Below are 509,893 nucleotides of genomic sequence, written 5' to 3'. Positions count from 1 at the left end.
GTAAGATGAGCCAATGTCCGGGGGTAAATTGAGTCAATGGGAATCACTATTCATATTTTTTTATTAAGTCTTTGCTACTCAAATTATACTGAATGACCTTTAATTTGCATGTACATACTCATTTAAGAGAAGTTTGCAATATTGTATTAACAATATTGCAAATATAAGGTTCTGAATAACAAACTTTATTTAATTGTCTTAATATTGTTTAAATAATAAATAAACAAATAAATAAGACAAAAGCAAAAGGGAAAACTGTTATTATATTATTATTATTATTATTGATATTATTGAGTGAATACATTATCTGTTCAAGTTTAAGCTTTTAACATTACAATGTCATGTGGTTCGACTTGCCCCTCGACTTGGATCAACTTACCCCTTACCTGGGGCAAATTGAGCCACATGACCACTTTTTTTTTTAAAAGGTCATATTTTCATGGCCCTTTGTCATAGATGCTTACTCATCATTTCAATTGATAGAAGACATCCTGAAATATGGGTAGATCATTAGATTTTACTGCCATCTCATTTTGCCTTGCTTCCAGGACAACTTAAGCAAAAAGTGGTTCATCTTACCCCGTTCTCCCCTATAATTTCATGCCTTCCTAACCTTGGACTTTTTATGTATTTCTGTGTGACTGTTGTGTTTCTTTGAAAGATAATTTCACTCTTGATCATGTGATGTGACAATTTAAGGATTACTTATGCAATAAATGTTAAAACTATAACACATTGCTCGAAATATGTGAATAGGTCAAAATGAGTTATGAAGTTAATGACAATACTACTGTCCCTTTAACTTGTTTACTGGTTGCTTGGTGACATTGGTTCTTTCATCAGATAGGACGATAACTAAACTATAGACTTCAGTCAGGCATTGCTGAATCAGTTGCACTTCTCTGACCTATGATATGAGGCTGCCTAACCTGCACTGGTTGGCATGGCTATAAAGTGAGGAAGTAGTGAGGTGGAGCCGACAAAACGGTTACCATGATTTCTCGCGAAATGAAACTAAACATTTCACCAACAATAACAACACCAGCACAGCAGTCCGAGTCGTCCGAGTCCAGCACATCATCACTTCCTGATCAGCTGTCTGCGACATCATATTCTGCGCTGTACTCGGATGGTTGCCAACGGCGCCGCCTTTGGGGAAATTACAACTTTTGCATTTTTCATGTTACTTTCCTTTTAGACTAAATTGAAACTTATGGCCATATCCTCCTATATATATCCAGCAGGTTGCATAGTGTAGTACCGTAGTTCAGTCAGTGAAGCAAGCAAGGATATAACAGTGTGGCGGCCATGTGTGTATTCAAAGACTTTCAGAAGACAGCATCAATCCTCCGATAGAATATAGGTAAGTCAAGTGGTTTAATAATTGTTATTAATGTAGGGATAAACAATTATAATTTAAAAAAAAGTAAGACTAATATATTTATTTCTAAGTCACTATAAAGTCTTAATTACTATAGTAGCCTACTGTATGCCTATGTAATAATTTAAAACGGATATGAATATGATTAGCATATTCATTGCCAATGGATTGTTATTTGTTGGGAACTTCAGCTTCATTTTAGATTTTGGGGAACAGAAGAAACTGAAACTTTTCTGAAAGTCCGTGAGATGTCTCAAGTCTGTGATGCGGTATCCATGGTTCACATGACGCTCGTAGCCTCGTACTTCATGACAGTCATGTTCCAGGGCTAGTGATGCGGTAGCCCGGTCAAGTGCTTTTAGCGAGTCTCTCACTAGTCAGTCAGTGTCAGTGAGAGACTCGCTGACGCACTGGACCAGGGCTAGTGATGCGGATGGTGTAGGGCGCAGGTCTGGCCAGGGCAATCAGACCCAGTCCCTCAAGTTGAAGTATTCTGATGAATTAAAAATCGTCATGGATTGGACCCTATTGTAAACAATGCTTTGCTTTTTCATGTCGTCCATATAGTTAACATTGGACAACACGACACGACACGAGTTTGACTACGCCTGTCCTGGTTCTCTAACATCTCAATGTCACAAAAAACTAAGCTTCAAACCTCCCAGAACAAACTAATCCGACTCCTTCTAGGCCTAGTAGGGCCCATGAGTCATGACTCATGACCCACCTTTATGCAACGCATTTTGATGGCATAGGATGGCTTTGATTGATTGATTGATTGAAGAATTTATTAACAGTTTGCAGAATTACAGTACATTTCAAGCACAAACTCAATACAAAGGCTGTTAACTGTGAGTGGACGACCCAATTAAGCATTACACTTGTTTCCAATAGGGTCCACCATGTTGCGGTAGAAGACAGAGTCAAGCAGTTGAACCTATACAGTACATGTATGTTCAGAAACATAAATTTGTACTACACATTGTACATCTCCTGTGTACAAACCCCATAGCTGATATGAGTGAGCTAAACAGTAAACGGGGAAATAAAAAAGAGACTGGTTTGCCAAGTGCATTTACACACACCTATTATTCCCCCTCTGCATTTCCATTCTAGAACCAGTGGGCAACTCAATTGAACAGTGGCCAGGGAGCTGTTGGGTCAGTGTCACAGCCAGGGATCCAATCTGGGATGAACCATTGACCTTCTAGTTCTCAGACGGCCTTCCCTGCCTCCTGATACCCAGCACAACGATCGATAACCAAGTGAGTGAGTCCGATCCATCAAGTACTGGGAAACCACCACAACATCTAAAGGAGGAGTAATTTAATTTCACATTCAATTGAAATTACTAATCCAAATAGCCAATTTGTGGATCCATGACATGAAAACATTTTAAAAACATAGTTTTTTAAAGGAATATTTCATAATCAGCTTGCATTCATCATGATCAAAAATATCTACACTTATTTCACGGCCTGTATGTCATATCATACAACAAAAGCTGTGGGTGTTCAGTTCAGTTCAGGTGGATCACAACCCATCACCACCCACCAGAAAACTGGTGGGCGTGTCTGTACACCCATGGTTCTACAAAGTTCAACATTACTTGTGACTTTATATAGCCATAAAAGAGGATGTGACCTGTGATGTCTAACCAAAATGAGTAATCTATCAAATTATTTGACTCATAGGTTGCATGTCTTCTCTGCTATTTTTTATCTATGGCCATGGCCAATATTTATCAGTTAGTTATATGCACTAAAGGATGACTCGCACACAGAACAATAAAGGAGTTCAGACTAGTCTGGATTTTAAATGTTTCTATTTGAGTCCTTACAGGGTGGTGCAAACAATGGTGACAAGTTTGACAACATTTCATTTCAATCTGAACTTGCAATCTGAAGCGCATCTCCGGCAGTTTTTCTTTCATATTGTAATCTAGCCTCCACACTTTGAAAGTCAAATATTATATTACCTAAAATGTCTGATATTCTCTACAGTGAACAATACCATCAGATGACATCATGGCAGCAGCACCGCTCTGGAAATGTGATGGACACTTCAATCAACTCCTGCAGACTTATGATTTCAAGTTTGCGTGTAAAGTTTGCAGCAAACCAGAATCAGATATCACCTACTCCCTTGTCAACCTTCAGCATGATTGTGTTTCATCACTTCTGTTAGCCAAGAAGAAAGAAAGTATGGTTAAATGGAGACATATAGCTCCCTTACCAGTGTATCCAAAACCTGAGAAGTATGTACTATGTAATTACTACAGAGAGGGAAAGGGATGTGCAGAACATTCAAACCGCTGCACGTATGCCCGAAGCACAGAGGAGGCAGAAGTGTGGAACTTACTGAAGCAAGGAGGGTTTACTTATGCAGAATTCATCACATGGTTAAAACAAAAACAAGGATTGCCTCCCAGACAAAGAAACCATGGGACTGACTCCACTGTGAAGGAGAAGATTCATCAGAAATTCCCTGGCCAGTTCATGGAACTCTGTGCAGATTGTTTCCACAGCACACCCAAATGTATCTCCATGAAGACCAGCACCTCATTGCACTGTTCCAGGCACAAGCATGTTTGGAAAGCAGCTCTAGTTCACCGTGCTCTCAACAGGAACAAATTGTGGGTGTACAATGAGATCAGGCCAAAGCCTGAAAAGACTATCCGTTCATGGTGTTTCTGTAACCATGTCAGAAATGGAAGGCAATGCCCGCACGGTGCTCAAGCATGTTGGTTTGTGCACAATGAGGTGGAGATGGCTGTGTGGACTGCGGAGAGCGAGACAGGTTTTAATCGCTCAGTCCTACTGACCCGTCCCCATAAACAGCAGCACAGTCCAGCAGCCTACCCATCTCAGACACAGCAGTATGCCTGCACAGCATGTGAACAGATATTCACCTCAAGGGGATGCTTTATGAACCACTGCAACACATTGCAGCACAGCACCAAAGTCAACGAGTTGAACAGCAAACCAGTAGAATGGAAATTCCGAGACCGGCCTCCTACCAATCAAGCCTACAAATTGTGTGAAAGGTACATTTGCTGTGTGCAGAAGTGCAGAAGTGCAATGTCCATACATTTTATAATCATATAATGTAATACCATTATGTGTTTGTTGTAGGGCTTGTCCGTGCACACTTGGTGATGCATGTGCGGATGCTCATTCAGAAGCTGAGCTGCAGGAATGGCGAAGACGAGACAAAGTGTTGCGAAGGAACCTCACTACTGCTGGAGAGCAAGGTCTACTCTCTTACCAGAGCAACCTCCTGAGGGAGTACAGAGATAACACCAATGAAAATTTAATTGTACGAACCACCGTTTAAGTTGTCACACACACACACACACACACGTAATTTGCCTTTCCTTCCACAAACTGGAACATTCTGCTAAATATATGGATTTACTCTTCTCTTTTTGTAATGCAGATGGCAGAGGAGGTTGCCGGTGTTACTGTGCACTGTGATAAGGAATTGATGGCCTTTGGTCAAATGGAAGAGATGCCGATGAAATGGCATTTCAAAATCCAGTCAGAGGTAGGTTTTTCTTTACACACTTACACTGCTGACCATTTGGTTGCCCTACGCATGATATGTTAGTACGTACTGTGCGTATGCCTATAGCGGCAGTGTCTTGAGTGTACAGGGTTTGATGAGGTCAGATGAGGTCAGTTCAACATAGCTCCATATATGGAGATCTATTGGGTGGCAGTGGGGGCAGTGTCTTGAGTGTACAGGGTTTGATGAGGTCAGATGAGGTCATATATGAAGCGTGTCACGAGGCATGACGGACGGACGGACTGACTGACAGGTTAGGCGTGACTGGCAGGTTTTGCAGGTTTTCATAGTAAACTGTGACCTACAGTCAATAAAACATTTACATTAAAATAATTGAACCTCAATACCACCAGAGGTATGTGCAAAATGATGTCATAACAGGTGTCTGGTGGTTATGTCTTGCTGCAGAGACAACTTGTGGAAGTTGCTTTATTGAAACAGGAGCCAGGAGCTTCATTTTCCCTTGGAGAAATCCGTTCCGAGCCCTGCACCTATGCCTCAGGTGAACAGTTCAAGAGCGCAGACATGACCTATGACATCACTGTGTCCGTTAAGGCCCTCAACCCAGGCCTGTACGAACAGTGGTTGGTGCTGGATTTTGACATGAGACCCGTGCTGCTGCAAAAGCTCAGGGTTAGGGTTGGACAGCCATCGTCAGTTGACATTTCAGAACCAAATTTGAACCGTGGGACGTCCTCTCAAAGTCTTGAACGCTGGCATCGGGGAAACCGAGTCATCATCCCATGTATAAACAGAACAGCAGACCAGGAAGAGCTGTTAAAGGAGTACAAGCCTCCTCAGATTAGTTTTCTTTACAAACCCACCAACATGAAGCAAACACCTCTGAGTCATGAAAACTACAAGGAGAGAATGCACCAGTTCCTGTATGATGAGGAATTGGCACAGGACCAGATTATTTCACAGTAAGTGAACATTAACAACCTAACCTTCTTAATTGTACAATAACTGTAATAATGTTGACCTCAACTTAAATTGTTCTCTATTTCATTTCAAAATTAGATTGAATATCCAAGGACCTGTTACCCTGTCAACTACACTCAATGATCTTCGTTATGGAGCAAAATTTGCCCTTCCAGGGGAGATGTTCTGTGCCATTGAAGTTCCCTATTCTCTCACCCCAGACACCTCTGAGGGACAGTTATTGAAACGAAGTGTCCATTCAGCTCTAATAGGCTCAATCTCTTCAGCTCAAAAGCAGAGTGGCAAGGTCTATGAAGCCATCATCCTCAGGGATACTACAAGTGAAAAGAAAATGCACTTACATTTGCCCAAAGTGTGCTGTTCAGAGCTCGAATTGCAGCCTGGCAAATGTAATGTAGAGATTCAGTTCCAATTGGATCGCCTCAGGTTCTGTGAGATGCATAAGGCTGTAGACCTCCTCCCAGACACACACCAAGTTTTGCCTAATCTCAAGCACATCCATTCCTTTGTGAGTAAAAAGCAGTATCCCCCCAGTCTCAATTCTAAACAGCAAGCAGCAATGGCATTCATTGCTGCAAATGAGGGAACCCAGAGCAATGCCCCCTTCCTCATATATGGACCATTTGGAACTGGAAAGACCTTCACGCTTGCAACAGCAGCCAAAGAACTGTCTCTACAGCCACAAAATAAAGTGCTGATCTGCACGCAAACAAACAGGTAATTCAGAATGGTGTGACTCTGGTGTGATTAAAGCAAACTTGTCAACGAAGCAGTTGTAACTATAGTACCACCTACATGGTCCAATGTGTTTTTACCATAGAGAAGGGATGTTTACTCTATATGATTCACTTCATTATTATTAATTTTTCGGTAAATGAATAATTATTATTAAGATAGCACAGTGGTTAGCACTATAGTTTATAGTTCTCATAGTGAGAAGATCCTGGCTATGTAAAATGATTAGTAATTAAACTCAAAGAGCAAACAACATTAATTGACGGGTGCTTGGATGACGAAGGGCTGAAGTACCTGTCCATCACTGAATCTAGGCCGGGCTTTGAATCCATTATCAAACAAATGATTTAATTGTAAATTCAGATACATTAAGTACTACACATTAATACGCCACGTAGAATTTTAATTATCAGTACATTTATGAACCATTTCAGTGAATTAATGAAATGAATGTTCATCTGCGATCCATTCAATGATTAAAACTTGTCCATTGTCTTCTTATTTTTTTCTTAGCTCTGCTGACTTGTATGTGACAAGGCATTTCCATGATTATGTCCAGTCTGGTCATCTTGAAGCCAAACCTCTTCGAATAAAGGCAGAGGAAGCAAAGTACAGCACAACTGGTCCAATCACTTTGCAGTACTGCCATTTTTCAAAGGACCGAATATTCCTGTTACCAGATAAAGGCACAATAGATCGCCACAGAATCGTGATAACAACTACTTCAATGGCACAACACTTTCATGACCTAAAGCTGCCTAGTGGCTACTTCACCCACATTCTGATTGATGAAGCCTCCCAGATGCTGGAATGTGAAGCCCTGATGCCTCTTGGTCTGGCTGGGCCAAACACCAGAGTTGTTTTAGCCGGAGATCACATGCAGATGGGACCCAAGCTCTTCTCAGTGGAGGACGACCAGCGTTCTAATCACACGCTTCTGAATCGACTGTTTCACTTCTATCAAAGCCAAAGGAGTGATGCTGCTCTGAAACACAGAATCATTTTCAATGAGAACTACCGTTCAACAAAAGAAATAGTGGATTTTGTTGCCACACATTTTTATGTTGGTAAAATCGATGTCATTAAGGCTGCAGGAAATGTTCCAGCGCATCCAAACAGCCATGTCCTCGAGTTCCACCATGTTCGAGGAGAATGTCACTTAGATACCACTTCTATGTCATGGTGTAATGGAGAGGAAATCACAAAGGTTGCTGAAATCATACAGAATGTTCTCAGCACCTGGCCTGCATGCACATGGGGCGAGCAAGACCAACGTTCAATATGTGTTCTGTCTGATGGATGCCAGGTAAGATATTCTGTCATATGCATTTGTGAACATTGTAATAACCAATGCAGTGGAAAATGATACCATATTCTTTTACCTTTATGTACAGGTTTCACTAATAAGACAAGAGCTTCGCAAGAGAAACCTCCGGGATGTGACAGTTGAAAATATTGCAAATGTTCAAGGTATTTGGAGAGAAAACTATAAAGGGCATTTGGAATAAGATTATGCTTTGATATCTTTATCATTGATGCTTTTGTTTTGATTTCTCAACAGGCAAACAGTTCAGAATAATTGTTATGACAGCTGTTCAGACCCGTGACAGACTTCTATTATCTGACTCACATTATCCAGAATTCTTCAATGATCCATGTGTTCTAAACACAGCCATGACCAGGGCTCAGTCCAAAGTGGTTGTAGTTGGAGATGCTGCTGCTCTCTGCAACTTTGGAAAGTGCTCCAGAATCTGGAAGGACTACTTAGAGCACTGCATCAGCAAACAAAGTGTACATCCAGCAACCCTTACCGAAGATATTTTGGCAAAAGAGGCAATAGAGATTTCTAATTTCCTTAAAGATTCCAGAGATGACAACAGTGACAGTGAATCATCAACATCTGAGATACCTGATATTGATGACCCCATATTGAGGGAGCTTCTTGACGAGGATAAAGATGTACGTGTAGATGTAACATCAGAGGGTCTACTGGATATTATCCAAGATGAACAAAGTGTCCATCAACATGACCTAAGCCATCACGAAGACCTTCAATTAAGCCAGCATTACTCCAGACAGCACCATTTGAGTAATTACAAACACTGCACCTTGTTCATGAGGAGGTTTGATTCAGGCTATGCCATACCCATCGATGATACCTCCCTCCGCATTAATATAAAGGGAAGAGCAAACATTGGTCATGCATTCCCTGGAGATCAGGTGGATGTGGAGATAACAGATGCTGACTGCTGTCCTCATACTGGGAAAGTTGTAAGAGTGATCCATTCAGAATTAGCTTCCAAGCAGTTTGTGTGCACGGTTGAGCATTATGATTTCCAAGTAATGACACCAATCAACAAGTGCATACCAAAGATTTACACACCAAGCTGGAAGGACAAACCAAACCACATTGCTGTGCGAAGTCATACAGACTATAAGCCTGTGAGATTTGTGAAAATAAATGAAGAATCAAGGAGAAACTGTCTCTTCGTTGTTCAAGTCTTGAAGTGGCGGGAGAGATTTCGATATCCCTTGGGAATTGTTGTACAAGTCCTCCCTAAAGTCACATCCTTAGATGCTGGTCTTAAAGTGTTGGATATTGAGTATCAACTCCAACGTCTTCCTCCTCCTGAGTTCCTTGAAAGTGATATGCGTGCAGACTTGAAAAACCGAAAAGACTATCGAGAAATCACAACCTTCACAATTGATCCCGCACATTCTATGGATCTCGATGATGCAATTAGTGTGAGAGACTTGGGTAGTGACTATGAGATAGGAGTTCATATTGCTGATGTTGCTAGCCTTGTACCCAAGGATAGCCAAATAGACAAATATGCACAGCAAAATGGAACCACATTTTATCCCCCTGGGCCTGTCAGGGAGCCTGCGTACATGTTCCCGGATAGTTTGACCTCCAATTTCTTCAGTCTGTTACCTGAGGCTGAGCGAAATGCCATATCCCTGATGGTGAAGATTGATAAAGAAACCAACTGCATCAAGGACAGGGAGTTTTCTCTCTCTGTGATTCGCTCAGACAGAAAGCTGTCATATGATGAAGCTGAAAACATTCTCCAAATTTCCAAAACAGACAACCAAAGATTTGATACCTTGGAGGACTGTGTTGCCATTGCTTGTCAATTCTCTGAGATTCACAGGAAAGCCAGGAAACAAGATGACTGGTGCTATAAGATGGCCGATGAGGATGATGTTATTGGCAGACGACGGGCACACATGATGGTGGAAGACCTGATGATCATGTATAATAATGCTGTTGCTGATTGGCTGTTGAACATTGACAGCATGGGGAGCTGTACCCCTCTTAGGTGCCAAGACAAACCAAGTGCAAAAAGGCTTTACCGACTAAAGGAAAGATTCAGTGCATTTATTCCCTTGTCAATCCATTTCAGTTGCTTGACTGAGCATATTGACAGTGCTGCAGCAATGCAAGAAAAAGACATTGAAGACTTCCAGCATCACCAGGGGCCTCCTCACCAGATGACATCGGCTGAGAGCGACATGGCTCATCAGGATGAACAGGTGATGACTCCAGAGGCATTTTCTGTTTTAACCTCTGTCATGAGACATATTGAGTCAGCTGTTACAAGCCAGGACATTCCCAGGATCCTGGATCTAGTGACAACATCTGATATTTACCCTCAACTACAGCCTTTGTTGATTGAGCTGAGAAGGTCCAACAATAAAGCCAGTAATTTACGCTCCAACTCAACTCAGCTGTCCAGAGTTGGTCACTATGATCTTCAGCTCGACTGTTACACCTGGGCCTCCTCACCCATCCGACGGTACATAGATGTCATTGTTCAGAGAGTTATGCACTCTGCACTTGAAAACACAGCAGTGGAGTTCACCGAACATGACATTAGCCAGTGCTGTGTGAGTTTTTTACAAAAATCTGATCAACAGTCAAAGTACGAAAAGACGGCTCAAAGTCTGAAAATGGCTGCCAAGCTTAATGATCAAAGTGCAAGAAAGGTTGCTTTTGTCATTGATGCCTCCCCAGGTGGCAAGAACTTAAGTGTGTCTCTTCCATTGAACCGAAAATCCTTTTCAGATTCCATCCAAATAAACTACAGGGATATGCAGTTAGCTGACCAACCGCAGCATGAGGAAGATGGCAATTCAGTGGTTTTGGAATGGTTGAGAAGAGTTTACTCCTTCACTAATGAACACATCCGCAGTGATCTGCAACAAGAGGGGCCCAGAGCACTTGTTACAACAGTCCCGGTGGACATGTGGCAGGATATGCTGTCATCAGTCAAACAAGGAAACCACACAAGCATGTGTCAGACTCTCCATGACATCAGTTTCCAGGTTAAACAGCAGGGGGCTTCAAATCGATGCCAGTTCAAAGATAGGTTACAGCCATCTAAGACCAATCCAAATCCTGACCACTATTTTGGATTGTCCCTGACAGTAAAACCAGGTGATACGCTGCAGGTGCAGCTTGGCACAGACACAGTGAGGGGAATGTTAGTGCCTGTGATCCAGATGCTTATTGTACATGACAGGTTTGAGATTTGCCTAGAGCACTCAAAACACCCGACTGTCTGTTTCTCAAAATATGCACTCCATTCCTCAAGGCCAACGTACCCCACATACATGGAGTATCAGAAAATATGGATACCATTGTGTGAGATGGAGGCCGCCTCCAGTGCGGTTGCAGAAAATGAGAGCATTGTCATTGAAGATGTTCAGCTGACATGGCAAAGCAAGGACAGCCATCTCATGGGCTCCTTCCAGTTACCACTTGAGAAGAAAAAAGAATGGGCCATAAATTGTGACCTCAGACATGTCTTCCTGTGCATTCGCCTGAGGGATCTAGACTATAGTGTCCATCGAGATTATTCATCAGCCCAGAAAGAAGCAGAGACCACTGACCTCACAGAAGTCCCATCTCTCATCTGGGTTGCTCATGGTATTACCACCAAGGAAACGGGTGAAGAAGAGGAGGAAAAAGACTATGTTGAGATTCACTTCCGGATAAATCATATGTCCATGGATTTTCCTAATGGAAAAATCTCAAGGAGTTCAAAATTCACCGTGGAATTGATCCCCCAAATGTTACCGGATGTGTAAGTAATGAATACATTTTGAAACAATAGCTTGGCATTTATGAATTGGTAGTAAAAAAAAAAAGAAATTAAGCCATCTGACCCACTGTGATCAATGCCAACTAGTTAGCTATGGTTATTACAGTTGAACTTGAACTTTTTTATAATGGGTTTGGTGAGGTCAAAGTTAGACCGAGTAAGGATATGGCAGAGCATTCAGAATGTCTGATGCCTTAATATGCACTGCTTTTTTCCAATCCATAAGTATTTTGCTTTGTTGCTTTATAGACGCAAAGAAAATGCAGTTGTAAATCTCAGAAAAGCAAACCAACTGGTAAAGAATATTGCCCTGGGCAAGAGAATCATCTCAGGTAGCGTGTTTTTGTTGTTGTTTTTGCAATATTATTTTTAGTAATACTTCAGATTTAGTAATACTGAATTCAACTCATTAACATTATTTGTATAATACTTTTGAAGGACCTATAGCCAAAAAACAGATGCCTACCAGATTTGAGATAAAAGATCATCCAGTCAGTTTCCCAATGCTGAATAACAGCCAGACCAAAGCCATACGAGAAGCCCTCACAAACCCCTTCACTGTAATTCAGGGACCTCCAGGTAAGCCTAAAGTAATTTGATGTTGTTCGGTTTTGTTAGCCTTTTTGGTTGCTATATTAATCTAAATTCGTTTTTTTAAATGCTATGAAAGTGTGAGGGACCGGGTTAATGTGTAAATTGTTGATTTTTGTTTTTCAGGGACAGGAAAAACAGTTGTCGGAGTCCACCTGGTTTATTGGTTCTTCAAGCAAAACAGGAAGCGCATTTTGTACTGTGGGCCATCGAATAAATCTGTGGATGTTGTTGCTGGTAAGCGTCATGTAAATTATTTTAAATTATTAAAAAATTGTTTTCAAATTCCCAGATGTGTTTTCACTAACTGAAGTCCATTCATTTATTAAAGTTCAAGTTCTGAAACTGAAGGAGGTGCTGAGACCACTTCGTGTTTATGGTGACCAGATGGAGATGCTGGAGTTTCCCTATCCAGGAAGCAACCTGAGGCTGTCCCGCCATTATGTCAGGGAGGAGAAACCAAACGCTGACCTTAGGTAGCATTCACCTTTCACAACAGACCGCCAGAATATTTTATTTGTAAGATAGGATATTTGCACAGTGTTGAATATGCGGCTGCTTAACTGGGTTTTTTTTCCCACATTTGTGACAGGGTGTGTTAAGCTCTAATGCAGTTTGATGGCTAGTCGCCGGTTCAATTCCAGAGCCGCTGGGTGTCTCTTTCTCCCTGTTTCCTGTCACTCTCCACTATATCCAAACAAGACAATGAAGGTCTCTGACAATAAAAACTAGTATCAATCATGTCTATTATGAAAGTATAACATTTCTTCTCAGGTCCATCACATTACATCATCTCATTCGGGAGCCAGAGAATCCGTTTTCCTCTGAAATACGTTCCTTTGATGCAAGAATTAAAAGGCAGGAGGACCTCTCTGATGAAGAGATAGAGAGGTACAGTATCTTTAGGTGGCCATTGAGTCATTTCTTTGCACTCATGTGCACTGTCATGCTGATAGTGCTTTTAGTAAGACATTGATATTATTCCTGCCAACTGTAATTAACAGATATCTTTTTTCATTCTCTTTTCTTTTTTGTAGCTACAAGAAACTCCTATATGATGCTAAGCTCTATGAGTTGCAAAGGCATGACATTGTCCTCTGCACTTGCACTTCTGCATCCAATCCACTCATTTCAACACTACACTTCCAGCAGATCATCATTGATGAGTGTGCCATGGCAACAGAGCCCGAAGCCTTCATCCCTCTTGTCGCCCATAACCCTGAACAGGTAATTTAACACCAGTTCCAGTATAAATGTATTGTATACATCTATGTAAACATTTAGATATTGGGATTGAATGCACCTAAAACATACATCCTGCCTGGCCTGCATAATGATATGGAAACAATGCCAGTAGTTTTCTTATGCTTACCTAGTCTCATTGGCTTTTAACAACATCCGATCCGAGGGCCCTAGCCCCTCCTATATACAGGTTTAATGTTTGTGTTTAGTTCAATGTTTGTTTTAAAAACACCATTGACAATGAAGAGAAAATGTACGTCATCTTGTCCCCAACACAAACATTAAATGCCATTAACAATAAAGATAATTGTCTCCACCAGGCCGAAGGCATGGGGAGAGAGTATGTTTTGCACTCCGTCCGTGTGTGTGTGTGTGTGTGTGTCCATCCGTGTGTGTGTCCGTCCGTGTGTGTGTCCTTCCGTCCGTCCGTTACCAGCTAATCTCCCACTCCCTGGATGCCAACGATGAACCTCTGCCCCGCATTTTCCAGAACGGCCTGTTATAGCGCCACCAGGAGGCCGACTTTTGTACAACACATTTTTTGATATTACTCCTCCAGATTCTGTCCAACAATCTCACAAATCGTTACACAGTATCTCTATGGTCATGTGCTCAAGTCGGATCTGTCCGATATTTCATATTCCATCCTAATTGGCTATAATTGGCTTTCACAGTTTGCAAGATTGCCCCGTTTTGAACAAAAGCCTCAAATCATGAACACAGCATGCAATTTACGTGAAATCTTTCACACATTTTCTTACTAGGCTGAGGAATATATCCCACCCTTTTCACATTGGCCTGTTATAGCGCCACCAACAGGTTGATTTTTGCAAAACACTTTTTTGGAACAAAATGCCTCAAATCATCCAATTGCCATCAAAGGCAAACATGTTTATATTACTCCTAAACATTTTGCCAAACATCTCACACAGTCCTATCCTCCTGGTGGAGACCTGTGCCCAGAAGGGCACTTTTTCTAGTTTAATGTTTGTTTTGACACCGTTTGTTTTATATCATCATTATATCATCTAATCATAGCAACATGAGTTAGACTTTAATATATTAGAGTTAGATTAATAGAGGATACACGTAAAACATACCTGTACTGTATGTATGAGTCGTTGTATTGTCAGGAAAAAAATCACACCTGTGTGAAGTGAGGGGCACTAATATATTAAAGTCTAACTCATGTTGATTAGGTGATGTAATGGTGATGTAAAACAAACGGTGCTAACACAAACATTAAATGCCATTAACAATAAAGAGGCAATATGACGTAATGAGGAACAATATTTTCCCTTCAATGTCAATTTCGTTTTTAAAACAAACATTGAACTAAAAACAAACATTAAACCTAGCGCCCCTCAAATAATTTTTTACCCCTCTATCACACGGAACTATGTTTTTTGTGTTCATATCACTACGCCCAAAAAATAGAGGGGTCAAAGTTGAACGAAAGTTGCACTAATATTTTTGAAATAGTTAGTTAGTTAGTTTTGTGAATTAATTTACTTTTACTGCGTGGCCCCAGTGCCCCCCACAAAATGAACGGAACTACTTAATATTGACCAAAACCAGAGCAGAACTCCCACCACGGGACTCAGGCAATCAATTAATACAGTTGCAACCACTATATTAATGGCAAGTATTTCATACAGCTTAAGTTAACAAATCTGAACTATCCCTTTAAATGCCATTGACAATGAATAGACAATTTTAAGTGTTCGTGTAAACACAAACATTGCGTAACACAAACATTGAAGACAAAGGTGAGGACGCAAATTCTGATTGGCCGGAATGAGATGATGTATGATGATGTACAATGATAAGAGCGCCCCTCACTTCACACAGGTGTGATGTTTCTGTTTGGATTTAGTCTACATTGTGCTCAGTGTACAGTTTCCTGTTTAACTCCAACACTACTCAGTAAAATTCATAACAACTGCCCCACATGGAAAATATAATATATCAAAATATATAATACGCCACAAAAAACATTAAGAAACGTAAGTGTGGATGGTAATCTGCTCAAGTTAAAATAGTGGCATAATGAGTACATTATTGCACCAATAATGAGCCTTGGTGAGACTACAATGATTCCCTGTCTTCCAGATCGTTTTACTGGGTGATCACAAGCAGCTGCAGCCCATTGTCAACTGCGATCTTGTATCAAGACTTGGGATGAACAAATCTCTGTTTGAGCGATACATGGAAAAGGCCTTGATGCTTGACACCCAGTACAGAATGGTGAGTTGGTGTGTATGCAATACATGTGATAGAATGACTCATGACAATCATTTTGACTCCCTTATTCAACTTTATACACCTGTTATTTCAGCAATTATGTGCTCACGGCACAACATTTGTTGAATATTGTTCTTTTGTGGTCTAATTTGTTACTTGTGTGTTGTTTAAGCACGAGAGTATATGCAAGTTCCCCTCCATGGAGTTTTATAATGGCCAACTTAAGACTGCCACAACTGTGCAAATAACCAGTGTGCTTCTGAATGAGTCTGGACCTACACCTATCATCTTTGGGCATGTGAATGGACAGGAGATTGGCCTGGTGGTCTCCACACAACACGGCAATGAGAACTCCAAGGCCAATGAAAAGGAAGCAGAACAAACGGTAGGCTTAAGGGAAATCTATGTCATAATAATGATAATATTATTAATGATAAATTTAATACATTTTATTTGCATAGCATTTTTCAAAACAATGTAAAAACAAAGTTCTTTACTTAAACAGGATCAAACAAACATCAAACACACAGGCAGCAATTTCAAGTGAAAATACAACTACTACTGTATACTGTATGTAGAGGTTTAAAAGTTAGTATTAAAAACTGCCAAGAGAAGGGATGAATGTAAGACAAAAAAAAGACAATGAAAGGCTCATTCATAGTCTGGATTTTCGGTGGTGAGGTGACCACCGGAGCTGAAATAACGTTGAGCGGTGGTGAGTAAAAACAGAGAGAAGGGCTGGGGCGGTGGCGGTGCTTTGCTCTTCACCGCGGCTCGTGACGTCATGTTGCAGTTCGGTGGTCACCTCACCACTGAAAATCCAGACTATGAATGAGCCTTAAGATGAAGTCAGTAAGAAACTTAAAAAAATGGTCAACTAAATAACAGGTGAGGATAAAAGCGATAAATGGATCATAGAAAGGCTTTCGCTATTGTTTTGTCTATTACTGCCTAAGGTGCCGTTTAAGTTAATTTTGAAACACAACCTTTTAGGTGCGTGTTGCTTCACTACTGATCAAACAAGGAGGAGTGAAAGCAGAAGACATTGCCATCCTAACACCCTACAACGCCCAGGTGGCCAAGATCAATGAAATCATGACCAGGGAGGGTGTCCGAGGTGTCACTGTTATCACTATTGCAAAAAGCCAGGGTAAGGTTGTTAACTAATACTAAACACATTCATTGTGATACTTTCCCATTTGAATTATGAGGTAATGAATAGCATGTAATAACTTAACCACTTAAACCCTGTATGTATATGTACTTTGTTGACTGGACTGCCAGGTGTCTACTCTATACTACACCCCCCTCCTCCTCTAACCCGAATTGCAATGCATTATGAACCGAATATTTGGCACAGAATAGAGACGCTAGCATTCAAGTGATTAAAAGTATTGCTAAATTTGGGCTGCCAACAGTGCAATAGACAATAAGAATGTATTTCCCTCTGACTAAAGGCTACACTAAACAAATAATTAACATCTAATTTATACTCTGTCATACGACAATGTCACATGCCAGAAATAGCAGATCTACAAGCTCACCACAAGATGCAAGATTGTAGATCTGCTCAGCGCAGGACACTATCATATGACTAATACACTGTAAACCAGGCTTGAGCATATCTCCATTCTTTTACAACAGGGAGTGAATGGCGTTACGTGATCATATCCACTGTGCGTTCGTGCCCTAAAGATGACATTGATCCGTATCCTCCCAAGGCGTGGCTCATCAAGAGGCTTGGCTTTGTCATGGATCCTAACCAAATGAATGTGGGCATCACTCGAGCACAGCATGGGCTGTGTATCATCGGTAAGAACAGTAGGCCAATGCACTACTGTTAATTACAATATACAATTAAGCACTATTGTCATTGACGAGGTGTCAAGAGATTATATTGGCATTTCCTCTCTCTCTTGGTCTCGTGGGTGATGTCAAAATACCAGGTTGAGCTCACTGTTCATGTTCAATTAAAGTTAAACTACGGTAAAAGAAAATAGATATATAACCTAAGAAATTCCCCCGTTTCCCATTTATTGGGTCATTTCAACTTGATTCATTTCATTGTCTGTTACACAGCAAGTGATAATTTGTGTGCTGTGAGTATTGAATGAACACTCAGGATTTGTCTGTTTTGACGGGTCTTTTCCAGGTAACAGAGAGTTGTTGTGGTGCAGTTCACTGTGGAAGAGGTTGCTAAAGCATTACTGGGAACACAACTGTGTGCTGGATTCTGCTATGGACATTCAGGTTCGGAACATGCGACTAAAAGCCAGTAAGCCAAAGAAACTTTGGTGTTAAATACTGGAATACTGGAAATTAAACCCTGATGGTAGGCATTTCACCTGTCAATGAAGGAATTCTGGATAAATCTGAATCTTGAGGCAAAAGATTTGTACTCTTTGTATTTGTAAATTTACACATTACATGAGCTCACAGGAGAAGTGCATTAAATACAGAGATTGGTGGTCAAGCAGCTCTCCTAAAAGCAGGAATCGGACCATATTTATACACATAGATAAGATGGACCTGCACCACAGAGCCAAGCAGTAGTCAACAATAAATCTCAGGGCGACATACAGTAGCATCTTGGAATATTCATACTGCTAGCCTTATCATATGACATCCACTGACATATCACAAGGAGAAGGAAAAATAACATCAGGTCAAGATAACTCCTCACACAGTACACAAGAAAGCATGGCCATATTCCATACAACAGTTAAACTATTTAATTTGTTACACACGGTTTGTATTTTATCCTAACATGCTGTGCTCTGCACCGTTCCAGTCAAGTCTTATTCACATGCATGTCATCAAAAAGCTGTATGATATGGCATGGAGAGATATTTAAATAAAAAGTGATGGTTAGGTTATGCTTATTAACAAGAATACAGATTCCACTGAATTAAGCATTTGAGGTATACATTTGAACACTTTGTGCAAGTGTTTTGTTTTGTGCTTTACTGAACTGGTTGTGTCTGAGACACCAAATGTAGTTCTCATGATGTACACAAGAGGGCATATAGCATAAGCACATGAAAAATTAGACTGGTGAAAACTGTATATTTGCACCTATTTGGGCATGTTGTATATATATTAGATACAGTAATACCTCAGCTGTGTCTACCTTTATAACTTTTATGCAAAACTTGAACCTTTATGTTTTATTCTTTATTTAACAATGTACTACAGTTGTAGCTACTTGCAAAAAAGTATTTTAATACTATTTCACTTATTTTTCTTTCTATGGAAAGTTGAGTCTGAGCCCCCAGACCAAAAATGTAATTACAGGTAATGATGTAGAGGCCTACATTGTTATCTAGTAGCCTATATGACAATAAATTTGAACTTGTTTTATTCTCTTTGAAAAGTTGACATGTTAATGGCGTTTAATTTGTATACATCACAAAGGATATAATATCACAATTTTGTAGGATTTTTGATGATTAGAGCCTATGTACTGTATGTTGGTTCAAAATCCTAATACACATTTGAAGAAGGCTGACATAAATATGCATTTCCACACTCCTGTATGGTGTTTATGTTAAAATGGCACGATTTCTTTCTACTCAGTCTGTGTCTCATAGGAGGGCTGTGGGCAGTTCAGAAACCTTTCCACCAGTGACATCATCGCTAACTTTTCAGGACTAGAAAGCCTGCAGCTTCTATTAGCTTGGATTCCCCATCGATGATGTCACTGGTGGACGGGTTTCTGAACCCAAAAAAATCATCCAACGATGACAGTTTTGGGTCTGAGAGGCTAAGTCTCATGAAATGGTCTGTCGCAAATGGCGAATAAATGGACCTCGATATGAAAAGGGTTGAAAAACACTGGTCTACACCAATTTACTGAGCTTGGTTTAACTCGTCTATGTCTGCTGTCAGGTTAGAATTTTTTTTCAAGTCACAAGCTCTTACAAAAATCACACTGAGGTGAGGAGCTCTCTTATCATACATCACATTCTGTGCTCAGCCAATCAAGTCATCACAAATGTCATTATGGGCATCCGTAAAATCATTGTCGTTCACTTTCTGCCCTCAGTTTTATCCCCAATATGTACTTTGCTCAGCCAATCAAATAGTGTGTTCACAGTACAAACAGACAAAGCTGGGCCTATGAGGGGCTAGCATCCCATCTGAAACGTTTTCAAATCTTTGAATATATATATTTTTGAGTGGTGTAAACCACTCCTACAACTGGCTTTTGTGTGCAGAAAAAAATGAGCATGGTTGCTATGTTCAAAATAATTTCTGACGTAATTAAATCACACCCGGGTGAACTGGATGACCGTAGCAACCGTGGTCATTTCTTCTGCACAAAAAAAGCCAGTTGTGAAATCACATCCGGGTGTGATTTCATTACGTCAGATCAGAGCTGATCAGGCTACATAATACCTTAACTTATATAATACCTCACATCGGACAAAAACTCCAGCTGAATCAACCTTACACCACTCAGTTCACACGGGTGTGATTTTTTTTTTTAAACAAAACATTTTTAACAAAGTATATGCTTGAGTGTTCTTGAGATGGGGGTTGCCAAACAAATGCATATAATTTTGGGGGTCCATGAAAAAAGCATGTTATACTTTAGCTATTGAAAAATAGCAGATCTACAAGCTCACAGTGCTGCGCTACGACCTTGTAGATCTGCTATTTTTGCAAATGTGCACGTTTTTAACTCAAATCTTTGCTTATGGGGGGGTCCCTGGAAAAGCATATTTTTAATCTGCAGCCAAATACAGATAATTCTGGGGGTCCTTGACATGAAAAAAGTTGAGCATAGAAAGGTTTTTCAGAAAATGTTTAGGATTTAGATTTTTTTTTTTTTTTAGAATCTGCCTCAGGTGGGTTAATGGGTTAAGAGGTGGCAGTAGCCCCTTTTGGCATCTATTTTTTTTAATATCTATGAGAGGTGGCTTCAGACATGGCCTTTGACATCCAGAGGCCCCTGATAGTTAGACATGATACAACATATGCTCCACAACTCATTCACTGAACCGGTCATAGTCAGCGGAACAAGTGTATCCCAAATATGGTACTCCTTCACTCTGCGTATGGCCCTCTCTACCAAAACTCTCAGACGGGCAATCTCCTGGGTCTTGTGGGTGTCCTCTGCGCTGAGCTGAGCTGATTTCTTCAGTGGAGGGATGATGAGTGTTGCCCCAACGTCAGAAAGCATCTTCCCTATCAGGAAACCCTTGTCAGCCATTACTCCATCTCCTGGCTCAAGTAACTGTAACAGCTGGGATTTTCGAGTTATTTCGATGTCTGAAATGGAGCCAGTGTACAGTTTTGAGACGAACGTGATTGCCCCACATGGAGAGATCCCAATCAGCCCTTTAAAGGTGGTGTGGTTCTTGTAGTTGGAAAAGGTTTCCGACTGTAGTGAGAGGGACGATGGCGTTTCGCAGCGTATCTCAGTGCAGTCTATAATAACTCTGACTTCAGGACAATAAAGCTTGAACTTGTCAGGCATCGTAGATTGCACTTGCTCTTTTGTCATCCACAAGGGCAGTGAGCCAAGAACCAGAAAAAGGTAGCTAGTCCACGTTACGATGACGCGACTAACTGTGGACTTGCTGACCTTAAAAATGGTTGACATGGTTCTCTCATGAAGCCCAGTTGCAACACGACAGAGGAACATGAAGAACTCATCAATGAGGGGGTGCTTGCGATGAGGGATAGGGGTAGGAACATCTTGTGTTCGCTGTGCCATAGTCCAGTAGATTAGCCTTGAAGCAGATGGCTCAATTGACTCCCAAAACACATTAAATACCTCCTTTGAGCTGAATCTCGTGTAATAACGGAAGTCACCATCTGTGACACAATACTGGAATATCAGGGGCACATCCATTTTCAGCTGCTCCAGTTCCATTTCCAGCATTACAACTTTCATCTCCAGCTCCTGTATTCGGCCAGCGACAGTGTCCAGTTTAGCTTAAGGGGAAGAAAAAGCATACATATCACTAATCCATCTATACATTTTAAAATCCTATCCACTAAACCCAAGTTTTGTGCACACACAATAAGTAAGTAAACATAAATCACCTGCAATAAACTGTCAAATATTCAACCATTCAATCATTTTTCACTTTCTTTCTTTTTTTGAAATTAACTGCCATGTATCTTTTTTGTAAAACATGCTTTTATATAGTATGTATTGTAATACTAACCAGGAGATGGATGGAAGTCATAATCATGCTCTGCAGTTTGTACCGCCCCCCGTCCACTGTCCTCTCTGGTGTCCTGTGTCAGCTGGACTGTACACAGGGGCTTTTGTGTCCGCTGGTAAACTGACTTCCGAGATTTTTTCCCTAGAAGTAAAAAAAAAAATTACACATGTTATAGCGATGATACATTTTTGTTAATCATTTTTTCTAGCCAAAAATATATCACTAAGATAAGATAAGATATGTCAAAAATGATTTATAAATAAAAAACATTATTTGTTTCTTCATGTAATTCAAATAAATATAAATATGTTGAGGTATAGGGTAAGTGATATTATTTTTGTTAAAACTAAATGTTTTTTGTGACAAGGTTAAAGCTCTAAATTCTGATATAATGTCTCTTCATCTCTTTAATTAATATAAAATACATTATCAGGTATGTTTACCAATTTCAGGATTGAGAACAGATTTTTCAGCTTAAATTGTATAGTGTTCCAGTTCCATTGGATAAAATTGGTGTCCCGATCTGAAAATGCATTTAGGTTACCAAAAGAGCTGCAGTGACAGGGAGTTACTTAACAAACACTGCAATGAGTACTATCAGAATATAGAGCTACCAGTATTTACACCTATTATTTAACTAAGCAATATCACCCAACCTTAAAATAACAATATTGTTGTCTGTCAATTACCCCATTCATTCCAGTGGAATCTTGACGGCACTGCACCTCGTTTAATGTAAGTTCGCCCATTTGGTTTGGCTAACCTCTTTAGATTCCCTGGATCAAAGTGTTCACTACACACAAAGGTGCACCCACGAGCTATTCTAAAATTAGGTCCCTCATCCCTCTTGATCGCTTGCACCCATTGGGCACGTATTGTTTCATTCACTGGAAACTCGTGGAAGCTTAAATGGGGTTTTTTGCCGGAGGTGTTCGAGCAGCAAGGGACACTGCAGTGGTGTCGTGACATACTGCTGTTGAGAGAGAGGGAAAAAAGGAAACAATAATTCATCTCTATGGTAATGTTAGCATTGATATATGGCAGTATATATTCTATAAAAAATATATTCTATAAAAACGAAATCCCCCCCCAAAAAAAGATGCCTAAACGTGTTGTTTCTTATTTGTGGTTAATCAAATAATTCATATACCTGTGCAGTATGCCGGGAAGGACAGGAGTTATCAGCTGTTAATAAGACTGAAGCCCCATCATAAATAAATACATTACATAGCTTACTTGTCTATCATTCACCATTTAAAAATCACACCTGTGTGAAGTGAGTGGTGCAAATCTGTGTGTGGGTCCCCAGAAGTTCCAGACCCCCAGGAACGCGCCCAGGGGCCGGGCTGATTCCGGCAAACCGCCCCATGTCCGAAACGGTTGAGAAATGACAGTTACCGTGTGGGGGTCCCTCTACTGTACTGTACTGGCACACCCGAAATCATCATATATACAGTTAATGTGTTGCGTGTGTGTGTTAGGTTGCGCACAGGTGGTGAAAAACAACCATGCTATTTTCGTGCTCATTCCCACCCAGGCAGGCACCCAGCCAGGCAGGCAGGCAGCCACATGGCATGCATGTAAACATGACACATTTCACAGGGATGTTAAAACATGGGTGGTTACTGAGCTAAGTTATGTACACACTGATAGCAAAATATGGATTTCCTTCTGTTATCCATCCATCCATCCATCTTCAACGGCTTATCCGAAGTCGGGTCGCGGGGGCAACAGCTCCACCAGAGTGCTCCAGACTTCCCTCTCCAGAGCAACATTAGTGACTTCCTCCTGGGGGATTCCGAGACGTTCCAAGGCCAGTGAGTCGATGTATTTCCTGCAACTGCGCCTTGGTCTGCCCCGGGGTCTCCTCCCAGTGGGACGTGCGTCGAGGACCTCCCTAGGGAGGCGCCCGAGAGGCATCCTAACCAGATGCCCGAACCACCTCAGCTGACTCCTTTCCAGGCGAAGGAGCAGCGGTTCTACTCCGAGTCTCTCTTGTGTGACTTCTCACCCTATCTCTAAGGGAGATGCCAGCCACCCGTCGAAGAAAACTCATTTCGGCCGCTTGTAATCGCGACCTTATTCTTTCGGTCATGACCCACACTTCATGACCATAGGTGAGAGTAGGAACGAAGATTGCTCGGTAGACAGAGAGCTTTGCCTTCTGGCTCAACTCTCTTTTCGTCACAACAGTGCGGTACAGCGACTGCAATACCGCCCCTGCCGCTCCGATTCTCCGGCTGATCTCCTTCTCCGTCCTCCCCTCACTCGTGAACAAGACCCCGAGATACTTGAACTCCTTCACCTTCTGTTATGTCAGACTCATATCATGTCTGATTACTGTAAATAATTCTACAAACACTACATTGTAGTTAAAAAAAATGACTCCTGGCATGTCACTGTCGTTTATAGAAATCAAAGTGGGCGTTATCAAAAGGTGGGCGTGGCCGCGTGGCCATAGCCGTCAGAAAGTCTGTCAGATTTTGACAGCTCCAAATTAGTGTTAAAAATAATATAACCAAATTGACTCCAGTCCTCTCTGTTTAATTAACTACCGTAAGCACTTGCGTTATTGTCTCCACCAGGCCGAAGGCATGGGGAGAGAGTATGTTTTGCACTCCGTCCGTGTGTCCGTCCTTCCGTCCGTCTGTTACCAGCTAATCTCCGGCACCGTTAACCCGGTCGATGCCAAACTTTGCACACACACACTCCCTGGATGCCAACGATGAACCTCTGCCCCACATTTTCCAGAACGGCCTGTTATAGCGCCACCATGAGGCAGCTTTTCACATTTTTTACCTAAAACTGCACCGATCTGCGTGAAATGTTGCATGCACACTCCCTAGAGGCCAAGGACAAACCTTTGACCTGCATTTTCCGCATCTGCCTTTTATAGCGCCACCAGGAGGCCGACTTTTGTAAAACACATTTTTTTATATTACTCCTCCAGATTCTGTCCAAAAATCTCACAAATCGTTACACAGTATCTCTATGGTCAAGTGCTCAAGTCGGATCTGTCCGATATTTCATATTCCATCCTAATTGGCTATAATTGGCTTTCACAGTTTGCAAGATTGCCACGTTTTGAACAAAAGCCTCAAATCATGAACACAGCATGCAATTTACGTGAAATCTTTCACACATTTTCTTACTAGGCTGAGGAATATATCCCACCCTTTTCACATTGGCCTGTTATAGCGCCACCAACAGGTTGATTTTTGCAAAACACATTTTTGGAACAAAATGCCTCAAATCATCCAATTGCCATCAAAGGCGTATGAAGAAATGGCACCCTTTTCACATTGGCCTATTATAGCGCCACCAGGAGGCCACAACCTGACCTGGCCTGGCCTGGTGGAGAGTGGAGACCTCTGCCCCGAGGGGCACTTTTTCTAGTTTGTAATGTGTTCTTAGAAGACAATTGTAAACAGCTCCCTGGATAAAGACCACATTGTAAAAGTATACTGTACCAATTTTATAATCATTTATAACCTGTTAATAAAAATGTATTTGACAAAAATAAAGTGTAGTTGATTATTTGGGCTTGTTTCTAAAGTGTAGTTGTTTATGGAGAGTAGGTAACCAAGTGGACCCTTATTATTATTACTTAATTTACAAGAAGTCTACACAATTAGAGAATGTAGAATAATTATTTTGATCGTTTAAACGCCTGTTATCTCTCTCTCTCTTTTTAAATAGGCTACTGTATTTATTTGGCATTTTGTATGAAAAAACAAACCAAAATGAAAATAACATTGACAGATAAATTATGTAAATGTTCCAGATGAGTACGAATAAAAAAATAAAATAAAAGCAATGAACTATCAAACAAAGACAACAGGACAGACACTCTTGCTCTCAAACTCTCCCAGCACAAATTGTGCCATCTTCTCTTAATTCCTCTGTTTCATTAGCCTGTTATCTTCATTATATTTGTCTGCAGACCCCCATCTGAAAATATTTTATGCCATGGACATATGCCAAGATTTGTGTTGTTAAATGCTTGTAGATCGGCTATTTCCGCTTATTTTGGGCTTGTTTTCATATACCTGGTTGCTTATTTCTCTTGCAGAATCTGGCAACACATTGTTTTTAGCTACATTTAGCTAACATAGTGATCTCAATCCTGTAGTTAAAACGAGTACATTATCATACTTAAACTCTTAAAGAACCCAACGTGGTACAGACAGAACAGTGGCAAGCAGCAATCATACTGATGGCATTCTTTCCTACATGCTTTCTCTGCACCACTTAAGGCCGTTTCCAAATGTTAAAATGTAAAAGACCAATATTATTATGAAGCAAACAAGATAGTAGGTAGAATAAACCTTACCTTGAGAAAAAAAGAGTTGTAGACTTCTTAAATTAGCTCTAACATGTACTCTCTGTGGAGTGACATAAGTTAACGTAACATTATCACCACTATGGCTAGTCTGATCCATAGACTGTAGAAGCTCTGATCACCACTAGCTCAGGAAAGGGGCGTGGAAATTGGACGGGGAAGGGCTTTTCTTTTACCCTATTGGTCTGACTCTGTGATGACAAGACTTCTCTCTTGTTACGAGAGTTGACCTCCCCCCACCTCAAATCAGCCAATGGGGATCAAGCATGGGAGGGCGAGCACGTGAATGGCCATGCTGGAGAGACGGAACCATTCATATAGGCAATGATAGGGGTGAGATGCGATTTGCGAGGACTCAGGCAGCACTCAGCAGACCGAATCAGGGCCATTAAAATAGAATATACAAACATACGTTTTGAAATGATATTATAAGCCTGATCATGATCCCAAATATATATTTGGGATTTGTTTTCATTTATTCAAGTTTTATTTATTCTCGAAATTACAGTGAGTAATTAAACTCATTTTCAGTGTCGTGACTGTCGTCGAGAATATCATATCAAAAAAAGGAAAACAAAAGGTATACATGTGAATTACATAGGTTACAAATAGAAGCTAAAACCCATTTTCAAAATGATCTAACACAGTTACATATTGTGGGGATCTGTATGCTCACCAAGGTTGTAAAATGACTTTAAAACGTTTTAAAACTAACAAGACGAAATAAATCCGTACCATTTTTATAATGCACGAATTTGCATTGGATGCGACACATGTACATTGATTCAGATTAGCTCAATGTACGGGCATTAGGGCTATGGATCAGAGCTAGATTCAGATTAGATTGGGGTTATGTTTTTAACCGTAACCTACTAAACTATCTATTTAACACCCCCTGTGTGTTTGGTGAATGGTACAGTCCAACCCCGTGTGTCTTCCTGTTCCTGGTAGTGTAAATGCACGCAGTAACAGCCGGCTCCACAACAAAACATTGCGCGCAATTCAACAGGGTGATTTTGTTTGGGGGTCACGCACGGTCACTCACTACGTCGTCCTCAATGAAAGAATGTATCATGTCCCCATGTCTGGGCTTGCTGGGTGAAGATATAACGTAGTAATGGAGCGTGCCGGGGACAACGCGCGGACATTGCGGAGTCTCAGTCGGAGCATGAGACGATCTAGCGACCAGAGTGGAGCACAAGATGTGGTGGACACGCCGAAAAGGGGAAAGGCGAACACCCTGAGATCTCTGAGCGTGGGGAACGCGGAGGACAGTGTCATGATGATGGAGGACGATGTCATCGGCTTCAGGGGAGGCAGTTCGGAGAGAAGGGTCACCGCGCCCCGGTACAGCATAGTGCGTGAGGTCGGTAGGGGAAGCTACGGCATCGTTTACGAAGCGGTGGCCCGCAGATCGGGAGCAAAAGTCGCGATAAAGAAGCTTAAATGCGACGCTCCCGAGAATGTCGAGTTGGCCCTGCAAGAATTCTGGGCCCTGGCAAGTTTGGAGAAACGCCACCAGAACGTTGTGCAGCTGGAAGAATGTGTGTTACAACGAAACGGCATGGCTCAGAAAATGAGTCACGGGAACAAGAAATCCAAACAGTATTTGCGGTTGGTGGAGACGTCTTTGAAAGGTAAACATATCTTCCTGTTAAATGTGTGCTTTTCAGCTGTTTTGTTTTGTAAGAATGTCCCATGTCATGTAGAATTGTTGTCACGGCCCGGGGAGCTCAAGTTTCACTGGGGGGGATGTGCAGATTTGGTGCCAGTGGGGGGTAGGTAGGCCTAATAGGTACTAGTCTCTAGAATGGAGCGCAGTTAATCCCCCACCATTCTCATTCATAGTAGTACAGTCAGTGGCAACAATGCCCTTTAAGTTTCTCTTAACATAACCTGTTCTTGCTAGGGTGACCAGATGTCCCACTTTGCGTGCGACAGTCCCTCATTTACAATACTTTTCTGGCGTCCCACAAATTGAGACCCAGGCTGTCCCACATTGTGACTGGCACTGCTGGCAGGAAATGGGCATCAGTGTTCAAATGCCATAGTCTCCTAATAGTTGGCTTTCTGTTGTCTCTTTTTTGGGAGATGTGTTGTTAAGCCTGTTCAAATAACATTAGAAATATCCCCCAGGGCCTAAACAAACCAAAAAGGCCTAGGCTACAGTACCAACTTAAGTCGACCATACCACCCATGACCAAAAGTAGCTTTTTAAATTAAAATGGTTGTCATCAAAGCAACACTGTTGCAGGAGGAAACCCAGGACACTGAGGACAGATACAAAATAATTTAACATTGGAGAAGAGATAAGCTTCAAGAGAGGGGGAGGGTAAACAAATATTAAAGGGGCATTCCACGTTTTTTATTACTTTTTTAACAGCTCTAAGGTATATTAATGACATAGTGAAATGTTGAAAATGAGTGGAATGCCCCTTTAACATACAGGAAGTAAACAATAAGAAATGGAGATTTAACTCGTCTGGTTGGTCTGCATTTTCTCCAGTGCTAATTGCAATGTGAGGTAGCAACAATGCAATAAGTTAATCATCTTATGAATAGGATTACAAATGAAACAAGTTTTGTTCAATCAAGGGCTGTACTGTATTGTAAAATCCTGTTGTATTGGTAAAGTAGGCTGCACTACAAAGTTATCTTTAAGCATCTTATAAATGTTCATTTCTAAGCAGTACATGCTACCATCTTTCTCTCCCAATTAAACCATGTATTGTCTCTTGTCCCACAAATACATTTATTTTTGCTTCAGGATTATGTTGTTTTGAGACATTGGTCTGTATCCTTTTGCAGGAGAAAGAGTGCTGAGTTGTGCAGATGACCCCTGCTACCTGTGGTTTGTTATGGAGTTCTGTGAAGGAGGTGACCTCAGCCAGTTCATCTTATCTCGGCGGCCCAACCCGACGACCAACAACAGCTTCATGGTTCAGCTCACCAGCGCTGTGGCATTCCTACATGAAAACAAAGTTGTCCACCGGGATCTCAAGCCTGACAACATCCTCATCTCAGAAAGGTCAGGATCGCCAGTCCTGAAGGTGGCAGATTTTGGCCTTAGTAAAGTTTGCGCCGGTTTCGGAACTAAGGGCCAAGAAGGTGAGAATAAGAACACAAATGTCAACGTTAACAAGTGCTGGTTGTCGTCGGCGTGTGGATCAGACTTCTTCATGGCGCCGGAGGTGTGGGAGGGCCACTACACAGCCAAGGCAGACATCTTTGCCTTGGGCATCATTATCTGGGCCATGTTGGAGAGGATTACTTTCATTGATGCCGATTCCAAACGGGAGCTCTTGGGTACATATGTGCGGCAAGGTGTCGAAATTGTGCCGGTAGGGGAGGCTCTTCTAGAGAACCCAAAGATGGTACTGAACATCCCTCAGAAACGTAGGTCATCCATGTCTGACGGTGTGACAAGGCTCCTCCGGGACATGCTGGCGGCCAACCCTCAAGACCGACCGGATGCCTTTGAGCTGCGGGACAGAATGGGCCAGGTTACCTGTGCTGCGTGATCTTCAGCAAAGGTTTGCTATTTATAAAGACTGTTCTGGTTTTTGTTTCAAGCTTATATTGTGTCCATACTACTTTTATTTCCTTCTGTTTGCAGTTAATATTGACAATTCTAAAAGCATAGCTTAGGTTTAGTCTTGTAGAAGCCTGCAGTCAGTTTAGTTTAGTCAGTCTCACATTTTTACACCCTAAAATGTATGAATGTACATTTCCTTTCATAGAACCACTGTACCTGCTTCGTTTCAAGCACAGAGGGAACTATACAAATACAATCCATCTGTTCGTTGAGATGTGTTTGTTATGATTATCAGTTCCCCCAGAAAAGCAGGTGACTGTGAACACGGAAGTAGGACACTTATGACATATCTAATATTTCCACTTTATGACACGAGGGAATCATAACTCCTCCCTCTTTGCTGTTGCTCCAGGGTTGACCCATTTATGTATCTAAAATGAAAACAATGGCTGCCCTTTTTTTTACATGATAAAAGCGCATTCCCAATCAGCAACAGATCAGGAGTCTGATATGATCTGATTGTTTACCATGGGTTAGTACAGAATAACACATTGTGATGTGTTTTCTAAAGATATCTATTTTGGCAATTTAGCCATCCTGGAAATTATCACACTAGTCCTGTCAATTAAATTCAAATGAGCTATATTTGCATGAGAAAACATACGTTTACATTGCCAAAGGGGAAATATTCATTTGGAGGGGGTACAGTATTTTGTAAACAGACTCGGAGCTATGTCACATTGCGTCGTTAGACTCGTTACATGATGCCTTTCCATTTCCAAGCATACAACCTATAAAAAGTCATCACGTGACCAGCTTTATCGACTCAGCAGTTTTTGGCATGTCAGACAGTGTACTCTCAGGCCCCTTTTCCACCAGGGTTGAACTGCCCCGGTTCTTAGTACATGGGCCAGAGCTTCAAAATTGGAACATTAATTATGAATTGAGTGGGCTAAACTATGCCTATATTAAATTGTTTATATTGTCAATATAAGTAAATTAATATATGATAACCCTTAGACTAGCCTTTTCATATTTATCACACATTTTGTTATATTCACAGTATATACACGAGTGAATAGGTAAACATGTAATTGATAGTTATCACTAAAACATTAAAAAGCTAGTACTGTGGAAAACAATTTACCGGTAATAATATAGGTATGGTTTTGCCCACTCATAATTAACGTTCCAATTTTGGTGCTCTGGATCATGGACTAAGAATCCGGCCGGTTAAACCCTGGTGGAAAAGGGGCCTCGGAGCAAGCTAGGACACACTACGCATCTATACTAGCACGAGGCCAATAAAATGCCTGTGTTTGTGTTTGCCAGTGGAGTGGATGATTTGATTACATGCCATTTTGCTCAGGAGAATGTGTTGATCCTTTCTGTGCAAAGTTCACTGTTACATTATGCTGTCTTCCTACTTGCATAAGGTGTGTCATGTCATTCCATTGTGGGGGATGGGGTAGACTTACATGAAAGGCCTTGTGGTACTGGTTGCAAGCTAGTGAAGTGAAGCTACACTTGTGACCTTTTACCAAGCTCACCGTCATTCTGTCCACTTACCCAATGCATCTGCCAAACACTTTAGCAGAGGATTATCCAGTCTTTCTAACCACCAATGTTTGTCCACTTTGTTTAAATTTAACTTTAAGCACCCCTGAAATGATAGGGTGCCTTTCTTTTCCTTGAAGCTTTGGTATTTGAGTAGGGCTGAGGCGGTATGGATTGTGAGTTATCATAAATCACTCTTTACAGCCGACGGTATGGTGCTATCTCGGTGTCTCCCCCAAAAAGTTGTTTTTGAAAGGAAGAAAATAAATAATAATCAAATAAAAGTAATAATAGCCGTTATAAACTTGACACTGCGGTATGCATTACACAACAGCCCTATATTTGAGGCATTAGTATCCAGACTTTCCACACCATCAGTTGTACATGTGATAACAAGTACATTATACTATAATCATGTGAGTATCACGACTCAGCACACTGTCTTTCTTTGTGCAAGATAAAGGGCACATTTAACATTGAACTACAGGCCCTGCCTGTACTTGCTTTTATTTTATTGTGAGAATTGTAGCTACGTATATCCACAATTTCAGATTTCCCTGGGGCACCATCCCGACTTGTTTCTAACGGTATGAGAATGGTACAGCCACGCATTTTCATGCTGCATGCAATGGGTGTGCCAGTGTATGCTAGACGGGGCTCACTGCAGTGGATCCTGCTGCAAATGAGTCAGACATAATGGACTGCAGCAGAGTGTGCCATGTGCACTCACTGACTCAGCACATCTGCCTGAAAGTTTACATACAGGCTGCTGAGAGAAGACAAGGTTGAGCCAGCAACATTTATTATTTTGTTTATATAGAGCATCCTACTGTCATCTATCCATCCATCCACTCAATCCTGGTGTCAAATGAACATTTTCTGTGGGAAACATTGCAGAAAATGGCTATATATGGCCAAAATAGTTGGTGTGTAGAGGGAAGTACTAGCACACCTAGTATAGAGCCCTGGGGGACCCTGGTCACCTATCTAGGTGGGTTTAAATGGCTATTCAGGATGGCCAGTAATTCTCTTTCACTCACTCCTATATCGCAAAGAAAGATAACTAAAAGTACCATTACAGGCAGATACTGCACAATAACTTAAGTGAAGCACAACAAATGTGATACAAGCAAGTATTTAAAAAAAATCCTGCACACTATAGGATAATCTGGGCAGCTAATTGGTTCTGATCAGCCTCGAACTGGGAATGACCCTCCACAAATTGTAAGGAATTATCCTGTAGTGTGAGCCTGGCTTAATTCTGTTTTTTATCACTGCTGCTGACCAGTATATCTTTGTTTCTGTGTTTCCCATAGACCTGTCCTCTTTCCTGGAGCTGTCGGTGAGGGACTGAGTGTCCCACAAACAGAGCACCGCAAAACGTTTAAACCAACAAAAGGCCATGCTAAGTTATTTTTAAATGCTAAGTTATTTTTAGAAAATAACTTATTTGTTTCTCATGTTTACGGTGGTGGGTTTATATCCAGTTGGATAAAGGGAATGTTGAACTTGGACTGAAAGGTTGTAAACATAAATATTGTTATCTACTGTTATGAACATGTTATGCTGCTCAGTGGACACAGTTGGTCTTAAGTGAATGTTTTTATTTTGTTATAGTGGTTGTTGCCCATCTTTTTCAATCATAAGCATGGCCACTTCAACTTGCACAGTGGTTTTAAAAATGATAAAAATTTTAATTTTGAATAAGACATGTGTGCACTCCCAAATCAGTTGTTTTCGTGTATCTTTTTGCATCTAGTCTGTATCATCTTGCCCAGCTCTCCTTTTTGGAGATTCTTGGAGCGCTAATTCCCCAAGTATAAATTACCTCAAGGATTTAGCCTGATTTGTAGTTGGTTGCGCACCAGCATCGGTGCCAAAATAGTCTGATCTACAAGCTCACGATGCGTTGGAAAAAGCACCTTTTCCTGTAGTAACTGATGTTGCTCATGTGATGTACATATACAAGGACATCATGGGAAGTCCTTGACACCCATTACTTTCCCTTTCTTTATGCCCACCGTGCCTTAGAATCACCAATCGGTATGTTCTGCAAATATTCCATAATCAGTAAATGGTCTCCAACTGCAGTGTAAAAAGTGGTTCGTTTTCAGTATGTGGAGGTGTTAAAATTACATTTTGTTTTCATAAGCCTAATAGTGCCAAGCTGGCTCATGTTAGAGGAGCATTGCTAGTTAAAAAAATCCAAAGCTATTTTCCAGTTCTAAAGTATTACAAGTCCCTACTAAAGCAGTCTCAGGCCTACATGGACTGTAATTTTGTGAGTTGTAATCAATCCTGGCGTTTTTGTTGTTCTTTAATACTGTCCATATGGAAATGTTTGGAGCATAGAGAAGGTAAAAAACAATATACTATCATTGCACATCAACTGTACAGAGATTTTGCCCCATATCCAAATGTTTCAACACTATCATTTTGGCCAACCCAGGCAAGTATTTAATGTGATTTGTTATAAAATGGGATCTGCAACGTTAAATGGCTTTGTATTATACTACCTCATGTCTTTATGCACATGTAATTTTGAATAGACTTTTACTTTACTGAATCAATAGTTCCATGTTTTTTCCTCAGGCAAGTTCATTTCTTAGATCTCTTTGGTGGAACAAAAATCATTGCCAATTAAGTGTAATTGCATTTTAGTTTTTAGTTAGATGATAGTATTGTTTGTTTTGATTTGTTTTACTTTTTCCAAATGTATTAAATGGACTGTGAAAATATTGTACTTCTAATGGTTTTTAATAAGTTACAGTTGCTTGGAATGTTTATTGCATGATCCATTGACCATCATTTTCCTCTTAACTCATACGTTTAAGGTCCCTGCACACTAAGCGCGTTTTTCGGATTTTTAGCGGTGTTTCTCCATCGGTTTTCCGAAAAACGCATCCAGTGTGCAACCACCTTTAGAGTCGTACTTTGAGATAGCGCTGAAGTTAACCCAAGTATGAAGTAAAATGAAAATGGTCAACTGCGGGATGTCTTTGTTTACACTAGCAAATGTTGACCCACTTTAATTGTATCAACAAAGGGTCACAATTTGCATTGACTACTTTCTTGTGTTTTTGTCCCCCAAAAAACATACCTCATTGCTCTTCTGTGTTCCACTAGTGTGTAAATGATTGTGACCAATACAGTGTGACTTTCAGTGGTCTCTCTCTTGACAAGGTCTTTAGAGGTCCAGAACAGCTGCCACAAACCTTCAACTGGACATGAATGAAATCCATCCTACCCTGATCCCACTTCAGAGAGAATCTGAAATTAAATGTTCAGTCTATATGGATGATTCTTGATTTTGGAACTGTCTGACTCTGCCCAGATATTCCTGTCCGCTGCATCTGTGCAACACCACAACATACTCTGTGTGGCACTAAACTCTGATGAATGGTAGGTGCAAAGATGGTCGATGTATGAAGATGGGCCCTCTTCATTGGATCCACTAGAGGCTAAAAGCCTACAAAGCCTACAAATGGTCTCCTAAATATAGTAGGCGTGGTTTGCTTCTCCCCGACCTCCACCCACCCCCCCCTGACAACAACACTGATTCCACACTCAGTCTAGTAGGTGGCGGTAATACACCATTTAGGTTTGCCAACCGCCATGAAACCCGAGAGAAGAAGAAGACAACAACACTGACAAGTCATTTAACAAAGTACATTGAAAACAACTGACAAGGTGTACTTTTGAAATAGTTGTTTTAGTTTCTCCAACAATATAAATTCATGATTTGGATCTATCTCATTAAAAAGTCTCTCCCTAATAGAGTTGTAGAATGGACAATAAAAAACTAAATGCTTTTCATTTTCAATTTCCTTTAGATCACACAGACTACATAATCTATTCTCCTCAACCGTGCCTACATATCTGCCTGTCTCAATATGCAAACCAAGTATGCCAGCTCTAATTTGGGCACATAAGGATAATTTCTAATCGTTTTATGTCCATTAATTTCACATTATAATATTCACATATTCACATATTCTCATCTTAAATATGGGTCCAGAGCCCCCTATGTGTTGTCCGTGAAATTGCAGATGGACAGAGAGAGGCTTCCGGACTCATCTCAAATCTCGCGAGAGTTTGTTGCTGGGATAAAGAAATGTCATTAACAAAGTCGATTTTCTCCTGATTTGTCTCGCTAAAAGAAGCCATTTTACTATGAATATTTTGTAAATATTGTGTGCCTTGTGATGATTGGGTCCAGTATTTAGTGCAGTGACCATGGAGTTAAGGAATGGTTCAGAAGCTGTGTTCACGTTCACTCTCCCATTGGAAATGAATAGACTCCAACATTCTTCCTGTCTCCTAATAATGTTACCGCCCACCTCACGCAGATACAGGAAGTAAAGCAAAGTGGTCTCTCTTGCTAATTCTCCTCTTGGGTAGGTGTCACTTGATTTGCAGACGGCACTACTATGCTCTACTATACAATGTTCCTTAGGTACACTGCAATTAACCATATACACACAGTGGCCAAATTGCTCTAACGTCATACGCTGGTTGGGTAAGAGCAAAATTATCATTGTGTGAATATGGTCAATGATTCACATTTTTGTTCATCTTTAGTTCTCATGTTCAGAGGAATGGAAGTAAGAAAATGGATTTTGATGTCCAGTAAATTATTCCCATTGTTTTACTTATGTTGTAGAAGGTATCTGTTTCAATAAAGCGTGTAGACATTAATCATTTAGTTTTTCTTTTCTATTTATGATTGCTGGTTGTACCACTGAGTGAAGAATATTGACGACCAACCAACGGTCATTAAGAGCTGATAACAGTCCTCTTGCCATGAGAGGGGTTCCATGTAAATAGCCCCTTTGACTCAAAGGTCAATGGGGCCTTAAGCAAAGTTGCATTAATGAGAGACAAAACAAAAATGTATGCTGCAGCATAACTGGTCGATAAATTTAGCATTGCCACTGCCAGCAATTTAAAATGTACCGGTAACCCCTAAATTAAGTATCTTAAGGTTTGAGTTTGTGCTCCATGTCAGAGCACCTTGAGCCCTGAGAATTCCCTTTGGGAGACACTGTTGTCCATGAAAGTGAGATGGAAAATTAAACCAGACATGATAATCTACCACTCTGGCATAATACAGAAAACCTTTACCATAAAGTTTATGGTAAAGGTTTTCTGTATAATCCAAGTGGTTACATGAGCAGTTATGTCAGTTTATGGCATAAACTGACATAACTGCTCATGTAACCACTTGGATTCAAATTTGGGTATTCAGCATTAGGTTAACCTTTTAAAGTTTTGATGAATGCCTGTGTTCATGGTCCTCATTTGTAGTTTTTTATTATGAAAATACTAGCAATATAAAGTATACTGTATGAGAAATGTATTTTCTGCTTTGGCCTTCTCAGGCATTCACCTCAGGCATTCAGATACTTGTTCCATTGGCACCCCCTTCTGGGGAACACAACACATGACGTGGTGGAGCCATACTGGCCTACCACAAGAAACCAGAGGCTGCCCAATCCTAGCCTGGATAATAAGCCAGACTAATATCACACTCGTGTGATATATATTTTTTGCCAACGGCTTATTAGCCAGGCTAGCCCATCAACTGTCAAAGAACAGTAACATGCAAATGTTGTACCTAAAGGTCTATTAATACAATTCCAATAGATGTAATTGATTAATGCATTGGCCAGTGAAAATTAGCACTTGATCTCACAGACAGAAGTCAGCCAGTCTCAGGAGCAGCTGTGTGTGTGTGTGTGTGTGTGTGTAAACGTGATGCTTGCTGATGATTGTTTCTGAAACTTAATATATTTTGTTGTTGTGCATGTGCACTTTAACTTTCCCATGAGCGACACACACACTCACAGACTGCAAGGGAGAAATGAACTGGGTCACAGAATGGGGGTTGATTAATCAACTAATCGTCTATTGTTTTCTTAAGTAACCACAACAAAGCTGCACGCTAGAGAGCGGTAGTGAGGGACAGCATAGCATAGCCCTGTTCCTGAGTGTTAGAACTCACTAACGTTCTGGACCAGGGCTAGGGACAGCAGTGAGTGAATAGCCTGAGATAAGCTGTCATTGCAGATAAATAAGAATGGTCATGATTAATCTGTCTTTCTTCTTCTGAAAAATCATCTTGTGAGTCATATTGGACACCTTGGCACTGCAGGCCACATCTGGCCCTCTGTGAGGATATGGAGGGAGGGAGGGAGGTTAGGTGTGACATCAGAGTCAGACCAGAGCTCGCTCAAAAGAGAGAGCAAGGGAGACGACGCCTATGGAGGAAATGGAGATGGGGGGTCTAGGTCAGTGGTTCCCAGAGTGGGGTCCGGGGACCCCTAGGCCGGGGTCCTTGAGGGAGTTCCTGGGGGTCCCCAGCTAAATGATAGTTTGGAACCAAATGGATGCTTATGGGTCTGTAACTCTGAGAGTGTACAAATGGACAGCTTGGGTCCATTTGTACACTCTCAGAGTTAAATTGACATTGATTTTACAATATCAATTTAAATGGGGGTCCGTAGCCTGTTGCATATCAAACTGGGGGTCCTTGAAATGAAAATGGTTGAAAATCACATGCCATATATTTTCAAATGGTGGGCTAATGAGTGTCATTTTGGTTGTCCTTAATTGACATGAAAAAGTTTGGGAACCACTGCTCTAGGGTATGTACCGTAATACCGTAAGGGTCTAAGGGAGTGCTTGTTTTTGCTGGAGGTGACGGATGCGTGCTGTCTGAAGCAGACTTGAGCCTTGAGAGGCACCGCCGAGTGAGTCGCCGTGCCGAACGTTGCGGCGTCTTCTTCTCACTAATGTGCCAATAGTGGTGCAGCTACGGGTACAACGGTTCCTCTCAACAAGTAGATGGGTCAACAGTCTGTCTCTATACTGTACATCATTCCCGACATGCATCAGCACAGAGTTGGCCGGTGCCTACAACTACCGTACAATGGGTACTGCAGTGCATAAACAGATGAGGCATGCATTCCTAACTTGCATCGTTCCCTTTAATGTCATCATGCCCAGAGGCATATATTGACATTAAAGGTTCACCCAAAAAATGACTTAGGTATTTTCTATCAATTGCACAGAGATATTTTATGTTTTTGTCGCATTCCTAAGCCAATAATTTGATGACTGACAGAGTGTCCGGTAGAGTAGGAGACTGCCAGTCATCAAATTATTGGCTTAGTAATGGGACAAAAACAAAAAATCTCCATGATTTCAAGGCTTCATGGAGTGTATAATTGATAGACAATAAGTCATTTAAGATGATAGAGACAGTCTATACAGATTCATTGATCAGATATCCTGTCATGTTTTAGTGGAAATATTGGAGCTGATTCTGAGGACTTTGCTTTGTTAGACCAGACCTAGTCTCTCAAGACAGACTGTTGCCTCAACAGGGGCCGCTGTTTTTCCGAATATTTGACGATGGGATTCTTAGATTGGACCAGACCAGACCAGAAAGATGGGATGTTGCGCTCACACCACAATGGGACCTCTGACAGCAATATGCATTATGTATCCTCCCCATTTCCGGATATATTTATCCAGTCTGTCGGACCTCCTATGCCATTTCTTCGTATGCAGCAACCTTGCCTATCTCCACAAACCAGTCATGAAACGAGGGACTCCCCGACGCTTTCCAACCCCTCATCAGCACCTGTCTAAGATCCTTTATTGTTAAGAAATAATTATACATTACATTATACAAGAAATAAATATTATTAAAATAGCAATAGAAATAGTAGTAAAAATAGTACTAATAATACAAACATAACTGCACGATTTAAGGTGCCCTGGTTAGGTGCTGACAGACACATACACACAAAATATATTCTCTTATTTAGTGTTTTGATGACGGTGGTCGTACTGTCTAACGGTACATGGGCAACTGGTGGCCCCCACAGGTTAATATCGGAATACTGATATATTATTCTCTCTCCCGCGTGACTGAATTTCTCACCCTTTCTCTAAGGGAGATGCCAGCCAGAAAAAAATAATTTCAGTGTTTCCGAAGTAAATTAATGGAACAACTCAGCTCTGCAATGTTTGGTTTTCACCAAAATTCTTGAGGTTAGTAACTATACTGAATCTGACCAAGTTCGACAGAACACCATTGAGGTTGTCCTCTCCTCATCCATCACATGTGGTTTGCCCTCACTCGCAAAGGCCAGATTGCAACGATTCGCGTGCACAGCAGAGAGACTGACAGGCCAACAGCAGCTGTCAATCAATGCCCTGTATAATGCCAGGGCCCCAGGAAGCGTGTAGGAAAGATTGCTGTGTGAACTCATTCACCCAGACAACCACCTGTTCTGGAACCTTGTGTCATCAGAACAAGGACCCCCCCACCTGAACAGCTTCTTTCCAAGGCTGCGCTCACACATAAGGGACAGGTGTCTGCTGCTTGTCGCCTGTCTCCTTTGTGTGTCGGACAGCTCGCAATTAATTTTCAATGGGAGTCACGTGGATTTGACGAGACAACGTTGTTCGATGGCTGTGTTCTGACCCCCCCCCCCCCCCCCCCCCCATTGAACAAGGTTGTCTCGTCAAAACCACGTGACTCTCATTGAAAATGAATTGCGAGCTATCCGACAGAGGAGACAGGCGACAAGCAGCAGACATCTGTCTCTTATGTGTGAGTGCAGCCCAATGGTGATTTCCATCAACATGACCCTCATGTTGGATTAATATATTGGAGACTGGATGTTGAATGGAAACAAATACAGAAATGTAATTGAAATGTAGCTTGTGTTCAAGATGGCAACCATTTGGGTTGAAAGTGGCTTGCGTGCAACTCAATTAAGCTATGTAAGGTCAGAGATTTGGATGGGCGGAAAATTGCACAATGGTGTGAAAGTTGTTATTGTCATTATGCAATGTCTAGCCAGGTTATGATGCCATCAGAAGGTAAATGATGTTCAGCAAGAGAGGATGTGAAAATATCTTCATTGAAGTACAGCACAAAACAAATTTGGATTGTGCAAAAAGAATAAAAGATGGAAAAATAAAGCCTGTAGATGAAGTATCCTCATGATGAAGTTGCCTAGATGAAAATTCTAGACCATCTAACAATGGTTCTTAGTCCTAGTCTTTATTATTTGGATACTTGCGTGATTCACACAGTTTGGCTCAACACTAGCCATGGCAGTCATGTATCAGGGCTGGTGTCAACACCAGATAAGGTCATGTGCATGAATAATTACAAATCACAAAGACGTAGCTGGTTCCTCTTCACTAAAAGGATGTGGTAACGATAACCAATGATGACGATGACAATGATGATGTACCCGGTTCCTCTTCACTGTCAGAGTGTGTGATAGTAGCCTGTACTATGATGCAAGTCAGGATATTGTCTATGTTGGGTTAGACTAGTGTGCACTGAGAAAATGTTTATGCAAAAGATTGTTGTGCAAACATAACAAAACAAGTTTTCATGCAGTGCTGTACCAGAGAGGAAGCCTTGCTGCAGATTGAATGCCTCATTCCTCCTAATGAGTCTGGATATCCTGTTGTCAATTGCAGGACAGATTGATAATAGTGTAAGCTCAGGATATGACCCGGGTTCATTTTGGTCATTTGAAATCTAGATTGATCAGCTGAGAGGACTCTGATCCGCCATAACATCCTGTCTCATTGTTATCATTTATAAGAATTGAGCTGGGTGGGGGTTTTCTCTGCCGTTGTTCGTACAGATGACAGGTCTTTCCCAGGAAAAGCATGCCATGTTGAAGCAGTACAACTCCCAAGCTTTGAATAGTTTGGCACGTCTATCAAAGTCAAGCTTAAGGTATTGTTTCAGTTCTCAGGAACTTGTCACTGAAAGTGTTTCACATGAAGAACGACCTGGCAGGCTTTCATTTTCTCTTATGCTGTAGAATTCCTTGTAGCCTATGAAGTTGTGTTCAACAACAAGTTCAGCAGTAGAGACCATCCTCTGCACATCACGGCTACTCGCTTCCCTATCTACCACACCTGCCTTCACTCATTAGCTACTCCCCATTCACTATCACCCCTATGCACTAAGCGTGCTCCGAAAACCTCTTCCTATTGGGTCGCAACTCGAACGGCCCTGAGTTGGCTAAGCGAACTAAGCAACGCTTGACATGGCAACGCCCTCGCTTTAGCTCGCTCGCTTGGTGTCTCACGTGGCTCAAGTTCGCTTTAGACAGCGGGCCTCCGTCGCGGTCTAGTCCAAAGAGTTATATATATATATATTTAGGTCTAGTACGCAGTTGTTGTAGGCGATAGGCAAGAGGCACTTCCGTGTTGGCCACAGAAGCGGGGCGTGGTTGTAAACACAACCCAGCTAGGATTTTGAATGTCGCATCCACTGATCCACTACACCTGCATCTATTTAATGGCTATTTGGAAATGTCTACTTATCCACCTGTTTCGGCGGGAATGTACTAGATGCAGCTTAATTAGAGCAGTAATCACTACAGGGTTTTAAACAGCTGGTGGATGGAAATGAAGCTCGCATGCAGCTGCAACTTGCAGCGTCGGCAAAGCGTTTTCTGGCCGACGCTGCAAATTGCAGCCGTGCGTGAGCTTCATTTCCATCCACCAGCTGTTTAAAAACCAGGAAGTGGTTCCTGCTCTGAGCTGGATCTTGCATCTTCGTGACCATAGATATTAAAAGAAATAGATGCCTCATTGGCTGCTGCAGTTTGTTGGAGCCAGATTTGTGTTGTTTGTTGTTGTGTTCAATTTATTCTCAATATTCTTTTTAATAACATATGTACAACCTCACAATGTGTCCCTGTGAGGCAGTGTGAGCTTGTAGATCTGCCATTTTCATTTGTGCTTGTTTTCTGGTCACAGCAGCAACAGGAAGAGGAAGTTATGCACACACAAAACGCAAAGGCTTATGGGGCACTGGAAACAGGTTAATAGGGCAAAAAAGTACAGAACAACTGAATCCTGCACCTTCATCAGGCATGACTTGTTGCCTGATGGTGGTCTTGTGGCTGAAAAGGTTGTTATGCAAGTACAGATGTGTGGATTCTTTTTTTCTTCTTTTTTTTTAATCTTTATTCTTTAGCATCGAGCCCAAGGGTTATTTTCCTATGCACCTGTCACCAAGACCACAAATTATGTGGTTTGCTGCCATTGCTGCGGTTCCAATTCACACACAGACACCAATTGGGCATTGAATCAATACAGTCAATCATTGTTTTATTTATTCTTGAGATCTAAACATGCTTTCCTACAAAAATCTGTCTTTCCTAAGAAGCTGAGGAAATCAGAAGGTGGTGTTGGCCTTCAGAGGAATTCTGTCAAATGTGTGTGAAGTTGGCAGAAGGGACAGAAATGTCAAATAAAGGACATAACTTTCAATTCTGAATATTCATTTTTAGGCTATTCTAAATGTAGCAACCGATATCTAATGAAATGAAAGAAAATTATTATTTTATAAAATACAGCGGGTGACCCAATAGCCAAATGGTTAGGGCCTCATACCACATGGGCGCAAAATGCCTTCTTCAGCGTGTCCCTGGCTTGATTCCTGACCGGACAGACTGTTTGCTGTGTTATCCCCCTGCTCTCACCTTTGTCTCTCTCGCACTGTTGCTATCAAAATCCCCCCTTAAAGGACCACTTCACCACTTTTCAACCTATCTTCATATAATTGGTCCTTACTAATGATCATGATAAAATAGCACAGATTTTTTTCTACTCAGTTTGTGTCTCATAGGAGGGCTGTGGGCAGTTCAGAAACCCGTCCACCAGTAACATCATCGATGGGGATTCAAAGCTAATAGAAACTGCAGGCTTTCTATTCCTGAAAAGTTACAATGCGAAAATGGAAGCCAACGTTCTCACGATAATACAAATCTAAATATTGTTTTAAAAAATATTGTTTAAAAGAAATCTGCCTAATGATGAGATGATGAGATGAATAAAATATGGACTTCGATGGTTATTCGTCTCAACTGCTTATGTCAAAGAATGCCTCTGTCAGATACTCCTCCATTTCATGTTACATGGGACATGTTTCTACATGTTTTTGTTTTTAAGTGGAATTCGGTATTCGCTTGTTTCTGCAAGCCATCTTTGTGAAGCACAATGTCAAAATGACATGCAGATATTATGGACTTAGTGAAAATGAGTCACATGGATTGAATCAGCTTGCATGGCCATGCAATATTCAGGTTTTGACTGTATGAGTGTCCTCTACTTCAGATACTACATTTTGATAGTTGAGTGGCCTTTTGTGCATGCATGCACAAGCATATCCATGAGGTCAAACACCAGGTCATGCTCTGCAGTTGCAGATGAGTTAACTTACTCCAGTCCAGACTAGCCTACCCTCCTACCTTGTCTGAAACACATGCAGTAGACCAATGCAACAGTACAAGGGGGAAAAAACTAAGAAGTAAAGACTACCTTGATTGATTTAATTATTTTGAGGACTTTTTAATATAATAGAGACTTTTTTATATAATATAATAAATGGAGGCTAAACACAATATAGTGTGCCCACTTATATTTATTGTTAAATAGTTGAGTCATATTTCTTAGGGCTCATAGTATATCAAACTTTCAAAAACACAAACTGAGCTGATCTCATAAATCTGCTATTTTGGGGTGGTGATATTAAATTGGTCAATATCACCATTAATCTGTACAGTCTATACACTACAGTCATACACATAATTATAATTAATAAGCAACATAAACTGCATTGCACAAAAAGGGTTTTGGCTCATAAAAACTCAGTGTAGCTGTCATGTTATGCGAGTCACAAAGGAAAAAACAAAAACAAAAGGAAAAAACAAAACAACTACGAAGATATCAAATCACATCAAAAGCGGAGATATTAATACTTTAAACAATAGCTTAATACCTCAAAATGTGGTATGAGTCACTCTTGATAGAAGCGTTCCACATTTTGGTGGCATATAGGAGCGAAATGAATTTAGTCCCTTGTTTGTGCCGAATCTGGCTTGCACATGGTTTGTTGAACTAATATGGACATGAAGTGCAAAAGATAATCAGAACAAAGTCCTGGCTGGTATGTTTCCTTCCATGGGAAAGCCAGCCAACAAACAAACCTTGAAGATGACGCAAATGTTAGGCTGCAGGCGTTTTGTTTTCCTTTTGGAAACAAAACGCCTACAGTCTCCGAGGCGAGAGCCTAGAAGACCAGTTCAGTATTCAAGGTGGTGTGAATGCCGCAGGTGAAAGTTCGGCCTCCATTGCTTTGCGGTACATGACTGCACTTGTCCATCCAGCAATAGATCGCCTGGCTTGTTTGCTGGCCCTCTGAAAGCGCATGAGGAAATCATCATTTCCTACTAAATAAATCAACGGATTAATTGCGCTGTTTAGACTTGCCAGACCGCGTCCAATCTGATGAGCAATGTAGATGTCATCAAAAGTGGCATTGCACTTCCCATCGAGTTTCATAATCCTCGTCTTTAGATTTAGATTTCTGAATAGGTGATAAGGAATAAAGCAAATGGAGAACAATACTGTCAAAATAACAGCAAGCTTTAAACACCGTTGTTTCATATCAGCGTTATTGTCAGATGTGTTGTATTTGTCCTGTGTCGCAAGGGCTAGTATAATATGCCCATAGCAAGCTAAAATAATAAGCAATGGGACGACAAATCCAGTTATTGACCACCCAATGCTGTATGGCAGGTAGTGCTTGATCTGCTGGTCTACTGTAGTATCGAAGCATGCAGTTGAAGAATTTTTTGGAGCCTTGTCAAAAAACATATCTGGAAGTATCTGGATGAATACTAAGAACCAGACAAGGGCACTTATTGCCATAGAGTGGATACTGCTGATTCTCCCCCTCGTTGTCATTGGGTGAACGATGCCCATGTACCTGTAGATGCTGATGCAGGTCAGGAACCCAATACTGCCGTAGAGATTGAGGTTAAAGCAAAACCTGGTGACTTTGCAGAATGTTACTCCAAAGATCCATTTTTGGTCCAGTGCGTAATAGGTGACCAAAAACGGCAACGTGAAAAGGTACAGCAAGTCTGCTATTCCGAGGTTGAGCATGAAAATGTTGATGTTTCCCATCTTTTCCCATCTTTGACACACACATTTCAGCCCCCAGATATTGGAAATCGTTCCGACAAGGAAAACAACCACAAACACCGCGGGTAAAAACGCGTGCGTAAAGGTCAGATTAATCTCTTCACATGCAGTCACGTTCGATAGGCTTCCGTTCTCTAACATTTTCTTCCGTTTTTAATCGTCAGTCCAGAGTCCACACTGAAGTAGCTGCCTACACTGAACTTGACAGAAAACAACACACGCGCGGCGCGCACATTCCCTAGTAGTATGATCTCTCTCTCTCTCTCTCTCTCTCTCTCTCTCTCTCTCTCTCTCTCTCTCTCTCTTTCTCTTTCTCTTTCTCTCTCTCTCTCTGCGTGTGGTTCCTTATCAGAAAAAAAAAAACATCCTGAATATGAAACCAAACGTTTACCCGCCCATGCACTTACTATTACTGGTAAAATAATGTGCAATATGCAATTGTGAAAATGCAGGCAACATTTCTAATTTTTCCATTTTACTTTATTATTTCCATACTATTGTAGTGAACATGAGTGAATAATTATGCTAAAAGAAATGACAGAATGTATTCACTATACAGCCATGCACAACACAAACACTAGGCATGCAATACAAATTATGTATTGCTATTTATTTAATTGTTGTCATTTTCTGCTTCAGTATTGTATTACAAAATGCAAAGAGAGCCAATACCTTGACAGCAATATAATATTAACAGCTTTCACACACACACACACACACACACACACACACACACACACACACACACACACACACACACACACACACACACACACACACATTTTTCCTGCATGGCTGACAGGACCTGCCCTAATGCGTCTTCAACCTGGACGTTCATTTTACAACCAGGATGAGGACCTCCAGATCACTCGTTTCTGGGGACAGTTGTAGCTGCTACAGGAGCAGGACTCAATCATCATGACCTGGTGGTGGGTGAGCCTGCCCTGGGGACAGTGGAACACCACACGCACTGTCCGAGTGTGGTAAGGCCTGCAGCAGTGGCCCTTGGGACAAGCCAGGGCACAGAACCTGGGACGGAAGGCTTGTGTACTCCAGCAGCCCTGATGCTCCAGGCGAACGGAGATGGACGATTTGTAGCTGCTTTCGCACGTGCCTGATCCCTGTGATGCATTAAAAAAAAAGAATAATTTCAGGTTTGTGACTAATGCCTAATGCCTTGCTTTACAGATCCTTGATTAATAGCATCATAATGGTACCATGGTACCATATAAAACCCCTGTCTGCCAATGTTTCACAGTAACTGCGGTATAATCAGTCAATAACGACTAATTTATACTTAGTCATATGTTTTTAATTTGTGAAAACACTTGTTTTCGGTGAGTCGCAGTTGTACACCTACAGTGAATGAGAATAACTCCATCTAATTTACGTCTAAGCTGAGCCATCAACATCAAGTGTTTGCAAAGTGATTCAAGGTTCAGACTCATCTGCCCACTGACCGGTTGCTGCCTGCGGGCCACCTGGGACAGGACTTGGCATGGCCTGACCTGGCACAGCCTGGTTTCAGTCTTCAGTCGGCAGGCCCAGTTCTTGTTTGAGCTGCGGGTGGAGACACCTGGCCCACAGCTGTGGGAGCAGGGGCTCCAGTCTGTGGTCTGCTCAATACAATTGGATATGATGCTCAGAGACTGACTGGACAGTCCACCCCCATGGTCTTGACGTGCCATCTCCACTCTTTCTAGTGAAAAAGACAAAAATGTTAGCTGTCAGCCTAATATGATATCCTTAGTTAGTTGGTTGCCCATCATGTATGTTATTTGTATTTTTGGTGTGTGACACTGGTGCTCAACTAAGTATAAATCCCATTATCCGGCCTATGCATTAAGCTGAACATTGAAGTCATATGGTGGTTCATTTGGAAACAAAATCTTTGACCTTTGGTGAACTTGAAAGGTCAAAGTTAAGGTCAGCACCTTGGTGAAAAACTGGAGCGCCAGTGTTTTTCTGTTTAAAGAGGGATGGGGTTTGTTATATAACCACAGGCATTTATGTCAAATAGGAAATAGCTGAAAATAATCAATCATTTTTCTTTATATGTTATCCTGTTTTTTATCCTCTTAGCAGATTTTGTATTAACCTGTACTTTCAATGAACTGTACCCATTCTACAAACTGTTAATAAGGTTTTCAGTCAATCAATCACACACACATTTCTTGCCATTATACCTGATACACATTTACACATTTACCTCCCAAAGGGTCTGGGTAGATACTGTTGTTCAAGCCATCGCAGATCCACTCCTTACAGCATTGTCCTGACAAGCGCACAAGGTGGGGCTTGGGGCAGAACATGGCTGGCGGCATCTGGAGGTCATCGGTGCACAGGGGAACACAGGTCACTCCGCCACCCAGGCAGTGGCACAGATGGGCACATGAAGGCTGGAATGTCTGGCCCTCCTCAAGCCTCATTCCGTTCAGTTCACAACCCAGTGCATTCTGACCTGACCGCAGGAAAGGGAGTGGAGAGGAAATGTTTTCACCTAAGTGGGTGAGAGTCATAAAGAATTCCCACTGTGCCACATCCATGGCGAGGTGAGAGTGAGACCATGAAAGTGAGACTTATTAACCATGCAATGTTGTAATTAACTTAATTATTCAGGTACGTTTGATAACATTGAATAACTATTATTTTGTTAATTAGTGTTCATGAGTTGATATTATATGTTAGGTCAACCTTTTTTTGATTATTTGTATTATTTTATACAGAAAAAATGTCAAGCAGACCGACATTATTATTTTCCAACACTGAAACGCTGGCTCTAACCTACAACAGCTCCATGGGAAATAAATGTCTTCCCTCACCCACACATTCTCCTGGACCTTCGGGATAGCTGGCGCTGTAGTCACACTGCAACCCTCTCTGGCTGTCACATGGCATCCTATCAGTGCAGGCTTCACCCTCCTGTGCAGCACACACCTGGCAGCAGTGACACCCATCCAGGACCAGGGGGACTGTGGGAGGGCAGCGAGGTGTAGGTTGTGGGCACTGGCACGGCCAGCCACAAGACTGGCAGCACACCTGAAACATGGTCAGATGTTTGCCAATAAGAAAATGTTGTGTGTAGCGTATAGTTATGTAGAGTGTGTATTTTCAGCCATACAAATATTTTGTATGACACACTATTTCTCTTGCTTTTGCTTCTGATATTAAGTGTCTGAAAACGTGAAAGTTAGATATGATCATGAAAAGTCTAAGAACAGGAACCACCGCAAACTGCTTTTTCTTCATCTGTAGCAAATTGGGTACAGGCTTTAGTTCCGACATACTATAGGTCCATCTGTCATTAGAACGACAATATACCTCAAACCCTAACCTAACCTTAACCGCAAGCATGGGAGCAGTGCATGTCCGCCTGCATGTCCGATCGGTTCCCTTTATTGTTTGAGAACTGTACATCTAATGTTTGCAGGTAATTCACACGGTTAAGTGTTATTATTATCTCAGACGATTATCTCAGATCCGGAGCTATCTCACACACTGCTATCAGTGCCAAACATCTTGCAAATGTTGTGCATGACATCATTTAAGAAGACACTCACTTTACAATTTGGCCTATAACTCTTAGGTCATGCACTTTTTTGTTTGTTTTTTGAATTTCCCTCAAAACACATCTTTTGCTACTACTCAGAGATTGCTAGACATCATCTCTGGAATCATGTGATAAACAGTCGGATGTTTTATATTCGTACTGCTTAAAGGGGAATACCACTCATTTTTAATATGACAGAATGATCTAAAGGTCAAAGGTCAAAGTGACATTGCACTTTAGCTAAACACATTTTCGTATGTTGACTTAGCTGCTATGACAAATATCTGAGAGAGAGAGTTAAGGTGGAATAAAACAAAGTCCACCGACCCACTGATGGTCGTTTCCAAATTATGTTGTGTGATCACTCATATTCCACAGTACAGTATGATGTGTTTATGTTAATGTGTCCAAACAGTAGAATTACCAATACACCAACTGTAGGCATGTTCACAGAAGCCAGAAAATGTCAGACCCATAAGCTCCAGGCACTTACTATGAATTATATTATGATGAAATTAACCACCGCTCAACCCTAGTAGTCTTGTACAAACAACCAGTCAAGTCACGGAATGTCTGAGTTATAGCTCTGACAACGGTATGCCATTTTACTCTGCAAAGAACTCCCATCATAGCAGGACAATAGAGGACTGTATATTGATCTGGCAGTGGTTATACACCACTGTCAGATTGTAATACATACATACAATCATACTGATAAAGAAACATTCAATCATTTCCGATACAGAAATTATTAAAAGGTTTCAGAATAGTGATAGGCCCTCACCTGAGTGATGATACAAAGGAGTAAGGAGCCAAGCAGCACAGAGTCCCCACTGTCCATTATTGCCAGTTAGTTTTCTCTTACTCTCTCCTCCACTGTTGATCTCCTCAGGACGGTGGTGATGCTATTAAATCTGATTTTAGTAATGTGCCAGCCTCCTTCCATTTATTTAGAAAAGTCTAGCTTATGATGTCACAGACGGTGGACTGCAGTGTAAATACAGTACTTATTGGACAGGAATCAAAAATAGTTCTAATTCCACACTCCTGTTGCTCCATTTCCTCCACTACACTGTGCCCTTGGCTCAGGATCCTGGAAAGCCTTTCTTGTGGTCATTGAAACCAAAAGCTCATGCATACACAGACCTGGTTTTTAGTGATGTATATTGTATAAGCTTTATAAAGCACCTATAACTACCTATAACTGTAAGTATTGCATTCTGCACTGAGTGTGTTGTAACGAATATTTTATGTGAAAATTCTTTGTCTTTCTTGAGTGGTCCAAATCCACACACCTTCTTGACCAGAGGGATCCAACAATGTCACAATCAGGGGGGGGAAATGATTTGTATTAATCATGTACCTCTCCCCTTTGAGGAAAGACTGTCATTCCTATAAGAGGAGTCTTGCAAAGAATGGAATGACTTACGTTTGGCCGATTTCTACAAGTCTTCAGCCCAGAGAATACAACTCACTCACTTGTTTTGCGGTCATATGTACCTTAGCTACTGTATAACTAGGCTAATTTTACAAGACACATTCCTTTGTTTCACATAATAGATGACCATGCATTTCTCTTTCAAAGTCCTTATTATGAGGTATTTTCTCGACATCTGGTCGCCAAAGACAGACTACCACTCTCTTCTGAAAATAGATTTTCCTCAACTTTGGATGTGTTCTTTTGCAGTGATACAACAAGAAGGGAATGTAAATGCCAAATTCTGCTAAAGCACATCTGCTGTTACAATAACAAAAGTGTCCTGGGCCAGGAGGCAGCTTTGAAACTTGTTGTTCTTGCCATACAGGACACTTGAAGCATTTCTCCCCTCTCTGTTTTTACACAACTAAACCTATAAGAACACTGTATTGGTGTATAAGCACAGGTTTTGCAATATATTAGCCTCAAGGATTTGAAATGAAATACAAGAATGGATATATAATCTAAACAGAGTCTTGGCCTGCTGCTGTGTTTTGTGGTCAATAGCATGTTATGGTGAAGGGTTTAAATGCTTGAATGGTAAATTAATATTTTTGTTAAACTCATGCATAGGCAGAGATGGTTGAATTATTTCAAAGGATACCTATAAAGGATGCTGAATGACAAATGCATTTCAGTGAAATTATTTAGTTATTTGCTAAAAAAGGATCTTGATACAATACTTAAGATAACTTAATAAATGAACAGTAGTGCAGTGATATTGCTTTCCCACTAGATTAGATTAGTTTTTACTGTACGGTCAATGATCCTGAAACTTCAGAAAGCCTCCTAATAGGATCCTTTTATCGTAGCACAAATCATAAATCGCATCTAAACTTGCATACATGCCAACTTTGCATATTTTTGCAGACAGAGAAAGAGAAAGAGAGAGGGAGGGAGAGAGACGCATAGATTACAAACACACAAAGAAAGTTTGAACAAACATAACTAATAACAAAACACTCCCATATCTGCTGGGCGAAGTATGGCAACGTGAAAACACTGGAGTCATGTGATCAAGATGTATAAGTTAGATATTTCAGATCCCATTCCATGTGGCTATGACTGCTTCCAAAGTTTGTGGGCACTGGGTACTAGGGTAGGCAACCCGGCCTGGCAGACTTGTGTTTAGTTTTTATTTCAAACTTGCTTTGGCAATGTAAAAATACTTTGTTTCCAATGCCAATAAAGCCCCTTTGAATAGAGAGAGACAGACAGACAGAGAGAGACATAGAGATAGAGATAGAGATAGAGACAGAGAGAGAGAGCGAGAGAGAGAGAGAGAGAGAGAGAGAGAGAGAGAGAGAGAGAGAGAGAGAGAGAGAGACATAGAAACCCGAGATCTGTTTGGAGGGTTGGACCAAAGGTAAACCCGCCCCTCCATCAGTGGCCCCTCTAGGACCTTGGGTACACATGCACTTCTTATCGTTGGTTGCATCTCTTCACTTCTTATCCATTGGCAAAATGGACACTAACCTATCCCTCTCGTTGCTTCATCAAACTGACCCATTTTACTCTTTTTGTGCCTCGGATTTGATGACTGCCTCTCAGACTGTCAATAATTTCACAAAGGAACAGAAACGACTAATGAAGGTAGGTATAATGTTTCATTGAAACAGTGTTTTAATTGAGAAAAACAAGGTGATGTAAATATAATATGTTTTATTAGGCTTTGTGAAAACACTAACAAAATGTAAATTTTCTTTAACTAATTTGTATGGGCAAAATAAGCTGCTCTTTTACAAATGGGATTCTGACAACTATCCTTTGTCATCTAATGAAATTGCTATTAACTACTAATTTAAATGAAATATAACGTGACATTTAACTACCCGGTGTGTGTGGGTGTGTGTGTGTGTGTGTGTGTGTGTGTGTGTGTGTGTGTGTGTGTGTGTGTGTGTGTGTGTGTGTGTGTGTGTGTGTGTGTGTAAATCAAGCCTTAGTCCAAAAGACTGAAAGGTTCTCTTGATTTTAAAACCTTTACATTTTATTATATGTTATTTATTATTTAGATAGTTGATTGTTTTCAGTTGACAGTTGCCAACCTTCAGGAATCTGTTTGTCCTACAGTATGTTTCTGAAGTGACAGTCCACTCCTCACAGGCTCACACCATGGTGTCCTAGCAAAGGCGTCTATTTTCAGCGACACTACTTTGTACCTTGATGCCAGGCTGGTAAAACATTAGGCAAACATGATGTCTCTGAAATAGGGACTTGAATGGTACCCATGGTAACAGAAAGGCCAGGTCACTCATTTACAGCCCCCCTATAATGGTTGTCAAGATCTCTTCAGATATGGTTTACCCTGAAAAACAAAAAGTAAAAAACACATAGGCTAATTGTAATAATCTCCAATTCATCATCTTATCTTTGCACACCAACCAGAAACAGAAGTGCAGCATATAGCTTAGAATCTGTTCTTCAGAAGATGCAGGCACTAGTCATAATCTAAAGGCACATCCAGCACATCAGACTTGACTGATTTCTCAACCGTCCATTGCAGACGCTCCGGGCGTTGGAACTGGAGAAGGCAAGCCGCCTGCGCCAATTGAGCGAAGACAGGAGGACGTTTGCATTTGCCATGAACAAGAAGCTAGGCAAGCAAGGAACAAGACCCCAAACAGCCCCATTGGCCTCCTCCATTGTATCCTCAGTCAGGGGGTCTCAATCAGCTCCTCCTGCTGTCCTCTTTCATGGCCCCAACACAGGGGCCCTTAGAGGGCATGGGAGAGTTGCCAGTGCCAGTGCCAATACCCAACATAGAGGAGTCAAAAGGGAACAGCACTCCTCCTACCTCTCGCCATTAGCAGCTAAATTAAAGAAGGACAAAACAAGTGTTGCTCAAGACAGGAATGAAAGCAATGTGAGTACAGTGACATAATGTTGTCAGTATGAACTGCACAGGCTATTACTTTGAGTGCCAGCTCTAATAGAAGACAAGCTGTATGAAATTTGCCTCAAACAGAGGCTTTCGTATTAAATGACAAGATCTGTTCAGTTACTACTTGTTTCTTACTGTCTCTATGTCTCTCTCTCTCTCTCTCTCTCTCTCTTTCTGTAAATAAGGGTTCACTGGCAGATCAGAGACGTTGTCACTGTGGACATCCCAGGACATCAGTGACAAGAAGACAAAGTTGTCCTGCAGTATTACAGAGGCATCAATCCTCTGTCCACTGACTTGTCTGGACATAAAGACCTAGCAGTGGCCTATTCTATTGGCACTGGCCCCATTGAGAAGTGCAATGCAGCTGAACTGTCACAAGAGGGCAACAGCTTGTTTCACAATTATTTTGCTCATACTAGGTGTTTGACAGGCTGACAGTCTGGGAGGCAACCATTCAAGTCACAGAATTCAAAGTGTGTGACATTATTCACCTGCTTTGGGGTTAGCATGAACAACTAGTCCCACTGTGCCCAGTCCAAGAGATTTAAAAACACTGAAAGCTAAATTACAGACACAATTTAAGATGTATTTGTGACCCCTTAAGGAACTTTCACACCAAGCACTATAATGATAACTATAACTATATTGTTCATTCATGACATAGGTTTTTCTCCATTGAATTAAGCTATAGGCTACTTTAGTTCTTTCAAATTAATTATGAATAGTTTTTAATTGTGCGTTTGGCTAATAGGCTATAGGTGCAGAATATAGTTTGGGGTGTGGAAAGACAATCAAAGGGCCATGAGCATTTGCCACAGTTTACTACAGTTTACTGTAGCGGTGTAGCCTATAAGCTTAGCCCACAATGACATACAAAACGATCTGATCAATTTTGAAGTGTGATGAATGACACTGGATTATTGTTCTAGTGCTTTCCTGTAGCTGCAATGTGTGATAAACACAGAAGGATGTAGCTGATGTCGACAAAAGGTGTAACAACATTTCTGTGTGTGCAATGTGTTTTTCTGAACTGACTGAACGAGTATGTGTGTGGAAGTGAATACCTTTTACATACAGTAAAAAAACACACACAATTTGCTTCCCCTCGGCCATGTCATCAACAAGGATGGGATATTTTGCTACTGCTATACTGATGACACACAACTCTACATAAAGACTGACCCAGGCCCCTCTGCAGCCCCCTCTCAGTCCTCAGTCATCACCGTCATAGTCTTCGTCCAGATGCCTGGGGCTGGGGAGATAAAAGCGATGAAATAAAACTTCATACAACTAAACAGCTTGTCCTGGTGTCCTGGTGGAAAAGTGATGAATGTGCATACTCTCTAATCTCTATATAAATACAATATATTATTATTATTTAGCATTTATAGGCCTAGTGCTGCTGTCTTGATTTCAATTAATGTGAACACTCAACGATGCCTGTGTTTTTTTTATTATCTTGTCAGTGAAATGAGGATAATCATACAGACTTCATTATGAAGCATTCAGCTCGTCAATGGATTCCTTTCACAAATGTGATGCTCGTTCAGTTTACCAAACTGTAGGCTACTGCATTCAGTAGGCCTGGCTATATATTGTCACAGTCGGTCACACCTGAGTGGACTTTGTCTTTTTTTTTTATCCCACGATTTTTGTAACCCAATTGCCTAGGCTGTAATCCTGAACTGAGCTCATGATGATGCTGCCTTCAATGCATGAGGAGTGAGCAGCCCACTTCTTATCACCTGACAGGGGGGAGTTTCCCCGGTAGGATGTAGCACCTGGAAGGAACACGTTATTCCAGTTCCTTTCCCCTCCATCAGGCTGACCAGGGGGAGTTTTTGTGAGGGTAGGCCTACAACCTGATTGATTGATTGATTGAAGAATTTATTAACAGTTTGCAGAATTACAGTACATTTCAAGCACAAACTCAATACAAAGGCTGTTAACTGTGAGTGGACGACCCAATTAAGCATTACACTTGTTTCCAATAGGGTCCACCATGTTCAAATCATCAAAACATTTAGAGACGTACAAATAGACACTTCTATAGACAGAACAGGAATTCATCATAGCTACCTACCTACCCTAGAGGACACGGGGAGAACATGCCAACTCCACACAGAAAGGCCCTTTCGCTAACCTCACCTAGGGTATGGGCACTGATGATGTGGAGGAGAGAATACGCCCCAGCATCAGCAGGAATTGACTTTGTCTTTTGTTCCAAAGAATGGCACACACATTTAAACCAAACAATTACATGTGTATACTGCATAATAAAGTAAACACACACTGCACAGTGCACACAAGTATACAATAACTTTTTCCTGAATATCTATTGTCTTTACATTTTAAGTGGCTAATGGCTATTCTTTTCTTTTATCAAATGTACATAAAATATCTGACATTTCCACACAATTCTTATTTTTACATAGCCTACCAGTAGAGGTCTGGTACATAATACATCATCAGTCAATCTCAGGAATGTCTGCCTTTGTTTTGACGGGCACGAGTACGTGCGCGCGCCCCGTAATACATTGACAAAGATGGCGGCGTCCGCCGGATCAGGTAAACCAATTCTAAATTCGCACTGGTAGGCCTACTAACGATTTCTTGACTTATTGTAAGATGTGAAAGTTCACAACTCTGCCGCGGCTACTACTAATAGTACACAGACAAACCACCATACCATCCATGTAGCATTATCAGTAACGGGACAGCGTTGAATAGAAAATGTTACCGTTGTAACGGCTAGCTTGGTACTGGTAGCCATCATCAGATTCACCACTGGCCCGCTGTGATGCAGCTGCAAGCAGCGTGTCGAAGAAACAACAATCATGTTCATGTTTGTCTCTGTGGTGTTGTTTTAAGTAGTAAGTTGACACATGCAATGTATTTGGCTCGTGTGACTGATTCCATATTCATAGATCGACTAGCTAAAGTTAGCTGGCCGAAGAAGCCGAGCCGAACACAACAACTTGCATAGTCATCATGGTATATATTTGCGAAAGAAAGCACAGAATTGGCTAGCCATCATCAGTAGTTGAACTCATAATAGGCAGAGTTAACATCCTACACTTGCTCCCAAAGCTCCGTATATGAAAACATGCACGTACACAGTCAGTGACATCGCATATTATGTTTTTGAATTTGTCCTCAAATTTTGATTTACGTTCTTTTTCTTTCTTATGTCTTGTCTGTGTTAATTACAGTTTGTTTAACATTGATTATCCATTAGTGTGGCTGCGGCATTGGCACTATCCCGTATTCATAAACACTGCTTCTGGATTGGCAATATACGCTTTGATACATGTTACGTGATTAAGTAGCTAAATATGTCATGACTCGGCTTTCACTGTCCCAATTTCCCGTGTGGTGTTACATCATTTGGCTTTTACTTCAAGCAACTGTCATTTAACTAAGCTATTTAAATCTCAAATTTGAGTGAAAACACACGCACAGTTAACTTCACAAATGGAACAAAAATAGTTTTTGGTATTTTTTTACAGCTCTATCTAGAGACACAAAAAAAGGTTAAAATACTAAATCAACTGGTTTTGTCCAGAGTTTAGTGATAAGAGGACCAACTGAAAACAAGTTGCCCCTGATTGCCAATTCAACAGTCTGGCTAATCAACTGGCAGTGTTGTACACTGTAAATGTCTGATTACTTTGCTAATTGAGTATTCTATTAGGCTGAAAATATTGATGTCTGGTCAATACTTGCAGAAAAAGCCTTTTCATTTAAATGTTACAACTTTAAAGACCCAAATTAATTAAGATCACCTGCCTCTGAGGAATAAAACGGGTTATCTAAGACCACATAATGTCAGTGTCAGTTACACATGCCCCTTTAAGTGCTGTTGGGTTAGAAAGTTATTGAAACCCAGTGAAGATATTGTCTTGGAATAATAACTATTTTTCTTAATGTTATCTTTCCGTTTCAAAATATTAATATGAATTAGTTGGAATTCACGTATATTTCTCTAGGCCATATTAACCAGACAATTAAGTATGTATGTAAATCAAGATTGGATTAAATAGATTGTGACATACATACAACCTAATAGGCTCTATGCATTGCGCGCACACTACCACATTTTGGTAAAGTGATAAATTAAGTGGCAAAGTCAGTTTGATGTTTAATGCAATCAGATTGCACTTTTCAGTTTGGGTGTATGGGCTGTCAAGGCCAGAAATTCGTTTTTTGCCACTCAGTAAGAGTCAGTAGGTGTTCCTGTAGACTAGAGTATATAGAAAGGTAGACGCCTCCTTCGGCTCTGGGGCGTGTGTATCTCGAGAGTAGGCAACATGGAGGCAAGCTTTTGCCAGCAAAATGCTTCCTGTTATGCTTTCAGTGCCATTCAAATACACAGACTGATGCCATTTTAAGGTGCTTGCTACAGTCAGAAATGACCATAGAACATCTGCGCTATAATCAAAACCATGGAGAGCGTAGATTTATTAAGTTATGAGCAACTTTAGTCGCCCGTAAACAAGGAAGTGAACGGCAGTGCGCATGTGTGAAACCGGTCTAGGATCGCTGAAGAAGGAAAGGCCAAAAAAATAAAAATCTTGATTTTTATAAAATGGTTTATTTCAATAAAAAGGATCTAAAGACGCCAATACACGTCCAAGTCACCCTGTGGTTTTGTTTCTAAAGACGTGTATATACACGTCATTAGCAAATATTTAAAAAATGTTTTTTCGTGACAGGAAATGCCAGCTTCCTTGCTCGGATTTCAGGAGGTGTATTTACAGACTATATAGCATTCAGAGATTGTGTAATAGTTGTCTGGCTATGTGAGACTATTCTGTCACTTTTCTGTGTGCATAGATCCTGTTTGTAGCTCAGCCTTCGGGCCATATGTATCAATGGTATGTATGATGCTGATGAAAAATCTACACAAATATTGGTATGTATCAGTCTCCGCCCGACAAAGCCGGATGCACCAAAAGCATGGCCCTAAAATGGCTATATGTGTTTTCTCCTTGTAATGATGTGAAGTGTTTTTCCACCCTTAAGGCATTATAGTTCCCCGTAACTTCCGGCTACTGGAAGAGCTGGAGGAGGGACAGAAGGGAGGGGGAGATGGTGTGGTGAGTTGGGGCCTGGAGGACCCGGATGACATGACCCTGACCCACTGGAACGGCATGATCATTGGACCTCCCAGGGTGAGAGCAACAGACCATACTATACAGTTCCCTACCATTACCAGTTACCACATGGCTTTTTAAGGGGCTGCTTTGGAAGAATACTGCTGCTGTTGTCCCACAAAAGACACACAACTCCAACTTTTAATGCAACCAAGAACGATGCCTATTTTCTTGTAGATCACACTGGGCTTTTCAGATCATGAAACACTTAGGAACTTAATAAAATGCATGTCTTTAAGGATGTGTGCAGCTAGTCTATTAAATTGTGGTGGTGCTGCCCATAATCATTTACTAAACAATATGATCATCATTTTATTTTATTCTGTGAAAAGACATTGTTTTGACTGCACTTTCAACTTCCTTATAGTATTCCTTGTTACTTAATTATTTTATTGCCATCTATGCTTATAAACTTAGCTAGGCTATTGGGACCTATTTATGCCAGCTATGCGTATAAGCGTAGAGTAGACAACCGTTTAATCCATATATGAACGCGCCGTCCATCTGTTTACCTTTTAGCATTGCTCCGGCTAGTATAGACCTCCTCCGTCCCCATCAGCAATTTTTAAATCCAGCTCCGTTGAGCCTCCATTATAACCCGATTTTCAAAGTGCCGTATCTCCAAAGGTTCGAGAGCTGTCCATGATGCGCCGCCGCGCACCCGACAATCGTAAATCATTTGTGTTTGTATCGCATCGCTGAACAAATGTAGCTGGTTGTACTGCTAGCTAAAGGCTGTGGGCTAATGCCAGTGGTGTTGTTCCCCTTCCGGAGGCCCACACCTTCCTGTTTAACCCGGAAAGGACAACCAGCTCCGTATAGTGGGCCTGGACGGGCGGCATATGCTGCAGTAACAGCATGCTAACACTAGGGGCAGCAAAGGAGTTAAGGAAGGACTGCTGTATTGTAACGCAGTGGCTACCTTGCGGGTGAATTTATGCAAAAAACGACCAGCCCGGGCGGCTGGCATAGCGGTGCGGGCACCGTGTGTCGCGGGTTGGAATCCCGATTCCGACTACCTTTGCTGCGTGATTATTAATCCCACTACAGCTCTACAGCTCTAGGATAGACCCGTCTGATTGGCTCCCCGGCAGGCATAGTTTTACTGAGGTTAAGGTCAGGTTAGGGCATTATTGCAAAAATCAAATAAAGGCAGAAAAAGCAAAAAGGAAATAATAATAATAATCATAAAAAGGACAAAAACAAAACTACCACCGAAGTTTTCTGAAAACCTTCAAATTCTTAGTCAAAAATTCAAAAAATAAAAATATAATTAATGAGACACAGAGGTAGCTCCCGGATTGGAAAGCATAACAATGTATAGGTTACAACAGTTCTAAATGGGCTAATAAATACTCCAGCATGTTTGATGTCAGAATGGTCGCTGGTACTACATATACCTTTCATTTGGCGAAGTTCTTTTTTTTAGCCTTCGATTTCAGCTGATAAGACATTGAGTTGTTTAGTCAGTAAAAAAAAGCATTTTAATCCATTTGATGACTAACCACTTTAAATGCATTGTGTTAATGATAAGCAGAGTACAGTGAACTTTAAACCAGCCCTTTGGTCTTTTATTATTTCAGACAATCTATGAGAACAGGATATACAGTCTGAAGGTTGAATGTGGACCCAGATATCCAGACTCTCCCCCTTTTGTTCGCTTTGTAACTAAGATCAACCTGAACGGCGTACATAGCTCCAATGGCATGGTAAGTGTTCACATCTTTTCTCTTGTTAGATGGCATCTCGATCTTCCATATTAGTTTCTATAGTTTGTATCCAGCTATCCATCCAGCATAGACGGATCAAGTGTCGATGCTCAATCTTCAATGCAGAAGAGGGTGTGCTATCATCTAGTCTAGTCTAATATCTAAATATGTACATTGTGTGCTCTGAAAATGTATCTGGGCGGTGTGTGCTCTGATCTGCCTTTCCGCTATCAACTGTGCGTACATGACATTTCCTGTGTGTGCATTACATTGCATATTTCTACAATCACACCCGTGTGAAGTGAGGGGCGCTCTGTGAAGTTAGTAGCTAGCATGAGAGCTAACATGGTCTTCGTTTCTCAGTTCTAACGTTGGACAAAAAGGTTGAAAGTAGCTCATATAGGAGCAGCAGTCGTACCCACCACTACCCAGACAGCAGAGAGCTACTAAATAATGTCTAATACAACTGATGTTATAAATCCTTTAAACCCATTATTGCAACATACCTTAGTTACTTCACCAATAACAGTGGTCCCTTATTGGCCAAGGGTTTGCACCGACAGCCGATTTGCTCGGGCACATATGACGTAAATTCTCCATTCATTGTCAATGGCATTTAATGTTTGTGTTCAGACAGAATCAAAATAAAATTCTGTGTAAAATAAAAAGTCCATTGAGAAAAGTAGTCCTCCAACCTTGGTCCTCCCTTTCTTCTCATGTCATCTCCTCTTCCCTCCCCTTCCCAGGTGGACATCCGGGCAGTGGGATCACTGGCAAAGTGGCAGCTTTCATACAGCATCTGTATAGTGCTGCAGGAGCTGAGACGACTTATGATGTGCAAAGAAAACATGAAACTTCCCCAGCCTCCAGAGGGCCAGATGTATAGCAACTGAAACAGGCCATTCAACACTGCTATTCCTCACTGTCATAAACACACACAGACACAATTGATGTGTACATTAAAACACACATGCACACAGTCATTAATACATATGCTCATCTGTCACACACACACAAACGGTGTGTGTGACACACATCCCCCTCATAAGACCTGGCCACTAGCTGTCTCAGGAGCTTCACATTGGACAGAAAAAGATGCACAAGTGAACTCCTATACCCCACAAAAATGTCCTTAGATGCTTAACCACGAAGGAAAAAAAACATCCCACTGATCTTTATTTTATTTTATTACCTTTTACCAAATTACCGTTGTATTCTGCATTCAGATTGTTAAATCTCATAAACAATATTACATTGAGTGTTCCTATCATATACGGTGCTTGATTCTGCACACCAAGGTTGCTGACAGTAACTGTACCGTACTGTGGGTGTATCCTGTTGAGTGATTCAAGACAACTTGCTGCTGTTCTCTATTCATGTAAACCCCTTGCTCTTTTGCAAGGGGATTCCATGATGTAAAGTATTCAAAGCATTCGCCATTGCACTTGATTATACCGCTTAAAGTTTACCCTTACGTGGAAAAGCGTCACCATCTTAGCAGTATTCTGAAGTGGATTCTCTGTCGAAGCAAGACATGACTTGGCTTTTCTTCCCTGGCTCGTGTTGGTCTCAAATCGAATATCCAGTGTCCGCAATCCCGATGATGTGAATTTGCTGGGCCATATTAAATGAGTGCATGTACGGTACATGGGAATAAACTACTACTATTACTACTGTTACTACTAGACATTCAGCAGCATATTATATACTGTATGTATCAACGGGGCTCGTCATCACTCATGTTCTCCAACTCGACCTCTGTGTGCCATATGGTTCATAGCGCTTTGTGATGGTGATTGATTTTTAGAAAGCTGGGTATGGGTGGGTGGGGTGGGGGATGGTTGGGGCTGTGTGTCCTTATGCTTCAAAGATCATGAGATCTAAAAGGCTCGTTTTTGTGTGCTTGGCACCTTTTCAGGATACCCACTGTATTGTGGCCTATATGGAGAGGCAGGAGCTGTTTCTTTTGTTTTTTTCGTTTTGTTTTTCGGACTGACTTGTTTATACTCCATAGGGTCATCTCTTGTACAGTGAATGCCCACTGAATGCAATGTATGGCTTTAGATGTTTATTTTATAACGGGTGGGAATCTTGTCGGGATGACGGTGACCTGTTGCATGGTTATATTTCAATTAAACGTCATTACTTTTGCACGTGTTCGTGTCGCATCTGATTCTTTAATAAGTTATAATTGTGTTGTGTACGCCTGAAGATAACTGATAGTGCTGGAGGGGTTGCTTTCAAATATTAGTTATAGTTAAACAAGGTATATACCAGTAAGATGCCTGAGGGCGACCTCGAGGTCGTGCACGCATCCGCGGTGTGCACGCATCAGCCTGGGTGACAGCAGACTTCTGGGCAAGCGCTGGCGCTTTGGAATGGGGGTCAGATCAACATAGCCGCCTGGGTGACAGCAGACTACTGGGCGAGCGCTGGTGCTTTGGCATGGGGGGTTAAGATCTTAATTTTCGGGCCGGTTGAGAACTGTAGTTTTCGCCAGCTGCCGGGCATGGCTGCACTAATAACTTTGGGGCAGGCCTGTCCAGAGTTTAAATAGACGGGTATCAGTCAAAAGGGAGACATCGAAGAGGAAGGATCAACATATGGAATGTCAGAACAGGTCAGCTCCATATACGGAGATCTAAGGGTTTGAGGTCAGATGTAGAGTTGCTGGCCAATATTGATGACATCAGGGATCTCCATATATGGGCTTAATATTGATGACATCGGGGATCTCCATCCCTGATGATGTCACATGCTCCATCCCTGATGATGTCACGTGCCTGACCATGCCCGACCAACACACTGACGAGAAATGCACGATTCCATAGTTAACTGACCTTCAGTCGCAATTATGTGCCACTGCCCAATGAAGTGCAGTATATTGCTTTTGCAATTACATCACAAAACAGCCTATAAATTAAATGCAAAAGGATGGCTTTATTATACAATGCAAGAGGGTACTGTAGGCCAAATGTAATGGAGAAGAACAACTATTATTGCTATTAAAATGATCATTTAGCAGCCTAGATACTGGAACTTATATTGGTACATGGTGTAGATTTAGGAAAGTCGAATTAAAGTAATGGTTGGTAGACAAACAATATCTATTACTGTGCGTGAATTGGTTGGAAGCACAAGGTTGAATTTCTGATTTTTGTTCTACTTGACATAGTAACTGTTATTACCCACATTTTCAAAATACTGCATTCTAGATGTAATAGCTTACTAACTAGTAAAGCATTATTTATTTATTATTTAATGCGTTTACCACCAACAGTGCTGACGCAGGACAGGCAAGATCTTATGGAATATGGTTGAGAATAATAGGCTAGTCCATTGAGCAAATGGAGTCACTGATGTACAGGATAGTTTTACAGTTTCAAATGCACATTATTAATTCATAGTTGAAAGTAAATATGTTCCAAACATATTGGGTAATGCTAATCAATAGTCCTGTCCAAATGTACAGAACAAGGAGAAGAATGTCTTACTGTGTTTGTTCTCTGACTTGACAGTCATCACCGATACTGAACAATATCACTGTTAGCCGTAACAAATGCCTATTCCCATGTAAGGTGAGGAAGCACTTTCTATGTTGAGGTTGATGCATGCTGGGACAAAGAAATTAATGTTTTTCATTCTGGGAAAATGAATAAATGAATTAATAAATATATTCCCCACCCATTTTAATGCCTCGAACCTTTAACCCATTAAACCCAGGAAAGCATCTGTGCCATTTTAGATTCTAACCATTATATTATACTTTGGCAATTAAAAAATCATGAAGATTTGTGCAAATCTTTGAATTTAGTATATCATTTTTAAAGAAAACATTTAACTAAAATCTTCTGGTGGGTCCCTGGAACATAATATTTTGAGATGGGGATCGGCTAAATGCGACATCATTTTGGGGGTTTCCTTGACATGAAAACTAATATAGCAACATACGTTCTTCAGAAGAAAACGATTAGTATTTAGAAAACATTTGTAGATCTTGCAGATCTTAATGGGCTAAAAGTGTTGAATAGCTCTATTCCGACAATAATTCCCACAGAGTATTGGTTCTCTATCTGTCCTGCTCTGTAGTAAACAGAAAATAAATAAAGTACAGAAAATATATGTTCAGGTCGGGATACCAGGAAAAGCAAGTAAATTGAAAGTGATGGAACAAATAAACGAGCCAACAAAATTGGAACACAAGCTGATAAATGATCTTTTTTCTCTTCCCATATAAAATGTGTAACCCCATTTCTGTTCTGAGGATGTGGTGCATCCGGCTTTGTGACTGCACATATTTCTACAGGCTGTGGCAATAGAGTTATATGGAGACGTGGAGACCCTATTAGAATATATTGATTTTACTTTTTTCCCCCTTTTTTTAAAGATATTTTTGGGGCTTTTTTTCTGAGTGTACAGTAAGTTGACAGGGGGGGGGGAGAGATGGAGAGTGACACGCAGCAAAGGTCGTCGGGATCGGGACTCAAACCTGCAACACGCTGTCAGGCTTAGCAGCCTAGGTGCCCGGACGGCTAGGCCAGCCCGGGCCATATTGCTTTAACTTCTTGACAATAAACCTTTTGTTTTAACCAAAAAATACCACTTTAATATGAATAGTTCTAATGTGACAGCTGCTGAGCTTAAATCTAGTAGAAAGTCGTTAGTAAATCATTACAGTTTGTCCTCTTTAATGCCCCAAATTTCTTATGGAGCTTAATCTTAAAGCCCCCTTTCTAGAGCACTATTTTTTATGCAAAAAGAAAGCACCCCTATCCCTATGAACTATCACTCTTAAACAGTGCAATGTTTTCTTCTCAATGCATTCGAGCTTTCGAGGCCAAATGGAGAGTAGCCTAAGTAGCAGTAGAGTCCTCAGTCATTCAGGGCAGGAAGCATGTCTGCCCAATGCAGTAAGCCAATCCTCCACCATGTTTCTGGAGTGAAGGCAAGGTATGGCTCTATGGGGAGGCTGAAGCAGAGTCCCCGTTCAACAGCTGTTGCTGCTTCCCTTTTTTGCCTGAACTATCCTCTCCTCTTCTGCAGAGAAAACGGGACAAAGACGGGCACGTGACCAAGGCCTGAGGGAGAGAAACCCAGCAAATCCATCACAGTGAAAGAGACAGCTGCATGGGCCCCCCTTTAGTCTTCCATACAACATATAGCAAAGCTCTCCTGGTCCTCCCAGGACTTCCAAAAACAAAGTATATACAGTAAATTCACAATACAATTCAAGTAACATGCACAGTATAACAGTAAGATGCTGCAGAGGAATACATCTTTATTGCAAATGCTATGAACAACAATCGACAAATTCACTCCATGTCTTTTCAGATCAATTGGATGTCAATCCGTTCATTAACTATGATTACCTTCAATGTGAATGCACTAAAAGTTCCATCTCCAATGACCCAACCAGCCTTATAGAAAGAAGAATGTGTGTGTTAAGCCCTAAATCAAATTAGCAAGCTTTCAATCACTGTAATTGTATAATACTGTGATGGAGCACTATATTGGCCTCACTGTATACAGTAAAAGGAAAGAATATCTCTCAATCAGAATAATTGTATGCAGATAAGAAGATAACCCTGTTATCCATAGCCCCTGTGTGTGTGACACATAGTGTGTGTGTGTGTGTGTGTGTGTGTGTGTGTGTGTGTGTGTGTGTGTGTGTGTGTGTGTGTGTGTGTGTGTGTGTGTGTGTGTGTGTGTGTGTGTGGCTGCGTGCGTGCGTGGGGCACAAAGACCAAGCATATGTTGTTTTTTTAAACTATCTGGTCCATTTGTTTGTCTCTTTATCCCATTTATGAGAGTGCATGTACTTTTAAATGAATCCCTCAGTAATATTGTTAATAATCTTATTCCATCAGCAACTGTATCATGACAAAACTGTCATTCCTGTTTTTACATGAAAATAATCAAGGGCTTTCACGTTTGCTGTAAATTTGATGTGTTCATTATCCGGATAGACCAAAGGCCCTGATTATCATATGAAATATCTGTAGTCACAGGCCATCTCCATAATTAACTCCACAGCCTGATTGCACTCTATTTGTTGTATTCAGATGTAAAAGGCAGAATGAGTATGGACCAGTTGTGGGAGGTGTCAGATGGTCACTGACACACACACACTCCCACATCCATTCTCCTACCCGACCCGGTGTGTGTACTGGTCTGAGTGGCAGTTTGGAGGAGCCCATCTGCTCACTGGGTCAATAAAACTCTCACACACACATTTTCTCAAAGAGTGAGAAGGGTGAGAATGCCAATTAGCTAAGTGCGACAGATTTTGACAGTATTCATTTGCATTCTTTATGGCCCTCACATGATTGGAATATTCTGAGCATAATCATTTTTTTTTTGGTCTAACGTGACTCAGATATAAAAGAACAATTGATATGCCATTATTCATATACACGCACACAAAGCTCATATAATACTGTTAACCAGGCCTAATTAGGACAACTCCCTTATCAAGAGGGTATTTGTCATTACTCATATACAATTGAGAAGAGCACACTTTGTGCGCGCACAGCTTTGTGCGTGGTTCGGTTGGCCAAGTCATAGACCGTGACGTATGCGGAAGTACCGTTATGTGGCCTGTGCTTTGTAGCCAACTGGCCATGATACGTCACTGACTTTACCTGCAGCTTTGTGGGTATTCGCAGTTTCCCTTTCCGTGATGCGATAGACCGCTTACAGAGCGCCCACACAACCTTCCCAGCATGAAAAAAAACCCAGTGGCCAAAGATACATCGCTGTCTGCCTTTGTTCAAAATGTAGATTCAAAATGTGTGTGTGTCAAACTCAGATCGCAGGGCCACATAGACGCGTGGCGTCAGACGTGAGCGCGCCGCAGGCACAAGCTTTCTGTTGTACAGGTACAAGCAGCAAAGTTACGCATGGTCCATACATTATGTATCCAGATTAATTATAGTCCTAATTATTTGCCACATGATTGTGTGTGTGTGTGTGTGTGTGTGTGTGTGTGTGTGTGTGTGTGTGTGTGTGTGTGTGTGTGTGTGTGCGTGCGTGCGTGCGTGCGTGCGTGCGTGCGCGCATATGGTATGGTATGCATGGACACATTCAAAAATAACACCAGATTTAGTTCAGTACATTTCAACATCTCCCATCTCTGGCCTTCTCATGTGGCTATGCTCCACCACTGAACTGAGGCACATTGTCCAGTATTTCCCCCATTCCATTCTTTAACAAAATGGCTGATGAAGCAGAATTGGCGTGTTGGGAAATGGCGAGTAGTTGTGGTGCGGTCACCCTGGGGGACAGTAAATTTCCCTCTGCCTGTGTTTCAGCGTCTGCGACCTCCAAGCTTGGCCAGGCTCTGCAGAAAGCCCCAGCTGAGGGGCTGCTGCCACGCGCATGGCTAAGGTGACGGAATTCAGCCCGACTCCCCCTTCTTACGCACAGCCTCACGCCCTTTATGAAACCTCAGCAGATGGCCAGGAGACAAAGAGTGTAAGGGTGAGAAGCCCCCCTTTCTCCATCTTTTCCCCATGACCCCCATCTCATCCAACACTACTCCACTACAAGCACCCAGTCAGTAGTTTCAGCTTTACAGCTGGCCCCTATCACACCCATTGTAGCCTCTTTCTCAAACACCCCCCCACCCCCCCACCATTATTATCATCACTGACCCCAACCAACCCCCACTATCCTGCAGCTCAGGCTCGCCACGTGCTTCTCAATTAAGTCAAAGCGACGGTACTTTAGCCCCTTTTCCTGCGCATGCAGATGCAACGATTACTCTCTGATATTCCATTTCTGCCAAATGAGCTTTTTTAATGCGGACATTAGCCAAACTGTTCCCAGTGTCCTTTTCAGCGGAGAGCTCCCATTTGGGGCCCTTCGGCAGGTAATTCTCCTTTTGACAGAGCAATTGAACTGGACAGCGCTGAAGGGCTATTTGGCAAAGAGCCATTTAGTGTAAGTGCTCTCAAGGCCAACGAATGACACTTGTAGAGACAATGTCACCCCCAGTGACACCATCAGTTGATTGTATATTGAATAGGAATGGTGGTGATGTACGCCCGGGCGAAATGTATGCAGTATTATTGGCAGGAAGAAGTCCAAGGCAAGTGTCCCAGGGAAAGTTAATTCACTCGGGTGCAATGGAGGTCTCTATCAATATCATGTGCCAAGGACAGCAGGACAGGGACTTTTAGCTGATAAACTGTGTTATTTCACTAATGTGCAAGTCGCAGTGGTACACTGGTACCACAGGTTGTGTAAGGGACAGTGTTCCAAACCCAAAGTCATATAATGAATGGTCTAAACATGCTCAGGGTTGCAAATGTAGGCTTCTGCAATGGAATAACAATGGATTTTATTTATAATGCACTTTACATTCCACGGAATCTCAAAGTGCAAATACAATAGGCAAATGTATAAAAGAGGAAACATCACACGATTTATAACAGTGGTCCTCAAAGTGCGATCCTGAGGGGGTTCCAAGGGGTCCCCAGCAAAATAAGGAAAAGTTCAAACAGGACAACCTTCCCCAATAGTCTATGTACAAGCTCACTACACGTTACATGATTGCGTCACGACATTTTCTCTCATGGCAATCTCTGGCACAAAATCTTTTCACATGGCCATATATCAATTTGGGGTCTGTGACGTGATTTATTAGATATTTGAGAGCTTTAAAATGAACACAGATGAATGCAATGTGTGCTTTGTGTTTTGGTCAAGTGTATTTAATGTATAGATAGTTGCTTTTGCAATGCCTCTTTGTACTGCACGTGTTGTCCTATTGTCAGTCTCACAGTGTCATCCACGACCCAGCATGTCATTGTACCCCTATCACTATCAACCATCATATTCCACCTCCAATACCTCTCTGGCCTTTCCAATTTCCAACAGCATCTCTAGCTCGCGCCTGGTTGTTCCCCCGAGACCCCTGACACACACACACACACACACACACACACACACACACACACACACACACACACACACACACACACACACACACACACACACACACACACACACACACACACACACACACACACACACACACACACACACACACACACACACACACACACACACACAGGCCATGCACAAGGAGAGTGTGCAGGGAGGGAGGGACACATTTGATTGATGACCCCTAAAATGGAAAGGATAGAGATGGACAGATTCCTTTTATCAGGATTGAGGGCTGACTAGATTAAAATGTAGTTGTACAGCCCCCCCTTTTTGCATCCCTGGCTGTTACCTCCCTCAAACCCCCCTCCCCTCCAACATCTCCTGTCATTCACCACACCACACCTGACGGCTCAGAGTTTTTCCTCATCTCCTTGGCTAACCTGTCACCTCACCTTCTCATTTGAGTTGACATGGTGTGGACATGGTTGATTCTGCAAGACTTAACCAGCCACCTCTAGATTGATCTGTTCCTTTTTCCTTTTTTTTGCCCCTACCGAAGTGCGTGCAGGGAACTCCTCAGCGGGCCACTCATAGCACCATTTTCACGAGGCTCAATATGAAATGAATATATGAAATGTGTGCTTTTCTACAACCAACCACCATTGCATCTGAAAAAACACGCCTATTGAAGTGGGGAATTTCTCTTTTTCTCATTTAGTGACTACTGATTAAAAGAAGAAGGGATACAAAGACAATCACTCTCATTCACTGGCTTGCAGCTGCTTCATTGTCAGCCCGTAGAGAGGGAGAGGGAGAGAAAGATTTCAGTGGAGGCACTGAAAAGATATTGCAGTGAAAAGGACTTGCATTTGTTTTATCAGAGGGCTCTCTAATGACTGGATGTGATTAGCACAAATTATCTCACTTATCACAACTAAACAGGACTTGATAGCTCATCTGTGTCTGCTTTCATCTGCAGCTCTACCCACTATGCATTTAATCAGATTCAGCATGCTACAGGGTACATTGAATCAGTGTCACTTAGTGTACATTAGCTAATGCTTTTGATAGGGATTGCAATTAGTGCTTAGATCGGGCCCCCCAAACCCAAGCCTAGTACTTTAGGGTATAGTTTTATACCCTGGGGCGCAACCTGGACTATAGCCCAGAATATACAGTACCTTGGGGTATAAAATAGGCTATCCCCACTTTAACTTTAGTTTGACAGGGGGTGTATTTTGTGCTGTTACACATACACAACTTGTACTGGCCTGTTGCTGCCTGGTTTAAATCCAGAATGTTCTTAGTAAGACAGCTGTTTTTATGTGCATAAAGTGCCTGTCAATCACAGTGATTGATTCATACAGTCTTATATAACATTCTGGTTAACACAAAAAATGTTTATTCCTCACCCTAATTATAAAAAAAATCACAGCCATGTGAAGCTAGGGGCGCTCTTATCATCATACATCATCTCATTCCGGCCAATGAGAATTTGCGTCCTCACCTTCGTCTTCAATGTCTGTGTTTACTGTTTACGCACTGTTTGTGTTTACACTCAAAACTGGCCATTCATTGTCAATGTTCGTGTTAGGACAATGTTTGTGTTTACACAAACCCTCAAAGCTGGACAAAATCACACTTGTGTGAAATGAGGGGCACCTACATGACGTCTCACAACGACAACGTCAATGTTTGTTTAAACAGGTATCAGTCAAAAGGGAGACATCGAAAAGGAAGGATGGATGGGGAACGACATCTGACATATATCCATATACTAATATTGATGACATCAGGTATCTCCATCTCTCTCTCTCCATATATGGGCTTAATTGTGACAGCAGGTCGCATTTATTATGACATCAGGGATCTCCATCCCTGATGATGTCATGCGATGTCAACGAGACCTGGGCACCATATACAGTATGGGGCTTTCCCCATGTATGGGGATTTTGAGTGATACACTGACTGACTGATGGGAAATGCATGATTCCATAGTTAACTGTGATCTTTGCGGCAACCACCGTGGTTATCATGAGACTGTCACAATATGATCATATATTGGCATTCCCATATATGGGCTTAATATTGATCACAATCTCCATATATGGGCATAACAGGGATTGTATTAGGGTATCAGCTGGGAATGCCCAATGCCCATGTATGGAACTTTTTCACGTGATGTCACGATGACCTGGGGACTTGCCTGGGGTCAGAGCCATAGAGAGTTACGCAAACTCCGTTCACTTCATGTCCCTATTTGAAGGCTTCAAATAGGGACAACCGGAAGTTTACGGAATGCATTGGAGTCTATGGGCTCGTGCGAGTACATTAACCATGTGATCGTGCTGTTTTCTGCCCCATCAATATTGCAACTCTGCCTGGGGTGAGCGACGGGGATTTGAGTTAGTGACGTGTCAGAGTGACGGGGATTGTGAGTGAGGTGACAAAAACGCAAGGTTTCATAGTTATCTGCGACCATCGTATCAAACTATTACTGTTTGTATTTTATTGTGATGATAAATGTGATTTGATTTAATTTGATATTATGAACAGATCAAGGTATTTACAGATTTAAGGAGGTATATATATATATGGAATATGGAATAAGAAATTCAATTTGCTTTTGGCACCTTTAAGTGCCTCTTATTCTCTGATACCAATGCCTTTGTGTGGTTTATGACCTGTGTCACACAAAAGGCAATTTTTGTCTCCACCAGGCCGAAGGCATGGGGAGAGAGTATGTTTTGCACTCCGTCCTTGTGTCCATCCGTCCGTCCGTTATCAGTTAATCTCCTGCACCATTGGCCCGATCCATGCCAAACTGTGCACACACACTCCCTGGATGCCAACGACGAACCTCTGCCCCAAATATTCCTCAACGGTCTGTTATAGCGCCACCATGAGGCCAATTTAGGCAAAACACATTTCTGTAGATAACTCGTACACATTTTATCCATACATCATCCGTTTCGAACAAAATGCCACAAATCACAAACACAGTGTCCAATTTCCATGAAATTATACACACACATTTCCACTAGGCCGAGGACGACATGCCACAATTTTGGCCAAATTTTCCCCAAATCAGCCTCACTGTGGCGCTATAACAGGCCAATTCCTGTTTTTACCTATAACTGCATCGATCTGTATACAACTTATGTATGGGCACTCCCTAGAGGCCATGGAAAAACATTTTCCCTGCATCCCTCCACATCTGCCGGTTATAGCGCCACCATGAGGCAGATTTCTGCTAAACACATTGTTTATGCACAGATTTCATCCAAATCTCACGCAAATCGGTACACATGATCTCTGTAGTCATGTGATCAAGACGAGCCTGTTGGATTTATCAGATTCTACACTGATTAGCTAAGATTGCCTTCCAAAGTTTTTGTTTTTGTACAAAATGCTGCTCATACAGAATTCTATCCTCAGAGATGCTATGAGTGATCTGGTTCTGCATTTCCTCAACAAAATGAAGAAAATTGTTGCAAGAAACAAACAAACAAACAAAAAAACATGTTTATATTACTCTTAAACATTTTGCCAAACATCACACACACTCCTATCTTCCTGGTGGAGACCTGGGCACTTTTTCTACTTCTCTCTGAAAACATGCCACAATGGAAAATCCCCCACATCAACATCTGTCTGTGAGATTATATATATATTTTTATGATCTTAGTCAAACTGTACTTTGTAGAGCCATCTGTGTGAGCCATCCAAGCTGTGTGTGTGTGTGTGTGTGTGTGTGTGTGTGTGTGTGTGTGTGTGTGTGTGCGCGTGCGTGCGTGTGCGTCTCTGTCTGACCATAGTTTGACCCATGTAACCCTGCCGACACGGAGGGGTCAGCCTGTCACAGCCGACAGGCCGGAAGTCACCATGAGGACCATTGTATGTGGAGGAGGCTTGAGGGGGTGCAGATCCATCAGAGGGGTGTAAATATGCCATGGACTTACAGCATAGAATGTGACTTATCAACCTCACTGAAATGTAAAGAATGTAACAGTGAATTGTGTGTGTGTGTGTGTGTGTGTGTGTGTGTGTGTGTGTGTGTGTGTGTGTGTGTGCGCGCGTGCGTACATATGTAAATATATATATATATAGCTATTATATATATATATATACATAGCTATTATATATGTAATTTAATTATCATATCGTAGAATAGACACACACACACACACACACACACACACACACACACACACACACACACACACACACACACACACACAGTACAGATAATGCATAAATACAAGTAACACACAATTTATAACGCATGGTTTGAATGCATGTTGACATACATTAAATTCTCTGTTCTAACTTCCTACAGTCAAGGCAAGTTACTGCAGATTAGCATCACATCACATTTCAGTAACGAGCTGAGCCCACTAATGATGAATTATGAGGGGAAAAACCCTCTGATCGGATGAAGAGAGTGAGCCGTTTCAGGGCAACAGAAAGTGTGTTACCTACTTCATTGAAAGACAATGGAGGACAAGATGTTGTGTGTAGTGTCACCCACGTGCTCCTGCAATGCTATTGTCTGCTCCCCTTCCCAGTTAGAGGAGAGCAGTAAAAAAGGAGGCGGGTGATATGTTGACTGATTCCATCGTTTGAGAGAGAGAGAGAGAGAGAGAGAGTGTGTGTGTGTGTGTGTGTGTGTGTGTGTGTATGTGTGTGTGTGTGTGTGTGTGTGTGTGTGTGTGTGTGTGTGTGTGTGTGTGTGTGTGTGTGTGTGTGCAGCATGCAGGGGGATGCACAGACGGCTCGTGGTAATTTGATGTCTGTCCCCGGGGATGTTTGATGGATTAATGCAAAGCAGCTCCCTTTTCCAAAGCACCACCTGATCTTTGGGGGCTTATGCCCCACATATAAAAGCTTGCAGTAGTGCTGAGCTCAGCTAGTCTAGCCGTTCCTCTCCTCTCTTCTCTGTCTCTCCCCTCGCTATACTTTCTTCCTTCCTCTCTGTCTGTTCTGTCCTCTTTCTGTTTCTCTTTCTCTCTTTCTCTTTTGTTTCTCTATACAGTATTGTTTTTTTTCCTCTGGCATACAGGCCTTGTCGGTTGAGATTTTACCCTTTTTCATCTTTTTTTTAATCTTTGGACAAGAGGAGAATATCAAAGTACCCTTTCTTCTGCATTATCTGCCTCCATTTTGGGTTCTTTGCACTTTGGCCTTTTCTCAAGCAGTCTGTTTTTGATACACTTTTATTTATTTTTTGTATATCTTAATTATTTTGGGGTTTTGCATCAGACAAAAAAAAATGCCACGTTCCTTTCTGGTGAAGCAGGTGAAGGTACATGATTTCTCCTCTTCTAACTACTACCATCAGCACCAGCATCCCTTGGATGGATCTTACAGTCTGACACATGCCATCACGGAGTCTGCCACCAACTTGGCCGTGCGCTTGAGTGAAAATGGTGAGTAAACACTCCTCTGTTTTGTCCAGTCTGTGGTTTATGTCCATTGTTCTGTGTGCTGCATGCTGCCATTGCTTTTTGCTTGTTGTTTACTGTGTTAAAATTTGTATTTGTTTGTACTTGTATTATCCAGTGTGTTTTTGTGTGTATGTTTTATCAGAAGCAGATATTTCTTTTATATAAACTGGGAAAGGATGTAAACTAACAGACATCGATTCATGATCCACCTCCTGATGCAGGGGGCTGTGTTGCTGTCTACGCTACATAATCCCCCCTTGAACCCCCCCCCCCCCCCCCCCCCCCACACACACACACACACACACACACACACACACACACACACACTCCCCAGTCATGGGTACCCCCATGCCTTCAGACTTTTGTTTTCCAACTCTGTGGATGCTAAATAGTATTCAGGTCACGCCAGCCCAATCAGCTTAATACCCGGCCAGATCACACAACAGCCTTTGGCTTTAATACTATTGTGTACATGCATAATGATATATACATGTATGCAGGCACTGGGGGCACACAATCAGATCCAAGCTTTCATGAGATCCCACTAAAGGAAAAAAAGCTCGGGAGAAAGACGAAAGGAGATATCCACATGGGACTGGTTTGTCCTTAGATGATGCAGTTGCCCTTGAGTCTTTCCTCTGCTCAGCTAAACACCCCCAACCCCCCATCTCCCCCTCTCTCTTCTCCAACTGATCCTACAGGATGTTAGATAGCCACAGGGGGTAGGATTGCAGCAACACAATCCATATCTAGAGCAACGAGAGGTGATGGTACAGGGTTTTAGAGAATGGGTATTGACTGGAAAATAGAGAGTGGTGCAGGTAATTCAATGAAGTGCAACATGAGTAGTGAATTCAGATGACGTTTGCAGAGATAAAAGACCAGCATTGTGTGTGTGTGTGTGTGTGTGTGTGTGTGTGTGTGTGTGTGTGTGTGTGTGTGTGTGTGTGTGTGTGTGTGTGTGTGTGTAATTTAATGATAACATATATGTTTTTCTCATAAGGAGCATAGTCATCCAAATAAATATGTGCTTTGACTGGAATGTACCAACATCACAGAGTATTCTTCTGCTCGTTGGATCATTTCTCCTCAGATTTAGGATGCCAGCTGTCTACTTCCCATTGTGTTGTGTTGTGGTGGGAGGGGGGGGGGCTGCATGTGAGGGGGTGGCACAATATACTACGCGCTGCTGTCAAGATCAGACTCTAACCCCCCCATATGCACACCCCCTCTTTATACCCGCCTTTCCCCATCACACAAATCGCACCCCACCTGTCACTCAATCTCCCCATTACCATATCCACAAACACTTTCAAAAACGCCACAGATGGGGAATGATCAGATTAAAATGATTTAGCGATTTAGGGGATTTCACCACTCAGACACTGCCATTACAGATACAGACGTGCCACTACTGGCAGGTGGCGACAGGTGGATCGATTGTGAGCAGAACTATTGCATTGAAAGGGTTTTGTCAATGTCAGCACATATACAGTATGACTTGTATTCATCTGCTGTGGCCTTTTCAGATTTTTTTCCTTTTTAATCATAGCACTTGTTGGAGCCAGATGAGTTATTGATCAGCTCAAAACTGTGCACTGAAGACTCATTAATATTTCATTCCCAAAGCTTTGCTGATCCTCGCACTTTCAAATGGCTTCCTGTATACTGTTTCATATTGATGACAGGAAGGTCTTTGGGGATAAACATGTATCAGTCGTTTTCCTTATACAGATACCATGCAACATTTCATTGAAATATAGATGGATTCAAATATGTATTTCAAAAAGACACAAGATGTTTAACTGTGAAAGTATAACTCACACTTTAGTGTGTCTACAAACGATCCCACTTCTCTATGTTAAAAATGTTCCCCTTTTCCTTCACAGGCTACATCCAGGATTATGTCATTCCCTCAGTGTGCCAGAAAACAAAGGAGCCGGGTTCCAGGTCAAGGCAAACTAGGCTCTCCACAGGGCCCCTGTACACCCAGGCAAGTGTTGGGGGAAGCGGAGGAGAGGAGTTCTCTGACCATGATATGGAGCATCCAGACAGTCCTGTATCCAGCGCTACGGCTGAGTCCGACAGTGGCAGCCTGCTGAGCCCCGATCCAGAGGGCTGCACCATCAACACCTTCCTCATCTCTGACGGACGCTCCCGCCGCAGCCCCAATAAGAAGTGTCCCCGCAAGGGGGGCAGCCTAACAGACAGCAGCGAGGAGGCAAGTTCTGCTGAGTCTTCTCCTACCAAAACAAAGTCCAAGGGACGCCATGTTTGCGGCGAGTGTGGAAAGTCTTATGCCACCTCCTCTAATCTCAGCAGACACAAACAGACCCACCGCAGTCTGGACAGCCAGCAGGCCAGGAAGTGTCCGACCTGTCACAAAGTCTATGTGTCCATGCCGGCGTTGGCCATGCACATGCTCACCCACGACCTGAGGCACGAGTGCAAGGTGTGTGGCAAGGCCTTCAGTCGGCCCTGGCTATTGCAAGGTCACTTGAGGTCCCATACAGGGGAGAAGCCCTTTGCCTGCGCTCATTGTGGCAAGGCCTTCGCCGACCGCTCCAACCTTCGAGCCCACATGCAGACACACTCGGCCTTCAAGCATTACACCTGCAAGCGCTGCCACAAACAGTTTGCCCTGAAGTCCTACCTGAACAAGCACTATGAATCAGCCTGCTTCAAAGGATCTGGAGATGAAGATGACTTCAGCTCTGAGGACTAACTTAAATGCTGCAACGTCTGCATTTATTTTCTATTTGAAATTCTTTTTCTAAACATAAGTGAGAGGATAAGTGAGATGACAAAGACAGGTTGTGGATTCACAGACTGGTCTCTGTTTTGCATGCATGCATCTTCCTACTCCAGCCTTTTGGTAGAAGCAATAATCTCACTTACAATTGTTGAGAAGTTAATAGGGAACGTATACAAATTCCTAACATTTTGAGCTTTGATTATAATTGAATTGTACATATTTTCTATTGTTTTGTATTAATTTAAATGCAATAATTTACCATTCAGTATTATTTTATACACCAACTAGCTCTTAATGTACTTCCAAATTGATGAAAAAAATGTATTTGTGTATTTATTTATTTAACTATTTATTATTATTTATAAGATGATTTATTTATTTGTCAATGCATTTGTGAATTGAGCATTATTTATTAGAGAGATGATTTGAATTTGTTGAAAACAGAATAATTGAAAATATAATATATTTCTGAGAAAACTGTTCCAGGATCTGTTTCATTTGATGATAGTAATGAAAAGACATAACATGAGAAAATACTTAAATGTCCTTCTTTTTCATTCATGAAACTATGCACAAGTTTAACATTGAAAGGCAAGAGTTGAACTACCTGACCAGTAAAACAAATTACACAATGAATTGATGTAATTTGTGGAAGTTTTATTTGAACGTTCACATTTTTATGCTTCATTAATTATTATTAAATTATATTTTTCTCTTAATTGCATGTGGTCATATTTACTTCTTTGTTGTTCTGAATCCTAAGTAATTATAAAATACTCAGTTACTTCGGTCATAAAGAGATCAGGAAGAGAAAAATGGTTGTGGCTTTCTTGGCCAGCAGAGGGGGCAATCATGTTACAGAGCTAGAGACAGCGCCATCCCACCAAGCACAAGCCTTACAGTAAATGGTCTTAAAACTTAAATATAGTACAGTATGATAGAGTATATGCATACTGTTGATAACGTGTGTAAAGAGTTCTCAAGTCACATGCATAAAGGTGAACAAAAAATAGACATCTTCCCTAGTACAGAGCCAAACAACTAACCTCAGGAAGCTAGGAATACACACAGAGATGTCAGTCAAAATCACCATACACAAAAGGTGGAAATTCACGCTGTTACTTAACAGGGTGTAACAGTGGTGCCCAGTATAGGCCTGTGCCCTTCCCATAGCTGCTGACAGTCATGTGGGTCAAGGGTTTCCCTGGCATATAGCACAGGCCGCTAACAGCACAACGCTGTAGGCTTGAGGACAGGATGTGCACTGAGCCTAGTGTCATGAGAACCAGGCCTTCTGGTCCAGACTAGACGGGGCTAAGCCCTCTTTGGCCTCCAGCCATCAGCCCCCCAAGGGAAACTCAACTATGTGTCTCAGTGGACAGGAGAGTGGAGATCACTATTTTCAGACACAATGACGGCCATTAAGAATACACGTGTGTATGCATGCACACATACACAAACAACAACATTCTCACGCACGCACGCACATCGCACGCACACACACATACTCACATGCACGCACACACATACAGTACATACGCACACACAACATTTTGAAAAGGATATTGCCATAAGCCATAAGAAACAAACAAGACAGACATAAAACTTAGACAATGAACAAAAGGAGAACAACGTAATTCCAGGTCAACAATGCTTGCCAGTCATCAATGCAAAAGAAAAATTTGATGGGTGATTTTATCTCTCTTGTATCAAATCTAAACCAGGAAAATGGCATCATGATCAAGAGAGACATGTTTTTATTGCCAACTTCAACTTGTAGATTCCTCCTGTCTGATAAACTTTGTTGACCCATGGAAAGCTTGGAGGAGAACCAATAAGGACGCTGTGGTCCCAGGTGACACTGGAGGAAGCCGTCAAACATGGGCCAAATTTAAGGACCGATCAAGCCCAGTCTTGGACATTAAAGTCTACCGTGGGCTTCTCCACAAGAATTGTCGCGTGTGAGGAGACTTCCTGGATCAGAGCGGCTGAGCTGACTTCAGGCAGTCAGGGGGCCTCAAGGGAGATGATGACACCGGCCACAGGATCAAGAGGCACCTGTGTGGCTTTAGATATGTCCCATAAACAGCCCTATAGGTTGTTTATTTTAGCTAAGATGTTAGCTTTGGCAGCTGTGAGTGTAACATGAGAAAAATGTTCACCTATGAAACTGTGATTTTCACATTTGCAACTTGGGACCCATCTTACACAGTGATCTCATTTTTATAAGAAGTGAAGATTTCATGCCTTAAATGGAGGTTTTGTTTAAGATATATTTTATATAGTCTTCAAATAAGAGGCGAAAGAGTGGAAAATGTGGTTGAGACCATTTGTTGAACCTTTTACACACAGACAGTCCCACCTGTCTTGATTACTCAAGCTGTCGAGAGCTGTGTAAAACGATCAGTGTCTTTGGGAGGGAACAAGACTTTAAAAGAGAGGGAGAGAGTGGGGTTAGGGTGTAGGATGGGACAGAAGAGGAGAGGTTAGGCTAAGTCTTATCTTGAGGTCACACCACAGGGTTAACTGCACAGATCAAATACTGCTGCTACCGTACGTACTGGGAGCTACCTCACAATTGCAAATTAAATTAACAGGAACTGGGAAGTGAGAGTTTTGCTTTGACAAATATCTATCTCTGTTATTATCAGTCATGGGAAAAATATATATTCTGTTATAAGTAAATACTCAAGTATTCAAAAATAACGAAGTAAAATATTTTTTAATATTGCTGTATTGAAATATAGAACAAAAATAAAATAGCTTGTAGATTGTAGATCTACTTGTAGATCGATCTGCTATTTTTACTAGATTTAATAGGTCTTAAACGGTTAATTGTGGAGTCAAAAGTACAATACGGTATTTCTATTTGAAATGTAGCGGAGTGAAAGTCACATGCATGCAAAAAATCACACCCGTGTGAACTGAGTGGTGTAAGGTTTTATATAGCATGATCAGCTGTGGTCTGACGTAATGTCTGACGTAATGAAATCACACAAAATATGTTAAGTAAAAAAAGCTATCATTTTTGATAAATGTACGTATCACACCCGGATGTGATTTCACAACTGGCTGTTTTTGCGCAGAGAAAATGACCACGGTTGCTACGGTCATCCAGTTCACCCGGGTGTGATTTAATTACGTCAGAAATTATTTTGAACATAGCAACCATGGTCATTTTTTTATGCACACAAAAGCCAGTTGTAGGAGTGGTTTACACCACTCAAAAAAAAGAAGAAAAGAAAGAAGTACAATACTCAGGTAAATATACTTGTCCAGCACTGATTGTAGCCCCTATTTAAAAGAGCTCTGCAGGGGTGCAAACTGTGTAGTGATGATGAGTTTGACTGCTCGTTATCCAAACATTCTCCAATCAATCTCTGTCTCCCCTCTCATTCCTGTGGTTCTGCACTCTGTGCACCCTCTTATAAAGCATGAAGGCACGTACGCACACACGCACGCACGCACGCACGCACGCACGCACGCAGGAAAACATCAGCAGTGGTCTGCAGCTGGCTGTGAGGAATAACTGCTTATGGCCAGGTTCTCTCTGTGGTGCAGCTGTTTCTGATGGACTCAGTAAGTCAAGATGTCTGACCACAGTCTCTCCCAGCAGTGTCCCCACTCCCCTCAGAGGAGATAACTGGGCAGTGTTGTAGCTGACTAGCCATGTGCTCATCATCGGCTCATCACTCAGTACTTGGCACATGCGAAAGGGGAATCCGAATGTGTGTGGGAGGGGTGTATTACCTGATGTCAGAAGAATTGCCTGTTGTAATCAAAACCCATCTCTTTTCTGTCTTCATTTTAGTCTGTCTTCTGATTCTAGGATTGATTGTTTCTTTTCTTTATTATAGTTAACCACTTTCAATGTGTCCCTATTTTGGGCACGTTAAAACATCTAAAACAATTTCAAATATTGTAATGGTCATACCAATGAAATGTGCATAAATGTGCTTCTTTTATTGTTTTATTATCTCATCTAGATGTAACTTTTAGATACAGGTCACCCAGGCCACCCACCCCCACCACAACGCAATGTGATGCATTGTGAGCTTGTATATAATATGCTATTCTGTTGTTGTTGGGGTTTTTTGCCTTTATTGATAGTGGAAAGTGGAGACAGAAAGGAAACCGGGAGAGAGACGGAGTGACACACTGACATACAGCAAAGTTCGTCAGGAAGGGGACTCAAACCCACGATGCGCAGGTAGCATTAGGAGCCTATAGGTGCCTGGACCATGAGGCCGGCTCGGGCCAGATATGCTCTTATGTGGTTAAATCACACTGTCTTAAAAGTTTGGGATGTTCTAATACCGGCTTCCAAATGTTTGAAATGTCTATGACCACTTCTCTCAGTAGTGTCACTCTTATGTTTACCTTAATACGGGTCCTGCCCACTACTACACACTTCATTATTTCTTTAATCACCTCGACAGGGTTTTAATGGCATTCCTTAGGTTGATGGAGTGGGGGCGGAGGGTAAAGTATTTACGGTTCCAAACTGTGAGGCCATGGTGGCTAGGGGAGAGAAAGCGCGGCAGGGTCGTGTTGCTGGCCGGCTGAGTGTAGTAAAACACCATGGTGTCCTGCTTTATGAGTGGAACCAGGTCCCGCTCAGGTCGCTATTGTTGGTGCAGCTGAGCTAGGGGCCAGGGGCCGCCACTGCACTGGTTTGATGTGTCAAGGGGCCGTGTTTGTGAAAACAATCCCTTTGATGACACACTCCCTCTCTCTCTCTCTCCTTGCACTGATCCCTCTCTCCCTACAGCAGCGCCAGTCAATCTGGAAGCCATTTGCTCCGTTTCCACAGAGAAAGTTCAGGCTTGATCACCTCCCGCATCTGCTGAGTGTTTATTTACACACAGCACTTAACCCATTAGAGTTAGACAAACCAAGCAGAGCCACTGATCACTCTGGCCTTCTGAGGGCAGCGGCCAGGGGGCGGGGCAGGGGTGGCTGGATTGGGTGAACTGTATTCAGATCAGGGGTGGCTGGATTGGGTGAACTGTATTTGAATGATCTGTAAAGTTCAGATCAGTGGTTCCCAAACTTTTTAGCTCAAGACCCAGAAGACAATTCTGACGTTCGCCTAGGACCAAAACTAGTGACAGTAGCAGATCTACATGCTCACAATGCATCCCTTTGCACCACATTGTGAGCATAGATCTGCTATTTTCACTACTTGTTGTTCTTTGTGGAAATTATTGTATTTATTTTTAAAATATATCTATCACACAAGGGAGAAAATATCCAGTGAGGGTATATTTTGTGAGACACTATATTGATTATTGACTGGGTCTGAAAGAGAATCCAGACTAAATGTCAAGTGTAAATGTAATAACATACATGGTATGGCTATAACATGGAGATCACAGAGACTGACTAAAAGTAAGTAGTAAGTAAGCCTTGCCGAGCCATGAGGTCCATAGGGCAGGAGCCTATCTCCTGTTTCTGTAGCGTGAGGCAGCTTGATGTACAGTACAAGTACACCCCATGGTCATGACGCTAGTATAATTATGTCGCAGCCCCACCCCCCCATCCAACCCTTGTTGATGCTGAGTGCCAAGCAGGAAGGCATTGGGTCCCATTTGTCAGTCTTTGGTATGAGCTGGCCGGGGATCGAACCCCAACCTCCCAGTCTCAGGGCAGACACTCAAACCACAAGGCCACTGAGCTGGCATATTGCAAAACCCTAGGAGTAATGGATTCATAGCATTATGATGGGCAGACAGATAATAATGAGACATTGAGGAGCATCACAAGGTGAGGTCCATCATTTAGTGGCTTAGAACTACAGTATATAGCTGCCTATACGAGAGGATATTTTTAATGCTCTAGAAAACCGATAAATATGCATTATTAAATGTATTTCTAGAATTTCACTCATTATAACTGGGAAGGAGAGCCCTTCTGTTTATGACAGCACATATGAGGGGCTCAGCAGAAGAAGCTGTATATTTAGGCAAGAATGGGTAGTTGGTGAAATCTGCACTGGTACTGTGAGATCGGTGGCAATGGCCCGACATAAAAATGTGAGAGTGGTACCTGACATATCCATTGTGACATGATGTGCTTGGAATTTTTGGTTTCTGTTTTTTATGGAAGGAATGTATACCATAAGCATTCTTATCAATTTTATTTTTCTCTTTAGGTGTATCACTGGAATTTGATTAAGTTATTTTGTTTGGTTAAAATAAGTGTTAAATATATTCTGATTCTCCATACATGACTGTCCAGCTCTTTATTAAACAGAAAATACATTTCCAGGTTGAGATAGCCTACCATTTTGATCCTATATAGAGCAGTGATACCCTCCATAGAGGGTATGCGCGTGACTGATTGATTGATTGATTGATTGAAAGATTTATTAACAGATTGGAGAATTACAGTATATTTCAAGCACAACTCAATACAAAACTGTTAACTGTGGCCATAAAGCATTACACTTGTTTACAATAGGGTCCACCATCATCATCATCATCATACCGGCCTCAGCATAGTAAAAGCCACCATCATCATACCCGGAAGTTATGCGGGAATGCCTACTGAGTGGAAAAAAACTACTTTCTGGCCTTGGCAGCCCAGACATCCAAACAGAAAAGTCCTATTTGATTGCATTAAATGACTTTAAACAACATTAAATTCACTGTCACTCACTTTGCCACTCGATCTGCCATCTAGGATAGAGAAATGGAAGCCACGGCTCATGGCAAAAAGAAATGAGCAGACATGGAACACTATAAAAATGAAGCTAATAAATGGGTATAGGCTACTCTCTCCTGGTTGTCCCCTGGTTGTCACCTACCTGGAAATGTATTTTCTGTTCATTAAATACCCGGAGATGGAGAGAGCCATGTGAACAAACACACTACTACTAAATATATAGGCTGCTAGTGCATTAACCTTTTAACAAAAACCTTTTTGTTTTAAACAATTGTATGACTTATACCCTACCTTAAATTGGGGGAGTCTTGTCGTTAAAATGCCTATAACCTACAGTACATACAAAAAACCCAACCCAAAACAAAAACTGAATTTGTAAACATGTGAACACTGGCTTCCATCATGGATGAGGAGTGAGGACCAAAACATTAAGAGTATGGTATTGGTCCCTCCCATTCAGTGGGGCGCTACTAAGTGTAGAAGAGTCGACTATAAAGAGCGCCTGCAGGAATATTATTACACGCACGTAGTAGTAGCCTACACGCTGTTGACCGTCACTCCCTCCATTGTCCGATGGAGGAGAAGTGTCAAAACAATCTTGTATTATTCCACGGTGAATTATCGTAGTCTACACGTTTTCAGTGACCTCCGTTTTCTGTGACCTCCTTTACGCGCCACATGCAACTGCCTATACACGGATTTTTGTCAGTTGCATGTGAATTTGTGAAACGTATCCTTTTTTTATCATGGCTTTTACTATGCTGAGGCCGTTGGCGACTCATCCCTTCTCCTCCTACGCTTCTGACCTGCATGCGATGTCCGACGACGAGGAGAACCGGAGCGAGAGCGACGGAAGCACGGACCAGAACTATGGATGCTGCGCCGAGAAGTACCGCCGGGTCTCCCGTGTCCTGGGCGTCGGCGTGGTGGTGAAGCAGCGGAACGCAGCCAACGCCAGGGAGCGGGACCGTACCCAGAGTGTCAACAGCGCCTTCACGGCTCTGCGGACTCTCATCCCAACGGAGCCGGTTGACAGAAAACTGTCCAAAATCGAAACCCTGCGCCTGGCCTCCAGTTATATTTCGCACTTGGCCAACGTGCTTATCGTCGGAGACGGACGCGAGGATGGCCAGCCTTGTCTGGGCGCAGTGTACAGCAGCACGCAGGGAGAGGGAGAAGGCAAACACCCAAGAACTATCTGCACATTCTGCCTCAGCAATCAGCGAAAAGGGGTAAACGTTTATGAATATTAAGAAATTAAACAGCTTGCTTTGTACATTTAATGAATAGTCTGTGCTTTAGACTTTGTACAAAAAAAGAAAGAAAAAAAACAATAATAATTTGTTGCAACTTTTCACCTGCATGTTTCTGTTTTAGCAACTGTTTAAATTATGAAAACAAAATGTAATCCATTGCAGGATTACATTACATACAGGAGACACTCTGGTCAAAAGACTGCATGCATGCAGCCAACAACTTTATCAAAATAACCCTGTTAATCAGAACAGGCTATAGCCCTAGCTGTGTATCCTACAATATAGGAATATGTTCCATGTATCTGAGTGAAGTGGAAATGTCAAATGTGTCCCAAGTACTCTCTTGGGACTTTGTTTATTTATAGGGACTATAACCCAGTCATATCCTTTAAAGGGCAACATGTTCTTTTTTATAATGCTGCTATAAATTATGTATTTGCAACAAATTAATTGTATCCTCATAGATGAAGAAATGACCCAAAACTAAAACGGTTTTGGTTGTTGCCTGTTGGTTCCAAGTTATTTCCTACAGAAGAAGAATCTGATCAAGAGTGAAAGCAATGACTAATGCAATGTCTTGCTTTGTTCACAGGTGAAAGACAGGCGAGACTGTGTGAAAATGCATGGTGGCAACACACTGCGAATGAGCCGGCGATGAAACTGTCTGGGGGCTGTTCAGGTTTAACCTAATCCCTATGGCAGACCTCAGGGAGCACTCCAGCCAACACTGGCCCACAAACCGGCCTTTCTAACATTTCTAAAAGCATCTTAAAACAGTGTTCTTAGTGCGTTTGAAAACTAAGACAATCTTGAGGAAGATGCTTTTGGGAAGCTTGGTTCAGAGTGTCATCACCCACCTCTGGAAGCAGACTGTCACAAGAGAGCCGTTTCAGGAATAATGTGGGACAGAACAGACTACTCCACCCATCATGAGAAGGCTGTAGTGTACTGTACTTTCTACAACACTCAAGTGACACTGGTGGAATATGATCTTACAAGAAGACTCTAGTCAGTTGATTTTTCCAGTACATTTTGAATTCTGTTTTGAAATTAAATCTATTTTTTCATAGACATTCTTGTCTAGTATTTGCAGTGGTTTTAGTGATATCACTTTGTTTTATGAAACCAACAAGTTACCACTATGCAGGTTCTCAGTCCAGTAAATTATTTTACAATTATTTAAAAAGCATTGTCAAAAAAACCTCAGCCATAGCACGTACGGCAAACCACACATGTGAGTGAATATATTTTCTCCTCAAAACAATTGTTTATACACAACACTTGATACAATGAACTATACCAGTGTGCTACAGGTGAACAGCAAGTCTATGATATGCTCGTAAACACAAGCAAAGTATTTTAATTACAGAATGGTGACTTGATAGTCACAACAAGCTTGTAGCCCTTTTTTCCTGGCTTTGTAGCATGAAGAAAAAAGAAGTGAAATTACAAGCCATCTGTCCATAAAAAGCAATAGGAACCATGACTGGCAGCTTCTAAGTGTAACTACATAGAGAAGTTCCAATACAGCGTTACATTTGCTCTCAGTGCAATCATGCCGAGCTGCCTCAAAAAAGGAAGTAATCAATCTTGCCCTGAGTAGGGTCTTTCTAAAATAAGGCATGCAGCAGCATGAGTGACCACAGAGAGGCCTTGTCAGGATGGTACATTGAAGAGAGTGCCAGCGAGGAAGGCATGAATCATGCAAACTCAAATCAACACTGGCGAGGGTATAGGAAAAACAGGAAATACACAAATGAGGGGAGATGAGGATCATCGCAAACTGCCACACATTGTTTGTACCCATTCAAATAAGCATCCACAAGGGAAAAACTCCATCTTTTCATTTCCTTAATGCCTATATGTCTAATTCACAATGTTCTGCATTCTAGCATTCCATGCCCTGGTCATCCAATTGCTGTATCTCAATTTGTCACTCAGTACTTCTGTGTCCTCAAATGTTTGACTATTCAGGGCCTGGATCTGGAACACTTGTTCTCAACGTGAGGTCCTTGAAGGGTTAGCCAGGGGGTCCCCAGATAAATGATTGGTAGAACCAAAAGTACCCTTGTGGGTCTGTAACTCAGAAAGTTTTAAGATGGAACCACATAGATGCTTGGGTCCATTTGGTTCCATTTATTTTGTACACTCTCACAGAGGATTTTAAAGTGTATGTTTGGGTCCCAGAATTAAAATAATAATAAAATGGGCATCCACAGCCAAATACTGGGTTTTTTGCAATTAAAAAGGTTGAGAATCACTGATCTGGAAAGTGCAAGTGTGCTCTTTAGCATGACTTGAGTTGAAGTAATAAATCTCCTGGGCTGTGATCCACATGTGGTGTTGATCAGTCACAGCTAATATCACCTTGCAGCCTGTTTCCAAGCAAACACAGCTGCTGATGAATCAACGCAGTAGATCACACCAGTAAAGGCGTATGGGAGACAATGTGTGTGTGTGTGTGTGTGTGTGTGTGTGTGTGTGTGTGTCCATAAACGTGACAAATAGTGTAAATGAAGGTATGCCAACTATGCCATTGTGCATGTGTGTAAGTCACTTTATGTGAGTCTGTATGTGGATGTTCATGTGTCTTTTAATGCAGTGAATCGTGATTTATGCCGTGCTAGGTTCCTGGGACTAGTCATTGTCATCATTATTGTCAACACAATTGGACACTGTGAGAAACACCAATCAAACCTCACTCCAGATATTACTCATGCAGGGTGAGTGAAATAAAATAAATAAATTAAAATCTACAAACTTAAAAAAAAAGGGGCTTGAGTTATTAACAAAGTTACTAGAAGACTACATATTTTAAATCACCAGTGAAGTGATATCCATGGATTAAAGATTTAAGTAGCCTCGGCTCATTTCAGTCACTTTTTATAAAATGAAAGAGCAATAAAATGGGTCAAACTAGAATACATATTCAGAACAGAAGCATCTTCCATAAATCCTTAATGGTGTCAAATATTTCACAAAAGCAAAGGTAAAAGCCTCAATCTGCAATTCCTTCAACTGGTTGGCTGTATATTAAAACAGCAGGAATTAGGAATATAGGTTTAGAATTCTAATACCTATAAACATCATAATTCTACATATTGTGGTAACTGGTAATTGTTTAGGTTTAGGAAACACAGCGTTAGTGTGTAGAACTTCTTTCACACAATCGCAGAGTGGGATGGAATAACAACATTTCTGCCGTGAGATTTGTGTTAGCTTTAATCCCTGGATGTTTAGAAATACACCCTCTGGAAATAAGTTATTGTATTCACACACCTTTGGGGCAGCACAAATTACTGTACACTTGCATAAAGCATCCCAGCCCTCCAGTCTCTCCACCTGTCAGTTCTAAAGTCTAATTAGAAGCTGCTGTGTGAGCTTATCATGCAGCTCTGGGGGCCTGGCGGAGCCCGTTGAATGGCTCCCAGAGGCCCCCAGGCAGGAAGATGTCATAGAGAAACAGGAAGGAAAAGGGCTGAGGGACTGACCCTGCCGAGGCCCTCCCTGTGGGGCCCAGGGCCCTGGGTCAGTGCCAGGTTTGACATCAGCCTGGGACCCAGGTGGCCCCACTGCTGCTTTGGTGCTAATTTTAATTCCTGGGTGGGAAAGTAATATGGCAAACTAAGAAGTAGACAAGTAAATGAGGACAGTGCAAAAAATAAATTAACACAGCTAAATTATATGACAAAACGTTGTGGCATTTATACTGTATGTGCAGGTGGGCTGGTGAGAAGGCTTAGAACAACCACCTGACTGGTGTGATTTCTTATAAAAGTTAGTGATATCCCTGTACAGGATAATATAAAGTTCCATTTGAACATAAATTATTGTGTCAAAGTCGTCAGCAACACTTTTCCAACTCGCAGCCCCATCTGGTAGACATTACGTGGAGGATACCATGGGGCAAATAGGAAGGGGTAAGATTGTGATACAGTTCCCATCCACCTAAATAGACCCTTATGGTGCTGTATCTCAAGAGCTTGACAAGGTAGACACCTTCCACCCCCTCGTCGCCTCTTATTCAACCCTATAGCTTCCTGGCCAACCTGCCTGTCAAGGGGGATAATCGCCATCAGACACGCACTTGCGGCCCCTTTCATGGGACAAGGCCTTGGATAGCCTGCTTCCGATTTTTTATGATTCTTTTCCATTGATGGGTGGAAAGGGAGTACAGGGAACAAACCACTCCTCAGCAGCAGCCAAACAGCCCCAACCAGGGCCAGACAGTGGGAGTGTGTGTGTGTGTGTGTGTGTGTGTGTGTGTGTGTGTGTGTGTGTGTGTGTGTGTGCGTGCGCGTGCATGCATGCGTGCGTGCGTGCGTTTGTGTGTGTGTACTGTATGGTTGATGCTGTTGACACACACTCCTCCCGGCAGCGGACACCCTCGGGACTATCGTTTCCCTCCCAGCGTGTGGAGGGAGGAAGCGGTGGAATTCCCTGAGACATTAGCACAGACAATGTCAGTCTACCGGGGCAGGGCCCTGATTACTCTTTACTTGGCTCCTGCTCGTGTACTGAACCTTTAGTCTCAGGGCGGGGGTCCTTAATGTGGAGGTGAAAAGGCAACTATAATCTGCCCCCCTTTCCCCACCCGGCAAAATAATGCAACGGTATGAGTGCGCAAACAGCTCTTTTGGGAGGAAAGCGTCTGTCCTCCTCAGAATCATCCATCACAGCCTGATGGTTGATCGCAGTATGACTATGACTCTGTACAGGTTCACAGGGGTTACTGCTTGTGGAAAAAACAAATATTAATACATTTGTGTACTGTTAATTTAACACTCAAGCTAATATTGGACCGTAAATTCAGAAAAGGTCTTTCAATAAATGTAGATGCTGTGCATATATACCTTACATCCACACTGACAAAAAATACACAATGTTAATTTAACAAATACGCCAAAGCATAGTGGGGAAATCATGTAAGGTGAATGGATTGCTATGGATTGTTATGTTAAGGCATGGGCTTCTGGCCAGCAAATGCAATTGTTTACAGAAACTCCTGTGAGTAAGTGGGATGGATGGGAGGAAGACCACACGTCTGAATCTTTGAACCAATTTCAACACTCGGAGCAATTGTTTAAAGGATATCCTCAATCAAGGCCCCAAAGAGCACAATGAATAGTCTTGCTGACAGAAACATGCAGCCCTCCGTCAACCTTTTTGACCTGCCCACTGTGTGTTGGACACGAGCAACTGTCCCACTCCAAACAAAACATCATGATGTCATTTGATTTAAGCTATGTTTTCCAATGAACAATTGAAGATTACCAATCTAATTTTAAAATAGTGGCACCATGCGCAGACTCTTTTAATGTGTAATTCTAGGTTACAAAGCTCACCAGTAAGACGCTCTGAGGGCGAGAAGCGCATCCGCCTATAGAACATATAGAATTAATTCTGTACTGGCCATATATGGAGCATGTCTTGAGATCAACATATGGAATGTCAGAACAGGTCAGCTCCATATATGGAGATCTAAGGGTAGCAGCGGGGGCAGTGAGTGTACAGGGTTTGATGAGGGCCCAGGTAGGGCCGGGCCTTAATCTTTGGGCCTGTTGTGAATTCTAGTTGTTGCCGGCTGCCGGGCGCGGCTGCACTAATAACTTTGGGGCGGGCCCAAGGTTTGAGGTCAGATGTAGAGTTGCTGGCCGGCTCCATATATGCAGATCTAGGTGGTGATGATCTAGTCTTCTTCATGTATGGCTATCCAGGGTTTGATGAGGTCAGTGTCGTGATCTTCATATATGGAGACGGCCATACTTGGAGCGTGTCACGAGGCGTGATGGACTGATGGCCATATATGGTGGCGTGATGTGTCACAAGGCGTGATGTCACGAGGCGTGATGGACTGACGTGACTATAGTGACGTGACTGACTAGTGACTGACTGACGGAGTGACAGATATTTCAGGTTTTCATAGTAATCTGCGACCTACAGTCGCAACAAGTTTATTTCTTCATTAAAGTTATGTCATTGTCTTAACAAACAAAGTATGAAAGAGGAAAGGCTATCATAACAAAAATGTTGTACCTACATGAAAGGCAAAAATTTATAAAATAGTAGCTAGACATTTTCAGTCTCACAGGCAGTGAGTGTTGTGTGCACTCACACACAACGTATTGGCTCCACTGTGTCATCCCAACTTGGAACACCTGTTTCAATTCTCCTAATTGTCTTGCCTCATTGACGAAATCTAACTAATAATTTTAGTAATGTCCTCAACATTTGAGGACGGAATTGGCGGAATTCTTCCATGCAACGGTGGAGTCTGTTCTTCTATACGTTCATATTGAGATTGGGAACACCTTCCAGCCAATCACAGCGGCCAATCAATGCGCCACTTTCAACCTGGCTGGCATCACTGCGTCGATTCATTGAGACAGTATCAAATATATATATATTCTCAATATATAGCTTCTCAATTATTAAATTAATTGAAAAGTAATGAATAGAATGAATAATCAGTACAGAAATAATTTGATAAATGCAGCCCTAATAAGAGCACACACAATACAGATATTGCATAATATAACCCTGCAGAAGTCTCTAAAGGAGTGCTACGCTGACCAGAATGTTGCTTGCAGTACATCAGCAAAAGTGTACATGTTACCAACAAGATTCTGTATGAGGGAATACCAAGGGTGAGCTAGAAAATAGCAGCCAGTGGGGGCACGGTGGCACAGTCGGTAGTGCTGTCGCCTCACAGCTAGAAGGTAAAACCATACCTATATTAGATTATTATCACCATGACACTTCCCCAGTTGATTACTTACACGAAGACAATGATTTATTGTTATTATTGTATTTATTTTTAAATATGCAAATGAGGCATTATATAGTAAAATATGTAAAAATATATATATATATATATGAAAAAGTTACTACTGTGGAAGGGTTATCATATATTAATTTACTTATATTGATCCTATAAACAATTTAATATAGGTATAGTTTTTCCCACTCAATTCATAATTAACATTCCAATTTTGGAGCTCTGGCTCATGGACTAAGAACCCAAAAAAACCTGAACCGGTGGACAAAATGGGTTGCAAAATCATGGGATAAAAGAAGAAAAGAAATAGCAGCCAGGAGAATGAGACTAGCAGGACACGGTCAAAGACATCAAGAACTGCCAACCAGCAAATTGGTGCTGTGGGAACCAACATAAGGGCATCGATCACGTCTGAGGACGACCTAGAGAGAGATTGGCGTCCTATTGAGGTGCCCTTTTGAGGTGAAATTGGCGCTTTGATTGGCTCCTGTGATTGGCTCGAAGGTGTGCCATTCTGCGCTGTGATTGGCTGAGCAAGAGCATCGCATAGGGCCTAAGCACACTTTAGATTCCATGCGCGGACAGAAGAAGCTGTATTTTACGTCATTTCTGAGTTTTTAGACAGCTGGTGGATGGAAAAGAAGCTCCACCCCCGCGGCTGACTGCTGCGGAGGAGAGCGTTTCCGGGAATCTGTCCGTCGCGGCAGTCACCTGCGGGGGTGGAGCTTCTTTTCCATCCACCAGCTGTCTAAAAAGCCGGAATGACGTCGGGCGTCAGCTTCCTTTGTCCGTGCCTGTCCGCTAAAGTGTGCCCACGGTGATAACGGGTGTGCCACAGGGGACACCCGTTATACAGTGGCAGATGCAAATGAGACAGCGGGAGGAGAGAGAGGTAGGGATTGGAATTTGGGTATGTCATATCCCCGAACTAGTTTATTTTTAATTGATGCAAGAACAATGGCTTCTATTTTAGTGTAATAATAAAATAATCAATAAACTCTGGGGGCATTTTCAAATTAGCCTGATTATCAGACTGTAGCTTTATTGAAGCTTCAGTCCACTCAGAGAGTGGGCGGGGTCTTTGGGCTGGATCCAGGCTATTTTCAAATAGAGTAGCATAAAAAAGGCTGCAAACGTTAACCACTTTCAACCTGGCCGGCATTAACCTCGCGTCACCAGGCTTTCCACCTCAGAAGAAAGCCTGGTCTGTGTTCCAAAATCGCTGTGTGAACCGGTCTGGAGCGAATGGTAATTTACGTCATGTTGTAGTCTTGTTTTGTAGTCATCAGGCAGGAAACCACAAGACGGAATAAGAATTCCGCCATTCATAGTACTGATTCCGTCTTGTGGTTTCCTGCCAGATGACTACAAATCATTGACTACAACATGACGAAAGTTACCATCCGCTCCCGACCGGATCATAAACCCCAAATGGAATGCTGCCCAGGCTAGGCTGGCATCATTGTGTCGATTCATTGAGACAAAAATCACACCCGTGTGGGGTGCTCTTACGTATGATGATCATACATCATCATACATCATACATCATCTCATGAACAACTGAATTTATGTGATTGGTTAGCCGATTTGCTCGTCTACAAAAATATATATATTCTTAATATATAGCTTCACAATTGAATGCCACAGACGAATAACAGTCTAAGTCCACACTATTGATCCATAATGTATAAATGATAGATAAGGGTTCAGGACAACGAGGCCTTTTCGTGGAGGGGTCAGTCTGAAATTTGGACTTAGACTGTTTTTCGTCTGTGGTACTCAATTATTCAATGAATTGAAAAGTAATTAATATAATAATCACTACAGAAATTAATGATAAATGCAGCCATAACTAGAAAAAGTGCCCCTCGGGGCACAGGTCTCCACCAGGGCAGGTCAGGTTGTGGCCTCCTGGTGGCGCTATAATAGGCCAATGTGAAAAGGGTGGGATATATTCCTCAGCCTAGTAAGAAAATGTGTGAAAGATTTCACGTAAATTGCATGCTGCGTTCATGATTTGAGGGCAATCTTGCAAACTGTGAAAGCCAATTATAGCCAATTAGGATGGAATATGAAATATCGGACAGATCCGACTTGAGCACATGACCATAGAGATACTGTGTAACGATTTGTGAGATTTTTGGACAGAATCTGGAGGAGTAATATCAAAAAATTTGTTTTACAAAAGTCGGCCTCCTCGTGGTGCTATAAAAGGCAGATGCGGAAAATGCAGGTCAAAGGTTTGTCCTTGGCCTCTAGGGTGTGTGCATGCAACGTTTCACGCAGATCAGTGCAGTTTTAGGTAAAAAATGTGAAAAGCTGCCTCATGGTGGCACTATAACAGGCCGTTCTGGAAAATGTGGGGCAGAGGTTCATCGTTGGCATCCAGGGAGTGTGTGTACAAAGTTTGGCATCGACCGGGTTAACGGTGCCGGAGATTAGCTGGTAACGGACGGACGGAAGGACGGACACACGGACGGACGGAGTGCAAAACATACTCTCTCCCCATGCCTTCGGCCTGGTCTCACAATAAGAGCACTCATAATACAGATATTGCATAATATAACAGGGATGTAAGGACCAAACCACACTGCCTAATAGTCCAGTGGCCCAGGATTCCACATTTAATTACTGAAAAGTGAAAGGTCAAATCAGCTCTGGATTAAGAGGATCAATTGGTCATGAATGAGACTGAAAGCCATGGTCTAATGCATATTATTGTAATCCTGATTATCCGTCACTGTCCGGCAGAAACCAGCTAACTCCATTTTTAGTTTTATTGTCTCCACCAGGCCGAAGGCATGGGGAGAGAGTATGTTTTGCACTTACGTCCGTGTGTGTGACTGTGTGACTGTGTGTGTGTGTGTGTGTGCGTGCGTGCGTGCGTGCGTGCGTGCGTGCGTGTGTGTCCGTCTGTCCGTCTGTTACCAGCTAATCTCCGGCACCATTAACCCGGTCCAAATTTTGCACACACATCCCTGGATGCCAACGATGAACCTCTGCCCCAAATTTTCCAGAGCGGCCTGTTATAGTGTCACCAGGGGGCCGACTTTTAGAAAACAGTTTTTGCTGTTACTCCTCCAGATTCTGTCCAAAAATCCCGCAAATCGTTACACAGCATCTCTCTATAGTCATGTGTTCAAGACGGATCTGTCCGATATTTCATATTCCATCCTAATTGCTTAACATTGGCTTTCAAAGTTTGCAGGATTGGCCCGTTTGGAACAAAAATCCTCAAATCACGAAGGCAGCGTGCAATTTACGTGAAATCTTTCACAGACTTTATATATACTTTCTTTTTCTTTTTTCTTTTCTGCATGCATGGTTAGCCTATATCTAAATATTGGCAGACAATGCACAGTTCAATTCTCAGTGTTAATTTAACTTTGGGAGGGTAAAAATGTACCACTCTCAGAGTTAAATGAATGTCGATGTTTAACATAACCATGAGTATATTGCTCGCTCACCGATGCCATTGAATGGTTCCGATGATGATGATGATGATGATGATGATGATGATGATGATGATGATGATGATGATGATGGGTCACTGACAAGGAGAGAGGAAGGGCTGGAGGAGTTGTTATGAGTTCAAACCCTGACACAGGCAACTCCTTCCAGCCAGGGTATAGTGCATTGTAACAGTTGTTGACTCTTATTATTATTATTATTATTATTATTATTATTATTATTATTATGTAGGACTAAAGTTTGCTATATTAAATAAACAGTGAGGAGAACATCATACATGATGACCATGAGTGTGACTCTGTGAGTGAGCCAGCCCACAACTATCAAAGTCAGCAGGATCCCAATGGGATCCAAGAGGGGGCGATGTATGCACACAGTTCTATGGGATGATCCCATAGAACTGCATACATCGCCCCCTTTTGGACAAAGTCATGTTTCACTGTCAACATGTGCTGCTATTTTCTCCCTCCCAGGCCTCCCTTTTAAAACATTGACCATAAAGGTGTCAAAAGGCAGGACATGTAGCCTAGCTACTAACTGTCATCATGTAAATATAATTTGTTTTTGTGTTGCGTTCTTTAAAAATTAAACCCTTAAAAAAAATATTTTATGAATTTTATGAATTTATGAATTATATGAATCTAAAATAAAGTGATGAGTGGCTTTAGAATCGGATTGGGAACCTGTTGACATTTTGTCCCTCCACGGCATCCGTCCCGCTGCTGCTCCGCCATATTGTCTCTGAGACAGCAGAAATCACACACCGGCGAGGCGGGGAGGGAAGGGAAGAGAGTCGCCAGAGCTTGTAAAAACTCAGCTTCACAGGAACAATTTAGATCGTTTAATCGATCAAATAGGTAAATATACACCACTATTGCACAATTCCACTGTAGATGTTGTAGCACCGTGTCTGCAATCTGTGGAACATTCGGGCCAGGGAGAGAGAGAGGGAGGGAAGGAAATCGGATGAGAGCTTCCGAGCTAACGTTGGACAAACTTGGGCTTAATTTATCGTTATAAGCTTCGCCGCGCGACCCTGTCGATTATTGTTGGCCACGCGAACAAATTGACGGGTTCAATTTAATAAAGTCCACACGCGTTTCACGTCGACACCGTTACCCCCGTTGGAAACTGTGCTTTTGCACCAGCGACATGGTCGAGCGGCGAACTATAACTGATCCCTTTAGCTCGCGCTGATAATAGCTAGCTAGCCGATGCCGATCACACTTATGTCGAACGACGGTGCCGCGCGTCGAAAATAGCCGATCTACCAGCTCACATCGCGTCGGGTACGAGGCGCGTTGTGGGCTTGGAGATAGGCTATTTTTTTTGCGCTACGCCGTCGTACGAAGGAGCATTAGCCATTAGCTTCTGTCTTTCTTGGGCCCAATTTAGCTTATCAAAAGAAAGACATCCTGGGAGCTGTTAAAGTTGGCTACATTACCACTGGCTTTAGTGTCTTTATTCGCAAACTATCAAGACGTTTATGGACTGTATACATTATTTTAACGTTGGTTTCTTAACGCCACCACAGGGTTGAACAGTAGCTAGCTATCGTTATAAGCTAGAACGAATATTGGTTCATTCATGTGTTTAGGAAGGATGCAAGTTTGTCTTAAAGACATCTGAAGTCACCCATGAGATCACCTGAGTTGGGTTAGCCAAAACAGCTGTTTGAACATTTAGCCAGGCGTCTGTAATTTAATTCGTTGCTGTTGACGCAGTGTGCCCCTGCATCCTTATAGTAAATCATTCCCCAGCAGCCAAGCGTAGACACTGACACAGATTGACAACACCATAGATTCGGGCTAATGACTGGCATCTCTGTTCCTATTCTGGTAACATCATTGAAGTTGAATTGTAACAGCGGTTCTCATGAAGACCGCTGATTAGTAAATGAGGACAGTTTTAAAGTCTGCCATATTTTGTCCTTGCTTAGTGGAATTAGGATGGTCTGAACCATGCTACAAAAATATGTAAATATAGACATAATGCTTATGTTTTTGCATTTAATATTTGTTTATAGGCAAAAGTGACAAGATAATGCCTTGTGTTACACATAGGGACATCATATTGTCACCTGCATAGGGATGGGAGGAGAATTTCATGTCACAATTATTGTGGGAACTTGCATCCATATTCTGGGGGGGGGAATATTAGCCAAAAATAGCAGATCTACAATATCACAATGTCATGAGCCTGTAGATCTCATATAAATTAAAATCTCTGCAATATGATCTTTTTTTTAATATATTTGTTTGCACACGTGATACATTTTAACGATTATGGTCCCATCCCCACACCTGCATAGTGTTGTAATGTCCTTGATGTTTCTATTTCATTTCGCTGAACATAATGGGAAATCATTTGGGTGAAAACAAATCTTTCCTCTACCAATGATTATGCAGCAGGTCTCCCCTTCTGCTAGCAAAGACCTAAACTAAAATGTTTAACTTTCTTAGTCTATTAATGTCTTTGCTGCTTGCTGGTTCTGTAAGTGTTATGATATTCAGAGAATGATTTTAGTCATTTGAATAAAGGGTTGGGGGTTAGGACTGATTACCTTATCCCTTACCCCTTCTGCTTGTGACACGATAATGTGTATTTAGTTTTTTAAATTCCAGAAGATATATCTACAGATTCGCACAATGCAACTTGTTGAGCTTGTAGGTGTGCTATTTGAATCTGAAAATTATAAAATGCATAGTAAATTAATGATCCCAGACCATTATAGTCTCATATCATGAAAAATTGACCATGATATTTACCTACTTGCCTACGCACCTCTGGGCGGGTCATCTGCATTAGTCAGTGCCACATGATATGCCACATGTGACTTGTGACATGGCTAGCATATGCAGGGGTAGACATTAAGGGAAATGTGCCACTCGTCCTCTGGGCTAGTGACTTCAAGATCACTGGCCATTGTAGCTACTGGCTCAGGAACATTCTTTTTTTAATTGACAAGTCAAGAATTTACCCTCATAATGATGGGTTCACAGAACGCTATATTGTTTGTTAACTTAGTTGGGTCTTTAAAAATATCACACCCGTGTGAAGTGAGGGGCGAGTGAGGGGCGATCGTACATCATCTCATTCCAGCCAATCAGAATTTGTATCCTCATCTTCAATGTTTATTATGCTTGTGTTTACACAAACACTTAAAATTGTCCATTCATTGTCAATGTATGTGTAGGATAAAGTTTGTGCACATACACCAAAAGCTGGACATAGGAGGGGATATCACCCCTCAAATAAATTGCATTTATTTTACTGGCCCATGTGGGTAAATGGAAGGTCTGTTTTGTACGGTCCAGCGGTTTTCATGATTATTTTCAAAGCCAATATGTAGGTATGCATGTCTAACTTTTGTTTTTCTTAATGTCTCTGTTCTGTCAGCTGCTGTCCATAGGTGCCCCTGGTGGCCCCACCCCCCTCCCCTTGCCCACAGCCATAGCCCCCTCCCCCCCATATCCCCTGCCCTGTTTATAACAACGAAGACATCCCCCCCCTCCCCCCCAACCTGACATCCTTGCCCTCCCTCCCTCCCCATCTTTCATTCATCGTGACGGTAGTGGCTCCCCATCACCTCTGCCAAGCTGTCGGACATGTCAGGACCCGTGCCGAGCCGGGCCCGCGTGTACACCGAGGTCAACACACACCGGCCTAGGGAGTACTGGGACTACGAGTCCCATGTGGTTGAATGGGGGTACGTAGCGTACTTCAGTGGTTCTCAAACTTCTTCATGTCAAGGTACCTCCAAAATGATAGTATTTGGCGGTGGACCCCCATCTAAAAAAAACGAGTGAGGGGCGCTCTTATCTTTGCTCGTCCACATGACTTAAATTCTCCACTCGTTGTCAATGGGAATTGAATGTCTGTGTAAGACGAAAATAGCCAATTTGCTTGTCCACATATGAAGTAACAGTTAATGTTTGTGAGACGAAAATCTACACTACTAATAGCTGAATATAGGAGGGGCTCAAAAATAAAGTGGTTAAAATGATTGTGACGCTTTGCTGAGGACACCCCCTGGTACAACCAAAAGGAACCTCACTTTGAGAACCAATGCCGTACATAGTAGATGCCACTCAAATAACACCATTAATTAAGCTAGTTTTTTTTTAATGTCCAACTGATGTTTGATTCCTTTTTGTGTACAGAAATCAGGATGACTTTCAATTGGTTAGGAAGCTGGGGCGTGGAAAATACAGTGAGGTATTTGAGGCGATCAACATTACCAACAATGAGAAGGTGGTGGTGAAGATACTAAAGGTAATTACAAGTATACATTACACAGTCATATAGGTCTTAAAGGAACACTTGACCTTTCTTCAACCATATCATACTGTATGTTTGTCCTCACTGATGCTCATTATCGTACAGTACTATATTCAGCGTGGGTGGGATAGCCGATCGCTACAATACTATTAATCTCTAATTGAGCTATGCCTAAGAGGCGTGCTCTCAAATAACGCTGCGTAAGGGTCATCGGCTGTGCCCTATTGGCTCGTAGTCCCACGAGTGACAAGGTTTGAAAGGGATGTTTACTATGAGAACATACACACTAGCACGGTTATATCAAGGCGATATCATATTTATTATATTAGAATTTATATCATATAAACTGCAGGTCGGCTGCCTAGTGCTCTTAGTTTTTTAAGAACGCCTCTTAACCCATTTAGACCAGAGGCCGATTCTAAAAACACATTCTAAATCGTGTTTTCTGAAAAACTTCAAATGTATGTTGCTATATCCTGTACATGGCAACAACCCAAAAATGGGTTCCCGGATTGAAAGGTATAGTTGTGTATAGCGCTGAATTTTCAATTGTTAAGTTTAATTGAAAAATGTCTTAATAATTGATTAACTATTAACATCCCTAGTAGGTCCCCAAATGTATATAAAAATTAGATGTAATGCCTCATCTTTCAGAATTAATTAATATGCTAACTGCGTTTTAACAGAGGGAGAACAACGGCGTGCGACACATGAATTTAATCGCCTGCTATCGCCAGACGATGTCTATATTATTTTCATCTTTTCGGGGGACGTTCTCCGCCCACTTTTCGACCATCGCCTGTTCGCCTGCTATCGCCAGTAGTTCCCATTGACAAATAATGCACTTCTGTAAAATCGCTGTCAGTTTTAAGTTTTATTTATTAGCATAGTTAAATAAAAACAAAATTTTGTGTCTGCAAATAAGACAAAAAAGTGGCAGCGTTTGGATTCCAGGGAAGCGGCCTGACTCTTCTGCGGTGTTATTTGAAAGCACACGTCTAAGAGGCAGACGATGGCTACCATTTTAGCATGCTAAAGTTTAAGGAATTCCTGCCAATTACGTCATCAGCAGATCATTTTCAAGCTGTCCAGTCGACCTGTGAGACACAGTGACTAGACAGAAATGGCTCCATCTTTGTAGTGAGCTTAAATGAGGACAGACTGTATTGTGTATGTTATTTGTATAGTGCTTTGCATAATATCACATGGAATGAAAAAAAATGTTTCTTGTCGCCACATCAGCCAGTGAAGAAAAAGAAAATCAAGCGTGAGATCAAGATTTTGGAGAACCTGCGTGGAGGACCTAACATCATCTCCCTGATTGATATCGTTAAAGACCCTGTAGTACGTATACTCAACAACACAAATGATTGATGCTTTGTACATGAGTGGAAATTACTGGTCAGATTTCACTTTGCCAAGGACTTTATTTCAAGCATTCATCTTTTTGTTTTTCATGTTAAGATGGCTGGTACTTTCAGTTCTAATGACATTAAATATCCTTCAAATTGCTTGATCTTTTCAAATAAACTATACCAATAGCATGGGGAGCTCAACAACTGTGCAAGCTTATGGGTTTCACTTGGGCTTTGGAAATATGTGTATGTAAGTACCTAAAGCTGTAGCTAGCTGCTAGTTAAATACCAGTGTCTCCTGTGTACAATGTTGTCCGCTTATCTGCTCGTAGATACTAAGCTCCCTTATTGTAAAATATTTCCATTATGTATTAGTGCAATAGACCTGACCTATTTATCCAGTGGCTATCTATTTTCATTGAACCATTACTTTGGCCAGCTCTAGTGGCCAGTAGGAATCCCTTGTAATAAGATGACTATATGACAAACCCCGTTTTCTCTTTCAGTCTCGAACGCCTGCACTGGTTTTTGAGCATGTTAACAACACAGACTTCAAGGTAGGACCCACGTGTTTTATTTATTTATTGCAGTAATCAAATCTTCGGCCATACAAATACCATATTGGATCGGTCTCAAAATATTATTATATTTACCGTCGTCAAGGTTATTTTCACAGATATTGATGACGCAATAATAGTGACCGCCGATGGCTAAATTCTACATTGTGTACTTATCTCATTCAGTAGTGAAAACTTTGGAAAAAGTATAATGATTGATTGAATACTTTATTAACACCATGGAGGCCCATGGCGGAGATCTCCGTCAAGTTCAAGTTCATGGTCAAGTGCCCAAGGCAGAGATTGATAAATAGGACGGAGATTAATGATATCAAAACCGATCGCATCGCTCCACAGCCTAGGAGCGCTTGTTGCCCAATCCTCGATGACGCGCAAGAGTGACACGTCATCGAAAATGTTCCCTGCCTGTTTAGCTGACGAAAATGAAAATCTTAAAACGTTCATAACTCCCGATCTAAATCATCCTGTCTAATTCTGAAAAAATATCCTGTGTTTGACGGCCTTCCGGGATCCAGTCGCTAGTAGCGATAGATTTATTCTTACCTCCCGTTGTTGTCGATCGACTCTAGAGTGGTGTGGCTATTGTTAGCTGCTACACAGACATTCACAACAACTTCCGGTGCGCTGGTAAAAGTGGTCCGGGCGCTATAAATGATGGGCACATTTTAGTAATGGATTAAATGGGTCCGGGCAAGCAAGGTGTTAACAGGCTTTGGCCAAGCCCCTATAGGGCCTAGGCTTGTTTCCATTGTGGTCCTCTGGTATAATATCGGAAACGGTCAGAAACGGTATCAGCCAATATGACCCTGCAAATAATCGGATATCGGTCATAATGTCATAATCGTGCACCCCTACTAAATTGTATAATATCAAAAAAGAATCTGTACGTTGAAACTATACAAACGTTATGGAACATTGCCATGAATCAAAGTGGACAATGCTAACCCTCTGCTGTTGAACGTGTGAAATAGTTGATATGGCTGTAGAAATGCTAATGCAATTTGTTTTTATTTTCCAGCAACTGTATCAGACCCTGACCGACTATGACATCCGATTCTACATGTATGAGATTCTCAAGGTGAGCCTGCATAATAACATGGATATCTGAAGCGTCGGTTGCTTTTGATTTGTTTTCTCTTTTCAATATTCAAGAACTTTTGATAACCCTTAAATACATTTAAACACCTGCTTTGAAATGTTGAGACAATCAGGAGTGTGCTAACGGGGAGCATTTTGACTATTTCTGTAGGCCCTGGATTACTGCCACAGCATGGGGATCATGCATAGGGACGTAAAGCCCCATAATGTGATGATTGATCATGAACACCGTAAGGTGAGGATCTACCAGCACTACTTCAGTGACAAGCTTTTTCTGTTTGTTTTTGTTTTTTTGTGCAGCGATGGCAAAGACTGAATAATAAAACTTTATTTGTATAGCACCTTTCATGACATGAAATGCAATGGAAAAAGAAAAGCAAGGCATAAAACATTAAAATAATAGCAGTAATGCAATACAGTAAGGACATGAATAACGAGGAAAAGATCAACTAAAAGCATGAGTGTAGAAGTAGGTCTTGAGCTGTGCTTTAAAAATATCTACAGAGGCTCCCTGTCGATGGTACAGTATAGTGGGAGTTTGTTCCACGCTGTCGGACCGTAGAAGCAGAAAGCAGAAATGCATTCTCCAATATTGGGATGCATATAGTTGAGAAAATAGCCATTTTATTACTTAATATAAATGTGTTCTCATTTAACATCTGCATTTGCTAAAGATGGTCATTGTGTGACATCCTATGGAGCAAGTGTTTGAATGAAATGTGCAGACAGCGACTGTGTCTGTTTCTTGAAGCTAACTACTTATGTTTGTTCAGCTACGCCTTATTGACTGGGGTCTGGCCGAGTTCTACCACCCAGGGCAGGAATACAACGTCAGAGTGGCGTCGCGCTACTTCAAAGGCCCAGAGCTCTTGGTAGACTATCAGGTATAACAATTGGCACTCATCAAGCACCACCAGCCGTTGACATTCACTACCTGCCATTGTGCTTTGTTACAACTACCTTTTGAAATCTGTTATTTATTAAAAATTGACTCTGTAACAGTGTAATATAGATTTGGACTGCATTTGTTTCAGATGTATGACTACAGTCTTGACATGTGGAGCTTGGGCTGCATGCTTGCTAGCATGATCTTTAGGAAGGAGCCTTTCTTCCACGGTCACGACAACTATGATCAGGTAAAAATGCAGTCCCCAAAATCACAGGTGTAGGCACAGAATCTAGCACTTGACATACAAGTTACTGTGCTTTGTTGACCTAAACAAAACATAGCTGCCTGTTTTTAACCCGTACTCTTCAGTTCCCTGGTACCTTCAGACCGGCTAGTCTAAAAAACGATGAAAAACTAAGATCCCCTGTATTGTAAATACTGTATTTCCTCCTGTAGTTGGTGAGAATAGCCAAGGTGCTTGGTACTGAAGACCTGTATGACTACATCGACAAGTACAACATTGAACTAGAACCTCGCTTCAACGACATCCTAGGAAGGTAGGTCTTCTTAAGGGGTTTGTTGATCTTCAAATGGCTAATTACAAAAGCAGTTGTCACATGATTATATTCAACTTCCGTCTGCCACCACCGCCACATATTTATCTGATAATTGGACTGTTGTCCCCCTGCTTTTTATTTTGGGGTGCATTCTGAGATGTCGGAGCCTGTGTTTCTAATGCTGTCTGTCCTGATTCTGCCCACCCCAGACATTCTCGTAAGAGGTGGGAGCGCTTTGTTCACAGTGAGAACCAGCACCTGGTGAGCCCCGAGGCCCTGGACTTTCTGGACAAGCTGCTGCGTTATGACCACCAGGCCCGACTGACCGCCCGTGAGGCCATGGACCACCCTTACTTCTGTAAGTGCCTTATATATTTGATGGTGATGCTATGAATGCAGCCAATGGGCCCTTCGCTTAAGCCCCACCCACTCCACGCTGCCAGACCAAGGACTGGCAAGCTGTGATTGTCATCCATTGAGATGTATGTTAAATAAATTATGTAAATCGATCATTTCAGGAGCAAGAGCAATCTCTTCTAAATCTAGTCGAGGCCTAGTCATTATCATTTAACACCTGTCCGGAGAGGAGTTTTCATGCACTGCATGGCAAGACTACATATAGTAGCAGTTAACACCCTGAGCTCACAGGACGGAGTTCTCCGCCCTATCAATTAGTAACGCCCAGCGCTCAAGACGGTGATTGATCAAAAGGATCAATCGAGCCGACGAGATCGAAAATCTTAACTCTTGATCTAAATCATTCCGTCCAATTCTAAGAAAAGATTGTGTTAGACGGCCCACCGCGGTCCCATCGCTCGAGAGTGTTTTGGCTACATCAAGCTACTTCATGAATTAATATTTTTAACGTGGAATCCGAAACAGGCAGGCTGTGATTCTGAAGTTCTGGTGTGTTGAACTTGGAACTTGAGCTTTATAAGTTACTGACTGTCTCCATAACACATAGACCTGCTATCAAACTATTAACAGCCTAAACTACACAAGTGTTCCTATAAATCTAATGGTGATTCAGGAATGCACCATGCCAAAGTAACCATTGACGTCAACACATCAGCATCGTTGACGTCATCAAATCTCTTCGGATTTGTACATTAGTTTGTTTTATATTAGTCCGGCAGCCGACAGGCTTCTTTTGTTTAAAGCGGGAAATTTGGTATATAGTCTTTTTTATTGGCATAAAATATTGTCTATATACATACATTCATGAATCCACTTGCTGACCGGCTGTTAGTATTGGGCAATCTTTTTTTTATAGGTGTTTCTTGTGACCCTACCCTATTAACATCCTATGGCTGGCAAAAATGTCGAATTTCCATTTGTTATGATTACGGTGATAATTAGTATAGTTGTTTGTTCTGATTACGGTAATGATTAGTATAGTTGTACGTGTTCAACAACACAGCCATGCAGCCTTGAAGGTAAGTGCAGATTTCAGCTTTGAAGGGGTGAAAATGCAACTGTTTTCTGGGTACGTGGAATCTGCTGCTGCTTCATAGTCACCAAACTGGCAAAATAACATTGACAGCTGACTAATCAGCTAGGACAGGTGACGGAAGATTGCCAGACCATATGACAGTTTAGCGACGTTGCTAAGCTAGCATTGTATAATTGCTTTTGGGGTGGGGTTTGGCGAAGGGTCCATTAGAAGATTTCATGTTTCTAATGCAAATGCTATTTGCTGTTTTTTTTTTGTTTGTTGTTCCCACAGTCCCCATTGTGAAAGATCAGTCTCGCATGTCGGGGTCAGCAAACTTGCCCAGTGGGAATACAGCTGTTAGCACAGCCAACATGATTACTGGTGAGTATGCACGCCTGCTCCACATCCCAGATGGCAGTCTCTGAGATTATTTCGCCTTGCTATTGAGGCCGTGGTGTTTGGTCAGAGTCGGTCGGTTAAAACAATTTTGGATGTAAAAGGGCAGTCCAACCTCTAGGGGCCACTAGTGGGGTTTTAGATATTGATCTTGTGTATTAAACTGCATATTTGGGAATCACTTAACTTACTTTGGGATTTTTGGAAAGAAAGTAATATTGGATCCTAGATCTTGACCTAGTCAATGTTTCTTTCTTTTCAAAATATTTTTATTGTAATTTCAATAGTATAGATCTCAGGAATCATAGGGCAGACATAATATAATGAAAATAGTATTATTGTACAAATCATGCCCCTTCAAGACAAACGAAAAAACATTTCCTCCCCTTCAAGTCCCAATTTAGTAAAGCCAATTCCCAATTCCCCAGCCTCTCTACGAGTACTCCATCTCTGCTAACCCCCACAATCAGTTATTGGTGTCAATGTTTCAGTCATGCAATCTTCATGTGGCAATGGTGAGACAATGATGTCTTGGGATGTTTTTTCTGCATCCAGTTGACTGCCTGTCTTCCTGTGCATCTACAATTTGGGCATTTAGATCATTGTAAATGGCGTCAACCCTAGTCAACAAACGAACAGAGTATTAATGTATATAGGATACCATGTAGACATCAAATCTAGCATCTGTCTGTAAGCAGCATGATCTATTCTAAATAATGTTCTTGGCATTTGTGGTCAAGCAAACGGTATTTTGCAACTAATAACAACAAATGTGAAGTAACCAACATACATCTGCAGTGTTATATAACTAGCATTCAATCGGCGCACAATTAGATTTTCACCGCAGAATGTTTCTCATTACACGAGTTTCTCATGTACCGTTGATACTGATGCACCAACCAGCAGCACATAGAGTTGCAGCAGCAACGTTAATAACAAACCCCACATGCAAACATGAGAACGCGTGGCTACTTGCTTGGCCCTGTTGATGGGACATTTAGATTTAAAAGGCGAACGGATGGAAGTGTGGATAAAAGCACAGTTGTGTGCAATAGCAGAGGGAGACGTTCCATCTGGGGCTAGACCAGGGGTTGTCAAACTGGGGATCCGCGGGCTATTTGCGACCCGCGGAGACGTCTAATGTGGCCTGCGACATGATTAAAAAAAAAAAAAAAGGAAATTAACATGAGCTAACGAGTAACGACACCACTGCTTGTTGGCATCCTCTCCCCTTTCCCCCACCCCTACTGCTCGCTGCTGCGGACTTCTCACACCCTCAGCTGGGACAATGGGTTGCTGATTAGTCTGGAATGTTGACAACGTTGGCTAACCAGCTAACATGAAGATGTTAGCTGATTCGTTGATTCACGTTGATTCACTGGTATACCAAAATCTGTTTGAAAAAAAACTGCTTCTCACTGTTCTCAGGTCAAATAACTAGTCTCCCTGAAACCCTCAAGTCGCACCCTCCGCTCCTCAAACACATACTGCCTCAACCCCGTCAACCATACCATACCACCTTTATTTATATAGCACATTTAAATAACAACGAAGTTGTACTAAAGTGCAGAGGCAGCTCATTCCAAAGCTTGGGAGATGCCACTGCAAAAGCCCGGTTCCCTCTGAGCTTCAGCCTGGTTTTTGGCACCACCAGGAGAAACTGGTCAGAGGACCTAAGGGTCTGTGTGGGAACATATGGTTTCAGCAATTCAGAGAGATAAATGGGTGCTAATCCGTTTAGACACTTAAAAACGACGAGCAAGATTTTGAAATCAATCCTGTATCGCACAGGAAGCCAGTGGAGGGAGACTAGTACAGAGTTAATTTGGTCTTGCTTACGTGTACCTGTAAGCAACCGAGCAGAGGCGTTCTGGACTAACTGTAAACGAGAGATGGAGACCTGGTTGACAGTTGACACCAATATACAGGGCATTACAGTCAGCGGCGTCAACTTTGGGAGTGCCTGAGGGCTTGGTCACCCACTGAAAAAATAATAAGCCAAATAGCACCCACTGAGATTAATGTGCCGGGTACACGAGGACGTCGCGGGCTGTTCCCCGCCTAAGTTTGCGAACGATATAAAACTTTACTGCGTCTACATTGCGGTTATGTTAATTATGTACGACGTCCACTCGAGACCGGTAAACTGCTTCGTTTTCAAGATAAAGATGCAGTACACATGGCTGGCCTGTAGATGGCCAACAAAAAAAAGAAAAAGCTTATTCTAAAAGTATATGAAAGCGTTGGTATTTCACACAGGTGTTGCCAAATAACTAATTATCTTGATCAGATGCGCATATGCGTCATATCAATTTAATGAGCAGAGCAGTGCTGCTTCTCTCTCTGAGTCTGCACACACTGACTGACCAGCTAAAGTGTATGCCTACTAAACCATAATATATGACAAACCTTGGATTAATTCTTCTGAAAACAGCAGCAAGCACAAAGTAAGTGTGTGAGAGAGAGAGAGAGAGAGAGAGAGAGAGAGAGAGAGAGAGAGAGAGAGAGAGAGAGAGAGAGAGAGAGAGAGAGAGAGAGAGAGAGAGAGAGAGAGAGAGAGAGAGAGAGAGAGAGAGAGAGAGAGAGAGAGAGAGAGAGAGAGAGAGAGAGAGAGAGAGAGAGAGAGAGAGAGAGAGAGAGAGAGAGAGAGAGAGAGAGAGAGAGCACACCCACTCTATTTTTTAACACGCAGCATCTCTCTCTCTCTCTGTGACTGTGACTGCGTCTGACACAGACGCGGTCAATAATGTATAGCATAAATAATAGGCCAAATATAACACTTTCCCTCTATCTGTGATCAGCTCCTCACACACAACTCCTCTCTCGTGCATGCCTCAGCAACTGTTTGCGTGCGTGCGGGCTGCAGATCGGCTATTTTTGGAGAAGAGATTTATAGACATTATGTGCAAATATAAAATAGCTGTGATACTTATATGTAAGTGGTTATGGTGAAATAAACCATTAACACTGGTTAGTTTGGAGGGGGCGAGGGGACTATGACATCACCGTTTCAGCAAATTAGGCGGCATTCGCTGTACACACGGAGACGTGAAAGTCGCGTCTCCAAACTTTCCCACTCTGGAAGGTAGTTTCAAAATTAGCCGTTAAAGTCCCCCAAAACGCCGTCTCCGTGTGACAAAAAGGGCAGATCGGCTAATTACTTGCCCGAGAAACACCGAAATCGTCCTCGTCTGGATTACCCCTAAGGCTGAAGATCCCCTCCCCCTGGTCATTTTGTCACGTAGGCACACACCTTTACGGTGTTCACAGAACAGGTATTCAAATGCTAATACGGTGGCTTTGTTCCAGTGACCGCACGGTTCATTCACACTCCGTCTCCTGCAGCAACAACACTAACACAGTCAGCGGAGAGGCTGCTGTCTGTGTACCGTCGGCCCGTCTGGGAGGCGGGGCGGGGGGCACCCACTGCCGTTATAGGAACCTGCCGCCCCTGATTACAGTAGTCAAGGATGGATGTCATAAAAGCATGAATTACAATATACAGGGCATTACAGTAGTCAAGGAGGGATGTCATAAAAGCATGAATTACAGTTTCAAACACAGAGCGGCATAGATGAGATTTAACCTTTGATAGCCTCCTAAGCTGGAAGAAGCTCTTCTCTACCTCAATTATCTGTTTATCCATCTTTAGGTCAGAATCGATTTTAAACCCTAGATTGGTGGCAGTTGGTGTTAAGAAGGGCTTAAGGGGGCCCAAATCACCAGGAGGAGACACATGTGCATTTTTGGGCCCAAACACCATAACTTCAGTTTTGCTGTCATTGAATTTTAAAAAGTTTAAAGCCAGCCATGCTTTTACATCCTCCAGGCAAGCGAGCAGGGGTTTCATCAAGTCAAGGCCAACCTATGCACCATGGGTGACCGGGCTTTCTGCGTGGTTGCTCCCGAACTGTGAAGCGCCCTCCCTGTCCACATAAGAGCGCCACAGTCGAGAAATAAAGACCTACCTTTTGTAACGAGGTCTTCTTTTGAATCCACTGGTTTTACATTTTGACATTATGCCATCATGTGATTCCATCATGTGATGTTTTTAATCGTGTGATGTTTCTTTGTTTATGCATTTCTATTGTAGCACTTTGAGATTCCATGGGATGTAAAGTGCATTATAAATAAAATCCATTCTTAAATAATATGAGATTAAAATACGATAGATGAATTAATTACAATTGTAATTTTTATTTTTAATCGAGTCTCAGCCCTAATATCTAATACAAAATATATTTTATCTCATCTTCTCTATGTCAAATTAAAGAATGTAATGGTTCAGGTTATGCTTAATCTATGCTCCAATCACAATGGTGATTGTGTCAACATCACCTACTAGATCTGTGAAAGTAACTAGTAGCATGTCCTCTGAAACATCTTGTTTGCTTCTTCCAGGCATCTCTGCCTTGCCAGCGTCTACTGCCCTGGGCCCCCTCACAGGCTCACCCGTCCTCTCTGCTGCCACCAATGCCCTGAGCACACCTGTGCCCGCTGCCGCACCTCAGTGATGGCAAAACACTCCACTTTTCATCTCTCCACCTCCACCTTCAGCCAGGGGAGAAGCCAACAGGTGCCACTCTGCCAGTCTTCACCACCTCGAACTGTCTCAGTCTGACTACTTAATTTCCACAAGTCCAGGAACGCCGACCTCCTGGGGCAGGGAGTGTTGCCTGAAACATGTTTCTGTTCCTTTTTCTCCTTGAATGAACGTTGTAACATGACCTGAAATGAATGTTCTGTGTAATTAACATACAGGTTATTCCTTAAAAAAGAAAAGAGAAAAAAAATCCTACAAGCTGTAGTGATAAACGAAATGAGTGCGTGTACGTTTGACCTGAGTAAGAGTCTCATCCACCACTGGTGCAAGGTCTAACACCCAGTTTCATATTTTAGTTTGACATTACAGACACTGGTCAAAAAAAGGTACTTGGTCGAAGGCAAAAAGTAAGATCATAGTCATTTGGACCAAAAGGAGCACATTCTGTATAGTTTACTAGTTGTAATGTCATCAACACAAGACCTGGCACGAACTCCTTAAGAAATTTCCATATTTGAACCAGTCTAAGACCTTATGGACGACTCAACCTCCACAGCATTTTGGAAGTGTTTGGTGCTGTTCTGTGCTCCAGGTGTATGTGAATACTGAAGCCCTCACTTGACATTCATCATGACACTTCAACACTTCCGCCTGAATATTTTTGTCTTGCCTTTCTACCAAACCAGATAAACCAGTTGTCTTTTGATATGCGACGCCCCAGTTTTCTGGATTTTCTTTTTTGTACTGAAATGCTTTGGACTGCTACATATGGTTTCTTTTTTTTAAATGGGTTGAAGATATAATACTGATACTGTTGTAATCTGATCTCACAAGCTGTCCATTCAGGTTCTTTTGAAATGGTTTCTCAAACGTGCTGCTTTCCAGTTCCTCGAACTGCTTCAAGTTGCTTTCCTTGAACTGCTTCAAGACATAACCAAAGTTTACTCAATCGCTTGGGAAGAGGAGACTGACCAAACTTGAGTTTTGTTTTTGTGGGGAAAAAGTTCCATATGGAGATGCTGAAATGCAGGTTGATTATTTTGTTCTAGTATTAACATCACAATTTGCCGAAATAACCTGTATTTGACTGAAATGCAGTTGGCACTGGTGTAACTTTTTGTTTAAATGGAGTTTGATGGTTAAGTTGTGTTCATTCACAAATTGGCTGTAATGGACACTGAAGGAAGCATTTAACTTGAAGGATTGAATTGTTCCCAAACCTTTTAGTGCCAGAGAGTGACATTGTGACTTTTAGATCCTGCTGTACATATGTATCCTTTTGTTTTTCATTTGAAATCTGAAAATGCAAAGAACACAATACATGTATACATTGACCAGATAATGGAGTTGTACGAGTCCCTACATCACTGTATATATTTTTATGTCCTTATGTAGAAGGCCTAGTATTTGAAAATATTTGTGTAAATAAACACGTGTTTTATTTATCAAGTACATTTGACTGCTTTATCTAGGCCATGGTTTTGGTTGATCTGGGCCAGAAGAGTCTTGACTACATGTATTGATGGCTATGAACTCACAAGCTAAAAAAATAGACCAATGACAGTGAAATCTACCTCTCCATTCCCCAATTTAGAGCTAAACCCGTTTCCATACTCCTCAGAAGATTAGAACCTAGTATTATGTAAAGGGGAAATGCCCCTCCATAAACCTCTGCTGGTTAGTACAAGGTTCAGAAAAATGCAAAGATCAAATAAATGATATCTCTTTAGGAATAAAGGAGTAAGTAGCGCAAACTATTTAATCAACAGGCAATACATTTTAGAGTGCAAAGAAAACAAGTCATACAAAGCAAATGGAGCATTGTGGCATGCTCATGTTTATACACCCTCCAATTATGTACTGTACATAATCCTAATGGGATGACGATGCAGTCTATTTAAAAGACTGAAGCTCACTTTCACATACTCAGTGCATTTCCCTGCTACCACAAATGACATCAGTCAACAAACACCCTCCCCGCTCCCCAGCCTCCTCCCGTAATAGTAGTTGGGTATAGTTCAGTCGTCAGTTGAACAAGTCACTCCATGTAGGTTCATATGTATTAAGTTCTTAATACCTGTATATCTCCAAGTTCTGTCCTGAGGGCTTCATATATCTCCTATGTTTAGGCTTTGCCTCGTGGGGATTTGAGGTCAGAGTCAAGTTGTTATGCAGCCAAACAGCTAACCCAATTAGAAAAATCGTCCATCCATCCAGCTTCAACCGCTTATCCGTAGTCTGGTCGCAAGGGCAACCGCTCCAGATTTCCCTCTCCAGAGCAACATTAGTAACTTCCTCCTGGAGGATCCCGAGGCATTCCAAGGCCAGTGAGTAAGTCCATCTCATCCTTGGTCTGCCCGGGAGTCTCCTCCCAGTGGGACGTGCCTCGAGGACCTCCCTAGGGAGACACTCGCGAAGCATCCTAACCGGATGCCCGAACCACCTAAGCTGGCTCCTTTCCAGGCGAAGAAGCAGCGACTCTACTCCAAGTCTCTCTCGCGTGACTGAACTTCTCACCCTATCTCTAAGGGAGATGCCAGCCACCCATCGAAGAAAACTCATTTCGGCCACTTGTATTCGCAACCTTATTATTTCGGTCATGAGAGTAGGAACGAAGATTGCTCGGTAGACAGAGAGCTTTGCCTTCTGGCTCAGCTCTCTTTTCGTCAAGTGCACACCAACAAAAATGAACGTTTACGGCATGTTTCGGCTATGAGCTTTCATCAGAGCATGGCTCATAGCTGAAACATGTAAGTGTTTATTTTTGTTGGTGTGTGCCAATAAAAAAGTGGAAATGTGGGTACTTTCACTTTGTCACAAATGTATAAATGTAAATGTATAAAACCTCCCATGTGTTCCACTGGCAGTTCAGTACATTTAAATACTGGAATGACAGCATCATCAGGATGGCTATCTTAGCCCTGAGCTGCTTGCCTGACTGTGTACTCTCTGGTATTTGACAGATCTGATTTTCCTGCTAATGAAACCACAGCATTTTTCACTGGAGTGTATCCTGCAAACAGAGGAGAACATACATGATGCGTTAGATAGAAGATGGCTTGAACAACCAGATTTCTGTCGTAGGCGTAGCGTAGCAGATTGAAATCAATGTAATGTCTTACCTATTTAAACTGAGTTCCTGGTCTATTTCCTCCAGGGACTTGCCCTTGGTCTCTGGGAGAAGGAAATAAAAGAACACGATGGCAACCAAACCTGTCAGCCCATACAAAAGGAAGGTACCTGACAGGCCAATGGAATCTGTCAGGAAAAACAAAGTTGACGTAATTTGACTTTGACCTGTCACCATTTGAAGTTATCAGTTGATTCTGCAATGTAACAAATAGAGGCGGCAGTGGTTCAGGAGGTAGAATGACCATCTGGGAAGTGGGAACTGGTTAGATTCCTGGCATTTGTGTCAGTGTTCAGTGCAAGACAAAGAAACCCTCACTGCTCCCTTAAATTGTTGACTCCACGGTCTTGTGTGAATGTAACGCACATTATCAAGTGCTTAAATGTATAAAGGCACTATAGAAATGCAGACCATATAAACCATTTGGTGCACGTAAACAAATCAAAGTTCAGTTTATTTGTAATATACAGCAAAAGATCCTGGCACAATATTAGTACAAAAAGAAAGGGAGACAAAATACATGAGATATGAGGACAGAAAAAACTCACCAATGACATTCAAGAAAGAGAATGTGACTATGAGGTTAGCACCCCAGTTAAAGCAGTTGATGAATGCAAATGCTCTTCCCCTCACACCAGCAGGAAATATCTCACTCAGCACAAGCCAGGTCACTGGTGAAAGACAAAAAAGATAATGTGATATATTTTAAGTCATTCACTGAGAAAAATGAGTGCAATAAACAAACGGTAGTAACCAGTGCCACTTGTAAATAGACCATGTGTTATCTATATAAAACCATTTGTATTCATGAGAAATGTTAAGGCACAATACACACTTGGTCCAAATCCAATGGAGAAGGCGCCGACAACAGCCATCATACAGATGAGAATGATCCAGTTTTCTACTCGGCCATGACCAGCTGGCGGAAGAGCCACAGGGTCAGTGCTGGCAGCTCCAATTTGTTTAATGCCATTGTCCTTTTCCGCCGTTAATCCTGTCTCATAAAAGAGTATATGACTCTCATCGTCAAATACAGTCTGATTGTCAAGAATCAAAGGTGGCAAGGTTGCGTTTCCGATTAAGTCCTGAGAATCACAGGGTTTCTCTGCGCTGAGCACCGAGCGTCTGCTGAGAAGTCCAATAGTTATTAAGCATACAGACATCACAGAGCATCCGCCAAGGAGCAATGGTCTCCTCCCCACCCGGTCAGCTAACATCATGCTGACCACAGTGGCAATCACTTTCACTGCCCCCAGGCCCACAGACGCCAATACCGCTGAGGCACTGCTCTGGAATCCCACGGATTGAAAGATTGTGCAAGCATAGAAGAGAACATTTGGCTGCCCTGTGAACTGCTGAAACAAAACCAGTCCAAGCCCAATAACAGTTCGAGTCCTCATGTTGTCTCTACGTTGGAAGAGATACATAATGTTGTACTCTTTATTTTTGTAAAGTCTGTTGACATTGGGCTCTGTATCGTCCAAGTCTTGATTTCCACTTGGGCCCATTAAGCCCCTCTCAGTCTGACCACAATCTCTAATGCTGGAGGTATCTTCATTGCTGGATGGAAGAAACCATATAGACACAAACTGAACCAAAGTAGGTATTATGGCTAATCCAAACATACACTTCCAGCCTCCATTTGTATCAGAGAGGACATAGTTCATTGCATAAGCTGCCAGGATGCCCACAGTGATTCCAGCTTCATACAGAGTTACTAACAAGCCCCTGCGGTTGGCAGTGACCATCTCAGATACAAAGATACAGCAGGCCATGGAGGATATGCACATAGCGAACCCCACAACGATACGGCCCACCACCAGCGTCAGGTAAGAACTTCTGAGCAGCATCAAGCTTCCAGCCAAGATCAACACATTACTGAGGAGAATGGAGTTCCTTCTGCCATGCTGGTCGATCAAGCAGCCACCCACCACAGAAGCCAGTAAGGCTCCCACCAGCAAGGCACTGACCAAAGCCTCCTGCTGGACACACGAGAGCCTGAACTCAGCCTGGAGCTGGAGCAGTGCGCCCGAGATGATACCCAGTTCATAGCCGAATACGATGCCACCTAGTGTGGACACCACACTGGCGAGTAACAGGACGGAGCAACCTAGGGAAGAGGATAGCATTTTAAGTTTAAAAGACCAGAAGAAAAGAATTAGAAAAGAATTACATTAAGACTGAAAACTGAATACACACACACACACACACACACACACACACACACACACACACACACACACACACACACACACACACACACACACACACACACACACACACACACACACACACACACACACAAAACAGTTGTTTAACTGCGGATGGTAATGGTTGTTTGATTTGCATAAACATGGTACAACATGGTGTAACAATTGTGCTTGTTTCAAGTGCCAAATATCGGCCCTCAATCAGTACATCATGACAGAAATAGGAAAATTATTTGTAGGGTTTTAAAATGTATTTTAAGATAACTTACCCAGCATTATAGCCCCTCTTCCAACAATTCACATTTCAAATGAGCATGCATGGACTTCCAATCAGGGTTCTTACCAAACAGTCCCTGTAAAACAAATTAACAGAATAAAACATATAATCCAATCTGCATGAGATGCCCAGTGTCGTGTCCTGCTGTCTCTCAGATTAAACAGGGCAGCACAAGAGCTCATTGCAGCCCTATAGTAGCCATGACAACTCTCTTGTTGATTGCCATGATTTCATTAGGGAGACCACTTCAGATCGGCTCAACAAAACCCACTGCTTTGTGTAGCAGTGCAGAAGATCATAGATCACACGCAGTTTTTACTTTATGGAAATATGCTTAATGTAGAAGATTTGATGAATTCCTGTTCTGTCTATAGAAGTGTCTATTTGTACGTCTCTAAATGTTTTGATGATTTGAACATGGTGGACCCTGTTGGAAACAAGTGTAATGCTTAATTGGGTCGTCCACTCACAGTTAACAGCCTTTGTATTGAGTTTGTGCTTGAAATGTACTGTAATTCTGCAAACTGTTAATAAATTCTTCAATCAATCAATCAATCAATACAACCACATGATGATGATGACCAGTTGAGCTTGGCTGTATCTTTTGTAATTTGCAGAAGGCAATACAAATTAAGGCATAGCCATAGGTTACTCAATTAATATTAATATATAATATTAATAATAACAGAAAAAGAGCACTTGCTGGAATTAATACACATATGGCTGAGTAAACATTCACTTGAACAATCTCCATCTGCAATTCTGCACAACATATCTATTAAAGGGATTTTATGTATATGCTATTAGATAAAACTAGCCCACGCTTTCTTATAAGATCTAACACATGATATATCCCATTGGCATATAGTTTGGAAAACTATAAACTACTATAAATTATTCAAGGGAAGTTCAACAAGTGGAAGAAAGCGTATAGCCGTGCATCGGTGCATGTCCATTTTCCGCTACCTTTTTTAACTGTCCGAAATCCGAATAGTCATCACCACCTCCTCCATCGGTCAAAAACAAATAGAAAAGTTTCGCTCACGAGTCACGTCTGTCACGACTTTAAAACTATAATAATCCCGTTATCCAAGTGACTCGAGCGCAGCAGACAGTCACAGGACACCCGGACACGAAAACAAGAGGAACAAAAATGTAAAACGAGAGAAAACCATGGAGAAATGGCATTTATTTTTCCTCCATCGTTGTATAATTGGGTCTCATGTCAATTAACTGAGAACTAACGCGCATGTTGCACGATTTTGATACGGATTTGACATAATTTAGGCTACTCACCAGTCACCATACATCCTGCTGCCTGATGAAGATGCTCTAATGAACAACATGAACTGGCTCATTCCATCAGGAAGTTGAACCTACGTGGCAAAGAGCGTCTCAAATTGCATGAAAGTTTTCCAAGTTTGACGCCAGAGGCCGACAACTTTCCCACAGACACATTCCTCCTTCAAAGAAGGATGAGAAGAGAACAAAAAAAATAACCTGGCCATAGGCTACAACCTTTTCACGCAGCTTAGCTATATTATTAACATATAGTTAAATTAATAGTGTAAGTGTATTGTTTCTTCCTTGGTTGAGTTGGTTCTACCCGCGATTAACGTTTGAACTGAATAGAATTTAGAAGGAATCCTAAATTATTAGTGTCATTGTTCTGAGCAACATATTTTTTTTTCATCACATAATAGGGCCTATTTAATTTACACAGGACTTCGATTTCACATACATTTCTAACTGCTAAGGGTAAAAACAAAACGTGCAAGTTAAAAATCGATAACTTTACATTATTTCCGACCATTTACCAAAGCATTCCTTATTTTGTTAACATTGGTGTCCACAATGTTTAGGTAACAATTAAATGCAGTGCATTGTAAATAAAATGTTATAACTGTAATAGTAATGTAAAAGAAGCCTGAGGATTCTAGCCCCCCCTCCCCTCAGTGTTAGTGTTTAGCCCTGCTGCCATGTCCAAATATGGGGTCCAGACCAGAGTATGACGTCAGATCACGTCAGTACTATGATCTATGACGTCATATTGTTGATCTCCATATATGGACCAGCGGTGTGATGTAGATGTGATCATGTGACGTATCCTCCACGATGCAGGTCCACGCAGTATATTTGCCATACATATTTGCAAATAAAATACAACCATTTTTTGCACGGACGTGTAATTCTCCTCCACAACAGTGAGTGGCAGTAACCTGAACAAGTAGCGGCCAGGGTAGAGAGAACCATGGAACTTGAGGAAGACGAACACAACACAAACATGGCACAGGAGAAAAGCGATGATACTCCTTTTCAGGGGAAGTTTCCCGAGTTCCGTAGTCAAATAGATTTGTTAAAACAGGGAGCTGAAGCGCGTGTGTACCGGGCCACATTTCTGGGCAAGCCGACTATTGTGAAAGAGAGGTTCCGGAAAAAGTACAGACATGCCCTTCTGGACGAGAAGCTGACACACCGGAGGACTGTGCAGGAGGTGCGCTCTATACTGAGGTGCCGAAAAGCAGGTATAGTACTGAACCTGTACTGCAATGTGCGTCTTCTTGCATCAATTCAAATGTAATTTTGTTCGTAATCAAGTTTATGTTTCTTTGGGGAGACAGGCAAGCAGACCAGTAGCCCTGGTCTAGTGCGTCAGACTTGCTGACAAGTCTGACGCACTGGACCAGGGCTAGCAGACTAGCAGAGTCTTTGGGCCATGTGGTGGGCACCACATGCTGCATGCAATTCAATTCAATTCAAATGAGCTTTATTGGCATGAGAAAACACACGTTTACATGTCAAAAATAAAAACAGTTGAAAATGGTGGAAAGTATATACAGTTGAAGGGCATTAAGTACAGCATTAAGTAAACAGAGCAATGTCACATTGCATCGTTATATACATGTTATACAGGTGCATGCATGTACACTCGCTTTAGTCGCTTAAATCACATGTGATGTCATGCGACTTGTCAATCTGTGTTCCCATCATGATATTGATACATAATGTGATGTTTTACTTATTGCTCCCGTGAATGTAATCCTGTCGGGACTGGTAAAGAGAATGTGGAGAATGGAGATAGTTTATTATTTAATAGAGACCCAAGTAGTTAATTAGACTGGTACTGAGATTAATCCCTCCCAAGAAGTGTTCTATGGCTGCTGTACATGCAATGGAGGGAATATCAGCCATTCCAGAGCTAAAAGGGCTCCTTAACTCATTACATTTCTCTTATTCTGCAGGTATTCCTGTACCAGTTGTTTACTTTGTGGACTACACCACACACAGCATCTTCATGGAAGAAATAGTGGGGTCCACTACGGTCAGAGACCACATTGCTTCCAGCCAACAGTCCCAGCCAGAGCAGGACCTGGAGCAGTTGGCGAACAGGATTGGCCAGGTCCTGGCAAAAATGCACGACGAGGATGTCATCCACGGAGACCTCACCACCTCCAACTTGCTGCTGAGGAGCAGCGTGGAGAAGAGCCAAGGGATTGACCTGGTGCTCATAGACTTTGGCCTGAGTTACATCTCTGCCCTACCGGAGGACAAGGGGGTAGATTTATATGTGCTAGAGAAGGCCTTCCTAAGCACCCATCCCAACACTGAGACTCTGTTTGAGAAGCTACTGAAGAGCTACACGGCCTCGTCCAAGAAGTCTCAAGCTGTCATCAAAAAACTTGACGAGGTCAGGTTGAGAGGAAGGAAAAGGTCCATGGTGGGCTGAGAACACACACTGAAGTATACACTGACAGTTTCCTTTTTATTTGATGTAATCATGGATGGTGCCGTCATGGTTGGTTGGTAGCAGAGCATGAGCATCAATTATTTTCCTGCTCCCTTTCTTTTCATTTTATGGATTATGTTAAAAAATAAAAATAAAGTATAGGGTAAAATGAATATAATGCGTTGTTCTCACACAGGGATTACATTTAGGAAACTCCTGTTGTGTACATGACATGATGAAAGATACAAGGCTTTTGTCTGTGAGTCAGCCAGTGTAACAAATAAATGACCATTGTCTCATTGATTGTGTCTGTATATTTGTTCATTAATCAAAATATTAACACATATGATACATTTGAAATAAATACAATTAAATAGAAATTATTTTAACAGATACAGTATGACTATGTTGCTGTTGGTATTTATTTACTTTGACTTTAGTATACTTTGCACATAAATTATGTGCGTCATATCCTATTCTGAGTGTTGAATGGAGCATTCGACTCACGTGATGTTTTATTATGAGCCTGAAGTTGTGCGGAATGAATTCGTTGACTCAAGTGTGTCAAAGTTTACTTTCACAATCTCTTCAACATGCACTGAAAAACATACCAGAATTCCAATGGAACAACGGAAAACCATAACGATTATAATACAAGTAATAGCTGTTGTTTTTCACTTAAAAGGTAAGAATAACCAACAACAAATGTATTCAATGATTCGTTTTTATATTCAAATTTTGTTTGCGAGAACTGATGAGCAAAGGTCAGAGTTCCATTACCGGTGTAACTACAGTATTTGGCCTCATTAGTTGATATGCTAACATGTTGATAACATTTGTGCAGAACAAATATGCAGGTTAGTTTGCATCTCTCTTCATAGTACTGTCAAGGTTTAACGAAAATATTTCCTGTATATGTAATCCTGTTTTATACATGCTTTTCCATTCAAATGTATGCAATGCCTATTGCACAGCACTACAGCATAATCCATTTGTATTTGTTGTTATACTGTAGGTTCTCCGGTTGACACAATGGGGACAGTAAGTGTCTTAACAGGGACTGATGTGACTCTAAGCTGCCTGTTTGACAAATTGTTCAAGCTTGTGAAGTTGAGCACTCTGACAGTTGAATGGAACATGGTCGATAAGCACTTACACAAGCATATAGTGTACACTTTTGAGGATGAGGGTGCACATGCGAACTGTACAGGCTGTCTGGTGGACAAAATGGGACTGCTACAAAGCAACGCTTCTCTCCAGCTGCGTAATGTGACTGTGGGTGGTGAAGGTATTTACACCTGCAGAATCATAACACCAGTGGTCTACACAGAAACCATTCAGCTGGAAGTGTTAGGTAAACAAAAATCAGTTTTATCTTTGAGTTCACTGAGTTTTGAAGTGTGATCCCAGATTAGCTCTTGTTTTAGCAACATGAAGGAATGGCTGAAAAACAACATAGTATTACAAAGAGACTACAGTACTACAAAGTGTACTCTGTACTGTAGTGCGTGCGTGCGTGTGTGTGCGTGTGTGTGTGTGTGTTTTAAATAGCACTATGAAGTATGTTAAATATTTATATAGCTCTTTCTTTTTACTCAGAATAGACTGTACTGTTTTTGTTCACAGCCCAACCTTCAGTGTCACTCCCAGAAAAAGCAGTAGTGACAATGGGAGAGGAAAAGACTCTATTGTGTGATGTCACAGATTTTTACCCAGAGAAACTTGAAGTGACATGGCAGATACAGAAAGGCCCTCTGACAGTCCCTGCAGGCACCAACTCAGGCTTCCATGTCTGCACAGAAATGGCCATTCTTAACCCAGACGGCACCTACAGCATTCGCAGTAGCATCACTGTGCATTCTTCTGTAGTGGATCGCAGAGAAACCCACATCTTCTGCCAAATCAAACACAAAACCTACAGGGATCTTTACAGCAAAGGTGTTATGCTGACAGTACAAGGTTGGGTTTCAAAATATTGTTTGCAACGTTACAGTGAATTGCAATATTCATTATCTTTATCATCATAAGCTTTCACCTTTCTTCTGCAGCTTCAAGGGAGCCACACTACAATCCTGTTACACTGATAGCCGTTACCAGTGTTGTGAGTTTATTGATGGTTCTCTCTGTTATCGGTGGGACACGGCTTATCTGCACAGGTATGTGTCAACTTCATGACGATGCATCAACTACACACAGTACATAATGGCATTGGTACATACAGTAACACTAAACACATACTGTAACAGTGTGTATTGTTGTCCATTTGGTTACATTCTCAGTTACAAATTAATAAATTAACAGTGATTTTACTGTTCATACCTGTACATACATTGCAGGTGCACTTGTATAATGTGTGCTCACATGCAGTCATGCCTGCCTTCATAGGTCCACCCTGCGTCTCTGACATCATCGCACCGAGCATCATCTACACCAAGGTGCCAATGGAGCTTAAATGTACCATCAGAAGGGTTCGACTGAGAGAGCTCAAAGTGAAATGGTACAAAGTGGCAGCCAATGCAGACTTTATCCTGGTCCCAAACAACCAGTTAGAATCAGATCCTATATTGGTCAGTGAGGATCTGAGTGACCAGGCGATCCTTCAGTCAGAGAGTAGACATGATCATGTGTCCATCCTGACTGTCTGTTTGACTGTCAGTGAGGATCAAACTACATACCGGTGTGTGGTGAAACACAGGGCCAAAAACATCACTAGAGAAACCACTGTCAGTACAAAAGGTAAAACATTAAACATTTCCACAGTTAGTGTCAATGAACTGAATGGGCATTGTTTGGTATGAAGCTCTGGTCATTTTCTATTACAAGCTTGGGAAGTAATGGATAACCCTAAAAACAAAATAAATGAACTATAATCTGTAAGCAGGAGTGGTCATAATTATACCAAGCATTGTTAACATGCTGTACATTTACAGAGCATTTAACAAATAAAATTTAGATTTAATTTGATCCCATTCACACTCTACTCCAGTGGTCCCAGACTTTCTACAGATCTCCAGCATCCCGCAAATCCCTAAGGTTCAGAGGCTGCTGGTACTGTGCTGTCGGGTGGAGAGGTTTTATCCCGGGGACATTCGCCTGGAGTGGTTCAGGAATGACGGGGAGCCGGTTTGCACCGTCACTAACTTTGGGCCTTTCTCAGACCATGAGGCCCTCTACAGTGTGTGGAGTAAGATTCAGCTGGTCATGGCCAGAGAGGATGAGATGGCTGTCTACAGTTGTCGTGTGTACCACTCCAGTTTCCCCAAACCAGGATACAAAGATGCTTGGTATCATATCAATACCCAAGGTATTTGACCATTAGCTAGATACTACTACTATGTCACTTATAGGTAAAGTATACTGTTTAATTACGTGTAGACAGTAGGGCTGTTATTTTCAAATGCCAGGTTTGATATCTACTTGCTATCCTAGTTTACTTTTTGTCATGTATCTTGTTTTCTTACCACTCTAATTCAACATTTACTCAGTTCATGGTGATTCATTGTAATCACAGCAACGTTGTACTTTGTAAGTCTCTGGATTGGATTATCTTCTAAATGCGTAAAATTGTAATTACTGTTTTGAAAGAGCAAAGCTTCATCAGAGAGAACATAATGGTCAAACTAGTTTCGGTAAATCTACTAGTTAGTTCCATCTACAATGTGGCTCACTTCTGTATTCAACAGGAACCCCTCCAAATGTGATGTTTGTCAACTGCGAGCCCTTGTGCCCTCTTCTGGGTGAAGAGTGCACACTCAACCTCTGCATCAAAGACTTCTGTCCCAAAGATGTTTCCATTACTTGGTCCAAGAATGGAGAGATTCTCACAAGTGCCTTCAATACGCCTCCCAGTCTCAACATCAATGGCCTGTATACCATGTGGAGCTTCCTAAAGTTGACCCCGAACAAGGAGGACCAGGGCTCTCAGTTCAGCTGCCAGGTGGTCCACAGTGCTCAGAAGGAAGCTGAGGAGAGGGCCTTCACAATGACACATCTAGACATGATAACCAATGGATTGGGATAATAGGATGGTTATGAACGGACACATGTTGCTTATTGCGACTGAAGGTTGCAGATTACTATGAAAACTTCAGTCGTTCACGCCTCCATGTATGGTTGCTAGTTCATTACGCCTCGTGACGTCACGCCTACAATCCCTGTTATGCCCATATATGGAGATCCCTGATGTCAACAATATTAAACTCACGCCTTGTGACATCACGCCTCGTGACATGCTCCATATATGGAGACATGCTATAAATGGCCATGAACCCTGGATCTAGATACTAGATCTGCATAAAGTATATGGAACTGGCCAGCAACTCTACATCTGACCTCACTGACACCAGATTAATAGTTTAACTGCTTCTCAACTGTGCCGTATTAAGAAGTGGTTGTTTCAGCGCGACCTCGCCCTGGTTGAGTTAGCTGCAATGTTAAGAGGTTAAGAGTTAAGAGGTTTTGTCCGAAGGTTTTTATTGGATCAATATTTTTTTACCCAACACACAGACATAACGGGTGTTCAATAGCATTGATTTATGGAAAAAAAGAAGAAAAAAAATCAAAAGCCTCAAACATTGAGTTAGGTGTCAATTAATCATCATGATTTTTGGAAGCCTAAATATATCCCAATTAATTACATTTTGCGCTATAGTATATTGTTTTTGTATGCTACTTATTTCAGTCACCATGTTAGGATTTATTTTATAGTGGTCATGAGGTGCACACACATCCAAGCAAATTCAACAGGTGCTCGAACAAAAGAGATAAATGAAAGAGAAGGTGGAAGTCTGCACACCATTTTGAATAATTTATTTACCTAAGAGGTCAAAAAACACAACATTTCTGCTTCTGTGGCCTTCGTCAGGTATACTGGTACTGGTCAGTATACCTGACGAAGGCCATAGAGGCCGAAACAATTACATTAAATACAAATAATAGAAAATCTCAAATTTGGCAGAGGCTTAAGTTGATTGTGAATCAGGAATCAGGAATGTAGTTTCAAACAAAAACTGGGTTACCACATTTGTGTATTTAACACTGCTCTCAATTCCACAGATCACAAAAATAATTTACAAATACTGTATAAGGCATTGGAAGGCATAGCAGCAAACTATCAAGATACTATTACAACAAATACATTAAACTTAAGCAATACAATAAAGAGATAGAGCGACAAAGAGAGAGTCAACCAGGTGCTCGATGGAGGTGCAATAAAAGTAAAAAATAAAGTGAACTGGTGCTACAAAGATCCATGGGACTGAAATACTAGAAAAAAAGGCGGCGATCCGAGCACTCAAAAAGGTAAAAATGAGGAGAGGGTGGATAAAAGTCAAGGTACTTTATTTAGAAAAGTTAAAAACAGCCAACATGTTTCGACTCACAGGAGTCTTCATCGGGGCAGGTATGAGATGCTCGGATCGCCGCCATTTTCTTTTTTCTTTTTTTTTTACAATAAAGAGATACTTTGAAATAATGGAATTTCAAAGATGTGTGAAAGCCCACTTCACAGAGCCTCATTGGCTTTATGTACACATTTTGTAATAACAATGTATGAAAATACAATGACTCTGAATAAAGCTATTTGTGACAAAGCAAGTGCATGACTGGAGTATTAAATATAATTGCAATAGTACTGTGCTCTGGTGGAGTAAGCAAATAAATGTAGGTTGTTGAGATTGAGTATTATCTGAGATTATATTTATATATTATATTTATGGTAGCTATTTGACTTTGGACTTTCATATAATGGGTTCATATTATAACTGGAATGTATTTGTAACAAGGAGGGTTGTTTCTGCTTTCAACACATGGATGTCCATCAATGGCTATATCTATGGGTGAAATTACTACACCTAATGGCTAATGCTTAATTTATACTTTGTAATAAGACAGTGTCAAGTATTGAAAATAGCTGTTGTACAAACTGACAACACATTGCATCTGCGACGCATTGTGCAAAGTAAATTATATATCGGGCATTATTACATCACCAATGTTACCACCAACCAAACGACATCTACAACATTCAAATATAGGCAATATGGTCATGGTTTACGTGAAAAGTAAAGAACCAGGTCTGTGGATGACAGTCGGGTGGCTGAGCGCTGTTCAGCTGAAATCGCGGTTGGTGAGAAGCATAGGGGCCACCAGGGTCCACATGTACAGGGCCAAACATACCCAGCTGGATGTGATCTTTACCCACACTGCTGGCCACTTACTGGAAATGGCACTGTAGTCTGCATCAGGGCTGTCAAGCACCAAAAACAGAAAGGTGATTAGTGAACTGCGAAAAACAGAAAAAGACTGGTAACCTGGAATGTCAAGACGGTGGTTTGTCTTATTATTTTATTTTTTAATGTAATTTTTAATGTTTGTATTGTGGTACTTGTTTTTCTATGTTGTGTTAAAATAATGTGTGGTTCTATATGCACTGTATATTACAACTGAACAACATTTCAGAGTCTCAATAAAAAAAAACATCAAGCCCCTGGAGAGTTTTTAGGCATCCTCTTTTTTGTGTATAATATTTTTTCATTATCTTGTAAGTGAAAAACAAACTTTCAATAATGGACTAAGCGGAGACAGTAATAAATCGTACTCTCAGGTTTTATTCCATTGCAGGACTGACATTTCTAACACATGACGTATTCTTCAGACCAGGCCCATTGAAAGAGAGACTTACTACTTGATCTTGCGGCGATGCAACCACGTGGTTCATGTATCGCATGTGTTAATCTCTACACACCAATATGAGGACTCAATGTTTGGAACTATACAGTAGTCGTTTTTGGAAATATAAGTCACCCGATGACGAGCGTTAATTCTGAATTCTTCTTGTTATTGTTATCTCAAAGCACACCTAAACACATTTATAATCAACTGTAAGTTGTTTTTGGTAATAAATGATTGAATATTATGAATATTCTTCGTTTACAGCGTAAATGTAATAGCTCTCTTTGTCAATAGCTCTTTCTCAGACCAAAGAAGATGTCATGTGCCTTGTTAAGACTGAAGGCGTCATGGGACTTTTTCAGACTAAAGGAGGCGTCATGTGATTTTGAAGCTTCAGTCCTGCAATGGAATAAAGCAGTGGTTCTCAAAGTGGGGTCCAGGGATGCCCAGGGGTCATTGAGATGATTCCACAGGGTCGACAGCAAAATTAGTTGATATGCCATCAAAATCAGTTTTAAATATCCACTGCCAGAATAAACGTGGCAAGAGTAGATACAGAGGCCACTTGGTCTAAAGCCATAAAGATAATCCAGCCTCTTATTTAATTGAATAAAAAATATCTTGTATCTGTATATTTTGTTTCTTCATACAGTACTGCTTCTGTCTTGACTATCCTTCACATGAAAATGTTTGAGAACCACTGGAATAAAGTCTGGGAGTAAGAGTTATTACAATCTCTGCTGGTCATTTGAGTGCTCCCACATGGCTGAGCATCCCTACTATAATCTCCCTATTGTTCATTGTAGTTTACACTATTCTTTTACGGCATGGCTCTGAGAGATGGGTAGCTGTCTATAAGAGGGTCTATTTGTGTTTGTATCTGTCTTTTCTGTCCGACTGTCCGGTTGTGCACAAACCACTTGACCGATCAGTGAAAAAAGTTAGCACAGTACCTTTAACTACTTTAACCTACAACTATTTGACACTATAATTTCAGTATCTACTAGGAGAAGTTAAGTGCAGTAATGCCCGAGGCTTGCATCTTCTGCTAGCCTCTTTCAGAGCCAAGCTGTCAATATGAGTCTACATGATGTCAACATGAACTACATGAAGCCACTTTGTCATTAGACCCCAACTTGTTTAATATAAAACAGGCCAAACCCTCACTGTCTAAAGTCTGCTGTTGATGGGGGAGAATATACCAACCTGTACCAGTTGGTGAGAGTCATCATGATGTAGAGAGAGGCCAGGAACAACATGAAATGGAAGAAGGCGTAACTATACTGGACCATGTCTCTCTCATTGTCCTCCACCCGCCTGGGACCCCGAACATCTTCACACAAGTCTGTGGTACTACAGCTGCTCTCTGCCAGGCTGCCTGAGTCTTTGGAGGCCATGGTCAACTTATTCACTTGGCTGGTGTTGGATGAACGGATGCTGCAGGAGAAGAGAAGTTCCCAAACTTTTTAGCTCAAGACCCAAAGAGAAATTAGTTTGCCCAGAACCCAAACTAGTGAAGATATGTTCAATATTTTGTATTATCTTCAGTAAATGACTGAAAAGTTTTACTTTTTTTGGAAATGTTTTTTGAAATAATAATTAAAAACAAAATGTAGGAAACAAACAATTAAGGGGCAGACACAGTGTTTTGTAACCAGTGTACGAATCCATCCCATCCAATAGGAGTGATCCTACAGTACCTGGAGTACAGGATGCAGAGCACAAAAATGGCCAGCCCCACAATGCTCTGGGCATCCCACCACGGGAGATGCGGGGAGTTGATCGGCTCCTCTGTATCGTCGAGGATCACCACGGCCGTCTGGTTTTCAATCTCCAGAGGGGCCAGTGTAGGGATAGCAATCTGCTGGATGATACTTAGCAGGCTGGGGTTGCATTTACGATCTGGAGTGGAGTCGTTGGGTAGAGGAAGGTAGTTTTATTTTTTTGCTCTTAGTCAACTTTTGTATGTATATAATATTACTATGCAATTTTATACAAATATACCAACACCATGACCCTGTCTATTCATCATATTCTCATGATGAATTGTGCCATATAATATGGTGTTTAAGTCAAAGATGTCTGCGATCAATACTATAGGTATGAAATGCCTAATTAATTTGTTTGTTTTTATTGATCTCTCTCTCCCTCTCTTCCCCTTGCCCCCCTTCTTCTTCTCTTTCTCTTATGGAACAAAAACGATGGAGCTAGGCAGCTAGCACATTTATTTTACCCACTGTTTTACACCTGTAAACCTATGATGTGACAATAGTTGACAACCACTCATGCCTGAGAACACATGAGTGCCTTTCTCTCATTGGTTATCTAACTGGTCATGTGATGTCATGTGTCCATTAGCCACTAGGTAATGTCCGAGAAAGGGAACATACTGTACATACCTAAATTCTATGGCCCACATTTTATTCCACAAATGTAGATTATGTACATACTGATAACCTTAACCTAGAAAATAATGATTAATTATTATGATTTTTGTTCATCCTTCTTGTATGAAGCTAGTGGATTCTCCAATTTTTCAAACAGAGCTTAAAGTTTCTCACCAGGCTCATTGGTCATAGCAGACCAGGTCAGATACATGGTGTACAGGGTGATGATGGAGGACTGCAACAGACCTGATCGTGGCTGAGATTCCTACACATGCACAGAAACAAACAAAATATTTTAATTCTATTTAGCAAAACATTAGAGGCATTCCCACCATATCTACCATTCTAAACCTTCAGAGAATGTTTCAGTAAATCATACATTTACAAATCATACTGCATGGTATACTGTAACTAGTTTCTGACACAATAACAAGATCGCGATCATTTTGTATATATTAACACTTTAATCAACCAAGTAAATTAAAACGATATTTGAATTCAAGAAAGAAAGCAATAACATTACACTAGCAGTTTCTGTGCAGTACCTGTACTTTAGGCATTATGGAGATTACAGAGGCCACGATGCATAGCAGCATATTGAAGCTGATGAAGAACTTATTGATGAGGCAGCCCTGAGGCTGAGTGTAGAAGATGAACAACAGCACAATGGTAACACACGATGCAAAGTAGCCGAGGACCGTCACTGCCAGCAATGCTACAAACAGAGAACAGAGCCAGGTAAACATTTTGCAAAGAAATTCAAATTGGTTTCAGTATACACCAGTTCAATACCAGTATCGGAAAGAAAGGATAAATTAACAATCTGGTGATGTTTAAATCAGTGGTTCTCAAATGTTTCATGTCAAGGACCCCCAAAACTGATATGTATGAGGCTGTGGACACAAAACATGATTTGTGTTCAAATATTTTCACAAACATTCCACATTTTCCACATTTCTTTCAAGACTTTAAAACAAATTGCAGATCTACAAGCTTTCAAATAGTTTTCAAATAGCCAAATATTTTCTTGTGTTGTATTAACATTTATTTCTGGGGAACCCCTTCAAGGACCCCAACATTGAGACCACTGATTTAAAGGTACTTTTTCTGATTCTTTACCTTAAACCTGGTCATTTATTCTGAGGATATGTGACAATCTCAGTCTCACAGAGCTCAGTCTCTAGGCTTTGGCCAAACGGTGCATGATGCATAGGGAAGTATTACAGTATGTATGGTATAGAGTTCATATGGTTAAGTACAGTTATCTGTCCATTTCTCTGGTGAGATAAATTGTGGGTGACTGACCTGCGTACCAGCCTCTGGCATTTTCCGTTTCCATCCTCTCTACCCAAGATTCATTCCATGAGTGGGCAAAGTCCACCAGCAAGACCAGCTGGATCAGAATGAAGCAGAATGCCCCAGAGGTGCCAACCGCGAACCATGCTGCATATACACACAAGGGTATGGAAAACACTGAATACATCAAAATAACACACACACACACACACACACACACACACACACACACACACACACACACACACACACACACACACACACACACACACACACACACACACACACACACACACACACACACACACACACACACACACACACACACACACACACACACACACACACACACACACACACACACACACACACACACACACACACACACCTAAACCCAAAAAACTACTTTCTGGTCTTGACAGCCCATACATCCAAACGAAAAGGCGTCGTTTAATGCAAATCTGATTGCATTAAACAACGTTAAACTCACTTTGCCAGTCACTTTGCCAGTCACCTTTCCTGCGCATACCCTCTATACAAGTACTAGTTGAAAAGGGAATTTGGTCACAAAAAAAGAATAAAAGAAAGAATCTTACTGTGAGTGAAAGGCCCCTCAGGAATATAAAAGGCACCAACAGTCACTGCCACCATGGCAGCAATCTTAAAGAACCAAAACCTGGTGAAAGAGACATAGCCTAATGAATACTATTTATTGTTATTATTAATAATGTCAGTGATTATTATCTCTGAGTGGTTAAAAGACCCTGAGCTTTAGAGTTCAAACACTTTATGTCAGACTCTCACCTTGAGAGTCGTTCAACGGTGTCGGGCAAAAATACTTTTTTCATAATCGATTAAATAGATTCGTTTTGATTAATCTCTAGAGAGCAAACCTCCTTGGTACAGTATGAAAGGTGAAGCATAATAGTTCAGGCAGTCATAGTACAGTATGTACATGCATCACTTTTCCACCTGGACACGCCCCCCTCATCTAGACTGAGTGGCAAAACATTGAGCAGCATGGAGCATTGAAGTTTGGAACCACTCATGAGATATCACTCAACAGTCCTGCGTTCCTTTCTAAATTGCACATAATGCAGGAGCTGGCAGGACGAGCGCTTCCAAACTCTGACACAAAAACAAACATGATGCTGGTTGCATTCATAAAGGTGGAAACTAAAGCAATTGAGTGACATCCTTTTCTTTTCTTTTTTCCATTGTGTCACAAAAATGATGATGATCTCAGCTGTTGCTTACCCATTATGGAAGGCAGCACGTGGGTCCCTAGTGTTTTTTACTTTGATCATGGAAATGGCAAATGCCAAGAAGCACATGCTCATGCCAAAGCACACCCGGTACACAGCTTTGTAACCCACGATCATCTCACAGTTGACATCGGCTTGGAGACCAGGGATGGAGGAGTCTGCTCCGTCTTCACAGAAACCTGGAATCTATGGTGTATCACAGATACAACTTATCAAAGATATAAGGCTAATTCTACAAATAAAATTGACATGTAAAAATAAATCATCCAAGAAATACCAGGATTCAAGTGTGATTGAGAGCTCCATTCGTCCCTTCGTAAACCAGTTACCTAAATACGGTCCTTTTAAGTAATATGTGAGTTCTCTCTAAGGTAACGGAGAGTCTCTCTAACAGACGCAGTGATGTGACAAAAGTATAAATATAAAATAAACATATTCAATTAGTCACCATGGTGAAGCTAAGCGGTCTCCTGTGGAAGGGATTGTGAGAATGGATTGTCTTAATGCGACAGGTTACACAGTGTGTCTTTGTGAATTACCCTTTGATTTAAATCAACACTCAGGTCTTGAAATCAAAATGTCGTTACACCTCCACAAACAAGCTGTCAACCAGCGAGTGGTGTGCTGTGTTTCAAGTTCAACATACCCTTTTGAGCTGCTGCTCCACTCCTGGTATCAGCATGATGCAGGCTACGATGGTCCCGAGCAACAGGATGAAGGCGTAGATGACTCGTGTCACCGTGGAGTTTCGGCTGTGGGGACAACATTTGCACAACAGGCATGTGGCACCACTGCAAAGACACGGCACCTAGGAAACACAGAGATGGGACAGAGAACGGTTGAGCACCAGAAAACGTGAAAACGTAAATGTAAAAAAAAAGCGACTCTTTATATAACAAAATATGGTATTCAACTATTTTTTTCAAATAATGGTGCTTGTAAATTGGATAATATCGTTGCTGTCGGGTCTGAAACCTCTGAAACCATATGTCCAAAACTGTTACTTTTCAGGATTCAAATTCAGTAAGTAGCAGATCTACGTGCAGATCTACGTGCTCAAAGCGTGTTGCTTTGCGCCACATTTCGAGGTTGTGGATCTGCTACTTTGGATGCTTTTGTCTGACGCTGTAGTTAGTGTGGTATGATCAAGTAGGGAAGCAATGATATGGAACTTAATTTAATTGTTATTTGACAAAATTAAGCCCAGTCCTGTTCAAACATTCACAATACAGACTTGCAACTTTAAAATCATTTGCAACAGAACCCTGAAACTGTGGTTTGCAACTGTACAGTCCACACCCAGGCGCAGAGCTGCAACTGTTTCCACAGCACTGCAGTGACAGACAGTGACAGACACATGAGGAGCAGAGAATGAAAATATGATTGGCGGCGGTGGCTCAGGGGTAGAGTGGCTGGAGTCAGTGGATGGTAACCACAAGGTTGCCAGTTCGAACCTGGGCTTCCCCAGAGTTAGTGTCAAAGTGTCCTTGAGCAAGACTCTGAACCCCTAATTGCTCCTGATGTGCTGGTTGGTGCCTTGCATGGTTTCTGCCACCATCCATGTATGAATGGGTGAATGTAATGCACAATCTATGTAAAGTGCCTTGGATAAAGGTGCTATAGAAATGGACCATTTATTTCTTACTTACAGTACAGTAGCTAGAGTAATCTTCTACTTGTACTTAATACTGGATATTAAATATGGACTGACTGAAGCCTCTCTAAGCTATAGGCCTAAAATCTAAGGGATCAATATAAATTCTTACATGACAACAGAAAGTCAGCAGGATTGAGGGAAAGTCCCATTAGAGATGACGCAGAGAAGACTGGAATAAGCTTCACATTTAAATTCAAGCACATCCATTCACCCCAAAGGCCTGATTACCAGCTCACTGTACTGCCCTACAAAGCCCAAGTGCAGTAACTAAGGAACTGTAAAACCGATAAATGTCTTTAAAGTGTTTCAACTGGCCAGTATTTTGGGATTTTGCACTAATTGGACATGTATTCATGGAGTAAATGTTTATCTCACAAAATCAGGGCAGCTGATTTGACCTTTGACCAAAATAAATAACTCTAATTCAACCAAAAAATATTGTTACTGTACTTTTTGGGCAGCATAGAGCTCCCTACTATCCACTTAATTCTGGCCTCTCTCCTGCAATAATGCACCTTTAAGACAACTGCCTTGCGTAGAATGTGGGACAGCCTGGAAGATTGTAAACAGGTTAATACCACAGTCAGACGCTCACACCAGCTTAAATGAGGTCAGCTTACAACAGAGCAGGCAGGGAACCAGACGAATATGTGCCAGATACCATTATACAGGTCTACATCATGCCCGACCTGCAGGATGGTTGGCCTGCCTGGGTCAATGGGCTATAGCTTCACATCATGGAAGATGTGCATTGGTCATATAGGCTTGCTAATTGAAATAGAAATACAAGTGCTAAGTAATGTTGCGTTGAGTATGTGGCGTTTATTTTATTTCACCTGTACAAAATCCTGATTTTCTCCTTGTTCTGTTTTATGCATGTGTAATTGAATTGCTGAAACGCACTAAATCCACAGCAAACTGGTGTAAAATCTAGTTGAGAAGCAGCACATTCCTTCCTTCCAAGTTCTGTTGTGAGCCTTGAGCCTTGACCGCATTTCCTCAACTTGGACAGAGAGACAATAAATGTTATACAGGTTAACTTATCTCTGTGCTGCCACAAGCTGGCTGTAGTCCATTAATGACTACATCCACAGCTCTTGCACTTCACCAATTTATAACACATGCAAATAGTATCGTTATACTACAATTTAGCCATAGCATTGATAGAGAACTGACTACTTTCCAAGTGTCTACTTGTATTAGTATAATTTTCAAATTGTTCCAAAATTAAAGTATTTGTTGTTTCTCTTGGTTTGCGTGATATTTACTAAATCTATTTCTGAACATGGCATGTGTTTTGTTATGACAACAAAGCACTGCAGTTAATCCCATTAATCACGTGTAAGCTGATAACCAGCATGGTTTGATTAACCCTTTGCTGTTTCACAATATGATTTTGTAAGACTTTATGTCTATTATACAACAATTCAACATGTATTTATCATACAAGACATTTGGGTACAGTGAGTTGAAAGGTCTTATAGAACCAGTGTGGTATTCTCTATCTGTGTCTGTGTAGCATGATGATATTAATAATATGTGAGGCTAGAAATGTAGCCTATGTGGTGGACTGAAGCCCTCCCATCTGGTGGTAAAAAGAACACTTGCTGATGAAGATGTTTTCAAGCAATAAGCATGTAGCAAACATAAAGTTATTTGTCTTGAAGTATGGAGGAAAGGAAAGGGAGAACCCATCCTATATGCAGTTACCACCCCTATATGGCCCTAGGATTCATTTGAGATGTTCATTGAGTGAGCCGAGCTCACAACTAAACTAGTTCAATCAATGTTAGCACTTTCCTACATAATGTGTTTCATTCTTATTCTTATTCTGATTGTTGTTGTTGTTGTTGTTATTATTATTATTATTATTAGTATAGGCTATTCATATTATTATATAATATATTGTGGAGTGTGGACAGTGCCAAAATACAGCCCAGAAGCTTCAGGCTAAATGCAATAGGTCTGACTCTGATACGTACGGATTTAAATATGATAAGAGTAGAAATATCTATCTAGGCCTATATTCAGGCCATTACGTTACCTGTTGCTTTAATGCGCAGTGCGTTCATCACACAACCCGATGTGCCACTGACTGTGCCAGTGTAAAAATAACTATACTTACATATAATACAAAACATTATTCTGTAGCCTATAATTCTTTGACATTTGTATGAGCAATAATTATATAACTTACCCAACTTGCGATAGAAAAGGCCCCCAAAACAGCTCCCATAATTGTCCAGTTTCAGAGCGCAGAAGCACGAAATCGGTGTTTTTTCTCTGTCTCTCCTCCAGTTTGGACTTGGATACACGTTAAGCTATTAAAGTTGAACACAAATGTTTCAACTATCAAACAGCTGAAGAACTTGAAGGCTGATTCTCCATATCAATATTCACTGATAACATACTAGGCTGTAACGTTATGCGACTACAGTGCGTTCCGAGTAAATCTGTGGTGCGCAATCTATCCTACGTCATGTACAATGACGTCATTACGGGCGCGTTCGGAAATAGCGCACTGAGCGCACTGTGCAATACAATCTAATAGGCGAGTGCGCTCCGGTGCGGTATTTCCGAACGCGCCCTGGCTAGAGTATAGAGATCAACGCAGCTGCCAGATAAATGTGGTTCTGAGTTCTGAATCTGTCTGAGCATATGAATTCTCAAATACATAACTTGTTGTGATTTCTTTTTTATTAAGTGAATCTATTCAAGCCAAGGTGCTAGCAATGCAACGACCCTGTCTAGGTCTTCATCAGGAAAATGTCAAAAAGAACATTTGCCTGATGAAGACCTACTAGTGTTGCCTCCTAGAGGGTTGAAACGTTGCATTTTTGCCTTTAATAAAGTCCGTGAAGTTCTAGAAACAAATGTGTGTGCGGATGTTTCTTCCTCCTCTTTGATGTTTGCCTTGATGCCTTGACATCCAGCACCTGGCCTAAATACAGGCAAGAGATGTGCACACACTGTAGCCTACAATCTTCTCTGTGAACAGGTCTAGTGGTCTACCAACAACTTCAACTAAGGCTAGGCCATACTGAACTGCTAAAGCATTTCAAATCAACATGGCAAATAAAATGTGAGCAAATTACTACTGCATTTTGGAAGTCTAGTATATGAAGCTATAACTCCTGATAGACATAAATATTATTTCAACAAAGGCAAAAAGTGGTGACAGGTTCACTTTGGCGCTCAAGAGCCCTCTTGTGAACTACTGTTGCCACCTAGTGGCAGACACCACACGTGACATGGTATTTACTATTCAGCAAAATCCAAAATATCTAAAATGTTGGGCTCTTCACAGTTCAGAATCACACACTCAGACAAAAATGCACTAAATATGAGAATGAACACTGGAGTCAAAGAAATTAATGTTTTGTGTTACAAAGAGTTGGCCCGCTGGAGTATAGCACAGCATTTCAGCATCTTCTGTAGGCCTACATGATGTGAGGTCTTTACCACGATTTACCAGTTACACACATATACTCTCCTATATGCACGCGCGCGCGCGCACACACACACACACACACACACACACACACACACACACACACACACACACACACACACACACACACACACACACACACACACACACGCACACGCACACTTGCACGCACACACACATACATACATACACAGAGAGAGACTGTGAATGGCAAATCGAGTCCAGGACCAGGATCCACCTGCACAGGCTGGAGTTGAGTCATTTATGTCACTATTCTCAACACGTGGCACTAAATTTACACACACATGTATGCTCAAAGCATAGGCAGATTATGAGACAATGGGCCCCAGGGCACGGGGTCATAAATCCCCCCCCCCCCCAACACACACACACACGCACGCACGCACGCACGCACGCACACGCACAAGCACACACACACACACACACACACACACACACACACACACACACACACACACACACACACACACACACACACACACACACACACACACACACACACACACACACACACACACACACACACAGAGAGACTTGCACTCAACAGCACAACATTTACCTGCATGTCATATTAACTCATGAGTCATTTATGCTCTATCGTGCAATGGTCACACAACACGGACTGGCACAGAAAAATCTGCCAGACTGGTAATCCAGTCTGGCAGTGTGCCGCGGGTTCAACCCCCGATCCCGACGGCCTTTACTGCATGTCACCCCCCCATCTCTCTCCCCATTTCCTGTCAGCCTACTGTCTCTGTCCCCGCAAAAGCCACAAAAAAAACATTTAAGATGATGTATATAATTATTTTTGGAAATATCTATGTAAAACAATAATGGTTTTTTTATCTGTGGCACCACAAAATGGCCACCACTGCTATGCCCTACGGAGCTTGCCTGCTTGCTCAGGGATACATTAATCTTGACCTTCAGGTCAAAATTTGTGTCAGATCCTGTAGGAGTGTAGGTGAAACTTTCAGGGTAATAAAAGTAACGCACATCCTCCATTGGTGCTGAGCCAAAACTGTAGAAACACTTAATTAAGATGCTCCAAACATTATTTAGGCAGGCAGCACATTTTCTATTTTATTTCTGCCTGCCTGTCGCTAAATAAAGTTTGCCCCTGCCAGATTTCTTTTAAAGTGGAAAAAAATCACACCCGTGTGAACTGAGTGGTGTAAGGTCTTATATAGACTGATCAGCTGTGGTCTGACGTAATGAAATCACACCCGTGTGAACTGGGTGACCGTAGCAACCATGCTAATTTTTTGAGCACAGACAGACAGACAGACTAACAAAGCCAGTTGTAGGAGTGGTTTACACCACTCAAAAATAAAAAATCACACCCGTGTGAACTGAGTGGTGTAAGGTCTTATATAGCCTGATCAGCTGTGGTCTGACGTAATGAAATCACACCCGGGTGAACTGGGTGACCGTAGCAACCGTGCTCATTTTTTTAGCACAGACAGACTAACAAAGCCAGTTGTAGGAGTGGTTTACACCACTCAAAAAAAAAAAAAAAAATCCGGAGCAAATTAGTCTGGATTCCAAGCTATATAAATCAGGCTTAAGACACTTCTTGTTAGATTTTCAATTTGAATGTTTTGTCTATTCCTTCATTTTTCAGTGGGACTTTTGGGGCTCTGTTATTGAGATGAATGGCTAAGCCCTTTGACAAGAAATATAAATGTAATAACCACTAAAATTCATGCAAAGGCTTTGGCTCAGTGGCCAGTTCTTGGGCCAAGGGCTGAGGGTGAGGGCGGTGTGGAGCGTTAATTGTGGCTATGGACAGTGTCATCTGTGGATCGGTTTATCCGGTAAGCAAATTTTTGAGGGTCCAGTGTTGGCGGTAAGCACCGGTACAACTATAGAGGCCCACTCTTCAAATCTGGACTATATTACAGGGACCACTGCCTGTGGAACATGTATAGGGAGCACAGGAATAAGATAATACTGGGAGAGCGTACACACTGATGCGTTTGCCAGCAGTTTGGAGATCTCCACACTGGCAGCATCAGCTGCTGGTTTTGCATTTGCATTTGCGTCTGAGCCACTGGTGCATGTTTGGTACAAAGCAACAGCCCTGGGTAAGGTAACCCAATGCACACAATTGTTGCCATTGTTGCAAACTCTACAAAGTATTTGACACAGGTGTGTGTTGGAATGCGTATGCATGTGTGCAGCATACTCTCTTGTGTGGATTTGTGTGCAGACATGTGAGTTTGTTTGTGCATGGGCATGCTCCCATGGAAATCACCACAAGGGGGGCTGGGGGGGTTGCCCCCTGACCCACTCCCAGCCAAAACCTCCCCCTTCCCAGCAACTCCCTCCACCCCCTCTCTCTTCCTAACCTACCAGCCCAGTTCTCCAATCTGCTCTGAAAGGCAACGTTGGTATTCAGTGGAGTGGTCTGGGAGCTGTGTCCTAGTGAATGAATGGCTCAGTGTTTTTCAGGGAGCATGAATGCAACGTGTTACCTCTGACAGACAGGCGCGCTCATTCACACACCCTGCTTTTCCTCTTTCCATCATAGTGCTCTGTCCCCCAGCTCTGAATGCAGGCCTGTGCTCACGCATACAGAAACTTATGCGCAGATTCAGGCACACATGCACAGAGACATATGTGCACATTACGCACACACTGTTTAGTCGAAACTGAAGACACCCCCACCTTCTTCTGCTCTCTCTCTCCCTTTAAGGGAGTCCCTTTCCCTCTCAGCCTGCACCGGCCTGCACACACACACACACACACACACACACACACACACACACACACACACACACACACACACACACACACACACACACACACACACACACACACACACACACACACACACACACACACACACACACACACACACACACACACACACACACACACACACACACACACACACACACACACACACACACACACACACACACACACACACACACACACACACACACACACACACACACAATTGTTAAATGCAATTATATATTTTTCTGATTATATTATATTTCATTATCTGTGCATTTTTTCTGTCTTCTCGCTGGCTACTATTCTTGGTTTGTGTTAAGGAGATGTTGGTATTGGCTATGAGCAGTGGCATGCTGTGTGGGAAGTGGGGGTGGTGGTGGTAATGGGCTATCTTTGAACTGAACATAGCCTTGTGCAGCATTATCTATACTTCTGAGTAAAAAGAAGGCTTTGTATGTGGCCCTTATGTGGCTGGCCTCTATCCATATGCATCTGATGTCCCAGATCTATCCATCTCTATCTATCTATCTATCTATCTATCTATCTATCTATCTATCTATCTATCTATCTATCTATCTATCTATCTAATCTCTGTCTGTCTGTCTGTCTGTCTGTCTGTCTGTCTGTCTGTCTGTCTGTCTGTCTGTCTGTCTGTCTCAGACCCTTTTCTACAGTCTATGCTTAGACCCCAGGTTAGGGTAGGGTACTGGGTAGACAGGTACAGGAACATGTCTACAGTTGACCAGGAGGGGTCCACCATTCACCGATGGATTTCACGAGCCCGTTTCTTTGCCAAGCCTCTTTTCACGCGTTAAGGGGGCCGGGCTGAGAGACTCGTCCCCAAAACCATTCTCATTTCACTCGCCACAATTTGCCGGTTCATCCATGTGCTGGCCGACGTTATATTAGCTCGTGAAAGCAAAGCGTCAGTAGAGCGAGAACATCTGGGCGCTCGTCTTTAGGTAGGCTATATATTAAATAAGTGCGCCAAAATTCACAAATGTGCTAGGTTTTGGAAACAACGTAAATTAAAGTGACTTTTTCCACATGTGAACGACAATGGAAATTGTGTTAACATACCTCTTGGAATCGATATATTCTTGGATATAACGTAGAGACACACTGGTTGCGGACAAATTGGAATATATCACCCCCGGCGTCGCTGGAGTCGCGGTAAATGGAAACTTGCTTTATTCCCAACTAAGCCTAAAACAAGGAATTAGCGAGTAGTGGACCGCGAAGTGGAGCCTTCTTTACTGAACAAGGTGAGTTTCACTGTGATTCCTATGGTTTATTTCATAGCCACTAATGCGTAACGTTACGTGTGTTAACTTCTTCGCATTTGCGTTTGAAACGTAATTCCCTGTGCAACCATTGACAATCGCAGTATCGCACACACACTTGTGTGTATATTGAAACAAACCTCACCCCCCCGGGGAACCGCCGCAAGTTTCTACGATAAAGTCTAAAACCTTTGGATTGATTTAGTTTATGCTAAAGTGTTACGTGTGGTGTGATTGTTGCTTAATCTTTGTGGTTCACTTTGAAGTAGTTAAAGTTAGGGAGGTTTATTGTTGCAGTCGCATCACGATTTACAAAACCAGTTACAATGAAACCAAAGTCATCCTCTGATTTGAACAACTCAATTTAAAGCCAGTCGACACGTTTGTGACGTTTTTTATTTATTTTCCTTACATTGATTGAACGAGTGTAAAAATGTGTAATTTATAACGCTTGATAATTCTACTATCGAGGATTCAACTTGGCTCAATGAAGAAGGCAGAAAGCACAGCAAGTTGGGCGCACTGGTTGTTCTGCTACATGTCCACTAGGCGGCGTTGCACATAGGTCGTTCAAGTGGAAGGATTTTGAACAGTCAAACGCTAAAAAACTATAATTTGACATTTTAGTCAAAGTTAAACAGTCAGTCGCCCATGTGGCTGTAGTTAGCGATATGTTTAGTCTAGCCTAGATGATGTTGCTATTCATAATAAAATACATTTAAGAATACATCTTGGAGGTGTGTGTGTGTGTGTGTGTGTGTGTGTGTGTGTGTGTGTGTGTGTGTGTGTGTGTGTGTGTGTGTGTGTGTGTGTGTGTGTGTGTGTGTGTGTGTGGAGAGAGTGAGAAGTGAAGTGAGAGAACAGAAGTGAGAGTGTTGTGACTGCTGTATTTTTCATGTCATGGGGTCACAGGGTAGTGTCATTCTTAAACCCCATAGCCATCTGCTCATGGTGCAGCTTAACTAAACTGAGGGCTTAGTAGCCTATAGTCAATACATCAATTGGAATATCCCTTCCTGATGATGATTGCTCATGGAATGCACTGTAGAAATTACCTACCAGTAGGCCTTATTCAGATCTTGACTGTAAACTAAACAGTGTTAACTTCTATGCTAGTGTATTTATTTTATATTTATTCTTATGCAATGCCTTGTTTGTTCATTTTCCTTTGTGGGGAAAAGTTGAAACGATCTAAATTGTTTCGTACATTGAATGGATCTCAAAACCGTAATATGTCTCCTCACTCTCTTGTGAGGCTAAGTCGTTAGATCTTTCTTCTAACTGGTCTTTTTCCACTATGGTCAATCTCTAAAATCTATCTCTTGTCACTGCTTGAAAGGCTTTGGGGAACAACATTTTGATTTATATATCATTTTTAATAATTAAATATGGAGACATGGAATATGAATGGCTGAATATATCAGGACATCCTGATCCAAAAATAAAGACAGACCTCAGGAAAGTAGTCCGGCTTGACAGACGCACACAAATTATAGTTGGCCATTATTTGAGAAGTTGAGTAATAGCTAGAGCTAAGCCATGATTGTGATGTATGTCCGTTTATTGGTGTAAGCAATTAGGAATTTGTTTTTTTAAGCAGAGAAGAATGAAAGTAGTCTTTGGGAGCTGAATGGGACATGTGTTTTCTCTTCTTCCCGAATGAATGGCTGTAGATGAGCCAAATTAGCCGTTGGCCTGTTCTTGCACTTGTACCTGGACAAATTCAGACACCCAGGGCGAGTGCAATCCTGACTTGTGAAATGACCTTTGATATTGTGTAAATGTGTATGAATGCTGTCATTATGGTTCACAATTTGACCGTAAGGTCCCACTTCACCTGAAACAACCTGAAATGAGGGGGGTTGGGAATCCCATCTTTCTTTTATTTTGTGTGCAAACCTTCAAGGAAAGTGCTTATTGGTATTTGAGTGATATTACTGAAAATATTGAAAGTTATACTCTGCCAGACGATTGCCAGTCTACTCTGTCTGTCCCCTTTAAAAAGACAACAAAAACATGGATAGGCAACAAAATAAACTGCTTGCTTTCACATAATTACTCAAGAACTATACAATTACACTGGATTATTGGCTTTATAATAGGAAGTGTGACAGCGCAATTGTAACAACTGTCTTCCTATAAACAAGGATCACCTCTGACATTCTACCACTGTCAAGTTGCCAAAGGTCAAAGGGTGAAGGGAGGTCTGTTGCTCTTGTCTTCTATGTCTAACAGCTGGATAGGGCATTGAGAACACGTGGCATCATTCAAAACCTTTCATCATACGGTACTCGGTAGTCCCTCTCTTTCAGTCAAACGTCCTCGAAACAGGCTCAGTGTCAGTGCTTGCTGGGGTGAGGTTTGGAGGGCAGACGCTGTCCAATCAGAGGCGAGGCGACAATCCCATGATTTGTCTAGTTTAGCATCAGCGGTGGCATTTATCCTGTCGGGCTGCTAATTAACAGGTCCAGTCAAGGACGGAGATAGGCTAGAAGCTTTGATGGCTGTGTTTGGTGGTGGTGGCAGTAGATCATCAGCAGTGGCGTTGAGTAAGTGTTTTCTTGGTACAGGCTGTGCTTGGGACAGGGCTGCTGCAACGTGCCAAATGAGATGTAATACAGACTGAGCAGAAACACTTGATGAATGTATGTATGTACTCTACTCACCGTGTCCTGGACTTGCCAAAGACAATGGGCTTCATTCAAATGACCTGCGTGCCGTTTAAACGCATTGTTTTCCACGTTTTTCACTGTTATTAAGGGACCACGTCCAAAGGGACTCCGCATACTCATATGCGTCTCCTCATTTCTCATATGCGTCTCACACAACTTTCGTGTTCTGACTTTTGACCTCTGACCTTTAGATCTCCCACCCTTTTGAATGACTAGAACGGTGCCTGTTGGGGGGAGATCAGGTGTGATCAATTTTGGCTAATAAAGGGTGAGGTCGCGCATCATTGTGATGTCAGAACATCAGTGTGATGTCAGAACAGGCAAGCGCCATATAGAGAGATCATATATGGAGTTTCTTTGTCCGGCATGCCCAAATATATATACTATGCAGATGTCAGATCAGAAGAACATCATTGTGATTTGATGTCAGAACAGGCCAGCTCCATATATGGAGCCTGGGCAGGAGCCCTTTCTCGTGCCTGGGCAGAGGCTTTTGTGCTGGTTCTGGACGACCGGCGATCCGACGGACTTAACACCGCGTGTCGAATTTGAAGTCGGTGGGGCGAACGGTTCTCGAGTTACGTGGATTTCAGACGTACACACAGAGACATGGTGCATTTATAGATAGAAGATAGATATGAAAACTGTTAACTTAAAATCTATCTTCTTCCGGGATCTTTAATCAAAATGCACGAATATTTGCAAATATATACAAATAGATATATTTTACCTGTGCACATAATTTCTATGCATATTGAATGTGGCCCACTGTGAAGTTGAATATAAAGGGAGGAAAGACATGCACATCCTTTGGGTGTGGATTCCACACCCAAAGATGGGCAGGTGCACTGCTAAGCGAATAAATATTCCATGAAAACTAAAAGATAATGCTCGCACACTGTGGGCACTATAGTTCTACAACTGGAGCCATGTGCTTTGTGGAAAGAGCCTCTTGACATACTGTGATGTGCTTATGATTCGAGTCAAGGAATTTAAATAGTTATCGAGCGGGAGAATGATAGAGCAAAATTGTTAAGGAAGCTTTCACACAGACAGCTCTGCTTTTAACCTCCTATCTGTTCAGGAGAAGATGATCAATCTAACGTGGATCAAGTATAAGTTATTTGGAAGGGCAGACAAGGGCCTGGCAGGGATCTGGGGCCCCTTGGCTCTCATGGTCAGATTAAATACTCAATTTAATTATGTCACTGGGCATTAAGTCAGCAACCTTATCATTGTGGTGTGGCTGTTTTAATGGGCCTTTGCAAGCCAACAGATGCAGGAAGATTAGGGACAATTATGTTAGTGGTGCAAACCCCCAAGGAGGAGGGATAAATGGTGGGTACAAAATCTGATACTCCAATGCCACCCTTCTACGAGACCTGAATATCTCTCTAGATGGCAGACATCAAATACTGCCTTATCTGAGGACATTTGTCAATTAGAAAGCATTTAAATAAAGATTAGAAAATCTATAACAATGCACAATCTTGCAGTCTATCTCATTTGATGAACTGAGTTGTACAATGAATGTGAAATGAATATAGCTTTTAAGACCACTCCCATGAAATAAAATGGGCTAATCCATGATCTAACTTTATACATTTGCCCTACATGGGAGCAAAGTGGATTTCCATGATGCAGACAAATACTGTACATACATGCATCTTTAAAGGATAAGCCAGCGCTTTTATCTGAATCCCATAAGATGAGTCGAGAAGAAAACTTGGCACGGGTGAACTATTTTCTTTGAATGCAGATTATGGTTTCAGGTTGATTAATAGCCCCTGATTCTGCATATTACACTATCATGAATATCTTTAATGCCCATCTTCTTAAGTCACTAATGAGCTGGTGCTCCTGCCTGTATTAGAAATGCCTCCGTGCCTGGAATCCTACATTATACTCCCTGTACTGTACTTGAATGTCCCCCCACCACACAAATTATTGGGGCATATTGCTTGTGGTGATCATCCCAGCTGTAAACCTTTGCTTGACGTGCTGCATCTCCCCCTCTAGTATGCCCTTGATTTAAATCAGCAAGTCTTCAGTTCTTGAGATAAACAAGGCTGATTTTAGTTCTGATAAAAATAAAACTGCGATAACGCTGCTAAATTCTCTTAGGATTTAATTAGACGTTAAAAACTGTTCAATATTCAGATATGTTAATAGAGCCCCAGATACAGTGTTGTGCCATGTAAAATAGATTCAGCACAGTGTTGGAATTCCTTTGAAGCAGCCACTGAAGTGTCCTATAAGAGGGTGAATTATTAACTCATAAGGGCACCCTGCATGCCTCCACCACATGCAGCTCATATGCTGTGTGTGTGTGTGCGTGCGCCAGCCTGCTTGTGCGCATGCATGTATGCATGTATCATGTCTGTTCATTCATTTCTGGTTGTTCCCCCATGAATGGAGTCGATGTGTGTTTGCCTAACCCTAAGGTCTATATTCACAGTCTATCTACCTGTGAAGTCCTGAAGTTGTGGTTGTGTGTCCTTTTACGTATCTCGAGAACTGTCCAACCAGTCGCCTTCATGCAGCCTGTGTTTTGATAATGGAAGCCGGCAAAGTGATGCCAATGAATGAAGGGTACTGCACTATCAACACTAAAGTACTACACAACACATACACAACACAACACAAAAAAGCATTGACAACACTACATCAACACAACTACGCAACACCATCACCAACACAACATCAACCCTAATTCACAACAACACAAACACAACATTAAAACTATACACAGCTGTAATAGAATGCATTATGTGAACACAAGTATGCTTTAATCATAATATGGTGTCTTCTAAACCCATTGAGGGTTGGGCACTTTGTGTGCAGGACACAAAAATAAAATGATCGATCAATAAATCATAGGACACACACACACACACACACACACACACACACACTCCATTCTGTCGGTGTATCCCGGGCATAACTAGTTCTTTCTAAACTTTTAATTTATAGACCTGTAGTGTGCGTCGTGACAAAGAAATGGCATCAGAACAACACACTGTTTGTTACCCTGACTGAAGTGTCTGAATTCTAGCCCTTTCTCTGCTTTCTATACGTCATTACTCCTCAGCCTTTATCCCTCTCACCACTCTCCCTTGGGCTTGCATTCACATAACTCATAGACCTAACCACACTCCTCTATCGTCTCCCATCTTTTCTACAAGTTGAATCAAACTTTTGTGGAAGGCCCAGAGAGAGGCCCTATAGTGCTGAAATAGGATAACATGGCTGACAGGGCCTTTGTCATTGAACCAATGATTGTTAGAAGAGACCTCCACCTGGGGCAGGTGAGGAGACAGGGGTAGATTTGACGCAGACAGAGACACACATTCTTGGGATAAATGCAAAGCTTTCATTTATGGGAAACTTGCAGAATATAAGAACTGACAGTAGACATTATATACCTTAGCAAACCGTATGTTCACACAGCTAATCCTCCACTGTATTGTGTATGACTGTCACTGTGTGTGCACCTGCACAGATTTAATATGATGCTGGGATGCAAGTAAGTGTGTGTATCATATTACCAATGGTGTTTGCGTGCAAGTGTTAATGGCTTTATATGTATGTGATACGTGCATGCAGATGCTTTTTTTTTCTTTCTTCTTTTCGTTTTTGATGTACTTATTTTTTGCAGCTTGATAAAGGGTGGTCTTGTCCCTGCAGGTTTGTCTCTGTCTCTCACTCTTCATCTCCGCCCTCCCCTTTTCTCTGCAGGGGGGAGAGAGAGAAAGCAGCCCTGCCTCCCTTTTGTTTCTTTTGTTGAAAAGGAAAGGGCTGAAAAGGCCGGCCAGCAACAAGGAGAGGGAGAGAACTGGGCAGAGGAGCTGGAGAGTAGAGTGAGAGGAGGTGCTGGTGGGGGGGGGGGGGGGAGGAAGAGGAGTTGTCCAACTCCAAACTTGGAGAGCATTGGGGGAAGGGGAGAGTAGAGGAAAAGGACGATGTGCGTGCGTCTCTCCTTTGCTCTGTCAGTTGCAGAACAGCTGGTGTTGACGGGCCATCTCATCTTCCTCTACCTTCGAGGAGGGACAGACAGGTGAGTGGGTGTGGTAGGATGGGGGCGTGTCTAGACTGTCTACCACCTGGAAGCCCAACCTGCCTCGCCTACACCACAAAAAATGAGCGCGAAAAAACTATAACTACTTTGAAGCCACAAAGTTGTCGTCATTCTGTTTTTCCAAGTCTGTGCAGTGGATTCCTGCTTCAAGATGGCAATGAACACATTGAGCGTAATTTTTTGCTTTTTTTTATCCAGTGTAGTGGTGCTTCTGCTTCTTTCCTTTACAGGGCTGCAGCCAGGCAGGTGGCCATACACCCAGGTTTATGGTATTGAATGGACTCGCTTTGAAATTGAATATCATCTAAATTACGTCAGGTTGCAAGCTTTGGCTTTTGACTCCAGAGGCAACAATACAAGAAGCATCTGCTGTGGTCATACTTGTCTTCTTTTTGGTGCTCATGTGTGCCGGTTTGGCAGCCATGCAGACGGGTGTGAAAGGCAGCGTTTTGGAATACCGACACAGGCGACTGTTGCTAAGTGGCAACCATGGCGGCTTTAGGAAAATGAGCAGCGTTGAGTTTCCCCAGGAACACCCTTTTTTCTCAAGGAGGCTGCCAAAGCTGGGCACTAACCCCCTAACCCTCCCCCACCTCCCTTTAAACACTCCAGGGGGAGGGAACCTTTCAGTCCTGGGAAATAGGGAGTTGCTATGGAGAGAGGAGACTGAATGTTGGCTGATCCTGTTAACAGTTGAGTACATTGGCTAGCTGCTAGCTGTACTCCGCAAATGAAGGACGCAGTGTCCCCAGACCATCCCAGATTTGCCTTACCTAACCTCAGGTTGACAGGTTCACAAATGACCTGCCCTTCAAAGTAAATATCGCTCTTGGCTTGGGGGAATCATTTGAGGAAACATGATGCTGCGCCAACCAAAGGGTCACCCGATCTCATCCTTAACTGTGTTGTTGGACACAGCGGACGTGTGCCATGACATGATGGCATACTTTCAATGTTAATATAAGAATTCTACAGGAGTTCTTATTAAACCTTTTTGAATATCTTGCTCTTTGACACTCTAATATCACATAAGACTGTAATTGGCCACTAGCAGCAACACAAGGGCATATATAAATCCCACCCCTTTGACTGATTACTTAGCTCTGATTTAGGCAATCCTTAAACTGATCCACAAAATTGGTTCTGTTCCTGATGCTTTGAGGTGTAATCTGGGTGAAATAAACTGGAAACGTGCCACTAATTCTTAATTTTACAAGTTAAATGTTGGGTAGATCTCTTCAGAGGAGACCAAATTTCATGTGGAAAGCATTGGGCTTGGAAAGCCTTTGGAGAGCCTTGAACTCTGTTGTAATGTATTGGCTCTGCTTGCTTGGCTTACAATATACTTTAAGTCCCTGTGTACAATGAGCCTACAGGCAGCTTTCATAAATAACACTCTCTCCTTGTGTTATTAATGGAGAGCTTAAGGTTTTTTTTCTTGCTTACCAAGAATAAGCTTTTCCACCAGCTCCACCTCTGTAGCTTTAATCTGGCTAGAAATGAACTAGTCCTCTGTTTCAGGGTTCTCGTGCACTTTTAGGAAGGGGTGTGTGTGTGTGTGTGTGTGTGTGTGTGTGTGTGCGCCAAGCCCCCAGTAAGGCTATCCAACGTTGAAGATGCCACTACCTACTGGCGAAATGTGGAATTGCAGCACTTAATGGAAGTGGACGGACGTTCATGACGTCACGTGAAAAGGCCTAGGCTAGGCTAAACTTCCGCTCGCTCGAGCCATTGAGTTATAATTATACTTCCGGAAGTCTTCCGGGTGCTTCAAAACGCCACTGAGCAACTTCCACTGAAATGAATAACGCTCCAGTTCGGTCTCTATCCGTTTATATACTCTATGGTGTGCCCGTGCGTGCTGGCCCCGGCCCCGGCCCCGAAGTAATTTATTGGGGTTTGAACCTTTTTGGTGGAATTTGTTTGAACCTTAATTTCTTCTTCTTTAAAATTGTTTATTCATTTGGGGGTGGGTGATGTCGTGTGATTATATTGGCAGCATACATGTTGGCAGCCCCTCCGTGAACGAATCGTATCCGTTACATGCCCAGTCAGTGTAAGCCTGGGGTAGAGTTAAACTAAAGTTGGTATTATTACGTGGGCTGCCTCTGTGTCTGTGGACGTATGTGACAAAAGTCCATGTTCCTTGATAATTGAAATAGAACGACTCTACGGAAACATTTCCATCATCATAAAGTAATTTGCTAATGTTCACCGCTTGTATCTTTAGTTGCTCAACCTGCCCTGTTGCTAGCAACATAGCTAGCGATGATAAGCTGTAGGTCTAGCATGATTTGTGCTAAATGCCCCTCAATAGTATGACGCTCAGTTAATCTACTTTCAGTTATTTGGGACCAGTCCTAGTGTGTTTGTACTCTTCCTCATCTCCCCCTCCCATGATGCCAACAGTGGTGCGCCAATAACATTAAGTAGATGACCTCTGCCCATCTAGTTCTTAATAGATTAAGGGCCCTATTTTCGTCAGTGCTAAACCCCTTATCCCTTCCTTCCCAATTTCTTTGCCTTAAGTTTTTTACTATTTTGAAAAAAAAATTGTAATAGTTAAAATAGCCAATCTACAAGCTTATGTTGATGTAGATCGGCTAGTTGAACAATTTTAATGTTTTTCAAAATAGTAAAAAAAAAGGTAAATAAGTTTAGGGTTTAGCACTGACAAAAATAGGGCCTGAGGTGTTTAAAGCAGGCTCTCTAGCCCACTGTTTCCCAAACACTGGGTCGGGACACATTTGTGGCTCAGATACACATTTTTATGGGTCCCTTTATTTGTTTGTTTGTTTGTCTTTATTTTCAAAAAACATTCCTCAAAGAAATCTAACATTTTCATTTCTCTTTTGGGTCATGGGATAAAACGTTTCCAGTGGTTCCCAAACGTTGTATCCCATGAGTAGGCTAGAGTCTAGCCTACTTGCTAACTTCTTTTAAAGTATGCTGCCACTGCCTGGCCATTAAGATGTTAGAAGTGTCACCGTTCAGAACTACTGGATACTCACAAAAAAAACTCCATAATACTGTATCTCTTTGTTGCTCCACGCCCACTCGGCTACCAGGCAGTCTACATGTGCTGCTGCATTCCACAGTGAAAGTGCTATAAAACAACCCGAAAACAAATCAAATAAAACCAGTAACCACAAAATTCACCACACTTACCGACAGTCTAAACTTAAAATTATAGAAAAGTGACTGAACATTCTTTTAAAGGGGATGATATGTTTTAAGCCACGGTAATTAGTTAACATTAGCAATGAGTGTAAACGATGACGGGACATTTCCTGCCTGGAATCTGAGCACATTTCATGGTCCATTGCATTGATTGATCATGTGAGAATGCCAGTGGATTCTGGAGCATACTTCTAACATTGTCATTGTTAGATTGTGTGTTTTCTTGTGCGTGTGATAAATAACACTCCCTCTGTTGTCCTCGTCAGGGACTGAGCACTGCCCGTGGGTCACACCGAGCTGTTTAATCTCCATCTCCACTTGTTATAAAGGTGTAAAATGCTGTGCTGTCCTGTTGCTCCACTTTCCAAATTACCCTGGGTGGGAGGTGACAGTACTTTGCTGAAAACAACAGCAGCGTTATTGTATATAGTTGTTATTGTGTAGTTGTTATTGTAGTTGTATAGTCTGATAGTATAAAGTACTTGGGTAGGTAATTTGGTTAGTACTAGGTAATTATTACGACACTGAAGCCGTAAATCATTTAAAAAATCACACCCGTGTGAACTGAGTGGTGTTAGGTCTTATATAGACTGATCAGCTGTGGTCTGACGTAATGTCTGACGTAATGAAATCACACCCGTGTGAACTGGGTGACCATAGCAACCATTCTCATTTTTTGGTACGAACAGACAGACAGACAAACTAACAAAGCCAGTTGTAGGAGTGGTTTACACCACTCAAAAAAGAAATCTGTGTTAGTTGCGGCCCTGCCCCCATATAGTTAGTTCTCAAACTAGAATATAGTTTTGTTTTCACTCGTCTTTCTGTGTGGGAGTAAGATAAGCCTTCACGTTAGCATGAAATAGCCCAAGGCCAAGGTGTCGTGCATAAATCAAGTTCCCGTGGAATCTCTGATAAGAGTTCAGGGTTTCTTTTGTATTGTGCCTGCACCAATGTATCATCCTCCCCTTCTACTTCTCCTCTTTGTCTTCTGTGATCCTATTGTGATACTTGTACTGACTGTATCTCAGTGGCCATTAACATTCCTTCCATGGAAACATCAACAGAGCCCAAACTCCTACCACTGGCAAACCATGCAGTCTGGGGGGGCTGCAGGTGTCCGTGAATCCCATCACCAAAAAACTGCCTAGTGTGCCTAATGTGAGGTCCTGGAAGTCCTGTCCAGTTTGTCCTTTAAAAAAGAAAAACAATTCTGTTGAACATACTCTGGCCCCAGTGAGTGAGCTCCCCCATGAAAGGGTCTGAATCGGAGGTAGCAAGAGATGGGATGTTAAAAATATACAGTCCTGCTGTGCCCAGCAGGAGTGAAGTTTAGAGGGGCGAGCTGTTAAACAAAAGTTTATAGCGTAAACTCCCCCTCCTGTTTGACATTATTGACTTGTTCTGTATTTAGGACTCAAAGCATTGTTTCCAGTGCACCAGTCCAGCTGAACTTCACTCACAGGCTTCCACTTTTTCTCACACTGTAGTTATAATACAGTGTGTCATAATACTGCCTGCTTTGTTTAGAGCTAGTGCTAATTCTTATCATTTCTGTCTTTATTATTAGGTGTGCTATATTTTTTATTTTTTTACATACCTTTTACGATGCATGGATAGTTTTTTGTGCTAAACACTTTTAGGCACAATGTGTAAACAAGTCTATTTTAATTATTTACATTTCACACATCCAAGCCCTTCTTTTGTTCGCTTGTAGGTTCATATGCCTCATTCTTCAACACTTTGTAGAAATTTATATTTTTGTGCTCCCCCACACACACACACACACACACACACATACACACACATTGCACGTGTCCTCTCAGTTGAACACAGATGTCCTAATGAGATCCAGCTGTAGGGAATTCTGGTAGCAGAAACACAATGCCAGAACACACGTGTACACACACACACACACACACACACACACACACACACACACACACACACACACACACACACACACACACACACACACACACACACACACACACTTATACCTAAAACAGACATTCTCAGATGGACACAAACGTATGGTGTTGCTGTCCAGAGTGGACACAGGGTGATCATTTGGGCAGAGTACATTCCACAATGTTATAGGTTAACCAAAAGTATGTCAAGCAGTGAGTGAAAAATAAAAACACATTTGTCATGAACACAAACATTGACATCTCTAGGGATGAGATACAACTAGCAAAGTGTGCGCCTGGTATGGGAACAACACCGGTCTCCGCCAGGCCGGGTTGCCTAGTAGTAACAATTTTTGTTATTACTCCTACAAATTTTGTCCAAACCTCATGTTTCGCAAAAAAGGTTTCAGCAACAAAGTTTCTTCCTTGGCCTAGTGGGAATGTGCATGCAAAGTTTCACGGCAATCGGACGTTCATGATTTGAGGCATTTTGTTCAAAACGGGCCACTTTAGAAGGCAATCTTAGCCAATCACGATGCAATATGAAAAACACGTGTTGATCACATGATTTCACTATTATAGATATATGTGTGATCACATGACTTGACTATTATAGTGTAAGATTTGTGTGATGTTTGTCTCAGATCGGTGAACCAATATTCTCCAGCGGTTGCCCCTCTAGACCAGAAAGCAGGCTGGCTAGACCAGGCTACTCACGGACGGACACACAGTGACACATGGATGGACAGGGGCAAAAACATTGTCTCAGCCACGCCTTTGGCCTGGCGGAGACAATTAAGACATTTCACTGTGAATGTGGCAAGCTCAGTCTCTGGTTATGGCACCTAATCTTGTGATCTCAGTTGAGAGACCAGACTATGAAACCAGGACCCTGGACAGAAAGGCTTGTAGAAAATCTTCATGCTCTAATGTTTTTGAGTGGTGTAAACCACTCCAACAACTGGCTTTGTACCCGTGTACCCGTGTTCGTACCAAAAAAATTAGCATGGTTACTATGGTCACTGACATTACGTCAGACCACAGCTGATCAGGCTATATAAGACCTTGCACCACTCAGTTCACACGGGTGTAATTCTTTTCCTATAAACAGCTATAGTGTGGATTCTGTCTGAACAGTACACAAACATTAAATGCCATTGACAATGGATGGAGAATTTACGTCATTTGTGTCTGAGCAAATCGGCATATGTATGTTGGTGGGAACCCTTGGCCAATAAGGGACCACCATTCTTGATGATGTACGATGATTAGAGCGTCCCTCACTTCACACGCGTGTGATTTTTATATTAGGCCAAGGACCCCTTAGCTGAGAGAGACATGAAGCAGGGACCCCCACTACATATTGTATAAAATTGTGTCGCAGAATAAACTTTTCATAGATTTCATAGCCAGCACTATCATCAGTGTTATGTTTGATTCATGTTCATTTTCAGACATTTAGCCACTTCAGCCCTCAGTCAGTATTTAGTCAACTTGATCTTTCACTCTGTACAAATAAAGCAATCTTGAATCTTACTTGGTCTGCAATGTTTTCCCTCTACACCAAACGTGGTGATCTGCTATTTTTGTCTCAAGTTCTCCTCAGAAAAAGCAAGGGTAGGGTTCAAGTGGTTGATGTCAAATAAAAGTTGCTATCACACAAAGATTTGTCGGCCCCCCTAGTAATTCTGAGAACCCCTTAGGGGTCCCGGGCCCCCTGCTGAAGACTCCTGCTTGTCTCTACACAGCAAATTTGTATTTTGGTAAGCTGATTGCAAATAAAACTTGGCCCTTCACAGAATGTCTGTTTGATTCCATTTCAAACACCCATTATTAGCAACTTTATAGTCCCTACCTTTTCTCTCCAGATATGTTTTACAGTCCTGACTATTACTCACACACACACACACACATGCAGTCAGTACATGCACTGCACACCAACATCAACATGTGCTTGCTCAGTCATCATGACATCATCAGACTGTCCTCTGACCCTGCCCTCCACTCCCCTATCGACTGCAGACAGTCAATCTGCTCACTTATTGATCACGCCACGAACTGATTACTGCTGTGACCGTATGTCCTACATAGTCGAAGGCAGTTAAAGGCTATGGTGTAAATTTGGTGTATTGGTTTGTACAGTGACAGTGATCTCTGTGCTGTACTAAGAAGTGCGGTGCTGTAAAAAGCTGACACGTAAACTCTCATTTGACAAGGAATATAAGGAAACAACAACTTTTAACAAATAACTGATTACAGAGGAATGCAGTACCTGTCTTTTTAATGGATGAAAATATGCGTAAGTGCCACTAGTGCATCTACATTTTTCTTGGGTGAGAGAGATCCGGTTTCAATTTACTTATTTTAATTACATTTATGAATTCTGAATGTTTATCTCAAAAGTATATCTGAAAGCAATCCAGATATACATCGGTTCAAGACTAATTTATGTGATAGAATGTAGCCTATTAATGTTGGCATGCAGATGATATGTAAAAGAGTTGATGAAGACAAACTTATGTTTACTGTTTTTACAATGGAAGTTGGACTGAAGTGCTAAGCTTGAAGATGAGATGTGGAATAAAATGTGTCGGTTCAATCCAATGTCAACATCCAGCAGTCAGGTTTATCATCCAGGATCTGGCTACAGCAAGCTGTTTTAGATTAAACCGCACATTTTCATAGAAGAACGGGGATTATAGTTCATGAAACAAACAAGCAACGCTTGAACAGACCCTTATTTAATGGGAATTGGGAAAGACGGATTATGGCCAAAGAAATTAGCAGTCTTATTATGAGAAATTGGATCACAATCTTCCCACAAATCTCTAGGTTTTGTTTGAATTTGATAGGCCTACATCAAGTGGAAAATTCAGTAGATCCTTCCTTTTCCATTGAACCTAGTAATGACATCAAGTCATAGATAAATATTATACATGCCTGACACATTTGTTTTATTTGCATGGCTTCCACCGAGATGAAAAGTTCATGAGAAATGGAATATGTTCCTTAATGTTGTACGGGTGTAATAATATGGTGAATGGTGATTAAGTCGATATTTACTGTACGTCAAATAGAGAAAATAGCTGATCTAGAAGATCACACTGAAATTCCTGTTCATTCCTATGGCGTGGGAACGTATGGCTTGAGAAATAAAAAGGATCAGTCCAATGTGATTAAATACGACAATCTTGATTAATAGCACAAGAAATAAATTAAAGATACTAATTAGATATTTAACACACGTGTGCAGTTCACCAAAGAGGTCACATTATTGGGTCACAAGACTCACATAGGATAAGTGTCCTTGGAGCATGTTGGCCTTGCATGCTGTTTTGTTGGGTTTGTAAAGTTATTTTGACTAGATATGGTGGTCTCAGCGCCTTCAGAGTTTTAAAATGGCAATCCAAGAAAGCGTGACTGTACAGCAAAGAAACATTTTACCCAAGTTGACATCATTGTTTTTCCCATAACAAGACTTTAACCCATTTTTTCCACCCGTGCCAACTGCCTAAGCTGTAATCCTCTCTGCTCTGCCACCCTGGGGACAGCCCCGAACTGAGATCATGCTTCCTTTAATGTGTAAGGAGGAGTGAGCAGGCCGCTTCTTATCACCTAGCAGGGGGGAGTTTCGCCGGTAGGACGTAGCACATGGAAGGAACACGTTATTTCAACCAGTTCCTTTCCCCTCCATCAGGCTGACCAAGGGGAGGCAGTATAGAGACAAGCATTACTGTTTTTTGTACTAGGGGACACGGGGAGAACATGCGAACTCCACACAGAAAGGCCCTTTCGCCAACCCCACCTGATGAGAGGAGAGAACACGCCCCCAGCGCCCTCGAACCCGGGACCTTCTAGGTGTGATGCGACAGCGCTGCTGACTGCCACCGTGCCCCTTGACTTATTGTTGATTGGAACTGATTTGACCTGATTTAGAGGAATAGTCTGACTGGCTGGATATGGCCTCATCAGTTTTTACCTAGTAGCTCACTGACTACTTCGGATAGCCTAATTCATTGCCTCTACTCGCAGTACTCAGTTCTTTTAGCGGCGGAAGGCCGGGAGACGGAGATTTTGTTATTTGGCCGGTGAACACACAAGTTCATCCTTAGTACTGAATTGGTACTGAAATTCAACTGGCATTTATGCAACTCACCGATTGATTCCTTGCTATATTAAGCTATCTGCCGTTGCTGATTTGAGCATGACTGGAATCATTGTCCTCAATGAACAGTGATTTCGGTGGCTGTGGGCCACTTTGTGACCCTATAAAAACCACACAAACAAAGTAACCTTTATGTGTTTCTCTCTTTCCCTCTGTCCCTAAATTAGATTGACTCTAAACAGTGTTGCAGCCACTAACGTTATGTGATCTCTGGAGATGTGTGAAAGTCTGACATGCTTGGCAGGGACAGACCAGACCATTGTTGGGAGAGGGGGGGTTAGCAAAGTGGAAGCCATGAGACATTGGGTTGTCATGGGAAGGGAGATGGGAGTTCACGCAAAGGGCGTATGACCCCTTGCATAGAGATAAAAAAAAAACAATGGTAATGGAAGTACAATTTAGGCATTTAGCAGATATGCTCTTAATCCAGAGCGATTTACAGTAAGCAAGAACAACACAACGTAATACATCAAATGCATAGAAATAGTCGTCAAGGATCATAAGTAAGCTAAGAACCTAACATCCGTCTAACAGTAGAATATCTGTACAATGAAACTATAAGTACACTATAGAATGCTATGTCTACATAATATGCTATCTAAATTACATAATTAACCTTAACCCATGTCTAACCAATGACTAGTCTAAACTAAGTATGCACCCCCACGCTTTGATCTCGCCGCAAAGCGGGTGCCTATGGGCTATAGTTCCAAAAATTGCTCCTATGGTTGGAACTATCCCATTGAGATAGAATGTCAATGAACACTTCCGCAATCCATTGTTACAATGGGAGTCAACGCTAGTGTCGCCACTCTCTTACTAGATTACTCTGGTTCAGTCCTACTATAGGCTATGAACCTGAACTTGAGTAAGTCAACAGACACTCAGCATATTGACTGCACCTGTGTGTATCACCAATCACTGCAGCCCAGCACTGATTGTGGGAGCTTTACAAAGTTACAGTGTACGGACTGCCATCCAGTAGTTCTATTCTTTCTCTATAAATTGAATCTTGACTTTCAGGTCAGAATTTGTGTCCGATCCTGTGTCTACTGTCTAGGACCTAGACCTAGACAGTAGACACAGGACTCTAGGTGATACATGACCTTTGACCTTTGACATGATCTAAATGTCTCAATAGAAGAGCAGGGAGACTAAATACAACCACCCCAATTGTATCAGTTATATTGACATACAGTACAGATTGGACAAAAGTACATTTTATTCCTTATAGAAAGGTTTTAAGTTTAGGCAATGTGCACTGTCCTGACCACATAAATAATACATACAAGGTGTGGACTGTGTTCTATTGGGACTTAGGCTATATAGTTTCTTTTAAGCGCCTGGCTTGCACACAGAGTCAGATTTTATTAAACCTTTCTGCATGACATTTATACATAGGCAGGACCATCGGCAATCAGTTATAATCTCAGAGATTGACAATACAATGACAATCTGCAATTCAAGATGTCAATGGGCACAACCATCCTTCACAAATGTTAATCATTTCTGGTGAACCTTTATGTGTTCGGCTATTTTCATCACGTGACAGCCAGGAGCATGACAAGGTATAAGAGGCATTACTCTTTCTGGATGCAGTCACATAGCCTACTATAGGAGCGCTAATTGCTCATGAACCTCCACAGACCACTATTTACCACAAAATGAGTTACCATCACAGCATCACCATCAGTTTTATATTTCTTCTTTTGTGGTGGGCTGCTTTTGGCGTAACTTTTGTTCAGGCATGTCATTAGTTAGGAAACAAGCAATTAGGAGGGCATAAGCCACGTGCTTGCCCAGTGGCCAGAGAGGACCGAACCTCTTGGACAGGATACTTAGGAGTTATAATTAAGTCCCTCGTTTTCATCCTTCAGCAAAGAAAGAGAGAGATTAAAATAGGAATTTTCGGTATTTAATTACAGAGTGTTTAGAACCGATGGAATACTGTCAATGGCAGTTTTAAGACTGACAGCTTAACAGCCCAAGAAATGGTGGCATTGTTGGTTTTGATGACGCTTCGTTTTCCTCAGTTACTTAACAGCTGTGGTTTTAAGTATGGGAAATGTAGCCTGCCCTCTTCAAGAGAAGGCAGTAGAACAAAAACATTATGATGCTGTGGTGTATGCCCAAACTTACCAACATGCCAAGTTGAGGGTAAAAGCTTGCACTCATGACTGAGAACACCATGATTTTGAAGTCTGTTTTTCTCACAAGTCTTGTTTGTAACTATTTTAGCCACTTTGAAGGACTCGATGCTTCCCACTTCTGTTTACAGAAAACTTGCTTCCCTGCTTTCTCATGTGGTGCAGCAGTAATATTTTCTTTTCCGTGTTCATCTGACCTGAGTTATGTAGAACTTGGCCCCTCTCTGCCCCTTCGAGATGGGTCCTTGTTTATTTGGAGCAGCGGGCATGTTTAAGAGGACACTTAGTACAATGACTGTGATGTCACCCCCCATAGAGTGTGTGAGAACAATTGGCCGTCTGTGTTGGCTGGTGACCCACCGAATTTGGCAAGGGAGAGTGAACACACACCACGTCACCAGTAGAGTCACCATACATTCACTAACGATGGGAAACTTGGCTGACATGGGCACAGTCCATTTCATGGCCACAAAGGGAACCGTTAAGGCTTAAATGCATCCGGATCCCAGTCGCCCCTTAACATGAGTGTGTGCCTGGATTTTTATTATATGTCCTTACAACATTTCATCAGTTAACTGATGAGCTTGGTTAACCAAAGCTGTGTTTCACTGGAATAACCGTATATTGCCAGATATATTGCCTGTATATATCTTTTAGATAAATTGCTGGTACACACCAGGGAAGACTCATTCACACGTCACCCTCCTCACAGGTTAAGTACCACCATGTGACTGTTCCACGAGAGATTCATATTTTTGGTACAGTTACACTTAATACTCACGCAAGAGGTGTCTTTAAGAACTATGCTTTTGAGAATGATAAAATTGTGTTATGGATGGATGCATGTACTTAACTTGAGAACATGTGTCCACGACTTTCTCTCTCACTGCCTTCGCACCACAGCGTACTGAAAGGAGTTACTACTTGTATAACTTTCCATGTAGTTGGGCACTCCATATTTGTACAAATACTTTCAGCTACAGTTAGGCCAATATTTCTATTTTGGGAAACACACACACACACACACACACACACACACACACACACACGCACTTGAGGAGTTGCGTTGTGAGCTTGTAGATCATCTATTTCCGTGTGCGACACAACTAAGTATAAATTAGGCATAACCCTAACCCCAAGCTGAATCATTTCCTAAAGTACAGCCCAACTCTAACGCATTTAACCATAAGTTCATCTTTTAAGGACCAGGAACCTTTTCCTCACAATGTCTATTTCTCAGATTATATTATATACTTGTGTGGTCATATTTAAGTGTGACAGATAATGTACTCACGGTGTGTTTAACAGACGTTAACTCTGCTTGACTCGTCTGATAACGTCGTCTTTGGCCTGTTTGCTCATCCTGATGATGCCTTAATCTTCAAAAAGGAAGCCACAGTCAGGGGAACAAACAACAACACTTCCTGTTCCCGTCAACATCAATCTCTTCAATGCAGCACACTCTGCTCACTGTGAGTGTAGAAGAGGTATTTGTCTTTGGCTCCCCATTTTCCCCATGAGGCTCAGCTCTGGGCCTGGCCGTCACACTCTGGCTTAGTGACAAATAGAGCTATTACATCAGTAAGTGACACAGCTTGGACTTGTTGTGGGTAGGGCATTGAATTGAATTGAGGTAAATAAATTAGACCTTGCAGATCCAATTGACGACCAATATTCACATGGTGGCTAAATTGCTCTTACTTCATAGTTACACAGGCATGAAGTAAGAGCATTGATGGTCAATACAGGGGAGTTCTCTGAGGGATTGTGGGACCAGCTGGCAGAAAGACAGCTATAGGATTTCCTTAAAACCATCTCCAAGGCAACGATAAAATGCAAAGACAGCACATGTATGCGCTAGCTAGCTGGCCTCCAGGCAGGAACATATCGTATTCACTATACGCTCTCTCTTTTTACTACCTGGAGGGAAGACTGGAGAAGCTCCAGGTTTTACCAAGTGTTGGCCAGGTTAAGGCAACATTCCTAGACAATGAGAGTCATTTCAGAGCTCCTGCGGCCAAGCGAATGATATAGCTCTGACAGCTCTGTAATACCCTCAGAGAAGGATTCAAAAAGTATTAGATGTGTAGCACGCACTGAGACCGTTTTGTTTTCCTTTCTTTTTCAGCTGTTCAGTAAGTTGTAAATTATTCACATTCGTTTCATGAAAAGAAAGTCTGTTCAGCTGGATAATTTCAGCTCAATCAGATTTACTGGCCAGGCATGTCACTGTTTATTTCAACCCAGCCGCCAGTCCATGTGGTTTTCTTGACTTTGAATACCTTAAGGCAAATACATTCCATTACAATGCTTACTAAGCACAGGTTTCTTTTCTTTTATTTATTTGAATTTATACCTCTAATGCTGTTTCTCTCTTAACCATTCCCTGTTTGTGGCTTTGGGTATTGTTGGCCATTGTAAACGTTTTGCTTGTCATGCTAGGTCTGTGCTCTCATCTTTGTAGCAGCCATGGGTCTGCCTTTTTAAAGGTGACTTTTATGAAGCATTGCCCCACCGTGTTCAGCAGGTTCTTTGTTGTCATCTTGAACAATGGCTGCCTTGTAACCAGACATGGAGGCCTCACCTGCACGTAGCAAGAATTAAGATGACATGGCAAGCGTTTCAAATTGTTTAGGCTCAACTGGTGAATCCTTCGGCTCTGCGGACAATGGTATTTTGTCTGTCTCTTGTGTCTGAAGTCACGGTTTTTCCAAGACTAGTAATGGTATCGTTTGCGATGAGATCCTCGCCTTGTGGAAACACAGGCCCTGGGAAAAAAGTAGTCCTTGTAAAATGTAAATGTTCTAATCACCTGTGTCTTTCCTTCAGGTTTGGACTGATTCTCATGGGGGCTGTATAAAACTTCCAGGAGCTTGGAATGCCAGGCGCAGAGCAGCGGACTTTGTCTGGTAAGAATCCAAATGGTTTTGTGTTTGACCTGATCTTTACATACAAGTTAATATATCATGACCTACACATGTGACAACAGTGCAGAGTACAGTGGTTAAAGTTACACTACTTGGTGTAAAATGTATTCACATCGCACAGTGGCAAGCATCTGAAGATATGTGGGGTTATCACATGTACTCATTACATTGTGTACTTGATCAAATGATTGTGGTTTGGGATATGTAGGCATCAGGCAATTAAACATACCCTTAATTACATCATAATATAATAAGTATTAGCGAGCATTAGCGAGTAGAGACAATTTCTCGGTCTTCTCATTCACATTCATTGTGAATGATTGTGAGTTGTGCCCATTTCTCTAGCCCACCACCTTCACATGTTCTGGTTCATGTTTGTACTTGATGAAGAAACATTGTACTTTAATAAATTCAGAATTGACATAACTTTTAACAAAATTATGATATTCTTAAGTTCGCAGGTTTATCCTTAAGTACTTTCTTTGGTCATTGCTGCAGTTGTGTTACCAAAAATACCCAGATGTGCCTGGGTAGTAATGCTTACGGCTTTCGAGTTATTTCCTCCAATTCATCTGAATTATACAATAGCTCATCGCCTGGGATTTGAGTTTCCTCTGACAACTCCCCCCCCCCCCCCCCCCCCCCACCCTAAACCGCATCCTTGCACATTCAGCAGCTATTTAAAGTGTCAACGCTTACGCCTGCTCCCAATTACATCTCCCCACACCAAACCAGAGTCTCTGGCCATGCTATGGACTCCAGAGCCCGCACCCACAGTAGCATTTTTATCTGTTTGTTTTCATATTTCGGTCTGCTCTCTTCCCTCCCTCTCTCGCCCTCTCCTTGTGCTCTTGCGTTGGTTTTTGTTTTGTTTTTTTGACTCAGTCAAGGATTATTGCGTTTTCTCCACAGCTGACCTTGGTTACATAAACCATTGCTTGATCCCTCTTCCTTGATTCTTGCTATGTCCAAGTTGCCATTCTGACGGCTGCCTGTCCTCCGAGCGATCCCTCAAAGCCCAATGTTTTGATTACATTGTGAAATTGGATCCAGGGCCTTTTTTTTTTCTCAGACTGCGGTGGCATGGGGGGAGAAGGGGGGGTCAGTTGGCTGGTTGGAGGTTCATGGGCTAAATGCAGGGTGGGGGTCAGGGGGACGAGCACGGAAGCCTCTGTGGTTCTACTGGGAGGGTCATGGTGTGGAACTTGCACCTTCAGCTAAACTGTTTGCGACCCATCTGCCCACGTAGCACTCTAAAGCCAAATTTATAATTGGTCATACGACCGTGTTGCTCAATGAACATAATCGGTTTTCAACTTTAAAGCCAGCAATACAAACATATCCTACGTCGATCATCTGAAATTGAATTTACAAACATTTATCCCTTGTACCCTGAATTTAAAATGAATACTTACAATACAATGTGCAACAGGTAACTTTCCATTTAGCTTTCGTTTCCATTTAGCCCTTATAAAAAGCAATGTTTTAGTGCTTGGCTCTTTCAGGGTCTCACTGAGTCACTTCATGTCCACATTAGCTCTATGCTTTCCACACAGTCATTATGTTTGCAGCACTGGAGCCAGGCCTGTGATTTGAGTACTGTTTAAACGCTACCTCACTCACAAGTGAGGGGTGTATGTCAATGAACTCACTTATTATTGTCTGCGGGGGTATAGTGTTATAACTTATAATAGTGTGTTTATACTGTGTGTGTGTGTGCGTGTGCTAGGGCATTCACTTCTAGTCATTTTTACTAGTTGACTAGTTGCCTAGTTTACTAGTCGACTACTCGACTAACTACCTATTGTGTAAAAAACAAACAAACTTGGAAATAAATATTTGTACATTTAAAAACTGTGTACATTCGTGACTTTAACTATAATCTACCTGATCTTGAGGCCTACAAAATCAGGAAAAAATTAAAAATAAAATAAATAAACTTTTTTTTTCTTCTTATCAACTAGTCAACTAGTACCAACACGGTCGACTAGTACTACAAATATAAGTTCTGTGTATTGCATTGCAGTGCAGTTAGACTGTCATGAAGTTAAACTTCTTGTTGATCTGAAAGTTATTACAGTGAGCATCACAATTCTTTAAACGCTGCTCAAAGTGCAAGTGTTTTCTGACTTAATTCAAAACACGCACACACCACGATGAACCAATGCACCACTTTCCTGTCTCTCACTGTGTTTACCCAGCTTTATCACAAACATGTGGGCAGGTGTGCACACATACACACACACATAACAGATACACACCAAAATCATAACCTTGCTTTGCATGGACAGCCTTGAAGCATTAATACGCACAAGCATATATACACCGCACGCACGCACACACACACACACTTGAATAATTGATTTTAATCAGGTTTGCCAGGGGACAGGGCAAGGTTGAGATATGCAGGGCAAACTGTTGTTGCTCAACCAATACATCAGAAAGCACAATATAGTCAGTCTTGCTTATATACTTGCATACATGCAGGGGCACTCATGGAGAGAGAGACACACACACACACACACACACACACACACACACACACACACACACACACACACACACACACACACACACACACACACACACACACACACACACACACACACACACACACACAGCTAAAGCCAGCCGGAGATGAGCAGCCAAGCATTAGATTACATGGAAATGATCAACCATGGCAGACAGGAAACTCAGCAGGGGAGTGAAATGTGCATGTGTGTGCAGTGCACCCATTTGACTGTGACACACCTGGCCTCCTACAGACGCTATTGTTTCATAGCAACACACAACTTCACGATGTAGGCGAAAGTTGTCGTCTAAAATGATCATAAAGCAAGACGGATTGTTGAAGAATTACCTGCCACAATGAACACAATTCCACAAGGTTGATTATTTCAAGAAAACATGGTTGATTATTTCAAGAAAACATGAAAACATTAGCGGTTAAAATAGGATCACAACTGAATCTTCAATGGCGGTTTAGTGGATCCAAACAATTTCCAAAACGGGCATCTCTCCAACATATGATATGACTGCATCCATGTTGATTGTTTTGCAACTGGGTTCCAGGCCGGGATCCAAAATGGCATCGGTGTGGAGTCTTTTTAAATTATTTGATGCTGAAAAGGAAATACAGAAAGGCCATTCTTGGCCAACTGCACATCCCAATGAACACACCAATGTGAGTGATTGACCAAAGTTGGGGTCTCTGGGCAGTCAGGGAAAAGGGGGGGGGGGGGGGGGGGGGGTCTGGGTTGATTAGTGTGCCTAAGCATATCAGACATCTAAAGTAACATTATGAGTTTGATGGCAATCTGGAGCAATACCAAATAAGCCTGCTTAAAGGACCACTTCACCACTTTTCAACTTCTCTTCCTATAATTGGTCCTAACTAATGTTCATGATAAAATACCACAATTTTTTCCTACTCGGTCTGTGTCTCATAGGAGGGCTGTGGGCAGTTCAGAAACCCGTCCACCAGTGACATCATCGATGGTCAATCCAAGCTAATAGAAACGGCAGGCTTTCTTTTCTGAAAAGTTGCAATGCAAAAGTTGAAGCCATTATTCTCACGATAATACAAATCTAAATATATTTTAAAACAAATATTGTTTAAAAAAAATCTGCCTAATGATGATGTCACTGGTGGACGGGTGTCCGAACTGCCCAAAGCCCTCATATGAGACACAGACTGAGTAGGAAAAAATGGTGGTGTTTTATCATGAACATTAGTGAGGACCAATTATATGAAGAGATGTTGAAAAGTGGTGAAGTGGTCCTTTAAGTGAACCATACTGCTGGAGTCAGAGAATCTATATCAGGTGACAGTCCTGTCCACACTGCTGGTGGGGGCTTTTAATGGCTTCAATTTAGATTTGATAGTCCTCAAATCCACAATGCCAAAAGTACATTGTAAATATTGTAACTGCAGGACACTTGAAACCAAATTATAGAATAATCCACAACAGACTTCCATAATGCTCCGTTAATGGTCCCAGTCAAAATGTCTGACACAACGGGTGTGGACCGCCAAGGGTGTGGTTTGGTGTGTTCCTGCTAACTTCAACCCCCGTTGCTCTGTGTTGGCAAACTGTCCAACTGCATCTCAGCCCTGGGACACTGCTGTCTGAGGAGCTGGAGGTTGAGTGTGACTGAATGTTTGCGTCACGGTAAGCAAATTATTCCACTCAGGTCATCAACCAAAGTCTGTGACTCACCCTTTTTGAAGAGAGAGTCTGTCCTGCTGTTTATTTGTGGAGACTTAACACTGATCTTCCAATGACCCTATGCCAAAGACTGACGCAAGCAGCCTGGCTACCTTGACCTGTGTGCCCATTGGACTAGAACAAACTACAAATGTCAAGCACTTGAGAATTACTAGCTGTCTGTGGGAAAAAGTGAAATATGCCAGTATTTCCCCCGACAGATTAGCATAATACATTCATGACCTGTAGTTGTACTTTTTATGAGATGTGTATTGGCACCGAATCACTCAAGTGTGTGTTTGACCATGTGTGAGCTTGTACGCATGTAGGGATGTGGTCATCTCTTCAAAGGGTGGCCTTTGATTGTAAATCTATTCCCTTAGCTTTAGGCCCTAAGCATCCCCCTAGGAGGATATTCGTAACCTGAAGAGTGGCAGCCTTGCTCCAGCCTGTCCAGTATGCATACTACTAGACCAGGCAGCTGCACTAGGATGCATGCACTGACATGTATCTCAAATTGCCTCAAATCCCACATCGCAACTGTAGCGCAAAGCCAACTTTTACATTATTTATTATTAATTTTTTGCAGTGAAAGTGAATAACTTTTATTACCCCAGGTGATTGTGCTTTTGGTGTTGCAAGTGTTAACAAAGCCATGATGTAATCGCATAGCCTAATCGCTGTGCTTATCCACACAGCCCTCTGTCCTCGGGAGGCAAGGTGACTTTCCTCGAGTGACGGAGAAGGAGCACTCGTATAGCAAGCAGACCAAAGTAATCAAATCATGTCATTTAGTCTTCTGACGTTCTTTTTTTTTTTACTACTACATTTTCATCTCGGGAGACTCGTCAGCCTATATGCCTGTACTTCATGTGCACACCAGGATTGAGTCAGGGAAAGGGAAACCAAAGCGGAGGGGGAGAGAGAAAAGTATAGAACAGGCCATACTTTCATTTTGAATGATTGCCTTCTTTTTTTTACTCCCTTGTGCTTTCAAAGTCACCTCTGTCCATCTCTTTCACTTCCTGGACGTCCAGAGAAGGGTCTGGAATCTCAATAATCGCTTGAGCATTTCTGTGACATTCAGTCACTGATTCCGACTACCTTTCCATCTCGGTTCTCTGCTATTTAGCCCCCCTCTCCTGCAAGAGGAAAATACTTTTCTAGGACTGAGTTTTGCAGGAAGCTTTAAGCACTACTTGCTTAATACTTTGCTGCTTTGACTGAGTAATATTTTCAGCTGCTCAACATCAAAGGCAGACTATGAAAAGGTAAAAAAGGTAAAAAGAAATGGGTCAACCTTGCATTACTTCACAGCTTTGTTTTCTTTTCTTTTTATCCCTTCTTTTTTATTCCTTTATGTACAGTGGCATGGAAGGTATACATGGTTTTGTTGGCATCTTTTTTTTTTTTTTAATGTTTTTTCTTTTCGGCTTTTGCCTTTTATTTTATATTTTTTATGAAGGGACAGACAGTAGGCTGACAGGAAATGGGGAGAGAGTTGGGGGGAAGACATGCAGTAAAGGCCGTCGGGATCGGGAGTCGAACCCGCGGCACACTGCCAGACTGGATTACCAGCCAAGGTGCCTGGACCATTGAGCCATGGCCCAGGCCGTTTTGTTGGCATCTTTAATGTAACTTTTTGTTGTGCGAACAGTAACAGTTCAACCTTTATCGGTAGGGAATAGTGAAGTCTGAAAGTCAGTTTTTGTTGTGGTAATTCTGATGGACCCCTCCAGCAGAATCTAAATTACGAGAAAGAAACAGCGTAGTGATTGTGTGTTTTCATTGTGTCTCATTCGGTTTTATAACCACTCTGCCGTGGCCTGGATTATGCTCCATTTTGTTATTCAAATCTATGAAAATCGGGGGACATGTCTGCTGTGCTGCAGACTCACTGCTAGTCCCACTGCACTGGTGGTTGGTTTTGATTATTTGTTTATTCGTTGGTGGTTCCGTATTTTTGGGTCATCACACCCGAAGTATTCTGACCTAGAATTTGCAAACGGAAGACCATGCATTAATTTAAATATATGCAATAAAGCGGCACTATGTTACTTTCCTCTTCTACCCCCGTTTTGAACCCGGTTTCCTGTGCTAAAATGTTTACCACTGAGCTAATGGTCGCAATATGGTCATGTTGGCTCACTGGAAACACTCTACTACACCAGTGGGTCTCAAAGGGGGCGTTCGGATATAGATACTCTGAGCGCACTGCCAATACAAACTAATAGGTGAGTCGGTGCGCATTTCAGAACACACCCTTGAGTGCGCACTTGAGTGGGTTCCAAATGGCCCCGGCCCGTACGTGTGTGTAACTCACTGTAAACTGTACAAATTGAACCAAATGTACCCGGTGGTGCTAAAACCTTTCCATGTCAAGGACCCCAAGATTATATGCATTTGGATGCCGACCCCTATCTGAAAATATTTTGTTCCAAGGGCCCTCAGAGATGTTGGCTTTAAAATAATATATTCAAAGATTTGCTCAAATTGTCACGATTGTTTAAAAATAGCAGATCTACAAGCTAGTAGCGTGGCACAAAGTGACACGCTATGAGCTTGTATATCTGCTATTTTTTTCAAGTATAAAATAATGCTTTTTAGCTGAAATCTCAAATGACTAGGAAGCTTTCCCGGATCCCAGTGGGAAGCGGGCTTTAGATGGCTTGATTGGAACCACGCCCCCAGTAAGGCTATCCAACGTTGAAGCTGCCACTACCTACTGGCAAAAGCTGGAACTGCAGCACGTTCAGTCGTTCATAGAGGTGGACGGACGTCCGGTCCTCCCTCTATCCTTTATTGGAACATTATAAAAAGATTTGTGTTTTCCCTGTTCCCTCTGTTCCCTCCATGTCGAGAAAGGCATATTCGCACGCACAGACACACACACACACACACACACACACACACACCACACACACAGAAATTAATGAACCAATATAGTAAAGGGGAAAGTTGGAGATATTGAGCAAACATGGAGAGGTGCAGAAGAAGAGAAGAAGTGTGATGGATGGAGAGGGCAGAGGAGGCCGCTTGCGGCGAGAGTTAGGAGATGGAGTACGAGATTGAAAGAGACAATGGACAGATTGGAGAGGGGGTTGGAGGAGGCAGCGCCTCGGGTGCTTCAGTACCCAGAGGTACAGTTAAACACAGGAGACTGATCAATATGTACGTCTGTCCCCAGGTGTTGGGGCGTGCATGACCCCCCATCTCTCTCACCACACACACACACACACACACACACACACACACACACACACACACACACACACACACACACACACACACACACACACCATCCCACTACACACACACACGCGCACACACACACCAGCATCAGTGTCTCCGAGGGACCTTCAAGATGACAAATTGGGACCGATTCCTATTGTTCTCTTGTGCTCTTTACCCAGTGCAAAAAAACCCTCCAATTAGTGCTCTTCTTTGAGAATTTCAGTGAGGAGATGCTGGGGGGGCTGCAAGATGAGACACCCAGCGTCTACTAACCTCTACGCATGCAATTCATATCTGCTTGTGCAGTGATTTGAATTTTGTGAACATGGCCCACAACTATGGAAGTGCTATGTGTGGCAGGTAAGCAGCAGCTCTTGGACAAGTAGCAGCTCTGGTGCTAAGAGAATAGTGTTTTCTCTAGGGTAAATTATAGATGATGGGAGTTAGAGGATAGATAGGGCCTTAATAGGGCCTGATTATTCAGGCAGAGTGGCAGACTGTGCAGAGCCTGTTCCTGGTAGATCATTTTTGATTGTTGAAGTGCTTGGAAGACGAGGCTATCTCGGGAAAAGGTCTGCACTGTTCTGGCATGGAATTCATATATTTTCTTTTGTTGTTTGGGTCTGTGCATGCGAGTGTGTAATCTGTGCTTGTGCTTACACTAATAATAATAATTTATAAAGCGCTTTTCTAAATACTCAAAATAACTTAGTTAATAGGGTAAAAACTAAGCAAAACTAAGATGTTCAAATGAAACACTGTTGACTTAATGTACGCGTGTGTATGCAATGCACCTGTGTCTGTGTGCACAATAGTAATTGTTGGTCTTTCGGGTAGCTCGGCTAGATCCAGCGTGTGCATCCCACAGTTCCATGGGACTGGCTGGCTACTTTATTATCTGCATGTGAAGCTAAGCACACCTTTTGCCCACTGTTGTTTACTAGTGGTCTTAATGTATCCATGAATACACAAGAGTTATCTACACGAAACTAAGAGAATCATGGTAAACTTAAAGTTAGGGCCGGGTTGCCTACCCTACCGTACCCAGGACTGTGCCAGTCATGGGGTGCAGCCGTCTAGCTGGGCGTAAGTACAAACGCCTTTGGCTCTGTGTTGTTCAGAGGCTCCTATGCTGCGTTCACACTGGCCGCTACAAAGATACAGGCTACCATTATTTTTCAATGGAAGCCAGCGACATGAAGATATAAAGATACGTCCAGAGTTTGTAGCCACTACAACCGCTACAAAAGGTACAAAAACATTGAGCTGGTTTCAACTTCAGTGAGCTGCACATATGCTGTGTAGGTTTGTATCTTTACATCTTTTGTATCTGCCTGGGTGAACGCAGCATTAATGTGTCATTCAGATTCGGTGCAGATCCGTGACCCGTTGTGAGCTTGTTAGGTCGGCTATTCTCGACCGCTCTTGGCATGCGGCGGATCATAAATTACCCTTAAAAGTTGCATAAAGTGTCCCAGGCATTAGTTATTACACTGCAAATGTTTTTATTTGATCCTTCATCAGTTAAGGATATATGGCGGTATTGTGGCCGTAACTGTAACCCTCCATCAGTTTCAGCTAGTCGGCAGCCTTGCAGGGAGGACAGAGTAATGACTAGTATATAAACAGCTCTCAGAGCCTCCACTGATAACAGTGGGGAGGAGAGAGACTGGAATGAGATAGACTGTCAATCCCTCATCAAGACTGCACACCCTTCTTATACACATAAACACACAGACTACTGTGGCGATAATTCAAAGGGCAGATCCCGTGGAGTATAAAGGTGCTTTTCATATCGATACCCTGTCTCTTGTGGGATCAAGCACAAAGCACGCACATATACATAAGCCGTGTTGTGGAAGCGAACCACATAAAAAGAGACTGTGTGATGATGGTTGGCATTTTCTGGTTCTGCACGCTTGGTCTACAGTTTTACGAGTTCGTTCAGCCCCGTTTTCCCCATCCACTTACTGTAGACCAGGGAAGCCCAGGGCCCAGAGCGAAATGGACCATGTTATCCCATGTTTTGGGTAATTAGTTTGTCCCTGCATGGTCCCAGAATGCTCTTTCCATTCAAATACAAGGATGCTTTCAGCAGGATATTGTCCTGTTGTCTGTGTATTTCTCTGTTAAAGCCTCATTTATAATACTGTTGTGGCATTTTTTATACAGAATTGGATGTTCTTGTCCAGAGACACAGTCGTACACATAGCATAAATACGCGTATATTATGGTGTATATTGTATTATTTTTATCTTGTACTTTTGACCTGCCACAGTATGTATTGTGATATTCCATAATATAAAGTAAAAGGGCCTGCTGAGCCCCAGGAGATAAGAACTCGCACAACTGCAATGCGAGTTCAAACTACTGCCAAGGCTTTGTGGGCAAACCAAACACCCCTCCCCCGTCAGTAGTTATTCTATATTGAGAGATAGACGGTAGGAAAGAGAGGGAGACGGTGTAGGGGAGGCAACATTTGATCCTAGGCTTTGTGAAGCATTCACATGGTGCCACTGTAGAACATCTGAAAGTTCTTTTTGGCATCAACAACAGTTCAGTGACATATTTTTACTGTACTGAACAACAGTACAGTACTATGACCATGCTTTTGTCCGTCCGTCCGTGTGTGTCTATGAACAACAACCAACTAATCTTCGATACAGTTGGTCCGATCTTGGGCGATTTTGATTTATTTAATTATTTAATTTAAACTGCCTCCCCCTGGCCAGCCGGGGCGCTTGATGGAGGAGATGGAGGAGAACTGGTCGGAATAACGTGTTCCTTCCACCCGCTACGTCCGGCTGGGGAAACTCCCCTCTGTCAGGTGAAAAGAAGCAGCTTGGACTCCTCATGCATAGAAGGAAGCATGAGGTCAGTCCGCTGCCCCACCCAGGTTGGCAGAGGAAGTGTAGCACCACAGCCTACTTCACGTTTTAACAGCTCTTGAACCGTAGGTCATACAATCAAAAACATGTTGATGCTTTAGGACAATTCAGAAGAACTTTAAGGAAACAGATGGGTACTAATTCCCTTGCTGCAGTAGACTAGACTACAGAAACACAGATGCGTCTGCAGATATTCTGTGACAGTCTATCTGCTGTGGAGTCTGGGTGTGGTTGTATACAATGGCTAGAACTCTATTGTTCTGTGTTTGTAGGACACACACACACACACACACACACACAAGACACACACACACACACACACACCAAATGTACTTATCCATAGAAAATAGTACAAAAATGCAGTCATGCAGGTCTACTTGAGTAGGTGTTTTTGTACTGGTGGGTTTTAAAGTAGATGGAATTTAATGTTAACACTGTGTGTGTGTGTGTGTGTGTGTGTGTGTGTGTGTGTGTGTGTGTGTGGGGTGTGGGGTGTGGTGTGGTGTGTGTGGGGGTCAATCCACTCTATTGATTGGTGATAATGACTAATGAGAAGCTCATCTGTGTCTCTACAGGGCAGGAGAAGGGCACATTGACGCTCATACTGTATGTATGTTTCAGTGCGTGTGCCTTTTATTTGTGGTGAGTGACAGTGAGTGACTTATATGTATTGTATGTATAGACATGAATGTATGTACATTTCCTGGGAGATGTGACAGTCCCTCCTCCACACACACACACACACACACACACACACACACACACACACACACACACACACTCGCACTCTTATTTGCTATCAGCGGGAGGGTGATGGGGAGCAGAGAGGGTGCCTATTGTGTTTTAAATGGAGCTGTCCCTCCCTTGTATTGGAACAGAAGAAATCTCCCCCCCCCCCCCCCCACACACACACACACACACACACACACACGCCCTCCCTATCCTTGGTTTCTAAACATGGTGCCATCCACAGGGCTCCTCCCCTCTCCCACCACAGGGCTCCTCCCCTCTCCCACCACAGGAGGAAGTATGGAGGTTCAGGGTGGCTGGTGCATTTTGATTATAGCCCAATGGTTTGGAATGAGTCATCCATCACAACCTGTCTAGAGACCCCCAGCCTACCCAAACCAATTCACACACACACACACACACACACACACACACACACACACACACACACACACACACACACACACACACACACACACCCTCACACAATTTCTCCTGTTTTGGTTTTTGACTGCTCCCCTGGGGAGATGATGGGCTGTACTATCGTCTCCAGATGGGGGTGGGGGTTGTGTGGGTGGGGTGGGGGGTCTTCTCCAGGTTAAGGATTATGAGAGGAGCCATGCATGTACATATGGATTTGTGTTTCACAATCAGCCCCAGGAGAGAGAGCTGGAGGTGGGCTTCTTCACCCCCCAGGGCTGGAGGATGTGGTCTATGATAACAGGCGTGTGTGTGTGTGTGTGTGTGCGCGCGTGCAACAATGTCAAGGCTGGTATGAATATAAGGGGCGGCAGAGTGTTACAGATTTTCAATTCCACCATCGTTCTTGGTGTGTGTGTGTGTGTGTGTGTGTGTGTGTGTGTGTGTGTGTGTGTGTGTGTGTGTGTGTGTGTGTGTGTGTGTGTGTGTGTGTGTGTGTGTGTGTGTGTGTGTGTGTGTGTGTGTGTGTGTGTGTGTGTGTGTGTGTGTGTGTGTGTGTGTGTGTGTGTGTGTGTGTGTGTGACCATCTGACTGATTGTGATCCTCCTGCTTATCGCTGCCCATGCAGCTGTGGATCTGACACTGTGTGTAATCCCATTGATCCCATTAGCAACATTGTTTGACCACCAGCCCCCAGGCTTAAAAACATTGGTCCTCTATAATACGTATTACAGTACGTACACTGTGTGCTGATAGACAATGGACTGATTTATATATCACTCTTTTTTTGAAAAGCGTTCACCTTGTGTCCGTGTCCTATCCATAGACAAAAGAACACATGGCTGAGGGATTTTGACACACACACACACACACACCTTTGCCACAGTGGGGCCAAGTAGGACTTTCCAAGTCATTTTCCATTAACCAAAGTACCTTGCAGTGGGTAAGTGCTTACATTTATAGTGTGGGTGGGTGGGTTGTTGAAGGGGAAATCAAACCACCACTAGGTTAGTATAGTTTGCTCCACCATTGAGCAACATAAAGAGAAAATAAAAGTGTGAATAGAGGCGATAGAGTGCTAATATGTGATGATGATGTCTTTCTAAAGTGTGAATAGAGGCGATAGAGCTAATATGTGATGATGATGTCTTTCTGGAGTAGGCCAACCTCCGGCATGGCTTCCCACTGGGTTGCTTATTTTGATGAATAAGCTTTTACGCAAGCATAGGTTTATTATGGGATTCACGCGTTTTGTTAGGATAATCTCCACAACTCAACACACATCTTACCATTTCTTAAAAGATTCCTTTTCAGTTTCAGAAAGCACAAAACTGCTCTCAAATTAAAAACAACAAAACATTGAAGGGAGGTGAACCCATTTCTATATTGAGTTTAGCAGTAAAACTGTATCACTCTATTTGAAATGTCTACACAGCAAGACAGTTCAAACACTCAGGACTGAGTGCAATAAGATGTTTTCTTTTAAGAAAGTCCAGGAAAAGCAAAGTATTCTGCACGTCACATCAGTTTAGTTGCGTTAGTGAAGCAGCAGACGTGTAGATGTATGAAATGGAACGACCCACACACCGTCTACACTCGCACAGTAAAATGAAATGTTTTATTATAAAGGCAACGTTTCGGTCATGGACCTTCTTCAGGCATCCTGACAGTGTAAGAAATAATGTCTTATGTGGTGATGTCCCAGTTGTCCTTTTTGTTCGCTGTTGTCAAAACATTATTATTTACCTGCTTGTGGCTCGATTGAGGCAGAGAAGTGGCTACTGTGTGTTCCTCCAAGGTCAAGAACGCAGACCTTGTTTAGATGTATATGCGATGCTCTGTGTGTACTCTGAGAATGGGTTGATGCCGTTATCCCCAGCACTCCTGTATAATGAAGTCTGTCAGTGTGTGCGTGGCGGTGGGTTGGTGACCCCTGTGTTGTCTGGGGCTCCGTGATGAATGAGGCTGTTACGGTGAAGGTGTGAGACTTGACTGTGGAGTGCTATCCTGTCTGGCATATGCTAATGCAAACACACACACACGCATTTTCCCTCTCCATGGGACTGCCGTCTCAGATATTACCCCCAAGAATTTCTTGGAGGGAGGAGAGCCCAATTTTCCAAGAAAATCTTCCATTCTCTTCTGCAGAGGAACATGAATTGTAACAATAGATCATCATTACACTCCCATTATATACCCATTCGATTCACAATATATATATATACGCACGCACGCACGCAACGCAACGCACGCACACACAGTCTATACATACCGTGTGTGTGTGTGTGTGTGTGTGTGTGTGTGTGTGTGTGTGTGTGTGTGTGTGTGTGTGTGTGTGTGTGTGTGTGTGTGTGTGTGTGTGTGTGTGTGTGTGTGTGTGTGTGTGTGTGTGTGTGTGTGTGTGTGTGTGTGTGTGTGTGTGTGTGTGTGTGTGTGTACAATGCATGTATGCAAGTATTGCATACATTTCCAGTAAGCCTGTCCCACTGCAAAAATAGTGCGGTGCAATTGCATGTATAAATAACATTACACACACACACACATACACACACACACACACACACAGTCTATACAGTACATACCTTATGTATATGTGTGTGTGTGTGTGTGTGTGTACAATGCATACATGCAAGTATTGCATACATTTCCAGTAAGCCTGTCCAACTGCAAAAATAGTGCGGTGCAACTTGGCTTTTGAAAATGAATGCCTTTCAAACCCCAAGCTCTCTCCTTTGATCATTACAGGCCGGATGTGTTTTTTAAATGGCCATAACAACGCCAAACCAAAACATGGAGGCATGATGCAACTTCCACCCAAAAGGCTGTAAGAACCCAGTAAGAACCACCCAAAAGCCAAACAAATATCTCCCCACAGTGGACAGTAGCAATGACAATGATGTAGTTTTGTTTTTACACATGTGTGTACTGTGTATGTATACGTATATAAATACGGTGCAGAAAACAGCCCGGTCATGTGGTTCATGTACTCGTTTGTCACTCGCGCGAGCCCATAGACTCCAATGCATTCCGTAAACTGCCGGTTCAGTCCTTTATCACTCCTCGCCAATAGAAGTCTATGTAAAAGAGCCGCCAAGTGAACGGAGATGTCATACTAAACTCTCTTCAATGGCTCTGTACTATATAAAGTTCTAGTTGTTGCAGGTAGTGTCTGCTTGTAGCTGCTGCATAGATTTGCTAATGCCCATATATGGACTAGACATGTCACATGCCCAACATCGGCACAAATGGGCGTTGTTAGGCAACGGTTAAAGTCCCGAACCTGCATTGTTAGGAAACAATTTCTTGTGTGTGACGTCAGCAAGGAGCTAGAGGTACGCAAGTCAAGAGGAGCGAGAGGTGCGCAAGTCAATGAGCGTCAGGGAGCGGAGTGGCATTTCCCCCCCGCTCCATTCTGCTCGACATCATGTCAGTGAGTGCAATAACTGTGAGACAAGCTGACACAAGCTGATTTGTTGACTGTGTGTATAACAGAGGTGTGGCCTCTTAACTTGGACTCGAGTCACACATTTGATGACTTTAGACTTTAGACTTGAAAAATCAAATCGGAAAAAAAAGACTTAGTCTCGACTTGGATTGATTGATTCATTGAATACTTTATTTAGTCAGAAATGTAAACAACACGTGGTACAGTCAGACATTGAAGGAGCCTGCAGACCGCTGCGTTTTCAGACTCAAATATTGAGTTTAGTTTTTTCTTCCGCTTTTCTGAAAAACACACCAGTGAGCAAGGACCAACAACACAGCAGTGTGCAAGATCCTTAAAGGGGAAAACCACCCATTTTCAACATTTTACTATGTCATTAATATACCTTAGAGCTGTTGTGTGGAAATAATAAAAAAGTCCCCCCATTTTGTGTTAGCTAGAACTGTAATTATGAAAAAGATAAATGATGTAAATGATTCTTTTCAGACCTCTAGTTCCAGGAAACACAGAATGGGGGAACTTTTTTATTATTTCCACACAACAGCTCTAAGGTACATTAATGACATAGTAAAATGTTGAAAATGAGTGTAATGCCCCTTTAAGGCTAAAAGGATAAAACGAAAATGTCCTGGGGACTTGGATGACTTTAAAGATGGAGTGCCGTGATTTCCCCTCCCCCTAAAACATGATCATCAGGTACTATGATTATACTAGGAGAAAGATTTCTTTCAAAAAAGTGTACAGAAAGTGTTAAAATTATGTTTTATGTGGCCAGTGCCACACCCACCAAGTCACCAAGCTCACTGAATGGACTCATTGGACAGATGACAGACCCAGGCCGTAGTTCTGTAAGGTACACTTCTACCATCAGAGGACACTGGCATGAGTGCCTCGCCTAGAGTAGTAACCTGTGGGGCTGGGTAAATGTACTGTATTTGTTTTATTTTTTATTCTCGTATATGTGATGTACTGTCTTACCTTGTGGGCCATGAGCCTGTAATAAAGTTTATATATACCTGGTTTTCACCATAGCACCACCCACCTGAACTTAAGCCTCACCCACAGCTGTTGTATGATGTGGGAGGGGTTAGGGTAATGATGTCACTAAAATGGTGTTATTTCGATTGGGCCTTTTGACTCAAAGGCATTCAGGAAGAAACCAAAAATACACACCTGGGGCTGGGGGTCTATTAGACTAGTAATGTTAACTCCATAGATGCATGCAAAACAGAAAAAGTACAAAAAGCACGGCACTCCATCTTTAATGACAATAACTTGTGACTTGACTTTTTTTTTGCACAATTCTTTCCCCACCTTTCATAGTTTTTATTTCATTTTATTTTGTAAGTCAAGTAGGGCTGAAATTGGGCTGTATTTCACACACACACACACACACACACACACACACACACACACACACACACACACACACACACACACACGTGATGGATGTACGGTATGTAGGAACATCCAGATATAAAATATATCCGTGCTCTTTTCAGATGCATATAAATCTGCAAGACCTTTTTAAAGTTCTGCCTTTCCCCATTGCATTGTGCAGGGATGTAATTTAAAGCACCCCGTTTGGTTGTCCTTATTAAGCAGATGTACCCTACTACACGATCACAGCTGGAGCTGGAGGCCGGAGCTGTAAGTTACTAAGTGCGGCCCAGGGTAAATGTTCAGCTCCAAATGCCAACGGGCTGCATCAAAGCCCCGCAGTATTTATGGTGAAGGGCGTGAAGAGAGAGACTCATGGGGAGGAACATTCCTGTATCTTTACTGCCAGGAGTCAAGTCCAGTGGAGAACAGAGAGAGAGACAGGCAAAGACAAAAGCGACGGCAGAAAGAGAGAGATGATGAAAGTTTAGAGAGAGCAGAGTGAGTTTGATGTACTCCTCGGATGTAGGGCCTGAAATTAACAATCATGAACCATTTTCTCCACACATTAGTGTTAATTAATATGTAGGCCTATACAGGTGAAAAATCCATGTTGCCTGAATTTATTCAATTCAATGGGTCACATGGTTTTATAAGCAGGCTGGGTCCACCATACAGGAAGATGCTAAGACGATGGGGGGGGGGGAGATAAGAGCCGACGGATGGACGGACCTGCAGCGGCAGACGGAGGATGAACTGGAACAAAAGGATAAAAGCGATGGAGGATCTGCTAGGAAGGAGAGGACGGTGGGCGAGTTTATGATTAAATGAAAGCACCAGAGAAACACAGAGACCGTAGCGTAGATAGGAGGTTTGAAGGACGGAGACAAGCCATGTCTGCATGAAGAGAAGGGGCGGGGCTCTCTGCTCCGCCCTGCCCACCCCTCCATAGTACACCCCTTCACCAAGCTAATAGTCTAACTGACATGTGTGTCCTTCAGCACTTTATAGTACATCTCTGTCTTGTAAAGCCGTTCCAGAGGTGAGAGAAAATCATTGGACGTGATCATCACACACACACTCGCGCACTTGACTGCTGACTGGGATGTAAACAGCCTTTATGCAGGACCGCAGTAGGAATGTGTGAGGCTCTTATCTCAGAGTTCTTTGTTGACATTCCCTCCCCTCCCCTCCCCTCCCATTCCATTCCTCTGTTTTTCACTTCTAACAGACCAGTATGCCCTACCCTCCCTGGTCACAGCCCGCAGTGCTCTCCTACTGGCTATGCCAGGGTGCCAACCCCCCGCCTCCCGAACCACTCAAAACCACCTTCAGGGTGGTCTGTTGAGGCAGAGCTGGCTTTGTTTTTATAGATCACTCCTATGTTTATACAGTCTTAAGGCGATCACGCAGTATTACATGGCAACGTCACATCCTGAGGTTCTCATGAATTATAGAGTTACATCAATGACAGCGTGTGTGTGTGTGTGTGTGTGTGTGTGTGTGTGTGTGTGTGTGTGTGTGTGTGTGTGTGTGTGTGTGTGTGTGTGTGTGTGTGTGTGTGTGTGTGTGTGTGTGTGTGTGTGTGTGTGTGTGTGTGTGTGTGTGTGTGTGTGTGTGTGTGTGTGTGTGTGTGTGTGTGTGTGTGTGTGTGTCAGGGGGACCACAGTCAGGGGGACAAGGTGTAATCTGTCACACCTACATGCACTCTCACTCTCCTGGCATCCACATGTGCAGAGACATGTGCAGGGCTTCGAAGCACACAGTCGACATCAGACGACGATGTTCACATGATGAACAAGAGCCCTTCCAGCAAAACATGCGAGCCGTCCCTCTCGCGTGCATACACACACATATTTACATTGAGCCTGTAGTCTGTCATTTTCGAGCCAAGGTCGCCTCGGTCTATTTTGGCCTTTTTAAAAGACAGTTGCCCAGGATAGAGCAACAGAATCAGGCTGGAAGAGCACCAGACTCCAGGCTGGTGTCCAGCCAACATGTTATCCAGCCACAGAGCCGCTCAATGCCCATCCTAACCTCCAGGAGGATAGTGCTGTGAAGAGAAGCCAAATGCAACACAAGGATTTGAGAAAGGATATTCAACAACTTATTACAAACATCAAATGCAATATTTGTTTTTGGAGAATAGTGCATTTAAAAATATATATTTTTGTTGTTGCTATGTACACTACAGTATATAGCAATTATAAATTATTTCACTTTTGCAGCCCTCTTCAAGAGTCTATTTATGTTACTGTATAAAAAGGGTAATATTATTAGCTGTTTATTTATTATTAATAATTACATTAATTACATTAAAGTTTGGGGTTTTTTTTACACACTTTTTTTTCTCCCCAATTTGCTTATGTCAAATGAGTCCTCCCTGCACACGTGCTGGTAATCACTGCTGTTGTATCCTACTGACTCATCTGCCAGTGAGGAGCCCCCACCAGGAGGACGTATTGTATTGTATAGCGTTCGTCCTACTCCTCCCGTCCAACACTCCCTGCCTGCAGATGCCACCCCAGCCGTAGGATTACGTGACTATCATCACCCTTCTCCCCGCCTGGCTTGCACGGGCCAATTGTGTTTGTGTGTAGATGCTCTGCAAAGCCGGATGCACTGGGCAGGCTCTTTACCACTGTGCCCCCCCGAGCACCCTGTTCACTTAACTGAGGTACCAATAAATGAATGCGTTATATAAGCCTGCATACTATAGAGAGTGCTGACCATATAAGGAGTTCCTCCCTGTCCCCAGTTAACCCCTGGGGTCAAAAAACCATAGGTTTAGTTTTTGGCTATAGGGTTAGCCAGCCTTCATCCAATCAGGATGAGAGGGGCCTTCCTCCAATCATGATCAAATGGGGGCGGCCCTTGGTGCACGTGCTGTTGGCCTGTTGCGTGTCCCCCCCCCACCGTAGAGCGTGTGCATGACATGTGCACATCTTGTTACCGGGGCAGACCGGGGTTTTTTCCAAATCACCCAAATCACTGAATGCTCCTTTAAATTGCCTTGAGCGTTACAGATTTACAGTAGTCTACAGGTTATAGGTTGTTTGTGGTAGCCCATCGTTGTTCTCAAACTGTTGGTTTGACCTGTTTATCTGATTCACAGCTATGGGAACTCTGGAGGCCATTTAGGGCGTTGGCCTTCCAGAGTGTTTAGACTTTAGAGGGGTTAGTACTATATCTTTTGCATTTTAACTACATTATAATTAGGGTTGTCCAGATGGATATTGTCTGTGATTTTGGATATTGTGATATTCATAAGTGTTATATTAAAAATATAAATATCGGATCGGAAAACAATCTGTATCGCCAGATACTCAAAATCAAATGACCGGAATCGTATTGGGACATCCCTAGTTTATATGATGTTGTATTTTGGAATCTAGTGCTCCTGTGTACTCCCATTTTGGGCACACATGTGCCCAAACTGTCCAGTGCAGTGATACGAAAATAAATGTATCGGTCGCACTGGGGTCGCAGCAGTGCACCTTACATGGGTATTTCTGTGTGTGTGCACTGTATGTGTGTGTACTGTATGTGTGTGTACTGTATGTGTGTGTACTGTATGTGTGTGCATCTAAATCATATGCTTGTGCGCTCAGTCGCCTACCGTATATGATCAAGTTAGGTGCACCAGTGCAACCAACTAAAATGTTAGTGTGTTAGCCCTAAAATCTATTATGATCTCATTTCACCATGTTCTCTGCGGTTTAATGCTATGCTGGAGCCTCGCTGTGCTCCAAACTCCTTCACACTCTAGTAAAACCTGCACCAGTGCGTACGTTACTGGCCCACCCCTACTGTTTTACATCGTCACTCTCAACTTTGCACGTTTGCAATAAGCCCCGCTACCATGGAATTGTAAGCAACACAGAACACACCCTTGTGTTTTATTAAGGCAGTATTATGGAAAAGGAGCATTGGATGCATGCGAGCACAAAGAGGCTCTTTGTATGGTGGTGTACACACATCATTCAGCATGGCAGTCACACAAACATTTACCCTTTTCTCTTGCGCTCTCTCTTCTCTCCACACTGCCCTTATTAGTACCCGGGACCTGCCAGAACGGGGCCTTATGTGTCTGTGTAGTGTGTGTGTGTGTGTGTGTGTGTGTTTGTGTGTGTGCGTGTGTGTGTGTGTGTGCGGCTGTGTGCATCAAAGCTCACCAACCTTGCATGTTGTCCTATGCAAATGCCCCATATGCGTGGCACGCACGCACGCACTGCTGTGTTCTGCTGACATTACAGACTGACATTACAACAGTTAGCACTGGAAACTATTGACCTCCTCAGAAAAGGCTGCTACGCTAAAAAGAGGATTATAGGTCCATGGTTCCCAGAAAAGAGAGTGAGTGTGTGTGTTTCTGTTCTATTCTTTAAATTAAAGGATTGAATATCCATACAAGAATGAAAAGATGCAAACATTCTTGCAAAGTGAGGCCATTTTGTGTCACTTTTCAAGGACACTATTTCATGTTAACGCTTCAGTTTTGGGTCAAAGTTGCCTCAGGTTTTTGATTGTGTGATAGTGAAAATTATTTGAAAAGGAATGTGGTCACTGGTCAATGAAAATCAATGGACAGTGACACTGATAGAAATGTGTGCGTTTGGACACATGCATTGTGCTCGCAGGGTAGTTCTTCAGACTGAGTGGGTCGGAACTCGGAAGCAGCAGTTCCATGTTTCTGAATTGCCAATGGAAGCTAATCCTTCACGATGCTCTTTTTCAAAGGACCCCTTGTTCTATCCAGACTATTACCACCTCAATACTTACTGGCCATTTTTACACTGAGTAGAAACACTGGAAATGGAGTGAATGTTGATTACCAATGTTGTTTGTTGAAAATCATTTGAATGCTATTAATATCAAATATTAGTGTAGTGCGTGGTGAGCAGAATCAAAGGCACAAGGCAATACATTGTTGTTATTCTGTGGTTTTCATATGACAAAGATATGTTCTGGTTGTGCACAGGGGCATGCTTTCTAACTATAACCTTAATGTTATGCTTCAAGGTGGTGTGCGTGCGTGTCAAAGCTCTCCCATTAAACTCCAACTCAGTAGACACTCACTCAAGTTTGTCAAACATGCAGACAAGAAGTCATCCATATATCTGACTGTCAATGTAGAGGTACAGTATGCATGTGTTTTTTGGCTTGTGCTCTCTCTCTCTCTCTCTCTCTCTCTGTGTCTTTGTCTCTCCCCCCCTTGTCTCTGGTCATCTGTCCATCTTGTGTCTGTCCACTCTGTCCCTCTCCCAGTAGCTGGTCTATTAATAACTTGTTTTGCCTGCTGTGACACTGTCATCCAGGAGACTAAGGAGAGGCAAAATATTTGTCTTTCTGACCACCAGCCACCACCCCCCCCCCCCGCCCCCTCCTCCCAGCCTTCTGCTCACTCACTCACGAGTTGAATTAACGCTCTGAATGAAAGTAAAATGCATTGTGTCCAAACTAAGTTACAAAAGTGTCTTCACTCACATGGAAAAAAGGAAGATTCACATTCTAATTTATTTTATATTTAAGAAGAATACTCCCATCGTGTATAGCTCTTCTCCCAAAGTATTGGTCATTTCCCCAGGGAGCAGAGAGCAGGGAGCAGAGAGCAGGGAGCAGAGAGCAGGGAGCTGACAGGCTGGAGTGTAGCACTCCAGGAGGCAAAACCACACCTTTTCCTCAATTACAAAGCAGAGTACAGTTTTTAAGCCTGTGTGTGTGTGTGTGTGTGTGTGTGTGTGTGTGCGTGTGCGCATTTTCCTGCACGTTCCCCTTCTATCCGGTCCCCTCTCCTCCTACGGCTTCGTTCATGAATATGCAGCTGCGTCTTTGCAGCTTTGTTCTCTTGCTCACACCCAGCATCAAACAGCAGGCAGGCCTGACAGGCCGAGGGGCTGCCATAGCAGCAGCTCAGCAGTCAGGCAGGGGGCTGATGAAACACAAGCCTCCGGTGAGAAGTCCTGAACTAGCATTTTATGTGCCACTGGGTCTAGAGGTGAGGGGGAGAGCAGGAGGGGGAGAGCAGGATTCTGGGTTCCGGGTGGTGTAGGTAGGGTAGGGGTGTGTGTGTGTTTCTGGAGGAGGGTGTGTGCAGCAACATGGGTGCCCTGCCTGAAATCCAGAAGTCTAATCTCCCTTAGTGAAGTCGATGATTCCCCTTCGACTTGGGTTAGAATCCAGATGGTTATGTGTGTGTGTGTCTGGATGGTGGCTTTGGTATTTATTTAGGTGTGTGTTGGTATTTGTGTGAGCATAATACGTACCTAGAAGTTGCTATTCATGAGTATTGTGTATTCGAATGGCGGTATCGGAAGGTGTGTGTGTGTGTGTGTGTGTGTGTGTGTGTGTGTGTGTGTGTGTGTGTGTGTGTGTGTGTGTGTGTGTGTGTGTGTGTGTGTGTGTGTGTGTGTGTGTGTGTGTGTGTGTGTGTGTGTGTGTGTGTGTGTGTGTGTGTGTGTGTGTGTGTGTGTGTGTGTGTGTGTGTGTGTACTTTGATGTGTTCTGTTTAAGTTAAACAGACTAAGTATACCTTTTGTGCCGAGCTCTCTGATCTTACCGCCCTGCCATGACTTTCATCCACATCAAAGCATCTACGTAACACTGTAGTGCTACGATCTCATTTGGCTACAGTATATCCAAAGATTGGATATAGTATCCGTGATATCTAGGCCAACCCCTGTTTTAGCGTATTTAGCTTATAGCTACTGTAGATTTCTCTCCTAGTACTGCTATGCACTTTGGTGATGAAAATGACCAGTAAAGAGGAAAAGAAAAATCAGTGGTCCTTTCCCATTTCTGTCAGAGGAGGTTTTGCATTTTTTCCGATAATATGCACGCATATTTCTTTCAGCCATAATCAGCATGTTAAAACACAAGCTGTAATTTCCCCTGCAAAGCATTGCCTCATGAAATGTATGCTCGTGCATGCACGTACACTAACGCACGCACGCACGCGCACACACACACACACACACACACACACACACACACACACACACACACACACACACATCATTTCCTTTCATCCATAGCAGTGTATTAGTGCTAGCCAGTGACTGTGTCCTGTTTATATGAGCCTGACAAGGGTAGATATCATACTGAAGGCCAGACAGTAGATCCTCTCTCTAGCGGTCAGATAGAGGGGACCTGGTTGCTGGCGCTGGGCAGTGTGGGATGGTCTTTGGGAAGGATCTGAGTGAGTTACTGATGGAAAGAAATATAGTTCTTGTTTTGTCCTGCGGAATGACTATTCCCAAAGGTCCTGGATGGGCAGCTGGCCTAAATGATTAATGTAACCTGTTCTTTCTTTTTACCGTTGATTGTGGTCTTACTGACTGATTCAGCAGTTTTGCCATTTTGCTGAAATTCGCAAATGCTGGTGAAATGTGTGTGTACTGTAACTGTACGCACACTACGCACGTCACCTTTTCTGTATGCGTGCACATTGTTGAGCCTTGGAATTTCCCTCCCAAGCACCTTAAGCCACGGAAGATTGTATGCGTAGGTTTGAGTGTGTATTTGGCTGCTTACTGCTGATCTAGCAGTTGGCGTGATAACCACCAAGCAACGCTCTTGCAGCCTTCTTGTTGTAAGTCTGCCTTTGTTAGGGGGGGGGGGGGGGGGGCATCTAAAACACCAGCACACAGGCTGCCTGTCCATCCATCCAAAAAGCACGATGCCTTCAGCAACAACATGGCCAATGTCAGCTTTATTACAGAAGCTGCGATTCATACTCTTCTCTCAGTCTCTCTCACCAACAGAACTTGACTCTGGAACTGTTACAGGCAGGGCCAGATCTGGCAGGACAAAGCCACCCAATGTCAGAGGTTGTGTTTGTGTAATTTGCCCCAGCCTAACTGCCGTCCTGCCCACCAGAGCTTAGGGTATAACAGCAGAGCCATTGACTGCGCCTCAGGTCTATAGATGGTGTTATGGGGGTGGGGGCTTGTAACCTTTACATGGTGTGGTGCCATCTTCTGGTGGTGCGCTGTGCCTAAATGCTCACCTGAAGAGCGTTTTAAAGTACTTTAGAATAGTGGCCCTGCTAAATCATTGTGCCCATGTCTTTCTCCTCTATCTGTGTTCTCTGTGTCACCCCATTAACTGATTAATCCTCTCTTCAAAACGGTGGCTGTGGATTTTTAAGCACTAAACCCTACATGGGGTCTGTGCCCTCCCTTTTCCCCTTTCCTACACCGAATCTCTTCGTCAGATATAGCCGATCTACAAGCTCACAATGCGATTGATCCAAAGTGATCTGGTAGATATGCTATTTTGACTGAATGTTTGCGTTATTATGATATGCCCAGAATAGGAACACTGGGGTTCATGTGGTTAATGGTTAACCTAGTTGTCTCGATGGTGATATCCAAGCCCCACCTATGTCTAATGAGTCCTGTCGTCTGTCCTTCCCTCACTGTCTGCCTGATCTAGCATTTCATTACCATGCTGTCACTTTGAACTCTCAAGGCCCGCTGAACACCTCAGAGACCTAAGTAGTTAAATACAGTTTGTGTGTGTGTGTGTGTGTGTGTGTGTGTGTGTGTGTGTGTGTGTGTGTGTGTGTGTGTGTGTGTGTGTGTGTGTGTGTGTGTGTGTGTGTGTGTGTGTGTGTGTGTGTGTGTGTGTGTGTGTGTGTGTGTGTGTGTGTGTGTGTGTGTGTGTGTGTGTGTGTGTGTGTGTGTGTGTGTGTGTGTGTGTGTGTGTGTGTGTGTGTGTGTGTGTGTGTGTGTGTGTGTGTGTGTCCACACCCTGCTATTGTGTGTCAGGATGAGTGCTCTACTGGACAGCTGCCACCAAAGGGAATGCCCTAAACAATGGAATTATACAGTCAGTCAGTCTCCACACACCACTCATTTTTTTCATCTAACCCATTGTGATGAAGTAGCCCATGCAGAAAGTCACACAAATGTCACGCATAACATAGGCTAGGCTGTGACTATTGCCAGTACAGACCTGTAATATCAATACTAAAATACACACACGCACAAACGCATACATTCACTTCACAGATGTTCCCTGCTTTATCTGCTACAAATATTGACCTACTACCTCTAGTTGCAAGTTGAATTGTGCAACTTAATGGTGGACTTAGCTTCTGCCTAGCGTTTAGCACCAAACTCTGAAGACTTTTTCTGTACAGTAATTAAATGTACTATTTTATCCCAATTTATCCAAACTCATTAATCCTGTTTTGTCTGAGACTAACAATGGCCCTTTGCAAAGTTTTGTGTGTTAAATTACCAATGTGTAGGATTTTGTTTAGTGTTTCCTCTGCTTTGCAGAGAGAAAGCGAATTGTAGAGACTAGAGACGTGCAAGGGGATGACAGATTATGAGCTAGCATTCACGGTGTTGTGGGCATGTGGTATGCGCTTAATGCAGGGCTGAAAATTGCCAACTGCAACAAGTTCACAACACGTCGCGAACTTATAAATCGGCTATTTTCGGCTCGTAACATAGTCGCACGACGAATTTTAAGTCAGGCTTTGCTCATGCTGTGCCATACAGTATGTAGCTTTGTTAGGACTGTTGGCATTACATAAAGCTGTTGAGCTCTGCTACTTTGGATGGAGACAGGTGGCTACGCGGCCTACAGCCCAGGAATGCATCATCTCAGAGCCAAGCAGTATGTTAGCGTTTAAAATTGAGTTGGTAGATGAGTACTTTTATTAAGCTGTGGTTTCTTCTACCAGTGTAGACATTGCAACATTTATTTTTGAAGATGTTCTTTTTGTTCCTTTTTTTCCCCCCTCCTTTTTTCTTTTGTAAACGTTTGACAGGAAGCTGAGCGGGAGAGAAAGGAAAGGACATGCTACAGGGGCCATGACTCATTGCATCACAAATTGATTTTTGCGCGAAGGGTTCACAGGTGGTGAGTGCCTTGAAAAGCGGAGCTGTCAGGAGTTCCCTGTAGATTTTTGGTGTGGGCCACCAGATGCACCTGTCACCATCGGAGCTACAATACAGTTACATTCACCAGAGTTCACTTTTATAGCTTCCCGTTTGTCAGCTGTTGGCCATTTATTTAACCTGAATACGCTCTGATGATCCATATCGAGATTAGATCCACCCTAACACACAACTCTACATGACAGAGTTTAGGGACAGCACAAAGGGTACCTGTACTGTTTGAGCCACAAGCTTGAGGGGATTTTCTTTTGGAGGGTTGACGAGGAGAAAGTTCTCCAACAAGGACATAGTTCCCTTGCGGGGGGAACACTGATTCATTAATCCTTGATTCATATCAAGGAAACGAATGCTGTTTGATGGATGCCAGTTGTGAGCTACCCAGATCTGTCAAGACAATATGGGTTTTTCAGTCGCCCGCGGCCCAGTGATGTCACCCAGATATCTGCCCCCCTCCCCAATAGCCCAGCCTCTGTCACTCTGGGGTGATTTCGTCAGGGCTATAAAGTTTTATAGCCTTGGGAACTTCCCCTATCCGTTTCCCTCTTCACTGACGTGAAGTGTCTCTCCCTTAACCACTGGAACATGTCCAGAGGAGTCTTTCCTGCGAGATAGTTGAGTTCTCCCCTTAAAAGGGACTAATCAGGAAAACCTCACTCCAGTGAGGGACGTTTCATGTCTGTTTTCTGGAAGAACTTTCCGGAAGAGAGCCCTGAGCGATAATCCCCATGCCCCCGTCCCCACCCCGCCTCATCTTTCTCCTTCTCCTATAGTGTTTCTCTCTCTGCCTGAAGTTCGTCAGCCGAGGAGGAATGCGTTCTCTTAAGCTGAGCAACCATTGTTGGAGGTGCTCTATAAATAACTTTTAGTCAGCCAGCCAGGCTGTCCAGTGTGCAGGTCAGTTCCATGGTTAAGAGTGGGGCTATATAAAAACATGACTTAACTTTCTGTCTCCAGCCATTAGATGTGCAGAAAATCGCACACGTTTCAAATGATATTATTCCAAATATGGTATATAGTTGTCATCCAGTAGTTGTCATGTGTCTTGGCACATGCTAAGAAACATGACAATTGTTTGTAGACTAACTGCCTCACGAAACATGTTGATGCTAGACCCTGAGGCTTGTGTGATGTGGCTGGCTCTGATGTTATGACTTGATATAAATAGCTTTCATGAAGTTGTACTGAAACTATAGACTGTATACAGTATAAAAGCACATTACACCACCTGTCTTCATCTTCAGGGTTTCATTGGAGGAGTCATGCAATCAAGATGAAGGAAGATTTGTTTTATGGTGGCTTTTATGGGATGTGAAGCAATATTCTATAATAATACTAATCTGGTGAAATTGGCAAGTGTGTGAGTAGCAATTAAGTGATATATATACACATCAGCACCTCTTGGCATCAATGCCGAAAATGTTGTGAGTATCGCCGTCACAGAGGAGAGTGGGTGAGCCTTGATTCCATAGATGTGGTTGAATAAAACTAAGTTCACATTCAATTACATATGGGATTTCCTGGTGTGAATATCCAGAGTAGGTTTCACCTCTTTTCTCTGTAATTTACTTGAGTTGTCTGGTTGGCCAGAACACACATTTGACACTGTAACTCTCAAAACCCTTTTCGTTAAATAGATTTACGACCCCACAGTGGGTTCCCTCGCACTGCGCTGTTTTTCTCAACCGTATATTCTGATCTGGCACATCCTAATTTGTTGCTGCTTTCTCTGTGCGACGGTCTTGTTCTCCAAAGGACAAGGTGTACATTTTGCAGTAACCCTGCGTTGCCGGTCTTTACGAGATTGGCTCTAATGGTTTACACAGATCGTATATCATGACTGTAAGTCTTGCATGGCTGGCAGTCGGTGGCTGGATTTGTGGGTATATTACCGAGCGACGCTGATGGCCAGTGTTTGTGTAACTGTATACCACAAGCTCTCAGAGCCACTAAAGCATCCTTTGTAAACACTGTGTTTGTTGATGTTGGGGCAATGACTGACAGCAGGTGGCTGCAGTCACTCGTTGCCTCGAATACCCCCTTACACACACACGTGCGCACGCGCCGAATACCCCCTTACACACACACGCGCGCACGCGCCGAATACCCCCCTACACATACACACACACGCGTGCGCGCACACGCACACGCACACGCACACGCACACGCCATTGTTCCTCTGTTGGTGTCTTTATTTGTCTGAAGTAAGGCGAGGACTGGGAGGACTTCTCATTAGAGGTCAGCATGTGCGCCTGAAGTACAGTTTGTCCATGCGTGCATGTGCACACAGTCAGGACTGTTCACGTGTTCATTCTCAGAGTTATGGCACTAATTAGAGACTGGCTTTATCCTCCCCTCTCCCACATTCTATGAATGAGTGGGCGTTGAATGGGGCATTATGGGTAGGCACTGTAATTAATGGCCACCTCCTTCCTTCTCTCTCTGTATATCTCTCGCTCTCGATTCCTCTCTCACTCCCTCAGTTTGTGGCTTATTATCATTAGTCACATTCCATCAGCTCCCAGGAAGCACTGAGGCTTGTAACCACTTGTTTGTGGTGACTTCCCTTGCTGTCAGACCCTGGTTTACTCTCTCTCTCTCTCTCTCTCTCTCTCTCTTCCTCTTTTGTCCCCCCTCTTTCAACATTGTCTTCCGCCCATACCCCAATTTGTATCTGCTTGCATACACTGTAATAAAATGTAGGACAGCTGATTTGGAAATTAATGAGTATGTTGGGTTAATGAAGCAGACGGTGGCTTAATTGAAAGCGCCATTGAGTCATTTAGTCGCGATGAGGTCAGTCAGTGGGACTTAGATCATCTTATAGGGCGTCTACCACTGCTGGACTCCACACTGGTGTTGTTGGCCCAGAGCCTGTGTACGTGACAACCTGTTCATCTCCTTAATAACCTATATATTTTAATGTTTATTCATGTCTCCAATCCATTATTGCATTAAGCATTAAGATGCAGCCCAGCTCAGGAATTCAATGCATTATCTATCTGCACCGTCCTCCTTCACCGTCAGTACTGGAACAAGGCGGACTCCATTACACAGGAGTGGAGGAACATTACATTCATGTAAACCAATTAGAAGCATGCATTTCCCCCCTTCCTGTCAAACTGATACCCGAGTCCTGCTTAAAGTGACAAAAAGAGACTTCCACCTCTATCCTGAATATGATTTTCAAAGTGAGGGAATTCAATCATGAGTCCATTCTCCTGTTCTCATGTATCCAGTGGTCTGAATGAAGTTTAGGCTGATTGGATTATTTCCCGTAGGAGGAGGGAGGCCTCTTCCAAACAAAACTGGGGTGATAACGCATGGCCTGTTCCTTGTAGGTTTTGGCAGTTTGATTTTTCCAAAATGAGGCGATGGAAAAAATGAACAGAGAGCGTCTGAGCGGTGTGTTGTTGTTGCATTGGGATGATTTGCACAACACCCTGCACAGTGCACACATTTTTTTTGTCTGCTGTTATCGATAGCGACAACTGCAAAGCACACCTGGTGGCGTGGACAGATTGTGATCCACAGGGAGGAATTAGTCTCCAGAATCCACTATAGCAGCCAGAAGAAGGAAACGAGAGCAGATGTGTTTTTGTTGCTGCTGTCCTCCCCTGTTTTAACATGCCAGTCATTCCCTGAATGGCTCTGCTAGGATCCAGACATCATCATTCTTTCATACAGTTTTCTGGACAGTGCACCTTTATACCAGGAAGATGAGAAGTTAAGAAATTGAGTTCATGGCCTCACCTAACAGAAGAGAGAAATGCAGTTTTTGATGATATTCTGTCTGTCTGTCTGTCTGTCTGTCTGTCTGTCTGTCTGTCTGTGTCTCGCCCTCTCTCTCGCTCTCTCGCTCTCTCGCTCTCGCTCTCGCTCTCTCTCTCTCTCTCTCTCTCATATGTAATGGACATTGCCTTATCTGTCCACTGCTTTTGTAATGTTTTGCTCCAGTGTTTATTTTTGATTTTTTTTTGTATTTGTTTTACAATCTAGTCGTCACCAAGGCATCAATCAACCTACTTGGCCTCTGGGTCTGTCGGTTGATAAAGTCTGTGCTGCTGGAGCTATAATTAGTTCTACATGAGCATGCTATCAAGTGGAAAAATAAACATTTGTTAGGAATAGGAAGTAGTGGCAGAGGAGGGAGGTTCAGATATAAGTCACATTTAGTGAAGTCTATAAATGATACAGAAAACGGTGGAAATGATTAGGCTGTGCATTAAATGTTTTTTCGCCCTTCTCTTAAGTTCACGTTTGGCTCTTTGGCTTTTACCCCCATTCCCACATAAACCCTTGCCAACAAAGCAAGCTCTCTAAATGCCTCCAGGGTTGCAGGGAAAGGTGTGTGTGTGTGTGTGTGTGTGTGTGTGTGTGTGTGTGTGTGTGTGTGTGTGTGTGTGTGTGTGTGTGTGTGTGTGTGTGTGTGTGTGTGTGTGTGTGTGTGTGTGTGTGTGTGTGTGTGTGTGTGTGTGTGTGTGTGTGTGTGTGTGTGTGTGTGTGTGTGTGTGTGTGTGTGTGTGTGTGTGTGTGTGTGTGTGTGTGTGTGTGTGTGTGTGTGTGTGTGTGTGTGTGTGTGTGTGTGTGTGTGTGTGTGTGTGTGTGTGTGTGTGGACGTTCTTGTGATTATGATCGGTCTGTTGAGCGGGCTGAATAGTGTCTTTTGCAGTCTGCTCCCCCAGCTCAGGCCCACCAAAGACCCGTCCCAACTGGTAGGAGATAATCCCACTTCCGTGCCAGTGGCTAGAGAGAAAGACTGGAGCAGGGAGAGAGAGGGGGGAGGGGGGGGGGGCTGTAGAGGGAGAAGAACGAGGGAGATAATGAGTGGGGCAGAGGGGAGAGAGTTTGGTGAAGGAGGCAGAGGTCATATACACAGTAAAATCTGAGTGTTTGTTCATTTTGCTCTGAGAATGTTCAAATCGACCCGTATAAGAGTACTTGAGGAGATGCAAATGAGTACAGAAGAGTGGGAAAATGGCAAAAGAATAAAGAGTGAAGCATAGTTTTGGGTGACAGAAAAGGAGCTCTGGGTCTTTCCCCTCTCATGCCATCCTCTTTTAAAATACCGTTTTTGTTTCTTCTGGCTTCCCTGCCGATGCTGGAACTGAAGTGTTTTGTACCTGGTATCCTAGTGACGAAGAAGCATTGCACTGTGTGTGTGCGTGTGTGCGCGTGCGCGTGTGCGCGTGTGTGTGTGCGTGCGTGTGTGTGCGTGTACGCGCACACTCTGGTGCTGAAAAGCATCTGTGACTGACGCAACTTGACCTGGCTCCCTTGGCTTGTTGACCCCACAGAAACTGGCCTGATGGGAATTTCAATGGGAATGAGGTTCCTGGCCCAGGCTTTCAAGGGACTATATGTCATAATGACAGCGGCAGCTCCCCAATACATCAAACGTATATAAGGTGTTTTCAAAAGCTTGTCTTTGGTACAGAAACACACATGAAGGAAGGCGGGGGAGTTGTATATAATATAAAGAGAACACGTTTTGTTCTTTAATCCCAATGAAGTATTTTGGTGTTACAGACGTGTATTCACACGTGCTCTCCTGTGCTCTTTGTGTTGCAGGTGTGTTGAGAGAGATGTGTTTTTAAACCCGAGCTGCTGGGAGGTCAAGAGGTGACATGCCTCTGTAACACAACGTTGGAAACAAATGGTGAGCTATCCCTGTCATCATCATCATGGGGCCTGACGTACTGCATGGTCAATGAATGTTGCCTTGGTGTAGTCATAGAATCGCACAATGGAGACAGAGTTTAGCATTTAATTTTATTTGACCTTTATTTGACCAGGAAGTCTCATTGAAATGCATGCATCATAGTCAACTGTGATAGCTTAACATTGATAAGAGACATTTTGAAATGATGAGGAACTTTCTTTATTTAGCTAAAAAGCAAAGGGCAGAGGTGAAAGTTTAAACCCCATTTTAAGACTTCTCGGAACACAGCAAAATTCCAAGTGTTGAATTTTGTGTGGTCACACAACCCCATTTGTACACTTTTTACAGTCAGTCATTTTGTCAGCACTGGAATGTGTATCATTTTGCTGGTCACTCGCTGCGCGGAAGAGTGTTTACTGAATGTAGACAATTTGACTTTAAAATCCTGTCTTTTCTTCTTTCCTGTAGATTGGTTGCCATGCCTCCGGGGGTGGTGCGTCGTCTTTCAGCCACAGCGGGCCGGTCGCTGCTGTCATTGCTGCTGCTTTTAGCTGCTAGCTCGCCCTTCTCCTCGGTACCCTCTGGCGCTGTGCTGGCGTCCGAACCGTCCCCCTATAGCACTTATCCCACATTCATCCGCAATGACACCCTGTTTGAACACTTGGCCCTGCATCCACATTCCGCCGTGGGCCGGGTCTACGTCGGGGCCCAAGACCGCCTGTTTCAGCTGGACCGTTTCCTCCGACTGGAACTGCAGAACAACACAGGCCCAGTGACGGACAGCCGTGAGTGCCTGCCGCCTGTCAAGAAGAGCGAATGCCCCATGGCCAAGGCCACCAGCAACCACAACAAACTGCTACTGGTGGACCCGTACTCTATGCAACTCATCACCTGTGGGAGTGTCAGTCAAGGGATTTGCCAAAAGCGGAGCTTGGATTCTGTGAATACAGTCCTTTTCTCTGCAGAGAAGCCAGTGGACACTCAGTATGTAGCAGCTAACGACCCAAATGTTAGCACCGTGGGACTCGTTGTACGTTCGCGTCCTGACCGGCAGCCGGTGCTGTATGTAGGGCGTGGCTACACCAGTGGCCATCCGCCAATATCCACACGGAACCTTGCCCAAGAACCTTTGTTCTCCTATGAGGAGACGGCCAAGCTGGCCGTAGCCGGCCCCCTCTCGGAGTACGACCACCACTTTGTGGCTTCCTTTGCTCACCGCCAGCATGTCTACTTTCTCTTCTACCGCCGCGACCTAAAGTCGCATTTGCGCGAGTACCGTACCTACGTCTCTCGCGTGTGTGTGGACGACCAGGCCTACTACTCGTACGTGGAGGTGCCCTTGACCTGCCGCTCAAGCACAGGAAAGGTGTACAACCTCCTCCAGGCTGTCCGACTGGGGCTCCCCAAGGACCAAGTAGAGAGCCACGGCCAGGAGGTGCTCCTGGGCGTGTTCTCAACTCGCTTGGTGTCGTCGCCGGGCCCCAGTGAAGACTCTGCCCTCTGCAAGTTCAACCTCCACGATCTGGACCAGCGGATTAACTCCACCAGAGACCTGTGTTACACGCAGGCGGGAAGAGAAGCAGGGATGGAGGCCGCCTACATAGAGTACGAAGTCAAGTCCAATTGTGCCAACCTGCCCTCGGTGAGTTAAACTCAGTAGCTGTACTTGTTTTCACTCGTTTTTCACAGTCCATTCATGTTTTGCTATAGTTTTCAAAGTGGGCCTGTGTCCTTCATGTTCTCAGACGTTAGTAGTCGTGCCTAGCATGTCTCCGAAAGTCACAGCGTGGGTGGGCATGAATGTTGATGAGGAACGCTCTGCTTAATGTGCAAAGCTTAAGCTTGATGAACATGAGCAAAACATTTTAGCAGACTTACTGGATTAGTTCAGAAGAAAATGTAGTGTATATGTCTCCATACACAGCAAATCTTCCTTGAATAAGTAATAATAATTAAAGAAAAAAGCATCGTAGTTACTTTTTCTGTAACTGGATGAAATTATAAGAATGGTTGGTTAATGTCAATATGCCAAGCAATCCCTGCTGTTTTAACTTATTTTAACAAAATAACTTTGTTTTCTTCTCTGTGTCAGTGAGTTATGTCTCTGGGTTGGCTATCACATTTACGCTTTCATTTGCAAAGCTGGTGGCCACTACATCTGAAGATGTCCAGGCTCAACCTCTATAAGCAAAGTGATGTCCATATAAGAGAAAGAATACAATTTAATTTGATCTTGATCTCAGACAAATGTAATTCTCTTCTGGTGAGATTGAATTAGATGAGCCCTCTTTGTAATGCTACTGTAGCTGCATGGGAAATATAAGTGTGTGTGTGTGTGTGTGTGTGTGTGTGTGTGTGTGTGTGTGTGTGTGTGTGTGTGTGTGTGTGTGTGTGTGTGTGTGTGTGTGTGTGTGTGTGTGTGTGTGTGTGTGTGTGTGTGTGTGTGTGTGTGTGTGTGTGTGTGTGTGTGTGTGTGTGTGTGTGTGTGTGCGCACACACACACATCCTTGCGTGTGCGCTGATAGTCTGTATTACTACCTTCTGGGCCATTTGGGTGCACAGGGCATTGACTTGTTGCATCTTCAACTATTCATCTTATAACATCATGTAGACTACTTACGTTGGAGGACATAGTGATTAGAACAAGCCGTGACCTTTGAACCTGACGTACTGCGACCAACTGCTCTAGGGGCCGTGCACTCACTGTAATTTAATAGGACCGCTGGTTGGGCAGGGATTGATTGTCGGCATCAGGCATACATAGTGGAGGGGGGGGGGGACGTTTAACAAGGCCTGACAAGGACACCCGTGACCCTAGCTAGCCAGATAAAATTACCCAACAAAAGGAATGAAATGGATGCTAAAGCTCAAAAGAGATTTACTACCTGATGAAGGTGGGAAATCTTAAAGGGACACTTCACCCCTTTTGCAACCAGATCTTATTTTAATGATGTTTGGGAGACAAGAAACGCTTTCCTGGGGTTTTTATGTGGGTAATATGTTTTTAGATATTTTAGTATTTCAAAGTGTCCATGATGTCATGGACACTGGGCTCACTTACTTCCTGGACTATATGTTGTCTCGGGTAAGACAGCCCTCCCCCTATCCACAAGGAGGAGCAGTGCACCAAAGCATTATGGGAATTGTAGTACAGGAAGGAAGTGAGCCTGTGTCCATGACATCATGGACACTTTGAAATACTAAAATATCTAAAAACACACGTAAAAACCCCAGGAAAGTGTTTCTTGTCTCCCAAACCTCATTAAAGATGGATGGCCATGATTCTTTTCCACCCTAAAACATGATCATCAGGTCTTATTGTTATATAAGGAGGTATATTTTTTTCAAATACGTATACAGTATTTGTTAAAATGTTGTTTTTATGTGGGCACCCTCACCAGTTCATTAAGTATGCCTGGTGGGTGGCGATGGGTGGTGATCCACCTGAACTGAAGCCTCACCCACAGCTGTAGTTGTATGATAAAGGGGGAGGGGCTGATAGTGTGATGTCACTATATTACTGTTTATTTCCTTGGCCCATTTGACTGTCAAGGGTTCAGCCTCCAGGAAGAAACCCTGAATACAAAGTTAATACACCATTGCACATAAAAACGACTCCAGGGTGTCTAATGAAGTACTGTCACCTCATAGACACATGAAAAACTGGAAAAATACCAAAATGGTGGCACTCCCTCTTTAAAATAAGATCTGGTTGCAAATGGGGTGAAGTGTCCCTTAAGTTCTGTCCATTTACAACACATACAAATCAGTCCTCATACGCCCTTTACAAGCAAATTCCATCTGTCCCAGTAAAATAGAGCCATGGGGTCACATGTTGCGGTTAATTGTCACGAATGTGTTTTGCTACCATTAGGTGCACTAACACTAACCAGACAATATTGTACAGATTCTGTTTGTTGAACAATTTGAAGTAATCTCTTTCTCATTATCTAACTACGTTGTGGTTATTACTGCCATAAGTCTTTGTGGCAGATTATCCAGATGAGTACAGTCTGCAGCATGCTTGTAGATGTATGTGTCTTTTTGCCAACGTAAATACAGGCTAATCACTGGTTCCAGTCCACCATTTGAGCCAGTGATGTATTAACCTGTTAGTGTTTCAGGACTGACCCTCATAACTCTCTGTTTTTATTTGTCATAACATGGTTTGGAGCTATTCTTGGGTTCCATGGACATTGGACATGGAGTCATCCTTACTTAGCTGACCCTAATGGATGGCTTTCCATGTTTTGGTGTAGGCAGGCTAAGCCTGCAGGCCTGTCCGGAGTCCGGAGTGTGCGCTACCTAATATTTATCTTAATCTATAGCCTTGAAAGGCCTATATAGTGGCTGTCTTACTTAAATTTGGCCATTATATAGTTGACAGGAGCAGAATATTTGTACAGCAGAGATGACAAAACATGCATGTGGTAGTTAAGGTTGAATCCATGGCATGCTAGGTCAGTTATATCCCAGCTGGTAGTGCTTTTAAAAAGCCTTAAGAGTTAGCGTTCTCAGGTTCATTGCCTCTACTTCCTATTGTTATGGGTACTAATCATGAAGCAATGAACTCATTTTCAAACACTGTTGTGGAAAAATAAATCTTATGGACCCAAAAAAAAAAAAAAAAAACTCGACCCCCAACTGCCCGAACAGGAAGAATCTGGTGCCAAAACGTAGCAGTAAAAACAAATACTTTGTAATCTTTAAAGTACTCAGAGCAGAGCTTACTGGATTCCTGCAATAGTTTCTCTCTCTCTTCCAACCCGTTCATGATAAATCTCTGCTGGGATCCTTCTGAGCAGCATTAGGATAGAGCTATTGTTTCGTAGAACTGTCCCAGAAATCAATGATAATTCATTTAACAGGCAATGTTTATTGTACCAAACTGACAGCATAGCGTATGGAATTGAGTTTGCCGAGCTGTGTCTATTAACCACTTAAACCCTATATTGCACATCACATGGTGTAGCGATCTACAAGCTCACAAGGCGTCACGTTAACTTACAACGCATTGTGAGCTTGTAGGTACCTCACTTATTATTATTATTATTATTATTATTATTATATATATGACATGCCCAGAATAGAGACACAAGGGTTAAAAATGTATTTAACAAGTTTGTTTTGATGAGCTATGCCTATAGTTCCCTTAAACGTACTTGACTGAATTCCCAAGGGCTCTATACTATGCCTCCTACTGTTTTCCCTCTAAACAATTGTTTACAGAAATGATCTACAAGCTCACAACATGTCTCTAGGTGACACGTTGCAAGCTTGTAGATCTGTTATTTCCCTGAATGTTGGCTCCAAACTAAGGATGCTAGGGTTCAGTTTCCTTGCCACCACATCTTGTAGACGACTGACCTTTCCATTCTTGTCCATCTCCACCATTAGAACACACTCGAGGCCTATCCCTGCGGCTCTGACCACACCCCCAGTCCCATGGCCAGCCGAATGGCCGTGGAAGCAAAGACCATATTCAACAGCCCGTCTGCCCGTCTCACTTCTGTGGCGGTCAGTGTTCGAGCCGGACATACCATCGCCTTCCTAGGGGACTCCAAGGGGAACCTGCACAAGGTACAGAATGTCTCACATTAACCCATTCAGGCCTGACGTCGAAATTAAAAAATATATATTTTCTAAATCATGACAATTTTCTGAAAGATTTGAGGCACATTTTAACGATTTTTCAAAAAATATCTACAAGCTCATAGCGCGCCACTCGGTGGCGCGCTATGAGCTTGTAGATATTTTTTGAAAAATAGGTCTGCTATTTTTCAATAGCTAAAGCATAACATAATGCTAACACCAAAAGGGGTTCCCGCCCAGAATGGGTTTTAAGGCTGTGGTTTTCAAACGTTTTGGTGGCCAATGCACAACAATGTATTCAAGGCACACCTGCATTCATGACAGAAATAGGCAGCTCTACAAGCAATGTCACATGTTGTGAGATGTAGAGCTGCTATTTTTGTTATTATTGAAAATATATGAGAAAATAATATAGTGATTCCATGTTTAAAGTGTTAAAATATATATAAATGTATACATGTGTTTATGGTATAGAATATCTGTATTGGGAGATGAGTGCGTACAAAGTAATAAATACAAAAGATATTCAAACTTTTTGTATAGTATTGCAATAATAATGTGTGGTTGTTTCAATAAAGGCACTGATCTCACGGCTCACGGCACACCATTTGGGAACCACTGGATATAGTGGATAAGAGTACATGTCCACACATGTCACATTCATTGTCTGTGCTCCGCTGTGATGCCACGATGCGGTGCAATCTGGTACAATTTATTATGATTGTTGCACATTAGTGTGATGCTATGCAGCGATTGGACTCGTGATACAGGAAGGCTTGAAAGTCAGACATACTTTACAGCTTGTGTCATTGCTTCACGAGCAGATCCTATTTATATAACCTGAAGTATGCCTGGGATAAAGCTTTCATAACTGTACAGACATCTCAGCCAACCGAGCAGTCAGCCAGACAGACAGACAGACATATGGACAGACCCCTACTCCCCAACAGTGCTCTGTTCCCCTGCCAACAAGTAGAGGTCTGAAATGGATCCCCTGTGTTCGTAGGTGTAAGGCTGAACGTAAGGCTCCAGAAATAAAGCAATACACAATACAGGTTGCCGCTTAATTCAGCTTTGGTTGTTTGTTTATCTTCCTTTTGGAATGACCAGATAAATGCCCGTATCCTCAGGGACAGTGGCGGCTTTCAGTGAGTGAGCTCCCCTGTCTCTCGCCTCTTTTGGCCTTCGTTCCTTCTTTATTGTCTTGCATTATAGTCCAAACAGACTCCCACAACTCATCCTTTGTAAGATATTGGCAGGGTACTGCCCAGTGGGGGGTCCATCAGAATCACAATAAGGGACAGGAAATGGTAGCATGTAATCTCTCCTTGGCAGACTGAATCATGTATGCGAAGACTGGCACCATGGTTTCCCTCATGCTTCATGGGGGTTGCTTTTGCTGTCACTCTGTGCCACTCGTCCAGAGTGAGACAATGCCCGGGCTCGTCTCAGTGAGTTTCAGTGGACAGTCCCTCAACATTAAATTCTGTTCAGGCTTATGTGAAATGATGAAGGGCCTGTGACTTGCCTGTCGGTTTGATTTCTAAGGTGCCACGGACCAGTGCGGAGGTCGCAACGGGTCATGGTGATGGGGTCACTTGTAGTGGCGTCTTCCTGAGTTCAGCCAGGGGTCAGGTCTCTGAAGGCTCAGATGAAGAGATGCTTGGAATGTTGAGTTGTTAAGAGTGAAAGATGGGTATATGGGAGCGATCCAGTATGAATTGCCTGGTCCTCCAGGCACAAAGCACATAAAGAACCACATAAAGCCGATATGAACGTAGAGAGATGCAGGGTCTGATCTGTTATACTGTATACTGTATAAAGTCTGTTATAAATGTCAGTGGACCACCAGTGCAGCCGGATTCATGCCAAAGCATAAATCAGGCTTAAGACTCTTGATAGTGGATGCTTGCAGCTCATGAGTATGCCCATTAACCGACAATTATGTCTTTGTAAGGCCCCCCCCATTCCCCCCTCCCCTGTCAGTTACTGGCTTTTCGCTTGTGGTTAAGTCCTCTGTATAAGCAGAATAAACACAATGATGCCCATTAAGAGTTATTTTTACACTGACTTGCCACGGAGGTAGCTAAATGGCGAGCTATGCCTTGTCATGTCCCGCCAATGGGGCTCTATGAGTCACTGTTGACAGATGCAGTGCTGCGTTGTGTCAGACTCATTAGTTCTAACAGCAGACTGTGTCACTGTCGCTGTCTTGTCATGAATGATGACATTGTCAGTCTTTGTCTTTTTGACAATAACCACTGACAATGGACATTTCACATAAGAATAACACAACAGACTCAGTCATTTTGCTAATATAAACTCTCCGGAGTGCTGAACCACATGACTGACATTTTGGCTGGCTTGCTGTGGAAAAAAATGAAAGAAAGTTATTCTTTGACCAAACCACATCGAGAGACTGTGTTCAATTATTTGTGTTTGCGTTGGCGATTTATATCATTTAATTTCACTCGGTGTGTATAATTTTTCACCACATTTACTTATTATATTTGGATTGGGAATAGACACATAATCAGCAATAATATTCTAATGTGCCATATTGTGTATCTAATTTGACGTATCTAGACATCGTGGATTCTTGGCCTTTCTCAAGTACTGACTCTCAATTTGTCACCGAGAGAGCTCAGAGAAACGTGGCGTAGCAATGATCTTTCTTAGCTCAGGCGTGGGCCATTAGGAATAACAAACGCACTAAATCAAATTATGATGGTGTTTATAACATTGGAGCCAGTGTTCGATAGACTAGTTCTAGAGTTGAAATTTGCCAATGTTTAAATCACACATTGCACTGCGCGAGTTGGTGGGGATGTCTGGACAAATGTTTGTTTTGTTGAGGTCAGCTGGACGCATCATGTGGAAGAAAGCGAGTGTTTGTGTGGTAAGCATGCAACAGTTGTTGTTCAGCACCCCCCCATTTCACTATCGCTATATCTTCCATTTCCCATCCCTCCTCCTCCTCCACTCCCACCCTGCTAGTTTGTGCGTTTGCCAGATTATGTTTAGTTTTGCTCGCGGCATATTAAGTATCCGTGTGTATCGTCTCGTGTATGTTGTTCATTTACCCAAAACAGAGCGGGGGTGATTGGGGTCATTATTGACTGATCTGATGTGTGTTCCTCTCAACTCGGGGTGTTTCCCATGTTCCATTTGAAGACAGGAATCACATTTAGGCATTAATTCATATGTTGCATATGATGGTGCTGTGAAGTTGCAGATCTGCTATTGTCGGTGACTACCGCTGTATAAATACAACAGTATAAATTGGGTTAAGCGTCTATTTCTACATATTGCATGTGTGTGGGGATAGTCTTTTGAGGACATGACTGATCAAATCGCCTGCATAACTGACCCCAAAGCCCAAATCCTCCTCCATAACCAAAATGATTGGATTAGCACATCATAGTGGAGAATTCTTGGCCCACACTTCATCCATTGCTGACAGCCCTCGCATCAGCATGGCACTGTGCACGGCTGCACGCGCACAGGCACACCTACGTACATCAAAGAAAAAAGGAGGTGAAATTCACAGCAGACAGCAGATAATGGATCACGGCAGACACACACACACACACACACACACACACACACACACACACACACACACACGGTTAAGTCTCAGATCTTCCCATTAGGATGATTGCTGTCTGTGTTCCAGCTGGTGAGTGGCGAGCTATCTCCCCGTTAGATAGAGTGAACCTGATGTAAATAACATGACGGCTGATGTGTGGCAGACTGGCAGTCACTCAAGCTGACATTACTCACAGTTGCCTTCGAATGTTCTTGTTGTCCTGCATTGTAGAGTGTAGGCTTTTTATTTGAAGATTGACTGTATGGACATCTTCATTCTCAAATGAAGGTCACCAACCTCTTTGTTGCTGTGAAAGTTATCGGCCGGATTTAAACAATGACTGCAGTCAAAGGAGTCATTTTGTTAACGTGTGTGGGCGCGTGTGTGTGTTGGCGTGTGTGTGTGTGCGCGCGCGTGTGTTTTCTCCAGGTGTTCCTCGGTCCCAATGGTGAGGTGGAGGAATACTCTGTTATCTCCATCCAGCAGAACACAGCCATCAGCTCTGACCTGATACTGGACCAAACTGAAGAGAATCTCTTCATCATGACCTCCACCATGGTACGTACACTCACATAAATACACACAGTCTACATAACGCATACCTATGGCATTGTATTTGTTTCTAGTCTGGCATTGTATTTGTTCTAGTCATCACAAGACTAGAGTCTTGTGATGACTAGAACAAATACAGAAACAAATACATTTTTCGAATGGTTACATCACGTTCAACATATTACATGTGCCCTCTTCAGTTATTTACTGTCTGAAATTGTTATGGCCTGGTATTATACCTATAGATGTGCGCCATGGACTGATTTCAATTTGAAATTTGCATGGTTCAGCTTCAACTCCAGGGCTTGGTAAGAGCTCAATGTGACTGGCTGAATGATATTGTGTTGTTACAGCTCCAGAAAAGGCCTGTGGCCGAATGCCAGCAACACCTGGACTGTCAGTCGTGTCTGTTAGCCTACGACCCCTATTGTGGATGGTGTGTCCTGGAGGGAAGGTGAGCTACAGCTAAGAACTCCTTGCAGCAGTACAGGAACACAGTGGTGGAAAGTACATTTACTTTACTTAAGTACTGTACTTAAGTACAATTTTGAGGTAGCTGCCTGTACTTTGCTTGAGTATTTCCAATATTTTTACTTCTGATACACTACATCTCGGATCCAAATATTGTACTTTTACTCCACTACGTTTATTTGAAAGCTTTAGTTACTAGTTACTTTGTAGATTTAGATTTACTTCACCCCTATATACATTTTGGCAAATTGAAAATAGCCGATCTACAAGCTCACAATGTGTCGCTATGCGACTCATTTCATTTGCATTGTAGGGTATTTCTACAGTGCAGTAATGGTACTTTTACTTATAAATAACATTTGAGTACTTTTTCCACCACTGGTTGTAACAAACAACAGATATGAGCAGAGCACCTTCACCAATTACTGTAAAATACAAAATACAATTGAATCGTATAGATCAAATATAATAATACATAAATGAAAATAAAGCAGAAAAGTACAGTAAAAATAAAAAAACGATGTATCTGTTGATTTTGTGCTAAGTATTAGCTACTTTTGGAGAAAAGAACAGCACTGTTGAGAATTACATAGTCCGCAGAATCTTTTTTGCAAAGCCAAGAAATGTTCAGTGGCACAGCATGTGCCAACGTGGAAGTTGTTGATGCATGTGTGCATGTGCCTCTGCCAAGTTACCATGAAAAGCTTGAGTCTGCGCTAATGAGATTGTTTTTCACTTCTGATGAAATAAATTCACCCTTCCATCTGTCTCCTTCCTAGCAGTGACCAGTGCACCACCTGTCCCCTTTTTCCCTCTCATCTCTTCTTCCATCTCTGCTTTTAAAGTTGCGACTATGTACAGTTGGGTGCCACCGATATTGTCCCTTATCATTTGACCCATTTAGGCCTGACCTCAACATTTTAAAAAATCCTTCTAAATCCTCCAGTTTTCTGAAATAAATATTTTCACGTTTTTTTCAAAAATAGCAGACCTACAAGCTCGTAGCGCGCCACTCGGTGGCGCGCTATGAGCTTGTAGATCTGCTATTTTTCAATAGCTAAATTATAACATAATGTTTAAAACACCAAAAGGGGTTCCCACCCAAAATGGGTTTAACTGTCCTTTTGAGCAGATCACGCAAACCTCAGCAAAAAGAAAAGGACAATATCGATGGCCTCCAACTGTATGTACGTATCGAGAGTGCACCACTGAAAGTCTGTTGGTCTGTCTGTCCAAAATGTTCAAGTGCAAACTGAGAGCTGTGTGCAGCCTATCACGGATGATCTGCTTGTTTATTATTTTCTTCCATTGAAAACCTAAATGAATTAAACCATTGAACGTATCCTCCAGGTGCGTGCTGCAGTCAGAATGTGGCCGTGGATCTCAGCCAGGACAGTGGTTGTGGAGCTTTGACATGGAGCAGCAGTGTCTGGCTGTCCAAGACCTCAGCCCCTCCAACATCAGCCGAGAGGAGAGGAGAACGGTAAGGTCGCAAGGACAGCCACGAATAAAGGTTTTGTCTTTCATTTTACTGAATAGTCACCTAATCAACATCATATGAGTAAAAAACAAGCGACCATGCCCCTGACCGCAAACGACCTTCTCTGAATCCCATCCACACAAGCCCTACACTCTACCCTGTTTACCTAAGAATGGATACAGAAACACACTCTACCCTGTTTACCTAAGAATGGATACAGAAACACACTCTACCCTGTTTACCTAAGAATGGATACAGAAACACACTCTACCCTGTTTACCTAAGAATGGATACAGAAACACACTCTACCCTGTTTACCTAAGACTGGATACAGAAACACACTCTACCCTGTTTACCTAAGAATGGATACAGAAACACACTCTACCCTGTTTACCTAAGAATGGATACAGAAACACACTCTACCCTGTTTACCTAAGAATGGATACAGAAACACACTCTACCCTGTTTACCTAAGAATGGATACAGAAACACACTCTACCCTGTTTACCTAAGACTGGATACAGAAACACACTCTACCCTGTTTACCTAAGAATGGATACAGAAACACACTCTACCCTGTTTACCTAAGACTGGATACAGAAACACACTCTACCCTGTTTACCTAATAATGGATACAGAAACACACTACCCTGTTTACCTAAGAATGGATACAGAAACACACTCTACCCTGTTTACCTAAGAATGGATACAGAAACACACTCTACCCTGTTTACCTAAGAATGGATACAGAAACACACTCTACCCTGTTTACCTAATAATGGATACAGAAACACACTCTACCCTGTTTACCTAAGAATGGATAAAGAAACACACTCTACCCTGTTTACCTAAGAATGGATAAAGAAACACACTCTACCTTGCTTACCTAAGAATGGATAAAGAAACATAAAGTTGGAAGAAGATAAAGCAGTAGAGTTTTTCACCACTTTCTGGGACATTGAATGTGTTCTTCTCTAGGTTTGCTGCATATTGAATGATTATATTTTGAATGAAGGTAAATAAAAGCTACATTTACGAGCCCTCTGTACCCCGCTGTGGGTACTCCTGTTTGAGACTAGTAACTCAAGTTGCAAGACAAATCCCAGGTTATGAATAGAATATATATTCTACATGAAGAAACACAAACATTCACAGTATCTGTATAATGTGACAATTGTGGCATGTGCATGACATGCGCACCAACCCCAGATATAATTTTGTAATCATTCTTTTACCATTCACAGACCATAATCGGCTTAGGTGGGATATTTAGCCTAGGACTCGACTGTATGTGTGTGTATGTGAGTGTGCATGCATGTTTTAGGTTGTTATTGTTGAGTGTCAGTGACTCAAAAGTAGATAGTGATCAGAGTGTCATCCTGGCCTGTCTGGATGTAGTGAAAAATACAAAGCTTCAATCATCCGTTATGGCGTTCCTTTGGTAAGCTTTAGAGATGAGGTAGATACCGTCTGACATTGTACGGTAAAGACTGAGGATAAGAAGAAGAATAGAGCACAGGATGACTTTGTTTTAAAATGTGAATTGGTTGTGAAGTGGACGTGATTGGGTTAAAAAGCCTATATTATCAAAGAAAATTCAAAAGGAAAAAAACTATTGCTATTTGCAGATTTTCTCAATCACTTGAATTACGTATTAGTATAGTCTGATGATTCTCATACTGATCCAAAATCTGCTTGTTAACCAATAATAATAATAATAATGTACCTTTATCGAAAGGCTAAACCCCTCGAGAGAGATGTATCATCTTGTTTTCGAGGGGGTCCTGATGGATAGAATTTGACCCATGGTCCAGAGCCTCTTTAAATCTGGTGAATTCTATCAAAAAACACGAGTAGCTCTATGTGACCTACTGTACTATGTGACCTACAGTATGTAGTCTGTTAATATTCTCCCACTCTCTTTCTCCATTCCCTCCTCCGTGCTACAGCTGTCTCTGTCTGTCCCAGGCCTCCCTGTGTTAGAAGTCGGCGAGACCTACTCCTGTTTCTTCCATGACGGCCAGAGACCCGCCACCATCACCGAGACGGGTCTCACTTGTCCCTCCCCGGACACCCACAGGGTGCCCATGGTGCCTCCGGGACAGGGTGAGTGCATTGTGGGACACATTGTGGGATAATTTAATCGCAGGATCAAACTGTGGTTTGGGACTTTGTTGGTAGGATTTGGGTGCTTCCCTGTGATTCAGCTTTATGTGTGCGCTTGTGTGTGTGTGTGTGTCTGTGTGTCTGTGTGTGTGTGTGTGTGTGTGTGTGTGTGTGTGTGTGTGTGTGTGTGTGTGTGTGTGTGTGTGTGTGTGTGTGTGTGTGTGTGTGTGTGTGTGTGTGTGTGTGTGTGTGTGTGTGTGTGTGTGCACGCGCGCACTAGTCCATGACTACCAATTCAGCCTCTGTTCTCATGTATGCCGTTGGAGCACCTGGCCCAAACCTCTTTCCTAGGTTAGGTTAAAACAGCAGGGGACTAATCTCTTGTTTGTGACTAAACAGCTACAGTACCCAGTCATTACATTCACTGTGCTTCTCTGTATGCAGCGGTAGGCCTCAGAGGCGACATTGGTCTGGGTAATGGTGCTGCAAGGGCTGAGTGGTGATGGTTAAGTCATTTGTTTGTTAGGGAACAAGAAGTATGGAAAAATACATAATGGTTCATATCTCTAAAACCTTTAAATCGGATGCACATTATTTTTAAATCTGTTTCTCTCTCTCTCAAGTGTCTTCTTTCTCTCCTCTCTGTCTCTCTCGCTCTGTCTAACACACGCGCACTATGCGGTAATTCAACTCTCTTCGCATAATCCCATACCAAAACACCTTTCTCCAGCCCAACTCCCCTTCTCACTCTGGTTCCCATGTGAGCCCTCACATTGGTGTGTCAGGCCTGTTATGGTTCTCAGGCTACAGGGTTAGGGACAGGCAGCCTGGGGGGTTTTAGCTTGTGAGATAGACACACAAGACAGAAGACCATCAGATCCCACAGGCATTATCTAGGGATCCAGCCAGAGCTTACCTTCACTAAAAGAGGGTTAGGACGGGCACTGACTTAATATGGGCCGGAGACACAGCTGATTGCCTTTAAGACACTGTTGGCTGATGGTTTTGCAAAACAGGCGCCTCACGTTTTTTTCCCATGTGTTTTTGATAATAGAGATTGTTTAGATGTTTTTATTATATATTGGCAACTCAGATTATTCATATTTTATGTTAACTCCCGATTTTAACATTGCGCACCAAAACAAATTTGTAAAGTTGCTGCTTCTTTAAAAACAAGGCAAAACAAAAAGCATTGTTTGCGGTATGGTAAGCCAAGGTATGGTACTTGGATTGGACTCTCTTTTATAATTGCATGAATGAGATTGAAACAAACAATGGTGGTTTTTGTCATTGTTGTTGGTGGACAAAAGAACACATTTAAAGATGCAGAGACTTTATTTCAGCAATATTGCCTGATACATTTCAGGTAGTGAGTTTTGTTTTTGCAATGGTTGTGTGGGTGTGGGTGTGTGTGTGTGTGTGTGTGTGTGTGAGCGTGCACGCGCACACATTTTGTGTTTATGCATGCGAGTATTTATACACTGGTCTGATAGACACTTAATCTCTATATAATACGACTCGAAAGTGCTCTACATGTGGTCAGAATACAGTAGGCCTGCTGAGCCATGAACTCTGTTCTGTTTATGTCTGGGCTCCTTGCAGGGCGAGTGCACATGGTCTTTATTAGGGAGGGCTCTGTGTTTTGGCTGTCCAGACAGCCAAAGATCTTCTCCCACGTTCCCCTCCCCTCTCTGTGTTTTGAAGAACACCATGATTTGGTACAGCCTCTACTAAGACTTAGCGATTCTAAGAAGATAAGCCTGGTCAAACATTTTCAGGGCCCGTTTGCTAGGTTCTGTAGCCAACTAAAACATTAATGTTTTAATTTTTATTTCATTATTATTTAATAACTTTCTCTCATGATTTGCTTTCTGGTTGATTGTGTCCTCTTTCTCTCCTCAGATTATGTCACGGTCACCTTGTCGGTTCGCTTTGGTGATGTCATCGTCACAGAGAAGGATTTCACCTTCTATGACTGTACAGCTGTGAAAGAACTGTCTGGCAGCATGCAGTAAGTCATGGCACATGATCTATATCTTCTTGTTTTTTGCCCGCTTACATTTTCTTTCTTTTTGTTTCTTGTTATTGCCTCTGTACCCCAAATCATTCAATTTCCTGTGTGCTGTATTCTGCATACTGTCCATTCCAACCATGAAAACCAAAGCTAAGATTGACCCAAAACCTTGGGTGACATTTCAGGGGAATTGAAATGATGACAACAATTATGAATTGTATAATGTCTATCCATCTGGTCTAATCCAAACAGTCGTTCTATAGCCTGTATGCGTGGTCCTTCTCCCCCCTTATATGCTGTGCTGTGTTGCCACGTATGTTCACTCGATTAGCCAGTCTCTGCACGTCTGTTTGCCATCTCCACCACTGTGATAAGGAAGTAGGAACCAAGGTGAAATTCAATTAAAGCACTGACCTTTCTAACCACTGGAGGAAGATTGGTAGAAATGTGATTATTCTACAGTATGTGGCATAAGATGCCCCTCTCTCTCTTTCCTTCTACCTATTGTGCTTTCTCTTACCTTTGTTGTTTTATTCATTTTTTAATCCTGCATATAGAAAATGGTGCCTCTCTGTAAACCGAGTCTTTGCCCTCTTTCCCTCTATTTGCCTCTGTTTTTGCAGGACTTTACAGGAGCAATATTATTTTATACTTGACTAATGACCTAAGTCAATATTTGACACGCTACCTTTTCCGTCTGTCTTGTTTCCAGTTGTCGTGGTTGTGTGTTGAGCAGATGGGGATGTAACTGGTGCGTCCACAAGCACTCGTGCACCCATAAGCCTACTTGTGAGGAAGGCGTTATCATTTACAACCAGCATGTAAGTTCATAATATAAGATCAAATGATCAGTCGGTGTTAAAGCAGTAAAGAACTGACCATAACAAAACAACTGACTGTAAATATGGACAACCCCCAGTTTTGGTACAAGAGTTAAATTCTCAGTTTTACACAAAACACATGTACATAACTAATATGTACTTTCACATATCTCTGTAAGTTGTCACTTAATACTGTAGCGTAATGAGAACATGATAGGTAGATGTGTATCAAAGGTTTGCACAAATGTTTTCACTGTACCTCATATTCCGCAAGCATACATCGTATTTAACAAATAATCACCTCCATTTAGCCTGTGTGGTCATGTGCATGAGTCATACGCGATGGTAACACGATAACGCCAGGCTACGTGTTCCACATCGCATTTACGTTTCTTGTCTATTTGAGTTCAATTGTTTTCATCTTTTTCTTTAGCAGTTTTTTAAATTTATTTTGGTCTCACCCTCTCCCCCATGTCTTTCCCGCCCCCACCCCCCCCCAGTTTAAACTTCCCACCTCAGCTCCTCCCACAACCAAAACCATTAAAGTTACCACGACCCCCGCAGCTACAACGGCTGCCCCAACAACCACCAGTACACTCCCTACCACCACCACCACCACCACAATTACTACAACTACTGCCATGACAACAACAACCACCAAAGCCCCTACGACTGTAGCCACCACTCAGATGGCTACAACAACTCCCAAACCTACCACCACCACACAGCCCACCACCACCACACCTGAACCCACCGCGCCACCCACAACAACTCCACCCACCCAGCCTCCTACCACCCTGCCGCCCACCACACTCGCACCAACCACGACCCGGCTGCCTGTGCCCGATGTAGCCACGGGAGAAGAAGAGGAGTATAATAAAGCAGAGGAGCTCGTCATGGCGTCTGAAACCGTTAGTGAAACCGAAGCCCCGGCTCCTACGGCGGCTGAGACTGAGGTTGTCGAGGTTGACACAGAGTTGGTGCCAGTCACGGCAGCAATGGACGCCTCACAACTGTCTGACCCAGACGCCGTGATGCCCCTCATGATCCCGGTCCCCGAGGAGTCTGCCCCTCTGGAGGTGGTAACCGAGTCACCCACTAGCAGTGCCCAGGAAGCAGAGGAAGGGCAGAGCCCAACGGAGGCCCCCATTGAGACCACCCAGGGCTTCTCGGGCTATGCCCTGCCCACCCCCTTCCCCATGGGGGAGCCAGCTGAGTCGGAGCCCGACTTCAACCTGGACCTGACGGAGCCCCCTACGCCCCTACCCCGTCTAGACATGCAGCTCCCCACCGAGGCGGCTGACCAGGAGGCCGACCCAGAAGTGCTCCTTCTACCGAAGGAGGAAGTGTTGGAGGGCAAGGCCGAGGCCGCCTCCGAGGCGGACAACGACACGACGACCTACTCGGCCAGTGTGCTGTCGGGCGACGGGGAAGTTGACCCTCCTGCCTACCCTCGCCTGATGGACGCCGACTCGGAGCTGGACTACCAGTATGACTCTGCAGATGCCCTCCTCCCGGTGAGTTCCGGCCCTCAGCTGTTCTCCACCTTCCCAGCTCTTGACTGGACTCGGCTCTCGGTTGTAAAATTCCACCTGAACCACCGTCTGCACTCGCTCCCTTGCTTTTCCTCTCACTGTCGTCTCTCAACTGTGTTGTGTTTTTTTGGCTTCTGCTTTGGACGCTGATGTGAAAATCGCAAGAAAGGTCCTCTCACCAGCAGTATATATTTTTTCATTTGTGTGTGAATGTTTCGCATTTTATTATTTAATGGCACATGTTAAAATTAACAGTTCAACCGTCATACTCACTTAAAAAGGCAGTTTTCTTTGAGAGGGTTCGGATGTTTCTGTGTGTATGATCTGTCTGGCTGTGTGTGCAGCGCAATGGCTGTGTGTGTGTGTGAGAGGTGTGTGTGTATAATGTTGCTGCTGTGTGTCTGGACCACAGGGTGACGAGGGCTCGCTCGTCAGCTGGGGATCCTCAGCTTGTCCATGTGTGGAGAATGTCCAGGGGTCACGTCTGTTACCGGTCAAAGTTGAGAAGAAGATCACTCTGCTGGCCCGCAACCTACATCTCTATCAGGTAATACGCACACACTTTATTAGCCAACGGTGACTATTTTGACACACATATACACACACACACACACACACACACACACACACACATGCATGCATGACACACACACACACACACACACACACACACACACACACACACACACACACACACACACACAATGTACACACACACACAATATAATGCACAATGTAAAGCACTTTGGATGGATGAAGGAGCTATAAAAAACCACCGTTTTACTTATGTAAACACAAATACATATAGCAAAATGTAACACTCCCATCATGTCAAGCTCAATTCATTATACTACGAAAGGCGGCGGTGTTGTTAGTTAGCTTGAAGATCTGTTGTGCGAGCGTAATAATGTAGGCCAAACAGATGAACTCATTGTATTCCACTGTGGTGTACACTACAGGACGAAGACTTGAGTCAGGACTATGAGTGTGTGTTGGTGATCGAGGGCAGGACAGTGGTTGTGGATGCCTACGTGGAGACGGATGAGAGGAATCCATCGCTCTTTGACATCACCTGTCAGCTACACCAGGTCTGTCTTATAGTCGCACGCAGTCTCATACATCAAGTTATTACATTCATTACACTGTCGTAACCAATATGGGAATATCCTGGCCTTTAGTCCAACATTCACATCTCCGTTTTTGGTTAGTGACATTATCATTGCTCTGTATTTAAGGTAACATCACATGCTTTGAGATGTTGGTATTTTGAGGGCAATGTGAATGGATAGCAAAAAACCCCAATAAACCTTAAATCAATACATTTTTGTTGTACCTGCCGTCGGACCTGCCGGTATTAAACTAAATGTGTGCATGAGTAAAAATCATCCGAGATAAATGAACAGTCCACATTCTCTGACCATGGTGCTGTTTGTTTGTTCAGTACTCGTACACGGCTGTGGTGGAGGAGTACAACGCCATGGTGTACGTGAAGAGGAGGGACACGTTCCATGTTGACAGTGCTCCTAACCTCTATGGTGAGTTCTACACTGCATGCTCCTAACCTCTATGGTGAGTTCTACACTGCATGCTCCTATACCTCTATGGTGAGTTCTACAATGCATGCTTCTAACCTCTATGGTGAGTTCTACACTGCATGCTCCTAACCTCTATGGTGAGTTCTACACTGCATGCTCCTAACCTCTATGGTGAGTTCTACACTGCATGCTCCTAACCTCTATGGTGAGTTCTACACTGCATGCTCCTATACCTCTATGGTGAGTTCTACAATGCATGCTTCTAACCTCTATGGTGAGTTCTACACTGCATGCTCCTAACCTCTATGGTGAGTTCTACACTGCATGCTCCTATACCTCTATGGTGAGTTCTACAATGCATGCTCCTAACCTCTATGGTGAGTTCTACACTGCATGCTCCTAACCTCTATGGAGAGTTCTACAATGCATGCTCCTAACCTCTATGGTGAGTTCTACACTGCATGCTCCTAACCTCTATGGTGAGTTCTACACTGCATGCTCCTATACCTCTATGGTGAGTTCTACAATGCATGCTCCTAACCTCTATGGTGAGTTCTACAATGCATGCTCCTAACCTCTATGGTGAGTTCTACACTGCATGCTCCTAACCTCTATGGAGAGTTCTACAATGCATGCTCCTAACCTCTATGGTGAGTTCTACACTGCATGTCTGACAGTGTTAGCGGTTCTTTTTGAGAGTATATTGTAACGAGGCTGCCCGGCCGTCACTCTCTATACATTAAAAGTATGCCACTCTGGCTGCTTTCTTTTTTCTTCTTTTTATTTAGATAAGATTGAAGAGTGTCATGAACATAGAATAATTTGGAGACCCCCAAAAATAATTTGGCGAGGGGTCGCAACCCACGGGTTGAGAACCCCTGGTCTAGTAGAATCAGTAGTGTAGGTGAGTGGATGCATTAATGTACAATGTTGGGTGATGGATGCAAACAGACAAACAGACAAGCACTGGCAGACTGAGTGGGAGGCCCTCACAAGAGACGGGAAGAAAGGTGGAAATGACATGCAATGCAGGCAGGAATGACAAGTTGTCACCTTTCATTGACATTATCAGTTGTGAATCAGAAATGGATCACGTACTGTACAAGAAGCTGTTTTTTTGTGAGGGGCACTCAAAGCATGCTGCGTGCTGCATGTCTACTCAAAGTGAAAGAGAGCTGCAATTTCTTCCTGTGCTTAGTGATGTTTGGAAGCACGTAAATCGACTGTCAACAAAAGCAGGCTGGTTTACATTCAGAATGGGATTTAAGAGAAAATGCTGCATTGTTGGTGAAGCAGGGATTAATTGCAATTGGAGCTGCAGGTCATGGCTGCAATTGGAGTTAAAGAACAAGGATATGGGATGTTTTCTAGAAAATACATGAAACAAAAGGTGTCTGTCTTTTCCCTCTTTTCACATTTCTTCTTCAGTTCTTCCTTTGTCCTATCCAGTTTGTGTGCCTGAAAGTTCTCTGGCTAGAATCGAACTGGGGACATAGATCGAACTAGATCATGACGATTCTATCATTGACTGGCACGTTCCTGAGATTTTTATTTTGCTTTACCGTTTACCCTTTCTCTTCTCTTTCTATGCCTTCAGTTCTACTGTATTTGTTTTATTTTAAAAACCAATATGCAGGTTGAGCTGCAGCCAGGAGCACCGGCAGCTGTGTTATTACTGTAACGCAGTGTTCCATGTCATATACTAGTGGTTGTTTATCTACTGTCAACATATGGATAATGTCCTCCGTTCTGCACATCCCCAAGGACAGAGAGAACAATGACTGGATACATCAACACACACACACACACACACACACACACACACACACACACACACACACACACACACACACACACACACACACACACACACACTCTGGTCTCTGTGCAGCTCTTCTCATTGGTCTTTCTCTCTCGCTTCTCTGATTTTGCACGTTGGTACACAGCGTTCCCACTTTCGTACACACGTTTGCTCCCGGTTCACTGTATGTTTGACTGTATTTACCTACTGTGTTCTAATCCTGCGGGTTTTCTTTTTTAAAACACCCCCCTCCCTCCCTCCCTCTCTCCCCCACTCACAGTGACTCTGTACAACTGTTCAGTGGGGCGTTCTGACTGCAGCCGCTGTCACACGGCTCACCACAAGTATGGCTGTGTGTGGTGTGGTGGCGCCCATGCCAGCTGTCTGTACACGGACTCTTGCAGTGAGCCCATAGAGAGGACCTGTCCCGCCCCGGTCATACACACCGTGAGTACCACTGCTCTGACACAGCAGCACCCTCTCACCGTTTCCCTGCATCAGTCTCTCTCTAAAGCGTCATTCAGACCAAAGATTTGCGAAGAGAGGAAATAGTTTTTAAGCTCCATATATACTTTGGCATGTCGGTGGTGGATGCACTTTCAGTCGACAGGGCATAAATTAAGTATTTCAGTATTAACTGAAATTCTCCCCTCAAGGATGAGGTTCGTACAATAACGAAAAGAATAATCTAGTGCAGTGAGAATCTAACAAAATGTTTTTTACTAAGGAGTGCTACATGGGTGTGTGATATGTGTCTCTGTTGGCCAACCTTGTAGTATAGGAGTGTAGGACGTTACCTCTGCTGTGGCTTCTCTGATTTTTTTTTTTTTCAATTTTGGGGCTTTTAGGTAAATTAAGGAAATAAGCTCTGTAATTAACAGATTTATGGTATTAACACAAGATAATCTACACAGATCAACATACTTTATTTGAAGCCAGAAAGCTGCTTCAAAACTCAAGGTTAAGGTGCAATTTATGTCATATAACAACATGTAAAGGCTTATGCTAACCACAGATATATCTTTAGATGCCATTGTCATTGGAAATCCAATGAAAGAAACTCACTTAAGACTCACTGTACTACAAACTGTAGCACTCTATTGATGCAAGACTACAGACAAAGTATATGGACAATCAGGACACATATTATTAACATTGCAGAACATAATACTGCACATTCAGAGCTCACTATCTCATAGGAAGTATTGTAGAATGTATGTTAATGACAGTGTTGGAGAAATCTAAGTGCCAGCCGGCGCTCCATGCTAACAGAAGTAGTTATGACAAAGTGGACTAACCAGGGAACAATCCTAGGTTGTACTGAGAACACTGTTGAGGCAACGTAGTGCATGAAAATATATTGCATAAGTGATCTTGATTTGATAAGTACACAGTAAAATCCTCAGCGTTAATTCAACTCTGAGGATAATTAAACTCTGAGGATTTTACTGTGTATTATTATCATGAAACAGTTGTGGAATAAAGTGCCTTACCCGAGGACCTAGTTTATTAAAGCCCTTTTGTTTTTCAAATTCTTCTATACAGATGCACCTATTTTTGTCACTAGTAGCGTTCCCAGCAACTCTCCAGCTCCATCTAGTTTCTGTTTACTCACATGGCATCATGGCACACATACTTGTTCACTTTCTAGATTTCACAGGTTCCACAGATTTCATTTGTATCATAATATATAATGTTTCCCCCCGCTGTAACATTGTTGTCACATCCCTTCTAGATTGAGCCATTGTCCGGCCTGTTGGAAGGGGGGACAGTTGTGACCATCTCAGGCTCCAACTTGGGCCAGAAGGCCAAGGACATCCTCAACTCTGTGTCTGTAGCAGGGGTTCCCTGTGCTGTTATCGACAACCTCTATGAGATCTCCACCAGGTACACAGTGGTTGCTGCAGGTGGATGGATGGTGGTGTTGGTTAATTGGTTTGAGATTTTGTGTGGCTGTATTGATGTTTTCTTTTATCAATACTGAGTCTGACATTCAAAAGCCTAGAGTTGTCGAGAGTTTTTATTATGTCATATTCTGCCAAGTTGAATGTTTCTGCACAGATTGATGGATGCCTTCGTGGGCTGGGCAAAATGACATGTCATTATAGAGTTTGAAATCAATTTAAAATGGATTGTCTTGCTTCAGAAATGTGTGGCCGTCAGCCTGAAGCTCTTAGATTTAATTCCTGACATGACTTTTTGAAATGGCAAACCCTTCATCCAACAGCAGTGTTTTGTGAGGGTGTTTGTGTGTAGCAGTGTGCATGTGGCATTTTATTTTATTAATTTTTTCTCCATTATTTTTAAGGTTTAAGGTCTTTATTGGTCAATGGTCACACAATACAGCTGGTAGCAACATTGCGAACGGTGACATTTCTGTGACTGTTAAAATAAAAAATCACACCCGTGTGAACTGAGTGGTGTAAGGTCTTATATAGCCTGTCTGACGTAATGAAATCATGTCTGACGTAATGAAATCACACCCGGGTGAACAGGGTGAACATAGCAACCATGCTCATTTTTTCTGCACAGACTAACAAAGCCAGTTGTAGGAGTGGTTTACAAACAAAAATAATCTAGAAATAACTTCTTCCCTCCAGGATAGTGTGCCGGACCAAGGCTAGCGGAGGAGAGAAGATGGGCCATGTGTCGGTTGAGGTGAATGGAGGAGGGATTGGCTGGTCCAGCCAGGAATTCAGCTACCAGGTGATAATTCATAACAGCATTCCATTAAACCTGGTGCACACCATCAAGACGTTGTAGGGCAGAGGGGACTCGTGGTTGCATGAAGGGGTGAATTTACCCAGACTGACGGCTTCCCCCAACCATATGGGCAGTGGTGGCTCAGGGGTGGAGTGGCTGGATGGGAACCGCAAGGTTCCCAGTTCGAACCTGGGCTCCCCCAGAGCCAAGTGTCCTTGAGCAAGACTCTGAACCCCTAATTGCTCCCGGTGTGCAGGTTGGTGCCTTGCATGGTTTCCACTGTCATCGGTGTATGAATGTGTGTGTGTGAATGGGTGAATGTAATGCACAATCTATGTAAAGTGCCTTGGACCATTTATATTGAGATCCATGAAAACGATGGATTACACTGGGTGCGGTGTGTTGTGAGCTTGAAGATCTGCAATTTTTTTCCTAGATAGTCCTAGATTCGTCCTAGACTAATGTATTTAACAATATTTTGTCAGTGCAACACTTTCTAATCAAAAACTTAGATTTGATTAACAGGGACAACTTGCATTGAGAAAATCATACCTGGGCACTTCAGGAGAGACTACCCAAATAAATAAACTGGGGCACTCGACTGGTCTGCACGTGTTTATTGTTTTCTGAACTGTGCACAACAATCCTCTGAGACGGGACTGCCTTTTTCTTAGAGCTTTCGGCCAGGTTATGCCTAAACCTAACCCTAACCTCACAAAAACTCACAGAATAATAATCTAACCTGTGTGAAGTGAGGGGCGCTAATATATTAAAGTCTAACTCATGTTGATTAGGTGATGTGATGGTGATGTAAAACAAACTGTGTCAAAACAAACATTAAATTCTCTTTATTGTTAATTTGTTAATGGCATTTAATGTGTTAGGGACAAGATGACGTAAATGTTCCCTTCATTGTCAATGGCGTTTTTAAAACAAACCTTGAACTAAAAACAAACATTAAACCTATATAGGAGGGGCTAGTGCCCCTCAATGGGCCACCTGGGCCAATGCTCTGCGAAAAAGGCTCACCCCCTCTGATACAGACTGAGTAGACAAAAATGGTACCATATTATCATTAGCATCATTGCTGAGAACCAGTTATATATGAAGAAAATGTGTTAAGTGGTAACATATTAATAATGTTACTTCAATAACAGATATACAAGCTCACGCATCACATTTTATGACCGTGTATTGTGGCTATTTTTGAAAAATAAAATGTAAATCAGCTGCATAATTGCTGACACAGATGTTGTCAAAAAAGTGAAATAAGGGTCCTATTCTTGATCCATCTCTCCTGTCCCCCCCCCCCCCATAGGACCCCTTTGTGATGGGAGTGTCTCCAGAGAGGGGGCCCAAGGCAGGGGGCACATCTTTGACAATCACTGGCCGCAACCTGCTGACCGGCCGCCCCACGGAGCTGTCAGTCACTGTGGGAGGAGTGCCCTGTAACATGTGAGTCACAAAGACAATACGTGCATACATGCATAGTGGTGCACACACACACATACACACACACACACACACATGGCCAGTTATACATACATGCATAGTGGTGCACACACACACACACACACACACACACACACACACACGGCCAGTTATACATACTAATGTTACCAGTAAGACACCCTGAGGGCGAGAAGCGACCTCGCCCTAAAAGTGAGGTTGTGCTGAAACAACAGAGCTTCTTAATACGGCACAGTTAAGAAGCAGGAGTTAAACTATTAATCTGGTGTCCGTGAAGTCAGATGTAGAGTTGCTGGCCAGCTCCAGACATGCAGATCTAGGTGATGATGATCCAGTCTTCTCCATGACACGCACCATATATGGAGCGTGGCTTGAGAGTACAGGGTTTGATGAGGTCAGATCAACATATGGAATGAATTCTGTATTGGCCATATATGGAGCGTGTCCATGACCTACGGTCGCAATTAATGTAGGCTACATGTATGTGCAAAAACATGCAACAAACATACAGTATGTTTTGAACACACACATTCTTCACCAAACCTACAGTACAATTTGACAAATTTCTCTTAATCATCATCCTCCTGCCTCTCTCTCTCCTCTTCACCCACTGACCCTCCCTATACGTGCCATCTGCACCGCTCTCTGCCTCTCCGTGACCTCGACCCGTCCGTCTGACCCCTGTTCCTCCTCCTACAGGGTGTCTGGGGTGCAGGAGGCCAGCGTGGTGTGTGTGACGGGCAGCGCTAACAAGACGGGGGCGCAACGCGTCACCCTGCACTACGGCAGCAGCCAGCGGCATCTGCACACCTCCGCCTACCACTACACCCCCAACCCCAACATCACCCATGCCACGCCCAACAAGAGCTACCTGGAGTAAGTGTGCGCGCGCGTGTGTGTGCACGCAGTGGTGGAAAGTAACTAAGAACATTTACTTAAGTACTGTACTTAAGTACAATTTTGAGTTATTTGTACTTTACTTGGGTATTTTCAATTCCTAATACTTCTACTTCTACTCCACTACATCCACTGTATTTATTTCAAAAACTTTAGTTACTAGTTACTTTGTAGTTTTGGATTATTATTGCAAAACTAAACATACATTACTCAATTCAGCCCTATAAACATTTCTACCATTCCATCACTGTGTGTGCGTGTGTCTGTGTGCGCCCCCGTGTGTGTGGTGTTGACATGACGACTAAATGGAACACTCCAATCCTCCCCTTTCCTCTGTGTGCAGCGGAGGACGGCAGATCTATGTATCGGGACATGACCTGGATGTGGTTCAGGAGCCCAGGATGGTGGTCAGTGTCTCTCCCTACGAGTCCGCCAAGAGGAGGAAGAGGAGGAGCAGGAGGAGGCAGCCCAGAATGGTGCCTGACCCCACTTGTCCTGAAGACCCACTCTGCTCTGTCAAGCAGGTGTGTGTGTGTGTGTGTGTGTGTGTGTCTCTGTCTTCTAGGTCAGATGTTAAAATGAAAGAATATTTGTCATGTTACTCGAAACTGTCTATTTAAGCTAAATCGGCTACATGTCGTGTTTCTGAAGGTTAGAAGTAGCGGCTTCAGTAGCATACGGTGCTACTGAAGTATATGCAGTAGCATACGACTGCTTTGAAACATTTTTCTCTCCCTCCCTCTCTCAGTTCGGAGAGCGCTGTGAGGTCAACTCTTCCACGCTGATCCTGTGCCGCTCGCCCACGGTGGACTCATCCGTGTTAGGGTCAAAGGTCACGGTAGAGTTCCTGCTGGACAACCTGCACTTCGACTTCAACAGCCTCAACCCTCAGGGCTTCAGCTACGAGCCCAACCCCAAACTGCAAATCCTCAACGAGCAAGAACCGCTCAAGGCCTACCGTTACAACCCTGGCAGCTTCATCCAGCTAGAGGTAAGGACCACAGGGAACAGGAAAGACTATTTCAGAAGAACGAGTGTTGACTTACCATTTCTCACCATGAGGTGCATTCAGAAAACACCAGCTACACCCCATTGTCTCTATTGATCGCTGTAGGAACCTTCCTTACACTTGCGCAAGCACTGCAATCGGCAATATATGTATGTATGTCGGTGTTGTCCACCGTATGTCGGTGTTGTCCACTGGCCAATAAGGGACCACCATTATTGATGGTATGGCCTAGCTACTTGTGTGCATGGCGCAAGTTAGCACCTCGACAGAGCGCATTTCTAGTTAATACTACAATAATACCAAGAATTCTAAGCTATAGCCTCACAACATTCTCTGACTTGTGATTCAAATTCTAACACACCAGCAGAATTGTACTCGCCAGAGCAGTGGTGCCATACGTATGCCTTTGCGTCTCGTCGTATTTCTCTGTGTACTCAAGTTTGTGCATAGAGATCAAGCTCTGTTAGTCAGCTTTACTCTGGTGATGTCATCTAATATACACTTCTCTGTAAAGTTGTGAAGCCAGATTTGGAATCACAGCCATACTGTATGTTTAATGAATTACTTGCATTCACACACCCATATTTTTTATCAAGGACTAAATGTTTAGTCAATGAACAGGACAGTTGCAGTACGTGTACAGTATTTGTGGTAGTAGAGATGTATTAGTTATAATAGTATACATTATGGTAGCAATGCCAGCAGTAATGGTGGTAGTTGTAATGATAGCTGGAGGGAGCACTGTACAATTAGAGCTCTATAGAATAATAGTAATTTGGACTTCTCTTCTCCCTGCGGTATTTTGTCACTGTATTTGCATTCAGAAAAATGTGGCAACTGCATTTTAACCACATGCTTTTTTTAATCAATTTATTTATCAATAAATATATTTATTGCATTTTTATCTCCACAAACAGTACAACAAAACAATATATGACGACACAAAATCAGACAATACAATCACTTAAAATGACAAAAGATATCAACACCTGTGTGTTCTTATGGCCACAAGACCAAACATCTGCAGAGAGTACAATTATCCAGCTCCAGACTCATCCGTTAAATGAGATAGATCGACGCATTGTGAGCTTGTAGATCGGTTATCGGCTTGTAAGCTGATTATAACCACGCCTACCATACATACATACCACTTCTGGTCCAGCCGACCACAATACTTGCGCGTTCTGCATGCGCAAGTAATCATTAAATTCTCACTCATATCTGACCACAGGGAGAGAACTTGGACCTGGCCATCACTAAGGAGGAGGTGGTAGTGTTGGTGGGGGAAGGGGTCTGTGCCGTGAAGACTCTGACCAGAAACCATCTCTACTGTGAGCCCCCACCCCAGCAGCCCGCTCCAGGCCCTCACGGCAAGAGACGCGAAGGCTCGGACAATCTGCCGGAATTCAGAGTGAGTCCCACTATTACCAGGACTTTACATTACACTGTCAGATTTCAATAAACACTCAGGGTTTTATTGAGTAGGACACAAACTCATGTCAGAACGGCTCACTGGGTGTTTCCTTTGTCATGGTGAATGTAGCGGAAACCGGGGTTCAGAGACCTCGCTGTTCATAAACCAGACATGTATTGCCTTTTATGCCTGTGTGCTTGTATGTGTTCTTTTAGGTCCATATGGGCAACTTGAACTTCTCCCTGGGCAAGGTGCAGTATGACAGCCTCAGTCTGTCCACCTTTCCCCTGGAGGCCCAGATAGGAGTTGGCGTCGGAGCCTCCATCGTGGCCCTCATCGTCCTCATCATTGTGCTTATCTACAGGTGGGTGGATGGATTGTCTGTTCTCTATTATGTGTGTGAGCCTCGTTGCTCTACTGATACCGACAATAAGCCACTCTGACTTATTTACTTATTATATAAGGCAGGGATACAGCAGAGGACCTTGGTAGGCAGTAGTGCTTTTTAAGTACCATGTTATGCAAATTAAAAGACCATACCAGTGGTCTGATATGTTTAGACAAAGCATGAAGTGGTTTGTTTGATGTTTTAATTGGAATCAGTTTTGTTCATTACAGTATGAAAATCAAATTGCAGAGACTTGAAACAAGCCATAATTTTGTTTTAACACATTTAACGGGGCAGATTGATTTTACGAAATTGTCCTATTAACAGAACAATGTTGTTTAGCCAACACTGATGTATTCAGGTAAGTTCAGTAATATTTTAATGAAAATGTAAACACGAAATCTAATAACGCACACCCTGTTGAGCTCTATTCATTCCATTGTCAAATTAAATCAAAATATTTCAAAGAAATGTTAAACTTGCGCAAGACATTAGCCTATGATCGTTCCAGTGGTTTGCGAGCTTATCCCCAACCAGAGTGACAGACCCATTTGTAGACAGAGCCTCACTGTCAAAATAAAGCCATTAACTGAAAAATTTTCTGTTTATATACAATTTATAACTAAAGCTGTGAATACACAATGACATGTGTTGATAGGAGTGCTTATTGCTGTCGTTTATATAACCTGAACGGTTTGTTTCTCGCCCCCACTCTGTCCCTCTATATCAGGAGGAAGAGCAAACAGGCTCTGAGGGACTATAAGAAGGTCCAAATCCAACTGGAGAACCTGGAGACCAGTGTGAGAGACCGCTGCAAGAAAGAGTTCACAGGTACGGAGGAGACGAGATGAACAGACAACGATATGGAGAAAAGGAAATTAATAGAACAGACTAGAAAGACCAGAGAGGGGGAGGAGGAGGAGCGGGGGGGGGGGGGGGGGTGCTACAGAGAAGGCCAGAAAAGGAAGGAGAGTGGAATAGAGAACTAGACTTGTTTGTTTTTTCTCCCGGAGGCCAGGAGACCAACTTTGTTTTCAGACGGCCTTTATGAAGTTATCCCATTACACCAAACCTCCCCAATGAAATGTCTGTTGATCCCACATGGCTTTTCCGGGGGGGAAGCCAGTTTTAATTTTAGCCTGTCATGACTGTCCAGTGTCAATATTCATTAGGTCCACACCACCAAACACAAACCCTAGAATCCTGTTTCAATATCAACATTCCAACACGCAAATCACAGAATGGAGTAAAGTTCAACAGGGTATATTAAGGTTGAATAGATACGGCTGACAAGAACACATAATGGGAAGATAAGTATAGTAAATGTAAATAGATACAACCACATAGTAGAGTCTTTTTGTAGGTAAACCATGAAATTACCTACGCCATGGACTTCCACCTCAGGTTTCCAATGGACATTTTGCATCTGGTTTAGGATAAATTAAATAGGCTTTTAAGTCTTTAACATGTTTTATTCTTAATTTGTTTTAGATTTTTAAACCACACAATTAACTGATTTAAAGTTAACTGTGGAGACAATTAGCTGGTTCTTTATGTCGTAGAACAAAACATGAAACTTACTAACCCTAAACACAGACTTAAAACGACAACAAAAACACAAATAAACTATTCAAAGATCTCTGCCAGATTTTAGGGGTGACTGTATTGGGCATGGCAATAGTATGAAGCAATGCTAATGAGGTAGGAGAAACAATAGCAGAGTAGTAAAAGAGGACATTGTTTTATGAATACCGGTAGATCATTTGAAAGGCTATGAAAAAACAAACTGAAACAGGACTTCCCGTTTCCTAATCAAACTGCCTAACCTTTTATAACTCTCCCCCCTCCTCCTTTGCAGACTTAATGACGGAGATGATGGACATGTCCAGTGACCTGGTTGGTCAAGGCATCCCCTTCCTGGACTACCGCAAGTATGCCGAGCGCATCTTCTTCCCTGGCCACCGGGAGTCGCCACTGAGGCGGGACCTGGATGTCCAGGAGTGTCGTCGGCAGACAGTAGAGCAAGGACTGGTGCAGCTGTCCAACCTGCTTAATAGCAAGCTGTTCCTCACCAAGGTATTCCGCTTCACCATTTTCACAATGATGCTGCTGTTCCCCATTCACTCTTTTGGTGCAAACAAAGACATGTGTCAACTGACTATCCGAATCATTACATTCATTATTTACTTGAATAAAAATATAATTTGGAAAAAACGAAAAAAGTGTAATCAAACAATTAATTAAATGAAACCGAATGAGCACCTGCACCTTCATATGTGTTTGAGCAGCGTGGTTCACATCCCTCACTTTCTCTCCTTCCTCTCTCCCTTTTCTTCCTTCCAGTTCATTCACACACTGGAGAGCCAGAGAACCTTCTCTCCCAGGGACAGAGCCTATGTGGCCTCCTTGCTGACTGTGGCATTACATGGCAAACTGGAGTACTTCACAGACATCCTCAAAACCCTGCTCAATGACCTGGTGGAGCAGTATGTTGCCAAAAACCCCAAGCTTATGCTGCGAAGGTACGCAGAGTCGCAGACCTGATGAACGTACAGCATTATACAGTATGGACACTGCATGAAGTGTTACCTTGGACATGCCACACACCTTAAAGTAGGCCAGTGATTTTTAAAACAAAACCATTTATCTCTGACTGGGACCTCTAAATTAACTTTAAATCTGACACAAATGGACCTGTAAACCACATTGAGAAACAGTGAAGTAGGACATTATGATTATATGTGCTTGCATGTGAATGTATTCTAGTAAATGGTATTTACTACATAAATATAATAGAGCCTTCCTTCACAAAGTGTAATCTGTGCTTTTCATCTAACTTGGTGTGTGTCTGCGCAGGACGGAGACGGTGGTGGAGAAACTGCTGACCAACTGGATGTCCATCTGTCTCTACGCCTTCCTCAGGGTGAGTTTGCACACTTATTAAACCCCTTTACCACTCACATTTTCATTTTGGCGTCCTGTGGAAAGAGGTTCAGATTTTGAATTCCGGTATATTTCATATACCATACATAAACACACACTAGACTAGTGTTGGAACAACTGTCCTAAGTGGTTAGTTGCCATTTTCAAAATGCATTAAAATATTTTTTTGTCTGTGCTCAATTACCTCAGTATTTCTAAAACCCTGTGTGGGAGTCCTTATTTGTTCCTTGTAACGACTTAATTTGATCACTTAGTTTTACTTCATTTGATTTGTTGAATTACTCTACTCCATTCATAGCCAGGGACCTGTAAAGGCCCCTACAGGATTCAATGAATCAAAGCTCCAACAACTCTAGTCTACTTCAACATGTGTCCTTATGTGTTGTTGTGTACAGGACTCGGCTGGAGAGTCCCTCTACATGCTGTTTCGAGCCATCAAGCACCAGGTGGATAAGGGACCGGTGGACGCTGTGACGGGCAAGGCCAAATACACCCTCAATGACAACAGGCTGCTACGAGAAGATGTGGAGTACAAAACCGTGGTAAGGAGAAGAACATGAAACGACTTATTAGCAATAGACTATATGCACACAGAATAACTCTTCCTACTTTCGGGCCGCTTCCCTACTTCCATCACAGGTGTTACCGATGATACTAATTAAGGCTCGGTTCCATTTAGTGCAGTGGTTCTCAAACTTTTTTATTTTCAAGGACCCCTATAACTCTGAGAGTGTACAAATATTACGGGTCCATTTGGTCCTGAATTTGTACACTCACAAAGTTACAGACCCACACGGGGCCATTTGGAACCCACTAAAGCAGGGTTCCCCAATTAATTTTCCTCGAGGGCCATATTTTGACTAGGGTACCAGGCTGGGGGCCGAGTCCGCACGCGTGAGGTCGAGGTCTTGCCCTGAAAATTCATTTTCAGGGCAGGACCCCATTTGAAAAGGATGCCCAGTTTGACATTCATAGGCTACTGACCCCCATTTAATGCCATTTATATATATATTTTTTTTAATTCTTCCACGGGCCGCAAGGGGGCGCTCCGCGCGCAAATGGCCCGCGGGCCGCCTATTGGGGAACCCTGCACTAAAGGACACTTTGAGACCCACTGGTGTAGCAGAGTGTTTCCAGTGAGCCAAAATGCACAATAGCAGCACCCTGACTCTGTTTGACCAGAATGGAACAGAGCCTTCATTAGTATCATCGATTCCACCTGTGAAGGAAGTAGGGAAGGGGCCCAAGTTCTTGTGTGCATAGAGCCCATTCTGTGGCGAGTCTGGCGACCCGACTGAATGGTAATGCCTGACAGCGTGTCCCAGGCTCAAAGGTTCTGAAAAAGCCCAGAATTGTATTTATAAAAGTGAAAGAGTGACATCATGGATGGCTCATGTTATAAATGATTATTACCCAGTACAGTAGAGAAACACAGGCAGATAGAGACATTGGAACACGCACGCACACACACGCACACGCGCGCGCACACACACACACACACACACACACACACACACACACACACACACACACACACACACACACACTGACACACACTGAGACACACTGACACTGACACAAACGGAAAGCATGGTAGCCTATGTTTGACCTCTACAGTGAGAATCGGTATTTCCAAGCATAGGTTTTTATTAAAATGAGACCTCCAAGTATAGGTACATGGACCTACAGCACATGATTGACATTAGTGCAACGTGATATGTTCTAACATATCTCCTTCTTTGCCCTAGAATCTGAATGTGTTGATGCAGGGCGGTGGGGTAAACGAGACCCAGCCTGCGCCCTGCAAGGTGCTGGACTGTGACACCATCAGCCAGGTCAAAGAGAAGCTGCTGGATCAAGTCTACAAGGGAACCGGCTTCTCTACCCGGCCACATTCGGAGTCCCTAGACCTCGGTGAGCACGCCTTTACATAATATGAATAGTTTCTTCTCAGAAGGCCTTATTTATTTATGGAAATATTTTGTTTAAGAAATACTTGATTTCTTTTTTAGAATCTTTAGAAATAATTATATTATTTATTTTAATGTAGGATATGAAAAAAAGGGGATAACTACTCGCAACCCATAGAAATAGGTCCGCGACCGAAACATGAGTCCAGAGACTCCCGACCCACTGTTTATACATACAACACACATCCATCCATATACGTACAATACAACGCCACCAGCCGACCACTCGTACATTACAAAAATCACACTCGTGTGATAGGGCATTCACTTCTAGTCATTTTTACTAGTTGACTAGTTGCATAGTTTACTAGTCGACTAGTTGTTTAACTACCTATTATGTAAAGAATAAAATAAATTAATTTTTGGGGGGGGAAATAAATATTTGTACATCGAAAAACTGTGTACATGGTGACTATATAACTATAATCTACCTGATCTTGAGCATTAAGCAGCTAGTCGACTAGTAAACTAGTCGACTAGTTGCTTAATGCCCTATCGTGTGAGTGTGAGGCGCGTTCTTATAATCATACATCACATTCCGTGCTCAGCCAATGAAATCATAACAAATGTCATTCCGGGCCAATCACTTTTGGCGTCTTCACTGCTGCCCTCACTTTTTCCTCGATATGTACTTTGATCAGCCAATCAAATCATCGCTGTGGGGTGATCAGCCAATCAAATCATCGTGTTTGAGTTCACAAACACAGACAGACAAAGCTGGGCATAGGATGCCTCAAAAACATACACGTACGCCGCTAACGTCTTGTCTTTCATCTGTCTTCTCTTACTTAAGAATGGAGGTCTGGTGTGGCCGGCCACCTCATCCTGTCTGACGAGGACCTGACGTCAGTGGTCCAGGGCAACTGGAAACGCCTCAACACACTACAGCACTACAAGGTCACAACACAAACCTCTTCAACGATGCTTTAACCACTTTAACCCATTCTGGACGGGAACCCCTTTTGGTGTTTTAAGCATTATGTTATACTTATACTTACTGTATACTAGCTATTGAAAAATAGCAGATCTACAAGCTCATAGCGCATTTTTGAAAAATCGTGAAAATGTGGTGCAAATCTTTGAATATATATCCTTTTCGGAGCGAACGTTTTTAACTCAAATCTTTGCTTCAGGAAGTTCAGGGTGGTCCCTGTCTGTGGCCAAATACAGATAATTCTGGCGGTCCTTGACATGAAAAAGGTTGAGCAACACTGACATAGAAACATAGGTTTTTCAGAAAACTTTTAGGATTTTGGAGGAGGACTTTTTAAAAAGAAATCGGCCTCAGTAATCAAACCAACCACGTTGCTCGTGGTAAGTATATACTGGAGTCTATACTTGTTAGAGCATTATAGCTGATAATAAAAAGCTCCGAGGAAAATCAATGGGATGTTTTACTTCTGGCACATCACTGTTGAGCTCTATAGGGACGCTACACTAGGGTTCAAGTCGTTAATTATTTTCTTTTAATTAACTCGGAGGTCTGTTATGGATAACCCAGGGATGGGAAAGGGTTGGGTTAACATTTAATGAAAATAATGCTTTGGATTTCTGCCATGGTTCCAAAATGAGGCAAGAGTGTTCTGAATTAAAAAAAGCCTTCTAAACCCTTGAGGTGCAATGTAGTTGAAGTGACACGGGATCAATGGTCCTCTATTCACTGTGGGCCATGACCCACTGGAACTTACTTGAATCACTGTTTATTTTCCATGATGTACTGCACCAGCACCACATATTACACATGTGGCTGTTTGGAGGGGCCGGTTAGAGGGAGTTCCTGGATAAAGCCTCATTTATACTGTATATGGATAATGCCTATTTTGGCTTATCCCAGCATACAGGAATTAATGGGCTCACCGTGTTTGGAACTAAGTTCACTAGTTTTTATTATAATGTATATTTCCATTTGCCACTCCACAATCAGTGATTATAGAACACATGGATAATGATTAGTTGTCATAAATACATGTTTTGATGTCGTGTGTAATGCTTATGGATTATGTCTGTTGTTCCTCAGGTCCCAGACGGAGCGACCGTAGCACTGGTCCCACGCAATTCCAAACACATTCACCATGACAACCATGACTATGTGGCAGGAGAGAGTGAGTGTCTTTTCACAGTCAATACATTACCTGTATATTTCCAATGGCTTCTGCTGTACATGAATGAACCTCCTACTCATTATTATTTATTGGCAATTACCTAACTGTTTGTCATTTTCTAACCAAGAGTGTTACATTATTAAGTATACTTTCATAGTAGTAATAGTTTTAGAAGAGAGTCACTTTATGCATGTGGTGGATACCTTGTTTTGGAATGGTATCTGGTCATGTGTGCTCAGTCAACAACACTTAACTGAACTTGGAAGTGTGGCCTTCAACATTATCTCTTTATATTTGTTGTAGGGCTAATGCTTCATTAGCCGTCATCAATAGCCATGCCATTGTCCTTGTTCACTGAGTTACTGCAAAATTGCCTTCAGAAAATATGGAGGAAATTGATGTAATGGCAGCCATAGACCACATGGGAAGGGTGCTTTCCTTCAAAATGCATCATAGGATCACCAAAAACTTTAAAATACTGAAAATGTGTAAATATTGTTATTATAGATGGTGTACCTTAAGTTCAAATGTGTCATTTTAACCTTCAAATGTGTATTTATTTTTGTCTGTCTGTCTGTGCAGAGACACCCATGCTGGAGGATGCGGATGAGGGTGGGGTGAGGTTGTGGCACCTTGTGAAGGCCAACGAGGAGCCAGAGCTGCCCAAACACCGCAGAGGCAGTCTGAGGGAGAGGGAGAGGGCGAAGGCCATACCCGAGATATACCTCACACGCCTGCTCTCCATGAAGGTAGGGAAACACATACACAAACATGAAATGCACAGCTTAGATTATACACAGACACACATTTTGCTTCACACGTTGTTCACTTTGTTTAGCAAGAAAGTGCTTATCCTCCATATTATAACGGTGATAACTTGCTGCTATGTTAGGTTTTGGTTAGTAACATTACATTTTTGGTTTAGGGTAATTGCTCGCAACCATGATTCAAATGCCTGAGCAGTAATACACAAGAAGCCATGGTTTTAAATTCAATTATATTATACCATGGCTTTGCATTGTGCCAACACAGTTGGAATGATATAATAACAATATACCATGTCCTCTTGTGTATTTGAACTACCACTTGATATGCATTAATATATCAATTATACATTTACCTGGATGAACAGTTAATTAAACAATTGTATATATTGTCAATGTCTGGTGGAAATCTATGAATAAAACAGTTTTTCTATGTCCAAAACCATTATCTTTCACTTTTAACAAACAACCTGTGTTCCAGTTGATCCAATGTAGTTACTATTTAGTCACAAGCTCTTGTGCATACTCTTCATTGGTTAAATATGAATAAAACCCATAGAAAGACTTAACCACTTAAACGATTCAAAATCTTTCAAAAATAGTAGCTGATCTACAAGCTCACAATGCATTCTAGATAGTCTTTTGTACAATTTGTACTCTTGTACGACGAACGAAAACAAGCGGCCGAAATGAGTTGTCTCCGACGGTTGGCTGGCATCTCCCTTAGAGATAGGGTGAAAGGTTCAGTCATGCGAGAGAGACTCGGAGTAGAGTCGCTGCTTCTTCACCTGAAAAGGAGCCAGCTTAGGTGGTTCCCTTCGGGCATCTGGTTAGGATGCCTCTCGAGCATCTCCCTAGGGAGGTCCTCGATGCACGTCCCACTGGGAGGAGACCCCGGGGCAGACCAAGGATCAGATGGAGGGATTACATCGACTCACTGGCCTTGGAACGCCTTGGGATGCCCCAGGAGGAAGTCACTAATGTTGCTCTGGAGAGGGAAGTCTGGAGCTCTCTGGTGGAACTGCGGCCCTGTGACCTGATTACGGATACGCGGTTGAAGTTGGATGGATGGATGTTTGTATATTCTAACATTTTCTTTCTGTCCACAGGGGACGCTGCAGAAGTTTGTGGATGACCTGTTCACAGTGATCCTGAGCACCAGCCGTCCCGTCCCGCTGGCCGTCAAATACTTCTTTGATCTTTTGGATGACCAGGCGGCACACCACGGCATTTCCGACCCAGAGACCATCCACATCTGGAAGACCAACAGGTATGCACACACATACACGCACGCACACACACACGCACACACACACACACTCTCTCTCTCTTACTTTACTTACTTATCCTCTTCGTCCCATTTGGGGCATAAGGCCGCAATCTTACACTGCCAGTGAATCCTGTCTCGTGCTTTGGTCTGCGCTTCGTCCCAGGAAAGACCCATCTCCTTCAGCTCCATCATCACTGTCCTTCGCCAGGTGTTCTTTGGTTGCCTCTCTTTCTCTTCCCAATTGCGGTTCATCTCAAGGCAACTTTGGGTAACCTTTCATTGGGCATCCTCAACACATGACCGAGCCATCTTAACCTTAAGCCATCTAACGTTAATCTTTATCTCAAGGGACATATGCAAGCTGCCCGTCTTCTTATAAAGTTTATCATTTGAGATTTTATTCGGCCAAAGGATGTTGCAGATGTTATGTAATCAGCTATTGTGGAAGACATCAACCTTTCTCATATCCTGTTTTGTCACTCGGAGCAATATAGCAGGACAGCCTTAACGTTGCTGTTGTATAGAGCCTGAGCTTGGTTTTGAGGCTATATTGTTTGGACTTCCAGATGTTGTGAAGTTGGCTGAAAGCACCTCCTGCTTTGTTGAGACGCGTCTTGGTGTCTTTTTGCGTTCCACTTTCATGAGTGATATGTGGAGAAATAAATATTTCTCCACATATGTCTCCTGAACACATACTGATCACTCTCCTTGTCTCTCCCTCACTTTTTTTAACCTCTTGCGCGCTCTCTCTCTCTCTCTCTCTCTCAATCTCTCTTCATCTCTCTCATTTTCTCTAATCCCCAGCCTCCCACTGCGCTTCTGGATCAACATAGTGAAAAACCCCCAGTTCATCTTTGACGTGCAGGCCTCGGACCACGTGGATGCCGTGCTTTCAGTTATTTCCCAGACCTTCATGGACTCCTGCACCATTGCAGAGCACAAGCTGGGACGGGTAAGGGATCAGGACGGTGGGGCAGTTAGAGGGTGTAGAACACTTATATCCTATACCAGTGGTTCCCAAACTTTTCAGCCCGTGACACACAAAAGAGAAATTTGATGTCTCCCCGGGACCCAAACTAGTGAAAATAGCAGATCAACAAGCTTGCTTCGCACCGCGTTGTGAGCTTGTAGATCGCTTGTAGATTGGCTATTTTTGTAATTTATGGATTTTCTTTGATTTTCTTTGATTTCTTCATGAAATTACTGAAGACATAATTGAATTTGTTTTGAATTCATGAAAGATTTGATTTGTATTTATTTTTTATGTTTTGAAATTAATAATAAAAGAAATGTGGGGAAACAAAAAATAGAAGGACCCTTAAAAATGTGTCTGCGACCCACAAATGGGTCCCAAGACTCCCAGTGTCTGGGAACCAGTGTCCTTTATCAAAATAAATCAGAAATATATATATATAGATATATAGGTATATATTGATATTTGATATATATATATTTTGATATATTTCACTAGGATTCACCCATCAACAAGCTGCTGTATGCCCGAGACATTCCCCGTTACAAGCAGATGGTAGAAAGGTAATATCTAATTATTCATCCAAGAAAATAATGTTGAAGATTCCCTTCTTCCCTACATTAACTTAAATGATTCACTTGGTGTGCTGTAACATTGTTGTGTGTGTCTGCGTGTGCTGTAACATTGTTGTGTGTGTCTGAGTGTGACCAATGCATTAATGCTGTATCAGTGTTGCGAGTGTGTGCATGTGTGCTGTAAGAAGAAATTTGAGCTGTAACCTTGTGTGTGTGTTGTGTAGGTACTATGCAGACATCAGGCAGACCATCTCTGCCAGTGATCAGGAGATGAACTCTGCTTTGGCTGAACTGTCCAGGGTAAGTAGAGACAGAATGCCGTCCAGTTATATTTGCTGCAGCTCAAAGACATTGGGAATTGGAATGATGGGTGAACTCTAACCCGACTCTCTGTTTCAGAATTATTCAGGAGAGCTCAATTACCTTGTTGCACTGCACGAGTTGTACAAGTACATCAACAAATACTATGACCAGGTGAGTTTGTCATCGTCTTTGTGTGTGTATGTGAGAGACTTTGTGCCAGCACATTATCACTCTTTCTCCCTCTCGCTCCAAACTTTTCTTTCTTTTTTTCTTCTTTTTTTTGACAAATATGTATGATGCATATGCCTTCAGCAATGTGTGCCAGTTTACCTCCCTCACTGGGTAGTTCTTGGCCAAATGCACCAGTTTATCTCCCTCAATCTAGCAGCCTACGTGTTAATGCGAATCTAGAGCTAGCTAATATTTTCCAACTGACTTCAGTTCAGTTGACATTCGACCAGCGGAGGCGCTAATGCTGCCTCTCCGGCTGAAACTTCTGACATAAGCTTCATAAGCTATGTAAAGCAGCTAAAAATGTTCCGCGCCTGTTGTAGCTTGCCTTCTATACCTTTACTTTTTGGAAACAATACTGCAAAAAGGGTTTTTTCCACTGTTTTTGGACGGCTCAACCCCCTTTCTACCGATGCAGGGATAACTCCATACGAAACCTCTTCTCGGAACTAAGAGCGTAGAGAGTGAAGTTCCAAACGGAGCTAAAGGGAATCCTAATCTTGTGTATATATATATTTTTTGTGTTCTTTTTTTGTCAATCGTCTTCTCTCCTTAACTCTTCTGTGTACCCTTCTGTCTCCTCCACCTTCAGATCATCGGAGCGCTGGAGGAGGACCCCACAGCGCAGAAGATGCAGCTGGGCTACCGGCTCCAGCAGATCGCTGCCGCTGTGGAGAACAAGGTCACAGACTTGTGACAGCGGGATCGCCCACCGACACCTTAACAGACGGGCGGGGGTGGTTGGGGGGGTTGGGGGTGACCGACTTCAGAGACACATCGTAGGAAGTGGCCAGATGGAGGGAATAAAATGAAGGATGGACTCTTCTTGTGAGGAGCTGATGGTGGGGCGGGCTTAAAGATTAATTCATTCTTTGAAAGCACGCTTTTGTTGCCTCCCGATGTTGGTTGATGGATCATCTGTATACTTGGTGTGGAACATTAAAAGACACTTGTATTCCATGGACCCAGGATAAGTACATGGTTAACAAAGTGATGTCTAACATATGCTTCTCTTGGAACACAATTGGAGGAACACAAAAACACAAAGAAAGGTCTCGCCTTTGGATGCATTTGGTTGGTCTTTTTATGCCTGCTGCCTCCCCTTGTGGATGACCTGTTCACAGTGATCCTGATTTTCTATGTGGCGAAAGTTGGGGCATGTAATCTTAGAACATGTGCTGGCAAAAACTCTTGTCTCATAAAAGCGGACAGATATAAAAGGAAACAGGCAGTCCATGGCTAATTAGCATGGAATTGAAAACTGAACTCGGAAGGGGGGCAAGTTGGGTCTATATTCTGCGGTGGACTTTTGTGATGGTGACACTTTGTGTACCTGTTGTTGTTGTCGGGTCAAAAGTATTTCCCTTTCGTCGAGTGTGTGTATGGAATTGTATGTATCTGTGTGCGCGTACACAATAATCCATAAAGCTCTAGATTTCATCTTCCACTGGTATTATTGTCCACACTGTCTATTTAGATGTAATTTTCATCATACATTTATTTTACTATCATAGCATACAAATTTAAGAATTCACTCTTCTAGTACACGTGAAGAATAAAAGGCTTATCACACGGAAAGCGACAAATGCGGAAAGTAATTCATTTTCAATGAGAGGCAGGTCAGGCAGGTAGGGAGATGCGGGAAATCTGACAAGGCAGTGACAAGTGTGCACGTTCCTTTGAAACACGTCTATTCACGTGAGGAGCACAGTGCGACCTTGTGGATCCAAGCGAGAAGGCAGGTGTGCCGCCATGTAAAAAGACCTTTATGGTACAAGCTCCCCCTTCCCCGGATGTTTCTGCCATTTAATTCTTTTGATTGGGTTTCTTACAAAATCTGGCCATTTTATCATGTGATGTTGAGTACTATACCTTGCAGAATTATATTTTATTGGATGATGAGATCATGTGCATCTGAATTTAAGAGGGAAAAGAAATTCCACCAAAATGTTTATTGTGTGTTGAAATTATATCCTTCAAATGATAAAGACCACCCTTGGCAAAAGTGACAGTTTAACATCCAAAAGACTGATGGGAGTTTCATAAGTTATTTCCACTCTCTACCTCAACTTGTGGTGTAGATTCAACAAACTCTACTGTTGCGATACTTTCTCTGTTGTTGACCACCACCATTACCACAACTTACATCTTAGCAAACCACCATCTGTTAGCTTGCCAAGCACATGTCCGTCCTATTAAACAAGGATAAATGACTGATAACAGTGCTCAATAGACGTACCCACTTGACCCTATATGTGTGCACACACCTGCAAAGAGACATACAAACATACACACTTTGCATCAGTCCAAAATGTTTTTAGTTTCTAAATTATATAGATACTTGTGTTTCTTTATTTACAAAATAGGGATGACTGAAAATGTGGTACTCACCATAGCATTGAAGGTACTTCAAACTGTGTGATCGTTTACTTCTACTTTTATTTCTGCCATTGTTTCTTCTTTTTATACTATTCATGTTGATGTTCCTATATGGTAAAAGGCACTGGAGAGACATTAGAAAGAGAAAGCAAAAATTCTTAACTGTAAAACACTTGTAGATACATTTTAGAGAAATATGTAGCGATATTCTAGTGTGCCCCAAAGTGTATTTTATTTTGTGTGTATTTTTTACATTTATTTTTTTCCAATTTGTAACATTCCTTTGTTTTCAGTAAGGAAGAGTGCATTGAACCACAGTTCACTTTGCTATTTTCTAAGCCTCTGAATCTACTGTACTTGATTGAGATTTCTTTCCTTGTCACTTCATTTGCATCATTAATGCCGTTCAAATAGTAGACACAAGGTGGCGTATTTTTCAAATGTCCATTCATAGACGTTTGTTCATGTAGGCCTATCTATGTGTGTACCTTGAATTCATTATATTTTGAGCACACTACAGTATAGTCTATATTTCCTGATGAATTGTTTTCTCACTTGTTGGTTAAGTTAACTTTGCTTTTTTAAGTAGATTTATTCTTGCCACAGCCATGTTCTCATACCAATTGAAATGGGGAGCATTTTGTAAACATTTGATTTGATAACCAAAAGTTCTCTCACCGATCTGATTCACTTGATAGGCTAGCTAGCTATATGACTGATCTTAAAGGACAGCGGCTGTTACACTCTGGGCTTTCTAATAATGTTGACCAAAAGGAGGCATACTGTGAACTCCTATAAATGTCTGAATTGTCTACGCAGAAAAAACTATAGGGCAGGCGCTCAAATAGGCTAAATGGGCCGTTTGTGTGCATTCCCAGGTGGTCTATATAGGGCTCAGTTCAGTATGTATAATAGAAATTAGCTCATGTTGCTACTTTATTTCATTAACACACAAGCAACTTATGACTAGTTGTTGGATGGGGTGGTGCAGGTTGAGTCACTTGCTTCCAATGTACATGGTAGCCCAGTGATGAATGAGGAAGGCCGTTGAGGGAAAATTATGTAAATGTTATTAGGCTGTATAAATTCCGATATGTAGAGCAGGCTCTGCAAGGGGCAATTTTAAGGATTTTTATTATCTGTTAATATCATTGTACATAATGATTTAATAATGTAACTGTAGCGAATTAACCTGTTTATTAAGAGAGTGCAAATTGTTGCAGATGACAAAGTAATAAAGTATTCATAAAATGATACCCAAATTGCATCTGAGTTTTAACATCAATATTATAATTCATACATACATACTGAAACGTGTGTGTGTGTGTGTCTATTTTGTACTGTATATTTTAAACTTGTATAAACAACACGGTAGATAAGCATCGACGGACCGGATACAAGTGACGGTATCCGGTGAGAACCTTAATTGGTGACCAAAATGGAGTAAAATCGCTGAAACATAGCACGCCCATCTCCCATTAAGCGTTCTTTAAAAATAAGAATTCGTATTATCGCAGTTGGAAAAAACAAATACGAGGGGATTATTCACAGAAATCGTTGGGGAAACCGAATCCGGGATTGTTCCTACCAACATAGCTGCGCAGCACAGGTAGCCAACATCAACTTGTGTTCTATTAGCTATCATAGCCAGTCAGCTAACATTGTTAGCATCTCTAGGCAGTTATTAAAGAGGACTTCATTCGTTTTGAAGAATGTAGATTTATGCAATTCTTTGCGCCTGAGGACGAGTCTGAGGAGCAGTATTATTGGCCTTATTTTATTTATGAATGTAATGGCCTTGGTAGCACATTTGGCATCCCCAATAAACTGAAAGGGAGCGTTATGCAATTTGGAGGAGTTGGTAATATAACATCTTTGGTGTAGAAATGTGCTATGAAAGGTTATATAAATATACAAAGGTAATGCTAATATTGCTCTCGAGTGTTATAGTCAGTAGGAACGCCACCATCGCTTTGATTTTACGGGCATTTTGTGATTAGAGGGGACATTTTGCCACTGTTAAAGCTGCAATTCATATCCTTTGTTTTGCGTGAATAAAACGTTATTTTAATAACGGTTAATACAATTCAATAACTAATTGGTTGGTGGTGGTCTCCCGGCTCATCTCGGGTAGGGCCACTACTGCTTGAGGTAATAATGCACAGGGAAATAACTCTCCTTAAGTTCCAATACATGCTGTCCGTTATAGCTGAATGCAGAGTAATCTAGTAAGAGAGTGGTGACACGCTTTGATCTCGCCGCAAAGCGGGTACCTATGGGCGATAGTTCCAAACATTGCTCCTATGGCTGGAACTATTCCATTGAGATAGAATGAGCACTTCCGCATTCCATTGTTACAATGAGAGTCATTACTCTTACTAGATTACTCTGGCTGAATGTTACTGACTGTACGTTCTACTTCTAACACTATTAATAGTATTTGTTTACCATGCTTGGGTGTGAAGTAAGTAAACATTCGTGAGATGCCATCATGCCACTAGCCACTTATCAACATAACGGTACCCCCTGTTGGATTGTCAATGTCCACACCAAGAACACTCAGGCGTTGACACATATGGTAGCCCACCTGCCCTTGCCTGGCAGGTAAATAAAACTTTCGGGTAGGCGGAGTTTGCTTTATGGCCCCCCGACCGGGGCAAATGCTAATTTAATAGGGCCCAGGGGACGCAACTGTCTATAAACACAACAAGAGATATGTGTCTAAACACCTGAACGTGGCCAGAGCGCTCTGTCTTCCTTTGTTGAATGTGAATAAGAGCACTGTTTACCTATATGTGCTGTATTTACTGTTGCTACACTTAAAAGTAACAAGTGTGAACCGTGAACCCATAGTCATAGCTATGTAGGTATTTGTCATAAATTGAGGTAGGACATTGTTTATCGCACAGCCTCAGGAAGTTAAAAAATAAAAGATTATATTGGTAATGCACATTTTACCTAGCATTTTATAATGATGATTTACCTTTTAGGCAAATGGGCATGACCTTTGGGCAAGTAGAACATGATCTGTACTTCCTCTGAGACCTTAGTGTCTGACACTCTTAGTATAAATACTGTCATTAAAAATATGTGGATGGTGGAGTCAGTATGACGCCAATGATCACTTTCAGAGCAATTTGATGAATGAACTGACAGCCAATGACGTTCAACACATAATTGTTTGCAGAACGTTATCGTTCATCAGTGGAGGCTCACATCATTATAGTTGTCATTCTTGGTGGACAGCCTTACACTCAATGTATCGTCTATAATATAGACTGTAAAATAGCTCGAACCAGTGCTGATTATTTCGTTAGGACCCGCTACAGTGGTGTTCAATACGAACTTAACCGGGATGTGGAAACCTCTACTTCAATGCTCTACGAGTTGCTTAGCCATTAGCCAGTTATTCTGTCTCATCTAGAAGACTCGTACCCAAGGTAATACAAGCCATTCAAGGTATATGGGTTGTAAAGCCAGATACCTTGATTCGTATATGTTGACCTGTTGGAGATACCGCGTGCGTTGCCTGGAATCTCAGGTTTAGAAGCCATGGGAGCCGCCTTTTATGCTGTGCAAGTCTAGTGTTACGATGATGTCACAACTGTCTATATCCATCTTTGGAGTTTCTACATTAATCTGATGTCAGCGCTGGATATCGCTGTTGTCTCCATATATGGGACTATGGGTTATCCCATATATGGAACTCTAAGTGAAAGCCTTCGCAACATAGACTATATATTGTATACCAATTAGTTCCAAATTGTCTGGCTTACTGATGTTAGACTATCATTTGTAATTTCATTTGACTTGGCTTAAAATGATACTTTAAGCCATGTTGACATTTGTTTCAACACAACATCAGAAATTTGTTTTCACCAGAATTACTCTTAACCTCTGAGTTCACGCAGGTCTTACTCCCTAATCACTACTCCTGATGTACAATTGTACATGAATTAACATAAGTGGGTAGTTGCAGTATGGGAGGAGTGGATTGGACTTAATCTAGCATAATATTCTGTATTTTTTTTAATTTATATTGTGTAATGTGTATGGGTGTTGTATGCATGTTTTGAATTTTTTTCTTTGTACTATTACAGCTTAGAATGGAGTCCTCGCAGCAGTCAGGTCCTGATGCGGGCTCTCAGGAAGTCAACCCTGTATACTTGCAGCAGCTTAGAGAGCTGGACATCCCAGAGGAGGCTGCCAAGCAGGTACAACAAAATCATCTGCATCTAACAATAATAGCCTGACCTATACATATTTTATTAATCTGTTAATTATTTGTTTTGATTAATTTGCATAACCATAATAAACCATAACCAGTATTCACACGTCTTTTGTTTTTTTGTTTGTTGAGATTTTTTCTTCCCATTTGTATCTTTTTGTGTGCTATTATTTTCTTACAGGTGAAGCACCATGTAACAGTATTCATAGAAATGTACACAAGTTTAATCAAGTTGTGGAACACACTACCACTGCACCTTAAAAGGGCGACCTCCCTTGCTGTTTTTAAGAGCGAGTTGAAAACTTATTTTTTCAACTTGGCATTTGTTTAGATTTATCTAGCCGCAATTTGCAACTCTAGATTTTTTTATAATGGGATGTATCTAGAGTTGCAATACCCTCCATTGACTCCCCACTCATCATTTTGCGTTTGCGATCTGCTTGTCTTAAACGACGTTAAACTCACCAACATTGCAGCTGTAGTCCAAGCTTGAATTATTCTCTTTCAATCTGCAAAGCTTGTTTTTCATAAAAATCCCCCGTAGACATGTTATGAGCTACTTTCTGTCAAGAAATTCTGTGCAAGTGATTATTTTTCTAAGTGCTGGAGTTTGGAAGCGCTCGTCGTAAGTCACTGAACGTCCCTGCATGCATCTGTTTCGCATTTGCACATAATGCAGGAGGCAGCAGCGCGACCCCTTAATACAAACGAGCGCTTCCAAACTCCAACATTTCTTCTTCTTGACAGAAAGTAGCTCATAACATGTCTACGGGGGATTTTTATGAAAAACAAGCTTTGCAGATTGAAAGAGAATAATTCAAGCTTGGACTACAGCTGCAATGTTGGTGAGTTTAACGTCGTTTAAGACAAGCAGATCGCAAACGCAAAATGATGAGTGGGGAGTTAATGGAGGGTATTGCAACTCTAGATTCATCCCATTATAAAAAAAATCTAGAGTTGCAAATTGCGGCTAAGATTTATCTTGTGTTCATATTCAATGTTCTGATTTTCCTTACCATTTTTTCTTTTTGTATTGCTATTTTTATTTCCCAATTTGTATATACTTTGTCTTGTATTGACCTGCTTTTTTGTTTTTCGGCATTCCGCTGCTTGTTATTTGTTTTTATGTGAAGCACTTTATGTTGCATTTTATGTATGAAAGGTGCTATATAAATAAAGTTTATTATTATTATTGCCCCGCCACCCATTTCATTACGAATTTGGAAGTAGACAGCAAAGTAAGGGCATAGGGACAAAGTTGAACCAGTGTATGTCATTGTTGCAACTAGGGCACTACAGCTTCACCGCCTATCCGACTCAATAACTCAATTAAATTGCTCAGAAACTAAGGCATTTCCTACATTATTTTTGGTACACGCAGACCAGTTTTTGTGCGTCTGTGTGTACCAAATTTGAGATTTTTTGATTGAATGAGCATGGAATGTGATGTATGATGAACACGACACGACTGTGATTTTCATTTATTTATAACTTTATTTTTGTCTTGTCTTTTTTCACCACTCCAGGCACTCCTGCACACTCGCAATGTGTCTGCTGAGGAAGCGGCCATGTACTACTTCAACAAGCTGGAGAATGAGGTGCCCATAAGCTCCACACTGCAGCACTATTTTCCCTTGAAAATACATAATTTCTGTCAAGCAACTATGTTGCAGATGCACAAATTAGGCTTTAAACCTTGGTATATAAGCTCTCCTGGTCTGTGTCCATGCAGGAGGAGGGAGACGATGATCTCATGTTCAAGATGGTGTTTGTGGTGAACATGGACCTTGCCATGGGTGTTGGGAAGGTCAGTCTGATGGCACTGTATTATCATTCATATCTGTAGTGTGCTTATTGCTTAAATAAAATAGCCATGTGTTGTTTCAGTGACATTGAGTAGAGTGAAAATAAGCCAAAACTATTTTCAAGGGTTTCTCCTTGAAAGTTGAGTGAAAGATGTTCATTTTTGTTTTATTTTGGGCTGGGATTCAACTTGTAGGACATTTTTCAACCCACCTCTTTTCATTGTGAACTCATCTGGTGCATCTATTTCACCACTTAATTTACTTTAAGTTGAAAGGTCGGTCAAACGCAGGAGGTTATACATACTGAATTTGAACATTGCTATTTTGGAAGCTGTGTATTGGACAGGCTTGCAAGTAGTGTGTGCCATGTTTTACACAATGCATACGGTATGTCTATAGGTGGCTGCCCAGGTGGGCCATGCTGCTGTGGGTCTGTACCAGGCTCTGCAGGAAAAGAACAGCTGGAGAGAGATGGCCTGGAAATGGGACCATGGCGGGTAAGTCTGTGCCACTAGAGAGTAGATGGTTGTTTACAGGTGGCATCAATGTATTGGCCTAACCTTTCATTTGGTGGTTTCCACTGAAAACAGTTTTTAGTTAGTTTACTTTGTTAATTGACTGCAACATACCACATATTCAATAGAACACAATCACAGCTTTGCTGTTAAAGAAGTAGAAAAACAACGGCAACATTGATAAAAGTGAAAATGTGTTTCTTGCAGAGCAAAGAAGGTGGTTGTACAGGGGACCAATATGGCTCACCTCCTAGAGCTACAGGCTCTGGCAATGAGCCTCAGCCTGCCTACATACCTGGTCCAGGATGCAGGCCTCACCCAGGTAAAGGCAATATGCTGTCATTATAGCAATGACGTTGTTGGAGCATCATATTATACATGGCATGTTAACACTTTGAACGTGTTTATCTGTATGATAAAAAGGTAAGGGGTAGAAAAACTGTGTTCAAAGAAAATGTATCGTAATATTTAACAAACAATTTATTCATCCGTGCACTGCGGCGGGTCTTTGGCAGGTGGAGGCGGGGTCACGCACTGTCCTGGCCATCATGGGCGAGGAAGAGATGGTGAACAACGTCACTGGAAGTCTAAAGCTGCTCTGACAGACTGTTACCCAACACTGCACATCCATGCAGTGCCAACAGGCAACCAGCAGAGGACAGCATTCCTCAGCAACAGGAGGGTCTTGGCATGCAAGTGTGCAACAACAACCTTAGAAAAAACAGAAAAAAGGGGGGAAACAAGACATGACACAACACCAGATGCTAAATACGCTCAGCCATTTTTATTTTTTTTCACCCTTGGTTCCCAATCTGAGCTGGAAACATTGGGAGAGCAGTGGGGAAAGTGAACTGGAGCCTCATCTAGGAACACGAAGGCATTTTAAATGATTTCTAAAGTTCATATTTATCTTTTCAAACAGGGACTTAGTTTTTGTTTAGATATAGAACAGAGCCATTGCTATAGCAAAAAGTTAAAAAATAAAAATAAATAAAATAATAATCTGAAGATTTAATCTGAAGATTTAAAACAAAAGCCCAAATCAGTTTTCTGCTTTCAAATATGGAGGGGAGAATAGGCCATAGCATTTTAGTGGTTGTCCAATGTTGCTTTTATTGATATTCAAAGAGTACATATTACATAATTGTAATGAAATCCTGAATAGATATAGGATCTCCCTGTGGAAGTTACTACTCCTCAGTGAAGACTACTTTACTGATGAAACTTTAAAATCCATTTCAGACATTTAAATGATATTGTGTATGTATGCAACTTTTCTCCCAAAGATCCCTGCCCTATAGAAACAATAACATCACATATTGTCAGCAGGCCCTCTTTTGTGTTTACATACTGTATGTCTGTGAAGGCCATATACTGTATAATCTGTGGTGTGCCATCCTTAACGTTCTGCGCAATTACTGAACTTTACATATTGTTTTTCTTTATACAAAAGAAACCTTGATGCTATTCCCAGTTATAATTCCTGGAGTTTGTGAAGTTAAAGGTGAGGATCTCTAATGGAATGAAAACTGCTACTTGGTCAATGCTTGTGCTGGGCCCAACTTTATGCACTAATTGTGATTGATAACAGTTGGTTTACACTAGTTTGTATACTTTAAAACTTTGGCAAGCGCAAATGTATTTTAAGAATGTGCGTATGACAATTGTGAAAGAGTAGGTAAAGATGGTCTTAAAGATAAATATTCTTAAACATGCATTGTGTGATGTGATGTACTGTTTGTTCCACTATGTTACTGCAAAGAGTACTACTATGTTGTGGGCATAAGGTGCCACTAACTTTTATTTTTAATGGTTCTTTCAGAAAAGAAAGGAAAAAAGGCTATGTCACGCATGCAATATGAAATGTGTATATGCTCTGAGACCATGAAAATAACATAACCATATCCATTTTAATGTGTGCGCACATTGATACCTCCTGTGTTATAAACATTTGTTTTGTGTTTTACATACTATGGAGACTATTAAAAAATGCCTCCAGACCAACTGTTAAATATACGGATTTGTCTTTTCCTTGTGGGTTACTGGGGAAAAATAGCTCTTTGCACTTAAAGAGAAACAAACTAAACTAACAAATTAAACTGCTTTGTTTTATCCTAAACGTTGTGGTTGTGCCACGTTTATCACGGGGTGGTGGAGGTTGTTACGATCCTCCTTGGTTAGGCAGGGGGTCATGTGACATGGTAATTATGTGCTTTTTCGCCGCAGTAACAAAAGCACTGTTGTGAAACACGTCCTTTCTCTGCTGTTTAGTTGCAGGGAAACTTGTAAATTGCTCTTTAATAAGAAATCGTATCACATGTCATTGTTAATGTGATAGGCAAAGCTGCAAGTGCAAGCACGTTTTTTTAAATTTTATTTAATAGTGCAATATCATAGAAAAATGAAAACAACGTCTGCATACCTATTTTGTGCTGTTGGGTACAAATGTGAAGGGTCATAACTACGTATTAAATCCAACGGACCATAATAAATCTATGTTCGACCAACCGAGAACGTTTCACTACACATGTAGATATAAGTCTAAATTGGCATGTTCATGGGAATGTAAACACTACCACAGCTTTGTGTGATAAACATGTCTATGGCCAACGTCACGGTGTTTTCACTATTCTTTTTTTAACAACTACGCAGCGCTGCTGCCGCTGCAATATCACCATTGTATGCGGCTTTCTAATCTTGTCAGATGTTGTCAATCTTGCCAGACCACTGCAACAAATGACGTGGGCATTTATCACCTCAGCCAATCCAAAGTCGTCCCCAAGTCCCATGATATGGGAAATAACCAATGGCATGTCACTATGCCTATTCTTTAGGCACAGTGACAGACATTTAGTATTTTCTTCCATGTCCCAGTTTACTTTGCGTATTCATATTACTTTCTCAGTTTTACACGACCTTGTTAATCCAATGGTAGGCTAGTCGCACAGGTCGACTCGAAACGAATAGTAGTGTGACTGTGAGTCTCTCAGCCTCCTGCTCTATGAACTAGGGGGAAAAAATCACATGATAAACCATGATCACATTATTCCTGTAAAACTCACTGGAATAGTTTGATGAATAGCAAACCATTGATGATAAGGTTTTCGCTTGTGTCAGTCCTTAAATTGTGTAAGCCTTCAAGTGTATGAAAACGGAAAATACTTATTTCTACAGCAGGGCATTAAGAGTAGGAGGGACCAGTAATACATAGACGCAACCAAAGAGCACTGGTCAATTTCCCTGTCCAATCCCTTACCAGATCCTACAAGAGCGACACCTCATATTCCATTCATTTCACTTAGGTGGGGCTGACCCAGTGGGCTGACCCTACCTCTGTTGTCCCTGGTGCTGGGCCCCAGAGACCCCGTGTAGCTAAGGTTTGCTACTATGTTTCGCTATGAACCGAAGGATTTTCCACGAAAGATACCCTCAAATACAAAAAAAGCAACATAATCCCACTATAGAATGAAAATCAATTCCACGGCATTTGCATTTAATATCGACCATTTCCCCAAATTTGAAGGCACATATCCGATCTTTGTGTCATATTATTCCCCGAATCCATCCACACTCGCTGTCTTGCCTGTGTGCCACCACCGGTACACATTGCATGATTGAACTGACTATCTGCACCCCTCCTAGGCACAAATTCACGCCCCTGGTTGCGTCGAGGGGCAAAGAAAAAAAACGATGGTCCAATCACATCCTTACAAATCTATTTCGCATCTCGACTGACACTTTTCTGACCAATCATTTGAAAGAGGCTGGACTTCAACACAAGGCCCGCCCAGAGCCCGCCCAACGAAGGAGCCCCTGCATGGTCGCCTAGGAAACCCCGTGGCTTGGTTGTGTGTCAGTTTCGCTGCCTGGGACCCGCGGTCGATGCCGGTGAGGAGGGGGATGGGCGCCTCTGCGAATGTAAGGACCCGAGACAGAATCAGAGCCCTATATCACATAGAGCAGCATATACCCCATTTATAAATATCGACTGTATATATATAAAAACAACACTACAATAAATGGATTAAATCACGATGGATCTGTTTTAGACACTCAATGGAAGTGCTGTGCCCGACCAGAACAGGGAATTTAACTTTACGCCCGTGCGTGGGGGACACTGAGAAGTTTGTTTCCTACCCCTGGAGAGGGAGCTACTTTTAAGGGCAAAGGATACAGGACAGACCGAGGCCGAGGTACAGGCCTTGTCATCTGGTTGGATTTGATGTTGGATTATTCGAGAGACTGCCTATCACACATGAAAATATATTATTTGTACCGGGTTGGAATGTCTCTTTAGGTGAGTGTTTCAACTTACATATTTGTACGTGTTAATGTGTTTAATAACGGTATCTTGTCTGCAGGCTAAAACATAAATACAACACGCTGACCATATATTCCCAACCAAGCCAACATAGCCAGCGAGCTAACAACTTAGCCACTTAACTACTACACGTACATTTGAGTTATTTGAACGACTTGGTGGCTCTGACTGTAATTTCTCACAGTTCCAGGTGGATTGCTAGCTGACTGATAATGTTCCCATGTCAGGGTCTGCTTAGCAGGGCTACAGTTGACTGTCTCTGGCCTGATCTCCCATGGTTTTCGATTAGGTCCCCATATCAATGCTTGTCACCTGCCTTGTTTGCCAACGTATCCACATAATGTCTGATACCAATGTCATGCAACCGTGTTTCATAAAGTCTTTGACACCATACTGCAACAGTTTCCAGGAGTTTTGAGTTTGACTCAACTAACGTTAGTTCAAGTAATTCAGTTGATGTTATTCACCTCAAACAACTCCCAACTACAGCTAATATTATTACAAGTAGATATATTTCATTCGTTTGGTTTCAAGACTACAAATGGCGAGTAGATTGTATTTGACTCTAGTAAATACCACCTGGTTGGTAGTTAGGACTCTAGGTTTGGCCACGTTTTGATAATGTTGCTGCTGCAATGGCCTAACATACCCTACCTCCACTGTCAAAACAACACGAGCAACACATCTTGTATTTTATTCACCTCAAGCTTCACTTGTTTGATCTGAGCATGATATACATGCACCCCCAGGCTTGTTGCATTGGCATACTGGGTTAGATAATATGAAAACTTAGGTTACAAGTTATATATATAATATATATATACATTATATACATATATATATAAAAATAGATTAATTGTTGTTTCCTGTGAGTTATTATTGTGACCCTAAGAAACTGTCGAATTTAGGTGGTTTCTAGTGCATTTGGACATCGACATGCCAGGAAAGTTGCGTTTGTTTATTGGCGTGTCCATCTCAGGCTGTTAGCAGACATGGTTAACAATGCTACGCTAGCCGGTTAGCTAACTTTTTGGATGTTTTCCAATTGATTGTGTCCTTACTTAGAGCCAGTATTTCACAATACAGCGAATGTGATCACATTCGTCTATAGGTGACATATTGAGAAATCCCATTTAGCACCGTATGGTTGAGCTGTTGTACGCTATTTGTGATTTTTACACACATGTAGTCGTTTTAATCGTGTTCATTTGGTGATTGTAAATATTCTTGACTTCACTGAGGATCCTGGTGGTGGTGGTGGTGTGTTTTAGGGGTTTTCTTTCTGTGTGGGACTCAAATGAGCAGATATGTGGAGTGGAGTGGTGACTTGCTTTTCTCATTCGTCTTCACCTCCCCCACCTTCCAACCCCCAACCTCTGTGGTGGTTCAACAGAAATGGGTGGTATGTTACTTTGAGGGGAGCTCGCGTTTCCTTTTTTAGACTCCATTTTTTTTAAATTCAACATGTGAGTAGCTGGTAGTGGTGGCATGATTACGGCTTAGTTTCGGCTGAAACCTCTAATCGCCGTGTACCCGACTTTCGTTTTTTCTCTTCATATAAAGCATAACGCTGTTTGATAAATCACGGGGTAACGACGTTGACTGAAGTAGCTTTCTTTTAGATCACCCTGGTTGTCCTGATTTGGGTCTCTTCTCTTAAGGGCCGTTCACCCCACTGACTGAGTGAGCTCTAGAGAGTAGTAGAGACTAACTATACATCTATTGTTTTGTAAGTCAAGTGGATGGTGGAGTCCACACCAATATGTAGTTGTAGTTCTTCTTTACCATACTTTAATCAATGCATCATGGCAATGGCCCATGACTGCTTTTTTTTCTTTTTTTTTTTACACAACTAGGCATGGCAACATCTGTCCATTCAACTGACTGCTAACATTAGTTAACTTGCTCCATGGAGACCTGTCTGTCCAATGTGTCCATAGACCACCACACTTGTTTTTCCTCCCTCTTTTCACACAGCCCTAGTTTAACCTGTCTAGTGGCTAGACCAATGAATGTGCCACCGGATGTGTGACGAACTCGCCATGACTGTTTTGTGTCTGACGTGTCATTAATATATATCTTTTTTTAGGATAGATGTATTCTGTTGTTTGCTTACACTCCTAAACGTTTCTACGTTGTCCCAGTAGGTAAATTAATGAATGTCCTCTGTGTAATGTAATGTGAATTCTGTACTGTTGCTAAATATTTGTACTTTGACCTGTGACCAGGTCACTACTCGAGTACTCGGGTGTGTTGTAGCTTAACTCCATAAACAAGACATTTCCCTTTAATAAACCTTTGTAAGTCGGGAGGCGGTAAGCACAATTTTACGAGAGCACTGTCTTTTTTTCTTTTTCTTTCCCTGAGCAGTTGTCGACCTTGATTGAAGAATACAAAGATTACACCCGTGGTCAGTTGGGGAGTGTACAGCCTGCACCAAATGTTTTGGTTGATCTTGAAGCCTCTTGGTATCCAGATTGTAGTGCAGGGGGCCTTGTTTTCATTGGTCAGGGCTCACATTCTCTGAATATGTTTCGCATCTTTTAATAGCTTGTGTGCAGTGCAGCCTGCCATCCTGGCCACTCATAACCATTGGAAACATGAGCCCCCCAACACTCCCCCTGGCCTGACCCCTTCTTGTTATCTAGAACAAACGCTGTGCTCACTAGCAGAGACAAAGACGAGTACACAGCCCCTAAGAAATGATAGGAGAATTTGGGACGCAGGCACAATGGTGTGCTTTCTTAGCTTAACCTACTATACTGGGAGCTGAGAATGCACTGCCTGAGTTGCTGCTGCGCTGTGAATAAACCAGCCATATGTATATATGGGCCTATCATCAACCAGCCTTATGTTACGCAACAGTTAAGCATAAAAGTGTTAGGAGTGTTAAGTGAGAAGGGCATACGGAATAAAGTCTTACTACATTGTCTGGTAACATGTCTTTGAGAGCAACACTGTACTGTGTGTGTGTGTGTGTGTGTGTGTGTGTGTGTGTGTGTGTGTGTCTCTGTGTGTCTGTGTGTCTCTGTGAGAGAGTGAGTGATGTGGAATTCCCCCCAATGTGGGCCTCAGAAAACTTTGGAGATCTGAGGAATGTGCAGACGGGCAAGGTTACTGTGGCCCAGTTCTCCTTAGATCTTCACTAAGGAAGCATGGTTTCTCCCTTCATGTCATGTGCATTTCATGCCAAGTTGTCATAAATTCAACTAACCAGGTGCTCAGTTAACATTCCCTTTGAAAATGAAGTAGTTATTATATTGTGAAGAAGAGTGTGTGTGTGTGTGTGTGTGTGTGTGTGTGTGTGTGTGTGTGTGTGTGTGTGTGTGTGTGTGTGTGTGTGTGTGTGTGTGTGTGTGTGTGTGTGTGTGTGTGTGTGTGTGTGTGTGTGTGTGTGTGTGTGTGTGTGTGTGTGTGTGTGTGTGTGTGTGTGTGTGTGTGTGTGTGTGTGTGTGTGTGTGTGTGTGTGTGTGTGTGTGTGTGTGTGTGTGTGTGTGTGTGTGTTGCTTGTACAAGAGGGAGTGAAGCAGGATGCTGGCCCATTTCCAAAAGAGGAAGGCAGGATTCTATCTCAGTGCAGTCTGCTCAAGGGGAAAGGGAGAGGGGGATGTTGCTGTGAGGAATAGGAAGAGCGGCGGAGAAAAACGTCCTTTTTAGCTTGCTATTTGCATGCTGATGACACTGTCATTACATGGGGGGCAGGTGTAGCTATTGACATGTTAATGATGTGGCATGTGTGTTTTATTTGTCAGTCAAGTCGGCAGTTGTCAATCTATAACTATGTGGATATGGGTGAGTGATTAAAGAGTAGCACAGAGAGATGAACTTGAATTTATCTACATGAAATCTCAAATTTCTAACTTGATGATTGTATGGTGGCCTATTGGCAAATTATGCTGGCTTGAGAAACCTTTTCAAAAGCATTGTATGAATTTAATCTGGGCCATGGCAATTTAGTGTGTTCTTTAACTGTTTTATTTTCACGACAGCAGAAAACAGGGCATTCATATTTGGTATTTCCTTATTTTATTCCATCAAAAGTTTTGCTTGTGCCTCTGTTCTGTTATCATTCCCTTTCCTTCTGATTCTACCCTCTCTTGAGTCTCTTCAGCAGCGTCTCTAGTTGTGTGTGACTGACTGTGTTGCTGGCTGGCGGCTTGTACAATGGGGTTAAAAACAAGTCGCTGTGACGCCTGCCTCTTTAGTGCCGTCCTATTGGCTCAGACACGCTGGAGCTGGTCCAATGGGGTGTGTTGATTCCTCAGCACAGCCTCTGCACAGGGGGAGCAGTGTTGCAGAGTGCTCTGCTGGGTAATTCTGTTTTGTGCCGAGGAGCAAGGCTTCTTGGGAGAATAATGGAGGAGGAGGAGGAGGAGGAGGCTGGGAAAAAAACAAGGCTGGGAGAGGCAGGCGAGCTACGTAATCATCTCTCTCTCTCTCCCTTTCCTTATGTCCTTTCTTTCCTTCCTTTTTATTGCACCCTCATGTTCTGTCCTTCACTCTTTTCTCTCTCTGCCTCTCGAAGAGAACATGGTCTTCCTTTGGTAGCTAGCCAAATGTTAGTGCAGGGGGGGAAAGCCTTGCTGTAAGAGTTTCCTCCTTTGAGAAGAAGAGGCAGCCATTTTAGGTTTTTACCAATTCTATCCATCCCATAAGACCTGTCTGTCTCCCCTGTGTATTGCAAACAGTACAGTAAAGGAGTTGAGGCTGAACATGGTAAGATCAGCTTTGTGCTGGTGACACGAAAGATGGTCAAATATAATCACTTTGATCTGCCTCATGCTTGCAGTGTCCTCAAAACACGACGACTGCAAAAACTGCAGGCACATTTCTGAGCTTGTTTGCTCAAAGGGTGTTGTCAGAAGGGGGAGGGGAGCAAATAAGGAAATAGGAATGAAGAAAAACAACCCAGGAGAGCTTAATTTGCACCGATGTCAAGCTACTCGCCTAACCCTTTCACAGTCAGCTACCCTATTTTATAATGCAAGACAGCAGTGTTAAAAGACGAAAACAAAAGGGGAAATGGCCAATGCCAAGTCTTTCCTGTGTTCCCATTCCCAAGCCTACCCCCTCCTGACTCCTATCACCTGGAGCCAAAATTATTCCTATTGGGGAAGAGGGGGATATGATTGTTTTAGTTACCCCATTTAATTTTATTCAGTTTTGGGTTTCAGTCATGTAACCTATACAAACTGGTTGAAACTTGAATGGCACACTACCTGTGAACCTTTTGAACCCAGATTTGTTTCCTCACCAAAACCTGGCCGTTGTTCAAAGCACCATTTTGCTCCAATAAAGTCCCCTAACCACAGCCCTATGTGAGTGTGAGAATGAGAGAGATACGTAGGTAGGTAGGTAGGTAGGTAGCAGAAGAGAGTGAGACGACAGAAGCTGCAGCTATTCAAAATGGTTGCCCAGCCTCAGTTATTCTTTTCTCCTTAACTGAGTGACACCTCTGAATATTGTTAGTACACGTCTATGTACGTGTGTTGAGTGTTGCGTCGAGGTGGAGCCAGGGCCGACCCCTCTGCCAAAAGAGGAAATGGAAATGTCATGTAAATGTGTTTGTCATGCAGTGTCACATGGTGAAGAAGAGACAATCTGTATGGCTGGCTCTGATGCGTCTCTCTTATGCCAGTGCAGGAGCTTATTTTACACAATTTTCCTCATTCATTACTTCATGTCAAAAATAAATCCAGCCTCCCCATGTTTTAAGGGACAATCCAGCTTAACCAACCGTGCCATTTCTTGAGTGCTAACTGTGTGACCTATCACATTGGAAACTAAGTCACTAAAGTCACACATTTTAATATGGCATTATGGTGCGCTACTCCTTTTTTTTCCTTCTTTCGTTAGCCTTGCAGTTGCGTCAGTCTCGGCCAGGTTCTCTCTTCAGTAGCAGGGCAGCCAGCTCTGTTGTGACTTGGTGGGGGATTGCAAGTCAGACGGGGCTAGTCAAGTCCAGAGCCTTAGAAAAAACAGAGTTCTGCAAACTCCGTTGACTTCATGGGGCCTGCGTAATGGCGGCATGTAGCGCTACTGGGGACGGCTGCGCTCTCATGGAGAGCCTGATTAGGGACAGTTTGTGCGCCGGATGTTGACAGACTGCATGGCTCCGTCTTTTTGGCAAATCTAGAACTTCCTGTTTGAGAGCTAGCAAATTTAACAACTTTTTTACGTTATTTAATTACTTATTTTTACACAGAAGCATAATGTGTGTCTTCACCATAACTGTAATGTAAAAATAATACTAATAATGTAATGTAATAATTATTTAATTTACGACGCTTTATTCTGAAAGCAACCGGATGTCTTAAATTTGCTAGCTCTCAAACAGGAAATTCTAGATTTGCTAAAAAGACGGAGCCATGCAGTCTGTCAACATCCGGCGCACAAACTGTCCCTAATCAGGCTCTCCATGAGAGCGCAGCTGGGCGCCCGAGCGCTTCCGGGATCACGTGACCGGGCTGTTCCGTGCCCCCTCAATAACGCAACTCTTCTATTATATGGCTCTGGTCAAGTCCAAACAGGCAGCGTTAGCTCATTCATACCTCCCTTTCCTTCCCTGCGTTACTTCGGAGCCACGCACAGACAGCGACTGATCTGTTTGCTCTGAAACAGATGATTGATTTTGTGTCACGCTGGCCCTTCTGTCCACCTCTCTCCCTGTACCCCCCCACCTCCACTCTATGGCACCCGCTAGGCCTTTGTTTTCCATTGTGCGACTCTCATCCACGGTCTGGTCCCGGTCCATTCAGGCAGCTGGACATTGTTGTGTTAATAGGAGGGCCGCAATGCGCTCCCAGGACGTTGGCTTGACCGCTCGCTCACCATGAGAACAGACCCATCATGGCTACAATAAAAAAAATTATAATAATAAGAAGGGGGTGTAGTGATGATATATCATATAACCCCTAGCATGGTCCCTTGAAATATGTGTGTCAGTGGATATGGTATCGCTCATTCACATTGTTAGTTGTTACATAAAGGCAGATGAATATACCCTTACAGCCTAACTATACCTATGTATTCACGGTTCAAACTTCAAAGTAGCACGCTAAAGGAAGTCTTACTGCATATCGATGTCTTTGTGTTATTACTAGTTAGAATGGCCGCCCACACATTCTGACATGTGGGGAGAGATTTTAGATCCAGTATCTGCCGCAGACGGATCTTGCGCTGTGTAATTGTTGGGGGACAAGGATTGGGCTACTGTGGGAAGGTACGGTAGTCTTCCCAAAGCATGCAGCTATCATTTAGTCTGGTAGTTTTTTGTTTTTGTGGAGAGCACTGGCACGAAGACTTGTTTTCAGATAGATGTATCACTGCTCTTTTAGGTCCATATGTATGTGGTCTGATTTAATGTTTTTGAAAACACTTAGATTTTCTTTGTTAATTTATTTAGAATCATGAATTAATTTGGAATACAATACTAGTCTAGCCTACAATACATTGTAAGATTAAATTCAGCTGTGCCTGGTAGGCTATGTGCAGGCATTCTCGTCAGTGTTCAGTCACCACACGATCGCACCAACACATCCATCATGTTTTTGGTTTTTTAATCATGATTTTATTAATTGTTTTATTACCTAAACATGTTAGTCTTCCAGATTGTTCTTGACATATTTGTGTGCTTGCTGATGTGAACGAAAGCTTGAATGTGTTAGCAGTAGCACCTTTGTGATTGTGTCTGAGTTGAGTGTGAATAATCTAAAATGAGCCATCTTTTTTTCTGTGGCCATCCACAGATTTGTATTGAAGCCAGGGCATATTCATTTGTCTGTGCTCCATATTCAATTTCCTCCCCCTGTATCTCAGCGAGTGAAACTCGACATTCACAGAGACCAGGCGAGGCAGATGTTTTCATATCCTGCCTCAATGGTGTGTTTGTGTGTGCGTGTGTGTGTTATTGGGGGTGGGGGATTTGTAGACGTGATGCATTATAGAGTCCTGCTTATAGATGCGTGTGCTCAAATTCTTTACCTTTTGGTTTGACTGTATTTACAACTGTGATGGTTGTTTCACTCGCCAAAACTAGATTTGAATTGGAAACTGTAACTGAAATGGTACTGTTTTTCACCTGTTTGTTACAAGATTCTCAATAAACAAAAATGTGGAAAACCCACTTGTACCATAGACCCACTAACAAATCAGTGTGCGTATAAGAAGGTTGTTCAGATGCGACAGAGAAAAAGTGTGTGTGTGTCTCTGTCTTCTTGTTCTTCCACTGTTTGTCTCTCAGGGGAAGGCATTATCTGCTTCTAACCTTCTGTCTTATTGGCTAGTAGCACAGCAAGGTCATTGAGCCAGCAGCAGTAGTAGTTGGTGAATGACATGCTGCCTTAGGCTATTTCCCTGTTCCCTCTCTGTTACTTCGGGGGGTTTCCCAGTGGAAAAAACCCTGTCCTCTGCACCTATATGAATGAGTAGGCCTATACGCTTATGATCTCCTGTTTCAGTCATTCTTTCAACTCCTGTGTGTGTGTGTGTGTGTGTGTGTGTGTGTGTGTGTGTGTGTGTGTGTGTGTGTGTGTGTGTGGTGTGTGTGTGTGTGTGTGTGTGTGTGTGTGTGTGTGTGTGTGTGTGTGTGTGTGTGTGTGTGTGTGTGTGTGTGTGTGTGTGTGTGTGTGTGTGTGTGTGTGTGTGTGTGTGTGTGTGTGTGTGTGTGTGTGTGTGTGTGTGTGTGTGTGTGTGTGTGTGTGTGTGTCCTACTGCCTAGTAGTGCCTGCCTACCTATTTTTAAGTGGTGCAACCACTCTTAGAACCAGCTCCTATGTCTCTCTGTCCGTGTGTTTAGGGTACCTACAGGGGGCGCTGTTGCACCTCTCACTTCAGACAGGTCTGATTTTGAGTGGTGCAAACCACTCCAACAACTGGCTTTGTACCCATGTTTGTTCGTACCAAATAAATCACACCCGTGTGAACTGAGTGGTGTAAGGTCTTATATAGACTGATCAGCTGTGGTCTGACGTAATGTCTGATGTAATGAAATCACACCCGTGTGAACTGGGTGACCATAGCAACCGTGCTCATTTTTTGAGCACAGACAGACAGACTAACAAAGCCAGTTGTAGGAGTGGTTTACACCACTCAATAACAAAGCCAGTTGTAGGAGTGGTTTACACCATTCAAAAATGAGCATGGTTACTATGGTCACTGACATTACGTCTGACATTACGTCGGACCAAAATAAGACCTTGCACCACTCAGTTCACACGGGTGTGATTTTTTTAATTCTATCAGTACTTTATTTTTGTCTACCAGGTTATGGTGAGGTGTGGTGTTCACTTTCGGTATACGTGTAGTGAGTGCCTGTGCATTTTCTTGTGTGTTGTAATTAATTGTCGGTCCGTCCCTCCCGCGATGACGACACGCATACACCATATCACCCTGGGGACTCATTTACATATTAAAAGGAATAAAATATTTTTATCGCAGGGCGGTACAAGGGGTGTTACTGTTGAGCAGCATCTGAAGAGAGTGGCGTGTGCGTGCGTGCGTGCATGCGTGTGTGTGTGTGTGTGTGTGTGTGTGTGTGTGTGTGCATGCATATTTGTGTCCTCAGGCTGCTCTCCAAAATGGCCTCTCTTCTAGTGGAAGTGAAAAGACTTTGTAGAGCCTGCTCGTAATATGAGCCCTGTATTCATGGTTAGAAGAGCAAGGAAGGGAGGGAGCTAGGGAGGCAAAGAAAGGCTTTCCTTCTTCGGAATTTACCTCCTCGGTACACCGTCTGTCTGTCTTGGAAGAGGCCCAAATAGTGAACTCCCTTTGTGGGCCAGAGTAGGGAACACTCGGCAGCTCTATTTTAGTGAGGCATGGATCACCCACACGGCTAATAACCAGCCAAGTGGCTTTTCATACGAACCGGCTCTGGTTGGACACATTGCACTTTGATGCTATCTTGGGTTATGTGTCACTGTCACCAACTGTGTTAACTGTTTATATTGACCCTCCTGCTCCAAGCATGTTGCATAACCAGTCCCTTTGTCTCCTTTCCCCAGTTAACAAACTGGATGTCTATGCGGAAGGTAGTGCTGAGACACAATTAGACTGGGGCGGTATTATCACGGTATTTACGGACTAGGCTTGTGCCAACTGGTGTTTTCTTATGCCGCTATGAGGGCCATTTATGAAGATGTAAAGAACATGAGCAATGAGGGTGGCGAATCAATTGTAATGAATAATAAACGGTGTATGTGACAACCACCACAGTGCTGGCGATGTTATCGTGTATCACCGATTTATAATGGCCACAAATGGACACAATTCCGAAATCTTCTAAATGTTCTAAATGTCTATTTCCCAAAATAGGATTGTTCTTGTGATACAGTTGGATGTAAGGAAAAAAGGACCTTTCACAACATCTTCTGAATTAGCCTAATAATATACAGTAGTACATTGGAGATTTGATGTGCTGCCCATGCAGGCTATGCATAAAGTGCTACTTAGATTGAGCAGATCCTGGTATTTGACTTGTTCCACACACCATCTTTCTGAGTGTTTTGCCAGCGCTGGTGTGTGAAGCAGGCAGCAGCACACCTCAGCTTTTCCTCAGTATCCAACTCGGGGCACTGCCTTAGATTAACTTAATAAAGCATGTGTATCTTTGCTTACCCCACTCTGTCTGTCTAATTAATAGAACCAGGCTGCCATTCTGTGTGCGATTCACAGTGACTCAGTGAGCATGGTGAACTGACCTTGACGTTATTGGAAGTCTCCAGCCCTGCTATGGTTGCCTTGGCAGTGGAGAGTGAGATTGGCAGCCAGCTCGTAGCTAGGGGTACTACAACAGAAATGTCATGCATCTTTCTTGACGCCACTGCTGTGGATAGTTTCTCCTCATAAACCATTATAATCGTCTATGTCTCGCGGCTTTTGGGCAGGCTGGTTTTCTTTCGAGGGGTGGGGACAGGGGGAGGGTATGTCAGGCTCTTTTTTTCCTCTCAGTATTGTACTCTCAATTTTCTGTTGTGTAAGGTAACCACATACATTTGGCCCGGTGTTGTAGTGAATGTGAATCGGGTAGCATTTGTGTGTGGGACCGTGTTTCTTTGTATGCGGTTTTGGCCGGAGGATGACCTCAGTTCGCTCCGAGCCAAGTCCTCTTCCTCACCGAGCGTGTGAAAGGAGCATGGAAAGCCCTGTTCCTCCTTTTTTTTTGCAGCTGGAGTTGGAGCTCGCTAGCTGTGCGTCTGCCTGAGCGGATGAGTGAGTGAGTGAGTGAGCGAAGGACAGCGACAGAGAGAGATTGGAGAGTGGAGTGGAGTGTGGGTCAGTGTTTCAGCAGTGCGCGCGATCACATGACAAGAGCCCAGCCTCATGCTGGATGACTCACCCCTCCGGGCTGTCTGGGAGAAAAAGCTACCCCCGTTGGTTCTCCATGGTACTGCATCACCTACGATACAGGCCCAGTATTGGCGGGGGGAGGGGGGGGTCTCAGCCAGGCAGCCGCTGGTTGTTTTTCTGGCCTCTGAATAGTTTTCCATTGTTACTGGAAACCTCTGTAAGAGATGCTCCTATCACCCTTTGTCTTGTATCAAGTTATTGTTATTTGAAAAGAGAGCAAAGAAATCTCCCTGATACTCCCTCCATATAGAAAATCTTCTTTGTCAACGTGACTCAGCAAATTTGGATGTTCACTAAGGATATTAGGAATGTTTGCCCATGTACATTTATGTTCTTTGAGATTGTATTGACTGTTTCCCTGTCATGTGTTCTTCAGCTGAAACAGTCATTGGTGTAATGGGCCGGAGCTGAATCCAGCTCACTAAGGCAATGTGGTGTTTTCTATGCTCCAACCAGTATAGAACTAGGTTTCAGAGTAGCGAGGACTAAAAACTATTGATCACTTGTCCAAAGAGCTGTTTTCTGCTTTTGAGTACTGCATCTTTTAACGTTATATATTATTAATTCATGAATCTGTATTATTCATTGATAATTTGCCCCTACTGAGTAGGGGCAAATTATCAATGAATAATACAGATTATGTGTGGTGCTATGGTGGTATGGTGATAGCCATGGTCATGGTTTACATACTAGTTATTGATAAATAAAATAAAATGAAACCGAAATGCATGGAAAAGAGCAGTGAAAGCAGTGTTTGTCATGCCACACAACATGATGGCTCATGCAGCTTTCGCTGATAATTTGCCTATACCAGTGGTTTTCAACCAGTGGTCCGGAGACCACCAGTGGCCCTTGAGGGGGTTCCAGGTGGTCCCCAAATAAATGATGGAGAGTTGGTATCCAAATGGACCCTTATAGATCAATTCTTTATTGTTATTTTGATCAACATTTGCCTGTTATCTCTCCTATGGCACCACATTAACATAGCATGGAATTATGGACAAAATCGTATCCAATGACCAAAATATTCGAAGACCTTGGGCTAAATGTCATCAAATGATGGTCCGTGGCTCAAAAATGTTGAATAAATTGTGGACCTTAATATGAAAACGGTTGAAAACCACTGGCCTATACCCATTGCCTGTGTGTGTGTGTGTGTGTAAAGCTAATAGTCTCTCGTCCTGTCCTTCAGGTCTCCCCATGTCCGTGAGCCGTGGGCTGCGGCTCAGCGGCACCCCACCCCTGGAGTGGTCTGACGCTGCGGTTGGGACTCCGTGACCCCCAACCCCCTCCCCCCCCTCCCTCCCCCCATCCCTCCCCTCCCCTCTCCCCTTCCCCTCTTCCCCACACTCCCTCGCGTCGCTGTGCTGGACGTCATGAGCATAGTAATCGCGCTGGGAGTCACCACACCTGAAACGTCTTACTCAGATATGGCTGCTGGATCAGAGTGAGTATATCCTACCTGGGTGAAGGAGTGGGGTGGGGCGGGGCACAGTTGTCATGATGAAATCTCGCTTTACAGGCTGTAGGAGTTCTGTGTGTAATGTTGGACATTATCCTGCTATCCCCTGATCTACTGACCCTGACTCGTCATTTTCCACTCCTCTAAATTAATTTGGATTCAATTTGGTCGCATCATTCTGCTTCAAAGGACACATTTTCATTGAGTTCAATGTAGAACCTTTGCCCTTTTGCATTGTTTTTTATGCCATTCAAGTATATTCAGTATACACATTCCCCGCTTTTGGCGTAGATCTACGCCATTTGAATTAATCTATGCCAATTGGTCTTCATAATGCTTTTGATCGATCAAGTCGTAATGCTACTCACATTAGCATTGGGTTGCTAGGTGATGATGTCAACAAGACTGGAGTGCACCATTTTTAATTTCTTGTGCACCCGTGTCCGTTCTATCTGTTTTTTCAATCGCATTTATCTCCAATTCCTTGTCCCAGATGGCATTTCTGGTCAAAACAAGGTTTATTCCACGGCCCATAGCCGACGCTGTGATCCTCGCGATCATGTTTCTCTGCCCTCATCACAGCACCGGAAGTGATATGGCACAACACACACACTAGTTAGAAAACATAACATCCGGTCACAGATCCTTGGCTCTTCAAAATAAGGGTTGAACGGGGGAAAATGCTGGCAATACGAGGTGAATTTATTAATTAATCTTGGCAGGGAATGGGTTACTGACTGCCCAACATTGACCAGGGCCAGGCAGAGATAAAGGATTTAAACTGGCAGGCAGGGTTAGTATACAAACTAAAAAGGCCGCCTGGAATACAGAAACCCTCTACAATAGGGCGTTGACCCCTGTGTAATGAAGGGAGAGCGTATCGGGTCTCTACATCAGGGCCTTGCTGGCCTGAGCAGTGTCTGAGGAAATAGCCCCAGACAGTTGTAGATGAGAACACAGACAGTCTAAGTAGGACCAGGCGCTGCCACCATGGAGGTTAGCCTGGTGACGTGATTTGAGGTCCCGTGGAATGCAGCTAGCTGGTATAAGTTTCCCTCTTCTCCAACCCCCTCCCCAGCATACTCCTCTCGTCCACCCCCCTACTAATTTTGTCCCGGACCCTAGATGCAGCCGGGAGACTCTAAATTGGGGTGAAAATGGGCATTGTCCGATATGATCACAGATCTCACGTGTAACAATTTCTTGTTTGGATTGTTCTGACATTTGAGCTTACTTCAGCATTACAGAGGGCTGGAGTCTGTTAACTGAAGGCAAGGTTGTGCTCTCTGACCACCAGACCTCAGCTAAAGGGCAATGGCAGTTGCATAACATAATGGCGTCCCACATTCCATTTCCTGAATTGTGTTTCTCCCAGGCTCCCTCTGGACAAGATGTATTGAGTTGTGCTACCATCTAGTGGTCAACTGAAGGTTTAGTCTGTGTTATGAATATGAATTAGCTTTTTCTTTAAGTTGTTTACATTGTAGTTGTCGTTATTGAGCAGCTTATTGAAGCTGATTCGTTGACCACCAACCACAGGATTCGTGTTTGGTTCATCAACTTTCTTTTCTCTCTCACAGCCCTGAGTCAGTGGAAGCTAGTCCTGCCGTGAATGAGAAAAACTACAACAGCCAGAGCTGTGGCAGCGCCCAGAGTCATGGGTATCGGGGACTACCATATGCTGTGAGTTTACACGTCTCTTTGAACCTTCAAATGCAACTGCTTGTGCATGTGGATATTGACGGATTAAGGTTGACTAATGCAAGTGCAACAAATATCACTGGAACAGTGGAACTTAAACTATTCTAACAAAAATAATCAGAAATGTCCGTGTTTAGAGCACTGAATAGTGAATACACCTCTAACTTCTTCACCTTTGGCAGAAATAACCCATGTAGACTCGATCTCTAAGAGCCTCTGATGTCAACTGGAAGGAATTTCCAATTCCACCCACTTCTCTTTACACAACTTCAGCTGTGTGCTGTCAGAGGGCTTTCTGTTTCTGGCATGCTGTAATCGGGTCAAGTCAGGCTGTAGACTAGAGTCTCAATGTGTTTTAGAGGATCAAGATGTTGGCTTTGTCTCTGTCATTATAACCTGACTTGGTTCTCTCTGAACCATTATTGGACTCATGGACTGTTTTGAATGATTGGCTAAGGCTTGTTGTAAGATAACATTTCAGTCGAGTCCATTTACATGCTTGTCAAGCTCTCTGGTACTGTGTGAAATTCATGGTAGACTGATGACAGGCAGGGCCCTGGGGCAGAATATGGCGATGCCGTTAGATCCCTTGATGTTACTCTGTAGTTCATGGACACCATTTTAGCTCTTGGACTGAAGTTGGTGTAACATAGACCTGTCAGTGATCTAGAATCAATATTGTTCTAATTATTTGCACCTGCTTTGGAGCACCTGATTCTAATTATAGCCACTTGATAGTATGACAAAGGTTCAGGTATGCAACTTTTCTGTATGCCCACAGTGATTGCATTTATGACAGCTTCAATTGCATACATTATTAAAGTGATTTTGCTTTTCACATTAACATTTTACAACACAAGTTATTAATATGCTTGAGAGAAAGACTATGTATTTGTGTTACCTGGCTGACAAATTGCTATGCTGTATTCATACATACATGCAAACAGTCGGAATGCTGTAGAAGCAGCTAGTACCGCTTAAAACTTTGAAAGAGAGAGTAGCCAATGATGAATAATAAACGGTGGTCTTATTGCCCACAATAAATTAGAGGTAGTGTTGACTGGTGTCTCATGAATAAATTGACTCCACATACAGGTGATGAGCCTCTGTGATCACAACGCGCAAAACTGCCCTTTATTAACAGCTGTACTGTTTCGTATGCCTTCCTTTGCCCTCATTTTCATTCGTCTCCATTTTTCGTTTTCCCTTTTTTTTGTTTTTTTGCCTGAACACCCGTTGTTTGAAGATGCAACAGTCTTCCGTTGTGTGTTGTCAGGATCACAACTATGGCGCGCCCCCTCCCCCAACCCCGCCCGCCTCCCCGCTCTCCCAAACCATCATCCCCCGCATGGAGCTCAACGGTGTGGTGCGCGACCCCCGCTACCGCCACGACAACATTGAGGACAACTCGGCAGACAGCGACAGCTCCTCCGAGGACGACGGCACTGTGGCTGGCTGGTGTCACTGCAGCCTGACGCAAGATGGCCTGCTCATCAAGTGTGACAGCTGCAGGTCAGCCTTCTCTACCAAGTCGATACTTACCAATGCCATGGTGAATGGGTTCTATGCACACATGCCATTTTAGGAAAGAACTTGGGCTTCCTCCTACTTCCTTCACAGGTGTTACCGCTGATACTAATGCAAGCTCTGTTCCATTCTGGTCAAACAGAGTCAGGGTGCTGCTATTGTGCATGTTGGCTCACTGGAAACACTCTGCTACACCAGTGGTTCTCAAAGTGTCATTGAGTGGGTTCCAAATGGCCAAATGGTGTGTAACTCTGAGAGTGTACAAATTTGTACACTTGAGTTATGGGGGTCCTTGAAATTAAAACGTTTTAGAACCACTGTACACTAAATGGAACAGAGCCTTAATTAGTATCATCGGTGACACCTGTGGAGGAAGTAGGGCAGCAGCCCTGAAGTAGGAAGAGTTATTCTGTGTTCACATAGCCCATTTCTGAATTGTTTGCTGAACATTTTCCACGGTCTGTTGATGGGTCTGATTCAAGTTTTTCTTGATTTTTCTTTTGCATGGTAGGGGGCTGGACAGGAGGAAAGGTGCAGAGGGCCTACGCCGGAAACCAGAGAATGTCTCAGGTACAGCTGAACATTTAATGTTTTTTTTTAAAATACACATAACATTTAAATTAAATAACTCCTTTGACATTTTGTACTTTATAGAGAGTATTGAGTAATTAGTAAATAACCAAAATTGTTAGAAGTATATATTGGGCTAGTATTTGCATTTTATACCTTATCTGTAATATAATGGTAACGGCAGCTGTTTCTTTCAAAAATAATTATATTTTTCACATGTATTATTTTTAAATGCTCAAACAATAACATTTCATGTAAAATTAAATGGGGTAAACAATGAACATGCCTGACCACTTAACTGATTTTCAACCTATATTCATATAATTTGTCCTGTAAATGCTCTGTCTACTTGGTCTGTGTCTCAGACAAGGGAAGTGGTTAAGAAACCTGCCTGCCAGTGACATCATCGTCTTTCGTTTTGGTGATTTCAAACAAGAGTTCAAACTTAATTTATTTTGTTGTATTAATTGTTAATTGTTTTATTAATGCAAGTACAATGGCTTATATTATAGCATGCTAACTTTCTAGGAAGTGAAAGTCTATAGTTTCTATTAGATTGGAATCCCCATTGGTGGTCATTGGTAGGCAGATTTCGGAACTGTTCATAGCCCACCAATGAGTCGCAGAGCAAGTAGACAAATTGTGCCATCTTAGAATGACCATCAGTGAGGACCTGTTATGAAGATAAGGTTGAAAATCTGTGTAGTAAAATAGAATACTTCTATTGGCAACATTTAAAATCACATACAGCACCCAACAGACTATACAAACAAAATAATAAATATATACATTTAAAAATCAAGACAAATGCGATGTTGGAGATGCACAAAACGGGGAGAGGGTCGGAGAGAGACGCACGATAACCCGGCCAATGGCAGGTACCGAAACCTGCTTATACATACAAACTGTTATCGTTGTTCTCTTTCAATCTATGTCTATAGTCGGGGAGAGCAGTGCGACAGAGAGCGGCGATGAGGAGGTGTCCCCCTCCACGGTATCGTACACGGCTACGCAGCACACGCCGACCAGCATCACGCTCACGGTCAAACGTGTGAAAAGGAACAAGTCCAAGAAGAGGAAGAAGAGCACGGAGAAGACCCGCGGAACGCCCAAGAGCAAGAAGGTCAAGGTGTGTGCATGACTACAGGCCAATACATGCTATAGTTTATAACCTCTACTGCATAACGCCTATACTTTGGCATGGTCCGACACCAAATTAAATACATGTAATTTATGTATGGTGCACAGCAGTGTAGCTGTAATTGTACTTCAGCTTTCTTCTGTATGTTATGTTTTGACAATTTTCAGACCTGCAAACTGCTGTAAATGAATAAATACGGGATGCTTCACAATGCAAGAGAATCGTGCAAGACAAAATCTGGAGTGTTAATTCAACTCTGAAAGTGTAAAGAGTTTCAGAGTAAATTTCAAATTTCTACACTATTAGTTATAGTAATTTTAAATTTTAATACATCTTATAGAGCGTGTTTCTTGGTACTCAAACAGCAATGTCGAACCCTTCAATGAGTCCCAGGACCCACAGGTGATCTTTCAAGACACAGACATGCCACTCCAAATACCTGTATTTGTGTCTGAAACAAATAAACAATAGTATCTGTCTAATGCTGTCAACTAGATTAAAGAGGAAACTTGGCAGAATTAATCAAGTTTAGGATGCAGACAAAAACAAGACAGATTATTTCACAATTAAGTGGGCTAACAGTCATTGTAAACATGTGGCGCTCGTTTTTTATTTGTTCTTTACAATGTAGCGTTAACAGTAAAGATATGATGCGACACTTTGATAGCTGTGTTCTTCCCAGGTTACTTTGTGTCACAGATGCAGGACACGTAATATTCAACATGTTTATATTAAATCAAAAGACATGGAGCCTACCAAAAAAAAGTTACAATTAAATGCATTAAGGCAAGTCTCGGTTTTGAGGATGGTTTTAAAAGAATAGAGGACAGGTGCTGCTTTGCATTGCGTTACACAGAGAGGGGCTGGCAACTGAGAACACCTTGTCAACCCAGGTTCAGCGCTCGGTCCTGAGGATTTCGAGGAGTTTGGCGTCACCGGAGCTGAGGGAGTGGGAGGGGACATGATGTGGAGGAGGTTGGAGAGGTAGGGGGGAGCTAGATTGGATGGATCGGGTACTGCTTTGTAGTGGGCAGTGACGTTTTCTTTTTTTTTTTTTACATACTGTAGTAGTTTATTGATGACTAGTGGTAGTACCCTAAAGAAGGCTGTTGCAGTAATCAAGCCAGGATGTAATAAAATCATGAATGAGTGTTTCTGCAGCAGTAAATTATAGTTTGGGTCAGGGGCAGGGCAGGCAATGTTTCGTAAGTGAAATAATTTATATTTTGGCTGGGGCTAGAAGGAGAGGGTGGGGTTGAGCATGATACTAGGTTAAGGATTTAAATTAACACTTTGGATTTTGCTGTGTTTGACATGCCATAGACCTTGGTCTTATGAACATTGACGATGCTCTGTCACCCACAAAGGGAAGTGCTTCAAGTGGCATGAACTTCCTCAAATGTAACAGAGGGTATGCAGAGTGGTGACATAATAACATTGTCATGTATATACATGACTTCATTCCATGTTCTCTTCTTCAGGCCTTCAGAGAGGGTTCTAGAAAGTCCATGAGGATGAAAGTAAGAGACTTGGATTTATTTTATTTCTAACTTTGCATAAAACCAATTCCACTTCTGCCTCTCAGTCATCATTAAAGCCATAATATTTCCACCACGTTGCCAAAGCTGCTTGTTCTTATAAACTAACTCTGGGTCTCGACTAAAAGTTCATGTTGACCTCTTACAAACCTGCGTGCAACCCTCTCTCCCCACAGACCTCTACAACGGAGGCCAACGTGCTGGACGAAAACTCTGCTGAGGGCTGGGAGACCAAGATCCGCCAGTGGACGGACCAGTATGAGGAGGCGCTGGCCAACCAGTACAGTGCTGACGTTCAGACTCTGCTGAAGCGGCACCGCTCCGCCAGCGCCACGCCCACTATCGCCAAGACGGAGGAGGAAGGCGACTCCATGACGTCCCCGTTGGCCTCTTCTTCATCGTCGTGTTCCACCGCTGGGCAGGCCTCTGTAGACACCACGGACACCATCAACCACACAGAGCTGGCCTGTAACAACACAGTGCTAGGCTCCCAGATGCAGGTCAGTCTGACCGACAAAGAGAACCGGGTTGTATGAGGGCAAATACTGTAGCACTGCATTATTATAGCTGTAATGATAATGCCTTTGTTATGCATTGTGATGTGTGTAATGGCCTCTATGATTTTATTATGACTCTGTGAGCTTGGGGGATGTGGCGAACTGGAGAAGGGATGTACAATGTTCTGGATATTAACCCTTGTGTTATGGTCCGGAAGATGAGGGCAAGGTGCAGCAGCTGACTAAATAAGATGTTTGAATCATTTGCCAAGTTTCACAATGACCTTATTGTGATTGGAATTTTATAAACGGCCCTTCTAGAATATAGGTACATGTTTCTCTGTTCCATTACTCACCCAGTTACTGCTTGTATCAGCAAAGCTGTGTCTCTCCTATTTTGAGTAGCTTGTAATATTGTTGACATGATTGGAGTGAAGGTGCAGTTCATGCATCAATGTGACATGGCGGCTACTTCCTGAGCCTGCTCTTGTTGAAGGTAAATAACGGGTCTGTTCGTTCCAGCTCCAGCTGGGACGGGTAACGCGAGTTCAGAAACACCGGAAAATCCTGCGAGCAGCCAAGAACCTAGAGCCCGACACCCTCATCATCGAATACCGTGGCAAGGTCATGCTCAAACAACAGTTTGAGGTCAACGGGCACTTCTTCAAAAAGTAAGGAGATGCAATAATCTGTGTGTCTGTGCTAGACGGTTAACATTTCCATTTCTCAAAGGACTGGTTGGATTGTAATTCAGCTTTGTTTGTCTTGGATTTTTAACCAACACCTGGTTTGTCTTACTTTAATATTTTGTCCTGTTTCCAATTTTCACATGGTTTTGATTGTGTTTTTCAAGGCCCTACCCTTTCGTGCTGTTTTACTCCAAATTCAATGAGATGGAGATGTGCGTGGATGCACGAACCTTTGGGAACGATGCTCGCTTTATCAGGAGGTCCTGCACACCCAATGCTGAGGTCAGTTATTTCGTTTCTAAACTGTACAAATCAGGCAGTAAGCCTATACATTTATTGGAGGGTAATTTAAATAGATTTCAATGACCTGCACTTTTCCCTAGGTGCGACATATGATCTCAGAGGGTATGATCCACTTGTGTATCTATGCTGTCAGTCAAATCACAAAGGATGCCGAAGTCTCCATTGGATTTGACTACGAGTTCAACAGCTGGTTAGTAATGCATCCCATACCCCCCTCTGTTAACACTGGGTTTCACTTCTACGTCAGGATTTCACAATGTTTTAAATTGATGTTTGTTTTGACATTTTATCACAATGTCAATTCTGTCTTTCTACTCTCTCATAACAAACTGGCAGCAACTATAAGGTGGACTGTGCTTGTCACAAGGGCAACCAAAACTGCCCAGTACAGAAACACAACCTGAGCCCCAGGGAGAGCCTGCTCTGCTCCCCTTCCCTGTCCAGCCCGCCCTCGCTGGCGGGAGCAGAGACTCGGCGGAGGAAGGCTCGCAGGAGAGAGCTGGAAGGTGGCCAGGCCGCGGGGGGCACCTCGGACGAAAGCAGCCAGCCCCTGGACCAGCACGGCGATGCTAGGGAGATGCAGGGAGCCAGTGACACAGAGGTGGGCGGCTAGATTAGTAGTAGTGTCACTTTGTAAGTTAATGTCGAAAATGTGAGTGGGAGTCTGCAGATGCAGTGAGTCACCTCCTAGTGGCATGTTTTGTTCTGTTGATTATTGCTGTTATGGTTCATGTTTGTTTGTGTGGCCTAACCACATAGTACGTGTTGCCAGGGGGTGTGACTTTTTGAATATTTGGAATTTCCTGCCGGGCTGAGCTTTTCCTCACATGCTTTGTGTGTGTGTTATGTGCAGGAGGGACTTCTGGACAGGCTGAAGCATGAGGAGGGAGAGGAAGGGGAGGTGGATGAAAATGGGGTCCTCCTCTCCAGCAGAAGAGTATGTCACTTATATAAATCTAACATAATCAATACATTTTATCACTGGCCCTTAGTGGTAGTTTTGACACGAGCTCTGTAACCCAATCCCCGCTTCTCTATATTTCTTTCTCTATTTCTGCAGGCTTTGGACAGTCTGGAGAAGAGGAGGAGGAGGCTGGGTGGAGCAGAAGAGCCCAAGGAGGAGGGTGTAGAGCCAGAGGAAGGAGCAGGGAACCCCACCGGGGGAAACGGTGCTGGACCCCATAACACTGCGGTGGGAATCTGTACCCGTCGCACCACCTACGTCACAGTCAGTGGAACTTCTTTCTGATGGCAAAATTGTTTTTTTCTCTTTTTCTTTGCTATCAATTGATTCTATGTCTGACACTAACGCAGCAACCCCCTCTCCCACAGGAACCCTCATCAATAGAAGGTGAAAGAGCGGCATCATCTTCGACCTCCAACCTCCCTGCCCCTGCAGGTCCCCCTAAGCCTCCCCCGGCCCGCTCTACCAAACCACGTCCCAAGAGCCGCATGTCGCGCTACCGCTCCAGCTCATCACAGCGTGCACGTCGCCAGCGGCAGGCCCTGGCCCAGCAGGCCGCTACAGCGGCCGCGGCAGCCGCTGCTGCAGCCGCCGAGCAAGGATCCGTCCTGGACGAGGAAAGGCTCCAGGGACCAACTGGCGCTGAGCTCGGACTAGGGGAGAGCAGCCTGGGGCTCAGTCAGCTCCCTGAAACGGAGAGCCACGGTCCCACATGCCTGAATAAATCGAATATGCGCTACCCCAAGACCAAGAAGGTTAGAACACGGGGAGCAAAACGGTTGAAATACAGGGTTTGGGTAATCGGGGGTCATAAACCATAACCACATGGTAAAATACTTGGCACGCCATGCATGGTTTAGTGTTTTGGTGAAGTACAAGTAATGTAATCTCAGTTTCTCCTCCTCCCCCAGTACCTGGTGACGGAGTGGCTCAATGACAAGATCCCTGGCGGGGATAAATTCCAGCAGGAGGTGCCCATAGAGCGACCACTGCGCATCACCACGGACCCCACGGTGCTGGCCACCACTCTCAACATGCTGCCCGGCCTGTCCAACTCCTCTCCCCTCATATGTACTGCGCCAAAACACTACATACGCTTCGGCTCGCCGTTCAACCCTGAGAGGCGCCGACCTCGGCCACTCCAGATGGACGGCACCTACGGCTGCTACAAGAAGGTCAGAAAACAAGGGGATAGAATCAAATACAGAATATTGTTTATGCCCATGTACAGTTCATTCTCTAGTTCATTAAAATCAACGTGTGCATGTTAAAGAAGCATGTAAAGAAGCAAAGAAGCATGTAAAGAAAAAAATCGCTTGTCTTTACTTTACGAGGTAGATTTTTTTTTCCATAGCATTTATTAATAATAAAAAACTAAACTTTGTGTAATGAGAATATACTAGTACTATTAACCCATTTGGACATGTTGTAACCTAACCTATACGTCTTTATACCTTTTCAATCCGGGACAGCATTTGTTTTAATGAATTGCATTTTTAATGCTATATGTACACGTTTGTTTTGTTTTTTGAATAATTATATTTAAATATAACTTAGTTTACGATTTAGAATGCGTTTATACAATCAGCCTCAGGACAAGCTTTCAAAACGTGAATAGTGAATGGATAAGTAACAAGACCAGCTGCCGTACGGCATGTTATATGCTCAACGTTCCTGTGTGTTGCTGTCCGTATCACAGAGGTGGATCAAGCAGGCGGAGGATGAGAGCTGCTCGGCTAGTCTGGAGGATGGCACCGAGTCCACCTCCTCACACCAAAGTACCAGCAGCAGATCCACGCCCAATCCCCTGTCGAACGGTACCTACCTACCGCCGTCCCTCCATTCACTGCCATTAAACCATTTTTCATTTTCATTCAGCTTAAACGGTGTGTTTTGAGCACCTATAACCAGTAGGTTTAATGTGCGTCATCTATCCCTGCCATCCCATTCTCTCTGTTCCAGAAGTCAACGCGCCCTTCAAGAAGCGGCATTCGAAGTGTGCTGCGGAAATGGCCCCGGTGCCCTCGGAGCACCTGCTTCGCCCCTTGTCGCCCATCACGCCCCCACTCCCAGAGGACGCTCTGCACCCACTGCTGAACACCTCGTGTCACAGCTCCCTGCTGCCCAACGGCCTGGCCTACTCGCCCCTGCCCTCACTGCCCACCAGCCGATGCAACACGCCACTGCAGTTCGAGGTACACACATGTACACAATTGAGTTGAAGCCATTGGCACTCCCAATACTGTATATCTTTTAGACCTTTACTAACATTCAGATGCACATGCCCTTTACTTGGGACACAATTATTTTCCGCATTGGGAATACTTTGGTCACTAACCATGTTTTTCTGCCTTTCTATCCAGAATATATCATCACCCGAGGCCTCTCCTGCCCACCGACCAGAGTCCATCTCTCCTGAGGTAGCTATTCACCCTCACTAACACATAATAAAGCATTGAGATGTACCTTGCTTGACGCTAGTGATGCATTGTTGTTGCCAACAATTAATTTGGTTTGTTGTTGACTTCCTCCAGCCGTGTCTGCGAACAGACTTTGACGTCCCCCGGCCCCAATTTCCTGACCTCTCCCTCCCCTGCTGCTTGGAGAGCCCTGTACCTATGACCTCGGACGACTTCTCCCTCTCCGGAGGGCCGCCAGGCCACGAATCCCTGGGTTCGGCCTCCTTAGGGGCTGGCTCTCTCACCCCAGCTTCGTGCCCACCCCCAGACTCGGGCCCACACACCCAGAGCAGGGAGCAGGCCTTCAGGACAGAGTTCAACCTCATATACACCTGCTCGCCCCTCAACGCCAATTTGGGAAACCCTGCAGCCACAGACAGACGTCTCTCCCAGTCGGAGGGAAGCTTCTCCCCAGCAGACTCATTCTACAGTACCATGAGCGGCCAGGGACTACTAGGAGAGGCAGGTCCTGGCTCCATGTCGCCCTATGGCGAGCCGCATTACGGAGGAGGCTACCCAGACAGCGGCACACCACCACACACCAGTAACCCACCACAGAAGAAGAAGGCAAGTTGTATGGCTGTTATTACTATTGTCTCGACGTAGCAGCACTATGAAGGTGTTCGTTTTAAGGTGCAGTCGGGTACCTCATCACAACCTCTTGAGTGACTCTTTTAAGTGTGATACCTGCAAATTGTGTAAAATCAAGATACGCAATATGTTCTTTTCCTTTCTTTCTCTGTTTCTGCTCATTTACTTGTTTTACTGTTAAATTATATCAATTGGCCTCAATTGAACAACAAACAACGAAACCAACAACGAAGCTAGGAATGTAAATCCGCAAAACATTTAAAGTTTATGAAATTATTTAGACTCTGTCGCTTTTACCCTTCCTCCCCATCCCTCCTCCTCTCCTTCGCTCCCCCTTCCCTCGTCCTCAGTGCACCTTGAAGTTCTATTTTTTTTTTTTTGCCAAGTCTCTCTTCCACTTTTCTTCCAAGGCAGAGGGCCAACCAGTCTACCATTAGTCTGCTGACAGGGAAACCAGATTACCAGGCTATAGCTGTAAGAAGTGAATACAAGCCAGTACAAAATATGGTGAATATTCTCCCTATACAACTACATCTATAGAAGTGTGCATGTAAATATGTTTGTTTTTTTGTTTTGTTTTTTGCATCCGCATACGACACCCAACTCCATGCTCCCACAATGCCACCCTCTTACGTACTGCACAGTTTTGAAGAGGAATCTTTGTTATCAATTCAATTTAAGTTATTTAGTGCAGCTGTCTTGGAGCGTGTTTGGATCCATCCATTGCTTCAATGCAGGAGGCCGATGATTTGTTGATGCCTGCCTGAGCTTAGACTAACCTCTGGCTCCTTTATTTAGGCTCTATTTCATCCATGGCTCTTTCCTATGTGTGATCCTGAGTCCATCTATCAGCCATCAAACATGATCGACCCAGCTGCCCTCTTTATAAGCCTGAAAGTATACCAAATGTAGAAATAAATGCTACGTTGAAAGCTTCACTGAAATGTGTAAAAGTGTAAAAAATATCTAATTGCCTTCACAGGCACGCAGTAACTCTCTATCAATGGTCATTCTCCTGAGATTGCAGCTGCCTTCTTCAATATCTTCTCAACTCTTTCAAACATCTATCCATCCATCTCAGTATCTGCCCCCCCCCCCACCCCACCCCTCTCTCCTTGTTGTCCATCTGTCCCACACTGTTCCCTCCAGTGTCTTGCTTGTGCCATGATGACATTAAGCCAGAATGAGCTCTTTCATTCTCATTTTTTGTCTAGTGTAGGCGTATACATACATTGTGCGTGTGTACTGGGGGGTCTGGATGTTGACTAGATTTTGTTTTGTGTGTGTTTGTTGTGTGTGCTGTTTTTCATTTGAAAGTGGTTGCATCGTGGTGTGGTTCATTTCAGAGTTGCCTGTTTGCTCAAATGATGTGTGTTACTAACAATGGACAAAAGCGAGAGTTACACAGTTGCGGTGTATTCATTTTGGATGACTGCCCGAGGCGGGGGTTTTGCAATTGATGCTGCCATCTCGCACAGGTCAAGTAATTATCCCAACAATGTCACCTGTGATCTGGGATGACGGCGCTTACACCTCCTGTATAAAATCCTAGGTCATCCCTTAATCTGTCTCAAAAGAATCTCAACGTTAAGAGTGGCAGAGAACTTTGGCGGTCACCCAGAATTCATGGAATCTCTGTTACATGTATAACTCTCGTTCTGTTTCATTCTTCCTGACCGCCAGAGGCTGTACATCTAGCATTGGATGACACTTATACCAGAAAGGTCATGAGGAAAGCTCACCGTGCTCAGGGACATAAGGCGTTGATAAAATGGCTGTTGTAACCACAGCATAACTGGGTTAAAATGCATGATGAAGCACAGGTAGCAGGGGCATAAATGTGAACTCCCCTCAAGGCAACCCATGATGTAGACACATCCTGGTAGAGTGGCACTTCTTGGGCACAGGAAGACACTGTGATTTGTAAAATGACTAAGAATGTGCACAATGACTACGGTAATTTTACTGACGTTTACGAGACTTAACAACTAGTCTAAAATTAAGAAAACACATCTGGCCACATGGACACACACGGATTGTACCTTCTGAGTGGTGAAGAATACACTCTTGATTGAATTGTGTGTGGACCATTGACTGGTCACAAGATGCTAGAAGTGGGTTCAAGCATTCAGCTATAACCAGGATTCAGGTGCCATACTGTTTCTCCGAATCCCCATTTCATCCGGCAGACCGGAACCATTCGGCACACCCACAAGATGCACAGCCCTGAGCCTCGCAAAGTTAGGGAATGCCCAATTCACCTATAGCTAAGACCTGGCCTCTCCCACTTAGACACCCTCACTCACACAGTTAGGGAATGCCCAATTCACCTATAGCTAAGACCTGGCCTCTCCCACTTAGACACTCCCACTCACACAGTTAAGGAATGCCCAATTCACCTATAGCTAAGACCTGGCCTCTCCCACTTAGACACTCCCACTCACACAGTTAAGGAATGCCCAATTCACCTATAGCTAAGACCTGGCCTCTCCCACTTAGACACTCCCACTCACACAGTTAGGGAATGCCCAATTCACCTATAGCTAAGACCTGGCCTCTCCCACTTAGACACTCCCACTTACACACTTTCCAGCCGGGCTCATTCATTTCAATGTAAATATCATGGATTTTACACATTTAAATACTGGAACCAGACCTTCAAAATCTCTTCCAAATCCGTCAACAAGGCCTGCCATATGCACTGGAAAAATGTGTGCATGGCATTTCTCTTTTAAAACACTGTTTTATCACATAGGAAAACTATTGGTGGAGAGGTTTGTCTAACCCATGTTATGCTTAGCTGTGATTGGACCAAAGCAGTATGGGGAGGGGCTTTATCTGCAGACACTGATGGTTGATTTGTGTTGTCTGTCCGGATGAGAACATGCCAATTTCTCAGGGCTGGTGTAAAGTGCCTGAGTTCTAAGAACACTGATAGAGTTTCAGCATGTTTATGTTCAAGCAACTCTTCCAGTGCTGCAGGCCAGGAGGGTATGTTACGTTCTCTTTCTCCAACATTAAGAGGGCCTGGCCACAATGCCTGGATACACTGGCCCTCCTGTTTCTGTGCCACTTGGGTCCAAGTAGAGACCGTTTGTTCACCCAGATCTGAAAGAGAGAACTACCATGGATTCTGCAGTCAGTATGCGTGTTAGGCTGTGTTTCTTAACCGTGTCTTGCTGGAAGCGATGTAGAAGCTGTACAATGGAATCCACATGCTTTAAGTACAGGGAGGCTCTGATTGGCCCACGGTAACTAACACGCAACTAGGAAAAGTTGTGCTGCTGACCACCTGCTCCTGAGTTTGGGAATCAGGAAGCATGTACACTAAGGATCTACCATCTTGGTGGTAGTTGACCTGTCGACCTCGCTAACTAGGCTAGGGATTTGTCTGGACCTTTTGACTACAGACATTTTGATTTCGATGAGTTGAGAGCTGGCACCAGAATTGTAATACATAACATACCCCTTGGAGCGTAGACACCACCAGCGAGGGTACATGGTCTGCTTCTAGCAGAGAAGCGTCCGATGGCCGACCCCAGGGGTTCAGGTCTTAGCTACTGGGTGCTGGGCACAGTAGTTGACTAGTTGGTGAAACCCTTAGCTGTGACACCAACAATGTTGTGTGTAACGTAATGCATTGGTTCTCAAGGGGGTCCTTGAGCGAGTCCCAGCTAAATGATAATTAGAAACAAATGGACCCTTATGGGTCTGTAACTCAGATGGTGTACAAATGGAACCAATTGGACCCCAACGGGTCCATTTGTACACTCTCAGAGTTATATTAACATTGACTTGACTTGACTTGGGGTCCTAGAGATAGAAATGCCATTAAATGGTGGCCCGTAACCTAATGCATTTCAAACTGGGGGTCCTTGAAATTAAAATGGTTGAGAATCACTGCTAGAGCAGTAAAAACCTTCTCTTATGGGAGTCACTGGCATAACTTTTTCAAATGCGGGTCTGTGGGCTAATACTGTCAATTTGGGGGTCCTTGACATGAAAAGGTTTGAGAACCACTGACATAATGTGCTGGATTGACCACACTGTAGTTACAATAGCGGCAGCAGATGTGCAGCAGCTACTGCAACCTGGTTATTTTAGTCGTTCCAGCAGCAAGGCTTATTTAAACTATGCTAAATGGAAATAAAAAATTGACAAGCAGCAGTCCTCAAGCTGAAACACTATAGACTCTGCATAACTTATAGAGGCACATAAGAACACTAACCACTAATGGTCTTAAACACATAGTTAAATAACTTACCACAAAACATCTGACACGTACAGGTACACTGCCAGGAGATAGTGAAGTTAATGTTTATGCCCAACCATTTATGGCCAGCCTCTCCGAGAGCCGAGGGCAAGCACAACGCAGTTCTACAGAATAGCACTTACTGTACCCACACATGGTGAAAACACTGGTTAGCGGTGAAATCAAGCTTATTGAAAGTTGTGAGCCAGCTGGAGCTGGAACCACACTGGATGATAACTCCAGTCCCCGCATGCAAAACCACTACTAATTAATTTGTAGCGTGCAGAAAATATGAAATTGGAATAGCTTGTCACAGCCTCTAGTCTAGTGGATGAACGTATGAAACTAGCGATGGGATGATAATCGTTATTGTTTATCGTGATAAAAAACGCTCACAGTTGTATCACAGATACTGTATATCCTCCGTCATACACTAGGATGAATTGGCTTCTGTTGAGCTGCAAATTCAGTACCACTAAACCCTCTATACTTGATGAAACTGACCTGTAAAGAGCACATTTGGTACGCTCTTATTCACTCTACAAATCGATAACTTGCACAAATCTACATTCTCAACTCGTTGTGAGCTTGTAGATCGGCTATTTTTGGCGAACGTTTCCCCCCAGAATAGGGATGCTGGGCGTTTAAGTTCAAGTTCAACTTAAAATGCAAATTTTGCATTTAAGTTTTAAGCTTATTTTGATTTAAATGGCGATAATAGTTAATCACTATTTCTGCCACAATAATCATGACATGTAATTTTCATATCATTGACCTGCGATCTTTAGTCCACAATCGGAAGAAGATGGAAGGAACATACTATTGGACATTGTAGTTTTTCTTTTTTACTGGAGGCTTGCTCTTTGTCATCCCATGTCACAGGTGAGTTACTGTGTTGCTATAATTAATTACTTACCTGCACATGTGTGAGATGGACCCACTGCAAGAAGCACCACCTCTGGTGGTCAGGAAGAATGAAATGGATCAGGGTTTGTGCTCTTGTGGCATGTGCCACAAGAGAGAACTTCGGTAAGTAAGCTTGTGGAATGCAAACCGAGTTTACATCCAATGTCATTCTCATACCAAAATGTCATTCCCATGTTGTTTGAGGTTTGGTTACTTTCAGTCAAATGAGGTATCATTGACATTTAATACAAGTGCTTTTTCCCAGGTGAGTTTATGTTGACTTGTTGCATGTGGTTTGAGTATCCTTCCATGCAGTTTCGGGTGAACACAAATGTGATGCAATGCAACCCGTGTTCCAGTGTGTGTGTGTGTGTGTGTGTGTGTGTGTGTGTGTGTGTGTGTGTTTGTTTGTTTGTGGGTGCTGTGTATGTCATGATGACATGAAAGTGTATGTAGTATTGTCAGGGCTGAACTCAAAGCTATGCATCAGCACTCAAACTCAACATGTCTGATGTGAGTGGTTGTCCTCTTTCACAGGTGTCGTTGCTGGAGTACCGCAAGAGGAAGCAAGGGAGCGGCCGTGATCCAGAGCCCGGGGCCAGCAGCTCCTCCCTGGGGAACACCCCAACCCGGCCAGGCTCCCACTACAGCCAGGATTCCCATCACCCCCTCCACCAGCTGCAGCCCCCAGCCTCGCCGCACAATTCCTTCAACTCCCCGGTCCACTCCTCCATCCCCCAGATAGAGGAGGTCAGCCCCCCAGACCACAGGGCTCAGGAGAGCAACAGCCACTGGTGAGTGACGGTCAGAAGTTATACATATCTTGCTACTGTCGGCAGGGGCATTCAGAATGTGTATACATTGGGGATTATTAGTGGAATGAATACAAAAGCTGGAAGAGGGCGGCTGAGGGCGGACCAACGTGGTCAATATCCTGTTATCCACATTCTATTGCCCCCAGAAGCTAATTCAAAGGAAACAAACGGCAGAGGGTGCTGCTTTTCGCAGATGGGTTCCCAGATTGATACATGTATAACCCAGACCCTTTTACAGAGCTCATTACATATTATTTGATGATCTCTACAAAAGGGTCTTGGTATCGAAAGTTAGTATGGGAACTAGACATGTCTAACCTGGTTAGTTACAAATGATGCATGGCCTTTCTATGGTTGCTGTGTTGGTTATGGTTGTATGCTATGTGCTGAGCCTGACGAATTAGACCGTTCCTCACCCAGGAGTCAGCCCAGCTCCTAATCCAGACAACAGTCTTGTCAAAACTTGACTATTGTAACTCCCTCCTTACTGGCCTACCAGAGCTCTTAAGCCTCTCCAACTGATCCAAAATGCCTCAGCTTGCTTGGTCTTCAACCAGCCAACATTCTCACATGTCTCCCCCCTTCTCCGCTCCCTCCACTGGCTCCCGGTCGCTGCCCGCACAGAATACAAAACTCTGATGCTGGCATTCAAAGCAACCAAAGGTATGGCTCCCTCATATCTTGCAAGTATGATCGAACCCTACAAACCCTCCCGCGCACTCAGATCAGCCAACGCAGGGAAGCTGGAAGTTCCCTGACTACCCTCACTAAAAACGCGGGGACAACGCTCCACACGTCCCAAACTCTTCTCCCTTCTGGTTCCAAAACTATGGAATGCACTTCCCATTACAATCAGAACTGCAGCCTCACTCCCAATCTTCCGCCGTAGTCTTAAAACCCACCTTTTCAGACTCCATCCAGGCCCGTAGCACTTACCCTACCCCCTTAGATACCACTTTTTGTAGACTTAGATAGCATTTGATACAGACTTATAGCATGTTATGTAGACAGCACTAGAATTGCATTGTATGTAGTCATAGCACTTCAGTATAGCATAGTATATATGTATAGTTTATATGTATAGTTTCATTATATAGATATTCCACTGTTACGTTCTTAGCTTACGCATGTTTCATGATAACTACTTTTTATGTATGTGATGTATTGCCATGCTTTTTGTTCTTGCTTAATGTAAGTCGCTCTGGATTAAGAGCGTCTGCTAAATGCCTAAATTGTAAATTGTTTGCTCTCCGTCAGGATGGTGCCCACCAGTGTGGAACGACTACGGGAAGGCCAGGGCGTCCTGGAACGAGTTCTGAGAGGCAGCATCAAGATGGAGCGCATTTTAAAAAGGGGGGATGGCTCAGTGCCGGGAGACAAGGAGCCTGGTATGACATGGACTCACACTCATCATTTTATATTATGAACGTTTAATCTTATGTGGCATTTTATAATTACTACTGCAGCTTAATTGCCCTTTCACAAATAACAGGTAGTAAAGAAAAAAATAACCTTGAAGCAACTTCTTTGGTAAAAGTGTCTGTGATGATGTACGTGTTTAACAGACGGAGATCGATATGATGTCCAGACAGGCACCATAACCTCTCCCATGAGGAGTCCACACAGATACAGTCCCTCTTTGTATGCCCACCAGGTATGCTGCTTCATGCTAAACCTCACTTGAGACATCATTCACAACTAGTGCTTAGGTTTTGAAATTATGAACAACATTATAGGCTGCTATGGTGTGGTGTCATACTCAGCGCACCAATGGCATTGCATGACCTTGAGTGTATCAATGTGATTATACTACAGATTTATTATAAATTGTTATGATGATGGTAGATAATGCATCCACTTGTTTTTCCAGAGTTATATTATTGGGAGATAATAATAATTTGGTAACTGCATGTTTTGTTTGGTTGTGTGCAGTCATCAGAGAGCCACGGTCAGACAGACAGCCCATCCTTCCTCCAGCAGAGCTCCTCCTCTCCATTCCGTGGTTCATATAGTCCCTCTGGCCCCCCCTCTTCCTCAAGTCAGAGCTTCTACCCTCGGCTCTCCTCGTCCCACCCTGGCCAGTCCCAGGACCTCCCCTCATCTTCCTACCCCAGTCAGACTCCCACCTCCTCGTCCTCAGACTCCAGGCCACCAGGGGGTTCTCTACACCACCAGCAAAGCAGCAGCAGTATGGACGGAACTCCTGGCTACAGCAACAGCCACTTAAAAGCTAGCCTCTTGAACAGCAGTGGCTTAGTGGGATCGCCCAGCCCAGGCCCTCGGACCCATGGCCAGACTAAAACAGACTTGGGTAATCAGACCTCTAGACTGAGCCAGCAGCAGGCACCTCGGAGCCTGAAAACGGGCAGTCCGGGACAGGCAGTGCTGCAGGCAGGCTCCAGGCTCCTGGCAGCCTCTGGAGCCCCACATTACCCGCAGCGCGGGCCGCCCCTCACTCAGTTCCAGCACCCGCCTCTCCAGGGATCAGGAGTACGGACACAGTCAGGAAGCTTTTAGGACCTTGTTTGAGTGCATGTGTGCATGCGTGCGTGAGTGAGTGTGAGCGAGTGTGTTTGCGTGAGGCAGTGCGTAGCTCCTCAAGCCCTAAACCTGTGGTGAGGGCTCAGTGAGGGGAAATGTGTACAGAGTCAGACCTAAGAGGAGCCAGGACTTCTTGTATGGATCTCTCCTTTTATTTTCTGTCTTTTCTTTCTTTATTTTCTGAGAAACTAAATTACTGCATTCTGCACAAAGCTAATCATTGACTTTCGACATCATTAAGGAATCAATGGAGTAAGCGATTTAAAGAAGAAAATAATGGACACATTCTGAAAATAAGAAATCATAATGTAACTTGAAATTGCCCCTGGCGTTTCCTGACATGTTGGACTGTGCAAACAGGTTACGTAATGTTTGAAAGTAAAATCTTCAACATGAGTATCTGTACAAAGTTTTAAAAAGTGTACCTGTTGTCTTGGTACCTATGTTTCATAAATATTGAGATGTAAACATAACTCAAATCAATGTTTTTTTGTTTGTTTTTTGCCCTGTTCCCCCCTCCCTCCAAAGTTAACTTCTGGGATTTGGCAAGCAGCCCAGTCTGTCCTGCGGTATAGAATATAAGCGTTTCATTTTGGAAGGGGAAACAAAACGGACAGTGTGTATGTCCTTCATCCGTTATAAAGATGTATCCAAGAGTTTTGGAGGGACAAAAGCTTCCCGATCAGGATCATTCCATGTGATTACCAGCTTTCTCAAAACGTTTTACTCTCTCGAGCCTCCATCTTTTCTAATGAACATTGATTTGATTCCCCCTCTGTTCAGTTATTTTATCCCCACTTGACCGTTTGTTTGGTTTTCACTTTAGTACTACTTCACTGTAGACTTGCGATATTGTACTTGAGACGTACAGGTCTTATGATTCATGGTGCTGCAGTCTTGTTTTTCCAATAAATTTGAAATCCACTTATGTTCCGTGAGCGGCTACGGTCATGTTGTCATTTGGGATCCGTTTCCAAGGTTGGATACAAATTGTTACACAAACGTTATAGTTTTTGTTCTTTGATAGTATTGGAATGCCGGAACAAAAAGAGAAGCTAAGAATCTGACATAATTTCTTTACTCTGTTGGGTTTGTCTCCTGTCTTGAATCCTGTAGGATTTTTTTTGGAAACTTTATTGAGAGTATATATGTTTTTTTGTTTTTTTTTTCCTTTTTTTTTCCTTCTGATCAATCTTGCATTCCGTATACCACCTAACAATGGGGGAGGGAGATCTTTGGGGATCGTGTGGATGGTTTATACAACTAGAAAAAGCTGCTGTTTTATTTTCTTGTTTTTGTTTTTGTATTTTTTACGCAAGTGCTGCTTCATAAAGTTTCCCTTTCCACAGAATGCTGTAAGCCCTGTTTAGTTTTCACTACGGTCCTCACCAACTGAATTCTAATAAAGGAAAAGAGAAACAAGTCCAGTTATATGGAGTCATGTGCCACGACCACTGCAGTGGGACCTCATACCAATGCTGTCACCATCTCAACATGAGAGTTGGAACGCAGAACATTTTTGTAGCTCATTTGGACCACACGTTTTTACTGTTTTGACTGTCATGACCCAGAACGAGCACTGGGATACTGGGAAGTATTAATGACCAGAGACACTGGTCATTTCTTGACCCCCCCCCCCCCCCCCCACCATGCCTCCTTGACCAACAGACAGAAGGGTACTCACACATTAGATGAATGTTTTGAAAGAAGACGTAAGAAAAACAATATGTAGACTCAAAATTAACCAGCACCTTAAAACGTAAGAAATACAAGCTAAAAATGACACAAATGCGACATGTATGAATATGTGTACTTGTATAGAAAGAAAAGTGTAATAGAAACTAAATTTACAGGATGATATTTGCTTTCTTTCTTTTTGTTCTTTTTTGGGGGTTTTGAGTGACCACATGGATGGGTGTCTGGGAGTTAATCATTGTCTGTTCCTGTTTTAACTTCTTGTTCCGGAGTTTCTTGAAAAACCAGGCGCTGCATTTTCTTTCTTTCTTTTGTTGGTTTGTTTCATTTTTTACACAAAGCATAGTAACTATTTCAACCACACCCCTCCCCCTCCAAAAGATTTAAGAAGCAGAAGAGATGTAATGCATTTTGATAATAAAATAATCATGATGGTAATGTATTTTGAAAACTGCCCTTGTGAAATTGTTTTTTTTTGTTTTGTTTTTTTTGTTTTTTTAATTGATCAAATATACTGGTTACTCAGCCAGATTGTGCATGTCATGGCTCTAACGTAGGCTACTGGGTACCCCGAAGAAACGTCACGCCAAACCAGGCTCTCGGTTCTGCCTTGACCATGTCGTTTGGGGGGAGGTAGAGGAGAGAGAGAGAGAGATGCAGTAAAACTGACCTTTTACGCACTGGTGGTCGATCTGAGGGGGCACTTGTTTTACAGGCGATCGGATTAAGGTTGGTGAGGGGTCTGTTAAAACGACCGGATTAAAGGACAATTTCACCACTTTTCAATTTATCTTCATATAATAGGTCCTCACTAATAATCATGATAAAATGGCACAAAACCGAGGCTCTGCGTAAAAGGTAGTCCCTAAAACTATACCTAAACCTAACCCCAGTAAAACCATGAGTAAAACTATAAAACTAGTGGCTGCGTTTCAAGGACCCGGAAGAACGACGGAATCCGCTGAAGATACCATGCAAGCGTGAGAGATACAAGTAAGTAATAACTGTAGGCCTACAACATAAAATGCAGGATTTTTGGTCCTCAAAGAAATACACAATGGTCTACCTGCACAGACACTCGCACGCTCGCTCGCACACGCACACACACACATTTCCACATAGATATATATATCACCTACGGCATATCATTCATTCATCCATCCATTCATTCAATATTTATAGATTTTCTTGGGAATACATCTGAAGTGACCTAAACTGGGACAAAATTACCCTACTGCACTTTTAGCCGTTATTCAAAGCGACCACTAGATGGCGATGTGAGTCTTTACATACTATTTTGCATTAGCAATGACCTGTCTTTTTCCCAACTACTTTAAATTATATGTATATTACATCTCACTGATACATTTCAATACATGTATTTATATTTGCTATATGTTGCACAAGATACTGTGCAACACTGTCTCTACATATTTGTTTTTGGTATTTGGCTAAACTGTATAGCCTACTGCAGCCTATATGGCAGTACCATTCTTGTGACTAGGGCCTACATATTGTGTATGTACGTATATTTTATTATTTTGAACTCTTATTCTCTTAAATGAATGTAACTGCAGTTCGGAGGAAGCTGTTTCATACCTGATGTAAACATGTGATGTGACATTGAATGTGAAATTGATCCTGCTGTGTAATGTAGTTCAATGTTGAAAACACTGTGAAACACACACATGCGAGCACGCACACGCACACACACACACACACCTCTACCTACCTTGTACACTTTGGTTGACCCAGCCAGCCAGGGGGGGCCTATGGTCATTCAACCAAGGAGCACAGCACTGATATATTTCAGGTCAGTGCCTTCCTTACTTTGGGTATGAGACAGGAGAGAGCAACAGAAAGAAAATGACAAAATGAAATAGGGCGGGGGTGAGAGAACTCTGAGGCAGGCACATCACTATGAATCTCTCTTTATTAAGCCCCCTCTAGCCCAGCAGTTTGGCTACAGTGCTTCACAACAAAAAGGCGGCAATCTCATCTGACATCCCGTGTTGCCCACCACCCCCCCCAGCCATCTTTTAGCGTCTCTGCCGCCACGGTTATAAATAGCCCCGCCTAGCATGAGCTAAGCGACTCAGTGGGGTGGAGAGATGTGTGGTGTGTCAGGAAATGTTTCCACAAGGTTGGGTTTCAACGTTAATGTGTTTTGCAGAACGGCCAGTTCCCTCTCCCCTCTCTACGAGGTTATGTTGTTGTTGTTGTTGGGGGCCAAGCCCAAAGGGGCGAAAGCCCCTATTGTTTTTCTACCGTTTTGTCTTCTTCCGCCACTGTTTGCAGTTCTGGCAAGGACCTCTGACCTTTAGATCTCCCAATTCTTTCGTAGCCTGCTATTTGCATGGTTGGCTCTTGGCTGCGGGTATACAGAGTTGACAGACAACCCCTTCAGCCAATCAGTGTAACAAATAAGGTGATGTCATCTCCAGTCTCCAACCAGCTCGAGCCCTATTGCTTTTATGGCTTGGCCCCGTCTTATAGCTGCTTGCAGCTATATTTGTTGTTGTTGTTGTTGTATGGGTGTTGCGTGATACTTGGTAAGATGATTAGTGTTGATGTGCTCACCTCGCTCTGAAATGGATGCTGTTCATCTGTGTTGAACTGTAGGCCTATGTGACGCACGTGCGTGCGTGCAAGTGTGTGAGTGAGTGAGTGCGACATATGAAGAGGCAACTTCACCACTCGGTCAGCTACCGACTGACATATTCATAAAGGACACATGTGAGCCATCGACTATTGTGACTCCTTTACAATTTACAATTTACAATTTAGGCATTTAGCAGACGCTCTTAATCCAGAGCGATTTACATTAGGCAAGAACAAAAGTATGGGAATACATCACATATATAAAATGCATTTATCAAGAAACATGCGTAAGCTAAGAACGTAACTAGAACATATCTATATAATGACACTATACATATTAAATATACATATATACTATACTATGCTATACATATGTACTATGATGTGCTATGACTACATACAATGCAATTATTGTGCTGTCTACATGACATGCTATAAGTCTGTTTCAAATGCTATCTAAGTCTAAAAAGTGCTATCTAAGGGGGTAGGATAAGTGCTATGGGCCATGATGGAGTCTGAAAAGGTGGGTCTTCAGACTACGGCGGAAGATTGGGAGTGATGCTGCAGTTCTGATTGCAACGGGGAGTGCATTCCACAGTTTTGGGGCCAGAAGGGAGAAGAGTTTGGGACGTGTGGAGCGTTGTCCCGGCGTTTTTAGTGAGGGTACTTCCAGCTTTCCTGCGTTGGCTGATCTGAGTGCGCGGGAGGGTTTGTAGGGTTCAATCATGCTTGCAAGATATGGGGGAGCCATACCTTTGGTTGCTTTGAATGCCAGCATCAGAGTTTTGTATTCTGTGCGGGCAGCGACTGGGAGCCAGTGCAGGGAGCGGAGCAGGGGGGAGACATGTGAGAATTTTGGCTGGTTGAAGACCAGACGAGCTGCGGCGTTTTGGATCAGTTGGAGAGGCTTAAGTGCACATGCCGGTAGGCCAGTAAGGAGCGAATTACAATAGTCAAGTTTTGACAAGACTGTTGTCTGGATTAGGAGCTGGGCTGATTCCTGGGTGAGGAACGGTCTAATTCGTCGTATGTTATAGAGTGTGAACCTACAGGATCGAGTGACAGCTGTGATGTGAGTTTTAAACGAGAGCTGACTGTCCAGGACAACACCAAGGTTCCTGGCTGCCTGGCTGCCTGAATGTTAATTGAGACTTCTGAAGCCTTATCTGCCACTATAATTATGAGTGTGCATTGTGTTTTTAATGTTTGGCATTCACATTCTCACCTGCTATACCATTCCTTTAGGGTTTACAGGCAGCAAATTATATACTACAACTACAACAGTAAGTCCAGTGGTTCTCAACTTTTTCTGGTTCAGGGCCCACTTGAAAATCTTGAAAGTATTTGCTATCCACCCATCTGACCACTTAACACGGCTTCTGTGTTAGATGGGTGGGCCTGGTATTCCTCTTTTGCATTTACCCATCCAAAGTACTAGACCGGTGCCCTACCTGAGTCCTGAACCACTGCATTACATGAGAAAAGATCAATATTACTGTTAATGTCAGGAACATTTCCCTGCTGTGTCCTAACTAACAAAATGTATATTGCGTATATTGAGTGTTTTAAAAAAAAAAAGCTAAAGGTACTCATTATCATGTGAATATCCAACCAATTTATTTTCATTATTGTTGAACCGGCAATAAAGATAAAGTGGTGTGTGACCCTGGCTGCCACGTTGGACTGTGGCAATTTCACCAAAACATCCCATTTTCAACATTGATAAACATCACTGCATTTCATTAGAGAAAATTATGTTACAAGTTACAACCACAGCAAAACAAAGAAAGTTATAAGAAAATAATTATTAAAAAATGATCAGCATTCAAGACATATAGAGGGATGAAGTACTATACCGTGGCTTCTTTGTCTTGGCACAATTTGATAGCGCTGAACTAACCATCTTTCATTGGCTGGTTTTGGGACCATGATGTAGCTGAGTCACCTGGCACCAAAATCAGCCAATAGCAAATGGCCAGTTCAAAACCTTGCATTTTATCATCAGATGTCAGGCCTACCTCCTTGTCAAGTTGTCAGGCTTCACATTGTTTGGGGTTAGCACTGCACTTAAACACTAAGGTGAGGGACACCAGTACAACTACTGTAAGCATGTTCCAAATAGGTTCTAAACCAACTAGATGTGATGATGCATACAACTGAAATTAGCCAAATGAGAAATGTGGGACCAGTGCAAATGTTAGCTCAGGCCATTAAGTATTCCAGCCAAAAATATTTCCTGGGGCAGAGATAAAACCACAACAAATGTTATAACTTGGCAGCAGTTGGTTCACGTAACCAATTACATCACCCGTTGATCTCCCCTAGATGTGTGCAAAATAGTTAGCACAAAGATTATCTTCCATGGCAATAATACAGTAAACTTGACAGGATATTTTGGTTTCAAGAGGCTTTTCGAGAAACCCAGCTGCAGTCCGTAATCTAACTACTTCTTGCTTCATCCTGAGATTGCTGATCTGCAAATTTGAGAAGATACAAAGGTGCAATCTGTAAAAAGCAGATTCTTCTTTAAGAAAGAAAGAACAAAAACAGCTACTAGTATATACATTTTATTCTCTGTTAGGCCCATCACCGAAAATCTGCGTAATGTCGACATCAAACATGATACCCCTTGGTTTTCGAAAAGAAACCAGTCCTATTTGGTTTGAGAAGTAAATATGGGAAGAAGGCTTCTGGTGCTGATGAATGTCTGTCCTCTTAACCAATTTCTTCCTGCTATTTTGGGCATGTCATTTATAGGCAAATTGTTCAAAACGTTCAAAAATAGCAAGTCTACAAGCTCACAATGCTTCACATTGTGAGCTGTCACATTGTGAGCTCACAATGCTTCACATTGTGAGCTGTCACATTGTGAGCTTGTAGATCGGATATATTCACTATAAGTACAAGGCTGAAGTTAAAGAGAACACGTCTGCTCTCACGTCTGTGGAGCTGTTCTCAGAGACCCCACCCTGCTGGACTGAGCATCACTTCACTCATTGTCACTGAGTGTATGGGCTTTTCTAAGCCTGAGATAGATGCAGCATGGCGGGGCATACTCCTGGTGGCGGGGCATACTAACAAAATAGAACGATACAGTTTTAAAAGGGTAATAATAATAATATATGAGTTGTCACTACCATCTACCCCAGTGGTTTCCAGCCATCAGGGCCCACTAGAACACCTCAGAATTGTTCGCGGCCCACCTATCTGACCACTTAACATGGCAGCCGACAATCAACCGATTGTGTCCTCCTTGGACCAATGGCCGTTCCTATTCCTGTTCCTAAGTTCCTATTCGGCATAACAATGAAAAATCATCTAGCCTATTTAAAGAAAACATACCATGACCACGATTTCTTTTTTACATTGTTTTAAATATTTATGTCATACATTATCATTAAAATCTTGATGTTGGCCAATTATTGGGGGCCCACTCGCAGATTGCAAGTGGGCCCCAAATAAGCGCAAGTTGCAGTATCCTCACGGCCCACAGGTTCAGAACCATAGATCTCAAGTTGCAGTATCCTCACGGCCCACAGGTTCAGAACCATAGATCTCAAGTTGCAGTATCCTCACGGCCCACAGGTTCAGAACCATAGATCTCAAGTTGCAGTATCCTCACGGCCCACAGGTTCAGAACCATAGATCTCCCCCATGTTGTGGCAGCAACGATTTGATGGAGCTGTCCAAACTAAGCACAGTAAAATATTTTGAAAATACACACTTTCTTCCAGGACACGACAGTTTCCAAAAACAAAACGGGTTTGCAATCACATGTTATGTCATGAGGCAAGAAATGCTTGAAGTCCTTTTTTAAACCCTGTTTCCATAGAAACGTGAAATATACAGTGATACACACATCTCAGTTTTCCCTTTGTGGTTCACGTCAGACCTCATATTTATACAAAGAAATATAAAATATTCATTTATTTTTGGGCTAATTTGTATTATTATTTCAGAAGTAGCACCTTGTGTGCTTTTACGTATGCACTTTGTAGTGATTCTTATTTAAAGCTGGCAATTGCTTGTTTCTTCCCACTCGTGAATAAAAAAATCACACCCGTGTGAACTGAGTGGTGTAAGGTCTTATATAGACTGATCAGCTGTGGTCTGACGTAATGTCTGACGTAATGAAATCACACCCGTGTGAACTGGGTGACCATAGCAACCATTCTCATTTTTTGGTACGAACAGACACGTAAACTAACAAAGCCAGTTGTAGGAGTGGTTTACACCACTCAAATATGTAACCAACTATATTTTCATAGAATACGCCTCTTTTTTGCAAACTTTAATCATCCTTGTCAATAACTTCAGCATCATTGTAAAAACAACATTGACATGCCTATGCCGTGAATTGCGTTTTTTTTTTATCCCAGAGTTTTATTTAAAAAATAATAATAATCTGATCATAAGGTGTCCTTTCTCTTCAAATGGACATATAGCTTCTCTCTGTTAATATGTTCCATGTCAGTCCTATAGTAGTAGGCTCCAGTCTGCTGGACTCACCTAAAAGCCCAAATCAAGGACCTGAAAAGCTTAGCAGGGTAACTCCACGTTAAAATCTGGAGCGTTTATTTAAGTCTCTGTGTTACAAAAGTTTAAATGAACACTGAGGATTTGTACTGTGTGGGGTCTGGGCTGGGGGTTAAAGTAGAAGGATGCGAGGAGGATGAGGCAGGATACAGATGAAAAGGGATGATAATCTCAGTGGAACCGTTGCGCGCCAAACCTCGGATCCTTTGGGTCCCGGATTTCAATCTGGAAGACAAAGAGAGCGAGAGAAGAAGAGGTGAAACATTGTACCATTGTTAGGGTGGCTATCACTTTAATGCCAACAACAGATATGAGTGGAGGAGGAGGGCAGTCGCATGCAGCAAGGGGAGCATCAGGGCACATATCAGCAGAATCTTAAGCGTTCTTTTAATTCACTGATTATTAAGGACCCCCAGTTTTATATGCATTAGGCCAGAGACCCCCATTTGATACCAGCTTTATCTCTGGGACCCCAATCTCCAACATCCTAACTTAACACCAGGACCATTTGGTTCTATTTCTGGACTCTCTGAGTTACAGACCCGCAAAGGACCAACTGGATACCCCCTTTAACTCTCTTAAGGATGCCTGTGCTCTGTCTGGGTCCAAAGGTCCAAAGGACCAACTGGATACCCCCTTTAACTCTCTTAAGGATGCCTGTGCTCTGTCTGGGTCCAAAGGTCCAAAGGACCAACTGGATACCCCCGTTAACTCTCTTAAGGATGCTTGTGCTCTGTCTGGGTCCAAAGGTCCAAAGGACCAACTGGATACCCCCGTTAACTCTCTTAAGGATGCTTGTGCTCTGTCTGGGTCCAAAGGACCAACTGGATACCCCCGTTAACTCTCTTAAGGATGCCTGTGCTCTGTCTGGGTCCAAAGGTCCAAAGGACCAACTGGATACCCCCTTTAACTCTCTTAAGGATGCTTGTGCTCTGTCTGGGTCCAAAGGTCCAAAGGACCAACTGGATACCCCCGTTAACTCTCTTAAGGATGCCTGTGCTCTGTCTCGGTCCACGGATCCCACGTTGAGAGCTAGGGCTTTCGTTTAACTGATACCGTTAAATTATTCTCCACCGCACAATGGTGTTCCTTGCTGAAGATCTGATATAAAACTGATTTTCAAGCTAACAATGTGCCACAGTTCTTTTCTCCAAGCAATAACATTATACTTTGTAGTATAAATTAAGGCTTATTATTAGCTAATTAGGCCATAGGAGTTTGCTGTGTCAGGCCAGGGGGAAGACAAGAGAGAGGAGGCTCAAAGCGTTGACATTGTTCAGTTTTGCTTTACATTGTGTTTTTAGTAACAGATGATGTCAAACATCGACCTCTGTAGTGTATGATGCACACCTACAGTAAAATGGGTTATTTTAATTACGGGAGTGCAGAAAACGGTCCATGTTTGCACTCTCAGAGTTACATGAACATTGAGGATTGTACTGTGTACTGTACAGTATGGCAGCTCTTTATTAATGTGCTGACTGATTTGTGTGTGTGTGTGTGTGTGTGTGTGTGTGTGTGTGTGTGTGTGTGTGTGTGTGTGTGTGTGTGTGTGTGTGTGTGTGTGTGTGTGTGTGTGTGTGTGTGTGTGTGTGTGTGTGTGTGTGTGTGTGTGTGTGTGTGCACGCAGCATTTGCCATTAATTAGTGTGGTTGCCCTAACAGGGCAACCAGACTATTGTAATCGTAACACTTTATTAGTGTGGTTGCCCTAACAGGGCAACCAGACTATTGTAATCGTAACACTTTATTAGTGTGGTTGCCCTAACAGGGCAACCAGACTATTGTAATTGGAACACTTTATTAGTGTGGTTGCCCTAACAGGGCAACCAGACTATTGTAATCGTAACACTTTATTATTCTTTCTATAGTAACCCTAAATTTCAAACTACTACTCCTCCCACAGTTTTGACTGTACGCACTTGAGCCATATGTCAAATTGACCGGCTTCATCGGGAATCGATAGCTTGTATTTTGTTAAGAGAAATGTTGTATAGTTTAATTGATATGAATTTATTAGTGATTTAAATTTCCCCATTGACATGAATGGGAAAGTGCGAAAAATAACATTCAAGTATTTTCTCCTCAGAGACTGTAAGGGCTATAGTTACAAAACTTGGAGGGGAGGTTCATAATAATTACTAAAATTAATTAACTTATAATGTTATCGGTCGGCCTCATGGTGGCGCTATAACAGCCCACTTTACGTTTTGGCTTATAACTCTTGAACCGTAGGTCGTACAATCAAAATTATTTTTTCCCTGGATTCCTTGGGTCATGACGCATCTCCCCATATAGGCCACGCCCATTTGCGTCATGATAGATTTTCCGCCATTTTGAATTTTCTCCAAAACACACTTTTGGCTCCTCCTCCTACATATGTCGTCCAAATCTCACAAAAATCGGCACACATGATCTCGGGACCCATCCGATTAAAACACCAACTGCAGAATTTTGGTAGTGCGTATCGTTCGGCCGTAATCGTCGTCCGGAGTTAGTGGGAGGGGCCTATATCACAAAAAATGCCATAAATCACGAACGAAATGTCCGATCCATCCCAAATTTGAATCACATGTCGCGGGTGGTTCAATCAACCAAGTACCAAAAGCAATTCTATTTTCATTCATAGGGGGCGCCGCAAATGCGAGAAATGTAACCGTTTGTCGCAAAAACATGATTTTTGGGGGGATAAATCCCCTCCGAATTACTTACGCATGATCGCAGGGGTGACGCGACATTGTAATTGGCTGGCAATATCAGTGGGAGGGGCATATGTAAGCCACTGCGGCAACCACACTTTGCAATTTTTTAAAATTGCGACCTTTCTAGTTATTTTTATTTCTAGAGTAACCCTAAATTTCAGACTACTACTCCTCCCACAGTTTTAACTGTATGCACTTGAGCTATATGTCAAATTGACCGGAAAAATCGGGAATCGATAGCTTGTACTTTGTTAAGAGAAATGTTCTATAGTTTAATTGATATGAATTTATTAGTGATTTAAATTTCCCCATTGACATGAATGGGAAAGTGCGAAAAATCACATTCAAGTATTTTTTCCTCAGAGACTGTAAGGGCTATAGTTACAAAACTTGGAGGGATAATTCGTAATACTTACTAAAATTAATTAACTTATAATGTTATCGGTCGGCCTCATGGTGGCGCTATAACAGCCCACTTTACGTTTTGGCTTATAACTCTTGAACCGTAGGTCGTAAAATCAAAATTATGTTTTCCCTGGATTCCTTGGGTCATGACGCATCTCCCCATATAGGCCACGCCCATTTGCGTCATGATAGATTTTCCGCCATTTTGAATTTTCTCCAAAACACACTTTTGGCTCCTCCTCCTACAGATTTTGTCCAAATCTCACAAAAATCGGCACACATGATCTCCAGACCTATCCGATTAAAACACCAACTGCAGAATTTTGATAGTGCGTATCGTTCGGCTGTAATCGTCGTCCGAAGATAGTAGGAGGGGCCTATTTTACAAAAAATGCCATAAATCACGAACGGAATGTCCAATCCATCCCAAATTTGAATCACATGTTGCGGGTCGTTGAATCAACCAACTACCAAAAGCAATTCTATTTTTATCCATAGGGGGCGCCGCGAATGCGAAAAATTTAACCATTTGTAGCCAAAACATGGTTTTTGGGGGCATAAATCCCTTACAATACTTACACATGATCACATGTGTGACTTGAAATTGTAATTGGCTAGCAATATCAGTGGGAGGGGCATATGTAAGCCACTGCGGCAACCACACTTTGCAATTTTTTAAAATTGCGACCTTTCTAGTTCTTTCTATAGTAACCCTAAATTTCAAACTACTACTCCTCCCACAGTTTTGACTGTACGCACTTGAGCCCTATGTCAAATTGACCGGAAAAATCGGGAATCGATAGCTTGTACTTTGTTAAGAGAAATGTTCTATAGTTTAATTGATATGAATTTATTAGTGATTTAAATTTCCCCATTGACATGAATGGGAAAGTGCGAAAAATCACATTCAAGTAATTTTTCCTCAGAGACTGTAAGGGCTATAGTTACAAAACTTGGAGGGATAATTCGTAATACTTACTAAAATTGATGAACTTATAATGTTATCGGTCGGCCTCATGGTGGCGCTATAACAGCCCACTTTACGTTTTGGCTTATAACTCTTGAACCGTAGGTCGTAAAATCAAAATATTTTTTTCCCTGGATTCCTTGGGTCACGACGCATCTCCCCATATAGGCCACGCCCATTTGCGTCATGATAGATTTTCCGCCATTTAGAATTTTCTCCAAAACACACTTTTGGCTCCTCCTCCTACAGACTTTGTCCAAATCTCACAAAAATTGGTACACATGATCTCTGGACCTTTCCGATTAAAACACCATCGGCAGAATTTTGGTAGTGCGTATCGTTCGGCCGTAATCGTCGTCCAAAGTTAGTAGGAGGGGCCTATATCACAAAAAATGCCATAAATCACGAACGGAATGTCCAATCCATCCCAAATTTGAATCACATGTCGCGGGTGGTTAAATCAACCAAAAGCCAAAAGCAATTCCATTTTCATCTATAGGGGGCGCCGCAAATGCGAAAACTTTAACCATTTCTCGCAAAAACATGATTTTTTGGGGATAAATACCCTCCGAATTACTTGCGCATGATCGCAGGGGTGAAGCGACATTGTAATTGGCTGGCAATATCAGTGGGAGGGGCATATGTAAGCCACTGCGGCAACCACACTTTGCAATTTTTTAAAATTGCGACCTTTCTAGTTAGTGTGGTTGCCCTAACAGGGCAACCAGACTATTGTAATCGTAACACTTTATTTCTTTTTACTGGAGTAACCTTTTTTTTGACGCACTACTCCACCCACTGTTTTGACTGTACGCACTTGAGCCATATCTCAAATTGACCGGCTTCATCGGGAAGGATGTGCTTGTATTTTTTTAAGAGAAATGTTGTATAGTTTAATTGATATGAATTTATTAGTGAATAGAATTTCCCCATTGACATGAATGGGAAAATGCGATTTTTCGCATTTTCTCACATTCAAGTATTTTTTCCTCAGAGACTGTAAGCACTATAGTTACAAAACTTGGAGGGTAGGTTCATAATAATTACTAAAATTAATCAACGTATAATGTTATCGGTCGGCCTCATGGTGGCGCTATAACAGCCCACTTTACGTTTTGGCTTATAACTCTTGAACCGTAGGTCGTAAAATCTAAATTATTTTTTCCCTGGCTTCCTTGGGTCATGACGCATCTCCCCATATAGGCCACGCCCATTTGCGTCATGATAGATTTTCCGCCATTTTGAATTTTCTCCAAAACACACTTTTGGCTCCTCCTCCTACAGATTTTGTCCAAATCTCACAAAAATCAGCACACATGATCTCCGGACCCATCCGATTACAACACCAACTGCAGAATTTTGGTAGTGCGTGTCGTTCGGCCGTAATCGTCGTCCGAAGATAGTAGGAGGGGCCTATTTTACAAAAAATGCCATAAATCACGAACAGAATGTCCCATCCATCCCAAATTGTAATCACATGTCGCGGGTGGTTCAATCAACCAAGTTCCAAAAGCAATTCTATTTTCATCCATAGGGGGCGCCGCAAATGCCAAAAAGTGTCACCGTATGGTGCAAAAACATTATTTTTGGGGGATAAATCCCCTCCGAATTACTTACACATGATCGCAGGGGTGACGTGACATTGTAATTGGCTGGCAATATCAGTGGGAGGGGCATATGTAAGCCACTGCGGCAACCACACTTTGCAATTTTTTAAAATTGCGACCTTTCTAGTTTCATTTACTGGAGTAACCCTAAACTTTGTATCACTACTCCTCCCACAGTTTTGACTGTACGCACTTGAGCCATATGTCAAATTGACCGGCTTCATCGGGAATGGTGTGCTTGTATTTTTTTAAGAGAAATGTTATATAGTTTAATTGATATGAATTTATTAGTGATTTAAATTTCCCCATTGACATGAATGGGAAAGTGCGAAAAATAACATTCAAGTATTTTTTCCTCGGAGACTGTAAGGGCTATAGTTACAAAACTTGGAGGGTAGGTTCATAATAATTACTAAAATTAATTAACTTATAATGTTATCGGTCGGCCTCATGGTGGCGCTATAACAGCCCACTTTACGTTTTGGCTTATAACTCTTGAACCGTAGGTCGTAAAATCACAATTATTTTTCCCTGGCTTCCTTGGGTCATGACGCATCTCCCCATATAGGCCACGCCCATTTGCGTCATGATAGATTTTCCGCCATTTTGAATTTTCTCCAAAACACACTTTTTGTTCCTCCTCCTACAGATTTTGTCCAAATCTCACACAAATCGGCACACATGATCTCCGGACATATCCGATTAAAACACCAACTGCAGAATTTTGATAGTGCGTATCGTTCGGCCGTAATCGGCTTCCGAAGTTAGTGGGATGGGCCTATTTTACAAAAAATGCCATAAATCCCGAACGAAATGTCCGATCCATCCTAAATTTGAATCACATGTCGTGGGTGGTTCAATCAACCAAGTACCAAAAGCAATTCCATTTTCATCCATAGGGGGCGCCGCAAATACGGAAAATGTAACCGTTTATCGCAAAAGCATGATTTTTGGGGGATAAATACCTTCCGAATTACTTACGCATGATCACAGGGGTGATGTGACATTGTAATTGGCTGGCAATATCAGTGGGAGGGGCACATGTAAGCCACTGCGGCAACCACACTTTGCAATTTTTTAAAATTGCGACCTTTCTAGTTAGTGTGGTTGCCCTAACAGGGCAACCAGACTATTGCAATTGTAACACTTTATTATTCCACTAGAGTAACCTTTTTTTTGATTCGCTACTCCTCCCACAGTTTTGACTGTACGCACTTGAGCCATATGTCAAATTGACCGGCTTCATCGGGAAGGATGTGCTTGTATTTTTTTAAGAGAAATGTTGTATAGTTTCATTGATATTAATTTATTAGTGAATAGAATTTCCCCATTGACATGAATGGGAAAATGCGATTTTTCGCATTTTCTCACATTCAAGTATTTTTTCCTCAGAGACTGTAAGCACTATAGTTACAAAACTTGGAGGGTAGGTTCATAATAATTACTAAAATTAATCAACGTATAATGTTATCGGTCGGCCTCATGGTGGCGCTATAACAGCCCACTTTACGTTTTGGCTTATAACTCTTGAACCGTAGGTCGTAAAATCAAAATATCTTTTTCCATGGCTTCCTTGGGCCATGACGCATCTCCCCATATAGGCCACGCCCATTTGCGTCATGATAGATTTTCCGCCATTTTGAATTTTCTCCAAAACACACTTTTGGCTCCTCCTCCTACAGATTTTGTCCAAATCTCACAAAAATCGGCACACATGATCTCCGGACCCATCCGATTACAACACCAACTGCAGAATTTTGGTAGTGCATGTCGTTCGGCCGTAATCGTCGTCCGAAGATAGTAGGAGGGGCCTATTTTACAAAAAATGCCATAAATCACGAACAGAATGTCCGATCCATCCCAAATTGTAATCACATGTCGCGGGTGGTTCAATCAACCAAGTTCCAAAAGCAATTCCATTTTCATCCATAGGGGGCGCCGCAAATGCCAAAAATGTCACCGTATGGTGCAAAAACATGATTTTTGGGGGATAAATCCCCTCCGAATTACTTACACATGATCGCAGGGGTGACGTGACATTGTAAGGGGTGACGTGACATTGTAATTGGCTGGCAATATCAGTGGGAGGGGCATATGTAAGCCACTGCGGCAACCACACTTTGCAATTTTTTAAAATTGCGACCTTTCTAGTTATTCTTTCTATAGTAACCCTAAATTTCAGACTACTACTCCTCCCACAGTTTTAACTGTATGCACTTGAGCCATATCTCAAATTGACCGGCTTCATCGGGAATCGATAGCTTGTATTTTGTTAAGAGAAATGTTGTATAGTTTAATTGATATGAATTTATTAGTGATTTAAATTTCCCCATTGACATGAATGGGAAAGTGCGAAAAATAACATTCAAGTATTTTTTCCTCAGAGACTGTAAGCACTATAGTTACAAAACTTGGAGGGTAGGTTCATAATAATTACTAAAATTAATCAACTTATACTGTTATCGGTCGGCCTCATGGTGGCGCTATAACAGCCCACTTTACCTTTTGGCTTATACCTCTTGAACCGTAGGTCGTAAAATCAAAATTATTTTTCCCTGGCTTCCTTGGGTCATGACGCATCTCCCCATATAGGCCACGCCCATTTGCGTCATGATAGATTTTCCGCCATTTTGAATTTTCTCCAAAACACACTTTTTGTTCCTCCTCCTACAGATTTCGTCCAAATCTCACAAAAATCGGCACACATGATCTCAGGACCTATCCGATTAAAACACCAACTGCAGAATGTTGGTAGTGCGTATCGTTCGGCCGTAATCGTCGTCCGAAGATAGTAGGAGGGGCTTATTTTACAAAAAATGCCATAAATCACAAACGGAATGTCCAATCCATCCCACATTTGAATCACATGTTGCGGGTGGTTGAATCAACCAAGTACCAAAAGCAATTCTATTTTCATCCATAGGGGGCGCCGCAAATGCGAGAAATGTAACCGTTTGTCGCAAAAACATGATTTTTGGGGGCATTAATCCCTTACAATACTTACACATGATCACATGTGTGACTTGAAATTGTAATTGGCTAGCAATATCAGTGGGAGGGGCATATGTAAGCCACTGCGGCAACCACACTTTGCAATTTTTTAAAATTGCGACCTTTCTAGTTAGTGTGGTTGCCCTAAAGGGCAACCAGACTATTGTAATTGTAACACTTTATTTTTTATACTGGAGTAACCCTTTTTTTGAAACGCTACTCCTCCCACAGTTTTAACTGTACGCACTTGACCCATATGTCAAATTGACCGGAAAAATCGGAAATGGTGTGCTTGCTCATTGCTAAGAGAAATATTGTATAGTTTAATTGATATGAATTTATTAGTGAATTAAATTTCCCCATTGACATGAATGGGAAAATGCGAAAAATCACGTTCAAGTATTTTTTCCTCAGAGACTGTAAGGGCTATAGTTACAAAACTTGGAGGGATAATTCGTAATACTTACGAAAATTAATTCACTTATAATGTTATCGATCAGGCCTCATGGTGGCGCTATAACAGCCCACTTTACCTTTTGGCTTATAACTCTTGAACCGTAGGTCGTTAAATCAGAATATTTTCTTCCCTGGATTCCTTGGGTCATGACGCATCTCCCCATATAGGCCACGCCCATTTGCGTCATGATAGATTTTCCGCCATTTTGAATTTTCTCCAAAACACAGTTTTTGCTCCTCCTCCTACTGATTTTGTCCTAATCACACAAAAATTGGTACACATGATCTCTGGACCTTTCCGATTAAAACACCATCGGCAGAATTCTGGTAGTGCATATCGTTCGGCCGTAATCGTCGTCCGAAGATAGTAGGAGGGGCCTATTTTATCAAAAATGCCATAAATCAAGAACGAAATGTCCAATCCATCCCAAATTTGAATCACATGTCGTGGGTGGTTGAATCAACCAAGTACCAAAAGCAATTCTATTTTCATCCATAGGGGGCGCCGCAAATGCGAGAAATGTAACCGTTTGTCACAAAAACATGATTTTTGGGGGATAAATCCCCCCGAAATACTTACGCAGGATCGCAGGGGTGACGCGACATTGTAATTGGCTGGCAATATCAGTGGGAGGGGCATATGTAAGCCACTGCGGCAACCACACTTTGCAATTTTTTAAAATTGCGACCTTTCTAGTTATTCTTTCTATAGTAACCCTAAATTTCAAACTACTACTCCTCCCACAGTTTTGACTGTACGCACTTGAGCCATATCTCAAATTGACCGGCTTCCTCGGGAATCGATAGCTTGTATTTTGTTAAGAGAAATGTTGTATTGTTTAATTGATATGAATTTATTAGTGATTTAAATTTCCCCATTGACATGAATGGGAAAGTGCGAAAAATCACATTCAAGTATTTTTTCCTCAGAGACTGTAAGCACTATAGTTACAAAACTTGGAGGGTAGGTTCATAATAATTACTAAAATTAATTAACTTATAATGTTATCGGTCGGCCTCATGGTGGCGCTATAACAGCCCACTTTACGTTTTGGCTTATAACTCTTGCACCGTTGGTCGTAAAATCAAAATTCTTTTTCCCCTGACTTCCTTGGGTCATGACGCATCTCCCCATATAGGCCACGCCCATTTGCGTCATGATAGATTTTCCGCCATTTTTAATTTTGTCCAAAACACACTTTTTGCTTTTCCTCCTACAGATTTTGTCTAAATCTCACAAAAATCTGTACACGTGATCTCTGGACCTTTCCGATGAAAACTCGAACGGCGGAATTTTGATAGTGCGTATCGTTCGGCTGTAATCGGCTTCCGAAGTTAGTAGGAGGGGCCTATTTTACACAAAATGCCATAAATCACGAACAGAATGTCCAATCCATCCCAAATTTGAATCACTTGTTACGGGTGGGTTACTCAACCAAGTACCAAAAGCAATTCTATTTTCATCCATAGGGGGCGCCGCAAATGCGAGAAATGTAACCGTTTGTCGCAAAAACATGATTTTTGGGGGATAATTCCCCTCCGAATTACTTACGCATGATCGCAGGGGTGCCGTGACATTGTAATTGGCTGGCAATATTAGTGGGAGGGGCATATGTAAGCCACTGCGGCAACCACACTTTGCAATTTTTTAAAATTGCGACCTTTCTAGTTGCCTCTGTATGTCTGTCAGTAATTGAATGAGGCAATGTTTAATTCTGATTTATACATTGTCATGCACTAGAATTAGTGCCATTGTGAGCTTGTAGATCTGCTATCTTCGGCAGACAACAGCATCCGATGATGTAGGCCTATATAGATGAAGCAGAGCGCATTTATGATCCGTCACATGAGTTGCGCACCGAAAATAGCAGACCTACAAACTCACGACGATGCATCGGGTTTTGAGCTTGTAGGTCAGCTATTTTGGACACGTGACGTGGCACATCGTGTAACAAAGTGTGAACCGGGCATTAGTGGGCCCTGACATATGAGTCATTGTGAGCTGGCAAAGGACTAAGAACAAACAATGGGGGGAAAAACATACTAATGTAATAGACTTGAAAGGTCACACCTCAATACATCTTCTTTGACATTTACAGACCCAATCCCAAGAAACAACATTTTGTTCAATTTGTTTTGTGTCGCAGGCTACTTCTCTGAGCAGCAGTGGTGGTAGAAGTACTCAACAAGTAGACAAAACACAATATAACTAGAAAAATGTGCTCCTCAAAGCACAAGTAGCTTATTGTGGGCCAGCAAAAAATATATAAATAGAACCAGTTCTTAACTTCTATTTAAAACCAATAAATGGACTTAATCTGTACTGTAGGATAATCGTAAACATCAGAAGAAGCAGGTTTCTTTATATGTCAACGAATCATAGTGGCAGCGGTGGCCGAACGGATAGCGGCGCGGTCTTGATACCGGAAGGTTCCTAGTTCGAATCAGCCGTCCGACACGTTAAAATTACCACCGCTGAAGTGCCCTTGAACAAGGCATTGAACCACTACGATGAAATGTGTTCTATGAGCAGGGCCTGGCTGGAAACAAGTTCTTGAGCTTAGCCCAGATACCCTGGGTAAATATAGATTTCATTTCATTTCATTTCATTTCATCAACACAAAATAATTTGGTAACACTTGCTTTGCTTTCCATCTATAAAAATATATTCCGTCTATAATGCATTATAAACGGTGAGCTTGTAGATCTGCTATTTTCACTATTTAAAACAATAATCGTTCATTAATCGTAATCGAGGCAAACGTTTGAAATAACCGTGATATTGATTTGAAGTCATATTGCCCAGCCCTATAGCCTCATAATGAGGACTATTTCGACCAGCGACTCAATTAAGCGGGCGGCAGTGTGATCTTCTAAGCCTCTGTTGTTAACCCAGTCACAGCTGCTTCTGTATGAACTTCCTGTTTGTGAGGGGGCGTGGGGACAAGCCTACAGTCTGTGTGGTGGGGATATTAATAGCTGTAGCACATTGTGATGACTCATCCACCACGACAGCCAATTTAATGAAAATCGGATTACGCCAAAAGTGAATCAATAGGCGTTTGGAGGGGAGCCAGGGGCGGAGGGAGTAGGTGATGGAGGGGAGGGGGACTAGTAGGCGATTACAGTGTTATTAATCTGTTTATGGGTCTGCCCAGCTTCTGCCTCTCTCTATCTCACACCGAGCAGGTGTCAAATCTGTCTTGACCAGGAGAAGGGCGTCCGTGGCGCAGGCGGAATTAAGTCATCGCATTTTCTCACCTTAGAGAACAGACGACCAGGGTGTCCGAGACACCACCTGGAATGTGAAATTGGCATCGGCTATTGTCACCCCCTTCCCCCCTTCCCCCAACATCCTCAGCTCCCCGTCAACCCTGGAAGTGTTTACACGGAGGTTGGGCTTCATGCCCAGAAGCAGGATGCTGTAGACCTCTCTCAGGAGGCCATTACTGTAATTGGTGGCTTTCCTTATTGTGTGACCACGGATCTATGAAAAACAACTTATCACTTGGAAAAAGACTGTGGGGCTTTGGAATTTGTGTCTTTATGTGTGTCATGCTTTATGTTTAGAACTTAGAAGAAGAAAAACAAGTGTTTGGAAATGGAATGGTTGTTTGGTGGCAGCATTGTTCTTCCACAAATTCTTCACTGGCTCGTTTTAAAGGACCGCACCAGTGGTAACTCATGGTATACTTTTACCTCAACCTTTTCAGGCCGTGACCCCCCAAAATAATCCTATTTGAACTGGGGACCCAGTTGAGGCATTACATTTTGTTGTGAAAATAGCCGATCTACAAGCTCACAACGCCTCGCAATGCGAGACGTTGTGAGCTTGTAGAGCAGCTATTTTCACAATGTTGTCCTCTTTCTTATATAATTTTACAATTTGGCCAATGTTTGACCAGTTTGTATAGTCAAGTTTGTTCATTATACTTTCGATGCATTAACAGTCTATTTTCGTTCTTTCTTTTTTTATTGTAGGTATTAATACATTTATTTATTGTCACTTCACTGTCATCTGGGGACCCCATCAAAATCATGTGGGGTCCCGACCACCAGGCTGAGAACCCCTGCTTTACATGACTGCCGACCATTTGTCTCTAGTTTAGTTGTTTCTGTATCCAAGCATGAACTTTTAGTTGACCACAGTCCTCCAGGAGTTTATAGGCCCTCCATTTTCCCCCTCTTACACTGAATTTTCACTGAAAATAGCCATAGTACAAGCTCACAACGGGTTGCGAGCTGTTAGATCTGTAAGTAAGTTAACACCTAGAGAATGACACAACACAATTATTAATACTTAAATCTGTGATAATGAATACCACTGACTGTAAAAGGATCTCCTTTTTTCCCTTGGTTTTTCAATGTTTTTGCGGGTTTTATGAAACAGAAATTAAGGGATGACATTGCACATCTGGACGACTCCAATCTTATATTCAGAAACCGTAAAAGGTTCCAGTGCATGCAAGGGTCACACATGCACAAAGGTTGAGGTGCATTAACAAATGGGGAGGCTGTTTGTTCTTACTCCGTGCAATTGTAGAGTAGAGCCAAGGTGTAGCTATAAGGGGATAGAGAATAAAGTGTTAGATGCTTAGCTAAGAGGCCTCTTTGAAGATTGACGATGCCTAAGGTACTGTAGTTTTCTTAAAGGAAGATAAAAGGTCCCGTAGTCTGTTTGCACCATGTACACTGTAAAATCCTGAGGGTTCATTTAACTTTGAGAGTTTGTACACTTTGTGTTTTACTGTGTAGTGAGCTATATTTTGTGGCATTTAACCACTTTTTTCCCTTCAAAAGTCCTTGCCGGAAATAGCCGATCACTCACAATGTGTCGTGTTGTGAGCTTGTCTGCTATTTTTGCCCAATGTTTGCCTAATTACGACAAATGTTCCCCTATTAGGACATAGGCTACCCCATAGGGACGCAGTTTTTCATAATAGATCCGAAAGCAACTGGCAAAGCTGAATTTACTTTCAGTCTTTTTCGTACGTTTATATTGCTTTGGTTCTGAATGAATTCCCTTCAGTACTGTGAAAACCATGACTTCCATTCACATTGACTAGGTGGGTGTTAGGGAGTAGAAAATGGCGAGCCTAGCAGTAAATGTCCTCTGTTGTGTGAGCAGACTACTGAGCAGTGTAATTTGCTCACCTCTGCTGTACATAAATCACTAGCCTTCTAGCCATAGTGCGCGCACACACATACCTAGACATGGACTTCAGAGCGGAACCCTTCTGTGTGCAAATAAATTAGGCCCCAGGTGTCGATTCGCACCAACTGACAACAGCATGCAAGCCTACTTTGGTGATGGGAACCACCTCATATATTTTGTGAGATACAGAACAAATAATGTAGCACTAGCACTACTGAATGTTCCTTCTCTCACGAAAAAAAAAGAAGAATATATATATATATATATATATATATATATATATATAGTTTTAATTTTAACCACTTTCAACCTGACGTCCCTGACAAATCTATAAGCTCACAACGCATTACCATCACGTCGGAACACTATTTTTTTAAATCTTGTAGATTGGCTATTTTATAAGCAATAAAATTAAATCTGACTAAGACATTTAATACATAAGGGAAAATAGTATGTGGTGTATTAATAGAGCACCAAAGTAAGTCTGACATCAATATCGCTAGAGGGCGATATTCCATGGGTTCGTGTATTTTTTTATTTGTATTATAATCCTCAAAGTGGGATCTTAGATCGCCTCATATAAGAACTGTGTTTGAAAAATAAACAAATCATCCCGGTGATTTCACTTCTTCATATGGATATGAAGAATCAACTGACTGCGAGAAAACGCTAATGCCGAATTAGTTACATTTTCGCTAGAAACAGACTGTATCAAATATGAGTGACTGGCTGTCATAAGCGCAGTGGCGTGCACAGATAGACACTAGGTGGTGCTAGAGCACCTGCCCTTTGCCCTCTGGACAGCAATGTGCCCCTTAAAAAAAAAAAAAAACACCCCTTTGGTTTTTTTTAAACAGTATGTGGACCATGGTGACATTGACCATGGTGACCACTGCGTAAGCGATACAGTGACACCTCCCCGACAATATTGCCGCACACACACACACACACACACACACACACACACACACACACACACACACACACACACACACACACACACACACACACACACACACACACACACCCTGGGTACACGCCAGACAGAGTGCTCCATGAGAGCCATTCATTTATCTGACGTCTCCCTTCCATTCTCGCTAAGCCTCGTTCCTTTGGGAGAACATTCTGCCCCAGGCATTCTAATGTAATATGTTACACCCCTTATTATTACAATGTTTTATTCACAGCAATCTCAGCCAAACCCTATCACTTCTCTTCAGACAAACTTTGAAACCAAATTAAAAACATATATAGAATGTTCGAGTTCCGTCAGGACCATGCTTGTGAACCCTGTTTCGGCAGACTCAGCACAGTCCGAATTGCATTCCTGGTGGTGGGAATTGGTGTTGAAATAATAAGAAAAGTGGAAGTGAGAATGCGTATCCTAACATGCATGCACATACATCCACACACTGGTATACATTTCTACAACACAACACATACGGTATCTCACAGCCACAAGACCACACACCACATGATAAACACTCAATCCATGATAGGAACTTACCCTGGAAACTGCAAAATCTGTGAAGAAAACGGAACAAATATGGTTTTAGTCGTTGTCCAGAATGCAAATATCCATTCCATTATCCGTTTGTAAATCCATGTGTAATTTGTTGTAGCTTAACTTTCTGTGCCACACTAGGTGGCAGAGAGTTCAAGCCCTGCCAGGGGGATTCTTCTATTTTTGCTCATGTTCATTTCCTGTTCTCCGGCCTGGAGACCACCATTGTAACGATCGGCTATTATTCCCTTTTTTTTTTTTCTTTCGCCAGAAACGTTAACATGTCGGGAGCTGAGATGAGGTACAAAATCACAAATGACATCCGAACCTCGGATGGATGCCGATCACCAAGGACAGCGCTCGTATTTTCGTCTATGGGGGCCGTCTGCAAACATCCTGGTGCTGGGGGTGACAGAGGCGTTGCCTAGCAACCGGACCAATGATAAAAGCTGATTTTCGGCTCAACCGCTTCATATATGGTGTAAAGGGGGGGGGGGGGGGGGGGGGGGGGTATAACGTCCCATAGACGGGGGGTATGGATATTTACGTAGTTGGTCAAAAAAAGAGTTAACATGGTTGTGTGTACTCCACATGAGCAAATGAATAGGACATATTTTGTAGGTTTTGTTGCTCATCACACCGCAAGTGTCAGGTATCAGTTTGTAGCTTCATGTCACTGGCTTCCATTGAACATGACTTGTAGTTGTAGCCTACCACACGTCATTTCAAGTGGCATTGTTGACTGCAGTAACACCTGACTCCTATATTACTGCCTACAGTCTCCCTGGACCCCTGGGGGGGGTCATTGCCATACACTAACGTACTGTAATTAACCCTGAAAGGCTAACCAGCAGGACTAATGTGTGTCGGCAACGGTTGGACATAAAGTTAATGAATTCCGCTAAGCAGCTTTCAGACAATAAACGAGCAAGCTCGCGGGAAATGAGGCATTCTTGTTAAACATGGAGCACACAGGGTTCAGGGCATCTGTATGTGTGTTGGAAGATATGGTACGTTTCATCTGGTGACAGCCTTTCCTGCCACGCTTGATGTCGGAGCTATAAATTAATGAATATAAGTAGACTCTCTCGGGAAGGTGAATCAAGTGGACTGGAAGGGATAAAGTTTATTTAAAAAGCCAAAGGGGGCGTTGGGTGTGTTTGGCGGGGAGATGATGCACACAATCACAGCAAAAACAAATAGCACCATCTGAGTTTCTGGCACACATCTCCACCAGGTCTGTTTACTGATGGAACTGCGATCCGAAGGCAGTCACAGCACAGACCCTGTAACACACCCTCCATCCTGTATGCAGAAGTGGTGGAAAAGGTACTCAATTGTTTTACTTAAGTAAAAGTATCAATTCTGCAATGTAGAACTACTCCGTTACAAGTAAAGTCTGTACTTGAAAAAAATGTACTTGAGTAAAAGTACAAAAGTACTTGAGTAAAAGTACAAAAGTATTGGCATCAAAATGTACTTAAAGTACTCACTAGAGTGAATGTCCCATTTCAAGCTCACAATGTGTCGCGATGCGACGCATTGTGAGCTTGTAGATCTGCTATTTTCAAATGGCTGAAATGTATATAGGTAGTTACGGTATGTTTTGTGATAATAATCAAAATCTACAAAGTAACTAGTGACTAAAGTTTTCAAATAAATGTAGTGGAGTAAAAGTACAATATTTGCCTCTGAGATGTAGTGGGGTAGAAGTAAAAGTACTGGCAATTGGAAATACTCAAGTAAAGTACAAATACCTCAAAACTGTACTTAAGTACAGTACTTGAGTAAGTGTACTTTACACCACTGTCTCTGTATGTTAGGCATCTGCTCTCTTCTTCGCATCCTCCCGTGGGCTTCCCTCTGCATATGGACCCCATCTGGATCCTATTTCACTGCAGACTCTCCCTCCCTCCACCCATCCCTCCATCACCAAAGACTGTCTTCTACCTTTTCCAATGTACCTCATCTCTCCTCTCTGCTTCCTGGTCCAACTAATAGTTCCTTTACTCACTCACTAATAGTTAAAAAAATAATGCCATCCAGAGAGAGTGAGAAAGATGGATACAGGAAGGGAGATAAGCCTGGCTGAAGGGAAGGTTGGAAAGAGAAGAGGGTTTGGGAGGCAGAGGTCAGCGAGTGGAGGAACATTGAAATAGTTCATTTCAGAGATAAAGTGAGGGAGAGCACGCGAGAGAAAAGAGACAGAGCAACAGAAGGCACAGCTGCAGACAGAGTGTAGAATCACTGGGGAGAACAGACAGACGGAAAGAGAGAGGCGAGTGATGCCTGGCTTATATACTTCTTCACACAATGGTGTTTCGCGTGCAGAAAATAGCGGACCTACAAGCTCACATTTCATTGCATCCGTGAGGCATCTTATAAGCTTGTATGGCTATTTTCGACGTGCGACAGAGTATAAATCGGGCTTCAGAGGAAACTGCAGGCGTATCCTGCTGGAATCTGACACGTAACCATGGAAACTTCCTCAATAGAATAAGAGGGATATGAAAGAATGGGGGATCTTAACACTCTTTAAGTCTTTGCCTACTTTGATGATGCTGCAATACCACGCATCATGATGCCACTTTAACACTTTTCTCTGTTATTGGCAAATGTACACTTCAAATGTACACTTCACAGCAGACTTGTGTGTCCGTTTAACACTGAGAGAGCATCCTGGACCGGTACAGGATGATATTACATATAGCTGAAAGGATGAAATTGCAGAACTGCATCCTGAATCAATCAATATTTCATGAACGGAATCGATGGTGAAAACCACAGTGGAGGAAAACCTGGAAGATGAAACCGGATCAGAGATTGGCTCCAATGCCACACAGCATTGAGGTGATTTTCTTTTACAGTGTATGTACTGTATATATTTACAGTATGTTTAACATAGGATATACCCCATCAATATGGCACTACACTCTGGGTCTACATGTGTCTACAGCCAAACCAGTTTTGCATTTGTGACTTTACTTCTAGCTGTTAGTCTAGGGCAGGAACCTTAGTGGCTGAGAATTTACAATTTACAATTTAGGAATTTTGCAGATGCTCTTAATCCAGAGCGATTTAGGGCCGATTCATACTCCTATTTTAGAGCCGAATAAAAGTCGGTTCGGCTCTGTAGAGCCTACAATGTGACGTCATTTGAGGTTCGGGGGGGCGGGTACCGTCCTAAAGTCGGCTCTTCGGTGCTACTGAAAGTTTCTGACGAGCCGAAATCATTTCGGCACTACAGCGCCGAAACAGCGGTAAAATAGGAGTATGAATCGGCCCTTACAGTATGCGAGAACTACACATAGTCATCAAGGAGCAAGCTAAGGACCAACTCCGACTCACAGTAGAATATCTGTACAATTAAACTATGAGTATACACTATAGGGTGCTATGTCTAGTTGTCTACATAAAATGCTATCTACGTTACATAAGTTTCGCCTTAGGGTTGGATCAGACTTTGAAGATAATGGGGTGCCATACCTTTGGTTGCTTTGTAGGCCAGCATCAGTGTTTTGTACTCTGTGTGGGCAGCAACCAGGAGCCAATGGAGCGATGGAACTTGTGTGTGTTTGCATGCATGTGTGATTTTAGCTTTTAGTCCCAAATGGTCATTCTTCCATCATGCTATATTTCTTATGTTTTACTTTAGCATAGTCTTCCTTGCCCCAATAATAGCATAATTTGCAGTTGTTTTAATTTGTTTAGACTTTAGAGGTCCTAAACCATAGTTTGTGTGTCTCACCTTTGTTCTCAGCCATGGCCTTAAGCTCCGCCTGGAGGAGCTCCTCATTCTGCCGGTTGCCCAGCACAAAGGCCAGGAACGAGAGGATGAGGGCGTCCAAGATGCCGATGATGGCCAGGATGTAAGCCCAGCGCACCGAGCAGTTGCCCAGAGTGTACTTCCCTGTCTCCTCGCCGCACATGTCCCGAATAACCTCTGCATCCCAGCCATCAGGGAAGATCATACAACCTAGCACCAGGCACACAGCTGGAGAGAGAGAGGGAGAGAAAGAGAGTTATGGGGGAATACTCATAGGTGGAACCCCAGGAATATGATGTAAGAGCAAAATGGTCACTGTCTGAAGCTTTATTGGAAGATGCTCAATAGCTCCGGTAATTTAAATTAATTCTGTTATTACAATCAGATAAGCCAAAATATATTTGTAAATTAGATGCCTTTTTGAAGAATGTCGTTCCTTTGTTTAAGTAATATTTGTGTTGTATTCAGCTATGTTGTATGCTATCATTTTTAGTTATTGTTTATGTTTGTGCTCATGGTCTTGGGTCACATATAAAAATCACAACTGTGTGAAGTGAGGGGCGCTCTTATCATCGTACATCATTTCATCATGCATCATCTCATACTGGCCAATCAGAATGCCTGTATCCTGTTGCCACGAATTTACGTCATATTTGGCAGACATTTGACCTAATGTATTATCATACTTTTGGTAAGGGTGCAACACCACCACAAGAGAGGAGCAAGTCAAGGTGGCCGGTAATGAGACACTGAAACGGAACACGGGAAGAGAAAAAAAATCAATGTGGGGAAACTTTCTACATTGTCGAACCAAGGACAATCAAATGCCAAGGTGAGACAATGACAAGATAAAATGGGTTTTTCAACACATGGTACAATAGATGGTTATGATGTGAGGGGGGGGGGGTGCTTGTGCCATGGTCTCTCGAGACTGAAGGCCGCTACTACTACTACTACTATTCTTCATCTACACATTGTTAACCCAACTCAAGAATGAATTTCCATTGTGGTCCTTTGATTGCCACCGTGCGTTTAAACTGAGAGTCAGTTTGTTGTTCGTCTGGATTTCAGCAAGTTTGTGATGTGGTAGCCAAGACTATATGAAAAATGTTGTTTAAAAAATCACACCCGTGTGAAGTGAGGGGCTCTCTTATCATCTTACAACATCAATTACAACATAATGTTTCTTTAGTTTAAGCAACGTGTGCTAATGTTTGTTTTGGTCCTCAAAACAAACATTACATTTCTCTTTATTGTCTATGGCGTTTTCTTAAACAAGCATCGATGAAAGACAAACATTAAAGCTGTAGGAGGGGCTAGCGCCACTCAAAAAGAAAGAGGAAAGAAACGTCATGTGGCAGCCAAGTCTATGGACATTACATGTTGAGGGCTCTCTGTGCTCAGCTGTGTGTGTTTGTACCACGGAATATGATGTATGACGATGTATGATGATACAAGTGTGATTTTTAACGTTTGCTTAAAGGGACATTTCCCCCTTTTCGCAAAGATATATGTTAATGACGTTTAGAAGATTTAGAACACTTTCCTGTGGGTCTTTGTGTGTGTAATATGTGGTTTTAGATATTTTAGATTTTAGCAGTGAGCCCAGTGTCTCTGATGTCATTGACATTGGGCTCACTTCCTTCCTGGACTACAATCCCCATAATGCTTTGGTGCGCTGCTCCTCTCCAAGGTTAATTAAAAGAGGTTAGGTTAGGAAGCGAAGACCGTACGGTGGACTCCATGTTGCTCCCTGGAAGGAAAGAAACATGCACAGTTGAGACCAGGAAGTTGTACATGCCCAAATGTGTGCATGTACAACTTCCAAAAAGGGGGAAGTGTCCCTGATGGAAGTGTTTGAGTCCCCGGGCTGTTAAAAGGTGTGTGTATGTATGGTGTATGTATATAAGGTGTGTTTTTGTATGGTGTATGTATATGCCAATTAGGCCGCACAAAGGCTTCATTGACAATGAATGGATAATTTTAAGTGTTTGTGTAAACACAAACATTGCGTAACAAAAACATTCAAGACGAAGGTGAGGGCGCAAATTTTGATTGGCCGGAATGGTATGATGTATGATGATGTACGATGATAAAAGCGCCCGTGTGAAGTGTCACACTGGTGTGATTTATTTTATGCATACAACTAAAAACAGTGAAAACCAACATGGATACTGTAATGGAACCTGATACAACTCAACTAATTGAGGTTGTAATTACTTGTGCGAGCACAAGTACTGTTTTCGGCTGTGTATGTCAGTGACACCCGACAATGCCGACATATTAGTGAGGCTAATAAAATGAGCAGGCAGGTGTGTTCTGGGGTGGAGTTTAAGGATCAACCTAACTAGTTTATTAAGTTTGTAACTTCTTTTTAAGGATATTAGGATTTGCAGGTATAATCAATATTGCGTTGAACAAGTGCTCAGCTACTATTTTAAGAGCTTAAAAGTGGGTATCCTTGTTACTTTTTGAGATTGACCTTTGAGATTATTAATTTTCTAATAACCACATGCTGATTTCTTCTGCACTAAGTAAGAGAGAGAGAGATAATAAGCAAGTCATCCTTTTGCTTTTCACCATCTTGGTGAGCAAGGAGAGATTATTTACAATTTAGCAGATGCTCTTACCAGAGTGCCAAAGTGCAATATTGAGAGATGATGTTTTCACTGGAACTAGTCCTGCATGAAGGTGGATGCACCCTTTGTTCCAGAACACTCACACACATGCACACTAAGGACAGCGTAGGGGAGGACGAATGGCTCAGGAGAACAAGAAACTGACCAAAGAACTGAGAGTCATTACACATACGGCATGTACACACATTTGCAGTAAGGTGTGTGATTGGCTGTCCTCATGGGTGTTTGACCGGATTTTTTTGTTTGTTCATCACAATTTGAGACTTTCAAATACTCTGCACAAAGCTGCTCGTGGTCCCAAACACGCAAGAACACAGCAGATACAGATATAGATCACACATATAGAAATCAACACTGCTATGGCAAGCTGAAACACATTTTGTATTTTTAAGTGTATGCTTAAGCAAGTAAAAGGTAACACACAATATGCATGGTCTCAAGACCAAGATGAAGGCATTGGCTGAAACGATATATTAAGCACTCAAATCCTATAAAGCCTACTTAGTTGACTGGAGTTCCACAGAGGTCTATAGGCCCACTCCTGTTTTCGCTCTACACTAAATATCTCACAGAAAATAGCACAAGCTTGTAGATCAGATATTTTCGCTGAATGTTCACTGCATAAAACGGACACTGTAAAAAAATGTTTTTGTCATCTACCAGTAGCAGTGGGGTGTGTGATATATTTTCTTTCTGTTATGTCTGTGGATCAGGATAGGTATGTGGTTCACAAGCAAACCTTCAGCCCATGTTCCAATGAATCCAATGTAGTTACTATTTAGTCACAAGCTCTTGTTAAATACTGTATTTATAAAACCAACAAACACACTTAACCACTTTCACTTAAAAGCATGTGATAGTAGACATGATATTGACCTGATACTCACTAGTCACTATGATATTATGTAGTGTGTGAGTGTATAAGGGCAGAGAAATGATGATATGAGAGTTGGATTTGAACTCGGGTCCTCACGCTTACTGGGAGCATATGGTGACCAGATGAACCACCAGGCACCCCCCAGTCTAACCACACGTGTGTGTGTGTGTGTGTGTGTGTGTGTGTGTGTGTGTGTGTGTGTGTGTGTGTGTGTGTGTGTGTGTGTGTGTGTGTGTGTGTGTGTGTGTGTGTGCGTGTGCGTGTGCGTGCGTGTGCGCGCGTGCGTGCGTGTGTGCGTTTTGCTGGCTGAGGTCTCTATGGGTCCTGAGTGGTCCCATTGTGTCCAGAGAGGCCAGCTGAGGTGCTGGCTTGCCCTGACAGATGGGACCACATATGGGTTATTTTAGCCCTCTCTGAGGGCTCAACACTGTATATTCCAGAACAGAGTTAAATTCACTGCACCCTCCTCATATACATTTTTTAAAGCACTGTATAGTCTCAATTGATACAATCATAGTAGTGACAAACCAGAAAAGGACCGGACAAGAACTTTATACTACATTAATTTTATTCTGAATTGCACTTAAGATGGTCTCTTAAAGGGATATTTCACTTTCAAAAAACCTTTTGGTCATTTTATCATCTACTCAGGCTTTTGTGAACACCCCAGAAAGTTTTGAAGTTGCTCGATTCAGTATTTAGATATTTGATATTCATTGTAGCTGCCCCGCCCGGCCGCCCCTTACTATTCAAACCCATTGTAACTTCAAACTCCATTTTAATCATGATAGATTTATCGAAAACACCCGTCCTTGTATCTGGTGACTGATATTGTCCATCTCGATGTTCTGGGCATCTTTGTAATGTTAGTGTTAGTAAAAAGCAGGTAAAAGAGTAACGTTTGAGGCAGACTAACATCAGTCACTCTACCGTTCACTAGAATAGGTGCACCTGGTGAGGGTTTAAACCCCGCAGCTATGTCGAGTCCGCCTAAAGGAAATACGTAAGCTGTGACCATGAGACCCGTTTCTGAATTCGTCTATAGCTATACAAGCTCGACCCGTCTAGTCGCCTAGCCAGCACACGCACGCACGCACGCACGCACGCACGCACGCACGCACGCACGCACGCACGCACGCACGCACACACACACACACACACACACACAATGATAGCTCACTTCACTGTTTCCAGAATCAAACAATTAAATTACGCCCCTCCATTATAGCATTAGGCGAGTTAAAGATATTAAGAAGTCCATGTTGAACCACAGGCCTAATTGAGAAAGAAAAGGAAATGCGAAATCAGAATACCTCGGGATCCAGATGAAACCTTTCCCTCAAATAAAATGAGAATTTTGAGGGAGGAGGAGGAGGAGGAGGAGAAGAAGAATACAACTTCTGATTACAAACGCATTGATAACATGAGGATTTTCTAATGGGCATTCTCTCAGTCTTCCTGACATTTTGTGCAATAGCATCCTGTCAAGATATGAAATAGTGAGCTGAGATATCGTCCCCCCCCCCCTCTTTGCAGCTTTGAAAAGAAAAAAGAAAACTCTGTTACCCAGGTGCCCTTGAGGTCAGGCATTCCAGAGGTGTTAATTAGCACTTGGTTGGACAGCTGCAACGGAGGAGAGAGCTGGGACAGATGACTCAACGTATTATTATGTTAACCCAAGGCTAATGCTAGACAACAGCCAGGCACATTCACATGCACGCTACACTGCTAATACACACAGCCAGTGGTAATAATGTGTGTATTTATGGTAATTTGTGCACACATTTATGCACATATTATATATACACACACACACAAGCACACCATACAGGTTTAATTCTCAAGTAGTGAGATAATGGATGAGCTCTTTCCCTCTCTTCATGTCACTCAGTCCACTCAGTCATGCAGTATCAATCATGTACAGTATGCAGTCTAAAAAAAACAAAAGTGTGTGTGTGTGTGTGTGTGTGTGTGTGTGTGTGTGTGTGTGTGTGTGTGTGTGTGTGTGTGTGTGTGTGTGTGTGTGTGTGTGTGTGTGTGTGTGTGTGTGTGTGCGCGTGTGCGTGTGTGTGTGTGTCTGCGTGCATGCATGTCTGTACATTTTAACACTGTGTACAAGGCCTGCCACAATTATTACATTACATTACCTAATGCAATTATTTCAGATAATTCCATGTTGAAAACTTTTGAAAATATGCAAACCAAAACAAACGCAGAAATAGCAGATCCAGCTAGTATGGATCGGCTATTTCTGCTAATTAAGAAAAAAGTTGAAAGTATTGAATAGTTATGGCCTATTTTGGCCCTATTACATTATTTATTTGGATTATTGGTATCAGTCCTTTATTTCACTCTATCCCTCCATCGTTGCTTCCAGTCATCACGGTTCTCCATACATCTGGTGCTTTGCGCTCCTGTGTCTCACCCCGTTTGCAACCAGATCTTATTGTCTCCACCAGGCCGAAGGCATGGGGAGAGAGTATGTTTTGCACTCCGTCCGTGTGTGTGTCCGTCCTTCCGTCCGTCTGTGTACAGCTAATCTCCGGCATCGTTAACCCGGTCGATGCCAAACTTTGCACACACACTCCCTGGATGCCAACGATGAACCTCTGCCCCACATCTTCCAGAACGGCCTGTTATAGCGCCACCATGAGGCAGCTTTTCACATTTTTTACCTAAAACTGCACCGATCTGCGTGAAACGTTGCATGCACACTCCCTAGAGGCCAAGGACAAACCTTTGACCTGCATTTTCCGCATCTGCCTTTTATAGAGCCACCAGGAGGCTGACTTTTGTAAAACACATTTTTTGATATTACTCCTCCAGATTCTGTCCAAAAATCTCACAAATCGTTACACAGTATCTCTATGGTCATGTGCTCAAGTCGGATCTGCAGATATTTCATATTCCATCCTAATTGGCTATAATTGGCTTTCACAGTTTGCAAGATTGCCCCGTTTTGAACAAAAGCCTCAAATCATGAACGCAGCATGCAATTTACGTGAAATCTTTCACACATTTTCTTACTAGGCTGAGGAATATATCCCACCCTTTTCACATTGGCCTGTTATAACGCCACCAACAGGTTGATTTTTGCAAAACACATTTTTGGAACAAAATGCCTCAAATCATCCAATTGCCATCAAAGGCGTATGAAGAAATGGCACCCTTTTCACATTGGCCTATTATAGCGCCACCAGGAGGCCACAACCTGACCTGCCCTGGTGGAGACCTGTGCACAGGTCTCCAGTTTTAATGATGTTTTGGAGACAATAAACACTGTCCTGTGGTTTTTATGTGGGTAATATGTGTTTTTAGATATTTTAGTATTTCAAAGTGTCCATGGAGTCCATGATGTCATGGTGGACACTGGGCTCACTTACTTCCTGGACTACATGTTGTCTCAGTAAGACAGCCCTCTCCCTATCCACAAGGAGGAGCAGTGCACCAAAGCATTATGGGAATTGTAGTCCAGGAAGGAAGTGAACAGTGTCCATGACATCATGGAGTCCATGGACACTTTGAAATACTGGACTAAAAACACAAATACTCACATAAAAACCCCAGGAAAGTGTTTCTTGTCTCCCAAACATCATTAAAATAAGATCTGGTTGCAAAAGGGGTGAAGTGGCCCTTTAATGGGACGTCCTCGTGACCGGTGCCCGTGTGTTGGTTCCCACAGCACTAGTTTGCTGGCTGGCATTGTCCTGCTAGTGTCATTCTCCTGGCTGCTATTTTCTGGCTCACCCTTGGCATATCATCCCAGAGATTCTTGTTGGTAACATGTGTACTCTTGATGATGTTAAGTATGGCACGCAGCATTCTGGTGTAGCACCCATCTAGAGACTTCTGCAGGTTTGGCTTCAGGGTCCAGCATTCACTGCATAGAAGAAGCTGAGTTTGGTTTGAGGGGGAGGTTGGAGTTCCATACACTGGCCATGCCGTTTAGGGCCCTCCATGCAAGTGCCTTTCTCACATTAATATCTTTCTCCATTGAGTTGACCATGAGCCCAGGTTTGAAGTCTTTGACTTCCTTCAGAGCAGTGCCTCCTGTTGTTGTCAGAGCCACCTCTGACATGCTCTGATGGGATGTTATTATAACTTTAGTTTTCTTGACAATCAGCCTGGAGGCCGCTTCGTCTGCTTAGTCCAGATCTGTCAGGACTACTGTGGGCGGGGTGTCGTCTCGACATCCTTGGTGTTATGGTGAAGCCAAGATCCTGCTCTCGTCCACTGATGGCCTTCCTTAACGTGTAGTCCAGGACTATGACGAAGAGGAAGGGAGCTAGGGTGTCCCCATGAAGTACCCTAGCTAAGATGTCAAACTCCTCGCTGTTGCCATCTGGGGCCACCACCTTGGCCCTTGTTCCTACATGTGTGTTCATTTGCACACGTGTGTGCAAATTAGTGTGACTGTCACACATGTACAATGATGGGTTGAGGGAGGCAGCCAATTATTCTGGAGCAGCGCTCTCACATCTATGAGCACAGCATGGCATCAAGATGAATGGGCAAGTACCCACGCACGCACGCACAAGCACGCGCGTCTCACACACACACACACACACACACACACACACACACACACACACACACACACACACACACACACACACACACACACAATCTGAATTCCATATATAACCCTTTAATGAATACTCTCAGTTCCACAAGCATTAGATCATATGAGTCACAATCTTTCCGCCAATCTTTCTGGGATGGAGGGATGGGAAAGGAAAGGCGAGCTGGAAGGAGAGGAAGTGGGTGAAAAGAATATGATCAACCAGAGAGAGAGGGAGGGAAAGTAGATGACACAAAATTAGAGAAGGCCTTTCACAATTATTACATAATCGACTAATCGCAATTATTCATAATACAGTATAATTATATATTGAATAGCATATATAATATAATAATTACAATCTACAAGCTTACAATGTGAACTTGACATTGGTCATTTCCTCTATTTAAAAAAGAAATGTAAGTATAAAGTTGTAAAATATTATATTTATCAGTAATATAAATCTTTTTTAATATACCGGTATTTAAGTTACCTATCATATCTTCCCTGTGCAAGTTGTGTGCCTAAAGCCCTAACCACACCAGAGGGTCGCCATGCAAACCGTTCCATTGCAACTCCTTGCAACATGCCATTGGGAATAATGGTTGCAAGTAGTCGCAAGGAGTTGCATGGCGACCCACTGGTGTGGTTATAGGGCTTAAAACGCAAACTGTCAATTATTCGTCAAGTAACATTTTATGAATGTGACAGTGAGAGGGATGAAAGAGAAATGGTGAGCAGGACACGGATGGAGAGAGAGCAAATGAGGTAGAGTGCGAGAAGAAAGGGCTGATATAGGTGAAAAATGAGCCGATGGGGGGGTTGCACAGTACAAATCGTGAGTGTCAATTTCACTTTGAGAATGTAAAGACAAACAGATTTACACTATCAGAGTTCAATTAGAACTAACAATTGTACATTTCAGATCTACAAGCTTACTCAATAAATTGACTTAGTACTGAAGTAAATATATGTTGTTACTGTCCACCACTGGTTTCTTGGCTTTTCTGCCTTTATTGATAGTATCAAGTGAATATTGACAGGAAAGAGGGAGAGAGAGACACACTGTCAGGCCAAAGCCTATATGTGGCATGCACCAGGACCCCTCGGCCAGCGGGTGCCCCAGCATTCAAATCTCTAACTTAAATTGTTAACAGAGAAGTTATGCTCTCAAAATAGACCACCAAAATAAGCTGTGGTTATTATGTAACAGCTTGATTTGGACGCGGATCCAATGAAGTGTGCCTGAGGTGTAAATGTAAACACTGGGCAGAGGATCCAGGATCCATCATGTCACTCGCTATCTGGCCTGTCCTACTTGCCATATAGCGAGTGACATGATGGCAGTGTTGATGTTGTTGACTGAAACTAAAACTAAAAATGTTCGTCAACTGCCCTTTTTCACTGAGGAAAACAAAATAAAAACAAAATAAAAATGAGCTACGATGACTAAAACTATGACTAAATATACTGACAATTTTGTCAACAAATAAAAACTAGATAAAAACTAAGCTATGATGACTGAAACAAGAGTAGAACAATAAAGAGAATTTAATGTTTGTTTTACATCACCATTACATCACCTAATCAACATGAGTTAGACTTTAATATATCGCCCCTCACTTCACACGGGTGTGATTTATTTTTATTTTTTTGTATCTAATGTATCAACTTTTCTTTTTGGCGTGTTTATCCATGAATGTGGATATGTACATCCATCCATCCATCTTCAACCGCTTATTTGTAGTCTGGTTACATGGGCAACAGCTCCACCAAAGAGCTCCAGACTTAAGTGGTTGACACCCAGCACAATGAAACATACACATAGTACATTTAGCCAGAAGCTTATGTTTCATACATAGAAAAATGTCAAAACCTACTGTGTAATGAAAGGTAGAAAAGAAAAGCAGCGCACCGTGGCCCAAAATGTTACAATGTTTATTCATGCGGGCCTCGACGCGTCATCATGCATCGTGTTTTCGTTCAAAGGAAGTAATTAATTATGGACTTTTGATACACAAAAAATTACATTTTCCCATTGTTTTGGCATAGATTGGATTAGCCCTGGTCCAGTGCTTACAGCGAGTCTCTCTCTGACGCCCTGTGGAAGTCCCTTCCGCAGCCCTCTGGTCACATTCTCACTCCCGTGCGCGGGTTTTCAAATACCAGCAAATAAACAAAACGACGTAACTACTCACCGAAACAAAGCCTGCTAAACCTTGGTAAAAGTCTATTCTCGTAGCTGGGAAGCGTCTCAGGTCCCCAGCTTCTCTCTAAATGCACTTTGTGCCATTTTAATAACGCAATGTACAATGAATTTACCGGGCAGAGTAATTTCTTCTACTACGGCATTTCCGGGTTTTGCCTGCGCCGATCTGGTTGGATTTATTTTATTTAATGATTAAAATAGTGCATTTTAGAGAAGCTGGGGACCTGAGACGCTTCCCAGCTACGATAATATACTTTTTCCAAGGTCTAGAAGGCTTTGTTTCGGTGAGTAGTTACGTCGTTTTGTTTATTTGCTGGTATTTGAAAACCCGCGCACGGGAGTGAGAATGTGACCAGAGGGCTGCGGAAGGGACTTCCACAGGGCTAAGATTGGATATGCTCTAAAAGTGTGAAAAACATATTTTTCACTGGACAGCAATTATGTATCCATTTAACCCAGTGGGAGTGTGTCATTATATTAGGTTTCCATCATGCTCGCTTGAAGCACACTTAGGTAATTGTGCTCCTATTCAGGCACACCATTTAAATGGCTTGGTTGAATGCTTCTGAAAGTTCTTCTGATTGTAATTCTACTTCGTCAATGTTCAAGTATGTTATTTCAGTATATGGACTGCTGAGCTTAATAACAGCCCTGAAATTCAGAGCACCTGATTGCACCTCTTGAATTGTTAAACGGTGACCCCAAGTTACAAGAATCAGTTGAGAGAAACCACGTCAGAGTAGTTGAACAGAGAAGTTCTATAACTAGAACAATGTTGTCTTGTTAGTCTATAGGCTACTAGCCTGGTAAACCAACCACCCTGGAAGTAGGCTACTGCATGGGTTCAGTTGGTTGAACTGGACATTGGTTCAATCATTTGGTGTTGTCTTGTTGTACTGTACTGGGATCAGTAGTTAAACAGGATGCAAGCGTCGATATTTCTGTGACTGGTTATGGTTCCAAATACATTTGCAGATTCAATCAAAACATGTTCCATTCCTGGATGTATTTCTTACAATTGTGTTTTTTATCAAAAGGATGACAGAAAATGCTATGTGAAATATATTTTTTAGATTAGATGGAAAGAAGTAAAGGGCTAAAATAATTGTCAGACTAAAATGTCAACAGTTTTTGTTGACCAAAACTAGACAAATACATTTACGGATTATTGGACTAAGATTAAGACTAAAATGCTCGACTTTTAGTCGACTAAAACGTGACTAAATAAAAATAAGATGAGTTCGACTAAATACTATAAAAACTAACAACGGTGATTGAAACTGGACTAAGACTGAGACTAAATTTAAAAATAGCTGACAAAAACAACACTGCATGATGGTTATGTGGTCATTAAGTGACCTGATAGATTTGCGACAGTAACTGTACTGTTGCAAATATATCAGGTCACTTAATAATTTTCCACATGAATCCCAGTGTCTCTATTCTGGGGGAGAACATTTGATGAAAATAGCTATAACAAAAGCTCACAACGTGTCGCAATGCGATGCATGAGCTTGTACATCTGTGATTTTTGGTGAAGAGATTAGCTGTTGAGGGGAAACAAAGTAGCTGACCTATTTGAGCCCTGGGTAAGAATAATTGTAGTATGTCTCTTCATCAGTGATTAACTATATACTGTAGTGTTGAGGGTCCATTTTTAAGCCCTAACCTAAGGGTCGAGACTGTTTTAGCGTTGTCCCAGCGGTGTGATATGTCCTGTTGCACGTTGACGCACGTTATCCCAAGTTGTCCAACTTGCCCAAGTGATTCAATGCATGGAATTCAATGGCCCAAACCACACCAAAGGGTGCAACTCCTTGCAACCGTTTGGACTCAAGGAGTTGCATGGCGACCCTTTGGTGTGGTTAGAGCTTTACACTGTCGGTTAAATGAACACTGCATTTTACTACAGTCCTCAGAAATATCATCATGTTGATGTAATTTAGGAATGAAGGGAAAATTTACGTCATCTTGACCCTAGCACAAACATTAAATGCCGTTAACAATAAAGACATGTTCTTAATGTGATGCTCATGCATCACATTAAGAACATCCGCTTCCCAGAGCTCCTCCACTCACACTTGCATGACGCACATCTAACAAGATGGGAAATCAATAGCTACATTAGATCATGATTGTCAATTTGTCGCTGAATGCCTGCAGCCTAATTATCTTCCCTGTTCGTTGGCTTGATGGGAAAAGCCTCCCGACCCCTGCAATAGACATGGTAATACTGTCTCCCTCCCACCCATGGAGGGCTGGAATGTAATTAAAAATCTATAAGCGGTTATGATGATTTACAGAGGGATGGAGCGGTAACAAGATCACTCTGCACTCTTCACGCAGCGGGCACAGCAGCACCAGTTAATGACCCGGTGGACGAGTGTATATGCAGTAGACCAGAGCTTGTTGTTGTGAGCCCTTTAGGCCTAGTATAGTCTCGTATAGACAAATGCCTATTGCCTACTTGCAGGAGCAGTGGCGGAAATAGTTTGTACGACACGACAGACAATGCAGCTGTTCACGTTTGTGGAGGCCCCTAGCTCTGGTCCATAGCTCTAATGCGTTGCATTTAGCGCATTAGAGCTATGGACCAGAGCTAGGAGGCCCCTATGGGCAGAAGTGGTTTAGAGGTGCGCTCCAGAGTCCCCTAAACATACGATTGAAATGTGGGTATGGTTGGATGGCGCATTACTGCATTCACGATATATATTCAAGGAAACATATACTCACTGTAGTAGTGTGGGTGCTCGGCTAAGGAGGGCTCCGCAAGGGAGCGTGATTTCACCGGTATTGTTCACGCTGTACACAAGCGACTGTAGGAGTGAGTCAGATAACACCTGTATTGTTACATTTGCAGACGACACAGCTATTGTTGGTCTGATTGAGGATGATGAGATAAGCTATCGAAGAACAGTGGATGAGTTTGCTGGTTGGTGCAGGAGTAACTTCCTTCAGTTGAATATTAAGAAAACTAAGGAGGTCATATTTGACTTTAGGACTGGTGCTCATGCACACCAGGAAATAGTCATAGGTGGGGATGAGGTAGTGATTGTGGAGGAATACAAGTACTTGGGTACAACGATTGATTCCAAGCTGACGTGGAATTCCAACACTCATGCCATCTATAAGAAAGGTCAGCAGAGGCTGCATTTTATGCTCAGACTGAGACAGTATAACGTGGAAAAAAATGTAATGGCACTCTTCCATCGATCCTTCGTGGAGAGTGCATTGACATAAAATCATCGTGTCCAGCAAAATAGCTGGGGTACGATTTGAGAGTATGATATCAATGTATGAGACCCAGGTACTCAGGAAGGGGAAATTACTAGGGATAGAACACACCCGTTACACAACTAATACCATCTTTTACCATTAGGGCGACGGTACACATGAAGTACATTCTCTGCAGGCTATAGGGCTTCAAGATCGTTTGTTCCCATAAGTATAGGCTTTATGAACAAGCAAGCCCCATTTCAGCTCCGTGCATAAAATGTAATGTGATACCTCTTGGAAGTTGTTGGAACTATCACTGGTGAACCCATAGCCTTTTGTTAGCATTGCATTAGCATATGCGTTTCTTTTATTGTCAATGTACTGTGTGATCTGTTTGTATTGTGCATGTGTTTTTTGTATCCTGATGACTGCTTGGCACAAAACAAATTTCTGAAAGGACAAATAAAGTCTATCTATCTATCTATCCATCCATCCATCCATCCATCCATCTATCTATCTATCTATCTATCTATCTATCTATCTATCTATCTATCTATCTATCTATCTATCTATCTATCTATCTATCTATCTATCTATCTATCTATCTATCTATCTATCTATCTATCTATCTATCTATCTATCTATCTATCTATCTATCTATCTATCTATCTATCTATCTATCTATCTATCTATCTATCTATCTATCTATCTATCATCCAGAACATCCAGTAATGGAGTGGTTGCTTGCACCACTCAAAAAGGTAGAGCCCACACATCAAAGATGTAAAAGATAGGATACAATTTCAAAATGGACAACTTTGCAATAAAGAAGTATATTTTACTGTCTTTGGTGTGCGCCTGTGCGGGCCCTACCTTTCTGAGCATTCACGATATACAGTTTGGCATTTTTTGTAAGAAGTTTGTGAACGCAACTGCAGTGACACATGACTTGACTCACATGACACGCCTTCGGCAACAAACTGTGACATTTGTAGCATGTGTGGTTCCTCCTAAGCGTAATCGCATTTGGCTCTGTGTTGTCCAGAGGCCCCTAAATGTGTGATTCAGATTTGGGGTGGACATTCTTCGTTGACCTACTGGGACTGTGTGACGTGTGTGCAAAGTTTCATGCCGATCGGTTGAGCGGTGCCCGAGATGAGGTGTTTACTGTCAGACAGACAGACAGGCTAATGGGAGTGCTATCTTATAATGAGGAGTCCTCACTAATGCGCTCATTATAAGATGGCACAATTTCTCACCGAGGACCAATTTTATGAAGATAAGGTTAAAAATGGATGAAGTGCTCCTTTAAATTGTGTGATGGTGTGTCACGCTGAAAATCTACAAGCTGAAAATGTGTCTGACAGGCATTAGTGGTTTTAATCTGCCACAGGTTAGTTTTAATCTGCCATGTCGGGAGCCAAGGGTTGGTTCTAACCTGCCACGCATATCGGGAGCCACGGGTGAGTTGCCGGCCACCACCAAGATACCCATGTACCTGTCTAAATATTTCCTTAATGTCAACGAAGTCCACACACACAACAAACACCAGAGGGAGTTCAACAAACCATGTGCAACCCAGATTCGGCACAAACAAGGGACTAAATTAATTTCGCTCCTATGCCACCAAAATGTGGAACGCCATACCAACAGTCATTAAGACGTGCAAATCCCTTGACTCCTTCAAAACCGCTCTCAAATTGCACCTACAAACGGCTGCAATTTGAAACTGGCCTCCGTAAAATCTGAATGCCCTACCCACCCCTTTTTCCCCCTCACTGTATATGTTTTTTTCCCCTTTTTACCTCCTCTATGATGATTTCTTGCTTTTGGCTATATAGAAGTGTATATTTGTACGTCTCTAAATGTTATGATGAATTGAACATTGTGGACCCTATTGTAAACAAGTGTAATGCTGGCCTGGGCCGTGGCTCAGCGGTCCAGGCACCTTGGCCGTTAGCCCGTGTCTGGCAGCGTGCCGCGGTTTCGACTCCCGAAAAAAAACAAGTGTAATGCTTTATGGTGTCGTCCACAGTTAACAGTCTTGTATTGAGTTGTACTTGAAATCTACTGTAATTCTCCAAACTGTTAATACATTCTTCAATCAATCAATCAAACGGGTAAGTTGTAACCAGCTACGCATGTCGCGAGCAACGGTGTTGTCGGACTAATGCCTGTCGGACTGTTAGTATGTCTAACCATTACCAACGTATGCACCCAATGCACTCTTAGTGCTTAGGTAAGGTGGATCTTCCCTCTTCAAAGATTACGAAATTGCCCTGCACAAAATAATATTGTTTGTTTACTCACCTGACTCCCAAGATAGCATGTTCAAAATTTCAGAACAAGTCTCATTAAGTGCACGGCCAACCCAACTATGGGAGCCATTGCCTCAGCGCGCTATAAGAATCCCTCTGCCTCTCGGGAACTGGACAGATCGCACTCATTGGTGGCACTCTTTTTAATTACCATTCCATGGTCGCCTCCAGATGCACACTGCAAAAACACTCTCACAGTTAAATGAACACTCAGGACTTTGGACTTCAACAGCAACAAATCATTGCTAACTAGGCCAAGTCCTGCTTAGAAGTTTGTGGCCAAAAGCAGAATGTGTGGCAAGAGAAGACAGAAAGCGATCGAGGGACAGATCCTGTAAGATTGATATTCTCTGCATTCTCTCTAATTGGACACAAATAACTACAGTCGTAGGCGTAGGGGTTTCTCCCATTTCGCCCTTGCTGGATTTCTCTGTGGATTGGGGTGAGGGGAAAAAGAAGAAAGAAACCTGTGTGTGTGTGTGTGTGTGTGTGTGTGTGTGTGTGTGTGTGTGTGTGTGTGTGTGTGTGTGTGTGTGTGTGTGTGTGTGTGTGTGTGTGTGTGTGTGTGTGTGTGTGTGTGTGTGTGTGTGTGTGTGTGTGTGTGTGTGTGTGTGTGCATATGAGCATGCATGATCCTGTGGGCTTCTCTATTGCCATGGTCTCTGAGGGAAAGATGTGATGTGCCTAACAGTGTTTTCTCTCACAAACTCCGTCAGAGGGAGAGGATATTCAATGTTTCCCTGGGAAAACAAGGAAAACCTGCCTTACACTGCAAGGGAGAGAGGGAGGGGGGAGCGAGGGAAAGCTATAAGACAGAAGAGATGCTGGCTGATAGGCTGAAAAACGCGGTTTTGGCAAAGGATCCTCTATACTAGCCTGGCTAATAAGCCAGACTCAAATCACACTGTCGTGTGGTATTTGAGTCTGGAGATGCTGTGTATGGATCTTGTTTCCCGGGGGGCGGGTTCAAACATTTTCTCTTTGACGCAATTGGTTAGAGCTACTGTCAGTCAAAGGTCTCAAGCATTGAACGTCACTGTACCAAAACCCGCCCATATTGCATACCGTGTCCCGATTGGCCACACCAGTTCTCTGGTGTAGGAAATGGGCGTACAATTGAGCCTCTCCAGACCGTAATCCGCCGGCAGGCAATTTTTTTTTGCCAACGGCTGATTCGGTCTGGCTTATTAGCCAGGCTACCTATACGGCACAGAATGTTCCATGACAATAGAATTCCCAAGTTCCCCTTTAAGTATCATGTAATACATTTGTGAGAATGTGTCTATTGCCCTTTCAAGCCTGTGGCAATAACAAGGTTACATTGTATTATAAATAACTAATACACACACAGGGGTATATTACTGTAGTTTGCAGGAAGACAGATCAGCCAATATTTAAGCAAGTTTATTAAATTGAAATACACGCTTAGAGAAATGTGTCCATCTCTCTGTTTCCCTCTCTGGTTCAGTCTGCCTCCATAGTGTAGAATAGATGCTGGCGCAGTCTTGGGGCCCTATAGTGCAGAGCAGCTGTCCCTGTCATCTCCAGCCGAGTGATCGTCTGTCCGGTCAGCCTGCAGTCTGCTGGCACAGGACAAAGCTCCATCCTTGTGATGGAGCTGTCCTGTGCCCAATGGCCAGGAGAGGCCCCACTGTGGAGCTGCACCACAGAGCTGATTGAACTATCATCTCCACCCGGCCCGAGAGCATTAGGCCCACATCCAATCCCATTAGGCCAACTTCCTCTTTCTCACAAACACGCACGCACGCACGCACGCACGCACGCACGCACGCACGCACGCACAAACGCACGCACACACACACACACACACACACACACACACACACACACACACACACACACACACACACACACACATTGTGTTGCAAATGAGATGAATTTGCTGTACACCATCCCGCCTGTCTGTGATTGCTATCATCCATCATCACGATAAATAATAATAATGTTCATTGATCTTACATAGCTTTTCAGACTCCTTGCACTCCTTTCCTTTTCTTTCCTTTTTATCTCCTCTCTTCTCCTCACCTCACCTCCTGCCTAAGAGCAGGAGGTGTGGAGGAGAGAACCATTCTGGGTTGATCTGCCAGAGATGATGAAGTTTGCATGGAGTGGAGAAAATATTGGTGGAAGCTTAACCTCTGGAGAGGGGAGAGCTGAGGATTATAGTTTAGGCAGAGTGGGCCGCCATGATGTGCAACCCCGGGCAGGATCCCCCTCTGATAGGAGATTAGCTCTGCATTAGCAAGGTCCCGGCAGGCAACACACGCATGCACACGTTATTCCAAATCTCCTTCTTTTTCCGCTGCCTTTGTTTACTTCTTTAATTAGCATTCTACCTGTCTTTATCCAATGGTTTCATGGGATTCCGTCAGTCCTAACATGCCCTGAACACACACTTTGTTCTGGTCTATATTCCGCTATCTCTTGCTCCTACAAGTTGTCAAATCAAATGAGCTGTGATGTGTCAACATCATATGGAGCAGACTGTAACAAAGGTCTAAACTTAAGTGTAAAATCAATTGCCCTCATTATAAGAGCTTGCTTATTATAGACAACTTTACTCGTAGTCAACAGGCCCACAGTAACCTACAGGTTGAACACACAATAAAGTGTAGACATGGAACAAAGATGATTACCCACATGAACACTAGCATCCCTATTGTGGGCATTTCACAATTCGCTGAAAATAGCCGAGCAGTCCGCTATTTTTTGGTGAAGACTAGATTTGATGTGGACAGGGAAGAAGGTGCCATGCAGAAGTACATGAGGGACCCCGATCAACAGGGTTAACCACAACTGCCTAATTTTTATCTGCCATCAGGGTCTAAACTTTAAGTAATTTAGTAAACTCATGCCTAAACTTAACCTGCCAATAGTCTAAACTTAAGTAAATTAAATTAATTGCGTACTTTGCTTAATTGCTTATGCTTTGCTGCCACCCTGCTCTTTTGTCTCTGTGGTAGTATATGGGAGTGAGTTTACCGCACTGTCTCTGTAGTGTATATCAATGGAGAGCAATCTCTCCCACACAAGCAGACACAAACGGCAGGCAGCGGAGCCACCGCCAAAGCTGACTCCACCTGAATCGTGACTTGTGAGAGGCACTCGTCAGTACTGCGAGGAAAGGGCGGCACCCATTGCATCGTTAGCTATGTTAGCCGTGTAAAAAAGACAACATTTTGTAAAAAGGAAAAACATACTGTACATTCATATTTTACCACACTGTAAAATTCCAGTGTTCATTTAACTCTAAGAGTACAACGTTTCGATGTATCAGTCACATCTTCGCCATGACCTGACGAAGATGTGACTTATACATCGAAACGTTGTCGCTTTTTTACTTGCACCCTGATAATGAAATAAAGGCTTAAACTGTCTGAGTTGCTCCAGTGCCTCCTTTCCTCCTGTAACCTGTCCTGCCTCTGAGATGCACCAGACTGGCCTGCCATAGGCTAGAGGTGTGGTTGGAACTCCCTTCTGCGACAACATTACAGTGTCAGCATGTAAGGGTTAGGAGGTGGACAGAGGATGCTAAATGCAGCTCCATACTGCACCTCTACCACACTATCGCTCTCTGCACTCACTTAACCTCACCAGATTCCTCCAGGGCCAGCTCTGTTTGGAGCGGAGGCGTTTGCTGACTCCACCAAAAGGCTGCGGGGGCTTGGGATGGCCCAAACAGCAAAGAAATAACAAGCAACAACCCCAGTAAAGCTCTTAAATCTCCAGCTAAGCTCCAGTGTCTGAGTGGCTTTGTCCAAAAGCTAATTCAGGACTCGGATTGTAGCACTTCGAAGAATCAGAATCTAAACACATTTTTAAGCTGTTAGTTGAGATAAATTCAGGGGTCCAAGACCAACTGAAAATAATTGTATTAAGCATATGAGAACTCATCATCAATCATGAAAACAATTCATAACAAGCTGGCACATATGTAGTATTATGTACACACATTATTGGAATTGTTCTGCGATTATGCTCTGATAAGATATTCTGTATGCAGCATCACTACGTCTCCCAGTCTCATGAAGTGTAAGATAATAAAAGGGTTCGATTTTATATTCATTCTGGAATAATGCCTATGCAACACTGCCAACATTCCTTTCCTCATACCTCAAGATGGTACTTTGTATGGCATTGAGAAATGGTGTCAGTTTGGCGGGGAACAGAAGTTGGATTGGACCATCCAATATCTACTCAGCTCCAACAACAGTGGATTCATATGTGCAGCGCAGCCAAAAAGGTTCAATACGGTTCAATTAGTCACTCCTGATGATCTGTCAGAGATAGAGCAGCATTGGAGCCAACAGTCAATATTTCAGAGAACCTTCTGTACTGCACTATTTTTCATTGACCCAGCAAACCACCTATATTATATGGAGCCTATCATTCATAGATCACTAAGCTTATAGCTGCACTCATGCCAGAATAAAAAAAGAAAAGGCGTACTTGACATGTTGCCTGCGTTATAAAAAACTATCATGATATTAAAGGCTTAAGTATTATGTTAACATGGGATTTCAAATAGGAGATAGACTGTTCTTGAAACGATTCACCGGCAGAAAATAACTGTACTGTTTTCATTGATCATGGTACAGAGTTGCACAACAAAACAGCTTGACTTGCGAGCAGAGAACAAACATGATACAAGATTGAGGCAGGTTAATGGTGCTGTTTTGGATGTACAGAATGGGTTCATGATGCTCTTCTCTACTGCAGCCAGTTTTTAATGTAACAATTCAATTCACAATGTCACGATACTACAAGTACAAAAACAAGAGCACGAAAAGTTTTATTTAACTAGGGAAATACAAACTACAAGTTTGGGGAATAGGCAGATGGCTATAATGGAGAAATAACAAGAGCACACTTGGAAAGGGAAGCAATAAGGAGGCGAAAAAGTGGCACAGTGGAGTATGCAAACAACCATTAAACTGACCGTGATACTGACATTAAACTGACCATGATATACTGACATTAAACTGACATTAAACTGACCATGATACTGACATTAAACTGACATTAAACTGACCATTATACTGACATTAAACTGACATTAAACTGACCATGATACTGTCATTAAACTGACCATGATACTGACATTAAACTGACCATGAAACTGACCATTAAACTGACCATGATACTGACATTAAACTGACATTAAACTGACATTAAACTGACCATGATACTGACATTAAACTGACATTAAACTGACCATGATACTGACATTAAACTGACATTAAACTGACCATGATACTGACATTAAACTGACATTAAACTGACCATGATACTGACATTAAACTGACCATGATACTGACATTAAACTGACCATGATACTGACCATGATACTGGCATTAAACTGACATTAAACTGACCATGATACTGACATTAAACTGGCCATGAGACTAACATTAAACTGACATTAAACTGACAATGATACTGACATTAAACTGACATTAAACTGACCATGATACTGACATTAAACTGACCATGATACTGACATTAAACTGACCATAATACTGACCATTAAACTGACATTAAACTGACATTAAACTGACCATGATACTGACCATGATATACTGACATTAAACTGACCATGATACTGACATTAAACTGACCATAATACTGACCATTAAACTGACATTAAACTGACATTAAACTGACCATGATACTGACCATGATATACTGACATTAAACTGACCATGATATATACTGAGTACTGACATTAAACTGACCATGATACTGACATTAACCTGACCATGATATATACTGACATTAAACTGACCATGGTACTGGCATTAAACTGACATTAAACTGACCATTAAACTGACCATTAAACTAACATTAAACTGAGCATGATACTGAGCATGATACTGACATTAAACTGACCATGACACTGATGTTATTTGATACTAACATGATACTGACCATATTATCATGATACTGACCAAGATACTGACAATGATACTGACCAAGATACTGACCATGATACTAACTTTGATACTGACCATGACACTGACCATGATATGACTATGATAATGTTCATTGTTTTATTAATTAAATGTAATGCTCTGTTACACGTTATTCATTGTTTTACAATAGGCTAATAACTAATAATGTAACCCCCACAGGGATTCCTGCACTCGGGGACGAACCGCGCGCACACACACGCACACACACACACGCACGCACGCACACACACACACACACACACACACACACACACACACACACACACACACACACACACACACACACACACACACACACACACACACACACACTTGCAATTCCGTGTCTCTGTCACAGCACTAAGTACCGAGGAGATTAATTTAGGAGTTTAATCGTGAAGTGCATAATAGGCTAGTCTTAAATTGCCACGAAATTAGGATCGAGCTGCTTATCTTTAACAACACTACTGAAGGCAGTTTATTATCATACACAATGACTTTAGTGGCAGCTGTGGGCTATGTCACATAATTTGGGGACTTGTCTTGGATATTATAGCAAGCGTGCGCGCTCGTTCGCGCGTGCGCGCGCGAGAGAGCTGCGCGTAATGATGAAAGTGTCTCCACTCTCCACTGTGTTCGTGTACAGAATGCCCATCTGTTGTGAGCGTCGGATCAACCCAAAACGCCATGCAGTCTCGACGAGTCTTACCGCAGAGCAGCTGCATCCAGGCGCACGTTTTGTAGACAGTGGCGGTGTTGCAGAAGAAAAACAACGCGAAGCAAGCAATGCAGGTCAAGATGAGCACCATGGACATCAAAACGAAGAAGGAGGCTGCCTTGAAAGCGCCCGAGGGGATGTTACTGAAATCGGCGAAGGTCCCTTGACATGTGAGCTCCCGGTTGGAGGTCCCGGTGCCCACACAGTAGTGAAACAAGCCGAAGTAACCGGCGTGCGGGGTGTTCATACTGTCCCCAACCCAGTAGGGTTGAATGAACACTACTACATTGATAATGGCCAAACATATGGTAAATATGGCCCAAAGGACCCCGATGGCCCGTGAGTTCCGCATGTAGTTGTCATTGTACAATTTGGAGGCTTCTTGCGAAGGCAGCATTTTTCCCTCACAGCTGTTTTAGTCCGGTGTTCCCTCCTTTTGATATCCGCTGTCACCAACGGAGCTGAGAAGCTGAAACGAGAAAGACGCTCCAGCGGCTCCCAGGAGAAAACAAAGGTCCACTGGTCCCCCAGAGCAACCGATCGGTCCGAAATATAAAAACTGCCCTTGTACGATTCTGTCACACTCACATCACACATTCAAAGGATTTCCAAATCAATCAGTTCAGTTGCGAAGCGTAATTCAACAACAGCGATGGGAATGGGAAAATCCTCCCTCCTCCGTCCTCCCCTCTCAACGCGTAAAAAAGACAGAGTTCGCATAGCCAAAATCAATGGTAAAAGAATGACGAGATAAGAGCCATTTTGAGTTGTTCATCTATATACTGCACTGGCTATACGTCTTAATGTTAAAGCCAAGGTTGGTATCGATTCGTCTCCCCATTAGACGACCCCCACCGTTTCAAAGGAGAGACGGAGACGAGCTCATTAAGCACTGAAGAGCTTCTCCGCAAACAAGAGAGAGATCTAGAAAAACGGAGGATTTGTTACAGGCGCATGGTGTCGATATATGCTATCGCCCAAAAGGAGCGATATGCGTATACGTCCTTTTAAGAGAGAAAAAGGTGCATTTTGACTTCAGTCATCTGTCATCCCATACTGAAACGGTTTGAAACCCCAGCTACGTGCTTCTCCTGCTCTCAACTCTGGATGATATAGTATTCACCCACTCTTTCCTGCCTTGCCTTAATTGAGTCTGCGCGCACCCGCACTCGAGTACGGCGAGGGATTCCAGACCAGAGGCTCGCCAATGCTCGCACACGTTTTGAAATTTTAATATTGCAGATCAGGCAATAAATACGATAAGGTGATATGGTTTGTGCCGAAAATACGTCTTCAATCTCTGCAGATAATATCTCAGAAGTTTGATCACAATTCACAAACATAAGGCGAAGTTTATTAACTATAAACATCTTCCCATATTATTTACCCGGCCGTAACACGCACGCACGCGCGCACACACACACACACACACACACACACACACACACACACACACACACACACACACACACACACACACACACACACACACACACACACACACACACACACACACACACACACACACACACACAGTGCCGGATTTACAATGGTAGGGACCCTTGCGGGCTATAGACTAAATTTCAGGGCCCCCTTGGGGTATTTTGGTTTAATTTGGGTGTAATGTTGGGGTACCCAGAGAGGCAGGCATGCAGGCAGGCAGGCAGAGAGACAGAGAGACAGAGAGACAGAGAGTATAGTCGCTGTCCATGGTGCTGAAGGAATGCAGCCACTGTGTTTTACAGCAAGATACCTTTTTCACAATGTGCTCTGATGATAATATCACAGTAACAGAGACGAGCAATAAAGAAAGATATGCAATGTGCACGTACATTTACATGTCCTAAGTTTATCATCTGTAGCTATAGCCAGAAATATCTTTATTTTTTGGAAACGACCCTTTATACCTATAGCTGCGGAAACACTAGCCTATAGTCCTTAGGCCGGGTGAGATATTGTTGCCCTAAAAATGGACAAGACATATGTGGTATCATTTTGTTCGTCTGACATCCAGGAGTGCTAAATTGTGTGATAGGAGTTTCAGAAGGGCAGCTGAATATGATTTTAGGGGTATAATCTGATTATGCAAAACCATATAATTCATTGTTATCTAAACTCCAAAATTATTCACTTTTATGCACATATCTGATGTTTGTACCATGGATGGGCATGACCAACATCATAATAGAACAACAGACATGCTGAATTATACTTCTTGTAGCCACATTGGGCAAATCCACAATACCTGCCTCTCTGAAACAGGGTACATCTTAAACTTCCGAATTAAACATCATAGAATCATGAGTGATACGTCTTTTTATGGGTTTATGAGGATGTAGAAACCCTTTAGACATTACTTTGAAGAGTCAGGAACTCTCAAACTCAAGGTTGTACCCCAGCACACAACGCAACTCAGGAAAACATGTAATAAACGAGTAAATGAGGACCACACAACTAGACTTAACTTACTTACCACACACACACACACACACACACACACACACACACACACACACACACACACACACACACACACACACACACACACACACACATACACACACAAGCTGTGTTATGTTACTTCTGGAGATACTGATGAAATGGTTCTCTGTTTAGCATTCCAAAAACACATCCCTTGTCCTATCTATCAGAAGTGTGGTACACAAAACCGCACACGGTGTGTGGCCTTGGTTTGGGAGAGAACCTCTGTGAGAGTCTGTCACATATTTACATGATGTGACATTGTGAGTGCCTTTGCATACAGAGTGGATGGACAACTGTTGATGGTGGAGAGTTAGCAATTCAGTGGATGCGCACAGCCCCTGCACCAGATGTAGTCCTTGAGTTTTTGGCCTGTAAATGTGCACAGATATGCAAGCTTCCTAACTGCAGTTGTCTCCGCAATGGTTTGAGATGTACAGACCTCTGCAAACTCCAGAACTGTACAAGCCAAGCACCTGAGGAAGATTCAATGCCTACAGTTGAACAGGACAGTTCTGATGAGGAAGAGGTTGCATAGTTCAATACAGCCATTGACATCTACGTAATTTGGTGTTTTCAGTGTTTACGATAGAGGGCGCTCTTCCACAACCTGTGCAACGTTAATCTACGTCTGTCTAGGTAAACAGGAGAAAATGTGATCAAAACCAATCCAAGACATATAGTATTATAGGACATTTTGGATCCAAAATGACCTTAACATTGACCTTTGACACATGACCCTGAACTTGAATTGCTTCAGTCACCTCTTAAATCAACTCAGCACCCCAGAAAATGTATACTTTGATGTCAGAATCATCCAAATCGGCCCATTAGTCGTTGAGTTATGCCTTTCACTATATACCATTTTGTTCATCATATATCAGATATAAGGGCCAAAAACAAGTACCGGTAATCAGCTGCCATTTTGACATTGCTATCACATCATTTCATAAACTACAGACATGTAGCAATACAAAAATCACATTGTCGCTTTGTCCCTTTTTATTGCAACGATATCCGATAATAAGGCTTACACAGGTTACAAGCGCTGCAGGAGGTGGAGGAAGATAACAGCCCACTACCTGAAGAAAGGGGAGCTATAGCAAGTGCTGCATGGAAGCTCATCAATGACATCTCCGGGCCAAAGATTTTCTCAGACTGGCAAGATCCAGAGTGAAAGTGCAGAGGAAAGGAATGAGTGGTGCCGGTGCATGCACTTCAAAAAGCTCATAGGAAATGATTCTGGAACCGAGGAGTAGGGTAGCTTGATAGCTCCTGTCTTCCATGATATGATGATTGGATGGATGAGGAACAGTACAAGATTTTTTTTATTTATTTCTTTTTTTTGAGTGGTGCAACCCATAATGTCCCTGGCTGACTGGGTCAAACTGTATTAACTGTATGATTTGGGGTGTTAGCCTACAGTACAGCAGAGGGACCCCCCTGGGGACCCCCACGGCCATGCCCTGACATCATCACATTTGTGATGACGGCAATGGCCGTTTTTAGCCCAATGAGTGTTTTTTTTGCCAAACTAATGCTTGGAATGGATTCAGCATCATGAAAACCACATGCTACATAAATATAAAGCATGATGACATTTTGAATATTTTGCCTTCTATAGGTTGTTAATGTTATGGTCACATATTATGCCAATTATGAAAATTGCTCAACATATGCAAGTTATGCATCCAGCAGTTTCTACATGCTGGAGACCCATACTCAACATTTCTAACATAAAACCTTGGTGTATATAGGCCTACTCATGTCCGGGTTCACAATGGGGCTCTATGGGCTGGCAAGTAGACTAATATATGGAGCATGTCTTGAGTGTACAGGGTTTGATGTTGTCAGATCAACATATGAAATGTCAGAACAGGTCAGCTCCATATATGGAGATCTAAGGGTGGCAGCGGGGGCAGTGTCTTGAGTGTACAGGGTTTAATTTTCGGCCCTTTTGAGAACTCTAGTTTTCAGCGGCTGCACTAATAACTTTGGGGCGGGCCCATCTAGAGTTTAAATGGACATAGGTATCAGTCAAAAGGGAGACATCGAAGAGGAAGGATGGATGGGGAAGGATCAACATATGGAATGTCAGAACAGGTCAGCTCCACAGTAGCCTATATGGAGATCTAAGGGTTTGATGTTTGATCTCCCTGATGATGTCACATGATGTCACGAGGCATGACTGGGGTGACAAACCAACCAACTGATGGGAAATGCACGCTTCCATAGTAAATGCGACCTGTGGTCGCAATTAAAAACCACACCTGAGTGAAGTGAGGGGCGCTCTTATCTTATCATACATCATCTATTCGCGGCCAATCACAATGTGCGTCCTCACTTTTGTCTTCAATGTTTGTGTTTACACAAACACTCAAAGCTGGTCATTCGGCATTCAAGAATGAAGCCGGTCATTCATTGTCAATGGCATTCAATGTTTGTGTTAGGACCACCGACAAGTTTCAAAGTTGGACATAGGAGGGGCTAGCGGCCTAGCGCCTTTCAAAAATATAGCCTTCAAAACTATATTTGGTTAACTAACACAGTCTAAATCAACTCAGGCCAAAGAAACATTTCCTTGTCTGCAAATATTTATATTTGTCAATATTTTCATGCTTTTAGCTGGACTGTTGGTACAGTGGACACGTGTATATCTGAATCAATCTCAGTTAATTCATTGGCCCTCCTCATGATGCGTTCAGGGCAGATGCCCGTGTGAAGCTACGGTCTACCATTCATTGTCAAAGGAAGCCAGCCAAGCGACACGAAAATGCAAAGATGCATCTACAACCATAGATACTACAACAGCTAAAAATACACGGTGTAGGGTAGCTTTGCATCTTTGCATCTTTTGCTGTATATGTTTCTGTATATGTTTCTTTTCCCTTTTTACCTCCTTTATGATGAATTCCTGTTCTGTCTATAGAAGTGTCTATTTGTACGTCTCTAAATGTTTTGATGATTTGAACATGGTGGACCCTATTGGAAACAAGTGTAATGCTTAATTGGGTCGTCCACTCACAGTTAACAGCCTTTGTATTGAGTTTGTGCTTGAAATGTACTGTAATTCTGCAAACTGTTAATAAATTCTTCAATCAATCAATCAATCAATCAAAAAGCATCTGCCCATGTGAACGCAGCATTAGGAAGACTAGCAACATTACGTCACTTAAGGACGTGGGCGCGATGTCTGTCACGTGAAATAATCCACTTCCTGTTTACCGCTCGCGTCTACCTTGAACTAGCTACAAGTGATTGCAACATCACACAGTCCTGTTGATTTGGTTCCATATCGGATAATACACTTTGGAGGGTGTTGTCGCTACGCACACCGACCACCATACAACGACCGTCTGGTCGTTTTGTTGTCGTTGTGTTGACGGGGTAGACATGGAGACGTGACATTGAGGAGGAAAACGTGACCAGGCCAGGAGTCCTGGAGGTTTCCTGACTCCCGTCAGGTGACGGTGCTTATAGCTGGATTGTACTAATCGTCAATCAACCAGAAGGAATGTCCGAGAGGACTAAACATCTCCTGTCGTGAAAAGTCGTCTCTGCTCGCCGTGTAGTGGATTTATTTCATCATTTTATTTCCCAATCTCAACCAAACAAGACAGCTTTGAGGTGGAGCTAACGTTAGCTAGCCAGTTAGCCAGCTGGTAGTTGTTTCCACTCTGCTGGCTTGCCTTGCAGGCTGGCTGACGGACCGTTTGTGGAGGGTGTCAGTTCACCGGTGCCCTGAATTCGGGAAGCCTCCCCGGCTCCGGCCCCCTTAAGCGGGCAGTCAGGAAGAAACTGGCTGGGAAGGGATGGCCTGGTCGGTCCTCCCGTTACCAAGGACAAGGCGCTGCGGTGTTTGAAGGAGGGCGAGTGCGGATTGAGCACGCCGGCGTGGGTCGAGGCGCTATGATGGCCGCCTCTTCCCCCTCCGGGAGCTTTACGGCCTCCGGGCTGTCATTCAGAAAAAGCGAGGAAATAGTGGACTTGATAGATTTGTTTTCAAAGATTCAGTACAGGGCAAAAGAAGTCACTCCTCGGGTAAGTGTGGGGGTCCTTCATTGGAGTGCTGTTTGACTGTCAGCATTAATCATCAAGACTGGTGGTGTTTATTTTACTGTCTACCTGAAACATGACCCTGTCACAACAAACGACCTGCAACTTGTCAATATTCAACACTAGCAACCTTTATTCTTCAACCCCGCAGGAAAATATAAAATGCCTCGAATAGGACTTGTAAGACAGTGGGACTGGTGGGTTTACCAGAACCATGTAGTTGCTGCACAGTTATATTTAGCCAAGCAATTCAAATCGTGTTTTCTCCTGCAGGTGGAGAATTACTGTGTACTTTAACTTAAGCCAATAACTACAATAACTTTTCCTTCTGTGTTTACTCAGGTGGAGGCGATAGAGAATCGCTGCTTAGAGCTCTTTGGCAGAGACTATAAGTACAGTGTCATCCACAACCCCAATGGAGAGGTGTGCGGCCACTACCCCCGGCAGATAGTCTACCTGGAGTATGAATGCACAGATTTCCAGAGAGATACTAGGTACCTCCCCCACTCCTTGACCAAGAGCAATACAAAGTCCAGGCAGCTCGGTTACCAGTTTCTCCGTTGTTTGCTTAGCGTCACTCAACTTGTAAATGTTCGCCCTTTTCTGTAGAAAGCAATGGTTGGTTAGTTAAGCTTTACATATTTGATTTATCAGGCAGCTGAGGGTTAAGATGACTAATCTGTCATATGATGCCACATGAATTCTGAAAATGGGAAGTTGTGTCTAATAAAGTGTCCAGTGGCATACTATCACAGCTGAATTTTACCAGTGAGCATCTGCTGTTCTATGAAACACTTGAGGTTTATTCCTATGAGGCTAAAACTTGACTTCAGACATGGTCTGTTATCTGAGAAAAGTGCGGTTTGGAAATTCATTCTCTGAATCAGAGGACCTTGTGTTAGGCCATAGCCAGATGTTGTAATTGAATTGGATACGTGGAGTGGTACTGGCACTTCTCATTAACAAGTTCCATCTAGCTACTGGGTCAAGTATAGAGAGAGAGCATGGTGACGAGAGTTGAGATAAGTGGATAACGAATCTCAACGAATCTGTAGTCCTATGCTTCTTGTCGAGCAATGAAGCAACTAGCTTGGGTTGTGTACACTATCTTCCATCTCTCTTCTATCTCTGTCGAGCAAGCAACTACTTGGACTGTGTACACACTATCTTCCATTCTCTTCTAGCTTTGACTTCTCTGTTTAGCAATGGTAGCCTACTGCACTGCAGCTTTCGAACGTCGGAGTTAAAATGTACTCATTTCCAGCTTAGTTTAAGGTGGTTGACTATTTATTATTAATTCAACTTTCACATTTTACCCTCAATGTACCTTCCTGCAATGGAAAAGGACCGTGGATGGGAATAAACTGAGCTAGGTTAAATGTTCACAAAAAACACTTATTCGCTTGCCGGTGGTCCGATCTACGCCGCTCGTCAACACAGTTCTCATTGATTGCAACTTGACTTAAGAAGCCATGTGGACATATCCTTATGGAACCAGAGAAAGAGAGAAAAAACACCACAAGAGTTAAATGAGTCAAATGACGAGTGATCAGGCCAAAGTCTGTGTGTTCTCTCCAGACTGTCCTCAGTAAATAAATAGCAGTTATGTTGCACCCAGATCTGTGTATCTGTCTGTAGTAGTAGTGTGTTAGCCTAGCTAGCCTGGGCAGTGCGTCTGTGTCGGAGATATCAAATACGCGTTGCATGGCTTGGGTGTCAGCTGACGAAATAACATAACCTTCAACAACATCCCCAAACACATGTAGACTCTCCTAAACCCTACAATGAGATTGAGTTAACTAACAGTTACGTTTTGTTTCTTTGTCTGAGAAATGTTGGCACAGTGGTAGCCCTAGAATGTCTGTCGTGGCTGTCAGGGTCTGTCTATCAGACAGACTCCAGGTCTAGGAAGGTTATTATTTTAACAGAGAAATGTCCCGCATTATGAATACATTTTTTTTTTTTTAAATGGTAACTGATGTATAATCGCAATATTACACTTGTGGGAGGGTGGCCTGCTTTATCATAATACTGACACCGTTCCTTATTTACTTTACTTTTTTTTTTTTTACAAAAGTACATGCATTTGCACACACATTCACACACCGTCGTCGGCCTTTGCCGCCTGTCTTTCCCCCCATCTCTCTCCCCATTTCCTGTCAGTCTACTATCAATCTATCAATAAAGCCAAAAAAAGAAAAAAAAACAGGTCTCTTCCCTCTACCCCCTGAACCACTGCTGCCCAGAATTGGGGTATATACATGTAAAGTCCTTCAGTCCCTCATAATGTATGTGTAGCAAACTTCCCCTCTCGTTAAAGGTTAATAGGGAGTTTATGCTGTAAAAGTGTCCTTGATGAAAACTTATACTGTAGCATCTAAACATTTTCATGGAAACACCATTATGTGTTGAGCAAATGTTTACAAAGATGTTTTTATAGAGCATTATTTGTAGCTCATAGTTTTATTGACACAAGGCTCCTTTTACGGCAGGCATTAATCTGTGTCCTGGATCAATGGATAGCACATAAGTCAGGTGTAAATGCTCCCCAGGCCTGTGAAATATGCAAGCCACCCCCAAAGGTGGTCACATAGGTGCATTTGACCACATTATCTATCAATTCATGAAACCTGTGTGTTTGTGAACAACCTCAAACTTGGCGTGTGTCTCCCAGATGGCCCGGGTGTAAAACATAATTGGCTACTATAAATTATTAAAAAAAAAGAAGCAGCAAAAGGTCAGCAATTAATCAGTTATTCACCTATGATGTATTGCCTTAGCTAAACGTTGACCAATTTAACTGTTGACCTAAATTGCAGACGTCAAGAACCATTGATTGATTACTTGGTAATGTTGGGTCAGTAAACAGCCGGCGTTTTGCTGTCGTTTCAAGTCTCCGCATACATGTGCCTACATTTTGGTACAGCATGTCCTGAGCAAAGAGGTAATTTAGTTAACATGTTAAAAAAAGTTACAATAGATGAGCTGATGGTGATCTTCTTTTGCGTGTAGATTTGAGAGCACAATCCAGATCAGTAAGCTGCAGGACTTGGTGAATCGCAGCAAGCTGGCCCGCTGCAGAGGAAGATTTGTATGCCCTGTCATCCTCTACAATGGGAAGGTATGGCCTTTTTACTGTTACAGTCATTTCATTCAACTTTTACCATGTTTGTTAAGAGAGATTCCATGAAATGAATAAGAAAATCAATATCATGTGGATCCACAGCCCCACATGGGAACAGCGTGACTCCAATGTGGAGTTTGGACTTCATGTAGCCTGTTATGTCAGTCAGTTAAATATTTCAAAAAGTATAAAATATGAACAACCACAAACAAACAAAAAATAGACTGAATGAACATCTTAAAACAAGTTAAAAGCGGCATTTCCACACAGGAGTCCCTGCACCGTCTGCATTGGCAGTCATTTCCTTTCCGGACACAGTCCAAAGTAGGCTCAGGGGATAACAATTTGGCCCCACTCTGACCCTACGGAACGCTCAAGCTATATTGTTATGAATGAGAAATGAATCCATGGTTATCAAACTGCCTTAATGTTACCAGAAACTGATTTAGAATGGATAGTTCCAGTTAGCGTTAACAGTCAGACGGAGTATGTCCTGAACAAGGGTTGAAGTTCCTTAAAGTCCAATTCCTCCGTTGGGAGGGACTAGAGCAAGGGGGTACTATTTTGTGTGGAAAAAGGGAGGCATAAATCAGCACGACCTCGCACCGCCTGGCATGGCCCTGCCGTCTTTTTTAATGGAAACTTGGTAATAGATGGCAAGTCAACTGCAGAGTCACGCTAAAAAAATAACATTTTCGGTAACCATTCAATTCTGAGGAGAGGCATTTCTTTCCTGATGGAGTGGGCTCCTCTAGAACACCTCCACCCACAGGACTTGTAACTGAATGGTTTAACGAGCAGAACAATAAATAAAGCATGTGCCACGTGGAGAGTGCTATAGAGTGTCGCAGTCCCACCCCCTTTCACGACGACGACCAGGAAATAATTCCCCATGCCCAGAATATTGTGTTTGTTTGTTATGATTTGTCATGATCCGAGTAGGCTTTGTTTGAGGCTTACAGATCTTTTTGAAATGTCTATGGGAAAAATGCATGGGGAATTATTTCCTGGGCCTGTCGTCGTCATGAAAGGGCGCGGGACTGCGACGCTCTATACTAAGAGACATTGACAGGGGTGGGTAGCTGTATACGGAGCCATGTACACAAAATTAAATCTCTTATCCATTTAGTATTATTTGTCATAACGCAGGACGCTGAGAGGACGCTGCCGCTGTCTGTTTGCCACTTCGCCATCGCTATGCGATAGTGATTTCTTTCCCTGCACTTTCAACCTTTCTTAAACCACAAACCTCCACTCGCAACCTCTGCTCCGGAAACACTAACCATGGATGTGTAAAAAACGCCAACCTGTGACAAAACATTTCACACTTTCATTAGTCATCTCTTCACTTGTTTTGCACGCCGCAAGACGAGACACAACAGCATGATCCCAACAAGGCCAACTGGTTTATTAGTGGGTGTAGAAACATGTTGATATGAGCAATATATACAACAGCTTCTCAGCAGTCTCATGCCTTACTTCCCTTCACAGCACATTTGTCGGTCATCCACTCTTGCTGGCTGGGGAGAGCTGTATGGACGCACAGGCTATAACTACATCTTCTCAGGTACAACACACAGACGCACACTGAATTAACATTGATGGTGACGTCAAATCAGACTTGTGGTGGGCTTGTTTCAGTTGCGTGTGTGCTTGCCGATGTGTGTGAATGGGTGCAGCAGTGCTTGGCTGTCAAGCAGGACATTTTGGGAGGACACTCAGGACAGGCATTGTCCTTGAAGGGATGGTTTATAATTAATGCAATTTTGTTTGGTTCCAACAATGGTGGTGGATAGCACCTGGCTGCCATTCTTATTCCTGAATTATTATTTTTCTTTCATACGATCCCTGGCTGATTCTTTATGAATGTGGGACAGTGGGACACAACGCCTATCTCATATCCATTAATGTTTCTCTGCATATTGGATTGCTCATAAATTCCCTGTTGAAGTTCACTGTTGGCAGAACTGCTGATATGTTTGTTGGACACCCAGGCGCCTAGGATTCTGATGTAATGACCTGCGGGCAGGCGGATCTGAGCCTTCCAATGTCAAATTTAAGCCACTTCCTTTTTTATTGTGATTTGTTGAGCACTATCCAATCAGCATGCCTACGTAACGGGTGACATTCTGAAATGCAGGCTCAAATGGAAGACGGCCAGACTGAAGCAAATTGGAACAAAACAAAAGTCAGCTGAACTGAGCGAATCAGTCTGGATTCCAAGCTAACAAACACAAGAGCGTGAGGCAGATCTTCTTGGCAGTTTGCTGCTGATTTAAACCTTATGGTGCAAATATGTCCAACTGTCCCATAGCTAATAGAGTGAGAATCAATCTGTGTATGCGTGTATAACAGGAACCTTTTCCCTCTGTTAACAGGGGGTAGTGATGATACGGAGGAGGTCCCTGAAGGAGACAGTGAAGCCAGGTAAAAGAACCATGTCTCATTCATTCATTCCTTCATTCCTTGTTTCCTTGTTTCCTTGTGTCTTTCCTTCCTTTCATTCTCTCTGTCTCTGTCCCCATCTTTCCCTCCAATTCTGTTGCTACAGGAATGGGGACACCCAGCTTTTTGACAAGGTGCGGGGTCTTGACATTAAGCTGCTGCGTTACCTATCAGTGCGCAACATCTGTGACCTGATGGTGGAAAACAAGAAGGTCAAGTTTGGCCTAAAGTAAGTAAAAAATAGTGCTGGGGCACGTGCATACGTACACTTTTAAGAGATTGAATGCACTGTGTGTGTGTGTGTGTGTGTGTGTGTGTGTGTGTGTGTGTGTGTGTGTGTGTGTGTGTGTGTGTGTGTGTGTGTGTGTGTGTGTGTGTGTGTGTGTGTGTGTGTGTGTGTGTGTGTGTGTGTGTGTGTGTGTGTGTGTGTGTGTGTGTGTGTGTGTGTGTGTGTGAGACTGACATTTTCCCTATATAACTGTTCGCACGCGCGTGCCAATTTCTGATCAAGAATCGTCCAGCTAGTGTCGTTTTCTCCTGTATACCCCTCTCAACTACTACTAATTAGCTTAATTGAATACTTGTATTAGTCAATCAACACAAGGTACAGTCAGTCACACATTAAGGCTAAAAGGATAACCGTAATGGTCCTGGGGACTTTCCATTGTGGTCCTATGTATTCAATGAATCAACATGGAATCATAAATGTACACAATGATAGTTGTTGATATGATGTCATCAACAAATTAAAAAAAGAAAAAACGGTGGCACCTCCTTTCTAAGGGAATTTGCCTTTACCTCCCCTTATGGTCTACTGATTTTTTTTATTTTTAAGGATAATTGTGACAGAAACGGAAACCAGTGATTTACACATTTTGGTGGCAGAGTAGTAGAATGAGGATATTGCCATATTTGTTCTAAATTTGTTACCAGATCAGCCTATTAACTCGACATAATACCAGGGGAAGTACTTGCTTAATATATTAAAAAGAGAATTCTTCATCTTGCTATTTCTCACTGTTTATATGCTTAGTACCTTACCCTCTGACTTTTTACAGTGTGACATCTTCTGAGAAGGTTGACAAGGCCCAACGCTATGCAGACTTTACCTTGCTCTCCGTGCCTTACCCAGGTAAGATGACTTCTGTTCGCTCTTAATTTGAATCAGGGTCTGTTGTATTTTATTCATGAAACAATATAGCTGACACTAGCCCACCCTTTTGTTTTGGTCATTCAGTGTTTTTAATTGTATTCAGTTTTTAAGCCTACAATAACATCCACGGTGTTAATTCATCCGTTTGGCTGTTTGAAGGCAGTTTCGCTGTTGATGTTGACATGTGTACATCTGTTTTTTTCAGGGTGTGAGTTCTTTAAAGACTACAAAGACAGAGATTACACAGCTGAGGGACTGGTGTTCAACTGGAATCAGGTTGGTGGACAATAATAAGCATATGAGACTGTTAACTTGTATTATTTAGGCATTTAGCTCTTAATCCAGAGCGATTTACAGTGAGCAAGAACATCAAGTCATCAAGAATCATACGTAAGCTAAGAACATAACAGTGGAATATCTATGCGTATACACTAGTGGAATATCTATGCGTATACACTATCTAATAAAATTGTTACCGTTCTGCCATTTCTATCACAGGACTACGTTGATGCTCCTTTGACAATCCCTGCGTGCTTTACCCAGAACATGAACATTGACTGGAGTGAATACCAGGTTACCTATTCTATTAATTATTTTCCATTCTATTCTATTCATGGGAATTCCACCACACCAACTGGCAGCTAGAAACATCTGCCTCCTAAAATATATTTAGTCTGTCAGTGACATCTGTTGGTCACTCATGGAACTGCAGGTGCCATGCTTTATATATCGTTTTGTAGTCCACAGGTTTTCAACATCACCTAGCAATTTAGCACCTGTGACATACATTGTGTGTTTGTGTGTATGTTGTGCGCAGTCATGGGACCTGGTGGAGCAGACCCAGAACTACCTGAAGCTACTGCTCCACATCATTAACAGTGATGGTACGTAGACAGGAGTTTGAGTTTTATGTTTCTAGCTGCACTTTAGGCTTTAGTCGATGTGCTTCAGTTCGGTTCTATTCTTTAACGTGTAGTTGCTCACATCTGGGAATGATTTAGGTGTTTTTCTTTATATTGTATATCCTATAAAACGCCAATCACAATTTTTTTTAGCCCCTCCTATATTCAGCTATTTATTTTTTTTCAACAATATATTTATTTTCCTTTTTACACACAAATGACAATACAAATATACAAAAAACAACAATGAACAGTACAAGACAATTACTGATATAAAGAAAGCAAAACAACAATAACCAAAAACAACAAAACAAAACAAAAAACAACAACAGCACTACTCCTCTTCAGCTCCATCCATTAAATGTGACAAATTATTGTTCTTTATGTATCTCATAAAACGGCCCCACACCTCCTGAAACATTTCTTGTTTGTCCTTAAGAATGTATGCAATCTTTTCCAAAGGTAGACATAAAGACAATTCTCTGAACCACTGTGTAATACTTGGTTTGTCCGGCCTCTTCCAGGTCAATGCTATCACTCTCTTAGCTTGTAAAAGACATATATCTATAAACATTTGTTCATTACGCTTTATCTTGTGTCCCTCCGGATATAGACCGAGCAGGAAGAACTTTGGTTCTGGTACAATATTTATTGACAAAATCTTCTGTATTTCCTGCCCGACCTTCCCCCAAAACTCAATCAATTTTGGACAGGACCATAGACAGTGGAACAATGTGCCTCTATCTTCACCGCATCTGGTGCATACATCTGGAATATTACAATTATACTTATTAAGTTTAACTGGTGTGATGTACACTCTCATAAGCCAATTGTATTGTAGAAGTTTTAGACGAGTATTCCCAGTCTGGGATTGAGCTTGTGCACAAGCCGTACTCCATTGTTCCCTATATTCAGCTATTAGTGTAGATTTTCGTCCTACACAAAGAATGAATGGAGAATTTACGTCATGTGGACGAGCAAATCAGCTATTTTTGAGGGGCGCTAGACAAATGTCATTGTCAATGGCATTTGCCATTGACAATGAAAGGAGAATTTACGTCATATGTGCCTGAACAAATCGGCTTTTTGTGGCAACACAAACATTAAATGCCATTGACAATGAAAGGATAATTTACGTCATATGTTGAAGAGCAAATCGACCTTTCTAAACACAGTGCAACTGTTTTCATTCAGCTTATTTATTTATTTATTTATTTATTTATGATTGGTGTGATTTTTATCCTCACATTCCGTGCTCAGCCAATCAAATCATCACTATGGGGTACAATTTAGGCATATATGGTTGTCTGATTGTCCAGAGCCACAGCTCTGACTGCTATGCCCATATATGGTCATAAAAGGGACAAGGACAGGCAGATACAGAGGCCTCCATAATATATGGCCATAAAAGGGACACGGGTATGCTAGAGATCTCCATATGGGCGCACAATCAGACACACAGGTACAATAGATATTAGATGACATCGGTCGAATTGGCGGTGCGACATAGGTGTGAGGGCCGTGTAGCGGCCCAAACCTGTAGTTGTTGACATTCTTTTTGTTGTTTTGTTAAGAGTTTCAGGGGTTTAAGACTGATTTTCTCAGTTCTGTTTATGTAGGGTGCTTGGTTAATAAAGGTAGCTTTTTAGTTTGTAATGCAAATTCCCTGGGCATGCTTTCTCTCCCAGGAGAAATTACAGATGACAGAATCACTGTGGGCCATAGGCCAGGGCCCACTATCCCTTATTAATAATGTAGTATGTAATATATTAATAATGTTACAGAGCTCTTTGACCTGTGGCTCGAGGGTGAGAATGTAAATGTGGCATATAATCTGCAAATGAAATGAGAACATGAAGCAAAGCATGGCATGGGGAACACTTTTCTATCCAACAGCTATTTACCTCTTACATAACCAAAACACCTTCCACTTCATTGTTAATATGAAAGTCCCCAGTGGAAATGAGGCAATATTTCCAAGGGGTTGGCACAAAAGCACTGTAAGCACATGGGCAGATGTTACCTCTGTCGAAGCTTCAACAAGTGAATATTTGTTTTGATGACTCATGCTCTAAAGCAGTGGTTCCCACATGGTGTGCCGTGAGAGTAGTCCAGGTGTGCCTTTGGATTTTGAGACGACCACACATTCTTTTTGCAAAATACAGTATACATCTATACAAAAACAAAAAAACCTATACAGAGGGGAATTCCATATCCTAAACATTTCAACCTGGCGCCCCCACACACAGGTGTTTTTGGTTTTGTGAACAAACTGAACATAGCTGATTTTTCATCTGAATGTAGTTGTGTCTTGCGATTTTGAGTTTCCCTCAATCGTTCGTGGAGAAAAAGGTTGGAAATCACTGATTCGTAGAATTGATCTTAATCACATGCCTGCCTGCGCCTCTTTCAGATAAAAGTGGACTCCTGGTGCACTGCATATCAGGCTGGGACCGCACGCCTCTCTTTGTGTCCTTGCTCAGGCTCTCCCTGTGGGCAGTAAGTCTTTCTCATTCTCATTTCATACCTCTCTCCCAGATCCTTTTATAAAAGTAAAAGTTTATGTCCAAAACTTTTACTTCTCAAGAAATGGATTTATTTTTTCTCCATTTGATCCAACAATGATGTTTTATTATTTTATCATGATCTTTTTAATACTTTTAATTGATTGAAGAATTGCAATTCAGAATCAACTTTATTGTTTATTTTGTGCGTGCTCCACCATTTTGTATTTTCCGTGAGAAGATGGAGGCAGAGTAAGAACAGGAGAGAGAACTTACAGACAGACTGTGGGTTTTATAATGTATTGCCAATTGAGCTTGTATATTGGCTATTTCTGCTACTTTTGCATGACACTGTCATATGACAAAGTATAAAATATGGCATTTATTTAATATGAAATATGGGTATACACAGTTTCTGCCCTACAGCGATGCTATATTGAAATTGGTTTCACACAAATCAACTTAACATTCCAAACACACTTGAGCTTAACCCATTTAGACCTGACGTCGAAATAAAAAAAACGTTCGCTCTGAAAGAATATATATTCAAAGATTTGTGCCGCATTTTTGCGATTTTTCAAAAATAGCAGACCTACAAGTTCATAGCTCGCCACCGAGTGGCGCGCTATGAGCTTGTAGATCTGCTATTTTTCAATGGCTAAAGTATAACATAATGCTTAGTTAAAACACCAAAAGGGGTTCCCGCCCAAAATGGGTTAATGAGGTTAGTGCCTTCATTAAAAAATAAAATCCTACAGTTGTAAATATGCAAGTCGTTTTCATGTTAAAAAAAAGTGCGTTTTGAGTATAATGACTCGCCATCCCCTACCACAACCCCAGTGAACGCGTTGCATCTCATGGATAATAATTGGCCCCTCGGTATCATATGTTTGACTTTTCTTTTTCTCTTCTTTCACAGGATGGTGCTGTGCACGCCAGCCTGGAACCGGCTGAGATCCTCTATCTGACCATCGCCTACGACTGGTTCCTCTTTGGGTAAAAACAATCCCCTCACAATAACCAAACATTAAATAATATGGTGCATCAACAAGAAATATCATAATAGCTGAGGAGTCTTCAGTGAGCACGTTGGCTGGCATGAATACTTTAGAGTCACGCTGGTGACACGCCAGGCAGGCCTCTGATGCATAACTGAGAAGTGACTGTTAATGAAATGATAAGGAGTATAGGGATGGGGAAGTACAAGTGTCTCTCCTTGACTGTTCTCCATTGTTCTGATCTCACCCCAACCCCCCCCCCCTTCTCTCTCTCTCTCTCTCTCTCTCTCTCTCTCCCTTAATGATGACCAGCGTGTATCTCTACAATTTAAGCGCATCAAAGCCTTTGTAAAAAAGAAAAATTCCCCTGCCAGCGAGCCCATGTAATTATACATCAGCAGGACTTCCCAAGCCCCTGGGACACTGGCCAGGCAGGGAAGGGGGTTGTCTGTGTGTGTGTGTGTCTGTGTGTGAATGGACACGTGCAGGAAAAGTAGGTGGAAGCTAATAAAAGATGAGAGAAATAGGGATTAGTAAAGATGCAGTCTCTACTGTAATATGATGTAGCATCTTTAGTCTTTGGGATCTTTAGACTGGCCAAAAAGTCATGGTAATCTCATTTTAAAAAGTATGAAATTTTATTTTTGAGGAGCCAGTGATGATGGATCATCCAGATCCTTCGCTTTCTTATGCTATTGAATATTGCCATGGGTCAGTGGGGGCACATTATAACAACAATGCACTGTTGACGTAAATTAATGAGGGTTAGGGCAGCAATTCATTATTTTCTAAAATGATAATTCTGTCATTGTTTTTGTTATTATCAGTTATCAGTTAATCAGTATAATATCACTAAATCTGAACCCAAACAGACACACAGAAGTAAATTAAAATTAAACATTATAATTGGTTACATGTATATAGAACTACATTTTCATTGAATTAATTTCATTTTGATCAGTTATTTAATCTTTTAACACCTAAAATGAAGTGCTATTCTGAGTGATACCTGTCACCTAACCTGTTCATTTTCTGTACATTTTCTAGTCACATGCTGCCAGATCGACTCTCCAAAGGAGAGGAGGTGAGTGCACCACAATCATGAACAAGTAGTTGTCTTGTTGGGGTCATTATTACAAGAACAATGGCCTCTAGGTGTAAGCCAAACATAATGAAGTGTTTTTCGGTGGGGGATACTGCCGTGACCAAGTATATATCGTTTTTAAGCTCTTTATAACCAAAGTTTGGCCTCCGCCAGACGTTGGATACGAGACCCTCACTGCTCGAGACATATGGTATACAATTCAAACAAAGCACTCCCCAATGGAAATGCAAGGCCAGCGTAGGAAGTAGTGTGCAACATACTGAAAAGTGAGCAACATTTACATTATCAGAGCCTATGTCCTTGAGCCATTCATCTGGGGAACATGTTTATCTGTTGGGACACAACTCAGATGGGTTTCTAAATCTCCTTAACGGTAACTGTCAAGATTAAGCATTCGATATTTTACCCTTCTTTGCTGATACTCTTGAGTTCATAGACTGTAGTTACTACTACCAAGCTCTCATACTACTACCAAGCTTAAAGCTCTTTTTGACGAGACCTAGCTTGATTCATACGTAGGCTTTATTTTATTCACTGCTGTTGAAAGCATTTCCTGTTCCATGTACATCGTACCTGTCTGAGATCACACTGTATTTTTGTCCCCGGCAGATCTTCTTTTTTTGCTTCAATTTTTTGAAGCACATTGTCTCAGAGAAGTTCTCTGCTGTAAGAAAACAGAGGTATGTCCTTCCTTTCTTACTCACTCACTGGACACTACATACATACGCAATGCATGTTGCGTCATTTTGAAGTAAGCGTAGCCAACGATCAAATATCTCACATCAGGTCTCAGTTTGTGTATGTACAAATGCATAATCAGACAAGCTGATAGGCATCTGAGCATATGTATTAAAGGAGAATTCCATTCCATGTTAGAAGGCTTTCTTACCTTTCTTTGTAGTTGTTACGTCCCCACCAAAGAGGTCCAGGTGTTATTTTGTGCAAAAGGTCATTATTGGCTATTTCTCCTACCATTGAATTGAATGGGGAATTGGGGTGTTGTGCTAATTCGCTTATTTCCATCGGTCAAAAATCAATTTCTTTTGTATATATCCTCTCTTCATAATGTAAATAGTATCCAAGCGGCACACTTTACTACTTATTTCGATGGAAATAAGCGAAATAGCACAAAAACCCAACCCCCATTGAGGGCTTATATTAGGGGAAATAGCCAATAATGCACTTTTGCACAAAATAACACCTGGATCTCTTTGGTGGGGTAACAACTACAAATAAAGGTAAGAAAGCCTTCTAGCATGGAATTCTCCTTTAATTCAAAAAATATATAACTAAATAAAAAAATAAATAATACATGAATATATTCCATTTTCACATTTATAAGGCGTACAATACATCGATTATGTGTCACATGCCTAATAAATAGGTAGTAATAGGTAATTGTTTACAATAAAGTGTTTGAGCAAGTGATATAATTATAAGCAATTTAAATCATATTTACAAGGTTATAGGTAAATGCTTAATCCATTCCATAACCAATCCCATTTAAACAGGCCTTTTACAGTCCTTCAGATCACGACTATAGCAGATCATCTGGCTCTATTAAGATATATCCGTGCTCGTAGATGCGAGAGGAATCATTTCATGAAAAACAAGGTCTGAGAACTTGGGTACGGTACGATCTTCTGGAGTTATATACAACCCGATTAAGGAGAGAAATCCGATGGTCGAATGCCGCCTGTGCCCAGCGCAGGTGCTTTCTGTAGCCATCATCAGCCATCATCCAGTGGTTGATTAATCGAAACTATCACTTTATAAACAGTCAGTTTACGACAGCCAGCTATCTTTCATAAACATGGTGTCATGGGGGATGCAGAACTCCTATATTCAGCTAAACAGCAGTGTACGGACATGTCTTCAGGGCCCGCTGAGTTTTCTTAATGAGTTAAATTAATACAAAATGTATTTCCAATCACGACTTACATTTTGTTGTGAATCATGTGCTAGTTTGACAAAGCTTATACACTCACGGAGTACTTAATACTTCCATTGGCAAACACTGGAGTACTGCAGGTTCCACGGTGTGCCAATATATGCACGTACAGTAGAAAGTGGAAGCCTGTGTCGTTCTGATGTGTGCTGTGTATGCAAATGTGTATGTGAGGACATGGAGATGACTGGGGGAGCAAACTTTCCACTACAGAGACGTTTCTCTTTTCTTATTGGCTTTCCATAGTTTTTGGGGCCGTATTCCGCTTATTTGTGCTGTAAACTCATGGCTGAGGCTTCTGAAACAAGAATATTTAAGGCTGTGTTATTTAAATGACGATTCAGCCGCAAGATTTATCAACAACCCGACAGTTCTTATGCTGTGATTGTCAGGATACGATTGTTTAATGAATCGTGAGATGATTCCTGTGCTCATATCTGCGCTGGTTTCTACAAAAAAGAATCTTTCTTCTAATTCCATTGTATTTGTCTTATTCTGATCTTTCTTTATTTCTGTCTATTTTTTAACTATGCTTGTTCTGTATTGTCCTATTTCCTCTCTAATTCTGACCTTTTGTCTTTTTGTCTAAATCTATATGTCTGATTATGTTCATTCGTCCCCGTCTGTAAATGCTGCTCTTTGCGGGTTTTTTCTTTCTGTTTTTCTGCTATTCTATTTTGTAGTCTTTGTTGTGAAGTCCATTAGTTATGGACTGAGTGAATTAACTGTTTCAAATGGAACACAGCCTGTTCTTTATAAATATTTTTCGTCATGGGCGCGGTGTTTTGTTATGCCTCTCAGCCACTCTTTAATGTTTGAACAGTGGCTCTGATACACACATTCACTCTTTGTGAATAATTGGCTTTCACGGTCCCAGACCAACTGTATCAAACCAAGCAACGGTGTTGTTTTCCCCTTTTTGATCTTTCTCTCTCTCTCTCTCTCTCCCTGATTTCTCTTTTTGCTCTTTCCCCCTCTCTCTCTTTTATTATGTATTTCTTCATGTATTACATATTTCATCATCCTATTTTCATCATCCTTTTATTCACAGAAGAAAAAACTCTCATTTCAAAGACAGTGATTTCACCGTGGAGGACCTCTGCCAGATGAGTAAGTTTACCGAATACATGATAGGACTGGGCCGGGTAGTTCAGAATTGTGCGATCGGCAGTCATCAATGGTCATAATCAGCATAATATGCTGTATTTGAGTAATGTGGTAACAGGAGCCGATGTCAATTTTCAATTTATTATGTTCCGTAAATATTCCCCACACAGACACATATCTCCATTAATTAATTGCAATCTGATTTGTAGTATTCAGTATACAGTAGAGGTCTTCACAGGTCCAATTTGACCAACCCGAACCGAAATAGACCTGCAAAAACAGCCAATCGCTGGGTCCACTCGGGTTGTAGTCATTACCCAAGCACAGAGACATACGGGAGCTGCTCCGAAAAGACCCGGGCAGTGAGTCACTTCTTGTAACCGGACCCGCTCCGGGTTGGTTCGGACCCCGGGTATTTTCGGATCTCGGGCTTACCCGAAGACCTAGGCTCTAATGTAGAGCAGATACCCGACAGAGGTCCCACCCTGACAAGAAATGGTGCGACAGTGGTTAGATTATGCTGCAGCCTTAAGAGATTTGCTTAGGTTCATAGGTTCGGTATTTGCAGTGCGCCCCATCCAGTTATTTCACTGACCCGGAGTGCAGTCTGAAGGGAGTGAAAAGGAAGAGAAATAACATGGGTCAAGACAAAGAACACAGAACAGATAAACAACACTCACACTACACACACAACCCACAGAACACAACTTGGAAGTCTTACAGTGAAAATTTATTTTTAAAAGTCCCTAGTGTGGCAGAGGTTTTAATGAGTTGCTATTTCCTGGTTTTACCGGGGACGATTTATGACCATCCTCAAATAACATTATTTATCGTCATCAAATGACTAGTCTTAGTTTTGCATGCTTTAGACACCTCTCCCATGAGCATTACATTGGTTTAATGTGGGAGCAGACGCCATAGGGAACATCTCATTACATGAGATCAATGTGTGAGTCACTATCCACTGCCTTTGTTGAATATTTCTTTTTATACAGCAACCTTATGAATTCCATGTGGGAAAGGGGCTAGAGTGACGGATATGCTGAGCATGTGTGACAGTCATTTGATGGGTTGAACCCACTAGAGCAGAATTAGCATGCCACCCTAACCACTGAGGGACATAAGCATGTGCACGTTTATTAAATGTACACATTTAATAAATGTGTAAATTCTTTGACGCCACATTGTTAGCCATTTTCTTTGTATTCTGTGAGTTGACGTGTTTGCTAGAGTACATTTATGTCAAAGATGTTTGTAACTCACCAGGAGTTTCTGCTGTACAAATAATTGCGATCAGGTGATTATGTAATAAATGTAACGGTTTGTAGTACTAGTGGACCTGTTAGGCTATGTAATGTAGTGATTTGATCTGTCCACAAATATATCCACCAGAGGGTGCTGTGACTCAACTATGTACACCTCTAGGTTGCCTTTGCGTAGACTTTTAGTTGTCTTCATGCGGAATAAAAAGGGGAAACTAACTAAACTGTGTGTGTAATGCTGTGTGGTTGTTTTAGAGTCGAAGAGCCGGGGCAGTGTCACCAGTCTGAGCAGTGACTTCTCCCTCATCACTGAAGAGGTGGGGGGCGGCGCCTCCAGCCTAACCACTGACACTGACCACTTCTCATGCCAGCCCCAGGCCTCCAGCTGGTCAGCATAACACAATGACTCAAATGACTAGTCATGTTATAGTGATTACACTAAAGTTCATATGCTTTGTACCTCCTTACAGTCAGTTTAATACTGTTAATGGTCACCAGACAAATACTTTGTTGTCAATTATTTTCTTTTCTTTTTTTTTTTTAACATTTATTTTGGGTCTTTTATGCCTTTATTGATTGGACAGTAGACTGAAAAGAAATGGATTTTGTCACTCCCTCGATTTTGAACCAAGTGGCTCTTCTGTAGGTCAGTGGTTCCCAAAGTGGGGTGCGGCAACCCCTAGGGCAGGGGTTCTCAACCCGTGGGTCGCGACCCCTCGGGGGGTCGCCAAATTATTTTAGGGGGTCCCCAAATTATTTTCAAATATTATTTTTATTTTTTTTCACGGTTTTTCAAAAATAGCAGACCTACAAGCTCGTAGCGCGCCACTCGGTGATGCGCTATGAGCTTGTAGATCTGCTATTTTTCAATAGCTAAATTATAACAATGCTTAAAACACCAAAAGGGGTTCCCGCCCAAAATGGTTTAAGGTTATTGTAGCAGTCAATTTATATTGGAGGTCGGGAGGGGGCGGGGGTCCCGAGACATTGCCAAAGCATTTCCGGGGGTCCCCGGCCAAAAACGTTGAGAACCCCTGCCCTAGGGGTCCTTGAGGGAGTTCCAGGGGGTCCCCAGCTAAATGATAGTTAGGAACCAAATGGACCCTTATGGGTCTGTAACTCTGAGATTGTATAAATGGACCCAGTAGGGTCCATTTGGTTCCATTTGTACACTGAGTTAAATTTTCTTTGATTTTACAATATACATTGGGGGTCCCAGAGATATAAATGCCATTAAATGGGGTTCTGTAGTCTATTGCATATCAAACTGAGGGTTGTTGAAATTAAAATGGTTGAGAATCACTGCTAGAGCTGTAAAAATGTTCTCTTATGGAGGTCCCTGGCATATCTTTTCAAATGGGGGGGTCTCTGGGCTAATTAGTGTCAATTTGGGGGTCCTTGACATGAAAAAGTTTGGGAACCACTGCTGTAGGTGACTGTGGCCGACGGTGTGTTTGTGCTTCTCTCCCCATGCAGGAGACCACAGACGGTGGTGTGGAATAAGCCCACGTCTCTCGAGGAGCGCCTCTTCCACCCCCTCGGAGAGGCCAGGTCCTCCAGTTCCTCCTCCTCCAACCAATCGGAGCAGGGCGCCACACGTACCGGCAGCAGCCCATTGGCCGTCCCTGGGAGAAGGTGATTTATGTGTTACTTTCTTGTCTGTCTTCCTTTTTTCCAATGTCCAGAGTGTTTGTGTAAACACAAACATTGCATAACACAAACATTGAAGACAGAAGTGAGGACGCAACCTCTGATTGGCCGGAATGAGATGGATGGGTGTGATTTATTTTAAATTTAAACATTTATATATTTTTTGGCATTTTCAATGCTTTATTTAGATGGGAGAGAGTAGAGACAGGAAAGCTAGGGCAGAGAGATGGTATATAATTGAATAATAATTTGGTGTATTTTTGCATTTTTACAGTCATACAGTACTTGAAATTTGTCCTTTGCATGTAACGGATCCTAACCATTAGGAACAGTGCACAAGTGCTATTAATACAGTGCAGTTAGTAAGTGTCTTGCTCAGGGACACTTGGCTATGTAGACCAGGGCCAGGAGAGGAACCGGGACCTTCTGTTTCCCAGCCTGCCTCTCTTCACTTGGCTATTGCCGCTCTCTTCACAACTCACTTATGGTCAGTGCACTGCATGTAAGTGGCTGAGCCACCTCTCCACCAGCCACGCCCTGTGTGCCTTTCTGCAAAACAAATCAATAGAAATAAGAAAAAATAGCATCTACATAACTGTATACATGTTAAGCTGACTTTTCAGTATGTGCCATATAGTATGCATACTACCATATATGGCTTGGCTATACATTACATCTCTGCTGTCGGGCAGAAACCAGCTATGTCCAAAATATTAACATTTCAAGCCCAAAAAATATCTTAAAAAAAGAAGGGCTTTTGAATACTTTTCATTGGTTCAATATTTGTAAAACCTATTAAAGGATGTTCAATAATAGCACTGTTTTATTAAAGAAAATTAGATGTTTTTTCCCCGACAGCGACAATATATACTGTACTTTATATAAATAATAATAATAATGCAGTAGTGGTGGTAAGGTGAACATTGCAGTATAATACAGAATTATTATCTTGCCTCATTTCTTGATTGCTGTGTACAGTTCTTTGTCCATGCACTCACTCACTGTCTACTCAGCATTTACCGGTTAACTTATTGTATGGTGGGAATTGATTTAAGTGCATGTCTGCTTGCACTTTATGTGACCTCCAAATGTCAAGCCGAAATTAGCCAACCTTAAACATAATATATTACACCTGACCGAAGGGCATGCTCAGGCTGTGTGTACACAGGAATCTCTCTCAGTGGCTTGTCAGTGTAGTTCATAGCAATATATTGTAATGAAAGTGTGGGATTGTGCCTGTGTGTGTGTGTGTGTTGTTGGATGGTGTCTACTTTTCAGTAGAGGATAGTTTTCGCTGCATGTTCCATCTAGTGACTTGACAGTATTTTCTGTATAATATCCTTGCTGCCCTGCATATACGAGAGACTGCTTTGCGGTCAGGAGTGTGGTAGCGCATCCACAGGTCGATGCAGTGTGTCAACATACTGCTCCCAGAAGACCTATTATTTATGGTCACGGACCCAATGCCACAGAGCCCTCCCACTGACCTCATGACCCTGTTGCCTGGACACGGTTCAACCCTGACCCTACCCTCCTCTTCAATTTGTTTCGGCTTTCTGCATTTTTTTGTCTCCATTTATTTATCCACTTCGACTCCTGTTCTTCACGTTCTTCATTTTTCTCTCAATAATTTCTTTCTTTCGTTCTGTTTTGTCGGTCTCCATTCCCTACTTCCTGTTCATCGTTGCTTCCGTCTTTTTCTCTCTGTCGTCTCTCCATCGTCCCTCCACCACGTCTCAGGTTAGCGGCGGAGTATGCACGGTCTGGCTCCTCCCTCTCCACGGAGTACGGCAGCTGGCAGATCGTGTCGGGCTGTGGCAGCATTCACGACCATGCCCACTTCCCACCTCCTGCCTCCTCGTCCTCTTCTGTGGCAGCCGCATACGACTCGCCCCTCCCCTTCAGCTTCCAGGACGAGGGGCCCAGCGGACGCATGTGAGTGACACTGCGGTTCTGCCCCCTCCCCCTTAACTCCCGTCAACTATTTCTGTATCTTTTCCATACCCGTTGCCCCTTACTCTTTTTCACCTTCTTTGGTCACCTCCCCCCACTCGCAAAGGAACATGACTCAGTGGGGGGTTAAGGGCACTAAGCCACCCTAAGTGTGTTTGTGTGTGTAATTTTATCCTGCAAGGGGGGTGTGAGCAGGGCATTTGAGTCAGGTAGAACAGGTAGAACCAGTGTTGGAATGGAATGGTGTGTATGTGTGGGTAGAGGGTACTGTACCGCTCTCGAGTAGAGTCTAGAGAGTGACTCATCTATAGGAAGGCGCTCTGTGGATGATCATGAGGCACATCAAATCAGAGAAGTGCATACCTTTCTGTCTTTGGTGCCACAGATTGTGTTGCGGTTAGCGTGGTGATGTGGAAAACCTGCGTACAGTACATCTGTCCATATGCTTCAGCAACCAGATCGCTGTTTTGTCAGTTGAAATGTTTGTGTTCTCATACCAACAGTTCCTCTTGTTTGATGCCATATTTACATGCGTATCTGAAATGCTCATTCATATCCCACTTATGGTCTTATTTTGGATATGCAGTTTTGTATACAGGAAATAGCCCACTTTCCAATGTCTTTGTCTCTATGCAACACATTTTCTTCCTAAATTTGCTATCTTGCCTTTTTTCACTTCCGGTTTATGACCCGGGGTAATTTTCGCAAAGACCTTAGCACTGGTTAATAAATGAATACCTGGCACTCAAAGAGTTAAAGGCAGTGGCGCTGACAGATGTTGCCTTTAGCAGAATCTGTCTTTAGAGATTAGGATCGCCCTAATGAACATAAGATGACCATGACACCCAACATTAGACATGCTAATGTTTTGGAGCGGTGCCTCCGCTCCATTACGGAGCTATGTGTACATGTATGTATGTGTACGCGTCCCCTTACGCGTCCCAGCACGGAAAGCTGCAACACGATAACTGTCATTTCTCGACCGTTTTGGACGCGGAACGCGTTCCTGGTGGGTCTGGATGTTGTGGGGACCCCACGGGGACCCCCAAATGGTACAGTTGCACCGCTCACGATTTTCATAAGCTGGTTGAGTACCGGGTTGCTGAAAAATGCACCCGACGCTTACATACATACACCAACGTATAGCATACTTGAGTGTTCTTTATATATTCTATATACTGTATATCTGCATATCATGGCAAACATATCAACCCACCTTGTAGTGGGTGGGCTGGGGGTGTTTCATTTCTGCTTGGGTCGACTGCCAAATTGAGTGTGTCCCGCCAAGAGCACTTGCAGCCAGCTCAGGCAAATGGCATCTATCCATCCTTATTTGGAGTTAACAAGGAAGGGGAGAGAGGGAGAAAGACCATGCTGACAGCTTGTGCTCTGTGATTGTTAACACACGAGTACATTCTCTGCCACCCCAGATATAGCTCCCAACAGATATTTGAGTGGTGCAAACCACTCCAACAACCAGCTTTGTCTGTATGTTTGTGTACCTGTGTACGTGTCCGTGCACAGGTGAGCATGGTTACCATGGTCACTGACATTACGTCAGACCACAGCTGATCAGGCTATATAAGACCTTGCACCACTCAGTTCACACGGGTGTGATTTTTTTCTTTACGTCCAGTCGTCCATCCATTTTACTTTTGCTTTTCCTTTCTTTGTGTTTCCTGTCTCCGTCATGTCTGATTTCCATTCTTCACTATACCCATCTGTTTTTTGAGTGGTGCAACCACTCCCTTACGGAGCTATGTGTGTGGGTGGGTGGGTGGGTGGGTGCGTCTGAGCACGAAAACAACATGGTTGTTTTTCACCACCTGTGCGCACACACACAAACACACACGCACATTAACTGTATATATGGTGATTTCGGGGGTGCCAGTACAGTACAGTACAGTAGAGGGACCCCCACACGGTAACTCTGTCATTTCTCAACTGTTTCGGACGCGGGGCGGCTCGCCGGAATCGGGCCGGCACCCTGGGTGCGTTCCTGTGGGTCAGTACAGTGACAGTATAGTACAGTACAGTAGAGGGTACAGTAGAGGGACCCCCACACGGTAACTGTCATTTCTCAACCGTTTCTCAACAATTTTTCAAAAATAGCAGACCTCCAAGCTCGTAGCACGGCACTCGGTGCCGCGCTATGAGCTTGTAGATCTGCTATTTTTGAAAAATTGTGAAAATGTGGCCCAAATCTTCGAATATATATTTGAATGTATATTCTTTCAGAGCGAAGTTTTTAACTCAAATCTTTGCTTCTGGGGAGGTCCCTGGAACTACATATTTTCAGATGTGGGTCGGTGGCCAAATACATATAGTTTTGCGGTCCTTGACAGGAAATATTGAGCACCACTGATATAGAAACATGGGTATTTCAGAAAACTGTCAGGATTTAGAAGACATTTTTTTAATTTCGACGTCTGGTGTAAATGAGTTAAATGATCATCCCACGTTACTGTTGATTCCTCTCCAATTCATGCCTCTTCATCATTTTCCCTCTGATTCTTCTACCCACCACCACCCCCATCATTGCTATCCTTCCTCTTAACACACTTGATTGCCAAAATTAAAACTGTCTATCCTCATACTGCTGCTTCCCATAGTGCTCCTCACCTACAGTATCTCCTTTCCGTGTTTCTCCCGTCCTCAGGTGCCCGATACCGTCGGAGCGGCAAGCTCGTCTGGAGGCTGTACGGGAGGTCTTTCTGGCAGCCTACAGCACCACTGTGGGCCTCAAGTCCTCAGCACCCAGCCCCTCTGGTGCCATATCCGGCCTGCTGGAGCAATTTGCCCGCGGGGTGGGCCTCCGTGGCACCAATGCCATCGTCTGACCACCTCGCCTGCCACCTCCCCTCCTTAATGTGATGTCCAACATCCCTCAGCTCTACTCTTCCTCTACCCGTCCAACTGTGGTTTCCACCTGTCGGTACCACTTTTGCCTTCAGTCCAACCACGAATGTCTCGCCACATTGGGACTTCAGATAAACAATAATGTGCCAAACTTCCTCAACTCTATCCAGGGACTGAAGCAAACATTTTATTTTATTGTGATTTTTTTTCTCCTTTATTTGTTTTTACACTTCAAAACCACACGCACCCACCTTATTTTTATCTTTTTCGTTATTTGTGCTGTTAACTTTCTCTGTATTTTCCTTGTTTTTTTTTTGACAAATTCAGGGAATGGTTATTTTGGGGGTGGGGGGGTTAGAATTCAGCCACAGTATCAAAAAAGGGATAGAACAATGGTTCTAGTGGGCGTGAGGGTGGCTTTTACGTGTTGGAGGCAGAATGTAAGACATTCTTCCTTTACGCCATTCTTCCTCGTCGTTTCGTAAATGTTTTTCTCTGGGAGTCGCAGTAATGACCATGCTGTGCAGAAGTATAGACTTCTTGACTCTCATTTATTTATGCTGCTATTCTTGGCCGAACCGAGTACAGGATTGATCAATAATAGTGTGACGTCAGATCATATAAATACAGCACTTAATGCATTCTGACAGAAATCCACTTTTTCGTCTGTATTAATGTTGCTTAATTTGGCACGGAAGATATATATATTTTTTTGCATCACTCATTTGTTGAATTTTAAACATGTGATCTACAGTCTGGCAGGGCTCTTGATTTAATTGGATCTGAACAGGAACAGTGTTTCCTGGAGGTCTGATCAAAACCTTCAGCTCTGTTTTGGTCGTGAGAGTACCAGTATGTACCAGTAGGCTCTTGTCCATTTCCTGAATTATCTCACATAACGCAGTTGCAAAGGTCTCAGTCGAGGAGCTGAGGTAATTTACTGTAGGTCCACATTTCTAAAGACTTCACAGAGCCAGTCTCTTGAGTACTCAGTACTGAGCATTGTGGTAGCTATAGGAGGTTTGGATCACTCTGACCCAATTACCTCTTCAATGTGCTTCCTTGTTGCACACACAGCCAGTGACCCTGAAGCCTAATTCATACACTGTCGCACAATGGTGTAGTTCTTGAAAATAGATCGATTTTCAAGCGATGGTCTAGTTCCTGGTCTCCTGGATTCCCAGCAGTTAGGGGTGGTGATCTCCACTTACCAAGAGCAAGTGCATTCTTTCAGGTTGCACATAGACGTGTACATCACTGTCAGGTGTATGCATGGTGGATTGGTTTGATATTTTTCTCCTTTCTCTCTTTTTTTTTTCTTTTTCTTTTTTTTTTAGCTATAGCTTTATGGTGTCGCCAAACGGTTTTGATGGCTTCTGTACCTCAGGATCTTTTGTTGTGCCTTTCTTATCTTCAGTAACAACTCCTGATTCTCGCTTGTCTGGTCCAGTTTCAGGTGCATTTGTTTGTTAAATGATTGACAGTTTATTGTTTTGCAGACGATTGCTTGTGGATGCTGAGATTGTAGACTGCAAGCAGCATTAACCATGTTATTAATCATTACCCATTTGGCTGGGAGAACTGCCTTTCCCCCCGTTTGTCAATCACTTGGCCGCAAGAATATCTATACTTTTTTTTTGACGATTACATGAGGCTATAAGGATCATTATGTACACCAATAATAAGTTTAATGGGGCGTGCATTATACTCGGCTCACCACATCAATCATGAAAAGACATGAAGTCCTAGTTAAAAAGAAAACATGAAAGGAGCTTTTCACATCTGCCTTTGAAGACAACTCCAGCTCAATATTTGCACCATTAGCGAGGAGATGCTAACTTTGAATCCAACTTTGGCTGTCCGCTGCTGGAGGCAGAGACCGGAATCACTGCCAGGTTGTGTTTCTTTTATACTACACAAAACGGTGTTTTTGAAGCCAGATTCTTTGTTAACAATGAGAAAATCTTCGAAATTTTGTCAGGACAGATAATGTAGATTTGATTCAGGTGTTTTCCTCCTGACATGCACACTGTATTTGACACAGCAAATCACGTTTGGCTGTAATGTACAGATTAATTAACTTGCATTTGTAATGTTTCCAATTAAAGCTGTTGGCAATGAGGGGGATTTTTGAAGGCTTGTCAACAAGAATGTCCTTTAACCCCATTTCATAGGCCAATGAGTGATTAAGTGATCTCTTCTCCACTCCTGTTTTCCCCCTCAACTCTAACTAGTTGAAGATTGGTGCTACCTAGTGACCATGGCATTGACAGTCTGAACATTACATTTTAAAGTTTTATTTATTACATCGAGTTCAATGGAAACGGTATCTGTGTATAGCTCCACTGTCCAGCTTTAAGGCACAGTCAGATCAGCACACCTTCATTTAACCAAAAGGCATCTCAACATTTCCCAATCACATTCTGTAATATCACCATAAAGGATGGGCTCACCTGATGTGCAAAACAAGAGCTTTACTGAAACCAGGATTTATTTTGATCGGGTGTAGGTATTTTGTTTGGTGCATACTGTAGGATTACTGTCTTTTTGTTTTATATTTTTGGAGATGGCAGTCTCACATGGGGCACCTGGAGGAGATGAGATGATCATTAATGGTGCAACGCAACTGATTTTAAATACTTGATGTAATCTTCCCACTGAACAGACCTTTTAGCCTTCTCTGGTTGTGCATGCAATTTTCCCAAATCATCAAAACTTGTGGAATATAGCCTAAATGGTTTGATTTGATTTACAGATTAACTTTAATTTTAGAATTTCATTTTTGATTTTATTGAAATGCTGCATTGCACTCATTGTCCTATGTTATGTGTAAAGAGGGATTTTTTTTCTTTGTACAGTTGATGCATTTTTAAGTAATTTTATCTTTGTTATAAAATTGCTCTTAATTGTTGGCAGATATTTTAGGTTAGGCCTAAAGGTGAAATGAGCAGCAGGTGGTAATAGTGAATAAAGAGAAAAATGTGAAGCTATGGACTTGTGTTTTTTCTTTTTCTTTTCAGTTAGGTTTATGGGTTCACATGAGGGTTTGACAATGTTGCCTACATTGAATTGATCCAGTTGGGCAGATTTACTTACCGGTAGCTAAAAAGAATCGAACCGTTTTAGCTGTTTGACTAGTGCTGTTTTAACCACTTGATCACTATTTGCATGGGTGGAAAACATTCGAAAATGGCATACAAGACCACAAACAATTTGTAATATTTGTGCCCAAAATAGGGATGTCAGGGTTAAAGTTGTATGGTGGCTATACGGCCTACGGAACACTTTGTTAGCTTTACCTACTCTTGTTTTAAGTGATGGAATCTGGACAGTTCATCAATATAATTAATGGGGATGCCAATCTAACAAAACTACTGACTTTCTCTCCCTTCAAAGTTGGCATGCTGAATTGGAAGCCATTAATTTGTTAATTAATTTAAAAAAAAATCTTTAAAAAGTTTGTATTCTTGTTTGAAATAACCAAACAGGTTCAAGTATAGGCTAAATCCTAAACTGAGACGCAGCTGATTATAGACAGAAATGGTGATATGGTGCCATCTAATCTATTATATAAGAATAAGCACTATTTAAGAACCTTTAGTGGGGACCAAAGATTGAAAATGGGTGAACGGATACAGTATGAAACCTTGCTCATGTTGATGAGGACCCTTCTTGTTGTGCTCAATGAGTTGAACTTGTGAAGAAAGTCTCTGCCTCCATCTGCCGATGGAGAGGGAGAAATGCCGCGCTGAGGACCAGGCGTTTCTGTGACAGCTCTCTCTCGCCATGAATGAAATTCTCTCCACCACACCTCCATGGATGGGGATGCTACTTGCTTCATCCTCAGGTAGCCTTCATCATATCTACTGCTCAACTACACGAAGACGACTGTCGACAACTGGCGCCCTCCCTCTCCCCAATTGAATGGAACATATTGCTGTGCGTGGCATTGTGGCAACATAGCGTCCAGATTTAAGAAGCAACAAAAAGGTGTCAACTTCTAGAATTAAGAACTGATTTTTTTTTTAAACGGACCATGGCGTCAATAGGGGAGTTCGACCCACTCAACTCCATCGTACCTGCGACCAAGATTGAAATTACTGTTTCGTGCAGGTAAGATCCAGTTATAACATGTACAGTATAGGCTATACCCAGTCTTTTTTTGCCTATTCTGTGAATGTCAGTCATGCAATACACTCGCTCAAATCTGAGTTGTAAGATGATGAGATGGGGAGGAATATATAGCCTAATATATATATATATATATAGAATATACATTTTACCTACAACAAATCAAATCTGAAGCGCTGCATACATGTGCGTAATTGCCCCATTGCAACGTTTTAAACTCTTTCTTCAGCAGGTTCTGTTTTTAACCGTTAATAAGTGTCTTTATATCGACTGGCAAACTCAGACTTTTTGTATCAAAGGAGTAATATAAAATAAATGTGTCAGTGGGAGTATAGAAGTGCGTGGGGGTGGCGCAAGAACTATCGGAATCGGCAGGGATATAGCCTACGCCAAGTGAGAGCTCCAGCGCGCGCAACCAATATAGCTCTATTGCGAGTATGGATATTACATCAACTTGTGGTAAATTAAGTGGCGAAGCTATTGCGAGTATGGATATTTGTATTACATCAACTTACTCGCGCGGTAAATAAAGTGCATGGCGAGTAAAAAAGCACCGTTATTGTTCTGTTTGTTCAGCTTTCTGTGACCAAGTCAGTCAGACAGTGTGAGGTGTGTGTGTGTGTGTGTGCGCGCGCGCGCGTACGTGCGTGTGTCGTGTGTGCACGTGCGTGCATGGGGTGGTTAATTGGTTTGTTTCTATAAAAGTTTGGCTTCATTGCTTTTGAATGCATAGCCTATACTCTGAAGGCTGGATCATGGATGCAGTCAAAGGTCTACGATCAACGATTTCTATTATGACACTTGTGTCAGTGACTTCCAGAGAAACAAAGCATAAGGTAAAAGTGTTTTTGTGCATGTGCGCAGATGTGTGTAAAATGATGTGTGCCCACTGCCTACACTGCCTAGATATGCGGGGGGATGCTCTGCAATAAGAGTCTGCAGGCAGGGATCACTTAACACAATCAATCAAAAGGAAAGAAAACGTGGTGTGAGTGGCAGATTTCAGTTGCACTGAAAATGGTTGTTGATGCCGTCTGCTGCCCTGACAGAAAGCCAATAACAAGTAGTTTGATATGGAGCTCTGTTATTTTCCCATGATCGGTGTACTGCTGGTTCTCAAAGTGGGGTCCAGGGACCCCCAGGGGTCCTTTGGGGGGATTCCAGAAGGTCCCCTGCAAAATGAGGAATGCTTCAAACACTTCAGCCTTCTTTTATTTTTCAGCTATTCGAAAATAGCCGCTCTACAAGCTCACAACTCGTCACATCGTGAGCTTGTAGATTGGGTATTTTCGAAAGATTTTGACATCTCTCATGGGGGCACAAAATCCTTTGAAATGGGGGTCTGTAGCCAAATACATATCCATTTGGGGACATGAAAATGTTTGAGAACCACTGCTGTAGTGTAGGCATATACATCTCATTCAGACATACAGCAGGTTCAGGGATCATATACATAAATGCATATGCATATTGGGATCATTATGATAGCTCTATTCCTATAGCTCGAAACGTGCGTTCACCAACAGAGCAGACACTGGCAGTCTGGACGGAGGGCTTATCTGTCGCCCTGACGCTGACAGAATGGGGTTGGCTCAATTCCCTTCTGAAAGCTCTCCAGAGCAACTACTGGACATTCTGTGTGTGTGTGTGTGTGTGTGTGTGTGTGTGTGTGTGTGTGTGTGTGTGTGTGTGTGTGTGTGTGTGTGTGTGTGTGTGTGTGTGTGTGTGTGTGTGTGTGTGTGTGTGTGTGTGTGGAGATACAAACATGTAAATTAGATCACAGTATCTTTAGCTACTGTATAGCTACTGTACATATGTAGCAAATGCTGGGAGCCTCCTCACCTGTGAGGCTTCTTTCATTATAGTGTCTGTCTGTCTGTCTGTCTGTTAGCCCTATAGCAGCCTCAATCTCAGGCCTGCTTTGGCAGATGTCTGGAGTTTAAATGATTTAAAAAGTTTAAAGTATGTATGCCTGGCTGTTTCAGCTCATCATTTGTGAGTTGCAATATCAGCGCAGGAGGAGGAGGTTATCTGAAGGTGAACGGTTGAGCTTTTCCAAACGTCTCGCTACCCCTGCTGTGACTGTGCCGGTAATTCACTATTAGATTGTGAAGTCAGTGCGATAAGCTTTGGAAGTTCAGCCTTGAGGGATAGCATTATTGTCGTCGCCCCGGCCTGCATGCTCTGTCTGTCTCTCACTCGGTTCCAGTCTGTCTATCTATCCCTCTCTCAAAGCCATGGCAGGTGCCAGTGAATTGGACCGCATGGCGTGTTCAGGTTTCAGACGTGTAATTTTCTATGGGCCCTGTTCACACTGAAAGATACAGTGTACTGTATAAAGTGTGTGTGTGTGTGTGTGTGTGTGTGTGTGTGTGTGTGTGTGTGTGTGTGTGTGTGTGTGTGTGTGTGTGTGTGTGTGTGTGTGTGTGTGTGTGTGTGTGTGTGTGTGTGTGTGTGTACCAGTTGTGTTCAAATTCAACTAGAAAGAGTGAAAAGCAGGAGCATTATAAGAGTCTTATATAAGTGGGCTGCTACTTGCCTCTCTGTCTGTCTGCCTGCCTGTCTGCCTATCTACCTACCTGTCTGCCTGCCTACCTGTCTGCCTGCCAAACAAACGCTGCTCCTAGATCCCATTAGACAAGCAGAGCGTGGCAGCCACCCCTGGAGTTTGCCATAATTACAGCTGGCAGAGGATTGTTTAAATGAGTCGGCAGGAAACAAATTATCTTCCCTATCTCACCTATTAACCCCAAATGTCCTCCCCCTCTCACAGTGGCTGCTGGAATGCCACAAGGGATTTCTTTGTTGTTTTCACAATGCTGAGGTCCATTGTTGAGGTCAGTAAAAATCCATATCGGAAGGGGAGTCGTTACATCATCACAAAAATGTATGTTTTTGATGTGAAGATGACAAGTGACTCATTGTTCACTTGTTATATTTCACATTGACACTTTGTTAAGTTGAAAATTGTTTTTTTTCGTCAGGCAATATAATATATAACACTTTTTCACCTAAAAAAATGGGGGGAAAAAGCACAAATTAGTTATTAGTAACTCAATCAAATGTCAGGTACTATAGGTCAGTGAGTGCCGGAAGCCAGGACTTCACAGTTGGAGAATGTCAAGAACAGCACGATGCTGCTCTGATTGGATGCCCAGCCCCTTGTCATGTCCTGATTGTCCCAAGCATAAAGACTGTCAGAAGAGCTTCTCTAGTAAAGAGCATCAGTGATGAGTTTAAGAAAACGCAAAATCTTAGCTCTTTGAGTAACAATAGAACACCAAACAAAGCAACAACAAAAAGCAAATCTCAGATGACAGACATTGGACTTAGACTCTTCATCATTCTACATTTAAAATGAATTCAGTTTTGCTGAAGGATAGAGGTACAAAACAGGTCTGGGTGCTCATGGATCTATTTCAGTTTTTCCATGTTAAGGGAGCCCGGTGGCCCAGGCGGTGGCGTAACCGTCTGGGCACCCGACTGGTAATCCAGTCGCAGTGTGCCGCGGGTTCGACTCCCGAGCCCGACACGGCCTTTACTGCATGTCTTCCCCCATCTCTCTCCCGTTTCCTGTCAGCCTACTGTCTGTCCCTTCAAAAACCAATAAAAGGCGTAAGCCGCAAAAAAAATATCTAAAAAAAAAAAAAAAAAAAGGGAGCCCGGTGAAGGTCCAGCTCAATCTCATTGCAGCATATAAAACAGCCAGCACACACACATGCACTGTTTGTTTAGAAATGATAAACCAAAGATGTGCAGTGCACACAATCTTCTCTGTAAATTGTAAATTGTGCCACCTCTTCCTCTCCACTACCTGATACATCAGATGGGGAAAGCCTGGTGATGCGAGGTTACCTGATATAGGAATCCATGCAATACCCTACAATCTGGGCCTTTCCTTTGTTGGGACAAACCAAGTATCTTGAGGACAGGTACTCAGTACCTTCACCTACACGACAATGTACAATGTACAATTTAGGCATTTAGCAGACGCTCTTAATCATGACTAGTGAAAATAAACAAACAAAACATTTCCCAAACCTTACAGAAATCATAATATTCCACAATGTGGTTTTTTTTAGCAACACAACTCTTCATTCCTAATTTATATTACACAGAAGAAGGCACAAACCCCTGGCAAGTGGTATGTCCCAATTGTCCAATGTGTGACTCTTTTAGGAGGATCAGACCAAAAACAAGAACAGGAAGTAAGTATGTTAGCAATGATGAGATGTTAAATCAATACATGTGTAGGCTATGTTTCAAACAACTCTTGTCTGTGTGTCAGCCTGCAGGCCCAGGCCCATTTGTAACCTGAAATAATTGAAAATGTGCAGAATCAGAATCAATCTTTATTGTCACATCACATTACAAGTAACATGGGTGATATTCTTGGTTGTGCAGGCTCATCATTGCAGTTAAAAGATAGAGAGAAAAACAAAGTGCGTAGTACATGACTAATCTATGTGATAGAAAACATTGTAGCATTCAAATTGTTTGGTGCTAGATTGGTAATGGTGGTGAATATACTGCAAGTGATGCATGCATATGATAATCAGAAAATAAATATGTAATCAGGAAAAAACAAATCATTAAATGTGTGAGGCAAAACATACAGTGTATATAGTGGGAAAGGCAGTCTTTCACACACACACACACACACACACACACACACACACACACACACACACACACACACACACACACACACACACACACACAGTTCATACTGAATAAGCAGACTTGCAATGCACCCACACACACAACGGGAAACCTTCAACATGTTCTGGGATTGATGTCAATGTCACCAGGGCTTGTATGTTAAAATGCACTCTACTTGGTGACAGCTACAGCACTCCTGAGGGGAACAATTCAATCTGCTGCCATGGGAGCCACTCACTCCAATAACAAGCTTCTCGATTACTCTACCTCCATGCTTTATTGAATATTGTGTTGGTTATTACCGTCAATTGTCACTCAGGTGTCAAATCGTTCAAAGGAAATTGGGTCAGCTACTACTGCTCAATAATCCAAGCAAGGATACGACACTTGTGTCTTATCTGTGCAACTCACACGTTGGAGACAAAATGTGCATGTGTATGTATTCTGGCTATGTGTGTACTCTGTGTGCGTGTGTGGACGTGTGCGACCGACCGTGCGTGTCACTGGCACTGCTAAAAAAATTGACAATTAAATATTTATTTGTGCAGTATAGCTTTGCTTAGTATCAGCCCATTTTGTTTGTGCCCTAAATATTGTTGATTGGTAAAGGAATTGATGTTGGAAAACTGTATAATCTATCTAACATGATATAACACATGTGTTAAAGGACCACTTCACCACTTTTCAACCTATCTTCATATAATTGGTCCTATAAGAGTGTTTGATTCCACTGAGGTACAGAAACCCTGCAATTCTTTCTTCTCTCCCTTTGAAGAAAGAATGGGGGGGTAGTACTTTTCTATTTCATGAGATACAGCATGGAAAAGCGAAAGGAGAGAGTGCAAGGATTGTACAGGATGAGGGCTTTGGTGGATTTGACCCTAGGCTAGTAGTTCTGCACAATAATACAGTCGTTGAAGAACCAAACATCTGAGTCATTAACCTTGAATGGTAAATTGTGACACTATAGTCTTCTGGGACCCAGTCATCCATTTTAAGTGCCCAAGACGTCTGTGGACGTCCTGGGTATTACCCCGCGTGTTGTGCCCAAGACGTCTGTGGACGTCTTTGCAATATTTTTTTTTTTTCTTCTTTTTTTTAATTAAAAAATAAATATGTCAAAAAAATGAACTGAAATGAAATAAAACGTGGCCTTTTTCTTTTTTAAAGTGTTGTGTGGGCACACAATGTGTTAAGGGGCATCGTACAGGGGATCTGATGTGAGTGTTGGGATAGCCTGCCTTAACTCTTGCCTTTTGTCTTTTCTCTAGAAATCTGTTGGACATGGACACGTTCTCGAAGTCAGACCCAGGTAACCACTATTTATTTTTCATTCTTATGCATCTATTTAAATTAGTTCAACCTTCATGTCTTCCCGTTTTGTGAATAATTTCAGCATTACATCCTTCTTATATTAATTAACATTGGCTTAAGGGAGGGCCGGCTGGCTGGCAGCCGGACCTCTGAACTCATGTCACCATGACTCAGCCATAACCATAGGAGTTTCCAATGCACCTATACTATGCCAAAATATGGAGTGTGTTGTCTAACCTCAATGTGTCTTCATGGCACCAGGTGCAAACAAATCTGTCAACTCCATAATTGGGCACTAAAGGGGCAAGGACAGACAAATACAGAGATCTCCATATATGGGCATAAATGGGACAAGGACCAACAGATAGAGAGGTAGATCTCTTTGAGGGTCCAGCTTTGAGGGTTTGTGTAAACCAACATTGAAGACAAAAGTGTGTAAACACAAACATTGAAGACAAAAGTGAGGACACAAATTGTGATTGGCCATGATGACGTATGATAATATTTTTGAGGGGAGCTAGCCCCTCCTATGTCCAGCTTATAGTGTGTGTCCACAAACTTTGTCCTACACAAACTATTAAATTGCCTCACACACCTTATCAGTGAGCTCAATGCTTCGCTGAGCAGTAACACCACCACTACTACATTTAGAAAGAGAGAGAAATAGACAGAAAAAGGAAGATAAGTGAGAGCTGGTTCCACTTTATGAACCGAATGTGACTCTAAATGAGACAATTAGTGAGTTAATCATAGGACCTGATGAGGATGTTGAATGTAACGGAGGGATGTAATATTGGGGTTGTGATAGTAGGTATTGTTGGGGTTTGTATTGGGGGTTTTATGTGAAATAGTTTATGAGAAGAGCACCCCTAGGCTGTGATTGTTTGGAGCACCTGATGGTGGGGAGTATAAAAGTCTGCTCTCTGTGCCAGCCTGTAAGGTTGGTCAGGGTAACATAATAAAATTATGTGCCCAGAAGGCATGCCTTTATTGTTAGGATGTATATTATGGACACTGTGATTTTTGGAATTAAGGCCCACCAGTTGGATTTAATATATTTCCTGCCTCTGGTCTGCCTCCTCACTTCTGGTCTTGACCACTCGCTCGGTCAATCCAACAATGATGCTGAAGTAAAAGAAAGAACTTCTCAATAAGAACAATAATAAGAGGAGGACAGGACCTCATCTGTCAAGTGAGGTGTACTTCTCTCAGCCCACGCTCATCTCTGGGAAGCCATATGTCCTTCTTTCTCATTTTCCAATTGGATAGCTCCTTGTCTTTATGGATTGTGTTGTTCTCATTGCACTCTCCCACTCTGATTCTCTCACTCCCTCTACCTCACTCTATATGGCCCCACCCCCGCTCCTCTCCGTCAATTAAGGCTGTGGGAAAAGACGCGGGCACCAGCAATCACAGTAGCTCTCTCAGTTGAACACAACCGCTGTTCGCTAATAAAGGTCACTGTATCTTGCTGGTCACAAGTCCATACTGTAGCTCCCTCTTCAATATATTATACATTTCTCTCTCTCTCTCTCTCTCTCTCTCTCTCTCTCTCTCTCTCTCTCTCTCTCTCTCTCTCTCTCTCTCTCTCTCTCTCTCTCTCTCTCTTGCTGTGTGTGTGTGTGTGTGTGTGTGTGTGTGTGTGTGTGTGTGTGTGTGTGTGTGTGTGTGTGTGTGCGCAATACAACACAAAACAACTCATGATCTGTCTACTACATTTGATAGCTAGCTCCAAAGTACAATCCGATCTTCAACATTGATAGTGAAATAAATATACATTAATAGTGTAAAAGTCAAACTGTAAAGAGTAAAGTTCACAGCTTTACGTATCGCTCGTGGCCTGGTTGATCCTGCCAGTAGCATAATCTTGTCTCAAAAATTAAGCCATGCATGTCTAAGTACAAACGACATGCATGGCTTACAGTGTAAAAGATTACAGTATATTCCTAATGCTGGGACAATTAATGACACTTTATTAACCACTTAAAGTCTTAAACCCTATATACTTTGACCCCCAGGGGTCTGTACCTCCTGTTTTACAGTAATATTACCAAATCTCTTCTCTGAAAATGGTACAATAATCTACAAGCTAACAATGTGGTACGTTGCTTTTAGATCTATTTGTAGGTTTGCTATTTTCACTAAAGGTTTGCCTATTATGGGTTCAAGAGGTTACTGTAAATGAGAAATACAATTCATAGTTCATAGTTATTGCAACATTACATTTTATAACTGCATCGTTTAATTGCTACATTATGGCCACAAGTTTGAAGAATCAGTTTTTCCGTCTCTCAACTTTAGATCAAAGAATGACACCAAAACCAGTTGTATTATTCAAATATGCTAATTTTGTTACATTATATGGCATGTCTGCTTGCTGTGAGACAAAATTAGAATGAAGGTTTCATAATTATTCTTAACATTTTGGCAAAATTGAATATATATTGTTTTGTTGCTGTCAGGCAGAAATCTTTTTCGTAAATCAATGCTCTATAATCTATACTTTGTCGTACAAGAGTGTCACACAAAAGTAGCAAAAACTAGATTATCTACTTGTTCACAACGCGTGAAATTGGTTAAATCTGTAGAATAACTACATTGGATTAATTTGTTTTTGGACATTGGACTGACGGTGACTATATACTGCATGTATATTGCTGATCTTTATTCATGAACACTAACAGCATATCATATCAGTAGTTATTTGCGTCATCCTTTTGATCGTTATCTGGCTACTAATCCTGCTTCTCGAAATACAGACGCGGTCTCTCAGACACATCCTCTTTAGGATTAGCGTCATCTTTTTCCGTTGGTCCGTTTTTTTTGGGTTCATAAACGATCTTTGCTTTAAGATGCTTACAGGAAATGCGGGGGTTGTGTGTGTCGCTGGATGTGCATATCTGAAACTGTATGTGCACATGCACACGAACGAGCACACGCACACACAAAGATTGTCTGAAAGAATAATTTAAGGATTATATAAGGGATAGGGAAATTACCCTCCACACACACACACACACACACACACACACACACACACACACACACACACACACACACACACACACACACACACACACACACACACACACACACACACACACACACACACACACACACACACACACACAGGGGCCAGGGGTCCTTTATTGATACGTCCTATGGATTAGGATCCTGATGGCCAGAATAAAGCTAGGTGGAGAGGACACAGATGAGGTAACGATTGTGTTGGAGGGGTCCTGAACTTCAAACCCAGCCACCCAGCCACCCTCCGTGGTCCTGGGGCTCCATCATGCCTTTCATGTCCCCTGGTTAGTCCCACTCTATCTGATCCCACCATCAAACAACTGAGGACAGAGTCAATACTTAGAGGTGATGTCATCCAGTATTGAGAGTCACTCTTATATGAAGCAGGGAATTAATCACAGATAGCTCTAACAATGGCAGTATCAGTCAAGGACCCCTAAGTATTTTGGCCACAGACTCCTATCTGAAAATATTTTGTTTCAGGACTCCCATACAAGATTTGCGAGAAAAAATAAAAAGAAAGTTGACACATTGTGAGCTTGTCAAATAGTCAATGTATAGGGTGGTTAAACTGGTTATTATAGTGGCTGATATTGATGCTATATTGACTCATTTTAGTGGGGACCCACTGGAACCTCCTCAAGGACCACTGGAGGTCCCCAGACCCCATATTGACATCCACTGATCTATGGTAATACACAAGTGCCTCAATTTAATATCCCTGTCAGTAATTCTTAATATTCTGTTATGACTAACTAGAGATTGACTGATTCATAATTGACAGCCCATTAGATATTTGGATTGCAGCAAGGGAATGTGTAATTAATCTCTGATGCAGTCATTTCTAGCAGGGCACAACAAGATGTCAACTCACAGAAAGCGTATAGAACTTGGATGTGGTTGTACTAGACACTAGTTACTAGTGTCTGTGCTGTGTCCATTTTATTTATGTACCACCTTTCCAGTGCAGAGCTTTCTATAAAAAATCACAAGGGAAATAGATGGCAGCATCAGCTGCACACAGAATCTGTGTGCATCACCAATGCAGGCGTTGAAGCCATTTCATTGTCTTCTGATTACTAGATGATAAAATAGAACAAATATATTGCACAGTTAATATGTCAGAAATACATTTAAATGTAATACATCTTGACATATCTTGGTAATACCAAAATCTTTCAGGGAGACACTATTTGACTGTAGGCTAAGCTTTCCACCAAAATTGCCTGTGCTGTTGTGCATTCAGGGCTGTCAGGGAAGATTCTGAGTTTCAGGCGAGACATGTTGCTAATGAGCTCAACACTTGAGTCCTGAGTAGTTTTCAAAGCATGGTGCTGAGGAATTGTTTTTCTCAGTCACAATGTACCGATTTATTGTATACCTTTCACCATTTCAGACTAGTGGAAAGTGGGACAGGCAGGTTAGCTCTCATAAGTTATTTCTCATTTTCAAACGGATGTTCCAGTGCCCTCATTCTTTACTACTGTGGGCTCGGTTCATTCCCTCAGAGGAATGAACACCAGAGCAGACCTCCGTTGAGAGCACCCCGAGGGATGTCTTGATGCTTACTATGCCCTCCTTCCCGGAGAATACCCTGCAAATGTAACCACCGAACAGCGGTGTTTCTGTGATACAATACTTCTTTAGATGTTTAAGTGTTACAGTCTCCACCATTGTGTTGTGATGTCCCCCTGACTACAATGTGCGCTCCAGTTAACTGTGCTATCATCTTTTTTGTGAAGGCCTTGGCAGTCGATGTTTTGCAAAGTTACTTTGAATGAAAGCATTGGTTGTGCTGACTCGGTTGGCACCCTCTGTCAGTTATCCTTTTGACAACATACTGTAGATTGATTTGTTTTCTTGTTTCTTCCTCAATTAGATTAATTCTATGTGTTTTAATTCCCTATGTTTCTGTTTTATTCTTAGTTTCATTCAGATTTCATTCTTTTATCATAACCTACATATCTGTGCGATTGCAACTTATGTTAACTTCATTGCATTCTAATGTTTGATAATGTGCTACATAAACAAAGTTAGATTTGATTTGACAAGTTTTCACAGTAATGGACAGTATCCATGTTTTGTAGAAACACCAGCCTCCAGTGCACCCGAAACATACATAATGGATGTGCTCGCTGCGGATGCTTGTGTATATTTGGTTGTACATGTACATGATGTAACACACATTAACAACATGCTTGTGTATATTTGGTTGTACATGATGTAACACACATTAACAACAACCACATAGGGCGTGTTGACATATACATACACACACCTTTTAACAGCACGGGGACTCAAACACTTCCATCAGTTAGTCATCCCACCCCATGAAAGCTGTCTGTCTGTCTGTCCGTCTGTCCGTCCGTCCGTCCGTCCGTCCGTCCGTCCGTCTGTCCAAGTTCATCCACCATCTCCTCATTTCCTCATTCATTTATTGGTTAATTTATTTAGTTTGACACTATTTTAAAACTCTCTTATCCTTTTTCCTTCGAAGGAAAGATCAGAATGCATTGGGATGTGCAAGACCCAATGGAGGTTGAATGGTTATGGCTGTTTGGTCCCCTGTCCCATGGTGACAGCACCACTGTGCTGATTGGCTTTGAAATCACTGCCTGACTTGATTCATTTCACTCTGCTTTGAAGTGGTGCCAGGATGTTGGAGCAATGTAGATGTGGGCAGAGAGGAGAGGAGACATGTGGAGAGATGAGGAGAAATGAGAAGAGATGGAGGGTTGGAGAGGTTCACAACATGAGAAAAAGATGAGATAGGAGAGAAGGAAAGTAGGGAACAAATGCAGAGAATACCACAAGGAAATAGGTGGAAAGAAAGAGAAAGGTTGAAGATATGATGACGACGAAAAGGATGAGAGTAAAATGCTTTAGCCATGAGCACGTAACAGACTCAAAGAAGAAAGAACACCAAGGTAGGAGGAGGGCGTAGACACTTTCAAAATAACTATGATGAAGATGCCAATCATCTTACAAACAAGATGTGACTATTATAAAGTGATTTGTAAATAGTGTCTCATCTACATAGAACATAGCACACACATACAGTATACAATGCAGTGTACATAGGCCCACTACTACAGTAAGTGCAACAGATTAGGTGTTTATATTCCTCCAAAGCCACTCCGATTCGACCTATTGAATACTGATTCAGGTACATTTCTGTAGTTAGTTAGTTGGCACTACACTACTGTGCTGTAGGCATGTAAAGAATTCAACGAAACAGACCTAAAATGGCAGTAAGTAACACAAAATGATAACTAATATAATACTGTGTGATCGTGGATTGCTTTCTGTGCTGTTGTGTACTGTGGTGTGCTTGTAGCCTATATTGCTTGTAACCAATGACCATAAAGAACCATAATGTAACCTTCTTCAGTTATAGTAGAGACTTCCATAACTTACTTAACTTGGGAAAACAAAAAACAAAGGCTGTGGTGCGTGCTCGCCGTGGCACGTGCCAGCCACACACGTGAATTCGTAGGGCGCACGAACCCGTTATTGTGCGATTAATGTTGAGGGAATGAGGGGGACCCTTTGATTTGGTGTAGCCCTACGGCCCTGAGAGACCATCTCAAGACGGAACAAAGACAATAAAAACAACACAACCATGACTAGGGTAATCAAAGAGCATAAAACTAAATGACCTGAAGTGGAACTTGTCCTAGCTAATCAGAAACTCATTATCACTTGTTATCTTGGAGCCTCCAAGTTGCGGGGAATTAATTGCCTTGTCCTAAAAACTTAGAAGAAGCCATTAGCCTATACAGGTAGAGAACGTGATAGGGACAGCGCTGTGGGAATGATGGATGGATGAGGGGTAGAAGGTGCAAGAACATGAAACCAAAGAAGTGTTTGCGAAAGTTGTGTAAACATTGAGAAGTTGCTGTCCAAATGCTGGTGCTGTCCAGTGCTGAAATGGCTCTATTCACAGGGCGCTGTCCAGACCTGGAGTATCTGTCATTATCTGTATGCTTTTGTTTAAAACCAAGTTTTAGGTTGCTATTAGAGAAAGTAATAGATGAGTGTAATATAGTAATATTCTTTCGTTTTAATGATTTTAGCTATTTTTGACAGGAAATTGCATCTTGCCACAGTAGTTGTTTTCTGTGTGTCTGAACGAACAACTGACTATAGGGGGCTGCCATACTGTGTGTCATAGGCTCAATATGTCAGTCTGTCACCTCCCCTTCACATTCAATAGATCCCGTGATCTTTTGTGGCCAGATGTAATTTCCTGGTGTCTAGTAGGACTAGTAGGACACCCTGTCAAATATAGCTAAAATCCTTAAAACGAAAGAGCAGAAAGAAAACAGCTAAAACATGAACCTTGGTTGGAAAAATAAAAGTTGCCGAAAAGTCAAATATTAACCATTAATAGAAACAATCTTTTTAAAGTATATGCTCTATTCTTTCATATTTACACCCATTTATTGATCACTTGTTACATGTATTGATCCATCTCACAAAATGCTTATATGCTATTTCCACTTTATGGAGACTTGAAGGCTCATCTTCCCTCCAAAAATGCACACACAGAGTGGTATAGACTCTCCTTCTTGCCAACCGCCATCAGACTATACAACACATAAGAACCGCCATCAGACTATACAACACATAAGAACTTTCTCTCCCAATGCTTATGGTACTGTGCTCTATATGGTCTTGTTGTGATTATGTCCATTTGTGTCTGATGTGTTTATGTCTGTCTGATTGAATTGTTTATCTGTTTAGTTTACATTATGCTGCTTTTTTTTTTTTTTTCACTTAATTTTTATTGAAGAAAAAACAGACAAAAAAATCAAAAACCAAAAGACAAGACAGGAAAAAACAAAAGACAAAGCTGCATTTTTCATATTACAAGATACATTCATTGAAATCCTATTGCATTATCACTAGGCTGAGAGAAGAGATCCCACTTTTCCCACATTTTATAGAACTTATCCTTTTGTAGTCTAAGTATGAATGTTAGTTTTTCCATAACATACAGTTCCTCAGTAATGTCCATCCAATGTTCTTTCGTTGGTGGGTACATTATGCTGCTTTAACACATCAATTTCCCAGCAGGGATAATAATGTACATCTCATCTCATTCAGCTTTAACTAAAAACTGCTTTGTTCACTGTAACAAAACTCATGATTCCTTTCCACCCCCCCCCCTCTCTCTCTCTCTCTCTCTCTCTCTCTCTCTCTCTCTCTCTCATGATTCCTTTCTACTCCCCCCCCCTTCTCTTTCTCTCTCTCTCTCTCTCTCTCTCTCTCTCTCTCTCTCTCTCTCTCTCTCTCTCTCTCTCTCTCTCTCTCTCTCATGATTCCTTTCTACTCCCCCCCCTTCTCTTTCTCTTTCTCTCTTTCTCTTTCTCTCTCTCTCTCTCTCTCTCTCTCTCTCTCTCTCTCTCTCTCTCTCTCTCTCTCTCTCTCTCTCTCATGATTCCTTTCTACTCCCCCCCCTTCTCTTTATCTCTCTCTCTCTCTCTCTCTCTCTCTCTCTCTCTCTCTCATGATTCCTTTCTACCCCCCCCCCCCTCTCTCTCTCTCTCTCTCTCTCTCTCTCTCTCTCTCTCTCTCTCTCTCTCTCTCTCTCTCTCTCTCTCTCTCTCTCTCTCTCTCACTCTTTTACTCTCGCTCTCTTTATCTGTGTGTCTCTTTTTCCCAGTGGTGGTGTTGTATGTGCAAGGCATCGGAACCAAGGAGTGGAGAGAGGTGAGTGGTGATGCTTTGGAAGAATCAGGTTTACTTGCCCTATACATTTGTATACATAGGCACTTGACTCATGTTATCATTTTGTTTACATCAATTAAAAGGATCCCTGGCTAATAAGCCTTAAATATTGTATTTATTTGTGAAATACATAGATAACGGACTGGAATACTGTGCCTGTTTCTTAAACATTCTTCGGCTCCTTGATGTAGGCTACTGTAGTCTTCAATGCTGTAGTGTAGTATAGTGTAGGTGAAATAATGCAGTATTGATATTAGTAACCCCACTAGTGTTATATGTTATATATTATGTATATATGTTAGTTAGTAGATTAGAGAGATGTATCAACTATACAGTACATCACCCCACTCTCCTTCCATCCCTCGTTTTCCCCCATTCTTCCCTTCCCTTTCTTTGCATTGTATCTGTTTCTTTCTGCCACCCAACTAATCCACTCTTGCTTCCCTCACTGAAATGTAGTAATCACATGTCACCTCTGTCAGGTTTCACCCAGATACACACTACCCAACATACACACTACCCAACAAGCCTCAATCAGTCCCTCGGGATTCAGTCCCCTGAATGCACACATGTGCATTCATGTCAATCACACACTTAAAGATGGAGTGCCGTGATGTTTGTACTTTTTCTGTTTTGTATGTGTCTATGGAATTAACATTACTCTAATAGACCCCCAGGTGTGGTTATAATATTCAAATATGTATTCTGTGTATTTTTGGTTCCTTCCTGAAAGCTTAAAGCCTTGGAGTCAAAAGGCCCAACCGAAATACACCACTTTAGTGACATCATAACATCATCCCCTCCCCTAACCCCTCCCCCATTATCATACAACAACAGCTGTGGGTGAGGCGTGGGTGGTGCTAGTTCAGGTGGGTGGTGCTAAGGTGAAAACCAGGTATACCTGTACTGGTTTTTATGTGTGGCCACATAAAAACATACTTTTAACACTTTCTGTACACTTGTACACTTGTACCTCCCCTAACCCCTCCCCCATTATCATACAACAACAGCTGTGGGTGAGGCGTGGGTGGTGCTAGTTCAGGTGGGTGGTGCTAAGGTGAAAATCAGGTATACTGGTTTTTATGTGAGGCCACATAAAAACATACTTTTAACACTTTCTGTACACTTTCTGTACACTGTACAAATAATCTTCCTCCTATAGTATAATCATAGTACCTGATGATCATGTTTTAGGAGGGGGGGAATCACAGCGCGTCAGTGCTAGCCTGGCTAATAAGCCAGACTCAAATCACACTGTCGTGTGGTATTTGAGTCTGGAGATGCTGTGTATGGATCTTGTTTCCCGGGGGGCGGGTTCAAACATTTTCTCTTTGACGCAATTGGTCAGAGCTACTGTCATTCAAAGGTCTCAAGCATTGAACGTCACTGTACCAAAGCCCGCCCATATTGCATACCGTGTCCCGATTGGCCACACCAGTTCTCTGGTGTACGAAATGGGCGTACAATTGAGCCTCTCCAGACCGTAATCCGCCGGCAGGCAATTTTTTTAGCCCTAACAAGACAAATCTGCCAGTGCATGTGCATTAGTCTGGCCATGCCAGGCTACAGTAGCCCTTCCTAAACACCAGAACCCCAATATCCTTGGCCATCATCATCATCATCATTTTTCGACCGCGGTCGAGATCATGGATTTCACAATGCCACGCCAGACTTTCCGGTCCTTCATTGCCATCCCCAGTTCCTGCTTACTGATGCATGTGTCCCTAGCGATGACATCAGGGAACGACAGTTTTCTACCTCTGGTCTGCTTTGAGGCAGGACTCCAGAGGAGAAGGGAAGATATAACCTCATTGTCAGCTCTGTAGCAGTGGCCGGCAAACTGTGTTCTTCTGGATCGGACTAGTGAAGAAAAATGGGGAAGGTTGCCTTATATTAGATTAGTCGATGGGTGGCTCTTCCAAGACAGATTTTGCGCTCTCATTAGAAGGCGGGTGTAAATGCCATCCAAACGTTTCTCTAATTTCTTTGAAAGTGTCCATGTCTCGGAGCCATAGAGTAGAATCGGCTCAACGGTCGTCCTAAATATTTTTACTTTTAACATCTTACTAAACTGGGATCCTTGGCCATAGGGGGATTCCCTTTAAGCTGAGCAGTAGATGTTTGTAATAGAGGCCATAGGGGGATTCCCTAGTTTAAGCTGAGCAGTAGATGTTTGTAATAGATGTGGCAGACCCAGTTTCTAATCAACGTGACCACATTGCGCCCACACTTCAACTTTAAGTGTCAAAAACATTTTTGGAAAAGGTAGCTTGAAGCAGTATTTACCGGTATATACCCCCATATTGATAGGAAAGAGATGCAAATGTATCACACATTTAAAAGGACTTGAGTGCGATATGCATTCATCACAGAGAAGGAATTTCATGTTATCATTTTCAAAATATCACATAATGCCACTCGCTGATTCCGGAAGATAAGATGCAAGCATCTGAAACATGTTTTATTCAAAGATATTCTTCACATCACATGGAAGTTTACTCTCCTGTCAATCAAAGCAGAACAGGGACATTTGGTTTGGCTATGGCTCTTTATTATAAAGCCACAACAAGTAGTCACTGTAACTTGCTTCTGCTTGGGTTGCGTGTGTGTGTGTGTGTGTGTGTGTGTGTGTATGTGTGTGTGTGTGTGTGTGTGTGTGTGTGTGTGTGTGTGTGTGTGTGTGTGTGTGTGTGTGTGTGTGTGTGTGTGTGTGTGTGTGTGTGTGTGTGTGTGTGTGTGTGTGTGTGTGTGTGTGTGTGTGTGCGCTTTAACTCTTAGCGAGGGGTAAACACTCTCTTCCCTCCGTCCTACTATTGTTTTGTTGCCTGTCTGTGGGAGTGGGCTGTGTGTGTGAGGACATTGGGAGACTGGCCCAAAGCGCTTCTTGATGCAATTAGCAGAAATTAACTTCTCACACTAATGGGGGAGATAATTATTATTGGCTCAGCCAAATTCATACTGTCTGAAATCTAAGTGGGTGAGATAAATATTTTCATTAAATTAAACAATGGAGAAAGTGTCTAAAATATAAAGTCCCCCGCGTCCGAAACGGTCGAGAAATGACAGAGTTACCGTGTGGGGGTCCCCGGGGGTCCCCAGAACATCCAGAGGAACACGCCCAGGGGGCCGGGCCGGTTCCGGTGAGCCGCCTCGCGTCCGAAACGGTTGAGAAATGACAGAGTTACTGTGTGGGAGTCCCCCAGGGGGTACTGTACTGTACTGTCGCTGTACTGTAACACCCAAAATCATTATATACAGTTCATATGTGTATGCGTGTTAGGCTGCACAACAGTGACACTTGGTTGTGAAAATCAACCAAACGCAATTTTCGTGCTCGGACAGACCCAGCCAGGGACGGACACAGCCAGCCAGCCAGGGACGGACACACATACTGTAGCTATACTTAATGGAGTGGTTGCACCACTCAAAAATATACTTAGGGGCCCGGGCGGCTGGCGTAGCCGTCTGGGCACCCTGGCTGGTAATCCAGACGACCTTTACTGCATGTCACCCCCCCATCTCTCTCTCCCCATTTCCTGTCAGCCTACTGTCAATCTGTCCCTCTATAAAATAAAAATAAATAAAGGCGAAAGCAAAAAAAAAAAAAAATCACACCCGTGTGAAGTGAGTGGTGCAACTCCATGTAGGAGTCCCCGGGGGGTCCCCGGAACTTCCAGACCCACAGAAACGGCCCCAGGTTGGGACCCAGGGACAGAAACGGACCCAGGCTGGGACCCAGGGACACACAAAGCTCCGTAATGGAGTGACTGCACCACTAAAAAAAAAGGTACTTACTTACAGTACTTGAGTAAATGTACTTAGTTACTTTACACCACTGGTCTTTTCTATTGTCCATACAGCGCCCCTGCACAGAGCTTGTAATAGGACACACTGGGACATAAAAGCCCTGAGTGCATGAAAACGGTCTCTCCAATGAAAATGGTCTCTCGTGGAGTGGTGGTCCAATGATTAAATGTTCTGTTAACAGCGGGATTCTGAGTGGCAGTCCCCCACCGCCTGTTGTTTGGATCCGAAAAACAAACAACCAACAAATAATAATTCCAACAGGCACTGTAACTAGTAAAAAAAAAAAAAAGTCCCCGGAGTAGCATTGATCTGTTCTACTAAAGACAAATGTCAGATAAGATCACACTGAAGCTCCATTGTTCCTTGCAACTCAAGCATTCTCCAGACGCCTGTCCTTTGGAATACGAGTAAGAAAGGGCACAAGCCTGCCTCTTCACCCTCTGTGCTTGCACTTGATGAAAGCATTCCCAGTTCCCACTGTACAATTGAGCCAAAGCTAGCAGTGCATGTCTCCCTAATGTATTAAGTAACTCGCCTAATGATCAAAAGACAGTGCTAGGTTATAATCACAGCTTCAGCCATGTATCCAACATAAACATCGACCATTTCCCCACTAATGGTTTTATTTTTAGATTTTGCATTTGTTTACATATTCTTTAAGTCATTAATATGTTACAGAACGTATCTGAATAATTGAGTAAACATCACAGCACTGAGAGCAGTGAATAAGACATCGACTTTGCATGGTATTTGAATTGCATTATGTAAATCAATCCTTTGACTATGCAGGACTATTTCCAGCTAGACATTTGCATGTGAAACTGCAATGATAATGTAATCTTGATTTAGAAACGAATAATGCCACAGTGAAATGTAGTGTGTTGGATTACCTACATTATCTCAAGCAAGTATCTCTGCACTAATATAAAACATTGGCTTCCTCAAAGTCCAAACAAATCATGGTATGCGTATGCTTTGTGTGCAGGGAGTCATAATCAATAAGCTATATATGCCAAAACATTGGTATGGTCATTTAGGCCTGTCCCCTCATGGCCACGCGCATTGCTTCATTTGTAAAACACACCACTGTTGGCAGACAAAAAATGGAGCGTGCCAAAACGTTTTCCCCCGGCTGACGTTGAAATATTTGAGCTCTCAGCAAGCAGATAGAAATGCTAAAGAAGATATTATTGACAACTACGTCGGCAGCAAGGAATGGGGCAACTCTGAATTAGAACCTTAATTTGTATATCCAAACATTAATTTTATTTTAACACAATGTATGCCACACCCGCAAAATCCCGGGTTTAAGCAATAAAACCTCTTGTGCCAACCTGGGAAATCTCGGGTTTCTTTAATGTCTCTTAACATATCCCTGTTGGATGTTTTTAGCATCAGTCGCTAGCCTCCGGTAGCTCCCATGTTGTGCAGTCAATCCAGTCATCGATTACCCCAAATCTCTGTGCGCACGCACGCGATCTAAAGCACCTTTGGTGCTCAGATTGAGGTAAAGGATAATGTTTAGAGCCTAATAAAACTTTAATCCGATCTCGCGTGTAGAAAATGTAATCATGATGTTGACAGATGACGCTCTGGGGTGAGGCTCATCACACAACCACTTCCGGTTCATCGCAGCTCATAGAAGCTGACTAAAGAGTCTTATATTGCATTTTACTGGCACTGGCTCTGTATGGAGCCATCTGGTGGCTGGCATATATTCGGTTAAGTTATCCATTGCAAGTGTTGGTGCTGACAAAAAATCCATTGGCTTTCACCTCTCTTTAGGCTAGTTTTCTCTTTCAGTCTCACTAGAGATATGAGAATAAAGGTTACTGCTGCCATTGCTGTGTGTGCGCGCGTGCATGCGCGACTGTGGGTGACCGTGAGAGAGGAAAATTAATGAGCGAGGAAAAGAAAGGGAGAGAGTGACATTACATTATGAAGTGAGTTGTAAAATTTTAATATGAACTTTCTGTCAACTTTAGCTAGTTTTAGAAGAAGGCAGATGCACACTGTACGTGTGTAGGACAAAAGTGTCAGAACCGAAGGGTCTCTGACAGTGAAATCAAAGAAACTGTCTGGAACTCTACCTAACAGACAGATGATGAATGATAACAGTCTGTCCTGACGACCGAAATGTCAACCTAATAAAGAGCAACATTTTTTGCAAGTTCCAGACAGTGTGTGGGACCTCTTTCTTTGATTTCACTCTCAGAGATCTCCTTCTAAACTTTAGCTACTTAACACGAGGCCTGCCAGGAACATAGAACCCGTAGGGTTATATTAATAGCCTACCGCGCCACACCCGGAAAAGCCGTTTTATCAGCGATGTATTATTTAATGCATGTTTTAATACGATCGTATCGATAGCTACCGTTCGTTAGCAGTGTTATGCTAGTGAGACAGTGGCCGCGGCCATTTTGAAGATGCGCGCGCATCCACTTACATTGCCTGCTCTGTTTTCAGACGGCTGTATCTCACAGAAGCGACATTGGAGGGGTAGATTTGGCCCAGACAAGCATTTTCAACGGCCTGTAGCAGGCGCTGTGATACTCGCGGTCCACCTTTTCCACCACCGACCGAGAGAACAAGCACCAGGATGTCAACACACACGGAATGGTTTCATAGTAAAATGCGATTACGGATATTTGGCTCTTCAAAGTAAGTGTTACGCGCGATTAAACCATGGCAATACGCGATCGAGGCATTAATTAATGGCGGCAGGAATTGTGTTTAACATGGAGTAAGAAGAGGCTGAGGAGCACATGCCACCAGAACCAATTGCTACAACTGCCATTGCATAACTACCCCCCCTCCCCCACTGCAACGTCATAATCAGACATCATCATCATGATAAAAGGCACCGCTCAAGCACTTCACACAAGTGTGATTTGTGCTGTGTATCAGGGGTTTAACTGTCTATCAAACCTGTTAAACCTGTGTTGTCATTTTCTCTCTGGCTAACAGTCACTCACCTTCTCTGTTTCCTTGTGCAAACAGAGACAGTATACACTGTCAGTAATCGGGTAAACACATGGTGTGTTTATACATGGTATTATGACAACCTTGCACAACATCCAGCTTTGGACAATATCCTTCTGCCAGCTTTGATGTTCCCAAACCTCTCCTCTTCCATCACTCGGCAATCCATTGGGCAGCAGAATTACATTATAGTTTGTTGCACAAATAACCATTCTACAAGCTTACAACGTGTTGCAGCGCAACAGTGAGGTTGTAGATTGACAGTTTTAGGTGTGTGACAGTAGCACGCAACTATGTATAAACCCGGCCTTAGAAGCTGCTCACCCCAGCTGGAACCCAAATCCCACAAAGGAGATTAATCCATTTAGACCTACAGTTGCAGGAGGCCATCGATATTGTCTTTTTCTTTTTGCACAAAAGGACAGTTAACCCATTTTGGGGGCGGGAACCCCTTTTGGTGTTTTAAACATTGTTATAATTTAGCTATTGAAAAATAGCAGATCTACAAGCTCATAGCGCGCCACCGAGTGGCGCGCTACGAGCTTGTAGGTCTGCTATTTTTGAAAAATCGTGAAAATATTTATTTCAGAAAACTGGAGGATTTAGAAGGATTTAAAAAAAAATTCAGGTCAGGCCTAAATGGGTCAAATGATAAGGGACAATATCGGTGGCACCCAACTGTAAGGTGGATTCTACAAATGCCTTCTAAACCAGTAGTTTCTTTCAAGATTTTTCAACAGCGTAGCAGATGTGCAAGCTCGCAACACGCTGTGAGCTTGTATCTACTATTTCTTCATAGCCAACGCAAAAATGTCAAATGACACAGATGCGTTCCCGGTTTTTATTGGTTAATAGCTTGTACAGAGTAGAACCTCAGGCCTTTATGATAGCCGTCTATAAATCTGCCATATGGATTGTGATCGACATAAGAGAGGAGGGAGCTAAAAGGTTTTAGACAGATCAATAGTTCATCTCTGTCACCTGCCAAACAGACAGGGTTGTGGGCTATGGGGTGTTTTTGCACGTTTGAATGAATCTGAGATTGTGTCATGGTGGTCTCTGTGTTGGTCTACAATGCATTTCGAAACATTTTAGTCTACACTTAAGATTTTTTTTATAAAGTATATTTATTGGTTTTTAACAAACTGAAAGACAACAAACAGACATTACACAACAAGAACATAATAACAAACAACAAAAGAAAACAAAAACAAAAAAACAGCTCAGGCACAACATCATTATAAATAAAAAGATTGAACATACAAAGACATGGCAAGGACAATGAACCATAATGACTCTTGAGTTTTGGGCGACCTACACTTAAGATTTAAACAACGTGACACATTGTGATCTTGTAAATCTGCTATTTTGTGCCAGGTTGAAAGTGGTTAATTTGTGATAATGTTCAATGTGTTTATATTATTCTGTACAAGCTGTTAATGTTGTTCTGTACATGTGCTTATTATTACTGTATGCTTCAGAAATTACTAAGGAGCTAATCTGTGAAATGTTCTGCTGAGTTCAGCCTCTTTTTGTCTTTGCCTCTCTCTCTCTCTCCTACAGTTTGGTCGGACAGAGGTGATTGACAACACGTTGAACCCTGACTTTGTGAGGAAGTTTGTTCTGGATTTCTTCTTTGAAGAGAAGCAAAACCTTCGCTTTGATGTGTAAGTGGGCAGTTTTTTCATTCCTTATATAAACCCAAAAGCTCTGCGGGGGTTTGAGGGCAGACACCCAGTATGAGGCCAGGTGAAGGTAGGGTGAAAGCTGGAGATCAGACCCATGGGGAGGCATCTCTCCTTGGATTCCACCACCACTATCAGCAGCAGACCATACATTCACAATATCAATTGTAAATGGTGCATTTATTTAACACTTTACCCAAAGTTTTGTAGACGGCTAACCACCTACAGAGCCACGCTGTAAAAAAAGAAAAAAGAAAAGAAAAGGAAAGAAAAACGTGGGTGGTAATTGCCAGTGATGTCACTCACCATACATGGACTTGTATGTGTACCTGAGCTGAGCACTACGTGACGTTATCCATCCTTGTGTGCAATGCGTACTGCGTATCTGCTGCCCACTTGTCTGCTGCACGGAAAACTGGTTTGTCAGACTCTTATACCAAACAGAAACAGTCGGGGTCGGTTCTATAATATCTCAGAGTCTGAACAAATCGGATCTCGGAAAAATGTCACAGGTCCAATTAGCTTTCAGGTCCAAAACACGTTGGGAAACAATCAGATCAGTGAACCAATTTAACCTTGTCCATTAGGGTTCGGGTCCATCGTTAAAAAAAAAGGTGTAATTGAAAACGAATCGGATTTCATTAGGTTTGTTTTGGGCCCGTCATTTTGGACCTGTGAAGAGCTCTACCTCAGACTTACAGACGCACACAGACAGACCCACTCCTAGATGGACCTGTGAAGAGCTCTACCTCAGACTTACAGACGCACACAGACAGACCCACTCCTAGATGGACCTGTGAAGAGCTGTACCTCAGACCTACAGACGCACACAGACAGACCCACTCCTAGATGGACCTGTGAAGAGCTCTACCTCAGACTTACAGACGCACACAGACAGACCCACTCCTAGATGGCTTGCCTCCTACGCGGCTACGCCAAAAGGGATGTAGTGATGAAACACAGCTGTGTTTTGTCACTATGAGCTCAAGGTTTCAATGGAACAGAAGAGTTTCTGCTCAAACTCACAAGCATAATCTCAAACATTTGAGAACAAATGTATGGTATGCAATCACAGATATTGGACCCTTTTAAGGGGGACGGAGGGGGAGCATGGGAAATTTACACAGAATGTTCTAATATAATAGTCTAGACTAGACTCTATCTATAGAGGTCGACTCTCTCTCTAGACTCTAGAGACTAGCTCACTTGCCAGATGCATTTCCACTTAATTAGCATAGGAAGCATAGTCTGAGAGTTGGACTTGCTCTAAAAGAATATTTCAAATTGAGTGGGGAATAGTGAGTGTTTCTTGCACCAGTGGAAGGGAAGGCAAAAATGCACATACTGTATAATGAACAGGAAGACCTGACATGGCCATCGTAGTCTACTGCGAACAAATTCTTAATTAATGGCACGTTTCACCCTGCACAATTATCATTGCTAGCTCACGCCGAGTGCACATGTATAATTACCCAATGTACTAGGCTCATTTGTACTGATGAGTTGTTGGCCTTAAATGAGGTGTCGTCTCGGTTCCTTGCTATCTTAGGGATAGTGAGACAAGTCAAAAAGAGTGTCTTGCTCAAGGACACTTTGACATTAACCCAGGGGAAGCCGGGGATCAAACCTGAAACCTTCTGATTCCTAAGATCTACCCCTTGCTAATTGCTATCCAGCACAGGAACAGCGCAGGTATTTCCTTACTATTTAGAATGTGCATTATTATGTGTGCCATAGGCAGATGCACAATGCTGATTACAATAAAAACACAACACTCACATTCAACATGGTAGATTACACTTCTGCATAGATGTTGAAACAACAAAAGAAATATCGTATGAACTGGGCCAGATATTATACATTACAGTGTGCCATTGCCACACACACACACGCGCACGCACGCACGCAAGCACGCACGCACACACACACACAAGCGACCTCACCCTAAATGGCGAGATCGCCTAGCGAGGCATGTGACCGGCTTGATGTCCATGTTAGCGCGCCAGCACAGGAAGGCATCGTTCTTAATCGGATAGTTATTCATCAGCGGATCATTTAAAAATAATTGTAAATAATTCTAATTATATAATATGGCAATGGGACTACTCTGACACAGAAGACAGACCATATGTGAAGCATTTTCATTATTCCTATTTAATAAGAAATATAACAAAGAGTAGCCAGCCACTGCTATTCAATATTCATCTCCAAAGACAAGTGGTGAGAACAGAGGGAGGGAGAGAAAGAAAGAGGAAGAAATGCATTTTTTTAATAGGTATACAGACTACACTTTGTAAGAATTTTTTGAACCCATAACCTGGCTTTCTGTATCTGTACTCTACAATATCTGTGTTGGAACTCCGGCAATCCTTGCAGCACCTCTGTCATGCCGTGCAATGTGATTTAAACAAAGAACATAACTGAGAATGAGTGTGTGATTATTACATTTTCAAAACACATCCATGACTAGTTCAGAAACAACCCATTTGTGCTATAGGCACTAGGCTATAAGCTTTGCGCCCAGATAACACGCCGCTTAACTAGCAAAATTGGAAGCAGACACCACACAGCGCAATGTCCCCCTTTTGTTTTACACCATGTGCCACGTGCACCATAGAGTGTGTACTGTAGATAGGGCAATAAGTTGGCTAGGTGGGTATAGGTTATGAGACTTGGCAGAGCTGCTCTCCCCAGGGACAGCAGCATCCTCCTGTTTAGAGAGGAGACTTAATCTCCGGACAAAATAAATCATTAGTGTTGAATTATTAAATACTTAGACTTACAGTAGACTTAGACTTAGAACGCACTCAGGCGCACACAATTGCACGCACGCACGCACGCACGCACGCACGCACGCACGCACACACACACACACACACATACTTCTACATCTATTTAGTTCACTATTAAATGTATGGCTTTAAATTGAAAAAAGCAGTCATTCATTTATATATGTTGTGCTGTATGTGTAATATTGTAGTAGTTCTCATGCATAATGAATCCATAGGCTGCTTATTCAGGAGGCTCGTTCGTAGTGATTGATACAAGACCACAATAGATGAGCAACATTGGCCAAATAGACGTAACCAGAGTAATGACTTGACATGTATTGGTGACAGCAGAGTCATGTCATGTAATTATCTTGTGACCTGACCTTACAGTGTGCCAAGTTCTGAAGTCAATAACATGCCGTTAAAAAGTTTTTGTTTTTTGCTTCTGAATGATTCGCAACTGGTACCATTCAATCAATAGACAAACATCCACATTTGCATGCGTGCAACAAGAGCGTATAGGACACAAGCACGAGGCATAACTAGGAATAAATTGCTGCATGCTTGGTTTCGTGCTTGGCCCAGATATGGATCTTGTTAAGTCTCAGGAGGGTGTTGTGGTCTCCTCGATATGGGGTCATGAGAGGGGATTCCAATAAAAGGGAGCACCCCGGTTAGAGGGAATGAATTATTAAACCCACACCTTGCTACACAGAGTATTTTTAGCCTACAGTCACAATAGAAAGATATGGAGCAACGTGATGTATTGCAGTATTTCCACGAGGTTGGGCAAGATCGAGTAAAGGTACCAGTTTTTGCATAACCGTTTTCTTTCTAGTGTTAAACATAACCCCAATGTAGCCTAGATGTTTAACTTTTAAAAGTCCATTGTGGTCCTATGTATTAAATTAATCAACATAGCATACAAAACACTAATACATGTCATCAGCAAATTCAAAAACAATATTGCACCCTAGTCGCTATACCCACTATTTGGGGATTTAGCATGGCACGACGGGCGTTCCCGTGGCCAAGTTGCTGTCTTCGACAACAGCCTTATCCCTAAAACACCTGCGCTATCCGTTACATTATGCATAGGTGTGGTCTGGGCGTTACATTAATCAAACCAATCATGTGCCAGATAGCCGTTAACCCCAGTGCTATCGTACGCTCTCTCCCTCTGCCCATGGAAGAGCGAAGCGACTGTCCAACGTTGCCGTGGAATAAATGTATATTTAATACACAGAATTATCACTCACATTGCTGGTTATAGAGAACTTTAAATTACAGCAATCATGAATGGTCTCTGTGGTTATAGCAAACACAGATCAAACCACATTGTATTTGTCTTTGATAAGCTTAACTGGCAACTGCTGATAAAAACATAACCTATTGACACAAGGAATTAACAGTCACACTTTGGTGGATTACAGTAAAATTGTAATGACAATCACATTCACAATCTCTTAATTCAAGCGCCGCTGCAGTGCTCAAAAAAATAAGCCTTGCTGCTGCCACAGCGAGGCGTTTATGTAATGTCGGACACTATACTGGAAGATAAGGCCCCAAATGTACAAAGTTCATCAGTGAATGACACCTCCTTTCTATGGGAAATTGCATTAACCCCCTTGTGGTCTCCTGATGGATTTTTCTCAAGCTAGTTTTGAAAGAAACCAGTGATTGACATTTTTAAAATGCATGGTGTCAGCAGGGCATTCCACATTTTGGTGGCAGAGTAGTAGAATGAGAATTTGCCCATTATTCTACTGTTATATTTGGGTAGTACCAGATTGTTGTCGTTCCCTCTAGTAGGCCTATTGTGGCTGTGGGTGTCGCTCACTTTGGAAAAGTAGTTACCCTTTGACTATCTTAAATACCAATCCCATTTTTATTTGCATATAAAAAACACAGAGGCCAACCGGGTGTTCACAGGAGATAAACAAAAGTGTAGTGAAAGTGCTTATCCGTAGTCGGGTCGTGGGGGCAACAGCTCCACCAGAGAGCTCCAGACTTCCCTCTCCACAGAAACATTAGTAACTTCATTCTGGGGGATCCTGAGGCGTTCCCAGCAGAGTTTGGAGATATAAACCCTTCAACTCATCCTTGGTCTGCCCGTGGGTCTCCTTCTAGCGGGACGTGCATTGAGGACCTCCCTAGGGAGACACTAGAGAGGCATCCTAACCAGATGCCCGAACCACCTAAGCTGGCTCCTTTCCAAGCGAAAAGCAGCAACTGTACTCATGGCTGAACTTCTAAACCTATCTCTAAGGGAGATGTTAGCCAAAAGGAAGAGAAGATCCGAGCACTCAAAAAATGTGGAGGAGAGGAAGTAAAGTTAAAACTAATTTTATTCTATAAAAATGCCAACATGGACCAACAAATATACACACCCATTAAATAGTGTCATGTGACGTTACAAGTGAACAGCAGGCAATTGATAACACTGCAAGTGTGTGAATGAATGCATACAGTACACACATGGTATGCACACAATCAGTTCTTATTCTGGTAGGAACATGAGCATACTACAAAACAATCAGTCAAATGACACATTGAGAGCCATTTTTATTTGATTAACTCTTCTACCCTGAGCTATCCCAGACTAGTAAAGGTGGGTCATGGGCTTTAGTCAAATCAGTTTCTTTTGGGAGGTCTGAAGCTTAGTTTTTAGTGACAATGAGATGTTGGAGAACCAAGAGGTGCAAGCAGTCAAAGTTATAATGGGCTTAATAAGGTTGGTTACCACTGCACTAGAGGACAGTACTCCAAAATAAAGTAAACTTCACTTAAGTAGAAGTAAAACCTAACAACTAAGGAACAAAGACTAAATAAAAGGAACACGACTTAAAGTAAAATCCTCACAGAAACAAGGAACGCAATAAGAAAGCACAACAAAGGGAGACAGATCATAACAGAGATCATGACAAAGTATTAATACATATGTTTGAAAATACATACAATAAGAAAATGTATAATTATTCTTATTCTATACTACCCTCTCAGTGTCCCACCTACTGAAAACTTTCTTCACAATTTACTTCTTAGAGCAAAGCGTACGTCTGCACACACATCATTGCATTCCCTCAGATGCATCTCTAACTATCAAGAGGGCTCTCCAAGCTCTCCAAGATATTTTCTTGGGCGGAATTGACTGAACGGGATCATTTCCGCTATCAACTAACTTTGAGGTAGATCAGAAAATTGCAGAATGTGAAGTCTCACCGCCAATCTTGATACTAAACCCTGGGATCAAAGGCTTTCGATCCCAGCCATATAACTATTCATGCTGGTTGTTTTGTATTCCAACACTATTCCTCTCTGCAGGTGGTATAATTGCACAGAACACATCCATTGACTCTAGACGGTGTTTAGCCCATATGGGAAATGAATAAATGAAAGTTGAGTTGGGTGGGGAGCCTTAGTGATGAAAGCAGCCCTGCTATATCTGTGGCTCTGCTACAAATGGTTTTGAGGAAGGAATAGTAAGTAACCTCTAACCCAGGGGTTCTCAACGTTTTTGGCCCCCAGAAATGCTTTGGCAATGCCTCGGGACCCCCTCCCCGCCCCCTCCCGACCCCCAATATAAATTGACTGCTACAATAACCTTAATAATAGAGACAATACACCATAAATAAATACTGAAACAAGATATAATCATTAGGGAAGGTGTATACATGTACTATGTGTAGGCCTACTATATGTAAACTCTTCATTTCCATTTTCCAGCCATTCAGTTACAATTTTATTTTTTTATTTTATTTTATTATTATTTTAAATAATTTGGGGAACCCCCAAAATAATTTGGCGACCCCCACGGGTTGAGAACCCCTGCTCTAACCTACCTCTAACCTGCCTCTGAAAGATACCAGTGCAGAGAAAGCACAGGTGCTACAAAAACTAGTTACTAAGGAATGTAATTAAGGTTTGTCTACATTCTGTTTTTAGACTCTTAAGCTTGATTTAATACTCCATCGCCCTTCTTCCCTTCTAAATTGTTCACTTCATGGCCAACATCTGTCACACAAAACAATAATCTTCTTACTTTCATTGTTACAAAAGACTAATTACAAAGTGTTTCTTGTCTTTGTATCATAAGAATGTGTACAATCCCACCTTTCTCTCAAATATAAAAGCTCAGCTGCCTTCTCTTGTTGCCCACCATGTAATTGAAGGTCATTAGATTTACGAGCAAGTCTATCACTCCTCCACACTGAAATCTCATTTGGCCATCACTCACAGGCTTATCCCACTGTGTGGTAATTTCATTTGATACCACCCAAGACAGCCTTAGAGCATTTTTACATAGACAGTGAAGGGGATTTGTGTACAAAGCCGTTGTTGAGGGTGGGATATTTCAATTGAAATGGAGAAAGGGAGAGGAGAGATAGAAAGCTAAAGCGATAGAGGGAGAGTAATAAACGTACGTGTGGGGGTTCTGGAGTGACTTCTATAGAACTGTTTGAAATGGCAGAGAGCTCTGTATTCTGCAGTGCTACAGCTGGTGATATTACTGGTTTTTCATTATCCTCTCTAAACTCCTACTCTACAACCTGATACTCGACCATACTGCAAACAGTGAAAATAAGAAACCCCAAAACCACAGCGGTATGAAATGTATCTAGCTCTTGCAGGTATAAAATAGAAATCTGCTTTTTCCATACGAGCGTTGAACAACCTTTCATATTACAAAGGAAGATCATATGAGAAAAGTGACTACACACAGCTCCCTTACTCCCTTATTAGATTTTAATTAACACAGTGATGAAATGTTTACTGTTGTACTACTGAGCAACCATGATTTTGATCATATATGAAAGACAGCACCACAGTAAAATATATCCCTAGAGGTGCTTATCGTGTTGCTATGCATTGTCTTGGTCTTGCAATTTTAAATCTGTCACCTTTATTTCTTAGATAAGCTGTGCTACACTGATATTTAATCTATTCTCTATTCTATTTCTTTCATGTCCTTTCTAATTGTTTTTTGATATTTTATACACTTTAAATATTGTATTTCACACTATTTCACACTATACATTTATATATAGTTTTGCTTTTTCCTAATTCTTTATTTTTGGATAATTTAAGTGATTTGCTGCATGGCCCAGAGTCCACATCACTATCATGGTGACACATGCAATGCACTGCTCAAACAGAAGTACTTTGTCTTTGTCATTCATGTTTAATATAAAACATGGTGGGACCAAGCGTGTCTTTACACACGGGAAACATTTCATGCGATTAATATGCCCCGAAACACGCATACTGTACGGTCAATATTATGGAGCGATAAAGCAACATAATTTAACAAACAAGGTCGAATTTTCACCGCGAATAGGAGCTATATGAATGAGCCATCAACTATATGAATAGTTTGATGCAAAACATTTGCAGAAGCATTTTTTTGATTGTTTATTTGTCATTCTACTGATATAAGGACCTACAATACTGCAAAACTGTGGTAATAAATGTGTCGTAAAGGAGCGTCTTTTCATTTTGGGATGTATGTGTATGTGGACTATGTTATCGCTAAAGATAAATCACATGCAATGGTATCTCGAAGAAGCACAATACAGTATGTAAAGTAACCCAAACATTTGTTGATGAGAAATCTTCCATCTTGAGACACTTGCACACCGTTGTTCCCCACAAATGACCCTATAGCTCTCCCAGATGCTCGAGGCGGTGAGGTGAGGCAGACCATTGGTCTGTCCGTCACACAGTTGTCAGCTCTGTCACGCTTGCCAAGGTGTCCCGCTCTCTCTCCTGACCATGCAGAACTCCTCTGTCCATCAACAGAACTGTGAGGCTATGGGGAGAGCGGCTAAGGGAGAAAGTCAAGAGGCTAAAAGCCTCCCTAGTGTAGGCTACCCCAGATGCCGTGCTGCTCTTTACATTCAACCCGACCAAGGTGGTTTAAACTCTCCAACCTCGTCATCCTTAACCCTAAGGTGCATTTCACACCAGACGCAATAAAAACCTACCTCTAACCTATCCTGAGTATTGTATTAAGTAATTACTTAGTATTGTATAAATTGCGCAATCCATACATGTCATAATTAGGGTTGTCCCGATCGGATCGGGTGATCGGAAATCGGCTCCGATCTCATGATTTTCAAAAGATCGGAATCTTTTCTCCCCAGAAAAGATCGGATTTTTTATTGTCTAATGTAAATCTCATAGGAAGATGTATAAGCAATGAGATTTTGCAAAAACGGTTGTGTTTATGGTAGTTGTTTTCCTTCTGGTCCCAGTCAGAGATCATCAAACAAAGACTAGTAACACTCAGAGGCACCTATGATGAAAACAAAGGAAATGCAACCCCGCTATGCATGATGGTATAGGTGTCTGTAGTACTCTCTCTGAATGATAGAGATACTCTTTAAGAGTTTTAACTTGACCTCAGTTCTATAAGCTGTAGAACTGTATTCACTCTAATTAAACAATACATCATTATTTTGCTATGATTCCATGCTTTCATAGAAAGAAAGAAAACACAATCAGTAATTCTAATAAAAGTATAGTCACATTTTGCCTTTCATTAATTGAAAGGCAACACAACAGACTACATTAGGATATTTTCTATTGTGATATAAGTGTTATATCAAAATATAAAGAGCAGGGAAAGATTGGTATCGGTATGTCTCAAAATCAAATGATCCGAATCGGATCGGGAGCAAAAAACGTGATCGGGACATCCCTAGTCATAATGATTAACATTGTGTGAAAATAGCAGATCTACAAGATCACAATAAGCCGTTACAACATTATGCAATCAATCAATCAATCAATCAATCAATCAATCAATCAATCAATCAATCAATCAGGTCTTTGATCAGGTCAACGGGTAATTGGGTATATACTTTTTGCTCCATCCGGTCAATGTGGTTTCCTAATGGATCAAGACAAGAGGCAGGTGAGGTGAAGGCTGTTGTGTGGGGCTGTGGGCACTGCCAGCCATAATGTCGACTTCAAAAAGGCTTAAACTGAGAATGTGCGTGGAAAGAGAGAAGGGAGAGAATAATGGAGAGAGAGGTGGAGAGATCTGAAAGAGCTGAAGGATACACAGTAATTGTGTAATATTATTCATCACGCAAGTGGTTTTCCTCTGTCGAACATGAACAGAAACCGTTGTCCCAGGGAGATACACTGTAGCCTTGAGGAAGGGAACAACGCTAGAACAAAGAAAACCGTGATTTATTTCTTCCAAAGTAGTGAGCATGATTGAGATCTACTACTTTGCTGCTCCAGATCCATACATTTCATTGTGTTTTATCATCTATCTATGTTGATGCTTCCTTTAGATGTAATATACTGTACACACACTGTATTATTATTTATTTAGCAAACATGATATTTATCTTGTGTATTCTCCAGTGGTTTTCAGTGTGCATTATGTCAAGTGAGATTCGAGTTGAGATGGTTAACTGGTGCATGTCTGTATGTGTTACTTGTTGTTCGTGAACAAATTTCATTCAGTGTGTTATTAAACTGTCTTTCAGGTACAATGTTGACACCAGAAGCTGCAACCTCTCTAAACATGTAAGCACATACTGTATGAAACAATTCTCTCAATAATTCTTCTCTCTTTATAATAATATTGCTAATATGGTTCAGAAAGTAATAGACTTGAAACCCCTTTTAGTGTTCTACCTTCATGACGGAAACGGGATATAGCAAATAACATTTTTGATTTATTTTTTTAATAAATACATTTTTGACGTACGTTTTTCAGAAAACTTAAAGGTCAGGATTTAGAAGGCGTTTTTAGAATCGGCCACAGTCCTAAATGGTCTAAAAGGGACTAGAATAGCTGATTATAATAATGATTTAAGAAGCCATATATTAAATCAGCTCTGAGATGCTTTTGTCCCTCAGGCTGTAACCATTTGACATTTTACTGAGCAGCTACAGTATATCAGCTGATTTCTGATCCTTGTATGTTTATGTGCAAAATAAGTCGCTATATGTTTTTTTATGTGACACAACATGTTGTTTAACATAGACTTGAAAAGACTTTTGATTGTGTTTTTTGTCTGTCTTTATTTGCTGCTTGGATGAGAAGAAGGTATGCCAGTTTTCTGTGACATTCTCTCTTCTTTCGTTCTTTCCTGTCTTATTATCGCTTGGACATTTTTATGTTAGCAGCCTGGTCTTAGCACTGCATAAACATATTCAGTGGGCGATCTTGGTCTCTGTGATTAACTTGAGTTTAATTGGATTGTCGAAACACTCAAGAAATAATGGACCATCTGGCAAGTATTCAGTACAAATTGTCTCTCAAAGAACCATTTAAGAAGAGAACATTCTATTCCATTCTTTTTCTTACTTTTTGAGTACAGGCAAATCTCGTGAGACAATGCTCGGATTGTTTTCAGGTTTCAGTAATAAAAGACTCCTTAATTCAATGTTCCTTGTCAATGGACTAGGAGTTATTATGAAACTCACTTGATGCATAAATGATTCAGTATGTACATTTTCATTTTTAGAAATGCCCTGCTTGGTTGGAGGAGATAATGCAATAATGAGCCACAAGTACTACTTGTCAACCAGTAGGTGTCCTACCTGACACCAGGGTCTACATTTGTCAATGGAACAGTAGTAGACACCACCTCTCCAACCACAGATGTGCTAGATATATTGTTTTAACATAGTGTGGACACCCCACAGAAGTGACCCATTCGTAATGTGATCCTCTGAGCCAGCTAGCTCATTAGGTTCAATCCCAGCTCAGATCGATACAATATTTCAAATTTTATCCAGTTAAATAAGTTACAGATTGCAGCTTTAATCTGTGTGCCTTGTAGGCTACCTGTGTACCACGTTAAACAATTAGCCGTGTTCTCTGGTTCTTCTGTATACTGTGAAGAACACTGTACCTTGTTAAACCATGTTAAACACCTTGCCCTGTTGTCCGCTGCTTCCTATAGGACTTCCTGGGACAGATGTTCTGTACACTGGGGGAGATCATTGGCTCCACAGGCAGCAGGATGGAGAGAACACTCTCGTGAGTCTGCCATAGGCGCATGCACGCACGCACGCACACACACACACACACACACACACACACACACACACACACACACACACACACACACACACACACACACACACACACGTCACACATTATAATGGATGTTTACAGCCGCCTAAGGCTGTGTCTAGAAGATCCCTGGTTCAAAGCCCCATGACATCACTGAAGCACTGCTTGAGGTGCCCTTGAACGAGTCAGTTAACCCCCAGTTGCCCAAGGGGATCCTGGTCAGTAGCCAGGAATAGACTGGCTGTACTGGGAAAGTGTCTACTGAATTAATGTAAAACAATTCATCACACCTACAGTAGCTTGCTAAGATTCCCTGTGATTTGCACCAGCATTACCTGCACTCTGTACTCATTATAGGCTATATAGATTCCAAGCAAAACAAAAAGTACTGGTTCAGAGAGTGATTCTACAAAGGCAGACTGGCATTGAGGTATTATGTACAAGTGAATATCAAATTGGGTGAAATGAAAAGTAGTTACAAAAAACAACAACAATGAGTTTGGCAGTGGCTTTCAAAGTGGGATCCGGCGACCGCTATAGGATTCTTTGAGGGGGTTCCAGGGGTGTCCAGCAAAATGTGTTAATAACATCTAAATCAGTTTAAACACTTTAATCCATCGGCTATTTTAACAATTTACAAGCTCACAACACATTGTATCGTGACACATTGTGGGCTTGTAGAAAAGGTTTGAGAAATAAAAGATCTATGGCGCCAAGCACACAGATACCAATATCTCTAAAAAATAACCCACTGAAGCCATGCCCACTATTTTCGAGAATAGAGCACTAAACAAGAAACATCCAGTCAAGTTGAGTCAACACCAAGCCAGCTTGTTTTTTGTTTGTTTTTTAGATTTATTTTTGGGCTTTTATGCCTTTATTCCATAGGACAGTAGAGTCACAGGAAATGGGGAGAGAGATGGGGAGTGACACCCAGCAAGGGTCGTCGGGATTCGAACCCGCGACTCACTCTGTCATGCTGGCATTGCAGCCTAGGGTGCCTGGACCACCACGCCGGCGGCCCAGGTCCCAAGCCAGCTTGTTGACAGAGGTTAGACGAGATGCTACCAGCCTGCAGCACTGAGCTGCAATGCAATACTACATATACTGTAAATAATAATAATAAAAAGCAATGAATCTCATAATAGACACGTTGAAAAGAAAGTCATACTATATATGTCATACTATATATTATAAACATGAACAAATATTCCCTCATTGGGAGGGTAACATGAACAAATATTAACTAGATAAGTTACAAGGTCTTATGTAATTATGTTAAATATGCTTTTATGCACCTGTCCTGAAAAATACTTAATTGATTATTGGCTAGACTCTCTGTGTGATAACATAAACAACCTCAACAGTGAGGGGGGAACTCCTCTACCCGAATTATGAACTACGTAGTTCATTATCAGCAATCTATACATCACATTCCCAGCCTAGGTCTTCTTCTGTGCCATCATTTATCTTCATACAAGCATGCAGGAACATTTCCTATAGTTCAGACAGCTTGTCGATAAAAGAGAGAGGCTCTGATGCCCTTGGATGACATAGGTGTATTTCACCAAGCTGAGTGAGGGTTTAGCGGATGATGGATAAGAAAGATGTGCCCCAACTGTTGCTCACTGAGAAAGTGATGTCGATGTGTAGTTGTGTCCCACAGAGCAAGGTGTAGGCTACAACTGACATAGGTTGTGAGAGAAAGATAAGAAGGTGAGTTTAGAATGGAAGCGCCTTACAGGAGAATGCCCTTAAGTGTTTTTGAGGGGCGCTACTCCCTCCTATAAACAGCTATAGTGTAGATTCTGTCTTAACACAAACATTAAATGCCATTGACAATGAATGGATAATTTACGTCATATGTGTCTGAGCAAATCAGCTGTCGGTATGTCTGTAGGTATGTCGGTGGAAACCCTTGGACAATAAGGGACCACCATTCTTGGTGATGTAAGGTATGTTTCAAGGTTCGTATAATGTCAATAATTGATTAGAGTGCCCACGGGTGTGATTTTTATTTTTGCTCCCAAATGTAGTTATTGCCAATGGAATCCCCCATGTGTGGTGCCTGTCACTGGTTGGTTGTACTGTGGCAAACACATGTCTCGTCTGGAGTGACCGACCCCCCCCCCCCCCCCCCCCCCCCCCCGAAAGCAATAATAGTTAACAATATCTTACTAGAAAGTGATAGTTACTTCAGTAAGTGCCTTTATCCAAGGCGCTTTACATAGATGCATTACATTCACCCATTCACACACACATTCATACACTGATTGCGGCGGAAGCCATGCAAGGTACCAACCAGCACATTGGGAGCAATTTGGGGTTCAGTGTCTTGCCCAAGGACACTTCGACATGTAGACAGGAGGAGCCGGGATTCGAACCGCCGACCCATGGATCATTGGACGACCTGCTCTACCTCTTGAGCCACAGTCGCCCCATAGCAACAAAACGTGCTGTTTGTCCCACGGTCCCCTTACAAAATGTCCAATATTTTCAATACCCTATTGTTAACCACCCATTACATTCATACAAGCAAAGACAACATTTGCAACATTAATATAATTACAATTAACGTGTAAAACCACACTCCAATATCAAGCACAATTAACAAACTATATAAAAGAATAAAGTAAACGTGGGTGCACCCTAATGCTTGGAATACAATCCAAGCCGAAGAGCGAAGAGGCATGCACACTCTCTTGTGCCGTTACAATTACACCACACCTTGACAGAATGACACTGCTAGCATTAGAATTTGCATTCTTTCATTAAATCTAAGGTTTTCTTGAAGAGAGCATCAAGGGCCACTGTTTTCAGTTGTAGATGGAGGTTAACAACATCATGTGGTTTGAGAAACAGAGACAAATGCAGACAGGCACACACGTCATTGTAAGAACAATTAAGTACATGATGCATGCATGATGTGTCTTGCCATCTGCTTTGTATTATATCATGGGCAACTGACCTACCTAAGGCTAGAGACGAAATGTGATTTTTCACTATTTAATTAATTTCTACCGCCATCGCCCTTTTTTCTATAAAGACATCACGTGGAACTGAAGCGTAATTCTTTCTTGTGCCATCCATAAGGTTCATCTCTGCTTCACACTTTTAGATTAATTTCAAGTGGACTGGAATATGGTAAGTAGTAAGCAGGCAGGCAATGCTGAGTGTTGGGGGATTCTGCTTACTCGTTCTCCTTGAGTAGGATGGATTCAGGGAATGCAAGGGGCATACATGTTGACAAAAGGCCTCATGTTCTATTCAGCCTCAAATTTCAAAGTTTGCAGTTTATATCAAGGTTTTGCCACAAACTATTCAAACACACACCAGACACAGTATTCAACTTTTCGTGTTGCCTCTCAGATGCAAATCTCTTATATTGACAGTCTGCATGATTAAATATTAAAAATCCATGTGCAGAAGGATGCTTGATGTTTCTCTGTGGACTCCCATCCAGTGCACCACTGATACAGCAAACTGGCATGATCCCAACTCTTTGATCAAGCCTGATCACACTAATCAGTTAACAAACTCCAGCATTGATTTGTTCGCAAAGCTTCACCTCTCCCCACATGCAGGCAGCCTCCCTGTGTATGACCAACACAAGCAACTCACGGAGCGCTGTTATTTTGACATATGCTCCATTTGTCTTTGATTCCAATTTGTAGACTTCATTCAAGGACTTTAGATTTGTATTTATTATTATTTTATAACTATTTATTCTTTTGCCATTGATGCTGTATGAACCTTTTTTTTTTAAATATTTATTTAATGGTAATACAGACATCATCATTTAAAACAATGAATTACAGAATCAAGATTTTTTTTTTTTTTACAAGACAAGACAAACTAAAAAAAAAGAAGACAAAAAACAGCAAAAACAACCCCCCCCCCACCCACCCCCCACCCCAACCCCAGAAAGGTAAACTACACAGCTCTCATTACTCTGTATTGTACACAACACCCCTTGACAACATCAACTCGGATAAATAAATAAAAATAACAATATAAATAAAACTAAAGCAAAATCAACCCAGAGGAGATATTGAAGGTAGAACCTCAAAGAACCTACCCCATATCTTTTCAAAAGTCTGTATGAACCGTTTTGTGTCTTGATCTGACATTTACTGTAGCTCTGCATGCTTCTTTTATTATATTCTACTGGGTTGTCATGGCAATATGGTAAATGGTAAATGGTGCATTTATATAGCGCCTTTATCCAAGGCGCTTTACATAGATTGTGCATTACATTCACCCATTCACACACACATTCATACACCGATTGCGGCGGAAGCCATGCAAGGTACCAACCAGCACATCGGGAGCAATTTGGGGTTCAGTGTCTTGCCCAAGGATACTTCGACATGTAGACAGGAGGAGCCGGGATTCGAACCGCCGACCCATGGATCATTGGACGGATTGCAAGGAGACTTTACAGTAGTTGCTGTGTATCGGAGCACCTGGGTGGTACTTTACAGTAGTTGCTGTGTATCGGAGCACCTGGGTGGTACTTTACAGTAGTTGCTGTGTATCGGAGCACCTGGGTGGTAAGGAGACTTTACAGTAGTTGCTGTGTATCAGAGTACCTGGGTGTTAAGGAGACTTTACAGTAGTTGCTGTGTATGGGAGCACCTGGGTGGTAAGGAGACTTTACAATTTACAATTTAGGCATTTAGCAGACGCTCTTAATCCAGAGCGACTTACATTAAGCAAGAACAAAAAGCATGGGAATACATCACATATGCAAAATGCATTTATCGCGAAACATGCGTAAGCTAAGAACGTGACTAGAACATATCTATATAATGACACTATACATACAAACTATAACTAGAACATATCTGTATAATGACACTATACATATAAACTATACATATATGCTATACTATGCTGTACATATATACTATGAAGTGCTATGACTACATACAATGCACTTATTGTGCTGTCTACATGACATGCTATAAGTCTGTTTCAAATGCTATATAAGTCTAAGAAGTGCTGTCTAAGGGGGGTAGGGTAAGTGCTATGGGCCATGATGGAGTCTGAAAAGGTGGGTTTTCAGACTACGGCGGAAGATCGGGAGTGATGCTGCAGTTCTGATTGCAACGGGAAGTGCATTCCACAGTTTTGGGGCCAGAAGGGAGAAGAGTTTGGGACATGTGGAGCGTTATCCCGGCGTTTTTAGTGAGGGTACTTCCAGCTTCCCTGCGTTGGCTGATCTGAGTGCGCGGGAGGGTTTGTAGGGTTCAATCATGCTGGCAAGATATGGGGGAGCCTTACCAGTAGTTGCTGTGTATCGGATCACCTGGGTGGTACTTTACAGTAGTTGCTGTGTATCGGAGTACCTGGGTGGTACTTTACAGTAGTTGCTGTGTATCGGAGTACCTGGGTGGTACTTTACAGTAGTTGCTGTGTATCGGAGTACCTGGGTGGTACTTTACAGTAGTTGCTGTGTATCGGAACACCTGGGTGGTACTTTACAGTAGTTGCTGTGTATCGGAGTACCTGGGTGGTACTTTACAGTAGTTGCTGTGTATCGGAGCACCTGGGTGGCAAGGAGACTTTACAGTAGTTGCTGTGTATCGGAGTACCTGGGTGGCAAGGAGACTTTACAGTAGTTGCTGTGTATCGGAGTACCTGGGTGGTACTTTACAGTAGTTGCTGTGTATCGGAGTACCTGGGTGGTACTTTACAGTAGTTGCTGTGTATCGGAGCACCTGGGTGGCAAGGAGACTTTACAGTAGTTGCTGTGTATCGGAGTACCTGGGTGGTACTTTACAGTAGTTGCTGTGTATCGGAGTACCTGGGTGGTACTTTACAGTAGTTGCTGTGTATCGGAGTACCTGGGTGGCAAGGAGACTTTACAGTAGTTGCTGTGTATCGGAGTACCTGGGTGGCAAGGAGACTTTACAGTAGTTGCTGTGTATCGGAGTACCTGGGTGGTACTTTACAGTAGTTGCTGTGTATCGGAGCACCTGGGTGGCAAGGAGACTTTACAGTAGTTGCTGTGTATCGGAGTACCTGGGTGGTACTTTACAGTAGTTGCTGTGTATCGGAGCACCTGGGTGGCAAGGAGACTTTACAGTAGTTGCTGGGGAATCGGAGCACCTGGGTGGTAAGGCTGTGTATCGGAGCACCTGGGTGGTAAGGAGACTTTACAGTAGTTGCTGTGTATCGGAGCACCTGAGTGGTAAGGCTGTGTATCGGAGCACCTGGGTGGTAAGGCTGTGTATCGGAGCACCTGGGTGGTAAGGCTGTATCGGAGCACCTGGGTGGTAAGGCTGTTGCTGCTGCTTTAGCTCCTCTGTAATGGAATTAAATCCTAAATCTCTTTCCTACTTGCATTGAACGACCGTAAATCCACTGGCAATGTTCCACATGGGGTGTAATGTGGCTATATTGATATCCTTTTTATTTTGTTCCATAAATCTCTACAATCTCAACCTCGCATAAATCTTCACCGGCAGCTGAAGTGGGAATGAAAGTGTCCGATTTCCGTAACGTATGACGTTTGGTTCTTCATCTGCATCTTCATTAGATCAATGTTGGCGCAACTAAGAGATTTGATCAAATTTGTATTTACCGGTAAATGCATATATCATTAGCAATAGTCTATTACGTTTTATATTCTCTTAATGATACACTTTTGTTTCTTTGTAGAGACAGACCTCAATGTCCTTTTTGTCTGCATGAACTCTGGGGAAGAGTTATGTTTGTCCCCAATACGTTATCTTCCCCAAATGCCTCATATGCTTTAGTCAGCTCTCACATGAGCAGACTGTATCCGTACTATTCATTAATGTGGGAGCAGCAGACACCATTACTTCTGCATAAAGAAAACCATTGTGTGGATATCTAGGAATGTTATGGCTTGGTCCTTGTGGGAATGGGCCTATAGGGCCTTGAGGTACTCCTCGGGCACTGGAGAGGCATACGGAAATTATTTCCACATATAGCTGTGAATCTGGTGAGACTTGAAGATTGTTTGTTTCCTGGTCCACTATGATGGGCTGCCAGGTCTCTCTTGAGGACTCCTTGAGTACATTTTCCTTGATGTTTCCTTGATTGGGAAATTCTATCCAACAACGTATGGAAAGCATAGTTATATATGATGGAAAGCCAATAAAAGAGTTTCCCCCGCTCGCCTCGCTGCCCACCTCGGTGCCCCCCCCCCTACATGCACACACACACACACACACACGCACACGCACACGCACATACGCAACTTGCAAGCCCAACTGTCACTGTGTGTTGTTAGTTGTATATTAAATTATTAAAGTCTTTATTAATTTAATATCCAAAAAGATATTTTATTTTATTTTTATTTAACCTTTATTTAACCAGTAAAAACACATTGAGACTGCGTCTCTTTTACAAGTGGGAACTGGCCAAGTGGCAGAAATAAAATTACACTTCAATGCTACATCAAACATATATCACAATATAGAACAGCAATAAAACATCCATGATACACCTCACCAAAGTGCTAATCTTTTAGTATTTTAATCTTTTAGATATATTAGTGAACAAAAACCTGATTCTGTGTCCTGTGAACCATGAATTAAATAGCCTAATAAATAGCTATAGACTACGCGTTGTCTGCTTCCCGTCGACCTACACTCTTGACACTCATGTCATTGGAATGAGTTTGGACGTGCACAGCCCGTGACAGCCGCATACGCACGCTGCTGTTTTGCAACTCCTAGCTGCATCTCCTCCTCCTGTCCTGTCCGTCACTGTGGTCCGTGACACCATGACCACTTTTATGACAGATAGATAGCCTCGCTGCAGTGGCTGGGGGCCTGGAGCTGTCAATTGTATGAATGCGTAGCCTAAACATTAACGTGTGTGGTAATGGTAATGGTGGTGGTGGGCTGGTTGGGTTACCTATCTCCGATCTCCCGGGTCCCGATTTCCGCTGGCTCGGCACATTTGGCATTCGAACGTCGCATCTGGTTTATCCTTAAACAAGAACGAGACGAGGAGATTGCACATAACTCCAGAAAGACATGGGCCTGCTGTAGATTACAGTAGCCACGTTGGGAGACTTCACTCTCCAGCTGCAGCACCAATGCCTCTCCATGTCATGCAGTCTCCCAAAATCCTAGCATGTATGGCTCATGCAAATTGCAAAACACTGTTGAAATGGCTTAAGCATCTAACTTGCAACATTGTTTTTAATTGCTTGTACACTTAGAAATATCCTACCAATTTCATATGACATGCCTTTACAACATTCTTTTTTTCGTAGGCTATAATATTTATTAGTTTTCTATACATTTTAGGAGTGAATACACACTGTATATTTAGATGCCTGTGACAGCCTGTCAGCTGGTTAGTCAATGCTCCTCCGCTTGTCTACGAGAGCGCCGACACCTCCCAACCTGACGTGATATTTGGCATGGTGTACGCCAAAATCCAAAGTCACGCTGGAATGCTAAATGCCGAAAATGGTGGTGATTTCACCGTATGCCCATTTTTGGGTGTAAATCGCGCTGATAAATGAGGGCCAATATCTCTGGCCTGCATGGCAAAGATGCCAAAAAAAAAATCCAAATCCAACGCTTCCATGCAGAAGACGTGGTCTTCTGGGTTGCTATGCGGTCAGTAAACAGGCAATGACCTGGGTCCAAGATGGCCGCACCCATCCACTTGTTGTAGTTCTTTAGAATTATTTTTCACTGAAGAATGCTGGTGGTTATGGAAGAATGAATGAATTAAGACCTGCCAGTGAGTGTGTTTAGAGAATGAGATATACAGTATAATATATACTGTATATTATGTATTACTGTACATAACATTTGTATGCATAATCCAGGATCAACACCACAGTAAGAGATTCATGTCCAAGGAAAAACATTTGTTTGTTTCAATGCAATACCCAGAATTTGTTAGCGGTTATTTGTGTAATTTTCAATAATAGATTAATATTAAGAATCTCTTCTCTGAGATTATTTTGCTCATTCCCTGTCTCTCCCACCTCACACAGCACCATTTATTTTAATGACTCTAAATCAGTATGTACAGGTAATTGTGCCATGGTGAATTCCTTTCCTGGGATACCCATTTATTTCCTTCATTCATAATTAAATATTGTATGTCGAGAGGATAAAGTCACGTACCCCAAATAAATTACATTCTGGCAAGCAGCAGTTTTAAGGAGGACCAGGCTGTCAAGGTCACTTATTGAGATGTATGAGCTGCCTGGAACAGTCCAAGCTAAATCAGCTAGGGAAGAAGGTGACAGGGTTTCATTTGCCAAATAGTCAATTGCACCCGCCTGTGCACCTCCTCCCTTCTGAAACACAAGCCTAAAGTTAACAGTGCTTGAAATGACTTTGTTTAGACCTGTATATCATTTATATATGAATGATAGATTTGATCACAACTTTCTACATTCTATAAGTTTCGTGATTAAACGAATACAGTATAATGCACCTCTTGGCTGCCTTCCAGAATATTCAGCTTTGCCAATCGAGGTGGTGAGATTGGTCAATTAGATTAAATTAATTAAAAAAGCTATTATGTTTTAATTTAGTTGTAAATGTTGCTGTGTACTTGCAATAGGCATACAAGAATAGGCTTAAGCCTAATTTACTTTGTTGTACGGCAGTGTCACTTTTTGAAAACATATGCTTTTCATTTGAATCTATTATTAATACCATCATGCAACAATAATGTACAGTATACATTAGGCTTTATACTTACAGCACATGATTCTGACCTTTTCTTAAACAGGTAGCCTTATATGACCATGGCCTTATTTATAACCATCTTCTCTCCCTCATGACTCCATAACACAACATTCATGTAATTATGTTTCACATGCTGAGTGCCGCTTAGGCCTGATAAGATTAACACCACAAGAAAAATGATGTGGCTGCCTACATGTGTTGTTGTGTTCCCATCTACATTTCAAAAAACATCCAACCATGCTGTGTCTAACTGACATTAGGCATCAACTTAAATGATACGAATGATAAATGTTATAGTGAGCACAAATCTTATTGTGTGTTTTATATTTTCAAACACTAATTTTGTTGTTAAAAGTTTTCATGAAATTTCTTTCCATGTTTCTTCTATTCTTCTAAATGAAGTCTTTAATTGGCATGTGAGTCATCAGGCTTGCATGCACCTAATTTCCACTGTGGCAATTAAGTTTGATATACAATATACAAGCTCTGAGACACATTGTGAGCTTGTCACTAGTTGGATTTTCTCTTTTGGTTCTCGAGCTAAAAATGTTTGGGAACCATTGAAGACTATAGGTTAGGATGCCATTCCTGCAGGCGAGCCCTGGTCAGCCTGCTCACTAGAGAAAAACATTTGGCATTAATGTTTCTGCAAACCACAAGATAATATCAAACTCAAGATGAATTGTGTTGTTTACAAAAATATTTTGCATATCAACATTTCCAGATCTACTCACATGCCTAGATTTCCTAGTCAAGTATTACAGAATGTGCTTTGAAGTAGTTATAGCTCAGTCCCATCCTATATTGGAATGAAACTCATAATGTGGAGTTGTCACTTGGGAGCAACGGTCTACTTACTGTTCCATTGAGGAATTTAGACCACCTGTGTCAGATATTGTATATTGCTCATATAGACTTCTCCAGGCAATATCTCAATAGGCTTTACTTCTTGGATAGACATTTTGTCTGTCATGTGGGAGACCTCATGGGTTCCAATCCCTGGTAGTGGTAGGACATACAAGTTACGGATTGCAGCTTTAAAACACTATCAACTTGCAAGTTGTAGTAGATTTACATAAGGACAATCTCTTACACACATGAAAATGCATAAATTGTTCAGGCACTTCTAAAACTCACCCCTTTCTTTTCCTGCTGTCACTCTTACGCTGGCATCACAGCACTCTTTTCATGCTGCATGCATGCCAGACTCCCACAGATAATTATGTTGACACTACGAGCCCTATTAAGCAAGACGAAAAACCCATGCGGTAATACAGATTTCGCCCTCGCTCTGCGCCTTTTCGTATTATGGAAGCCGTGGTGAGCGCTCACTCATATGGAATACCACGTTCCTGCATAATTTAGCATTGGGGGAGTGTCCATATGTTAATTATTTTCGCTTTGCGCTAATTTGCTATTAAGCCCCTTGACCTAAAAACACTCAGCGCATACCGATTCCGCCTGGGTCTGACCACGTCTTAAAAGCAAAAAGCACTGTTTGATTTGACACTTGAGCGGCTCTGGAGTGCTGCTGGAGTGTTGCCATGTCTGTTTATTATAAGCGGCTTCTTTTTCTGCAAAGTTGCTTGTAAATATTGGTAGTTGTGGTTGCTTTTCTTGTTTCTAAAGTGCTTATTTGGGCTTTTCTCCTAATGTTGTTTAAACCAGTGATCCTCACACAGTGAAATTCCCATGTCAAGGACCCCCAGATGAATGCATTTGCCCAACTAAGCCAGTGACCCCCATGACAGATTTGTGTTTTTAAATGTTTCAATAACATTTTTCAAAAATATTCTTATTGTCACTTTTTTCAAAGATTACTTTTGAAAATAGCAGATCTACCAGCTCACAATGCATCACATTCATTCATTAAAACAATGAACTCTGACTGCAGGGGGATATATATTTATAATGATCATTCTAACAATGTGCAAGAAAATATGTAAAAAGAAGGAAGAACTTTATATTTGTGGACAATCAAAATATGCTGGAAATTTTAATGTGGTGTCATTAAAAGGAATCTTGATATGGCAGACTCACTATCTAGAAAATAAAAACATGGCACTTCATTTAAAATAGGTTGTAGACCCCTGTTATATGCGATTCTTTTGGGAGTATGTTTATAGACCTATTTACTTGTTTCTATGACACATGGCAACAGCGAGCTTTCTGCCTTTCTCGTTGAGATTATAAAGGGTCATATATCGCTCATTTCTCAACCTTTTTTAGAAATTAAAACATCTCCATACTCATTGGGAGGTTTGCTTTCATACGCTGTATCACACCCGACTCAATTCTTCTTCAATAATATGCTACGAGCGAAGACCATAACATTGGGGCCGCAGCAATACGCATGGCGCACGTATGGCATTTCAACTCATTCCTTCGTCGTGACTCGAATGAAATAAAATAAAATAAACGTTATTTTACTGGTGTTTTTCAATAGAAACAAATAAAGAGCGTGTGTGCAACAGTCAGTGCATATACGTGCATGCACTATAGGCTATATTTCCTCCTTGTCGGGATGGTGAGCTGAGCTCTTCACAGCCCGTTTGTCTTTCATATTATTCTTATAATATTTGATATTATAAACACTCATGGTTCTCTCATTTCTCAACCGTTTTTTAAAATGTAAAAATCCCCATATTCCTTAGGAATCTTGCTTTCATTCGCTGTATGGTACATGGTTCTATTTTTATCGAATTAAACAATATCAAACGAACTTGTATGTTCGGGGGTTAGACGATTCTGGGAACATTACGCATGGATTGCCAATTTGCCAGCCAATGCTGCGTATCTACTCGCAGTTCCATTCCGATCTGAAAGGTATAGGTAGGTGCCATTTCAAAGTCTTAGTTATTCATTTATGAATCAAATCAACTAGAATAAAGATTTTTACAGCTGTTTTTCATGCTTAGAACAGAAACAAATTAAGTGACGATGTGCGTATATCTCCCTCCCTTAGCATATGGCTGCGCCGCTGTAATGACTTTCCAATGAAAACTGCAAGTTACTTAACAAAATAGAGACATAGGCCTACAAGCTATGCACATCATGGCTGTGACAGCTTGTGGATCTGTTCTTTTGAGGCATAAAGGTGACAGCATGCAGTGCAATATGAATAATTAACCCAAATGTGACAAAGTCATGTCATGTCTATGGTGCCAGTCTGCAGAAATGTAATACCACTTGCCGAAAAGGGCGCATCATCAGCTGGTGTCGTAAAGAGAATAGTACGGACATGTTCATTGGGTAAGCCTCAAAACTCCCTGAAACACTCCCATGACTAATTCAAGGCCGTTTTGCTCACACCACGGGGTGTCGAAAGCGCTTCTTACCTGGCCCATAATTGTAATATGACATTGCACCCGCCCCCACGTCTTAAAAACTGTAAAATTATATGTAATTAGATTCCACTTGCTTAATAGGGCCCTAGGTTCGCTATGCTACACAGCCCTCGCATCTAGAGTTCACCCTCACACCTACATCGCACCACCGATCCGAACAATGTCTGAGTCAGTGTCTTTGGAGGAGGCTTTGTCAGAGTACGCATTGATTGTACCCATATGTCTGTTTCCTTTTGTGGGAATTCAAGTGCAACAGTAAATAAAATAAAACAGAAATAACAGACTTGATAACATTTCTATTAAACAGGAGCATCATCATATTCTTGCATCATTCAGTAGGTGCATATACACTGTTCACATCAAAGCCAGGTACAAAATGAAGTAATACACTAACAACCAAAACACAAAACACTGGTCTGGTGTGTGGAAAATAAAAAATAGGGCATATTTAAAAGTGGGGGTTGTTAAATTTCACATTTCTTTCTTTTTCCCTTTTTTTTGTAGAAGAGACTGAGTAAACATGTTATGGGACCTATAATGGAACAGTGGAACACTATCGCTATTTTCAACATTATCTGTGTGTTGTACTGTATATGGCTAATGTTCCATTAGCTGCCCATAACTGAGCAGTCTTCTGTGTGTCTCAAATATTATTCTATTAATGCCGGCCACAGACAATTAGGCGTGCCAAGACACCTTTCTTGGGGTAACCCAATAGATGAATGATGAATGGGCCCATGCCATGGGTGTAATGCTCAGATCATCGAGTCCTCATTTTCTGTCTCGTCTTGTAATTTGTTGTATATATGTTGATTAAATAACCACCAGCAAATGTACATCTAGAGCAGAAGAGGGTGCCTTGAAGGATCTGCTTTTCCAAGTGACAAATCTCTGTTTCCTTCAAGCACTCACTCCACACCGAATCCCTCTCTTTCTTCTGTCTCACTTCCTCCAACCTCGGGATAGAAAATACATTGCTTCACAGAAAGCACTTAACAGTTATTCCTGGCAGATTGCTGCCGTTAGTGGTCAAATATAATTATGTCTATCTGACTAATGATGACTAAGACCATATGCTTATTCAAAATAATGAAGATAACCCTTAGAGCTCTTCCTCAGTCACATTGATGAGTGTATGTTCAGACAACAGTTAAACATGTTTTTTGTGTGGCATCCTGGTGGCTTGGTACTCTGGGTGATTTATTTATTCGCAGGCTTTTTAAAATCACTTTAATTGCTTTATTTAGACAGGAGAGACAGGACACTGAAGGCAGAAAGTAGCCTAATTAGGGATCTGTATTTCAACACAATTTGAAACAATTGGCCATCCTTGTCAGATGAAGCTTTGCCAAATGAAGCCCCCCCCCCCCAGTCCAGTTCACTAGACTTGTACTAAAATGGTTGAATAATTGTTTATGGTTGGAATTGGATATTATTAAGCTCAACTCTCTTTTCGTCACAACAGTGCGGTACAGCGAAATCAATACCGCCCCTGCTGCTAGAACTTATACATGGCTAATGTTAAACATCAGCCATCATTGACAAATTACTGTGAAAGGCCAAAACAATCCTTGGTTTTCCCCTAAGCTGTCCATGCAGTCTACTTAAAGAAGGGGATTCTGCCTGGGCTATAGGGCCAGGAAAACCAAATCCCAGGAAGACTATTTAAAAATAATATTATACCACACATATCAAACAAACCGATTGCATGATCGATTTGACAAGTCAACATTGTATCCAAAATTGGCATCAGCATATGGAGGCCAAAGCTTCCAAAAATATCTTTAGAGATGTACCAACTGTAAATGCAAAGGAATGCTCGGTTCGCTGATTATTCAGTAGCATATCCAGTTAAAGATTATAGGCTGAGTGGTCCAGGCACCGCCTGACAGCATGTCGCGGGTTCGAGTCCCGATCCCGACGACCGTTGCTGCGTGTCTTCCCCCCATCTCTCTCCCCCTTTCCTGTCAAAACTACTGTAAATCTATCAATAAAGGCAAAAAGAAATTATAGGCCCACGATATATGTCTACTTTTCCTAACAGTAGAATTGCGATACCTGATTTTTTATATTAAACTGAATAGGGCCTGTGCCTCTCATTCCATCAAAAACTGTTTTAATTGACTACCAGAATAGCCCTAGATGAATATGCATAAGATGCTCTGGAGCTGAGCTGATAGTACTATCACCACCATCTTTACATTCACACAATGAAAACCATCTTGCTACTCCGTGACATACATTATCGATGAACTCTCTTTCTATTCGTGCCCCACACTTATTTTCAGGCCTCCCAGGGAGTTATCATTAATTTCGTTGTGTGCCATGATGGTTATAAGCATGGCAGGGACTGGATCAGTTATTCGTTGAGTACCGTGCACCGTCTCTGAGGATTGGTCACCATGTAGCAAACAGCCCTGAAACCCCCAAATCCCTAGACCATTTATTATTGACAACGACCCACAGTAATAGCTGCTGGCTGGGCTCTGGTTCTAACCTAGATAGGGTGCTGTCATGTTGTAGATAGCCTACTACTCATGTTGCAGCCCAGGCCACTCACTTTGGATGAGAGAAGGCAACATGCATATTGTATCAGAAAAAGTGTATCCAAAGTGGATGTTGCAGTGATGGGGGAGTTTTTCCTGTGAGCCTTTGTCAAAGGAAATCTCGACCTTGCTTCCAAAATGCATCTTATTTTAAATAATAGGCAATAGACAAGGAGACGGTGGGGAGGCCAGTGCTACACGTAGCGTCATTGACGCTATACTAGATGTACTAGAGCAGTGGTTTAACTCTTTTCATATCAAGACCCATTATTACTTGCGCAAGCAGAGCGTGCAAGTAATGTTTTTTGTCCGGTGCTCCGATGCGTATGTCCCGTGGCAGCGTATGACGTAATGATTAATTTGTGCTTGATATGGCATTGGTGTCAGATTACATACATGTATACATGTATAAACATTACCTTTAATCCACCCGACACTGAAACATATCATTACGTCACCATCGAGAGCCAGTTACACCCTGGCATTGGTACATATCTTCATCACGTCATCGCATCAAACGACCCAAGTAACCACAGTATACTGCTAATCAATTTACAAAATTACAAATTACATATCCATATAGAGGCATTTCCTTTAATCCACCCGACACTGAAACATATCCTTATTACGTCACCATGTAGCATTAATATTGAGGTTAAAAGCAAGGAGCAGAGGCTGAAGGAAGGCTTTGAGCATCTGAGGCCAGAGCTCGGAGCAAAGATGGCCACCAGCCTACTCCATCAAGCATGAACTACCATTGATGGGGGGGAGCGGACCACAGTCCTCTAGCATCTAGCATCAACCACCTTGCCCCGAATAAGGCCAAGCCCCCCAAGCAGTCCCAGACAGCGGCAGACAGCACCAGGCCAGCGCCTGATAAGAAAGCTAAATTCTATTCTATTTATTTCACAGAGAGGCTGAGATTTGAAAGTTCGTAGCAGTCGACAGTACTTGCGCGCTCTGCTTGCGCACTAGTAGGCCATTATAATAATGCAGATCCTTAACAATTCTTCAGAACATAAAATTAAACCATAAGGGTCCATATGGTTTCATGTTACGCTCTCAAGAGTTAAAGATCTATAAGGGTCCATTTGGTTACAAACTCTCCATAATTTTTGGGACCACCTGGAACCTCCTCAAGGACCACTGGTTGAAAACCACTGAACTAGAGTTTGCTGGGCAATGCAGTTCTTAGAGTACACATGTTTATCTGAGTCTGACATTGTTAAAATGAAAGACATATTTTTAATTGGAAAAAATAAAATCTGCATTTGTCTCTATATAGGACAAACCAGAAAGAAGTTGGAGAATGTCCAGAAACACAATGGCATTTCCTCTTCGCTCCTCTCCCCGACTTCATGTTGTGTTCTACTCTTGGATAATCCTCTTAAATATCAATGAAAAGAACATTGCCCACAATGCCCCTCACTGCCAATTAGGAGCTCCCTCCTCTCATCCCCTATTAAATTTCTCATCACATTTCACAGGAGGGTAAGCGCAAAGCTTGAAAAACAAACATGCATAATGAAGTGGCCTCGTTTTCTAAAAAAGGGCAGTGTACAATCCCTCATTAACTGCTGCAGGCAGACACCCGAGAAGGACAAATCTGCCTCCGCATCTGTACAACTCTGCTTCTCTCACTGTCACTAATACTGTACCTGGAAGAGATGTCACATCTTGAATTATAATTCATGGACATGTGTTACAACCTTATATGGAGTGTAGGGCTTAAGGAGTAACATATATAGCTAGCAAGGAACCAAACCAGAGTAGCAAAATAATAATGCACATTTATTGGAAATAATGGATCTTATACAGCCTCTGAAGAATAGGGGGAGCATAAATCTTCAGGGTGGCCAAAGCCAACACAACAAACAAAAACCCCACCCTACCTGAAAAGGAAAAGGTTATCCTAAAACTACACCAAACAAAAATTACAAGTCTATGCTCCCTGACTACACAAACAGTCAAAAATGTGTCTAAAAGAAAATGGCAGCACACCCCAAGCTTTCTTATTGAAAGTGATACAGTCAAGACATGTTTTGAAATACTGACGGATGGCAAATGGGCTGAAGTGGTGTTCATCACAGGTTTTTATACTGCTGGCTGATTAGGAGATGAGGCCCAGGTGTGTCTCCAAACACCAAGCCACTCCTCCAATCTCCACTCGACTCCACCCTCCAATCACCATATAGGGCACAGAAATCACAGGAATCAGTATTAAGAGGGTTAACACATATGAGGCCACATAGGGCCGTAACAACATGGTTTGCCCAATCAACACTTGTCACCTGAGCTCTCGCTCCATTCTGTCTGTACGTGCAGGCTTTTCCTTGCTAAAGTTATTACACCTCTATTTTGCCACCTCCTTCTTGTACTGGTCTAGGACCTTCGTTCCTGTTGACTTGTGTCCCCTTCCCCTTAAGTGTCCAACTTCAGAAGCGGGGCTTTTGTCTTCTGTAAATGTGCGCATGGAATGCACACATTTGTTGTTGTGCGAAGGGGTCTAGGCCTACATGGACAGACGAGGAGTGACATGGAGCAACAGGGATTGAAATGGAGAGATACAGAAGGTGACAGGGAGCAACAGGGAGGGACAGGGAGAGAGAGGGCGTGTCAGAGAGCGATATACTGTAGAGAGCCGTGACAGACAAGACAAGGGAGGGATAAGGTGCAACATGAGCCAAATTCCAATATTCTTTTTTTCCATCCTTGCGTCCTTCACTCATGTTGTTTCCTTATGCCATAGTTCCTCCCGGCGAGGTCAGAGGAATCTATCAGGATTGACTTGTGAATGGGGTACGCTCCTAACTGCTAACTGATCGAAGCATCATTTTTGAAGTGATGTCAATTACTTGTTAAACAAATGGGATCATTTCCTCACTCTCAACTTCTCAAGAAGCAAACTATGACGACACAAACGATTCCAGGTTCACGGCTTGAGGATGCAGGGTGGAGGTGATGAGGCAGGAACAAAACAAAAAGAACCAGAATACAGAGACAGGGTGTGACAGGGAGTGACACTGGGAGATGGGGTGTGACAAAGATGTGTCTTTCAGGTAGGCTACAATGGTCACAATGGGAGGGAAGTGTTCATCAGATGTCTATGATGTCTATGCTGCAGAGATCTATACAGTACTCACTCACTCACTCTCTCTCTCTCGCTCTCTCTCTCTCTCTCTCTCTCTCTCTCTCTCTCTCTCTCTCTCTCTCTCTCTCTCTCTCTCTCTCTCTGTCCTCAGGCCCACAACTGAACAGCAGAGTTGTTTTCCATTTGATTACACAACCACAGGCCATGCTAGTGTTATTGCTTCATAAGATGGATAAAAATAACAGCAGCAGTTCAAAAGCATTCCATTAAAAGCTCAATACCACCCACAATAAAAGGTTTTTGGTTACTGTAATTTGGTTAAGAAAGCGTGTATGTGCGGTGCGCGGGTGTGAGCTCCAGTTATAGCTAGACGAGACAAAAATAAACTATATTGCCTAAACTATTCATGTGTTCCAAAACACTCTCTCTCTCTCTCTCTCTCTCTCTCTCTCTCACTCACAGCGCACGCACGCACACACACACACACACACACACACACACACACACACACACACACACACACACACACACACACACACACACACACACACACACACACACACACACACACACACACACACACACACACACACTCACCATGGATGGTTCGTTCCCTTCTTTCTTAATGTTCTTACCTCTATTCCCCCACATCCGCTGAACCTATTCCCTCCTCTATCCCTCCTCTCTGAACCTATTCCCTCCTCTATTCCTCCTCTCTGAACCTATTCCCTCCTCTCTTGCTGCCTTCCATGCATTTGTATCTGTGGAGACCATGAAAGCTTTAAGTGCTGGGTAATTGAATGATGTGGTCCTAGTTGCTGTCAGTGGCCCATGTCGCCCTGTCACCCTCATTGCTTTGTGACAAGAGAGAGGGATGTGTAACTACCAGTTCTCCCCCCCAGACACAAGCACACACGCACATGCACATGCACATGCACATGCACATGCACATGCACATGCACATGCACATGCACATGCACATGCACATGCACATGCACATGCACATGCACATGCACATGCACATGCACGCACGCGCACGCACGCACGCACGCACGCACGCACGCACGCACGCACGCACGCGCACGCACAAACATACACACACTGCTACACTGACATATGCATTCATTCCTGCATTTCCTCTCCTTCCGTGTCCATGTATGTATCCAAGATGGACACATGGACACAGTGGCACAGAGCTGATGCGCAGGCAGCTGTGGAAAGGGTGGAATCAGAAGTGGCGTCTCCCGGGTGAGGCCGGGACATTCTCTGATTCCTCTGCGACTCCTCAGAGAGCGCCTCCCTCTGCACGATAAGGTCAGAGGAGTGTGGTGCTTCTTGAACTGCATGGTATCTGAGTGGGTGAAATTATTTTCTGCGCACGCTTCCCATGAATTGCAGTTACATTAAAGAATAACAACAAGAGCGAAAGAGTAAAAAATATAAAATATTGAAAACAAACATCAAATATACATAAGGTGTGTGACAGTGTTCCGCCGTCTCATAGAACATAGCGGATTACAACAGAAGTGCAGTATGTAAAATGTATGGTAATGGGAATGTACTGTATCTACAGTCATACATGAAGTGAGTGAGTATACCAATGTAAATGAGTGCATGTACAATACAGTAAGACTGACATGGTCATCTAGTGGCTAATTGAATAACAAAGGTTTGACGTGCAGTATGTAGCCAGATAAAATATGGGTGAGCTCAGTGTCTATTCAGCAGCCTGATGGCTGGCTGTGTAAACTGCCCCTTCTGTTGGTTTGGCATTTGATACTGTAGAAGGCCTACTACCTACCTGATGCTAGCAGCGTGGACAGATTCTGGTTGCTTAGTTGGTTATTCACTTAGCCATGGCGGCTACGCATCGCTTGGAATGCACATGTACTGTATATCATGGAGGGAAGGAAGCTCACTATGAGCTGGGTCATCTGCACGACCCTCTGTAGCACTATGCGGTTGAGGGCGATGCAGTTCCCATACAGGGGAGCTTATGCTCTTCTGGACGCTTTCAATGTTGCTGCTGTCGAATGTCCTGAGGCTTATATATGCTGAAATTCTTCAGCCGCCAGAGGCTGTATAATCAATGTTGGGCCCTTTTCACCACATGTGTTGATCAGGCTCATCATCACTATCATCCATATGCTTTGCTTTCACTCGCTTTAAGGCTCTACACATGTCAGCCTCTAGTGGGCTGACCTCTTCAGGCAGGGATCTCTTAGTTCACACAGCTGTGTTCTTCCTGTGAAGTCAGTTTTTGTCTGTAAGTAGGCCTACTGCCTAACGTTGTTACTGTTGAGCTGGTCTTCCACTCTATTCTTGTACTCCAAGCAGGACTTGTAGTCCTTGGTGGTTCCCTGGAGATCAGAGTGGATTTTCAAATAAACAGTCATAGTCCCAGAGCTGTAGTTGGGATATATTCAAACTGACTTTGCTGGAACATAATTTGTGCACTTCTTGATAAATCCTGTGAATGTGTTGCATTTGGCATTATCACAAACAGTTAGTAACACTGTTAGTGTTACTAGAATGATATTAGATTTAAAGATCACCTGTGTGTGTGTGTGTGTGTGTGTGTGTGTGTGTGTGTGTGTGTGTGTGTGTGTGTGTGTGTGTGTGTGTGTGTGTGTGTGTGTGTGTGTGTGTGTGTGTGTGTGTGTGTGTGTGTGTGTGTGTGTGTGAGTGTGTCTGTGTGCGTGCGTGTGGTGAGGCCTATACAGTAGTATGTCCAGTCTATATATACACCTCTCGCTTGTCAACCTATCACCTTCATCTCATACCAATTTCTTGTCGCCATGGGAACGACTCATCCACAGTGAATTCCAGGGTCAGGATTATGGTGACGATCTCTGGGCTGGAAAACGTATTTAGGGGAAATCCACTGCATGGGAGTCAGCTTGGCAACCATAATTGACAGGTTGAAGCAGTGCCCTATATTTTCTCCCTTTCCTCTACTATTTTCCATATAGCATAATGTTCTGGGAGTGGAGGTGTCTTAAAAAAAGTCAGTACTGTCAATTTAAACACTGCATGCTGACACTAAATGATCCACATTAATAGGTTTGGTGGTCCTATCAGTCTTGGCAGGGATAGTGAGGTTTGTGATCTCGATCGGTCCGCCGATGTGCCCGAGAATAGCAGCTCACAGACGGACAGACAGACTCACGGCAGTGAAAATGTAGTCCTTCGCCTTCGGCCATTCAGGCCTGGTGGGGATAATTATGCATTGTTTGCCGGGGCCTCTATATGACCTGGTGCTCCTAAAACGTATTCCTGCAGATTTTCTAAAATGGCTGTAGGCTCCATAAAGTCCTGTTTCTGTCCATGTTCAACAATCTAATCACCTGTCGACTATAGGAGGACTGTGGATCTGTGCTATTTTGCAGTGGTGGAAGTATTACACGGACCATAAATATTTGAATGATGTGGCCACTGAGTACATATATTTTATTTTTGTATCATCTTACCAATTTAACATACTGTATAAAAATAACACCTACATTAAATAACCCGAATTGGATAAACAAACTGGCTCTTTGAAAGAAGAGAAGAGCATCTGAAACGAGAGAAAGAGTCAGAGGAGGCTGGTTCTGTACATTTCCCCCCAAGTACAATAGCCTGTATTTTATTTGCAGACTGCTGTTCGTTTCCTTAAGGCATGCACCCACACAGCTCAACAAAACCCACTTCCCACTCATGACCACAAACACGACATTAAACTTTTTCACCAACTGAAACAAAATCAATAACTCAAAGAACACAAAGAAAACAAAGGAAACTAGAAAAAGTGCCCCTCGGGGCACAGGTCTCCACCAGGGCAGGTCAGGTTGTGGCCTCCTGGTGGCGCTATATTAGGCCAATGTGAAAAGGGTGCCATTTGTTCTTATGCCTTTGATGGCAATTGGATGATTTGAGGCATTTTGTTTCAAAAATGTGTTTTGCAAAAATCCACCTGTTGGTGGCGCTATAACAGGCCAATGTGAAAAGGGTGGGATATATTCCTCAGCCTAGTAGGAAACTGCGTGAAAGATTTCACATAAATTGAACGCTGTGTTCATGATGTTTTACAAAAGTCGGCCTCCTGGTGGCGCTATAACAGGCCGTTCTGGAAAATGTGGGGCCAACGGTGCCGGAGATTAGCTGGTAACAGACGGATGGACGGACACACGGACGGACGGAGTGAAAAACATACTTTCTCCCCATGCCTTCCGCCTGGTGGAGACAATAATAATTGTCCAGTCACCATCAGCAATCGTACCATTGACGACGTTACACTAATTAGCACTATACCTGGGGATCCATATTGACTCACAACCACTCCCCTTGAACACCAATGCCAATAATAAACAATATATTCCAAGAGAGACTTGATCTATTATGCAAACTTTGGAAATACTATACAAAAATCCATATTACAAATTGTTTGCCTATGACCTATGGATTTGTAGCCTGGTTTAGCTAACTCACCATTTCAAATAAGAACAAACTAATTTAAATATTTACATGGCAGTGTAATATGTGGGTCTAAATGCAATGACATGCCTACATGATATTGATTCACATCACAAGTGATTAAAAAATGACACCCGTGTGAAGAGAGGGGCGCTCTTATCATCATACATCATCAAATTCCGGCCAATCACAAAATAATGGTGTCCTCACTTTTCCGTCTTCACTTTTCTGTACTCACTTTTCATCCTCGATACGTACTTTGCTCGGCCAATCAAATAATTGCTATGGGGTGCTCAGCCAATCAAATCATCGCAATGGGGTACACACAAACACACAAAGCTTGGCATAGGAGGCGGGGCTAGCGTCCCCGACACAATGACTCATGCAACGCAGGTATGAAGGCCTACGCGGGCGGGCCGCCCGAACCTCTAGTATAACATAAATATAGAATATACTGTACATAAAGGCAGCAGCATCATACAGTATAGTACAATTCACAACATGTGCAGGAGATTTGACACAATCATAAGAATAAAAGAAACTCTCTCTGTCTGTGACTGTGACAATACAGGGCTTTAATTGCCCGACCGTAATGGCACAAACAGTCCACTTCTGGGGTAGTATGAGATCATTTAGCTCTGTTCAAACTTCAAAGCACCTCCCGGTACAAGAGTCCTTCAGGGAGGGGAGGGAACTCTCCAGGGTGCTCACCCAAGAAATATCATGGTTCTTATATTGAGGGAATGTGCAATGGTATAGACAGTATCTGTGCAAAAGTCTGCATGGTGTGGGGCATCAGGCAATGTTGTTGATGTGTACAGTATGTGTGTGCTACTGAATGTTAACTGTAGTTTGATTATGTATGGATAAATTGTGTGTGTATAGTAGAGGCTGTGTGCCTCTACTGGTTAGTTCAGATCTTTGGACTTAAAGCTGTAGTGTAGGAAATACTTGCCATTATTGTAGTGGTTGCAATGGTATTAATTGATTGCCTGTGTCCCGTAGTGGGAGTTCTGGTCTGGTTTTGGTCAATATTAAGTTGTTTTCTAGGTCATTTGGTGGGGGGCACTGTTCAAAATAAATGAATCCACAAAACTAGCATCATTTGTATTGTTGACCTATTTCTTTCTTTTCAAAATCTTTTTATTTTTGTTTTATAACAGTATGGGTGTCAAGTCACATGTTCATAGAAAAAATAAAAATAAAATCAGATTTTAGTATCAGTGACTGAGACAAACGTACTGTATGAATCACAGAGATCGTGGGCAGACATAATGAAAAGACTATGTTATTGTGCAAAACATGCCCCTTCAAGACAAAAGAAAAACATTTCCTCCCCTTCAAGTCCCAATTTAGTAAAGCCAATTCCCAATTCCCCAGCCTCTCTACAAGTACTCCATCTCTGCTAACCCCCACAATCAGGGAGGTGAAGAAAGCCTCGGGTCTCCTCCGATACCCGGGCCATCAAGCCAACATCTTCTTTCCACCCGACAGTGAAAGGTCTCACTAGGGGGGCGTAACGCATGTGGAGGTACACGCTATCCCCCCACCTCCCTCTTGTTGACCTATTTCTACCATATAGAACCTTTGTTACCTTTGACCCCTCTGTCAGTCACATGGAACTATGGTTTTGTGCTGCTGCTGGCGTCATGATACTGGAACAAAATATATAGTTCCATGTGACAGAGGGGTCAAAGTTGAACAAACGTTGCTCTATATAGAAATAGGTCAACAATACAAATTACGCTAGTTTTGTGGATTCATTTATTTTTAATGCGTGGCCCCTAGACCCCCACCAAATGACCGGAACTACTTAATATTCACCAAAACAAGACCAGAACTCCCACCACAGGACTCAGGGAATCAATGACTTTGCAACCACTATATTAATGGCAAGTATTGCCTTAAGTAAAAACTGAACTATAACCCTTTAAATCCTGCTGTTTAGGGTAAGATGTTATGGAAGACAATTTGAGATTGGGAGAAGATGTTGGTATTTTTGTATCTGAGTCTCTCTAAAGCTGTCTAAGACCAGCTTTAGAGATACTTAGTTAGTTCACTTAGTTTGAGGGGGGGGGGGGGGGGGGGGAGTACTTGGTAATTGGCCAACATGTTTTATTGATATCCTTTCAAGGCTTGTTTATTCAGCTGTCATGAATATTAGATGAACATTGTTAATGATCTCACTTTCACACCATCCTATGCAGTGGAAGAGATCTCAGGGAGCTGTCCCCATTTCTCTCCAATACCAGAAGATTAAAGCCTCACTTTTCCATATAATTGGGTTCTTAGATCCTAGACTCTCTTGGTCTGAAGGCATACTCAAACATAATGACAGCCGACTACATAAGTTTATAATAAGGGACGAGCTACCTGAGTCCTTTGTTGCAGGAAATGGATGTCATCATCATCATTTTTAGACCGCGGTCGAGATCATGGATTCCACAATGCTCCACAATTCCCCCAGTTCCTGCCTATACTGAAGCACCAGTCCTTCATTGCCACCCCCAGTTCCTGCCTACTGAAGCATGTGTCCCTAGCGATGACATCAGGGAACGACAGCGTTCTACGCCTGGTCCGCCCTGAGGCAGGACTCCAGAAGAGAAGGGAAGATATAACCTCATTGTCAGCTCTGTAGCAGTGGTCGGCATACATCCAAATGGATGTAAAACTTGCTGTGTTGATTATAAACATAGATCCTTTGTCACTAGTTGAAGGTTCAAGGTTGTCTTCATTATCCCCAAAGGCAATTTGTTGTACAGCGCAAACAGTAACCACATATCCATCACACACAGAAAATGAACATTGCAGTCTTTCTATATTTGCCTATCTTAGCGTTATTATACCCTCATCAACATGTGTACCATCTGGAGAAAATGTTGGGGAAATAATTATGCACGGTCACATAAACTCCCCGAGGCTGCATACATATTGAACAATTATATCATGTGGACATGTAAGGACATGCAGTGGAGAATGTAAATACCCGTACACAACTGTTCAAGCTAGGGCTCCTGCACCGCAAACAGTGGGCAGATGCACTATACTGCCAGGTAGTAGTGATGAGCACCACTTGATCCAGGGGATCCCCACTACCTTCCTCCAGCATGAATAAATGCATGACATTAATCATCACTGTGTTTCCATAATGACAGTAGTCACCGTTTCTCTCGCTGCTGGAGCTAGTTTGTCTGGTGGGCTGTGTGTGTGTGTGTGTGTGTGTGTGTGTGTGTGTGTGTGTGTGTGTGAGATTTGAGATTGGGAGAAGATGTTGGTATTTTTGTGCGTGCGTGCGTGCGTGCGTGCGTGCGTGCGTGCGTGCGTGTGTGTGTGTGTTCGCGCGCGCATGTGTGTGTGTTACGTGTGCGTTTGCGTGTGCGTGTGTGTGTTCGTGCGCGCGTGTGTGTTCGTGCGCGCGCGCGCGCGCGTGTGTGTGTGTGTGTGTGTGTGTGTGTGTGTGTGTGTGTGTGTGTGTGTGCGCGTGCGTGCGTGCGTGCGTGCGTGCGTGCGTGCGTGCGTGCGTGTTCGCGCGCGCATGTGTGTGTGTTACGTGTGTGTGTTCGTGCGCGCGTGTGTGTTCGTGCGCGCGTGTGTGTGTGTGTGTGTGTTCGCGTGTGCGTGTGTGTGTGTGTGTGTGCGTGTGTGACTTTTACACTTGTACACTAACGTTTTTCTCCCCATTCTCCACTTTCTCTTACGTATCTCTACATTCCCCTATGTGAGAACATTGCTCTACTATATGTCTTTGATTTATACTATCCAATTGCAAACATGTGGGATGCACTGAAGTGCTCGTAATGAACCCCTATCTAAATAATTCAATGTCAATCAGTCAATAACAGGTTTATTGGGGCTTTACAGTGAACCACTCTACACACTGTGTACACTGTGTGACGTCAATTCCCATGAATTGACGTCAAATCACACAACATCAAATACAACTTCAAACATCCTGGTTCATTCACCCTTTGCGGTGTGTGTGTGTGTGTGTGTGTGTGTGTGTGTGTGTGTGTGTGTGTGTGTGTGTGTGTGTGTGTGTGTGTGTGTGTGTGTGTGTGTGTGTGTGTGTGTGTGTGTGTGTGTGCGCGAGCGCGACTGTGCATGCGCGCGTGTGCGTGCGTGCGTGCGCTTGTGTAACGTGTGTGGGAGACATCAGCTGGATGTGGAGGGTGTAGTAGGAGGACAACAAGGTGTGTGATTGATTTGCTTTTGTGTGTACTCTTGTCATGCTACTTTTATGAGTACCAGACTTTCTCACAACGATACAATGAAAGGACATTTTACCAGTCCTCACACGTCTGTAGAAGATCCTCACAAGAATGCGTGCCAAAGAAAGCGGAATGTGTGTAAAATCTATAATAAACATCTAAACCAGTTTTGCCTTTGAAACTAATAACCCTGATTCCCTGCTGAACTGTGTGTGAATGTCAGATCAAGGTCTCAGTGGAACCAACGTGCAAAAAGTCATTAATGGACGGCTTGCAATCAGACAGAGCCTCATACATCAACATCAACGCTCCTTGTCAATGACATGAAGGAGGACCTGATTGATCAGAGAAGGTTATACAAGCATAATTGTGATTAAATCTAGTTTAAATGAACAAGGTTTGAGTTTATACCTCCTTATAATCTAGCCAGGCTCATCTATGCTACTGTCCCAAGAGCCTGCTGTGAGACTGTGTGTGCAGTGCATGCGTGCGTGTGCATGTACAGTATGTAACATTGCTGTCATAGTTGCAGCTGTGGGAGAAAATTAGAGACATCGATGCCCAGACTCTAAATCAGTTCGATGGTTCAAGGGCACTAGAAAAAGTTGCACAAGGAGGCTGTCATCTCTGTGCATGCATGTGTGCGTTTCGTGCATGCAGTTTACAATTTAGGCATTTAGCAGAGCTTAATCCAGAGCTTTTAGACTTTTAGATTTATAGTAGGCAAGAACAAAAACAATACATCGAATACATAAAAATAGTCATCAAGACTCATACGTAAACAGTGGAAAATCTATATAATACATGCGTGCGTACAAATGTGTGTTTCGTGCGTGCGTGTGTTTGTGTCTACACATGTGACATGGGTGTTTGTTGTATGTTCCTCTGTATTTTGTATCACAATTCCACCATCACCTGCTTATAAGAAAGAGCCATAACAACAACTTTTGTACTGTAATACAAAAATAAGCATTTTCTGCTTATTAGACAGTGCCAATGAGAAGAGAGACAGGATAGGAGTGAGAGAGAGGGAATGACAGCAAAGGTTCTTGGGTCCATGAAGCCTGGGCCCCCGGCAGTGGCATGCCTTGATATGTTACGCGCTCTCCCAGGTGAGCTACTGAGGCGCCCTAGAGAGAGTGCCTACTCAAACTAAACATGCCACTCAGGGTGTAGTGAGACTACATGCAACATAAATGGACAATTGAATGACATACCACATTACACAAGGGGATTGTGTCATTAAAAATGACACAATCCCCATAATCAATTTCATGCACACAATGAAAATCACCCGCCCACTAACAGCCTGCTACAATAGGGTCTCCTAAGAGATGAATCAATGGAAGATAAGTTGCTTTTTCTGGCATGGTCTTATTATGTAAGTTGTCATGAGTTTACCGGTAGTTTGAAATGCCATGCATTGCGGCCACCTGCTTACCAAAAATCACACCCGTGTGAACTGAGTGGTGTAAGGTTTTATATAGCATGATCAGCTGTGGTCTGACGTAATGTCTGACGTAATGAAATCACACCTGGATGTGATTTCACAACTGGCTTTTTTTGTGCAGAGAAAATGACCACGGTTGCTACGGTCATCCAGTTCACCCGGGTGTGAAATTATTTTGAACATAGCAACCATGGTCATTTTTTTATGCACACAAAAGCCAGTTGTAGGAGTGGTTTACACCACTCAAAAATACAAGCATCTTTGAATTATTCCCAGAGCCTTCCTCTCATCATAATGAGTGTAATAGCAATTTAAAGATATTTAAACACTAGTTTAAATAACTCATTGAGTTCTACTGGTGCCAAGCCTCAATAATAGGGGATTCCCTGTCTCTGCCTCGCTAAAAAAATAAAAATAAAAATAAATTAATTAATTATAATACAATTGGATTTAGATGAATAAATGTGCTCTCTACACACGCAGAGAGAGCACATTTATTCATCTAAATCCAATTGTATTATAATTAAGGAGATTACCTTGAATCACTGAACAGATTGTCCAATATTCCCCCAGAGACCAATTAGTGTGTAGGAATTGAACAGTGACAGTGACAGAGGAGATATTGGCAATGTGCCTTCATGTGAAGGCGATGCCTCTGTCCTTGCCTCCATCCATCCGCTTTTGGATAATTGTGCCTGCTGAGAAACTGAGAATTTGGGGTCAGCACCTTTGTCACAGTTTGTGTGATTAGTCACTATAATGCAGAGTGACAGGCTGCAATAATACCAGCAGCTGCATTGCCATTGATTGTGTGTGTGTGTGTGTGTGTGCGTGTGTGTGTGTGTGTGTGTGTGTGTGTGTGTGTGTGTGTGTGTGTGTGTGTGTGTGTGTGTGTGTGTGTGTGTGTGTGTGTGTGTGTGTGTGCGTGCGTGTGCGTGTGCGCGTGTGCGTGCGTGCGTGCGTGCATTTGTGTGTTTTGCGTGCGTGCACGTGTGTAATTACTATGCCATGCCGTGTCTGTGCGTGCATCTGTGTCCACCATGTCTAACCATGGCATGGAAAACCAAATATCTACCACTCATTCAAAGGGGAATCCCTCCTAGTCAAGGGATATTCAGCCAAAGGAGGATGTCCAATTTGTTTGTTTTTCCCACGTGGGGTTTGAATCCAGGGCGTTCCATCGTAGAACTGCATGGGCAGTGCGGTAATACTGGTTGACTTCTTTGCCCAACAGAGTGAATATCACTGACATAATTCTCTCTCTCTCTCTCTCTCTCTCTCTCTCTCTCTCTCTCTCTCTCTCTCTCCAAGTGGGATCCCCGGGAAGAAGTGTGGAAGCATCATCTTCACAGCTGAGGAGCTCAGTAACTGCAGGGTTGGTATCATTCAGACTCAGATGACACATTGCTTCTCTGCTGCTATACGCACAGACACAGACACAGACACAGACACAGACACAGACACAGACACAGACACAGACACACAGATCAGTAACAAAGTGAATAGGACCGGGACCTAGAAGATTTCAGTCTGAAACCAGCACTGTCCGATTTGCAAGTTGATAGGCAAAGTGCTCAACCCTACTAGGCGACTTCAGTCAAAGTATAGATACTCCTGGTCAAATGTTACTCAACTACAAAGGTTTCTGAGTCGGTAGGGTAAAGCTGGACTTATCACGATTCAATTTATCCCCCAAGTAAGCAGGCCGGCTCAATTAGCGCACTGAAAAATGTTAGCACTTTCAAATCCGGGGTAGAAGAGGAAAGTTACTTAGTGCTGCTTTAAAATGTATACATTTTAGTAGCTATAGCTACTAACATTTATATGATGTAAAAAATATATTATTAATAATATTAATAATTTGTCTTTGAAATGTAGTGGAGTGGAAGAAATAAAAGTCAAAGTACAGGTACTTTAAATACTTTAGATTTACTTAGTTATTGTCCACCACTGCTAATTGGGTGTGAAATGAGTTCTGATCATTCATCATCATCAACATGATACGTGAAAGGGCATTCTCAGCGAGCGTCAGCATTGGATGACCGACGTAGAATGACCCCCTGACTTCGATAATTAATTTAGGTAAAAAATAAAGTATGGTATGTACGGTACTCATAGAAATGTGTCCTTTTCACCTTTTCAGTTCATTTGTCAGCGTCTGTCATAACAACGGAGAAGGTGATTTACCACTCAAAGTAATTATGACAGATACTCATGAATTATTCAGGAAGTAGTTTTTTTCTTGCACGGTGGGTAAATAATTAGACTCTCCCAATCAAAGGGAGATACCACAGTGTGCACACCACACACAAACATGCATTCTGCACTGGAAATGCAATCACAATGTCGCACATATGCACGCACATATGCACGCACATATGCACGCACGCACGCACGCACGCACGCACGCACGCACGCGCGCACACACACACACACACACACACACACACACACACACACACACACACACACACACACACACAGTTCTCATAGATATAAACTCCATAGCAGTGAATTAAATTATGAGGTAGGCATGTTATTTTGTTCAATATGGATTACATCATACATATGGATGTGAGGAGAGTTCTGGAGTCTATATGGCATGGCAAGTAACATTAGCCTAGTGGGTCCCAGATATTTGCTGAGTGTGTAGCTTAAAGCAGACATTCACATTTAGTATTAATGGTTCAATGGGCACATTCTGTGGAGAAATACGCCTACGAAATTTCTCAATGGATTGGTGTCTGTGTGAAACACCAAACATTTGTCAATGCAACTATATATTCCTCAAGGCCAAGAAACCCATGCTGACTTGTGAGAGACCCCATGGGCGCCATGCTTTAAAACGTGAATAGAAATAGGCCCAGTTGTTCCACTTCCAATTAATATTCTACATTTAGATCTCTTGATAATAACCAAGTCTAATGTAATGTATGAGATTGAGAGATCAGGATTTGTTTTTTATTATAGTATTGTACTATAACTCTGCAATATTGTATAATTAAAAATGTCACTTAATATTCAAGGAGTGGGAATCGACAATCCTCAAGTATGAAGTATGAGGAAAATGGTGTGCTTAGTGTTTAATCAAATGAGCATGCCTCAGGATTAAGACTTGGTATGCAATTACTGTACATATTGGAATTTGAATTTGAGTCAAATAAGGTTGGTTTCTTAAAATGTTCACAAGCCTTATTACCCTGTCTGTCTATTTTCACAAATGAGATTAAAAATAAACCTTTAGAACATTTAACACTATTAATACTTAAATACTTTTAACACCATCAATAATTAATACTATCAACATTCTAAGCATGCCCACACCGCTTCTTCAGAAACAGTATTTTCTAAGTAGTTATTATTAATCATGAATGATGTTTTTAATTTGCCACATTTATATTACAGTTATTTCAGATTATAACAAGTATAGTGCTAGATTCAGTTGTATTCAGTTGTATATTCAGCTTTCTATTGAGCTCAGACACTAATTCTTAATTAAATGCTTAACTTCATGGTAACCAGGAACTATATTTGTCTTGTTCTCACAGGATATAGCTACCATGCAGTTGTGTGCCAACAAGCTGGACAAGAAAGACTTCTTTGGCAAGTCGGATCCCTTTTTGGTCTTCTACCGCAGCAACGAGGATGGGACGTAAGTGTGTTTGTGTGAGTGCAAGTGTGTGTGTGTCTTCATTTGCAATATACCGCCCATCTGTCAGTTGTTGAGCCAAGTTCAGTGTGTTGGCCTGCTGGCCACTATATGGACAACAACACCAGTTTCCAACAGCTACTGAGAAGCTGCTAGCTCAACACAATCTGCTCTTTGAGGAGTTTTTAAAGTGTGTGCCCATCATTTTACAGCCAGCTGTGATTGGTACTGTATGGGTACACCATTTATGTACTGTATAATTCATGCCACCTGCAATACCGGGTTGATCCAGGGTATTTGAGTGAAAAAGGCACAGCCATCCAGATGGGTCCTATTGCGTTTGTCATGTTCACAGTGTTGAACGATGTATTCTGTGTGCTTGCAGGTTCACCATCTGTCACAAGACCGAGGTGATCAAAAACAACCTGAACCCAGCTTGGCAACCATTCACCATTCCTGTGCGAGCCCTCTGCAATGGAGACTTTCACAGGTAGGACTATGCAGAGAAGTCAGAGGGAACGTGGAAGTGGTTGTGGTTGAATGCCTATACTCATGCATGTACTGTACTGTATATGTAGCCTTTATAAACACAAATGTCTCCATCCATTGATACATAAAGAATGTGTTGTGTTACTTGCAGGCCAACTAAAACAAGAGATCAGCACAAAGACATATATTTATCTTATTCATGTCTGTCTGTTTCTTCCTGGTAGCAGCATGCATGTATGAGCTAAGTGGCACTAAAAATCAAATCCATGTAATTACTTATTGGGCCAATTAACTGATCTGATGCCATATTGCAAACTATTTTTATGTTCTACGCCTGTGTGTGCAAACACCAGCCGCTTCTAATTATGCAAGAGTGATTATGTCTCTGGGTGTGTGTTCATTTAACACTGAGCATTTAGCTGGGAGCATGCTGGGAGCTGCTGTAAGTGTACTGGTCCGTGGTGGTCAGAATAATGCCAGCAGTCGGCCGTGCGTGCTGTGTCAGGCCAGCACTGGTGTTATTGGAATCAACACGGAGGCAAGCCCCTGAGGCACACGCACACACACGCACACGCACGCACGCACGCACGCACGCACGCACGCACGCACGCATATTTTATCTTACTACTTGTTCATTGTTCTTCATTATTCTTGAATTAGCTACCTACTCTTATCTGAATGTTTTCTGTGTTTAATGCCTACTGTCTGTCTGTCTGTCTGTCTGTCTGTCTGTCTGTCTGTCTGTCTGTCTGTCTGTCTGTCTGTCTGTCTGTCTGTCTGTCTGTCTGTCTGTCTGTCTGTCTGTCTATCGTGTTTGTTATAGTACAGTTGTGAAATTGAATTTGTTTTGAAGTAAATCAGACTTTTATGCAATCAAAATGTATTATCAACACCACCATAGCCCTGTGTATTTTCATAATCTTATAGCATTCCCAAAACAATTATTATTATCATCAGGTTGGATAGTTAAATGCATTTCGCCTCTGGACAGCCGCACCCGAGAAAGACAGTGAGAGTGAGTGTGTGGGTGAGAGGGAGAGAGAGAGAGAGAGAGAGAGAGAGAGAGAGAGTGCACTAAGTGACACTTCACAGTTATGTTATGAACACACGTTTTACAGTCATTTCAGGTCAAAGAACGTCACAATTGATTGAACGTGAAATAAATAATTTTATTCATAATGGTGGATATGCTCCTCTGGAGAGTTTTGTTCCCATATGATTTGATCACTTTGGATCAGTTCCCTCCTCACTGTGCTCAGCTCAGTAGTCAAGCCACTTTGCAAAGAGGTGAAATGGAGAGAAGCAGACATTCCGCAGCTATGGGGAGCAAGATGCTTTGAATTCATATATTAAAGTTTAATAGATGAATTCAAACCATATTCATATTAAGCCGGAAGAATCAAACACTGCAGACTCGGGCTGTCAAGCTTTTTTCATCAAACGTGGCAAAAACTGATCAAACTGAAAAGATGTGATATTTTTTTTAATTGATATAAATTCATTATTATCTCTATGCATTTTCTTTCTTTTATAGTTGTCATGATTGGAGACACAAGATATTGATGACGCAATACTAATGTGACCATCAATGGCTAAATTCTACATTTAATTAATCTCATTCAATAGTCATTCATTAGTGAAAACAGACTCTTGGAAGAAGGGTATATTTATTGATTGATTGAATACTTTATTAACAGGCATTGGGCCAAGCCCCTATAGGGCCTAGGCTTTCCGTTTCCATTGTGGTCCTCTGCATAATATCGGAATTGGTCAGAATCGGTATCTGCAGTCGGAGATCGGATATCGGTCATAATTTCATAATTGGTGCACCCTGTTGATAACAATTAGTAATTGTTATCAACATTTAGTAACAATTAGTAATTGTTATCAACACCATGATAACCAATAGTAATTAGCCTAATTTCCGCTGTAATCTGAAGACTCACCTCTTCAGACTGCATGTCCGTAACACTTGACCTAGCCTTGACGACCATGCAGTCTTATATGCAAAGGTATCAGATATTGTGTTTTTGATGATACTGTTAGACTGATGCTATAGGTTCTTGATTTGCCTATACAGTATGATCCTAGTTCACATTTGCATTTGATGTACTGTATGTGTTTACCTTGTTTAATTGCTAGTAAATACCTACATTGTAAATCGACTCTTGAGCCATATCTTGTGTCACATGATGCACAGCATCAAAAGTTGTTCAATATAATATTCATGTCACAGTGAGGCTCTCACTGCGAGTGAATGTTAAGCATCAAATCAGTGTGCAGAGTGCAGTCCAACAATTTAATTTGACCGGCTAAATATGTTTAGGGTCATGATGGTGGGTGACTCATGCTACATTCTCATTCACTTTAATTTTCTGTCCATCTGCTTCACTCCTTGTCTTTCTCTCTCTCTCTCTCTCTCTCTCACACTCACACACACACACACACACACACACACACACACACACACACACACACACACACACACACACACACACACACACACACACACACACACACACACACACACACACACACACACACACACACACACACGATGATGCACAGTTTGCACACACTTGTATGAGTCTCACCTCTCTGTCTCTCTCTCTTGTCTTCCCTTCTCACCAGGACAGTCAAGGTGGATGTGTATGATTGGGACAGAGATGGAAGGTACTATTCTCTCCTCTCCTCTCCTCTCCTCTCCTCTCCTCTCCTCTCCTCTCCTCTCCTCTCCTCTCCTCTCTACAATGACAATAAAGAGATTCCAATTCTCTCCTCTCCTTTTCCTGCCACCTCCCATAAGACACCGTCTACGTCTTCATTTCCTAACCAGACAAAAATCTGCCTCAAATGTCACACATTGTACTTTCTGACCATAGCTGGGCATCCTTTTGGTCATATATTAGGCAGCTGGTGTTAGGAAACAGAAAGGACTCCACCTGCCCAGCATCTGCAGGGAGATAAATTAAACCAAAGCCAGACAAAGGGTTACTAGTAAGAGGACAGCTATACTGTATATATTTTGTAGAGAAATCCTCCTTTCGCTTCTTTTTATTGCATCTTTTTCTTTTCTCTATATCACTCTTTTATTCCTTTATCACTATACTCTATCAGTATTCTGCCTATAGTGCCTATGGCTATTTGTACCGTTCACTCTTTTCTCTCTGTCCTTTTATTTTCCTTTCATCTCTTACTTTATGTCGTCTCTCTGTGGGGTTGAAGATGCATAGTGTGCCCCTGGAGAATCCCCCTCTAAATACCAGCATCATCATGACAACAGTGCCGTGCAGACATTCTGATCTGCAGGGCATGCATTAAGCTGAAATGTGCACATGCACGTTGCACGCGCGATCACGCGTGATCACGCACATCGTGCACGCACGCCCATGCACACAAGCATGCGCGCACGCACGCATGCACGCACATGTTCCTTCAGTAAAAAAGAACCCACTAGATAACGGCATGGCTGCACATAGCCTACTTGCAGTAGCTTCAGTACTTAGAATTTACAATTTAGGCAAAGTGTGAGTTCTAAGTAAGCAATAAGTATTCTTTTCTTGTCTTTTCATATTCTTTGTTTATTGTCCATGTTGTACTTGCTTGGGGCTCCGACAGCCGCCAGGAAACACCTCATCATGAGCCTTGATCCCCAAGCTCTGAGACACCTCAGGCGCTTGCCAGTCCACATTAGAGGTGTGGAAATTAATTCATTCTAAGATGCGATGTGACCGTGGATGATTCTGCATGGACTTATTGAAGCTGGCTGGGGGAGGCATTCTTGGGTACGGGGACAATAGTGTACCACTTGAAGCAAGTAGGGACCACGAAAAGGCCAAGGTGGAGAGGTTGAATAATGATGTTGCCATGGGAGGTCAGCGCAGATCTGGATGATCTCCTGACCGGAGAGCGGCTTCTTTCCTGACGTTCACCCCTTTTCAGCATCCTCCTCACGTCCTACTCTATGTATGAGTGAGTGAGAAAGCAGCATCTCATTCTGTATGATGACAAATGGAGCTCTTCCAAACTCAAAATGGCTCTCTCCCATACAGCCATGACTTCATTGGCGAGTTCACCACCAGCTACAGGGAGCTATCCAGAGGCCAGAGTCAGTTCAATGTCTACGAGGTACAGTAATAGTGTATAATGCATGACAAAAAAGTGACAAAACAGATCTTATCAAAAGTCTGCTTATATTATACGTATCACATACTGTATGATGAAATAAACTGAATTCTTAACAAGGTAATGCAATCCTACAGTCATGACACATGACAAATCCATCCCTTCACGGTAGTATGACAGGAGAATACTGATCACACAGATCATCTTAGTTGTATTTATTCATGGTGCTGTGCAACCTGACATTTAGCTGCAACATGCCTCTTCCTCTGGGTTCTTGCTCACTCCAATGAAAACATTATTGTATTGAAATGTCAGTTTTTTCTCCTTATAATAAATTGCAGTCCCATATAAGGATATTATTATATAAGTATACTGCGGCACAGAGAGACAGACAGTCTGTGCATGTGGATAATATGTGTACATAACATCCATTTATTTCATTTTATTTCACTCCCTAAATGTGTTGTTTTGAAATAAAGGTTCTGAATCCTAAAAAGAAGGGCAAGAAGAAGAAATATATCAACTCAGGAACGGTAAGGATCATACAGTATAGCTTGAAGTGAAATGTCTGTCTTATTCTAGATATGATTCTCAAAGTGTTGTTTGTCATATGTAATAAACGAATTATTATATTCAATAATTTGTTTCCTTTCCTCTTCCTTGAAGGTGACTCTCCTATCGTTTAAAGTAGATTCAGAGCACACATTTGTGGACTTCATCAGAGGAGGGTAAGAGCTGATTCTCTGAAATGTCTGGTGGCAGCAATAACCATTTGGGGAAGTGATCAGTTTATGTGGAATCGCCCCCATATTAGTTGTTAGTAGCACAGTTATTTAGTTTACCGTTTAGTTAATTTGAAAAGCAAATAACCACATTATAGATAAGCATCAGATTAACAGCAGTAAGAGGATAAAACACCAGAAGGTCCAGGACTCATAATTGTGCATCCTCTCACAAGCAACAGAAAAAACTAAAGTGACCTTCAGTTTATAATAAATAAAAACAAACATCGGACAGTGACAAAAATGCAAATGTTTTACGTCAATCATTTAGTTCAATCACTCAGTTCTCTGCAGTGGTTGATATGAATGTGTGTGTTTGTGTCTCACCAGGACACAACTCAACTTCACGGTGGCGATAGACTTCACGGCATCTAACGGTAAGAGGGATGAATGTTTTGCTGCTAGGCGGTTTGCTGCAGTTACTTTTAGTTTGTTTTTGTTTATGTTTACCATTGAAATCATTTACTTTTTATAATGGAATTCAATGGCTCAGATCAGGCTGAAACTTGCTCAAATTTGGAGTCATACATTAGCTCTGGTCCATAGCTCTAATGCCTTTGCATTAGAGCTATGCTACTCTCGACTTCCTGCTCTCGCATGAAATGCAGACCAGCCTCTCGACTGTAGCGAAAATAAAAAGACGTTTTTCTACTCACCAATACAAAGATAGCTTGTGTAATTAGAAAGCCTACTTTCACCACACCAATGCGAAGGCATTAGAGCTATGGACCAGAGCTAGTCATACATCATTACATCATAGAACTCAAGAGCCAGATGATTCAATTCATTTGTATGTCAGATCCAAATATATCCATTATTAATATATAATACAAAGGTCAGCTTTTGGGGGAGTCTTTACGTACAGTATACAAGAGTCAGAAATATGCAGTACTGTACAGCCAAGAGCCAACAGAGTGTTTTAGGCAAGGCTCTTGCAGCATTCCTGTGTTAGCTGATCTAAATGAGTGAGAGGGGTCGTGGGGCTGGATCAGGCCATGAAACGTACTTCTGGTTGAAGATCAGGCGTGCTGCGCCATTCTGGATCATTTGGAGGGACTTAAGTGAACATGCCGGGAGTAAGTAGGGAGTTATAGTAGTCTTTGAGACTTTGAGACGACTGAGACCTGAGTTTCCCTCGTGGAATTTCCGCCATTCCAGAGAATCCATGTCACTGTCTGCCTTGAGTGTATGTACAGACCTGGCCAATGTTTCTTTGCTTTCGTTGGTGGTATTTGTTCTTTCTCAGAGCCTCTATGGCGAAGATGTAAGCTGGGCTGATGCTGCTGGATTCTGTGCTTGTACAATCGCCACTGTCAGAGACTCCAGGCTAGCTCAGACACAGCTGTGGTTGTATTCTCTGCTCTGTCTTGTCACTGTCAATGTGTTGGGTTTTGCACCTTGCATGGATCAACAAGTGATGTCCATATCTAGCAGGCCAACAGTGTTTGTGTCTCATCATTCAGTTTCAAGATGTTGACTAATAGGGGAAGCACTGGCTTTACCTAAGATACACTCAGTCACACAGTCCTGTGTGTGTGTGTATGTGTGTGTGTGTGTGTGTGTGTGTGTGTGTGTGTGTGTGTGTGTGTGTGTGTGTGTGTGTGTGTGTGTGTGTGTGTGTGTGTGTGTGTGTGTGTGTGTGTGTGTGTGTGTGTGTTCACGCGCATGCGTGCATGTGTGTCTGTGTCCTCTTTAGGTAATCCATCCCAGCCCACGTCGCTGCATTACATGAATCCGTATCAGATGAATGCCTATGCCATGGCTCTTAAGGCTGTGGGTGAGATCATCCAGGACTATGACAGTGACAAGCTCTTCCCTGCATACGGATTCGGTGCCAAGCTTCCCCCAGATGGAAAGATTTCCCACGGCTTCCCATTGGTGAGTTAGAAGAAGACACACAAAGAGAAAGAGAAAGAGAAAGAGTACGTACATACGTGCGTGCGTGCGTGCGTGCGTGCGTGCGTGACTGTCTGTCTGTCTGTCTGTCTGTCAGTCTGTCTGCGATGACGAGTGCAGAGTGGATGCGATTATGGGATGTATGGGGCGGATCAAATAAACATGCATTGATTGCGTTAACATTTTGAATTTAATTAATTTCACACACACACACACACACACACACACACACACATACACACACACACACACACACACACACACACACACACACACACACACACACACACACACACACACACACACACACACACACACACACACACACACACACACACACACACACACACACACACATATAGGCCTATATATAGTTATCTGGCTGACTAATGAGCACTCTCTGATTGCCCACATGAAATGTATCCATCTGTCACATGCAAGACCTTGTTGGCCGATGAGCCCAGTTCCATTTTGGATTTTGTTTCCCTGCCTGAAGTTTGGCTACAGCTATTCCCTGAGTAATACCAGTTTAACTCCATCAGAAAAAGACACTTAACATAAGCAAGGACTTGCAGGGTTTCAAGTACTGAGACCCCTCTGTGATGCACTGTTTGTTTCTCTTTTGTCTTAGTCTAATGTTCCTTCGGTACCTGAATTTAGTAGTTAGTTTTGACAAGTGAGTGGGTAGACTGAAGCCATCTGGAAATGGGAAGATCAGGTCTATCTGCTCGTCGGGAGCTGTATTCTCCTAATCCTAATAGAATAATTTCACCTATGAGCAAATGTACAGTGACAAATACCCCAATAACTAAATTGGATCTAAATGATTATATTATTAAGTCCCTCGCCTAGCTCAAAGCTATGTCCTTGTTAAAGCAAAATCAACAAAACACAGAACTGGCACAATAGGCCAGAGAGAATAATTATTGTTCAAGCTCACAAGGCAGAGTATAGCCCTACAGTATGAGGTGTTTGAGCAAGGCAGAGGGAAGGACGATGAAAGAACTGTGAGCACCTCCATGCAGGAATTGGAAAACAATCTGTTTGATAGATTTAGGGGGAGTCATGGTTGAAGGCGAACAGAACAGAGTGAACGACCAGACAGGAAAACAACAGGACAGAAATCCTCTGAGGAGGATACGGTGTTCTCGCAATTTTCAAAGCAGCAAAAACAGAGACTTCGATTCTAAATATTTACAGTATTTGCCGGCACAAATACTTCATAGGGAATTGAGAGAGTACTGGATCTGTGGCTGAAAGAGAGGCTGGATCCCTCTCTTTCATTCAAGACCCATATCAACTAAATTGTTCAAAAAATAAACTACAGTCTGAAAACTTTATATCGATCCATTAACAGTGTCACCTTCCAGATCAGAAAAAGATTAATCTCACAGCTACTACTACCAATAATAGATTATGCAGACATCATATACCAGAATACCACCGAAATAAATCTCTACCCCCTTAATGTAACCTATAACAATCTATGTCGATTCATATTGAGATGCCCTTATAGAACTCACCACTGCTCCATGTACGAGTCTTTGAACTGGTTATCACCCAAATCCCGAAGACATTCACACTGGCTACAACTTATTTTCAAATGCACTTTCTTTAATTATCCTCAGTATCTGAAGCAATATCTTGTCCTGTACACACCATCATACAACCTAAGGCATACTGATCACCCCTACTTTATGGTTCCCACCAGGATAACAAAGGAAAGTGGTCGCCGTGCATTCAAATTTAAAGCACCATCTGACTGGAACGAATTACCAAGTTCACTTAGATCCATCACCTCTTTCAATGTATTTAAAGAATCGATTTTTACTCATCTTTCAACTCGGTGCTCATGCTTCTAAATCCCGTTAATCTCTCATGGGCTGCATTGTCTTTTCACAACAAACTATGTGCTGCCTCTCTTTCTCTTACATGCATGTATACTCTGCTTATTATTATTAGCTCTGCTTATTATTATTATATTTGCTTATTGGTACCGCATGTATGTACTCTGCTCATATTCATGGTTCTATTGTGCTTTGAGTATGCAGTTTTTTTTCCCACAAGAACTCTGCTATTTATGGGTTGAATTGGTGGGATGGGAGTGGCAATCTTTGGGAGAGCTGTATTGTATGTACTGTTCATTTGTGTTGAGGACCCCCTCGAAAATGAGATGTGACATCTCAAGGGGTTTATTCTTTCAATAAAGGTATATAATAGAGACTCTTGGAAGGACATACAAAGAGCCTTGCTTTTAAGAGATCGATCAGCCAGGTCTTTATCATGAGACTAAAACACCCAAACTCCTCTCGCCTGTAACTGCTGTGCTATTTCCTCTTTGTTCTTTGTTCTTTCTTTTCCCAAGAACCTGTGGGTGACTGTACTGTCAGTGTCTGGCTTGTCTATATGCCTCTCTCTATGTCGCATGGTTTCCATATGGGTGGCCATGTAATCAGCTTTCCCAATTAGAACCCAGCATGACGAAGCCTAGAGCTGCGTCATGCAAAGGCGACTCTAATACCAAACTATTGTTAAAAGACTGAAGGAACAGCATGTCCTTTAGAGTTCCCCCCTGCTACATTTGAGTCTTTGAATTTGAAAGATTAGATAATTAATGTCTTTTGGAAATTGCACCTCATGGGACTCTGATAAAGAGAACAATTCCAACTATATACATACAATATCTATTAATATCCGCCCGTCCGTTCGAGGAGACCGGATAAGAAAGAAATAACCTGGAAATGCAAATGTTTCGTTCTACTGCAATTGAATGTAAATGGGTTAAGAAAGACCTTAACCCAGGGGAAGGTTAGGGTGATGACCTTATTTCTTTTAATTTACTTTCTTCACAGAGAGAGAGAAGAGAGAGCTTCTCACTGGATCATCTCATGGCATGTCTGTTGAAATTATACAGTATAAAAAGTTTTCCTGTCTGGGTTGAGCTGAGCTTAGCGCAGACTGACTTAAACTCATTAGTGTGAGTAGTGTTGAGTAAAACTGAGCTTGATTGTTTCTGATCTCCGATATTGTGCATGCCGTTAGAGTTGTTCCTTGCAGAATTATGACTCTTGGGTATTTTAAAAGGTCACAAGGGCCAGGAGATATTCAACATGAGTAAAAGAGATGTCAGCTAAAGATTTGTACTCACTTTATTTGTATAGTATGAAGAGTATGCTGCAAGTTTTTGACATGTTGCAAGGGTGCCTAAATGGTTTCTTACATTACACCTTTTGACTCTGTGATTCTATTGGAGAATCTTTCTCATCAGTGAACAAATAAGACAAGATCAGATTGCACGATATGGCATGATGTAATATAACAAGTAACCATGATGCATAGCTTCACAATGCCTGCACAAAATCAGCATTTGTTCTCTCTACCATAGAACTTCAACACGGAGAACCCAAACTGTGTGGGTATCGAGGGGGTGCTCGAGGCCTACTTCCAGAGTCTGCGCAGTGTTCAGCTTTATGGCCCCACCAACTTTGCCCCAGTCATCAACCAGGTGGCGCGGTGAGGCACACATCATAACACACACAGGACACATATGCACACAAGCACGCATGTAGATACGTACATACGCACGCACGCAGCTGCACGCACACACACAAACACACACAAACACACACACACACACACACACACACATGCACACACGCACACACACACACGTACCTGTATGCTGTGTGTTCACAGTAGGCCTACTATATCGTTGCTATCCGGAGAAAACTACATTTTTGAGGTTTTTTGCATAAATCAGTGCTATTGTGTGTTGTTTCGAAGATATTGAACCAATGGAAAGTAGTAAAAAGTGCTTTGGACAAAAAACCTCTTAACTCCATTGGACCCTCAAACTGTCTGCTAAAGCAGCTAACTCCACCACCCCTCTCCCTCTCATGGAAGTAATTGACAATAAAAAGTCACAACACCAACTTTGATGAGGCAGTATTCCTTTGTTTTAAAAATATATGGTTTTCTTAATTTCCTGAACATTTTATATTTGTAATTTCCTGAAAAATGAACATTTTGGAGGTTTGGTGGTTTCCTCCCGACAGCAGAGATATGCAACATTATAGTAATACTCTCTATTTCTCTCTCTAGTCTACATACACACACATTTCCATTTGTTTCACATGCTTGTCACTTGTCTTTTTCCATCAAGGGATTGTAGTTACTTATGCATGCACATTGTGTATTCATGCTGCAATACATGAATACATAACACATATCTGAAGACAAGTGGAATGCAGAATGACACCCCCCCCTCCTCCCAAAAAAAGGAAAGAAAATCAGGACTGCAGTCTCCCCATTTTCTGCCGCAGTCTTAAAACTCTTGTGGTTGAGGTTTACCTCCTATCCAATGACTTTGTAACAATGATTTATTTGCAATCGATTTACTTGACCAAAACTTAGTTGACTAAGTTTCATGTCATTTACTATGATCTTGCACTTTTAAGTCGCTCTGAATAAGAGCATGTGCTAAATGCCTAAATTGTAAAATCATAACCGTCATAGCAGAAAATACAAGAGAGAGAGAGAGAGAGAGAGAGAGAGAGAGAGAGAGAGAGAGAAAAAGTTGGAGGGCAATTCAAGAGGTAATATCTCTCCCAACAGCACTGTAGGACATGGTGGAGCAGGATTAGTGGAGTAAAGAGGGGGGTATAAAACACAATGAATAATTCATAAATAATTATGAAAAAGGTATAAGAGAGGAAATAAAAAGCATGTCCCTTAGCAGAGATTTGTGTTTGCTTTGGTGTATAGGATTCCCACAACCACAAATTCATAATAATTGCCTTAGTGAATCTACACACCCAACCTCTCAAATGGTCCATGCATTCTTAATAACAACACTGAATTGGCTGGGTCCGTTGGCAGGATTTAGACTGAGCTGCTGAATCCCCTTTCTTTGCAACAGACAGTATAGAATAGTTTTTCATACAGGTTAGTTGGGTCTCATTAAAGTTCTACTCCGCTGTTGTAATAGGTTCCCAGTGGTGTAATTCCACGGTCACTCACATGCTGAATCCACCAAAGCATTCCTGTAAGAATGAATGCGGTAATTTGAAAGATTTCACAATAGGTATTACGGCCAGTCCACACCAATGATTTGCAATGCAACAATACCGTTGCAATACGTTGCAGAGAGTGCAGTCGGTGCAGTCTTGGGTGCAAGTGGTTGCAAGTTGAATCTCCCTGCATGGCGAGTCATTGGTGTGGACTGGGCTATAAGTGTGTTTCATGTACGTACTGTAGGTGCCAGCATGGACAGCTCCTGTACACTGTTAACTTCATGCTGGAAACACCTGTGTTTATGTGAAAAGCGTTCATTGCCTCGGAAGTGGTTTCATCTGGAATGTCACTAATTAAATTATCACTTCACTACAAACATGCTCTTGCACTCTTGTTGTTCGAGGTGTTGAGTTTTTAATGGACTTCTCTGGTTAAGAGCCGCTGTCATGTTTTTAGACACTTCATAAAGCAATAATAACCAGCACTAGCTAGCGTGGTCTGTGTGGTTGTGTATATCCACATTCCCTCAGCTACAGTGAAGTCATCCATGTAGAAGTGGTTGAGCAAATACACACTGGAATACTCTCTAAGTCACATAACCCATGCACAGACAAGACAAGTCCCCCCTCTGTCACTGACTTGGTGTATCAAGTGCCATCCTCCAGCTGGAACAAGAACCCTCATTCTCTGTCTCTTGTTCACTGTCAAAAGACTTCCTTTATTTCACCCCATTTAGTTTTCGGTGTGCCACTTTTGTGTGACTAAAGTGGCACACCGTGGATTTCAAATATCTGCCATACCGGGTGGCCTACCCAGGGTATATGGGGGTACAATGGCCACGTATGTCATAGAAGGATTGCCTTGATTAGAATCTATAGACATGTGTGTGTTGATCATGTCTTTTTGAGTTTTTCCAATACATGGCTTTTGAAGATTACGTCAGATGGCATCCAAGTCTATGGGATTTTTGTTTGTTTGTTTAGAGCATTAAATGACGTAAATCATTTGCCAGCGAAGTCTATGGACGTTCATGTTTGTAGAGCATTAAATGTTTGTAGAGCATTACATTAAGATGTTATGTCGCCAATATATATACATCTTGTAACCATTTCATTTCTTTTTTTTAAATAATATTTATTTTATTTGGAAAAAGCAGTACAATAACAGCATTTCTATGCATACATAGGACACAAGTGCAGTTCCCAGGATTTTTTTTTCACCCCTCTTCCCTCCCTCCCCCTCCAAGTGACTCCATCTCCAGTGTCTCTGTAACATCCTTGCTTTCTTCAGGACTACATATGGCATCAAGTCAACACTTAACAGGGGCAAAGGGCAATATCGCTTCAGAGTGTACATTTCAGAAGGAGAAAAAGAAGAAAGAGTGGGCAGACAAAAGACAAAGACAAAAAAAACAACAACAACAACCAAGAAACGAAAGCATTTACAATATTGCTGAGGGGAACAAAAACAAAACAGCTTTGGACTTCGACCATGAGAAGAGGAAGGGTGTCTTAAACATTTTCTACAAAGATCATAAAGCAGGCTATTAGGACCAGTGAGATCACACAAAGTCAGCTCTCAGAGGGGCAATGTGTACTATCCAGTTGTTCCAAATTTGGTAGAAATTGTCTAGTCTAGTTCTTAGGATGTATGTTAATTTTTCCATTTTGAAAATATCCAGGACTATTCCGTGCCAATCGTCCATTGTGGGTGTGATTGGGGTTAGCCATCTTCTTGTTATTGACTTTTTGCTGGCTGCCAAGAGCACCTGCAGTAGCTTTGTGTATCTTGTCTGGTTAAGACATTCAATGTGGCCCAGGTACAAGGTTGTGAAGTTAAAAGGTATTGGAGTATTAAATACTGAACACAGTGATTTGTGAATATTGTTCCAAAAAACCCTCAACTTGGGGCACCCCCAGAAAATGTGAAAGTGGTTGGCTTTCTTTGCCCCACACTGCCTCCAGCACAGCCTATCATCGCCTTTGTATATTTCCTGATACGGGGTCTTAAAATAACCATTTCATTTCATACAAGGATGAATAAAGGAAAGTCTATGGAAGTCTATATGGACCCCCCCCCCCCCCCCCCCCCCCCCCCTTTGGCGTGGAAAGCTGGAAAGCTGTCGTGCTATAGTGGCAGTCTAAATGTTTGTCACAGCAGCAAAGGATGCAGAAATTATATTAAACATTCAATGTAACACAATTTGACACAATGTTCTTTTTCACAGCATGATAAAGTAGCAGCAGGAGGCATGCCACAATAGTAACACTGTCTGATGCAGTAATATCAAACTGCGTTCTTCTGTCTGTCTTCCTGTTTGTATTGCAGGGTGCGTGCATGTGTGCACACTACACAGTAGGTGTAGCAATATGTCACTCTGTTTCTGGGATGGTGCCATAGGTGTAGTGAAACTTAACGCTGATGGGTAGGCCTATAGTTAGTAGTTTTCAAGATTATAGCTCTGGACACACAGAAACACAAACACAGGGGTGAAAACATAATCTCCAACAGCCTATAGCCTCGTGGCGATAATTAGGCTAAAGAAACTGTGGTGTGTGCATGTACAGTAGGCCTACTGATGTGCTCTATGTGTGTGCAAATTGTTCTATAATATCAAAAAAAAATGTTTTTCAAAAGTCGGCCTCCTGGTGGCGCTATAACAGGCCGTTCTGGAAGATTTGCCGCAGAGGTTCATCGTTGGCATCCAGGGAGTGTGTGTGCAAAATTTGGCATCGACCGGGCCGGAGATTAGCTGGTAACAGACGGACGGACACACACACGGACGGAGTGCAAAACATACTCTCTCCCCATGCCTCGGCCTGGTGGAGACAATAATTCGTAATTTAAACGGTTGTCTTATATATTCCCCAACTGGCAAATTAAATTAGCATGAAATTGAATATCTCCACTTCAAATGAACCATGTGTTAGTTAGAAGAAAAGTGCTTTATTCACTCACTGATCCATTCATAATGTGCCAGCAGGGGACACGTCAACAGTCTTAATAAAAATGATTATAGGCCACTAGAGAAAGCACTCATTACAAAATGTGATAGGGAAACAAAGTACCTCGTTGTATTGCCTATATTGAAAACTATCATCCAGCCTATAGGGCAGTATTATGCGTGTCTTAAGTACCAGGTCTTATTACTTAACTTAAGACCTGGAGGCGTGATCAATGCCATTTGGCTATTCTGAGTGGCCAAACAGCATTGACCACGCCTCCAGGTCTTAAGTTAAGTAATAAGACCTGGTACTTAAGACACGCATAATACTGATATGTCTATGAGATTTGTCTGTGGAATTCCCTACAGAATTACTTAAATCGGTGAATATTTGATATATCTCAGTTCCTAGAGAATGTATAAAACTTAAACGGTTGCATAAATATGAGAAGAAGAAAAAAACAAAACAACAACAGACGATCTGGGCAATCTGGGAATAAAATACAATCAGTAGACCATAATTACATTTTATATTTCACTTGAGTAAGGGTCAAGCAAAATAGATTTTTTCTTTCTGCTAATTTTGTTCATGAGCAATTAATTTGCCTATGCATTTTGTTGTTTTTCATTGATGAAAATATACACTGCCTTGGACGATGTTGAGCCCGACAGGCTCAATATGAGTTGTAGGACGACACACTACCACGTCACTTTTCTTTTTCTTTTTCTTTTTCTTTCCCTCTCTCCCACTACTTGTTGGACATGCAACATGCATCTGGTATCATTGTGCACTGACAAAGTTGTTGATGGTCATGGTATCAAATGTATCTGCAACAGATGAGTTGAGTACGCAGATGAGTGATTCAGCACATGAATGTGTACTGGGTCAAGTAGATAAATGTCAATCCTATAATCATATAATCATAATACAATACGTTTCATGTTACTGTAGGCTAATTTTCAACACAAGGTATTGGTTCTCAAATGTAAGAAGTTGACTGAAACAAATGAGAGCAAATGCCAATAGATTTCCTGAGTGCTACAGTACTTCACCAATAATGTATCAAAAACTGGTGCTTTTTTTGTATCCTCGGATATATTAATTCAAATCAACAGAGCTTTATGTGTCAAAATAAATATATTAAGTGTCAAAATATAATAGTCAGAAATGGGGAAAGTATATAGGCCTACTGTGCATGGGAGGAGACCCCGGGGAAGACCAAGGCGCAGTTGGAGGAAACACATCGACTCACTGGCCTTGGAACGTCTCGGGATCCCCCAGGAGGAAGTCACTAATGTTGCTCTGGAGAGGGAAGTCTGGAGCGCTCTGGTGGAGCTGTTGCCCTCGCGACCTGACTACGGATAAGCGGTTGTCGGTTGAAGATGGATGGATGGATAATGGATATTTAATCTGTTCAAAGGTAGCAGCTCTGTTTGCGCAGTAGGTCTAGAGGTCTACTCGGTACAGATGTGCGGGTCTGCGGGACACTCAATGGTTTGTAGGCTATATAATCATCAACGTGTCCAGCAAAATAGCTGGGGTACGATTTGAGAGTATGACCTCAATGTATGAGACCCGGGTACTCAGGAAGGGGAAAGCTATTACCAGGGACAATACACACCCGTTACACAGCCAATACCATCTCTTACCATCAGGGCGGCGGTACATGGTACCTTCCCTGCAGGCTAGGGCCTCAAGATCGTTTGTTCCCATAAGTATAGGACTTATGAACAAGCAGGCCCCATCTCAGTTCCGTGCATAAAGTGTGATGTGATGCCTCTTGGAACTATGACTGGTGGCCTTCTGTTGGCATTGTTTCTTTATTGTCTATGTACTGTTTGTTTGCATATGTTTTATGTATATCCTGATGACTGCTGTGCACAAAACAAATTTCCGAAAGGACGAATAAAGTATCTATCTATCTATAGTCCTTAGGGTGGTTTTATTGCGATGAAAGGTTATTATTGGCTAACCTTTCATCGCAACAGTTCACAGATCTTGCTTCTGTGTTCGCACATTCACAAAGTTTGTGTCTCTGATGTCTTGGTATAGTGGGCAGGTGGTTAGAAAGTGTAGCTCTGTTTCCACCACATTTTGTGTGCAGGTGTTAGGTGCTGTCTTCCCTTGGGAGTGGAGTTTGTCTGTGGTGGCCTTTCTCTATTGCTATCTAAGGCGTTCACCATGACTCTATACCTAGTTAAGGCTTTCCTAAGTTTTGGGACGTTCACCGTGCTCAGGTATTCTGTCAATGTAGCCTATATTCTCTTTTTAGTGCTATAGATGGCATTCCATTTGCTTTGGTTTTGGGTTGTCTCTTTCCAGTATGTCAGGTAGCTTTCTTTTTGTTTTCTTATAATTTGGTTAAGTCCAATGGGTTTTTCGTCTGGTAGTTGTGCTTGCGTGTGTGAGTCCCTGGACCAGCTGACTAAGGGGGCATCCTTGTAAGTTTTCTCTATGGTTGAGGGCTATGTCAAGTGTCTGGGTTGCTTTCTTTGGTTATAAAATGTAAGCACTCTCTTCTTTATTTTGATAATGAGTGGGTAAGTGGGCAAGCATTGTTTGTTGTTTTCCTTTGGGTGCGGACAGAATGAGACAGAATGAGAATGAGAAAACATCCAAGGATTTCAATCTGGCTATGAGTCAATAGGCGAGGAGCTAATTGCTAGCTTAGCGACTAAAATCCTTCAACAGCTGAACTGATGACTGCAATCACGCCTTACAGCATACTGTAGAGATTCATTTTGGCGCGCGCACACACACAAACACACACACACACACACACACACACACACATGCAAATCTCCATATATTTGCAAACTTCTGATTAAATATTAAAAGGCATGTGCAGAGGAAATTTAGAAATGCTTGATGTTTCACACTCCAATATGAGCTTTCTCCATCTTCTAACCTGTGTGTGTGTGTGTGTGTGTGTGTGTGTGTGTGTGTGTGTGTGTGTGTGTGTGTGTGTGTGTGTGTGTGTGTGTGTGTGTGTGTGTGTGTGTGTGTGTGTGTGTGCGTGTGTGGGTCAGGTGTGCAGCGGACGTGACGGATGGCTCTCAGTACTTTGTACTGCTGATGATCACGGACGGCGTCATTTCAGACATGGCCCAGACGAAAGAGGCCGTGGTGAACGTGAGTTGCACTAGCACAGCCCTTAATCAAAACATATCGATCTGTCCCACTGAGAAACCGGGGAAGCTTGCTGTCAGAAGGGTATATTGGGGCTCTAACATATCAAATTGAAACAGCAGGCAACGGAAAATGCCAGGGACTTCAATAAGATTGGACCTGTGTTTTCTTTAATTCTTGTACGGTTAGTCAAAACCTATTCACTACTTAGTTGACCGGAGTCCCCCAAGGCTATATACTAGGTCCCTTCCTGTTTTCGGTCTACATTGAATATCTTTGCCTTTTCTAGTTGTTGATGTTGAAAACTCAGGATTTTATATCTGTGCTTTCTCCACAGGCAGCCTCATTGCCCATGTCTATCATCATAGTAGGCGTGGGACCTGCTGAGTTTGATGGTAAGATACTAGTGTTTTATTTGGCGCTTATGCGGCTGCCAGCCAGGACTAGAGCTGGGTTGAGTCTCTCATGAGTGCTAATTACGTAAGAGTGTATGCCCAAATGGATCCGTGAGGGGTTGTAGCCAGGAGTAGCTGGGCTGCCTGGGCATCAAACCAGCTGGGACCTTTTGCTTTCCAGATTGCCAATCTATCTACTGAGTCTGGTGGACCCAGATGATTTGGGGGGAAAAGTAATTATTCACAGCCATTTCTTATACATTATCCATCTGTATGGCAGCCGCTCTTGTACTACTCTCTCGCCGATATCTCTCCCTACCACTGTCGGTACTGCCTGCTTCGTGATAGCTTGTTGTGTGTACTAAGAAAACAATAGATGGCAGTTAACCACCAACACTGTGCATAAAGACTTTTAGGGGCTCAATTACATTGTCAGACACAGTACAAACACACATATAGTACTCACGTGATGTAAGTAACACCTGTGCCAAAGCTGAGATTGTATCGGCCTGTTACAGCGCCACCATGAGGCTGATTTGAATATTCTAGCGTGGTACACACAAACTTTGGAAGACAATCTTAGCAATCAGGATGGAATATGAAAAATCACACCCGTGTGAAGTGAAGGGCGCTCTTATCATCGTACATCATCATGACGTAAAACAGACACTATGCCTATTTGCTCAGACACTATGACGTAAAATTCTCCATTCATTTTTAATGGGAACTTAATGTTTGTTTTAGACGAAGTTTGTGGACGGTAACTAAAAGCTGGATGTAGGAGGGGCTAGCGCCCCTCAAAAATGTACAGATCTGTCTTGTCTTTGCGTAGAAATTCAAAGACATTTTTCGTCTTCAAAGAGAATGATTCTGTGTCGGTGTTAACCAGCAAAGTTGTAATCGATTTGTGATGGTGTGAAGATATTATTAAAAGACAGGGGAGAAAGCCCATTCCTTTGATTCAAATCGAAATGTGTGTGAAATTGTATCTAGATTGTAAAGAAATAAGACACTAGACTCGGGATTGGAAAAAATCAGTGCATGATCACAGTGAAGCAGATAATAAAGAGATTGGGGAGATTGTGAAGTAAAGTGAATTCCATTGTTTCACAGGAACGCCCATCTTTATCAGAAAATGCTATCACCCAATATAGAGATATTTGCTGCCCAGTAATAATGGAAAGATTTTGGAAGGTATAGGCTACAGTCCTCTAGATTTAGGTCTTTCCAAATATATCTTCTTCAATGGAGGGGTTGATTCGTTCTATACAAGAGTCACCTCATCTTAGGATACAGACTAAGGCACAATTATCAACACTGAATGTCAACAAGGGGTGTGTGTGTGTGTGTGTGTGTGTGTGTGTGTGTGTGTGTGTGTGTGTGTGTGTGTGTGTGTGTGTGTGTGTGTGTGTGTGTGTGTGTGTGTGTGTGTGTGTGTGTGTGTGTGTGTGTGTGTGTGTGGCGTGCATGCGTGAGTGAGTGACGTGTTGCAGCGTGCGTGCGTGCGTGCGTGCGTGCGTGCGTGCGTGCGTGCGTGCGTGCGTGCGTGCGTGCGTGTATGTATACTGTAGGTGACGTCATGTTTCATTGTACTGCATTGATTTGTACTTTTCACCCATTACAATTTAGACCTTTAGTGAACCACTTGCACCTATTCTGAAGATTTAATGGTCTATATAAAAATCAATGGCTAGATCCAATGTCATTTTTCAAAGAAGTAGGTTACTTTAGTCCTCATAATGAGGATAGGATAGGAGAACATCCTTCACCTCACCAGCATGACACTTTGAACTATGAGAGCTATGTCATCAGGTTCATAGCAATACATCATCCATTTATAAGACTCTCCTTGCATGAAGCCCATTTCATACAGATCTGTCTTTCTACTCCCGCTTGCCGACTGTCACTGAAATCTGTCAGCGCAACAAATAAGACAAACGAAACCATATATCTTAAAACATGAATGATTGATGATAGACATAGGTACAAACCAACCCTCAAATGATTTCTGTCTTGACTCTGAACCTCAGCTCATATATAAGCCATTACAATTGACATCCCATGTGACGGCTTCATTCTCTATGTACAGTACATACCTAAACTACCTGTTCTGATTGAATTGAATTGAATTGAATTGAATTTAATTGAATTGAATTGAATTGAATTGAATTGAATTGAATTGAATTGAATTGAATTGAATTGAATTGAATTGAATTGAAAAAGTATCTCAGCAGCCTAAGGCCATGTCGCAGGTCAGACCCTAAGCTTACTCTTAATTGCAAACTGGTCACACTGATACAGTAATAACGAAGACTTCTAAATGATACCTTATTCAGAAATCCTTAACACGGTTTAATGGCAGAACAGCAATGCCGGCCCATTCCGTAGCCATACCTTCTACAGAACCGCAAGGCGTAATAACGTAGCAACATTCCCGCCTTGAACAGGCTGTGGCAGTGGTTCCCATACTTTTTAGCTCATGACCCGAACTAGTTAGTTTGGTAGACCCAAACTAGTGAAAATAGCAGCTCTATAAGCTCACAATGATTACCAGAACACTTGCCTCAAAACACAGTCGCCTCTTGTGTAAATCCAGCAGAGCGGTAGAACGGTCTCTACCTGGTATTCCTAAATGTAACCTCAGTAAACTATGCCTAAACGGTTAACCCTAACCTTATTCCTGACCTTAACCTCAGTAATTGGTGGCAAAACCTAACCCTTTTCCTAAACTTAACCTCAGTAAAACTATGCCTAACCCTAAACTTATTTTTCTTCAGTAAAACAAATACAAGAATAACAAGAGGTCGGCGGAAAGAAATGAGGGGGAAATGAGGGCGTATTTCAAGACGAGCCTTCCGGTTATACCCTCCCCGCGCGTCGCTTTGTGCCGTGTTGCGAGCTTGCAGATCTGCTATTTTCACTACTTCTTAAACATTTGTTTTCTTTTTCTTTTTTTCATTATTTGTATTTTATTCATGAAATTATTTTTGGAAAATGTTTGAATTTGTTTCTAACTCATGAAGATGTGGGAATTTGTGTAAAATATCCTCTTGAATAAGTAATAATGATTCATGACAAAACTCGCGACCCACGAAAATGGATCCAGAAAGTGGTGTAACCGTGTATAGGATATGATAGGAGAACATCCATCTCCCCATCTGCCCAGCATGACATTTTGACCTGTGCGAGCTGATTATGTAGCAGCTATACATAGCCAAAGACCAGGCTCTCTTTGCATGTGTCAAACAGCCAAGTGCCATTTGGAATGCAGGGATGCTTTTCCACTACTTAATTGGCTAAATGATTTGAATTAAACACACAAGGGGCAAGGGAAAGTGGGAAATTATTCAAGCAAAAGAAGATGAGCGCCCTCCTTGGGACCTATTACATTGTACTCAGAGGTAGACTATAGGTCAGGGGTGAATGCCTCAGGATGCACCATGGGCGGTGTGCGTGCACGCGACAGTGTGACCATGGGCGGTGTGCGTGCGTGCACGGCTGCACGCGACAGTGTGACATGATTTGTATTTGATCAGTGGTTCTCAACCAGTGGTCTGGGGACCACCCGTGGTCCTTGACGGTCATGGTGGTCCCCAGCTAAATGCTGGCGAGTTGGTAACCAACTATAACTATAGAGTTACAGATATTTAACTCTTGAGAGTGTAAAATGAAACCACCATGGTTTCATTATTATGCTCTCAAGAGTTATTGTTAAACATCTGCAATACTTAATTTACAAGAAGTCTACACAATTAGAGAATGTAGAATAATTGTTATTTTGATCAACGTTTGCCTGTTATCTCTCCTAGTATACCACATAAACATGGAATGGAATTGTGGACAAAATCTTATCCAACGATAACAAAATATTCTTCTGAGCCAGAGAGGCTAAATCTCATCAAATAATGGTCCGCGGCTCAAATGCCAAATAAATAATGGGCCGTGACATGAAAAAGGTTGAATACCACTGTATTAGATGAACAGTGTTCCTGAAACTTTTTATTTACATTTTCACACACACACACACACACACACACACACACACACACACACACACACACACACACACACACACACACACACACACACACACACACACACACACACACACTTGTGTGGGTGAAATAGGCTCTCTCTCTCTCTCTCTCTCTCTCTCTCTCTCTCTCTCTCTCTCTCTCTCTCTCTCTCTCTCTCTCTCTTACTCCCCTTCTCTCTCTCCCTCTCTTTGCCTCTGCCTCTCCCTCCCTCTCTGTGTTCCTCTCTCTCTCCGACTCACAGTATAAATCAGGTAATACTTTACTTAAAGGTTGGGTCTATAATGCATTATAACCACATTTAATAATGCCATATAATTCACTTATAATGCATCATAGCACTTGTTATAAATGTTTATACAGCTTATTACTAAGACACTTTACTTTTTGAGGTGCGCTAGCCCCTCCTATATATATACAGGTTTAATGTTTGTTTTTAGTTCAATGTTGGTTTTAAAAACGCCATTGACAATGAAGGGAACATTTACGTCATCTTGTCCCTAACACAAACATTAAATGCCATTAACAATAAAGATAATTTAATGTATGTGTTGGCACCGTTTGTTTTATATCACCATTACATCACCTAATCAACAACTATATTAGCGCCCTTCACTTCACACGGGTGTGATTTTTATAATATTATATTGGCCTTGAAAGATCCATTGAGAAGTTCAAAAGAATCATGTCAGATCCGTAGTCTAACATCTGCACATGTTCGGATGTGTAATAGCCTTTGTATAGGCCTACATATGTATTATTTATATTGTACATTGTGTATTAGCTCTGTGCACAATGTTGCACCCTGTTACTTAACGTGTATCACTTTGGAGATTGTTGTATACATTTTATAGCTAATTTCAGGTGTATCATGGATATAGTAATTGGCTGTTCTGTAATTTCACATGTATGATGTTATTGAAGTGTACTTTTATTTCTGCCTCTTGGCCAATTCCCACTTGTAAAAGAGACTCAGTCTCAATGTGTTTTACTGGTTAAATAAAGGTTAAATAATTAAAACAAAATTATATAACTAACTAAGTTATAATGGAGAGATAACAGGCAAAATAAATCAATCAAAATAACAATTATTTTATAGGAGAGATCATTTTATAATAATTTTATAACTAACTTATAATGTGCTGTTCTACTGAGCTTATAATGTATAATGACCAGCACTAATAATATGTTATAAACGTTGTTATGAAGTTGTCATACATGATTATAAACACTTATAAACGCATTGTAATGCATTATAAATGTAATTTGAATGCATTATAGACCCGAGCTTTAAATAAAGTGTTACGTAACTAAAACAACCAAAAAGAAGAGTCAGTCCTGCCACAGTTTCACCTAGTCTAACTTAAACCATAAAAGTTGGACTTACCGAGAAGAGTGAGCAACTTCTGAGAAGAGACTGGCAGCTTTTCTATTCCTAGGGTGATCAGACGACAGCTTTCAGCACTTCGCTAATCAGACCACAGATGTAATCACTTCACTGACAGAAAATGTGAACAGGCACACACTGTACCTTTCAATCAACTGACCATGGGCATGACGCTGTCCATGGTGCTGAAATCTCTCCTCAGAACTCTGCTCCCCTCGGTGACTTCAGCTGTGCGTGCGTGCGTGCGTGCGTGCGTGCGTGCGTGCGTGCGTGCGTGCGTGCGTGCGTGCGTGCGTGCGTGCGTGCATGCGTGCGTGCGTGCGTGCGTGCGTGCGAGAGAGAGAGAGAGAGAGAGAGAGCAGGGAGGAAACAACAGAGAAAATTATTGATCCTATATTTTGGATTTACTCGACCCTTATGCCTCCGATCCTGGGGCAAAAGACTGCTGAATGTTCCTAATTGCCAAAATAAAACAAAAGGTGAACGTAACTTTACTTTTAGAGCCCCAACACTTTTACTTGTTTGCTATTGTGATGTATTGTTTTTAACTTTGCATTGTGGATTCTTCTGTTAAGCACTTTATGACTCCGTTCTTAAAAAGTGCTATACAAATAAAGTTTATTGTTATTATTATTAAAACAAATACCTTGACTGACTAATAAGTGGGCAAAAATAAACCTCAACCTCAAAATTACAGCATTATTTATAGAAGATCAGGAAGGTGGATCATCATTATTATTCTTCCTCGTCGTCATCTCAATCTCTCTGGTCAGATTACACACTCTCATTAACCACTTAAACCCCTTAAACTTTTAGCAAAGGAGTCTTGAGTTACAGCTGTACTTTGACCACTTTTTTCAGTCTACACCAAATGCCTTTGCCAAAAATATCCAATCTACAAGCTCACAATGCATCGCGAGTTGTGAGCTTCTAGATTGTAGATCTGCTATTTTTAGCGAATGTTCCCCCCAGATTATGCATGCTGAGGTTCAAATGTTTAATCTGTACGTGAGTTTGTTTATCCTTCCATGGGTTTATGGGAGTGTGTGTTTGAGTGTGTTTGTTGTATGGTAATGAATATTTACGTGCAGCGGAGTTTGTGCTATAGGACTGTGTACTGTACGCACACACAAACAGACTTATTTGGCATGCATGAAATTCAGGGCAGCAGGAGGTTGTGTATCGGGCCTCATATCCCAGGGACTTCCTCCACATGACAGGGTTTACTCACAACACCTGCACCCCTCATCCCTCCCCAGTCCCCATACACGCACGCACACACGCACGCACGCACGCACGCACGCACGCACGCGCGCGCACGCACGCACGCACGCACGCACGCGTTGTCATCGTCAATTTCAAATCAGTATTCACAAACATAACTATAGGTGCAAGGTTATTCTTTATGTCTTCTGTCTCTGTAGCTATGGAGGAGCTGGATGGGGATGAAGTCAGGGTGTCCTCCCGGGGACGCTTTGCTGAGAGGGACATTGTCCAGGTACGTTATTTTGGCCTTTACTTTTCTAATGCCATGACACAGAAGGCTAATGCCAAGTAGTAGTAGTAGTAAGAGATGTTTTCACAGGAAAGAGAAAAACATACTTCAGCTCTATTCAAAGGAGCTTTACTTCTAACTCTGTCCTTGTGCGCCTGTACGGTATGTTCTGTACTCTTGTGACTCTTATTCATCCCCATCTGCCCTCTTCCTTCCTCTTTTTGAGAAAAGCACAATTACATTCATAGTGTATACAAAGTTATTCACATTGTGTACTGAAACAGGATCTACAGTTTCAAAGTGCAGTGCCTTTGTCGAGGGAAATGGGGTAGATACTTTTGAAAGCTTAATTAGACAAATTGTTCCTCGACGACTGGAGCAAAATAGATTTTGACGTTAAAGCTTCATGTACAATTGGTACGCTTTATGTCCATTGTCTTTTTCTCTAAGTGTAGAATTAACTTTACTGACATTGTCAAACAGTACTGTATGTCCTGACTCCTACTCGATATCATGGTTAAAATGTCTCAATGGAAGAGTAAGAAGACCACCTCCAACCACTACATGAGACAGTTCTCCACTTTAACATTATCAATATCAGTATTGGCATTGCATTGGTGAATGTGGAGAGAGCATGACTGCTTTGTCTCCTGGGTGTAATAGGAATTACTAGAGAATATATTTTTCAAGAGCACGTTGTCTTGAGAGTTTTCGTTACCATAAATTATTATTAAACTATTATATTTTTCCATTCATTCCATTGTGTACTGACTTCCCTTCTCGTTCAGTTTGTTCCATTCCGGGACTACATTGATCGGTCAGGGAACCAAGTCCTCAGCATGGCACGACTGGTTAAGGACGTCCTGGCCGAAATTCCTGACCAGCTTCTGTCCTTCATGAAGACCCGGGGCATTGAACCCCGACCTGCCCTGTCTGCCACCTCTGACTCCTCAACCACAGCCTCCACAACCACCACTCTGACCTCCAAGGGATGCAACACGCATGCCTAGAATGGAGGGTGGTGGCCGGAGAAGTGATGAGTTAGAGATTGGACCGAGATTAGATTGGCGTGCGTGCGTGCGTGCGTGCGTGCGTGCGTGCGTGCGTGCGTGCGTGCGTGCGTGCGTGCGTGCGTGCGTGCGTGCGTGCGTGCGTGCGTGCGCGCGTGCGCGCGTGCGTGCGCGCGTGCGCGCGTGCGTGCCTGTGTGTGTGACAGTGTTAGGGAGTTGTATTGTACTGGGTAGTGTTGCTTCACTAATAAGCCTGTTTGGGACAGAGGAACACCTCCCTGCAGTGTTTAAGGCTGAGGTCGTCCCAAAGGAATATTCACTGAAAGCATCTTCTTCTAATCATAATGACTCTGGAGCTGGGCTTCTGAACACATTACTGCGTAGCTGTCTGGAGTGTGATTTAACAAGGGGAGCTCTCTGAATGTTGTACTGTTAAAGATGAGCACTTCTCATGTTGCTTTTAAGACAGAAAAAAACTTGAAGGTTTCTTTTTGAACGAGCAACAAGTGGCAATAAGGTATCAGGAGAGTGATGGCGTACTCTGCCTCTTTTCTCCTGCAGCCAATTCATGACATGCATTCCATTTCTGACTTGTTGTGTGCTCTGGGACTGGAAGATGAGTCTGTATAATGCTACAACAATCCAGCCCACTTTGGTTTCCATGACAATGCTCTTATGCATGGTGATTTGAGTTTGTCATGTACAGTACAGTATAATAAACACTTGAGTTGCTGGGCGGCCAGGTTTATAGCAACTTCAAAATGACAACAGGGAAACCCATGCCCTCTCCCCTCTGATAACTTCTCAAGGCATTTTGGAGGCTCGGCATGACAACGATAATGGGGACTTGAAATGAAAGGCAGGCAGAAATGAAATGCTCTCAACAGCCCACTCTGTATACAGTTTTGGACATGAAATGCATTGTACTTTCTTTTTTTCATTACAATGTATACTATATAATATTGTTGTATTAGTTGAAAAATGAAATTCTGATAGATTTTCACATAGTGGTGTGAGGTCTACAGTATGTTTCAAGATGTACAATTATGTCATCAATAATCCCACTTGAACATGAAGTGTAGCCTTGTGAGTGTCACCAGAGAGTATAATATGTGTTTTAAGAAATATATTGCCATGAAATTGGCTTGGGATTGAGCACAGACTGAAATATCCCTGGCTCAGGCAACTCCATTTCCTACAGTCACAGTACAATTTAATGGCATCAGGAACCCCCAGTAAAAGTGGTGAACATAACTGCCTCTCAGTATACTGCCATTCTTTTGAACTCACCTCCCATTTTCTCCTGTTAAAACTCTCACTTTCACAACTCTGGCTCATAAATAAATGCCTAAATAAATGTGTGTCAATAATAGTGGCCAACACGCCTCCATCTCAACATCTCCTGAGCATGTACCTGTTTAGAATGAAAAAGAGCTTGCTACTGCACTCCTCACAAGCTCGACAGAAACTCACTTCAAATGTAGCAAAGTGCTTGCACAGTAAAAGAAAAAACAAACAAAAAACAGTGTTACTTTTTAACTTTAAAACCCACACGTTTACTGTGTGGGTACCGTTGCCCTCATGTTTCTACAATTTTCAAGAGATGCAATCCAGAGAGAGGAAGAGAGGGAGATAGCATAGGCATAAGTTACACTGGGGGGATGGTCCCCTGCCAGTCTACCTGTTTGGAAGGAGTGCTGCTTTCTTTTGCAAAATGTATATAGTTTTCCTCCTCCCATTTTCTGTCTGCCTGGACTCAGAAGCCATCATGTTTATTTGCAGTGCATGTATTGTCTTTAGCCACACTTTCCCCTCTTTATTTTCATATTTTTGTTGAGTCTTTGCAGAATGATTGAAGCATGGTTTGTTGGAGTAGGAACCTCAAATCTGTCAGGTTGGTCTCTCCCTTAATTTCTCTCTCTCTCTCTCTCTCTCTCTCTCTCTCTCTCCCTCTCTCTTTTTGTCTTGCTCTCAACAGTGCAATTGAGCTGCCCTTTGATGGCAATTGCAGGTATACAAAAACTGGCTCTTCCTGTACTAATCCAGTTTTAGTATGCTATAAATGTATTTTAGCAAAACAATGGCTTTGTTACATGGAGTACATAAGGGATATGCCCTGATAGTATCCCATTATTAGCTCTGTTTTGCATGCCAGATACAGTATATAATTGAATCCTATGATAGTAAAGATCATTTTATCATTCTAGTAAAAGATAGACATTGCTGTACATTTAAAACTGTAAAAAAGTAAGTAGGTCTAATTATATTAAAAGAATAGGCACTTGGAACTTAAATTAAACAAAGGTTCAAGGACTATATTGTGAAAGGTCTTCATTATGGTAACAGAAAGGATATGGACTTGTGGCCTTATTTCTGTCATCCCAAAAGTGAGTGTTGGGGAGGATTATATTTTTATATGATTACACAATGCAAGGAAATGTATGTTATTTTGCATGCCATGTTGGCTGATGTCAGTGCTGCCAATGATTGTACATCTTGTACTAAATATAGGCTACTATTATGAAAATGACTTCAACATTCCTAAACATTTTGACTTGTGTACTGTGAAGGGGTGTGTTTTCAAAGAAAACAAGTTGACATATTATCTACTGTTCTTTACGGCGTGTGGGACATATGAAGGAACTGCCATTCCAAAATATATAAAAGACAAGATAGGCCTATGAGTAGTAGGATAGATTTATATTACACAGTGTTAAAGAAATGGTGCATGCATGTGTGTAATGGTTTATACACCAGATCAAGTCATCACACATTGGCTATTTTTGTATGAAGCATGTCAAGCTTTCTATACAGTGTACTGTGTACAGTAGATCTGTTAGCTGACATTTGTCAGTAAATATATCCACTAGGCTACTATTTCCTATTTTGTGAACAGTCTTCTATTCAATTTTGTTCCTCTCCGATACTGTAAAAAAAAAGTGTTATCTTTTGTGTATGTTTGTGTTGGGCAGAACACAATTGTACGTTTATCATTGTTTTTAGATTTTATTTAGGAATTAAATAAAGTTAAATATTGTGGACTCATCTCTATACAATTGAGGATTTATTGAGTTGTTTGGTTGGAAAATGTTGACTTTTCTACGTTGATATATTTTTTGGACAAATAGTGTATTATTTATTTATTATACTTTGAAATGCAAATTTCACATCACATATGCACACACATCCTTGTTTCCAGAGTGATTCGTCCAGTTACAATATAGCAACTTTTGCCTACCGGTAAGTTTAAAATAATGCAATAGAATAGAGGCTGTAATATGTATTGACCTAAAGCGCCACTCGGCGGTTTACAGAAATAAATGCAGCAACGCTACATTGTGAAATCAATGTTCCAGTTTCAGTGAGTCTTCGTCTTGAAACATTAATCAGATGAAAGGAGCGTATTGGTTCTTCCACGGATGTTGCAGTTTAATTTATAAATACGCATTTTAGATTGAGTATTGTATATATGTATGCCAACAAGGTCCGAACATGTAAAAAAAATAAAAATAAATAAAAAACACCCTTCCAAGTTCCCACATCCACTATACATAAATCCAGTCCGTGGTTTTCTGAAGGGAACTGAAGCTGTGGCTTGAAGTAAACTGTGTAGTGGCCTAAAGGGATGGAGCTCCTTCCAAATGTAACGTGTGTATGTAGGGCGGGCCTTTTATGTGCTGCTGCTGCTACAGGGATACCAAGATGGAAATCCAGGGGCTTTCTGATGCCCAAAACATTCACTCTCAACATGGCGCCCCACACGGAACAGGTTCGTCCGCGCTTACAACGACAGGGGCACATTCTCGCATCATTTCTAACGAAAACGAAGCAGACGGACGTTGGGAAAACGACAACAACAACAATAGGCCCAGGACATCTCCGTTTCGCCTGCTGGCAGAAAATGGCAGCCACCGGACTTGTTTGCCGAGCCGCGGCAAAGTCAACGTGCACAGCAACGAAACCCAAAGTGGTGGTGGTGGTGTTGTTGTTGTTGGACATGGATTCCGTAACGTGAGCTCGTTGAAGGAAACGGAGCTGAACAACGTGCAGTTGCCTCCGCAGGAGTTCTTGAGAACCGCGAGCAAATACGGCGTGGAAATCGAGGACGACAACACATTGCAAATGGCGTTCGCTTCTTTCTTCGAAGGGGAAGAAGACGAGGAACGTCCAGCTGCGGGTTTACGGCAGCAGCAGCGTGAGCAAGACGACGGCGGCGCCTCCCTGCAGAGCCACAACAACACGACCGGCGGAGCGGCGGCCCCTCCTGGGAGCGCCGTCAATAACAACACCACCACCACCACCGCTGCCTCGCAGAATAAAAACACCCAGGGATTGTATGTTGTTTTCAACGTCGTTCAAGAGAATGGCACTAGCAGTGGAACGAGCAAAGACCAACTGGATGTATTACCCGGCGACGACGGGCATGCGATGAAAGGTAAGAGCAGGCCGGAGTGTTCTTCTTCCAGAGGTGGCTGGTGTGGTGGTCGTTCAATGGAGGCGGACAACAATAATGTTATGATCCAGTCTAATCATGAAAACCTGAACTGTGTTGTTGAGGACAAGGCCTTGAGGAAACCTGTATCCGACTGTGGCCTATTAAACGACAACTGCGGTGCCGAGGGCGAGGCTGCAGTTCCGTCGAATGCCAAAAATATTTATAACGAGACTGTGGGGAACGTTGTTTTGACAAACGAATATGGAGTGAAGATTTGCGGTCAGATTTGCACTCAACACGATGAAGGAAAGTCATCGCATTCCCACAACAAAGATAGCAGCCGTGCCTTGTTGATGTCGGCAAACGCAGGCACCGTGGAGTCTGTGGACATCGGAGAAGCCATGGACACTAACAACTTCATAGCCGACACGGCGGGGCTCCGCGAGAATGCCAATACGGACATGGCGTCCACCAGTGAAACCTTCTCTGGGACTATCATGATAAATAACCAAAGCATTGTAGTGACCATTGAAAACGGGATATTAACTCTTGCTGCGCCCCCAGAGGGTTATGTCCAGAAAGATGACGACATGATCAGCTTGAAGGAGCATCTAGGTATGAAAGATCACGAGGACATTGTCCTTCTCAACTATGATAGTGGTACCAAGTCCATAGGGAAAATTAGTACCTTGGCAGTGACTAACCAGCATGAAGAGCCCCGGCTCGGGTTATCTATAAGTGACACAGAGTTGGCCTTGGTAGACGATTGTTCGCTTTCAGATCTGGGTACCTCCTTAGACAACTCCCCCATTGTCAAGCAAGAGGCGGGATCCCTGTGTGCCATAATGGAGGGTGACCTGGTTACCCCATGTGTCAAAACCACAGCTGCATGTCGCAAGGACAACTTTAAGTCTGCACATTTAATCCGGTCCAAGAAAGATACCGTGGTTTCCTTTGAGTGCCCTGAGCCAGACTGTTCGTGCACCTTTGACACTCGTCAAAAGTTGAAAGTTCACCTGCTCAACCACGCGGAGGACCCTCGCCCCTACCAGTGCACGGTCGAAGGCTGCGGCTGGGCTTTTGCCACCTGCTACAAGCTGAAGCGCCACCTCCAGTCCCACGACAAGCAACGGCCCCACGCGTGCCAGTTTGAGGGATGCGGTCGGAGCTTCACCACCGTCTACAACCTGAAGGCCCACGGCAAGGTCCACGACCAGGAGAACGCCTTTGTCTGTGAGATCTGCAATGAGCGATTTCGCAGTGTGACGCGACTTAACAATCACCAGAGAATGCACTTTGAGCCCCAGAGGCCGTACAAGTGTGAATTCCCAGGTAAAAAAACACAACAGTACATGCTTGCAGTACATATAGTCATGTGATACACAAACTAGGGCTGAGGGCTGATCATCACTTAAATCTGGGGGTACATTTACGCTACCTGTTACATGTTAATGTGTCTCGGTGTCTGTTCCTGTTGATTTTTCTATGATTGTTCTGTCGACCTCCAGGCTGCGAGAAGACATTCATCACCTTCAGCGCTCTCTTCTCCCACAACCGCATGCACTTCAAGGAGACGGGCCACTTCACCTGCAGTTATCCAGGCTGTGACAAGCTGTACGACAAGGCTTGCCGCCTCAAAATCCACATGAGAAGTCACACAGGTAGGCCATAGTTACAATTTAAGTTGTTGGGCCTAAACTCAGATTAGTGGTATGAAAAATCATAGACAGTTTGTAAGGCGTGACTATCTGAAAGCTTTAAGTAAAAAGAGATTTTGTCCTGATGAAGGTCTAAGGACCAAAATTGTATTTGTTTATATAGTATTTTTTGTAAGTTCCAGACGGTGTGCAGGATCACTTTTTATATTTGGATTATGATATTCTCTGTCTTGAACAACTGACACTATCGGTGTGCATCGCCTTCAGACATGTCTGAAAGCTTTGCCAGTGGAGTTTAAAAGACATCACATTCACTGACTTGCATAACGCAAGTAATTCATTTGATTGGTGTCATGTTTTTCTGCTTGTATTGTGAATTTCGGATTTTTGATTATTGTGAAATTCCAGGCGAGAGGCCGTTTGTCTGTGACTCTGAAGGCTGTGGCTGGACATTCACGAGCATGTCAAAGTTGCTCCGACACAAGCGGTGAGGCTGTCTCTACACAAGATTTGTTGTAACATTTCTAGATTTCACAATTGCCTTTTTTGAGTGTTAAGTGTGATTATGTTGGTGTATAACCAGAGGTCCTTACTGACCATGACCCCCTTCCCCTCATGTATCAGGAAGCACGACGATGACCGTCGCTTCATGTGTCCAGAGGAGGGCTGTGGAAAGTCATTTACCCGGGCAGAGCACCTTAAAGGACACAGTATCACCCACCTGGGCACCAAACCCTTCCAGTGCCATGCAGAAGGTCGGTACATATGCATGAAAAACTAAATCTAGGGGTCAGGAGTCAGGGCCCTCTTAGGCACATTGCACGCACATTTGCACTCGAGGACCACAATGGAAATAAGCTCTCAATCTTTTATGTGTTTTATCCTTTTGATTTTTGTTAACGTCAATCAATTCTGGAATAGTGATGGTACCTCCTTATTTTATTTATAGTTTTTTTATACTTGAAGGGACCATATCAGTGTTGGTACATACTTACTACATATTTACAGATGAAATGTGGCAGGCGGTTGAGAAAACATTTGCCAACGAAACAGTCGAGGCGATAGAAGTAAATCATGCAACATGATTTTAGTTCTGTGCAGCGATCCGGTGGTTGGTGAAGAACATTGCCAATAGGGTCTGTGATATGACTATTATATTGTGAACGGATTGTGATCCATGATCTGCCTTTTCAGACATATTGTTGGTATCTTGCTGCAGTATACTATCAGTTGCAGTTCTATACATTATTGTATACTCCGTAGTACAACGATGTCGCTTGCAAAATAATTGGTAATTGGTCGCATGATGTCTTCCATGTCTTTGCGTTTTCTTTTGTGTGCTATAGGTTGTAATGCTAAGTTCTCAGCACGCAGCAGCCTGTATATCCACTCCAAGAAGCATAAATTGGATGCCAGCTCCCTGCGGACACGGTGCCCTGTGGCAAATTGCTCCAAACACTTCTCCTCACGCAGTAGCCTTAAGAGTCACATGCTCAAACATCACCACCTCAGTGCTGGTTAGTAGTCTCACACACACACACACACACACACACACACACACACACAATGCATAGCCTTGCCTTGCCTTTTTTATATTGCATATAATGTGTGTTTTGTTCCAGATGTTCTCAGCCAGATGGAAACCACACCCTCCCTGACCCCCAGCAGTGAGCTCATTAGCTCCACTCCAACGACTGTTGCTGGCCCAGGCATCACCGGAAGTGATCAGCTGACAAACTTGGACCTCAACTCCCTTTTCTCCAGTGTGCCTGGGGGTCCTGCCCCCACTTCGGGTATTGGAGTGAGAGTACCTGTGGGTGGGACCAGTACAGCAGGCGCCTTTGCAATGGACCTTTCCCTGGTCAACTCGGGGATTCTCACCATTGATCCGTCCTCAGTGGGAACCACACTGAGCACTGGTGCCAGTGCTACTCTGGCCAAAGTCGTGGACCCACTGATTCTAGCTGCCAGCACAGACATAAGCTCCCACCATGGACTAGAGGGGACGGTGGGAGATGTTCTCCCCCCGCAGGGCACCCTCAACCTCGACGATGTGCAAGCGGTAACCCCAGAGGCTCTGGGGACCCTTGCGGCCCTCAGCATGCAAGGCAATATCTCATCCGTTGACCACACACTCGCACACCCTCTTAGCTCATCGAGTGCACTGAGTGTGGAGCCCACAGTCTCCTTGGCTGTGGCCCCTGTCGCCGAGCTGCTGTCTTCAACCTCCAAGGTGGTGGAGGTGGGAAGTCAGGGTGGAACAGGGCCCCTGCTGGGCTGTGTGGAGGTGCTTGGCCCTCAGGATGGAGGGAAGGTCCTCACACAATTTGTCTTCCCTGGTCACAGTAGTAACAGCAGCTTCAGTCCACAGAAAGACCCAGAGCTCAATGCGGTATCACCAAGCAGCTTCCTGGTGAGCCATGTGGGGTATATTGACTGTTTTGAGATTTGTTTTATACTGTGGTTTTGTGTTCCATAGACTTTGTTCTAATTGAATCTGCTGTGTGTTTCATAGGAGAGTGGAGGGTCAGCCAGAACTGACTACAGAGCCATACAACTGGCTAAGAAGAAAAAACAAAGGGGTCCAGCTGCCACTTCAGGTAATGAACACAATCATTCATACAGCACGTGCTTACGAGTTGACAATGGAGAATGTTGTTTTATTGAGTTTTCATTTTGTAAAAACGTTCAGTGGAAATATATATATATATATATATATATATATATATATATATATATATATATATACACACATACATAAATTGGCCTCAATTTAATATAGTTAGGGGGGAGGGAGAGAGGGAGAGAGAATAAAAGGAGGCCGTAATTTATATACTTAATTCAACGCCATTCCCGGTGATTAATAGGGGCCCGGTAATTAATAGAAAGGAGGACTTTATTGGAGGATTTACGGTATGAAATATAATAACTTCTTTCTTTTGTTATCTTCTAAGGGAATTTAGGATTGAGCCAGAGAAAAAATAAAGGTGGGAAGGCCTCAACTGCCTCTGCATCATTGGTTGCCCCTGGTGCTCGATATGGTGACGGTGCCACAGCGGCCAATGGGGGGCTGACTCTGAGGGACCCTGTCACCGGCGCCCAGTATGTTCAGATCCAACTGCTACAGGTGAGATCCTGTGACTTCTGATTTGAACAGGTTCCATCCATCCGACGTGTCCACACGTCATAAGCTATCCAACCGATGGGTTGCAATGATGTGTGTACACGTCCTAGCGCATCTTCAATGATATCAAACGAGAGAAGAATATTCCGAATTTTTTCCTTTTTTAAAAATTTTGAGTGAGACTCCAAGGCCACCATACGCTTCGTTTTTCGTTCATGCACGGTCCGGTCTGTTTACCGCTGCAGAAAGATTGCCTCGTCTCTCCTAATCCAGGGCGCTCTCCGTGGTTTTTATCTGATGGATATACTAAGCTCTTCATTTCTGACTTCTCAACTGCCTCTCGTTCAAAATATGAACGCGATGGATTATTTAGCGATAATATTGAAACGAGAGAAAGGTAAGCAAGCAAAAAAAGATCTCAGATTCTTTTCAGGAACAGATGGGGGGAGGGGGGGGAGGGGGCTTTACAGAGTAAAAGCGGCCATGTCTTCCCGGCACCCCAGAGCTCCTATTTTTACTGTTAAATGGAAGGGAACTGCATCATGGAAGTGTGAACATATGTTTAAAGCCGGAGTAGCTGATTATGAGAACTGGGGTGATTTCCAGATTTCCATGTTTATTTTATAATTATTGAGGTGAAATGTTACATTTTTCATAAGTGAATTACCGTATGTATTTTGTATCGGTGTCTGACATCCGTGCACTTATGCTTGCGTGTTTGGTGGGTTTCATGGCATGAAGAGGCATGAAACCCCTGTGCTTAATAGGAGTACCACTCAAGCAACTAAAACTTGGTTAATCTGCATGTGCACTCAGGATGACCCAGCCAGCGACGGGGAACTGGCCTTCCAGCTGAGCTCGCAACCATCGAGCTCCCACTCTCAGCTTACTGTTGACCTGCCCGTCAACATCTTACAAGTGAGATGATTCCTTGTGTACTATACTAACTAGGATGCTACGAGTAAAATGCAAAACCAATATTATAAAGTAAAATCTTCTTTCCTCATTTGGTAACTTGTATTTAAGAACACCCTCAAACTGAGTCACCCAAGGAATGAATGTTGAATCTATATTAACTCTATATTAACTTAACATTCTATGAGGTACTACCAGTTCCATAAATGCCTGTCTTTGAGTAAAAAAAACGTAACTCTGTTGTCTCACCCAAGGAACCATCGGTCATGGCTGAGGACGACAATGGCTCTGATAACTCTCAGTTCACAGGAAGCACCATCAACCTGCAGGATCTGGAATGAGCACACGGGCCCGTGAGGTCACCAGAGTGACCTCACACATACTCACAAGAGGATGCTGTCCACTCACAGGACATAGGTTAACACCAACCAACATTTGTGAGATATTTTATTCCATAAAAAAAACGAAACATTGATTAATCTTTCAGGATCAGGATTTTTTAATGCTTTTTGGATACATGAGAAATGTAGTGTAGGGACAATAATTGATTCATCCCTTCAGCCAATGCACCTTGAGAAAAGTAGAATCATGAACTGTAGAAGGTATCTTTTCAGAGTATTTGTCTCTTTTAACTCTTGTTTCTATGGTTTATTCCACACATGATGTAACTGCTAACACTCCTATGTAAAATTTGCTTGATGCCTAATTGCACAAGAGGCTCTCATGTCTGTTTTGTCAGTCGGTGTTAACAGCACTGGTGCTTGTTGTATGGTGCCACATTGCCACTCATCCTAACAGTTGGCTGTCTATGCTCTGGTCCATAATGCCTTTATAGACACCTAATGCTGTGTTCATAACTTAAGTTGGGTCAATTGCTTTATTTGTTTATTTTATTTTTTAACATTTTATTAGATTTATTTTTCTATCAATAGCATTTACATGTTGAAAACATGCTTGTTGTTTATATCTGTAATGGGTTTTGTGATTGATTTAATCTGTGTTATTTATTAGCTTTGGGTTTACAGAATGGCAAAGCCAAATGCAGAGATGAAATAAAGGATCGAAGCACAATCATGAATATTTTGTTTAGAGTGGCTCATTTTTAACTTTATCTTTGTCTTTATAACACTTGTATTTAAAGTTAAACCTTGCATGTATTGGTTTATATTATAAACTACTTTACAGTGGGTCAAGGATGAGGCCTTTTCAATAAGTTTAACCACTTTAAACCCCATACGTTGTGAGGAATGGCTCTATACTGGTGACCTTTCTGTTTTCGCTCTACATTAAATATCTCAGCTGAAAATAGCCAATCTCCAAACTTACATGTAAGATCTGTTATTTTCCCCATAATATGGTTTCTGGGGTTTAAGTGATGAATACATTAAAGTATGGTAAATAATACAATTATATGAAAGAAAGTAAAAAATACATTTACATGGCATGCCAATTCATATTGGACTAATCTGTGTAAAATATATCATTTAACATATTGTATGTTAAACAAATGTTTGTGATAGCCCTTTGAAATAGTAATTCACATTTCCTTGTTAGATTGTTCCAGTCTACCTTAATCTTATGCCTTGGTGCCTAGACAATCACAAATCTAAACATTTGATCTTGACTATTACTAATGCAAAATAAATCAATAAATGTGCAATTGCTCAAACGGTCAGAACTTCTTGTGCCATCCATATCACACTTCCTATTAATCTATGGATTTGTGGTTTAAGATTAAATAACATACACCACACTACACACCCCTGCAAGCCAAATTACGTCATGATAACGTCCTCCGGTGACGTTCAGGACTAGGCCAGATCACAGCCCATATGGGGATGATCTTTACGTCATTTCCAGGACGTCTTCACCAGTTTAAATAATATCGCTTAATCTCGGACAGATCAGACTAGTTATGATATGACTTAAATTGATCTGGCCACAATCGGACTCTGATTCATCCAGGGACGTCCGTCTTAGTGGGCAGAATTTATGTTGGTTGAAATCAGGTGATATTCTGGGACAGGTCTGACTAGTCTTGGTTTGACTTGATCTGGCCCCAATCGCGATGTCACCAATTCGTCCAGGTCCTGACCGTGCTTGCTGGGACAGTTATACATTATTTTAGGTGAAGAAGTAGGCCTGGATCTCCTCTTGGTCTGAGATGTCCTTAACATTGTTGAGTTTGACCTTACGGGCAACAGGCTTAGATCTGGGCATCAGCTTTCTTCCACTCTGAAATGAAAAGGTAGAACTTATATATATTTATTTTACTTTATAATGGCGCTCTTTTCCCTTTGTTTTGCAGATGGGTTCCCAGATTGCAATGTTGACTACACTACAGTATATCTTCTAGAGTAAATACTGCTCGATTATTTCCTGTATATGATGACAAATCAGAATTTAGTGTATCTTACAGTATTCTTTATTAATTATGAGAAACGCTTACCTTTTTCTTGACAACCGCTTGAGCTCTCTCCAGAGACTTCTTTAGTCTCTCCTCCTGTTTCTGTTTCTGCTGCTGCTGCTTCTCCTCTCTCTGCCTGCAATAGAAGCAGGAGAAACGGGTTTCAAACTGGATGGTGAGTTTTGGTGACCAACTTTCTACAGGTGCATATTTGTTAAAAATCCTGGCAGTTTTGGAGGAACTAGCTATTATTTAACCTGTGTATTCCAGTATAGAGGACCTAGAAGATCACATGTCTTGGAATCAGTCAACATTCCAGCATTGGCCAGATGGGCATTGGGCACCATTGTATACCTGATCCTCCTCTCCTTCTCCTTGATCTTCTCCACTTTCTCTAGAGTGTCTGCGGGGATGCTCTCGATGTTCTCCAGCAGAGTGGACACACGGTTCTCGATGTGAGCCAGCATCTGCACGGTGCTGAGGTTGGCCTTCTTGTCACCCACGCAGCTGCGGTACACTTCCTCCACTTTGCGGCCAAGTGCATCCAACATGCTGTCCTGATGAAGAGTGGACAATGAACAGAAAATGGACGGAGGGAGTGAGAATCTATCTTTTTTTAATATTTTGAAGAGAGGGACCTTCTAAAATGTATGTGAACTCTGTCCATTTCAAATGGGGACAGAATGCATCGTTACCTGGTCCTCGGTCTTGACTTTGCCAAAGCTGAAGAGGCGGACCTTCAAATCCAGCTCAGCAGCTCTCTTCTTCTCTCTGGCGATAGTCTCGGTCATGGTCTCAATCTGAGATGACAGCTGTGCTGCATCTCGTTCCCTAGGGGAATGAGAAAAACAACAACTGATGAAGATGGACCGAAGAGAAAGAAAGGAGTAGAGCTCTTCTCTTAAGTCCAGTGTTTCCCAACCTGATGAAAAGCTCAACATTTTATTTTATTTCATGTTACAAAAAAACACCATTCAATAATTTCATACTTTCAATAGCAAAGGGAGATCTACAAGCTCACAATGTGACGTATAGTGATCATGTAGATCTGTTGTTTTTGTACAAGTATAGTATAGGGCTTAAGTGGTAAACGTGCAGCATACAAGCCAGCAAATTGAGTTAATCAAAGATGTCTAACTAAAGGCAGACATCGTCTGTTTGAGAACAGCCGATATATATTTTTTTAAATCACTTTATATTTTTGGGAAAACTTTTAACAAAACAAAACTTGTATGGGGTCCCTGCCTGGGACAAAACATTTCCACAGCCTTAAATCAGTGGTTCCCAAAGTGGGGTCCGGGGACCCCCAGGGGTCCTTGAGGGAGTTCCAGGGAGTACCCAGCTAAATGATAGTTTGGAACCAAATGGACCCTCATGGGTCTGTAACTCTGAGAGTGTACAAATGGAACCAAACGGACCCTAACAGGTCCGTTTGGTTTCAAAGTTAAATTAACATAGATTTTGCAATATAAATTGGGGGTCCCAGAGATAGAAATGCCATTAAATGGGGGTCCGTAGACTAATGCGTGTCAAACTGAGGGTCCTTGAAATTAAATGGATTGAGAATCATTGCTAGAGCCGTAAAAATATTCTTTCATGGGGGTCCTTGGCATATCTTTTCTAATGGGGGTCCGCGGGTCTAGTTGAATGTCCTTGACATGAAAAAGTTTGGGAACCACTGCCTTAAATGACCGTTGAGCCCCGGCCTTACATCTTCCTCTTGCTGTTCTCCATTGCGTGCCGTAGCTCCTCCAGTGCCTCCTCTGTCTCCGTGGAGTTTTGAATCAGAGAGAGGTTCTGCTCCTCCAGCTCTGTCAACAGGCCCAGCAGCTGCTGGGGCTCTGAGAAGTACAGCTGTGGCTCGTCCTGCAGAGGGCGTCACATCACCACCACACACACAGCAGGTATAAAGAAACTGTACACACACAAACACTCAACGCTGATACTACCTGTGTGAATTATATGACCAATTCTTGGGGACTGACTGACCTCATATTCTGGGCTGTCGCTGTCCAGTTTTGAAAAGGGGGTACTGAAACGACATTAAAACACAGTTAACGTTTGTAGCTCTATAGTGATCATTACGGTAGGTCTGGAATCATGTCCATTTTTTTCCATGCGTTTTTAAAATGATATATAATAAATTTAGCCTCGCTCAAAAATAGTTAGCCAAATAGTTTTACTTCTTTTTTTTCCTTTAATGACATGCCCAAAAGTAGGGACGTCCTTTTAAGCCATTCGGGGTTCTTTTTGCTATACAGTATACTAGTATAGCAAGTCACGTGGTTAAAAATCTCCAATGAGAAAACCAAGTTCAGTATAATTCCTTACGGTGTGCGGCTGTTGGCTGAGGACTTGGTGCTATGTCCAGAAGATGATCTGCATTCTCTTATTGGTGGCAACTCTCGACCCATGCTGATCACACCTGAGTGTGTATAATGTATATTTGTTTGTGTTGTTATTCTGATCATAATTATGACAAACAATTCTATTGTATGTTACTCATAACAATCCATGTTTATTATCATTTGATGATCCACTTGGCTGTGATGAATTACATAAAGAACATACCACGCTTGTGGCCTGGCTTGATCTCAGCATGGTGATCTTTCTCCTTGTCATGAGCATCTTTGTCAGAGAGCAGGGCCTTAGCAGCAAGGATGGCCCTCTGGGCTTCTTGCCACTCCGTAGGGGACAGCTTGAACAGGAAGTCTTTGTACATGCTGTAGTCCTTCATGATTTCCTCATTCTTGGAGATCTCACTGCATGGTCAGATTTTGATCAATGCAAAAATAATTTAAAGTCCATTCACCCGAGTGTGCTACGTGGCACTTTTCCCCACACGAACTAACATAACTGGTTAATGGTGCCTATATAGCACCATCATGCATGGCATGGTTGCCTCACACTGAAGGGGGAGGCAACAATGCAAGGTGAGCAATCTGTTCACCAGAAGCAGTTACAGTAAGTGTATGGCTTAAGGACATAAGCCAAGAGGAGCTGGGGACTGAACCAGGAACCTTCCGATTCCATTCTGCCTCCTGAGCCACTGCTGCCCAACATGAATGAATGGACATTGTAAAACACTGTACACAAAAATGCAACTAATGAGGTTTTTACTTTTATATTTTCACTTATTAGGCCTATGCAACAATAATACAGGACACACACACTTTGTGACATCACAATGTAGTATGACAACATCTCACACCTTTTAATGGTCACCATTTCAGCTGTCAATCTTTTGATCTCAGCGATCCTCTGCAGTTTGGTTTGGGTCTCCTGCTCAGCACTGTACAAAGGCAAATTCAGCACAACAGATTTTGTACCCAGACAAGTGCTTACGTTTCCCTACACGTTTAGGACAGTCAGCATACACAATATGATAAGAAGCCTCTACCTATTAATGAGATAGTAATTTACATGCTAGGACTACTTTTCACATTATGTTGCAGTTAACATTAGTTTAGGGTTAAGCTTCATAATGTATTTTACCAAATGTATTTTAGGTCAGTGCACACAGAACATATTCTGGTTTTCTGGCAGCTTATAATAACCAACCATCCGCTATTTTACATCCTCAAGAACCTTGATAGACTCTGTTTGACCTGTATATTAGATCATATAAATATCACAGTACCATTATTGTGACATATACTATTTTTTTGTTCTTATTGATCTTGTCAACCAGTTCAAACAAAGTCCCACGTCTGACTGGGCAGATAGCCAATCATAGTTTTGGATAATGGGTTGCACGTGAGCTTGCCAAACAGATTCCAGGTGTGGCTACTAGTGCCACTTTAGACTCCTGGATAACCTCACGTCACCAGGCTTTCCACCACGGAGGAAAGCCTGGTCTGTGTTACTAAATCACTGTGTGATCCAGTATCTAGCTATTGCATAAAACCAAAATGGAAACAACTTGCTTCCCAAATGTCTTACATAGCTCAACAGGAAAGAATGTGGCGCTTATGCATCGGTCCCTGGTTCGAACCCTCCTACCCAGGCTGGGTAGCATTAGCAGCATTAATCAATGTCAAAACAGGACTGATACGGTATTATGTAAGAATCCAGCTTACGTTTTCACGGCCTCCACAGAGTTCTTGTTGTTCTCCTTGAGAAACTCCTCAAACAATAGGGCATCGCGCTCAAGTTGCTGTTCGGCACGTTTCAGCCTCCTTTCTTCTGCCACAGTGGCATCCTCCAGTTTTTTCATCTCTGATCGCTTCACCAACAGCGAGTACTGAAAGGTGGGAGGAAAGCAGAGAAACTGAGGTGAGGACAGTTAGAGTAGGATTAGATGTCATTCTAAGCAGTGGGTGAAGCTAGGGGGTGCAGAGGGTGCAACTGCACTCGGATGGATTTGTATACCAGTCCTGGTTTCCATTCATATAATATTCAGAATATTGTATGAATGAAAAGCAGGATCATAATTTGATCAAAAGAATATATAGAATTTTATATTCTATATTATATTCTTTCACTGATGCCCGACAGAGTGCATTTATTAGCTAAAGATCAACACAGGACAATTGCTTTCATCTACCTGGTCAGTGTAGCCTATTTCATTCATGGATAGATAAGTTGTTCCTTTTATTTTTACACTCAGCATTTATGGCCAAGTGGTTAAACTTGTCAACGTAGATAGATTTTCTGTTAATAAAAAACCCCAATTTACCTCCTTTAAGAAAATAACAAAAGGATTCAGCCATGAAGATTTCGACCAGGCAATACTTTATTGATCCCTGTGGAGAAATTTAGGAGCAGTGCGCAATCACTGAGCAGTGTCCAGAGACCAGTTGAGTTCCAGCTTTAAGGTCAGTACCTCGGTCAAGGTCGCTGGCAGGAGAATGTCTCTAATGTGCACGTATTTTTGGTGCAGGAAGAAACTGTGTAAACATAGCAGGGAGAACATGCAAATTCCACACAGAAAGGCCCCAGTTGGGGTCCATTCCAAGACCTTCTTGCTGTGATTCAACAGTGCTAACCACTGAGCCACCAAACAATGACTGCTGGTGCACAAAATGCATACTTTCTTATCCCGATACATAAGTTATCCAGATACATAATTACATTTAATTTATATACATTGATTTGACATACAGAATTCTGAAGATCTTTGAGACTCTTACTTACCTCCTGCAGAAACTTCTCCCGTTTTTTGGTGATAAAGTCCTGTATGCTCTCTTTCTCTATATTTTCTGAGGAGAATTCTCATCAGAGTTATGTTAGTGTGAGACAGTGAGCAAATACAGTAAGTGGAAACTCAGTAGTAAAATATCAACATAAGTCGCAGTGGACAACCAACCTTGACTAATATAGTTAATAGTTATAATTTCAAATCAAACTTTATTTCTACAGCACATTTCCTGAGCAGGGAAACTCAACCATGGTTGGGAAAAGAACCACGGTTTGGATAAGATGAAGGATGGGGTTGAGATATATGTATCCCAGACAGTATAGATCTACTGTATGACAGATGTTAGGACTCGGAGTAGCATCATGCTAACATAATTATATTGACAAATAATTACAATTTAAGTCTTGGAAGGCTCTTAATATGGCCGTACATATAGTTTGATTATTTGTAGACTACAATGTTGACCTCTGCACCAACGCACCTTGTTTAATCATGGCCATCTTCAAGGCCTGCTTGCCAGGTAAGCTGTGAGGTCGGACGGTCTTTTCCTTCATACGGTCCAATTTGTCCATCTTCTCTCTACATTGGCAATATAATTCAATATTTATCCTTCATTGTCTTTCAATGAAATCATATTGTGATGACAGGAGCATAGCCTGAAGTCGTAATATACAATTTTGTTGTCTACATTAGTACATTTATTTACATACCAATTTAACAAAACACTGAAGTATTCATTTATGACCGGACACAGTTGACATTAGTGGCCATTTTGTAGTTCCCCTCAAATTCCCTCCATTCATTATTCCCATAGAGATTTCCAAAAATGTATCTCAGACATGACATGAAGTCCAGCCCTTACTTCTCTCTCTCCTCTTCGTCCAACTGTTCCATCAGTTCTCTCTGCTTTGTCTTCGTACGTCCAGTGAATGTCTGTCTCTCATGGACAGGCAGAGCCAGGTACTGACGCATCTCCTGGAACACATAGGAGGGAATACTGTAGGCGGCACTCTGTGAACAACTCATGTTCACAGAGGTCTGCCCACAACTGTCATCCAATTGACCATTTTCAATTATATTCAATGCCTGAATATGATATAAGAGCTAAATGGCAGCCATGTGAAGATAATGATAATGACAATGTTTTGGAGTATGACATTTCTCTCACTCTCACACACACAGACACACACACACACACGCACGCACGCACACGCATGCGTGCGTGCACGGTGCACACCTCTTTTTTATTCTCCTTTTCCTTCATCCTGAGCAGAAAAATGCTGTTGTCCTCTGGCACTTTGAAGGGGCTCTGTCTTATCTTCATCATTCTCGAGTCTACACACACACACACACACACACACACACACACACACACACACACACACACACACACACACACACACACACCACACTCACGATGGAATTAAGGAAGAAAGTGCAACAAAAGTCTGTCTGTCTGTCTGTCTGTCTGTCTGTCTGTCTGTCTGTCTGTCTGTCTGTCTGTCTGTCTGTCTGTGTCTCTCTCCGTCTCTGTCTCTCTCTCTCTAACTCCATTGGTTCACCCTACCTGTTTTAGGTGATTCAATAACAAGGCCTGTATTTGAAGCAACCAGGCTACCTGACTGCATCTCGGCTGCATCTGTCAAATAAGAATATAGAGACCATACACATTATTTGCAACCACACTGATCCTTAGTGATATTATCTAGCATGATTTTAAATACCATGGACTCACTGGAAGGTGACGCTGCTGACAATGGTGGCAACATCTCTGTAGGATGGATGGATAGAGTAGTAGACCCATTAAAAGTTAGTGTTGGATGCTAATGAGCTTCTCAAATTTGACCTTTAAGCAAGACTGTAGTAAGATTGCCTAAGGTAATGGCACAGGAGAGCCTGTCATTAATGAAAGCCTGTAGGTGTAGGATGTAAACTGGCATTTTGGAAATAACTAACTAGTAGCTATAGCTATATTGTTTTGCTCAGGAGTACAATTTTAGGCTGCTGTGACATTTATGATGGCCAAAAACAGCAGTAAAGTAAGCTGCTGTTAATTAGTTAATTTCCGAAATTAATGCTATTAAAAATAAATACACCTACCTTGAGTAAAACGTTGCAGAATTAGAGTTGCAGTATTGATATTAGCCTATTGGTCAAACACGTTGTAACTTGTCTCTGTCGTGAGTTTGTGTTCTGTTGTCGTGGTAACGTATGGCTAAACAGTAACACGTTCTTACCAGAGGATGGCGCCAAACTATAGTGTCGTGTTGAAGTAAACATTCAATAGCCTACAGCCCTAAACAATAATGAATGGCATGGCAATCAGCACAAGAAATAACCATCTAAAACCTTTTGTAGAACGTGAAACATATCTTCGACATGTCACTTAATTTCAGTCTGCCACTTGTTGCGCTCTGACCCCACTCCCATCATGTTCATGAAATTTGAAGCCATAGCTACAACAGAGAAGTTACAATCCTAGCCTACAGTAATATAGGTAGCCTACCGAGTAACCATATCATTGTTTATTAGGAAAGTAAAACAATTAAAACACCCTAAAAAGTCACCTATGTCATACTCATAACATTATTTATTTTTGAGAATAATCCAATAATTATATTGTACTAGAGCGGTACAGGGCCCAAATTAACCAATTGATCACACCTGATCACCCCTAGATCTCCATATATGCAGCTGGCCTAGCCTGTTCTGACATCACAATGATGTTCTGACATCTGCATATACTCCACATATGGGCATGCCTGATAAAGAACTCCATATATGGGCATAAAAGGGACACAGACATAATAACTGGGTGGGGCATTCATTTCCAACTTGCATCGTTCCAAGTCCCATCACGGGCACCACTCTAGTTAATATGGATGTAGCCTACCCTATAAAATGTCATTCAGTGTAACGCAAAGTGTAAAATAGAATACAAAATAATGCCCATTTTTCATATCAATGAAAAAACACAGATCAAATCATCTATTAACGGCTAGGTGTGCTGCCTGTCATGCTCATTTCAGCATGGCTGGAGAGCCTATTTCAACCAATTGGTCAGAAGAACTACCTGTAGTAATATAAATATTTCATTCCACTTTTTTCTCCTTTTTTGGGCAACTCACTCCTCTGAGTACCACCAGAGGGGGGCTCAAGTACCACCAGTGGTACTAGTACCAGTGGTTGGGAACCTCTGCAGGTGGAAGGTGCTATACTGTATGTGTTTGTTACAAAAACTCCTGATTTACACTGGGGAAAAAACTACCAGGTAGAGACCGTTCCAAGGCCGCCGGATTTGCGCCCGGGGCGACTGTGTTTTGGTGAGAGCATTTTGGTATTCATTCATTCTACACAACAAGGACACCACAAGAATCGACAATAAATGTGGTCTGAAAATAAACAATTCTTCCAAAGGCCAAAGAACAGCGTTCTGAAGTTGTCTAATATGAATTATGAAACAGCTCCACAGATAATGATGAAGGATTGATTTTCTGGCTCCATAGAAAGGTCCTTTTGATTTTTAGACTCTAGTGAGATATTATATGGTAGCGGTTTGATTTCTGATAGAGTTCTTTATTTTCTGGGTAGTCAATGAGATTTGTACTTGATTTGTCAGTGAAGTGGCTTTTGGACACCAGATGACATGTCTAGGTACTCCATTGTCTATATGATTGGGTGAACTGTTCTGGAGAATCAAACTTCTGAATACTAAAACTGAGTGGTTCTCTCACTTTTATAGTGGGTACACTGGGTACTAATAACTTCACTTCACACACTTTATGTCACATATATGTCCTTCAACTAGGAGCAGATTTTTATATCCTCTCCATCATAACATCATTGGAATTATTTGGCCACACTGTCAGAGATACTTTTTTAAAACTTGATAATGTGTAAATTACTTCATAAATATGTCACATAAAGACTTCTGTATTGTCTCATACTAGTAGTGCACACTGCGCCGCAAAACCCTGAGTATGAATTTGACTGACAGGATTTGGATTTGGTGTTCCAATGGATGCAATTAGTTATTATTTAGTCACAAGCTCTTGTTAAGATTTTTCATTGGTTAAATACCATATATTGAACTTGGATTTTGTGGGTGGACAGGCATCACAAATCTAACACGCGGACGGATTTGATTGGCCAACGACTGTCACAAAAGTTGACAAAACTATAACATCAGGATTTGCTATTGGCTATGAATCTTTGTCTGACATATAGTACTCTGATCAGCGCTAAATCTAGATGGCCTGAACATCTAGTTCATAAAACAGACACAGACAAACCTAGGTACTTTCACTTACATATAAAATAAAATAGAATAGACCTAAACAGCAGGTCTATGTAGAGTAGTTCCTCCTGCTCACAATGTGGTGCATTGCGTTGTGAGTTTGTATTGTAGTTGCAGCATATGAGATCTACAAGCTCATAACACCATGCAACACATAATTGTGAGCTGAAGGAACTGTTCTGCACTCTAGGACAGTGTTTCCCAAACTTTTTCATGTCAAGGACCCCCAAATTGACACTAATTAGCCCGCAGACCCCCTCACATCACTCCAATCCTGGCCTCCCTGCACTGGCTTCCTGTGAATTTCAGGGTCCCGTTTAAGGTACTGGTGCTCACTTTTAGAGCTATGCATGGTCGGGCCCCGGATTATCTGACTGACCTTGTGCCATGTTATGTGCCCAGAAGGGCCCTTAGGTCTGCAGAACAGGGCCTGTTAGACCCACTCTCCACGAAATTAAAAAACAAAGGTGACAAAGCATTTCAGGCTGTAGCGGCCAGACTTTGGAATGCTCTTCCACTAGCCCTGAGACTTGCACCCTCTGGACATTTTTAAAAACAGCCTTAAAACGTTCCTCTTTGAACAAGCATTTGTGAATGGTTCAACCTGAATTTTCTGATTTTTCCTATATTTATTGACTCTTCATGCTTGTATTGTCATTTATCTGAGATGAATTGTACAGCATTTTTTTATCTGCTTTGTTTTTGTATTTTATTGCATGTAAAGCACTTTGTGAGTCCTCTCTGTGAAGGTGCAGGTGCTATATAAATAAAATTTACTTACTTACTTACTTCATTTACAGATGGCTTTGTCAATAGGTCTCCTTGGTGGCTGTCATCTCTCTCTAGAGAGGTGATTCTAACTCTATTTCCACATCCTCCAGCTCCAAATAACAGCCTCTGCTTGTCCTTGGAGACACAGAGACAGAGCAATAGAAGTAGGGCAAAGGCAAGCGCTTAATCCACAATTTACTGATGCTTACTGCATCCATCTCACTCAGACCATCGTACAGTGTAATCTGCAGGCCGAGCAGTCCTGCCGCAGGGACAACTCATGGCTTTGGCAACCATGCAGCTGTTTGATGTGTGGATTACTAGGTCAAGTTGGATCAGACATACATGCTGTTCTGTACGGTCTGTCACCCAACACTATAGTCTGGTAGGCTATTAGCTTCTAGTTACTGTTGTCGTGTGCTCTATATAGGCCCTGGTCAACTCCTTTACTTTATACTTCACTGGAACCATTGAGGGCCCAGAGAGCTGTAAATTAATCATATGAGAATAGAGCAGTGGTTTTCAACCAGTGGTCCTTGAGGGGGTTCCAGGTGGTCCCCAGCTAAATGATGGAGTTGGTAACCAAATGGACTCTTATTAGATCTTCAACTCTTGAGAGTGTAAAATGAAACCAATTTGGTTTAATTTTACGCTCTCAAGTCAGACAATTAGAGAATGTAGAAGAATTATTATTTTGACCGACCTTTGGCTGCTCAAATGGTGGTCCGTGGCTCAAATGGAATAAATAATGGGCCTTGATATGAAAAGTGTTGAAAACCACTGGAATAGAGTATAGCCGTGGAGAAATTTAGAAACTGAGAGAGATTGCAGACAGATTGCAGAATTTAGTACATGGGGTGTTGGTTGCGGTTGTGTTGAAAAAAGTCTGCCACTTCCCAGCCAAATGTGCATATACGCTTACATGCAGCCACCTTTCTCTGAATAAACCTTTCTCTCTCGGGAGTAGCAAATCTAACATCCATGAGTTTAAAGAATCTCTGAAACATTTTTTCAACACTTCCTATCAATCGGTGCCAGACTGCACTGGTTTGCCTGCATTCCTTCCTGTAGAGTAGAGTGAGTTCCTCTCTCGTCACTGGAGTAGTATTGTTGTTGTTGTTAAGTTACGTAGCACTCGTGGAACCATTACTGAGTGACATTGACCTATAGTAACCCATGTAGGCCTTACTGCATCAGGGTTATAAATTGCCTTGTTACATTGCTCATCAACATGCACGCGCACGCACGCACGCACGCACGCACACACACACACACACACACACACACACACACACACACACACACACACACACACACACACACACACACAAACAAGTAATTAGGCCTAGGCAGCATGAAACAAGATTAACTGCTGCCAACATTTATTATAAAGTAATAATAAGTAGTAGCCTAACAAATAACCACAATGATTGATCCGCTGCTGCTTTATTCTTCTTACATATAGGAAATTAAAGTGTGTGAAAGACAAGCTATGACTATTTACGGAATCTCATATTTCTTTCATCCAACAACTTTTCATTTGCTTTTGAATCGCCATGTGTAAACATTGTCTGGGAGTGGGTCTTGCTGGAACAGTGTAAGCTTCCTTCCCTCCCAGAGAAAGATGAGATAAGGAAGTAGAGGAAAACGTAGCTCTCTCTCTCGCTCTCTCTCTCTCTCCTCCGCTTCACCACCAAGCATCTCTCTCTCCACATGTTGACCCACGCAATCCTGATTGACGGACCCTAGGACCTTCCTCCGAGAGCCGCCGACCAATTGCGCGACGAAGCAGGGACGAGCCTTCAGAACCAGCCTCTTTATTTTCACTCCTGTGTAGCAGCGCACACGCCAGCAGTCATGTGATGGTAATATAGTACAACTCCACCGCCTCGCTGCTCCTCAGTCTGAACGCTGCTGCATGGCGAGTCTCAAGGGCAAATCATGCATTAGTAATTCATTACACCGTCGTATGCAAAGGATAAACTAACACGCGGTGTTGCATTTGGGATTCTATTTTACTGTCGGGGCAAGGTGAGTTCGGAGATGTATATATATTTTTGCAAGATTTGTGTTTCTATGTGTGTGAATTTAATGTTGGGTGTGTGTGTGTGTGTGCGCGCGCGTTTCCCCTCTTCTGCCATATGCTGCAGCATGCAGCGCAGCTTGGACGAAAACATGTTTACGTTGTGAGCCGCGCTTACTCACGCGTCCTATATGTCCAAGGGGCTTGGCTGGACCCTTTGCCTCGTTACATATAAGCATAGCCACAGCCTTAGGGCAGCAGCATGCAGTCATAAGTTTGCGAACACCTGCTGCAATTATACTCTTTAAATGAAATGAATGAACATTTTAGGGAAATGAATGGGGGTTTTCTTTTTTTGATATATGATGCATTTTTTAGACTTGTAGGTTGCCTTGTCAATACGATCGTAAGATTTTAGCCTACTTTGATTAGTTATAGCCTATGCGATTATGCAGTGAAATGCCTTTTTTTGGACATGAATGCATAAACTCGTTTTTTTGGGGGGAGATAAACAGGCCATGTAATCCCGTAAACGCATTGATTTGCAATAATAGCATATTAATTAATACAAATAAATTGTTACCAAAAAATTAACGAATGCACAAACTCACAAATGATGCACGAGCCGCATGCTGAACCTAAGTGTTTTCCCACTCCAGGTGAAATACAGTAATTTGCAGTGATTTACTGTTTTGTAAGTGTCCTAAACACTGAGCATGCAGGTGATTTATGCAGTGGAGTGGAGCCCGTTAGGAGTGAGTGCACCACCATATTGCTCATGGCTGCCCCACGCGGTGTATTGTGTTTATAATGTTGACAGTTTCTTAGGCGGGTTACTGCCGGTCACTCAGGCTAGGGGCCCCTGGAAGGGGGACGACCCTGACCGATGCTCCCTAGCACATGGAAATAACCTATTATGAATTCTGATTTATGAGCATGTTAATTGCGAAATGGGGGGAAATGACTTTACATCCTGTTTTCATTTTGTCATTTATAGCTGCTGCAAGCTTGTGATATTATTGTTGTATTATTTGTCATTAATGCTCAACAACATGTGCCTAATAGGCTTTTATGACAAGTTTTACAATGAAGATCATATATGCTACCATACAGTAATAAGGTGACCACATGTCATGTGCAGTATAGGCTATAAGCACAAGTACTGTGTCAATTGTCTTGTAATTATTTTTACATTTGGTTGTGACTGACAGTATAGGCCCAATGGAGTGTGATATGGTGTTCACTTTAAAGTCAACCTCATTCAACTTGAACTTGAGAATGACAATGCACAATTTTAGAGCCAATGTATAGAGATTTCATATCAGCATTTGATGTATTTATGGTGGCTTTTTGTAGTTGGGGGGGGCACAAGAAGAATATATTATCAGACACCTTCTCTATCTTTGTTTACTCTTGTTTAGACATATCCTGCCTGGAGACCTTGAATTCTGCTCCCGCTTACATTTCCATCCTGAGGGAGAACAACAGGTGTCTCGCTATCTTTCCTGACAGTGAAGCGCGACCTTGGATGCCAAACCCTCTCAGGGTTCATCTGGTCCTGCTTTCTCAGCAGCAGGAGGAATAGTTCTCCCATCAACGAACTAACAAAGATTACAAATTTGGTAATTTAGAGACAAGAGAGACCACGTTTTTGGCCCTGGCCAGGGATGGTAGACAATTTTCCTGTGAGCGAGGAGGAGACCTTTCTGCTGTACAGTGGCTCCCCGCCAGCCTACTATCTATCTAACATGGTAACAGACTCGGGGTCCTATCAGGTAATGCCCTCGCACTTTTCTGAGGATGACCTGAGCGAGTCATCAAGCCCTCGCTCATGCTCAAGCCCAGACTCGCAGGTTCTCAGCTCCAGTTATGGCAGCAACTCCAGTGTGGAGAGCCAGGACAGCGTCCTGGACTACCTGCTGAGCCGCACTTTGGACTTTGGAACTGGCGCGACGTCTTCCACGCCACTTCCCACGTTCCTCTGGGACTCGAGGAGGGACGCACCCACCGGCCAGGAGACCATGAAAGAAGAACATTTAGACTTCCCCATCTGGTCCAGTGTGGAAATGGAGGATCCACTCGGAGCGTCCTTCCAGCCGACGCTGGAGGAAATCGAGGAGTTCCTGGAGGAGAACATGGAGGTGGTCACCATGAAACAGGAGGCGCCAGGGCTGGAGGAAGTGCTGGGCCTGCAGGGCGCCGGCCTGGGCCTATGCAGGGATGCGTCGTCTGGGCCCAGGCTGGAGACAGAGCCCAGCCATTCAGATCAAACTGTCCCCACTGCCAACACTGCCATCACCGAGACCAAAACCACACTTGTCACCCCAATACACAAATCCAACACAGGGGCCACAATGCATGACGGGGCCAAGAAGATATCGGCCAGCAAGTCCCAGTCGCCAGAGAGTGGTGATAGCGGTGGGAGTGGTGGGATGCCGGTCATCCTCCAGATCCAACCTATTCAGATAAAGCAGGAGCCCACAGTGACACCTCTTACCCCGGTGGCCCAGACCCCGCAGCCTGCCACCGCCGCAGACATTAAAATAGCACAGCTGCTGGTCAACATCCAGGGCCAGACTTTTGCCCTGGTCCCCCAGATTGTCGCGTCCCCCAGCCTTAACCTTTCTTCTAAATTTGTACGTATTGCACCAGTGCCCATTGCTGCCAAGCCGCATGGGCTCGTGGGCGGGTTAGTCGGCCAGGGAGCAGGGATTCTCGTCGGAGGTCAGAAGTTCCAAAAGAACCCGGTGGCGGACCTCATCAAAATGCACAAATGCACTTTTCCTGGCTGCACCAAGATGTACACCAAGAGCAGCCACCTGAAGGCGCACCTGAGGAGACACACCGGAGAGAAGCCTTTTGCTTGCAACTGGCCTGGCTGTGGATGGAGGTGAGTCTTCCATTGGTACACTCAGAAACCATGAATTTATGTGTATATTAGCACCAATGGTGGAAAAAGTACTCACTTTTTTACTTGAGTAAAAGTATACAAAAGTAGAAATAGTAAGTAAAGTCAAAAGGATTTGTAAAAGTCAAAAGGATTTGTATCAAAACTTACTGTACTTAAAGTAAAAGTACTCATTATACAGAATGTCCCATTTCAAATGCCACAAATCTTTTGAAAATATCCAATCTACAAGCTCACAATGTGTCGCGATAATCGCTTGTAGATCGGTAATAATAATCCAAATGTACAAAGTAACTAGTAACTAAAGTTTTCAAATAAATATAGTGGAGTAAAATTACAATATTTGTCTCTGGGATGGAGTGACCTAGAAGTACAAGTATTGGAAATTGGAATTACTCAAGTAAAGTAGAAATACCTCAAAATTGTACTTAAGTACAGTACTTAGTAAATGTACTTAGTTATTTTCCGAAATAATGTGTATTTTAGCACAAACTAATCAGTTCACTGGGTGACAGCATAATACACGGATGTGTAGCAACTAAAAATAATCACTGCAGCATTACAAAGCTGCCATAATTGTATCTGTTTATGATTTTTTCTTATCTTCATAGATTAGTAGGCTACTTCAGAGATTGAGTCATATTTACCACTGGTTACATAACAGTTTGTCAGAACGAGCCTAAACAACAGGCCATCCCACCAATGTGCATGACTTAACCTCCGCTCAGTGTCACATATTAGTTTGCCCTACGTGATGTCACATTACTCTTGGGAACCACAAGTCTGGTGGAGATTTTGACATGTGAACTTTGGGTGGGGGGTTCATCAATTAGCACCAGCCTTGGAGCAGAGATGCAGAAACCCACCCTCATTCCGCTGTTTCACATTCACACCCCTCAGAGCAGAGCAGATAACACGACTGAGGAAGATGCAAAGCAACTCTTTAACATACCTGCTATCAGTAAGTTAACGAAGAGGCAAATGTTTACTGACTCTACACACAGCTATAAAAGTTTCAGATAAGGTGAAAAGGAACTGATTTGTCTCTGAAGATTTGGAATCTCTTTTGTTTTAATGGGCTCTAGAGACGAGGTGTTCTTAATTACTGCCTAGCTGCCTCCAAAGTGTTAATTGAAACAATAAATAAACGTGTTCACTTGGAGAATCATGCTGTTTGTCAGGTGGTGAGATTTGTGGCATGCAAGAATAGCAGAGGTGTCATTTTTCTGCTGGTGTGAACTAAATCTAGGACGGAGCATCATGGGGGCCAAGTCACATGGGCACAACTTGGGCACCTCCTGTTGTGACTCGACAGCTGTGCTGTGGCAGCAGCCGTACAGCACGCGCACGTGTGTTTGTGTGTGTGCGTGCGTGTGTACGTGCATGTGTGCGTGCAAGTGTGCGTGCAAGTGTGCGTGCAAGTGTGCATACATACAGTATGTGTGTTTCTGTATCTCAGTCTGTAAAACTCAAATAGTTTGGTGCTGGATCTATCGGTAATTTGGAACTCAGTGTGTCACAGAGAAAGACAGCCATTGGATGTATTTGTAGCTATAGAGCACCGAAGTCTGACGTCACTTTCAGTAGAGGGCACCAACACACAGGTTTATAGGTTTTTTATTTGTATTGAAATCTCCATAGGGCGATTTTATGTCGCTTCATATAAGAACTGTGTTTGAAAAATAAACCGACCACCCCGGCGTTTCTGTCAGGGGAGTGGCTGTGCGTCGTTAATGATGTTTCTAGAGAAAATGGAATTAATGTGACCGCAAAAGCCTTGAAACTACATATGAATGCAATGTCGCTGAGCATATACGTCACGCCCAGCTGTCAACATATTGCGTTCCTGAGATTCCTCGTTGACGTAAGCTCAGCTGGTGGTGACTCGACTCGTACTAACCACGATACATTATATATCAATAAAATAAAAATAAAAATAAACGTAATTAACGTTCAGTTTATGTTGTGCGACGGGCTGCGGGCAGAAGCAGCCTACCCGGAAATGTAGTCTCTGGGTTGTTTGGCTCGTTTCTAACGCTTATTTTGTTACTCTTTGGGTATATTTGTACATTTCCACCTTCAGTCGATGCTTCATATCCATATGAGTGAAAAGGCCGGGGGGATCGGTTTATTTTTCAAACACAGTTCTTATATGAAGCGACATAAAATCGCCCTATGGAGATTTCAATACAAATAAAAAACCTATAAACCTGTGTGTTGGTGCCCTCTACTGAAAGTGACGTCAGGACTTCGGTGCTCTATAGTTGTTGCATTCAATATTGTCTTTGTTAATGTTCATTAGCCCAAAGGTTAAACTCAGAACCAGCGTTGGGTTTGCTGGTTACCTGAGGACACGGGGTCACAGATAGTGAGAGTGACAGTGTAACCTTTAACTGAAAGCCTTTGACCGGGAAATGATTTCTATAAGATAGACACACACTTGACTAGATATAACTGGTATGTTCTGACATGGCGTCTGTATGCATGTGTCCACCCGTATGTTTCCAGGCGTTTGTATACCTGTGCATGAGCACGTTAAAATGTGTCCAAGACCATTACATAAATCAGGACTTTTTCCAGGCACAGCTTGCAGTCTCAAAGGAGCCTGTTTAGATAATCCATTTGATCATGTATAGTCTTCTTTTACAGGCATGTAGTGGGGAATCAATAGTATCCCTTTAAAAGCCCAGTGTCGGTCCATTTGCAATGACTTTGGTACCAATCTGGCAATCTGCCACTTTCCGTGTATTTCTAATGCTGTGCAAGCATGTCTTTAATACATGAGGGAGCCAGTGAAATGTGTGCAGTAGTTGTCCAGTAGTTGTGCTCTTATCTGAATACAAACGGCAGAATTTATTTTGGCCCAAAGAGAGGGTGAGAGAGAGAGAGAGAGAGAGAGAGAGAGAGAGACTGTGTATGTGTGTGTGGGTGTGTGTGCATGTGAGGACCCCCTCTAAAACGAGTTGATACAACTCAAGGGGCTATCCTCTAAAGAAATAAAATTTCAATATATATATGTGTACGGTACGTGCGTGTATTTGTGAGAGAAGTTGCGGAACGAAGCGAGGTGCAGAGACTATTTGAGACAGGGGGAAGAAGTACAGAAGGAAGAGAGAGACAGATTGAGTGAAAAGAGAGAGAGAGGCCTGTTTCAGTTTTGCACACAATCACATGAAGGGAGCAGCGGTGAGGAAGTGGAGTGAACAAAGGCTAAGTGTTGAATAGTTACCATGACTGTGAGCTAGGAACGTCCAGGCTGCCATGCTGCATGAAAGGACACAGACAAATCTCTCAAGGTTTAGGCTGGAGGCAGCAAGTGCTTACAATACAGTAAGCACTGTATTGTACAGTATTGCACAGTGCTGCACTGCATATCAATCGTCGATGTTGGGTGGAAACCTTGTATGTCCAAAACGTGTTAATGTACCTTTTATTGGTTTACTATTAATACAACTCACAGGCACACAAGCGAAAATAGCAGATCTAGAAGCTCTCGTCTCAATGTGAACCGTTGTGAGCTCTTATATTGGCTATTTTCTCTACTTTTACGCAACACTCTTGTGCGCAAGGTTACTGCCCGACAGCAACAATATAGTACACATGCAGCCTCTCATATGCATGACCTATCCTGATTTCTGCCTTTGGCCACGTGTGCACGAGAATCTAATTAATAGGTATTTGCTATGGATGTGTGCTGTCAATATAATACCACCAAGGGCAGGGGAAGGCTGTGCTGTACTGTATGCCATGCTTTCAGGCTGATGGCTGGAGGAATGAAGCCAGGTATTATCTCAGGAGGGTAGTAGGCCCACGCCCACACATACACACACACACGCACACGGGCATAGCCGCACACACACACACACACACACACACACACACACACACACACACACACACACACACACACACACACACACACACACACACACACACACACACACACACACACACACACACACACACACACACGGAGTAGAACAAGGCATGAAGCCAAGAGAAACATCTACCTAAAGTAAAAGTTGTCATTGTGCAGAATGTCCCATTACACAAGCTCAAAATGTATAAATAATCTTTTGAAAATGGCCGAGTTGTAGATTGGCTATTTATAGCCGAAATATATTAGTGTGTTTTGTATTAATAATTAAAATCTACAAAGTAACTATTAACTAAAGTTTTCAAATAATTGTAGTGGAGTAAAAGTTCAATATTTGCCTCATGACATCCAAGAACATTGGAAATAGGCCTACTCAAGTAAAGTACAAATACCTCAAAATTACACTGAAGTACAGTACTTAAGTAAATAATGTACTAGGTTACTTTCCAGCACTGGACGTACATGATCCCCACAGCGGCTGCTGTTTTTGTGGGAATGTGACTCCAGCTCCCCCACCTGAGCCAAGTATGAGCTTATAACTGTGTAATAACATTACATAATGTGTCTGTGATGTTCACATTACATTGTAGGCCTACATTTAGAATTCCAGACTTTTACTTATTATACCCCACGGTAAAGTTCTCCCACCAGTTCTCAATTGGGCACGGTAATATCTTAGAGTATATATTAATATATACTCTAAGGGTAATATCCTGCACTCCATATACTGATCAGACACTCTGCCAAGAAAGTTTTATTTGAAGTTGTATTTAAAGTTTTTATTTATTTAGACTGAAAGACAACACAACTTCACTATACAGTAAAACCATCATACAGTAAAACCATCAGTGTTAATGCAAACTAAGGAGTGCAAATACGGTATGTACACTCTCAGGGAGACACAAATGGATAAACTAACACTCAGGATGTTACTATGCAATGTGCATAATATGCAAACTATGTACTATGCAAACTCTACCTTAAATCTGTTTGCTCTGAATTTGTATCGGGAAGTATGTGGTTGATTGGATAGTTATTTTTAGTTTTACTGTCAGCATGGATATCTTTATTGAAAGTAGCTATCAATTTATTGAGTAATTGGTGTTATAGCGACAAGTGATCCCTAAAATACGTAACTATTGCTTTGATCTCTTTGGGTCGTAACAATTGGCTCGTAAAAGCCATGTTTTATTTTCAGATGATAGCTATTGGAACGGGTTTTACTCCCAGCTCTGTTGCTGCTTAATTACAAGACAAGATTGCATCGTTTCATCACCTTGTCAGTTTTGAACCACAGAGCTAGTCTGGGTATACAACACAGACAATGTCACTAGGTTGCTGCCTGGGAAGAAACTATTGAGCTGTTGGCTCAAGAGCTTTAGACGTACAGGTTAGCAGGTTTCCATTTGCTGGGCAAGGTGGGGAGCTTGCGGTGGCTCTACTTTTGATATTCTCGCATCTCGCAAGGGGTATGTTTTATCCCTGCTTCTGGTCAGACTGAATTACAGCCTGAGCATGCCTGATATGTTTGATAATATCACAATTTAACAATGTAAATCATAAATGTGTTTTAACCACATTAAAGCCCTGCATCCCGATTTTGGGGTGAAATTAGCAGATCTACCTGCTCACAACATCAAAATGTAAATATTGTTAATTTTGACAGCACATTTTTTTTTAGTTTTAGTCATTGTCTTTGGAATAAAATTCCATTTATAGTTTTAGTCATATTTTTGTCTAGTCTAGTTTTAGTTTACTAAATCTACAGTTGATTTAGTCGACTAAACTAAATGATGACATTGTAATGCCTGCTACTTAGCTGCATGCTGGAAATTGCAGATCTATAAGCTCACAATGCGTTGTGTTGCGAGGCATTGTGAACTTGTACTTGTAGATCGGATATTTCCGGACACCCAATCGCAACCAAGCATAAAATGGCATGTCTTAGTTCTACTGCACCTCTTCTCTAATAGTCCCTCACTAACATTTTAGTCTTAGATTTTATTTAGTTTTTATTTAGTTTTCGTCAGTGAAAAATGGTGCGGTATAGTTTTAGTCTACGGAATGAACACTGGAACTACAGTAGGCCTATTGGGGCTGAGAGCTTAGCAGTAAACATTTGGCATGAAAAGAACCTGTCTTCAGCTATTGTGTATGCTTTGGGAAACAGGGAGCTGCCAGCATTGAATACAAAATAACAGAGTGAGAGCTGTGGAGAGATCAAGGTTTTGCATATGATTGCAGTATGCAGGGTTTTGAACAGGCTCGCTAAAGGCGATACGTGTCACGATGAAAGCTTTAAGATATCCTTAACCTGAAATACAAATGATGTGTTTACTCTACAGATAAATGTTTATTTCACATCCAATTCATTTTATTTTACTAGTAGACCGAAAGACAATGTTAGACCGTGCTTTCCACCTCTATGAAAACTACCGGTACATCAAAAGAAATGCCTGTTAAATATTGATGTGATATCCTTGTGTTGCTATTTCTTGTTATTGCCAGATATTAATGTTTTGTCCTCTTCTTTCTGTCTGTGTGTTCCCCAGGTTCTCTCGGTCAGATGAGCTTTCACGACACCGGCGGTCCCACTCGGGGGTCAAGCCCTACCAGTGTCCCGTGTGTGAGAAAAAGTTTGCCCGCAGTGACCACCTGTCAAAACACATCAAAGTACACCGATTTCCACGAAGCAGTCGGACAGTCCGTGCTGTGAACTGAACCCTTGCCGGGATCACTCTCACATTGACATAGGCCAAGGGAAGCACGGTGTGTGTGTGTGTGTGTGTGTGTGTGTGTGTGTGTGTGCGTGCGTGCGTGCGTGCGTGCGTGCGTGCGTGCGTGCGTGCGTGCGTGCGTGCGTGCGTGCGTATGAGACATTGTAAGTTTTGATAATGGTGGAGTATGAATATGTATGTATGAGCACGCCATGCATTTTCAGAAGTGACATTCTAATTTATTGTACAAAAGAAAGAGAAGAGTTCACAACATCTCTGTTCTCAATGTTGCTAAAGGTTGTTGTTTCCGTTGGTGCTTTTGTATGTTGTACTCCTTGTGTTTGTTTTTCAGTTCTGTTTTTTTTTTATCTTCTGTGCCAGTGGAAGATAAGATAAGATAAGATAAGCTTATTTTCATTCAATCCAAGTTATGTGATTGCTTTGGTTATAGCCTTGCGTCTGTGTTATACCTGGACAAAAACAACTGCCTTTTATCTTTTTGAAAGCTGCCAATGTCTCGGACATTCCTCATCTTATGCAATGATTAGGGAGTCAGGCTGAGGTTTCTGCTGAAGCTCTGTCTCTGTTTGGTTCTGCCTTGTGACTTTCTCCCAGTGAGGTTAGAGGCCCAGTCCTTAAGTCCCACAGTCATTTGAAGTATTACAACAGTCCTAACAGCAGAGAGAATTATGTACTGTAGGCTACCGTTGGTCCGTTGCAGCGGCAGACAATAACTCTCTACCGGTCATGGCTTGCAATCATAGAGCCCCACAACATCAGTCGCAAGCAGAGTTTCTGTTTCAAATGAACATACCGGTAGCTACAGTACATGGAATGTTGTTCTTTTGGACTTGGGCCAAGAAATGCCTTTGTCATTCAACTAAAGTTTGATGCACAATTGAAAGGCAGATAACTATTGTAATATGTGGATAATTATGAACTACTGATATCATAGCAAAGTAAGAAAATGTCATTATAAGCTAGTGGGAGCTATACTCTCTAAGCTACTCTAGAGTTTGAGCAACTTTGTAAACCTGCTAAGACTGACACAAGGAGGAGATGGGGGATTTATAGAGCAACACAAGAAATGCAAAACTGAAACAAACTATAATTTAAGCGCACATTAATGATTGTTAAACCGGCCTTCCGATCAGTGTTATGTTTTGTTATTTTTTATTTTATTTTTTATGTTTTGGGTCGTATTATCACTTTCCTGGCCTTATCCTATCACAGAATCCTTACCGGAGAGCCAAAATGCATGTAAAAAGAAAATCATGTACTTATCAATGATTTATTTTTTGATGCAGTATCAAGTGACTGTAAAGTGGTTTCTAGTTTCATAATCACAAGAGTTGCTATGCAATGCAACCCCCTTATAATGAAACGGCCATGAAACTGAATGTCTCAATTTCCAATTATTATTATTATTATTATGCTAATGAAGTCACACACGATCTGCCTCAACTATGTTAACCTGTTACTGGAATACACCCATGAGCCTTCTGCCCTCTGTTGACAGTACATTAGCATTGAGGACACATGAGTGAACGCAAAGTATGGTGCTGAATATCCAGAAGAATGGTCTTCTGGAAAATGTAGTCCCAGTATCCCCTTGTGAGGCCATGACAAAGTTGTCTCTCTCCTTGTTTTGTTTTTTGTTTTAAATATCCTGTTTGCTCTTGAACATTGCTATGTATATCATGCCCTGTTGTGAATATGCAGTGTTGTGAGATTACCGTCCATGCATAAATTACATGTATGTTCATCGACAAGAAGCAGGGGTACACAATATTGTACATCATTCCTTTCATTCAATTTTTGAATTATTGAATGCTTGTTTGAACACAGGTGTTTTATCACATCCTATGAATGTATGTAAATATGAGTGTACATAGCTACATAGCTGAAGAACACACAAAAGACTATTCTGATACCAATATCTTAAAAGTCGATGGTCGTGAAGATTTTGTGTACATAACGTTTCAGTACATATGAATATATTATATATTTTTCTTTGTTCTACCCAAGATGCATTTACAAATAAAAGTGAAAAGAAATGTGTGCGTACATGTTTTATGAATTTGTCATCGGATTTCCTCCACCTTGTTGTTACTGATATGCATAAGCTGTGAGTGTGAAACCTTGGCAAATTAATTTGCATCAGAGAGGAACATAATACATGTGATTCATTACAACTGCAGTGCGGTAATGTCAGTCGTACCAAGTAAGTTAGTTTAGCCAAGAACAATAGGTTTTACAATTTACTTGTGACAGCAAGTTGCCATGTTTTTGTTAAAGCAGTTTGCACCCTATTTGAAGCAGATCAGTCTTGGGCATCTGGATAAAGTATCTAACGTTTCTGCAAATTTGTTGAGGTTCGTTACCCTTCCAATGAACTCGCTGTGAGCACGTATGATCTTAAAGTTGATTTTAGACAGGTACAATTTCCATACCTTTGCATACAAGTATACAAGCCCTTGTGTGGTGTGGTAATTATCTTCCGGTTTAGCTATGAAAGCATGTGAACTAGCCATCATGTGAATCCAACAGGCTGTAACACTTACTCATTAGCTAGGGGCTGCTTTCTAGACATCTATTCATGAGCCAGCCAGCTCCCATATTTCCTAGTATTCTGTAGAGAATAAAGATACATGGACTCTTTCAGAGCACATATTGCATATATTCTGAACATACAAGCCATGCTAGTGAGTAATACACAGTATACATATGGATATCATTTTAGATTTCCAGCCTTACAATTTACATAATTTCCATTTAGACTGCGCCGCCCTGCTTGCAGCACAGCTGACACATCCAAGGGAGGCAACAGTCATCATCACTGCATCTAATGTGCCATATGCAAAAGTTGCTGACTCATTGAACATAAGGAGAATGTCAAGCTGATTTTATGACGCTGGAGCAGGGTGTCTTTAAAATACTAAGCCTAACTGAGTAATGGCTATGGCATAGAAATCAAAGAGGGATGTGGTTTGTAGTTTGTACCTGGATAATGAGGTACAGAGAGAGAGAGTGTGTGTGTGTGTGTGTGTGTGTGTGTGTGTGTGTGTGTGTGTGTGTGTGTGTGTGTGTGTGTGTGTGTGTGTGTGCGTGCGTGCGTGCGTGCGTGCGTGCGTGCGTGCGTGCGCGTGCATGCGTGCGTGCGCGTGCATGCGTGCGCACACGTGCATGCGTGCGTGTGTGCGCGTGCGTGCGTGCGCACACGTGCATGCGTATGTGCACATGCACATCAATTTGGGCAGTTATTTGTGGTGATCATTGGGAGGTGGGGGGTGGTTTGCTGGGCAGCAGCAGCAGCAACAGCTAATCCGTCCCATATGACGTCCCCCTCTGTGGTAGCATTTACCTTGACATCCACTTACAAACATGAAGCCATACCTCCTACACACCTGGTTTAGGTCATGGAATATTGAGGCCTGGTGCATACAGGGCTGATGTAACTCTCAGAACCAATGTCTTCCAACTCACACAACATTTCACCAATGTCTTTCTTCTTTCTTTTTGATATCGGCAACACATTCACGTTCATTCCCCAAATGGAATAAACTATTTCTCAACCTGTGATATTCTGGAAGAGTGTGTGCTCAAACAGCCTGAAAAGAGGTTAAAGGGGAAAACCACCCATTTTCAACATTTTACTATGTGATTAATGTACCTTAGAGCTGTTGTGTGGAAATAATCAAAAAGTCCCCCCATTTTGTGTTTCCTAGAACCGAAACTATGAAAAAAATCATTAACATGGTGAAACACATCTTGATGACATCATCAAGATGTGTTTCACCATGTTAATGATTTTTTTCAGACCTCTAGTTCTAGGAAATACAGAATGGGGGAACTTTTTTTTATTATTTCCACACAACAGCTCTAAGGTACATTAATCACATAGTAAAATGTTGAAAATGAGTGGAATGCCCCTTTAAGTTAAACCAAGAAGTTAAAAGCACGATTGCTGATAATGAATTAAATTATTTTTAATTCTACTTGGAGAGTGCAGTGCCTTGATCGCTCCTCCACGTGTCAACTACTTTGAGAACAAACGTAGCTCGAGTCCCCTGCTCACCCTGCGGGTTTCTGTGACCCCATACTGTGAGTCTGAACGTACTCCATAACATCTAGTGTCATATACAGACTATACGTACACATGCAGTATATCTTATCAGTGTTCCCACTGGCTTTATGGTGTTCAGGCAGCCTCAAGGTTACATGTCGATGGCAAGAGGTGTTTTATGTTTGTATTCAGTTCAGTGAGCCAGGACAAAGTAGATTGCTGAGCATGATTAACTGTTTTTGGAGAGTTCAGTTGTGAGCTAAAGTACAATTTCTGTAAGCAATCAGTTAGTCTGTAGTGTCTGTCATGAGGGCAGAGGCAGTGGAAACATTTAGCACTATCAAAATGTCTGACATTACACTGCTGACAATATGCATCAAACATTAACTGTTGCTCTTCTGTCCATTATTCTGCAAGGGAATTTGGACCAATTTGGACCATGCCCATACTGTACCTCCGTCTCAATATGACTGTCCTTGAATCCATGGGACCCCCCCCCCCCCTCCCCCCAGAAGGCCAAATTAACAAAATGTCCGTTGTGAGTGTGAAGGCAAAGTTAAACAATGAATTTTGAATGCAACTGCCTATATGCATGTTCCTTTATTGGACAGTCTATAAAGCCACTCCAGCAGTAACTAGAAAAAGTTCTCCTTGGAGCACAGGTCTCCGCCAGGGCAGGTAGGTTATTTTGGCCTCCTGGTGGCGCTATATCAGGCCAATGTGGAAAAGGTGGTATTTCCTCCCTGACCTAGTGGGAATGTCCATGCGAAATGTCACAGAAATCGCACTCTGCTTTCATGATTTGCGGCATTTTGTTCAAAACGGACCAATCCTACAAATATTGAAGTTAATGTTTGCTAATTAGGATGGAATATAAAATATCGGACAGTAATCCCAGTCTGCCTAAAGTTTAATGCTGGAGTGTTTCATTACCTGAAAACTAACAAACTAAACAAAATTATAAATATAGTATTTCCACGTAAGACGCCCTCAGGGCGAGAAGTGACTCACCCTAAAGGGCGAGGTTGCATGCACACATCCGCCTGGGTGACGGCAGACTGCTGGGCGAGCCCTGGCGCTTTGGGATAGGGGGTCAGATCAACATATGGAATTCATTCTGTACTAGCCATATACGTTTCTTGAGCGTACAGAGCTTGATGAGGTCAGATCAACATATGGAATGTCAGAACAGGTCAGCTCCATATATGGATATCTAAGGGTGGCAGTGGGGGCAGTGTCATGAGTGTACAGGGTTTGATGAGGGCCCAGGTAGGGCCGGGCCTTAAAGGTGTAGTGAAATGGCTTTTTTGGGCATTTTATTTTTGAAGTTTCAGCCTCAGACGGTAGGATCTAAGTTTCTGAACCAATCAGAGCGTTGCATCCCTCCAGGCTATGGGACGTAGGTCCACGCATATGCAGAGTGGTTTGTTTACAAAGTGACAGAGAGACGGCAGACCTCTAACCTGTACACAATCTATTTTAGCGTGATGATTAAGTTGAAAACGAGTAATACACTGTCTGGATGTCATCTTGAATTGGATAAAAAAACAGACGATTTCTGTAATCAGTAGCAAATGGGTGAGCTTCATTTTTATTGGCTTTTATTGATGTGTAGCTCTACACGTCATCACGCAGCACGTTTTCGTTTTAAGGAAGTAATTCAATTTTGAGGGGCGGCAGCCCCTCCTATACACGGTTTAATGTTTGTCTTTAGTTCAATGTTTGTTTTGTAAACACCATTGACAATGAAGGGAACATTTACGTCATATATATATTTTTTTTTAAGATATTTTTTTGCGGCTTACACCTTTTATTGGTTTTTGAAGGGACAGACAGTAGGCTGACAGGAAACGGGAGAGAGATGGGGGAAGACATGCAGTAAAGGCCGTGTCGGGCTCGGGAGTCGAACCCGCGGCACACTGCGACTGGATTACCAGTCGGGTGCCCAGACGGTTACGCCACTGCCTGGGCCACATTTACGTCATATTGTCTCTTTATTGTTAATGGCGTTTAATGTTTGTGTTGGCACCGTTTGTTTCACATCACCATTACATCACCTAATCAACATGAGTTAGACTTTAACATATTAGCGCCCCTCACTTCAAAAAAGCGTGACGGAAAAGCGTGATGAAAAAGCGTGACGAAAAAGCGTGACGGAATATAACGGTTTTAACGGTTTTATAACGGTTTTATAGCGGTTTTAACGGTTTTATAACAGTTTTATTACGGTTTTAACGATTTTATAAAGGTTTCAACGGTTTTATAGCGGTTTTAACGGTTCATTTATCAAATTATCAAAAACGTATTTTTCATTTTTCATTTTGGGCCAGTTGAGAACTCTAATTTCCACATGGCTGCCTAATAACTTTGGGGCAAGCCTGTCTAGACTAGATGGACAGGTATCAGTCAAAAGGGAAACATCGAAGAGGAAGGATGGATGGGGAAGGATCAACATATGGAGTGTCAGAACAGGTCAGCTCCATATATGGAGATCTAAGGGTTTGAGATTTGACAATAATGGCTATGGTTTTTTTTGTCGTGGTTTTTTTACGATTTGTTTTTGTTTTTCTGCCTTTATTGATAGTAGAAGTGAAGACTGACAGGAAAGAGGGAGAGAGTGAAGGGGATAGACATGCAGCAAAGGTCGTCATGAACGGGACTCGAACATGCAACGCGCTGTCAGGCCAAAGCCTATATGTGGCATGCGCCTGGACCACTCGGCCAGCGGGCGCCCAATAATGGCTATGTTATCGACATAGAAACAGTCTGAGTCCATCGGCTGGAACATTCTCTGATAGGTTCAAGAAGTTCAAGGAGAAAATACATTTAAATGTGAATAATGCTCTCATCTGCACCATGTCTCTGTGTTATTTCTCTTGTGCTGTTTCTGTGAAGATTTGGCAGGTAAACCAAGCAATCATCAGGATATCCTCTTTGGCGAGCCAAGGGCTAGGAACACATCTGTGTGCCATTACACATTTGCAGTGTATGTGTGTGTGTGTGTGTGTGTGTGTGTGTGCGTGCGTGCGTGCGTGCGTGCGTGCGTGCGTGCGTGCGTGCGTGCGTGCGTGCGTGCGTGCGTGCGTGCGTGCGTGCGTGCGTGCGTTCGTGCGTGCGTGTGTGCGTGCGTGCGTTCGTGCACTGTGCGTGCGTGCCATGTGTGCGTCCAATGTTAAAACTCCTTAATGTCAAATTTGACCTGTGGGAAGACATATTCACATGGTAGCCATTTTGCTTTATACGTCACACACAGAGGGTGGTGTTTCCCAATAGCAGCACCCCTCTCTCCTTCATCTCTGTCTGCCACCAGGGGTAGAAGAATGGGGAAATAAATTATAATTGCCCAATGCCACTTTGGGCAATTATAATTTCCTTTCACCCAAATGGTGAAAGGAAAGCCAAAGTTGCCCTTGGCTTAGACCATCCTGGATTCAGCAAAACATTCTATTGTCATGTGGGATCATCAATCAAACCACCTTTGAAATGTGCATTCAAACAGTAAATGCACTGTATGCCTCTGCAAAAAAGAAAAGAAACAAAAGTGTGGTTATCCACTAATTTACTTGAGTAGTTTGAATGCATAGAGAAGAAAATAATGAGATGTAGAGATATTTGCCAACATCAGAGTTGAGTGATTAAATGCCATCTCTTTAGTTACAAGCAGAAAATTAACCCATAACCAGAAATGAACATGAAACACAAATGTGTTCTAAAACGTTAACTAAAACCAACACTATGGCATCTCTGCACCAGGGTACAATGCTCAGATCTTAATTCCAGAACCTCTATTGTGAGCATTGATTGAATGGCTTGATGGCTTGTTTACATTGGGATCCACCATCCTTCATATTCAATTAATCGTACAGTGGTACGATCATTATTATAAAGTTAAAAGGATAACACAAACGTCCCTTAGGTGAGTCCTAGGTGTGAGGTTAAGTAGCAAACCAGTGATGTTTATGTTTATGTTTATTGAAGGATCCCCATTAGAGACACATGACTGAGCCTCTAGTCTTCCTGGGGTCCTGAATAAAACAAATACAATACCAAATGTACAACTAAAAATACAATTTAAAATAAAAAACAGAACAAAATAAAAACAAATACAAAGAACAAATTCCCATTATAAATCAAAAGAACAAATTCGCAAATCACAGTCACAGTTATGTACTTGGCAGATTGGCAAGGTATATCTTGATATTCTTTTTGAAAGTAATTTTGTTATGAATTGTAGATAAGATGTTTTGGGCAGTGCATTCCAGAGAGTTATTGACCTATATATACCAGTGTGTTTAAGACAGTTTGATTTAGGTGTTGTTTTTATTCTTATGTTGCCAGAAGCTAAAGCTGATCAGTTTGTTTTGAGAGGTCTGAACATTTGTTTTGAATGCCTTTGTGGTGCTATAGAGTATCATGAGGTGCATGCAGTCAAAATGACATTGGACGCTCCAGCTAGTGTCCTCAATGAATTCCTACTGACCAACAAGGTCAACAAGGTTTCTTATTTGTGTTGCCATTTCTTCACTGGAAAGATTGTTCTCTAAAATTCAACCGAGGTAGTTCTTCTTTACCTGTGATGACGAGGTGCTGACCACAGCACTGACGGCAGGCAATAGTGTTTGGAAAGGATGAGGCTGCACAGCTCTTTGCCACGATGCAAAAGTTTATTTAAAAGGAAATCAAAGTTTCGACTATAAAGTCTGTGAAGTCAGGGTAAGGATAACATTGTCACGCACTTTGACCATAAAGTCTTTACTCTTTAGCCTTGCTGATGTTAATTTTGGAGCCAAAAAGAATAGATTCAGTTTGGCCCGAGTGTAATGATAGTTTGCTATCAGCGAGTCAAGTGCAGATTGTACCGAGTTCAGACTTAGAGCTAAGGGCTTTTTCAACCTGCAATTTGTCCTTGTCTGAGACCAGGAGTGCTGAGTCAACCGCGAACAAGAACAAATTGTAATCACATTCTGATGTCATGTTATTCATCCACTGAAGAAGGCAATTTGTTTGCCGAAACGTTGGTAACCCAATAAAAAGTATTTTTTTGCATCGTGACTACGAGCTGTGCGGACTCCTCCTTTCTAGTTTCAAGTTTGTCTCCCGTGGTCCCCACTATTGGTGTACACTACTCCTACCTTTTCGTTTGTGATGTCATGTTATTAACACATATTAGGAACAGTAAAGGCCCTAGTATGCCTCCTTGAGGAACATCGCAGCTCTGGAAGGGGGAGGACATGGTTCCGTTCACCTCCACCAGCTGTTCTCTCCCCTCCGGATTGCCTTCAATCACAGTATAGAGTGATTTACAGTGTCAGTGTAGTAAGGTCCTGACTGACTCACTTTTGAAATCAAACAATAAAACAGATGATTGGACAAACATTGGATAGAGAAATAATGTAAATCAATTACATCAATAAAACAAATAAAGACCACATTTTTCTATTCAACAAAATTATAAATTATATTCAATTGACATTCAAACCCATTTCCTTGAAAGGAGTCTATAGTCCTTCGCATTTCATGGTGACTCTATTGGAAGAGTTTTAGACACATTTTCAACACAAGTGAACACCACAATCACTGTGACTGTGATACAGTACAGTACCAGTTACTGCATGAGGGTTTTGCTAATTGTTCAAATCTTCAGTTAAACTATTTCCTGATTGTTGCCAGCTACTTTTTAATGCATACAAGCCCTCTGTCTTTTCATCAAAAGCAACTTCAAGCCAATGGAGTTTCTGCAGTTTATCACTGAGCAGTAGGCCTAGTAAATGTTTAAATATACAATGCTCTACTGTAGCCAGGTAGCCTCGCCGGAACCGGAACCGCCCCCTGGGCGTGTTCCTGGGGATCTGGATGTTGGGGGGGTCCAGGGCCCAGGGACCCCCACACGGTACAGTTGCACCACTCACTTCACACAGGTGTGATTTTTAACTGTACACTTTCAGTAAAAGTGTTTGCAGTTAAATATAAAGTGGTATAGGATGTAGTTAAATACAAATACCTTAGTTACTACCAGTGGTGGAAAAGTACTCACAATTTTAGTGAGTACTTTTAGTAAAAGTATCAATACTACAATATAGAAATACTTTGTTACAAGTTCAGAATTAAAAATGTACTTGGCATCAAAATGTATTTAAAGTGCCAAAAGTAAAAGTACTCATTATGCAGAATGTTTTGTTTCAAATGTATAAAAATCTCCAGTAAAGTAAAAGTACCTCAAAATGTTACTTAACCCATTCAGAATGGGAACCCCTTTTGGTTTTTAAGCATTATGTTATACTTTAGCTATTGAAAAATAACAGATCTAAAAGCTCATAGCGAGGCACCGAGTGCAGCGCTACGAGCTTGTAGATCTGCTATTTTTGAAAAATAATGAAAATGTGGCAAATCTTTATATATATTCTTTCAGAGTGAACGTTTTTAACTCAAATCTTTTCTTCCGGGGGGTCCCTGGAACAGCATATTTTCAGATGGGGGTCTGTGGCCAAATGCAGATAATTCTAGGGGTACTACATGAAAAAGGTTGAGCACCTGCACTGACATAGAAACATAGGTTTTTCAGAAAACTGTCAGGATTTAGAAGCCATTTGTAGAGTCGTCCTCAGGTCCAAATGAGTTAAGTGCAGTACTTGAGTAAATGTATTGAGTTACTTTCCACCACTGGTTACTACTGACTCCAGTAGTAGCTTCAGGTTACGTCTGGAGCCACCAAGGTCAGCAGGTCACCGATCATTGCATCCTCATTGGGATGAGACAACCACACTTGAACATTGCATTGAGTTATGCAACGGAACCCTGGCCAAGAAACAAGAGACAAGCACAGGGACAGTGACAGTTGCACAACATGGTGTAATCACACATCGAATTGAACATGCCATGTCAGCTGTCGGTGAAGTGGATTTTTCAAGGGTGAAAGTGTGTTTGTGTGCATGCGTGCATCTTTTTTGTGCAACTGTGCATTAGAGATTGCAATTGTGTGTACAAGGGTGCGTGCGTGCATGTGTGTGTGTTTGTGTGTATGTGTGTATGTATGTATGTGTGTATATGTGTGTGCGTGCGTGCGTGCGTGCGTGCGTGCGTGCGTGCGTGCGTGCGTGCGTGCGTGCGTGTTTTGATATCCCTGCCTGCCAGATTCTGTTCCAACCCTGTCTTCAGTTTGTATCTGTCATCAGTTTGTTAAATTGCATTCTCTGCATCAGTTTGTTGAATTGTATTCTCTACATGGTTGAATAGTCACAGCAGGAATAAAAGACAATGTCAACATTTTAATGTAATTAGGCCTACTTTAACAGGAGAAAGAGTGTTGCATTACAAAATATAATGCGCTATATGCAAAACAGTGACATGTGTTTCTGATACGAATTCTTCTTTTTAAATTAGCCCCCCGCCCCTCCATAGTAACTTATGAACCCCACAACAGTTATTAATTAGGCTATAAAACATAGATAAATGCCAAAAAAATAAAAAACATTTAAAAGATTTCCATATGAGGAAAAAGTGCATTATGGGTGTAGTGTTCTTTATAGTGAGGAGACAGTGAAGCAATCAGTCTTTCAGTGGTCCCAAAGAGCAACCTTATGTAATGACAGAGATGAAGCAGCACTGTGTGATGATGACATTAGCTCACGATAAGGATATAATGTCTGATAATGACATAATTTGTCACACTGACAAATGTAATGTGGAAAAAAGGTCTCCTGTCCGACACCAGGGTGTTTGTGCAGATAACTGTCATGTCTGACAAGGGTCTATTAGATTTGGATTATTAAATACGCAGGAAAAATACATCACTCTTTCTTACTGGAGCACCTTGTATATGAAAAGTACTATAATTTCCATCGCTGAAGCACGTAACAATAGGTTTCCATGAGACAAGTTTCCTCTTTGCACAAAGCATTACACTAATCCTTAGATTAGCCAAAATGGCAGGGAAGATCATGGGTTAGTCTACACCTCCGATCACCCCCCAGGTCATCTTTGAGCAGGCCACCATTGGACAGGTTAAGAAAATTGTGTCTGACCCCTCACATGTAATATACCCTGAGTATCGGATAATGCCATCAGGTAGGAGGTACGAGGTCCATGCGTGCAAATATAATAGGTACAAGCATTCCTTTGTCCCTCTGTCAATCACACTCCTTAACGGAGACGAGTCCTTGCAGAGGGCAGACAGGGTAGGGGTCGAAGGTTATGAGGTGATGTTCTTCCTCTTTTGCACTAGGTATGTTGGTGTGTGGTTTTTTAATGGTCACTGTGTGCCTTTGTTGTCTTGTATTATATATTGTTTTGTATTGTACTGTATTGTATTGTATCTGTATGCTGCAGGGCGGGTCCTTGGGGTCCAAGACAAATTTCTCCCTTGGGAGACAAAATAGAGAAACCTTGAACCTTGAACCTTTCCCATGCACTCATCATATAATTAAATAAGATAAGTCTTTACAGCTGTATAGTACTTTTCAAATGTATAGCTAACAGTTATGTGCATCAATTTGAGTTTGCACACAACAATACATTGTTGCTTATAAACATGTCATGTTGCGATTAGCAACATGACATTTGGTCTGACTGACCAAAGATATTGGTGAAAAGCTTCGTCATCCTGTGTAAGAGTGGTGCACATTTCGAGCAAACGGTGTGTAAACCTACTGTATGCATGGTGAAACACTATACTCACTGCTATGGGTCCATATCCATCTCATCTCCATTGTGAACCTCATGCCAGTGACCTCTTTGGAACTGATGACGATAGTAGAGGTTTGAGATCTGCAGGTCAATATTTGTGCAACCAGGCGATGTTCTTAAATGTCCCCTCATAGACCCCGGGTCTAGGTGTTTATCAATGACCGTGGGCAAAACCAACAAATGAAAAACAGCCAATGACGACAGCAGCAATGATGCCAGTCGAGCAATCACACGTCAAATCTGGTTCATCAATCGGTCAACAGTTCTGTGTTGACAATGAACTCACTTTTCCCCCCCGCAGTTTTGGATGTACTCACCAGTAGCCCTACTATATAGATCAAATTTGACTTGCTAGTGAGACTCATATACTGAAAATATTCTATTCCGAGTTCTCTGTGTTTTTAACCACAATCATATGCATGGGGAGCTCCACACTCTGGCTTTTGTCTCCCTGCTGCTTGCCTGGCCAGATGCCTGAACCCTGGCTACATTCTCAACTTGGCTAGTACTAATAAACATGGTACTGTAAGAATATGGCCAGGGCCACTCCAACGCTTCTGGATGCATGGTCACAAACCCTGGGGATTGATATGTTTTCACACACTTTTCCAGATGCGACCATGCAGACTTTGTGGCATGGATCATTTTATGCTCCTATGATGTTGTGATGATCTTTGTGGTAAACTGCAATGAGTCACCAGTGGAAATATAGAAAGTGTGAATTTTAATAGGTTGCTTGATGGGCATATCAATTATAATGAATTCCATTCATTCATCCGCAGAGTGTGAGCAGAGCACTAGCCTGGGAACCAGATGAATCTGTTAGAGCTAAATCCTTTTCACATTAGTGATTAGTATGGACATGCCAGTCTATGTGAGCACTGCCATGGAAGTCATTCTAGACGTAGTGGAGTAATGTGGGGTACAGATGTACTGAGATACCTGTGTGTCTTGTTCAAGACAAGGGCAAGGCCTGGAGTCCAAAACAATCCATGGAAGAAGTATTCAAGGAGATAGCTGGAGATGCTTCCAGATTATGGCCCTTAACAGAGACAGATCCCATTGCATGTTTAGATCCAGAGTCCTGTCAAGGATGGCCCATTGGGCCCAGGCGGTGGCGTAACCGTCTGGGCACCCGACTGGTAATCCAGTCGCAGTGTGCCGCGGGTTCGACTCCCGAGCCCGACACAGCCTTTACTGCATGTCTTCCCCCATCTCTCTCCCGTTTCCTGTCAGCCTACTGTCTGTCCCTTCAAAAACCAATAAAAGGCGTAAGCCGCAAAAAAATATCTAAAAAAAAAAAAAAAAGGATGGCCCATTGAAAACAAAGTGCTACAATGGGCCATGGAACACAGCGATATATGACCTATCAGGGCCACAACATGAAGCACTGAAATCCCTCTGTTCCAGAAGATATAGTTTGGCATGACCTCTTTGATTGTAGCCCGGCTACCCTACCAGCATTGAACATGTTTGACACTCCAGGCCCATGGGAACGGAAGGCTGATATGTTTTACAAAGACTACTTAATGACTACTGACTGGACTTTTGAACTCGATTACGTAATAATAACAATAAGCTAAGTTCACTCTGTTGGATTTATATACGTTTTATATGATGTTGGTTTGGGGTCCTAGTTTTAGTAGTTTCCTTTCATTTGAGGCCATTATTGAAATTCCTGGTCTGTGGCTTTATTAATTATATTGTTTACGAGGGTATAGTGTGAGATACATGATTATATTGGGATTCTGAAGTACATTATTACAGCCAACGGGAATACCCCCATCATATTATTTCATTTGATTGTTCCAATACATGATTGTGTTTCATTTTCATTTAATTAGTTGGTTACATTATACTGTGAACTGTGGTTGAGACATTTTGCATGATTATACATTTACTGAAGCTGTGAAACAGTAGCATTCCTGGTTTGCACTACAATGAATGAGTGATGCTCATTTTTAGACAGGCAATCGTTTGGGCAGCTAAACACTCTCTGTTCAAGGCACTACTTGGACAGCAGGGGTCCTGATCAGTTAGGACCAGAGTTGCAACAATGTGAGCAGTGTTGCTTATTGTGTGCCTTTGTCTGTGTGTTTACAGATAAATAAATCCCTTTAATTCCTGCACACTGGAAAATCATCATTTCAATCCAAGTGTGTAACAATAGCCTAATCCTATACTTTCATTTAGCACACATGGCCCACTGTATTAGGCTCTCTTTTGTTGGATTCTGCCTCTTCGAATGAGCATATGCAGACCTACACATTTGGTTATGTGGACTACTAAATATACTACCCTATAGTCTTTACACATACCGGTACATCGTTACCTCCATGGCTTTCAAGGGGGGCCCAGTTAAAATGGCCAAAATCATGAACGCATGAAGTTTGATTCACACGTTGAGAAGTTTCCTTCTGGTGCTTGTTAAATTCTGTTCTTTTCCTCAAGAATCACCATAGAATATTTAGCCCAACCAAGCAACAGCTATCAAAGAGTTTGCGCTCCAGCTTAAAGCGCAAATAACATGCATTTTAAAACTGCTTTTAATATTTAATATCATATTGTCTATGTCCCTCAAAGTTATTTCTAATGGTTTGAGCGGAGCCTCAATCACCACTCTGATATAACCAGTCCTTGTCATTTCTTTCTGGACTTTGAAAGCAGTTTTAGCTGCAGTACCACAATGTCCTGAGGTGGTGGGGGCACTGATATGCAGATTATTTAATATTTGAGTCATTATAATACTGATGCTAGATAAAACCAGGCTCGTTTCCATTCCATGCCAGCTTGGAAAATCAACAATGGTGGGCATTGTAAACAAAGTGGAAATGCAAATTTGGAACTGAAGACTGAAGAAGAGGAGGAATTATACAAAGTAGGGTGACATTGATGACATCACGATGACACCAAAATCAGTTGAGCTGTTCCTGAGAGCAATTTCCATTAAAGCACCCATATGATATGAAAGCCTGATTGTTCAAAATTGGTTATTTGTGGCGATAGAAAACACATATGGGAGCCCCAAAAACACAAAATAAATGGAAAAAGTTGAATTTTATGTTATAGGTCCTTTAAAACTACATCCAAGACTCTGGGTCTAGTGCAACCAACAGCAGGTGTGGTGTGTCACGCATTACAAAGGTACAGTTCCGAATCCTACCTAAGCAACAATAGTATAACTTTCTTCTTTACGTCGTCCTTGTCGACCCACATAAAGCATAAATGAGTCCCTCCAAGTCTTCCATGACTGGGAAACATTCCCAGAATCTAGGTTTGTGATGCTTTCAGTCTATCCATATCGCACGGCAAGTCAGGTATACACTAGTCTCTAACGGCTCTGTGGAAATCACTGC

At 42.4% G+C, this 509,893-nt stretch overlaps 21 protein-coding genes and 1 gene segment (V, D, J or C); 15 read left to right on the top strand and 7 right to left on the bottom strand.

Moving 5' to 3' along the window:
• Positions 1–4,149: 4,149 nt before the first annotated feature.
• helz2a (helicase with zinc finger 2a) lies at positions 4,150–20,374 on the top strand (the record flags this gene model as incomplete). The annotated part of the gene is made up of 20 exons (XM_079510623.1): positions 4,150–4,427; positions 4,516–4,699; positions 4,820–4,927; positions 5,357–5,871; positions 5,969–6,607; positions 7,139–7,931; positions 8,020–8,095; positions 8,187–11,715; positions 11,983–12,065; positions 12,172–12,312; positions 12,451–12,561; positions 12,656–12,800; positions 13,099–13,215; positions 13,362–13,551; positions 15,679–15,813; positions 15,983–16,195; positions 16,804–16,960; positions 17,455–17,622; positions 17,963–19,894; positions 20,321–20,374. The coding sequence occupies 19 exons, from the start codon at positions 4,150–4,152 to the stop codon at positions 18,109–18,111; spliced, it is 7,731 nt and encodes a 2,576-aa protein (XP_079366749.1). The 3' UTR covers positions 18,112–19,894; positions 20,321–20,374.
• Positions 20,375–20,734: 360 nt separating this feature from the next.
• Positions 20,735–22,061, bottom strand: LOC306929890 (uncharacterized protein; the record flags this gene model as incomplete). The annotated part of the gene is made up of 2 exons (XM_079510622.1): positions 21,990–22,061; positions 20,735–21,753 (listed from the first exon to the last, which is right to left on the bottom strand). The coding sequence occupies exon 2, from the start codon at positions 21,710–21,712 to the stop codon at positions 20,735–20,737; it is 978 nt and encodes a 325-aa protein (XP_079366748.1). The 5' UTR covers positions 21,713–21,753; positions 21,990–22,061.
• Positions 22,062–27,242: 5,181 nt separating this feature from the next.
• Positions 27,243–34,161, top strand: LOC306930308 (serine/threonine-protein kinase 35-like). Its single transcript, XM_079511193.1, has 3 exons — positions 27,243–27,968; positions 29,140–29,864; positions 32,740–34,161. Exons 1-2 carry the CDS (start codon positions 27,449–27,451, stop codon positions 29,850–29,852), a joined length of 1,233 nt encoding a protein of 410 aa, XP_079367319.1. The 5' UTR covers positions 27,243–27,448; the 3' UTR covers positions 29,853–29,864; positions 32,740–34,161.
• Positions 34,162–43,965: 9,804 nt separating this feature from the next.
• Positions 43,966–45,582, bottom strand: LOC306929597 (P2Y purinoceptor 1-like). The gene has a single exon (XM_079510186.1). The coding sequence runs from the start codon at positions 45,449–45,451 to the stop codon at positions 44,573–44,575; it is 879 nt and encodes a 292-aa protein (XP_079366312.1). The 5' UTR covers positions 45,452–45,582; the 3' UTR covers positions 43,966–44,572.
• Positions 45,583–46,308: 726 nt separating this feature from the next.
• Positions 46,309–49,908, bottom strand: LOC306929889 (CCN family member 5-like; the record flags this gene model as incomplete). The annotated part of the gene is made up of 5 exons (XM_079510621.1): positions 49,804–49,908; positions 48,292–48,508; positions 47,679–47,930; positions 46,930–47,168; positions 46,309–46,590 (listed from the first exon to the last, which is right to left on the bottom strand). Exons 1-5 carry the CDS (start codon positions 49,858–49,860, stop codon positions 46,309–46,311), a joined length of 1,047 nt encoding a protein of 348 aa, XP_079366747.1. The 5' UTR covers positions 49,861–49,908.
• Positions 49,909–55,851: 5,943 nt separating this feature from the next.
• Positions 55,852–62,398, top strand: ube2v1 (ubiquitin-conjugating enzyme E2 variant 1). Of its 2 annotated transcripts, none has more exons than XM_079510259.1 (4): positions 55,852–55,948; positions 58,406–58,554; positions 60,120–60,245; positions 60,992–62,398. In XM_079510259.1, exons 1-4 carry the CDS (start codon positions 55,927–55,929, stop codon positions 61,136–61,138), a joined length of 444 nt encoding a protein of 147 aa, XP_079366385.1. In that variant the 5' UTR covers positions 55,852–55,926; the 3' UTR covers positions 61,139–62,398. The 2 variants fall into 2 exon arrangements, with proteins under 2 accessions (XP_079366385.1, XP_079366384.1); XM_079510258.1 differs by lacking the exon at positions 55,852–55,948 and adding an exon at positions 56,006–56,253.
• A 12,008-nt stretch (positions 62,399–74,406) lies between these two features.
• Positions 74,407–77,306, top strand: LOC306929088 (transcriptional repressor scratch 2-like; the record flags this gene model as incomplete). Its single annotated transcript, XM_079509478.1, has 2 exons — positions 74,407–74,563; positions 76,471–77,306. 2 exons carry the CDS (start codon positions 74,407–74,409, stop codon positions 77,304–77,306), a joined length of 993 nt encoding a protein of 330 aa, XP_079365604.1.
• A 7,238-nt stretch (positions 77,307–84,544) lies between these two features.
• On the top strand, positions 84,545–87,327 carry LOC306929019 (transcription factor 15-like). The gene is made up of 2 exons (XM_079509355.1): positions 84,545–85,234; positions 85,851–87,327. Exons 1-2 carry the CDS (start codon positions 84,749–84,751, stop codon positions 85,914–85,916), a joined length of 552 nt encoding a protein of 183 aa, XP_079365481.1. The 5' UTR covers positions 84,545–84,748; the 3' UTR covers positions 85,917–87,327.
• An 8,864-nt stretch (positions 87,328–96,191) lies between these two features.
• Positions 96,192–112,088, top strand: csnk2a4 (casein kinase 2, alpha 4 polypeptide). Its single transcript, XM_079511355.1, has 13 exons — positions 96,192–96,364; positions 98,907–99,216; positions 99,671–99,782; positions 101,031–101,132; positions 101,650–101,700; positions 102,740–102,799; positions 102,971–103,054; positions 103,593–103,703; positions 103,854–103,955; positions 104,165–104,265; positions 104,475–104,623; positions 105,992–106,081; positions 110,498–112,088. Exons 2-13 carry the CDS (start codon positions 99,116–99,118, stop codon positions 110,608–110,610), a joined length of 1,176 nt encoding a protein of 391 aa, XP_079367481.1. The 5' UTR covers positions 96,192–96,364; positions 98,907–99,115; the 3' UTR covers positions 110,611–112,088.
• A 532-nt stretch (positions 112,089–112,620) lies between these two features.
• slc2a10 (solute carrier family 2 member 10) lies at positions 112,621–117,610 on the bottom strand. 5 transcript variants are annotated; one of them, XR_013790757.1, is made up of 7 exons: positions 117,553–117,610; positions 116,249–116,332; positions 114,605–115,879; positions 114,318–114,440; positions 113,762–113,897; positions 113,157–113,652; positions 112,627–113,119 (listed from the first exon to the last, which is right to left on the bottom strand). XR_013790757.1 is itself a non-coding variant. In XM_079509625.1 (6 exons), exons 2-6 carry the CDS (start codon positions 116,253–116,255, stop codon positions 113,550–113,552), a joined length of 1,560 nt encoding a protein of 519 aa, XP_079365751.1. In that variant the 5' UTR covers positions 116,256–116,332; positions 117,553–117,610; the 3' UTR covers positions 112,622–113,549. The 5 variants fall into 5 exon arrangements, 4 of the variants coding, with proteins under 4 accessions (XP_079365752.1, XP_079365751.1, XP_079365749.1 ...); XM_079509625.1 differs by having other exon boundaries at positions 112,622–113,652; positions 113,762–113,813; XM_079509623.1 differs by having other exon boundaries at positions 112,627–113,652.
• A 777-nt stretch (positions 117,611–118,387) lies between these two features.
• Positions 118,388–120,284, top strand: tp53rk (TP53 regulating kinase). Its single transcript, XM_079510181.1, has 2 exons — positions 118,388–118,781; positions 119,499–120,284. The coding sequence occupies exons 1-2, from the start codon at positions 118,508–118,510 to the stop codon at positions 119,981–119,983; spliced, it is 759 nt and encodes a 252-aa protein (XP_079366307.1). The 5' UTR covers positions 118,388–118,507; the 3' UTR covers positions 119,984–120,284.
• A 1,366-nt stretch (positions 120,285–121,650) lies between these two features.
• LOC306929888 (Ig gamma-1 chain C region secreted form-like) lies at positions 121,651–124,004 on the top strand. The segment is given in 4 exons: positions 121,651–121,942; positions 122,351–122,593; positions 122,970–123,287; positions 123,667–124,004.
• A 760-nt stretch (positions 124,005–124,764) lies between these two features.
• serinc3 (serine incorporator 3) lies at positions 124,765–135,763 on the bottom strand. The gene is made up of 10 exons (XM_079511243.1): positions 135,458–135,763; positions 132,250–132,411; positions 131,596–131,789; positions 130,935–131,014; positions 130,348–130,485; positions 129,588–129,757; positions 129,217–129,307; positions 128,356–128,557; positions 127,862–128,092; positions 124,765–126,230 (listed from the first exon to the last, which is right to left on the bottom strand). Exons 1-10 carry the CDS (start codon positions 135,494–135,496, stop codon positions 126,092–126,094), a joined length of 1,446 nt encoding a protein of 481 aa, XP_079367369.1. The 5' UTR covers positions 135,497–135,763; the 3' UTR covers positions 124,765–126,091.
• Positions 135,764–140,288: 4,525 nt separating this feature from the next.
• Positions 140,289–237,859, top strand: plxnb1b (plexin b1b). The gene is made up of 39 exons (XM_079510872.1): positions 140,289–140,742; positions 161,742–161,821; positions 193,626–193,713; positions 194,185–195,358; positions 199,114–199,296; positions 203,327–203,455; positions 203,803–203,903; positions 205,271–205,403; positions 207,350–207,506; positions 209,409–209,517; positions 210,233–210,341; positions 210,842–211,858; positions 212,289–212,423; positions 212,836–212,964; positions 213,318–213,411; positions 215,493–215,659; positions 216,948–217,099; positions 217,813–217,918; positions 219,234–219,370; positions 220,085–220,261; positions 220,626–220,806; positions 221,031–221,273; positions 222,523–222,702; positions 222,921–223,069; positions 223,824–223,924; positions 224,952–225,169; positions 225,437–225,615; positions 225,950–226,016; positions 226,432–226,578; positions 227,785–227,950; positions 228,800–228,903; positions 230,024–230,108; positions 230,691–230,857; positions 231,982–232,142; positions 232,947–233,094; positions 233,614–233,678; positions 233,915–233,990; positions 234,090–234,164; positions 234,817–237,859. The coding sequence occupies exons 4-39, from the start codon at positions 194,195–194,197 to the stop codon at positions 234,919–234,921; spliced, it is 6,816 nt and encodes a 2,271-aa protein (XP_079366998.1). The 5' UTR covers positions 140,289–140,742; positions 161,742–161,821; positions 193,626–193,713; positions 194,185–194,194; the 3' UTR covers positions 234,922–237,859.
• A 160-nt stretch (positions 237,860–238,019) lies between these two features.
• LOC306929337 (putative peptidyl-tRNA hydrolase 2) lies at positions 238,020–245,163 on the top strand. The gene is made up of 7 exons (XM_079509781.1): positions 238,020–238,212; positions 240,704–240,817; positions 242,358–242,429; positions 242,564–242,638; positions 243,036–243,133; positions 243,359–243,473; positions 243,667–245,163. Exons 2-7 carry the CDS (start codon positions 240,710–240,712, stop codon positions 243,751–243,753), a joined length of 555 nt encoding a protein of 184 aa, XP_079365907.1. The 5' UTR covers positions 238,020–238,212; positions 240,704–240,709; the 3' UTR covers positions 243,754–245,163.
• A 1,784-nt stretch (positions 245,164–246,947) lies between these two features.
• On the top strand, positions 246,948–282,920 carry setd5 (SET domain containing 5). Of its 9 annotated transcripts, none has more exons than XM_079511231.1 (25): positions 246,948–247,069; positions 260,011–260,265; positions 261,861–261,963; positions 263,228–263,493; positions 264,020–264,078; positions 265,020–265,207; positions 266,701–266,739; positions 266,934–267,257; positions 267,777–267,925; positions 268,108–268,225; positions 268,327–268,436; positions 268,583–268,847; positions 269,100–269,183; positions 269,307–269,474; positions 269,579–269,965; positions 270,122–270,385; positions 270,910–271,027; positions 271,173–271,405; positions 271,574–271,630; positions 271,745–272,236; positions 272,675–272,767; positions 277,956–278,212; positions 279,491–279,621; positions 279,799–279,887; positions 280,166–282,920. In XM_079511231.1, the coding sequence occupies exons 2-25, from the start codon at positions 260,195–260,197 to the stop codon at positions 280,748–280,750; spliced, it is 4,650 nt and encodes a 1,549-aa protein (XP_079367357.1). In that variant the 5' UTR covers positions 246,948–247,069; positions 260,011–260,194; the 3' UTR covers positions 280,751–282,920. The 9 variants fall into 9 exon arrangements, with proteins under 9 accessions (XP_079367357.1, XP_079367362.1, XP_079367361.1 ...); XM_079511236.1 differs by having other exon boundaries at positions 246,986–247,448; positions 263,258–263,493; XM_079511235.1 differs by having other exon boundaries at positions 246,986–247,448; positions 263,237–263,493.
• A 6,575-nt stretch (positions 282,921–289,495) lies between these two features.
• lhfpl4a (LHFPL tetraspan subfamily member 4a) lies at positions 289,496–332,065 on the bottom strand (the record flags this gene model as incomplete). The annotated part of the gene is made up of 4 exons (XM_079509514.1): positions 289,496–289,831; positions 305,396–305,412; positions 309,141–309,386; positions 331,660–332,065. The coding sequence occupies 4 exons, from the start codon at positions 332,063–332,065 to the stop codon at positions 289,778–289,780; spliced, it is 723 nt and encodes a 240-aa protein (XP_079365640.1). The 3' UTR covers positions 289,496–289,777.
• Positions 332,066–337,364: 5,299 nt separating this feature from the next.
• Positions 337,365–364,205, top strand: mtmr14 (myotubularin related protein 14). Of its 2 annotated transcripts, XM_079511488.1 has the most exons (19): positions 337,365–338,190; positions 338,548–338,699; positions 341,218–341,326; positions 342,821–342,896; positions 343,708–343,756; positions 343,881–344,003; positions 344,833–344,906; positions 345,133–345,203; positions 345,426–345,500; positions 345,745–345,811; positions 348,243–348,328; positions 349,253–349,329; positions 350,379–350,415; positions 351,046–351,116; positions 353,436–353,494; positions 355,009–355,141; positions 356,230–356,388; positions 358,144–358,338; positions 361,016–364,205. In XM_079511488.1, the coding sequence occupies exons 1-19, from the start codon at positions 338,059–338,061 to the stop codon at positions 361,194–361,196; spliced, it is 1,926 nt and encodes a 641-aa protein (XP_079367614.1). In that variant the 5' UTR covers positions 337,365–338,058; the 3' UTR covers positions 361,197–364,205. The 2 variants fall into 2 exon arrangements, with proteins under 2 accessions (XP_079367614.1, XP_079367615.1); XM_079511489.1 differs by lacking the exon at positions 358,144–358,338.
• A 5,269-nt stretch (positions 364,206–369,474) lies between these two features.
• On the top strand, positions 369,475–461,793 carry LOC306929799 (copine-9-like). 3 transcript variants are annotated; one of them, XM_079510477.1, is made up of 20 exons: positions 369,490–369,554; positions 371,280–371,320; positions 380,018–380,064; positions 388,435–388,538; positions 398,830–398,869; positions 400,258–400,334; positions 430,480–430,543; positions 432,717–432,820; positions 433,203–433,307; positions 435,938–435,979; positions 437,359–437,434; positions 437,911–437,964; positions 438,098–438,159; positions 438,544–438,590; positions 439,910–440,091; positions 443,495–443,622; positions 451,097–451,199; positions 451,534–451,591; positions 458,437–458,510; positions 459,296–461,793. In XM_079510477.1, the coding sequence occupies exons 2-20, from the start codon at positions 371,293–371,295 to the stop codon at positions 459,515–459,517; spliced, it is 1,617 nt and encodes a 538-aa protein (XP_079366603.1). In that variant the 5' UTR covers positions 369,490–369,554; positions 371,280–371,292; the 3' UTR covers positions 459,518–461,793. The 3 variants fall into 3 exon arrangements, with proteins under 3 accessions (XP_079366602.1, XP_079366604.1, XP_079366603.1); XM_079510476.1 differs by lacking the exon at positions 380,018–380,064 and having other exon boundaries at positions 369,475–369,554; XM_079510478.1 differs by lacking the exons at positions 380,018–380,064; positions 435,938–435,979 and having other exon boundaries at positions 369,475–369,554.
• A 1,108-nt stretch (positions 461,794–462,901) lies between these two features.
• On the top strand, positions 462,902–470,727 carry LOC306929478 (zinc finger protein ZXDC). 2 transcript variants are annotated; one of them, XM_079510019.1, is made up of 10 exons: positions 462,902–465,284; positions 465,461–465,613; positions 466,019–466,097; positions 466,235–466,365; positions 466,957–467,127; positions 467,233–468,023; positions 468,126–468,210; positions 468,574–468,737; positions 469,551–469,652; positions 469,904–470,727. In XM_079510019.1, the coding sequence occupies exons 1-10, from the start codon at positions 463,190–463,192 to the stop codon at positions 469,988–469,990; spliced, it is 3,858 nt and encodes a 1,285-aa protein (XP_079366145.1). In that variant the 5' UTR covers positions 462,902–463,189; the 3' UTR covers positions 469,991–470,727. The 2 variants fall into 2 exon arrangements, with proteins under 2 accessions (XP_079366145.1, XP_079366144.1); XM_079510018.1 differs by having other exon boundaries at positions 462,903–465,284; positions 468,565–468,737.
• A 123-nt stretch (positions 470,728–470,850) lies between these two features.
• On the bottom strand, positions 470,851–482,368 carry cfap100 (cilia and flagella associated protein 100). The gene is made up of 15 exons (XM_079510020.1): positions 482,283–482,368; positions 478,434–478,531; positions 478,059–478,171; positions 477,678–477,775; positions 477,193–477,257; positions 476,136–476,299; positions 475,268–475,348; positions 474,628–474,818; positions 474,388–474,481; positions 474,046–474,088; positions 473,768–473,922; positions 472,752–472,887; positions 472,411–472,613; positions 472,099–472,192; positions 470,851–471,884 (listed from the first exon to the last, which is right to left on the bottom strand). The coding sequence occupies exons 2-15, from the start codon at positions 478,521–478,523 to the stop codon at positions 471,774–471,776; spliced, it is 1,638 nt and encodes a 545-aa protein (XP_079366146.1). The 5' UTR covers positions 478,524–478,531; positions 482,283–482,368; the 3' UTR covers positions 470,851–471,773.
• A 1,775-nt stretch (positions 482,369–484,143) lies between these two features.
• On the top strand, positions 484,144–495,824 carry klf15 (Kruppel like factor 15). The gene is made up of 3 exons (XM_079509615.1): positions 484,144–484,295; positions 485,709–487,177; positions 493,625–495,824. The coding sequence occupies exons 2-3, from the start codon at positions 485,955–485,957 to the stop codon at positions 493,791–493,793; spliced, it is 1,392 nt and encodes a 463-aa protein (XP_079365741.1). The 5' UTR covers positions 484,144–484,295; positions 485,709–485,954; the 3' UTR covers positions 493,794–495,824.
• Positions 495,825–509,893: the final 14,069 nt, after the last annotated feature.

This window comes from Electrona antarctica (genome assembly GCF_951216825.1).
Source record: "Electrona antarctica genome assembly, chromosome: 9".
Taxonomy (NCBI): domain Eukaryota; kingdom Metazoa; phylum Chordata; class Actinopteri; order Myctophiformes; family Myctophidae; genus Electrona; species Electrona antarctica.
The sequence above is the reverse complement of the archived record's forward strand: the minus strand, read 5'-3'. Positions and strand labels throughout refer to the sequence as shown.

Coding starts and splice junctions, on each gene's coding strand:
- LOC306930308 (XM_079511193.1), top strand. CDS start 27,449: ATGGAGCGTGCCGGGGACAACGCGCGGACATTGCGGAGTCTCAGTCGG. Junction 27,969..29,139: donor GGTGGAGACGTCTTTGAAAG/GTAAACATATCT, acceptor ATCCTTTTGCAG/GAGAAAGAGTGCTGAGTTGT.
- LOC306929597 (XM_079510186.1), bottom strand. CDS start 45,451: ATGGGAAACATCAACATTTTCATGCTCAACCTCGGAATAGCAGACTTG.
- ube2v1 (XM_079510258.1), top strand. CDS start 56,181: ATGCAGCTGCAAGCAGCGTGTCGAAGAAACAACAATCATGTTCATGTT. Junction 56,254..58,405: donor CTGTGGTGTTGTTTTAAGTA/GTAAGTTGACAC, acceptor TCCACCCTTAAG/GCATTATAGTTCCCCGTAAC. Junction 60,246..60,991: donor TACATAGCTCCAATGGCATG/GTAAGTGTTCAC, acceptor TCCCCTTCCCAG/GTGGACATCCGGGCAGTGGG.
- LOC306929019 (XM_079509355.1), top strand. CDS start 84,749: ATGGCTTTTACTATGCTGAGGCCGTTGGCGACTCATCCCTTCTCCTCC. Junction 85,235..85,850: donor TCAGCAATCAGCGAAAAGGG/GTAAACGTTTAT, acceptor CTTTGTTCACAG/GTGAAAGACAGGCGAGACTG.
- csnk2a4 (XM_079511355.1), top strand. CDS start 99,116: ATGTCAGGACCCGTGCCGAGCCGGGCCCGCGTGTACACCGAGGTCAAC. Junction 101,701..102,739: donor TTAACAACACAGACTTCAAG/GTAGGACCCACG, acceptor TTTATTTTCCAG/CAACTGTATCAGACCCTGAC. Junction 103,055..103,592: donor TTGATCATGAACACCGTAAG/GTGAGGATCTAC, acceptor ATGTTTGTTCAG/CTACGCCTTATTGACTGGGG.
- slc2a10 (XM_079509623.1), bottom strand. Junction 114,441..114,604: donor CTCCATTGGATTTGGACCAA/GTGTGTATTGTG, acceptor GTCTTTCACCAG/TGACCTGGCTTGTGCTGAGT. Junction 113,898..114,317: donor CTCTTTCTTGAATGTCATTG/GTGAGTTTTTTC, acceptor TTTTCCTGACAG/ATTCCATTGGCCTGTCAGGT.
- tp53rk (XM_079510181.1), top strand. CDS start 118,508: ATGGAACTTGAGGAAGACGAACACAACACAAACATGGCACAGGAGAAA. Junction 118,782..119,498: donor ACTGAGGTGCCGAAAAGCAG/GTATAGTACTGA, acceptor CTTATTCTGCAG/GTATTCCTGTACCAGTTGTT.
- serinc3 (XM_079511243.1), bottom strand. CDS start 135,496: ATGGGAGCTGTTTTGGGGGCCTTTTCTATCGCAAGTTGG. Junction 129,758..130,347: donor TGCCAGAGGCTGGTACGCAG/GTCAGTCACCCA, acceptor CTCTGTTTGTAG/CATTGCTGGCAGTGACGGTC. Junction 128,093..128,355: donor CTCTGCATCCTGTACTCCAG/GTACTGTAGGAT, acceptor CTTCTCCTGCAG/CATCCGTTCATCCAACACCA.
- plxnb1b (XM_079510872.1), top strand. CDS start 194,195: ATGCCTCCGGGGGTGGTGCGTCGTCTTTCAGCCACAGCGGGCCGGTCG. Junction 226,017..226,431: donor GTCTCTACGCCTTCCTCAGG/GTGAGTTTGCAC, acceptor TGTTGTGTACAG/GACTCGGCTGGAGAGTCCCT. Junction 230,858..231,981: donor CACGCCTGCTCTCCATGAAG/GTAGGGAAACAC, acceptor TTCTGTCCACAG/GGGACGCTGCAGAAGTTTGT.
- LOC306929337 (XM_079509781.1), top strand. CDS start 240,710: ATGGAGTCCTCGCAGCAGTCAGGTCCTGATGCGGGCTCTCAGGAAGTC. Junction 242,430..242,563: donor TCAACAAGCTGGAGAATGAG/GTGCCCATAAGC, acceptor GTGTCCATGCAG/GAGGAGGGAGACGATGATCT. Junction 243,134..243,358: donor TGGAAATGGGACCATGGCGG/GTAAGTCTGTGC, acceptor TGTTTCTTGCAG/AGCAAAGAAGGTGGTTGTAC.
- setd5 (XM_079511231.1), top strand. CDS start 260,195: ATGAGCATAGTAATCGCGCTGGGAGTCACCACACCTGAAACGTCTTAC. Junction 270,386..270,909: donor CCTACGGCTGCTACAAGAAG/GTCAGAAAACAA, acceptor TCCGTATCACAG/AGGTGGATCAAGCAGGCGGA. Junction 271,028..271,172: donor GCCCAATCCCCTGTCGAACG/GTACCTACCTAC, acceptor TCTCTGTTCCAG/AAGTCAACGCGCCCTTCAAG.
- mtmr14 (XM_079511488.1), top strand. CDS start 338,059: ATGATGGCCGCCTCTTCCCCCTCCGGGAGCTTTACGGCCTCCGGGCTG. Junction 344,004..344,832: donor AAGGTCAAGTTTGGCCTAAA/GTAAGTAAAAAA, acceptor GACTTTTTACAG/TGTGACATCTTCTGAGAAGG. Junction 345,501..345,744: donor TTGACTGGAGTGAATACCAG/GTTACCTATTCT, acceptor TGTTGTGCGCAG/TCATGGGACCTGGTGGAGCA.
- LOC306929799 (XM_079510476.1), top strand. CDS start 369,509: ATGTGTGACTCTTTTAGGAGGATCAGACCAAAAACAAGAACAGGAA. Junction 388,539..398,829: donor CAAAACCTTCGCTTTGATGT/GTAAGTGGGCAG, acceptor ACTGTCTTTCAG/GTACAATGTTGACACCAGAA. Junction 440,092..443,494: donor TTTCCCACGGCTTCCCATTG/GTGAGTTAGAAG, acceptor TCTCTACCATAG/AACTTCAACACGGAGAACCC.
- LOC306929478 (XM_079510018.1), top strand. CDS start 463,190: ATGTGCTGCTGCTGCTACAGGGATACCAAGATGGAAATCCAGGGGCTT. Junction 466,098..466,234: donor AAGTTGCTCCGACACAAGCG/GTGAGGCTGTCT, acceptor CTCATGTATCAG/GAAGCACGACGATGACCGTC. Junction 466,366..466,956: donor CTTCCAGTGCCATGCAGAAG/GTCGGTACATAT, acceptor TGTGTGCTATAG/GTTGTAATGCTAAGTTCTCA.
- cfap100 (XM_079510020.1), bottom strand. CDS start 478,523: ATGATGAAGATAAGACAGAGCCCCTTCAAAGTGCCAGAGGACAACAGC. Junction 478,172..478,433: donor AAAAGGAGAATAAAAAAGAG/GTGTGCACCGTG, acceptor TATGTGTTCCAG/GAGATGCGTCAGTACCTGGC. Junction 472,614..472,751: donor AAGTCAAGACCGAGGACCAG/GTAACGATGCAT, acceptor ACTCTTCATCAG/GACAGCATGTTGGATGCACT.
- klf15 (XM_079509615.1), top strand. CDS start 485,955: ATGGTAGACAATTTTCCTGTGAGCGAGGAGGAGACCTTTCTGCTGTAC. Junction 487,178..493,624: donor TGGCCTGGCTGTGGATGGAG/GTGAGTCTTCCA, acceptor TGTGTTCCCCAG/GTTCTCTCGGTCAGATGAGC.